The sequence below is a fragment of the Polypterus senegalus genome, chromosome 1, assembly GCF_016835505.1.
Source record: "Polypterus senegalus isolate Bchr_013 chromosome 1, ASM1683550v1, whole genome shotgun sequence".
In the NCBI taxonomy this organism is placed as follows: domain Eukaryota; kingdom Metazoa; phylum Chordata; class Cladistia; order Polypteriformes; family Polypteridae; genus Polypterus; species Polypterus senegalus.
The window spans coordinates 259,659,043-260,235,758 of record NC_053154.1 but is presented as its reverse complement, the minus strand read 5'-3'; the positions used below and the strand labels follow the sequence as shown (position 1 = coordinate 260,235,758).

The window sequence follows — 576,716 nt, the reverse complement described above, 5'->3', positions numbered from 1 at the left end:
TCTCTGTTATTTCTCAGGTGAATGTTCAACCCTTCCAGTAGGGCTACAGAGCAATTAGATTGCATCTCTTTGTGCAATAAATTCAATAACTCTGTGAAAGGCAAATACTCTGAATAGTTGCCCAGTATATACAAAAAAAAAAGATTTTTTCTTTGGCACCTTGAATTTTTGGCCAGAAGAAACTTCAGCTATAGGGTACCCATCCCAGACTTGTGAGTATCCCCACATCTGTCCTGGGTCTTCACTTCACTGTGCAGAGTAGGAGGGAAACCACCCTTGACTGAAAGGTTTGATTCTAGATCAAATGCTTTGTGCAGAGCTTTCATTTTGATTATATCTAACCAAGACTTTTCAGACTCTCGCAGGAATTCCAGTACCTACCCCACTTAAGAATTAATATTTTACACACCGATAGCCAGCTTACTTTGCCAAAATGTAGTATACTTTGATCCATCTCACTCTTGTCTATCACCCAACTGACAGTGAACCTAACTATCACCCTTTACCCTCTGGGTAGTGATCCGACCTGGTGGTTCCTTCCAGCTGTTTCAGGGTGAGCCTTGCTAGGTAATGTGGGTCACCCAGCCACCAAGTGTTTACCAAGGAATATCACTCCCAGGCCTGGCATCCAGAAGTGCATCCCAGTATCCCTTTCCAGACACGAATCTCTTAGGACCTTTGTGAGGGTCAGAATATGAATTGTTTTTGTCTGGCCCCTGAGACCAATTTGCCATGGTTAACTCAATCATGAGTACATATCTCCAGACAACATTGCTGTAAAGACCATTCAACCAAGTCCTCCACCATGTCAAGGTTACACTCTTACGACTTTAACATGAGTAGGTACCATTCAAAAGATATTAATTTGTCCAAGATTTGCTCTAAATGTACTAAATGAAATGAATTGTTCTGTTCACACAACTGTAAGCATGGTAATCTTAACAGAAGTTTAAAAAAAACTACAAAGACCTAAGCATCACTTTGTTAATAATCTATTTTCCAAGCTACAACTTTTAATGAGATTTACAAGATAATCCTAATATTGGTCATCTTACTGTGATAAATTTTTTTCCGTTTCTGTAAGATTCTTAAATAAGAGTAAACCATACACGCTATAGTTCCTACTGTTAAAGAAATAAAGTACCATTTGAGGTAGCCACTGGTAAACAATGGTCTGAAATCTGCTGTTACCTAGGATCGTGACCTTCTCTGATTAAAAGTAATTAGCAATGTATACAGTACCACTCATTTGTTCTACCCTGAAAGCTTGCAATGTTGAATAGAAAAATGATTGATTGTAATGAATTGATTTTTTGTTTCATACTCATAGACTTATCTTTTATAACCTCTAATAAGAAACACCACAAGCAAGCACTCATATAGTATGTGACTGAAAGGTAAAGGAGGGTTTTCTGTCTGCAGTCTTCTAGTTGAGTAATGAAGAACAGAATCTTTTTTTTCCACACAAAGAAGAGCCCTTTGACCTCTTATGCTCTTTCATCTCTTATTGATCCAGAAAAAAACAGAGGACAGACTATAAAAAGTGACGGCTCCTAATCAGTTGTCTTTTGTTGCTAAAGATTTCTTTCTTTTTTCATTATTTGTTTCACACTGTTTAGAGGGAAATGAAAGAAATGAGTTATGATGAGCATGATCCTGTCAAAATGATTATCCCCGATTTGCATCTGCACACTTGTTGGTCAAGAAGAAAATATACAGACATTCTGTGCCAATTTTTCACCTAAAATTTAACTCTGATGTCAGCTTTGGTCTCCTTATGTCAAACTATTCAAGGTGATGGAGACTTTGCTTTGCTGGGTCAGTGTGTAAGGTGAAATTGAATTCAAAGCACTTTGATGGCATTGTCAGAGGAAAAAACGATCTCTTGGAAGGGATGTCATGAGGAAAAATTAAGTTTTTAAATTTAGACAGAATGATTTCTAGCAAGCCAGCTTCTCACACTTGTAGGCAAAAAGTAATTCAGCTGTAAATTCTGGGAATCCATACTCTTCCAACTATACATCAAGCTCTCATTTTAATTTGCATGCTGTAAATTAAGGATCAGGCATGCAGTACACGGGACAGTCAATGGCACTGTATTGATATCAAGTGCATGCTTCTTGATTCTCATGCTGCAAGTGCTTCTCTAATGGTGTATTCAGTTTTTCTGCTAATTATTAATGATAATTACTTTTATCGTCTCTACCCGTGTTTTTTGAGTTGGGTCCACAAAGCCTGGAAGTTAATTCAAATAAGATTTTTGCTATTAAACCTTTAAAAAGTAAATATTATTTATTGCAAAAATAATCTTTTTAGGCTGTGGACATCCAACACAAAATACACATATCAATATACTGTGTGTTAGCTGGTTGGCAGTTTTTGAAACTGGTCACCTGGTTTATATACTTAGTTATAATCAGAAAGCTTAGGTCGGGTTTAAGGCATATTGCACACAGTGTTTGCTGCAAAAGATACACTCAGTTGTCAGTAATAACATCCAAAGTACCTCTCCAAACTCCACCATTCAAATGGAATCATAGATGAAGCGTTTACACTGAATGGTCATATGTGAAATTCTTATACAAATCCAAAGTAGACTGTAGTCTGATCTTCTCAGGGAGCAGACTCAACTAAAATATTAACAATTAAAAAAATGAAAGATTGAATGGATTATGAAAGATCTTGTAAGAACTATTTGTCAAGTGTTGGTGGCAGGATTGGAACTCCAGCCACTGTTAAGAGCCTCCCACTGTTCCAGTCTGGTGTTGAGGTGTCATCTGCTGCACTTGGGTTCCAGTCCAGATGGTTCGTTGTGTGGTGGGCGCGTCAACACGCTATTAGCAAATGCTCCCAACCTAGGTTATGTTAAACAGATACAAGTATTGTATGTTAAAATGTTTGTCAATATATTACTATATAGTTTGTGGAAGCTTCTATTATAACCCCTACAAGCCAACTCCTTAATGGAATATTCAAATTATTTTTGTCATTCTGACTAGAGATTAGTTCTGTCTTTGATCTGCCTTGTAGTTGGTAAGGCATGGTGGATAAACAGTTTTAAATGGTATTGAACGTACTGAATGTACTGAACTGAAGCCTATGTAAGTTCACCACAAAAAATAGCACAACTTTTAAAAACTTAACAAGCTTAACATGAGAAAACTATGATTGTAATGAAACAGCAAATAAACATTTTTTTTCCTTTTTTCTGCCTTTTATTTGGCATATATAGCAACTTTTTCTGAATTTTTGTGATTTGTTCTTGTTTCACTAAATGCTTTTAAAATTTTATTAGACTTCTGAATTTCTTTCATTATGTGTTCGAGTGATGCTGAATTCTACCTCGCCAACTCAGTTGCTCGATTTTGCAAACCTGGAAAAGACGCAGCTACAGATTTAATCAACATTATTTTAGGAATGTTTCCTCAGCAGCTACTAACTGAAGCATTTTACATTTTGGAGGTATGTGTCATTACAACGAAAACCGCTTGTTAATGCCGAAATAAAATGCAACAGCCAGTCTCCAGGTGTTATGTTCATTTGCTTAAAATAAATAAATAAATAAACTTTTGAGTCAACAAAGTGCATTGCTAAAATACATTTTTCCTTTATGAATATGTCAAACCAATGGTAGGCTATTGTGTAATTTTCTTCTTCGTCAAGTACTTTAGATCTATATAATAATAAAACGTCTTCAAAAAGACAACTTACAAGTTGCAAGTATAGGAAAACAAACTACTCGAAAGAAGTTGAAATAAAATAGCTTTATTAGCTTTAGAGCTATTTTTGCTAAGTTCATACAGGTTTTTTAAGCCACTAAATATTATAATCTATAAAAAATGACCAAAAATACAAATATACATCCAACCATTCATTTTCTAAAACTTCTTAACCAGTACACATTTGTGTTTTTCTTCACACAGACAGCCATAGATAGTAGTGTGCAGAACTGCAGAACTTTGGGGACCATTAAATCTTGATATTTTGCAGTAATTAAGTAAATAGAAATTGATGAGCTAAATTAGGCTGAAATGGTCTATTTCATAAAAATTTGTGTGGAGCTAGAAGACATCAAAGCAGCATCAGATACTCGGTAGTTAATGATTTTCGCAGTTTGTGTTCATCACAAGGCATACACATTCATTCATTCATACTTTGGAATTGTCTGTTCAACTGAGAGTATGTCTTTGGATTGTAGGAAAGAATGAAAATGCTAGATGAAACCGAAGCAAACTTACAACTAAGATTCAATGCAATGCAGTTTATAGTTATTTCAATTTTTTCCCAAAAAAAAGACATTTTACATTTTTATATATATATGGCCTCCCAGAGAACACTGAAAATCTGTAAATGTGACTGGACGGGCTGAAGGATCCCCTCCAGCTTCTGCACGGCCACAAGCACAGCCATTAAATCAGCCGGCAGGGGACACGTTCTGCTTGTCCTTCCCTGCCGGCCGTGAGCCACACAGATGCTGCGCCTTCTGCGCAGACTCAATCGGGTCCTTCTGCGGAGAGGGGGGAAGGTTCACTGCTCCTTAGGCACTATGCTAATAACACATCATCCACCCCCTTACCTGTCTCAGGAGACATATCTAGGCCCCTTGCCACCGCCTGCTTCTTCAAGCCACACCCCCGGGAACTCCAGGCGCTCCTTCATGAACCGAGATATCTTCACAACAGCAGGCTCCCGTCCTCTTCGTCCCACCGTCAGCTCCGGGATCGGCAACCTCCAGTCAGCCAAATGCCTCCAGATGGTCTCCCCCTACGAGGTAGGCACCTGGACAACCGTGCCTCGCACCCCCAGGCAATCCCTCCCGGGGTCCAGTACCTACCTCAGGAAACCCTTCTTCCGGAGGTAACTTCCCTGGCCTGGCCACTTCTTCAGGCCCACTGGTCCTTTCCTCGGCGACGGACACCCTCGAGTTGTCTGCTGCCTTCCGGCCACACCTGGCCGTCTTCTTTCCCATCGGGGAGAGGCGGCGTCCTCGCGGGCCTAGGGCAAACAAGTGAGAGATGCTGACTCGCTCGCACAAAGCATGTGCATGTCGCGCTGCTGTGCTGGGCTACTTTACAAATTATTTTTACTGGGTCCCTGCCTTATAACAGACAGAGAGACACATCTGGCATGCCATGTAATAGATAGCCCAGCCACAGACACGACACCAATGTCCAGAACACACGGTTTATTATTTGAATTTATTGCATTCTCTTTTCGTCTCCATGGTGCACCGCTGACCTTTCAGAAAATGATGGGCCAGATCCTGCATCCCCATTCTATGTACGGGGTGCCTATCTTGACAATGTGGTCATGTTCAGCAATGATTTGGACTCTCATCTCGTCCTTTAGGCGGTGCTTGACAGTTTACAGTTGGTGGTTGGCGGCCAACCTTAAGAAGTGCAAGCTGGGTATATCAGAAACCCATTATCTGGGATATTCCATAGGGAAGGGTTTACTCAAGCCTCAAAGGAACAAGGTGGGGGAGGTGCTTGCATATCCCCGTCCCGAAACACAGAGGCAGGTTCAGGCCTTCATCGGGCTCTATTATAGACAGTTCATTCCCAATTTTGCACATTGGGCCCCCCCTCAATGACTTGACAAACCGACACCTGTGAAAGAGCTTTTGCAGACCTAAAAGCTGCTTTATCATCTGTGGCAGTAGGGGGCGCTAGTGCTCCCTTGAACCCTCAGGTATGACTCCAGACACCAGGTAAAAGTCCAAGACTTTTTATTTTTTCTGACAGTGCACCAAGCACCTTCCACACTACTCATACAAACACTAATTCCAACACAATAAACCGCTCCTCCTCGCCCAGACACTTTGCTCCTCTCCCATCCAGCACAGCTCATTGTCTGGAGCGAGGCACCACCCTTTTATAGCCCCTGACCCGGAGGTGTTTCTGTCCCAACAGTCCACAGTTCCTTTTTCCTTCCGGGTCAGGGCAATCAGTCTTTTACTTCAACCCGGGAGCACGTTGTTCCTTCCCGTCACATGACCGTGACGTACCCCCGGGTCATAAGGCACAAAAGAGCCCATAAGCCCCCCCACAGCGACTCCTGGTGGCCCCCAAGGTATCCAGCAGGGTTGCGTATAAACACTACAAAGTCCATGAGGCCCTGCTGGACCTCGGGGCACTATCCTGCTGTCGGGAGGGCTCCTCCTGGCGGCCTGGGGGTGAGGACCGGCATGAGAAGCCGGCAGTCCTCCACACATCATTCCTGGTTCTGTGCAATCCTGACTTTTTGATGGAATTTATTCTGTAAAGAGATGCTAGCGTTTTCAGTTTTGGAGTGGTACTCTCACAATTTTTTGAAGGGGGAATGTATCCTATCACGTTTCTCAGCAGAAAGCTGCTACTCAGGGAGTGTAATTATTCAACTATTGAAAAAGAGTACTTGGCAATTAAGTGGACAGTGGAGGCCCTTCCATTACTATCTCTGGGGATGATGGTTTATCTTGGTGACTAACCACACCCCACTACAATGGCTGTGCAAACAGAATGATATGAAGGCCCGACTCACTCAGTGGTCTATTAGTTTGCAAGCTTTTGCTTTTGATGTTCACCACTGTCCTGGGGCTGCAAACACCAGTGCTAACATTCTCTCCCACCTAGCCGAGCCCGGCTTGGATGGTTGGGTTGCCCACAGCAGTGTGGACAAAGCTAAAAGAGGAGATGTAAGGTTTCTAAACTCTTTTAGGACTCTCCCAATCGGAAGACATGCCAAAGTGCGTCCTGAAGCGCGATCACCACATTTGTAGAAGATAGCCTATCGGTTGCAGGGGCAACCGCAGGCTCCCAGCGCTGTAGTGGCTCGCAGCAAAAGCAAATCTGAGATGACCGTATTCACGCTATCAGTGCCTGTTGTCGATGGGTGATACAAGGAAGATTATAAATGCAGGAAACAGTATTACTTGGTCACTAACCTGGCCACAACAATGCCTCACTGGTGTGTCTGTGTATAGGAGAGTGGTAGATCCCGCTACAATAAAAAACCGTGTTGTTTCTGTTTCAAGTGGAATAAAGCTGGTTTTGCTAAAGTAGTGAGACTCAGCCTTGTGTTTTGGGGAGCAAGACAGGGACGCACATGGCGCAATATATGTGTGTGTATGTTTGTATATGTGTATATATTGTCACACACGTGCGCATGGAAAGCAGCTAAAGGGCTCGAAGGAAGGTAATTCCGCAACAGACCGAGGAGTGGCGAGGTGCACTGATCCTTTCTCTTTTTGCACTACGGACCCATTATAGGAAATTCTGCCTGGCCTCCGTGACGTCACTTCTGGTCCAGAAGATGCCTCTTCTGGTCACAAGCCCGATGATGTAAGTTCTGGTTCTGGTCATAATGACCTCACTTCCTCTGCCACACTTAAAAAAACCCACCATCTCAACCTCACAAGTTAATCTGCTTTGGACTCAAACCTGTACACATATGTATTGAAAATTCATCCATTTGAAAAACAGATTAAAAGATAATATTGTAAATGCCAGATGGCACTGTAACAGTGGAGAAAAAAACAAAACATTCAGTTTTGGAGAAAACAAAAATAAAAGTTGTATAGATTTAAGGTCCACATATATAGTATTGTTACCCACCCTTGGCAAGCTTACTGTAAAACCTAGCTGTTTGTGTTCTAACAATATGCAGTCAGAAAATCATGCCTATGAATGATTTGATGCCATATGTGTTTCTGCAAAATTATACACCCTATACCATATTTACAATGAAATGACATTTCAGCAAATAGAGGAAGCGAGAATAATAGGTTAGCAACAGCAGGCATATACAGTATGGCACACACAATAAATAAAAGTAACACAAGAAACAATACAATATGAAACGTCATTTCATTCTTTTATTGACACTATTGCACCCATTGCCACAGTTACAGATCTCTTAATTGTGTGAGGGTTATAAGAGATGGCGAGTGGAGTGATGGCAGACTAACATAACATTATAACATTAAAGATAATGAACCATCTACAGCTTTACAATTTAAAAAGAAAACTTTGGATTACAAAGTCAGTTAAGAGAAAGGGGAGATCACATTGCTTATTTTTGTCATTTTTCCATTTGTAGTTATTTATTCAGCAATTGTATTTATCTAAATTATCTTATAATCCTAGATATGTTAATGCAAACATACAGTAATATGACTAGAACTAAAATGTAGGCATTATATTATTTCATATTAGCTTGTCAATAAGGCAAAATACAAGACAAATAAAATCCTGTAATGTGTAAAAATTAATACTGAAATGCATATCTAAATAGGAAAATTCATAATAACTTAATTAGAAAATATAAAAAAATGACATTAAACCTATAACAAAAGAATAAAGGTACCAATAGCATAGAATATGATAAAGAGGGTATCCATTTTTAAAGTGTTAAATAAAGTGTCAAGAGTGAGTTTTCTAGACTTTTTCAAAGCTGAACATGAAAATAACAATTCTAACTGACACTGATTGGCTATTGGGATTCATATATAAATAAAATGGTGAGCACTGGATTTGTAATGACATCATCCAGCAATTACCAGTGGAGATTGACTGTCAAGACCTGGTTAGTAAATATAGTACAACGATGGCCTAGAAGTCTGTATATCCTTCACTTCTTTGAGCCAGTAAGTCAAAGTCAATTGAAAGGGTACCGCAAATATGAAAAAGACAGTGTTAGGAAACTTTGGGAGAGAGAACATATGTGAGTGCACTATTAGTGGCCATCACAACAAGATCATTTAATAATCATTACAGATGTTTTGTTTCCTCCGAGTGAAGAATTGTCGCCTTCTTTGCTTGTCATCAAACAATTGAAGGTAATACAGAAACCCATACTAGTAGGTTTGGGTCAACAACTTGAGACATCACCTGCTTTTGCGTTTCCTTTATTTTGGTCCCTGGAAGACACAACTGACAGCGAGTGCAAGGAACTCGAGAAGGAAATAACCTTAGAATGTGTTGGAAAATTGTAAAGGGTAGCAGGCTGCATCCTGAACAAAGTGTACGCAGTTTAATGGAGCAGGAGATATAAAGGGTTTGAAGATGTGACACTATGGCAAAGCAAACTAAGTTTTATTGAAATCTACAAATGACTGATCAATTTCATTTCAATTTGTCATGTCTAAATTGATTTTTTCTGAAACTACATGTAAAGTTAATTTTGAGAGATCTTGAAAAACCTGCAGTCCTTAAAAATGACCGACTTTCTTACTTCCTTACTTCTTTTGATTCAATGTTTTGCATTTACAATCCATTCTGTTCTATTTTAAGTAACTCTTCATGACTCATTGTTATCTAAAAAAGTAACACTAAGGTAATTATGAAATTCATTCAAGAAAAAAAGTACAGAACAGTATTCTGCTGTATATCAAATTACGTTTAATGTATTGTGCAGTTGACTTACAGCTGAGCCATCTTTTTTGACATATCATGAATTTTATCCACCTATACAGTCAAACTCCAGCTTAGTTAAATGCAGTGTCATGGTGGCTGGCAGCCTTTAGTGTAAGGCAGACATTTAGCCCTGTTCAAAATCAATAGGGAGGCCTGTTCTCATCATTAAGATACAAAGAAAAGCAGAAACGACTTTAGATCATGTGACTGCAAGTGGAGGTGGACGCAGGCAGTTTTGTCAAGGACAGTTAGTCAAGAAGGTCATAGACAGATTACTATTGTCAGGTTGTGATGAATACAACTCTTATTTCACATAAGCCTCAACTCAGATGAGTTATCCATTGGTGGTACACATCAAATTATGTACAGGCCCCAGTGTTTGTTTCCAGTGTTGAAATGTATTTTTCCTTTGGTGTGCGAGGGCAAATAACTGCAAAGAAATTCGGAGTGAGTGTTTTCCCATGATGAAGAATTTCTGTTTTGATGTTAGTGGGATCTTTCACAATGAACCTCATTCTCACCACAGTGCAAAAGTGATCAATAACTTGTTGGCATAAAATGGCAATGATGTAAAGTGCTAGGCTGCTGTATAAAGATGTCTCTGTGTGTGTATCTCTCTCCTCTCTCTGACTCTTCAGAATGTTTTATTGTGCTTCCAAATACACAGAATTCATCTTCATCTTAGAATCTTCTGCGACAACGCCATGTTGGTAACTTGCCATGCTGCATGCTCCTGTTGCTGGGGTGTATGGTACCAGAAGTCTCATCATGCGGTGCCAGTGGCACGACGGTGTGTAGCTCAACACTACTAGACAGACATTGTTCCACTTTGTAGATATGTTGTAAAAGCTCTGTTTGACTCTATAGAGAACATTCTGGCAAATGAATCTTTGCTTTTTCCTTTAGATTTTGATTTTTGGACCCTGTCTTTAGATTGATGATAGCTTTGTTTGCCCCATTTGACTTATTCGTGGCTTATTCTTTTGATTTATTTCCTAGTCCCTTTGCTCCTATTCTGTTTTTTTAGTAGTGTGTACTGCAAGGCATTCAATAATAATAACTGTTCTTATGCTGTCATCTGCATCACTGTCTGAAGGCACTGTTATAGTATCATACTCTTTGTAAATAGCACTGTATAGGACACAGGAAATAACAAAGTATTTACTGTAGCTTGGCCATCCCAGTCCCCAGATTTCAGGAGAACAGTTAGGAGAGATTTGGGCTGCAACACTTTGACAGCAATTTTTATCACCATCATTAAAGCACCTAATGAATGGTTTTGCACGCCATCACTCAAACACTTGGAGAATATAAGGCAAGGCACACTGATGTAGCTCTGGTAGTTTGTTGTGGCCTGGTCCACCAGTAAGACAAATATTGGGATTTTCCAATAGTAATATTTTTATTAGAGTTTTTGACCTTAGTTTGAATCTCTACTGTGGGAGTTTATATTCTCATTGCGTTCTTCTGATTTTTCCATCAAGGTCCAATGATACACTCTTAGCCTGACTAATACTGTAAGTTATGTATCAAAGCTAGGTTCCTGCCTTTGTGTGATTGACACTGGCTTCTCTTTGACCCCCAACTAAAAATAATTGCAGGAACTAAAAAAAATCAATCCTGTTTCATTTTGAGCTACCGGTGTCCCTGTGATGGATTTTTGCTGCTTACCGGCTACATGTGCTTCCATGTTGATCCCAAAGGATTGTAAAACAGCCTCAAGCTTGCACTCTACTTAGGCGTAATTAGTGCTAAGTAATAGACAGTAAGTTCTCAGTGATTTTTGTTTGTTTGGTTTTCTTTTTAAAAAAATATGTGTGTAAATATGCATTTTATTTAAATGCACTAGTAGTTGTTTACTATATACAATTGCATATCAATATATAAAGAGTATGAAAAGAAAATATTTAAAAAATTACATTTGCCTATTTTCCAAAAAAACAGTTTAGGGGCCCAATAATTTAGTACATAATTTATTAGTATCCTGCAGCGTCAGTGATATGAAATCAGAGATAATTGGGAAAAGGGGAGAATGAGTGCCTTCCAGTGCTTTTCAAGAAAAGGCTCAGCAGGAATGCCAGCGTGATATTTTTACAGTGAAAACATGGGAAGCTTTTAATACACTTGTGGAAGAAAAAATGTAGATAAGAATTTGAAGAGCTGAATCTTCAAATAAACTGAGAGTGAGAGGTTATTTCAGATAACACTGTCAAATCTATTGCTGTAAACAGGTTTTGAAGTGCCACATAACAAATATGAGGTTCACTGAGGACTCAAAACAACTTTCATGTGGACCAGTGACTATTAATTAACTCTCTTATTTATAAAAACGTATCAGTCAAACTTAATGAAAATATTTTTGGTCTTCGCTGGAATGGTTTTAGTTGATAACATCGTGCTGACATCATAAGTAAAATAAAATGGCCAATAAAAATATCAAAAGGTTCATATAAAAATTTCTATTTGCTACACTATGGTTAATTTATGTCCCTCTGAATGCTATTGTTACGATGCAGAGTGAAATAAAATCATTACAAACCTTTACTACTTTTCATCAGGTGATACGATATTCCTGTTCTTTATAATGAATCACACTATGGCAAGGATGGGCAGGCTACTGAAATACAGAGGTGTTGCAATGACAAAAAAGACTCCAAATGTTTGAAGCAATGATTTTGTTATTGGCGACATAAGGGTATGAACTCAAGGCATCAATAAAGCACAATGACAGCAAATCAATGCTTTTGACCTTTAGTGCTGGAGATGTTGACTATGAGGTAGCAGAGGGTCAGGCATATCTAGCAATTGCACTCTAGAGTCCTGGGGTTCATTATATACCTTAAATGTATACATTAATTTAGGATTACATGACTCCTTTTCTACAATATCAATAAAACATTATTTCAGACAATAATTATTTATACTTCTGTAGTGCTAGCATTGATTTATTCATTTTCTAAAATCTTTTATTTTAATGCAGAATAATAAGAGAACAGTCAAGCCTGATATTATTGGGAGCAAGACAAGGTCATGGGACACTTGTCCATGTCCATCCCAAAGCCGTTTTACACCCCATTCATTCACACTGAAGCAATTTAAAGATGTTATTTAACACTAACCTGCAAAACGTTACAATGTCTGTTGTAAATGAGACTTCATGGACACAGATAGGGCACACAAACTTGACACAGACAGGAACCTGTCTAAAATTTGAATACATGACTGCCCCTCAAATAGTGCTGGATGTCTTTTTAAATGACAGCTGCCAAACCAGAAGTGTTAAACACACACACACCTGTCTATATAAGGTCCCACAGTTGACAGTTCATGTGAGAGCACAAACCAAGCATGAAGTCAAAGGAATTGTCTGTAGACCTCCGAGGCAGGATTGTCTCGAGGCACAAATCTGGGGAAGGTTACAGAAGAATTTCTGCTGCATTGAATATCCCAATGAGCATAGTGGCCTCCATCATCCATAAGTGGAAGAAGTTTGAAACCACCAGGACTCTTCCTAGAGCTGGCCGGCCATCTAAACTGAGCGATCAGGGAGAACCTGATGGTCACTCTGTCAGAGCTCCGGAGGTCCTCTGTGGAGAGAGGAGAACCTTCCAGAAGGACAACCATCTCTGCAGCAATCCACCAATTAGGCCTGTATGGTAGAGTAGCCAGACAGAAGCCACTCCTTAGTAAAAGGCACATGGCAGCCTGCCTGGAGTTTGCACCTGAAGGACTCTCAGACCATAAAAAACAAAATTCTCTGGTCTGGTGAGACAAAGATTGAACTCTTTGGTGTGAATGCCAGGTGTCACGTTTGGAGGAAACCAGGCACCGCTCATCACCAGGCCAATACCATCCCGACAGTGAAATATGGTGGTGGCAGCATCATGCTATGGGGATGTTTTTCAGGGGCAGGAACTGGGAGACTAGTCGGGATGAAGGAAAAGATGACTGCAGCAATGTACAGAGACATCCTGGATGAAAACCTGCTCCAGAGCGCTCTTGACCTCAGACTGGGGCGACGGCTCATCTTTCAGCAGGACAACGACCCTAAGCACACAGCCAAGATATCAAAGGGGTAGCTTCAGGACAACTCTGTGAATGTCCTTGAGTGGCCATCCAGAGCCAGACTTGAATCCGATTGAACATTTCTGGAGAGATCTTAAAATGGCTGTGCACCGACGCTTCCCATCCAACCTGATGGAGCTTGAGAGGTGCTGCAAAGAGGAATGGGCGAAACTGGCCAAGGATAGGTGTGCCAAGCTTGTGGCATCATATTCAAAAAGACTTGAGGCTGTAATTGCTGCCAAAGGTGCATCGACAAAGTATTGAGCAAAGGCTGTGAATACTTCTGTACATGTGATTTCTCAGTTTTTTCTATCTATCTATCTATCTATCTATCTATCTATCTATCTATCTATCTATCTATCTATCTATCTATCTATCTATCTATCTATCAATCATATAGTGTCTTTTACATCTACTGTATCTATCCATCTATCGATATTGTACATTATGTGGGTCATTTTACCAGAACACTTTAGAATAAGTGCTTTCAGAATGAATAAATGAATGATTGAATAAAATAAAGCGTTCGATAAGTTATCAAGAATGAACAAATAAATCACATCCCCGTGTACCATTTAACGCAGCAAACACATTGCCCTCATATCTGCCCTAGAAATCACCGTATGAATCAAAATTTAAAAAAAAAATATATACAACAACTTTGTTCAGAGCAAATCAAAGATGAAAAATAGGATGTGTATAAAACTGCCATGTCTTTTAAAATAGTAATATTATTTTTATTAAATTAAACTTATTACAGTTACTTTGTTATCTCAGTTTAGCAAAGGAAAAATAAGGTGCAAAAAAAGAAAGCAAAACAGACAATATGCTCAGAAACAACAGCCTGTAAAGGTGAGAAAGAAGGTGCACTCTGAGAATAAAGATACAGAGCAGCAACTACCACCAGACTAAAGTAGGCAGAAGGGCAGAAAATGAATACATTTAAATAAGAGGACTACTGTGTACAGTAGTTGTGCATCAACTCCAAACTGAAAAAAAATAAAACTTTGTGAATATTTAAGAAAAAACAACCTAGTTGATATTATAATGGAACAACACACTAAGGATACATTAGTTAAGCAGCATTCTAGACGGTAATATGATAAAATATGTCCATTTAATAAAAAAAGCATCATATAAAGTGGGTTAAAGGTAACATTCTAATGTATTATGGTGCGTGACATTTTTTGTAACAAGTTGTCATAGAATTATTTGATGTTTATTTATGATAGGATTATTTGTTCAAGTTTTCCAATGAATACGTACACAATCTATATGCAGAATAAACACAATTTATGATCATATTTAAATACTTCGAACAAGTTTAAATTGTTTACTCTAGTCACACAACTACCTACATGAAAGTTAAATATTAACAACCTGAAAAACACATTTGTTAATTTCTAAAATTGAATATTCACAAATATCCACAAATGTCTTTTTATGTAAAAGCACAATTTCTTTATTATTTGATTTCAGATGTTTTTCCACTTTGTTCCTGGCAATGGTAGTCTCATAGTCCTTAACCAATTAATATCAAAACAAAAATCCTACAGAGAATTCAAACAGTAATATGGACTTTGACTCTGCCCTGACTGGTTTTACTTCCTCGATGTTTATTTTTTAGAAAGTTTGCCTCCAAGTCTGAAGGCAACCCATTGCAAGCTGCCCTGTAATTACAATGCCAAGCTGCAATTATTCCACAAAGGAACTCAGTTTTATGAATACAACATGCTAAGTGTGTGAGATATCCATTGTGACAAAAAGTTTTTTATTTGTTGAGATTTAGTAACCTAGCAACTAACTTAGAAACAAAAGCTCGCGCGCACACAGACACACACAAAAAAGAAAAAGCCAGAGCTCCCTGTTAGCATCAGAAAGTAGTGGAATCCGAGTGCAGGCGAGTACATGAACTCTAAGGTAAAACGTACATTCATTTACTTGTTTATTCCTCCAAGGAAAACACCTTCAGATTTCAATGCCAGCCGTTATTCAGCTAATACTGCAAAGTGCATCTAAGCATTTTTCAGGAAGAGAACAGGTTTATTTATTATCTGAAAAACTGCATTTGTGTTTGACTTCTTTTCATCTACATGTGCTGTAAGTGTGAGGTTCATTGTAAAATACAAACTACTGAATCCTTGAAGATTATTTCAAAATCTGAAAGGAAGTTGGTTTCCAAAGAGTTAGCATCTTTTTTATTCTCTTAAATCTGTAAAATATTTCCTTTCATTGTTTTAAACAGCTGTTTGATAGTATATTTTAATGAAAACAGTTAGGCTTCTGGAGAAAGGGAAATTAAACAACATATGTTTGTTTTAGTTTTTCATAAATGTTAAAAACATGTTTATATGATTGTCTTCTGATCTTCCTTTAAAGTTTATGCATATATAATATAATATATAATGATTTAATCATTTCATACATAGATTGATTGTTAAATAATATTTATATATCTAAAGGTTAGAACCATTGTATATGTGCTGTATATTATTGTATGCTTAAATAAAGTATTTATGTATATGTACAGTGTTGACATATATATACAATATATGTGTGTGTATGTGTATATATATATATATATATATATATGTATGTGTATAGATATATATATATATATATATATAGATATATATATGTATATATTGCCTCGCAGTTAGGAGACCCGGGTTCGCTTCCCGGGTCCTCCCTGCGTGGAGTTTGCATGTTCCTTCCGTGTCTGTGTGGGTTTCCTCTGGGCGCTCCGGTTTCCTCCCACAGTCCAAAGACATGCAGGTTACGTGGATTGGCAATTCTAAATTGGCCGTAGTGTTTGTGTGTGTCCTGTGGTGGGTTGGCACCCTGCCCAGGATTGGTTCCTGCCTTGTGCCCTGTGTTGGCTGGGATTGGCTCCAGCAGACCCCGTGACCCAGTGTTTGGATTCAGCGGGTTGGAAAATGGATGGATGGATGGATGTATATATATATATATGGATGTATATATATATATATGTAGCTATGTAATGTTAAGGAGTAATTAGCCAGACAAAGGGATTCAAAACACAGACGTTGCTATAATAACACCACAAAAAAAGCTAAATTGGATTACCTTTAGGGCATAATTAAGCAAAGGAAGATATTGGAGGCAAACACAAACTTGATAATCAGATTTGAAAATATAAAATAGGGATTCATCCATATATTGATCATACCGAAAGCATTTTCAAGGTCAGAATGAGCAGGAGTCTTCCCCAATTATACTATCGGTCACAAGACAAGGTCCAGCCCCAAGACATCATCAGCTGTTTGAAGAGCACTCTAATGTACAGATCACACAATCCTTCTCTACACCTGGACAATTTTGAGTTACCAGTTAACCTTTGATGAATGTTTTTATGGTGTAGGTGAAAAATGAAAGAACTGGAGAAAAACAGAGTGGACCAATGGAGAAGGTACAGATTCCACACGTACAGTACACCAATCAGGTGCTAACCAATGTATCTTTGTGTGTGGGTTGTACAGTATTTGTATACACACACACATTTGAACACAAGCTGCAAAAAGTTTGTGACTATCAAAGGAAAATATTTGAAATTTAATTTCACACTAAAAATAAATTCACAAGAATAATACTTCATTTAATAATTTTTAGGGAACACATTTATAATATGATTCTAATTAGACATGAGGTTCCAAGGGCGACTGCACCATCAATATAGCACAAAGTGGGAAACCTCTGCGCAAGAACAAAGTAGTATATAGGGGTGCGAAAATCCAACGCCCGACTAATCCGACATGGGTAAATTGACTGTCGGACAAGCGTGTTTTTCTGGTTTCAGTTGTCCACGGACAAGTGCAGTTTTCTGGAGAAAAAAGAATTAGGCCTGTGTGTGCTGTGCTGGGCACATTTTTACCACTACTTTCATATTTTAGACATTTGGGTACGTATTTCGTGCGGAAACAGTCTACTTAGGCATGTTCGTCTCAAATTGGTCTTTAATATTGTTTACAAAATGACGGCTGATTTTTCAAAGGGGAAGCACTCTTACAGTCTTACATAAGTATTTTACCCTACTATTTACACGCTTGGAGATGCTGTCATTTTTTTCATGCCATCATTACGATGTAATCTGATGATTTTTCATTATAATCGATAATGTTTATATATTATTGATAGAATTCATTGTTTCTACATAAAAATTTATCATTTTACTTACAATGCAAATATTTTCACCCCATAGCAAAGTTTGTTAGGCAGTTAGTCTTTCCTGAAATTTGCGATTTCGCGTAGGTTGTGATATATTGAAGAGTTAAGAAATGAATTGCGTGACAACATCAGTTTTGATGAGCCGTCTATAGATCGTATTTGATTAGAGAATTTTTCATATAAAACAAGTTGGTTTCGCGCTGTGAGTTTATTAAAAATAAAGAAGAAAACATTATAACGGTTTCCAAGTGCAATGATATATCTATAAAAAATCTTCACTTAGACGCGATTATTTTTCCCGACAACATCGGTAATATTTACTTCTTTGAAAATGTACCATCTTGCGGAATTTCAAATACGTCATTAGGAATTACCTGCGTAACCCATAATGCACTGTGGTAAGCACGTTTTTCTCGCTATATGCGTGTTGCTGAAACTGAAGCAAGTAGCATCGTGGATAAGAAATGGATCGCTTCTTGATTAAAACTGGCACAACAGGCCCTGAAAAACCTGACAGTGAGGGCAAGAAAAGAAAAACAAAAGCTGAAAGGGACCGTGTGTATGATAAAAAACGAAAACGGTCTTTTCAATCGCAATGGCTCAAAGAGTTTCCATGGATAAATACAGACGACACTGACTCTGTTTTTTGCCAAATTTGCCGTCAGTATCCACTTATTGCCGACAAAACATCCACATTATTTACCTGCAAGAAAGTTGACAGAAAAGACACACACTACTGTCTCATCAGCTGTCTGCGAAACACATTGCCTTTATGTCAAAGCGTGAGTCTAAAAGTAAGTTTCTTCTTCCACAGCTTCTTGTGAGAGATTATTCTCTAATATGAATTTAGTAAAGAGTTCTCTAAGGCAAAATACTACTCCCTGAAAGAACTTTTTTCAGTTGTAAAATGGAAAGCAGTTTTGGTATCAATAAAAGAGATCAGAAAAAATAAACTATTTTTCATTTTTGTTATTTGTTTATGGCCAAGTGAATTTAACTGGCGGACAAGTGGATTTTCTAAGTTTACTTGTCCGTGGACAAGTTGAAAAAAATTTGATTTCCACACCCCTGCAGTATATAAAGTTACAACAAAAGACAAGCACTGCAGGCTACTATGAGTAGCTGGGGCAATGCTAGTGAAAGGCAGTGATTGTGCTGCATGGTCTCCTTATACCTATACCAATGTGTGTCATGTACATGTAAATATTAATATATGAAAAATTCCACAAAAATTTTAATGGGTTAGATGCCAATTACTACATTCTTTATCTTGAAAATATCTATGTTTTCACAAATCACTGAATATTAGGGAAAGTCCCTAAGCAAATGTTGTTCATTTATACAAAACGTTATTGGGATGGCTCTGGTAACTATAGGTCAGTTATCTTAACATGTATTAGAGGCAAATTAAAAAAATCTAAAAAAAAATATTAAAATAATAAAGAACCAGCTGAAAAGTACAGTAGTGTTCATGGAGAATTGGCATGCATTTAGACAGAAGAGGTCAAGCTTCACCAATATGTTTGATTTAAAAAAAAAAGCAACACAACCACTGTACAGTATGTTGGACTGAATCTATTGTTCTCATCCAATTTTATCCTAAGATCTGTTTTTAAATAATAGGTGTATTATTTTAGAACTTCTGCAAAAAAAATGTTCATTCCCACTCAGACAAAACAAAAATACTTAATTGCAATACGGCATTTGGTCTTTTAACATTACTGTATTGTAAAGACCAACTGAAGAGGCAAAGGAGTATTCAAGTACAGTCAAAAACCTCCAAATAAATCAGTGTTCCTATTTGAAGTGTCACCCTATACCTTATTGCACATCTTTTCTTTTTTTCTACAGGCCTGCCTTTATATCAAAAGGTGAAATATAAACATGGCAGGAGAAACCAAGAATTGTTCTCTAGTTGTTCAAAAGCAAAAGTAAGTGAGAAATAAATATGAAGTTTCATTGTGAATACATTTTGTTTCTTCAGTATTAGATGTTATCACCGCTGTAGCTGAAGATCTTTCCAGTTCTGGATTTAAAACAATTAACGACTCCACCATTATAATTTTATGAGTGTTCACATTAGGAATAGATGCAAATACATTTTGGATGAAATCTCTGTCATCTATATTAGGTGTATAAATATCAGAATTATTTAATAATTTAAGTATTTAATAAATTGCCCATCAACCCTGGTCGTTACTTATTAAGTGAGTCTCCTGTAAAATATTATTTTAGTATTTAAACCTGTTAAGTAAGAGAATACTTTCTTTCTCTTGAATTCATGATTGAGACCTTTGACATTCCAGCTCACAAATTTCACTGTTTGGTCATAAAACCATTGCTTTTGAACTTTGTTGACATTTTGTAGTCTTAGGTTAAGGTAGTACATTGTTACATATAATAGCTTTGTCCTAGATTTCATAATATTGTCATGTGTTATGGCTATGACGCTTAATGTTATGTTGGCACTTACGGTTATTAGGTATAAAGGATAAATAAGAAAAAGCAATGCTTTCTCTCCAAGCCCCTCCTGTGACAGTGCAGGTTGGTTCTGTACTACTGGTTGCATCCCAGGAACCTCTTGAACCCATTACTGCCAATAACGTACCTGAGGGATGAGCCAGTGGATGAGGACACTCATACAGAGCAAGGGGTAGATGCATAAAAACATTATTATGGAGTATGAGACTACAGTGCAAATTCCAGGTGTTTACAAGATGTTGCAAGTCTGATGTTGTGAATTCATGACTTGCAAGACATTAATTTTTACACATTAGGTTGTCTTGTGCTACCACTTTCTAGTTTTGTTTGTCCTAGTCGACCTTTTCTTTTGCCCATCAACCTAAAGGGAAAAGTCTCTAAAGAGAATAAATGATATATTTTGCTTGTCTAGTTTTCTGCATTCACTAAATGAATAAATAAATAGCCTTCTACATAATGGACTCTGGCCTTTCATTTATCTATCAACAGTTTGGTCAGATTTCTAAATAATTTAACTTGAATTCAAATCTGACCATTGCCTCACCCTTTTTCCTTGTTTTAAGGTTGAGAAAGTGAAAATCAGTATTTATAAGTACACGTGGAATGCTTTGAGATACCATTCATTGTGAAATTCTCTACATGAAGCAATGACCAATGTACTAAAATGAAATATCATAATTTTGGGCAGAACTTACTGTATTTTGTGATTCTCCTCCATCAAATCAGATAACAGAATTGCCATTTTCTCTACAATAACTGTAACAGTATTTAATATTTTCAAAGGTGAACTTTACAGTGTGCTTTCATGACTATTGTAATATTTTACTTATTAATTAGAGAGAACATTAGCTGCTTGAAATAAAAACTATTACTTTGAACTACTACCACCTCCACTGATTTAAATGTGTTCTCTAATTCTGTCAAAGTGCACTGAAAACATCAGTAAAAGAAAGGATGAAGAAAATTGAGGATCCGGTATCAAGCACCTTTAATCAAAAGCAAGCACTGAAACTTACAAATGAACAAAATGCCCCTTCTTCACACAATAATGCTGTCAGGCCGGCATCTAAAGGAACTCCTCGTTTTGGGATGTTGAGCCATCACTCCTTCTTCTCAAGACACAATCCTCATCCTCACCGTGTTACACACATTCAAGGTAAGACTTTGCCTCCAAATCAAAGTCAGATAAAAGAAACAAACTCCCTTTACTTCATATTTCACACAAGTTGTGCAATGTGTTCATTTGTTGGGCAGAGTTGCAGAAAAATTGTATAAAATGATTTGCTATAAAAACCAAACTAATGGCCCTAGTATACAACCTTAACATGTAATACTCCCCATATGCTGATTGTGTAATGTGACAGTTATCGTTGTGGAGTAATAAAAATTGTAATTGATTGTTTGAAAATGGACTGTGATGATATGTGCTGCTCTATGATTGTAGTATCTTGCGTTTCAATCCCTAACATAGTCCATGTCTTTGTTGAGTTAATATGTTCTTTTGATGTTTCCATGGGTTTTCCTCTAGATACTTGGCTTAGTGTAATCAGCAATTCCAGACTGGCTGTGGGTGTTGAGGGGGCCCTACGATAGACCTGCCTCCCTGTACATGGTTTGCATCTGTCTGTCAGCTACTGCAACTAGAATTACATCTGGCCCTCTGTAGCCCTGAAATGTGTTCACTTTCTATGCTGATGAAATCCCTGTATGCGCTGAATTTGTGACTGACACTTTTGATTACAATGAAACAAATCAGGAAGTTGCCAATAAAACTCTTGTTTCTTATTATTTGGCTACCGCCTTTACTCAAGGTGGCTTACAACATTTGAGATACTATTGGTTACATTTCTTTTGCTTTTCCATTTGTAGCACAGGCAGATGAAGTGACTTGCTCATGATCACGCAATGTCAGTAGCAAGATTTCAACCCACAACCTCAGGGTTTGAAGTTTAAAGTCCAAAGCTTTAACCATTACGCACGCTGCCTAAAAACATCTTCACATTCCAGTCACTTAGTTATGAATTGGCTTTTCTAGCTACATCGTATTTTTCTGTAAATGGGTAATCAGCTTAAAAAGGCAAAACCTTTGTTAAAAGCAACACCCTAGAAGAACAAAATAGTGAAGCTTTTCAGAGGGTTAGGGTTGCAGCTTATTCCCAAACTGGGATCAAATTCCACCACAGACACACACAACTTCTTTTGCTCAGGGATTAGTGTTGCTGTATTCAAACTTTTTGTCATCACTGCAGTATAACAAGGCTTTACACCGTCTGTCCCCAATTTAATTTTCCATTCACTGTCACAATCTATAGATATAAAATGCTAAGGTCAGACCATCTGTCAAGCAATTACACTCAAACTATTGGGACTAGGACCTTGATCTTCATTTTAATCCAAGCTTTTGACCTGGCACATTCTGGAAATCCAAAACAATGTAGGTAGCGATAACCTCAGTAAAGTGACTTGTGGTCATGGGTTTAAGAGTAAGTGACATGGCAGAAAGTAAAAGAAGAGCAGCAACATTTGTTGAGTGTCAGAAAAAATGCAGATTCTGATTACATGATAAAGAACACCTTAATGGACAGAAGAAGAAGAGCAGTGGCATCTGCAGAGCAACAAGTGCAGGATACACAATGCATGAATGACAACCAAAATTCATGACAACAGTCTAGAAGATTGTCAAATACATGTTCAGAATTCATAAAGAACAGCAAAGTAAATTGTGCTTGTGTGTTTATAGTTAAGAAATTGACAGGCCAGCTGATAACCACCATAATGGCAGGAAGAGAAAGAAGGGTAGCGACATATTCTGAGTGTCAAGCAAATCACAGTAGGTGATTAAGGGACAAAGATTGAGAAAGATGACAAGCAAGAAGAAATCCTTACTATAGATCAGTTGGGCTGCAGACAAACACAGTGGCTCATAGGCATGCAAGACAAAGTCCAAAACACGGAATGCACAAATGCCTCAAAGGCTGAATGCACAGCCACCATCGAGAAGATTGTCAAAAGTGGAAACTTTCAACCATTTGAAAACATTTCTTTTACATACTTACATCAATGCGTCTTTAAAGACAACTACCTAGAAAAGTTATATCAGTGATATAATCGATGTCAAGCTGTATTTTGAATGTACTGCCAAAACAGAAAAGTCCCGCTTGCTCTAGATCAGCCACCAGAAGTTATAAAATACATTATGACTTCCAGAGGAACTAAAAGTGTTACTATTTAGAAAACATAAGAAATATCAACAAGTCTTTAACTTAATTTTTATTTGCATTTTATTTTAGGACCATAGGCCTGCCTGTAAGCTTAGGTAATTGTTATAGTCAGGGGTTAAACGGACAGGCAAGAATGCCATAATTGCTTGTAGTGCACATTTCAAAGAGGTGGTGGCCAACAAAAACAGTCACTAGGCTTTGTGATGTAACAGGCTGCACTTTTCAGGATTTCTCAGTGAAAATGGTTTGACATGATAAGGGCTGTATAATTACAAATACAATGGGGCACTTCTCACTGGCAAAACTAATGATAAAATGGAGGTTGATGTATGCTATTAGGATGGTACTGTTTTATAGCATGTCAGTAATGGTGTACACATTATGTTGATTTTTATTGGCTGATGGCTTAAAGGCCTGGAATATTTTACAGATAATTCTGGCTCAATGTGACCAACCCGTAGGTAAACATCCATTGTTATGTTTTGTTCTGTTTATTGCTTATTTGAATGGTAACTCACAGCTGTTGAAGGTGCAGGTTTCTCAGATTTTTATGCCTGGTATTTTTTATCCATTTACATAACAAGCCCACTTGTACAGTCTGAACCAGTCCTGAACAGTCCATTTTAGCACCCTCTGGTGCCAGCATTTGCATTTTTTGGGATATAAAGCTGGAGAACACAAAGACATGGATGGGGAAAAGTGCAGAGTCTACAAAGACAGTGACTGGCCCAGGATTCACAGCCCTGGAGATGAAAGGCAGCGGCACCAACTACTGATGAATCATGGCATCCTTATTTGGGATTAGATTAGAAGTATCTTTAAGATTATATGAATGGCTTTTTAATGTGGTTGCCAGTCTATTTGTTTGCTTGTACTTAACACACTGTACCAGCTCTGGAATATAAAACATGCTTTCAACGATTTGAAATGTGTTTATTTTTTCTTGGTCACCTTTTGAACTGAACTTTCTCTAATAACAGGGGCAATTTACTGAAAACCATACTACATAGGGATTCAAGTGTGATTTAATATTTACATATTTATTTAACTGCCTGTAAGATAAAACTGGATGGGGCAGTCATACTGACTGCTTCATAAATGGGCTAGAATGATTTATTGAGAATAAATAAAGATTATGTGTGCTGGGTAGTGTAAGAATTTAGAAATCAGTGAACTCGAGGTATTTGGATTTGCTTCCCTGTTGTCCAAGGATTAGGCTAATTGTGGGCCCATGGTGGTGTGTTTGTGAGTCGATCATGCAGTATCGAATTTCAGGCCTGCATACTGCCTTGAGCCCAATGTTTTCCAGGATAGGCTCTGATACTCGCCCCAAAAAGATCAAGTGGGTTATGAATTTGCATCTATAAAAAGAACAAATGTGAGTGTGTCAGTGACTGTCATCCCATCCTAAGTTGGTTCCTGGACTGCTACTTCTACTGTTGTGTTGAGCTCCAGCTTCCTGTTTTCCTGTAATAGAAAATGCAGACTAAGACAATGGACCAATGTATGAAATTATCAAATAATATTATTAGTTTTGTAACTATGCTAATATATACTGCATATATGCTAATGGTTGTGCCTGTCCGTCATCTATTTAGTCAAGAACCACTGGGGCTAACACCTTAATCTTGGTCTTATTCAAAAGCTTATAATATGGTACACGGTGTGAGTGGCAACCTCTGCAAAGTTATTGCAGTTTGTGTCAGTTTGCATCTTACTTATGGCAAACTAATTGAGAAGGTGACAGTGCAGAAAGACATCTGCCGAGCGTGAGGCAAATCACAGAAGCCAGTTATGTGATTGGAAGAAGAATGACAAGTCCATGATCCACTAAATGGGAACTGCTGGTATTAGCAAATGACTGGGACTAGAACCTTAATCTTGGAAGGACCAGAATTCCAAGTGTTTCTAGTTACATTTAAGAACCCCTTCTTTGTATGAACATTGCTTGGTCAGTAGTTAGGCATTTTTTTACTCTAATCTGATGGCTTCCTCAAAGAAAGCAGATAATTTGTTTTCTTTTTCTACTACACAACATGTGTCCATTTTCTATTTCTTCTTAGTCAATTATAGGATTGTGAGGAACTAGAACCTATCCCAGCATTATCATTTACAAAACTGGATGCAAGCATGGAAAGAATGCACAGATTTGCGAGACCAGTTAAAATAAGACTAACTTCTTTTGGCTAAATCCCAAGAACATGCAAGCCTCACCCAGATAGTTACTGGAACTGGAAATGAACTGAGGTCCTTGTACTGCAAGGCAACATTTGCACTCACTATGCAAGTCAGATTTTAGACAGGCATATCTAAATTGCTCAAAATCCATTTGTCAAAACCAAGAGGACGCAAAACTACCACTTGGTACCTCCAGGATGGTGATGGTGACCAGTAAGAGCTGTAACATATCTCCTCATCTATTTATATTTAATCTAAACACAACACAAAACCCTACTTGTTAATGTCCTTCAAGATTATTTCTTGTCTTTGGTTCTAGGATTCCTGGGGAATGCTCTAAGGCAGAGATGGTGTTCTGGGGTGCAAGTAAAGCGAACCTTTGTCCACCTTGATATCTGGTCTTTTATGCTTCCTATCAGAGGTGTAACTGGAAGTCTTAAAAAACTCCTTCTAGTTCTTTCTGGTGGCCGCTATAAGAGAACAGTCATCCTCACGCCTATTTTCAGTGTGCACCGCTGTAGCCCCAGGGCGGGTAATGCAAGGAGCGAGACCTGGTAGTGACAACGTGTAGAAGAAACGTTCCGGTTTTGTGCTTTCATGTTGTGATTCTGTTGATTGCATTAATTTGCATTAATTTCTTTTCGTTTTGATGAATTTAGCTTTTTAGCAATTTGGAATGTGGTGCAGTAGTTTAAGAAAACTGTAATCAATGAAGATTGGTGCCCCATTCACAATCTCTGTCATTTTTATTATCACTCAAGCTGACAGCAACGCCCAGCTTACAGGAGGGTGCCCATTGTTTGGGAGGGTTTCCAGCAAATTGATATTTTACTTGAGGCTTTGAAACGGCTCTATTGTCTGTGCTGATTTTTTCATTTTACAGGCTCACTGAGCCCTTGCAAATGCTGTCACTTGATGTCTGCCCTAGATTGCTAGCAATTTATGATTCACATGTGCAGGGTTTGTGAATTGTGAATGTGTATAATAGTCCTTAAAGATGCTTTATTTGAGCTCAGAATTAAATGACAAGCAAAAAAAAAAAAACATACAATAGAAAATCGTTTTATATTATTAGGATGGTATAACTACACTTCATAATTACTCATACTAGCATGATAGATTTTATTGTAGAAATATTTGCTTTCAACATTTCTTTGTAAGTGTCAAGCTCTGCTTTATTGTGCATATTCATTTATCCCTTTGGTGTTGTCTTCAAGGCAGCATCAGATCCTAGGCATTCTGTTTAGTTAATTACATGACATATGACATAACATTTCTGTAAAAATAAAAAGCACTTGGAGCCTCTGTTTAGTACTTGGCTGGTATGCCTTCTTTGTAGAGTTTGCATGTTCTCTTTGAGTCTGTGTGGGCCTCCTCTGGAAACAAGGCCACAATCATCCAGTCATCTTAACCAAGTTGATCCAATTTTACAGACAACAGGGAGGTTAAGACTATCCTGAACACTTAGGGTGCGAGCTAGTAACATGTCCTAGATGGGCTGCCATTCATTGTAATACACACTCATGCAAACCTTCCTTTCAGAAAAATATGGTCACCTACTACATAACTGTTACTCTGTCTGTGGACACTCTAAACATTAATGACACCCATCAAGGTCATATGGATAATCGGGTGTGGCTACCAGGGTTTGCACAGTTCCCCAGTCCCGACACAAAGAGACACAAGGCATGAGGCCAGCACACACAAAGGGTTTTTATTCAGAAAACATCTCAAGCAAGAGCTTCCCACAGCAATAAGCACAGTCACAACATGCACAATAATAAAGCACTCAGCACTTTTCTTCTTTTCCTTTGTCTTCTTTCTGTTTCTGTCTTGGTCTCTGCCTCCTCCACACCTCCATGTAAGCTTTGTCCACCACCTCTCGACTCCGTGATGTGAGGTAGGCAGTCCCCTTTCTTCAGTGCCAATCTTCTGCACACATTGTTTGTCAGCGCTTCCATGTGAGGCAGAAACCCCATGACACAGGGACTCCCCAGTCCTGCAGCACCTCCTGGCAGTCCGCACATAACCCAACAGAGCTGCCCCCCGGCTGGGACTACAATACCTGCCATGCTCTGCAGGCACCCATGTGGGAACCTGAACCTGGGCTCACTGCCATCTAGTGTCCTGGGGGCGATAAAGCCCTGTAAAAGCTGTCTCCCCCTGTCCTTACCTCCTAAGGGTGTCTGCTCTCCTTCACAAGGGGAGAGGTGTTCCGTTTGAGAGCAACTTTGGCATTTCAGAAGAGAAGAAGAACTCTGAAGCTCTAACCTCTATCAACAATTACACTCGTCATTCAATCCACTTTTGTTTCATAATTGCTACTTTTAAAGACAATACTTGGCAACAAAAACAAATGTACAAACTGAAGCAAAATAATGAAATACATAATAAAGCAGAAGGAAAGAAAGTACTTAACATAACCCTTAAATCACAGTACACAGTGGCAGACTGACAGTATGAACTGATAGCAGATATTGCTGCAGATGTTTGTGTTCTCAAAAACTCTACAGCTACTGAAATGGCAAAGATTAAAGCACAAAGTATTAACACAACAAATTCCACAGTCCATGTACCGTATATACTCGCGGATAAGTCGGGACTTGATTTTTACCGTATAATTTCCGGTATTTTATAATGTCAGTCATATAAGCTGAATGCGGAAAACTCACGCGATTGGTCCAAGAGATTATGATATGTTAAAGCCCCCCTGAGAGAGTAACTGCATTTTTTTCTATGTATTGTGCCTACGCGACCGCACAGTTAAACCTGAACTATTATGAGGTAAATTTGTACTGTTTGGTGTTTTTTGTATCTCACACCCTCATACATATTTGATACATAGTGTTTGATTAGAAGAAAATATGTAGCTGGTTTTAAATTAAAAGTCGTTGAAGTGGCGAAAGAAATTTGTAGCTGTGCTGCTGTGACAAAATTCGATGTGTCTGAGAAACTGGTGTGCGATTGGAGGAGGCAGGAAGATGTAGAAAAAGTGTTGTATTTTTGAACGGGCATATAAGTCGGTGTCCGATTTTATGATCGATTTTTCACATTTCAAGACCTGACTCATACGTGAATATACACGGTATCTTTATTTTTTAGTGAAATTCAAAATAAAAACAGTTCATGCAAGTTAAGAGGGACATTCAAAATCGCATATAAAAAGAGAAAAGCATTTCTTATCTGTAATATGTCAGTCTCATGCTCTGGGTGCTCCTGTTTCTCCTCATGATGCAAAGACAAGCAGGTAAAGTGAATTGGCAGTGTTGAATAGGCCCTAGTGTGTGTTTGTGTGTGTGTGTGTGTGTCTGCGTTGACCCAGTGGTGGACTGGCCCCATGTCCAGGGATTGTTCCTACCTTGTGCCCTATGCTTGCTGTGCCAGGCTCCAGCTTCCACACAACCCTGCTCAGATTTGAGCAGGTTTAGAAAACGGATGGATGGGTGAATGTACTGTATGTTACTACATTACTACATGACAATAATGTGCACATTACTACGTGCAGAGAGCAAACTGTATGCGCTTATACTTTGCCATTTGCAAAGAAAAACTTAATCTGAACTTAATTTGCTATTAAATTGAATTAATTTCAACCGAATTATAACACAATATCAGGTATTTACATGTTAACTTACAGGAGATAAAAGAGAATTTTTCCATTATCTGTTTATGTATTGTATATATCGATGCAACACCATATATTTTATCTTAATTAAACAAATGTTCATTTGAAGTTAAAATGAACTTTCTAAGAATGGCTCTTAGCGTCCTTCCATTCCATCCATTTCCTAACCCACTTATTCAGGGCAAGGTCGTGGGGCTGCTGGAGCCTATCCCAGCAATCATCAGGTGCAAAGTAAGAACAATCCCAGAAAAGATGCCAGTCCATCAGAGTGTAAACACACAGACACGCACAAACCCCCTACATACAAACTGTGGCCAATTTGGCATTACCAGTTCACAATGTTTTTGGACTGTGGGTGGAAACGAGTGCTCCCAGTTGCAGTCAGATGCACAGAGAACTTGCAAACTCCACTCAGGAAGGACCTGGGACATGAACCCTGGTCTCCTTATTGTGAGGCAGCAATAGCACTGTGCCACTGACCTTAGAGTAGAATCCTAAACAGTCCATTACAGAATGAAGACTGACGTAGCCAATTATTATAATAGGTAAATAGCCTCATTCATTGTTTAATAAATGAAGACTTTGCATGTTATTATACACGCCCATGGCTGCAACAAATCGAAAAGAAAAACTATGACGTTTTAAAGAAGCAAGAGCTGGAGTAATTAAGCAACCATTGACCATTTATCTTTCAAGAAGTCTTAAAAAAAGGTCTCACAGGTGTCCACAGACACAGCGCAAGTCCTAGAGGCACTTGGGCTTTTAGGTAACAGTCCTGCCTGCTAGTCCATCAGTCCATATGCAGCTAACTCTTTAACTTGCCTCTACGTTATGAGAAGTATAATTATGTTATTGGTAGTGGCCTACTAAAACTACCTGAATGGCTCATGGAAAAGTAGAAATTAAATCATGGAGTGATTCTGATAATCCTTGTTTCAAATAATGAGGACAACCTCTGGGGTACAGACACAAGGGTTCTTTAGTTGACCGCATTGATTACCAAACCAGCAGTATGCCACCTTTTCACCAATTGCTTAACTGTGAATTTCACAGGAGCTCTCACAATAGGATATTGTTCTACAAATACCTCTTTTGTCAACTAAGGATCTTGTTTGAACACAGAACCCCATAACTGAAATATGTGTTTCTACTGAATACTAGATGTCTTCTCTCTAGCATGCATATGGCGTAATGGAACTAACAAAACGTGCACTTGGCTTTCTAATATCTTTAGCTGATCTAGAGCAAAAACCTTCTCGTGTTCAAGGTTACTTTTTGTGTGCCATCCTGTACTAGTAGTTTTAGGTGGTTCAGTATCAGCAGTTTAATAGCTAATAATAATGCTAATGCATGCAAAGCATATATTGTTGTGATCACTGCTCTTAAAATGCATTACATATTGAAGCATTTTTACAACATTGACTAACCTTCACCCAGCCACAAACAAACAATTTTAAAATGTAAAATAATACAAAAGAGGGTGTACCTGGTAAAGAGAAAGATAATAATTTTATTTAATTTTGTACAATGTTATAAAAAATGACATATTGCTTCAATGAATAACACATCAGCGCTTTCAAGTCACGGTCCACAAAGCTCCTAATGTGAACTTGTATGAGCCATGCACCCCCGTTAAACTATTGATTAAATTACACTTAAAGGCTTCAGAGTCCCAAAGCTATTGGACTGATGAGTACCAAGGGGTAAGAGACCTACTGGGCTGTGGCGACTGGCATTAGTATTGGTTGTGTTCCCAAACAAAGAATGAAGCACTGAAATTTTTGAGACAGCTAAGGCCAAATACTCCTTTTAGATAGCTCATGTCAGCATCAGCACTGTTCTCCTCTATATTGACATGGGTCTTCTCGACTAACCAGGCAGATAGGCAATTGGATATCAGCGACTTAAATAAGGGAGCGCTAGGGCTCGCACCGTAAGGTTTAATTACAAATTGAGTACCTGGTCTCGCTCATTCCCTCTGCACAAATAGCTAAACCTGTATTTCTGAACTGGGCTTCCTTGAGTAGTATGGATGGATTAGTGCTGAGTGACCTGCCAGTGAGGGTTAACTACTGTAACGTTTACACAGCAGACTGGCATGGCCTCTAGTCTGTTACCCAGAAAGCAGCTCAGTGTATTTAAGTGGTACAAAGCGTAACTGAATTTACTCCGTTATGAAATCAGTCTGACCCACAACTCACTAGCCCAATGATACATGTCAATAATTCTAACCTGTGTGAGGTGTAAAGATTCCGTCTATGACCAAAACACCTGCCTCTTCTCCTTTCTGCCTGTTATTCCTTCATTGAATTCTTGGGGACTGTCCATATTGTCACGATTGGGTCACAGAGTTGCACAGATACACACAGGAGATTCTAGAGACGGAAAGAGTTCAATTAAAAGAATAGAAAACCTTCCTCTTCATAGGGGACGCGTCACGGGAGTGGGAGCTCCAACAGGAGTAGAGGATATCTGGGGGAGACAAGGCAGTGAGACAAACAAACAGCTGCTGTACAGCCTTTTAAACGTTTGAAGCGCTGCGCGACATGCAGCAAGACAGCAGCTGATCGAGCAAAGAGGAGGTAATAAACTGTACAGTATTTGTTTCCCATTGAATCACCGTTTAAGAGGGGGTTTTCGGAGGAGCTACCCCGTCTCCTTGATGTGTGTTCAGCCCTTCTCCTCACAATATACATTTGTGACTTGTGGTCTGTCAATACTTCCTGTACTTTGTTTTCTTATCAGCACCAGGATATTTAACTGTTCTACTGAGAGTCTGCATATTTACCTGTGGTCTGTTGTGATATGAGTTTAATCAAATGATGGACAATTCAGTAAAGAATTAACTTAACAGGTTTGTACTTGATGGTCTTTGTAAAAGCAATGAAGGAAATTTAGGGTTTTGTTCACCCAGTTTACTTGAAGGTACAGTACATCAGTAAAAAGAGTGTTTGCATTCCTTGTTGATAAAAGATGCACCTTTGAGCTTTAGTTTAGTTATTAAATAAATATAGCAACTATAGCCATGCACTGTAATAGAGAAAACTAAAGGTATAAAAGCAACAGTGAAAAACGGGAAATGGATCCCGCTTGTGCTCTAACCGAATCCATATACTTTTCAGGTTCAGTCATGAAACCCAATACCAAAAAGGTAAAAAGCCAAGACAGTGTGAAAGAGAGCTTTTTGGAAACTTTGTTGTGCACTACAATTACCACAGAGGTGCTCTGAGATTATGGTAAAGATGGATGCTGAGCAGGCAGTCAGTTTATTGTGGAGACTGCTCTCCTTTGTCCCCATCCTATTTACCTGAGCCTACAGCTCTTCATAAGAACTTCTAAACTACAGATGTATCTGTGTCAAGGCTCAGTGTATACAAACTGCAAGCGCAGGTCTAGGTCCTGTTTATGCACACTCTCCTTGAGTCCGTGTCTTTTCTCCATTTATTGTAAATTCTCACTATACCACATCAGCATGCCTGTTGATTTAATTGGTGACTCTAAATTGGTCTGCTGTGTCTTGTGATGTAAAGGCTCCCAGTCTGTTGTTTGTTTTGCACCTAATGCTGCCAGGGCAGGCACAGTCTGCCCGTGACCCTGAACTAGACAGGAAAATGAATATATTGATGAATGGACTGGCCTGATTTTTTCTTTTATTAATGAATGTGACTGTGCCTGTCTCTATCAAGAAATGGCACCTTGTCCAGGGTTGATTATTCCCACCTTGCACACAGTGCTGTCAGACAGACAGTGACTTCCCACAACCAGTTTAGAAAAAGATGAGGAATGGATAAATGGATAGTGACCTTGTAATAGAAGAATGAATAGGTGAACACTACAGAATATCTATTTATTATTCTGTCATACCCCATACACATTTATTTATTTTGCAGTTTAGTTAAAAGTACTGCTCTGGCAACTCAGTGTAAGCCTATAGGATAACAACATTTGACCAGCATAAACCTCTGAAATTGGAAGTGTGCTTTAACAAAGACAAACATTTCTGTCAATCATACAAAAAATACTGTGCAGAATGACTACTATTAAACAGAAGGTGAGAAAATATAGGCTGAATACCACTTACACAACAAAGGAAAGTGAAGCTTTTTGTTGGCCTGCATTTGCTGCTCATTGAAAATCACTTTGTGAGTGGGCTTATTATGTAAGGAATTGTCTTCAGTGATGGTTGATTGATGGGCAGAGCATCGCCAATTGTTTACCTTGACCCTCTTCCTATGTTAGTTCCACCAGGGAGTGTGGCCGCCTGTGGCTGCTGCCCATCTTTTCATCCAATTCCTTTATCAAAGGTCAGTCCTTGCATTTAAATAATTATTTTCAGGAATTAGACAGTTTGTGTCAATTAACTTTCAGATAGATGAGTGAGAAATTGATTCATACATCCATTTTCTCTGCTTTTTTGTGTTCATAATAACAATGAGTCAGACTCAGTTTTTTATGTCATATAAATGTGGTACACTTACATGCAGTGATGATTTTTCCTGGTGTGTGCCCATCATCTGTTAAGCTCCTTCAGTGACAATCTACTTAGAGTCCTTTGTAGGATCCACCCACCAATGAAGCATCAGAAGCAGATCAGATGCATCAGCCACTCCCGTTAGGAGACACTCACGCCTGGCCAATTCAGAGACACCAATCAAGCCAACTGTCATTTTAAAAACTGTCAGTGAATCCACTTCAGCTGCTTGACGCAGTAGTTTAAGCTCTTCATATGAAGGAGTACTACATGGATTTAGTCTCGATTACTCTTTCTCTTAATTTTCACTAGTCCCCAAAAGTACATGATTGATTATTTAATTGAAAGACGTCTGCTCTGTCAGCTTTATTGACAACTTGGATTAGGACCCCCCATATAGACTTTTCTTTTGAGGATTCAAGCAGTTTAACATCCTTAGCCTGTCAGAACAAGTCATGTTTTTAATCTAGGGATGCTCTTAGTTGCTCTCCTCTGCTTCTGTTGTATTGATTTGTAGTATGGTGACCAGAACTGCGCATAATATTCTAGACATGTTGTCATTGGCACAGTGTAGAATGTGAGCATAATACTTCTTGATTTATAATCAACCGTCAGTCATTTTATAAACTGCTTTCTCCTGAACAGGGTCGCAGTGGGAGCTGGAGCCTATCCCAGTTAGCATAGGGTGCAAGGCAGGAACAAATCCTAGACAGGGAAAACACACACACACACTCACCAAGCAGAAACTGGGGCCAATTTAGTATAGCCAATCCACCAAACTGGCATGGTAATGGACTGTGGGAGGAAACCCATGTAGACACGAAGAGAACATGAAAACTCCACACAGGGAGAACCCAGGACATCTCCTTACTGCGAGGCAGCAGCGCTTCCACTGTGCCACAGTGCCACCCATAATCAATGTTTACCAAATATATATTCTAGCATTTTTTTGGTCTTTTTCCCTTTTAACTTTATTGATTTTATAAATGACAATTGAGACAGATCAATCAAGGATACAGCCAATGCTATACAAAACATACATTTTTATTTCATCTCAAACTCAAAACTCCCACTCAGTTCAGAAAGTTTTGTAGTCGGAAATCCCAGAATGCATTTGTCCCTCTTATATATTAAGACATCACATAGGTTAACAGAGGCCCAGTTTGTTTACTTTGGAACATAAAAAATAAAAAGTTGTCCAATTCTGAAAAAGTGTTGGTCTCTTTGTCATAGAGAAACCTAGATCTTTTAAGATCTTTAAAGACAGATTTCCCATTTGTACAGGGAAGACCATAAGCTTTATTTTCTTCCTAAATTTTTCCCTTTTGGGAACTTTATTTAGTGATTGTACCTGACTTTTAATAACAAAAAAAAAAAAAGTGCCACTTGGAGGCATTTTTGGGACTTGGCGCACATACCGTATGCAAAGTTGCTGCCTGTAAGTGGTTTATTTAGTGACTGCGCATGCAGTTTACTCCATCCTGGGCAGCAGCAGGTACCCCATTTAATATCATAATAGAATTTTTATGACTGAATGTGGTCCCATTACATATTATTCCGAAAAATGCAATCAAGAGGGTCTGCAGTAATTATAAATAAAAAAAAAATGTATGGCAAAAAAAAAGAATGTAGGGTATTCTGAAAATATATGGCCTCCCATGACATACTCTTGATAGCATGATTCACAGTTTGAATTTTGTCCCAGATATGTTTTGGGTAGTCTCGGTCATGATAGATGTTCGTTAAGATGTACATTTTGTAACTAAATCACTTCCTGCAGTCCCACCGTCACGCCCTATTGGCTCGGTGTCTTGAATTCCCTCTCTTTGATCCTCTCTCTCTCTCTTTCTATTTTCCTTCTTCTTGTCTTTTCCACATTTTCTCCCAGTCCAACCCAGCAGAAATTGTTCTTCTTGGGTACCATCACTGACAAACTGGCAGTGGCCTCTCACTGGAAATCATCCGTTTCTTTTTCTGTTTACTTTTAGATATCTTCTTTCCAGAACTTGACTCTTCTCACATAGAGGATTCGTTTAGCGTCTGACCCCAACATCAGAGAATGGCTTTCAGTCATCAAGCTTGTTACCTTTCTTTTACTGTCTGGCTCTGGACTGCTGCCCTTTTGGATTAGACACTTAGGCCCCATTTAGTCATTGTCTCTTTTCTTAGTGATGACCCTCAAAGGACTTGGGAGGCTATCTTTCGTACATACAGTTTCTCTTTATATTTCATTTATTCTCTTCAATAAAAATGCAATCATAAAAAAAAACCTTTGCACAAATCACACCTTCTTTGCACAACTCCTGTCTTATATTTATCAGCCAAGATTCTCTAGCTGCCATTTTAACCCCTTGGGCACATTTCTGAAAAATGAGTAGGATGTATAAATACAACCTCCAAAATCTTTTCCACTGTTTCCTGCATATATATTAAATTTTCGAGATGTTTGTTTTCTATCCTTCGACAGTTAGTGTCATTTATCATTTTTAGTCATTTTTACTGATTCAGGGGTGACCACAAAGGAAATCAACAATAGGATGTCTATGCTCCATCAACCTATTTTATGATTCACTTATTCTTTAAAGCTCTTATCCAGCTAAGAGTCATGCGGAAGTGGAAGTATCTGGTACTAGCCTGGAACAAATCCTGGATGGGCACCAGTTCATTATCATTATTATTGTACAATTTTTTTACAGTTATAGACAGGCAAGTTAAATGACTTTCTCAGGGCCACATAGTGCGGTGAGGTTGAAGCAGAAACTCCAATTTGTTATTCGCAACACCATACTTAGATAGTGACACACATACACCTACTATCGCTCTTACTGGAGCAGTTAGCACAGACCATTAGCCTGATATGCATGTCTGTGGGACAATAATAACAGAAAGCCAAAGGCTATCCAGCCATCATGAGCTACTTGACTGAAATCAGCCGTGAACAGAATGCCAGTCCATCACATACCGTAACATACATTGATGCACAGACTTACACTCATTCATATACTGTATGATCAGTTAGAGCTGCCAGTCAGCATAACACACACATCTTTGGGATGTGACAGGAACCCAGAATGCCAAGAGAGAATGAGAATGTGCCATGACAAGGAAAGAAGTCAAACCCAGATCCTGAGAGGCGTCAGGCAACAGTTCTACTCTGACAGACACATCAAATGTAAAAAACAGCATCTTGATAAAAAAATGTACTGAACTGTAAGGTACTCCAGAAAGAAAGGCACTGTATTTAAAGAAAATGCTTTAGTGCCAGTGAGACAATTTATCTTACTGATAGATATTTCTTTATTAATAACATGTACCACTGCTGCTTGAAATGTGCCTCCTTTATTTATTTCTAAAATGTTCAAAGCATCTACTGAGCAACAGATATATAATAAGGTATTCCTGTGAGGACCTTCTACTTGAGAGCCATTCTCTTCAGAGGCTGGCACCTTTAAAAAAGCCTTCAGAATAAAATCACAAAGCACAATGCTAAGCTCAATTAGGAGAGCTATGGCACGGCCCTTTAATTAAACAGAAAGGTAGGCAAGAGCCTCTAATTACAAACTGGCTGAAATGAAAACCTCTACTTACTCATTGGGTTACCCACAGATCAAATTTGACAACTAACATACTGCATTCTCTTAATCGCACCTGCGAAAAGGCTAATTTGCACAGGTTATTGTGTAATTATCCAAACAGTTATAGTTTCACTGAACTAATCGCTAGAGAAATTAAACAGTCTAGGTTAATTGACTTTTTCCCTGATCCTATTTCCTTTTTTCCCCTCTTTTCCTTCAACCTGTCAATCACAAAGGCTATACGAACAATTGTGCTACTGCAAATATAAAAGATAGATCTCTCCAGCACGGTCAGAAGATTAAATAATTTGTTATTTTCCACTATACTGACAGCAGAAAATGAAGTCTAATAATAACACTTTGTACAACCCGCTAATACATCCTGTTTCCCTCCTAATTATGTGACTTGTCTAGCATGTTAGGAAAATTTGTGTAGATAATCATGTGGCCAGATCGATGTGGACCACACATCTCAATCCCTCTACCAATTTGTTTCATGTGCTTGGCTTTGTCGCGCTTTACAAGAAAGGTCAATTAAGTACTGTGTACGCACCAAGAAGCACGTCTGCACTAGCCACTGGGATTTAGGTAAAATATTAATACGCATGCTTGCTTGTTTTCCTTTTCCTTTGAACCCTTTAACTGTACAAAAAAGGAAAATTGTTTTAAATAGCAACACTAATGTGCTCCAGTTTCAAAGCAGCACATAGATTTATAAGATATATCTATTTTTTGATCCTGTTAATTCACTGCAGGGTTGTGGTAGTTGGAGATTATCGTCAGCCCAACACATTGCACTAACTTCCACTAGGCCAGTTTAGATTCGTCAGTTACATCTGATTTTGATATGATGTCCCCCACGTAGATACAATAAAAATTGAATCCAAGTTGCCAAAACTGCAGCACTACACACTGTTGCATCTCTGTGGCAGTTACATTTAGGACTAATTACCATCAAAGGTGTTACAAGCAGTTGCCTAGAGCAAATCACTTCTAAAGGTCAACACGGATGAAGACAATCTATAAATCCATGTCCCAATCTCTGGTACCATGGGACACAAGTGGATGTGGAGAAAACTGAAGAAAACCAGTGGCATCTCTGCATCAAGTGCAAGTGTGACGCTGCCCACATCTCTCAGCAAATGGCGGTGTTATACAAAAATTAAATAAATAGTAAACTTTTTTATACAAAACCCAGCTTTGTCATTGTAATCAATTTTTTAAATTTTCCATGTTATGCTCCGTTAAGTTTCTTGTCTAGAAAAATCTTGCAGTTTTTAATCAGTATATACCCGTTTTTTTGTAAAATGTTCTTTGTGCTTGAGCTTGCTAGGCTGTTTCCCAGTTGCTTGGACTCTGTTGTGTACTGGACATACCATTGCCCCTGTGTGTCCATATGTAACCTAAACGTTTCAGTTCTGCCTTGTGGCTCGAAAGATGGAGTCCTTTTACGAGACGCACTGATTGTTTTTTTTTCTCTAACACAGTTTTAAAGAGTGTGAACTTGCCAGTCTCATCGCCCATCAATTTACTTATGTACAATACAATTTAGAACTTTGTACAAAAAATTGGAAATGTATCAATATTCATTTGCATTGCTGCGTTTTGGTATTAAGTATTTGACGTTCAGATATTTGATGCTGTATCCCAAAATAATTTGTAGACAGTAGTGTTGCACAGTATACTGGTACTAAAAAAAGTACAACATTTTGAAAACAGCACTATACCATATAGTACTATAGCAGTATTATGCTAATTTCAGTACTAGAAGTTAATGTGTTTTCTTACTGTCACCTCGCTCTCGGGCCAGGAGGCCCTCTGCCGCTTGCACCCCCTTAAAAGCAGTGTTTATATAGGAGCACACTGTGAACTCCTAGAGCCCTCCCCGCGCTCTTTGTTATAATATGTATATAACATGGCTCTTGAAACTCCAGGGGAGGAACCTCCTCCCTGTTATAATACTGTATATGGATATCAAGACACTCGATTTCCCAAGCAAGAAAGCTCAACTAAGAAATTGTGGCAGCACCAGAGTATGGTGTAGCAGTCGAGTTACCTCTGATCCCTGAATAGCATGTGAGAAAGCTAGTATCTGTACCAAATTCAAATTTTAGTACCAATCCAAGACTACTTGATGCATTTTCATTTTGTGTTTTTATGGCATTGTTCAGGGTACATCTGACCATCTGTGCTGCAGGTACCCTAAAACATTTTGAAGGTCTGCATCTCTCCCTCACTGCCTCATGTGACATATCTTCATGACTCCTTCCATGCACCACCAGTAATGAATCCCATGCCTGTACCTGGAGACAGAGGCAGAGGCAACTGTGCTATGAGCTGAACTGATCCTTCCTGAGGTCATCTGTGGCCACATACCAAAGCCACTAGATTTAAGCATAGAAGCAGATCTTGTAAGTACTGCTCTTTAAGTGCTCAGTTGTCTCTGTCTTTCTCACACACATTCACACCATCCACAAAGCTTCTCAGGATGCGTCTACCCCTTCTGGCAGAATCTCTCTTTCTCTCCCAGGTCATGATGGATCTATCAAGTAAAGTGAATCTGAGCTGTTGGATGCAGCATATTGAGAGCAATGCCATAAAGTAGAACATAACATGCTTTGTGGGTATAGCAAATATAAGCAATGCAGAATGATAAAAGACAAAGGAAAAATTCAGAGCAAAAAAGAAAAGGACTGAAAAAAGAGTGGGAGTCAAGTGTGTAGATACTTGGAGCTGAGTCACAACATCTATTAGCTCCAACTATTTCTCTGTTTTCATACCTGCTTACTCCAATTCTGTGTTACTGAGCCTCATCTGCCAGTATCAGACACAAGGAAAAAAATGAGGCCAGATCAAGATGCCAGTCCATCACCGATCGCATTCACAAAGAGCCAAATATCAATACACTAATTAACCTAACAGCACATCATTGGGATGTGGGAGGTCAGCAATGGAGACATGGGGAGAACATATAAAACCTTCACAGAAAATACAGGAGTCCAATTTGGACCCAGTGTTCTGAAGTCATGCGTCACTTTCCAGGTGTGCCAGTGACAGTGTTGTTATAATGACCTTCTAAATGCAGGGCATCTGTTGCTTCTGATGTTGCCAGCGGAAGACTATAGTTATTAGGGAAGTTTAAAGCTAACCATTTTGGAAACGTTTCCTGAAGTTTTGTAAGTCTGTAACAAGTACTCAGTGTTTGTTTCTGCATTTTGTTAAAGTGATCAAACATAATATCTGGCCCTGCATAGTTAGTGTGCTTTAATGAAAGATCTACAGTGGAAGGTATCTAATATTTATATTAAAACCAGTCAGTAATGTTTTTTGTGGCATTACTGCCAGTGGCACTATAGTTAGTTTCCATATTTATAATTCCATGTGGTGTGAATTTGCCAAAATATATGCAAGATGCAATACCACTACTGTGCATAAAAATTTTTAACTTTGAAAGCTTTGGATGGAACAAAAAATGTGTTCTTTTAAAGTCCTAAATGCAAATTCCAAATGTTCTTAACTTGTGAGCAGTGGTTTGATTGTTACTGGTTAAAAAAATAATTAAAAAGGAAAAAAAAAAATGCAGAGCAGTTAAAACAGTTAAAATTCACCCAAATCTAATCACCTGTTAACACTAATTCATGCTCACAAAATTTCATAAGAACCAATTGTTGAGTTACTAGACACAAAACCTTTCCCAAAAACACATCATATCCGATGGATTCAGGAAGTTTTCAGACCCATTCATATTTTTCACGTTTTGTTATGTTACACCCTCACACTAAAATCTTCTTTTTAGAAATAATACCTTCCCACATTAAACTGCACTCAATACCCTGTAATGACAAAGTGAAAACATAAATTTAGACATTTTTCACACTTAATAAAAATATAAAAAATGAAATATCAAATTGACACAGTTGAAAACTTTCTGAATCCATTTCGAAGTGTCTTAAAATATCTTCTAGGAATGGCAAAATGCATTTTTCTATTGAAAACCCAAAGTTGATTTTTTTCACTGAACAACACAACCTTCATAAATACAATCTAGAGAAAATGCAAAATGATAAACTTGTCTAAAATATACTTTAACTGTATGAGTAGAAGCCTCATTTTGTTTGACAAAATCATAAGGTATTGTTGCACTTTTTGACAAGGCATGAGGTCTTGGTTTGTTATTGGAGCTTATTTATTGACACCTGCCCTTTTTTTAATTATGAAATGATTTAAGAGAATCTTTTTATAGAGTCAGCAATAGCAACATGTAGTCATACAATGGTGCATAATTACGATTAGCGCTTACCCGTTAGGTAACACATTTCACAATACTTTTAGTGGGCGGAGTGGTGGCTCTGAGGCTAAGGATCTGCGCTGGTATCCCGAAGGTTTGCGATTTGAATCCTCATCACTGCCAAAAGAGATCCTACTCTACTGGGCCCTTGAGCAAGGCCCTTAACCTCCAATTGCTCCGGGGCGCTGCACAATGGCTGACCCTGCATTCTGACCCCAAGGGGTATGCGAAAACTAACAAATTCCTAATATGAGAAATTGTATAATGCGAAATAAAGAATAAAAAAAATACAACATTAAGACAAAAAGACTTTATTAATCCACTCTAGATTAAAATGTTACCCACCAAATTACACAATTGCGTCTAGCAACACTGCAAGCTGACACAGAAGTCCTCAGTGAACTACTCTGCCTGCCCATGTCTTGCCTTGGTTGCAGTTCCGCTCACCCCATAATCCTGCAAGTACTGTATGTATCTTTGCAGCCAAGAGCGGAATGTTAAGTAGGAGGGGCAATGTCGAGTGGAAGGGGACATTTGCCCATTGGACGTGTAATTACACTATGGTTAAGATTAGGGTTGTGGGAGGGTCAGATGTTAACATCCCTAAGCCCCTCCTATTCAACACTGTAGTCCCTCCCACTTGGCATTGCCCCTCCTACTCGACATTTAGCTCCTGGCTGCAGTGATACCCTTCTCTAATCCTGCACAGAGGGCGCGTTCTACAGGTGTGGTAAATGGAACTTTCCACTGATATAAAGAAAAAAAGAAAGCACTAAATAAGCTGTTGTCCATTGCATGGCTAAGAGTAAAAATGTCTAAATCAGTTCAACAACAACAACAGCAACAAAATCCAACATGGCAGAAAACCAGTGTAATAAAGCTACAACCGCTTAAGATAAAGTAAGTAAATGCGCAAAGTACAGTGAGTGAGCGCCCCAGGCTGAATATGCAGGTATGTGGTTACATTCTGGGACAGTCAGTGTCGATTTTGGTTTCAATTTGATTATTCACAAAAGTAGAATAGATGCAGTTTATTTGATGATTTCAAATTAACTTAATGTCAGTTTAGATAAACAAACAACTCTGCAATCCAAAAAGTATAAAGATTAACCTGCTTAATGTTCATAAAATCACAACAATGATGAGCAGGAAAATTAACCAAAAGAGAACAAATAGTTGTGTCACTTTTCATTATATAATTGGGTATTCTATGACATCTCTACATCTTGTTTATCTGTAAGTGTATTTTATTATGTGGTTATTACTATCTTTGAATATTGAATTGCTTCTTTCTTCACACTTTATTTATTAAGTAAGATATTGTTATTAATTGATCTTGATATTTTGGGTTTACCATGCCTTATACCAGGGGTGCCCACACTTTTTCGGCTTGCAAGATACTTTTAAAATGACCGGTCGAAATGATCTACCTACATTAAAAAAACATAAATATTTATATATATATATATATATACAGAGTATACTTTATACATAAAATTTATGTTGTTGTACCTTGCATAACTGAATAACCTTTATGGCACAATAACAATTCAATACATTTATGGTCACTACAGTATTTGGATTTAATAATCGTCATGTGGGAAAAGGCTGACTCGCATAAATAAGTAGAGCCGAATAATGCAGTCAAGGGGCTTTTCAATTCAGCCGAGTGAAAAATGACGGCTGTCCGATTAACTGCGATTTTAGTTCCCTCTCCTTTCTCTTTCTCAGATCGCTTTTTGGAAGGACGTCAGTTTCGTAGTTTTTATGAACAGTTTGAAACTGCCTTTCCACATTTTCCTTCTTTGGAATAGCAATGATAGATTGACAGATCAGACAAACGCACTTCGATTGTGACATTGTGAGAGAAAAAAATCCTCTTCCAATTCCACACCCAGCCCATACCCTCCCTAAACAAATTTGTTTTCATATCCCTTCTTTAGTCGATATAAATTGGAAGGCTAACTGGATCACTTAGCCGGTGTTTTGCAGTAGCTCGCGCGTTTGATCATGCGTGCGGGATGACCAGTGTGTTAGAAGAAAAGAGATCTCAGACTGGCCGCCCTGTATGTCAATCAAGTTGCAAGTGCCATAGGGTGGATATATGATAGACTAACGTTTAAAAAAATTTTTTTTGGAATGTAACGCGATCTACCGGTCAATCGTGATCAACGCATTGGGCACCCCTGCCTTATACTGTAAATCCCTTTTCTTGTTTTTCTTTGTAATTATATTCGTGGACTCATCTATCTAATTTTTGGTCTTTTTTGTTTAACTTTTGCACTTATCCTAAATTGAACAGACATCCTGTGGGCAGGTTTCGTTTTGACAACGTTATTTAGAACACCAACAAGCAAAATATTTAATTCTTCCAAGAACTGTCTGAGTGAAATGACAAATGACTACTTCTGCTCAGAGCAAATAGGCAGTGCAAATATTTAAGTGTGTGCGAATGATTTTTTTTTTTATTAATTATGTAAACATCCCTTTTCATACACACCTTATCCAAATTCGGGATCTAGAAAAAACAAAATCTAGCAGAGACCAGCCCTAAATGGGAAGTCCTCTCACCACAGTGCCCATTTCATGCAGCTCACCCCCACGCTGGGCAAGTTTAGAGTCAGCAGTCAGTCTGATCGCACGTCTTTGGGTGTCAGAAGAAAACTCTGAGCGATCATGGAAATGCACGCTGACAAAGACTCAGCTTAGATGTGGTCCCTATCTCCTGGTGCTATGAGGACATATCACTGTCCACCGAGTCATTGTGCAGCCCTTTTCATTTTACTATTCTCATCTTTATTAAGATAATTAATCAAGGCTTGAACATAAACATTATATTGAGGAATTACTATCATTTTAGAAGATTAACAACTACTGTACTTTATTGCTTGTCGTGTAAAAAGCAGCTTCACACATTTGCCTACATTTCTTTTTTTAGTAGGGCACATCTGGCAGTTTTCTTATTTTTCCATGCAATTATGAATCATCCCATCATATCCCAGCAGGAGCCTTTTTTATTATACAGATCAGAGGCTTTTTATCCATGAAAGAGGTGCTTTCAGATAAGCCTGCTTTGCAGGATTCTATACAGTAATATCAGTTGACCGAAATATGGAAAGTTGAAAGAACTAAAACTATAATTTGACGCAAAGTTTATGCTGTTCGAATGTTCAGGGTTAGTTCTATACTGAAATACAACTACTGTCACAAGTAAATCACAGAATTTCCTTCTGGGTTTTGCCAACTGGTTTATACAGTATAGCTAATATAATATGATGAGTGTAGGTGGTAGATTAAAATAATTAGCAGCTAGGTATTTTTCTTACAGAGATTATCTTTAAAACCTGCATGTATTTTCTCATATAATATATATAATACATACACGTGAGAGAGTAGACATACTGCTCCATGGACAGTGTGGCTCAGTGGTTCCTGAACATTCTCTATTTTGGGTTTGCATGCACTCCCAGTGTGTGTGTTTTCTTTGGGCAAGTGGATTTCTGCCCCAAACAGAAGATTTGTCTGGTTGGTTACTCTTGGCTTTGTTTGAGTGACGGATGCTGTGTAGGCGATTGTGCCCAGTAATGAGCTGGCATTCTATCCAGGATTGTGGCTAAGTTGTATTCTGCCCTGCAGGAAATGGCTGAACTTAAAAATGAGGTCAGAAATTAAATGGCTGGATGGATAGATAGATCCTTTTTATTTATATGTGCACAAGTGACCAATAATGGTTGATTAATAGAGATACAGGACATACAGTACATTAAGGGTAGTTTTGTATGGTCTTACAATAAATAGGGCTCTCTGGATGTAGTCAAAAGCTTAATTCTGAGAAATACTGAAAAGCAGCACTTACACATTTCAGTTTTTGTGGAAACGGTAAGTGTTCATTTATCTGTCCCTTTGAACATATTTGTTGACTGTATAAAATGGAAGTGTGTTATGCAGCTCGACCACTAATGATATCCCTCGCATTCTCGTTAAGTAAGGAAGGAAGGAAGTAATGAAATTCTAGTGCAGCTAACAGGCAAAAGTGTAGTGGCCTGATTAGTTACTAGGGCTCTTAGAACAGAGGACCCTCAAGACGCTGCTTACTGTTCTGGACAGCGAGTCTCACCTCCCGTATGTAGATTTAATTACACAGAGGAGCACCTTCAGTAACACAAGGAGGACTATGTGGCCATTTCTACCCTCAGACATCAGGCTCTATAATGAGTCACCCCTCGACCGAGGTGGTCTTGTTCCCTGAGTGCTGAATGATACTGAGCTTGTGTAGCAGACATCTTAACAGACTATGACACTATGTGCCAATATATTGTGCCAATAACTGGCATCCTATGCTGTGAAATTGTAACAGATAAGTATGTGCAGTTGTAATCACTTTACACTTAGTAAATACTTGCACTTTATTAATCTACTTGTAGATAATTTCTGTCATATGTGTGTTTTTACTTTGTTAGTGTAGTTCAGATTATCATCATTTTTGTTATATGTATATTTATGTCCTTTTTTGTTCTGGTGCTGTAATCCTACAATTTCGTCTGGGATTAATAAAGTTCCTAGCTACACTCTGAAGGGAGACATTGTCCCTCTGTTGGAGCTCAGTGACTCTAGATTTGTAGAGATGACGGGACACAAGGACAGAGGTGCGAGTGATACAGAGACAGATTTATGGATATTTAGGCAGATTTGATAACAGATGAATGGATGCATCAGTGGCCAGTCCTCTGCATATTTCTGCTTGTGTCAGGACTATAAGCATGCACTTGTGCTCAGCACCCTAAAACATACATAATGCTACAGCTTTCAACTAAGCAGCTTCTTCATGGGAATAAGAGGAACGGCCGCAGTAACAGATGCAGGGCGTGACAACATAATTGTAGCCACAGATCCGATGATGGCAGGAAACAGGCTAGAAGATGGCACCCTTTCTAGCAGTTTATGAGTGGATGGAACTTGTAAAGCATGCATTGATGGTCATTCGATTTCCTGTCAATAGGTGTGGTAATGGTTAATTTCCTCATATTTATTAAGGCAATGATCACCTGGGAGCTACAAATCACTGATCTGTTCGTCTTTATTTCTTTGGAAGAGTTTGTGTATATGAGCTTATTTTTCTTACATTGTTCATTCATCCATTTTTGTGTCATTTACCTTTGCATCAATAAAAAGAAAATTTTCCCCAAAATACCAGGATATCTGTCTTTGAAAAAATCCTTAAGTATTTTTTTAAAGAAACATTTTGACTTAATGACTATTTCAATGTGTTCTAATTTTATCAAATTTTTGGTGAAATTGGTGAGAAGTTATCTTTTCATATTTGTTGCTCTTACATTTTCACAGTTGACAAACATTCCTTTAAAGGGAGTGTTTGATGCCTAAGGGCAGCTAGCTACCATGTAATTCTGTTTGTCCATCCATCCATTTTTTAACCAGCTTATCCAGTTTGGGGTCGCTGGCCCCTGTCACTTTTGTCTGTTTAGTGCCTCACAGGGACATCTGCATGATGTTGTTGTGTCACAAGTTGTATTAAGGAATCCAGTTTCCTCTAACTATTCAAAAGATGTTCTACCAGGATGTTTTTTTTTACTGCTGAGACAAGCTCCAACTATCTTCGAATGTGAACTGGTTTCATATTCATGGTTGTAAATGACTACATGCTCTAGAACCCCGTTATTTGAAAGCAGCCTTTGAAAACAAGGGTGACACAGAAAAAGCCAATAAAATAGAAGAAATCCAACAAAAAAATGTTATTGACAGCAGTTGAACCACTCACTACAACTTGCCTTTTAAGAGACAGTAATCCAAATTGTCAATGTCTGAAAATGACGTCCTGTAGATGGCGTCCTCCTGTATGTATGCATTCTTCCAATCTGCTGTTGAGGTTCCCCATTGATCGCTGCAACATCTCAGCTGGGATACCACGAATTTCGTCTTGAATTCTTTGTTTCAATTCATTCAGTGTCCTTGGCCAAGTCGTGTAGACCCGACTCTTAAGGTAGCCCCACAAGAAAAAATCACAAACGGACAAATCCGGTGATCTTGAGGGCCAGGGAATGTCACCGAATCTTGAGATGACACGGTTACCGAACTATTCTCGCACAGCTGCCATTGATTGCCTTGCAATTGATTACTACATTGCTAAATGGCGAGATTGTTTACGGCTCAAGGTCCCTGTTCTGCAGTGCTGCCAACTGTACATGGCTGTCACTACACATTTCAAAAGTTCCCGTTTTTCTGTGTCACCCTGTATTTATCCAGTCATTATTTGCCCTCGTGTTTCACCCAGTTCAGGTCACAGGGGTGAGTGCCTATCCCAGCAGGCATCAGAACCGGATGTGATGCCAGTGAGCCACAGAGTGGAAAGTAACCAGCAAGTATTATATTGTCTTGATTCACCGTAGTCTGCAATGTATCAGTTGGCTATCTTAGCTCTAAATCTATTTACGCAACTAAATCAAAAAAATGGATGTTTTCAAAATGGGTTCACCTTCATTCAATTGTAGACAGTCCAATAAACACAAGTATGAAAAGAAAAATAACAGCCTTTCGACACAAAAGCAGAGGCTAAAAATTATTGATAGTTATCACAGGGTGAGAGAAGGCATTAGAGAATCTCCTGAGAAGAGCAAAACAAACTTATTTCTGGTCTTTGTGGGTTTACTAAACAAATACTATGCTGCTATTTTATTACCAGTTTTGTAAATGTAGGAAATGCAAATTTGACTCCAGACTTTTGTTTCAAACATAGCATTTTTGAATTTACTTAATCCTAATTTCGTGTCATTTGAGGCCATAGCATATCTTGGCAGCATCAAGTGCAAGCAAGAGCCAAACCTGGACAGTGAGACAGTCTATCACAGGACACATGCTGTGTCTACAAGCCTCTAGTCACACTTCGTCAGGATGTGGTTAAAGAGCTGAAGAAGAAAAGCCCAAACAGACATGAGGAGAATGTGCAGACATTGCAGAGATAGCAATAAGATGTTGGATTTTTTTTTGCTAAACATTTTATTGAATTTATTAAAATCAAATAACATTCCATGCAAGCATTTCAGGTTTTACAAAACTAGGTTTGAAACAAATCAGCCCCTACCCATGAGAAAGAGAGCCAGGCCAACAGAGTAAAACTTTAATAGTAGGATAAATAAATAGAATAAAAAAAGGGAAGAGAATCCACTGTTGGATTTTAACCCAGGAGGCTGAATCCTTGAGGCACTACAGCTACCTTCTGCACTCCTGTGCCTCCTCATTTTAAAATAACATTCTCAAATCTGCCTTAATCTAATTCAGGGTTGTGAAGGCTACGGCCTAGCTGTGCAGCACTGGAGATGGCCCTGGGCAGGATTCCAGTCAAGTACAGGACACATTCATGCACAGACACACACAGGGGCAAATTTACCAAACCTGCATGGGATTGTGGATGTGGAATGAAGCTCCATTTAAAATAATTCCACAATAAAAGTAGGGAAATGGGATTTTACTCTGGGTCAGATACCATTTGTACATGAATGGCCTTTGAAGATTAAAAATAAATGATAAAGTCGTATGGTGGAAGAGATCACACTGAGGTCTCTTTAAATCACAGCCCTCCTGTTGTCCCTTAGAATGTAGAAAACAAGACAAAGTGGAGCAGAATTAGCTTGTTAGCCACATATGTACCTTGGTACTGTAGCTCTTCAAAAATACAATTAAGGTATGTAAAGTAAAGCAGCTGCAGGTTAATTTAGCCCTGGAAGCGGTCACCAATGGCAACATGTGCACACCCAAAATAAAAAGTAGACCCAGGGCATAGGTGAGGAGGAATTACCGAATATAATAACTGCTAGTCCTCCTATGTAATTTTCTCTGATTACTTGCCTCTCTACTAGCGTACTGTAGATGAGGGGCACATTTGATTCAAAGTCATTTTCCTTTGATCATTCATCTTTTTATATTCTAAAGCACAAACTTGTAGGTTTTTTTTTTTTTTTTTTAAAAAGAGAAAAAAGAAAATATTTAAAGAATTACAAAACTAAAAATGGAAAACGAACTGCACTCACACTGACACAAGAACCCATCTGGATTGTCAAATAAATATGGCCGCTTCCACTCTGTGTTTGCACCAAAGAAGAGAAGCAAGCAGTGATCTGCTTTTCATGGGTTGAAGGTGTCCCAGGCACTGAAATCCATACAAGGCTTTCTCCACAATCAAATTGAGATTGTATTTTATCTCCGTGGTCAAAAATGTTCAAACAAGTGTTAAGCACAAAGAAGGAGAGGGACACCTGTCTGCTTCCACGATCGATGACAACATTGAGCAAGTCTATAGGCTGATTCTAATGAACCATTGAGGATTTGGCCCCTAGTACATTTTCAGCCCAAAAAAGCAAATCACTGTTTGCTGTTCTTCTGTGGTGCAAACAAAGATCGGAGTGTCCGAGTTTATTTCTGGAAACTTCTAGAACTTTATAACTGTGTGTGACGATGCGGGTTCTGGCTCCACGCTCCCATTGCTGTTTGGGAACCCTTGAACCCAACACCGTCGATAATGAAACCGAGTGAGCTAGTCAGTGGAGGCAATAACATCTAAGCAAGGGGATGGTTGAAAGTGCAAAGTGCTTTTATTCAAAACAATCAAAAAAAACAAAAAGTGCAGTGCTCCAAGTTCTTCAATAAATAATCCATTAAAAGAAAATGTGGAGGTTAAAACAAACAAATAGAAAAACCAATCTGTTAAAATTCAGAGGTTAAAACATTTTTCAGGAGCAGTCATTAAAATCCACAACAACAAGTTCAGTGCTTCTTTTCTGTTAGCGTCTCACCTGCTTATCCCGTTTGGGCTTAGCAGCAGGCAAGACGCTCTCTGCAGCTGCCCTCCTCTACACACTCACATACGAGACTGGAGACCTCCCGATCCCTGGCTTCGGTCTGGCACTCATCCCAGTCCCCGAGACTTGATGTCCACCAATGGCCAGGACGCACACATTGGGGACTCCACCACCAAGCCTCTCGACTTCCGCTGCCTTTCCGCGGCCTTCTGCGGCTGGTCGCTTTCACCTGGTCACTCCCACTACCTGGTCACTCCCGCTACATGGTCGCTCAGCAGGAGCAACATCAACTCAAACACCTGGGTGTCGGCCTAACACCCAGCTTCATCGCAGCTGCCCACGAGCGCTCGTGTTTCCACATGTACACGGGGAAAACTGTAGAACCAATCAAGGTTATTATGGTTTTGCCTTTTTATATTAGTTTTTATTTCTATATTTTTTCTGACCTTACTTGGAAATTCAGTTTAGTTTTAGTTTTCCTTCATTGTGCATTTTTAGTTTTAGTTTAGTTTTTATTTTACAAAGACATTTCTATTTTATTTTTATATTAGTGTCAGTTTTAGTTTTAGTAATTATAGTATGGTTAAAGAGCTATTATGGAGTTTAGTTTTTGTGTCACAATGAGACAGAACTGTACAATTAACGAGTTTGGATATAATATGAGTTTAATGTTAGTGGAAGCTTACTACACTACACGACAGTTAACTATTTGGTTTTGTTTTTTGTCTGATAAAAACAAGCATAATCAAAAGCAGATACTGAATATGAACAATTTTGCAAAATTTTATAATTTTTAAAATATTTCGTATGTCATTTGTGCTGAACAAATCTGCGCTGACTGTTGCCACTTTTCCTTTTTTTGCTCAGAATGGGCTAATTTGTAATGAAATTTAGGTTAATTTTAAGGTGTGCGGTTTTTTACTCTAAATGTCTACAGCACACAACATATCCTCTCCAATGACAATGTGCTTATAATGAATGCCTTCAATATTGCATTCAAAAATCTCAAATACTGGGTTTTGTTATTTCCTACCAGCCATATTAATCTCAGGCACAAACAATTTATAGACAGAATTTTGCCACCTGCAGGCCTGAAAAGATCAAAACTCAGAAAACAGAATCTACTGTGTTCTCACAGGTGTGATCATGAAAATCACAGGGTCTTAGGAAGAACAAGACTCTTAGGCTTGAATCAGTGTGTAGACCCCACCTCGGACTTGGGGAGGTCTAACACGTCAAGATTCATCAAAATCTTGAGGTTGAATTTTTTTCATGATTATACTTTCTCTATACAGTGAATTACTGTCAACAAAAAGCAGGCACCTGAGAAATAAACTGAAATATTACTCACTTGTGATTTTTCTGTCCATACGGTAAAGTTTTTGTTGACCACCATATTCCAGTTTCAGGCGTCTGGATTACATCTTGATATACAACAAGTGCAAAGAAAGGCAGTACGTAAATCATTTTCTAATCCACACATTTTATGCACATATTCAGCTCACTTTGTCACCGCAGATGCTGTGTGAACAGCCGCCCTCCTTCACCAGCCGCTGTTCATCCATCCATCCATTATCCAACCCACTATATCCTAACTACAGGGTCACTGGATGAATATATCTGGGCAGCTCTTGGTGGATGACTTTCAGTTTTAGAATTAAAAGTTATTAGGGTTAAAAACTAACCGCAAGAATATTCATTCAAAAACGAAAACTAATAATATTTTAGTAAATTATTATTTTATTTCAGTTAGTCTTTCCAGCTACTTTATTAGGTTTGTTTAGTTTTAGTTTTTCATTTCAGTTTTGTTAATTATTTTATTTCAGTTTACGAAAATGTTTTTTTAATAATAGTTTTAGTTTTGATTTTAGTTAACTATAATAACCTTGGAACCAAAATTATCACAAAAGTGTGGATAAGTACTGAATTTCCCTCTCAATTGGAAAAACTCTCATTTGGCGCAATGTGAAAATTTCCAGCAATGGGGTGGCACTCTGTACAGGTTCTGATTTAAGTCAGTGTAAATTTCAGTTCATTAGGACACTGAAAAGGAAAAAGTGGGCTGAAAAAATAGAACGGTGGATGGTGGATGATGGAGTCATGAAAAAGGATGAGCAAATCACTGCTGACCCAATGGAGATGTTAGAAGGGCTTGCTGTATGCCATGTGAGCTTCCCACTTGTGTGATCCGTGTTGGGTCCCTCCACTGCTCTGTACCGTCTTTATTACACTTTTTGTTGTTCAGGCAGCCTGTAACATTAAATACAGTGGCTTCCAATATCTGTGAAAATGAAACACTGGTGACAGTGGCATTATATTAGCTAGTCCCAGTTTGGAAATATTCTTATTTGCCACCAGCGCTTTGCCCTGTCAAAGTATCTGCTTTTTAAGTAATTATTATGTTAAAAAAAAAGTTTGGTCTTAATCAATCAGTGTGCATTAGGAAAACAAAAGTGTTTAAAGAACTGAATACTGATGAAGAGCCGTTTGTATTAGTCATTGGGTTTTGCATTTGTCACTTTATGAATTCCTACCCGAAAGAGAATTAAAAGTAATAAACTCACTGTTTTTTAAGCATTGAACAATTCTAGATACGTTTCATCTCTTTTGTTTTCATTCTTTAAAGGTCTCAATGGGAACCCTGTCTGCATCGTAAATGACGACTGGTATAACTCTTCACCCCTGTCTCCTCACCCTTTAATCAAAAATCAGCTTGCTATGACAGTGTTGGGAGTGCCAGGACTCAAGTTGCCCTACGGAGATGGCTATGGAAATAATAGCCTGCAGCAGGGAACAGGTACGCTATGTTTTGTTGAAAATGTAAACATTTACCTTCTCTGTAAATATTGTATTGGGAAAGAGGTAACACATATCTGTAAATATAAATGACATAAAGCTTATTGTATGGTGTACTGTATATAGAGAAGTTTTAAGAGGTTTACATGGCAGCAATAAACTTGCTGTTCTTAGTTAAACATAGTATACTTGGTTAATGTAGTATCAAGCTGGTATTGTCCTTTAAATTGGATAACAGGTCTGAAGAAAATACATTTTTCCATTTACTAAATCTCACTTACCTTCAAGTATGTGGAGATTTCATTGAGTTAGTGGACCTGAAATTTTCTTTGTAAACATCTTGTGCCCTTGATACTCTCCAACAAGCTCCCAGTACTTGCATCAGATACGGGTGTTCACTGATGAAGATCAAGTGGTGTTTTCTATGCCTTAGCTAAACACACAAAAGTGACTACAACTAGATGGTCACGAATTAACACAATGTCATTGTATGGCCTGTCCAAAAGAAAATTACCAGTAAGTGTCTTCATCAGGGAATACCTAATGTTAGTAAGCAGAACTCTAGTAGCCAGTGGAAATGGAGCACAATGCGGTGCACAGCTGACCACACTTCACTTCACAGATATATACTAAGAACAGATATACCTGTATGCTCTTTTCTTATTAGAATTGTCTTAGGAATCACTTCTGTCTAAAATATTAATGCTTGATTAATTCAACAAAATACAACCATAATAAAGTCACATACATTGTGAAGTATATACATTTGTGTGTAGTGCTTAAAGAGAACATCAGCTCCACAGAGAGTAAAGAGACCATATAAAAATGTTGATGTTGAATAAACCCTATTGTGATCATTTAGAGTTTTCTCCAACAGATAATCTCAATTGGGCATGCAGGAGCCAAGTTAGAAAGGAAGAAAAATATAAGCTTTGGAAATTATTACAGTTCAAATTGCTGAATACCCTTAAAATGCACACTCCACCCTTCACTCATTTCACCTGTGTGCCTTAGACCCCAAAGCAGATGGTTATGATCAGCCAAAAAAAAAAACAAAACAAAGCATGGAGTCCATTAAACCGCAAGTATTTACAGTGCTGTGATTTCAAATGTTAAGATAGGCTAACGTCATGAACTCCAAGATGGATGAACTGAAAGACACACATGATGAAGAATTGTCCAGCCGATAATGGCTTTGTATAGTGAAGAAAATCAAACAGCACATTATACCATATGAGCCCAACAAGACTGATCTCTTTCTCATTGTTACAGGCCACTGGAAAAGTAACACCTCCAAAACAACAAATGCAAACTGGGAATGTCATGGCTAATCACATGCTGTTCCCTGTGGCATGAACTCACTGCACGCCCAACCTACCTGGAAAAGGGGTCTCTCTTTGAACTGCCTTTCCCGAGGTTTCTTCCATTTTTCCCTACAAGGTTTTTATTGGGAGTTTTTCCTTGTCTTCTCAGAGAGTCAAGGCTGGGGGGCTGTCAAAAGGCAGGGCCTGTTAAAGCCCATTGCGGCACTTCCTGTGTGATTTTGGGCTATACAAAAATAAACTGTATTGTATTGTATTGTATGAACGCTGCCATTATTGCGGTATTGGCAGTTGCTGTCACTTTCTGCTGTCCACTATCACACGCCTCAGCATCATTGAGACCAAGCATCAGGCACCTGTTTACTCTTTTCCTATGCAAATCTTTGGCCTAATTCATGAATACTCCTGAGTCTTGTCAAAGTATGAGCTCCGCTTTCTTGCCAGAGTCAAACGCCTGGCCCTGTGCAGCCTTCTCGCCTTGCCTTTGAAGATCAGTCTGCAAGCTGCTCTGCCATCTGAAGAAAGAGTTGGCAAAACAACCGTAATATGTCTACATCAGCCTAAGTCTGAAAACAACTTTCTAAATTCTGGAAAGCAATATTTATATTGAGAGAACAAATTCTGTTTAGGAAAAGCACTTTTTCTCCTCTCAAAAGCAGGCACTTGGTGAACTCTCCAAGTGAGCCTATAGTCAGATGTTCAATGTGTAGCTTTGCCATTGTTATAACTGCACATAAACCCAGAGGGAAATAAATCAGGGAAGACAAAATGTCAAAAAAGCCACTGCAAAAATGATACAAAATTTGCTACCCTCAAAAAGACTGAGTGACTTTACAGGCTTCATATTTAAGGTCAATTTTACATAAAAATAGATATCACTTTTTGTTTATTATGCAGTCTTAAAAAAACAAATATATTTTCATCTCATGCAGAACTCATTCTTACCCTGTGATTTTTGCAGCTGATAAACTCTAAATCCTAAATGATTTTCCTGTTTAAAAATAATAATCATTTTACATTGAAAAAATGCTTTGGTAAGTGTGGTTTTCTTTGAACTATATTAAAAATGTGAGAATACTGTATACATCAACTAAAAAAAAATAAATGTTTCCACAAATGTATTTAAAATTTCCTAATGTAGGGGTGGCACGCTGGCACAGTGGGTAGCGCTACTGCCTTGCAGTTAGGAGACCTGGGTTCGCTTTCTGGGTCCTCCCTGCGTGGAGTTTACATGTTCTCCCCCGAGTCTGCCCGGGTTTCCTCCTGCAGTCCTAAGACATGCAGGTATGGCGCACTGGTGATCCTAAATTGTCCCTAGTGTGTGCTTGGTGTGTGTGTGTTAGCCCTGAGGTGGGCTGGCGCCCTGCCCGGGGTTTGTTTCCTGCCTTGTGCCCTGTGTTGGCTGTTATTGGCTCCAGCAGACCCCCGTGACCCTGTAGTTAGGATATAGCAGGTTGGATAATGGATGGATGGATTTCCTAATGTAATTGTTTCCTCATCAGGTTCATTTTAAGTATTGAATTAAAATAAAATTAGTTTAAGTTTTTTTTTTTATAACTGAAAAACTAAATGATTTAATATTATTCATCAGCTTTAATGTTAGGTGGAGCTGCCTCATGGACCAAGCATCTTGGGTTTGAATGCCATGTCAAGTTGTTTGCTCATTCTTACTGAGTTTGTGTTAGTTTTTCTCTGGGCTCCATTTCTCCTAAAAATTGCACATCCAGTGCGGCCAGCATTGGCTCTGCCCCCTGTGATTCTGAATTGGGCTAGGCAGGTTTGACAATGTTATGTTACCTTTTATGTTCTGAAAAGAATACACGGAGCTCTACTAGTGTGATAGTCTTCTGGTAATGTATTGTCTGTTTTTTTAACAGTTTTGCTCATTGACATATACAGTATGTATATCCATTCTAGGTAGCTTTCATCATCTTGTTTACTTTCTTTAGCTTTGATATCAGAAGCCTGGAGGGAAGAGCTAAGAGAATTAGCAACCAAAGTTTGCACTTCCAGGCCTCAAGCAAAGGAAGACAACAAATTAGTAAGTTATTGTTGCTGGAAGTTTTTGCTCGATTATTGCACTACCAAGTAGGTCCACATAAACATCATTTATTGGGAGCAGCAGCCAGATGACAGGTGAAACAAGTACAGTACATGTCCCTAGGCTTTTCTCATATGGTATGGTGCTGCTTTAGTTTCCATTCTAGTATAACCTCTAAATGTACTATATTTACTCATTCGGACTTTGTTTGTCCTATTTGTTCTGCAAAATCAATAAAAAGTGGAGTAGGATCCAGTAAGGGGAATGTAATAAACATTTTTCCTACCTGAATCAACCTGAAAAACTCAGAGTAATCTGTAGTGTGGGACCCTATTCAGTGCTGATGCAGAGAAGCTTTAGAGTCGCTACTGTGTTATGCCTGGCTGTGGAGGGTCTCAGATATCTGCGAACTATTGCTGCATTATACAGTATATGCCAGTTACTGGGACCTGCCGACCTGGACTTCATTCAGTAGCTGGAACATCTACCTCACACATCACAAGCACTTTAAAATTGACAGATTTTCATCACATGGATTCTTCCCAATTTAAATGTACCCTTTTACTCTTGATTAACTGTAAATATTTTGTTGGCTGGAAGAATCTACAAGGCTGTGCTGTCAAACCTTTGTTATGTCAAACTACATTGCTTAACCCCAACCATATTACATATGCTTTCTTTTGAGCAGGTTAGTTCAGGTATTACATCTTACATTCTTCATATTGAGATGTTTTTTAAGGCAGCATATATTTTCTGTTAGCATTAAGACAACTTGTTTTGAGCATATGCAGCCACCACATTAATGGCATGCGATTTCTGTAGCTGAACTACATGCAGTACTCAATTTTAAATCAAGCTTTTTAATACCATCAAACGGGTTTGGATCATGATTATATGTTTCAAATTTCACATCAACTTTCAGTTGATTTGAAACAGACTTACAGAGAAATGGTGCAGGTTTTGTTTTGAATTTTCCTACTAACATAAGCTGATTATATACTTCTGGTAAAATTACAGATTTGCACTCTCTAATTTTCTTAGAAAGGACGTTGGCAGAAAAAGTGCAATTTCAATAGGTAGTATTCACTATATATACCTGAAAATCGTTAAAATCACACAAAAATTGTGCAACTGTGACCTGTACAAGCAGGATAACAGTCCATGCTGTGTAAAAAATGGTAATGTAACATGGGTTACTGTTGCTATGAAGACATTAAAGATGAAACTATATTATAAAATAATATAAATGTGATCACTGTGTTTCAGTGTGCTTTATACAATGGAACAGAAGACAAAATTATATATATATATATATATATATATATATATATATATATATATATATATACAGTATATATAAATAAGTGATAGAACAAATGGGCGACACCGCAACCCTGTATATTATAAATGCAAAAATAATAAACACTTTTCAACAAAAATAATGCCCCTTATGACATGTGCCTCAGATTAGACCAGGGGTCCTCAATCCCAGTCCTGGAGGGCCACAGTGGCTGCAGGTTTTCGTTCTAACCCGGTTGCTTAATTAGAAAGCAATTCCTGCTGATAATTTGATTTTATGGCATGTTAGTGCTTTAACTCCGCCATGTCAGGTAATTCTCATATCCTAGATATTCTTCCCCTTTCTAAGGACATCATCCAAATGATTTGAGGGCTAAAATGGAGGAGTAATTCTCAGTCCTTCACTTTTTTCTCTTCACTTTCCTTTCAAGTATTTAATTAAACCCAATAGTGCATGATAAATACACACTGGTGTAAATGAAAACAAGCTAAATGGAGAAATGCTGGTCTCTTTTGACATTTGCATCTCATTGCTAATTAGGAGCAATTAAAAACCAAGAATATAGCTGTTTAAGACTAAAATAAGCAATAAGAGTTCAAAATCGTAACGAACAAGACAACTAAAGTGAAGCAGAAGTGTTACTTGAACAGTAAGTGCTTCTGATTAAGTAACTGGGTTGGAGCAAAAACCTGCAGCCCTCCAGGACCGTGATTGAGGACCCCTGGACTAGACTGACAAAGATGATAACATGTTCTGTTAAGTGCAGGCCAGGCAGGAAGAGGTGGGTCCAGGGGGTGGACATCAGAGGTGGTCGGGCTGTCAATCACCCGGCCTGTAGAGAGAAGAAGTGAAGGAGGCATTAATATAAACTCCCACTTTGTGGACTGGTATGGAATTACCACCACCAGTACCTTTAAGCTGTCTGCAAGATGCAAGTGTGACACAATACAGTATGTATACACCCAACACAAGCAGGCATGGATACAAGTTAAAAGCACAAAAAGTGTTTATTGTGGGGAAACACTTTAAAAGCAGGCGTTTCCCACCAACACAGCCACAAGTACAATAAAGCATTAAGAACACTATAGCACAATACTATCGGTAGCTTGCAATGTTTAATTAGATTTCTAATGTCGCTTAAATGGAAAAACAAAATCAGTCCTAGTACTCTGGTTAATGTGCTATATAAAGTTTAGGTCAGTCTATGATTACCCCTTAATGCTTTATTTACAGAAGTGTTAAAATGCTTAAGATATAAACAAAAAGCAGCCAGTCCTACTGTATAATAGATACAAAATGGAGCATTTGTTCATGTGAATCAATTTATGGAGTAAAATTCAACTCCTAACACCATTAAGAGTTTTTTATTTGTGGAAAAAAGTTCTAATCATTACAATAAATTTTAGGTATACAGAAAATATTTCCATAAAACTTCTCACCCATGCTTCAAGTATAATTCAAGTCAGTGTATTCTTAAATAGTAATTATGACATTAGACCAGCCTTAGTGCACTGCACAGACTTTCATTTTAATACAGATTTCAGACGCTGTAAGAATGTTAAATTGATAGTGAGAAAACAAATCATGCACAAATAAATACATACTGTAGCTAGTGAAACACATGGACCTACAGTTCTAAAATAAAATGCGACAAAAGGCTAGATATAAACAACAGTAAATTCTCCACCATTGTTTGCAATGTAAAAACATACACTTCTGATTTCTGCCATGCCATGGGGGATTATCAGTAGATGGGCATGTGTGTTGTTTAATTACAACACATTTTTCTGTCCACCAGGTCACTGCTACCTAAAATGTTTTGATTTTCCAGGACATATCAGGCCATAAGCTTTCGATTAAGACCAGGATCAAGGTTCTAGCCCCATTTGTTCACGAGTAATCTCATGGCAGATTGACAAACATTAGCATATACAGATAACAAAATAACAGTAAAAGTTTTTACTCTTATTAATAGTAGTAGTACTAGTGGTACCAAGTGAACAGAGCACAGTGGAATTCTTCAACACGTATGTGTGGTTAAAGGAGGGAGCCTTCTGGAGCAGGTCCCTGAATAACACCCCAGAGGGCAGAAATATAAAAATGATCACAGTTGAGAGATAATCAGGTGAATAACGCACATCAATACACATAAACAGAGAGATAAGTAAACCCTGCAGTCATTCTGGCTTATTTAAATTGGTCTTGAACTCATGTCTAGCCACTGGAAAAGTTAATCCATTTATCCATCTTAAAAATACACTTAAATGTTCCCTTCCTTGCCTTCAGTCTTTTTTCTATCCCAATCATAGCTTCTGTTCCTGCTACCAGAGCTCACCAGGTCAGGCTCCATAATCAGTTCTGATGTCAGTGGCTCAGCTGCTTTAGCTACAGATGCGCCAGGTTAGATCACCCTCCAGTAGTTCCTGGGGTGTCTCTAGACCCATCCTGCAGTTTTTCTTAAATGTTCTGGTTGGAAGAGTACTGCTTTCCTGTTAGACACCCCCAGAACTTTACCTTGAATGAGTAGCCTGGTCCTGCTTTCCACTAAGTGGCAATGCTCCTCTATATTGGTCAGAAAGTTTTTTGCCCATTGCCTAGTCTCTCACTGTCTGTTGCTGGAGGCCAGACATCTCTGCCATCTGCTGGGTGTCTTGCTCCATAGCATCCTGGGAGTTCATTGCTTGCTTATGGCCAGGTTTCTGCCTTTTTTCTTTCAGTGCTCGAGTCATTTTATATTCTGATGAAGCCCTTTCCTCTGGCAACCTCTTGACAGCTGGGCATCTCTTCACAATATGTTACCAGAGGTTAGGAAAAAATAATCGGTATTCATACAGTTGTGTTCAGCGAGCCTAATTGCTTACGCATACTGTACAATTTTAGCTTACTATACTATAAAAACATAGAACATAAGAATTCAGTAGCTAAATTTAAGTACACATGTTCAGGGAAGTGAATGGCCAGCTGTCTGTTCATAAGGGAGTGAGTGAGTGAGAGAGAGATTTAATAGTCTAAGTGTCTTTTAGACTGGCACTCTTTAAGAAATACGTTGGGACTTAATTAGTAACCTGCTGAAAAAGAAAACACCTGTACTGAAATTATAAAATTGATTGGCAAATCTAAACGTCATCTGTGGAGGAACATTTGTTCCTTAGAACAATTCCTACTCCCCCACTATAACATTGTGCTGTCCCACCTGATTCTTTCAGTTATTTTTAATTGGCAGTGTTATTCAGATACAAGATAATCACCAAAGTATCATATTTTATTTCCTTTAATATCTCTACAATCGGTAATGAGTGAAAATATCAAACATTTTCAAAAAGGCTGCAGTTCTTGAAACAACACATTGTCACAATTATACAGTATATACATATGTGCGTGCCTAAGACGTTTGCACAGTTCTGTTTATGTACATTCATAGTCACATTAAGTAATGTCAATTATTCAAGAAGAATGACATTCACAGATGTGAAGTGCAAACTTAAAGTGATAATCTGAAACTTTTATAAACTGCACTGATTTTGTGCCGCGTAACGTTCAGGAGACTTTTTAAATTCATTTTGAATGTTTACTTGTTCTAAATTGATTTTAGTTCCAAGAACAGCATTCTCTAAAACAGTCTGACAACATGGTATTTATATCTGTTTTCAGTATTTAATTTTCACTATTTACAGGCAGAGGAAGTGCGTAGAAGCACACAATATTCAGTAAAGACGGGAAGAATAATTCCGCCTTCCTCTCATGCATCAAATCGTCATTCATCCCAAAAAAGGCGATCCAGAGTCAACGACCATGCACCATCTCCAGCTTTTTATGATCAGGAACTAATAGTGAGTATGAATAATAATAAATAAAAAAGTGCTATTTGTTGCAAACGCATCACATAAAGCTTAGTTCAGTTCTCGGAGAACTTAGAAGGATCATTGATGGGCTAATTGTGTAGAATTGTCAAGAGTGTGATGGCTTCCAGAATTAGGCAAATCATTAATGAAAAGGAGCACATGAATTCTTGCTATTGCATGCAGGCCTCTAGGATATCTAAGTGTGCTTTTGATGTGAGATGTTTAAAAAATCTTGAAATGCTCATTGCAAAAATACAGACATTGTTTAAAAGAACTTGAGCAATGCCTTCTTCCAACAGATGAGACAATACACTCCTGGTGGGTTTGTCGGTTGAAGTAAAAGTTGATTAATGACTTGTTCTTCCACTTGAAATACTCTTTAACCTTTAAAAGCTCATGTAGCTTTCTAGAAATGTTTCTGTAAATTTAGAATGGATACAAATACAAAATCCTGAGTCAACAGGTGTGATTGCTAGATAGATAGATAGATAGATAGATAGATAGATAGATAGATAGATAGATAGATAGATAGATAGATAGATAGATAGATAGATAGATAGATAGATACTTTATTAATCCCAAGGAGAAATTCACATACTCCAGCAGCAGCATGCTGATAAAAAACAATATTAAAGAGTGGTAAAAATGCAGGTAAAACAGACAATAACATTGAATAATGTTAACGTTTACCCCCCGGGTGGAATTAAAGAGTTGCATAGTGTGTTGGAAACAATCTCCTCAGTCTGTCAGTGGAGCAGGGCAGTGACAGCTGTCTGTCACTAAAGCTGCTCCTCTGTCTGGAGATGATCCTGTTCAGTGGATGCAGTGGATTCCCCATGATTGACAGGAGCCTGCTCAGCGCCTGTCACTCTGTCATGGATGTCAAACTGTCCAGCTCCATACCTACAATAGAGCCTGCCTTCCTCACCAGTTTGTCCAGGCGTGAGGCGTCCTTCTTCTTTATGCTGCCTCCCCAGCACACCACCGCGTAGAAGAGGGCGCTCGCCACAACCGCCTGGTAGACGTTGAAGGACGCCAGCCTTCTAAAGAAGTATAGTCGGCTCTGTCCTCTCTTGCACAGAGCATCAGTATTGGCAGTCCAGTCCAATTTATCATCCAGCTGCACTCACAGGTATTTATAGGTCTGCACGCTCTGCACACAGTCTCCTCTGATGATCACAGGGTCCAGGAGGGGCCTGGGCCTCCTAAAATCCACCACCAGCTCCTTGGTTTTGCTAGTGTTTAGTTTTATTTAGTAAGTTTGTATTTATAGGTCTGCAATACATCAAATACTAATACCACACAGGGCAGAATCACTGACATGTTTCACTTACTTTACTTTATTCTGCAAATTTACCATTGTCAATTAACATAACATGCATATCTTTGTGATCTGCAAGGAGAAGCTGTGAAAAACTAACAAAGACATGCAGGAAATCTACTCAGGCAGTAGCCACACCAGGACTGGAATTATGTCTGCTGAAGCTGGGAGGCAGCATTGCTGATCACCATGCTATTGTGGTGACCACCTCTATCATGGAAATCCTTAGTATTTTAATATAATTATAATATACTGTACATAGTGTTTATGTGTGTGTGTGTGTCTGTGAATGTATGTATATTGTACATGTAAGTAATTACTCTGTGGATAGATCTGGTAAATGTTGGCAGCCTGACCAGCCTTGTGTTATTTCACATTCAACAGGTTTTAGAACTGCTCTGCCAAATTCTGCAAACTGATTCTTTAACTAATGTTCAACAATGGCTTCTATCAGCTGGCCAGCGAGGTAAGAACAAGCACCCTTACTTCTTTTCTGGAAATAAAAAGTATTCTCTTAACTTTACAGTGACCACCGTATTCTAGAGCCCACTCAAATACATACCCACTCTCACACTCACACTGACCCAACTGCACATCGTCAGTTAATCTACAGTGCATTTCTCTGGGACGTGGGAGGAAACCCATAATACCCGGAGACATGGAAAAAATGAGCCAATGTCAGATAACCCACAATGATGGATCTGCCAACCAGTGGACAACTGTGTTGTAACATTATTCTGCAATTTTTACCTACGTTTGTGCTTTGCCTTTTTGTAATAAATATACATTATAAAGACAGATATAGAAATAACAAGGCTGACTTTCAGCTTCATAAATTTCGCAGATACAGTAACAGGTCTGATCATATTGTGTTAGCCTTGTGGAAATGGTGTCATGTTCATTGATACCTTAACTACCTGGTAAAAGGTCATTTTATAAAAAGTGCAAATACTTTGGGGTTATTCACTAGGTAGAATTCATAATGTCCATTACGAATGACTGTCCAATATATGCATGGTAGAGGAAAAGTCAAGTAAAGAGAATACAATGCCACTCCAGCGGAATGGTGTCCACCTTTTAGGGACGCTGTGGTGGACCAACCATTTGCTCCTGTGGACCACAATATCTCCTGTGGCTTCTACATACAAGTGCTACTTGGGTGGCAAGGGAACACTGTGCAAACTAGCACAATTGTACTTTAATACAAAATATTAAAACCTCACACTCTGTTGTCCTCCCTCTCTTATGATCTATCTATCTATCTTTATATTATGCACATATGTAATATGTATATATCATACACATATAAACTGCCAAGCTATCTATCTATCTATCTATCTATCTATCTATCTATCTAAGACATATTCTGGGTTTATTTTATTATATCACAAACCAGCTGTATTTTTTTTTTATTGTAAGTGTTTTCAAATATTCTGTATTTCTAGCAGTTAACCCTCCAAAACTTCATTTACGTAGATAGTGTAATGTGGTGACTATTTCTGTTATAATTCCCTTGAGCGCCTGCTAGTATTGTCTTTAAATTATTATTATTATGTCAGACAACTAGAGTTCAAGGTTTTCTTTTCAAAGAAAAAAAAGGATTGTTTTTCTTTAGATTTAGGACCTTGTGGGTAAGCAAGCAGTTGGACCAGCACCAATTGCTGAATGCCTGCAAGTGTTCCAACTGTATGAAATAAAAAAAAAGAATTAGTGTTGCATTGCACAAATGTTTTTTCCATATGAAGGGCACTATATAAAATACACCATCCGCCATACAGTATTATGATCACATCTCATCTTTGACAGTTGTTACAAGTAACTGAGTGACGTCTTCAATGATTCAAACTGATAAAGCAGTTGTATGAATGAACTGAAACATTTTGTTTTTCTTTTTAGAAAAAGATCTGGTTATGGGGATGATTCAGTCCGCAATTGGCAACTTTCACTTTGACAATCCGTTTGTGACTGAGAACCAAGAGGGTCGGTTTCACACACAGGCATCTCCACGAGCCCGGACATCTTTTGGGCAGTTATCTACTGGGAACAGTGAAAGCAAGAAATATTCCACCAGGTAAAATTTAATTTTCCTGCCATGAAAGTTTAAGATAAATAAAGTAGCAATAGAAAGGATTACACTTAGTATATGCTGAAATAAATTAGCCTTGTAGCATTTAAAGATAACATGCACACCCCATTATTAATAATTACTAAGTGCAAATGGGTGACCGGTGAGTGACCATGGGTGAATACACAAGTTTGCCATTCTGTCTTAAGTTACTTTATGCCATTCATATACTTGGCAGTAGCTGAAAAAATACAGCAAGATAAAATAATTTAAATCTTTATGTAATAATTTCAGAATATCAGTTCTGTGATTCAGTTGACACATTCATCGTCAGGGATGTGACATGCGTTAGGGTTTAGCAGAAACTGTATTCACTCCTCCATTTGGGAGATATGGCGTTGTGCTGTACAGCAGAGAAAGAAAAAGATTCATCCATCCCTCCATTATCCAAACCTGTTGTTTCTGCTAAATCTAAGGCAGGAATCAAAGCTTGTCAGCACAACATTTCATCACGGTGTACACTCACTCACTTCCTCTGAAACCCCAGTGAAGTTTCTAGCACGTGGATGGAATGAGCAAGCCATGTTTCGTCCAGGATGTTAAGGGCCAGTCACAATCATGAAGTAAATAAAAACTTGCATGATCCTTCGTGACAAAAGGTCAAATTATGGATTATAATGTATTAAATTATGTATCTTAATATGCTTAAGATTAAGTTAATATTTATGGACTGGCATTCTCTGGCATCTTAGAAAGCATATATTCTAGAGTTTATTAACTATATGTGATGCTCTGCCTTCTCTTTAATCCCAATCTTGGGCTGGCTGTGGAGAGTCTGCACTGTTCTCATTGCATTACTTAATACTAATTTCAGTTATTTGTAATAATTGGTTAAAAATTGTCTTTAAAAAACAAAATTCTGAAATAATTGTTTACAAAAACCTGAAGTACTTACAGTATGTATTATCTATGTGATCCCTAAAATTCAATCCTAGTTTATAGGCCACTGTACTGTATATTGATGCATTTAAAAATATTTATTTCCTTAGAAATACTTAAATGCAAATTGCTCCAGCTAAAAGAAGCTTGGCAACAAAAAATAAATAAATGCTATAATTTAACATTTCTGAATGTCTTCATGTTTTCCAACTGTGTGAAACATGACAGAAACTGTGTTGCACATTACTTTTGTACAGTATATAAACTAAATTGTGTCCACCATACAATACTATCATCACTTCTTGTATATCCGCCATCATTCCAGATACCACCAGGTAGACTTTGACAGTTTTCAGAAGTAACTGAGTACCATCTTCCGGAGTCGTCAATTAGAAACACAGGAAAATTGCATGTTTTTTTGTAATCAATTTTTTTTTTTTGAAAAAATGACATTTTTATGTATGGTTTTGAAGTTTGCCACTTGCTGGATGTCGATATGAATGCCTACACAGAGGCCATGGTGATGTGGTGGTCACTGATTGGCTTCATGCTGTGTAATTAGAGCATTTTTTAAAATATTTGCTTTTTTGTACTAGATGGAGCCACAAGTGCACTGGTACACAGATAATGTGTAAGCACTTGTTGCTGTTTGGACAGATGAATTGTGATTTATGTAGGCGAATATTGAGAGCTCTTGAAGAAACGGGCAACACAGCAACACAGTATCAATAAAAAGAGCTAAAACATGAGTATAAAAAACAACCAGTGGCAACTGAACAGAGATGCCGAGGACAGTGAGTTAGATGAGCTCACCGCTGTTCCCAGCTAAGCCCAGTGATCTGTGCTCATCTTCTTTACCAGCAAAGTGCTGCAATTAACATTTTGTTTGAGGTTTGATGAAATTAAATGTGGTGTAATATTTTTTATTTTATTTTTTTTTTTTCAGATTCCACCCCGAAAAAAAACCTGCACCCATTGCAGAAGAAGAAAGACCAGGTAGTGAAGTGTTCTTCTGATAAAATTTGAGTAAATATTTCAAAGTAGACGTAAGCTTTGGCTGTCAATGATGGCGTTTGCTTTCTCTCACTCCCACAGTTCATATGGGAACAGCAGAGGTTCTTCAAGTTCACAATGAGGCAGCTGTGAGCGGCACTGAAACTAACAATGAAGCTTCTGCAGAATCAAAAGAAAACAGAATGTAACCAAATTCCATGTGCAGGAGGGTCTGCAGTACACACGTAAAACAGGAGAGTGTGTGTGTGTGAGTGTGTGTGTGCCATGCAGGCTTCAAGCACAGATGTGGGATAAAGTCAGCCTCCAGACAGGCAAGGCCCCGGTTTGACATTTAGTCTCGTCAGATGTAACTACACAAAATCTATCATGCTGTGGTCCGGTTTGACACCCCCTATGAAGACGTGCAAGAGTTAGTTAAACCCGGTTACATGTCACACTACACGGTGTCATAGTCTGCCACCTGATTAGCGCAGTTTTATTATCGTATTTTTGGAATTATTGTGTCCTCAAGGAGCCTTGCAACCATGTCATCCTGTTTTGGTTTTTGGTCCTCAAGAAATGTTCTTTTTATAAATGTATACAATTATTTATGTGGAAATAAAACTGTGGCCAAACAGGCTATTCTGCATGATAAAAACTACTCAAAATGAAGGCAATTTTGATTTCCTAAAAAAATCACAAAATAAATAAACACTAAATGGCTGCATTTACAATCTCATGCAGATAGGAGGGTGTCAAGAACACTGCGGACAGAAGAGAAATGCATCTTCAGAGAGTGGCTGCAAAAATTGAGGCAAATGCACCCAAGGATTAAAGTGTTTGTTTAAATATGATTGAATCAATGCGTTAATAAAACATCAGTTCTATCCATCCATCCATTATCTAACCCTCTACATCCTAGCTACAGGGTCACAGGGGTCTGCAGGAGCCAATTCCAGCCAACACAGGGCACAAGGCAGGAAACAAACCCCGGGTGGGGCGCCAGCCCACCGCAGGCATCAGTTCTGTGTATGATTTAGTGCATAGAAAAGGACTTAAACTTAAAGCGGTGGTGTACTGTCTTGCTATGGAGGGCAGGAGCAAACTGTTTAGTACATAATCTGCTGCCACATACCTTCTTGTGTTGGAATTACCCTTTGTGGTTCACTCCATAAAACATTTTACCTCCCTTTACAGCCAGCAGTGTCATATTACTGTCTCGTAAAGGTTTATAGCAGGGCTATTCAATTACTAATTCCGTTGGGCCAGACATTTCCAGTGGCCGGTAAGCAGCAAACCAAATGAATCCGGGGAACACATGTGACACAGGCACATTAAAAAGAGAACTAAAAAACAATACAAAGCTGTAACTGAACAGAATCTCAGATAGAAGCAATATTTCTTTTCTACTTTTGAAATAAAAAAAATAAATATTTGGGTCATATCTGATCTAGGCAAAGTGCAGAAAAATAAAACAGTGCACAGTATTAGCAATGACATTTGTTTCCCTTTTGAAGTAAAATAAACATTTTGGTTACACCTGACCCAGAATATTATATTATATTTATTAACAGAATAAAAAAGAACCATCAGCGCTATCAAAGCTGATAACAGTAACTGACACACTTGAAAATAACGTCTACTGCGCACCGAGGGGACAGAATTTCATTTCGAATCACAACGTGTGTCTTGACATTGTGACGTGTCTCGCGACTGCATGGGCTGTGGGGGCTCAGGGCGCCTCCCTAGAGAGAGCTGAGTGACAGGATCAGGGTGAGAGGGGAGTGGATGGTAAAAGAGCAGGAAGAGGCAGAAAAGCGGAAAGCTACCCCTTTTTGTTTTGGAGGTGTCCCCATGACCCAAACAAGTAGCCATAGAGCACCGTTTATTGGACGGCCCACCAAATAAAAAGCCATGTGCCATTTTAGGAGAAGTGGCTCCTGTGTGTTTTAATAGAAGGGTCGTCACAATATCACAGACTACTGACACCACTTCTAGATACACAACAATATGCTGCATTGTGGGTTGAATGGCGCTACGTGGAGTGGTCTGTACTACTGTAGGAATTTCTGGAGGCTTGTGGAAATATTTTTCTCGGTTTTTCACTGCATTTCTGGTGGCACCACAGGCTAGGCCACTGAGAGGTTGCTTCTGGACCGCATGTGGCCTGCGGGCCGCAATTTGAATAGGCCGACTTTTATCACTAGCAGCAGTAGGAGTGATAGTAGTAGAATTAAAACCTACCAAAAGTATTTCAAAGAAACTCAAGATTCACCCCAGTGTAGCTCACGAGTTCTTCAACAGTTTGCTAGTTTTAATCCCGTCTGTGATATCACCTCTAAATCTCCATTTGCTCAACCTGAAGTGATTCAGCTCCTACTGCCTTTCCTATTAACTCCCATCCCAGGGCTACTCAGACTGCGTAGTTGTGCTTTTCTGGATTTCTTCTTGTAAAATTGGGGTGAAAACTGCACGTTTTATTCCAGATGAAGCCTCATGAGCTCAGCTGGCAAGCCAGTGTTAAATATCAACAGCTGTTCCCAAGTGAATCAATTGTCAGGTTAAACTCAAGCAAATATCTTTTTTAATTTATGGATGTTCTTAGTTATTTAGAATTGTACTGAAAGTAAACAAGTAGAAATGCTGAACAGCCACTGCAGTGCATGGATTTGGAAATCTAAATATATATTTAATGCAATATAGCATAAATAAATCCTTCTGATCTTTTTCAAATATTAGAATTTTTATTGTGTTCCTAACAACTTGAGACTCAAAATGTCAGAAATGTGTTGATTTCAGAAGTAAGGCATTGATCACTTTACGCAGGCTTAACAGCTGCATGGATTCTGTTTGACCCATACATCCATTCATGGGACCTACTAAAGTGAGCTCAGGGGTGCAGGGTGCCAGTCCACCTCAGGGCACACACGGTCACACGCTGACACTGGGCTAGAGTGAGTCACCACTTACTCGAACATGCAGGTCTGTGAGACATGGGAGGTAAACCAACCTAAAATCCAATCAGACGTGTAAAATGTACAGACTCCATACCGAGAATAAGCCGGGTTTGAGCAGAGGACTGTGGGGCATTGTCACAGTACCACTGTTACCACCATGTTAACATTTAGTGAACCAGCTTACTCCAATTTGCAGACCGGATAGGAAGCACCCCAGAGATAAGTGTCAGTCAGTCTGTCATTTTTCATTGGGAGGAAACCCACGCAGACACGGAGAGAACATGCAAACTCCACGCAGGGTGGACCTGGGAAGCGAACCCGGGTCTCCTAACTGCGAGGCAGCAGAGTGCTGCCCAGTGATAAGTGTCTTGTCTGTAAAATATAATGTCTTTTTAAGCTGGGCAGACCTGAATATAATTCTCTAACATAAAATATAACACCTTGTCAATGTTTTCAGAATTACTGCACTTTTAAAGAGAAAGTTCTAAGTAGTTTAAAATATTCTGCATTGATTTTGTACACAAATGCTTCTAGCACTGTTTTGGCAATAGAGGTATTTATTGTTGCTCGTGGTGAGTGCTGTTGTTTCACAGCACCAGATGGGCAGCATGCGGACTTTAGACACACAGACAGCAGAGCATTTCTTAGGAGCTGGAAGATGGTAGAAATAACCAGTGCTCACCTTTGTACATAATGCAGCTGCATATATTGTTTAGTCTTTCTCTGAATAAATATTGGTTTTATGTCCATTGTGAATTTAAATCCCATCTCAGGTATTGTCTGTGTAAATTTCACATGCTGTCCATCTTCTCCTGTCTCGTCTTAACGTTGTGCAGATCAGGCTCATTGGTGACTGTGTATTGGCCGACTACCACTGAATGTGCCCCATGATGGACTGTCCAGTGCTGTCCAGACTGAAATGTGAATATTCTGGGAACTATTCTGTTAGTAAATGAAATAATACTAATAATGAGATAAGTACTGCTCTATTTAAATTTTTCAGGATTATCTTACATGAGTTATTATGCCTTGACTAATCTCACGGTGTGAACCTTTAATGGTTGTTTTCTTATGTTTGGAGGTGTTGAATGGATGACGAACACCTGAAGAAGGCCAATTTTGAATGAATTGTATGAAGTGCCTGAACTTAATGAAAGATGTTCAGTTTATTGGGTAATGTTAGACTCACCAGCTCTGTATGCGAATGTCAACAGATCTGTGCCTAGCAAATATTTAAATGCCGAGAGTCTGCCCTCTAATTTGATTCACTTTTAATTTAGATTAAGGAAATATATAAATAAATTAAGTAAAAAGTATTATACAAGTGTGTCTATATATGTATATTGAATGATTTTATAATTGTTCTATTGTTCTCAAGCAAATTTGAGAATTGAAGTTTGAATGAATTATTGTTTTAGTGTGTTATTCATTAACATTGTGTATATATATATATATATATATATATATATATATATATAAAAGCTACACCCTTAAGGATCTGTTGAGAACATATTTAGAAAAATAAAATTGGCCTATCACCCAGGAAGATGAAATTGAGGAAAAGTAGAGGCGGTCATGTCTACAAGTCTGAGACATAGACAGGTGAACGCAGTACAGAGTTAGACCTGACCTGGTTAATATCTGTGCGGTTCACAAGGTATCTTAATATTTAGAAGTAAATCTTGTATTTTTCCTGCCAAATCCCCTTCATAATAATATATTCTCAATATTATAATGAGAAATGCTGTCCAGTCAGCTTAGTTTCTAGCAAACTTGAGAAGAAACGTAACACCCAATTCGTAGCCCAGAGCAGGATTAGGCTGGCTTGTGCCTGTTGTTTCCATGATACGCCGTCACCCCTGGAAACCCCAACTGCGCCCAGAGCTCATCCATTCTGTGCGGCTCAGCTTCTTTTATCCGGGAACTATAGAGACGGCATCGCTCTGTAGCTGAACTCTCACTAGCGTGTTGAGGTCTTTCATGTTATGAGATGACGTGCAGCACTCCGTCATGGGTGACACTTAAGGACTTCATTCCTTCAGGCTAAGGAGAACACTTCTTTAAAATAACCATTAATTATAGTTGTGCAGTAGATACATTCTTAAATTGCCCCGACTAGTAAAGTGTTTTGTTGTCCACTACTATGGAAATGCTAAACAAACCACAAATGACTTTAGTAAATCTGGTCAGCCTGCTTTGTTCGATGTCTTTTGCGTAAAAGAAAAAGACCCGGGGCTCTCTGTACTTAACTATTTAGGCAGTGAGACGGTAACCGGCTCAAATAAGCAGAGCTGTCAGGAGCCAGACACTTTCATTCAGATCTTATTAGAAGGACAGTGAGAAGACAATACAGGGTACAAAGCTGAAGGACCGCATGTTACGTACTCGTAAGGTGTAATGTGAAGGCAACATGGAACACACCACAGCCCACCTGCCCGGACCTACAAGTGTACAAGGATTTAGGATATTGACCTTATAAGAGGATGTACCTTAATGCTGGATTTAGTGTGTGATTTTGTGTTCTTAATTGGACACATGACATTTGCTCTACAAATTCAAAGATCTTGCTAAAGACATACAGCAAAATAGGGGGACACATTCACATTAAAGGGTTATGCACGTTGAGTAGAAAATTGTTATACTGCAAATATGGTGCTTCACATGATAAAATGTGATGATGTGGGAGAACACATTTCACATATTAATGTCACACTACAGTGTGCGATCAGAGGACACGTTTCCCATACAAACATTGTGTTATTATCTAGTTAGAGGACACTATTTACAGATGAATGTGGCATACTGTATGTGGCTGTAAGAAACTGTTCACATGCATACAGTAAGTTATGCTGCTTGTATGGAAGACATTAATGACATTACACAGTGGGAGAACATTTTTCACATCCCAATATCATACTAGTACACGAGAACAAGAGACTGTGAAATGCGTGATAAACATTTTTAACAAGGCTATCACGTCCAACATACCTCATCAATCTTTAATCACCTAAGTTAATAACTTTAAGTCGAGTCCTGAAGGTCCCCAAAGTGCTACTGTCCACTGCAGTACTCGATAACATATTCTGTGTGTGTACAGTAAGATTCTGTGCTTGAAGAAAAATCTTCCCAGTTTGAATGAAGTCTGCCTTAACCAGTTACCATCTGTGTCACTGTATGCATGTTGACAGACTTATTTTAAAATGATAGCTGACATCCACAGTGTGAAACACTCCAGAGTTGTCCAGTGCCACCCATCTACACTTTCGCACCTTATTATTACTAGCCACGCATGGCTGCTTTAAACAGAGCCTTCACATTGTGAATGCATCAGTCTTCCTGTTTTAGTGCTAAAACACAATGTACGCAATTTAAACTGCTTAATCTCATGCAAGTTAAGTGCAAAATGTTTAACTGAGCCCTTGTGTCTAAGGCTTGGGCTGACATTTGTGCCTCAGTAGTCTGGGATAATGACCAATGCAAACATTTGTCAAGACAATACATACAGAATGTTGTCTTTTTCAGCTTAGCATTGACCATTCTTATAACCAAATTCTAATATTATTTAAATATATGTAAATGTATACATGTATTTTCTCCTCCTTTTTGAGAAAGGATAATATCTTTTGTACGTTTTTAACCAGAACAGAAAACTTCATCATAGCACATTTTCAAAAAACAAAAATCCGTTCTGTTTACCAAACACATTGCATAGTTTGTTTTTTTTTTAATTGTGTCATAAAAATATGTGTTCTCCACCAGAAACCAATAATCTCTTGCATTTAATGAAAGTTAATTCATTCCAAATGCCTCTTGCATGTAAATAGGTGCTAAAGTACCTTCAAGGGGTGCTGAATTCAAATGAGACACACTCCACGTTCCAAGTGGTGTTATGTTATCGGAGAGCTGCTGCCAGGTTGCCATAGAAACCAACGTTAATCCAATTTGCGTTACGCGGGTTTACTAAGTGGATGGTGAGGTGGATGGATATGTGTAATGCATATTACCTGAAAGTTTTATGTTTATTTGGAATGAACACCAACAAACCGTTCAGAGCTTATTTTCCCCTTTCTTAATAGGTTGTCATTTTACTGTATCAAGAGTTGCTGCTTGTGTTGTAATTGATGGCAGTCATTTCCCAGTTGCTTATGTCTCCCTGTGAATGACTGACACATTAGGCTTCCGGAGCTGGACTTAAGAAGACTGCAGGAGTCTTTTTGATGAATGCATCAATAGGTTGTTGGGTAATCCACTAAAACACTTGAGGCTGAGAAATTCAGCATTGGTAGACCCAAAATGCACTCTAGTATATCAATATGATGTCCTTTAGGAGCAATTGGGTGATCACCCATGACATAACTCATCGAAGTGTTGTTTAATCTGAGAGGGAAACACGAAGCATCGTTACAGCAGCACACAGGAAGAGGCATGTGTGTAAATACAGGTGGGACCATACAGCCTCTGCCGCAGGTCATCCCTGTCAAGAACTCCGTGACAGTTCTAACAGACCTCCCTTAGTTACAATGTATGGATTGTACATTAGCAGGCCAGTTAGGATACAGTTGATTGACTCAGATTGCTTGTTATCGTCTTTAAGTTGATGCACCTTTAAAAAGGTTTAGAAAAGGAGCTGATTCTAGTGCGATTTAAGAATTTACAGTGGCAAAGCCTGAAATGAGGCCTGGGTGTGTGTACTCTGCAAATGTCGGTTAAACTCAGTGATGCCCTTATGCTCTTTGAAAATGTTATTAATAACTTTACACACCATAAAGAAATACATGAAAGACAGCACGCACTAATTTATTGTGACTTACTAATATGAAATGTTAGAATCAAATTCGGCTGTATGAAGTTACAATTTTAATTTGTTACTAGCTATATTGCCTGATAAGGGCAGGTAACAGAATACATTTAAAAATATTTGATATCTCCTGCCTTACATGTACCATCTGTGTTCGTTGTACACCTTTCTTTGGTAGCCTCGAATGTCCGAAAACTGTCATGGTCAGCTCTTCCCCTCTCAGTTCCTGTTAAGCCTGCTTCTCAGAGTCTGTCATTTCAAGATGTGTTGCTCACGTCCTGTCCAGTTTTTCACTACCACCAATGGCAGATGGACCCCCCATTACCCACTGTGACTACATCGTTAGTAATTCTTCAGGAATGCTTCCTGTGTTTGAAGGCAACTCTTGCCGTTCCTCCTACACCTTTCCTTGGAATCCATGTGTGTGCCAACCCCTCTTGCCTGGGACTTTCTAGAATCCATCCATCCATCCATTATCCACCCTGCTATATCCTAACTACAGGGTCACCTCGATTGTATTTGACTTTGCAACCCAACTGAAACTGACCAGTCAGACCAAAGCCAAATTGACCAATCAGAATGCCCAGTGGGATTGGACACATACACTACATTAGCTTTTTATTTCATTGTAGCAGTTGAGTAGTTAATACTGATACGTCACACCCCAGGCCTGGTCGAGATCGTATTCTCCTTATACCTGTGGGGGCTCTGCCCCTAAATATCAAAGACATGTTCAGTGAATGTGTGGCTGTAAAGTGGCCCTTTATATGCGAGGCTGCCTGCCCATGGACTGGTGTTGCTTGCTTTATTGTGCGTGATACTTCTGGGATTGGCTCCAGCCCCCGTGACCCTGATGTGGATTAGGCGGGTTCAGTAATGACTGGAATGGACTGCTTATTTGTGCTCATATGGATTATATTTACACATTAAATGTATTTTCTCATCTCCACACCTCTAGTCATAGTAGCTTAGAAATCTGTCATGTCAAGTATTTGCTTTGAATGTTTTTAATTTAATAATTGAATATTTTCCCTACAACTCTGATTTGCCTTAAGCAAGTTTGCTTTTGGATAGATAGGTGGATGGGTTTATGGCATCTTTTAGCAGATGGATGAATTGTAGATTAAGCTCTTTCTTGAACAAGGCCACTTGGACCGAATATTATATTAAAATGATGTCACAAAGTCATTAATAAAAATGATTTTTAGCAGCAGCTCCCGGAGATGGCGGTGCAGCTGTATTTTAAGGTTTGACAGATAAGCTGCTCTCAAAGGGTTTTCTCTTTTACCCATTTTGACCCTCACAGGAGGCCAGTTTGTCCTTTAAAGACTCAGAGTGACATTTGGAAGACTAGACTCCTGTGCTCACCATATTACTGAAGCATATCTAACTTTTATAATTTATAAATTCTACACAATTCCACCAGAGCAGGTGCACAGTACAGGTCAGTAGGTGAAGTTCACCATTGTCGTAGTATGCATTTCTGCAAGGACACCTGTAAGCTCTCTGCTATCTGTCAAGGAAATTTTGGCTTGGTGTAATTTTTTCCTTTCGCAGCTGTACATAGACTGTTGTCTCAGTGTTCACTTACACTACTTTACTGAGAGCGAGGGAAACCACTTTGTACTGAGGAGAATTCAATTAAAATCTGGGCCATGACAAGTTGATTATTAGCAGAGTTTAAGATCTTCACTTGTCTCATTAAAATGTACGTTTTAACCTAAAAATATGCCGTGTATTATCAAACGTGATAGTATGCTGTATTAAGACACAGTGGCCAGAGCTACTGCCCTGTGGATCATGGATTTGGATTCCATGCCCCCTTACTGTGTGTGTCCTAAAAGGTGCACATCAGGTCCTTTAATGATTCTGATTTGGCATGTGTCGATGTGTGAGGGTCTGGGCTCAACAATGGCCTGGCACCTCCTCGAGGGTTTGCTCCTATCTGCAACCTGGCACTGCCAGGTCTGGTAATCCTGGATTGAATTAACCAGCATTGAGAAAGTGTTAGCATTAAAAGTAATAAATAATTCTGCTATAATCTATCAGGAGTGATCAAAGCGTTCCTCTCATTTATTTCAAAGAATAATGTACATCAGGGGTCACCAACTCTGGTTTAGAGGACCACCGTGGCTGCAGGTTTTCATTCTAACCCCTTTTGTAATGAGTGCCCTGTTTCTGCTGCTAATTAACTTCTTGTGAATTCATTTTAATTGACTTTTTTTTTTTAAGATTTGTTCCCCTGAATTTCTTCATCGTTTCTCTGAATTGCTTCATTTCTTTCCTTAAATAGCACCCAAATAGAAATGAAATGTGAAGTGAGTGAGCTGACAGAAGACAGGGGCACAAAATCCAACCGATTTCACACCAACCAGCTGCTTAATGAGGTGCCAATTCTTGTTGTTAATTAAACCCGTTCTTTAATTCCATGGCTTGTTGCTGCTCGCGTGGTGCATTAGCAGACATTTCCGAAATTGTGGCTTTTCTCTTTCTAAGAGCATTGGGACCTGAGCAGACTTACATTCCATTATTGTTTGGCAGCTAATTAAGGAAAAAGAAACAATTAAGGGGTCTGAGTCTTCAAGAGCAAATCAATTAAAATTAGTTCAAAAGAAGTTAATTAAGAAAAGGGTTGGAATGAAAACCTGCAGGACCGGAGTTGGCGACCCCTGATGTACATAACATATTCCTCAAGGTGTTCTCACAGACGTGCATGTTAGACGGAGTGGGGACTCTAAATTGGTCCCGTCTGACTCATGAATGGGCCTCCTTTGCACCTCATGCAGCCAGGACAGGCTCTGGGAGATTAAGCGGGTCTCATCATGCGCTGTTATCCATTAAGTCTTCTCTCCAGATGACATTCCTGCTACTTTTAGAAGCAATGCCTGAAGTCTTCCATTGTGACCTGACTACGTTCTGACTTCATATTATTCTGGATGCCTGGAGATTCATCAACCCTGCTTCCTTTGAGCTTCATTTTGAGTTTTGGGAAGGCAAGACGACATTGAGGTTGATTTCTGAATGTCTTCTCACAGCTTCACACTTCTAGGCAGTGAACTTTTTCATCATCGGCTAACAATCTTGGAACAAATTTTATGGACGTTTATCAAGTGGTATGGTCTCCTTACATTGATGCCCGTTGTGACCCAATGGAGATTCCCAAGTCACCAGCAGATTTTTGGATGGTAAATTGTCATCATTTTGAAATTTATATTTTATTTTACCAAAAATTTCACCATCCTGGGTCACCTTTGATTAATTCACAACCATCTTGCAAATGTTTTATATATGATGATAAAATGACAGCTTTGATCAAGTAACCATCACCAAAGGAAATCCTTCACATTTGAATGATTTCTGTTGCACTTTAACCAGTTTAGAACATTTGAACAATTTTGAAGAGAATGGACCATTCAGCCAAACAAGCTTGTCCATCTTACTGAAGTACATTGTCCAAAATAACACTCGAGTTGTGAAGGTCCCTAAAGTCCTCTCTGCTGCACTTTTGGTAATTTATCCCATACGTCTCAGGTTTTAACATTTGTGTGAAAATTGCCCTTTCACAAGTTTCCAAAGGTATTCTTGTTGAAGAGTTTATTTTAAAGGATCCTTTGGACTAAATCCCTTTAAACAGTTTCATCCTGTCACATCATAATCAACATTTGCTTAAAATGAAAACGTTCAACTCCTTCAATCTCTCCTCATAGCTCGTGACTCACAGTCCCCGGATCACACTTTTCTCTGAACTTTCTCCAACACTGCTGTCTTTTTTGGAATATGGAGACCAGAACTCTGCATAGTACTCCAGGTACACTTAAGCCTAACCTCCCTTGACTTGACATATTGTGATACATAACCTAACATCATAGTAGCCTTCTTGATCATGTCTGGACGCTGTCTGGATGTCGATAGTGACGAGCTCGCTATGACTCCTGGGGCCTTTTCAAATAATTCTGTTTTTATCTATGAGGTGTGATCAAAAACTTCCAAGTCTTGTTATTTGATGCATTTTTATTATAGAAGAAGACTTTCTCAACGCTGATATAAAGTAGGAGGAAACATCTTGTTGCTAGATGTCGCTATTTCTCCTTTATCCAGACCACAGCATAGCTCCCTTCATCTTATCACCTCGTGCAATAGACAAACTCTTACAATTTGTTCATTAAATCTCATTTTAAATATCTTCATTGGTTGACAGAGCTGACCACCACAGACTGTGGAGTTTTCAACATATTCTGGTCAACATGAAGTGTGAGGATTCATCAGCACTGACGATTGCCTAACAGCCCTCCAGCGTGCTGTGTTTGTGCTCTTTAGCCCACTGGATGAGGTGCAGGCTGACTGGGTCACCTGTTGCCAATGCCCATCTCTAATTCATGTGCCAGGTTACTCATTTACTGTGGTCAGATGTTGGAGACCTGAAGGCCACTCGGCTCTGCATTTCGGAGCACTTGAGCTCTGCTGGTGGCCATTCTTAATTAGTCTTGAATGTCTAGTCAAATTCACTGCTTCCAGGCGAGTGGCTTTAGTGCCCCCTGTTAACATCCTACATTTACATTATTGGATGGCTGCTGGTTAAGAGAAAAGATGCAATTAAAGGGTCCGTAATCAAAAAATGCAAATTAATTCTAAGTAAGGCAACAGAAGTGTGTTGTATTGGCAGCAGTAATTGGTTACAAACTAAGAAAGTGTTTGGAATGAACCCCTGCAGCCCCCTCAGTCTGACATCCTGGCCGTGGTGTAATGTTAATTGCTCTGTTGCTACTCTTGTGTCAGTAAGACCAATGCCATCCTACTGCTTCTTCGATGGTAACCGCTGATATCCATCTTCTGCACCAACGCACTTGTCAGACCACCTTTGAACAGCTGCATCAGCTCACATGCACTCTGGTGAGCTAAAGCATCGACCCAAACCAAATGCATTCAGGGACGTGAATTTCACGCTCTTTAACACCTTTACGCTTACAAAAAAAAAATCACAGGCCCAAAACGACCGACGCACAACCACCTGCACAACTTGGTAGCAATCTGGACCCTGACAGTAAGATCGGCAGAGGCAGGACCACCAGACTGCAATGGTACAAGGTTTCAGCAAGACCTTGGACACAAGAGACACCGAGGAAGCATTTTGAGAAGACCCTTGTATTTTTAGTATCCTCCAGATGGCATTTATGTCACCTTACATGGCTCCTTCTCATTTTCGTCTGGTGCGAGTGCAGCGCCAGTTACATAACTGAATTTCACGTCTGCCATATCACTGTTGACCTTGTGGTGATATTTAATCATGTACATCATGCCGAGGCTTCATTCGTGTTGCTGCAATCAACATTTTCTGAAGAACTGTCAGATTTCAATGAAATAATGAAAAGCAAAGCCAGCCTTTTTTTTTTTTGTCATTTTTCTTTCTGTTCCTCAAAAGCATAATTACAGCTGCCACTCGCTCGTGAGAAGATAATTGGGAAGGTTTGACGAGCCCAGCAAATGACATGAACTAAAGTGCATTATTGATTGAGAAGAGCAACATTGAGAGCAGGTGATGGAAGACGCTGGGCTCAGCCCTTGAATGCCAACTGAGCAGCCCCTTGTTGTCTGGGAGAGCCCCGCTTTCACTCACCCTCTCCAGATTCATCGACGGTGCCGGGGAACATCAGCAAGAGAGTCCACTATCTTAGTTCTGCTGACACAGCAGGTTACCAAAGTGGGTTCCGCTTGGTGGCAAATACGTTTGACATTTCAAATACATAAATCAGGACATGTTGGCAAGCAGAAAATTAATTGTGTCGTGTGCTTGTTCTTCATGAAGGTCGCATTATTTCAAAAAATCTCTTGAAGGCTAGTCATGGAATTCTTGGCTGTTATTTCAAGGTTTCTGGCTAGCTAAGGTTTTTCATTGAAAATATAATTTTTTTTTATTATTCTTTCTCTTAAAATGTGCAGCCATCAACATAATTGTGCCGTTTGTTCAATGATTTTCAAACTGCTAATGCGGTTCAGGGTAACGGGCCTTGAACCCTTTTGGGCAATGGTGTGGGGGGACGCCAGCCCAACACAAGGTACACTCACACTGGGCCAGTATGCAACTAACGTAAATGCTTTTGGGGGTGCGCTGGGAATGCCAATGGTCCACCTTCACAGACCAGAGCCTCAACGCACTAAGCGCTGTGCCACAAATCATTTATATTTATTTACTTAGCAGCCACTTTTATCCAAAGCAACTTACAAAGCTAGCTGAACTTAATCATGCAAACATTACTCTGGGGGACTTAATAGGGTGGGAGACACTTACTTCATGGTGTAGTTGCATATGTTACCCAGCAGTGTGACCCTCCAGTTCTTGGTGACTGTCCCTCCACCTCTCCCAGTGGGTATAAGAGAAGTGGAATCCAGAGGAATGGCTGTTGGTGCTGCCGAATTTCCTAGATGAGCCCCTGTCTCAGTCAGTGTCACAACTCGGAGTCCACTTTGGGTGGCAAATGCTGGACTAAAGTCTGCTTTGTTTACTCCAGTCTGGAGAAGAATGGAGTGTCTGAAGTGGTGGCTTGGTGAGGCAGTTGAAGGTTTTCTGCACTGCGCCTCTCCTGCTAGGGGGACAAGAGGAACGTCTGGTGTTGATCACAGGAATGCACTGGAAACACAAGAGAGTGGAGACATGGTGTACCTCGCTGGAGCCTTGATTGGTGTCCTTTCTAGGTGGGCTCGCATGATGGACCATTCATACAAGGAAGGCTGATGCTTTGCAACAGCGCTGAAGTGCTCTTAAGTATTGAGTACGAGGATCAAAGTTATTAGCAGAACAAAGCGAGAGGGCAACCCTAGTGGGAAACACATGGACCAGTTAGCAAATCAACAAAAGATGCAAATGTGAAAGAGACACAAATAAGAATTAAAAACCCTATTAATAATCAAAAAGAACCAAAATGAAAGCACTTACCGCTCTCTGTACACATGCCCGAAAACCAGAAGTTAAATACCTCCATTCCCAAACTCTCTTAATCCAATTCAAGGCTACAGGATTCTCAGCAAGGTGGGACACAACTAAGGGCGAGCTGCCGGCCTTTCTCTGAGTCGATCTGGAATTTGAGGATATGGGCACAAACCAGACACAAGCACAACATCGAAACTCTGCACAGACAATAACTGGATGTGGGCTTTCAAACCCAGAATGGTGGACCTGTAAGGTAAGAGCACAAATGTGACCAGGCCAGGGTGTCAATCCAGGACTCCCAATGGAAACTAAATAAAAAACACCAGAATACCAAGCATTAAGAGAGTCAGTTCAGCCAATGTAGGATGGGGCACAGACGTTACTGGCATTTGGGTTGAGATACGACAAAGTAGCTGGCTAAGCAGGCAAGCTTGATGTTCTGAAGGTTCTCCCCTTCTGTGTCAGACTTGTGGTATGTAACATCCATCCATCCATTATCCAACCGGTTGAATCCAAACACAGGATCACGGGTGTCTGCTGGAGCCAATCCCAGCCAACACAGGGTGCAAGGCAGGAACCAATCTTGCGCAGGGCACCAACCCACCGCAGGGCACACACACATACACCCACAGCACATACTAGGGACATTTTAGAATTGCCAATCCACCTGACCTGCATGTCATTGGACTGTGGGAGGAAACCCACGCAGACACGGGGAGAACATGCAAACACCACACAGGAAGGACCTGGGAAGTGAACCCGGGTCTCCTAACTACGAGGCAGCAGCGCTACCCAATGCGCCACCGTGCAGCCCGGTATGCAACATAGATTATTTATTAAATAAAGAAATATTAGGATTCAGACTTGATTTTGTTCAAGTTCATGTCATGTGTCCACGATATACAGTAATGAAGATCCAACCTGTGTGTCCTCCACAGACAAACAACAGACGGGAAGAAGGACAATAAATAGCACATGAGACATTAAACGCAACATCAGGTGAAATAAAAGAAGCACTAAGGCAATTGTTGGCACAAGAGGCTGTTGAGAAGTTGTATGGCTTGAGGACAGAAGCTGTCCCTAAATCTACTGGTGCGAGTGCCAGTGGTCCTGTACCCTACCCTTTACCAGAATGGAGGAGTGAAAAAAGCGGCTGTGCAGGATGGCCGAGGTCTTAAATGTCTTTAATGGTCCTGTTTGCCTTTGTAATGTGGCCGGTGCTATGCCTGTCCCACCAATACGCCAATAATGTTCAGTGCCACCTTCACCACCCTCATTAGTTGTTTACGATCTTGAGCCGAGGAAATGCCATACCAGCATGTGAAGCACAAAGAGGACGGACTCCACAGTGCACCAGTAGACGTTTGTGAGTACCGATGGAGAAACGTGAGCTGTCCACAAACATCTGAGGAAGTAGAAGCTCTGGTGAGCCTTCTTGTGCCTACTTGAGATTGTCAGTGATGTCCTCCTTAAGAAATGTGAAGCCGATCATCTTCTTAACAGGATCCACTGCAGTGTAGATGTGTCCTGCTTCCTTCTTGCTGCAGGCTGTGATTTGCTGACATTAAGAAAAAGATTGTTGGCCTCACACTGCTGTGTTAGAAAACCAATGTCATTTTTGTGAGCGTTGCTCCATTGTTGGTTATCAGGTTTATGATAGCAATGAGAGAATCAACACAGCAATAACCACAGGGCCTGAGTTACAGCCAGCAGTCATACCACATGCACTTCAGAAGAGGTCATCCATCAGAAGCCAAGCATGTTCAGGCTCTGCCAGTGCTTGGATTGGAGACCATCTAGAAAAAGCTGGGGTGGCTGCTGGAAGAAGGTGTTGGTGAGGCCAGTAGGGGGTTCTTACCCTGTGGTCTGTGTGTGGATCTCAATGCCCCAGTATAGTGATGGGGACGATGTGCTGTAAACATGGCACTGTCCTTCGGATGAGATGTAAAACTTGGGGACATGCCACATGCAGAAGTTTTCAGATGACACTGCCATTGTGGGGCATGTCAGGGGTGGACAGGAGGAGGAGTACAGGGGTCTGGTGAATTACTTTTTGGCATGGAGTCAGTCAAACCAGCTGTTGAACATTTCCAAAAGCAAGGAGATGGTCATGGACTACCACAGGTCTAGACCTCCACTGAGTGGAGTGGGTCAAGACCTATAAGTACCTTGGAGTGCAGTGGGATGACAGCCTGGACTGGTCAGAGAACACAAAGGCTGTTGAGGAAGGGGCAAATGAGAGGAGGCAGGGCTCCTTTAACTTATGCAAGAAAATCCTACAGATGTTTTATCAGTCAGTGGTTCCCAGTATGTGGGTCTCTCTTTTGCTGTGTTGTGCTGGGTTGGGATGGGGGTTGCAGCTTGAAGAAGAGGAATTCCAATTGTATTGACAAGATGATCAGGCGAGCAGGATCTGTGGTTGGAGTGGAAATGTACTTTCTAGTGATGGTGGCAGAGAGGAGGGCACTATACAAGCTGCTATCTATTATGGACAACAAGCATCACCCACTATACACCACCACAGTTAGGCAGAGGAGTTTGTTTAGTGGTAGGCTGCTATCACTATACAGCAATATGGACAAATACAAGTGATTGTTTGTCCCCAGAGCCATTAGACTCTTCAACTCTTTTTAACGGGGGACGATTCGGGAAGTGTGGTGGTTGAGCTCTGAACCTGACAATTGTTCTCTGCTCATAAGCTGTATTAGATGTGTCAGCTGTGCACTACATACATCTGACATGTCACAGCTTGGCCATTACTGTATAATCCTTTTTTGTTCATTATTACCCTATCAGCAAAAGTCATGTCACTTTATTTTAGGTTGACATCAATGCAGTCACTTTAGTGTCTGTCACTTTGGTAGTAGTAATATGTGCACAATTCTCACTGAACTGGCATTATTATAAGTACCATCTAGTGTACATTTGTTATTTGTGTAGTAAGCGTACTTAAATATTTGTATGTTGTGTGGCATACGGCCAAGGCCAAAACCCAGAGGGAGAGACCGGGGTAGAGAGTTTACCCAGGACATCATGCTAGAGGGCAGCCCCCCTGGTCACAGGTTTGGTGCACGGAAGCTCAACCCTGCTGAGGTCTAGGGGGCACCTGGCCGTTTGCTGAGCCTTCGTTTGCAGCACTTCCGCCACACACGGAAATACTGCCAGAAGAAGGTCGACGAACACCAGGAGCACTTCCGGGTGTCCTATAAAACGAGCCAGAGTCGGGAAGATGAGGAGCAGAGGCAGAAGGACTGGGAAAAGGAAGGAAGGAAAGAAAGGACTGTGTTTGCATACTTTGGTACTACGCTGTGCTCTGGGGAATGAGGACAAAGTTCTCTGAAATAAAGGATGTTGTGTGCTGCACTTGTGTCTCTGCCTGTCTGTGTCGGGGTTGGGGGCGGCTGCACACTTAGTATAATTCATTCTTGGCTACTGATACTTAAACTTCCCTCTGGATAAATAAAGTATCTACCTACAGTATCTATCCATATATGGTCCTGATTCTCTGTGGTCATAAGAGATCCCTGGTCATCCTTTGTAAAGAGTAGGGTGTATCCCAATGTCCTGGCTAAATTACACATCACGGTCAGGTCATTCTGGCCCCACAATCGTCCCCCTAACTGGCTAACTCTCACCCATTTACCACCTAATAGCTTGTGTGGTGAGCATACTGGCACAAAAATGGCAGCTGTCGCATCATCCGCGTGGATGTTGCACATTGGTGGTGGTGGCTGAAGTGGTGCCCCCATGTAAAAAGCACAATATAAATGCAATAGAAAATGGTGACTCATGCAGCACCTTACAACCTAACTAAACAGTTGTTCACCTTTGTCTGCCTGGCACCTACAGTATAAAACACCAAAAGAACTCCTAAACCGTAGCTGCCATCTCTCTTGCTGCACAAGCCTTTGCTCCCAGCACACACTCCTCACCAGACTCTGAATCAATGGGCTTGTGCCCGGGGTCATTTTGGAGCAGCCCTACTTTTGCAACAAGCAATCTTTGCTTCCATTTGGGAGACTGGCATCATCCCAACTGACTGGAAAACAGGACTTGTTGTCCCTATCTGGAAAGGGAAGGGTGATTTCCTGGATTGCAGCAACTACATGGGGATAACACTACTCTCGGTGCCGGGTAAGGTCCTTGGTCGGGTAGTCCTCAATAGGATCCATGATCACTTGCTCACCTACCAGTGACCGGAACAGTCTGGTTTTACGCCTAAGAAGTCTACCATCGACTACATCCTGGCACTGAGGGTTTTCATGGAGCGCAAACGCGAATATCGGCAAAGTTTCTTTGCAGCCTTTGTTGATTTTCGCAAAGCGTTCAACTCAGTTGATCGAGCTGCCCTGTAAACATCCTGAGGGTTCGTGGGATCCCCTAGAGGTTGCAGGATATCATGGCTGGCCTGTACACTGGTACTGTGAGTGCTGTGCAGAGTGGAGGCAGGACCTCTGCGTTTTTCTCAGTTGATTCTGGGGTTCGTCAGGGGTGTGCTCTTGCTTCTACTCTGTTCAATGCTTGTAAGGACTGGGTGTTGGGCAAGGTTGTGGGGTCCAGCAGCTGTGGGGCATCTGATGATGAAGAAAGATTCATGGATCTTGACTTTGCTGACGATGCTGTGATCTTTGCGGAGTCAAAGGAGGCTCTGATCGGGGCTCTCGAGAGACTGAGCGAGGAGTCTGAGTGTCTGGGCTTGCAAGTGTCCTGGATAAAAACCAAGATCCAGGCCTTTAATGACCTCTTGTGCACAGCCATCAGCAGTGTGTCTGTTTGTGGAGAGAGTGTTGACCTTGTAGAGGGGTTTACTTACCTTGAGAGTCACATTCATGTCTCTGGTGACTCTTCCTATGAAGTCAGTAGACAGATTGGGAGAGCATGGGGGGTCATGAGGTCGCTGGAAAGGGGTGTGTGGTGCTCCTGAAATCTATGCAAAATACAAAGGTCCAAGTCTTTAGAGTCCTGGTGCTTCCTGTCTTGCTATATGGTTGCGAGACTATCCAGTGACCTGATATGAAGACTGGACTCCTTTGGTACTGTGTCTCTCCGGAAAATCCTTGGGTACCGTTGGTTTGACTTTGTGTCGAATGAGCGGTTGCTCATGGAGTCCTGCATTGTGAGGGAGCATCAGTTACGGCACCACGGCCATGTGGCGCATTTCCTCAAGGGTGATCCGGCTCATAAGATCCTCATTGTTAGGGACCCAAGTAGCTGGACCAGGCCAAGGGGTCGCCCACGTAACACCTGGCTGCGGCAGATAGAAGGTCACTTCCGGAGGGCAGGACTGGACTGTGTGTCTGCCTGGGGGTTGCAAACCGGGATCCCGAGTTGTTTCGCCATGTAGTGGGTGTGACAACGCACTGTACCAGTGCAAGCTCCCGACTTGACTTGTCTACTTTTACAACGCTAACACAGGCTACAGTCCACTCGTGAGCCATTTAGTTTTCTCAGCAGAGTTACATGTCTAAGGTTATCCTCTTGCTGGTGCTCCCTCTGTCAGCATCTGGCAGCCCTCAGTGTCCTCACTGTTTCTGTAAAGAGGACAAAGGATACATGGCAACTGGTGGCTCACCTGCTCTCTAGCATCTTGGAGCTCAGCCTGTATGTCCCTCTCTAATTGTCTATCTGGGTGGCCCTGTTCTTAGCCCCATAGACAGCATACTGTCCCAGGCAGTGCACCACCTTCTACACTGACATGACACCTTCCCTGCCAGCACAGGGGGTCCTCTCCTTCCTAGAGCCGTTCTGGGCCCTGCCAAGCCTCCTGCTGGCCGTTCCAAATAAATTATTATTAAAATTCAGAATCCATTTAAAGCTCTCAGTAGGGAAGATGCAGTTGTTGTTCTCCCCTTAGCCCATTATGTGTACTGACTCTGATTTGAGAGCCTTCTGTGTTGAGTCTGCATTACTTCCCAATGTTCTCTTGCATTTCCTTCAGTGACACCATTTGGCCCCAAATGTGAACTTTTAAATTGGCTTGTGCCATTAAATTTGCTCTTCTTCAGATCATAGCTGTGCGTTGTCTTCTGTCCTGTTTGTGATTTTCATGGACTGGATATCAAGGCACAGCCATGCAGAGGAGGGGGTCCAGTTCAGTGGTCTTAGAACTGCATCACTGCTTTTTGCAGACTATGTGGTCCTGTTGGCTTTATTGAGTTGTAAATGCCATCGGGGCAGTTTGTGACCAAGTATGACGTAGCAGGAATGAGGGTCGGCACCTCCAAATGTAAGGCCGTAGTCCTCAGTAGGATGAAAAGTGGACTGTCCTCTCCAAGTGGGCGTTGAGTTAATGCCTAAAGTGGAGGAGTTTAAGAAACTTGGGGTCTTGTTCACGAGTGAGCAGAAAAGGGATGGTGTGGCGAGTGCAATTATGTGTTTGCTAAGCCAATCCGTCGTGGTGAAGAAGGTGCTGAGCCAGAATGTGAAGCTCTGAATCAACATATTTATGGATTTCGTCTAACATTTACATTTCTCCTCTATGAAATACAACGCCCAAAGATTTCTATTATCAAAATATATACAGTTAAAAAATCTTCCTATAAAAAAGGCTGAGTCCTTAGTATTGCAAGTAAACACATAAGAAAAAAACAATAATAGAGTACCCAGGTAGTTTAATTACTAAACTGAGATCCCAACAGACAAAAAAACGATTGTTTGTTCCACTACGGTGCAGCATTTAAAGTCTTATCTTCTCCTTCATCCTCGTCCTTGTTGTCTGCGATTTCCTTTCATTTTACTCCAACAATTCAGTAGCTCACCATCTTTGATTCAACTCCACATCCACTGGAAAAAGACCGGAGTCGAGAAAAAAACAACAGGAGTTTCTTCATAAAAGAGCCTTAAGAGAACTTCTCCGTTCAGACAGCTCAATGCAGAGTTTTTTTTTAAATGCCTTTTCCGTCTTTCTTTTTTCTTTTCCAATCTGAGTTCTGTACTCAGCGTGACATTTCTACTAAAAGGAAAGACATGTTCAGAGCTCCTTCTATTGAATTCTACAAGTATTGCGATAAAGTATCCTGCATCTCTTCACTTAATCCAGGTTAATAAGAGTTATTACACTTATAATATCATTAGTCTAGAACAGGGGTGGGCACTGGCGGTCCTGGAGAGCCGCAATGGCTACAGGTTTTCATTCCAACCCAATTGCTTAATTAGAAACCAATCCCAGGTCTTATTTAATTTTATGGCTTGTTAGTCTGTGCAAGGTAAGGTTCTTATATCGTAGATTTTTTCCTTTGCAAGGATGTCATCCAAATAATTTGAAGCCTAAAACATTTAATTTTCAGTCTGTCACATTTTTCTATTAAATGTTGTATTAAATCAAATGGTGCATAATGAACACACACAGATGTAGTTGCTAGCTGGAGAACTGCTGGCTGCGTTGTCATTTACATCTTATTGCTAATAAGAAGCCATTAAACAATGAATGCAGCTGTTTACGATTGAAATAAGTAATAAAGGGTGGGGAAGCTTAACAAGCAAGACCACTAAAATGTCACTTCAGCAATAATTGACTTCTCATTACGAAACTGGGTTGGAACAAAAACCTGCTGCCACTGCGGCTCTCCAGGACCGACACAGCCCACCCCTGGTCAAGAATTAACAATTAACAATTCACATTTACTAGTCTCGCTTTAAAACAAATGAAACCAAACAGAACGCAGACATCTATTAAAAGTTACTAAATGAACAAAACGGAAGTCAACTCGGACCATTCAGCACTTGATGTAATAAAAGTTCAACTTCTGTTGTGCTGCCATCCTCAACGCGCCACACTGCCGACACTCCTGATTGGCTCTCTTCTCAAGTAGTGTGTCAATGTTGAGAATCAGCACGGACTTGACCAATAATATATAACCACTTCATACTGAAACCACCCGATATGAAGTGAGTTGGGCTGCAAAGTGCTGATTTAGTCGCCATTATAAACGAAAGCCATGATGAAACATACATTTTTACAGTCACTCAGGAGTCTCCAGGCTGGATAATGCCTTTGAAATGAACAAAATGGGCCTAGTTGACCATGTGCTCAGGACTGGTCCATTTACAATGAACCCAATGAGAGCAAATGAGCCTGAGGACAACTAAAAATCACCACATGGACAACAGGACATCGGAAAGAAACCAATCATTCAGTAACAGTGATGGCTGCACAAAGAGGAGGTCTTCCTCCGGGAACAGCAGAGTGAAGAACACCTCCCATTGAAAGAGCTCAGAACTGTCTATTGAAATGACACTTGGTTTGTTTCGATTGCATCCTCTGCTAATATGTTCGACCTTCACAGCACCACCACTGTGCTCCTGTGGTTAGTCTTTCCACCTGATTTCTTCATCAGTTCATTTGACCTTTTTTGCCAGTTTTCAGCTATTCCAAACCTCAAGTTGTTTCAAGAAGCTGCAACTGAGATCAGCAGTATGGCAATCAACCAGGCTGTCAAAGTGAGCTGCGTGGACGCTCAACTCAACAAAAATGTGACAAGGATATGGAAGGAAAATGACACCCGGTTATTGTATCCATTGTCTCCACTTTTGGTATGAAATATTGATCTCTGTTTGCTCGCTTTGTTCACATCAGCATATTTTGAGGTGCTCAACCACCATCTGCCTTTATTTTAATTTATGCCCATTGATGTGCTGCCACACTATAACACCCCATTCAAGATACATCAGGCTAGGCAATGGAGGGAGGGGGGGAGAACAGGGATGGTCAGTACGGTAGATGTGTTAGTTTACCAGGGCAGCATGGTGGACATACGGATTGAGGTACAGTCAGTTCGCCACTTCCTGGCTTTTTTGATGTTCTTTTTTTTTTGTTCTTGCCTCTCACAGTTTTTCTTGTGATTCATTCATTCATTCATTCATTCATTCATTCACTTCTCAGTTTGAAGCCGGTGAGACACTGGGCCTTCTCCCTACAGCAGAAGCCTGGATGGACTGTCTGTCTGTCCGTCACAATCCCACGGCTGCAGGCAGCCAATTTGGAGCCTCTGTTTAGCCCAACCTGTATGTCTTTGAAATGTGGCAGCAACTTGGGAGCACCCAGTGGGAAACTCATGCAGATACAAGGAGAATCCATCATCATCATCATCATTATGCACAAAGACACCTTTTGATGGCAGCCTGATCAGCTCGATTTTCTGTGAAAAAATACACTAAAATATTCTGCCAAGCATTTGTCTGAAATAATCACCAGAAGACTATTGGAAACTTCTGCAAACAGCTCACTCCACACTTCTCAATCCAGACTGATGCCTTTAGAGAAGTGAAGGAAACTTATCCTTGAAGCGTCTTTTTGAAATTCCTGTTTAGTCTGGTCTGATTTTAAAATACGTTTTACGTAATGCCTAAGATCAGAGCTCCTGAAAAAAACCCTCTATCTTAATTAAGACAAGGTCAGAGCAGCAAATGCAGTTAGTGGGAAACCTGGAACTTTTAACATCATAATTAAAAAAAAATGATACAAAAAGTGCACATCAGGCAGCACGTCTGAATTCTTACTGAATTCTCATTTAATATTTGGAACTTTTTTTTTAAAAACACTAACCTTTAGGAATGCTGTCTTTGCTTCATGGACAGCATGGTGGCATAGCACTTAGTGCTGAATGGAAGTTCAAATTCCAGCTCAGTCAGCCTCCTGGTACCCACACGGACGATCCTCCAGGTACTCGAGATGTTTGGACTGGTGGGGTTGCACCCAAGTGTGCCCTCTGATGGACTGCTGTGCCATCCAGGGTAGGCTTCAAAGCCTCTTTGTATTTCCATATTCCAATAATAGAAAATAGAGGGATTTGTGGTTCCTGTTGTACCTTTCATTAAAAAAAAATAATGAAGATCATGAAGGCCAATCTAACAGAGAACAGTACCCCTATTTGTCAAGCGTCTCAGAGTAGGAAAATGGTCAAACATGCTCAAAAATCTCAGAGTGGCGCAAGTTTGGTCCTACTCTTAGGTGTTGGAGTAGCAGTTTCCCAAATTTAGGAAGCTACTCGTAACTTCTCCAGGTTTTAGGGGAGCTTGTGGGCTGAACTAACTCACTAGGAGCTTCCAGAAGAAGATGGCATTTAGGCAGAGAAAGGCACACATATTCTAGGAAAGGCAGAATGTTTTAGAAACACTTGAAGCCGTGCTACTGGGGATTGAAACTTCAACTCCCAGCAGTCCCTGCAGAGGCTCTTATTGGTTATCTACTTAGGCTGTTGAGTACAAGGAGGCCGGCGCGACAATTAAAAGGGAGAAGTATTTTGTGTTTCGTGTCTGAAGTCCCTGTCTGTCTACCTTCTGTTGTGATGCCTGTGCTTTCTCATTTTTGTCTTGGATCGTTTTTGTTTTGGGGTCTGGATTGTCTACTGTCTGCCTGTTACATGAGGACTGTATGTGGATTTATGGCCATCCTGTGAAGAAGGTGCGCTCCTGAACCGTCCACCCATCTCCACCATTTCAGGACTATCTTTACAGTCCCCTTCAGCGTGCGGATCTCTGGACTATTTACTGTGTCTTCATCTTTACGTTACATGTGTTGCCGTTTTTTCAGACTTTACTGTGTGTGGTTATTGGTTTGGTTTGTTTTTGTGTTGATTGTACGTCGCCGCCGTAAGGGAAACTGGGGTGGGATCCTTGTTTTCATTTATTATGAATAAATTCTTTATTAGCTGTTTTATTACCGGTGGCTTTTTGTCTCTGCTTGTGAGTGTGCGAGGGTCGGGCCAAGGCTGGGTGCGTCCCTGGAATCTCCACTAAAAAAATAAATAAACCACCGTCTCTTCGATGCTATCAATCTTAGCGGCACCGGACCGCTACACACTGGACAACAATTAACTCATATAAAGATATCGATCTGACAGAAATGGAATAATGTTAATCCTGTGATTGATCCATCACAATCAAATAATGTGAAAGTGTCGGTAACATTATGTCTTTTTGGCCATGGAGACAATGCAGCTTTGCAATAGAGATAAGTCACAACAAACCGATTCTTGAATATTGCACCAAACTTTAACGCCCTTACAACGTGTGAAGTAATACAGTTTTATACAATTCCCCAGCACTCCACGGGAGGTAATGTTAAAGCAAGCTGCATTCAAGGCAAATTGTCAGTTTTAAGTGAGTCGCAAGTGGGATCAGCATATCAACGCACAAGCGGTTGTTGTCACCTCTCAGCTGGGATTCAGACTCATGTTTTATGTCTCCCTTGTTCATTTTTGATTCTTTTCTTTATTTTATGTTGATTATGTGCATCATTCTTTAGTTCTAGTTGCGTCTATGTATATACACGTATGCTGCCCTTTTTATGTTCTATGTGCTTTGTGGGTGGTACCCCAGGAGGTGGGCCCAAATGCCAATCGCTGCCAGCAAGTGCCCTTCCACCCTATCAACACAGAGGGTCGTCCACCGTTCCTGGCGGTTCATTGTGAATGTGTTGTGGAGCTGGCGAGTTATTTGTGTCTTTCCCGAGGTTGGTGTCTTTTGTTCATTTGTGAATTCTGACCCTCTTGCTGTTTTATCGACCACTCTGTTTGGATTCTGTACTGGGATTTTGTTCAACATGGGTTCCCGCTGTTTTGCCTGTGTACTCCACGGAGCTTCATTGTGATTGGATTACTTTTTTGTTAAGAACAAATCTTTTATTTAATAACGATTGCCCTTATCACTAGCTGGGGTTTGAGGGTGATATCCTCCTCTAGTGAGCATTGTTGGAAATGTTTGGGACTTTGGAACACTTTGTGCTTGGGAGTCCTACATCATGACAGTCAAGAACGATAACTACTGTAGATTGTAGTTGGCAGCATATTTTGCTGAAGATAGGCATGACTGGGAGGGTGATTGACAGTGAAATGTCACACTGGCACACTGAGCTCTGTTTTGAATGATCCCCTAAAACATTACAATTTACAAGTCTGGTAAGGTTCAAGAAGGCAGACGGAGGCTCCTGAAGCACTGGAGATAAATAGAGTCTCAAAGACGATAAGGGGGGTCATGGAGAGAGTCGTGTCATGTGACTCTGTAAAAGGATTGGGAATACTGGTAGAGTGAAAGCAGGTTCATTACCAGCCCTGGCTAGTTTCAGTAACTGTTTCTTTACCAGGCCATAACTGTGGTAAAGTGATTCTTCTGAAAGTCATTCATTGTTAAATGTGACCAATATTAGGCTTTACTCTCATTGTCTTTTCATCTCAGTGCTTATTATAGTGTTATTCTTGACTTTGTTTTGCAAAGCCGTAACAATTACATGTAGCTTACAGCAATATCAAGTCAAGTCAAGCTGGGGAGCATGCACTGGTACTGGTACCACTACACGGCAAAACAACTCAGGATCCCAGTTTGCAACTCCCCAGGCAGACACGCGGTCCAGTCCTACCCTCCGGAAATGACCCTCTATCTGCCGCAGCCAGGTGTTACGTGGGCGACCCCTTGGCCTGGTCCAGCCACTCGGATCCCCAACAATGAGGATCTTACGAACCGGATCACCCTCAGGGAAATGCGCCACATGGCTGTAGTGCCGTAACTGACGCTCCCTCACAATGCAGGTAATGTGCCTCATTCAAGACTCCATGAGCAACCGCACATTCGACACAAAGTCAAACCAACTGTACCCAAGGATTTTCCGGAGAGACACAGTACCAAAGGAGTCCAGTCTTCGTCTCAGGTCACTGGATAGTGTCCATGTCTTGCAACCATATAGCAAGACAAGAAGTACCAGGACTCTAAAGACTTGGACCTTCATCCTTTTGCATAGATATCAGGAGCGCCACATACCCCTTTCCAGCTACCTCAGGACCCCCCGTGCTCTCCCAATCTGTCTACTGACTTCATAGGAAGAGTCACCAGAGACATGAACGTCACTGCCAAGGTGAGTAAACCTCTCAACGCGGTCGACACTCTCTCTGCAAACAGACACACTGCTGATGGCTGTGCCCAAGAGGTCATTAAAGGCCTGGATCTTGGTTTTTATCCAGGACACTCGTAAGCCCAGACTCCCAGACTCCTCACTCAGTCTCTCGAGAGCCCCGATCAGAGCCTCCTTTGACTCCACGAACATCACAGCAGCGTCAGCAAAGTCAAAATCCGTGAATCTTTCTTCACCAACAGATGCCCCACAGCAATATCCTAGCTTATTATATTTTCCTTCTTCTTCTCCTACTAGTTTGAATATTATTATTATTATTATTATGAATATTATCTTCATGGTGAAGAACTAGCATTACTATCAGAAAACTACAAAATGTCATCGTATGTACCAATTTGTGGCTCAGAGTAACATAAAATACCACTTTATAACTGCTTTTCATGTCCTACTCTCCATTTCTTATTCTAGTCGGACCTTTAGTGCAGTCTCTAGGAGTAATTCTGAGATGTTTTATAAATACAGAAACAGAACTCAGAATTCATGTCCCTCAAAAACTGGCTGTGCTCCGTCTCTCTCACCCAACCTAACCAGCACAATCTTATCCCCCCTTTCTGTGTTGACTTTTCAAAACTCTACAGGTGCTGCACTGAGGTTAGCTTCCTGAGCAGCTCAGAGATACTAGAAGTTTGATTCTCCTTCAGAAATGACTTTCATTCCTTTCAAATACCATCAAAGTTCTTTGCCACCAAACTCAGCTTCACAGTGTATTTGGTATAAAGCAAGGTGCACTTAGCAGCTTATCTCGGCCGCAGCTTCACAGTCCCCTTTTTGAAATCAGCTTTAATCTCACTTGACAATAAGCATTGCTCTGGTTTTGGAGGACGATGTTGTCACAGACGTTTTTCTTCAATAGTACAGAGATGGCCTTTCTCATGTCACAAGTTGAGTACACGCTGGTGTTGATACGTCACCATTGAGGGCTCTGCCGAGTGCTGACATTGTTACTTCATGCAGTGTGTCACTTGTCACAATATCCAGCACAGTTTAGGTTTGCTTTTACAATAGAGATAGAAGATAGCCTCTGGCCAATGGGACACAGAACTGGATGAAGTGTCCTAGAGAACATTACAGTATATTCTATTATGTTATGTTATATGGAGGCCAAGTGGTTAGTGCTGCCTTAAAGGCCCATGACAGTGTGTTTGTGCCCTCACATGTATACCATCTCTGTGGAGCCTGCAGGTTCTCCTCATACTTGCATGTCTTGGGCTACTCTGGTCTTCTTCTTGCATCCCAAAAAATGAGTGATAAGTGTTTGTTTTATTTTTTTGAACCCTGCAATGGAGTAGCACCCCATTCAAGGTTGTTTCCTGCCTGTTATGTTAAACTCAGCATTTGTTTCTGTTCTGTTTTTTTATTGTTTTATTTTTATTTATAAATCCTTATTTTTCATGTTTTTTATTTTTATGCAATTTTATTAATATTGCTCTGTTAATGTATTGTTTAGTACTTATGTATTGTGTATTTTGGTTTGAATCTATTCCTTGTGTTTTGTGGGTGGAGCCCCAAGAGGCGGGGCCACCATGACATCATTACTCAGCCTTTATATGGAGGTCACGGAGACGCTGCCAGGAGTGTTTCATTGACGTTTGTGGAGTCTTAGCTTGTGAGTATTGTATTTATTTTTCTGGTTTGTGTGAATTTATTATGTCTGGTTTTGGTTTCTGAGTACTGGCTAGCAGATTTAAAGTTGTTTGCCTTAGACTGACATTTTAGGCAAATCATTTTTGCTTATTTTACCTCTCCTTTCATTTTGGTTATTTTTAAAATAGATTCTTTGTGGTCTTGCCCTTTACCCAGAGGTTTATGGTTTGCTCTCTCTTGGAGAGCATTTTTGTATACCTGGGGCGTTGAAAAGCACTTTTGAATGGTAAAAGGCATGTGCTGTGCCTGCCAGCTGGGCTTGACAAGTGAAGGTCCTGGACTAGTTGTGCTCCCATTTTGTGTTGCCTTGTGCCCAATGCTGCCAGGATAGATAACAGCCACCTAAAATCCTATAGTTGAATTAATAAAAGTGTCTAAAATTGTTAATGTAATGCAAATCATGATCATGCTGTAGTGGTAGAAGCGTTATCATGTGCACAGACTACAGGGTAATGACTCCTCTAACTCATCAGGAGGAGGCCTTTGGTTTTATCCCTCTTCTCAAATACTTACAGATGTGACACACAGATTACAGTACAATCATATAATGTGTAATGCACTCTAATAAATTAACAAATCAAAAAGAACAAGACAAATGCTGGACTTAATACGCTTAGGAAAATATCAGCAGAAATTAGATCACAAGACTTTTCATCTTCTTGTACAGATTCAGTTCTACTTTCTCTCTAAAGGGAATTCACATTTGCACAAAGCCGGGAATGTACATTAAAATGCTGCTGGGTTTCTATTTTTGTGAAGTTGTCACTGAAATTACATTTGTTATTCAAATAAGAGAAGTTACCAAAGGTAAGTGTGTTGCTTCAGCTTGAGATTATACAATGAAAATCCAACAACGTATTCGAGGCTGTCACTGAGCTTCGGTGAAACAGAAGACAGACAATGCATTTCTGTTTTTAAAATGCAATGCCCTGACCTATTTATTTTCTTTATTTATATTGTACTATTGCATAAACAGACTGTTTAAAGTTATTCAGACCTCAGGAAGTGTATTACAGTTTAAGACCAGCATAAGGCACATGTCTGGATCAGAAGAGTTTAGGAACAGGACGCTACTAGAAGGAGGGAAGGTGATATGCTCGGGTTATATGCTCAGGCCTAAATCAAAGTGCAAAATATGTCGGGCACTGGGGTACTCCCCCCCCATCCCCCCAGAAGAACCTTCTAGAGCTACTGGTCCTGAAATCAAAATTGTGGTCTTTGGAAACATTTTTTAAAACCTGTTATGGTTTTATAAATCACTCAGTGTCCATTACCGTACATGACATTGATGACATGTAACATAATCAATTTATTATAAATTCTGTAGTATCAGAGTGAGATATTAGTGTTCGGCCAACAATGGAGCACTTATGGGGACCCCTTGTGAGTATTTCACAAACCACTTCATCTTACTCATCAATGTCATTATCGAAATCTCAGTGAAATAGTTAATAAACGCGAGCATCAAACACATCGGACTCTACCTATGATTATCCATCCCTCCATTATTAAACCTGCTTAGCCTACCTGGCATTAATCCTGAGTGTGACTTGGGTTCGAAATTCTATTCATTGACGTTTAAACCAAAGTCAAGTCCGGGGTGATGTGTAATAATCTACTTTACAGTGTTAACCCTGAAAAACTCTCAGGAGGGTAACTCTCCTGTCATCTAGTGGAAGACATTATGTTGCAAAACAAAAAAAGCCTACAAAAAACACGTGACTATTACTATGCTTTCTGACACTTTATGGTAACCAATTAACATTAGTGAGTGGGGAGGAAACCTCAAAATGAAAAAACACAAATGAAAAATGAAAAGCCTTCAAAACAGTTTTTGAATGAGCTGAAACTGAACTTGAACTGAGTGATGATGATGATGATGATGATGCATGAAAGTGAAACGGATGACTGAACCCCTGTGATATGTCTGGTGAATTCAGGCACGAGAAGCTTCACTGTATCACAACAGTAGCTACATAACAAAAAGGCAAAATAATTGTGATCAAGTACAAAGACAAGCGAGACGTTAGCCACATAAACATCTATGCACAATGCAGCCACTGTCAATGTTCATGCCTGAGGAAATATGGACGTCACTAAGCCTTGCGGCGTGCTAGTCTGCCGTTACTCAAAAGGCTGCACCGATTGTGCAGGTCTGGCACCGACATTCTATCCTGTCATAAGTGAGCAGCAGAAAAACATTATAAGAAAAGTGCTCAAAGAAACCCGATTCTGCTCTTCCGACTGACTGTCTCAAAACATACCACACAAAGGACGTGGACCAAGTCTGCAGTAGTACAGAAGTGGACACTCGGCACACCTTCTCCACTGTATTTGTGTTGCCATTTTGGTATATATGTGTTTCTGGTAGACGTAATAACATTTTTTCTTGCTGAACACAATTCAATGCTTTTGGCTTGTAGGGTGAACCTAACACTAAGATCAGGGTGATGGGGAGCATGAGCCAATCCCAGCAGAACTGGGCGTAAGGAGGAAGAGCGAGCCTCGATGCGATGTCAGTCCAGCAAACCCAAATGAATAAATAGGATTTCATCATCATTTCATCGCGAAAGCTCCATTTTTGCCTTTGATGACATACATGAGAATGTTTGGCTGCTTGAAGAAGTCTGAGCACTGAATGAGCATCTCAGGACGGACCACGGGCACAACGTCATCCTCCAGTGCATCCCTTCACTTTGTTTCTGCCCCAGTTGCACTGGACAGTCGCTTGGCCCTCTCCCACCACACTTCTTTTAGTATTACGTCTGTAAAGTGAAGTTTACATGGTGAAGATGGGGCATGTATGAGATTTGTCATTTTTCTTTATCAGTACGTTAATTCTTAGAGATCAGTGAGCTTAACAGCTTTATTTTGTCTACTTTCTTAAAACAATGATAGGCAAATGCAGTGATATCTTGAGATTTTTGTTTTGTTTGGTTTTAGTTTAGTTACTCATACTATTATCTGAACTTGCTTATAACGTGTATCTCCCACAGACTGGACTGTTATTAATGCAGTCTTTATGAAATAAATACAAATAAAAAAATAATATGATACAGAAAACGAGTGAATGGTGGGAGGACTGTTAACATCTGTTAAAGTATATCAGGAACGAATAACATGCTAAAGACAATAATATCTCGGGAACAAAATCAGAAGTGCAAATTACACGGAAAATAGGGTTTAATGGAATAGAAAGGCAATTTACCATAAAAAAAGATTTAAAGTGCAACCCCCCCACCTTCCTAGTTGTACACGTGAGTCTGCACTGAATGATAACCTGACACATTTTTACAGTTCATTACCTAATGTGGAGATCCCGTTGCCTTTTATACCACAGATGGTAGTCAGCACATACCTTTATATTCTGTCCTTTTCAAGAATCCATTAGCTCAGCTTCCTTAATCCGGGGTTTATAGTCTCAGGGAGTCGGTGCCCCTTCCGGCAGCGATGGGCACAAGTCAAATTGACCTTGCAGCGAGTGCCAGTCCATCACTGGGCACAACTATGCTGCCAATGAGCTGAACTGGAGCGTCTGTGGGAAATGCATAGAAGAAACAGAGAGAACATGCAGATTGAACACAGACATCGGGTCAGGCTGGAATCTGAGCCCCAAATCATACAGTTAAGAGAGAGCAGAATTTGAAATATGTTTTTGGTGCGTTCAGCTCCTTTTCACTATTTGATTGCTGCGTGTATAATCTGGTTAGTTTTAGTTTTATGTTGTTAGCAAAGAGTCCTGCACAGTTGCTTGCACTCATTGATCCAGCGTCCTGGGTTGATCCCCGACCTGGTCGTTGTCTTTGGCGGGTCTGCGGGTCTCTGACTTCTTTTTTTTTGGTACACACCAGTCTTCCTTCCACATCTCAGAGGTGCGACTCTAAAAAAAAGGCCTGGCATGAGTGAGTGAGGGTACACCATCTTCATATAACATTAAGAACACCTTGACATCCGTCTTAACAAAAGATGTATGTTTACATCTCATGTAAGTAATTTGGTAAGCTTAGAAGTACACTGTGATTCATGACAATTTTGAACAACGTGTCCATGCATTTGTTACATCCTGACTGGGTTCCTGCAACACTCTGTGGATCCACATCAGTGTTACTTAACATCCTGCAGTTACATCACAACGCAGTGCGGACAGGAGACGTTTGGCAAAAAATGAACCAGTACTGATAAAGTTCAAAAAAAATCTTTTCCTTTCAGACAGTAATTATGGGCGATAAATCACTTTGTTGGAATACAGGACATTGCCTATTCCTGGATTTTAAGCACTGAATAAATTCAAATTAATTCTAGGGGTCGAATTCCAGGGAAAAATGCACCGCCATTAAAATTCACTCTAGTGAAAGGGTCACTGCCCATCCTACCAACCGGGGTACAGCTAGGCTTTAAATATGGGGTGCCAAATTGGTCTGTTGTCTGTACTCGATAAAGTGGGTAAGTGTGAAAGACAGTGTGTGTGTGTGTGTGTGTGTGTGCTTGTTCTTTATACAGTTGCACACCCTCACTCCAATCTCAACACTGAGCTTTACTGTATGTCTAAGATGTTTTGTCATCTTTACACTGGCTTCCTGTAAAATTCCCCATTGATTATTGCTCTGGGCTATCATTTTATGCAGATGATACTCAACTCTACTTCAATGTTAAAAGTGGAACTTCATCAGAGCTTTCTCAGCTCACAACCTGCCTTAGTTGAAATTAAAACCTGGATGGAGCAGAACTCTTTAAAATTAAACTGCAACAAAACTGAACTCCTGCAAATTGGGACTAAAATGCACTTAATAAAATGAGCTCCTTTCCCAGTCCATCTTGGTGGTGATCTCATCACACCTGCCTCTACTGCAAAGAATCTTGGTGTCATTTTTGATTCCTCCCTTTCTTACTCCACCACATAAATCACATTAAGAAACTTTCTTACTTTCACCTCCGTAACATATCCGTGTTGCTCCTTCCTTCCTTTTCTAATGCTGAGAAACTTGTCCATGCTTTTATCACATCCCGCATAGATTATTGTAACTCGCTGCTGGCAGGTGCCCTTCTAATCTTATATCACAGCTCCAGCTTATTCAAAACTCAGCTGCAAGAGTCCTTACTCGAACCAGCAGCAGCAGCACATCACACCCATCCTGCTCCGTCTTCACTGGCTCCCTGTGTCTTACAGAATCGAATATAAAATCCTACTAATAACCTACAAAGCCTTATTTAAAGACTTGCATGGTTTTGGACCTCAATAGTTGAGTGACCTTCTAATCCCTCCTGCTTGCTTCAATCATTAAGCATTAGCTTATAAAGCACCTTTGTCTTCGGAGTAGACAGAGAGCTATGAGATCCTTCTGTGCCGGTGTTCTACATCACCACAAGATCAAAGTTTGTGCAGCCGCCTGTGATGTCTCGATGAAAGCGGATACCTCAACTTGTCACACAACTGTCATTTAGAAACTTAAAAAAACAATTCTATATTTAAGGACTTTCTTAATTGGATATCTTTCTTATGTATGTGTACATTGTAATGGGTGGCCGGGACGACGGAGGACAGCCCCTTGGGTTGTCTTGGGACGTTCAAACCTGCTGTGGCTCACGAGCATCACCAGGGGCCGTATGGAGAATGGCGGAGCCCTCCTGTGCAGGACTGTCGTCTCACCCGGAAGCTAATCAGGGAACAGCTGGAGCACTTCCGGGTCCTCTATAAAAGGAGACAGCTGCCACCACTCGGGAGCTGGAGTCGGGTGGCAGTGGACTGAGCTAGGAGGAGAGCACAGGAGTAGGGAAGAAAGGACTGAGTACTGTGAGGGTGTTGTCAGCACTGTGGGTTATTGTGTGCTGTGCCAGTACGTTAATTAAAGGTGTGTTTCTGTGAGAACCCTAAATCCAAAGAGGACTGTTTCATTTATGTTAGATAGAATCCCCAGAGGGGACTGGGCGGTCTCATGGTCTGGAATCCCTACAGATTTTATTTTTTCTCCAGCCGTCTGGAGTTGTTTTGTTTTTTCTGTCCCCCCTGGCCATTGAACCTTACTCTTATTCGATGTTAATTAATGTTGATTTATTTTGTTTTATAATTGTGTCTTTCATTTTTCTATTCTTTAATATGTAAAGCACTTTGAGCTACTGTTTGTATGAAAATGTGCTATAGAAATAAATGTTGTTGTTGTTGTTGTGTTGTGTGACAACAGTGTGGACCGGGCTATCTGTTACAACATCTTTTATATGCTGTTTATTAATTGATGTTCTTATCTAAATTTAACTTGTTTTTCTTTGGAAGTAAGTGCTTCTTACTTTGGCATGTTGTAAAGCTCTCTGATCTACATCCTGTGTGTGAAAATGTGCTATGGAAATAAATGTTGTTGTTGAGATTCTGACGCTCTTTCGGTGCTCAAGTCTAAAGACATTATAGGTTAGCCACAATCACAATTGCTTTTATTTGCCAGTACTTCATGTACAGGAATTGAACTTGGTAGTTTTGGAACTGCTTATAACAGAACACACCATCACATACAAATAACACAAGTTAAACAACATATGTACATTATAAACAGTTGCAGAACAGTGCAATTATAAAGGAGATGTGTAAATGTGTGTATAGGGTATATACAATACAATACAATACAGTTTATTTTTGGTACACAGGAAGTGCCGCAATGGGCTTTAACAGGAACAAACACACACACACACACACACACAAGTACATATACTGTACATACACACACACTGTCATGCATGTTCACCTAGGGATCATCTTCTAGGCTGAGCTGAGGTAAGCGAACAGAGGGGGCGCTGTCGCTAACATGAACACCCCGAGAAGACACTCAAACCTGACAGTGACCTGACCATCCAACAGCCCTGGAAGGTTGTGTCTCATTTCACAACCAGCAGTCAAGACTGCACGATCTAACTACCACTGAATATCTAACTGCCAAGAAAGAGAAGTCTGTGTAGGCCATTTTACTTTTTGTTTGGAAAAAATTAAACTGTGCTATCAAGGTTGATAACCCAACAGCTTTTGCTGCTTCACTGTGGTTCACTAACACTGGTCGCGACACTCAGTCACATCTTCATAGAGTATATGAAATTGCACATAAATAAGTGATGAGGATGGGTTAACTACTGGTTTGTGAACTATGGTTCTGGGAAAGAAACTGTGTAGGTGTCTGTTACTTTTAATTTTAACTGATCTAAAGCATTTAGCAGAGGGGAGTTTTTGGACCAAGTGATGACCTGGTGATCCTTATGACATGGCGTATGACACAAGATGCATACGTGACAAAGGTAAATATTAAAATCTACACTCCTGTCTTGTATTTTTTAAGTTGCTAGTGTGTATTGTATTGTTAATATTATATTAATTTGTGTAAATAATGCAGGCAACTTTTATATTGTTCATCAATTATCTAATTCTGGCCTAAGAATTTTAGCTTTTTACTGTGTCCCCTATTAGACCTTTTCTTGGGGTTTAAGACCTGTAAATCTGTAAAGCTGCTATGTGATAATACTCATAATAAAAACAATATATAAATACACTTTGATTAATAAGCAAATTGAGGCAAAAATTGGTCTCCACTATAAGAGTAGATTTTACTTCTCTCACTGTTAACAGAAGGAAGAGAACTATGGAGGCAACATTTCCCTGGGTATTCAATCCTAGTGGTGTATTACTGTATGTCAGCATGTTTCAGTCCCCACATCCCTTAGATTTATTATAATTGCACTACTCATCTTTGCATTCTTTCTCAATCTAGGAGATGAGACTTTTGAAGGTCCTTATTTGTCATTTGCCACCTTATACTGCACTATGCTGACCAAGAATAATACAGTGGTGTGAAAAACTATTTGCCCCCTTCCTGATTTCTTATTCTTTTGCATGTTTGTCACACAAAATGTTTCTGATCATCAAACACATTTAACCATTAGTCAAATATAACACAAGTAAACACAAAATGCAGTTTTTAAATGATGGTTTTATTATTTAGGAGAAAAAAATCCAAACCTACATGGCCCTGTGTGAAAAGTAATTGCCCCTTGTTAAAAATAACCTAGCTGTGGTGTATCACACCTGAGTTCAATTTCCGTAGCCACCCCCAGGCCTGATTACTGCCACACCTGTTTCAATCAAGAAATCACTTAAATAGGAGCTGCCTGACACAGAGAAGTAGACCAAAAGCACCTCAAAAGCTAGACATCATGCCAAGATCCAAAGAAATTCAGGAACAAATGAGAACAGAAGTAATTGAGATCTATCAGTCTGGTAAAGGTTATAAAGCCATTTCTAAAGCTTTGGGACTCCAGCGAACCACAGTGAGAGCCATTATCCACAAATGGCAAAAACATGGAACAGTGGTGACCCTTCCCAGGAGTGGCTGGCCGACCAAAATTACCCCAAGAGCGCAGAGACGACTCATCCGAGAGGTCACAAAAGACCCCAGGACAACGTCTAAAGAACTGCAGGCCTCACTTGCCTCAATTAAGGTCAGTGTTCACGACTCCACCATAAGAAAGAGACTGGGCAAAAACGGCCTGCATGGCAGATTTCCAAGACGCAAACCACTGTTAAGCAAAAAGAACATTAGGGCCTGTCTCAATTTTGCTAAGAAACATCTCAATGATTGCCAAGACTTTTGGGAAAATACCTTGTGGACTGATGAGACAAAAGTTGAACTTTTTGAAGGCAAATGTCCGTTACATCTGGCGTAAAAGGAACACAGCATTTCAGAAAAAGAACATCATACCAACAGTAAAATATGGTGGTGGTAGTGTGATGGTCTGGGGTTGTTTTGCTACTTCAGGACCTGGAAGATTTGCTGAGATAGATGGAACCATGAATTCTACTGTCTACCAAAAAATCCTGAAGGAGAATGTCCGGCCATCTGTTCATCAACTCAAGCTGAAGCGATCTTGGGTGCTGCAACAGGACAATGACCAAAAACACACCAGCAAATCCACCTCTGAATGGCTGAAGAAAAACAAAATGAAGACTTTGGAGTGGCCTAGTCAAAGTCCTGACCTGAATCCAATTGAGATGCTATGGCATGACCTTAAAAAGGCGGTTCATGCTAGAAAACCCTCAAATAAAGCTGAATTACAACAATTCTGCAAAGATGAGTGGGCCAAAATTCCTCCAGAGCTGTAAAGACTCATTGCAAGTTATCGCAAATGCTTGATTGCAGTTTTTGCTGCTAAGGGTGGCCCAACCAGTTATTAGGTTCAGGGGGCAATTACTTTTTCACACAGGGCCATGTAGGTTTGGATTTTTTCTCCTAAATAATAAAACCATCATTTAAAAACCATTTTGTGTTTACTTGTGTTATATTTGACTAATTGTTAAATGTGTTTGATGATCAGAAACATTTTGTGTGACAAACATGCAAAAGAGTAAGAAATCAGGAAGGGGGCAAATAGTTTTTCACACCACTGTAGGCCTTATAGGCCTTACTGGAGTAAGGTTCCGGTCCAGTAAGCTGTTATTGAAATTGGAAAGTCTGTTTATCAATTATTTGGAATAATCTGTAACAGAGGTGGGGGAACTTTTCTCTCAGAGGGCCTCATGGACATCTGTAAGGTCTCTAGCCAGCCAAAATCAAGGTTTACTAAAGAATGAGCATTATTTTCACACACAAAATACACTTATTAGTCATATAACTATATAGCTTTGGTACACAAACAAAGGAGGAAAAAAGTAACTTTTTGCTGTAATTCACTTTCTGATAAATTACTTCCAAACTTACTATGCTTAGCTTGAAAATATCTCTTCAAATTGAACTCCTTAAAAAAGCAAGACTGTCATGGCATATAAGGCACATTGCTTTACTTTCAACATTTATATACTTGCATGTTCATTCCTTGTTAAAAACACGGCATTCATTCTCAATTTTATGTTTTTTTCACAGTAACACTCATTGTTAGGGATAACAAAATATGAAATATAATACAACACTCTGATAACAATGGCCAAATTAATCGGAGTGATCCAAACACGTGTCTGAGAATGCTTGTGCTTACATAGCAAGCGGTCTTCCGACTACGCACAACCAAAACATCGATGTACGAGAATGGTTACACACGGTACACAGTCCACTAATACTGTAAACACAAGCTTGTACACATGTAACAATATCAACGAGACTGTTCATTGTTTACAGGTTCCAAAACATGCACTGATTACATATTTACTTTTGTCACTTTTTGTTAATAAAATCACAAAGGTTTGAAATTTGTGTACAGGCCGCACAAATTGATGTCGTGGGCTGCTTACGGCCCGGGTGCCATACTTTGCTCAACCTTGATCTGTAAGAAACCATAAAGCTCAGCTCTTTTGTATTAATTTAGCAAGTTACAAATCACTATTTTTTAGCCTTGAATTGTTTTAGCTGACTGTTTTAGTGTTTTGATTAATTGTATTATTTTTTTGAGCTCTGAATTCGTTATTATGTTTTGAGTTTTTGTTATTTTTGGCTGCATTCCAAATGAAGGGGAAAAAATAAAGGAATGAATAAAACTGAAAAGAAGAAATTCTAGTGTTTGGAATTATCCATCCATCCATTATCCAACCCGCTATATCCTAACTACAGGGTCACGGGGGTCTGCTGGAGCCAATCCCAGCCAACACAGGGCGCAAGGCAGGAAACAAACCCCAGGCAGGACATTTGTAATTATCAATTATCTTAAATGAGATTTAATTTGAAACACATTAAGACTGGCCTGGTGAAGCAAAGATTATCTAAAACAGGGATTTTATTCCCTCTTGCTATTAAACAAAACCTTAAACATAAATTCCAAGGACACATTTAACACCAAACCACATCGGTCATGTTAAAGCACAGACCACAGATACACGCTGTGTGAGATATGTGCTCTATATATACTGTGAACGCTGGCCCCGGCACAGACAGACGGACAGCATATTTTCACCACACACCATTTAATAAGCAACACTATTTACAAGTTTGTGCTCACGTGCACCCCCAGTGCCTTCTCGCACCGATCTCCCCAAAGTCCAGGCCCACAGTCCTTTGTGCCTTCCTGGCCGCCTCAGTCCTTCCTCTCGCTCAGTCCACTTCCTTCCGACTTCCACCAATCACTGGAGGCGGCCCCTATATAATGCCCCGGATGAGCTCCAGGTGTTTCCGGCATCTGCTCCTTAGCCACGCCCCAGCGTGGCGAAGTGTCGGCTGCCTTCCTGGCAGCTCTCCGGCGCCACATAAAGTCTTCCCCGGCACTTCCTGGTGTGGCGGAAGTGCACACTCACCCGGCGCCCTGCCGGTCTCCGTAGCCGCAGTGCTCCTGCCCCCTTCCGACAGCCCCTGACTTGCCTGCTGAAGTCCTCTGCCGCAGGTTCCATGCACGTCCGCTCCTTGTCCGCGGCACTGCTCTCACAGGCAGCTCGCCCAGCCGCCCAGGGGACTTCCTCTGCCGCACAGAGGATAGCCTTTCTCCGGACGCGCAGCCCAGCGCGCGTCCTCTCTATCGGAGGAACCGGCATTCACCCTCGGTTCCTCCTTCTTCTCTGGGCGCCCCAACGGTCTGGGTCTGAGCACAGCAAAAGCTCAAATCCAGCCCGTCTGCGTCCAGGCAGCGACAGGAGACAGCTGCGGGCTTGAAGCGCGGGCGCTAGGACCCAGGGCACTCAGCAGCCCGATCCTACCAGCTCCTGCGTGTTTGATCTCCCAGCCTCGCTAGCCGTGGGGGAAAAACTATTTGCCCCTTCCTGATTTCTTATTCTTTTGCATGTTTGTCACACAAAATGTTTCTGATCATCAAACACATTTAACCATTAGTCAAATATAACACAAGTAAACACAAAATGCAGTTTTTAAATAATGGTTTTATTATTTAGGAGAAAAAATCCAAACCTACATGGCCCTGTGTGAAAAGTAATTGCCCCTTGTTAAAAAATAACCTAGCTGTGGTGTATCACACCTGAGTTCAATTTCCGTAGCCACCCCCAGGCCTGATTACTGCCACACCTGTTTCAATCAAGAAATCACTTAAATAGGAGCTGCCTGACACAGAGAAGTAGACCAAAAGCACCTCAAAAGCTAGACATCATGCCAAGATCCAAAGAAATTCAGGAACAAATGAGAACAGAAGTAATTGAGATCTATCAGTCTGGTAAAGGTTATAAAGCCATTTCTAAAGCTTTGGGACTCCAGCGAACCACAGTGAGAGCCATTATCCACAAATGGCAAAAACATGGAACAGTGGTGAACCTTCCCAGGAGTGGCGGCCGACCAAAATTACCCCAAGAGCGCAGAGACGACTCATCCGAGATGTCACAAAGACCCCAGGACAACGTCTAAAGAACTGCAGGCCTCACTTGCCTCAATTAAGGTCAGTGTTCACGACTCCACCATAAGAAAGAGACTGGGCAAAACGGCCTGCATGGCAGATTTCCAAGACGCAAACCACTGTTAAGCAAAAGAACATTAGGACTTGTCTCAATTTTGCTAAGAAACATCTCAATGATTGCCAAGACTTTTGGGAAAATACCTTGTGGACTGATGAGACAAAAGTTGAACTTTTGGAAGGCAAATGTTCCGTTACATCTGGCTTAAAGGAACACAGAATTTCAGAAAAGAACATCATACCAACAGTAAAATATGGTGGTGGTAGTGTGATGGTCTGGGGTTGTTTTGCTGCTTCAGGACCTGGAAGGCTTGCTGTGATAGATGGAACCATGAATTCTACTGTCTACCAAAAAATCCTGAAGGAGAATGTCTGGCCATCTGTTCTTCAACTCAAGTTGAAGCGATCTTGGGTGCTGCAACAGGACAATGACCCAAAACACATCAGCAAATCCACCTCTGAATGGCTGAAGAAAACCAAAATGAAGACTTTGGAGTGGCCTAGTCAAAGTCCTGACCTGAATCCAATTGAGATGCTATGGCATGACCTTAAAAAGGCGGTTCATGCTAGAAAACCCTCAAATAAAGCTGAATTACAACAATTCTGCAAAGATGAGTGGGCCAAAATTCCTCCAGAGCGCTGTAAAAGACTCATTGCAAGTTATCGCAAACGCTTGATTGCAGTTATTGCTGCTAAGGGTGGCCCAACCAGTTATTAGGTTCAGGGGCAATTACTTTTTCACACAGGGCCATGTAGGTTTGGATTTTTTCTCCTAAATAATAAAACCATCATTTAAAAACTGCATTTTGTGTTTACTTGTGTTATATTTGACTATAGTTAAATGTGTTTGATGATCAGAAACATTTTGTGTGACAAACATGCAAAAGAGTAAGAAATCAGGAAGGGGGCAAATAGTTTTTCACACCACTGTAGGCCTTATAAATTCTCCAATGACTGGAGTAAGGTTCCGGTCCAGTAAGCTGTTATTGAAATTGGAAAGTCTGTTTATCAATTATTTGGAATAATCTGTAACAGAGGTGGGGGAACTTTTCTCTCAGAGGGCCTCATGGACATCTGTAAGGTCTCTAGCCAGCCAAAATCAAGGTTTACTAAAGAATGAGCATTATTTTCACACACAAAATACACTTATTAGTCATATAACTATATAGCTTTGGTACACAAACAAAGGAGGAAAAAGTAACTTTTGCTGTAATTCACTTTCTGATAAATTACTTCCAAACTTACTATGCTTAGCTTGAAAATATCTCTTCAAATTGAACTCCTTAAAAAAGCAAGACTGTCATGGCATATAAGGCACATTGCTTTACTTTCAACATTTATATACTTGCATGTTCATTCCTTGTTAAAAACACGGCATTCATTCTCAATTTTATGTTTTTTTCACAGTAACACTCATTGTTAGGGATAACAAAATATGAAATATAATACAACACTCTGATAACAATGGCCAAATTAATCGGAGTGATCCAAACACGTGTCTGAGAATGCTTGTGCTTACATAGCAAGCGGTCTTCCGACTCACACAACCAAAACATCGATGTACGAGAATGGTTACACACGGTACACAGTCCACTAATACTGTAAACACAAGCTTGTACACATGTAACAATATCAACGAGACTGTTCATTGTTTACAGGTTCCAAAACATGCACTGATTACATATTTACTTTTGTCACTTTTTGTTAATAAAATCACAAAGGTTTGAAATTTGTGTACAGGCCGCACAAATTGATGTAAGTGGCTGCTTACGGCCGGTGCCATACTTTGCTCAACCTTGATCTGTAAGAAACCATAAAGCTCAGCTCTTTTGTATTAATTTAGCAAGTTACAAATCACTATTTTTTAGCCTTGAATTGTTTTAGCTGACTGTTTTAGTGTTTTGATTAATTGTATTATTTTTTTGAGCTCTGAATTCGTTATTATGTTTTGAGTTTTTGTTATTTTTGGCTGCATTCCAAATGAAGGGGAAAAAATAAAGGAATGAATAAAACTGAAAAGAAGAAATTCTAGTGTTTGGAATTATCCATCCATCCATTATCCAACCCGCTATATCCTAACTACAGGGTCACGGGGGTCTGCTGGAGCCAATCCCAGCCAACACAGGGCGCAAGGCAGGAAACAAACCCCAGGCAGGACATTTGTAATTATCAATTATCTTAAATGAGATTTAATTTGAAACACATTAAGACTGGCCTGGTGAAGCAAAGATTATCTAAAACAGGGATTTTATTCCCTCTTGCTATTAAACAAAACCTTAAACATAAATTCCAAGGACACATTTAACACCAAACCACATCGGTCATGTTAAAGCACAGACCACAGATACACGCTGTGTGAGATATGTGCTCTATATATACTGTGAACGCTGGCCCCGGCACAGACAGACGGACAGCATATTTTCACCACACACCATTTAATAAGCAACACTATTTACAAGTTTGTGCTCACGTGCACCCCCAGTGCCTTCTCGCACCGATCTCCCCAAAGTCCAGGCCCACAGTCCTTTGTGCCTTCCTGGCCGCCTCCAGTCCTTCCTCTCGCTCAGTCCACTTCCTCCCGACTTCCACCAATCACTGGAGGGAGGCGGCCCCTTATATAATGCCCCCGGATGAGCCCCAGGTGTTTCCGGCATCTGCTCCTTAGCCACGCCCCAGCGTGGCGGAAGTGTCGGCTGCCTTCCTGGCAGCTCTCCGGCGCCACATAAAGTCTTCCCCGGCACTTCCTGGTGTGGCGGAAGTGCCGGCTCCCAGGATAATAAGGCACTGGGCGCCGCCTGGCGGTGGCCACGGTCCCTACAGGGCTGGGCTTCCCGTTTCAGGAGGGCAGGTCCCTGGCGCGTCGTCCTCAGCGCTCGTCGGGGCTTGAGCCTGTGGAAAAAGGAAAAGAGGGCCAGAAGCACTGCCAGGACACTCACCCGGCGCCCTGCCGGTCTCCGTACCGCAGTGCTCCTGCCCCATTCCGACAGCCCCTGACTTGCCTGCTGAAGTCCTCTGCCGCAGGTTCCGTGCCCGTCCGCTCCTTGTCCGCTGCACCGCTCTCACAGGCAGCTCGCCCAGCCGCCCAGGGACTTCCTCTGCCCGCAAAGAGGACAGCCTTTCTCGGACGCGCACCCAGCGCGCGTCCTCTCCTATGGGAGGAACCGGCATTCACCCCTCGGTTCCTCCTTCTTCTCTGGGCGCCCCAACGGTCTGGGTCTGAGCACAGCAAAAGCTCAAATCCAGCCCGTCTGCGTCCAGGCAGAGCGACAGGAGACAGCTGCGGGCTTGAAGCGCGGGCGCTAGGACCCAGGGCACTCAGCAGCCCGATCCTACCAGCTCCTGCGTGTTTGATCTCCCAGCCTCGCTAGCCGTCTGCACCGGGCGTCCGCTGTTGGGAAGTTGCCTACTTGGAGCCGGTCGTCCGTAAGCGGTCACGGCCATGTTCGTGAACCCCCACTTGCTTTACGGGAACGGCAACACTCACCACTCCGCTGTGTTCTGCCTGCCTCCGGTTCCAGCGCGCCGCCCGATCCTCCGTCTCGCGGGCGTCTCTCCCGCCGACTGCCTTTCCCATCAGCTGCTCACACTGGCGGCGAGAACACGCAACTCTTCCAAGGTCGGCTTGGCGGGCGAAGGATTCCTCCGACAGCGCCGAGCGCTGGTGGAGAGAGAGACAGGCGTCGGTGAGCTTACCTGTCCATCAGCTCGATGTGACGCCTGCCTCTTCTGGGCCACAATCGGGTCTCGGTTTGGCGCGACTGGCGTTCCTAGGTCCCGCCTCCAACCAATCCTCGGCGGGCACACCAGACACACCAACCAATCCCGTGCCTGTCAGCGGGCGGGACCTCCGGCCCGCGGCCATCTTGTCTCCCTGTTCTGGCTGCGGAGGCGTGCCTCTTCGTTCACCGCAGCTGCGGCCGATTCGCGGCCTCCTCAGCGGCCGTCGCCCGCTGCCGACAGCCCGTGGCCCGCGTGCTCCTGCCACAGGCGCGGATCCGGTTCGTCCCTCCCTGTGGAGAACAAGGTACATCCAACCCGCGGGGCAGGGTACTCACCTCCCGAATCCCGTCATGCCGAGGCCCCTGCCTCTGTGGCCTTCAGAGAAGCAACGCTGGCCTGGCTATCCGTCTCAACAGCGCGCTCTCGGAGCCGCTGCGCTCGGCGAGTCCGTTCCTCCTCCGCACCGGGGATGGCCTCTCTGCGGTCGCGGCGGTTTCGGTAAACGCTCCCACGGGCTGTGCGGGCTGCTCCTGCGGCCAGTGTGTGGGTCCGCTGCTGCGCTGCGGGCCGTTCACAGACATTTGTTCTGATAACACAGGTCCCGCCTTGAACCAGGCGGAGCATCCTGCCGACTACGCCACTGTGACGCTGGCCCGGCACAGACAGACGGACAACATATTTTCACCACACACCATTTATTAAGCAACACTATTTACAAGTTTGTGCTCACGTGCACCCCAGTGCCTTCTCGCACCGATCTCCCCAAAGTCCAGGCCCACAGTCCTTTGTGCCTTCCTGGCGCTCCAGTCCTTCCTCTCGCTCAGTCCACTTCCTTCCGACTTCCACCAATCACTGGAGGAGGCGCCTATATAATGCCCCGGATGAGCCCCAGGTGTTTCCGGCATCTGCTCCTAGCCACGCCCAGCGTGCAGGAAGTGTCGGCTGCCTTCCTGGCAGCTCTCCGGCGCCACATAAAGTCTTCCCCTGGCACTTCCTGGTGTGGCGGAAGTGCGGGCTCAGGATAATAAGGCACTGGGCGCCGCCTGGCGGTGGCCAGGTCCCTACAGGGCTGGGCTTTCATGCCCTGTACCCGAGGCCCCCTGCCTAACCAGGACGGACGCCCCACTCTGTCTGGAGGAGGCACTCGCCCTCCTCTGGTCCTCCAAGGCGTCCCGGCCGGGCTCCAACCCCGGCCGGCGACTGCACGGGATAAACCGGCATCGGGGCGCCGCCTGGCGGTGACCACGGGCCCCTACAGGTAGGGCTTCCATGCCCCGAACCTGTGGTCCCCAACAGAACCAGGACGGACGCCCCTCACGGTCTGGAGGAGGCACATGCCCTCCTCTCGTCCTCCTGTCGTCCCAGCCGTGCTCCAGCCCGGCCGGGGACCACAATACATACATAGAGATATTATTATTATCTAATCTTCTCTGTATCGTTCCAATTTTAGTATATGTGCTGCGAAGCAAGCACGAGATATTATTATTATCATGGCCACTGCTCATGTTGAGTGCATGATCTCTCTGTGTCTGTGGGAATCTCCAGTGTTCTTCCCCACACCACAGAGTAGCATGTTGAGTTCACTTTCGAGCAGGCGAGGAGAGTCCAGCAACCGGTATCTCGTCCAGGACTGTTTCCTTTCTTGAGCCCATTATAATTGCCTCTACTTAATGTTTGTTTTCTCAGTTTAGAGCCCATTGCTACCAGGATACACTCCAGCTCTTTATAATCCCAACAAAGAAAAAGAGAGTCCTGAACTTCCGCTTTGGAACCCCTGCACATTTTTTCTCCAGGTTATTTTTGCCTTTACTGTTCTCCTGACCTATTCTGTGTATAAGGCCTGTACTTCTGTATTAGGTATGTATCTATCAAGCGTAAGTGTTGTGAACCCGGCCGGACACAGACAGGAGGACATGTTGTAATCCACCACCACACGTTTCTTTACACAGCAACTATTTACAAAGTCCAGTGCACAAACCCCAAACACACAGTCCTGGCCACAGAATGCCTCTTCTCAGGCCGCCTCCACTCTCCTCTCGTGCCTCGTCCTTCTTCCACCCGACTCCAGCCCTGAATGTCCCGACACTCCCCCGTTGGCCACGCCCCAGTGTGGCGGAAGTGCCGGCTGTTCTCCCAGCAACTCACCGGGTGTCCTTTTAAATCTTCCCCCCAGCACTTCCGGGTGTGGCGGAAGTGCTGAGGTAACAGGTCCCCAAGGCAACCAGGGCGGCGGCCCCCACGTGATCCAGGGTGGGCGCAGACCCACATCCGGTCCCTCACGGCGTCCTGGCCGGCTCGTTGCCCCTGGCATCCCTGACAGTGTGTACTATTTATTTTTGTGTACTGTTTATTCATTATTATCTTCAGCAAATTTTTCTTTGCTTGTAACTCTCTTTGACATCGTGTAAAGCATTTTGAGCTACATCCTTTATATGATGGTGGGCCACAGAAATGTTGCTGTTGTAGCAGAGCCCTGAGGGCCTTCAGTACACACTGCACACGTATGCAAGGGACATTTGTGTTCATCTTTTCAAATATTCAGTCCTTGTTGTTTTAAAGACTATTAAACAGGCCTGAATGTTTTCAGTTTAGTCACTTCAGATTTTCTTTTAGCCATTGTTCAGCCTAAAGACAGACATTTCATAATTTCTAGAACAGTTGGCATTATGTAACCCGTCAAAACGAAAATGGAAACTTCTTGCTTTCTTGTTAGCATGAGCCATTGTTTGGCTGCTACCTCAGAAAGGTCATTTCAGTAAGAGATGAGAGAGTACGAGCCGTGCTGCCTCATAAGAAAATGATTAAAAGATGTGGTTATAGAAGATAGAGACAGAAAGATCTGACAGGGTACACCCTCCATCTGCTCTCCTTCATGTCTCATTAGGAAATTTCATCCCTTCATATCATACTTGTGATTTTCTTTGAAATGCTAAAACTTGACTCACTCTTTCCCACTTTGTTTAATGATAGTTACTGCAACAACTATGGAGATTTCCAGAACTACACTAACTAGATATGCAGTAGGTAAAACAAATGATAACATGAATGGACACAAAACACTGCCATCATACCAAATTGAAAAACCCTTGTGAAGCTTAAGGAGAGATAGAAATGAGAAGTTACACACACGGAACTCCATTATAAGAGTGTCATTAATATTTAACCCTCCATGCGTTTGTTGAACCTGCTTTAATCATTTCATGGTTGCTGCCAAGATGGAGTCTATCTATGGAGCATTAGGTGCAAGGCACACTCATGCACATAACGTTACACTGCCATTCAATTTACAGCCTAACCTGCACATCTTTGGCATGTGGGAGACACAGAGAACGTTTACACGGCACACGGATAGCTTTTGGACTCACATTTGAACCCCTGAGAGACAGCAGTGTAATGAGATGTGGCTATCTCCTTTGTTTTGGATTTTCACAAAAAAAAAAAACTTGAAGAGCTATGTTAGCTTTTTGCCAGCTGAGAAGCAAGTCCACATTTAGCTTGCATATCTCCCAAAATTTCAACCTGAAATGAGTGTGGGAACAAAACAAGAGTGGGAAGTTGTGTTGTCACAAACCATAAAATCACTAGTGTCTTTGTGAAACTTAATACTTTGGGGTGCTGCTTGCTATGAAAGGTGTGTAAGATAAAGATCCAAAAGTCTACAAGCCCCTAGATGTACTAAATTACCGGTATTTGTGAATTTACCATATCGTAAATACCTAGGAAGTGACTGTGATACTAACAGTATATTTTTCGGATTTGTGTACCCTTTTTCCGAGCACAGTTTGACACAGTGTTGGATGTTTTTTTCTTTCAGCAGTTTTGATAGTTAAACCATTTAACAATTTAAGCCATTTAAGAATTTTCATCTGTGTGTGTAGACTTCTCTGGTGGAACATTTGCATACCTAAATAACAATACTGTATCTGTCCCTCTTTTTGCCCCTGGCCTTAATCACCTGGCATCAGATCATTGTGATACTTGCTGACATTGTCATGATCTGACAAAATATAGCAATAAGGATATACACGGCAAGTAAAGTGAGAGCCTCACAGCCACCCGCTGCTCAGCAAAATCCATTGGCTGTGAAGAGCCGACACTGAAAAGGCAACACCACAAGTGTAGATTCAAGTAACTTTGAGGTGAACAAAGGCAACAAAATGGAAAGAATAAACAGATAACACACCACACAACTCCAACTGCCCATCTGGGAGCAGGGCTAATAATTGTGTGGCCAGATGTTTGCTGGACAGCACAAAGCCAGCAAAAAAATGAAGAAATGATTTTGTACATTCATACTTGTTCTTTCTGCGCCAGAACTCTGTGGTTCATCACACTGCTGGCTTCTCTTCTACTGTATGAAGTAAGTAACACACATGGGTGGCTTCCAGGGGGCTTTCAGATGCAGTGCAATGTCTCATTAATGATGCATTCCAGACATTTATCTCATGCTTTTTAATTACAGTGGCAGTGGACTCCTTGCACCTCTTAATTGGAGTGTGGCATGGACTTGACTGGAAAAGTGCAAACGTGCAATTAAAAACATAATACAACAGGTGGTCCTCATTTTAACATGAATGATGGCTTTCAAGCCCCATCGCTAAACTGGAAAGTTCAGGCTGTACATGTGCACACACACCCAAGGCTACACAGAGAATACTGCAGGACCACCAGGTGCAGCGCGGCCCCACAGCCAGAAACACACTCACAGCACCCGGCTTGAAGACAATATCTTCAACATACAACACGTTGAGATATTTTTCTAGATAAACAATTACATCAAGGGTGTGACAGGAAAAGTTAGAGAAAAAATGCTAATAGGCCAGGCTTCGGGTCGTTATAACCATGTTAATAATAAGTTAAATTACTGGGGGAAGATAGTTCTTTTGGCCTATATCTGTTGGGAATGTGCCCTATTAGCTCTTAACGCAGAAAAAACACTGTTCATGCATAAGCTAAACTTTATTAAGGATGGAGGTTTGCAAGTTGCTTTAAAAACTGTCATCAGCCCTTTATTTGTCACATAATGTACATGTGACTCCATTTTGTGTAACAAATAACCAACAAAAACAACCAAAGAGAGTTGAAAAATGGAGTGTACAGCAATAGATACTGTAGTATTGATAATTACGGCCCATTACACAGGTAAGGAAGACAGAAGTTTCTATGCAAGTGTGTTATACTCACTAATCATGGTGACATATTGCCTGCTGGATTAGTACATTCAAGTAACAATAACGACCCTCCAACTGAGTAAGGAGTCTGCATGATGATGCAAGCTAAGAGTCGTCACAACAATACATTTGGCTCACTGTATCATTTCAGTTTCAACAAGGAATTCACCTACCGAGGTGCCTGACCAGGTATGGCTTCACGAACAGGTATTAACTTGACTTATAAATATGTTAATGGCCTGGTGCCATCTTCTGTGGCTGACCTGCTTTAAGCCTTAATGTCATGTAGGCATATGCACAGCACTGAGAACACTTTGTCTTGTGCTCAGAGACTCAAAGAAATCATCTATTTACTGTAAACTGCATCTGTTCACCCTTTATGTACACACATCCATCCCATCTGTAAGAGATATTTTAGTAAGTTAATATTAGGTTAGATTAGTGTGAGTGTTTACCCCAGAATTTTAAAATGGATGACCTTATATTATCACATAGTGCACCTGGTGTAGTTAAAATCAGAATGGAAGGTTCTAGGTAAACCCCTACATGCAAACATGTAAATGGAATATTCTAACCTATTGACTTGTCATTCTGCATAGACACTTCATCAGTATCTACTTTGTGCTGCAGTTGGTAAGGCATGAAGAACAAATTCTAACCCTGTAACTGTAAGTTTGTTAGAATATACAAGAGAAGGGTTACATAACTTTAGGTGTAGAACGTAACATGGGCTTAAAATGAAACAGCTAAAATTGTATCAACATTGGGAAGTTACCTTTTTCCCTTTTTTTGTGTATGCGTGAGTGGGTATGTACTATTACTGTGTGCTTGTGATAATAATAACTTATTATTAACAATAACTATTTTCCCTAAAGATTTTAAAACAATGTTTATTAGACTGTGGATTTTCTTTTCTTCAGTTAATGATGCCAACTCCACAGCAATTCAACTTTGGAAACCTAGAAAAGATGCCACTACATAATTCTCAGATGTATATAAATAGCTTTTATTGTAATTGTTATCACCATTGCACAGCAATCAATTGTTTTTTTTGAGGCTCATTTAAGTTAATTTCTTTTATATGATTCTGAAGCCTTAAATATCCTCCTGTTTTTCTTAATCGGCTACTATTGAAGAGTGAAGCACAAATACTGACATAGCCAGTGTTTGCAAAAACTATTTTAGTATCATGATATGGCTAAATGATAATAAGGTGCCTGTTCTGTTGCTTTTATCATTGTTTCCAAGGGAAGCTGGGAATGAACCATTACATTTCTCCCTATAGTTAGTTTATACTTTATACTAGCAAAATACCTGCGCTTCTCAGCAGAGAAATAGTGTGTTAAAGAAGTAATGAAAAAGAAAAGGAAACATTTTAATAATAACGTAACATGATTGTTAATGTAATTGTTTTGTTATTGATATGAGTGTTGCTGGCATATATATATATATATATATATATATACACACACATGCACACATATAACCATATATATACACATCATATATATATATACATATACATACATATATACATATATATATACAAATATAGACATATATATATACATATATACAAATATATATATACACATATATATACACACATACATATATATACTGTGGAGGACTGCCGGCTTTGTGCTCCGGCCCTCACCCCCAGGCCGCCAGGAGGAGCTCTCCCGACAGCAGGATGGTTCCCCGAGTTCCAGCAGGGCCTTATGGACTATGTAATGTTTTTACACAGCCCTGCTGGATACCTTGGGGGCCACCAGGAGTTGCTGTGGGGGGGCTTATGGGCTCTTTTGTGCCTTATGACCCGGGAGTACGTTACGGTCATGTGATGGGAAGGAACGACGTGCTCCCGGGTTGAAGTAAAGGACTGACTGCCCTGACCCTGAAGGAACAAGGAACTGTGGACTGTTGGGACAGAACACCTCCGGGTCAGGGGCTATAAAAGGGTGGTGCCTCAGTCCAGACAACGAGCTGTGCTGGGTGGGAGAGGAGTGATTAGTGTACTGTGTGGGAATTAGCGAGTTTATGAGTAGTGTGGAAGGTGCTTGGTGCACTGTGCAAAATAATAAAGAGTCTTGGACTTTTACCTGGTGTCTGGAGTTGTACCTGAGGGTTCAAGGGAGCACTAGTGCCCCCTACTGCCACAATACATATACATATATATATACATATATATACACACACACATATATATACAAATCTACATATATATATCTACATATATATATTAGGGGTGGGACTAGATGAAAAAAATGTATCTAATTAATTAGAGGCTGTGTAAGAATTAATCTTGATTAATCGTATGTAATCACACATGAAAATTTGCCCCAAATCGCAAATGTTTTTTTTTAATTTAAAAGGGTTTTAGTGGGCGACAGAATCAAATAATAGACATGGACATGAATATTGTAAACTCAAGCTCTTTTAATTTCTGAAAAAAAAAATGCTTTTAAACTGCATTTGAATTCAAAACAGAAACAAAAATATCATCCCTGGTTAAAATTGGGCAGACTTAAAAATAAAGTGGTAGTTTAAGTACTTTAAGTACATTTTCAGAATGGTATTGTCTTTAAATAATAATAACCAAAATTTCAACATAAAGTGCAGTTTTTCTTCTTAAAAAAATAAGTCAGGAACATAAAAGGTAATTTGACCAACTTAATCTTTAAACTCTGAGTAACATTAGCCAAAATTATTTTGTACATTAAGCCAAAACAGTGTGATCATTGAACATTTTGCAATTAGATGTAATTAAAATTACTAACGGTCACGGAAGTCCAATGATCCCGCTTTCTGTAATGCATCTAATTTTGCTTGCTTTTCAGTGTGCACAAAACCATGCTTTTATCAAGGCTTCCGCCGGGTAGTCCTTTGAAATGAAATTTTCCTCCGATCAGTCGTAGGAACGCGCTTTATTCCGACTCTAGCATTTTTGTAGCTGTGATGTGTGCATCAGTGTAATCGATTTACCAGGAAATAATGCATTGACAAAAGTTCCCCTTTGCTTGGAATTGAAAGTGTGATTAAATGCGTTATTTTTTTTACGCGTTATGGAGTACATGCATTGAAGCTTCTCAGCTGTGCTTGTGCTAAGAAAAGGAAACATTTTAAAAATAATGTAACATGATTCTGCGTTAACCGCATATTTTTTCATACGTCTCAAACCAAGAAGATGTGAAGGTAAAATGAATCAGGAAGCGCGCGTACATACTCAGTTCATCCCCTTTCGGGAATTGAACCTCGGATGTCGGCGCTAGAGGCGAAGACTACAATTGCGCCACGGCGTGTGGTTTGTCTATTTGAGAGTATGTAGATCGGGGTATATATATACATATATATATATACCCGCACTTCGCAGCGGAGAAGTAGTGTGTTAAAGAAGTTATGAAAAAGAAAAGGGGACATTTTAAAAATAACGTAACATGATTGTCAATATACAGTAATTGCTTTGTGAGTGTTATTGAGTGTTGCTGTCATCAAGGATTTGATTATCATTATTTCTTTCAATCAGGTTCGTATTTGTACGATGTGTTGTGTTCAAGTTACATTTCGTGTTTGTCAATCGTTGTAAAGATAAGAGGTTTCATTCATCGATTCGTTTCTTACTGCATCAATAAACAGCTCGTCTTCCTCTTTATCTGAGATGTGACACACTGCATGCATGGGTTTTTTTTTTTACACTGTCTTCCTTAAGCGGGACATTGACTGTTTCCACCGTGTGCTTTGTTTCCGCAGTAGCAGCACTTATGAATATGCTTGTATGTATCACACGCTTCATATTTTTTCGCTGCCTTCTCAATTGTGTAATTCGGGTTTTGTTTGCCCTCTTTGGAAGTGTTGCTTTTTGTCTGTGCACTGCGTCATTTCACGTGAGCCGCTTGGTGTACATGCATCGAAGGTTCCCAAGCTGTGCTGCTGCCATCTCGTGCAATGTTCATGGCTGTATGTAATGTTAGCTAAGACCCGGCACTTAAAAGTTTCTCTCAGTTTCGCTGTGTTTGTGCCAAACACCACCCTGACCATCTCATCTTCGTCTGCATAAGCACAGCCCTTCACCCGTGAATATTTAGCGGCAGTGTTTCTATTGGATTGCCGCTGATGGACAGCCTTATATGGGCAGGCACTAAACTACGTGGGAGGCGTAACTCCGCCTCCCATGGGCATCAAGCAGAAGTCTATTATAGTATATGGACGAAAAAATAGGTTCTAGTCATGACCATTACGCGTAGAATTTCAAAATGAAACCTGTCCAACTTTTGTAAGTAAGCTGTAAGGAATGAGCCTGCCAAATTTCAGCCTTCTACCTACATGGGATGTTGGAGAATTAGTGATGAGTCAGTGAGTGAGTGAGTCAGTCAGTCAGTGAGGGCTTTGCCTTTTATTAGTATAGATATAGGGATCCTATACTAGTCTGGTAATGCCATAACATGGCTGTGGTGACTTCACCAGCACTATTAGTTTTAGCCCATGTTGCCATGCAGATATCTATACAAAAAGAAACCTCTGTGTGCAGCACTTGTCTGCTTTGGTTTTATTTTGTGTAATGGTCATTGTTGTGAAAAATGAAGCAAAATCTGTGCTGCACTGCAGATGTTAAATGAAATTTGGAAACTTTGATCAGAAAGGGAACACAAAGTATGGGTGAATTTCAAATAATGCGGACGAACTTTCAACAAAAATGACATGAAAAACGTAAGCAAGAGGATAGAAATGCAGAAAAATGAACAAATTAGACTACACTTTGTTCTCTACTCAATATCTAGTATTATGGTAAGTATGGGAATGAAGGTGAATAACCCAAGTTACATGTTGCTTTGTTAATGTGTCTTTGATGTTGTTCTACTCAGATATGTGTGTATTGAGAATATCAGATCAGAGGTAGTATAAACTAAACCCAACAAGACTTTTGACTTAGGCCCTAAAGTAAGAAATACCATTGGTATAAGAAGCACATCAAGGAAGCACAAGACCGGCATACATTCAGGCTAATTAAGAAACTCGCAGCCTTCTGCCATTCCATCCATCCAAAGGACATAAGAGATCAAAGACCAAACCACTTACTAAGATGAAGAGCCACCTGGTAATCTTGGGCAAACTGGATGCCTAGACTCCTACATCCAAGTTGCATTTGGTATGATTTGTCACACATACCAGTACCTTGCCTCTGTTTTGGGCATGTTTAGGAAACTGAAGTTATAGAATATTTAAGAATAAAGGTATAAACCTTCTCACTTTCATTTTTATGTTTTGCAACATGGAATTAATTGTAAATATGATGGCTAGAGTGTGGATTTGGGACACTCTGCTAAGTTCTATGTAATAAAAGAGTCTGAAAGTGAGAATAGAGTCTCCCTAGAACCCTTCCACAATAAAATACTTGGTGTTTGTCAAAAGGCAACATTTGTTAAAATTTTACAGAATTAAATGTTGAAGAATTTCTGATGCAGCTTCATTAGGCCTGGAAGAAGTGGGTTGTGAGGATGTTTTTAGAAGGATTTGGTTTTCAAACAGAATGAAATGTCATTATTGGAAATAAGGTTAAATAATGCACAAGGACATATTTTTGCGAAGATGGAGTTTATATTTTTAATAATATGCAGTATTTCCCAGAAATGTAAATACTAGCAGTGGGACAATGCTACAGAATTTTCTGCCACTACTGCTGCTAAAAAAATTATGTAAATGATGAAAATCCATAACTATTTCTCTCATCTTACTTACACAGCTTACACCTTTTGAAATACATTTCATGAAAGCTGTGTATGTGTAGATTTCAAGCTAGGCAGAATAGAGCTATGTTCCTCTATATGGCTGGCCTTTGCAGTAACTAATAAACAAGCAGTTAATTGTGCCTAAGCTGGCTCTTCATCTGCATGTTTTCATTTCTTTTTGGTTAGTCATTTAGTGCCATGGCAGTGGCACTATAAAATTGGATGAGTCTCTTAAGGATAAGTCTCTTAAAACATTTTTTACGAAGGAGAGAAAGACAATCCACATTTAGAGATATAATACACAGGAGGACGTTTTATTTAATTTGTTAGCACATATGGAGAAGATTATTTTCATTTAATTTGTTAGAGCTTTTGCATAGCCAAAATGTAGAGGTAATGCTCACTGCTTCCTTTGGGTATTTTTAGAAGTCTGTGTAAAATTAATTTAATAACATGCTGTGTTTGAATGTATCTATTGCTTATATATATTGTCTAATTACATAGACTTCATCTTGATAATAACATTCATTTCTGCAGCACATTCTCATACAAGTGATGCAGCTCAAAATGCTTTACAAAATGTCAAAGAAACAGTTAAAGGCAAAGGAAAAAAAATTAAATTACATAAGCAAAATAATGTATATATAATATACTAGCAAAATACCCGTGTTTCGCAGTGGAGAAGTAGTGTGTTAAAAAAATTATGAAAAAGAAAAGGAAACATTTTAAACATAACGTAACATGATTGTCAATATAATTGTTTTCCCACTATTATGAGTGTTGCTGTCATCAAGGATTTGATTATCATTCTTTCTTTCAATCAGGTTCGTATTTGGAGGACGCGTTGTTTTGAAGTTACATTCCGTGTTTGTCAAACCGTTGTAAAGATAACAGGTTTCATTCATCAAAGTGTTCACTACCCAAATCGGTACTCGTGAATGTAAGATGTTTAACTGGCATTCCCGGTATTAACTTGTGCTAAACATACCATGGTGTGACGTAAGGGAAACTGACTGTAAAAAGGCAAGGAGGTGAGAAGACAGCGAAGGAGCGGAAAAGTGAGAAGGAAAACTGTTTAAATAAAGAGCTAGAAAGGTGAATGGAAAGAAGCAGTCAACGGTAAAGCAAGGAAGACTCCGTAATAAGGACGGTTCGGTGCACGAAGAAGGTGTAACAATAAGATTGTTAAGCCTTATGATAATGTTCCCGCACGGTGGGTTTAAAGAGACGCACTGGGAGAAGTATAGAATGGGGAAGCCTGTGTGACTGTTCTGCTGTTCTCCTTCGACAGTTCTGTGGCTATGCATATTTGTATGCACCTCTCTAAAGTCAGTTTGTCTTCTCTCACTAATCTTTGTTACAAACTTGCATCACTGGTTCTGCACACAATTCAGTCACGTATAAGGGAACTTTTAATCTCCCCGAAATTGCATGTGCTTGCTAACACTCTCAGATCTGTGACGTAGTGGTCTATATTTTCTCCTCTTGCCTGATTTCTTGGAAAAAAATCTGAACTTCTCTAGTTTCATTTATTTTCGGGTTGTAATGTTCATCAAATTTCCGTATCATCAAGCTCATGGTCTTACATAACCGGTCTGCGCCTGACACAATTTTCTGCCGCTCTCTCCAATAAGATAACAGAATAATCTGACCTTAGTGTTTTCCTCCTCCTCTGAACTCATCCTTACATGTTCTCCATGTCTTCGCCAGGTCTTTAGCATTGAGGCTTTATACCCTGCGTCTTCTCATTAAACTTGTATCTCGCGAATATCTCGTGGGATCTTGTGATGTCCACAGCTTTATTTAATTTTAGCTCAGACCTGGCACTTAAAAGTTTCTGTCGCAGTTTCGCAAAATTTTGTGCCAAACACTATTCTATCCCTGACCATCTCATCTTCATTTGCATAAGCACAGTCCTTCACCAGCAATTTTAACTCCGGTAGAAAGTGATCAAAAGTCTCGTTTATACCCTGTGTCCTCTCATTAAACTTGAATCTCGCGAATATCGTATTCTTCTTAGGCATGACAAACGCCAGCGGCAGAGTGTCTATGAACTTCATTTAAACTTAAGCTTAACAACTTGCTTTCCTATTCGTTTGCATAAGCACAGTCCTTCACCAGCAATTTTAACTCCATTACAGCAATTTTAACTCCTTTACAAAGTGATCAAAAGTCTCGTTTACACCCTGCGTCTTCTCATTAAACTTGTATCTCGCAAATATCGTATTCGTCGTAGGCATGACAAACATCAGCGGCAGCGAGTCTATGAACTTAATTTAAACTTAAGGTTTACACCGTATTTTGTTTCTGCAGTAGCTGCACTTATGAATATGCTTGTATTGCTTCATATTCTTTTGCGTCACTTGCTTCATATTCTTTTGCTGCCTTCTCAATTGTGTAATGCGTATTTTGAACAGGTTTCATTCATCGAAGTGATCACTACCCAAATAGGTACTTGTGAATCTAAGATGTTTAATAGCCATTCCCGGTATTAAGTTGTGGATTTGCCTGTGAATATTTAGCGGCAGCGTGTCTATGAATGTAATTTAAACTTAAGCTTTACACCTTGCTTTCCAATTGATATGTGTACAAAGGCTTGTTCAGTGTCAGAGGGTTTCTGCAGTAGCTGCACTTATGAATATGCTAAGCGCAGTCCTTCACCCACGCATATTTATCTTAGATGGGCAGGCACTCAATTACGTGGGAGGCATGATGATGCGGGACGCAACTCCGCCTCACACGGCGACTGAGCTGCAGGCTATGGCCGTATATATGGACGAAAGTAGGTTCTATTTATGACCGTTACACGTAGAATTTCGAAATAAAACCTGCCTAACTTTTGTAAGTAAGCTGTAAGGAATGAGCCTGCCAAATTACAGCCTTCTACCTACACGGAAAGTTGGAGAATAGTGATGAGTCAGTGAGTGAGTGAGTCAATGAGTGAGTAAGGCTTTACCTTTTATTAGTATAGATAAAAAATAATTTACACATTTCCTTGTGATTCTACTGTACTGATAAAGTAGTCTAGCTATTTATTCAATATTGTGAGGACTTTCAAAGCAAGTGATTAGTTCAGCAAAATATCATGACAACAAGACACTACTGCAGTCTCCACAAACAACCTTCACACCCAATGCATCCTGTTGCATTTTCCAAGCCATCCTTATCCATTACAGGATCACAGAAGTAATAAGGTAGCCCAATGTCAACAAGTTGATGTCCTATTAATATATACATTACCTTGTACTGACTTGAGGCAGACATTTAATTTACATCATAGCTTCATGTTCAGATAGCAAGACAATCGAAACTAAGTTGTTGTACTCAGTTTCACACATGTAGTTCAGAAACAAATCCTGTACAATGAAGTTGTAGTTGGCATATTTTGCATGCTGCCTCACACTGCATTTTTTTTAAATCGTTAATTTATTTTATTTCATCCTAACATGCTTCTACAATTCCATATTAATCCACTGGTGATACATGTATTGTACAAGATCAGATTTATAAGAAACTAGCAAAATACCCGCGCTTCGCAGCAGCGAAGTACTGCCTTAAAATTTTTATTAAGAAGAAAATTAAACCTTTTTAAACTGAGGGAAAATATACCAATAATATTTGTTAAGGATCTCTTTGTATACCACATTGTCAGTTCGGCCCTCCGGTTGTAATATGAACAAGCTGTGCGCTGAGCTTACTCTTGAGCATGCAACGTACAGTTGGCCATGTGAACAGTAATCTTGTTTCAAATCTAACAGCTTGGATTGCTGCTGTCATAATCGGTTTGAGTTTCATGGTTTGTTTCAATTACGACAGTATTTGTAGGACTTGTGTTGAAGTGACATTCGGCATCTGTCAAGCGTTGTAAGTATACAACCGGTTTCATCGATAAATTCACATCCAGCTTTTGAGAGTTTAAACATTCATAAACATCAAAGTGTCCACTACTGAAATCGTCACCTGTGAATCTAAGATGTTTAAGAGGCATTGGCGGTTGTCGAAGGTGTAAGATATTTGGCCATTTCGTACACTTGAAAGCGACAACTGAACAATTCACCGGCAGCCATCAACTCACATGCAGATGCATAGGTGAAGGGCTTAAGCATTTCACTCTTCTAGTGCTCCTGTGTAGTATAATTATCTCCTGTACCGTCATCAGTCCACACCTTGAACCTGTCCCAGTCATTCAATACATAAGACACAATGTTCCTCCGGATATCAAGAGTGAGCCTGATATGGTCGTGAAATATGTAACAAAGAGAATGGAAAAGGCTGGTGCCATCTCTGGGCATGGAAACCACTCAGAAAGTGACAGTTCTTTGATCGATGGTGATCACCTTGATAGACATGTTAATGGGGGGTACGGTTGGAATGATAAAGGAAAATGGGTACCTGAACAATGTAAAGTAAGTCTAAAATACCTAAACAATAACTATAATCATAATAAATGAACAATAAAACAGCGGAGAAGCCATGGATTAAATAAAAACCATACCACCGAAATAAGTACCAAATTTCAGCCTTCTACCTACACGGGAAGTTGGAGAATTAGTGACCTTGGAAAGTTCAATATGGCGGCTGACAGTGGTGTCATACCACCGAAATAAGTACGTACATTGGTTTTGGTTAGCGCAGGGAAGCCACCTACCAAATTTCGTGAAGATGGGGCCATGAATAAGAAAGTTCAACATGGCAGATGTTGTTGACCGTTATGACCATTACTCATAGAATTTCGAAATGAAACCTGCTTAACTTTTGTAAGTAAGCTGTAAGGAATAAGCTTGCCAAATTTCAGCCTTCTACCTACACCGGAAGCTGGAGAATTAGTGATGAGTGAGTGAGTGAGTCAGTCAGTGAGTGAGTCAGTGAGGGCTTTGCCTTTTATTGGTATACAGTAGATTAAAGAAGAAACCGATGTACAGTATTTTATTAAACTAACAGCTTAGCTTTGCAGCAGCTTTAAAATGTGCCAGTCACACCCGCTGTGTCCTCACTATGCTAGCACCAAGTTTTGGTTTAGTTATGAAAAACTAAGCAGGGCCAAAATAAATTGTTGGTTACCAACCTGGTAACCCTTTCAATACGCAAGGCAAAAGAAATTAGTTTGTCAGAAAAATTAATAAATAATGGATGCAATGTATCAAGTGAAAGCATCATGGATTCAGAGCATTTGCATGCTGAGGTCCATCCTCTCTAGGCACTGGTTCAATAGTGACCAGTAACTTCTTGTCTGATGACCTCTTAAATTTCCCGTCAGGGTGGAACTAGTGTGTTGCCCCCAGAAGTGATGTCAGAGACCCTTTCATGTTCTCTCCTCCAGTTGGTGCGTGGAAGAGGGAAAGGAGTTGATCTGCCCTGAGTGGGAACTGCTCTTACCTCTTTAGAGCCTTAAAGGTCTCCTGATGCACTTATGTGTGACAGTTTAAAGCATAAAACTTGGGTTTGAAAACCTGCACTCCTCTACAAAGGATAAAGGTCTTTTCATTATGCAGCTGCACTTAGCTTTGTTACTCAGTTTATGTGCTTTGTTTAATTTTAAAGTGCATTGTACCAGATATTAAGGTAGTTATGCAAAATGCTTCCGCAACTTCAGCATTGATTTCTAAATAGAAAAAACATCATCAAGACAAACGGACAATAATATTTTTGCCTTTGATTTGAAGCCGCAGGTTAGTTTCTCCCATGAAATACAAAAGTGTGTCGATGTACTGTAATGTACAACAAAATGACTGTTGGTGTAGGAATGGGAAGAAAAAAGTTGTGTGGTAATTTGAGCAAAACAATTTTAGAAGATTATTACGATGTAAAATAATGTCTATCCACCCATCATCCAAATCTGCTTATCCACAGTTGGGTTGAGGGGCAGTTGGAGCCTATCCCAGCAAGCACTGGGTGCAAGGATGGAACAATTCCTGTACAGGACAAACAGCCTGACTCATGGTGAATAATATTTATCATAATCATAAGCAGCTTATTTCAATAGATGCATGAATTATAAAAAATGTAACTGTTAAAACCTCTACATAATGATAATTGTCATGTATAACAGTGACATTTTTCAAGGGAGAAAAACAGTGGTGCCCATGCTGCTAGATCTAATTTTTGTGTCTGGGAAACACTGAAAATGTGACTTTGCTTACAAGAATCTGCAGGATAACTTTTGTGGTGAACCTGACAAATTCAATACAAGGCTATCTTTCTGGCATGACTTCTTGTTTTATAAGCTTGCCAATGCCCTCCAAAAAAAACCAAAAAACTATTTTTGGAATAATCAAATAAAAGGAATACATTATTACAAATTTCAGGAAAAAAGATGTTCAATTAACATAACTGAATCTCTGGATACTTTGCATTGCTGCTACAGGAATTTGCCCAGCTAAAAAAATATTTCATTTTGGTGTGAATTGGGTTGTGGGAGGGCAGTGTAATGTAAGCCACAGATGTTACAGTTTCAAAACTGTGCCAATGCCCCTCCGCCTTTTAACCTTGAAGAAAGGCAAAGGTCATCATCATCCTATCTGCCAGCGTGCATTCTATCTTGGTGTTGTGTCCTTCAGGATTATTATAAAGGAAGGCCCCGGTATCACTCTTGTCTGTCTCCTTCAAGCACACTTAGCAAAGCATGCTCCCAGCCACAGTTAAACTTTGTTGTGGAATTTCCCACCAGCATTTCCGAAATGTGACAGGTAAATGAACTTTGGGACATAAGCAATATTTAAAAATGATGTACTATAATATTTCTTAAAAAGCACTTCTGTGACTTAATATTTAATTATGCTGAAAAGATTCTAGTTGTTGTTACTTGTAATAATTGATGAATTATGATGAATGATACTACTTTTAAATTGAGTGATGTGGATTTGTATTTTAATAATACATGATGATATCATTTAAGGTTTGAAGAAAGCAGCAATGGCAAGTATTGGGCAAGAAATCACTCAATTAAGACAAAGGGAACAACACCTGGTATCCAGCATGTGGAGCCACATTAAACACATTGGACATAATACCTGTAAGTCAAAAATATTAATCCTTAATTAGACTTCTGGTAGGGATGGTGACACAGTGGGGCACTGCCTGCTGCTGCTGCCTTACAAGCTGAATTTGATTCTGAACAATACCACTGTTGTGATATTTGGAGTCAGCACATTCATGCTCTGAACATGTGCATTTCCTACTGGATCTCAAAGTCTTGCAGGTTAGGAGTGAGTACTATGGGTGTGTTCTCTCCAGTGAACTGGCACCCCATCCAGGGGTGTAATAAAAAATGTTATTTAAAGAAATGGATGGTTACTTTTGTTTGAATGCACTGCAAGTGCTGTAATGATATCACTGATGAACCTTTGCATAGCCTTTAAAGGTATGAATAATTTTGAATTGGGTGCAAAACATGAATGTATAGTGTATATGTATATTAATATCAGGACATACATTTTTGTAAAATGTTGCCTTTTAAATCACATACATGATTCATATTAATGAACTTTACTAATAATTTCAAAATTACCTCTGTATTTTTCCTTTTATAGTACTGGTAAATTCTGATAGCTCAAAATGCTGCATTTCTAAATGTTTTGTAACCTACAGTGCCTGGCCTAATATTTAAAAGCTAATGTATAAAAAGCAAAAAAGGTAAAAGATTTACCTTGTGTTCTAGGGCTAAAAAATGATATAGCAGAACCAAAAGGCAGTTCAAATGCTCTTAAAGACAAAGAATTGTACTACATTACCCAAGGAAAAGAAGCTCTACAAAGGGCGCTGGAGATTTTGGATCAGCTGGGTGGATGGCAGTATGAAATCACACATGTAAGTCATTTTTAAAAACAAGATTTTTTTAACAAAGATTTCACAAGTCTGATCAACACAGTATTCACTTAAAAATCTTACATATATGGCATATACTGATTTTTTATTTCAATATTCTGAATTAATTTGATGTGTGGATGATTATCTAAATTGTAGGAGGGCTTTCAGTGTTCAAGGGGTCACAAGGCAGCGAAGGCCAGCATGGGCTAATGATGGACAAAGGACTCTGCAAATCTGTCAGGTGGCAGAAGATGGCTCCCATATGGAATAGGTGTGCCATTGGTCTATGTGTGGAGGGCAAGTAGTGCTATAACCCCCCAGGATGTCTTGTCCTTAGTATCGGGGATCATGTATGATGGTGCACCTTGGGTTGCCAGAGGTAGCTCTGCATAGAAGGCAAAACAACTTTAGATGATTATTCCTGACCTGACCTGAAAAATAATCCTAGTGATTAAAGGCCACTACCTGCCAGTGGCCGTCAAGTTTAGAATTAGAAGGTATATAGGACAAGATGGAAAGAGACTGTAGAAAAGAGTGGAAGACAGACGGTACAGCAAATGAGGATGCAGAGGAGAGTATGGAGTGGTAACTTCAGGAGGACATAAGCAAATAGTGTTACAGACCAATATATAGGTAGGCCCAAAGAGGCAATAGTTTTTTTGCTTTTCCTTTAAATTATTTTGTATATCCTCTCTATATTCTCATCCCTCTTTTTGTGTTCATGAAACTATTATTTTGTTTTCATTTGATATAGACAAATGGTGACACTGTTTCAAGCAAGGTAATTCCTGAAGTGGGCAAGGTTTTTAAACTAGAGGCTGTTCTGGATGCAACACCTAGGCAGCTCTACTATGAATTGTTTGAAAAGCTGGAAGAAATAAGCACTTGGAATCCAAATGTCAGCAAAATTCAAGTAAGGTTAATGTGGTAGTGTTTTTTTAGAATTTATGTGCTGGTGGTTTTTTAGACCTTAAAAACATTTATAATTGTGAATTTCCAACATTTGCATATGCCTAATAACATTCACTGGCAGCAATATTCATACCTTCACTGAACTTGCTTTACCTAGTTTTAAGGTTGTGGGGAGCTACAACAGTAATTTGCTTTCAAAGTAATTGAACAGTAGACATAATTAGTATATATTAACAACTTTACCAGGTTACAGGCTCAAAGCATTGGGCATGCCTGTCAGATTAATATATTTTTTTATAATACCACTGCTAACATAAACGTGCTATTTAACAGTGCAATGTTGCCAATCCTCGTTCATGACCATGACTAGCTCAGCTAACAAGCACTGACATAGTAACTGAAGAACACAAAAGTTAATTAGTTCTGCAAAATACAGATACATCTGTGATGGAAAACTGCCTATGTCATCAAAGGATAAAAGAACTATATCTGATTTATGTGCGAAGTCACCTAAACATTTCTACATCTCCTGATTATCATGGCCTACTTGACAATGCCAATTTACAAAAAGCAAAGATTGGCATTACACCCATTTTTCTCATGGAGACATACCCATTAATACAACCTCACTGGATGAGTAGTAGTAATGAGTCAGATACAACGGTATTGTTTATGATATATATGCAAGTGACACTGTGGCTCCTGTTGCAGCTCAAAGTGCCAGCCAAGAGATGTAGCTCTCCTCTGTGTAGTGAGCTTCAGATAAGAAGTTTGCATTAGTTAAATGCTTGAAGGAAGGAGATCAAGGGAGAGTTAGGAAAATAGGCTCCTGTGAAAAAATAAGTCTGAAAAATCAGGGAATTTTGTTTGATGACCTGTGCGAGAAATAGGGTGTAAAGAGTGTAATGGGAGAGCCAGCAGGAAGTGGGTTTCATTAATGGGGTTCTTCTTAGAGTGGATGTTACAAGGTGGTCTCCAGGCTTGACTGAGCACCCTGTCCACAATATGAGAAGAGTCTCTCCTCTCTATGAAGAGTCTCTTCATTCTGAGTGCTTCATTACAGAAGCCAACCTCATCAATACAGAGACAGTGGAGTTAAAGGAATGTATCACATATGTGCTACCATAATTTTACAGATTTCAATAAAACCTGCCCTAAACCAACTTGCATTTGATGCTGTTGGAATAAAATAGGACCGGGCAGCTTTTTCAATTAAACGTGTTATTACATCACAAATTGCATGCAGAACACAGTATATTCATCAAATATTCACCAAGTGTGTTTATCTATGCATTCAATTCAAAGTTACCATTTAACAAATCTTAGGAATGTGGGATGAAATTATACAGTGGTGTGAAAAACTATTTGCCCCCTTCCTGATTTCTTATTCTTTTGCATGTTTGTCACACAAAATGTTTCTGATCATCAAACACATTTAACCATTAGTCAAATATAACACAAGTAAACACAAAATGCAGTTTTTAAATGATGGTTTTTATTATTTAGGGAGAAAAAATCCAAACCTACATGGCCCTGTGTGAAAAAGTAATTGCCCCCTGAACCTAATAACTGGTTGGGCCACCCTTAGCAGCAATACCTGCAATCAAGCGTTTGCGATAACTTGCAATGAGTCTTTTACAGCGCTCTGGAGGAATTTTGGCCCACTCATCTTTGCAGAATTGTTGTAATTCAGCTTTATTTGAGGGTTTTCTAGCATGAACTGCCTTTTAAGGTCATGCCATAGCATTCAATTGGATTCAGGTCAGGACTTTGACTAGGCCACTCCAAAGTCTTCATTTTGTTTTTCTTCAGCCATTCAGAGGTGGATTTGCTGGTGTGTTTTGGGTCATTGTCCTGTTGCAGCACCCAAGATCGCTTCAGCTTGAGTTGATGAACAGATGGCGGACATTCTCCTTCAGAATTTTTTGGTAGACAGTAGAATTCATGGTTCCATCTATCACAGCAAGCCTTCCAGGTCCTGAAGTAGCAAAACAACCCCAGACCATCACACTACCACCACCATATTTTACTGTTGGTATGATGTTCTTTTTCTGAAATGCTGTGTTCCTTTTATGCCAGGTGTAACGGGACATTTGCCTTCCAAAAAGTTCAACTTTTGTCTCATCAGTCCACAAGGTATTTTCCCAAAAGTCTTGGCAATCATGGAGATGTTTCTTAGCAAAATTGAAACGAGCCCTAATGTTGTTTTTGCTGAATTACAACAATTCTGCAAAGATGAGTGGGCCAAAATTCCTCCAGAGCGCTGTAAAAGACTCATTGCAAGTTATCGCAAACGCTTGATTGCAGGTATTGCTGCTAAGGGTGGCCCAACCAGTTATTAGGTTCAGGGGGCAATTACTTTTTCACACAGGGCCATGTAAGTTTGGATTTTTTTTCTCCCTAAATAATAAAACCATCATTTAAAAACTGCATTTTGTGTTTACTTGTGTTATATTTGACTAATGGTTAAATGTGTTTGATGATCAGAAACATTTTGTGTGACAAAAATGCAAAAGAATAAGAAATCAGGAAGGGGCAAATAGTTTTTCACACCACTGTATATATATAATTTTTAATATAATATATATAAAATATACTAGCAAAATACCCGCGCTTCGTAGCGGAGAAGTAGTGTGTTAAAGAAGTAATGAAAAAGAAAAGGAAACATTTTGAAAATAACATAACATGATTGTCAATGTAATTGTTTTGTCACTGTTGTGAGTGATGAGTGTTGCTGTCATATATATATATATATATATATATATATATATATATATATATATATATATATATACACACACACATATAAACATATATATATATATAAATATCCATACATATATACATATAAACACATATATATATATATATATACAGACACACATATATACATACAGTGGAGGAAATAATTATTTGACCCCTCACTGATTTTGTAAGTTTGTCCAATGACAAAGAAATGAAAAGTCTCAGAACAGTATCATTTCAATGGTAGGTTTATTTCAACAGTGGCAGATTGCACATCAAAAGGAAAATCGAAAAAATAACTTTAAATAAAAGATAGAAATTGATTTGCATTTCATTGAGGGAAATAAGTTTTGAACCCCTACCAACCATTAAGAGTTCTGGCTCCCACAGAGTGGTTAGACACTTCTACTCAATTAGTCACCCTCATTAAGGACACCTGTCTTAACTAGTCACCTGTATAAAAGACACCTGTCCACAGAATCAATCAATCAAGCAGACTCCACACTCTACAACATGGGAAAGACCAAAGAGCTGTCCAAGGATGTCAGAGACAAAATTGTAGACCTGCACAAGGCTGGAATGGACTACAAAACCATTAGCAAGAAGCTGGGAGAGAAGGTGACAACTGTTTGTGCGATTGTTCGAAAATGGAAGGAGCACAAAATGACCATCAATCGACCTCGCTCTGGGGCTCCACGCAAGATCTCACCTCATGGGGTGTCAATGGTTCTGAGAAAGGTGAAAAGAATCCTAGAACTACACGGGAGGAGTTAGTTAATGACCTCAAATTAGCAGGGACCACAGTCACCAAGAAAACCATTGGAAACACATTACACCGCAATGGATTAAAATCCTGCAGGGCTCGCAAGGTCCCCTGCTCAAGAAGGCACATGTGCAGGTCCGTCTGAAGTTTGCCAATGAACACCTGAATGATTCAGAGAGTGACTGGGAGAAGGTGCTGTGGTCTGATGAGACCAAAATAGAGCTCTTTGGCATTAACTCAACTCGCTGTGTTTGGAGGAAGAAAAATGCTGCCTATGACCCCAAAACACCGTCCCCACCGTCAAGCATGGGGGTGGAAACATTTTGCTTTGGGGGTGTTTTTCTGCTAAGGGCACAGGACAACTTAATCGCATTAACGGAAAAATGGACGGAGCCATGTATCGTGAAATCCTGAGCGACAATCTCCTTCCCTCTGCCAGGAAACTGAAAATGGGTCGTGGATGGGTGTTCCAGCACGACAATGACCCAAAACATACAGCAAAGGCAACAAAGGAGTGGCTCAAGAAGAAGCACATTAAGGTCATGGAGTGGCCTAGTCAGTCTCCGGACCTTAATCCAATAGAAAACCTATGGAGGGAGCTCAAGCTCACAGTAGCACAGAGACAGCCTCGAAACCTTAGGGATTTAGAGATGATCTGCAAAGAGGAGTGGACCAACATTCCTCCTAAAATGTGCGCAAACTTGGTCATCAATTACAAGAAACGTTTGACCTCTGTGCTTGCAAACAAAGGTTTTTCCACTAAGTATTAAGTCTTTTTTTGTTAGAGGGTTCAAAACTTATTTCCCTCAATGAAATGCAAATCAATTTCTATCTTTTATTTAAAGTTATTTTTTCGATTTTCCTTTTGATGTGCAATCTGCCACTGTTGAAATAAACCTACCATTGAAATGATACTGTTCTGAGACTTTTCATTTCTTTGTCATTGGACAAACTTACAAAATCAGTGAGGGGTCAAATAATTATTTCCTCCACTGTATCTACATATATACACATACATCCACATATATATACATATATATACATATCTACATGTACACACATACATATACATACACACATACATATATACACACACATATATAAACATATATATACATATACATACATATCTACTTCGCTTCCCGGGTCCTCCCTGCGTGGAGTTTGCATGTTCTCCCCGTGTCTGCGTGGGTTTCCTCCGGCGCCCGGTTTCCTCCCACAGTCCAAAGACATGCAGGTTAGGTGGATTGGCGATTCTAAATTGGCCCTAGTGTGTGATTGGTGTGTGGGTGTGTTTTTGTGTGTATTCTGCGGTGGGTTGGCACCCTGCCCAGGATTGCTTCCTGCCTTGTGCCCTGTGTTGGCTGGGATTGGCTCCAGCAGACCCCCGTGACCCTGTATTTGGATTCAGCGGGTTGGAAAATGGATGGATGGATACATATCTACATATATACATATACACACACATATTTTATATATATATATATATATATATATTGCACACTCTTTGGGGTGCGAGCAACTGTTGCTGGGGGTGCCAGAATCCGTCAAGGAAGAAAAATGAAAAACATTATTTGTACAAAATCTTAATTTATCTATCCATTCCTAAATAATTAAATGGGCAGGCTATTTCGTATCAGTGCAATATACGCTGCTTGTTAAAATGGATGACTCCCGCTCTTACGTGCAAGTCTGCGTGGATATTATGAACTATCGTATTTGTTCCAATTCTATTTAAATTTTAAATAGAAGGAATTTTTATTTAGTCGACAGAAATATCTTTGGTAGGAATGTAAGTTAAATGTAGGCATCATTGCATAAATTTTTCTTCACTATAGAAATGTAAAGAGTAAATTAGCCTTACATTACAACCAAAGATATTTGTGTCGACTAAATAAAACTTGAAAAGATATATTTTTTCGAATGTGATCGCGCAATTCAGATCGAGTTGACACGCACTACATTGAGCCCGCGTGCTATTGTGGTTTCACCTGCGTGCCTCAATAAGTCACCCTCCCCTCACTCTTACTTTTTTACCGTTCATCTAATGAATACACTGAGTATGGCTTTACCAAAACAATCATTAATCGCGAATAAAGTATCCATTATTCATAAAGCTTCAATTGGTGATCTGTCTTTCTGCGTTAACCGCATATTTTTTCATACCGGGATGCAAGAGTAAAATGAATCGGGAAGCGCTGATATATATGTATGTGTGTGTATATATATATTGAAAGTTTTACTGTGAAATAATGCAAAGAGTACGCGACATGTGTTTTGCCCTAATTTTGGGGTCATCAGGTGTACACACTCAGTGCACCCCCTCTCGGGAATCGAACCTCAGACATCGGCGCTAGAGGCGAAGCCTCTTTCATTGTGCCACGGCGCGTGGTTTGTCTATTTGAAAGTATGTAGATTGGGGTATATATATATATATATATATATATATATATATATATATATATATATATATATATATATATATATATATATATATATATATAAAGAAAAAGGGAACATTTTAAAAATAACGTAACATCATTGTCAATATACAGTAATTGTTTTGTGAGTGTTATGAGTGTTGCTGTCATCAAGGATTTGATTATCATTTCTTTCAATCAGGTTCGTATTTGTACGATGTGTTGTGTTTAAGTTACATTCCGTGTTTGTCAATCGTTGTAAAGATAACAGGTTTCATTCATCGATTCGTTTCTTACTGCATCAATAAACAGCTCGTCTTCCTCTTTATCTGAGATGTGACACACTGCATGCACAGGTTTTTTACACTGTCTTCCTTTAGCGGGACATTGACTTTTCCACCGTGTGCTTTGTTTCCGCAGTAGCTGCAGTTATGAATATGCTTGTATGTGTCACACGCTTCATATTTTTTTGCTGCCTTCTCAATTGTGTATTTCATTTTTTGTTCAGCACTCTTTGGAACTGTTGCTTTTTGTCTGTGCACTGCGTCAGTTCACGTGAGCCGCTCGGTGTACATGCATCGCTGGTGCCATCTCATGCGATGTCCACGGCTGTATTTAATGTTAGCGAAGACCCGGTACTTAAAAGTTTCTCTCGCAGTTTCACTGAGTTTGTGCCCAAACACCACCCTGACCATCTCATCTTTGTCTGCATAAGCACAGTCTTTCACCCGTGAATATTTAGCGGCAGTGTTTCTATTGGATTGCCGCTGAAGGATGGCCTTATATGGGCAGGCACTAAATTACGTGGGAGGCCATCGAGCAGAAGTCTATTATAGTATATGGAGGAAAAAATAGGTTCCAGTTATGACTATTACGTGTAGAATTTCGAAATGAAACCTGCCCAACTTTTGTAAGTAAGCTGTAAGGAATGAGCCTGCCAAATTTCAGCCTTCTACCTACACAGGAAGTTGAAGAATTAGTGATGAGTGAGTGAGTCAGTTAGTGAGTGAGTGAGTCAGTGAGGGCTTTGCCTTTTATTAGTATAGATTAATACAACTGATTCTCAGTTTTCTGTAAAATCAGTAATTAAATGAGTAGAAGCTACCAAAACAGACCATTTAGGAAGGAGAGATTTTAAAAATATTTAGGAAAGGTAAATGAATTCTTACTGTTTTTGATACAGAACTTACAATATTTCTTTGGTGGTTGTGAACAAATCTGTAAATGTTACCCTTTGTCAGTTACAAAGACATTCATAGTTAGGTTGTTATATTTTGCATCCTTAGATTGTTCAGAAGATTGATCAGAATACAATGGTAACACATGAAGTTACAAGCCTGACACCAGGGAACCTGATTGGCCAAAGAGATTTTGTGAGCATTAGACACTGCTGGAGACAAGACAGTGTGTTTTGCTTGGCTGGTGCTGCTATTCAGATAGAGTCCTTGCCACCACAGAATGGATTTGTAAGGTAAGGATAAGTGGTCTTCTGCAAAGACTGGCTTTGTGGACTAAAGTTCTATAAGACACATGTTTTCTCAAACATCTTGCACATGCCTCACAGAATCCCAGCAAGACATCCTTAGACAAGTACTTTGCTAGACTGTAGGCAAGTAAATGTAGGAAAGTACTTTCAGGCACAGTTAACCCTAGATTTTAAATGTAGGTTGTATAGACAGTGACATGCAAAAATAAGCAGCTTGTGAAACAATTCTGAAAATAACATACTGTACAACATTCTCTTTCTCAGTTAATGCAAACTAGGGTTGCAGGGGACCAGAGCCTATCCTGGAAGCACTGGATTCAAGGCAGGTAGCAGCCCTGAATGAGGCACTAGTCATACAGATGCTCATACTTGGCCACTCACACTTATCTGCTGATTAACCTAATCACCACATCTTTGGGCTTGTCATTGGAAATTTCACACAAACACAGGGTTGTTTTCCTTGTATTTTGATTTTCCTCCAACATCTCAAAGGCATGAATATTACGTAAGTTTACGCTTTATTGGCCACAAATGAGTGAACGTGACTGAGTGCATCTGTTCCTGTCTTGACATCATTGACAGACTATCATCATCAAAACTGTAAAAGGCTTATTTTTGTTGACTACATTTTTCACTTGACATTAAAATATTGCAAAGAGCAGCAGTTTCAATAAGTGTTAAATTAAGGAATGTGTTACCAAGACAATGGTCAATATCATACAGTCTTCAAAGATAGTTGATGTAAGTTTTATAAATAATTACATGCATTAAATATACTCTGAAATGCTTAAAGAAGTCTAATCATATTTTTTTTGAATATCAATTAGGGCTGAAGATGGACCTTCATGCATTATTGTTAAGCCCCTAGGAACTGACAAAAGTCATTTCACATGGCTTCTCAACATGGACCTAAAGGTAAGTTAGAAGCTCTAAAATGAAATTCTATAAAATGACTGCTACACTGTATTGCCTAAAGTATTGGGACACCCCTCCAAATCACTGAATTCAAGCACCTAGGCATTCAGACGACTTTTAACAAACATTTGTGAAGGAATAGGTTGCTCTCAGGAGCTCAGTGAATTCAGGCCTGGTACTGTGATAGGATACCACATGTGCAATAAGTTTATCCGTGAAATGTCCTCACTACTAAATATTCCACGGGTCAACTGTTAGTGGTATTATAACAAAATGGAAATAATTGGGAAAAACAGCAACTCAGCCAGAAAGTAGTAGGCCACGTAAAATCACAGAGCAGGGACATTGCATGCTGAGGCACACAGTATGCAGAAATCAACATCTTTCTGCAGAGTCAATAGCTGCAGACCTCCAAACTTCCTGTGGCCTCCAGATTAGCTCAAGAACAGTGCGTAGAGAGCTTCATGGAATGGTATCCATGGCTGAGCAGCTGCATCCAAGCCATACATCACCAAGTGCAATGCAAAGCGTTGGATGCAGTGGTGTAAAGCACACCACCACTTGACTCCAGAGCACTGGAAATGTGTCCTCTGGAGTGACGAATCATGCTTCTCTGTCTGGCAATCTGATGGACGAGTCTGGGTTTTGTACTTGCCTGACTGCATTGTGCCAAGTGGAAAGTTTTTTGGAGGGGGTATTATGGTGTGGGGTTGGGCTTGGCCCTTTAATGCCAGTGAAAGGAACTCTTGATGCTTTAGTGTACAAAGCCATTTTGGACAATTTCATGTTTCCAAATTTGTGGGAACAATTTGGGGATGTCCACTTCCTGTTCCAACATTACTGTGCACTAGTGTATAAAGCAAGGTCTATAAAGAGATGGATGAGTGAGTTTGGTGTGGAGGAACTTGACTGGCTTGCTCAGAGCGTTGACCTCAACCCGACAGAACATGTTCGGGATGAAATAGAGCAGAGACTGCGAGCCGGGTCTACTTGTCAAACATCAGTACCTGACCTCACAAATGCTCTCCTGTAAGAATGGCCGTAAATTCCTATAAACACACTCCTAAACCTTGTGGAAAGCCTCCCCAGAAGAGTGGAAGCTGTTATAGCTGCAAAGGGTGGGCCAACTCCATATTAAAGGCTATGAATTAAGAATGGGATGTCATTAAAGTTCATTTGTGTGTAAAGGTAGGCATCCCAATACTTTTGGCAATATAGTGTACCTTATGGCATCATTTACTTCATAACATGAATACATTTTAAATAAAAACATATTTACATCTTTGGTTAAGTTATCAGTTTACAGGCACATTGAAAGTGTTTTCAAAGTAAAAAATCCAAAATTTTATGAAGTCTAATGTCCAGACATAAAATATTACAATAATGCTAGGTGGTTTATGTAAAAAAAATTATAGCTGCATGCTTTGTCTTCTGCTAATTTTTCAGGGCTGGCTGCCAAAGTCTCTTGTAAATCAAGCTTTACCTCAAGCTCAGGCAGATTTTGTGAAACATTTAAGGAAAAAGTTATCAACAAGAATAACATCTGGGCAACGCTGAAGGAAAAAAGGATCCCATTAATTTTGCTACCTGCTATTACTTACGAAGTGATAAAGTATATAGAGCTGTCAACTGCAACACACATGGGTTTGCATTTTACATTTTTGTTCTCTGCACTTTGGGTACTCAGAGAAGTGATAATCAACTGAAAGGTGCCAAAGAGATTCTAATACCTGAAGCAGTAATCCTGTGGCTGACAGAGAATAAAAGTGATTTTTTTTAAACTTGCAATACATGTAAATAACCAGGAAATTAAGATTGTTCCAATGTGAAAATGTCAAATTAAAAACTATTACCATTTTTCTGCAAGTTAATAGACATACTGTATCAATAGCACATCAGAAAAATATAAATGTGGTCTAATATATTTATGGAAATGAGTGATAGACTTGGACATATTTCATTAAATATGACAACAAAAAGTTGTTTTCCTTAAAAAAATGAAACCTACTGACTTATAGTCTTAAGTTTTTTTTTTTTTTAAATCAGGCCATTCTTTTAAAAACAGAAATTACCTCTTGCCTAATAATATACCATCAATGTAACTTCACAATGCAGAAGCGTTTTGCTTCAGTTACAGAAAATGCAGAAGCGTTTTGCTTCAGTTACAGAAAATGTAAATTAAACACTTTTTGGCTAGTACTGCCATGTAGACCCAAGTCTAATTTATACTGAACACCTTTTGGAAATTGTAAGAATTTCAATATGCAATGTGCACTTCTTTTAACAGAAACCTTGGACATGTTCAAACTTGTTATACTGTAGTTTTGCTCAAGTTTTTGTTTTAAACATTGCTATACACATTATAAATATATGTAAATAAAAGTTACAAATGCATAATAAATAATTCCTGTCACTGTAAACTTTAATATATCAAAAAGAATTCCTGCCAGATATTACTTTTTATTTATATAAAGTGTTGATGTGTGACTAGAGCAGGCTCAAGTGCAGTCACATGTATAATACTATATACAATGTATCACTTATTTAAAATGTTTCATAAGTATATTCTTGACTATAAATAAACAACTTTAAAACAGCAGATTGAGTGCATGTAATTAATGTCTCTTCTTCATTCCTTTGCAGAAACTTCACTGATTAAGTTCAAATATACGTAATTGAAAAGTTTTAATTTTTAGCATTGCTGTAAACTTGTGGATACTTTAATACTGTTTTGTGGACATATCACATATATATCTATTCTTCTTGCTGCATGTCTGGTTGCACCATGCAAAAACCTTGTCCCAAATTTAACAATCTTTAATTTGCTATTTTATAAACAATCTTTTTATTCCAAGATATTTAAAAGTGTTTCTCACAGCAAACTATAGCATTGCAATTCAAATAGAATTAAAGGTTTAACTATAAACACTATAAAGATTAATAGTGTCCATGCAGTAAAGAAAACCACTAGACCAATACATACCTAAATTGCTACATTCATTCTCAAATCTGTTTAATCCAATTCAGTGTTGTGGTGAGAGGAAAATTCAAAAACAAATTTTTTTGAAAAAAAAAAACCAAACCAAAAAAACAAAATAAAACCTGGAATGTTTAACTAGAATTAATCAGCATATTTTGGGAAAAAATACAGACATAAAGAGAAAGCAACATATACACATGAAACATTTCAATAGACTGATTAGCAGCCCCAAATGTGTCAAGAGACATCCATTAGGTCATTTTAATTGGTCATGACAGAGCTCATCACGGAGGTTAAGTGGGGATTTAAAAAAAAGAAAAAAAAGGCAACAAAAAAACCCTTGCAAAATGTGTTAAAACCCTGTTTCATAAAGATCACGAAACATGTGACTACATGAAGGTTTGCATGCATTTGTGTACTAAAAATGTACAGTACCTCATCTACTGTATCTGGATCCTTTATTCAAGACAGTATATTTCTGCTTTTGACATATAACAGTTCTTTTTCAAATTTCAAAGTGGAAAAATTTTTTTTAATTCATTGTACATTTTAAGTTAAATGCATTTGCATTTCCAATACTTGGAAACCACATAATGTTCATACTTTTCAATTAGTATTACTGGTTTAAGCTTGTACTGTCCTCTAGTGGTCTCTGCAACCATAAAATGATGGTCAACCACTTTCTAATACTCTTAATACTTGCAGTAGCTTTTGGCTTTTTGCAAGCAAGCACAAATAGACAGGCAACTGCTGGATAATAAACACAACTATTCCAGCGTACTGTTCATAGACTACAGTTCAGCTTTTTATCACAGTTACACCATAACAGCTGATCATCAAGCTTTTATATATGATACATAGTGCCACATTCTGCAGCTACAGTAGATATTTTATTCAGTGTTTGCTGAAACTAGCTACCTAACACTTAGATACTTTATTTAAAGACCAAACCATACATATATATGTACAATGTAAAGTTTATTATTAATACTAGGGAAGAAAACAAGGAAAACCCTTAAAATAACCACATTTGACCAATAGTCTCTAAAATATTTTAATGGTAAGAAATTGTATCTTCAGTAAAACCCAACATGATTACATAGGACAAGTCCAAAAATCAATGAGGCAAAGTTTGAAAATGTTGAAACATTTAATTTGAAGGTAATATTGCCATACAACATTCAGAATTCTATTTATTTTTTCAAATAATCTATCAGAATGAATTTCTCAAAGTAAGTCATGTGAAACCCCTGCTGTTTCCAGGTTTCACTCTAATCTGTTGTCCAGTATCCACTATAGTACAAACCTCCACATAAGATTCTTGGTCTTACCAGTTATTTTCTTTCTGCATTTGACTGTAAAACAGTCATATAAATTGTGGCTTGCTAACTTTACCATATTTACAAATGTTTATCATGTTTTAGAAGTATTTTGTCTGTTTAGGGCATCCTCCTCCCTCCTCAAAGGCACCATCCTTCCTCTGGCAAAATTGCACCCTCCCTCCTACCTCTTTCAAAATTGCATCTGTCCCCTGACCTCTGCCAAAATATGATCCTCCTTCCTCCCTCTTAGCTCAGAGACAAAACAAGAAATACGTAAGCTAGATACTACAGAAGGAGCCATAGTAGCCATCAATCATAGCAGTTAACCCACCCAATATTTTACTATCACAGTAGATACAAATTTGTCAATTTACATTTCAAAAGTGTACATTTCTCTAATTGTTCATATGGGTAGAATTGCAATTTTAAACTGCCAATAATGTTAATTCCCTGTAAACATTTTTTCTTTGAAACTCCTGCAGCTTATTACACTTTAAGATGTTTTGATTATACAATGTTAACTTGTTTTATAATCTGCTTTTTGCAACTTATTAATTATTTGAAGTGTTAAACTATGAAGTTTACTTCCTTGACATTTAATGCATCTGTTCATTTTCATTTTTCTATAATTTAAAATTCTAATATAATTGCGCATTTTAGGACAGCAACACTTTTTCTACTATCCTAAATATTAAAATGTTCCCTTGTTTCTATAAAGAATTTGCATCATGCACAAGTTTTAAAATCCTGCTAAGCAAATATATACTGTAAGTATTTATGTGTAATGTAGCACCTTGTACAGTAAATACAATCCTAACTAGCACTCTTCACAACATACTGGAAATGTTTAGTTTGTACAGAAGAAGTGAATAAAAATCAATCCATCCATTTTCTAACCTGCTTATCTAATTTCAACTCCCATCATAAATTCTATATTATATGAGTGTAGGCATCTTCGTGATAAGGCTCTGCAATGGACAACTGCCCACTCCAGAGATGTACCTAATGCTGGTTGGTAGGGGTTCCAGCCATCCAAGACCGCCAACTACCGGGACCCCATGTGTCAAAGTGTCCATTTTGTGTTTTTCTTGTTTTTGTGTTTGTGGATGGAATGAGGAAAGAGGTTTTGGTGGTAGTCAACATTTTCAAAAATGTAGAGTGGAGTTTTGCTGCATGGAGCAGGGAAGTTTTGTTGGAGGATAGAGAGAGAACAGAGTTTTACACTGCATTTTTTTCAAATATCCTAAAATGACTACTGCACATACTCCCCATGTCTAACTGGAGTTTCCTCTGGCTACTCTGGTTTTCTTCCCACATCCCCCACAGATGTGCAGGTTAGTTTAAACGGAGATTCCAAATTTATTCTTGTGAGTGTGAGACTGGGTGGGTGTGTAGGAAGAGGTCCTGAAATGGGCTGCCACTTCTTTCCTGTCTTGCACTTGATGATCCTGGGATAGTGTCCACTGGCATCCTTAGATTAAATGCATTTAACAATGTTTTGTTATATTAGGAAGAATTAATGCTAAGATATACTGTAAAATTCAAAACTATTACAACATGAAACACTGCAGACCTCTTATTACAGAGTTTTCAATCAATAGTTTTCACAGTATATTATCTGCAGTTTTTCATAACATATGATTAATCACAGAATAATACAACATATAGTAATTAGCTCAGCCAACAGCACAAATAACATGGTGTACTGAGTGGAGGAAGGCTTTTAACAGAGCGAATGTTAAAGACTTGGTACAAGTAAACAGATTTTGTTGAGTGGAAAAAGACTTAGATTAAAACAACAGACATAATTTCAGTTCCTTAGATGCTCTATGAAGGCAATCTGTTTTAATAAACTTCCATAGCCTCGTGCACTACTATGCCGATTCTTCTTATCTGGAACACGTTTACTCAGAAATTGGTTGCTGTTACTAGAATACTCACACATATGTACAGCTGAACAGCAAATTATCAACATAACCATATTTTGTGCAAATTAAAAACCAAATGAACTTAAAAAAAAGTAACTGGAGAAATTATTTCAACATAAATTAACAATGTATGCTGCAAACCTGAAAATTGGAAAATATTACTCTGTAAAACTGAAACTATAAAACAGGAGTTAAAATCAAAGATGTGCACAACCAAAATATCTGAATCTGAATAAATATATCCAAAGCATTTCCACAAGGCCATGTTTGAGAACAGTGAAAACACAATCCCTTCATCAGTGTGTCTCCTAACATAATAAAACTCATACATACACACACACAAAAGGATAAAACGGAACAATTTGAAAAAAACAAAATTAGACACATTGTGGCATTCCATTGGTATGTCAGCACCTTTGTAAAATAAGTACACATATATTTATTTTCTGAATGCGAGATGTCCAGTACAGTATCATATTTATACATATATATATGTAACTGGCACAATGTAACAAGAAAATAAATCAAGTTTAACCTTAAGTGCTGTCTGCCCCACATTACTTTGTTTCAAAGACATATTTCTAAAGTACCACGTGCTTCAACAAAGTTTAACAATACTGAGCAAAACAGCTGCACAAAAACTCTCCATAATCAGATTTTTGCTAAACATTCAGTGTAAACTGTATTTTGGTTTCCAAAAGACATATGAATTGAAGTTTGGCAATAATACATAAGAGTAAACTTACCAAGGATCTTAAAGGTTATTTCACAGTTGATTCTTGGCTAAATTACATCGACCATTAATGTCAAGAACAATAATAAGAATTTTAGCACCTTCTCATGGGATGATTTTTTTTTAACTCTTTCTGGTCATATGTTTCAAATAAATGATTTAGTACAAATTTGTAAACCTGAAATTGCACGACACTGATGATGGCTTGGAGAGAAAAAGGGATAGTCATTTTCAAACACAGTAAAACATATATATACTGTATATATATATATATATATATATATATATATATATATATATATATATATAAAAAATATACAGTATAACAGTGCATCCGGAAAGTATTCACAGCACATCAATTTTTCCACATTTTGTTACGTTACAGCCTTATTCCAAAATGGATTAAATTCATTTTTTGCTCAGAATTCTACACACAACACCCCATAATGACAATGTGAAAAAAGTTTACTTGAGATTTTTGCAAATTTATTAAAAATAAAAAAATTGAGAAAGCACTTGTACTTAAGTATTCACAGCCTTTGCCATGAAGCTCAAAATTGAGCTCAGGTACATCCTGTTTCCCCTGATCATCCTTGAGATGTTTCTGCAGCTTAATTGGAGTCCACCTTTGGCAAATTCTGTTGATTGGACATGATTTGGAAAGGCACACACCATCTATATAAGGTCCCACAGTTGACAGTTAATGTCAAGAGCACAAATCAAGCATGAAGTCAAAGGATTTGTCCGTAGACCTCCGAGACAGGATTGTCTCGAGGCACAAATCTGGGGAAGGTTACAGAAAAATTTCTGCTGCTTTGAAGGTCCCAATGAGCACAGTAGCCTCCATCATCCGTAAGTGGAAGAAGTTCGAAACCACCAGGACTCTTCCTAGAGCTGGCTGGCCATCTAAACTGAGCAATCGGGGGAGAAGGGCATTAGTCAGGGAGATGACCAAGAACTCGATGGTCACTCTGTCAGAGCTCCAGAGGTCCTCTGTGGAGAGAGGAGAACCTTCCAGAAAGACAACCATCTCTGCAGCAATCCACCAATCAGGCCTGTATGGTAGAGTGGCCAGACAGAAGCCACTCCTTAGTAAAAGGCACATGGCAGCCTGTCTGGAGTTTGCCAAAAGGCACCTGAAGGACTCTCAGACCATGAGAAACAAAATTCTCTGGTCTGATGAGACAAAGACTGAACTGTTTGGTGTGAATGCCAGGCGTCACGTTTGGAGAAAACCAGGCACCGCTCATCACCAGGCCAATACCATCCCTACAGTGAAGCATGATGGTGGCAGCATCATGCTGTGGGGATGTTTTTCAGTGGCAGAAACTGGGAGACTAGTCAGGATAAAGGGAAAGATGACTGCAGCAATGTATAGACACATCCTGGATGAAAACATACTCTAGAGCGCTCTTGACCTCAGAATGGGGCAACGGTTAATCTTTCAGCAGGACAACAACCGTAAGCACACAGCCAAGATATCAAAGGAATGGCTTCAGGGCATCATATTCAAAAAGACTTGAGGCTGTAATTGCTGTCAAAGGTGCATCGACAAAGCATTGAGCAAAGGCTGTGACTACTTATGTACACGTGATTTCTCAGTTTTTTTATTTTTAATAAATTTGCAAAAATCCCAAGTAAACGTTTTTTAATGTAATTATGGGGTGTTGTGTGTAGAATTCTGAGGAAAAAAATGATTCCATTTTGCAATAAGGCTGTAACAACAAAATGTGGAAAAAGTGATGCGCTGTGAATACTTTCCGGATGCACTGTATGTATGTGTATATATATATATATATATATATATATGAAATAATGTTTCATTTCCTGAAAGAGCACAAAAGTCATAGATGCAGTATCTGAAATTCCATTTAAAGTTGCTACCTTGCCTCTGAAGTTTAACTTGAGTGGAAAATACTTAAAAACAATGATGTTTGTATATTTAAGAGGTTTTCCCCAGAGAGAACATGGAGAAAAATTAGAGCAGGGAAGTTTTCAATCACATTTTCAGTCCTGATATACACTCACTATATTACTATAGGTTATACTTTTCATCACCATTGTGATGGCAGTTGCAAATAATTTTCTTTTATAACAATAAAAAAGTATTTTACTATTTGCTAGTATTTCAAAATTTAATAAATATTAACATTTAAAGCTCTCATTCATGTATATACAAGAACTATACAAAACACACAATGTTATGACATGTACTGTAATTCACGACTGAACTGACAGATCAAGCAGCAAGTCATTGCAGGTTAAACAGGCTCACTGTATGAAATTCTTTAAGTTGTCCTTCCTCTTGACTCTTTAGAATTTACAATATCCTTTCCAGAGTTATTGTTATACTGTATACCATTGACATTTACACTATATACACTATAACTGGAAACATAATTTAAAAAACAATAACTGAACTGGAAGCAAAGTCAAGGTTGTAACCTGCACTTGTTCAAATACACTGGCACCAGTCACAATGGGATGGCAGTACTTACATATACAGTTTGTTTACATTAATTCAGAAAGTTTTGCTACTAGTTTGCAACACTTGTTTTATTAAGATTAGTGTACCAGCACATAACAAATGAGCACCAGCTTATATTAATACTGGTTTAATTTACTGTGCACTATATACTTTGTCTAAAGTTGTATCTCCAATGCTTTACATTTTTCCCCTACTGCAATAGGTAGCTTTATTGTATTTCCGTAGTTAGCTAATATTTGTCACACTAAAGAGTGATTAATTTATGTGGGAAATGTTATTTATATTTAAAAGCCTTAATTTTAAACTTTCCAGAGGAAGTTGTACCTTAACAGCTGTTTTAAGCAAGTTGTTACACATCTATTGCCAAACCACGAGGTAACCATTTGCCTCATTTGCCTACTGATGTCCACTTACACAGAAATGATTTACTTGCAGCAAATGGATAAAATAAAAAGTGCCTTTGAAAAAACAAGGAGAATGAGAACAAGCAGTGACACTTTGCTGTCAATGGTGTTTCCATTTGACATCAGAAATCATGTCACCACAGGTGAGGTTCTGTGTGTCAAGTCTTTCTCAGAAACAGAATCATCCCTTTTTGATTTGGTGACCCCTGAGAAACTTAAAGTGCTCACCCTAAGGTTTGAGCCAGGCAAAGTCATATCTGCTTTTAACGTAAGCCGTGGCGAAGAAGTGGTATCTAAACTCTCCAAGGCTTCAGTACCTGCTAGTTTTTGGACATGAGGTAGTTTAATTGTAGTTATAATATGTTCATTGTTTACAGATGAGGTGTTATGAACCCTTGAGTTTGTTACAAAGGTACCAGATGCAACAGAGACTGTTGTATTGACAATTAGTTCTGAAAGAACAGGAGTTGAATTATTATGGTTTATAGCAGCAACACTTATCATTTCAGGTTGATTCAGGGGGATTGGTATTGTTGATTCTGGTATGGGAAGAGGGCTTGGGTTGGGATGAACTTGCACTGTATCTCCTATAGTTTTATCCTCAGAAGCCAGTTTCTCCAAGTTGGGAGGTTCTGTAGTTGAATCTACTTTTTTGTTACAGGATTCACAGCATAACTTATTATATCCAGGAATGGAACAATAACGGGCTAAGACTTCCATCTGACAGAATATTGATTTATCTCCATGACAAGGCTCATCTGTAATTAAGCAGAGTACAAACACATCCCTTTAGACAAATATTTAAGATAAATATTAACATTTATTAACTCTCTTATATTTTAATGTCACTAACTGTAATTTCAAGTTGCACAAAGCAATGTATTAAATATTTACTACAGTGGTTTAAAATGCATGATTGATGAGCAATACAATAAAAAAGCATTAATAAAGATCTAGAAATTACTACTTTTAATAATATGCCAAGTTCACCAGACACATCCTCTTAGCATGTTTCCTTATAAGATATGTTCAGTGACTGATGACATGAACGATCAACTATTTACAAGCCTCAGTATTCATTTTTTACTCACTTAAGCTTTGTTTTTCCTAAGAACAATGAATGATTTAATTGCTAACAATAATTATGACCTTTTGTTTTGTACAGTTGGAGAACAAGTACTTTTAAGTGATTTACTCAGAGTCACACATGAAACAGAGGCAGGAACTGAACTTACAATATTATGGATAAACTTCCAGTGCTTTAGACACTACACCATACTGTCTGCAATATTATGTTAACCTTTCTACATATAAACTGTACAGAGCTAAACTCTTACGATCTTTTCAAAAATTTAAAGAGATCTAATAATACTTCTACACTAACGGACATAGTATTGAAAGAATTTGCTCAGCTTATTAGGATTTTTTTATATTTGATAGTAAATTGTTTCTTCTGTGTATCGAGGTTGGAAGAATGTTCCGAAGTACACAGTAAAAAACATAGTAAAACCATAGATCTTTTTTTCCAGGAATACTGCATTGCATCTAAAACATTTTAATAAAAACAATAATCACAAAGTTATTATTGTATTATAAGAGCAGGATACATTCATTTTAAATGTTAGCCAAAATAATTAAATTTTCACTAAAGAATGTCAGTCATCAAATATAATTTGATAAATGTCCACTTTTATTGTACATCTTATATGCATTTTTATACATTTATTACTTACTTGTTAAAATCTTGTTAACAGGATTTCTTGGAACATTCTGGGAGACCAAAAGAACCTTTGGGGTTACATTTTGAATAGTTTCCGTGCTCAATGAATGCAGGATGGATTTTTCTTAAAAAAAAGAAAAAGATTTTAACAAACAGGGAATAATGTATCTGCACTTCTTATAATTAAAACTTAGAAGTTAAATCAGGCCAGTTTTTTGCTTGTTATGGATGAGTTAATTGAAATTCTTTTTTTTTGTAATATTAACATAATCTTTTTCATTCCTATCATGATTTGTGAAGTATTCTAAAACCACTGGAGATAAGAGTTTTTGATTTAAAACATATTTAAATTAGTTATATTTGATGCCATTTTGTTTTTTATGGGTGCTGCCATTTTGTCTACTGCTACGATGGCACTGGTAAGAAAATAACTCTATAAAGTGTGCAACTTGAGATGTTACCACTGTGATGAAATTAAAGGTCAGCATTGGACATTTCCTAGTCACCTTAGATTGTGAATTATGTATTAAATCTTTATTTCTGATTGTCTTTCTGTTAGTATTTCTTGGTAATATACTTTTTGATTATCACTTTTGACTTTAATTTAGAGTTTTGATGCCTATGATTTTTTCTACTAGATTTAACTTTTGCATGCACTTTTTCACTTTGTCTATCTCCCAGTCCTTTTTGGCTAGTTTTTATAGCACGGAAGCTTGTTTTTAAAAAAGAAGGTGGGTTTAGGGTAGGGAGTGCATATTGTGGTTTCCAGCTGAACTGCTAGGGGTTTTATCTGGCAGTTAGAGACATTTTTTACTACTACCTTTTTCAATCTAACAGAACACTGCTGACATAACTTTTGTGTTTTTTTGGACAAATGCTTCTACCTTTATTCTGTGTTGTAAACTTAATTATCTAGTATCTTTTAAGTCAGTCCTACTAGCTAATTGTTTATAAATGGCATCTGTTTGCATTAGAAAAAGTTGTTTTTAACTAATTTTTTATAACTTGATTATAAACAGGTACTTGGGGTTTGTTCTAATGCTATCTAAGAAGCAATGTATGACAGTTTGGAATCATCACTTATACAGTTAGGTGCATAAATATTTGGACAGAGACAACTTTTTTCTAATTTTTGGTTCTATACATTACCATAATGAATTTTAAATGAAACAACTCAGATGAAATTGAAGTACAGACTTTTATCTTTAATTCAGTGGGTTGAACAATAAGATTGCATAAAAATGTTAGGCAACTAAAGCATTTTTTTTAGCACAATCCCTTCATTTCAGGGGCTCAAAAGTAATTGGACAAAGTAAATAACTGGAAATAAAATGTTCATTTCTAATACTTAGTTGAAAACCCTTTGCTGTCAATGACAGCCTGAAGTATTGAACTCATGGACATCACCAGATGCTGGGTTTCCTCCTTTTTAATGCTCTGCCAGGCCTTTACTGCAGCGGCTTTCAGTTGCTGTTTGTTTGTGGGCCTTTCTGTCCGAAGTTTAGTCTTCAACAAGTGAAGTGCATGCTCAATTGGGTTAAGATCAGGTGACTGACTTGGCCATTCAAGAATTTTCCGCTTCTTTGCTTTAGTAAACTCCTGGGTTGCTTTGGCTGTATGTTTTGGGTCATTGTCCATTTGTACCATGAAACGCCGTACAATCAATTTGACTGCATTTAGCTGGATTTGAGCAGACAGTATGTCTCTGAACACCTCAGAATTCATTCGGCTGCTTCTGTCCTGTGTCACATCATCAATAAACACTAGTGTCCCAGTGCCACTGGCAGCCATGCACGCCCAAGCCATCACACTGCCTCCACCGTGTTTTACAGATGATGTAGTATGCTTTGGATAATGAGCTGTTCCACGCCTTCTCCATACTTTTTTCTTGCCATCATTCTGGTAGAGGTTGATCTTGGTTTCATCTGTCCAAAGAATGTTTTTCCAGAACTGTGCTGGCTTTTTTATATGTTCTTTAGCAAAGTCCAATCTTGCCATTCTATTCTTGAGGCTTTATGAGTGGCTTGCACCTTGCAGCGCACCCTCTGTATTTACTTTCATGCAGTCTTCTCTTTATGGTAGACTTGGATAATGATACGCCTACCCCCTGGAGAGTGTTGTTCACTTGGTTGGCTGTTGTGAAGGGGTTTCTCTTCATCATGGAAATGATTCTGCAATCATCCACCACTGTTGTCTTCCATGGACGTCCAGGTCTTTTTGCTAAGTTCACCAGTGCTTGCTTTCTTTCTCAGGATGTACCAAACTGTAGATTTTGCCACTTGTAATATTGTAGCAATTTCTCGGATGGGTTTTTTCTGTTTTCATAGCTTAAGGATGGCTTCTTTCACCTGCATGGAGAGCTCCTTTGAACGCTGGTTGTCTGTTCACAGCAAAATCTTCCACATGCAAGCACCACACTTCAAATCAACTCCAGGCCTTTTATCTGCTTAATTGATAATGACATAACAACGGACTTGCCCACACCTGCCCATGAAATAGCCTTTGAGGCAACTGTTCAATTACTTTTGAGCCCCTGAAATGCAGGGATTGTGTTAAAAAAATGCTTTAGTTGCCTAACATTTTTATGCAATCTTATTGTTCAACCCACTGAATTAAAGATAAAAGTCTGTACTTCAATTTCATCTGAGTTGTTTCATTTAAAATTCATTGTAGTAATGTACAGAACCAAAATTAGAAAAAAGTTGTCTCTGTCCAAATATTTATGGACCTAACTGTATAAACATACTGTACCTTTATCAATACCAACTAAATGATGATTTAATACTTTTTACTACTAGAGTCTCTTATTTTCTTGTCAATATTTGATAAAAAAGCATACAGTGATCCCTCGCTATATCATGCTTCGACTTTCGCGTCTTCACTCTATCTCGATTTTTTTCTCATACACGCTTACGTCACTACGCATGCGCTTTCTGAGAACTTTTATTTAAGCCCTACGATGGCTCCTAAACGTGCTGCTTTTTCTAAGCCTTCTGACAATAAAACTAAGCGCCGGAGGAAGATGCTTACTATCCAGGAGAAGGTGAAACTCTTGGATATGATTAAAGATGGCAATACCCTACAAAAGCCTCCTCACGCATATGAAAAGACAGTGCCAGCAACTGCCTATCAAGATGTTCTTCAGCCGCACACCCAGACACCCCCTGCCTACTCCTAGTACTTCTTCACTGAAGACAACAATGCACCTGCTGAAGATACTGTACCACCTCTGAAGACTCTCCTACTGAGGTCGTGCCTTCATAGGTTAGTGGTTGTGTGCAATTAAATGTACAGTACAATAATCTACTATATAAAAGCGTTCGGGATTGTCCTTCCGTCCCGTGAGTGCAAAGTGTAACGGTATTCCACTTATTACAGACTTACTATTGGTGGCTTGAGGTACGAAGCGACGCGATGTGAGCAGAGTTCTGGTGCTTTCATCATTCCCTTGCTTTTGTGCGTGATGCGCAGGAAAAATAGACCAAATTATGTCTCTGGAAATAATTAATGTTGATGGAGTACAAATGCCTCACCGCGTAGTAAATATCAGGGGAGATGGTGCTTGCTTATTCTCATCTATAGCTTATTAAGTGCATGAAACTCCGTCTTTAGCGGTACAGATTCAGGCTGACATTGTACGACTTTGGACAGGCACTTGAGGAGATAAAAAAACTTTTCGTTTTCGGGAGATGTTATGAATGGGCAGTTTGATGTTCTCATTCCCTACACTTACATGTCTAATGTACACATGGAGCGCACAAAAATTGAGAATAAAAGTTGGTCGCCTTAAAAGGTGAGTGCGCCTAGTAATATGATATTTGTAATGTCTAATATGTCTTATTTTCTCTTATTTTGTCTAATATATTGGGTAATACGAGTGTAATGGTGACTAAAGGGTGTTATTTCATGTCTAGAGGGCTCTAATAATGTTAAAAAACATATTTAGAAGGTTGTAAACAGGTTTTCTATACTCTAACTGTGAAAATATTCGATTTATAAATAAAGAATCCTACTTCGCGAAAATTCATTTATCAGGGTAGAGTCTGGAACGGATTAACCGTGATAAACGAGGATTCACTGTACTATGCAGAAATAAAGTCAACATGTCTTTTTGTTATTTGGAAAGCAAAAATCAAATATATTATTTTAGCAATGTCCAGAAAATACATTTTCTACATTGTTTTTTACCTGGACAAGGTATCATTTTACAGATAAGCACTGTTTCTGGCTTTTCGCCTTCACAAAAACCAATGCTGTTGTCAGTGGCTCTGCAGATAACTTGTCGTTGTTGAATTCCTTCCCCACAGCTCACAGAGCACTGCATGGAGAAAATTAAATTCTTATTAAAGGACAACATGCACAATGTGAAATTTCCAAAAATACAATTTAACATTTTGTCAAAATTAAAATATAAGTTTATACGTTTTCAGGAGTATTGAATGAAACTGAACTTTTGTTAAAAAAAAAAAAAGGCCGCGGCTGACTTCAAAGCAGTAAAAGGTGGAAGCTCAGTAGTGCGAAGGTCAGCAGCCAGATTAAGACACCGATCAGGCACAAGGAGCAGTAGGAGCAAATAAGATAGTAAAGTTTTATTTATTTGTTTATTTTAGATTAAACAGTCCTTAGCGGTCCAGAAGTAGAACAGTTAAGTGGGTGACAGCGTATTGGTTCATTAATATGGGGGAATACAAACAGTGCGAGTGAAGAGCTTATAAGTAAGAGGAGCACAAAGTTAGGAGAAGAGACAGAGAAAAGTAAAGTTAACCTCATAGAAGGCAAACAGCAGGCAGCTTAAGGGGAAAAGTTGTAATATATCTGTAGCAGATCTTAGTGTTACCATTTAAGTTAAGGAGCAGCTGAAAGAAGAAGAAATTTAATTTTAAGAAAAAAAAAAACGTTAAGGCATCTTAGTAATCCCAAGTCAAATTTTAATAATGAGGCCGGTGCAATGCAAGTCCTGTTGGATGTTGGACTTTTCGATGATGGATTTGGAAGAGCCAGTTGTCTATGAGGGCTACATCTGCAAGAGATGCCAGCTGATCCAGCACCTCGAGCTCAGGGTCGCTGGAACTGGAGGAGGAGTTGGCTGACCTGTGTTGTAATAGAGAATTGGCGGACTTGGCCCAGGTGTCCTTTAGAGAGAGTGTGTAAGGTGGCGGAGGAGATTCCAGACCAGACAGGTAGGAATAGGTGGGTCATGGTCAGAAGGCGTAAGGTAAAGGGTGCACACTGTCCGGGGCATCAACCCCAGAATTAGAAGTGTCTAACCGTTATCATGTCCTGGCGGAGCTGGACGGTGACTCTGATAATTCTGAGGTGGTAGGCAGGGTTGAGGAGCCCCAACGGGCCACCTCAAAACCAGTTCCCAAAAAGAGAGAGGTAGTGATAGTTGGGGACTCAATCATTAGGGGGATTGAAGCGCAGGTGTGCTCCAGAGAGAGAGAGTCTCGCACGGTGTGTTGCCTTCCGGGAGCACAGGTGGGAGACCTCCCTGGAAGGGTGGATAAGGCTCTTGGCCAGAGCGGGTGGATCCAGTTGTCATTGTCCACGTTGGAACAAATGACATACATAAGGGTAGTCTGTCAGTTCTGCGATCCAAATTCAAAGAGTTAGGTACCAAGCTGAGGAGCAGAACTGACAAGGTAGTCTTCTCCAAGTTCTGCCTGTGCCACGCCAGTCCAGGTAAGATTGAGGAGATTAGAAGGCTTAACGCGTGGCTCAAATCTTGGTGCAGGGTAGAAGGGTATAGGTTTATGGGGCATTGGGACTCCTTTTGGAACAGATGGGACCTGTTCCGCGTGACGGGTTACATCTGAACCGAGGGGCACCAATGTATTGGGGAGGCGTATGTGTAGGCTAGTCGAGGATTGTTTAAACTAGGGAATGGGGGCAGGGAGTTTAGGACAGGCCAGATTTAGATCTATACATGGAAGAACAAACAATGGTGTAGAAATAAAAATGCATAGTAATGTAAATTTTAAGCAAACACGTAAAGATAGAAGGATTAACACATTAAAAATAGCTTGCCTTAATGCTAGAAGTATCAAAAATAAGGTAAGTGAGTTGGAGTTGTATGTAGCAGAGCATAATTATGATATTATAGCAATAACGGAAACCTGGCTAAATAACAAAGATGGGGATGAGTGTAACATAGAGGGATACACATTTTTAGGAAGGATAGACAGAACAGAAAAGGAGGTGGGGTTGCTGTTTATGCCAAACAGGAATTAAATGTAAGTCATCTTCAGTTGGATGATGAGCCCCATCTTAGTGAGGACATGTGGCTTGCCTGGAAAATATTAGGGAAAAGGTCTCATTTTAGGAGTGTGTTATAGACCACCCAATTCAGACAGTAATTTCAACACACATCTTTTAGTAATATCAAAAGGCAAGTTTACAGGGGATATTATAGTCATGGGGACTTTAATTATCCAAATATTAACTGGGATAACCTTACAGATGGAGGAGCACAAGAGCAGGAGTTTTAGAAGTAATCAGCGACTGTTTTTAACACAGCATGTTAAAGCACCAACAAGGGGTGAAGCCTGTCTGGATTTAGTATTCTGTAATAATCAGGATAGAATTGAGGGTGTAGAGGTGATTGAACCACTAGGGTCAAGTGACCATAATGTAATACAATTCTCAGTATTTTGTAAGAGTACAGATGCAAAGACTAAAATTGTTAAGTTGAACTTTAGTAGGGCTAATTTTGAGCAGATGCGACAAAGTCTAAGTAGGATAGACTGGGATAAGCTTTTAAATGTGGAGACAGTCGAGGAGCAGTGGAACAGGTTTAAAATGTTTTACATGTAATGCAGGACAGATACATACCTAAATTTGGAAGTAATAGGAAACTAAAAAACTCCACGATGGATTAATAAAGATTTAAAAAGAAGTTGCAAAGGAAAAACTGCTGTATAAGGCATATAAGACTAATGACTGCAAAGAGAACCGTAGCGTATGAGAACATGAGGGCAACCATTAAGAAGGATATCAGAGAGGCTAAAAGACAGTTGGAGAGGAATATAGCAGATAAGGCAAAGAAGACCCCAAGAGATTCTTTCAGTATTTTAGTAGTAAAAGAACAGTTAAGGAGGAGGTCAAGTTCATCAGGAATAGTAAAGGGGAATTAAAAGATACAGACAATGAAATAGCAGATGCCCTAAACTTACATTTTTCTGAGGTGTTTACAAGTGAGCAAGTGGATAACCTGCCAGAGGTAAACACAACTACTAAGGAGGTACTGAGGGATTTGGAAATTGTAGAGGGAGAAGTGCTGCTCAGATTAAATAAGATGAAATCAAACAAATCACCAGGCCCAGATAATATTTATCCTCGTGTTCTTAAGGAGGCTAGTGAGTACATATATAAACCCTTGACACATATTTTTAGGAAGTCACTGTGCACTGGAGAGATTCCAAAGGACTGGAAAATGGCAAATATCATCCCATTATATAAAAAGGGTGACAGGGCAGATCCAAGCAACTATAGGCCAGTAAGCTTAACAAGCATCACAGGAAAATTAATGGAAGGAATTATTAAGGATAAGATTGAGCAACACATGACAAGGACAGGAGTTATTCTGAACAGTCAGCATGGGTTCAGAAGGGGGAGGTCGTGTTTTACTAACATGTTGGAATTCTATGAGGAGGCAACAAAAGGATACGATCAAAGTGGAGCTTATGATATTATTTATCTGGACTTTCAGAAAGCATTTGATAAGGTGCCACATGAGAGGTTGGGCATCAAGTTAAAAGAAGTGGGAGTTCAGGGTGATGTTTTTAGATGGGTGCAGAATTGGCTCAGACACAGGAAGCAGAGGGTGATGGTGCAGGAACCTCATCAGAACTGGCGATGTTAAGAGTGGTGTTCCACAGGGGTCAGTGCTAGGGCCCTGCTATTTTTAATATATATAAATGATTTAGATAGGAATATAAGTAACAAGCTGGTTAAGTTTGCAGATGATACCAAGATAGGTGGATTAGCAGATAATTTGGAATCCGTTATATCATTACAGAAGGACTTGGATAGCATACAGGCTTGGGCAGATTTGTGGCAGATGAAATTTAATGTCAGTAAATGTAAAGTATTACACATAGGAAGTAAAAATATTAGGTTTGAATACACAACGGGCGGTCGGAAAATCGAGAGTACACCTTATGAGAAGGATTTAGGAGTCATAGTGGACTCTAAGCTATCAACTTCCAAACAGTGTTCAGAAGCCATTAAGAAGGCTAACAGAATGTTAGGTTATATAGCACGATCTGTGGAGTACAAGTCCAAGGAGGTTATGCTCAACCTTTATAATGCACTGGTGAGGCCTCATCTTGAGTACTGTGTGCAGTTTTGGTCTCCAGGCTACAAAAAGGACATAGCAGCACTAGAAAAGGTCCAGAGAAGAGCGACTAGGCTGATTCCAGGTCTACAGGGGTTGAATTATGAGGAAAGATTAAAAGAGCTGAGCCTTTACAGTTTAAGCAAAAGAAGATTAAGAGGTGACATGATTGAAGTGTTTAAAATTATGAAGGGAATTAGTACAGTGGATCGAGACTTGTATTTTAAAATGAGTTCATCAAGAATACGGGACACAGTTGGAAACTTGTTAAGGGTAAATTTCACACAAACATTAGGAAGTTTTTCTTTACACAAAGAACGATAGACACTTGGAATAAGCTACCAAGTAGTGTGGTAGACAGTAAGACATTAGGGACTTTCAAAACTCGACTTGATGTTTTCTTGGAGGAAACAAGTGGATAGGACTGGCAAGCTTTGTTGGGCTGAATGGCCTGTTCTCGTCTAGAGTGTTCTAATGTTCTAAAAGGACTATTTAAGTAGGTACATTTTATAATCTTCGTTCTCTGACATTTGCATTTTTTAAGACAGTTTAAAATCTTAATAAAAATGTTATTTTGTTACTCTTGTGTTACAATTTAAGTCAAGAACAAAACTCAAGAATCACTGCTGAAAAGATTTATTTTTAACTAATAAATGACTTCTATGCAAAACCAAAGCAACATTAAATGCAGAAAACCTGTTTATTCAGAAAATAGTTATTACATATTTTAAGCTAAAAATCCATGTGTATATGTTTAGAAAGTTTGGGAATAAATTAAGAGAGCCTACAAACAAAAAAAAAAAAAAATCACACTATAATGTGTATTAAATATCAACATGAATTTCCATGTGCTAATCAATATATATCATGTCAAAACTCCATGGAGGCACATGAAAATTTCAATGTACAGTACTCTGCAGCCACAACAAAAATGACTATATAGACCTATAAACTGACCTGAGACCAAGCTCCTGTTCGCCACTGTGCTGGACATGGTGAGCGATTACATGGCCTGCGGCTCTCTGGCCTCTCCCCAGAGCAGTATTTGGTGTGAACTGTCCTGTTAGTGCCATTGTGAAGTGACTGAAGACACTGCACTACTCTGGATTGAAAGCCAAGTTTCCCACAATTTTTACTGCACTGGCCCCAGTCTTCTGATGACCACCTGCAAACACAATTATAGAATATTTAAATGGCTTTATTGATAATATAGTGGTTAGCACTGCTGCTTTACAGTTACCGAGCTATGGATAAATATCCTGGCCAGTGTACTTTTTTCTGTGCAATTTGCACATGCTCCCTGTGTCCAGGTGTGCTTTCTTCAAACACTCCCGTTTCTATCCATATTCGAAAGTTTGACTGATTGGCAAGTCTAAATTAATGCAGTATGACTCACTTTTAGGGTGTGAATTATTCTGTTCTGTAAAGAACAGACCCACCATTCATACTGGGCTTTCAGACCCCCCAATCCTCCCACCATGTATTATCATGTAAGAGAATAAACTTGTTTGGAAAAATAAGGAATGAGTGAATTGTTGATTTTCTGTAACCTTTATTTAAAAATATATGAATGCAAAATTATTTTCAAAAGCACTGTTTCTCTTTATCAGAAATACAGCACTAAATTTAACTGCCATATATCTATTCAAGTTTTAAGCCTTATTATACAAGTATAATGTACAAGTACAATTACAGTACAAGGTCCATAGCCTACTTAAGCAGTATTAAACGTAAGAGAAGAATAAACCTCACAGTGGGAATAATAATAATAATAATAATTCATTACATTTATAGAGTGCATTTCTAACTACTCAAAGCACTATCACACATGCCACAAACTCACAATCTCCTTACTGCAAGGCAGCAGCACTACCATTGTGCCACTGGGAGTGAACCACAAGTTCTAGGAGGATTTTTTTAACTTTAATAGCTAACACAGGTTGCTCCAATCAGTGAGGGAGAATATGAATTGTGTTATATTTGCCTGGCTAAAGAAGCTTGAATATGAAAAAAATAGGTACTAATCTCAGTTGGATGGGTATTTTCTATTTCAAAATATATTGGGAGGTGTGTTCTGGTTGACATGAAAGATAAATGTATAGGATGCAGTATTGATTGTACCCTGGACTGAACTAAGTCACATTGATTGCAAAATGATTTATAAAATCAATAAATTTTAAATGAACAAATGTTATACTTTAAACATCAATCTTTTCTTAAAACTTAGGCCATATACCAAATGACCCACACTGTAATAAACCTGAAGCAGTGAATAGTGAAATATATTAGCTTAGTGAATATTTTAGCTTCATATTAAAAGTTTGCCAGCAAGAACATACATAATCACATAATCCCATAATCATAATCCCTGGTAAATAAAGATAATTATCTCTTAAGTCTTACATAGGTTGGTTGCATTTGTTAGCATTGCAACGTCTTCTAATCGGTTTGGGTTTCTTATTAGTGTCACAGAAATTTCTGTGTACCATGCGCTGGTCACTTTTTCTTCGGCATCCATACTTAGTATATTGAATACCTGAATAAATTAAATAAAAGCAAGTTTTAACTTTACTTAAATAACAGTTATTGCTAGTAGTATTGATTTATGCAGTACTGAGCATACAGTATATTAAAACATAGAAAATGTCACTGGCTTTGTGAATCACAATAGTTCTAAATAATAAATTAATATTAATTTTGAAAGCAGTCTGAGTAGCTGGGTAGAGCATCAGACTGAGACCCATAATATATTGTTATCTCAATCTATGGCTTCGAAACCATTTGTATTTTCATCACTGTCAATTTCCAAAGAAGTAAGAATGTCATTCGATTATGATTTACGTGTATGTCAATAAACTTGACTTGTCATCATTCGTATGTTTATCTGAGAGAGCAATCAGATCCTGTTCTTTTCAGCCTCATAATATCATCAAAATAAAAATTAACAGTGTTAATTAAAGACAATCGTCTCTTAATTCTTGACTCTTCTCTAACACATTAATTCCTGTAACAGCTCATTTGCCACTTAATGTGAAATTAAGCTCTAGCATATGTAAATATGTGATTATAGAACTGATTTTCATTGCAACTGCTCTTAAAGAGTCTATACTTTTTATTATAAAACTCCTTTTTATCTTTAACAATTCAGAAGTTTTCTTACTTTTACTTCTTTTTAGTCATTCAGGTGTGCATTTGAGAGGGGGTTTGTTGTTGTCATATGAAATAGGCATTTACTTGTTTGAGCTTGATTCTGTGTTATTTCAGAATTCAATACTCGATTACATTTACTTATTTGGCTGACACCTTTATCCAAGGTGACCTACAACATTTGAGATACAATTGGTTACATTTCTTTTGTTCTTCCAGTTGGAGCAAGATAAGTGGAGTGATTTACTCGTGGTCCCACAATGATTGTGGTAATGATTATGAATATCAATATAAACATCTGAAATTGTTTTGCTACACAAATGTTTCTAATTCTTTTGAATCACAAATTGAGTTGATATCTTATTATGTTCTTGAGAAATTGAGGTTGAAAGGCACAAAGGTCCACTGAAAATGCCAATTTTTAATGAGGTTGTCTTAGCTTTTATTTTTTTCCCTGGCAGTTATACTGAATGTAGAAAATCTAACCTTTGATTAGGCTATATTCAAACTTAGACTATACCCAAATAATTTGCAAAAGTTTTGTAGAAATAATTGAAGTGGTTTTCATGTGATGTACTGACAGACAGACAGAAGTTCTATTCTATATTTTATATATACATACTTGGGTCTTCACTCTCTCGCTTCTTCGCCACTTTGCATCTCTGCCGCTCGTGCATGTGAATTTCACTTTCACCAAACAACAAATCTTTTAATTCTCATGGATAGGCCTCTTCATTGGGAAGAAACACTACTTTTCCGTGATGGCAACACGAATTAGAGGATCTACAAGTCTCTGATTTAATGTTTAAAGCTGAACAAAATCTACATACTTCTGTCATATCACCTAGGTCCATATATTTGATCTCTTTTCACTGTTCCTTTATTTCACTGAGTAATAATTTCTGTTTTTTAGCAGTAATGCGATCTTTACTATCAGTTTTTTGAGACTTTCTAATTTTAGTACTTTCATAATCTCTAACCTGCTCTGCATGTGTATTGCGCCAATGTTTTTGAATCTCTTTACGACGTTCTATTTTGTCTTTGTCTTTTATTTCCGACCCCGCTTGGAGCTGAGAGCACAGGAACTGTGTATGACAATAGCATTCATACAAATGAGAAGTGATTGGACTATGGGCGTGGTTGTAAATGTTTGAGAGGAGGGTGGGACTTGTCAAAATCTCTTGGCAAAAAGTCTTGTCTCATGGGATCTGAAATTATCTCTCGCGGGAGTTGAAATTATCTCCAAGAAAGTCTCATTCCAGGATTTCCTTTTATAATAGAGAGATATACACACACACACGCATATTATATATATATATACAGTGGTGTGAAAAACTATTTGCCCCCTTCCTGATTTCTTATTCTTTTGCATGTTTGTCACACAAAATGTTTCTGAACATCAAACACATTTAACCATTAGTCAAATATAACACAAGTAAAAGTTTTTAAATGATGGTTTTTATTATTTAGGGAGAAAAAAAATCCAAACCTACATGGCCCTGTGTGAAAAAGTAATTGCCCCTTGTTAAAAATAACCTAACTGTGGTGTATCACACCTGAGTTCAATTTCCGTAGCCACCCCCAGGCCTGATTACTGCTACACCTGTTTCAATCAAGAAATCACTTAAATAGGAGCTGCCTGACACAGAGAAGTAGACCAAAAGCACCTCAAAAGCTAGACATCATGCCAAGATCCAAAGAAATTCAGGAACAAATGAGAACAGAAATAATTGAGGTCTATCAGTCTGGTAAAGGTTAAAAAGCCATTTCTAAAGCTTTGGGACTCCAGCGAACCACAGTGAGAGCCATTATCCACAAATGGCAAAACATGGAACAGTGGTGAACCTTCCCAGGAGTGGCCGGCCGACCAAAATTACCGCAAGAGTGCAGAGACGACTCATCCGAGAGGTCACAAAAGACCCCAGGACAACGTCTAAAGAACTGCAGGTCTCACTTGCCTCAATTAAGGTCAGTGTTCACGACTCCACCATAAGAAAGAGACTGGGCAAAAACGGCCTGCATGGCAAATTTCCAAGATGCAAACCACTGTTAAGCAAAAAGAACATTAGGGCTCGTCTCAATTTTGCTAAGAAGCATCTCAATGATTGCCAAGACTTTTGGGAAAATACCTTGTGGACTGATGAGACAAAAGTTGAACTTTTTGGAAGGTAAATGTCATGTTACATCTGGCATAAAAGGAACACAGCATTTCAGAAAAAGAACATCATACCAACAGTAAAATATGGTGGTGGTAGTGTGATGGTCTGGGGTTGTTTTGCTGCTTCAGGACCTGGAAGTTTTGCTGTGATAGATGGAACCATGAATTCTACTGTCTACCAAAAAATCCTGAAGGAGAATGTCCGCCATCTGTTCGTCAACTCAAGCTGAAGCGATCTTGGGTGCTGCAACAGGACAATGACCCAAAACACACCAGCAAATCCACCTCTGAATGGCTGAAGAAAACCAAAATGAAGACTTTGGAGTGGCCTAGTCAAAGTCCTGACCTGAATCCAATTGAGATGCTATGGCATGACCTTAAAAAGGCGGTTCATGCTAGAAAACCCTCAAATAAAGCTGAATTACAACAATTCTGCAAAGATGAGTGGGCCAAAATTCCTCCAGAGTGCTGTAAAAGACTCATTGCAAGTTATCGCAAACGCTAAGTGTGGCCCAACCAGTTATTAGGTTCAGGGGGCAATTACTTTTTCACACAGGGCCATGTAGGTTTGGATTTTTTTTTCTCCCTAAATAATAAAAACCATCATTTAAAAACTGAATTTTGTGTTTACTTGTGTTATATTTGACTAATGGTTAAATGTGTTTGATGATCAGAAACATTTTGTGTGACAAACATGCAAAAGAATAAGAAATCAGGAAGGGGACAAATAGTTTTTCACACCACTGTATATATATATATATATATATATACATACACACATTTTGCAATTAGGTATGCCATCATATATATTTAGCTATAGCAATTTTTTGTTATTTTGTTATTTTTTTATACTGTTTGGGTGCAAAGGTTTGACTGTTAACCAGTAACAACATAATTTTGAGAATCCCAAAAATCTGATTCTAAGAGGGTAAAAATAACATTAAAACTATCATGTGCAAAAAATTTATTAAGCAAGAAGCTCATACTCTACCATTTTAAAAAATACTAAATACTAAAATGATCACGAATTATAAATATTATTCTAATTAATCAAACTGAATTTATTGAATATAGTGAAACCTAAAATACCTAGAGTAGAAAGTTCCTAAACAATAAAAAATGGCTAATGAGTAAAATATATAGTTACAAAATTCTGACATATCAATTTCTGGACAGTCAAGTCAACATTCATTAAATATGGATTAAGATAAGACTTGTTTGTTGAAACAGGAAGACATTAACACAATGGAAAAAATAAAAGTAAACATATGATTTTAAAAATGACATGCTGCTTTATTTTTGGTATTCATTCCTATTTCCAATTTGTTTTTTTGTCTTGTAACTTTTTTCTTTGCCATCTTCTGAAACATTTGGAGCTACATCATTGTTTTAAACAAGCAAAAAAAAGGCCATGAAACTGAACCTACCTCCTCCACATGGTTTGGAGCAATGAGACCAGCTCTTTAAGGCCCACTCATAAGTTTCCATTTCTTCAAGAAGAACATTATTATTTCCAATCACTGGAAGAAGATCTTCATGAATAATATACTTGTACAACAGGCTGCTTTTAGAATCATCATCTTGAGGTGAAACCTGGTGTGACATATGGTGCAGTAAACACACATCAAGTAAGCAACTTTCTACTAAATATTAACTGGAAATTAAGAACATTAGTTCACAAACTTGTCAGAGGACCTCTAAATATGTTGAGTTTATGATATTTTACTTAGTGAACTGTGTGACTGTGCAGTCGTTACTACTTCTGGATTATGGATTCAACATCTTAGGTTAGAATCTCATGTGCGATTGTATCCAAAGTGTGGATGTGTGCATGAGTAGGCAATGGAATGACACCATTCGAGGTAAGTTCCTTCCTTGTTTCTGATGCTGTTAAAATAGGTTCCAGTCCCCATAACCTTGGATAGGATTAAAGAGATTAAATCAGTGCTGACCTGGCTGGAAGTCTACTGCAACACCTAATCACACACATGTACTCTCCTACACCTGTATACAGTAGATTCAAAAAGTATTCAGACACCTTCAATTTTCTTACATTTTGCTTTGTTGCATGATCAGTTTGTGCTAAAATCACATAATTAATATGTTCCTCACATTACACTCAACAATACATTTGTAAAAAAATGTAAAATCTGGATTTTGCTTAGTCATTCTAGGGAATAGAGTGTTGCCTGATGTGATGAAAATGAATTTAAATAATATTAGCAGAAGGCCACAACATAGCAAAATGTGAAAAAAGTGAAGTAGTATGAATACTTTAATTGCATGGTATTCAGTGTATTCAGAAAGTACTGACAATCAATCTAACTGTATATATTTGAACAGTGGGATGAAAACTCTAGCCATTTAAAAAAAAAACAAAAAACATGCCAAAAATGTCCACATAGAAAAAAGATGCAGATTTTGAGATGCTTAACTCAAAAATAAAAAGAAAATTTCATTTTGTTCCTTGCAACTACCTTTTTTTACTTGTCTACTTGCATATATTTCTAGCTGCAATATCTTTTAAAAATAGTGCTTTTTTAGTGTGAAAAAAGAAAGCCAAAGGGTTTGTTTAAAGTATTTGTTCTAGCTTGTCTCAGTAATACATTTATGATGACACGAACAAAAATGAAAATGGGAATTTATTGTCCACAGAAGGTTTAAATAACTTAAGTACAAACTGATAAATAGCACAATACTATCTTGGGATATCACTTTGTTAAATCACTAAATTACGTTCACTGCTGACACCATATTGAAAAGGTAGACCTTGTCTCACAAAATATGTTTTCTAACACCTTTAAAACGAACTAAGGATAAATCTGATTTTATATACTGCTCAAAAAATGAAAGGAACACTTTTTATTAAGAGTATAGCATCAAGTCAATGAATCTTCCGGGATATCGATCTGGTCAGTTAAGTAGCAGAGGGAGTTTTAATCAGTTTCAGGTACTTTAGTGTTAATGAAATTAACAACAGGTGCACTAGAGGGACAACAATGAGACGACCCCAAAACAGGAATGGTTTAACAGGTGGAGGCCATCCATCCATTATCCAACCCGCTACTGACATTTTTCTCTCCTCATTTTTTATGACTGTTTTTTCACTAGTTTTACATTTGGCTACGGACAGTGTCACTACTGGACCCTACAGAGGTTGCACAGGTAGTCCAACTTCTCCAGGACGGCACATCAATACATGCCATTGCCAGAAGGTTTGCCATGTCTCCCAGCACAGTTTCAAGGGTATGGAGGAGATTCCAGGAGACAGGCAGTTACTTTAGGAGAGCTGGACAGGGCCATAGAAGGTCCTTAACCCATCAGCAGGACCGGAATCTGCTTCTTTGAGCAAGGAAGAACAGGATGAGCACTGTCAGAGCCCAAAAAATGACCTGGCCACTGGTGTGAATGTCTCCGACCAAACAATCAGAAACAGAAACATCCTCTAGTGGGCCCTGTGCTCACTGCCCAGCACCATGGAGCTTGATTGGCATTTGCCATAGAATACCAGAATTGGCAGGTCCACCACTGGCGACCTGTGGTTTTCACAGATGAGAGCAGGTTCACCCTGAGCATATGTGAGAGACGTGAAAGGGTCTGGAGAAGCCGTGGAGAACGTTATGTTGCCTGTAACATGATTCAGCATGAACGGTTTGGTGGTGGGTCAGTGATGGTCTGGGGAGGCATATCCATGGGGCTACGCACAGACCTCTGCAGGCTTGACTGCCATTAGGTATTGGGATGAAATCCTTGGATCCATTGTGAGACCCAATGATGGTGCAGTGGGTACTGGGTTCCTCCTGGTGTACCAAAATGCCCAGCCTCATGTGGCGAGAGTATGCAGGCAGTTCCTACAGGATGCAGGAATTGATACCATTGACTGGCCCCCATGGTCGCCTGACCTAAATCCAATAAAACATTTCTGGGACATTATGTTTTGGTCCATCCAATGCCACCAGGTTCCACCTCAGACTGTACAGTGATGCCCTGGTCCAGATCTGGGAGGAGATCCTCCAGGACACCATCCATCGTCTCATTAGGAGCATGCCCCGATATTGTCAGGCATGCATACAAGCACGTGGTGGCCATACAAACTACTGAGTACGATTTTGAGTTGCTGCAATGAAATTTCGGCAAAATGGACTACCCTACCGCATCATTTTTTCATTTTGATTTTTGGGGTGTCTTTGAATTCAGCCCTTTGTAGGTTCATAATTTTCATTTCCATCAAACGATGTGAAATCCTTTTGTGCCTAACACATTACTCAGTCCATATCAGTATAGATATCCCGCATGATTTTTTTTCACATTGAGATCTGATGAGTTTTGAAAGTGTTCTTTTAATTTTTTAAGCAGTTTATATTCTTTTATTGTTTTGTATAGAATATACTGTGATAATAGAGTAGTAGTCACACAGTGCTAGTTTTAGTGTAGGTTCAAAATTTCATTCATCTGAACTAATTTGTAAGATTCTTTCTCAGTGCTGTAGATACCGTTAGGTAGAATTCTCTAAAAACTGCTATATTCATTATTAATAAGTAGGCAGTGTTGTAGACCTGGCTGTTTAAGTATAGGTTTTGTATTGGCAATTTTATTACAAAAATAACTTGACCAATATAATACAAATTGCCAGAAGCAACAATAGAAGAAAAAAACGGTGGTGGAATTTTTCCATGATTACATATGCATTATATACATTACGTGCAAATTAAAAAGAGTTATAGTCATCTAAAAACATAGAAAAAGTGTTAGTATTATATGATATTTGTTGCAATAATTTGTTATAGGTAAAACTGCATTTAGCTACATTTAATTATGATAATGATGGTGGAAATAAAAAAATATATAAAATTAAATGTATTACCAGGAACACGACAGAGACGTAGCAGCTTATTGTTCCCATTACATCTTTATATTTATATGGCATGTTCAATGTTTACATGTTATTGTTGAACTGATGATGTATAAATTATAATAAAATTCATAATAGTTAATGAGAGAATCTGTATTAAATTGAATACAGTTTTTAATATTGTGTACACCAGGGGTCTCCAACTCCAGTCCTGGAGAGCTACTGTGGCTGCAAGTTTTCATTCTAACTCTTTTCTCAATTAGTGACCAGTTTTTCCTTCTAATTAACTATTTCCCTTTATTTTAACTGACTTTTCCTGAGACTCTGACCGCTGAATTGATTCTTTTTCCTAAATGGCACATAAACATAAATTTGATGTGAAGTGAGCCAACAGATGACCAACTAAGTTGGGGCCTCAAACTCCAGCCTTCATTTAGTTTCTTAACTTGAAGCCAATTCTCGTTGATTCCATGGTGCTCATTCTGCCATGGCAGACATTTCCAAAACTGTAGATTTTCTTTTTTAAGAGTGCTGTTAAAATGTTTTGTGGACCTGAGCAGATCAACATTACTGAGGCCTTCACCTTTTTTTATTTTCAGTTATTCTGTGATGGGCGCAGGTTATTGTTTATGTGTTGGTTCATTTTGTGTCTTTATATTGTTGGGTTGCCAATTAAGGAAAAAAAGAAATAATTAAGGGGCCTGAATCTTAAGTTGTGCCTCAATTAAAATTAAGGCAAAGAGTTAATTAGTAGCAAAATCTGGTCATTTAATGAATGGTTAGAATGGAAACCTGCAGCTACAGTAGCTCTCCAGGACTGGAGTTGGACACCCCTGGTGTACATATTTATATTTCCATGATACAAAAAATTTGGATGGTTGTTTAAATAAAATACTACTTCTGGTAGTGATCCGGAAGTAATTTTTCTCAAATTTCATATCTGTTTGTTTTTTTTTAATATATCTATACAAAATATGAATCATCTATCTGTAATTACAACCATAGTTTACTTGAAAATTTGTGAACGTATTCAGTTAAAGTACCAGTTCCAGTTGTTGGAAGTGGCCCAAAGGTTGATTTTCCTGTACTTTCTCTAAACTATGTAAACACGAATGTAAAAAAGCAAGCTGATTAGTTTAATATTGTTAATATACAGTATTTAAACTTGATTGGCTGAAATAACCTATAGATGAAAACAATGGAAATGTTCAAACGAAGACTGTTTTTTTAGATTTGAATCTCTCTATAATTGTCAATTTTAACAATTTTTCTTGCCCTCCAAAATTAGTATTTAAATATATGTCTTACCAAAACAATAATGCTTTCATGCAGTGGGCCTATTGTCTTCAAACTTTCTTTTCCATTTTCAATTATGTATTCCCACTCCAAACCACCTTCAATGAAAGTTTTTGACTTTGGTTCATCACTTTTTGCATTTAACATGAAATTACCAGAGGCTTGATTCTTAATGGCTATAAAGATAAAAGCAAGACCATGTTACATTTTTTGATAACTGCAAGGTACAATAAAATTGTAAATAAACTAAAACCAAAATATCTAAAATTGTATTTTGAAGCTTCCCTGTAATCAGCAAACATTCTACAGTTTTTTTAAGAAGTGAGATGTTTTTTTACCGATTACATGAGGCGATGGTTCAGTTTCTTCTATAAGGATATGCCTAGCTCCAGCTGGGATATCAAACATTTTCAGCATGCCAGCTATGTGAAAAAAAAAAGATTAAATGATAATTCTTAATTAATAATATCATGTTTATATGATTAATGTTATAATTAGTCTAAAGGAATTTCCAAGTTGTTGTAGTAGTGAATCTTAAAACATGGAAAAATACACAATTGTTACAAGAATAGGAATGAAATGTAGAGGTAACATTTTACAGTAATCAATGTACCACAAATTCAAATAACCATCATTTAATGTATTGTATTTCTTAAGATAAGAAGTATTTACTATAGTTAATACTATCCCAGACTTTTTCTGAATAAAGACTTGGACATATACTGTGTACAGGCCAGTTTGTTATCTTGAAGAAAATGTCAAATAAACAATTATCAAATTGCTGTACTTAATTTTTGTTTCCTAAATGGTTTTAACTCTGGTTTTATAAAATTAAAACTAAACATTCTACTAAATAAACTTTTAAATCAGCATATTTCACAATTATTTTATATTATTTAAAATTCCTTAAACCACACGCTATATTGTGCATATTATAACAAATAAATAATGCTCAGATAAGTTATGTAAAAGAAATGTGTCTGTATGTTTGAACTGGAATAATGTTGTACTTGAAAAATCTAAAGTAAGATTATATCTTATATAGATGAAAACAAGAATATTTATAATATGATATATTTCTCAAGTTTACTAACCAGGTCTCTTTGGGGATTTTGCAAATGTCCCTTTTACTGTCCTGCAGTGTGAGTTATCTCCACCACACACTCCACATTTATCTTCTTGTTTGTATGATCCAATCTCTTTATCACAACCCACATGCTATAAAACAAAATACAAGCAAGAAATGATGTATAAAATATGACTTATAAAAACTAATCTCTGCAGTATTTCAGAGAAGATGTATATTCCAAGTATTTGTTCAAATATTAATTAAATCTTTATTGCCACAGGTTTTATGTTAAATGAACAGTGCAAAAAACTGGTAAGCAACTTTGGCTGGTGACATACAGTTTGAAAAAACATGGATAACTATCAAAACAAAGCTCAAAAATAATACCAGGTGAATAGGGAAAGTTGAAAGAATGAAGCTCAGTGCCCACAAATTCATGTTTTTTGCCATACTCTTTATACTCATGAACTCTTATCCTACATTAATTGAATTCAGAATGAAGGAAATGTAACCCTTCAAAAATACAGATAAATATCAAATATTTTATTTCAGTAATTTCATTGGTACGTTCAGACTGATTTATAACAATGCATGTGTACTTTTGCAACACCATCTAAAATTCTTGCAAGGTTTACAATGTAGAATTGCAATGCTCATTGCTATTTGCAATTGCCATTGAGCCATTGGCTGTTCACTTTCGAAATGCATCATAAATAAAAGGTATTTTCAGAGAAGGACATCAAAAGAAAATAAACCTATTTGCAGATGATATATGGTGCTGTATAGATCAGACCCACCAAATTATGTGCCCTAACTGCACTAACAGAATTTCAAATGATATCTGGATTCAAAACTAATCTGAACAGAAGTCTACTTTTTCCAGTGAATTCTCTAGCAAACAAAATTAGATTAGACACCTTCCATTTTATCATTGCAGATCAGTTTAAATACCTAGGGGTAAACATCACAAGTAAATATAAAGATCTTTTTCAACAAAATTGTGCTGTCTGCATGCAAAAACTTAAACAAGACATGCATAAATGGCCTACCCTCCATCTTACTTTAGCAGGGAAATTTAACAATATCAAGATGAATATCCTCCCTAAGCTATTTCAAATCATCCCTGTATACATTAACAAATCATTTTTTTTTAAATTAGATTCAATCATGAATTAATTTATTTGGAATTCGAAATTTCCATGCATCCAAAAGGCCATCCTTCAATGACCTAAATCAGAAAGTGACATGGCTCTACCTAATTTTCAATTTTATTACTTCGTGGCAAATATGTAAGCTATAAAAACCTGGACATTGACACCAATAGATGAACACACACTAGCTTGGTCTGCAATAGAAATGAAATCCTGCAGTACTTCTTTATATTTTTTGCTTTGTATACCAGTAAACTCAATGTATCATCGATATACTGACAACCCCATTGTCCTTCATTCACCCAGAATATGGAACCAATGTGGGAAGCACTTCAAGTTAAAGAATTTAATCTTTTTCACCTTTTTCCACCCTCTCAAACTTACACAGTTTTTAATGTTTGGAAAACATATGGGATTAAATCATTTAGAGATTTGTATATAAATAATGTCTTTGCATCCTATGAACAACCACACTCCAAACTTAGCTTCTCATCAACAGAATTGTTCCCACTATCTCCAAATTAGAAAATCTGCCTAAGTTTCTTCACATCCCACCTATTTCTATTCCAGAAGATATATTGATCAAACTTGGGGTGTCAGACAGCATTTCTATAATATATAAAAACATTTTAAAGTCTCTTCCTTTTAAAGATTCCAGAATACAGTGGGAAAAGGATCTCTTACTCAACATTTCAGAAACGGAGTGGAAGGCAACCTTGCACAGAATTCACTCTAGCTCCATATGTCCAAAGAATTCAATTATTCAACTTAAAATCTATTATTGAGTATATCTATCTTGTTTAAAATTCTTAAAAATGTTGCCAGGGTAAGATCCAAACTGTGAACATTGCAATCGACCTCGAGCCTCACTTGGCCATATGTTTTGAGCATGTACCAAACATCATTCTGAACAAAAACTTTCAGACAACCTTGGTGCCATAATCACTCCTAATCCAATAATAACTGTGTTTGGTGTACTCCCAGATGGGCCTAAAGTGGAGAAAGACAAGCAAACTGTAATTGCCTTTCTGCACTGTTAGCACGTAGACTTATCTTGCACAAGTTGAAGAATCCTAGCCCACCTCTTTTAAGTCAGTGGGTAACCGATGTTATATACTATTTGAAATTAGAAAAAATCTAATTCTCACTTAGAGAATCTGTTCAAAACTTTTTTAAAACCTGGCAGGATCTAATTAATAACATTTATACTGGGGAGAAGAACTTCTTTCCCTCTTTACTGCTCTCTAAGTTTTGGCTGTTGACCTTCATCTTTTTCTCATAGGTGGGGATTGAACTGAATTAAGTTTTGTTAAGTTTGACTTGATTGTATGGAATGCTACATGCTTTTAATAAATTCAATTCAGAAAAATAAATTAAAATAAAAAAAAAATTGCAATGCTGGAATAAATAGTGGAAAAACAATATGAAAGGTTTAGGTCTGGATGAGGTGACCTTTCCAAATGCATTATTAAAGGAAGTGTTTGTTGGAAAGTGAGACATTTTATTAGGAAGATTTAGTAAATTAAAAGCACTGCACATTGTACTTTCTGTATAAATTCATTATTTAAAATAAAAGGATCAGACTCATTTAGCTGATTATAATATCAGTAAGATGATATATAGGTAGAATCCCTTTGCAACAAATTTCATGGGACCATAAAAATATTTTATTATAACAGAAATTTCATTATAACGAATATAATGAAATGACTTTATGCTGTAGATATGGCTCTTACATACAAAGGACGGTGCATGAGCACAAAACATTAAAATGTATGTGTTACTTACATAAAAGCCAGATCTAATGTTATTTACCAATTTACCTTGAGTTATTTACTTACATGACGAGGGTTCTACATCGGATCAAGAATGCACTTTTGCCATCACTGTACTTTGTATATGTAAATGGGAAGCTCTTCACTCGTGACTTTACGCTGTAGATATGGTTCTTACATACAAAGGGCAGTGCATGTGCCCAAAACATTAACATTTATATTACAAAAAATGAATTTTGTTAAAATTACTAAAATACTAATTAAAGCTGTTTTTTACATAATTAAATGGCAGGTTTATTTTAACCAATTTGGACTAATTTGAAACTAAGGCTGGCTAAGACCCTCCCATTCCAAAAAAAATTATCACTCAAATCAATACTAAACTGATGTGCTTTGTTTTTTTCATTTTGTGGGATTTTTTTTGCCTCTGTGAATTAGCCTCATCGTACTTACTCTGAAGTCTTTAGTTCCCTAAGGAAGACAATATAGCTCTCACAGTGAGTGTTTGTGTTAATGTAGCTGGTGTTTTATCAATAACACTATGGTATGAAAACTCTTACCACTTAATTCTGATTAAGATAAAGCTTAATGAAGACTAAACAGAAAAAACATAATAAAAAGTTATAAATTCAAGTCTTATTATATCCCTCTTTTTGGGCCAATAGAGACCAGGGACCTCATGTATAATGCCGTGCGTAGAACTCACACTATAACATGGCGTAAGCACAAAAGCGGGAATGTGTGTATGCACTGAAAAATCCAGATGCAGGACTCTGTGCGTACGCAAACTTCCGTGTTCTTCTGCTACATAAATCCCGATCAGCGTGAAGAGTAATGCTCGTGCATGCGCCTGCTGTCCCAACCCATTCCTCCCAGAATTACGCCTCTTTGAATATGCAAATCAGTATAAATAGGCCTTAAGCTCAGCCTTCTGTGAAAAGACAATGGGAAAAGCACAGGGGAAAATATAAGAATTTCAGCAAATACCAAGTGGAGGCAAGGAAAAACGTACTATTTGTTGGTTTAAACTGTGGTATAATCAACAAAAGGAAGTTGATCGAGTGACAGAGTGTCGGAGAAACTCGAAAGCTCAAGTTCACAAAGTCGCACATTGCCCAAAATAAAAAAGAAGTTGTCAGATATCAAAGTGCTGTGAAAAAGCGAGTCGTAGCCCACCGTCTGAGTGTCATATGAAAGCTTATTAGGGTACACAGAAAAAATAATAGGCACACAGTGGGAAAAAAGCACGAAATGTCAACTTTAATCTCGAAATTTCCACTGTAATCACGCAGTTTATTTTGTCATTAAAGTAGAACATCATAAACTTCATCTTAAAATCGTTTAATTTACTAGTTTCTCAAATCCCATCGTAACTAAAGAAGCATGTTAAATGCTTTGTTTTGTATTTGTTTTTCTATGTGCTCTATGTGTGTGAATCACAGGACACAGAATCCATTACATTCGTAATATTACAGCTGTCTGAATAATTAAAATACTGAGATGTATACGTGATATCTTTTTCATGATGATAGGAATGAAAGCATGTTATTAAACATGGGAACAAGGTGGTGCAGTGATTGTGCGCGACCTTCGATGAAATTATTGCAGCAGTACTGTCTCTTTCAAACGTATTAACCTCTAATTCCTGTCCTTACTTTTCTTTCTCCAAATACCCAATCGCCACACAATCAGCTCTTAAGACGTTAAGCCATCTGTAAGCTTACGACGACGATTCTTCAAAACTTTTAAGGAACACTGAAATATCTTCGTAGTACGTGTTTAATTATTCTATTCATCTATCCTTCCAGTGTTGCGGCAGCCCAGCAAGAATACAACACGAGGTAGGATCAATCCGTGAACTAGCTAGCGCTGCGGCACTGTGTACTCACATGTTCAATTATTAACAATACAGATTATTTAAACAAAGTTAAAGTTTTATCTGTATAATATAATCAACATATTTTGCTGCATTTGATCTTAAAAATGATATTGTCATCATATGTAAATACGCGCTTTATTAAGTGGTGCAGGTCGTGCAATATTATAACTGTAGTGCAAGTTTACAGTGAGGTGATTGTACTTATAAGTACAAATAGTTCTACAAGGAGTACTTGATGGACTGATTGACTGTGTTTAAAGTTCTGAAACTATTTCTGAACCGCGAGGTCCGTACGGGAAAGTTTCTGAAGCGTGTTCAATGTTGCAATATTAGTCTGCATTCAAAGTACAGCATTCAGACATTTTTGAATTGTCATTACTTTGATGACCTGAAGCAGTCCATGTTTCTGATTTTGTGCAGTTCAATATTGCGCCTATTGATCTTAGTGCAGCACACTTTTTTGGGCATACTATGACAGTTGTGAAACATGACCCGGACACAGACACGCAGACACATTTATTATAGTGCTCCATATTTACAATAAAGTGCCACAGTCCCCAAAAGTCCCCAAAGTCCTGGCCAACACACACAATGCCTTCACTTCTTCAGGCCACCTCTTGATCTCTTCCCAGATCTCGTCCTGCTTCCACCTGACTCACATCATTGTCTGAAGAGAGGCGGCCCCTTTTATATGCACCTGGATGTGCTCCAGGTGCTTCCCGGCAATCTTCCACCGACACTCCCCAGTGTGGCGGAAGTGCCGGTTGCGTACCCGGAAGCACTCCGGGTGTCCCTGCACGTCTTCCCCCAGCACTTCGGTTGTGGCGGAAGTGCTGAGGTCCAGTGCTCCCAAGGCATTGGAGTGCACCCTGGAGGTGACCACAGGCCCCTACAGGGTCAAGCTTCAAAGCTCTGTACCCGTGGTCCCTATAGCAACCAGGGTGGTTGCCCCCACGTCTGAGGTGGGCATACACCCTCTGCTGGTCCTCCAAGGCGTCCTGGCTGGGTTGCCCAAAGGCATCTGCCACACAGTGTACAGCCCAACAAGTCCAAATACCATCATCTACAATTTAATGAACCGATGGTCTGTTCTATTACCAACTGTGTGCAGGAGTGCCTTTCATTATATCTCACCTCTTCTGCCCATTACTGTTTTGTTGCATCCAGGGATTCTTCCTTTCTTGTATTTTTTAACTGTTTCATTATTTTTATTGTTTTTAAATGATCATTGCTCATATTTTTATGTATTTTCTGTTATGTTTGTAATTGCCTTGGATTGTCATTTTGAACATTTTTGTTATTTCCTATTTTTGTAAATATATTTTCAATTTACAAAGATTGCTATTTGCAACTGTCTTTACAAATTGGAGTATTTATTATGTCTTGTAGAGCATTCTGTATATTTTGGGGCTCAAAGGTTTTTTGAGCTTTTAAGGCCAGTTTCCATTTTGGGGCCTGCTCAGGGTGTAGCATGCAGATAGATTTCTGGGGCAAGCTGGTCTGAAGTAAGTGTTTTCCAGATTGGTTTGTGATGATGCTGGCCTCCCCTTTGTGGAGCTTATTGGTGGTCTCACTTCATTTGCCATGTTTGCAACTCCATATCATAACAATTTTCACCTGAAGGAAAGACTATATAAGTTGTTTGGAATGTACTAAACTTAAATAATATCCGTTCAATTAGGCTTACTTACCTAGCAGCCAATCATTACACTACTGTCTGATAAAATAAAGGAATCTTGAGTTGAGACGTGCAACAACATTAATTAAATGAAAATACTTTTTGTTATCATAAGCAAATGAATTCTGTGATGGTGACTTTATTGCAACATATTGCAGTCAACTGCACTGATTACATTCAGAATATCACCAATCAGTGCATATTACCTTTTAATCTTGGCTTTTTTATCCTAACGGTAACGATATTGCATGTTTCTGGATAGCATCATAAGTATACCATCCCATACAGATGGCATGAGATGGCTCAGGAATAACAATGAGATTTTTGATCAGTTAGTCAGTTAAAACCCGTAAGGGAACAGGAATTGTATGATTTCTGTGTGAAAGTATCTGTAATGTAGGCTCCAATTCAGGACACAACTGTAACAGGACAAGTTTAAGAAGTCTAAATTGGCTTATAAGCCAGTCATCATCATAAGGCAAAAAATTATCATGATTCTTGAAATCAATATCCTCCAAAAGAGCTAACGCTGTGCATGTGCAATCAATCTGGCCACTAATGGAAAAAATGGTTTAGTGCTATACTAAAACTACACTTTTAAACTCCAATTTTTAATAGTTGTCTGTTACTAATGAGGTGGAGATTTATGGTCACTCCTTTATAAGTCATGGTGTGGAACTGGCACTCAGTTGTCTATACTGTAATGAGTATCCCAATGTTGCAGAACTTGTGTGCTAAATATTGAATCGTTACCTCCTCTTTTACTTATAGCCCTAGTCTTTGCTGAAATTATGTAATTTCTATTTTACAATCATGCTGCCTATTCACTCTTTTTACTCTTACTTTACATCTTTAACTTATGTTAATAAGTTAGCTTTTGCCCTGTACTGTATTTTTTGTAGTTCCTGCTGCAATTCGCTTTTGTTGTGTAAAATCTGAGATAGAGATCTATCTTCCTGTTACTGTCTTAAATGTTAAAATGCTATTTTCATCAATGTTTAATGCTACTCTACAAACCATAACTATTAGTTTACTCATCTTCAACTCATACCTATGTTGCATTTGACTACTTATCATTGATATACTTATCATTGATGAGGATTTCCTCTGGTCCTTTCTGCAAATCCCCTAAATGTCTTAATCTTCAGCACTGGCTAGCTTTATTTTATAATTTCATTAGTGGAACTGTTAGTATTAATAAGGTTTCAATGAAAAGTTTACTTACACTGAGATAAAGCAGCTGGTAAGTTATTACTGGTGAGCCTGGTGTTTTGTATTATATTTGTAGCCCTTCTTCATAAACCCAGCAAGACCCTTGGGAAGGTGGGTGGGATTGGTTTATGGGGTCTTTATGGGCTCTTTTTAGATATCATTTACTTTTTACATTTAAACACAGGTTTTAGCTTTTTCTGTTCTTGTCTTTGATTTCATATATAGGGTTGAGATAAAGGCTGGCTTTTGTTTTTGGACTAATTGTATTGTTGTTTCATGCTTTGATTCTTTTGCAATAAGAATTCATCATTGAAATCAAAATAAACAAATGTGCTAAACCTGTGGCATTAAATTAACAACAGAAACACAATAATTAAATTGTTTAAATAGTCAACCACTGATTAACGAAGATGACAAAGCTCTACAAATGCTAATATAGAAGTATACATGCAAATTTTTCAATACATCTTTGTCCTAAATGTACCTGAGACAAAGCAGGCATAAGCTCAGCAAAACACAACACATACTGTATATGAGCACAAGCAATAATCTACAAAATATTAGTTAACAACTAGCTAACATTACTAATACTGTAAAATGTATTTCTCAAATTATAGAAGCTTGACATTAGACTCTTTATGTAATAACTGCTGTGTTTCTTGCAACACCTATTGATATTCAAACCTGCACACCATGCCTTTTTCGAACTATGAAAAGGCTGAAGCTGAAGGATCGTGACATGTGTCTCCTTTTTCTAAATAACTCCTTCATTAATTACATGAAAAATTTCTATGTCAAGATAATACTACTATAAATATATAATTCCAGCCATACAATTTATATTTTGCTTATCCCATGTGTTTTAATGAAAAGGATGAAAAAATACAATCTCAGATTTTCTTGGAAAACAATGATAAAAAAGAATAAGATATACTACAAGCCAATGGTTTAGTATAGTAAATGGTACAAAAAAAACATTCATAGTAAAAAAAATGTTACATTACTCATGACCAATGAAATGGGGCAGAGATTTTCAATTCAAAAAGTCAATGCCATGTGAACCGCATTTCCTCTTTAAGTGGTGCTCTGATTTTTACAAAAGCATTTACTGTATATCTTCCAATAGTAGCCCCGGCGTTTATTCAAAGAATTATTCGGACGGCCCGGCGTTTAAAAGAGACTGGCTATTATTCGCCTCGCAGACCGAATGGCGATGGGTAAACGGGGTTCATTTGGCAGTAAAATACGGTATGGTACCGCATTTATGGTCACAAAATGTAGGCAACAACACCGGATGAACATTTCAGGATTTAATGAAATTATCAGTACAGCAGTACGGTCTTATTAAAGCAGTATACAGTACGGTACTACCGTAAGCATGAAAAACAGGTACGGTAGACGTTAACTTTTTTGCCAATGATGCCACCAGCACTGGCCTGCACCAGTCCGAATTTAGCACGAAAGCGCTCATCAGCCCGACAAGTCCTAAGCGGAACATAAGGAAATGCAATAAGCTCCAAACTCATGCATATACATATACATTACAACATGACACTGGATAAGATACAATAAAGTACAGTACTTACCATCTACTCGTCGTCTGAATAGGTAATGATTGCTTCGTTATTTGTGAGTTCTTCTTCATCTTCCTCTTCTAGTGATGGCAATACAGGTACTCCCATTGCTTGTTGTCGCGCAGTAATCAGTTTTATCAGGATTAACGTGTCAAAGATGGCATTTTCATGTTCTTCCCGCCACCTCTGCCCTCCCTGTGGGGTTATGATTGATGTGGAGACGAAAGGGCAAAATGTACGGTACACAAAGAAATTTCTTTTTGACTTTCTCGCTTCTTCGATAGCATCCGACGACAAAACCTTTTTGACATGAAAAGGTACTTACCGTATGATTCACTGCAGGAGGGTGGTAGCCCAGGTGGTACGAAAAGAGGATTAGCGTACGAAAAAGGCGGTGGGTCACTGGAGATCGGCGTTTACTACAGACCGGCGCTTAAAGGAGACCGGCTACTATTAAAGACTGGCGTCTATTTGTCGCGACATCTCTTCAAACCCGGCGTTTATTGTAAACGGGCGTCAATAAGAAGCCGGCCACTACTAGAAGATATACGGTATTTAACAATTTTAGCAAAAACTGTATGTGTTTTGTATGTTGTGAGGAAATGACTAGTAACTAACATGTGGAATAATATACAGTATGTGATGTGAGTAATATGAGATTTATTTTTTTCACATGGACTTTTTTCATTTTGTAGCCATTAACCATAGGCTTGTATTATCTCATATAAATTCATATACATTTTTATCTTCATTCTCCATGAAAACATAACATTATAATTTTTTCTCAGTCATTACTACAAAGCAAAACAATATACAAAAATACATGAATTCTGGGTGGAGTATTCCTTTAAATAGAATAATTAAATACAGATCCAATAATAATCATAATAATATATTGCATGGTTTAATTCTACATAAAGTTAATTAATAAATAGCTTCATTTTGAATTTGAAGTAACATAGCTTTTATTGTTTTTATGAAACTGCATAAATTGACAAACAAATTAGTTAATGGCCTTTCCATTTATAAAAAATCTTTCAGTATTTTCTTTATTGGTAGAAATCCAAACCCCCTTTTGTGATCTCAATAATAAAGAAGTTGTAGAAAAACAAATATGAGAATCAATTACCCAAAAGCAAAATACCCAGATTTGGTTATTAGAAATTAAAATCTATTCTAAAAACAAATAAATTCTGGTCACTTACCAGGCACTCGCCTCTTGCGCAGACACTAAAAGGATCTTTGTAACTGCAACGTGTACCATCATGTATTACTTGGTTCATGAATACTACATCTCCAGTTTCTTTAGACTGACAAATCAGCTCACATTTCTGTGCCTCTGAAACACAGAATAATCAAATCCTTTAATACTGAAATAATACTGAAACCTTTGTTGCTGCAGTACCAGGCTTTTTCCAGGAAATCAACAAGTTTTATTATAGAATATTTGCTTTGAAAACAATAATTATGTTAAAGTTTACTTTTATAGTTTCACATTTATTTAAACAGGAACTTAATATGAAAGTATAAAGTTCTATATTAATATATTACTATTAAAAAACAGCACCAATGTTTTGTTTATTTAAAAGAAAGAAATATATTGTTAATAAATTACACCTACAATTTAGGATATGGATAGCCATGTTAGCTTAAGAATTGTGTGAACTATGGAATGAATTAACACTTGTCTAGGAAGATAATATTTATTTTTTAAACAAATTACTATTTTCTAATACAGTAAAATAATATTAATAACAATTTGCACTGTGAAACTGTATATGTTACATGAAAGCAGTGTGGTGTAGCTGAGGCATTGGACATTATGGTCCAAGGGTTCCAGTTCATTTCCATTCTCTGACTCAAAATGCATGAACATACAAACATACAGAGAGAGTAATCATAATGCTTAAGTTAATTTTCACCCTTTTTCCTCAGTTATCACAACTATCCTAAACTTTTTAGAACTACTATAAACTCACCATCTGGATGTTCATATGGAAGCCAAGTGTGTTTTGTGTTCTTGTGGTAATATGAACTTTTCTGTGAGCACTGTTGAGCTCTGAAGTCTTCATATGGTCCACTACAATCTTCAGTGTTACACATGTGATACTCAAAAGCTGATCCAAGGCAATCCCTTCCACCATAAGCAGGACTAATATGATTTTGTGAATTAAAAATAAAATAAAATAATTACACTACATATTATAGTATTAAATAATTATATTAAGTAGGTATTTCAAAACATGATTTTGCTAAAAACAAGACCGAAAGTAAAATTCAGTTTAATACAGAAGATAATACTAATTTTACCCTGTTAAGCGTTATTAAATTCCCACTGAATGCTGAAATCAAATAAAAATGAAACATTTTTAAAATAAGAGTAAACCTTTTCCAAATGAAAAGATGAGTATTTTATCACCTGGAAAATAATTTTGATTAATTATTAGAAAACTTATGTTGGTTCTTCTATATGATGTAGCATATTTTCAAAACATTAGAACAATCTAGATGGATACAGGCCATTCAGCCCAACAAGGTTCGCTAGTTGCATCTACTTAATCCTTTTAAAACAACGTGCGTGATTCCTTGCTTAAACTGAATATTTTTGCATGAAATTTCCACTAGGAACGTTCAATTATAGAGTATTAATCAGTTTCAGTATGTTAAAAACTTGCAACTTCTAATCATCTTATTCAAAAGAGGGTTGTACAATGCAGGAGCCGATCCCAGCAGTCTACCACAATGCAGAAACCAACCATAGACAGTGCACCATTCCATCTCACTGAAGACTTATATACCAATTCATATGGCGTAAAATTAGATGCTTTTGTCAACTTAGTATACATGCCTTTGAATTATGGGAGGAAACAGGAAAAAAAAAAAAAACTCATGTGGACGCTGGGAAAATATGTAACCACATGTTTGAACCCAAGCTTCTAAAGCTGTGAAGCAGGAGACCTAATCATTACAATTAGTAGAATAAAAATAATTAGTACATTACCATATTTTTTGTTGCAATAAATCAGCTACATACTAAGGACAAGGACTTGGATTTTTGATTGGCTTTTTAAGATTATTAGATTAGACTAGATAAACTTTATTAATCCCATGGGGAAATTCAAATGCATACAGCAGCTGAAATATAAAAAACAAGGGGGCTGACTTGTTCTCAAATCTACTTTTTGTAAAAATTGATTGATTTGTATGGAATCTATACTAATAAAAGGCAAAGCCCTCACTCACTGACTGACTGACTGACTGACTGACTGACTCACTCATCACTAATTCTCCAACTTCCCGTATGGGTGGAAGGCTGAAATTTGGCAGGCTCATTCCTTACAGCTTACTTACAAAAGTTGGGCAGGTTTCATTTCAAAATTCTACGTGTAATGGTCATAACTGGAACCTATTTTTCTCCATATACTGTAATGGAGTTGAGCTCGATGGCCGTGGGGGGCGGAGTTTAGTGTGACATCATCACGCCTCCCACGTAATCACGTGAACTCACTGTCAAGGCAGTACGTAGAAAACAAGGAAGAGCTCCAAAAAGTGCTGAAGAAAACATGCATTATACAATTGAGAAGGCAGCGAAACAATAAGAAGCGAGCGAGTGACACATACAAGCATATTCATGAGTGCAGCTACTTGAAACCTAAAGTTTAAATTAAGTTCATAGACAGGCTGCTGCTGCCGTTTGTCATGCCCACGACTAATGTGGGATACAAGTTTAATGAGAGGACGCAGGGTATAAACGAGAGTTTTGATCTCTTTGTAACTAAGTTAAAATTGCTGGTGAAGGGCTGTGCTTATGCATATTCCGAGAGACTGTGTTTGTGGGGGGATTGACAGTTGAGGCGGGTGGGGAGTGACATCATCATCTCCCCTCCCATTCACCTCATTTCGCTCTGAGCTGAGCTTCGCAGCTAACGCGGTCTTGCGGAAGCAACTTTGTCACCCTGCCACCAAATACTCACAGAAAAATCCACAAGTTAATACACACGCTGTCTCTAGAGTTTCTCCACACTCTGAATACTCCAGGCACTACTTACAAAAGGTTGCATTGACAATCATGTTACGTTATTTTTAAAATGTTTCCTTTTCTTAGCACAAGCACAGCTGAGAAGCTTCGATGCATGTGCTCCATAACATGTTAAAAAATAACACATTTAATCACACTTTGCATTCCAAGCAAAGGGGAAATACTCTCAATGCATGATTTCCTGGTACACCGATTACATTGATCAGCGCTTCCCGATTCATTTTACCCTTGCACCCCCTTGGTTTGAGAAGAAGTATGAAAAAATATGAGGTTAATGCAGAAAAACAGATCACCAATTGAAGCTTTATGAATAATGGATACTTTATTCGCCATCAATAATTGTTTTGGTAAAGCCATACTCAGTGTAATCCTCCTTCTATTTTATAATTTTTCCGCGACTAGCCATGATTAAATGAACGGTAAAAACGTAAGAGCGAAGCGAGGGTGACTTATTCAGGCAGGAAGGCGACAGCTCAATAGCTCGAATTTGGATATAAGTAGGTTTTATTTAGTTGCCAGAAATATCTTTGGTAGGAATGGAAGTTAAATTTAGTCTTTAAATTTCTATGGTGAAGAAAAATTTATGCAATGATGACTAAATTTAACTTACATTCCTACTAAACATATTTTTGTCGACTAAATAAAAATTACTTATATTTAAAATTTAAATAGATCTTGAAGAGATACGATAGTTCATAATACCCACGCAGCACTAAGTGCACGTAAGAGCTGGAGTCATGTGGTGAGCATAATGTTCTCCATGGCTTCTCCAGACCCTTTCACTTCTGTCATGTGCTCAGGGTGAACCTGCTCTCATCTGTAAAAAGCACAGGGCACCAGTGGTGCATCTGCCAATTCTGGTATTCTATGGCGAATGCCAATCGAGCTGCATGCTGCTGGGCAGTGAGCTCAGGGCCCATTAGAGGACATGGGGCCCTTGGGTCACCCTCATGAAGTCTTTCTGGTTGTTTGGTCAGAGACATTCACACCAATGGTCTGCTGGAGGTCATTTTGTAGGGCTCTGGCAGTGCTCATCCTGTTCCTCCTTGCCCAAAGGAGCAGATTCTGGTCCTGCTGATGGGTTATGGACCTTCTATGGCCCTCTCCAGCTCTCCTAGAGTAACTGCTTGTCTCCTAGAATCTCCTCCATGCCCTTGAGACTGTGCAGGGAGACACAGCAAACCTTCTGGCAATGACACGTATTGATGTGCCATCCTGGAGAAGCTGGACTACCTGTGCAACCTCTGTAGGGTTCAGGTATCGCCTCATGCTACCAGTAGTGACACTGACTGTAGCCAAATGCAAAACTAGTGAAGAAACAGTCAGAAAAGATGAGGAGGGAAAAATGTCAGTGGCCTCCACCTGTTAAACCATACCTGTTTTGGGGGTCATCTCATTGTTGCCCCTCTAGTGCATCTGTTGTTAATTTCATTTCAACAACCCCCTCTGCTACTTAACTGACCAGATTAATATCCCATAAGTTTCATTGACTTGATGCTATACTTTGATTAAAAAGTGTTCCTTTAATTCTTTTGAGCAGTATATATATATATATATATATATATATATATATATATATATATATATATGTGGAACACCCCATCATGTTCCTGAGCCGGAAACTGTTGGACCGGGAGATCGGGTATGCAGCGGTGGAAAGAGTGGCTTTGGCGATTAAATGGGCGATTACTCAGCTTAGGTACTACCTGTTGGGCCAAGAATTCACCCTTGTCACGGACCATGCACCTTTACAGTGGATGGCTCTGCACAAGGAGTCGAATCCGCGGGTCACCCAGTGGTTTCTTGACCTACAGCCGTACAAGTTTTCGCTCATTCATCGTCGGGGTGCTCTCCATGCCAACACTGATGCTCTTTCGCGGGTTCACGACCTCTCGGTTAGGGTCGCCCGACCCGACGGGTCTGGGCTAAAGGGGGGGCCTTGTCACACACGTGCGCATGGGAGGCAGCTAAAGGGCTTAAATGAAGGCAGTTCGGAGGCATGCTGGGATGTGGCAGAGTGCACTGACTCTTTTTCTCACTTCCCTGTAGACCATTCCTGGGAGACTCCACCTGGCTCTCTTGACATCACTTCCGGGACCGAACCAATGGAAACAGACCTTACCAGCTCCGGCCCCCCTGATAAAGTATCTATCTATTTATCTATCTATGTCACGTCCGGGCCTGATCCAATGAGCGATGAAAACATGCCCGATCCTTATGACCTCACTTCCACCTGTCTTCCCCTTTAAAAGCCTGCTCTTTTCCCCTTTTCCCTCAGTCTTGTTTTGGACTCCGTTGTATGCACTTCAGTGCTGGTTATTGTGACTAAAATGACTTTTACAGCCGGGATACCATAATACATGGGTGGCTGCCCCAAACCTTTATCTGTTCATGTCTCGTTTTTGTGACAATAGATATACTGTATATATATATATATATATATATATATATATAGTAATCCTCGCTATATCGTGCTTTGACTTTCGGGTTTCGCTCTATCGCGGATTTTATATGAAAGCATAACTAAATATATAACGCAAATTTTTCGCTGCTTCGCGGGTTCTTCGGACAATGTGTCTTTTTACTTCCTGTACATGCTTCCTCAGTTGGTTTGCCCAGTTGATTTCATACAAGGGACGCTATTGGTGGATGACTGAGAAGCTAACCAATCAGAGCACGCAGTTAAGTCCTCCTGACTGAGAAGCTAACCAATCACAGCAAGCAGTTAAGTTCCTGCTTGCTGAATCTCATCTCGCTCATTCAGCATCAACGTGTTTCGCTGTGTAAAGAGTTGTGCTCTTTTGTGTTTATCTTTGTGCATAGTCAAGCCCTTCATTATGACTCCAAAACGATCTGCTACTGCTTTAGGGGCCGTGCCCAAGCGCAAACGGAAGATGTTAACGATTGCGAAAAGGTAAACGTTTTGGATTTGTTGAAGGCTACAATTCTTTTTATTTAAAAAGTAGGAAAGGAATTTAAGATCTACGGCCGCAGTGTCCTTTTAACCAGGGTGCAAAACAAGTTGTAAGTGGATGTAATAAGGCAGTAGTCTGGATGGAATCTGCTTTAGGGATTTGGATTGAAGACTGCCAGAAGAAGAACAACGGCAGTGCTTCACAATCGCCTGAAGTGGCTCCTTTAAGGGCTGTAACGCTCTCCTTTGTTGTGCAGTAAAATAAAACTCATTGTTATCGGACAAGTCATCGTGTCATTGTTGGTGAGTAACCATAATTAATTTTCTACTTAGAGTACTTAGTACATGTACATACGTTTAGTGTCACTGTACACACACATTTACTGTATACTATTTTTGTTGCATTGTACGTATTTATTGCTGGTGGCATGTCTATCGTAATGGCTGTAACATGTGATATCGGAGACACGCAATATCTTTAAAATAATATTTAGGTTTTACTGTATATAAACAGTGTGTTTAAATACATAATTTCAATGAATCTTACCTAATATCTAAGAGAATACAAAGGGATTATGCTGTATAACTCTGGGGAATATTTATAAACAGTGTGGGAGAGTTTATAAGGGCTTAAAATATATAAAAATAACCATACAAACATATGGTTTCTACTTCGCGGATTTTCACCTATCGCGGGGGGGTCTGGAACGCAACCCCCGCGATCGAGGAGGGATTACTGTATATATAGATATATATATATATATAGATATAGATAGATATAGATATATGGATATATAGATATATATATGTGTATGTATATGTGTGTGTATATATGTAGACATGTATGTGTGTGTGTATATATATATATATATATACTGTATATATATATACAGTATATATATATGCCAGCAACACTCATGACAATGACAAAACAATTACATTGTCAATCATGTTACGTTATTATTAAAATGTTTCCTTTTCTTTTTCATTACTTCTTTAACACACTACTTCTCCGCTCCGAAGCGCGGGTATTTTGCTAGTGATTGCATTAAAATTAATAAAGTTTAAAAAAAAAAGCAAGAATACAGACTTGGAGGACAGAAAATACATCCAATCAATAAATCAATAAACAATTAAATATAAATAAATGATGTCTTGTTTTCCCATTTTGGTATAAAATTAGTTGGTTCTAAAAACAGAACATTTTCAAGAATTGTCATTACAAAATCAAGTACACAAAGAAACTACAAACCAGGGCTGATATAGTCATTTAATTTCTTTTGTATATGCATACCACAGGTTCAGTATTTAAAACTGACCTGAAATATTCATTTGTCCCCAGTCTACTGACTGCCATTTTCAAAGCGGCACACTGATGCTTTGGGGAGTGCTGCTGTCTCATGGTCCTGGATTTACTGACCTGAATATAAATCCTGTGCCCAGATGTTGTCTGAGTTTGCACATTCTCCCCATGTCTGTGTGGGTGTGGACAAAGTGTCATTGTGACTGTATGTGTGATTGGGCCCTGCAATGACTGGTGTTCTGTTCAGAGCTGTTTCCTGCCTATTGTCTAGTGCTGCTGGGATAGGTTCTAGACCTGGTAACCCTGAATTAGATTAAGTGGATTTGAGAATGAAATAAGATGACAGATTATTTTCAAGAACTGACCTTTGATATTTTTTTATGGATAACTTTTATTCTGTTTTAATCAATAAAGCAGTTTTTTTGTGTTCAAATAGAAAAAGCCCCAGCCTTCCTTTCAATTTGAAAAAGCTCCAACTCACCTGGCAAAAGTGCTTCAAGGCTAACAGGCAAATACATAAATAATGTCATACATATATACATACACACACACACACACACACACACTTTGGTCTGAATACACACCAGCATGAGTATAAAGCAAGAAAATTAAAAAGAAAGATGCTGTCGCAGACATAGCAAGGCATTATGCAGACATACTGCTGTTGGTATAAAGGAGCCCCAGCTGTGTTTCTTGACACACTTCTACTGAATGATTTGTTGGCTGAAAGTACTGTTTGTCAGAGAGAGGATGTATGGCATTGTTCAAAAATACACTCAGTTTTGTTTTATTTCTCTCCTTTGCTACTACTTCCAGGGGGCCCAGTGTATCCTATAACTAAGCTTACTCTTTCAATTAGCTTGTTGATTTGGTGGTCCTCTCTTAAAGTGATGTTAAAAGCCCAATGCACCACACTGCAGAATATTGCACTGGCCATCACAAAGTTATACAAGACGTGGAGGATGTCACTTCCCAAATGCAGCCTCCTAACAAAAAAAGGACTGCTCTGCCGTTTCTTACATAGTTCCTCTGTGTTTCGAGACCAGTTCAACCTGTCATTGATGTGAACCTCCAAGCATATGTATGAGTAGACCACCTCTACAACTATTCCTTGAATAGTGACTGGACATAGAGGCCAAAACCAAAAATCAATAACATTAAAAACATAGTCCTCACCAGCTTTGTCCAGTTGACAATAAGCCTTAAGGAGCAGATAGATAATTGACTCGTCCACGCCAGTCTTTGTCTGACAGACCACCTGGACCAACTGCAGTTTGCCTACTACAAGAGGACTCATACAGTCCAGGACTGGTCTCTCAAAGGTCTTCATGATGTGAGATGTACGTGACACTTGTCTGTAGTCAGACCAAAAACTGACATAGAGTGTAATTAAATACTGTATGTTAAATAAGATATTGCTGAAAATAACATACAGTGTACTGTAATTAAAGAGAAAGCGCTATGGGTCTATTTCTAACTGTGGTGTTTACCTAGCAGGATAAGAAGCATGTTTGTTGTGATAGGGTGCTTCTCTACCTTTCATACACTTGACTCTGAGATTTGCATTCAGAACTCAATTCATATGTTCTCCAGACATATGTGGAGGTTTTACCAAGGTGCTCATTTTTCTTCCAGCAGTAAAAGAACATTTTATTGAAGTTTATTATAAACTCTAAAAGTGCCACAGTGTGTGCACTGTAAACAGAATATCACCCTTTGCCCCCTGCTGCCTTCTTCTAATTAATTAAATCAGTCAAAAAATTATTGGTTGTGGCATTACATAATGTTAACAAATACAGTAACATTATGTAAATTCTGCATAAGCATATGGACGAAAAACTTTCCTTGATTTTCCTGACTCATTGGCTCTAAAAAACCCATTAAGTAAGTAAATAATTAAAACTTATTTATAAAGCACTTTTCACAGACAGGCGTCACAAAATGCTATACAATAAAATAAAAGAACAAATAAGTTATAATAAAAATAAAATAAAAAGTAAAAATATACAGACAAAAACTACCCAAAAGCTTGTCTAAAAAGTTAAGTCTTAAGCTGGACTTTAAACTGTTCAACCGAATACACTGATCTCAAGGCAGGAGGAAGACTATTGCAGAGTCTGAGAGCAACAGATTGAAATGCTCGATGCCCACACATTTTCAACCTGGAGCAAGAGACAGAAAGAAGGCCTCATTGACTGGATCTCAGGGCTCGACTAGCGGTGTAATGGTACAGGAAATCCACAATGTACTGAGGAGCCTGACCATGCAGGGTTCTATAAGTGAGTAAGGGAATATTATATTGTATCCTGAATTCTACTGGAAGCCAATGAAAAGAGAATAAGATAGGAGAAATGTGAGTCCACTTATAGGAGTGTGTTGAAGGCCTGGAAGCTGTGTTTTGAATGGTCTGAAGGCGAGCTAAACCAGATTTGATTAGACAGGTAAAAAGAGAATACAAAAATCAATGCATGATGAGATAAAAACACGAATAAGCATTTCCATCTCAGCTTTAGAAACAACAGTCCTTAACTTGGATAAGATTCTCAAATAAAAAAAGCCTGTATTGATCAAAAACGACACCTACAGTAGGTTGCATGGAGAGACATGAGAGAAGCTAGGAAGTGACCAACACTTTTGGCTAATTACTGTGTATAGTTTAGGAGGGGCAAAAATTAGAAGCTCTGTTTTCTGACAGTTTAGCTTTAAGTTGTTGGCTAAAAGCCATTAATTAATCTCTAACAGACAAACAGCAAGAAAGCTAACTTACTTGTATACTTGTTGGCCCCCATGAAAGAACAATAGAAAACCAATCTAAAAGGATCTTATGATCAACAGTATCAAAAGCTGAACTAAGACCAAGCAATACCAGTACAGAGCACTTACCAGCATCTGCAGCCTTTAGTAAGTCATTAAGTAATTCCTATACTTTGTAACTATCTCTAGGTCTTTTTATGAAGCACTACAAATGAACATTTTCATATCACACTTAGAAACTCACCCTTTTGTCTCTTGAAATTTTTATATAAAGTATGTTTAACTTTATTCTATAATTTAACGTTCTTTATTAATCCATTCCTAAAGTATGTATTACTAGTTCCTGTCAACTTATTTATAGTTCCCTTAATTTGTTGCATTTGAAGTTGTACATTACCCTCATATGTCTCTCAATAATTGTGTGCACAAAAGTCAACTAAATAAAGAGTAAATTAATCCAGCATATTTGTCTACGTAAAGTATTATGACAATGAAATGTATAGTATGTTGTATGTAAGTTGTAACCTATCTTTGGTTCCCTGTTGTTAGGACAATTGCCAGATTTGTAGCTTTTCTGAAATATTACTAAATGTTACTGGATCAGGTTAATGGCAGGGTGATTCAAAAAAGCATATAAATGAATACATTTCAGTTTTATACAGTACAATTTCCTTAATACGTCCATAACAGAGTATGCATTTGAAAATGTAACTCATCTAAAAACAAAAAAAAACATGCAAATCAATATGCCCCTATTCAAAAACACAATGATGACCACAGAAAACACTATGCAATATTTACTTAGAAATATATACTGTATGATAGCTATAGCAATTTTTTTAAATATATATATTGGGGTTTTAGCACTCCTTATTTTTAATAAATGAAACAGAAAATGAAAACAAGCTGCAATCTACAAAATGTAATGTGCACTTGGTCAACAGGTATATTAGGTACAGTATATTAAGAAAGGTAGGGCACATTTTGTCTAATAAGCAAAAGCAAGTCGCTGTGACTAAACTGTGTAATTATTAATGTCTAATTGCTGTTTGAAATATCAACAGGAAAAAAATAGTTTCTAAAAATGAGCAAGAACAAACAAAACTATAACATTTTTTGGCCATTTGTTATTGCTGTCCACTTTGAAATACTAAAGGCTTTAATGTTAGATAGGTTTATAAACATATCCACATTTATTCACTGCAGTTCAACTTTGAGTTGGCAAATGTCTTGACATATACAAATGAACTACTATATACCATTATAGTGAATAATCATATACTCGGAAGGTAATGCAAAATACACTAGATAAAAGCAATGTTTTTTAGAAATAAGCCCCTGACCTAAGTTCAGTGTCCAGATAAAAAGTCCTCTGGATAAAAAGAGGCACCTATTCAACTGAGCTTAAAAAATTATTTAGTCTGTTGGTCTAATAAACATTTTGAAGGAAGGAACATCATATGAGGCTTTAGAATAATAATCTATTCATCCTTTTATAAGACAGGAGACAATCTTGGGCAGGACAGCAGTCCATTATGTGGAATGCAATAATAATATTTCTAATAGAACAATTTTGAATAATCTTGTAAGAAAATTGGGGTATATGGAAAAATATACAGGGAGAATGTGCAAACAAAAATTGAATTTTAACCTACTGTTGCCACCTGGAGATGTAAAACAACAGCACTAACCACAATGTAACCAAGTTTTTCGCATTTACAGTTAATATAAATATACTGCTGTCATTATTATATTATATTAGCAAAATACCCGCGCTTCGCAGCGGCGAAGTACTGCCTTAAAATTTTTATTAAGAAGAAAATTAAACCTTTTTAAACTGAGGGAAAATATACCAATAATTATTTGTTAAGGATCTCTTTGTATACCACATTGTCAGTTCGGCCCTCCGGTTGTAATATGACCAAGTTGTGCGCTGAGCTTACTCTTGAGCATGTAACGTACGTTGGCCATGTGAACAGTAATCTTGTTTCAAATCTCACAGCTTGGATTGCTGCTGTCATAATCGGTTTGAGTTTCATGGTTTGTTTTAATTACGACAGTATTTGAAGGACTTGTTATGTTGATGTGACATTCGGCATCTGTCAAGCATTGTAAGTATACAACCGGTCTCTTAGATAACTTCACATCTAGCTTTTGAGAGTTTAAACATTCATAAACATCAAAGTGTCCACTACTAAAATCGTCACCTGTGATTCTAAGATGTTTAAGAGGCATTGGCGGTTGTCGAAAGGTGTAAAATATTTGGCCATTTCGGTACACTTGAAAGCAACAACCGAACAATTCAGCGGCAGCCATCAACTCACATGCAGATTCATAGGTGAACAGCTTAAGCATTTCACTCTTATAGTGCTCCTGTGTAGTTATCTCCTGTGCCGTCATCAGTCCACACCTTGAACCTGTCCCAGTCATTCAATACATAAGACACAATGTTCCTCCTGACATCAAGAGTGAGCCTGATATGGCCGTGCAATATGTAACAAACAGAATGGAAAAAGTAGGTGCCACCTCTGGGCATGGAAACCACACGGTAAGTGACAGTTCTTTGATCGATGGTGATTACCTTAACAGACATGTTAATGGGGGTACGGTTGGAATGATAAAGGAAATGGGTACCTGAACAATGTAAAGTAAGTCTAAAATACCTACACAATAACTATAATCATAATAAATGAACAATAAAACAGCGGAGAAGCCATGGATTAAATAAAAAGGCTGTAGTTATCAGCAGGGAGACGTGAATCCCGTGGCGAAGCAAGGAAGGGAATGTAGAGACTAGAGCAACGGATGGCCTTATATAGGCAGGCAGCCAACAACGTGGGAGGCGTTGGGATGGGGGACCCAACGGCGTCTCACACGGTGACCGAGCTGCAGGCTATGGACGTATATATGTACGTAAGTAGGATTCAGTTAGCGTTGGGAACCTGCGTACCAAATTTCTTTAAGATGGGTCCATAAGTAACAAAGACCATTGAGAAGTTCAATTTGGCGGCCAACAGCATCATACCACCGAAATAAGCATGTACATTGGTTTCGGTTACCGCAGGGAAGCCACCTACCAAATTTCGTGAAGATGGGGCCATAAATAACAAAGTTCAACATTGCGGACGTTGTTGACCATTGTGACCGTTACGCGTAGAATTTCGAAATGAAACCTGCTTAACTTTTGAAAGTAAGCTGTAAGGAATGAGCCTGCCAAATTTCAGCCTTCTACCTACACAAGAAGTTGGAGAATTAGTAATGTTGGAAAGTTCAATATGGCGGCCGACAGTGGCGTCATACCACCGAAATAAGTACGTACATCGGTTTTGGTTAGCACAGGGAAGCCACCTACCAAATTTCGTGAAGATGGGGTCAGCCTTCTACCTACACGGGAAGTTGGAGAATTAGTGATGAGTGAGTGAGTGAGTGAGTCAGTGAGGGCTTTGCCTTTTATTAGTATAGACTAGCAGAATACCCGCGCTTCGCAGCGGAGAAGTAGTGTGTTAAAGAAGAAAAGAGAAAGAAAAGGAAACATTTTGAAAATAACGTAACATGATTGTCAATGTAATTGTTTTGTCACTGTTATGAGTGTCGCTGTGATATATATATATAGCAAAATACCCGCGCTTCGCAGTGATGTCATGTGTTAAAGAAGTTATGAAAAGAAAAGGAAACATTTTAAAAATAATGTAACATGATTGTCAAAGTAATTGTTTTGTGTATTTGGCGGCAGCGTCACAAAGTTTTTTTCGTCTACCTGCATCAGAAAATGTACCACGACGTCTGACACGCCTCCTTTTTACTGTTTTCTCACAGCTTGTATTGTTGCTGTCATAATGGGTTTGAGTCTACATATATATATATATATATATATATATATATATATATATATATATATATATATACTAGAATACCAGCAGGCGGAGAAGTAGTGTGTTAAAGAAGGTACGAAAAAGAAAAGGAAAAATTTGAAAAATAATGTAACTTGATTGTTAATGTAATTGTTTTGTCATTGATATGAGTGTTGTTCTCATATCTATCTATCTATATATATATATATCTCTATCTATCTATATATATATATGTTGTTCTCATATCTATCTATCTATCTATCTATAGAGATAGATAGATAGATATAGAGATAGATAGATAGATAGATCTATCTATAGATAGATCTATCTATATATAGATCTATCTATATATATATATATATACACATACATACCCGCGCTTGGCAGCGGAGAAGTAGTGTGTTAAAGAAGGAAAGAGAAAGAAAAGGAAACATTTTGAAAATAACGTAACATGATTGTCAATGTAATTGTTTTGTCACTGTTATGAGTGTCGCTGTGATATATATATATAGCAAAATACCCAAGCTTCTTAGCGATGTCATGTGTTAAAGAAGTTATGAAAAGAAAAGGAAACATTTTAAAAATAATGTAACATGATTGTCAAAGTAATTGTTTTGTGTATTTGGCGGCAGCGTCACAAAGTTTTTTCGTCTACCTGCATCAGAAAATGTACCACAACGTCTGACACGCCTCCTTTTTAGTGTTTTCTCACAGCTTGGATTGCTGCTGTCATATATATACACACACACACACACACACACACACACACACACACATACATACATATATATACACATACATATCTTCATATCTACATATCTATATACATATCTACATATACACATATATATATACATACCTTCTACATCATATATACACACACATACATACATACACACACACAAATTATATATATGTGTGTATGTATGTATGTATGTATGCATGTGTGTGTGTGTGTGTGTGTGTGTGTGTGTGTGTGTATATATATATATATATATAATGTAGATAGGGGTGTGTGTGTGTATATATATATATATATATATATATATATATATACATACATATATATATACACATACATATACTTGTGTGTATGTTTGTATGTGTCTATATGTGTGTGTATAGCTTTGGTCACTGAGTGCAAGGGAAAAATAATAAAATATAGTCTATAAGTTATTAAACAGTAAAACATTAACGTTTTAAGAAGTACAGGTACATTGAGCACTACTGGAGTGGTTTCAGGTAAACTACATTTTAAAGACTGTGTAACACAACAGGTAAGTAACTAACAGCAGCTAAAATGTATATGGATCATCTCTCGGTAGTAGATCCCTTTTGAAAGGCGCTACACGACGGCTGTGGTATAGAAATTACATTTTCTATGTGAACGTTCAAATTTGTGCCTCTGGTAATGTGCCTTACCGGCATTTAAAGAAAATTAGTTTTGTGTCCTCTGCAGTGTTAAGAGAGAAAGGCTTTGGTTTGGGATAAAAGGTGTAAAGAAAGGAAAGTTGCCTTTTCTTTTATATAGTATAGAGATGTGTTCGCTGGCGCTATGATCGCCTTGTGTAGACTGGTGAGCCGCCCCTGCCATTAATCAGCTGTGATGGCACTGTCAGTCCTCCACTCGTGTGCGTGTCTTCATAATCCGAGCTGAGGACCTCATAATCGTATACGTGCAAAAGAAAGTGTGAATCGCCTTAATATTATTTTGCCGCGGTGTAGAAAAGGGGTCCGTGTTTGCACTTGTCTGGGCTATAGCGCAGGGGGAGGATGAAAAAAATTAAAAGTGCTCACTTTGACTTAAGGCAGAAGCGCAGTCAGCGTCTCAAAGGCCAGCACAGCTATGCACGCTGGCTGCTCGACTTTTGCTGGGCAGGAGACCACAGTTTTGCAGACACGCTCATGATATCAAAAGTCTCAGCGCTCTTTGGAGGTCATTCATATATTATATATATAGCAAAATACCCGCGCAGCGAGAAGTAGTGTGTTAAAGAAGTAATGAAAAGAAAAGGAAACATTTTAATAATAACGTAACATGATTGACATTGTCATGAGTGTTGCTGTCATATATATGCCTGCCTAAATAAGTCACCCTCGCTTTGCTCTTACTTTTTACCGCTCATTTAATCATGGCTAGTGGCGGAAAAATTATAAAATGGAAGGAGGATGGCTTTACCAAAACAATTATTGATGGCGAATCGATTATTCATAAAGCTTGAATTGGTGATCTGTTTTTCTGTGTTAACCTCATTTTTTCATACTTCTTCTCAAACTAAGGTGGTGCGAGGGTAAAATGAATCGGGATGCGCTTGATCAATGTAATCGTGTACCAGGAAATCATGCATTGACAAAAGCTCCCCTTTGCTTGTAATGCAAAGTGTGATTAAATGCATTATTTTTTAACACATTATGGAGCACATGCATCGAAGCTTCTCAGCTGTGCTTGTGCTAAGAAAAGGAAAGATTTTAAAAATAACGTAACACGATTGTCAATGTAACCTTTTGTAAGTAGTGCCTGGAGGATTCAGTGTGGAGAAACTCTAGAGACAGCGTGTGTATTAACTTGTGGATTTTTCTGTGAGTATTTGGTGGCAGTCTGACGAAGTTGCTTCGGAAGACGGCGTTAGCCGCGGAGCTCAGCTCAGAGCGAAATGAGGAAATGGGAGGGGAGATGATGACGTGACTCCCCCACCCGCCTTAACTGTCAATCCCCACAAACACAGTCTCTCAGAATTTGCATAAGCACACCCCTTCACCTACAATTTTAACTTAGTTACAAAGTGATCAAAACTCTCGCTTATATCCTCGTCCTCTCATTAAACTTGTATCCCGCATTACCCGTGGGCATGTGAAACGCCAGCGGTAGCCTGTCTATGAACTTAATTTAAAGTTTAGGTTTACACCTTGCTTTCTTTCCGAGGTAGCAGCACTCATGAATATGGTAGTATATGTCACTCGCTCGCTTCTTATTGTTTCGCTGCCTTCTTAATTATATAATGCATGTTTTCTTAAGCGCTTTTTGGAGGTCTTCCTGGTTTTCTACGCACTGCGTTGACAGTCAGTTCACGTGATTACGTGGGAGGCGTGATGATGTCACACGAAACTCCGCCCCCACGTCTTTCCAGCTCAACTCCATTACAGTTAATGGAGAAAAATACCTTCCAGTTATGACCATTAGGCGTAGAATTTCAAAATGAAACCTGCCCAACTTTTGTAAGTAAGCTGTAAGGAATGAGCCTGCCAAATTTCAGCCTTCTACCTACACGGGAAGTTGGAGAATTAGTGATGAGTCAGTGAGTGAGTGAGTGAGTGAGTGAGTGAGTGAGGGCTTTGCCTTTTATTAGTATAGATTATAATAATAAAAATATAAAATTAACTCTGCAGGGTTTGCTTGCAATATCTACCTCTAACTTTGTAGCTCAAAAAAAAAAGGAATATCAGTGTCCTTTCTAACTAATCTAGGAACCTTTGGTAGTGGAAGGTGTTTCTTCAATGGAGATACAGTGCACATGAAAGAACTTAAATTTCCATATTTTTTAGAGTTTCATTTAATGGATAGGAAACAGGACACTGCAATTGCAAAAGTGAACTTTGCAGAATCAAATTATCAGCACTTTCTTAAGTAGACTATATGGTACTTTACTTACATTTACTTTGGTAATAGAATCTTATTTGTTGAAAAGCATTTCCTGTTAAAACAAATCCTAAAGATGCACAAATTGTAATTAAATGTGAGAAACAAAATTTTGGATACTGGTGCAGTTCTACTTGTTGCAAAAATACCACTTTGAGATTTTATCCTCTGTAATATTTTCACATTTATAAATATCTTGCTCATGAATGGTTTCATCACAGTTACATATGCACAGTGATCATATTAACCTCTGTCTACCAGATTAAAATGACCCAGTTTTACGTCAGCTTTCTGCTACTCTGACATTCTTCACTATTATTTCAGATGAAGTTCTTATACACTGGAACATTCCAAAAAGAGCATGTTACCATGTACAATAAAAAAGAACTCTGCATTACAATTCACAGGTGTTGTGGTTTTCCATCATCTTTCACAGACCAATTTTCAAAGATTACTAGTGTTTTTTGAACCATGCATTTTACATGGCTATGTTCTCATGTACTTACGGTGGGTTGTTACATTGTCTGCTGCGAGAACGGACTCCACCACCACAGGTTCTGGAGCAAGATCCAAATTTACCCCATGAACCCCAGTTACCATCCTGGTTGTAAATTTGATCTGCAGTCTTCCATATGCAATGACCTTTAAAACACCACTAGGCACAAAAATATAGAAAAAAATATAGTTTATCATTTATGGATTGAACAGCTAAAAGGTAACTTTGCCAACCTTTAAACTTTGAAATGGACTGTAATTAGGAAAGTCATATTCAAAAGATATCTATTACAAAATGGCATTTTTAGAAGTTTAAAGATGCAAACCTAACAAGGAATACAATGTAAACAATAAACTAGATGATTTAACATTTAACAATATACGATGCCATAACATACACAATAATCAAAACTGTAATCTGTGTTTCAGTACAGCAAATATTTAACAAACTTTATTAACTTAGTGTTTAAACCCGCTTCACAGTAGCGTATTGATAATACTTAAGCTATTCCCAAACCAAATTCACATGTCAAAGTTAATAATTACATTTTGGACAGTCCTAGTCATGAAAATTTATATCACAGACATTGTGCTATCACATAAATATTTGGTTTTATATAGATATCATTTAATGATGATAAATCTTAAATTTCACATTTGGATAACATAGCATAAACTTTTAGTTTAGGAAAAATGTATATTTATGTTTAATATTTATATTATAAAATGTATATGTTTAATTGCACAGAAAATAATCATGCCTGTATTCAAAACTTGTAATTACACTGTATATATTATGTACTTTTACTGTAGAGATATCATTTTATGAAATATAATGCAAGCAACCTAGTACCCTAATCCATAAAGTCACACTAAAAATAATAAAAAAGTTTGTCAAAAATATAAAAGCAATACCAAGAAACTTGCAGGCCAGTCTTAAGGTTTAAACAATGTACTAGTCAAGCCCCCTGCAAGTACAACGCACAAGGATTACAGAGTCACCAGCTAATTCCACAGTATTACCCAGTGCAGGGGGTGTGAACCTAGGGTAGTAGTGCTGTTATTTAGGAAAAACTATAATTTCCTCCAGAACTTATAATTCTGGTGTGGCTGCTACAGACTAGCAGTTGATATAAAGTAAATTAATTTTTCCGTGCTGACATTCACTTCTGTACACGAACACATATAATGTGTTTGCATAAAGACACATGCTGAGAAATGATGCAAGATGCAATATGAATAATGTACACCAAGCAGCAGCAAGCTAGCACACAGAACATACAATATATAATATATGATTGATATGGAGGGTACCAGACATACTTACTTCTCTGAACCAGTACAACTCTCAATAGCAACATCTAGAGACCACAACTGACGTATTTAGTATCTGATTGATACAGGGATGCTGGACACAATTACTTACTTACCCAGTAAAGCTGTCATGTAAAGGAAAAGACAGCTACACAAATCATTAAAGTATTCTAAAAGTTGTAGTGGGCACATTTTTACATTAAAAACAAGTACTTAACTACTGTTACAATTTATACTCCTATTTAAGATCACACAAAGTATTATAATGTTCAGGACTACAGTTCCTAGCACAAAATGCATTGAGCTTATAGAATGATAATATAGAAAAATATGATGACTCACCTGAGAAATAATATCTGTTGCCTAAGTGTAAGTTTTGGTCTTAAAAGACTTTTACTAGTAAAATAGTAGCCTCATTTACACCAACACTGGTATAAATGAATCATTTGTGTAGTGTAATAACCAGGGCTTTATTTTTCAGTTTATGTAATATAAGCATTTAAATCCTGAACACTACAGAAGATAAATTCTTCACTTGACTAACTGAAGTTCAGTTCTTTTGGGCTTAATTAAAAATAGAATTTCTGTGAGTAAACTTTTTAACGCAATCCCTAAATGTGTTAATTTAATCTGGTCAATCCAACTGCACCTCACATTTAACAAAGCAGCACCTAATGAACTCATGTCTATTAATGATGCTTGATAGTTTCCTGTGTTGTTTCCTAATAATGGTCTTCATCCACACAAGCCAGTACAGTTGCCCTTATCCTTTATCATCCCATACTGGAACATAAAATACAGTGTACTACCATATTTTCATACACATTGTTTAATATATACACTAGCTCTTCAGAGTGCAAAGAATAACATAGGAACAATTAAAAGCAAACCAATTATACAAGAGCAATAAATGAGTTTCATTTTCGTGTTGCGTTAACATTGCAGACATATGAGTATTGCATGCTGAGTGAGACTGCATGTCAGCAGCATTGTTGCCATTATGCTGCGTTTAGATATTGATGGTCAAAAAATCACACTGCGCAGTTTAATTAAACAAAAGACAATGCACAAAGTTGTCTGCTAATTTAAGTCTGCCATTGAAGCGTAAGAGGCTGTCAAGATACAGGACTGAGTGCAAGATAAAATGTGAGTAAGTCAACATCTGTTCCTGGCAAGGAATACACTTGTCATTGAGCTTCTCCCATTGAGGTATATCTGACCTGAAATGGTGTAGGTGCTACCCATGTTTCAGCAGCTAAAGAGCAGATGACTCAGAATGGAATCACTCAATTCTTTATACCTCATATACACTTACTCCAGAGCATACAACTGTTGTTGTTTTGTTGTTATGTTTAATAAACCTACATTAGCCTATATTATACTGTAACTAATAAAACTAGACAATAATCAGTGCAAATTGATCATGAAAATACTCCCATCCATTTAGGCTGAAGGCTGAGATAATTAGACTTATTGTATAATCTATAATCTTAATGACAATGCACAATTTAAAACATCTAAATAAGAAACCATATCAGATACATATTTAAAACATTTTTTTTCAGTTTATCCTTTGCAATTAAAACCCCAGTCTATACATATTTCAATCTAATTAATTGCTCCTCCTCCTCTCCAGGTAACAGCTGCAGAGTTAACTCGTGTGTATCATATAGTTAAGTGCAACTTGTGTATAAAAGCTGAACCACAATTTTATGTTTCTGTTTTTAAATATTTAATTGCGTAATTGTTAGTGATTTTGGTATATTGTCTTGTAACACAGCAGTCCAAACCACACTGTATGTGTAAATTTTCCCAACTATTATAGCAACCCCCGTTGTTTGGTGGTCATTGAGCAATGTTTCTGTTACACAAAACCGTCCTATAAACTAACTGGAATAATTTAATATGCATAGGCAAGAGATTATTAAAACTGTTATTTTATTAGAAATTAATCACCAAGTTATTTTGGCTTTATAGAAAAATATGAATATGCTATAAAGAAATAAGATAAATTGCAATTAACATGGAGTTAATTTTAATAAAAAATTTGCAACAGCAGACAATTTTTAATTAGTCAGACAGGTCAGCTTCTTTTGACTTCAGAGGAAAGGTTTTCATCCTACTCACAAAATACCCCTGTCATTGCTGGTTTTATTTTAAAAGATACAGTATATTTTTCAAATCATAATTCCTACAGTTCCCTGAAGTCATAAGTGCATAACATTGTCTGTTTGATGTATATAAGCACTATAAAAATAAGTACTATATATTTCATGAGCACTCACTATTTCGGCTTCATCTTAATTATTTCATTGGGTCTGTGTACTTTATGGTTCAAAGTCCAAAGAACACACACAACTAGAAAAAATGAACCCTGAAGATGATTTTTTCAGGAGTTACAAGTCATTTTCACATGTGTGTTCAAGTGAAGTCATTTTATATTAAATTAATAATAATAAATTCATGATTATTTTTAAGCATTTAAGGAAAACAAAAGTACTAAACAACCAAAATTTCATATAAAACAAAGAAAAATAACTTGCAAAAAGCATAGGCAAAGAAAGAAAAATGAAATTCAGATATCAAGTCCAAAATAAAAAAATCAAAATGGTGACAATTTGACCATGCTTCCAGGTACCATGACACCAAGAACCCTGTGACACTACACATTTTCTCCTACACTGTGGCAACAATCCCGGTTCCCTGGAAATGGTAAGCGGTCACCAGCAAACAAAAAAAATTGCAATTAATAAAAAACAAACATATCCAATAAAAAAGGTAAATAAACCAAATGACTGAAGCACCAGCAAATCACCTTCTGACAGATGCTAAACCTTTAGGCTACAAGCCAAGCCACACTGAAAGATCTGTGATCACAGAGAAAAAAATAAATGCAGACTATTGTACATTAGAATTTTTATTTTGTTTGAAATTATGTACCAATTTAGCTTATTAGCAATGCAAGATCCTTAATACACTCAGTCACTCTTTCTATTTCTTCTCCTTGAAGAATAAGTAGTGAACATACAGATTTTGGTTTCTTAGAGTCAAATACCATCCTTTAGCTTTTTTGATATTACTATTGGTACTAATGCACCAATTCACTAACCAGTGAACTTGATTTAGGTATTGGCCTTCATCCTGGAATTGTTTTTGGTACCTGTGTTTTCAGGACTCCCAGATCACGACACCAGGCTTATCAAGAAATAGATATTTTGTTAGATAACCTTAACAACACCCTGTGCCCTTCTATTTGCACTTTAAGCAAATGGCAGTTATCTCAAAAGGCTGTATAGTTTTTTTCAATTTTTTTAAATGAAAGGCCTGCACTTCTAGGGGTAATAATGCTCTGTCTCATTTCATTTATTAATTACCGTTTTCTTGCCATTATCACTGAAATGTTGTCCTTGTAGTACTTCAGAGGGCATAGTAACAGAGTCGGTTCTAACTCTTCTTTAAGACAAACGGAGGGATTTTAAGTAATCAAAGGAAGTTGGGACATCTGTACAAATTATTTACTTCATTTACTTTTAACTGTTGCATATCATCTGTAGGTTGCAACATATTAGTTGTTCCCTGAAGAAAGCCCATTTGTAATACGATATTTCTTTTTTTTCAGTTTTTGCTAACCTGAACTTTAATTTTAAACTGCTGGCATTCTACTGCTTACCTTTTCGTTCTTTAAGGTCATTCATTGCACTTCAAGTTATTAAATTTGAAGAAAAACGAGACAAATTCAGGTGTCCTAAAACTTTTGACCAGTAGTATGTCAATCATCTGACCAAAAATGCAAACTCCTTAAAGGATAGGTTTGAAATTTTTCATGTCAAAGTTATTTCTTCACAATCATGGCACTGCATATATTAGTTTGCCATATTAAATTACTTTCTAAATTGAAATATATTTTATAATTAAAAAAATAATAACTAGACTGCTCCTTTGTTTTATAATGAAGCTTATACAGTAAGTACTGGATTTATCTTATAAAGAAAAGCTTTAAAAATTTCCAAATACATTAATTGTTCAAGCCAAAAATGTTATTGAGTATTGATCTGCATCTTGAGATTCCACACATATTGCAAAACAATTGCAGTGAGATTTAAGCCATCTTAAAAAATGCCCAGTTGTATACTCCAGTTTGCCAGCTACCCCATTTGTCTTCTTCTACAGCACTCTTTCGGCCCCAGTGGCTTGGATTCACATTGGAAAATCATTGCCACAACACCATTATTAACATCATTGAATGTTGACACCTAGATTTGAATTGCTTTCCCTGTTATGGAGACAACCAGACAATAAATTAAAAAGGCACACTTATGATCTGTAATATTCTTTCACTGTATAAAACTAATTTCTTTATTTCACAAAAATATTGCCTACTGCCTTAAGATTGATAATACATGCATGTGCTTTATTGAACAGGTATGTGGTATGCAATCAGGTGGTAAGAACTGAACATATATCCAAGGCAGGGTTGTGAGGCACCTGGAAGCTATCCTAGCAATCACAGAACACAAGAGATGTACAACACACACACATTTGTGTGCGCAAACATGCACACATACACATGGGCCACTTCAAAAATGCCATTTCACCAATGTTTAATCAGGATGAAGTTTAATAAATTCTGTACAGGTGTTTTAGCATAGGTAGTGGTGGTAGTATAGAGCTGTCATTTTTGTCTCACAGTGTCAAGTTCCAAATGGAGTGTTCATGTTCTGCCTGTATATTTACAGATAGATTGCTATCAATGTCAGTGAATTTACTCATTCAAAGACATTTTGCTCAGTTATTTTGTTATTAAATCTTTAAAAAGCACTTCATTCATTAAAAAAATTGAAAATTGGTTTGTGGTGATTCAATCTTCTCTTTTGAACACTCTGTGCCTTTATTATTATTATTATTTTTTCACGTGTGTGCACAAGGCATGCCATCCAAAATGTAACTTGACTCTTTCAAAAATGACTAAAAATACAATGCAGTATAATCAGTTCAGTTCAGATTGATTGCGTCATATGTGCATCTAACTGTAGTACCATGAATCTCTGATAAAATTATTTTTTTTCAGTTTACGTTTGTTGTTACAAGCATACCTCTGAAACACAGAACTTAAATTTACTACTTTAAAGTGGACGGATTTGGTAAGTTTTAAAGCTTTTCTTTACAAAGGGACCCCAGTATCCGTTCACACCATTGTAAAATGCAAGAGCAGGCTGAGTAATTTTTTTTAAACTTATAAAATATGCTTCACTTTAGAATGCAGTTTCATGTGGTAAGGTAAAATATACTATGATGGTAAAGAAGAAACTTTGACTTGAAGAATAATGAACATATTCTTTAACCTTATAAGCTGTTCCCATTGTTACACTTTGTGCTTCTGCATACACAATAAATATGATGTTCCCACCCTTAAAAATGTTGGAATTAATAAAATTTAAGATGGCCATCTTAAAGTTGAAATTTCACTTTATAGAAATAAAAATGATTAGGTTTTCATCACTCAAAAGATTTCAAAAGTCTTTTCTTATTTTGTCCATAATTTTACATACTATCATATGATGGGATATACAGTATGGTAGTAAACACATAAAACCATATATATTAGATGAATTGAACATATTTCAGTATATTTACCTTTCCCGAGGCACACTCTGTTCCATCAAGAGGTGGACCCTTTTTTGTTTTGCAGAAGTACTGATTATCGGGATGACTACACCAAAGCTGTTTACAGGGGTCAAATGTTCTGAACTTAAAAAAAAAAGAAAATTTTAGCTTATACTTTTTCTTTCTGATACAATGGGAATTTAAGCTGTAGTATATCTGATCATGTTTATGTCAATAGTTTAAAGCTTTACTTCATTTTCCACTTATCAGACAAGGTACTTATCCATGTTACTGCTGTTTCCCTTCAGCTGTCATAACAACATTCTTAATTAGACATAGATTTATTATGCTACTATGAGGGTGATGTATTTATTTATTTTGTTGCTCCTGTCCCCAGTTGAACATGAGAAAAAGCCTCAGATTGTTATGTACCAGGATTTTGGAATGCAAATAAAATACAGGTAAAATTCCGTTACAAAGAACTGCCGGTTTCCTCCCACAGTCCAAAGACATGCAGGTTAGGTGCATTGGCGATTCTAAATTGTCCCTAGTGTGTGCCTGGTGTGTGTGTATGTGTGTGCGCCCTGTGGTGGGCTGGTGCCCTGCCCGGGGTTTGTTTCCTGCCTTGTGCCTTGTGTTGGCTGGGATTGGCTCCAGCAGACCCCTGTGACCCTGTAGTTAGGATATAGCAGGTTGGATAATGGATGGATGAACTGCCAGGGACATAAAAAATACTTCATTTTAATGAAAATTTTGTAGTAATGAGATTCTATATTTGTCACTATAGTGTTTTCTTTAACTTGTGTCCAGACATTTGCAATCATTTCAATAGCTTCTTTCACGTTAATTTTAATCTCCTCCTCTCTACAAGTTATGCTGATGAGAATGTTCTCAGCATTTTCTTGCTATAATACTCTTTCAGGGTGCGAATAATGCCCAAATCCAATAGCTGAAGCACTGCTATGCAATTGGGTTGGAAGAATTCAACGTGAACATTATCTAAATGTGGAAGCATGTTGTGGGCAGCACAGTGATCAATCAGAAGCCAAATCATTCTTTTCTTCTTCTTTATATTGTGAGGTTTCTGAACTCTTTTGGGACCTACCCCCCACTTCCCGAAGCAGGATTGCCATGTCTGTGAAAGATTGTTTGTCCGTTGCCAGGGCAGGGCAACAGTAGGCTCACAGCAGTGCAGTGAGGCACAAGAGAAGTAAATCCTAAAAGATCATGATTGCACTATAAGTCCCTGTCTTGCACCCCAAAATACAAGGCTGAGTCTCAGTACTTTAGCCAAACCAGCTTTATTCAGCTTGAATCAGGAACAGCACGGTTATTTATTATAACATGATCTATACACAGACACAGCAGTCAGGCAGGGTTGTGGCTAGGTTAGTGGCCAAGTAATACTGTTCCCTGCATTTACAATGTTTCTTGCATTACCCATCCAGATCTTTTCTGTTTGCTTCAGTGGCGAACCGCAGTAGAGCTGTGAGCCTGCTGTTGCCCATTCAATGGATAAACAGTCTTCCACAGATGCAGTGATCGTACTTCAGGATGCTCTTCGGCATGTGGGGAAGGTCCCAAGAAAGTTTAGAAACGTCACATTTTCTTGAATGAGTACCATATTAATAGGAATATTTCTTGAACAAGCATCACTGAACCACATAAAAACAGCTTTTTTGACATTTTCAAATGGAGCAGTTCGCATACGTTTGCAACCCGAGATATTAATTCTTCTTTTGTTCGGTCTTTCAAGAAAGTTGACAGTGTCGATGGCGAAATTCCAAATTCACTGGCAACATCTTTTTTCTTTTTGCCAGAATCGACAGCCTCAAAAAATTTAAGTTTTTTTTTATTCTAACATGAACTGTTGTCTTTTCTTCGTGTCTGCCATTTCTATAAGAGGGTGACAATAAGTTAAATTCCAATGGATGTTTTTCCAAATGTAGACGAGCAATAAGAAAAAGGTATCACTAAAAACCACAGAAAACAAAAACACCAAAAAAACAGTTTGAGGAAAGTTCGAAGAAAGAAAAACAAAATTATAATGTTTCTGTTTGGGGATCATTGTGCATAACTGAGCTGAAACCACAGAACTAACTGCTCTGTGGATGATTCATTCAGGCATTTCAAGGTCTTTTGGGCACTTCATTGTAGTGAAAGTATCTGCTGAACGCATTTCGTAGTAACACGATTTCTATAGACTCGTGTCAAATGGTGAAACTGTCGGGACCATAAAAATACTATGTTGTAATGAAAATTTCTTTGTAAAAATATTCGTTGTAATGGAATTTTACCTGTATAAGAATATACTTAATTAATCTCCCACCATCTTGACATGGCCATTGAGTTAAAGATCATTAATTTACAATGTTTTAAATATAAACCCATACCTAACGAAAAGATGGTAAAATGACATACTGTTTTACAGAGTATTTGTTTTAGTGGTTCATTTTGAACTCTAACTTGTTTAGGAAGTTTGATCAATTAAAATAATAACATATCCTGTTTTCTACAAGGCTTCACCTGACTCGATACACCCTGTAATTGAACTCTATCATTTCCTGTCTATAAATTCAAACTGTGTGAGTGGTATCTAGATTGATTGTTTCATATTTTGTCAAAAACATTTTTGCTTTGTGCTCTAGCCCATAATAACCTATTATGGGTTGCGAGTAGCAAAACCTTTAGATTCTTCAAAAATTTCAATCTCCAGTTTTCAAAGGATCTCGTTTTAGGGTCCCATGATACCGAAAAAATCAATATCTGAATGACGTGTTTGTCTGATTGTGTATGTGTCTGTGTATCACAGTTTTTTGAGGATGGTCTAGACCTAAAATGGCTGGATAGAAAAATACCAAACTGTAAACTGAAGCCTGTTATGAGATGACGATATGCTGATTAGTTTTTGAGCCAAGTCGTGCAAGAGAAAGAGGTACTCTGCATTAGAGGAATCCTCAAATACCTGTAATTCTTCAATTAATTATGAATTCTCCTCATCAATTGCTATCATAATGACCTGTTTTATGATCAGAAAGATCAGTAAAAATATTTACTGAAATGTTATAGAATTGTTCAGGTAACTTGGTTCCTAGGGCACAAACCCTACTGACGCTCATGTCCAAATTTTTTCAGTTTGTTTTTCAAAATTAGTTTACTAGATATAATTTGCATTGGTGTTATCTTCCACTGTTAGTTTATGCTGTAAAAGAACTAAAGATTTATGTGATATTTCATTTACATTATGTTATCCCTTTCCCACATCTAAAAGGAAGGTTACCATATTTTTTTGTTAGGATTTACTCTATTTTGTTTATATGGCAGCTGTTTTCACTGTACTGTATATTCTTTGATTACCTTAGTACATAATCCATATGAGTCTTGTAACAAAGACAATTATTTTGAGTTAGCTTTTTCTGATTTGCTACTGCATTCTTTTTAGCGCAGTAAATGTATGAACTAATCAGTTGCTCAAATACTTGTATTTTATCTGAAACATTACAAGTCTGTATCATTCAAAGAAAGATGAGGTACACTGTTACACAGTATATGGTGTAATTCCTTTCTACAGTGAGAAATTTTATTCCAGTCATTATTAAACCTGCTTGAAGGCACTGTAATTCCTTTTAAATGATGTCAAAAAATTTTCGTTTCTTCATTTTTAATATAATTAGTTCTTGTTACAGATTGTGGTTAAAAAGAAAACAAGTCTGCTGTTTTAAACATTTGTTACATACACTAAATTTTATATGAATGTATCATGCTGTTTTCTGTTATTTGATTTTGGGTGAGTATTAATGATTTAGTAAATTCATTATATGAATTCATTATATATAAATTATGTTTACTTCTTAGAATAACCATAATAATGTTTTGGCCTGGCCTACTCTGTCTTGTTGGGACACTTTTCTGTTCAGAAATACAGGTGTAATAACAGAATTTGTTAGAACATTGTTTATAGAATTGTAGAAGCATGTGGAAATAAGGTGGTATGACAGCTACTGTAAATACTTCATTCCACTGAAACTGCAGACATAATTGTGTGGCCTAGTGATCAACACATTAAACACATTATAAATTTATAAAATTAAGAGTGTGGAAGAGTGGTATGGTGGTGCAAACAGACAGTTTTGCTACTCCTCTACTCCAGTTCTGGGTTAAAATTCAGATCCACATACTTTCTTTGTATTTTCCCATTCTCCCAGGGTCTACATGAGTTTTCTCTGGGTACTTCAGTTCCCTGTTATATTGCAAAGACATAGAGGTTAGATTAAACTGTCCACTTTAAATTGGCTTAGTGTAGTCCTATGATGGGCTGATGGACAGAGAATTTAGATATTACCTTTGAGACCCCGGTTCAGATCCTGTAAGCGTCAGAAGTGACTCTACTCCTTCATAAGCTTGTCTTTTTATTTCAAAACATTCCAATATACAGTACATCAATAAATCTTTTTTAATAAATTAGATTCAACCATAACCTCATTTATTTGGAATTCAAAACACCCACATATCCAAAGAGCGACCCTACAAAGACCTAAGGCAGAAGGTGGCATGGCTTTACCTAACTTTCAATTTTATTACTGGGCAGCAAACATACAAACTATAAAAACCTGGACATGGACACAAATAGCTGAACATACACAGGCTTGGTTCGCAATAGAAATAACTTCCTGCAGTACTTCTTTATATTTCTTGCTTTGTGCCCCAATAAATGTATATAAGTCATCGCCAATATACTAACAAACCAATTGTGCTTCACTCACTCAGAATATGGGACCAATGTAGGAAGCATTTTAAGATAGAGAAGCTTTTATCTGTGGTACCTCTGCATGAGAACCACCTTTTTCTACCCTTGCAAACATATGCAGTTTTTAATATCTAGAAAACATTTGGGATTAAATCACTTGGAGATCTGTACACAGAGAACGTCTTTGCATCCTACAAACAATTACATTCCAAATTTAACTTTCCAGCAACATATTTCTTTCACTACCTTCAAATTAAAAATTTGAACCTGAACCTGCCCAAATTTCCTCACCTCCCACCTCTCTCTATGCTGGAAAAAATATTGCTCAGTTTTGAAGACTCAGACAGCATTTCTGCAATATATAAAACCATTTTACAGTCCCGCCCTTTCAAAGATCCAAGAATACAGTGAGAAAAGGATCTCTCACTCAACATCTCAGAAAAGGAGTGGAAGGTAGCAATGCAGAGAATTCACTCAAGCTCCATATGTGCAAAGCACATCTGTCTCATTTAAAATTGTCTAAAATGTTTCCAGGGCAAGATCCAACCTGCGAACGCTGCAATCAAGTTCCAGCCTCACTGGGTCACATGTTTTGGGCCTGCACTAGATTAACATCAATCTGGACCAAAATTTTTAAATGTCTTTCAGACAGCCTTGCTGTCACAATCCCTCTTAATCCATTAACAGCTGTGTTTGGTGTACTTCCAGATGGGCGGAAAGTGGAGAAGGACAAACACACTGTGATTGCCTTTACTACATTGCTGGCACGTAGACATTATCTTGCTCAATTGGAAAAATCCAAACTCTCCTCTTTTAAGTCATTGGGTAGCTGATGTTTTATACTACTTGAAATTGGAAAAAAATCAAATTCTTACTTAGAGGATCTCTGCAGAAGTTTTTCAAAACCTGGCAGGATCTAATCAATAACATTTTAGAATAAGCTTTAAAAAAGCACTGAGGAAGCAGATTCTCTCCCCATTTCTTTATCTTCTCCATTTATCTTTATTCACTTATTAATTCATCTATTTACTTATATTTACTAGTTTTAAGCTTTTTTCTGGTGGCCATGCTCTCTTTCTCAGGGGTGAGGGGGGATTTGTTTCCAATCCTATTTTTGTAAAAATTGATCTATTTGCATGGAATATTGTGTGATTACAATAAAATCAATAAAACAAAATGTTAAAGAAGTGACTCTACTCAAAACCTGCAATTGCTTTTTCCTGGGTATGATGTTAACCTGCATCCAAGCCTAGAAAGGAAGTCCTCCAATTTGCATGGAAAACTTGGGGGTTGTTGAGCGAATTTGACACTCCAGCCTTATACTTTTCCAGTTTGGTGCTAAGGGTCCCAATCCAGCTGGTTTGCCGTGTGGTGGGTGCGACAATGCTCTGTGATCAGCACATGCTCCTAACCTCTCTCTCTAATCTCTCTCTCTGAGACTGATTTATCCTTTGTCACATTTCTATGCTCTATGCTAAACCTGGAAACATTGCAAAATGTCGTTTCTTAAGCTTTAAGATCTTGAAATCTTGTTCGCTCATTTATCTCAAGCAGAATTGACTACTGTAGTGCTTTATGGTTAGGCTATTCAAATCTATCACCTATAACATTGCATTTATTTAAAAGCAAAACAGAAAAGATCATACCTAAAACTAAGATATATGATCAAATAACACCAACTTGTAAATCACTTCACTAGCTTTCAGTTGACTTTAGACCAATTTTAAAAATCTGACTTTTCACAAACAATGTCATAAATGGTTTAGCTTCTTCCACCTGATAAAATGATTAGTGCCCATATCAAAATAAAGGCCCTATTTAAAATTTGAGCATAAATAAAACTAATGCAAGAGGAACAGCCTTTATCTATAAGGCACCGTAACATTGAAAAGATTTTAAGTAAAGGTTGGGAACTTGTTATTTTAGCTTAACACTTGTTAAGTGTTACTGCTTAAGTCTTTTCCTACTGTTCTCTTATAAAGTTTTTAGTGGTATTCTTTTTTATTCAGGCATTACTAGGTCTTTTCTATTTTCTTTTTCTTTTCAGTCAATGTAGTGACATTATGTCCAACTTGGAGTTTATGTCATCACATATGATCATCCTTATTGCAGCCGTCTTCTATCCAAATGAAATTGTTTATCATCTGGCAAACAAAATGATCCTCATTAGAATGCATCTAACCAGCTGACAGCTGAAATAAAAATTTTAAACTATACATATAGTCAAAACTCACATATATAGTTTTGTATGTACTGCATGATGTTTCTCTGTTTATGTTTATCATTATATTTTGTACTATATTTATTTGCAAATATTGAATGGAGCTCTGGTTTAGGGTTGGACATGGACTCAATAATTTTGGATATGATTTTATTTATTAGTTTATTACAATAAATATGATAACAGTCAATTGAATATATAACTAATACAATGTTTTATATAAAATTGAAATTTAGTACAGTACCATGCCCAAAACATCAACTATAAAATCAGATAATTCACTGTGTTTACTCAAGAACTTAAATAATATATTATTGCTGAATAATTGATAATGTTTAAATGGAAAATTTAGTACACTCAAAATTTTAATGTGATATATCATTTTTCATTGTGTTACTGTATATTGGTTGTATTATTGGTTAGCACTATCAAATACCAAATCACAACGGGTTTTTTCATTACACAATATTACACTGTCAGGTATTACTGCAAATTCTACTGTAAGATGATTAGACGGTACTGTGGTTACACTTTGACATTCTTGTAAAATATCTGTAATTTGCCAATATGTATACATATACAGTATTTTGCATGGACTGCCCTTTACATATGTCTATTTTTTTTTTGGTAGATTGGTAGGGCTACTTGAATGTATAGTTTGAGTACATTATGGGGAAGAGTGTTTACATTTTTTACAAAAAAGGCAAACATTTCGGAAGTGTCATTGTACCAGTGGTAAGTTGATTTGTGTTTTCTATTAAATACCATGAAGTTATGTATTTTTATACATTTTGTTTGCCATGGCACCAGAGAGTGGCAATGTGTTGCTTGTTGGTCAAGCATTTAAGTATGAATTTCACTATACTCTATATATGTGACAATATTACTACTATTACTGCTACTACTACACCTACTACTACTACTACAGCTACTGACTGAAAAGTAAGCAAAAGATTTTTTCCCCCAGTCTTAGTGTGGGCCAATCTCAAAAACAGATGTCCAAGTTAGAATGATACTTTATAGTATAATTGAAAATTACGATCTTGACATGGATACATTTTAGAAACCTGAGTTAAGATAAATGCATGCAGTCTTGTTTCAGTCTTTATCCAAAATTATGAGGTTATTTCTATCATACCTCAGACTGAATGTTAGAAAACAATTCTGCAAAAGGCTAGTAATTACTACATAAGGTCATAGCATAAAAGATGCTGACAAACTGAAGTGCAAATTTTATAATTACAAAGAAAAAGCTTCTGATTACTGGCTTTTAGGGATGTAACTTCATTTTATACAACAATGTGAAAATAAAATAAAAAATACTTACAGCAGTGCACATTTTGTATCCCACACCAAAATCAAATCTACATTGTTCATCCATTGAGTAGTTGATTCCTGGAAGGTCTGGCAATTTGGGCCACTTATGCTCAAAAGGGTCATCCAGTAAGCAGTCATATGAGCTAAAAGAAATAATTCTGTAAGTAAAGTTAGTAAACCTCCTTTAAACTGATAAATACTTTGGATCTCTACAAAATGAAAGTGCCATAGTTGTTTTTTTATATATCACACAAAAATACACACAACCCAAAAAAAATGATGAAATATTTGAAAATAACATGAACTGGATTGTATGTAGACAAGGCATGTTTTTTTGTTTCTTACTTTTTAGTTTCCTCATCAAAAAGATGTAAAGTTAATAATTTACTCTAAATTTGTTCTATATAAATGAGTGTAGGTATGTGTAATGCAATGGTTGCATGTCCAGAGTTGGTTTTTGACAAGTACCTAGTGATATCAGGATAAGATCCTACTGACCATACTTTGTGGTTTTGAATTTTTTTTTCTGGACAGTAACAGAAAAAATCAATAGAGAGAACAACAGAATCAACAGAAGGAGGCTGCCAGTCGCTTGTCCAAGTCTGGAAGTGTCATTAAGATTTCCTGGCTGCTGTTAAGCAGAACTCTATATGCAAAGCTGTATAGCATGGAATTAATAGGAATGTAGGAACAATAATATCCGCCTGGGAACCAGAAAGGACTTATCTGTGGTTGCACATAGTTGTGGCTGTAAAGGCCATTATCATACATATATAAACATTTTAGCTATTTTTTTACAGACACCACAGTAGTCACTTACAAGAACAGACAGCCCAGGAATAACCTTGGATTAATTACAGTATGGTAGTTAGAAGGAGTAAAATGTTCTAATCTTCTTCACTTTGTCTCACAAAGACAATGTGGAGCAAGGTAGCTATGGTAATCTAAAATTAATTCCTGACCATGGATTTTTCAACTATGTCTCCAAAGTTAGCCACCACCCTTCTCCAACAGAAAGCAGTGGGCAAGTTAATTTAAATGGATTGAAAATGGCTTGAAAGTGAAGTAGTTTGAGTGGAGCATGCTCAAATTTATTTCTCAGAACACATATTGAATGAGTCCCAATACTTTTAATGGAGATAGAAGAATTTTCACCAAAAATGTGGAATCAGGCACAAATAAGTTAGATATTTTTTACCAGTTGATTTCTTCTTGTTATTCTTCTGTGTTTCTATTTTTGTATTTAGAATTAATACTCTCTAAATATTTGTTCAGTAGTACTGCATCTGTGTAATCTGAGAAGTGGGGGCAGGGTCACAATTCTTGCAGTTTGCTTGTGTGAAAGCTTTTCTCATGTGTTAGAATTTCTTCTAAGTTTAAGTAAAACTATTTGTGATAGTGCTTCCAATAAATGGTGCTAAATAAAGGAAAGATACATACTGTACGTCTCAAAATTATACTAAGTTCAATAGATCCATACAGTAGGATATGGTGCTTATCATATGTATTCTTAACTTTGTCTTAAAAAATAGACAGATATATAGATAGATAGATAGATACTTTATTAATCCCAAGGGGAAATTAAAACAGACACTGTCTGTAGGAGTACTTCTTAACCATTTGGGCTTATTAAAACAAAACTAAAGGCAAAGTAGAATTTAACCTGTTTATGTCACTCAGCCACACAAGCTGGTAATTAAAAACAGTTCCATTCCACACACTTCCATGGAAACAATAGCAAAGTGGAATGTTCTACAGCAATAGCAGAATGGAAATCCCGGTCTTCCTTCATCTGCAAATAGGATGAAAAATAAACTAATATTTACTAGATGTTATTTGTTCTTATTTCGACTGCTCCCGTTAGGGGTTGCCACAGCGGATCATCTTATTCCATATTTTTCTGTCCTCTGCATCTTGTTCTGTTACATCCATCACCTGCATGTCCTCTCTCACCACGTCTATAAACCTTCTCTTAGGCCTTCCTCTTTTTCTCTTGCCTGGCAGCTCTATCCTTAGTATCCTTCTCCCAATATACTCAGCATCTCTCCTCTGCACATGTCCAAACCAGCGCAACCTCACCTCTCTGACTTTGTCTCCCAACTGTCCAACTTGAGCTGATCCTCTAATGTACTCATTTCTAATCCTATCCATCCTTGTCACACCCAAAACAAATCTTAGCATCTGCTACCTCCAGCTCTTTCTCCTGCTTTCTAGTCAGTGCCACAGTCTCCAACCCATATAAAATAGCTGGTCTCACTACTGTCTTGTAGACCTTCCCTTTCACTCTTGCTGATATCCGTTTGTCACAAATCACTCCTGACACTCTTCTCCACACATTCCACCCTGCCTGCACTCTCTTTTTCACCTCTCTTCCACAATCCTCATTACTCTGTACTGTTGATCCCAAGTATTTAAACTCATTCACCTTCGCCAACTCTACTCTTTGCATCCTCACCATTGCACTGATCTTCCTCTTGTTTACACACATGTATTATGTCTTGTTCCTACTGACCTTCATTCCTCTCCTCTCTAGAGCATATCTCAACCTCTCCAGGGTCTCCTCAACCTGCTCCCTACTCTCATTACAGATCACAATGTCATCAGCAAACATCATAGTTCAGGGGGACTCCTGTCTAATCTTGTCTGTCTTTCTGTCCATCACCATTGCAAATAAGAAGGGGCTCAGAGCCAACCCCTGATATAATCCCACCTCCACCTTGAATGCATTCGTCACTCCTACCACAGACCTCACCGCGGTCACACTTCCCTCGTACATATCCTGCACAAGTCTTACATACCTCTCTGCCATTCCTGACTTCCTCATACAATACCACAACTCCTCTTGAGGCACCCTGTCATATGCTTTCTCCAGGTCCACAAAGACACAATGCAACTCCTTCTGGCCTTCTCTATACTTCTCCATTAACACCCTCAGAGCAAACATCACATCTGCAGTGCTCTTCCTGGGCATGAAACCATACTGCTGCTCACTAATCATCACCTCACTTCTTAACCTAGTTTCCACTACTATTTCCCATAACTTCATGCTGATACTCATCGATTTTATCCCCCTGTAGTTACTACAGTCCTGCACATCTCCTTTATTCTTAAATATCAGCACCAGTACACTTCTTTTCCAAGCCTCAGACATCCTATCACTTTCCACTGCCATCTCTCCTCCATGCTTCCACAGGTATGAGGACATTCATCCTCTTCATAGTTGTCCTTACTTCCCCCTTGCTAATCCGTTGCATTTCCTGATTCACAATCTCCACATCATCCAACCTCTTCTCTCTCATTCTCTTCATTCATCAGCCTCTTAAAGCACTCTTTCCATCTGCTGAACACACTCTCCTTGTTTGTGAGTACATTTCCATCTTTATCCTTTATTACCCTAACCTGCTGCACATCTTTCCCAGCTTGGTCCCTCTGTCTAGCCAATCGGTACAGGTCCATTTCTCCCTCCTTAATGCCCAACCTCTCATACAACTCATCATACGCCTTTTCTTTAGCCTTCGCCACCTCTCTCTTCACCTTGTGCTTTATCTCCTTGTACTCTGGTCTACTTTCTGCATCTCTCTGACTATCCCACTTCTTCTTTGCCATCCCCTTCCTCTGTATACCCTCCTGTACTTCCACATTCCACCACCAGGTTTCCTTTTCCTCCTTCCTCTGTCCAGATGTCACGTCAAGCACTCTTCTTACTGTCACACTTACTACATCTGCTGATGTTTCCCAACTGTCTGGTAATTCTTCACTACCACCCAGTGCCTGTCTCACCTTCACCCTAAACTGAACCTTGCAGTCTTACTTTTTTAACTTCCATCATTTGATCCTTGGCTCTGCCCTCACTCTCTTCCTCTTCATGATCTCCAATGTCATCCTACAGACCACCATCCTATGCTGCTTAACTACACTTTCCCTGTCACCACTTTGCAGTCTTTCAATCTCCTTCAGATTGACTCTTCTGCATAGGATGAAATCCACCTGTGTGCATCTTCCTCCACTCTTGTATGTAACCCTATGTTCCTCCCTCTTCTTAAAATACATATTCACCACAGCCATGTCCATCCTTTTGGCAAAATCCACTATCTTCTGACCTTCTTCATTCCTCTCCTCGACACCATACCTACCCATCACCTCCTTGTCTCTTCTGTTCCCTTCACCAACATGTCCACTGAAATCCACTCCAATCACCACTTTCTCTCCCTTGGGTACACTGTTCATCACTTCATTCAACTCACTCTAAAAATCTTCTTTCTCATCCATTGAACACCCAACTTGCGGTGCATATGCACTAACAACATTCATAATCACACCTCCAATTTCCAGCTTCATAATCATCATTTGTCTGACACTCTTTTCACCTCCAAAACACTCTTGACATACTGTTCCTTCAGAATAACCCTACTCCATTTCTACTCTGATTCACACCATGATAGAACAATTTGAATCCACCTGGCCTTACTCCCCTTCCATTTAGTCTCTTGCATGCACAATATATCAACCTTCCTTCTCTCCCTCATATCTGCTAACTCTCTCCCCTTACCAGTCATACTGCCAACATTCAAAGTTGCTACCCTCAGTTCCACTCTCTTTACCTTCCTCCTCTCCTCCTGCCTCCGGACAGGTCTCCCCCATCTTCTTCTCCTTCGGCCAACAGTAGCCCAATTTCTGCCAGCACCCTGTTGGCTAACAGTACTGGTGGTGGTCGTTGTTAACCCGGGGATCGACTGATCCAGTATGGAAATTTGTATTGTTGTCTGCATATTGATTTGGCAACATTTTACACCGGATGCCCTTCCTGACGTAACCCTCCCCATTTATCCAGGCTTGGGACCAGCACGAAGAATCACACTGGTTTGTGCATCCCCTGTGGCTGGGTTGATGTTAACTTGAAAATAAAATCTACCCTCTATGCCATCATTAAGAAATTAGCAATTACTAGATAACAGAGATTAGTCTTTGATCTTATATCTAAAAGAACTCTCTTCAGTAATAAAGGACTTCTCAATACTAAAACAAGTAATTAAATAAAGATGATGCCAATAAATTCACAAAATATTCTAATCTTGCATTATGTACCACTATTGTGATACAATAAATTCAAGCATAATTTTATCTTTGCTGCTATTTTAAGACTATGTGGTGACATTATAGGGGAATAACTCTCAATACAGATCAGTGTGTCCTTCTAAAATACTGCTCTAGTACAATTAAGTATCAGATAACATGGATGCAAACAGTCATGGCCTAGGCAACAGGAGTTAAATTACCAATGTTGTTCTGCTCAGTAAATGGTGTAAAAATATCTGATTTTTTCCCCCATGCCCTATTGAATAAACCAAATTACAGGTAGAAAATTTTACCCATGCTCTACCAAGGTGCTAGTTGGCAACAAAGAGTACTCAGGGAGAGCTATCAGGATGGCTATACTGTATATTTTAAACAGAAGGAAGCTCATATATAACCTTTGAGGTCCATATCATAAAATACATATTAGAGAGCAGGGAAGATGGGGCACTTTTAAACAGAAGGATCAATAGGGTGTAAGATTTATTTTAAACTTTTATTTCCTCAATACCAATACTTTCCAATTTGCTTACTTTTCATAATTCATATACTATGACATCCTTTGATCTTACAACTTACGGTGGGATATAGGGGTCACTATATTACACAGATTACTACCAAAGTTACTTACTGTATGTATCTATTTAATTCCTGTTTGCTGCATCTTGACCAGTGATAACGATGGAATGCAGCCTGAACCAGGGGTGCCATTATACTGCCCATACTGGTCTCATCAGCACAGCGATTTCCTTGTCCATCATGTTCCATTCCTAACCTGTTAAAATTGTATAGAAGATAGTCTATTAAAGGAAAAAGTACAAGATTTTCTTTCTTCATCTACATTTGAATAAACAGATATTTGCATAAACACAAATTTTGTCACTTTAGCCAAAAGCTGGAGAAAAAAGTGTGCTTACAAATTTTACAGGCTATCATATCACACACTGCACATTTCTACCTAGAAAAACTTGCAATACATAATAAGCTTTAACACTAGAAATAAAGTTCGTAAATCCGGCCCACCTTAAATCCATTCTCACCTCTCCGTTAGTGTCTTTTGTCCTGTAAATGTGTCGAGAAGCAGCAAGCAGCCTGGTATCCCATCCCCCCGCCCACCGCTGCAGTTCATTTCGCAAAGAAGTTTCTCAGTGCTCAGTGTTTATCTTCGAGTGAAGTGCTGGAGCTTTATAGGGTAAAATAGTACATCATCATTTGGAATACATACATTTCATGTGTGTTCCGTGTCAACAACAATCTATGTAAAACGTAGTTAACACAGAAACGTTTTACATGTTTTAGTAATACTTGAAAAAATGTAGACATGAAGGTGGCATGGTGGTGCAGTGGGTAGCGCTGCTGACTCGCAGTTAGGAGACCTGGGTTCGCTTCCTAGGTCCTCCCTGCATGGAGTTTGCATGTTCTCCCTGTGTCTGCGTGGGTCTCCTCCCACAGTCCAAAGACATGCAGGTTAGGTGGATTGGCGATCTTAAATTGTCCCTAGTGTGTGTGTGCCCTGTGGTGGGCTGGCGCCCTGCCCAGGGTTTGTTTCCTGCCTTGTGCCCTGTGTTGGCAGGGATTAGCTCCAGCAGACCCCCATGACCCTTTAGTTAGGATATAGTGGGTCGGATAATGGATGTAGACATGAAATGTATAAGGTGTGAAGCCTGAAAATCAAATACGAAATAAACACTTTCACAAAAGGTACAAGTATAACAAAACAAGTGCACTTTTATTCAAGAATTTAACTGAAGAAAAAAGAAAGCAGGTTAGGCTAGGCTGTTGATACAACAGCCTGCATGGTGCAATGCTAAAAACTGCTGCCTGATTTCGATATCAGCTGCTTACCAAATTTACCATTTTCAGTAGTGAGCTGCTCTTATTGTTAATATCATACAATAAAAGCATACATTTGATTCGCGCCTGTAAATTTATAGGTAAAGTTAGCGTTTTTTTTTCAGCTTTATTCTCTCACTCATGTTCAAGCTCCCACACGCCCCCCAGATCTGACGTCGTTTTCAAACTTGTTTTGTTACATCCCCTCTTTATTGGAAAACCGTGTCTGATCTTGTGCGCGAACGAGACTGGGAAAACTGTGGACGTCGATGTGAGTGCTGTGCGTGACTGAGAATGAGTGTGGATGTCAATTTTTTTATTCAGTTTTATTCTTGAGTGCTCCTGCTCAGGCTGAATTAGTATGCACCTTCTGATCCATGATGTCAAAGTCGCACTGACAAAAAAGAGAGACTTAGGTATATATGACATTTGGAATAATTCATTCTATGACCTGTATTATACATTTCGGAAAACGTTGTTGCACTAATGCAACATTATATTAAATTGTGGTAGTTAGTGACTGCGTTTGGTTTTTTGTTCTGATCTTGTTGCTGCATGTTGGTATTTCTTTTGAACTCCAGGAGATGTGGAGGGCAGCATAGTACAGAGAGGTCAGTTCTGCGCTATATACAATCAGTTTCAAATGTTAACAGTTCCCACACACACCGAAGGACCGTCTTTATGACATGTGTATAAGGTGTGAAGCCTGAAGTCCAAATATCAAATAAACACTTTCACAAAAAGTACAATTATAACAAAACAAGTGAGCTTTTATTCAAGAATATAACTGAAGAAAAAAGAAAGCAGGTTACGGATGCGACAGCTTGTATATTGCAATGCTAAGAACTGCTGACTCCCAATCAAAAGGTTCTGGGTTCAATGCTGGCAGTTTCTCAAGTTTACTGTTTTGAGTAGAGAGCTGCTATTATTGTTAATATTATACAATAAAAACATACATTTGATTTGCGTCTGTAACAGCCCTGTAAATTTATAGTGCTTGTCAAAGTTAGCATTTTTTTATTCAGTTTTATTCTCTCAGTCGCATTCACGGTCTCCCTGATCTGACACTGCTGTTTTCAGATAAAGATGCGCTATAACAGAGGTGAACTCGGATCGGAGAAAGAGAACAGAAGTCCTCCCCGCAAGAAACGTCTACTCACATATAAAAACAACGTTTGGATACAGGACGAAGTCCAGCGTCATCCTGCCAATCACTTGTCCTTGAAAGAAACAGCACGGCTTACAGAGCTCGCCAACGCTACACCTTCCAGATCTAAACACTAGCGTGAGGTATATGCCCAAAAAAAGTCTAATACGCGAGCAATGGTTAATGCAGTTAAAGTGTCAGCAGGTATTTTTAATGGCATTACATGTGTAATTTGTGAGCATGCCCTTGACGATCAAAAAGAGGAAGCTCTGCAGTATACTTGTGACTTTACGCTGTAGGAAGATAAGTAAATAAATCAAGATAAGTAACATTCGATCTGGCTTTTATATAAGTAACTTATAAATGCTTCTTATGTAAAGACCACCACAAAACATAATCACAAACATGAGTTTACACGATACGTTGGTGAGCTCTGTAAGCTGTGCTGTTTCTTTGAAGGACAGGTGATTGGCAGTATGACACCAGACTTTGTCCTGTATCCAAATGGTGCCATCTTTCGCCTTTATGCCTGGTGCAGCTGCGTTGTTCTTAAATTTGAGTGGACGTTTCTTGTGGGGTGAGCTTCTGTTCTCTTTCTCCAATCTGAGTTCACCTCTGTTATAGTGTGTTTTTATTTGAAAAAAGATCAGGGCGAGCGTGAACGCGACTAAGAGAATAAAACTGAACAAAAAAAAACTGCTAACCTTTACAAGTACCATACATTTACACCGTCTGTTACAGACTCAAATCAAATGTATGCTTTCATTGTATAATCTATACTAATAAAAGGCAAAGCCCTCACTCACTCACTCACTCACTGACTCACTCACTCACTGACTCATCACTAATTCTCCAACTTCCCGTGTGGGTGGAAGGCTGAAATTTGGCAGGTTCATTCCTTACGCTTCCTTACAAAAGTTGGGCAGGTTTTATATCGAAATTCTACGCGTAATGGTCATAACTGGAAGCAGTTTTTCTCCATTTACTGTAATGGAGATGAGCTTCAACGCCGTGGGGCGGAGTTTCGTGACATCATCACGCCTCCCACGTAATCACGCAGTACATAGAAAACCAGGAAGACCTCAAAAAAGCGCTGAAGAAAACATGCATTATATAATTGAGAAGGCAGCGAAACAATAAGAAGCGAGCGAGTGACATATACAACCATATTCATGAGTTCTGCTACTTTGGAAACAAAGCACGATGTAAACCTACACTTTAAATTAAGTTCATAGACAGGCTGCCGCTGGCGTTTGTAATTTAGTGCCTGCCCATATAAGGCCGTCCGTCAGCGGCAATCCAATAGCAAACTGCCACGGGTAAATATTCACGGGTGAAGGACTGTGCTTATGGAGAGGAAGATGAGATGGTCAGGGTGGTGTTTGACACAAACTCAGCGAAACTGCGAGAGAAAGTTTTAAGTGCCAGGACTAAGGTAACATTAAATACAGCTATGGACATAGCACGAGATGGCACCAGCACAGCTGGGAACCTTCGATGCAAGTACACCGAGTGGCTCACGTGAACTGACGCGAGTGCACAGATAAAAGCAACAGTTCCAAAGAGCTGAACAAAACCAATTACACAATTGAAAAGGCAGCAAAAATATGAAGCGCCTGATAAGCATATTCATAAATCCAGCTACTGCGGAAACAAAGCACACGGTGGAAAAAGTCAATGTCCCGCTAAAGGAAGACAGTGTAAAAACCCGTGCATGCAGTGTGTCAGGTCTCAGATAAAGAAGAAGACGAGCTGTTTATTGATGCAGTAAGAAACGAATCGATGAATGAAACCTGTCATCTTTACAACGATTGACAAACACGGAATGTAACTTGAACACAACACATCCTACAAATACGAACCTGATTGAAAGAAATAATGATAATCAAATCCTTGATGACAGCAACACTCAGTAACACTCACAAAACAAATACTGTATATTGACAGTCATGTTACGCTATTTTTAAAATGTTCCCTTTTCTTTTCTAGCTTTTTAACACACTACTTCTCGCTGCGACGCTGGTATATATATATGTATATATATATATCCCGCTACATACTCGAATAATGGATACTTTATTCGCCATCAATGATTGTTTTGGTAAAGCCATACTCAGTGTATTCATTAGATGAACGGTAAAAAGTAAGAGCGAGGGAGGATGACTCATTGAGGCATGCAGGCTGTAGTCTTGCGTCAACTCTATCTGAATTGCGCGATCACATTTGAAAAAATATATCTTTTCAAGTTCTATTTAGTCCATATGTGTCAAACTCAAGGGCGGGCCACATCCGCCCGGCGTGTAATTATATCCGCCCGCAGATCATTTTATATACTGTATTATTGTTATTAAAGCCCGGTATATGAAGCGCTGGTAACACAATAAACTACAGATCCCATAATGCAGCGCTTCAGCTGCCTTGCCAACACTTACCGCGCTAATCAAGTCTACCTTATGATGCTGCAAGTTATTGCGAAGCTAGAGTTATTAGCACTGAGTTTGCACGGCGCTTTGGTGACTTTGAAGAACAAAAAAAGTCCGTCTACATGCGGCTCGAACCTTGTGCATGTTTGGTAGCACATATCTGTGTGAGAAGCTCTTCTCAGTGATAAAGACTAACAAAACAGCACACAGGAGTCGCCTCACTGATGAGCACCTGCAATCCATCCTGAGAATCTCCACAACACAGAACCTCACACCAAACAGAAACGAACTTGTGGCCAAAAAAAGATGCCAGGCGCCCAGCTCTAAAATGACATATGAGCAAAGACAACTGAATGATTTGATTTGTTATTGCATGTAAGAGCGGAGTCAACCGTTTTAACAAACAGCGTATTGCACTGATAATGAAATAGCTGTGTGTGTATATATGTATATATATATGTATTTGTGTGTATATATGTGTGTGTATATATGTGTGTGTATATATGTATGTATATATGTGTATATGTATAGATATGTATATATATATATATGTTTATGTGTGTGTGTGTAATATATATATATATATATATATATATATATATATGTGACAACAACACTCATCACTCACAACAGTGACAAAACAATTACATTGACAATCAGGTTACGTTATTTTCAAAATGTTTCCTTTTCTTTTCATTGCTTCTTTAACACACTACTTCTCCGCTGCGAAGCGCGGGTATTTTGCTAGTCTATACTAATAAAAGGCAAAGCCCTCACTGACACACTCATCACCAATTCTCCAACTTCCCGTGTAGGTAGAAGGCTGAAATTTGGCAGGCTCATTCCTTACAGGTTACTTACAAAAGTTAAGCAGGTTTCATTTCGAAATTCTATGCGTAATGGTCATAACTGAATCCTACTTACGTACATATATACGTCTATACATATATATAGCCTGCAGCTCGGTTGCCGTGTGAGACGGAGTTGCGTCCCCCATCCCCACGCCTCCCACGTAGTTGGCTGCCTGGCTATATTGCGAACCCTATCCCCACGCCTCCCAAGTAATTGGCTGCCCGCCTATATAAGGCCGTCCGTCACTCCGATCTCTTCATTCCCTTCCTTGCTTCGCCACGGTATTCATGTCCCCTTGCTGATAACTGCAGCCTTTTTATTTAATCCACGGCTTCTCTGCCGTTTTATTGTGCTGATAACTGCAGCCTTTTTATTTAATCCACGACTTCTCCACTGTTTTATTGCTTGTTTATTACAATTATAGTTATTGTGTAGGTATTTTAGACTTAGTTTACATTGTAGAGGGACCAATTTCTTTTACCGTTCCAACCATACCCCAAGTAACATGTCTATCGAGGTGATCACCATCGATCAAAGAACTGTCACTTACCGAGTGGTTTCCATGCCTGGAGATGCTGCCTGCCTTTTCCATTCTCTGTGTTACATATTGCACGGCAATATCAGGCTCTCTCTTGATATCCGGAGGAACATTGTGTCTTATGTATTGAATGACTGGGACAGGTTCAAGGTGTGGACTGATGACGGTACAGGAGATAATTATACTACACAGAAGCACTATAAGAGTGAAATGCTTATGCCCTTCATCTATGCTTCTGTATGTGAGTTGATGGCTGCCGCTGAATTGTTCGGTTGTCCCTTACAAGTGTACCGAAATGGCCAAATATTTTACACCTTTGGAGAACCGCCAATGCCTCTTAAACATCTTAGATTCACAGGTGACGATTTGAGTAGTGGACACTTTGATGTTTATGAATGTTTCAACTCTCAAAAGCTGGATGTGAAGTTATCGATGAAACCAGTTGTATGCTTACAACACTTCACAGATGCCGAATGTCACTTCAACACAACAAGTCCTGCAAATACTAACGTAATTGAAACAAACCATGAAACTCAAACCGATAATGACAGCAGCAATCCAAGCAGAAAAATCCACAAGTTAATAGAAACGCTGTCGCTAAATACTCGCAGGCAAATCCACAAGTTAATTGAGACACTGCCGCTAAATACTCGCTGGCAATTCCACAAGTTCATAGACACGCTGCTGCTAAATATTCGCAGGCAAATCCACAAGTTAATACCAGGAATGCCTGTTAAACATCTTAGATTCACGAGTAGCGATTTGGGTAGTGAACACTTCGATGAATGAAACCTGTCATCTTTACAATGGTTGACAAACACGGAATGTAACTTGAACACAACATGTCCTCCAAATACGAACTTGATCGAAAGAAATAACGATAATCAAATCCTTGATGACGGCAACACTCATAACAGTGACAAAACAATTACATTGACAATCATGTTACGTTATTTTTAAAATGTTTCCTTTTCTTTTTCATAACTTCTTTAACACACTACTTCTCTGCTGCGAAGCGTGGGTGTTTTGCTAGTAGTAACAATAAGAACCACTCACTACTCAAAACGTTTCTTTTGGGAGACATTTAAGACTCAAACCCAGAACCTTCTCAATTGGAGTCAGCAGCTCTAACCAGTACACTACCTGAGAAGTCAGGACAACAAGCAACACTAACCTGATTTCTTTCTCGTCGGTTATAGTATTGGAAAAAAAACGCATTTGTTCTGTTATACTTGTATCTTTTGTAAAAGTGCTTATTTTATCTTCACACATTATACACTTCATGTCTACATTTTGTTGTTAGTACTAAAACATGGAAAAGGTTTGTCTTTTAGGTATGTGTTCAACATTTCTGTTATCCTACACTTACACAGATCTTTTTGGACACGGAACACACGTCAAATGCAGGTGTTCCGAATAACAAGGCTTCATTTGGGAGAGGTTTTTGCAGTTTTTCTGCCGGTTTGGGGGGGGATTGGTATAGCAGGCTGCTTGCTGCATGGGATTATCGACACATTTACAAGACAAAAGGCGCTGAATGGAGACGTGTGAGTGGATTTAAGGTGGGCTGGATTTACGAGTTTTCTTGTAATCTTTGGTAATTCTAGTGCTAACTACACACATTACTTATCTAAAAGTTAAAAGAAAAAAACTATATACTGTACACATAAAAAACAGACTTGTGCTACAACTTACACAGTGACCAGCACTAAGAAAAAAGAAAGAGGAGTATATTTGTTCTTTGAGTGAAACAATAATAAACTTGGGCTGAGTACAACAGGCATATGATATTTTATACATTTTATACATTTTAAATATTATTTCTTTTTTTATAAATTTTGCAATGAACCACATTCGTGATAAGAAGACTACAGGTATTGATAAGCCAAAGTTCAAATTCAGCTTAAGCCCCAAAATGTAAAGAATTTACTTACATAAGCCGTAATTTAATAAATCACCAAGAAAAGTAACATTGCAACAATGCACGCTACGAACCAACATACAATTGTCCGTGACTGAAAACCGGAGGAGCGCCTTTGCGCTTTCTCCTTCCAAAGCAAAGGACGGGGTTGAACGGCGCTCATTTAGTACGCACTGCCCGCTTATGTGCCCGCCCCTAACTCCCTACCTGAGTCGCTTTCGTCTGAGTACAGTCCACACGCACCTGTGAGTCACGTTGACTGTTAATTTTCCAAACACCGCCTCAGTCGGTTTCCATGTTGATTTTTCATTGTTCTTTGCGGTTTCGGCTGCTTTTTTTTTATATATAATCCACCAAGTCACCCGACCATGGGGGGCTTTACAAAGGGCAGGGAAATAATCAGTGCGAGCGTATGACCCGCACGCATTCGGGAATTTCGTCGTGGGGAACAATTGGAAGCCACGGTCTCCATCACGAATGGGGTTCAATGGCTTACCCACGCCGGGTAGACACACGCTGATCCATTCAGTGTAGCGCGTGCAGTACCGGACATACAAGTGCATCACAGACCTGTTAATGCTCAATCTCACGTGGCTGAAAGCCACTTGTCCCTCTAAGAATTTGGACGCCGACCGGTGTTGGGTCGTGTAACTATTTAACAGGCGGGAGTCTCGTTCGTTTTCGGAAATAACCAGCGAAATCGATCCACCAACTAAGAACTGCCATGCACCACCACCCACAGAATCACAGTGTCGTCGCATCCGAGTTGGTGGGCGTGGCTCTGTGAGTTGTCGTCGTATCCAATGGTCTTGGAGTTGGTGGGCGTGGCTCCTTCCTGCGTGCGCCATAGGTGTCTCATTTGTCGGCGGCTTAGTGAATCCACGCCCCTTCCGGAGTGCTTTCCATGGTTGTCTTGCCTTAGTGAATTATATATACAGTAATCCCTCGCTATATCAAGCCGACTTTCGCTTCACTCTATCGCGGATTTTAAATGTAAGCACATCTAAATATATATCATGGATTTTTCGCTGGTTCGCTTTCTGGACAATGGGTCTTTTAATTTAGGTTACATGCTTCCTCAGTTTGATTGCCCAGTTGATTTCATACAAGGGACGCTATTGGCGGATGGCTTAGAAGCTACCCAATCAGAGCATGTATTACATATTAACTAAAACTCCTCAATGATATAAGATATGCCTCCCGCGCGGTGCTTGTTTGCTTCTCTCTATCTTTCTCACTCTCTCTGCCTGACGGAGGGGCTGTTTGCACAGAGGACACGGAGGTTCCTCTACAAATGCCGCTTTATCGCTTATTCTGTATACTTAAAAGCACGTATTGATTTTTTGATTGTTTGCTTTTCTTAGCGAGCGCTGTTTCTGACATTCTCTGCTCCTGACGGCGCTCTTTTGAAGATAAGATATGTTTGCATTCTTTTAATTGTGAGAAAGAACTGTCATCTCTGTCTTGTCATGGAGCACAGTTTAAATGTTTGGCTAAAGGGTGTTATTTCATGTCTAGAGGGCTCTAATAATGTTAACAGGGTGGGAGAGTTTATAAGGGCCTAAAATATATAAAAATAAACATACAAACATATGGTTTCTACTTCGCGGATTTTCACCTATCGCGGGGGGGTCTGGAACGCAACCCCTGAGATCGAGGAGGGATTACTGTATAGATACTATATCAGAACATAATCTATTTTAAGAAATAAACATTTTTTTTGTAAAAAGAATATATGTAATACTTTAATGTGATCATAGAGGTGTCCCTTATTACTTTTGTATTTATTTTACTTTTTTCTTTCCTTTTCTTTATCGGACACAAAATCTTATTTATAAACTAATTTTCTTATAACATCTGTAGATATTGATTAATTGTTTTTTGTTTTGTTTCAGTTTAAGATCCCTACATGTCTAATGCCATCGGTCTAGTAGTACTTTTTTGTAAGATTTATCCTACTTACAACAGGTGTACATTTCTACTTTTCTTTCTCCTTTTTGTGCCTCCACATTACACACATTCTTTTTACTTTCTTCTTTTTCCCTGTTCTTTTTAATGATTTTTCACAAGTGGCCCTGAAAAATAGGGATTGGCCCTTGAAATCTACTCCCTCCTTTAAATTTGAAATATTTAGTGGCTCATGCTGTTTGCGAAATCCACGGACATTTAAACTTCTGATGAACAATATGTGATCTTTGGAAAGGATATATACATCTGTCTTTATTTGTATTAACTATTACCCTGTTTAGTTATCCTGTCATTTATAGTCCTCTGCATATAAGGTCTCTGTTTATAACTTTATGTTAATACTTGTTTTCAATCCCTTAATATCACTCTTTTATCATTAGTAATTTAGTTTCACTTGTTTAAGTATTTTTTCTGTGTTTAAATGTTTTGAGTTCCTACTTCTCTAAACTTGTTTTGGTGTATACTTACTTGTTAACATTGATTTCAATTAGTTTATAATATTCTATTATTCTCTTTATATTGTACTGTTATCATGCTGCCACCTTTACATGTGTGTTTTTTTCCAGTATTTTCCTGAATTTTATTCAATTAAATTCAATTATTATTTCAATTTGTTATTGTTTACCATTATATATATATATATATATACATATATATATACAGTATATATATAGTGATATATATACTACAGTATATATATATAGTGATATATACTACATATATATGTACATATATACATACACACACACTTCTGCATGTATAAGAATCTATTAGCAACAAAATTAATACGTTCTGAAATAATATTATTCTTTACTCTGTTGCTTATACTTTATCATATGACAGATGTGGAAATTTTCTTTTGTGGTTGAAAAGTGAGTGTTGCCTGCAAGAAAAGAACTAATTGAAATATTATTAGAAGGAAAACAGAAAAACATTTTTCTGTAAAACAGAAAATGTATTCATTAATATTTCTGTGTAAGTTCCTGGTTTTGTAGAGTACTGTACATAGCTTAGGTGTAACAGTAATTCTTGTGACTGGCTATGTGGTTAGAGTTAGAGCCAGGATCAAATAATTCCATAATAGTAGAGGACAGCAAGAATTGGATGCAATATTTACTAAGTACAGTACTGTTAATGTGATTGATATCTTTACTAAGTTAAAGCCCAGGAAAACATTTCATTTAGAAATAAATAAAACATTTAATACATCACATTAAATTAAATATTTATGTTGGCAAGGTTAATTCGTCATATTAAAATTCTTTACAGCTTTAGCGTTATCTTAAATGTTGGCAACCTTAATTAATATTTGTTCTAGACAGGGAAATAAGAGTATGCTTTGTTTAATTTATTATGAAACTGAACACCAGCTGCCTTGTTAACTTAATAGATTCATACTTTTCCACTTATTTATAATATTTACTTGTCAAGTTCATTTAGTCTTATCAATGTGATAACCAATGTTTTTGTTCTTTAGTGCACTGACCTCTGCTCTGTCATGAGTTCTTTTCTGTTTGTCGCAAAAGTATCCCTTCATAACTCTGCACCTATTTTAAATCTTTCTGATCTAACATTTTATGAAAACATTAAAAAAGGTTACAACAAAAGTTCTTGCCACTGAAAATGACTCAAATGCAAAAATTTTAATAGTGTGCAAACTCGGCTCTCTATTTAATAATAATAATATTTTTCCAATAACTGTTTTCCTGGTTTCAGAACATTTATCCTCTTGTAGCTCATAGCCTTTTCTGTTGGTGTCACCATATTATTTTGAACAAATAATAACTTACAAAAATGTTTTTATGATATATAATACATTTTAAACTTACACATGACCTGTCTCATGAGCTACTACAAATGCTGAGGAAAAGCCATCTTCATGATTTAAGGTGCAGCTTCTTAGGGGATGGCACATTCCTGTCACAGGAGCATAACCTGAGTGAGATACAAATATAGAAAATATTGATGAACACTGTAATTAATATCTGCTATGGAAGCAGACAATAAATTAACATGCACAGAGAATTCAATTTTATACATGCTTCCAAATCATTTTGAAATCAAATAGAAATTTAGAAATGCATAACTTTTCACAGTCAGGAATGGTACAAATGAACCCTATGATTATTGACAATGATAAATAAAGAGTTAGGAGAAAAAAGTTAATTTGTAAAATAAAAATCTGCATTACTTGTAGATGGGAACCATGGTGAGGTATGTATATCATTGTCATCAGATTTTTGAAGTGATGAGTCACAGCTACAACTTACAGTTTTTTCCAGCAACAGGTGCATCACTGTCAGTGTTCATTACTTTTTCAATGAATGTTTCCTGTAATGCACACTATGGATGATATAAATTTGGTGAAAGTATGAAGATCTAACATCACCTTTTTCTTCTTTTTAGTGAAGGGAAATACTGTATACAGTCTTTATCTGTAGGTTCATCCTCATTGAACAGCATTCCAGACTAAAGTCTGTGCCAAGCATTTGTTAATTGGATATATAGAATCCATAACACTACACTGTTTCTGCAAGACTTGAAGTTTTAATCCTCTGTTTACTGAATCATACAGTTAAAAAGACTTCACAATTGATCTTTATACAGTGGGAGCCACGTCAAACAGCCGCCTGGAGCATGACAGGTCCATGACAGGACCATGCACGATCCGTGCACGGAATGTGATCCCCCGCGATGACGCAGTTAACGATGCCCTGCCCCATAAATGTCCCCATGCGCTTTCTAAAAAGATGGTTGCAATGCTGTATAATCCCGCCAGATGGAGCATTGAATGCTTCAGTTAACTGCAGTGTCCAGGAAGCCCTATACCGTATCTTTAATATACTGTATAGGCAGTTCTTGTATTGTCAACATAGTTTCATAAATAGATGACGTGGTAAAAAAAACAACAACATACCGATTAATAAAACAGATTTGTTAAATCACTCAATACACAACCAATGAATATTATGCTATTTATTATTAAATAATGAATTAATAAAACTAGTTAGTAAAATATTTTTATTCTAGACTATAAGTGAAGAAAAAATAAAGCAAGTTACAGTAGCCGGTTGATACGACAGCTTGCGTGGTGCAATGCTAAGAACTGCTGATTTCCGATCCGTGCTATATAAAATCATCACATTCAAATATTAACAATTCCCACACACCCTTCCTACATTCACGACATGTGTACTTGTTGCAGTGTACACATCTCTCTGTGCTATGGTTCCTATTACACTGAATGAGCACCTGACATTGTACTTTCTTCCCTATATAAATAACATTCGAGTATAGCGCGTCTCCAAATAAATCACATTCGAGCTATAGCGCTCCAAATAAATCACATTTGAGTTATAGCGCGTTTTTATGTGAAAACAGCATTGTCAGATTTGGGGGGGTGGGTCGTGAACGCGACTGAGAGAATGGAACTGAATTTAAAAAAAAAAGCTAACCTTTACAATTATCATGCATTTACATATTCGTTTTCAAACAATATTGCATTATTATATAGGAGCTTCCCTGTCTGCCTATCATATAGTGCCTTTCCTTCCTACCTATCTATATATCTATCCCCTTAGCTGTTTTTTATATATCTATTATACAGTGCCTTCCCTGTTTATTTATATATCTAGTGCCTTCTCTGCCTGTCTGTCTGTCTGTCTGATTGCATATAGCGCTGAACTCACTGCTCTGTACTATTCTGTCCCCTGCATGTCCTGGAGTATAAAAGAAACAGCACCATACAGCAACATGTGCGAACTGGCAAGATCGGGGAAAAAACACGCGGTCACTGATTACAAACCGCAAGATGAATGAAAGAGACAATATATGTAAAACATCATCGCACTAATGCAATATTATTTGAAAGCGAATAGCGCCAGATCGGGTTTGAATATGCCCGATCTGACGCTGTTCTTTCAAATAATATTGCATGTACTGTGCGTTGAAACTGCTTCACTGAATAAGATGACTCCTTCTGTAACAGAATCAGCGTGTATTCAAACCCGATCTGACGCTGTTCGCTTTCAAATAATATTGCATGTACTTAACTATTTTAGAATAAAAACATACATTTGATTTCAGTCAGTCTGTAAGAGCCAGTGTACATTACGGAAGCGTATTAGGGCCACGGTGAAAAAAATATGGACACAGTGAAGAAAAAAAAAATCTAAATGTCGAGATTAAAGTCGACATGTTGACTTTATTCTCGACATTTCCACTTTATTGTCGCCAATTATGTCGAGATTAAAGTCGACATTTCCACTTTATTCTAATAGTTTATTTTGTCAGTAGAATGTCGCAAACTAAACTAAATCTTAAAATGAATGTTTAATTTACTAGATTTTTTTAAACCCCGTCATTAATTAATGTAGCACATTAAATGCTTTATATTAAGTGTTCCCGACCCAGTTAAGTTGTGTTTACACGGATTACTGTAGAAACGGAACACACGTGAAATGCGTGTATTCCAAATAATGATCTATTATTTCCACTCTAAAACTCCACTTCACTCCCAGATAATCAATCAAGGCATGAGCTGGGAGAAGTTTGTGCACGCTTCTAAGTCGGTGGGGGATGGAATAGCCGACTCGGAACCAGTGGTGCGCTGTCAGATCCGAAATCTCTGCATGACAGTCTCGCACCTTCTCTTTAAATTCTTGGGCAATTTGGCTTTGCCGTTTGTCCCACTCCAGTTCAATGTAACCCATGGGTCTCAATCACAAAATCAGCCAACACTGTAAACAGATGACACAACAAATTATATACTCTGAAACGTTCATTTGAACATTTAAAAATACAGTATATACAAAAACATAAATATAAAAACAATCAACTATTATTGTTAAAGTCAGTCTGCTGTTCAGGATCAAGTTTACGGGCTTCGCTTAACGTTGAAGCACTAACGCCAAAGTGCCACCGTGTGTGTGTGTGTGTGTGCGCGCCCGCATTCGTCAGGTTTGTCTGAGCTGGCTTTAACACAAACACATTTGCGCGCCAGCAGGACGAAAAAAAACATTTTAGCACCATCTAGTCGAGTCAGAAGACCGTGAGTTCGATCCTGCACCACTTTGTTTTGAGAAGTAAATTGCTCTTAGTCTTACTATTTTAGAATAAAAACATGCATTTGATTTCAGTGTGTAACAGTGTAATTTATGATACTTGTAAAGGTTAGTTTTTTTTTTATTCACTTTTCATTCTCTCAGTCGTGTTCAGGATCCTTCCCTACCCCCCCCATCTGAGAATGCTGTTTTCACATAAAGAAGCGCTGTAGCTCTGCAGTGTACTTGTGACTGCATTCTCGTACCAATGCTTGAACTGAAGTGCCTGCATGCAGTTTTCGTGGCATTACACGTCTATTTTTTTGAGCATGCCCATGTCGCTCAAACACAGGAACATATGTTGGTGTACAAGAATAAAAACAAGTGCACTTTTATTCTAGACTATAAGTGAAGAAAAAATAAAGCAAGTTACAGTAGCCGGTTGATACGACAGCTTGCGTGGTGCAATGCTAAGAATTGCTGATTTCCGATCCGTGCTGTATAAAATCATCACATTCAAATATTAACAATTTCCACACACCCTTCCTACATTCACGACATGTGTACTTGTTGCAGTGTACACATCTCTGTGCTATGATTCCTATTACACTGAATGAGCACCTGACATTGTACTTTCTTCCCTGTTTAAATAACATTCGAGTATAGCGCGTCTCCAAATAAATCACATTCGAGCTATAGCGCGTCTCCAAATAAATCACATTTGAGTTATAGCGCGTCTCCAAATAAATCACATTCGAGCTATAGCGCGTCTCCAAATAAATCACATTTGAGTTATCGTGAACGCGACTGAGAGAATGGAACTGAATTTAAAAAAAGCTAACCTTTACAATTATCATGCATTTACACTGGCTCTTACAGACTGACTGAAATCAAATGTATGTTTTTATTCTAAAATAGTTAAGTACATGCAATATTAGCGCCAGATCGGGTTTGAATACACGCTGTTACAGAAGGAGTCAGCTTATTCAGTGTAGCACTTTCAACGCATAGTACATGCATATTATTTGAAAGCGAACAGCGCCAGATCGGGCATATTCAAACCCGATCTGACGCTATTCGTTTTCAAATAATATTGCATTAGTGCGATGATGTTTTTACATATATTGTCTCTTTCATTCATCTTGCGGTTTGTAATCAGTGACCGCGTGTTTTTTCCCCGATCTTGCCAGTTTGCACATGTTGCTGTATGGTGCTGTTTCTTTTGTACTCCAGGACATGCAGAGGACAGAATAGTACAGAGCAGTAAGTTCAGCGCTATATGCAATCAGACAGACAGACAGGCAGAGAAGGCACTAGATATATAAATAAACAGGGAAGGCACTGTATAATAGATATATAAAAAACAGCTAAGGGGATAGATATATAGATAGGTAGGTAGGAAGGAAAGGCACTATATGATAGGCAGACAGGGAAGCTCCTATATAATAATATAATATAATGTTATAATTATAATAATAAAATATAATGTTAAAATCACGTGATTGCAACTCAGCGCAGCTAAATTGCTGGCGTGTGTTAACGTGTTCTTGAGAACAAAGCGCCATCTAGTGGTGGAACCAGGTAAATGAATAAATAGGGCATGAATGGGCGTGTTTACTGTGAAATCTTGACACGCCTTCTATCAGTAGAGGGAGGGGGGGATCACGGCGTGCATAGGGCAGCCGTACGCCATTCGCACACCATTCACACGGCCGCGGCTATTTGACGTGGCTCCATCTGTATATTGTACAATAACTTAGTCACAATCTTACATTAAATGTTACTTTGCAGGAAGGTAACATCTGAAAGCATTATTGTGTACAAGATGTTAAATAATGGTGTGTACAGAACAGTTGTGCAGGAGCATAAAATTTTGTAATTTTCTTTTTAATTCAGCTGGTCTGTAATGATCTCATACTGCTGGCACAAAGACTTCTACAGCTACAAGTGTATTCTCTTTTGCCTAATAAATTGCATACATTTGCATTCAGACATCTTGGATGTTGTCTCTTTCTAGTCACTGCAAGTTTTAACTGGCATGTGTCTGTACCACTGGTACAGCCAGGGACAGTCAAGCTCTCCTTGGTACCTGTTGGTAATCTCTCATCAGCCATTATAAAGATAATCTCGGATACTATTGTAATGCAATTTTCAACTGTTTCCTGATCAGCAGCAGCTTTTTCACCACAGATTTTTGAGACTCTATACCATAACTCTTTTTTGAATTTCTGCAGCTTATTAATGTCCACATTCACCTTCAATGTTCATTTCTTCATGGAATTTTTAGCTTATTTTTTTATTAACCTCTGGTCATCGCTGTTAATGTAAAACTTCAACAACTTGTTTTTCTGTTTCTTTATATGATGAATAATGGTTGCTCTCACAACGTATTTTAAATGTCATATTGACACATCATGATCAAGCTTCTGCAATATTATTACCTTCTATGCTATTGATTATATGAGAGGAGAAACACTTCTCATTGTTATAAACAGTTGTATTTCACTTAACCTTTAACTGTGATAATGATTTTTAAACATTATACAAACAAAAATATCAGCATAAGAGAAGCATGCATGACTCATAAAGCACAAATGATACCCCAGACTAGCAAAAGGCAGTCTTGTCAGAGGCCTCTAAATGAAATGTGAATACACTTCAATCAAAGCATGTATGCATAGTATAAGATTAAGTTACTATTCAGACTTTTGGGCCTGTGTTTATCTTTATGTATTGGTATTTTTTAAACAATGTGCTGGCTTTGGGCCTTGATTACATTAGCTACTGATTATAATTTATTATAAATATGAATAAATTTTTTCATGATTTTGTGTTCTTCACTTGTATCTTTTCTATAGTTCATGCATGGAGGAGGATGCTAGCATCATAAGAGTTATTTCTAACTATTCTGCACAATTTCTGCATTGAAGAACATTAAAAATAAAATGTTTATATTTTTCTGTCAAATTATTCAGAGTTGTTTGTGATTGTGACATAATAATCAAAACATGTAGCCCTTTAATATATTCATTCTAAACCATACTCTAAAAGTCTCTAAAAAGGACTGTGCTTATGAAAACAAATGTAAAATCGCAGCATCTACAATAATTAAGCAAACAAAATAGTAACAAAATGATGTAATTGTATTAACAAATAAAATTAATGTAAAATAAGAACTTAATATTATTCAAGTAACCCTAACTGAACTCACCACCTAAGGTGTGGCACTAAAATCTCTTGCAAAAACATCTGATCTACAACCACACCTTTGTGATTTGTCTCTATTGGATCTTAACTTTGTAGATGAAATGCTTGAAAAAGGTTTTTGTTTTCAACAGGTTCTCCCATACTTTGGTCCATATATTTCTACAGTTATTCAAAAACCTGTTATGCTAGATACAGATGAGATTAATTATTAAAAATAGTAATGGAGGGGGAGACTCTTCTGCCATAAATGCAGCTACTACTTTGAGCCGTAAGAGCGTGTATGAGGACCACAACATGAAACTTCCTGAAGGATTACAAAAACGCATCATGTTAAATGCATTAAGGGCTGGTATTGAAAAAATCTACTGTCTTGACCAAGAATCATCAAAAAACTGTTAGCAAAATTCTGAAACATGAAAACATTGTAAATTTAACACATCAAAATCTTAAGAGAGCTGATTGCAATTTTGAACGCTGTAAGAAACGCAGTGTTGGGTTTTAGAGTGTCGCCCTTGTGACATTATGACAGAAATGTAGTGTCATAGCAAAGAAATCTCAAAATAGTGATACCTGTTAGAAAAAAAAGATACAGTAAACATAAAACAAACTGTCAATGAAACTCTAAGATGCTTAAGAGAAAAGGTAATTGTAAAAAGAACTTAGTGATATTTTCTGAAGCAAATAACCTCTAGAAAAAATTACATTTGTATAAGAAAAAGCATAATGTGAATAAAAAAATTCCTAAAGTAACCTATCTAAAAGGGTAAAAATCTAAACAAACTGAAAAAGGCAGATTGCTTCTGTCATTGACTGAGGGAATACACATGCCCACTAAATAAATGTTTGTGGCACCAACTGGGTCATCTCTTTTAATGCCTAAACAGTTTGCCAAAAAAACAGGTGCACAGTGACACAATAAAATACAAAATAAAAGTAGGCTATAAGGAAAATCAAGGATCTGTTAAGTGGTCACAAGGTCAGGTTGGAGCTCCGTCAGGTAGTCTGCTCTTCCTGAAATGAGACAACCCCGTCCAGAAGCACATTGACTTTATATTGCCGGACCAGAAAGTGCAGAGTCAGTTTCTCTGAGCTGTGGGTGGAAGAAGACATTACCATCAGAGACAGTGCCCCTTATTCAAGATACCTACATATTATTGATTTACCTCGCTATTTGCACAGTAGCACAATGACAAACCCTTTAAGAAAACTTTTGCTGTCTCATGGTAATGGCTGGAAATGACCTGCTGTCACCAGAATTATCTGGAAATAAATTCTTTTGCCATTTGAATTCCTGGTTGCTGAAAAATTAAACAATCATGATTTTGTCCTAAGGTGCTCCTATGTCCTAAAGATATATGAACAATAACAAAACATCTGGAACTCGGGTATTTGAGATAGTGAAATTGTTGAAACCACCTCTTTGAAAATCCAAAAGATGTTGAACGTCTACTGCTGCAAGTATTTTTTGGTAGAAATTATAAGTTCTGGCTAACTGTCATTTTAAACTTTATCTTGAGAATGTGATCGCTTTTCATGTTCTTGAAACCAGGGTGATAAGATATGGTAAAATTACTGAAAAGAAATTACCATATAGTCTAACAATCATTCAGTTGCTTAACAGAGTATAGTTTAAATTTATACAGTCTGTAGCACATAAATGGGTATTGAACCCCTTCATAGCAATGCCTTTATTCTGATAAGGTTGTTGAAACATGGAGTCAAAAACATGGCAAAATGGTGTAAGGCCTCCAAAATTAGCCAGAAAAACAAAAGAATAATGAATAAATCCATATAAGGAAAGGAAAAAACCTTGACTGTAACATAACAATGGCTAGAATAATGGTTAATGATTTCAGAGTATAAACAATATAGTTCTCTTTTTTTAGCCTTTTTAAGACAAAGGCACAGGAATGTAGTTTTCCTGTATCAGTAAAATGTTGTGACAGGACTCCCCTTACTACAGAACTGGACTCTGTTGTCTGAGCATAGGAATAATTGTGAAAAGACCCTTTAACTAAGTGAGTAGGTCTTATGTTTCTGAAATTCAACATTTATTATGAGATTTTTTGGTTAATGCAGTGGTAAGGTAAACTGCAATGCTGCAGGGATTTTTAATGAACTATACTAATTAACAAAACCAAAAAATCTCTGCACTTGATTAACACTATCTGGAATTATTCAATTAAAAATTGCTGAAACTTATGTTTGGTTCATACTAGGAGCCTTTCAAGAAATTCTTAAACCCAGGAACATAACATATCTTTATGGAATTTTGCATTTTTCAAGTATAGCAGACAAGTGATTAGCTGATAATCGTGACAGCGCCTCTTGAAATCTAAATGTCATCAATATAAACTAAAACATTAATTTCCAAAAGTTCTCTAAAGCTATTGTTAAAGTTTAGAAAAATTGTCAGTGTATTTGCAAGCCCATACGACAAAACTTCATAATAGCCACTCATTCCCTGCAGAATTTATGATTAGGTTACATGCACTAGTCAGATCTAATTTAGTAAAAACTACTGACTTAACTGAGCAAGGAAGAAACTAATGGAAATATAGGTAGTTATTGTCAAGTAGATATTGCTGCAGCCTGCAGTAAAATGAGCAGATCTGTAGGGAAAAATGTCAATCAAATTCCACATCAGTGAATCATGTTGTCATTAATGCAGGACTTCAACGAATCATGTTGTTGCAAGTACACATCAATCAAATTTTAATTGATCCAATTATTAGCAATCTGAGGTTGTCTATCAGATTTAACCTCAACCAAAGTCTTTGCATGTTTCTGTTTGTGTTCCCACCTGCTTCCCGGGTTTGCCTCCCTAGAGATTTGTTTTTTCTCTTTACAAAATGGAGTTAAGTTTGCTTCGAGTGTAAAATGATTTAAAAATCTGCAAATTAATTTTTAAGTGTGTTTTTATAATTTTGCATTGCAGGTATTTGTTTGCACTTTGGTTTGTATATGAGTATATGAGTGCCCTACTGGTTCCATACTGGGCACCGATATCCAGGGCCGCTGCCATCTAGCATCCTAGGGAAAAGAGGAGTCCCCAACAACATCTTCTGGTGGGCTGTCCATGCATTCACTCCTTCCTTTCTCTTGGTCAGGATGCCCATCTGTCTGCTTGGAGCCTCCCGTCCAGGTAAGGAACCATCCCCTTCTCTGGTTGGGATGCCCGTCCAACCCCTGTGGCATCTACACCATCTAGTACCAGAGCTATGATGACTTTAAAGTACCAAACTGCTGTATTTACTGTACATGTCCAGCAGGCTGTTGTATGTAGAAATGTTTCATCAAAATGGTATGACAATTATGAAGATCCTAAAGTTCAGCAGGTAATGTCCCATGTAGAGGATGAAGAACTAATAGATGTCCTCTACAACTACCTGGATGGAGTGCTTTCAAGAGCTGTAGGCACTTTTGAAAGGACATACAGAGTCAATAACATTCTGGATGTGTTAATAACACAGGTTATTTTTTCCACACTAAATCTTTAATGAGTATATAAATTGTCTGTAAGAACAATGTCTTCTCTGTTTGTATGTTTGTGATAGCCTCTTATTAAAGCTCTGGAAAAAGTTAAGAGGATTTCTCTAACAGAGGCAGAGGACATGTTTATGGATGGCCTACTATACACGGAGTAGTATGTCATGTGAAACAAACATGTTCTTTCTTTTTATTTTCAGCACTATTCTGTTAAACAGAATACATTTTAATTGTAGAGAATTTAGATAAGAATATAAACTGACTAAATGTAAATGTAAGTATATACTATATGTTTAAAGTGAAATATTAAGTAACAATTAGTAGAACACTTTAACAATTGATCAAAGCCAATTTCAGAATGTGTCATGTTGGATGTATTTATTCTAAATATTACAAGGGCCATAGTTGTGCTTTCAAAAGATTAATACAAAGGTCTTTTTGTCTAATTTGTGTAGAAATTTTGCTTTTACACTTGAGTGTTGTGTGTGTGTGTTTTTAAAAGTGAGAGACAAGGTTTCAAGATACTTGTGTTGCAAAAGATGAAAGCACAAGGACAGCATCTGTGAAACATTTGAACCTGGGATTCAATTTCAACCCCCAACTCCATAAACAGACCTATCTTCTTATTTGTCTTTTGCCTTTTACAATTGTTATTTCTGAGTGTTATAAAATTAATAAAATGATTGATTTAAATAATAAAAGGACACCTTTATCTGTCAATGCCTATGACCCTTGATTAAGTTCTATATATTTGAAATTGTTAGTGTATCTCTTTTCAGCTTGATGATGTCACTTGCATATTTTTGTTTAAAAATTTCACAATTGAATTGTACAATGTTATTCATTTTTATGCATTACATACAAACATGTTTATCCACTTTATGTTTTTCTTTAATTTATAAATATATTGTGTATAATATATGAGTGGACATGCCACAGTTTTAATGATTCAGCTTATGTAGTTTACTCCCTGATCAGTGTATTTATTAAATTGATTTTATTTATGCATTTCTTGAATTCAACTGACCCATCTGTATTATTGTTAATTGTACATTTTGTATTTTACATGGTTGCACAATTTATCCTAAATAATTATCAATAAAGTCCCAATATTAAGTTTTCCTTGTCCTTATAAATAGTGCTGACCCAATACAGTGACAAACAGATGAACACAACTAGAATGAACACAACTAGAATGAACAGATTTTGCCAGAGCCACCACTTGCAACAGCACAGACTACAAATGGCACGGACCGCGTTGGACTTGCTGGCAATACCACAAGTTTTAAAACACTGTGGAAACCGAGCATCCTGATAAGTTTTATTGTTCTGTGGTCACACTCAACAAAAATTGGGTAAACATGTTTTTGTGTTGAGCTCAACTTTCTAAAACCAAGACTAACAGATAAAGTCTAAGGTCATTACATTAAATGTGTGTGTACATGTATATTATATATACCCAAATAAATTTCAGCTGTTCACACTGAATTACTTAAAGGTTAAGTGTAGACAGGGGCTGAGTTGTGTACAGACAATGTCCAGTTCAGCAGAGTCATTTATAGCTTGTTTAGATGGTAATGTAGAACATGTCAGTAAGAGAGAGCCTTAGGGTCATTTATACTGGAGCTTACACACCCTGTTTGCTCTTAATCCTGTTTGTTGAGTAGTCATATGTCCTTATGTCATGCTGATGTTTAAACATGCCATGAAATAACCGGAATCGCTAACTTGATAACAGTAGTGATGCTGATGCACATTAGTGCCTAGTATCTGATCAGACTCCTGGCAGTAAGGATTCACACAATCATGGAGACACTGTCGATTGGTTTAGGGTTATGCACACTACTAGGATATGATGGAATCAAATTGAGACTAAATGAGACATGAACTGCATAGAAACACATGTTTGCAAATGGGTGAATTTTTGTTCACAAACATGATACTATGAAGTTCAAGGCAAGAAGGGAGTATTTTTAGATTGCCACAATGTACGCTTTTTGTTTAATGGATCTAAACAGTTGTTCAAACAATAATAACCTGACTGTTCATTTGTTTGGTTGTCCAATCAATTGTGGGGTTATCCTTAACCAGTTAAGAAAAAACTGAATTATTAGAGGCTCATTACATGGAATAATAAGGAAGGTTAGTTGAGGGGCAGAATGTGATAAAGGCTAAGAAGGAGGCAAGGAAGACATGGAGGACATGGAAGACAAGAGGAAGATAGAGAAATATACAGGCAGACAAACAAGGAGGCAAAGAGGGCACCCATCAGGCTTTGGAGGAGATGTACAAAAAATAAAGACAAAAGAGGGAGAGAGAATGATTTTTGAACAGCAAAAGATAGGACCAAGGCTGAAAATCATTTTAGTCAGATAAAGCAGATGAAAGATGAGCAAGTTATGGTCCTGATTGAGCATGACAGGATCGAGAATAAATGGAAGAAGTACTTTGAAAAGCTGTTGAATGAAGAAATCCAAGGGTAATATTTGTTTATGGAGTCCCAAATGAAGGGTTATTACCAAGAATAAGAAGGGAGAAAGTAAAGGAGGCATTGAAAATTCCGAATTCACTGACGTCTTTTTTCTTTTTGCTGCAATCGAGAGCTGCAAAAATATAAAGTTTTTTTTTTTTTTTAATATGAACTGTTATCGTTTTTTCGTGTCTGCCATTTCTATAGGAGGGTGCGGCCAAGAACTAACAGCTCAGTGGATGATTCCTTCAGGCATTTCAAGGTCTTTGGGGACTTCGTTGTAATGAAAGTATCTGCTGAATGTACTTCATAGTAACAAGATTTACTGTATATAGACTCGCGCCATATGGGGAAACTGTCAGGCCCATAAAAATACTTCGCTGTAATGAAAATTTTGTTGTAAAGATATTCGTTGTAACAGAATTTTACCTGTATCTGCAAAAGTGTGGAAGAGTTTTGGAGAACAGGGAGTAGATGTGTTGTGAAATGCAAGGAAGATGATCTATGAACAGGTGAGAATACCAGAGGAGTGGAGTGTGATTCTGCCCATTTATAAGGGGAAGGGAGATATTGAAGATTATGGAAACTATAGAGAAAATGCTGTTGTCACACACAGTGAAATCTCGGAAAGGCTTATAGACAGAAGGCTTAGGGAAGAGACCACCATAAGTGAGGAACAGGAAGAGGAACAACTGATGCAGTCTTTGCACTGAGACAGCTCAGAGAGAATTATCAAGAAAAAAAAGGTTTGTATATGTTGTTTATTGGAGTCTTATGTGCCATATCAAGAGGCCTGGAGGTACATGAGAGAGAGAAGTATGAGGATTGTCCAGGATATGTATAAAGGAGTGAGGAATCAGGTTAAAAGCTGTGTTGTGGTAACAGACAAGGTCTCACTTAAAGTAGGTCTGTACAAGGGATCTTCTTTAAGTCCTTTCCTCTTTGATCTGGTTATGGATGTGTTGAGTAATGGGATAAAAGACCATTCCCCCTGGCACAAGCTTTTTGTTGATGTTGTTGTTGTGTAGCTTCAAAAAAGAGGAAGTGGAGAGGAAGCTTGAAGAATGGAGGAGACACGTTGGGAGTTAGTGGACTGAAGATAAATTGGTAGAAGACAGAATATGTAAGGTTTAATGATGATTAGATTCAGAAGTTAGCCTGCATGGGACATCTATTAAAAATTCAAACATCTAGGATGAGTGGTAACCACCCAAGATGGAAAATTAGATGCAGAGATAACTCAGTCAGTGCAGTGCGGATGACACAAATGTAAGAAGTTAATTTGAAGGTTAAAGGTAAAGTTTTTAAGACAGTGGTAAGACAAGCAAAGATGTATGGAGCTGAGACAATGGCATTGAGGGGAACACAGGATAAGAAGTTAGATGTGGCAGAAATGAGAATGCTTAGATGGATGTGTGGAGTTACAAAAAAGGAGAGAATAAAAAATGAGGCAATTAGAGGTACTGTATAACAAAAGTGGGAGAGATATATAAGAACGTACAGGAAAGTAGATTGAAATGGTATGGACTAGTGATGAGGAGAGACAATGAATATGTGGCCAAAGGAGTTATGGAAATGGAAGTATTGGGAAGAGAAGGTGAGAGAAGCCAAAGAGGAGGTGGATGGAACAGTAAACTTGGTTTGATATGAAATGACAAAGGAGAGAGTTGTAGCTCTTCAAATAATTTTTTACTCAAAGTTTTCAGCTGTGCCTGAGTGAACAAAAACTTGTGTATTTCTGTAACCTTGACTGACTGGGATAAAAATAGTAATTTTGACCAGTTTTTAACTACTAGCTGTGCCAGTACAATATGTAAACAGATGTTTAAGACAAGAAGAACAAAAATTTAACATTTCTCCACCACAAAAACAGCTACCTTTCTTTAAATGTTAAGTGCACTCCACAAAGGTTAAACCTTGTTGGGTTTTTTTTTCTCACAAATAAGGATTCCTTCCTATGTTTTAAAAGTGCAAACCTCCTACAGAATCCCACTATATTTTCAACATTACATAATACAGCAGAGGCTAATTCATTTATATGACTTTGGAAACCCTACTGCTCAGAACGAATCTAGTTTAATTCTTCCAATAAAATTTCCATCTTGGGATGCATTATAAATTAGGGGTCCAAATTTGTGTAATGTTATACAAAGGCAGTAACTAAATTGAATGAAAACAAGGAAGGACTATTTTGAAATTAGCATAACTATAAGGAAGTCAACAACCAGGTAAACTTCTGCAAATGAATCAAACTAATTATTTTTTAAAATGAATAATGAAAAAAGGACTTATTTGAAAAAAAAATTCTTATCAAGAAACATATTACTTTATTATTAAATACAAAGATTAGTCTATTCAGTTTCAATAAAATGAAAGTAAAGCCTGAAATCGTAAAGTATCTTTGTTAAATTCAGCATAGCTCAAGACAAGAATGGAACAGTATTAATACACGTACATGATTCTGAAATATGATGAATAAATTAAGAATTAACCTTAAGCTCATCATAAATAAGAAAATACAAATATATTTGCATGTACCATACTCGATCAAATTGTGTGCAGTCATTCATGTTATGTAGCAATGGTCCAGAAGCACAAGTTACACCTATAATTTTTTATTTATTTATTGAATTATTAAATCTTTTCAACTTTATGAAGAACTTTGGCATGCAGGAAAAAGCAGTAAGCAAGCAAATTATAGAATTGCATTTCATGCAGTGAACATGCTCTGATTTTATAAATCAACATAAAGTACCAAAGCATTTTTATATGGCACAACATTTAGGTAATGTCTGTCAAGACAGTATAGAGCAACTATTCAAAAGAGCATTAATAAAATCAACTTCAAAAGTAATACAACTAATAATGACCATATTTATGTTAGTTTACAAATGTACACCTTTAATATTTTGTTTTAGATTTTATTCCTATTTTCCATATAAAATATATTGAAATACAACATACACTGTACAGTATGTGCAAAACATTAAACTCATACATTCAAATAACTGATAAGTTAAAGACTGCTTATATGCTGTATTGTGAAAATGAATTTTGGTTTGATCAACTAAGAATATTTTTTTCAGGCTTTCATCACTTATAGTATTTGCAGTGCTTGATGTTCATCCCAGAACCTTCCTTTACAATAGCTTGGCTACCATATAACAGTTATTTATGTTATATATTTCTGCACAATCATGCAGAGAAGCACAATCTGCTTTTCCAATATAAGAAAGCATTGTTTATGTTGAAAAAATAGATAGTATTTTTCTGTGGATACTTCCTTTCTTTGACTTTGTCAGTACAACAAACCTGTGTTACATTTCATCATATCTGGTGTAACATTTGGTCAAAATTAGGAAGACTAACACCAACATTTTCAACTGACACAATTAGTCTTGGGTCAGCAGAGTAGTGCTTTTGTTAGGTTTTACAACTGGATACACTGGTTTTACTTTCCTAATCCACAAAATGTAAAGGTACAGTTGTGCTTAAAAGTTTGTGAACCCTTTAGAGTTTTCTATATTTCTGCATAAATATGCCCTAAACATCATCAGATTTTCACTCAAGTCCTAAAAGTAGATAAAGAGAAACCAGTTAAACAAATGAGACAAAAATATAATACTTGGCCATTTATTTATTAAGGAAAATGATCAAATATTACATACAGTGGTGTGAAAAACTATGTGCCTCCTCCCTGATTTCTTATTCTTTTGCATGTTTGTCACACAAAATGTTTCTGATCATCAAACACATTTAACCATTAGTCAAATATAACACAAGTAAACACAAAATGCAGTTTTTAAATGATGGTTTTATTATTTAGGGAGAAAAAATCCAAACCTACATGGCCCTGTGTGAAAAAGTAATTGCCCCCTGAACCTAATAACTGGTTGGGCCACCCTTAGCAGCAATAACTGCAATCAAGCGTCTTTTACAGCGCTCTGGAGGAATTTTGGCCCACTCATCTTTGCAGAATTGTTGTAATTCAGCTTTATTTGAGGGTTTTCTAGCATGAACCGCCTTTTTAAGGTCATGCCATAGCATCTCAATTGGATTCAGGTCAGGACTTTGACTAGGCCACTCCAAAGTCTTCATTTTGTTTTTCTTCAGCCATTCAGAGGTGGATTTGCTGGTGTGTTTTGGGTCATTGTCCTGTTGCAGCACCCAAGATCGCTTCAGCTTGAGTTGACAAACAGATGGCCGGACATTCTCCTTCAGGATTTTTTGGTAGACAGTAGAATTCATGGTTCCATCTATCACAGCAAGCCTTCCAGGTCCTGAAGCAGCAAAAGAACCCCAGACCATCACACTACCACCACCATATTTTACTGTTGGTATGATGTTCTTTTTCTGAAATGTTGTGTTCCTTTTACGCCAGATGTAACGGACATTTACCTTCCAAAAAGTTCAACTTTTGTCTCATCAGTCCACAAGGTATTTTCCCAAAAGTCTTGGCAATCATTGAGATGTTTCTTAGCAAAATTGAGACGAGCCCTAATGTTCCTTTTGCTTAACAGTGGTTTGCGTCTTGGGAATCTGCCATGCAGGCCGTTTTTGCCCTGTCTCTTTCTTATGGTGGAGTCGTGAACACTGACCTTAATTGAGGCAAGTGAGGCCTGCAGTTCTTTAGACGTTGTCCTGGGGTCTTTTGTGACCTCTCGGATGAGTCGTCTCTGCGCTCTTGGGGTAATTTTGGTCGGCCGGCCACTCCTGGGAAGGTTCACCACTGTTCCATGTTTTTGCCATTTGTGGATAATGGCTCTCACTGTGGTTCGCTGGAGTCCCAAAGCTTTAGAAATGGCTTTATAACCTTTACCAGACTGATAGATCTCAATTACTTCTGTTCTCATTTGTTCCTGAATTTCTTTGGATCTTGGCATGATGTTTAGCTTTTGAGGTGCTTTTGGTCTACTTCTCTGTGTCAGGCAGCTCCTATTTAAGTAATTTCTTGATTGAAACAGGTGTGGCAGTAATCAGGCCTGGGGGTGGCTACGGAAATTGAACTCAGGTGTGATACACCACAGTTAGGTTATTTTTAACAAGGGGCAATTACTTTTCACACAGGGCCATGTAGGTTTGGATTTTTTATCTCCCTAAATAATAAAAAACATCATTTAAAAACTGCATTTTGTGTTTATTTGTGTTATATTTGACTAATGGTTAAATATGTTTGATGATCAGAAACATTTTGTGTGACAAACATGCAAAAGAATAAGAAATCAGGAAGGGGGCAAATAATTTTTCACACCACTGTATTTGTGAGTGGCAAAAGTATGTGAACCTCTAGGATTAGCAGTTAGTTTGAAGGTGAAATTCGAGTCAGGTATTTTCAGTCAATGGGATGACATTGAGAAGTCTGCAAGTAGTGTTTTTTCCATAACTAATTTACATGACATTTTTATTGTCTGGAAGTCTTATAGGTTTTAGGCATAGGACAATATTTTGATATATCAAATTCTGTAATACAAAAGACTGCCAATATGAAATGTGGCCTTGTATCACGAAGTGTATGACATTAGCATGACTGAAATGAAGCACAAAGACAAATGAAAATATATTTCAACAAAAGCAGCAGATTTATAAATCTGATTGGAGAATAAGTACTTAGGTACAACATGACAGACTGAATGCAGTTTGGCAGAACCACTACTCACTGTCTTTATTGATAAGGGTGAGAATGTTGTAGGCACACAATGTGAGCTAGGACCATAGGTTAAGTGTTTCACACACACACTTAATTTAGTAAGCTGCATCCTTGGAGGAGTATAGCGGATTTGCATCCACAGGTTTGTTTTCAAATCAAACTCTTCTGGGAGTGTCAAAGTACAAATTTATCTTCATATTGCAGCAGTTCTCATAATAAATGCAAACACTAATGGAAGCGGCAAGCTGCAGTTACAACACTTATCACCAGCTGTGAATTTGAGATTGAGTGTTCAAAACATCCCTACATTTACCACTGACACAGATTCAGAAAAAGCAATAGATTAGAGAAAGGGGGGAGATACTACTGAAATTGATTCTGCGCTGCTCTAAAAAGCAATCCTCTAGCATGGTAGAGAGATAAGAACAGCCCAATCCCAATGCTTGCTTTTCTGGTCTCATCACACATTTCTCCCTGCAATGTCTGAACGCAGCAGTTGTTTTCAATCCTGCAGAGGATACCATCAAAGCAGAGAGGTCTCAGCTTCATGCAGAGTGTCGATATTCTCATTTGTCTTAGAAGGAAATACCACATTATAATTTCTTCATAGATCTAATCAGAGCCACCAGCTAACAAGTCAGTAAGGCATTCATACAGGAAATAAAAGGAAAGGAATTGCTGAAGCAATGTTTGCTGTTAACTCAAAAAAACAAAAAAGATAAATTTAAATTTGAATGGTTTTACACTGCTGTAACTTTATATTATAGGTTTATAGGGTAATTAATGTAACAAGTGCAGAGAACAGGAAACTTCACACTTGCATGTGCTAATCAACATACAATACTGGAATGTTATTGTTGTGCAAATATTTTCCAGGGCTGCCCTTTGTCTCTGATTCTGTTCTTAATAAAAAAAAGAAAAAGCTTAAAAAAACTAATGCTAACCTTGTGTATTTAGAACATTAGAGCAATCTAGACGAGAACAGGCCATTCAGCCCAACAAAGCTCGCCAGTCTAATTCACTTATTTCTTCCAAAAAACATGAAGTCTTACTGTCTACCACACTACTTGTAAGCTTATTCCAAATGTCTATTGTTCTTGGTGTAAACAAAAACTTCCTGTTTGTGCAAAATTTACCCTTAACAAGTTTCCAACTGTGTCCCCATTGCACTAATCCCTTAATTTTAAACACTTTAATCATGTCACCTCTTAATCTTCTTTTGCTGAAAAGGCTCATCTCTTTTTATCTATCCTCATAATTCATCCCATGTAACCCAGGAATCTGCCTAGTGGCTCTTCTCTGGTCCTTTTCTAGCTCTACTATGTCCTTTTTGTAGCCTGGAGACCAAAACTGCACATAGTACTCCAGATAAGGCCTCACCAGTGTGTTATCAAGCTTGAGCATAACCTCCTTGGACTTATACTCCATACATTGTGCTATATAACCTAACATTCTGTTTCCCTTCTTAATGGCTGTTGGGAAGTTGACAGCTTAGAGTCCACTATGATTCCTAAAACATTCTCATAAGGTGTGTTGTCAATTTTCAGACCGCCTACTCTGTATTCAAACCTAACATTTTTACTTCCTATGTGTGATACTTGACATTTACAGCCATTAAATTTCTTTTTTTAAGCATTTTACTGATTTTATTAAAATCAAATAACATTCCATACAAGAAAGTCAAGTTTAACAAAACTAGGTTTGAAAAGAATCAACCTCCATCCATGAGAAAGAGAGCTAGGTCAAAGAGTAAAACTTTAAACTAGTAAAAATAAATAAATAGATAAATTAATAAATGAATAAAAAGTACAATAAAAAGAGGAGAGATAATCCGCTTCCACAATTATATAAATGCTTATTCTAAAATGTTATTGATTAGATCCTGCCAGGTTTTGAAAAAGTTCTGTACAGATCCTCTAAGTGAGAATTAGATTTTTTTCCAATTTCAGATAATATATAACATCAGTTACCCACAGACTTATAATAGGTGAGGTAGGATTCTTCCAGTTGAGCAAGATAAGTCTATGTGCCAATAGTGCAGTAAAGGCAATTACAGTTTGTTTGTCCTTCTCCACTTTAAGCCCATCTGGAAAAACACCAAACACAGTTGTTAATGGATTAGGAGGGACTGTGACATCAAAGCTATCTGAAAGGCATTTAAAGATTTTTGTCCAAAATTATGTTCATGTGGTGCACATCCAAAACATATGGCCCAATGAGGCTGGAACTTGATTGCAACGTTTGCAGGTTGGATCTTGCGACAGATGTGTTCGATATATAATTTTAAGTTGAATAATTGTATGCTTTGTGCACTTGGAGCTTGATTGAATTCAGTGCATTGCTAGCTTCCACTACTTTTCTGTGATGTTGAGTGAGAGACCCTTTTCCCATTGTACTCTGGGATTTTTGAAATAGAGAGACTTTAAAATGTTTTTATAGATACTGCCTGACTCCTCGACACTGATCAATATTTTTTCTGGAATAGAGGTAGGTGAGAGGTGAGGAAAACTTGGCAGGTTTTGTTGAACAAAGTTTCCAATTTGAAGGTAGTGAAAGAAATGTGTTACTGGAAATTTACATTTGGAGTGTAACTGTTCGTAGGATACAAAGACTTTGTCTATGTACAGATCTCTAAGTGATTTAATCGCAGATGTTTTCCAGACATTTAAAACTGCATACATTTGACAGGGTGGAAAAAGGTGGTTTTCGTGCAGAGGTGCCATAGATAAGAGCTAAGTGAGTGAAGCGCAATTAAGTTGTTTGTATATTGGCAATGACTTGTACTTATTGGGGTACAAAGCAAGCAATATAACATTCAGCCATATCAAATGCTTTTTCTGCATCCAGTGATAATAATATCTCCAGGGTCTTAGATTTAGTGGGTGAATATATTACATTAAACAGGTGTCAAAGATTGCAAGCTAAGTATCTTCCTTTAATAAATCCAGTTTGGTCTTGTTACATTACCAAAGGAAGAACGTTTTCAATCCTTCTAGTTAGGACTTTGGAGAGTATCTTAACATCATTATTCAGAAGTGAAATTGGTCTGTATCATGCACATTGTAACAAGTCCTTACTTTCCTTAGGAAAGATGGTAATTAATGCTTGGCAAAAAGTCAGTCAGTCAGTCATTATCCAACCCGCAACATCCTAACACAGGGGTCTGCTGGAGCCAATCCCAGCCAACACAGGGCGCAAGGCAGGAACAAATCCCGGGCAGGGAGCCAGCCCACCGCAGGACACACACACTAGGGACAATAGGGGCAATTTAGGATCGCCAATGCACCTAACCTGCATGTCTTTGGACTGTAGGAGGAAACTGGAGCACCCGGAAAAAACCCACACAGACACGGGCAGGAAATGCAAACCCCACGCAGGGAGGACCCGGGAAGCAAACCCAGGTCTCCTTACTGTGAGGCAGCAGCGCTACCACTGCTCCACCATGCTGCCTGGCGAAAAGTGTGAGGTAGAATTTTATTGTCTCCAGTTTCTGTAAATGTTGCTAATAAAAGGAGAGCTATCTTAATTGAGAATTGTTTAGTAAATTTGGCAGGGTAGCCATCTGGTCTGGCTGCTTTCCCACTCTGAAGTGAGTTTATAGCATCTAGTAATTCTGATAGTGCCAGATGTTTATCCAGTTCCTCTGCAATGACAGTATCTAGTTGTGGTATCTGTAATGCATGCAGAAATGCATTAGGTTGTGTCTTGCCTTCTTTAAACTCAGTAGAATATACAGACTTATAGTCGTCTCTAAATGTGTGCATTATAATTTTAAGATCAATGATTTTGTCTTTATCTGTGTTGCTGGGATTACATTGTGAACTTCCTGCTTGTGCATTTGTTGAGCTAAGATCTTATTAGCTTTCTCTCTATGTTCATAGTAATGATGTCTTGATTTAAAAATTAGCTGTTCTGTTTCTTTAGTTGTCATGAAGCAGAGTTCTGAATGCAGATTCTGCATTTTCCTATGAAGTGCCTCGTTTGGACACCTGGCATGTTCTTGATCTATTCTGGTAACTTCAATGATTAGCTCTGATACCTTCTTGGTTTCCAATTTACTGCTGTAGGAAAGATATGAGATAAACTTCCATAATGTTTTAGACAATGACACATCTTCCTTGATTTACTCCACTGAGTCACAGCTTAAAATTACAAATCAAACAATTCACATGTGATTAAAGTAAACATTGCTGACTTTAAGGGTATTTGCAGATATTTTAGTCACACCACATAAAAATGACAACACTTTTTATTCATGATACCTCCATTTTAGGGCACCATAACGTTTGGGACATAGTAATGGCAAATGTATAAAAGCACTTGTATTTAGTACTTTGTTGCATATGCCTTGCATACATTGACTATTTGAAGTCTGTGTTTTATAGACACTGTCAGGTGCTGAACATCTTCTCTGGTGATGCTTTGTCAAGCATCTAAGGCAGCCATCTTCAGCTACTGCTTGCTGTGGGGGCTTGTGCTCTTAATTTTTCTCTTTAGCATGTGGAAACCATTCTAAATTGCATTTAATGCTGGGTTCGTATTTATCCGTATGCTGCTACTGGAGTATGGGAATTTCCCCGTGGAGATTAATAAAGTGTCTATCTATCTATGTATACACATTTTTACAAAAAAATCAATTTTTTCAGTTATTCTAAAGAAAATTTCAATGACCGTATGTTCTCTGAAATTTCTGTGTAAATTTGAAAAACAATAATACAAATTCATGTCAAATTTACCAAAATATTGTTAAACTAAATCAATGGCAATATGTGCGGTTTCATACAAAATAAAGATTTATTTAAGTATTGCTGACACTCCAGCACAATGTAAACCCTGAAAAACATTATGTAGCCCTAATTAACATAAATGACTAGAAGGCAACAATAAACAAAAAATAAAAAAAACACAAATAAGTAAAAGTGTTCAATAACACTGACATTAACTTGAGAAGGCAGTAGTATCAGGGTGGAAATTGTCCATTGGAATAAAAGATATTGTTGTTTAAATCACTAACATAATGTTAACAAATGACAGCATTCTTTTTTTGAATCTCGCGAAAACAATTCATACATAGTTCATTGTTTCATTTCTGTAAGCTTTTCATCAATATGCTTTTCAATATTCAGCAGAGTTGCTTTATTTTCTTTTGCAGTTCGCAGCAAACTGTTGGATTTAGTGATGAAGGTCAGACTGCTTGTAGCTTCTGATTTCTCAGCATATTCATCAGCTGATTTCTCGAGGATGCAAAATATCAGTCTCCACCCTAGCCCTCTTCATTTTCCATTCATGTAGCTCATCTGTGAGGGTCTTCCGCTTCAACTCAATACCTTGCTGTTCTTTCTTTCTCTTCTCCTCATCCAGGTAGGCATAATACTTCTGTCTTACTCCTGCAGCTGAAAGGAGTAGCTCTTTTGTGATCTCTACCTTGTTATGCCCCCAACAGACCAGACATGGTCAACAATGAGCCTCTGAGCCACCAGAGACCTCTCCTTCTGATTCACCACAATCAGTTATTTGCTAATGGAAAACCCTCTCTCCATGCTGGCCTGAAAATGTGACAAAACGAGTAGAATCTTGACTACATTCCACACTCTGGAAAATGATGGTTTTGTCTCCATTGTCTCATACAGCAGGGTGTCCACGCAGTCTGTTTTGGGGTCCAATTTCCTACATTTTGCCTGAAGAACTTCTAAATCACAGAATTCCCTAAACACTTTAAGGACATCATTACACATTGCCTCATCTATGTGTTTAGCTTCAACAAATATGTGCAGCATTCTTTTCAAATGACTGGCACGTAGCTCCTTAGATTCAGCGATGCATCTTGGGTTAAGGCACTTCATGATTCTCAGTACTGTGTGATGCACTGGAGCCTTTTTCAGCAACTTCTCAAGGAGTGTAATCAAAAGCATCTTGCAGTCTATCTTCATCTGTAGTATCTGCCTTTCTGAAATGTTTTTGGAAGACCTCACTTGTTTCAGTGTGGCCTCTGCTACAAATCCAGTGTCAATCTTAGAACTGTCTTTGTGCAAACATGAACATAAAGGAACTTCGATGTGGTTGAAGCCTCTTCCAGGTGCTTTTCTTTTATAAATTGTCCCATAAGCCCTGTAAACAATTAAAATAAAGAGATTCTATTTTCCAGTTTTATCACTCATAATTTGGAAATGTACAACTTATCTTTCCTTGTTTCATTTATTGCTGTAGTGTTGTATCATGATAGCCATAGACTGATATAAGAGAAAGTAGGGTGAAATGACACCTTTTATTGGCTAGCTATATAGATTACAAATGCAAGCTTTTGAGACAACTAAGGCCCCTTCATCAGGTAAGGTGTAACAAAGAAACTGAAAAATACTCTAGATTATACTGGGACAGCAAAGTGATTTTTTTCTTTCATCTTAACAACCTTTTTGTTCAAATGTTAGCAATATTTAAAACCCTTAGATGAATTAACCCTGAAAGAAGAGAACAATGAACTAATAAAATGTAGAGATAAGATAAGCATCACTATAGAAAGTTCAGTTCGGGCTCATCCCATAGCCTGACATGCATGTCTCACTGTTTAGCCTGTAAATAGTAATTCAGACTTTCATCAAACAATATTACATTAAGTCTTTGTTTCGATATTTCAGACAAAGTCTTTTTCTTAAAGTAAGGAGCCAGTCCAAAAAGTACATATATACAAGCACTTTTGTTCACCGCATGCAAATCTAGCAGCAATCTGGCTGTCGGGAAACATAACCTGAAATAACTGGCTTGTTTCTTCATACGACTTGTAAGAATAGTGAGAATTTGCCACCTTTAGTTCCCACAGTACTTCTGCAGTTAGGGCTTCGTTTCTGAATACAGAATCTGAAATCTGCCCTTGTTTGAAGGTGGATGAGAGTGAAGTACTGCAGTTGGCAGCAGGTATCAGGTTGGAGACATGTGGGGAAAAAGCCAGTAATGGGGTTGAGATATGATTCACGCCAGCAGTAGCCTGGTGCTTAGCCCCCTTTGCATGGCTAGTTAGCGTCTTCCATGTTCAATATGTCGAGCGTTTTACTATACAGTGTGGCGAGTGGCTGGGGCTGCTGCCCAGCCGGGATGCCCAGGAGGACTGGAGGAGGGCTTGGGGGCGACGTCCTGGTTGCTTTGTTCAACCCTGTAGGGGCCCATGGTCACCGCCAGGGGGCACCCTGGTGCCTTTGGAGCCCTGAACATCAGCACTTCCACCACACCCGGAAGTGCTGAGGGGAAGTGGACCGGGGACACCCGGAGTGCATCCGGGTGTGCAGCTGGCACTTCCGCCACACAGGGGAGTGTTAGCACAGGAGTTTCGGGAAGCACCTGGAGCCCATCCGGGCATGTATATAAGGGGCCACCTCCCTCCATTCGATGGCTGGAGTCGGGTGGAAGTGAACAAGAGTCTTGGAGCAGAGTAGTGGAGGCGGCGAAGAGAGGCACTAAGGAAAGAGGCCTGGACTTTGGGGTGATTGGTGCTGCGGCACTGGGTTGTGCACTCTTTATTGTAAATAATAGTTTGTAAATAAACATGTGTTGGGTGACAAAATTATGTTTGCCTGTCTGTGTCCGGGGCTCGTTCCACAACAGTCAACATTTCATATGTCCCGGGACCTGGTCTTTCTCAAGCCATCTCATATACTTATCCATGTGAAGCCATGCATTGTTAAATCAGCATTTACCTGGCATTTTGCTACTGAATCTCTTGCGTGCCCAATAGCAGAAAACTGAAAACAAGTTACTTCAGAAAATTTACTCAAAAATTTAAGTTGTTAAAATATAAAGACGTTTCTCGCTCAATCTTAAAGTAACCATTTACTTCATTATACAGATGTGTCAATCAGATTTCCATGTCTTTTCCATAACTTTCTTTGTTGTTAGTTTTCCAAAACTTTTCAAGACCTGAAAATTGCTCTTTTCAAATTCCATGTCTTTTCCAGGTTTTTCATGACTTAGCTTTGAAAAAAACATATGCTTTCTTAGCAGTATATTTGGAATCATTATCTTGTTATAGGATGAAAACACTGTCCAATGAGTTTGGAGTCATTTACTGGAACTTGAGCAAATAAGACGTTTCTATAAATTTCAGAATTCATATTTAAACGATGACATTGTATGCTTTGCATCTTGGGCATCTCCTGATGTCTCTCTTAGTTTTCCAATCACCTTAATACTGGTTCATCTTTGTCTCATCTGTCCACAAGACATTTTTTCAAAATTCTGCAGGCTCTTTTAAGTATGTTTTCACAAACTGCAATCTGGCCATCCTGTTTTTGTGGCTAACTAGTGGTTTGCATCTTGTAGTGTGGCGTCTGTATTTCTGTTCATGAAGTCTTCTGCAGATTGTAGTCTCTGACACAGCCACGTCTGCGTTCTGAACGCATAGAGAGGATTCACTTGTCATCAACAGTAGAGGTCTCCCTAGGCGTACCAGTTCCTTTGGGATTAGTGCATTATTTCTTCTTAATGATATTCCAGATAGTGGATTTAGGTAATCTTAAAGTTTAACAGATGCCATTAATAACTTTATTCTTGTTGTTCAAGGTCATAATGGCTTCTTTAACTTTCATTGGCACAGTTCTTGTTCTCATGTGGAACAATGGCAACTACAGACTCCAAAGGTAGTCTGCAGGTAGAAGCAAGACTACGTGTCTTATGCCTGCACTAATGAAGAAATGAAACACATCTGAGAAATCACAAACACTTGTGACTTCAATTGTGAAAAACATCATGGTGTCCAAAAAAAAAGGGGGGGTGTAAGCATATAGAAAGTGTTGTCATTTTTTTTTCCCCAAGTGTGATCAAAATATATGCAAATGTCCTTATATTAAAGTCTGCAATGTGTACTTTAATCACATATGAATTGTCTGATTTGTAATTTTAAACCATAATACAGAGGGAGTAAAGTCATCCTAACACAGGGTCACAGGGGTCTGCTGGAACCAATCCCAGCCAACAGAGGGCACAAGGTAGGAACAAACTCCGGGCTGGGCGCCAGCTCACCACAGGGGACACACACACAAAGCACACAATAGGGACAATTTAGGATCGCCAATGCACCTAATCTGCACGTCTTTGGACTGTGGGAGGAAACCAGAGCACCCGGAGGAAACTCACACAGACACAGGGAGAACACGCAAACTCCACGCAGAGAGGACCCGGGAAGCGAACCCAGGTCTGCTTACTGCGAGGCAGCAGAGCTACCACTGCGCCACCGTGGGAGTAATACATTGTACCAAATACTTTCGAAGACACTGTGAATATTTTATTCCTTACCTTAACTCATTATACAAGTATACTTTGGCAATACTGGGTACTTAAGCTAGTCTATACAAATAAAATTGTAATATGCTCTCTCTATTGAATTATGTGGCTTTATTTGTTGTTTTATCCATTTTGCACACTAAAGGACCTAATTTTAACCCTAAGATCACTTCATGTCTGTGCGGCAAAAAAGGCATCACTCCAAAATCCTTAGATCTTTTTTGTGAACCTTCAATGGTTTTATACATTCCCCTCTCACTACTTGACAGACATGAATGCACAATGAAATGACCTATAAAACATAGAATATATATACAAAAAAAGCATACATCTGTGAAAGACAAAAATAAAAAATAAACTAAAGAAGCATAAAACCTCCTAATTTTACCACATCCTTTTTTTCATACTGCTATAACATCATATCCATGTGTTTTTAGCATCATGCATCTCATGCATGCAAGTTTGTATAAGACAATATGCATACATATATCAACTGCCATGATGAAATCAATGCAGTTCAACCAATATGGAGTTCAAAAACATCTAACAGTGTGACAATCAAGCTAAAAGACCAGAAAATAATTCTCAATGAATTAGAAAATGTGTCAACTTCACTGACCAAGCAAAGTTTAACCTTCTTATTAGTAAACCCTTGGCTAAACCTGAGTCATGTCCAAGGTGATGTGTAATGATACCTTTTATAGCATTAAGCCCCCAAGTCTCAGAACAGTTTTCTGCTGCCATCTAGATGAAAATAACTGGATGAAATAACAACATGTTGCAAAAAATACATGAATACTTCGATGCTTTCTGACATTTCTTTGTAACTCTAAGGTAACTTATTAATATACGTGACTGATGCAGATCCTCCAATGAAAAACACAATGGCAAATGGAAAGCCATAAAGGCAGTTCTAGAACAAAGGGAAACAGAATCATTGTTCGAATCGAACGATAGTGAAGATGATGTGAATTGGACATCAGATGTTGACACGAAAGTGAAACTAATGTATGATATGGAACTGTATGACCGAGCCACCATGATATGCCTGGTGAATTTGACTGCATGAAGCATCACGACACTATGACAGCAGCTGTGTGACAAAAAGGCAAAATAATTGTAATCGGGGAAAGGACAAGCAAGATTAAGCTCCTTAACACTATTTACAATGCAGCAACTGTCAATGTGTTGGAGAAAATGTCAATGTCACTATGCCTTGCGCTGTGGTAGCTTGCAATAACAACAAGCGGCACATGCAGGTCAGACATTAACATTCTACCATCTTGTGTACCAGCAACAGAAAAAATATAAGAAAAGTGCGCAAAGAAACACACTTGTACTGTCCTGATTAAAACATTTTGCTGTGTGTTAGTGACTGTCTCAAAATATATCACACAAAGGTCAAGTAATAAATCTGCATTTGTATAGCAGTGGACACTAGACACACCTTTTCTACTGTATTTAAGATGATGTTTTGGTATTTCAGTTTGTGTTACATGTAATAACATTTTTTCTTAGTGAGAAAAAGTCAACAATTTTGGCTTGTTTTTCCTGGGGTAGACATAATGCTACGAAGGCTACAAAACAGGTTTGCTAGAGATGTAACGAATATTGCAATGAAGAAATGTGTTAATAAAGTGGAAAAGGTAATTGTTAGCGCAATGAAACAGAATATGATACAAAATGCCTAAACAGAGTCCTAAATAATAATCGTAAACTCTAATTATGAACTTTCAATGGTCTGCTTCACTGCCAAGACGAACATGAGTACCTCCCAGAAACAACCTCTCTCATATAAAGTATGCAAGTTAAATCAGACACAATTTATAGAAAAAGCAAGGGAGCATCACAAAGCATAAGGCAGGGTGACTAAAAGATTCAATAATATAGAAAAAAAGAATACAAAAGTCATAATGTTTGAATAAATGTAGATTGTTGCATTTAAAACAGCTAACTTCTGATTTAACAGCATTTGATCCTGAACCAACTCTTTTTTTAAAAAATATTTTAAATAAAGTAAAAATAATTTTAAATACAAAACTACAATACAATTACAATAACAATTTTAAATAAAGTAAAAGTGCCTTATATTAACCAGACGTTTTTTTTCTTTTTGTTCCTTTATGCTTGTAATTTGAATCATAATACACTTGGTCTTTACTTAGCCTTATTAATAGATTATCTTTTAAAATCTTTCACACTGTTAAGTTTTACCAAAGCACCACTGTGAGTTTACACAATCATACTAAAACTATAATGCTCCACTTTCTGTATGTAAATTTCAGCCATTTGTATTCAATGGTCCGGAGAATGGATATAATGTACAGTGCTTGCTTAAGTTACCAAGGACATAGAAATATACATTTCCTCATAATATTACACCTAAGATTGACATAAAATAGATCCAAACTTCTAATACAATTTACAATCTTTAGTACTACTGTACAATGCATCTACAGTAGGTACATCATCTAGAAGAACATCTTGTAGTAATCCAGAGTAAATGCCCCAAATTATTTTCACAAAGAAGTGATGAAAGTACTACTGATGTGTATTATCATTTATTCTCCAAGACAATGATGAAAATAAAAAATGCATTTGATATAGCAGCTATGAAGATCTTTGTAGCATGCCAGGAACAAAGGTATAGCAGTGTTTTCCAACCATTTTTCTGTTGTGGCACACTTTCTGTAACCCAAAAACTCCCAAGGCCCATCATGATTCTACCAACCACAAAAGTATTAAATCTATGCATGTGCTAAATTCTCTGAAGTGGTAGGACAAGGTAGGGGAAGGGGGCAAAAAAAAAAAAACAGCTAGTACATGGCCATTTGTGGACACAGCTCTTAGTGAGCAATTTGGACGCATTTTCCGGCTGCTTTGTCCATTTGTCTGCTCATACAGGTGGTCTGTCCTTTTTCTGCACCACTCCACTGACCTGGGGTAGAGGCAACTTGTATGCTCACTGTCCTTTGGCTCTGCGAGACTCACTGGTGAACATGCACCCAGGCAGATGGACACCCCAATACATCTCCTGGCTGCTAAAATGCTCTCTAAGCACTGTGTCTGCAAAATGGCGATAACAGAACTGCTTTTATGTCAGCTTCTCCAGGTAGTCCTGTCTTCCTCAGATGGGTCTCGACCAGCTGAGGAGCGCGTCTCTCTCAGATCAGGATCCAAGGGCAATACACTGTTACTTCCATGGCATACCATTTGAAAAACACTTATGTACAGTATAATCAATATCAAGTTGTTGATGAACAATTGAGGATAGTATTTATGGAGATTTAACACAGGTTTTAATGTTTGTCCATTTAAGAGATGTCTTATTCTTTCAATTAAATCAGTCTTCAGCATTCAAAGTCAGCAGTGGTTTTAATTTTTACTTTGACATGTCCATGTCTCATATGCTATGCCAATTTGATAATACATACATTGGCCTCTTTTTCTTATTGTCTTCTTTTCAACTGGTCTTTTAGGAAGACATTCAAATTCAGGTTGTACTTGCTCAAGTAGTATTTCGTTAAAAGTTCTGGTTTAAGTTCATGGTTTAAGTTTAAACTATGCCACTCATTTTTTTTTAATTGGTTTGTGTTGATTCTACATTAAATTTGTGATTCACTGTGTATTTACTTCGTGTTTTATGTGTGCATTTTAAAATTGCATGTTTTAACATTAAATGCAATTAATTAATTTTTTATTTTTTTATTATTTTATTAATTTTATTGTAATCATTCCATACAAATTGATCAATTTTTACAAAAAATAGGATTGAGAACAAGTCGACCCCCACCCCTGAGAGAGAAAGCATGGCCAACGGGGTAAAACTTAAGGCTTGTAAACATACCTAAACTAATGAGTTTGATAGGCCAATAGAGATGAATGGAGAACAAAAAGAAATGCAGAGATAATTGCTTCCTTGGTGCTTTAAGAGCTTATTCTAAAATATTATTTATTAGATCTTGCAATGTTTTGAAAAAAATCTGTACAGATCCTCTAACTATTTGATTTTTTCCAATTTCAAATAGTATAACACATCGGTTTCCCACTGACTTAAGAGGAGAGTTAGGATTCTTCCAGTTTAGCAAAATAAGTCTGCGTGCCAAAATGCAGTGTATGCAATTACAGTTTGTTTGTCCTTCTCCACTTTAAACCCATCTGGAAGAACACCAAACACAGCTGTTAATGGGTTAGGAGGGATTGTGACACCAAGGCTGTCTGAAAGGTAATTAAAAATTTTGGTCCAGAATGATGTTCATTTGGTGCAGGCCCAAAACATGTGACCCAGTGAGGCTGGGACTTGACTGTAGCGTTTGCAGGTTGGATTCTGCCCTGGAAACATTTTGGAGAGTTTTAGGCGAGACAGATGTGCTCGATATATAATTTTGAGTTGAATAATTGTATGCTTTGCACATATGGAGCTTGAGTGAATTCTCTGCATTGCTATTTTCCACTCCTTTTCTGATATATTGATTAAGAGATCTTTTTCCCAGTGTCCTCTTGGATCTTTGAAAGGGAGGGACTGTAAAATAATTTTATATATTGCAGAGATGGTGTCTAAGTCCTTGAAATTGAGCAATATTTCCTCCAGCATGGACAAGGGTGCAAGATGAGGAAAATCAGGCAGGTTCTGTTTAACAAAGTTCCTAATTTGAAGATAGTGAAAGAAATGTGTAGCTGGAATGTTAAATTTGGAATGTAATTGTTCATAGGATGCAAAGATGTTGTCTATATAAAGATCTCTAAGCAAGTTAATCCCAAATTTTTCCAGATATTAAAAACTGCATATGTTTGCGAAGGTTGAAAGAGGTGGTTCTCTTGCAGAGGTGCCACAGATAAAAGCTTCTCCATCTTAAAATGCTTTCTACATTGGTTCCATATTCTGAGTGAGTGAAGCACAATTGGGTTATTAGTATATTGCGATAACTTGCATTTATTGGGGCACAAAGCAGGAAATATAAAGAAGTACTGCAGGATTTTACTTCTATTGCGGATCAGGCCTGTGTATGTTCATCTATTTGTGTCTAGGTTTTATAGCTTGTATGTTTGCTGCCCAGTAATAAAACTGGAAGTTAGGTAGAGCCATGCCACCTTCTGCCTTTTGTCTTTGTAGGGTCGCTTTTGATACGTGGATGTTTTGAGTTCCAAATAAATGAGGTTATTGTTGAATCTAATTGCTTAAAAAATGATTTATTGATGTATATTGGAATGTTTTGAAATAAAAGAAGTTTAGGAAGAATATTCATCTTAACAGTGTTAATTCTTCCAGCTAGAGTGAGATGAAGGGTTGACCATCTATGCAAGTCTTGCTTAATTTTTCCATGCAGACGGAAAATTTTGTTGATAAAGAGCTTTATGTTTACTTGTGATGTTTACCCCTAGGTATTTAAACTGTTCTGCAATGATAAAAGGTAGGGTGTCTAATCTAATATTATATGCTTGAGAATTCACTGGAAAGAGTACACTTTTATTCAGATTAATTCTGAGACCAGAGATCTTTTGAAATTCTGTAAGTGCTGTTAAGACTGCAGGCACAGAATTTTGTGGGTCTGATATATACAGTACCATATCATCTGCATATAGAGAAATTTTCTGTTCCAGTCCTTCTCTGATAATCCCCTTTATCTGATCAGTATTTTGACAGTGAACTGCCAGTGGTTCAATGGCGATTGCAAATAGCAGTGGTGACAAAGGGCATCCTTGTCTGGTACCACGTTCTAGTTTAAAGTAGTCTGAACAAATGTTGTTGATACAAACTGAAGCTTCTGGATTGGTATACAGTAGTTTGATCCATGCACAAATGTTCGGGCCAAACCCAAATTTCTCTAATGTAGTAAAAGGTATTTCCATTCAATCATGTCAAATGCTTTTTCTGCATCCAATGATAATAATATTTCTGGGGTGTTTGACTTTGTTGGTGAGTATATTACATTAAACAGGCGTTGAAGATTGGAAGATAAGTGTCGACTCTTGATAAATCCAGTTTGATCTTGTGATATTAATGAAGGTAGCACTTTCTCCATCCTTCTAGCTATGATTTTTGAGAGTATCTTAACGTCATTATTCAGAAGTGAAATTGGTCTGTATGATGCACATTGTAATACGTCCTTATTTTGTTTAGGAAAGCCGGTGATTAATGCTTGGCAAAAGTTTGAGGAAGAATTTGATTGTCTCTAGCTTCTGTAAATGTTGCTAATAGGAGGGAGCTAGCTGAGCAGAGAATTTCTTATAAAATTCTGCAGGGTAGCCATCAGGGCCTGCTGCTTTCCCTTGAAGTGACTTTATAGCATCTAGTAATTCTGATAGCACAGAGGTTTCTCAGTTCCTCCGCACTAAAAGTATCTATTTGTGGTATCTGTAATGTATCCAGAAATGTAATAGATTGTGTGTTGTCTTCTTTAAACTCAGTAGAATATAAGGATTTATAGTAGTCTCTAAATGTGTGCATTATATTTTAATGGTTGATGATTTCGTCTCCGTTCATGTTGGTGATTACTGGGATTGCATTGCGAACTTCTTGCTTGTGGATTTGTTCAGCTAAAAGCTTATTAGCTTTCTCTCCGTGTTCATAGTAATGATGTCTGGATTTATAAATTAGTTGTTCAGTTTCTTTAGTTGTCAAGAGGTTGAGTTCTGAATGCAGAGCCTGCCTTTTCCTATGTAGAACCTCACCTGGTAGCCTGGCATGTTCTTCATCTATTCTAGTAATTTCGCTTTTAAGCTCTGACACTTTCTTGGTTTCTAATTTATTTCGGTGGGAAAGATATTAAATAATCTGTCCTCTTAAGAAGGCCTTTAGAGTTTCCCAGAGTATTCCTGCAGAAACCTCTGAGGATGTATTTGTCTCTAGGAAGAAACTGATTTGTTTGGATGTAAATTCTGTACAATTCTCATCTGCTAATAGAAGCAGGTTAAGATTCTATCTGCGAGGTGAGTGTGTGGGGCATAGTGACGTTAGGTCCAAGATCAGAGGTGCATGGTCAGAAATAACAATAGCATCGTACTTGCAAGATTTAATTGTAGGCAAGAAATTATCTATACTAATAAAAGGCAAAGCCCTCACTGACTCACTCACTCATCACTAATTCTCCAACTTCCCGTGTAGGTAGAAGGCTGAAATTTGGCAGGCTTATTCCTTACAATTTACTTACAAAAGTTAAGCAGGTTTCATTTCAAAATTCTACACATAACGGTCATAACGGTCGATAACAGCAGACAACATCCGCCATGTTGAACTTTCTTATTTACGTCCCCATCTTCATGAAATTTGGTAGGCGGCTTCCCTGCGCTAACCGAAACCGATGTACGTACTTATTTCGATGGTATGACACCACTGTCGGCCACCATATTGAACTTTCCAACGTCACTAATTCTCCAACTTCCCGAGTAGGTAGAAAGCTGGCCCCATCTTCACGAAATTTGGTAGGCGGCTTCCCTGCGCTAACCGAAACCAATGTACGTACTTATTTCGGTGGTATGATGCCACTGTCGGCCGCCATATTGAACTTTCCAACGTCACTAATTCTCTAACTTCCCGTGTAGGTATTAGGCTGAAATTTGGCATGCTCATTCCTTACAGCTTACTTACAAAAGTTAAGCAGGTTTCATTTCGAAATTCTACGCGTAACGGTCATAACGGTCAACAATGTCCGCCATGTTGAACTTTCTTATTTATGGCCCCATCTTCACGAAATTTGGTAGGCGGCTTCCCTGCGCTAATCAAAACCAATGTACATACTTATTTCAGTGGTATGATACCACTGTCGCCCACCATATTGAACTTTTCAACAGTCTTTGTTACTTATGGGCCCATCTTCAAGAAATTTGGTACGCGGGTTCTCAACGCTAACTGAATACTACTTACATACATATATATGTCCATAGCCTGCAGCTCGGTCACCGCGTTGGGTCTCCCATCCCAATGCCTCCCACGTTGTTGGCTGCCTGCCTATTTAAGGCCGTCCGTTGCTCCGGTCTCTTCATTCCCTTCCTTGCTTCGCCACGGGATTTACATCTCCCTGCTGTTTATAACTACAGCCTTTTTATTTAATCCACGGCTTCTCCTCTGTTTTATTGTTCATTTATTACGATTATAGTTATTGTTTAGGTATTTTAGACTTACTTTACATTGTTCAGGTACCCATTTCCTTTATCATTACAACCGTCCCCCCATTAACATGTCTATCGAGGTGATCACCATTGATCAAAGAACTGTCACATACTGAGTGGTTTCCATGCCCGGAGATGGCACCTACCTTTTCCATTCTCTGTGTTACATATTGCACAGCCATATCAGGCTCACTCTTGATATCCGGAGGAACATTGTGTCTTATGTATTGAATGACTGGGACAGGTTCAAGGTGTGGACTGATGATGGTACAGGAGATAAGTATACTACACAGGAGCACTATAAGAGTAAAGTGCTTAAGCCCTTCACCTATGGTTCTACATGTCAGTTGATGGCTGCCGCTGAATTGTTCGGTTGTCGCTTTCAAGTGTATCGAAATGGCCAAATATTTTACACCTTTCAACAACTGCCAGTGCCTCTTAAACATCTTAGACTCACAGGTGACGATTTCAGTAGTGGACACTTTGATGTTTATGAATGTTTAAACTCTCAAAAGCTGGATGTAAAGTTATCGATGAAACCGGTTGTATGCGTACAACGCTTGACAGATGCTGCATGTCACTTCAAATACTGTCGTCATTGAAACAAACCATGAAACTCAAACCGATTATGACAGCAGCAATCCAAGCTGTGAGATTTGAAACAAGATTACTGTTCACATGGCGAACTGTACGTTGCATGCTCAAGAGTAAGCTCAGCACACAGCTTGGTCATATTACAACCGGAGGGCCGAACTCAAAATGTGGTATACAAAGAGATCCTTAACAAATAATTATTGGTATATTTTCCCTCAGTTTAAAAAGGTTTAATTTTCTTCTTAGTAAAAATTTTAAGTCAGTACTTCAGCCATGCTGCGAAGCTTGGGTATTTTGCTAGTTATCTATAAAGAAATAATCAATTCTTGAGTAGTAATGATGTATTGGTGAGTAGAAAGAATATGTTCTTGAGTTTGAGTTTAAAAACCTCCAGGGGTCTGATAAGTTGTGGTCAGTTATAAACTTTGTAATTATCTTTGCAGTGTTAGATGTCGTCCCCCCGTGATAGAAGTCCTATCTAAGAGTGGATTTAAAACACAATTAAAGTCCCCAGCCATTATAATTTTATAAGTGTTCACATTGGAAAGGGATTCAAATATATTTTGGATGAATTCCTTATCATCGACATTAGGTGCATAAAAATTTATTAAAACCATTAGTTAACCACAGTTAAATAAGTTGCCCATGATCATTACATATCTCCTTTCAGGATCCAATACTACATTTGATGCTACAAATGAGACTGTTCTATGTATGAGAATTCCCACACCTCTAGTTTTCTTTGTAGAATGGAACATTTGACCAGTCCAGTCCTTTTGCAGCCGGAACTGAAACTTGCTTAGTAAGTGGGTCTCCTGTAAAAATACTATTTTAGCGTTTAAACTTGTTGGATGAGAGAATACTTTCTTTCTCTTTAATTTGTGATTCAGGCCTTTAACATTCCAGCTCACAAAGTGTCCCATCATGGAAACATTGATTCTGAATTTTTGATGTCTTGGCAGCTTTAACCTTAGTTATTGCCATGCAGCCTGTTGTTACGTTGGTAGTTATAATTATAAGGATTAAAAGGATAAATTAGATATAGATATAGCCTGCTCTCTTTTTCTCCCCCCCTTAACCCCCCACCCTCCATTTTGCCTCCCCACGTGAGGCTGGACCCCACTTCACGAAATCCTGGTCCTCTGACATACCTAGAGACAGAGTACGTCCAAAGCAAAACAAGCCCCCACGCAGCGGCGTTTTAGGATTAAAAAGTAGAGATATCTATTACCAATATAGTTTAAATACTATATGCCTAAGATATAATAATTAACAAACTATAAACTTAAAATACAGTATAATCTTCAGCAATCTTAAAGTATTAAGATAATAAACGCAGGGAATGGTGTTAGAAAGTGGTCCAGAATAAGCATAGTAAGTCTTAATGCAATAATAACAATAACAATAAACCAAGGGTATGATGTTAAACAGTCTCCTTTAGGGTAGTAGAAAATAAATAAATAAATAAATAAATAAATAAATAAATGAATGTTAAAAATTTAAAAAAGGTTAACTTCTTCCACACACACATCTATAACTGTAATTAAAATATCAACAGAAAGCGTCCGAGTAATGAAAATGATGTATAATTATGATACCCGTATCATTATAAGTGGATCAGACAGCAGGTGAAATCTCCTTGCCATGCAGTGACAGGAAGCGACTCAGTATTGTGTTTCAGAATATTGTCAGGATCAGCTTTCTTAATTCCTTTTCTGCTTCTTCCTTGCTGGAGAAGACGTAGTGTTGGCCTTGAATTTACACTTTCAGTTTGGCAGGATACAAGAGGCTGTATTTGATATCAGCTTGCCATAACCGTTTAATGTTTTAGAAGGCTGCACGTTTGGCAGCTGTTGCGGGAGAGAAATCAGGGAAAATACAAATGTAGTTAATTTCATATATAATCTCTTGCTTGTGTCTGAGGAGTGCCATCACCTCTAGTTTAAATAATAATCTCTCAAAGCAGATAATAAAAGACCTAGGTCTAAAGGTATTTGATCCGTGTATGCTATAAGCCGCTGCTATCTCGGAATCTAATTTAAAGTCCTCTCGAATTATTTTAGAGAATAGTTCAGCTGCGAATTTCACTGGGTTTGGACTTTCACAATTCTCAGGAAGACCTTCGATTCTAATATTATTCCTTCTGCTTCCATCTTCCAGACCAGCAAGTCTGTTTCTGAGTTTTTTGCATTCGGAAATTGGCAACTGTTGCTTTCCCTTCAGTGGTGGAAGCTAGATTTTCAGTTGTTTCAATCCGAGTCGTGAATGTCTGCTTGACATCCTCCAGCTAATCGGCAAGTGTGCTCAGTTTAGACGTTGTTTCTCAAATATGCTCCTCAATTTTATCCAGCATACCTTTAAGGCCACCTCAAAGCAAATATATACGTGTTTCTCCGAGTCTTTATTATCCTGCTGCAGCTCCCGTCACAGCTTCTCATTTGCCTTCTTGCTTTTCTTTATATCTTTCTTTATCTCTTGCTTAAGTTCAGCGATCATTACCTTGAGTTCAGACAGATCATTTCTGCTTTCGTGCACTGTAGGTGAGGCGGTGGGCTCTATTACAGCCGGTGTTCCTGGCTCATGTGTAATAGGTGAGAGTGCAGACTGCAAGGCCTTTTTGAATACATGTGCGCTGATCCTCACTACTGAAAATGGCAAATATAGGAGGCAGTGGTGATCGAACCAGTGGCCCCTTGATTACAAATCAGCAAGTCTTACCGCTACGCCATGGAAGCTGTTGTATTGTCCTTGAACCTTTTGTGAAAGTGTTTATTTGATCTTTGGACTTCATGCTTCACACATTCTATAGTTTATGCATACATTTTGTACTAAAATATGAAAATTTTTCTGTTTTAACAATGTGTTTACACAGATTATTGTAGAAACGGAACACACATGAAATGCATGTGTTCCAAATGATGATCTATTATTTCCACTCTAAAACTCCAGCAGTTCACTCACTAGCAGATAATCAAACAAGGCACGAGCTGGGAGAACTTAGTGAACGTTCTAAGACAGTGGGGGATGGAATAGCCGGCTGCTTGCTGCTTGTCTTAATCGGCACATTTACTAGAAAAAGACACTGGCGGAGAGGTGCGAACGGATTTAAGGTGGGCCGGATTTACGAGTTTTCTCGTAGGCTCTGGTAATTCTAGTGTCAAGTACTGCATGTTGCTAACGGCTGCTTAGTTCTGCATCTACTCTGGTCTTTTCTACTTTTTGCTCACCACTGACTGCCCTTGTTGAATAAACTTTTTCAAAACATCATATACATTTTAGATTACCTTGGTGCATGTGATCATGACTACTTCACAAAGAAGATACTGTTCCGTCTTTAGCAGTCCAGGTAAAAGGATGTCACGACCTGAAGACAGCACAGAGGAGGGCGCCATCTCTCTTTTCATGGCTTCTCTTGTTGAGGAGATGAAAACATTTGTTCGGGACCCGGTGAACTCTCTACAGGGTATCATTCAACAGAATCATACCGAGCTCCAGGCCAATATGAACGCCATAAGGGCTCACTTCCATGTGCCTCAGAAAGACATTGCCTATGTTAAAGCAATTACTGACCACCATACTGCCAAAACTGCTGTCATCAGTGGAGAGGTTGAGTCGCTGTTGGCAAAGCTCACCGAGATGGAAGATCTTCTGCACTGTAATAACTTTAGAATTGTCAGCATAAGGATTGGTAGAGAATGAAACAATATGATGGCTTTTCTTCGTCAGCTCTGGCAGAACATTCTTCCTGCTCTTGCTTCCTTTGAGCCCATTATAGAAGAGGGCACACAGGGTGTATAGTGCGTGGGATAACACATCTTGCCCTCCTGCTATCATAATATGGTTGATCAGTTATTAAGCCAATTGAGTGGCAAGAAAATGCCAGGGGCTCTGCTATGAAGGTCATAAAATTTATTTTTATCAGGACTTCAGTACTAAAATGGCGATGGCAAGATGGGCAATGAATGTGCCGATCAGAAGAGCGAAGGAGTTAGGAGCCACTCTTTTCTTTGTTTTTTTTTTCCTGTGCGTCTCAAGCTCACTTTTGGAGGTCAGCATAGGTTCTACAAAACTCCGGTCGAGGCGTGCAAAGTTTAAGGTGACTTTCAATGGCTCGGCACCTTTCCTCTGTGATACTTCGATGGAGATCTGCACCCTATATTTCTCCACAAGGCTATTGCCACAACTTTTCCAACCAACAATGGTGTGTAGTTCGCCTAGCTAAGGTTCTGCTGTTAATTGACTTTTACTTATTCTCAGAATTTTACGAGGACTGATTATTTCCTAATTGTTCTAGTGACGTTAATTTCTGTTAACTGTTGTTAATTACGTTTTAATCTCAAAAGAGTAATGCAGTGGACTGTTCATCAGCACCTGGATATTTAGTTTATATTTTGCAGAATCGCTGATCCAGATAGCGAAGGCTTTCATTTTTGTTTCGAATTTCTGCCTCCTTTTATTGAGCAAGGTGGGTGGCAGTTTGCATGCAGCCACTCAAGGTTTGGTAAGGAGCACCATGTGCATATTAACTCTTATGCTTTGCGCCCTTAGGATGTACACATGTCAGCTTTTTACCCTTTGTACTTCATCTCCCAGATGTCCTAGGGCAGGTATTCCATTTCACTCATGCAAGGTCGGAAGTAGAGGGTAGTGATTGTTTCGGGACCCACCATGCCTGGTTTGAAGTTTTATGACAGTTTTTCTAAATGGCTGAGGCGATGGATATCTGAAGCATGGGGTTACGGGTTTTATGTCGTTTTTTTGGGTGTGGTGTATTGCTGAGACGTGATTTCTGAGTCTGCGGGTGAATGGCAGATGCGCGCTCCTGCGGGGATGCCATGTTTCGTTTGGCACATCTCTCTGTTTTTCTTCCTTTCTGCTTTGACTATTCACTTTATTTGCGACCATGGCAAATTTAAACATAGCTTCTTGGAACGTGAGAGCCTTTTTGACACCTGAAAAAGGGTCTTGTGTGACTTTTTACATAGGCACTGCACTTATATCGCTTTCTTATTTGAGACACACGTGTTAAAGTGAAAGTTATACAGTTGTCTCATTGTGATCTGCCCCCTCCCGCAAGTGTGGGGTTGTGAAATTTGTTACGCGATCCTTTCAGCTTAAGGTTCTTGGGTCTGGATGTGATTCTAATGGCAGGTATTGTTTTCTCCTGTCCAAACTCGGTGGTAGAAGGATCGAATTTATTGCTGTGTACGTTCCCACCCCCTTTCATAGCACCTTCTTGCAGGTCTTGGCTAGTCAGATTCTTACACACCATGATTTTGAATTTGTTATTGGCACAGATACCATTGCTGTGCATGACCCAGTCCTGGATAAATCTCCTCCTTTCCGTGGACATTAACTCCCTCCTTCAACTGGTAGTTTGTGAAAATGTATTGCTAATCTTAATTTGGTTGACTCGTATTGTTTAATAAACCCCTCTTTTAAAGAGTACTCCTCATTTTTGTTTCTCGCTCACTAGCTTCTGCTGCTAGTGATGATACTCTGCTCTCCTCCAGCATCTCTGATCATAAGTGTGCTGTTACACATGTTTTTGTTCTCTATGGTCTCCTGGGCATCAGGATGCAAATGTAATACATGACTGCTTCAGAAACCTAAATTCATTGCTTATTTGTCTCCTAAGCTTGAGGAATTTATTTCTAACAATGCTGGGTCAATTCAAAATCCTATCTTTTGCTGTATGTCTGTTAAAGGCTTCCATTGTGATTCTACTATTGCTTTTGCCAGTGGGTTGGCTTGTAAATCTCGCCAAAAGATCTCCGATATGGCAAACAATCTCTTGCTTTTATAGAGCTCTTGCACCCATGTGGTGGACAAAGATTATGAAACTCATTGCTGGTACTAGGGCAGATCTGAATGCTTTGCTCATGCATTGTGCATAATTTCTGGTTCACCACACCAGTGCACGCTACTATTTGTCTAGTTCCAGACCCAGCAAATGTCTGGCTCTTGGGCTTCGCAAATGTAACTCCTTTGCTATGATTTCGGCCATAAAAACCAAGGGGGGAGGGGTGTCTCACTACAAACCCTGGCAAAATTAATAACCATTGTTTCAGTTCTCTTCTGATCTATTCTCTTCATCCTCTCCCTCTGATAATTCCAATGTGCACTCATTTCTAAAATCCCTACCTCTCTCTGAGCTTTTGGAGCCCTTTGCTCTGGATTGTCCCCATTCACTTAATAAACTAAGAGAAGTCCTAGAGTCTGTGAGTTCTGGGAATTCTCCTGGGCCTGATGGGTTGCTCCCTGAGATCCTGTCTGCTTTTTGGAAGCAGCTCTCAGTCTCACTCTTTTAGATGCTTAACTCTGCTCTTTCGTCATCTCACTTTAACCGTTTACTTAATTTGGCTCTGATTACCCTATTGCTTAAACAGGATTAGGATCCCACTGACTGTTCTAGTTATCGGCCACTATCATTGATGAATTCCAATATCCAACTACTGGCAAAGGTACTTGCACGTCGACTGCAGGTGGCAATCCCTAAACTGATTCATCCTGATCAAACTATCTTTATTAAGTCCCACCATGTGGCTGACAATGCTCAGCCCTTGCTTCACATTTTGCATGTTGCCCCTACTCTTTCCTCTCCTTCTGCTATTTTTTCCCTAGAATGCAGAGAAGACATTTAACAGGATAATCAGGACCTTTATATGGAAAGTCCTTGGTAGCCCAGCCTTTACAAACATGGTTCAAACCCTTTATTCATCTTCCTCTTCTTTCCTTCTTTCTAATACCAACATTACCCCCATGTGTTTCAAGGGGCCAGACAGGACTGTTCATTAGAGCTTTTGGCAGTAACTCTCTGCAGCTCAATCAATATCAGTCCTGTGTTGATTAAAGATATACCTCAAAAAGTTTCATTATATGCAATGTTCTTCTCTACCTTGGTAATGCTATAGCAGATCTTCCCCATTTTCCTTGATCTCTTTAATGTCTATAAAGCCTTGTCTGGTATTAAGATTAACTGATATAAATCTGTTTTTTCCCACTAAATTATTCCTGTCATCTGTTTACATTTCCTACATTCATTCCTCGGACAGTCTCTTTCAGATATCTGGGATTGTACATCTATGCTGGGGCTCTGGCAGCTTGCGGCTGCTAACCTTTGCCATGTTCTGAAGAGTGTTGGAGAATTGCAGATTGCAATTATTAAAATGAATTGGCTCCTCAGAATTAATTTTATTAGCGCTATGCTCCCTCTCTTTCCCCAACCTAGGTTTTGGCAAACTGTCAAGTCATTGTAGTCTTCATTCCTTTGAAATCACAAGAGGCCATTTATTAAACACTCTTTGATCTGTGACAGGTCAGATGGAGGCCAGTCTGGAGCTGGGTCTGCTCTCCCCTGCATCCTCCTTCCTGGTTGTCCATAGAGACAAAATATATTTTAGCCCATTGCACAACTTCATTTCTAGTTCTTTCTAATAAACTAAAGTCATTTCTCTTACTGGTCAAGATGGCAACTCCACACTCCTTTATTTCATAATTATGTCCTAAATATTGGAAGCCATACATTTTCCTGTTCCCCTTGGTGTCAGTCTGGTATATATGTGCTAGGACTATTTAATGAGTCGGGCTTTCTCTTTGATCCAGGCATCCTGTCCCTTCCTCCTATTTTTTCTATTTGCAGCTTAGGTCAGGTGCTCAGTTCAACTCTCTCCCCTCTTCCTATGCATCCTCTATACTCTTTTTGCTTTATCCCTTTCCCATAATTCCAAACCAGTATCTGGTCTCTATTCCCTTCTCCGTAAAGCATCCCTCAAAACTCTACCAATCACGTCCTGTTGGCTAACAGACCTGTCCCCATCCTCTAGGTTGTGCTGGAAAACTATCTTTAAAAATATTAAAAATTGTTCTAAAAATCCTAATCACCAGCACATACAATTTAAGTTTGTTCACAAACTGCACCCTACTCCCCAGAGACACCATCCAATCGGACTAGAATTAGATGCCCTATATCACCTGTCCTTTTAAAGACCCTGGCACTTTTATTCATATGTTCTGGGAATGCCTTCCGGCTGCAGCTCTCTGGTTCTATGTAGCAAAATCCCTCTGTACAATTCATTCTTTCCCAATTCCTTTGTCCCCTCAAGTTCTTTTCCTCCTAGTTCGTTCTTCTCTTCCTTTACTCTCTCTTTCTCTGTCCCAGTAGATTCTGTTAATGATTGCGACCACTGCAGCTAAATTGCTTTTAGACTCTTGCTGGAAATCTCCTGCCCTTGTCTCTCCTATTTATCTGGAAGTCTTCCTTTTACAGTCTTGTCCTCCTTGAACTTTCAACATCTCGAATCAACAACTCTTCTGGCCCTGCTATCTGCAACTGGCTTCACTCTATTCAAATAGTAAAGAACTGGTTGGGGGTTGCTCTGTGATGCAGTTTTCCTTTTTTTTTTTGTTTTGTTTACTTTGTTCTGCGCTCCTGTGCTGTGAGTGCCAGTTTACTCAACAACTCTTTTTTTTGTGTTTTTGTTTAAACATACTTCTCAGATGTTGAGGCGTGGATGGGAGTGTTGTTGTGTTTGTTCTTGTATACCTTAAAATCAGTTATTTATGTTGGTTTTCTTTGGCTGTATTTCCTATTCTTGTTATCAATAAAATTTTGATCAGAAAAAAAAAATATTCATTGTGTGGGCCCCCTGAATGTACAGCTTGTAAACATTATTGCTTTTTAAAATTAGTTGATGTGAAACACAATGCAGTGTTTTAACTTTATTTTCTGGTTATGGCTATGGAAAAAATTAACTTTGAAAATACAGCTGACAAAAACACTAAAAGTAATGGCTGAGTGAATGATGTAAACAAATGAAAATTGTTAAGATAATAATAATCCTTCTATTCATTTTCTAAACCTACTTTATCCTGAGCAGGGTTGCAGGGAGTCCCCATGGGCTCACCACCTATGGGTGGGGCCAAGGAGGTTGGGTGCAGTGTGAGTTGGGTGGTGGCCGAAGGCAGGGACCATGGTGGTCTGATCCTCGGCTACAGAAACTGGCTCTTGGGACTTGGAATGTCACCTCTCTGAAGGGGAAGGAGCCTGAGCTAGTGTGTGTGGTCGAGAGGTTCTGGCTAGATATAGTCGGACTCACCTTGACGCACAGCTTGGACTCTGGAACCAATCTCCTTGAGAGGGGCTGGACTCTCTACCACTCTGGAGTTGCCCCCGGTGAGAGGTGCCGAGCAGGTGTGGGCATACTTATTGCCCCCCGACTTGGAGCCTGTGCGTTGGGGTTTACCCCGGTGGATGAGAGGGTGGCCTCCTGACTGTTGTTTGTGCGTATGCGCCGAACAGCAGTTTGGAGTATTCACCCTTTTTGGAGTCCCTGGAGGGGGTGCTAGAGGGCGTACCTTCTGGGGACTCCCTCGTTCTGTTGGGAGACTGCAATGCTCACTTTGGCAATGACAGTGAGACCTGGAAGGGCGTGATTGGGAGGAATGGCCCCCACGATCTGAACCCAAGTGGTGTTTTGTTATTGGACTTCTGTGCTAGTCATGGATTGTCCATAACGAACACCATGTTCAAGCATAGGGGTGTTCATATGTGCACCAGGACAACCTAGGCCTCAGTTCAATGATCGACTTTGTGGTAGTGTCATCGGACTTGCGGCCACATGTCTTGGGCACTCAGGTGAAGAGAGGGGTGGAGCTGTTAACTGATCACCATCTGGTGGTGAAATGGCTTCGATGGTGGGGGAAGATGCCGGTCAGGCCTGGTAGGCCCAAACGTGTTGTGAGGGTCTGGTTGGCAGAGTTGGCAGAGTCCCCTGTCAGTAGTAGCTTCAACTCGCACCTTCGGCAGAACTTCGACCACGGCCGAATTGAGTCAGAATAGGCCATGTTCCGTGCCTCTATTGTTGAGGCGGCTGACCGGAGCTGTGGCCGCAAGGTGGTTGGTGCCTGTCGTGGTGGCAATCCCCGAACCCGTTGGTGGACACCGGCGGTGAGGGATGCCGTCAAACTGAAGAAGAAGTCCTATAGGACCTTTTTGTCCTGTAGGTCTCTGGAGGCAGCTGATAGGTACCAGCAGGCCAAGCGGAATGCGGCTTTCGTGGTTGCTGAGGCCAAAACTCGGGCATGGGAGGAGTTTGGGGAGGCCATGGAGAACGACTTTCGGACAGCTTCGAGGAGATTCTGGTCCACCATCCGGCGTCTCAGGAGGGGGAAACACCGTATATGGTGGGGATGGTGCGCTGCTGACCTCGACTTGGGACGTTGTGGGTCGGTGGGGAGTACTTCGAAGACCTCCTCAATCCCACTAACATGCCTTCCAATGAGGAAGCAGAGCCTGGGGACTCTGAGGTGGGCTCTCCCATCTCTGGGACTGAGGTCACCGAGGTGGTCAAAAAACTCCTTGGCAGCAGGGCCCCGGGGGTGGATGAGATCCAAATAGTTGGAACTAAATCCAGGAGCCACTGAGGTCCCCCATGACTCAACTTTGAACCAAATGATCCTTGTCATCTACTTTATTGTGTAGTTGATTTGAAATAGCAGAAGGTAAATCTCACTGGTATGCTTCAGCATTAGATTTACTTATTTAAAATATATACATAAACATTCATAGTATGTAATTTCAATGTATACCGTCTTGAGTATAGTATACATAAAAAATACCTCAGCTTCAAACACACTCTTTTTTCTTAATATAAGAAATATAACAATTAGTTTGTATTTTATACTTTTTAAATAATGCTGTCCATATCAAGGACCTCTCAGGATCACAATACCAATGTTATTAAGAGTATATACGTATAATTCTTAAAATTTTTCTAATATAAGTTGACAAGTATGTGCTACTTTGTCTGAAAGTACACACTGCACTTCAATCCATTTTAAAGTAATATTTGGAGAGGAATCTATTACAAATTTACCTTCATGTCAGAAAGAATTATGCCTTCTCTTAAGAGAGGAATTTTTGTACAAATATGTAATATTTGCCTTCCTACTTGAAAGGGTCTTCCTGAGGGAAGAGGGTAGCATCCATATAAGACTCAAGACCTAGAGACATGGATGTTACTGCCAAAACAAACCTGAAGCTATAGCAACACACATTTGTGTGCAGAAAAAATAAATGGTTCTCACATGCATTTACAAACAGAAAGACAGTTGTAAAAATGCGACTGAAATCTACTGTGATTTCACATATGCAAGAGATCGTTCGATGGTTTTTCTAGAGTAAACCTGTACAAATAAAAACTAACTATGCAAAACCTCAATGATTTTTTTTACTATCTTACTATATTTGAGAAGAAATGCCAAGGTATTCTTTCTCTATTATAGATGTGAAAATGATTGAATGTAGCCTATTTTGTTTCCAAACAGCTTGATGGACTGTAGAAAAGTTGACCCAATATGTACACATGGCTCGAATCTGCTATTCTTTCTAAAACTAGAAGTTCTCAGGTAAATACCTAACCTTTAATAGTCTTTGCATTAACCAGACTGGAAAAAATGTACCACTATCAGTCATCTCTGTTTCATATTTACATTTGCATTTATTTGGTTGGTAGATGCTTTTATGATGCAAAGTGACTTAAAAAGGAGGTCAACTTAATCAAGTAAACATCATGCCCTGTCCACAGTTGTTTCCTGTCAAATGATCCTGGGATAGGCACTAACTTCCTGTCACCAAAGAAATGAATAAATGGGTTAAAACAAATAATGGGTGAAATTAGTTTAACATGCATATCTTTGGCACATAGGAGGAAGAATGCAGTAAAAGGAGAAAACCCATATAAATATAGGGAGAATGATTAAATTCTACATAGATAATAACAATACAGCAACACTAACCACTTCTCAAACTACGTTCATAGGTAAATTTGCAAAGGTAAATGTTGATCTACCCAAACATTTAATACTCATGTACCATGTGTTGTCATATACTACTGGACATCAGTTTTTGATATTTACTGATGTTGACAATGTCATTACAGTGAATCCATAGATTTTCTAAACCCTGGAATTGTATTTTTCAAGGAAATTCATATTTGTGTTTTATCTTAACTGTTAAACTCACTATTTCAACTGATTTAATACAAGAAGCAAACTGATATATTTTTACCATATATACAGTATACTGTATTTGTTCAAACATATTTAGCATCATATAAATCATATGAATATCTCATGTTATTAAATCTATAAACAATATTGATTTACATTTTTTAAAGTAATCATGCACACTCTCTTATAACAATCAAACTACACATAGACTGTGGCTAAGCTAAAAATAAAGCCTGGTTCTGTTTTAGAATATTATCTGTAACAATTAAATGGAAACCTAAATTTTATATGTCTTTCATTGGCCCTGAACAGAATTAAGCTAGTTTGAGAATATACTAGCTCATTAATATGTAGATTTTATTTCAGTATTGAATACAACATGCAGGCTGAATTCCTTTCTACTTCAATGTAGAATGGAAAAGTACTTGCTTGGGCAATGCTAATGACAGTAAGAGTGAAAAATAACTGATAAATAACAAAATTTAAAAACTTTTTTTGGAGGTACAAATAAGCTTCCACAGTTTATAATTTAAACACTCGATATCTTTACCTTTTTAAATCCTGCTGGAAGCACTGCACTGAAAGCTACTCTTGATAAACAATGTAAGTGAAACATTATTGCATACTGTTATCCTGTGAATTCTATACCAGGGAAACGCTTTTTGGTGCCTCATTCACCCTGCCACTGACTTGAATACATCTTTCCACTAGTTTAGCCTTTAAGCTGTAGCAGCCAACATTGGAAAGGATAACCTGAGTATATAATGCCAATCTTAGCAGTGGGCTATATATTAGCATACAATTTGAAAATAAATCTAAACACAAAATGCACACAAGAAGGAATGTAATAAACTGTGTTGATATTTTTGTGTCTTAATGGTAATGTAATTTTTTATTTGGCCTGTACGTAATATGTGGGCCTGTCCCTTTAAAAGCATTACCCAGAGTAATGTACAGTTCATAAGGACAGGGAGGAACAAAGAATCTAGGTGCTTTAGTGCCGCACTTAGCTGATAGCAGAAGCAATGAACAAGCTAAAGCGTCAGGTGAAAAAAAAAACCAAACTGTACTTTGTAGTTTGAGAGAGGTAAGTACCCGCTATCAAATCTCTGAGGGTAAGCATTAGTAAATTCCTGCTTCCTGTCTGCAAGAAATGGTACTGCTTTGATTAATTCTATTGAATGTTTCTCAACAGAAAGAAATGGTGGCCCGTTGCCTCACAGCTCAGGCCACATTTGTGGCCAAAATAATCAGTCCAGCCAGATGTTTTCTTACTCACCAAGAACACTTAAAAGGCCATTGTACCATTATAGTCTATGCAAAACAAGTCCACTTTCTCCTTCCATATTGACTTCAATGCATTTCACTGAGTTTGGAAAAGTTCTCAAACATTTAAGCGATTTTGCTAAACTCGAGGCAAAGCAAATTCAGCAGGGTTTGTTCATCACTGTAGAAGATGTAGACCACTATGATAATATGGACTTTGCTATATTTTAAGCTTTAATTGCTGGATGCTTTCAATTAAAGTCAAATGGTTACTTATGAAATAATTGTTTGTTGTTTTGCTTCTTAATGCATTTCACTGAGTTTGGCGAAGTTCCCAAACATTTAAGTGATATTGCCAAACTCGAGGCAAAGCAAATTCAGCAGGGTTTGCTCATCACTACAGAAGATGTAGTCCACTGTGATAATATACACTGCTTTATTTTATGCTTTAATTGCGGGATGCTTTCAATTAAAGTCAAATGGTTACTTATGAAATGCCTATTTGTTGTTTTGTTTCTCATTGCATATTTAAACTATCAGGGAACGAGCTGGAGCAGATATATATCAAATCAAATCTCTCCATTCATAGGCAATTACTTGCTGTTCACCTTGAACCTTTATTGCCATTTCCTTACCAAACTATATGGAAATGCTGTAAGAGTTATAATGTCAACATAGTATTTGACTAGCAGTGGTCAACACACCTAAGAGCTCTATGTAGTTCAGGAGCCTTGGGTTGCCAACTGCTGGGAAAGGTTTATGGATATGGATTGTCCAATACATGCATGCTTAATCACTTTATATATGCCCCAGAACACAAATCAGGCATACAGTGCTACCAACAACAAGCAAGCAATATATGTGTGAAATAATGCAGTCATTACTGTTATTCACACAATTTGTTTTATTCAGTGGCGGGTATAAGCTTCTGTACTATAATGTCAGGCACTCATTTCCAAACCTGCCTTTACTGAACAGGGTTGTGGGTGTCTGCTAGAGCCTATCCCAGCTACCATAGGGTGCAAGGTGAGGAACAAAACCTGGACAGGGTGCCAGTCCATCGCATGGCAGACACACACTAAGCACACACTAGGGCCAATTTAGAATTGCCAATTCACCTAAACTGCATGCCTTTGGACTGTGGGATGAAACTGGAGCACCTAGAGGAAACCCACGCAGGTATGGGCAGAACATGCCAATTCCATGCAGAGTGGACCAGGGACACAAACACTGGTCTCCTTACTGCAAGGCAGCAGCTCTACCACTGTGCCATCATGATGCCCAGTACTGTAATGTACATGTTTCTTTCACCCATCTACTTTCTGACCCAATGATCTGGTATAATGTCACAAGGTGCAAAAGTATATGCTGGACAGAAAGTAGGGAACATTTACCACCGACATCCAAAAACCCATATTCACAAGTATCACACTGATTTTGAGGATATTCTTCTTTATCTTCTTTCAGCTGCTTCAATTAGGGGTCGCCACAGCAGATCATCTTTATCCATATCTTCCTGTCCTCTACATCTTGCTCTGTTACACCCACCACCTGCATGTCCTCTCTCACCACATTCATAAACCTCCTCTTAGGCCTTCCTCTTTTCTTTTTACATGACAGCTCCGTCCTTAGCATCCTTCTCCCAAAATACCCAGCATCTCTCCTCTGCATATGTCCAAACAAATGCAATCTCGCCTCTCTGACTTTGTCTCCCAACCATCCAAACTGAGCTGACCCTCTAAAGAACTAATTTCTAATACTGTTCATCCTTGTCACACCCAACACAAATATTAACATCTTTAATTCTGCCACCTTCAGCTCTGTGTCCTGTTTTTTTGTCAGTGCCACTGTTTCCAACCCACATAACATAGCTGATCTCACTACAGTCTTAATAGACATTCCCTTTCTTACTGATAACTGTCTGTCACAAATCACTCCTGATACTCTTCTCCACCCACTCCACCCTGCCTGCACTTCTTCACTTCTCTTCCCCACTCTCCGTTACTCTGTACTGTTGATCCCAGGTATTGAAACTCATCCACTTTTGCCAACCCTACTCCCTGCATCCTTGCCATTTCTCTTACCTCCCTCTAATTCATACACATATATTTTGTTTTGTTCCAAGTGACCGTCATTCCTCTCCTCTCTAGAGCATATCTTCACCTCTCTAGGGTCTCCTCGATCTGCTCCCTACTCTTGCCACAGATCACTGAAGCTGCTCCTCTGTCTGGAGCTGATATTGTTTAGTGGATGTAGTGGATTCTCCATGATTGACAGGAGCCTGCTCAGCGCCCGGATGTCAAACTGTCCAGCTCCATACCTACAACAGAGCCTGCCTTCCTCATCAGTTTGTCCAGGCATGAGGCATCTCTCATCTTTATGCTGCCTCCCTAGCACACCACCGCGTAGAAGAGGGTGCTCGCCACAACCGTCTGATAGAACATCTGTAGCATCTTATTGCAGATGTTGAAAGACGCCAGCCTTCTAAGGAAGTATAGTCTGCTCTGTCCTGTTGTGCACACAGCATCAGTATTGGTAGTCCAGTCCAATTTATCATCTAGCTGCACTACTAGGTATTTATAGGTTTGCCTCTTCTGCACACAGTCACCTCTGATAATCACGGGGTCCATGAGCGGCCTGGTCCTCCTAAAATCCACAACCAGCTCCTTGGTTTTGCCAGTGTTCAATTGTAGGTTGTTTGAGTCACACCATAAAACAAAGTCCTTGATTAGGTTCCTATACTCCTCCTCCTGCCCACTCCTGATGCAGCCCTCTATAGCAGTGTCATCAGCTTTTGCATGTGGCAGGACTCCGAGTTGTATTGGAAGTCTGATGTATATAGGCTGAGCAGGACTGGAGAAAGTATAGTCTCCTGCGGCGCTCCTGTGTTGCTGAGCACAATGTCAGACCTGCAGTTCCCAAGAGTCGCATACTGAGGTCTGTCTGTAAAATAGTCCACGATCCATGCCACCAGGTATGAATCTACTCCTATCTCTGTCAGCTTGTCCCTAAGGAGCAGAGATTGGATGGTGTTGAAGGTGCTACAGAAGTCCAGAAACATAATTCTTACAGCACCACTGCCTCTGTCCAAGTGGAAGAGGGATCAGTGTAGCATATAGATGATGGCATCCTCCACTTCCATCTTCTCCTGGTATGCGAACTGCAGAGGGTCGAGGGCGTGACGGACCTGTGGCCCCAGGTGGTGAAGCAGCAGCCGCTCCACGGTCTTCATCACATGTGACGTCAGAGCGACAGGCTGGAAGTCATTCAGCTCACTAGGATGTGATACCTTTGGGACTGGGGTGATGCAAGATATTTTCCAAAGCCTCGGGACTCTCCCCTGTTCCAGGCTCAGGTTGAAGATGCGCTGTAGAAGACTCCCCAGCTCCAACGCACAGGCCTTCAGCAGTCGTGGCGATACTCCATCTGGACCCACTGCTTTGCTGGCACAAAGTCTCCTCAGCTCTCTGCTTACCTGGACTGCTGTAATTGTGGGTTGGGGGAAACTCTCTCCTATGCTGGTATCAGCAGAAGGATGGGTGGATAATGCAGTACTCCAAGGTGAGAGTGGGTTAGGGTGGTCAAACATGAAAGAAGTTGTTCATCTGGTTTGTTCTCTCCACGTCTCTCTCTGGTGGCACCCCGCTTCGAGCTGCAGCCAGTGATGATCTTCATCCCATCCTACACTTCCTTCATGCTGCTGTTCTACAACTTCTGCTCCAGCTTTCTCCTGTACTGCTCCTTCAGCCCCTGAGCTGGACTCGGAGTTCCACCTGCAAGCACTTGAGCTCATGCTGATCACCACCTTTAAAAGCCCTTTTCTTCTGGTTCAAAAGGCCCTCGATGTCACTTGTAATTCATGGCTTATTGTTAGCATAGCAGTGGACTGTTCTTACTGGAACTACAATGTCCATACAGAAGTTGATGTAGTAAGTAGAGCAGTCAACAACCTTCTCAATGTTCTCACTATAAGATACCTGCAGGATATCCCAGTCCATAGTTCCAAAGCAGTCTCTCAGAGCCTGCTCTGCCTCAAGGGACCACTTCCTGAATGAGCGTGTGGTTGTAGGTAGCTCCCTCACTCTTGGTTTGTAGTGAGGCTGAAGCAGAACCAGGTTATGATCTGCTTTCCCAAGCGCAGGCAGTGGGGTGGCGCTGTATGCGTCTTTAACATTTGTATACAGTAGGTCAATAGTCCTATTTCCCCGGGTGTTACAATCCACATATTGGGAGAAGGCAGGTAATGTTCTGTCCAGCATCACACGGTTAAAGTCTCCAGCGATTGCGTTTGTAGTTTAGCAACAGCGGAATGGATGATGTCACCCGCTATCTCCACGTCCGCCCGAGGAGGGATGTAAACAAAACAACAATGACGTGCCCAAACTCTCTGGGCAAGTAGTAGGGATGCAGATTTACGGCCAACAGTTCGATGTCCCTGCAGCAAATGGAGATTTTAACTTTTACATGTCCAGAGTTGCATCACCTTGTATTCACATAAAGAGTGAGTCCTCCTCCTTTCCGCTTCCCGCAGGTACTTGCGTCTCTGTCTGCTCTAACTGTGCTAAACCCCGGTAGCTCCACTTTAGCATCTAGGATGTTAGTTGTTAGCCACGTTTTACAAAAACACAACAAACTGGATTCTCTGTAGGTCCTGACATTTTTCACCAGTGCAGCCAGTTTGTCGATCTTATTTGGTAGTGACTTCACATTTCCCAGGATCACAGAAGGCACCGAAGGCTTGTAGCGCCACTTTCTCACTAGCCGCTTGGCTTTTAGCTTAGTGCCAGCTCTGCTGCCATGATACAACGTTCTTATCTCATTAGGTAAATAGGGAACCACACTGGCACAAGCCTTTGTTCTCAGCGCTTGAAGTTGACTACCTGAACAGACGAGTCATAGAAAAAAGTGTCCAGGGAACGAGTCCACATAAAAGAAAGTGGTAGGAGTGATCAGTGAAATAGAGAAAAATAGAGAAAAAGGTAGAAAAATAAAGTCATACACGAAGCTGCTGGAAAGGCTGCCACTTGCAGCAGCGCCTGAGTCATTATGAGTCATTAGGTGATGAAAGCACAAGAATAAAAAACTACTTTAAGATATGTAATTCATTTTCTCCCTTTGTGGATTTCTTGCTATATAAATATATATATTTACGCATAAATATATATAGACACATACATACAAGCTAAATTTTTTTTTAAGTATTTCCTTTTTCCATGACATGCCAAAACCTTCCATTTCAATATACATAGTTCTTTCGAGGTTGGCACCAATGCCCAGTCAGCAAGGTGATGGAAAAATACCTGCAGAAATGTGCCATTTAAACTATTGCTCGTTCTCTCTAAGTCAAGTTTCACACTGCAATATTTAGCATTGCTTTCCAGAAACCTTACCTGAGTATGACTTGACACCAACCATCGTGAACTGAGGCATATTCTAATCAGCACCGAATCCTTTATACTGCACAGGCCTCGATCGAGAAAAATACAGTACCTTGCATACCTGCAGGTCCAAAATCTTGTCTTGTGAGAAAGATAGCATGATCATGGTATTCTGAATGGTCAGGGTCTGCCCGCTGTTGTGAGTGTGCCCAACGGCAAACCTGCTCAAGACTTCTGGAAGGATTCCCTCTTTCAATAAGGCTGACTGACTATAAGCAGAAACAAAAATAAATGAAAAATTTATGAAATAGGCAATAACAATAAACTGCAATATTACCAATTTTGCATGTGAATAAAAAGATATAAATTTTAGTGGGCCAGTTCAGAAAATAAAACAAGAAATTGTTCTTTTTCTATAAACTTATTGTATCATATCGTTACAACATTCTAATGAAACTGTTCAGTCTTGCAAGGAATGGTATGAATTCTTGAGATCTTCATCACATGTATTAAACGGGTGACTTTTTTTTATATGTTTTACTCTTTTAATATTGCATAAAAGAGCACTGATAAGAAAGAAAAATATAATTACAGGAAATTAAAATAAAACTGAATACTTAAACAATCTTTTTTAAACATATTGCAGATGTTTTCTCAACTGTTTTCAGTGAGCAAAGCTTATTTCCTTTTAAATGTGTACTGGTGTTCATTTGCACACTTACTTACATATATTATACAATATTTGTTTTATGACAGCTTGTAAGGTATTATTTTAAATGTAATTTCAAATATCTTTTAAACTCCATTCTAGCCACAGTTTGTGCATTTGGCACCAGAGTGCCCTAGGTCAGTGATCCATTTCTTGGTCATGTCATCAGATCTACAACCGTCTTGGATACTCAGGTGAAGTATGGAGCGGAGCAATCAACTAATCACTACCTGGTTGTGAGTTGGATAAGATGGCGTGTGAAGATTCCAGAGAGACCTGGCAGACCCAACAGTATAATGAGGGTGTGCTGGGAAGATTTACCAGACATCCTCATCTGGAACTTGCACCTCCAGATGAATTTCTTTTGCAATCTGAGGGAGGCTGTGGACATTGGACCTGAACAGAACATTTTCATTGACTTCATTGCCAAGGCGGTTGCACAAAGTCGTGGATGTAAGGTCACTGGTGCCTGTCATGGCAGTAACCCCAAGGAGCCAACTCTAGCTTGGATAGCTTGTGGGACTCCAGAGGCAGTTGTGAGGAACTGACTCGCCAAACAGATCATGGCGATGGTAGTTGCAGAAGCAAAAACTTGGGTGTGGGAGGAATTCAGTGAGACCATGGTAAATGATTTTCAGTTGGCTTTGTAGTGATTCTGGCAAACTGTCAGACAACTCAGGAGGGAGAACAGTACTCTACCCATGCAGTTTATAGAAGGAATGGAGTGCTGTTGACCTCACTTGGAGATATAGACGGGTGGTGGATGGAGCATTTCGAGGACCTCCTAAATCCTACTGACACACTTTCTTTCGAGGAAGCAGAGTCAAGGGAACACAGAGGAAGACTCACCTATCACTGGAGCTGAAGTCACTGAGCTAATTAAAAAACTCCTTGGTGGCAAGGCTACGGGAGTGGATGATATTCACCCGAGTTCTGGATGTTATTGGGTGTCTTAGTCAACACATCTCTTCAACGCTGCGTGAAGGTCAGGGACAGTGTCATTAGATTGGTAAACTGGGGGGTTGTCCCTCATCTTTGGGAAAGGGGATCATTTTCACACTCCTCAGCCAGCCAAGAAAGGTCTATGCCAGGATTCTAGATAGAAGGATCTGGCTGTTGGTTGAGCCTCGAATTCAGAAGCAACAATCTGGATTTTGCCCCAGGCATGGAACACTGAACCAGCTTTTCACTTTCACAAGGATTCTGGAGGGTTCATAGGAGTGTGCATAATAAGTCTACATGTCTTTTGTGGACTTGAAAAAGGCATACAACTGCATCCCCCAGAATGTCCTTTGAGGATGCTTCGGGATTGTGGGATACTGGGACACCAGTTGTTGGCTATTCGGTTCCTGTACAACTGGAGCGAAACCTTTGGTTCCCATTATCAGCAGTAAGTCAGACTCATTCCCAGTGGGTTTGGGACTCTACCAGGGTTGCTCTTTGTCTCTTGATTCTCTTCACAATTTTTATGGACATAATTTCTACATACAGTGTTCAGATTGCTGGCCTCAGGATCACGTCTCTGCTCTTTGCAGATAATGTGTTACTGCTGGCTTCAATAGATTTTGACCTTAGACATGCACTGGGGTGGTTTGCAGTTGAGTGTGAAGAGGCTGGGATGAAGATCAACACCTCCAAGTCCAAGGTCATGGTTATCAGCCAGAATATGGTGAAGTTCCCTGTAGAGACTGCAAAACCTTTATAATAATTTGTATTCTCAAACTTTTCAAGCTGATGAATGTGTATATATAACAGAGAGGTACGTGTAATCAAATGAGCACATTTGTGAACCATAGACCTCCTTGAAATAACTTTCTAATATGTAGTAGTACAAAGAGGCAATAGTCTTGTTCTTAGAAGAAAGAGAGTGAGGAAAACACAAAAAGAAAATGTAAGAGAATGGACAAAACAATGAAACTCCATATGTCCTACTGTATCTTCACCTGAACATAGAAGAAAGAAAGATGTGGAGGAAGGATAAAAGCTGGTTCTTAGTGACTGGTAGGTCTCAATCCATTAAAGATTTCCCCAAAGATGTTAATATACAGATGTTTCCAAGAAACATTAAAGAATGAAAATCCACATTTTATAAAGGCCTTCTTTAGAAAAAATTGGGGTATGTGAGTGTCATATGTCACCAACAATGATGAGGAGGTTTAAAGAGAAGAGGTCTACCTGCTGACTTAATGCTGTCAGCGCAAAAATCTCACCTTTAATGTCAGCGAAACCATGCAGATGGCCATAGGCTTCAAAAAGCAGAAGGCAATCCACAATTTACAATCTGAAGCAGAGGGGATACTGTTGAAAGAGTGAGAAGCTTTTAATTTGTTGAAGTAACTATCTCTGACAAATTGAAGTGGGCACACTTTTCGGCTCATGTCAAAAACTCTCACCAGGGCTCTGTCTCGCATTTGTCCATCTGTTCCAGGAACATCTACAGGTGCACATATTCACTGCCTGCCTGTGGTGGCTCTGAGGCTAGGGATCTGCACTGGCAGTCGGAAGGTTGCCAGTTTGAATCCCGTAAATGCCAAAAGGGACTCTGCTCTGTTGGGCTCTTGAACAAGGCCCTTAACCTGCAATTGCTGAGTGCTTTGAGTAGTAAGAAAAGTGCTATATAAATAAAAAGAATTATTATTATTACCTCTTGGTATGGCACCTGATCATCTCAATATCATTAAGCACTACTGAAGGTGGCTCAGAATGTTACTGGAAAAGAGTACAGGACCACTGGCACATGAACAAGTGGATTCAGGGATAGGTTCTGCTTGCCACCCATAAAGATCCATAATCAATCAATCATAAGAATTCAAATATAGTACTATAGCAAACAATGTGTATAAATATATACTGTAATACTGGTAAATACATATGGTAAATATTGTATATAATTATATTCATCTTGTGAACTGTGAAGTATAGGTTGAAAAATGCTGCACCTTCACTTTCTTGACAGGATTTAGTTACAAAGAAAACACACTTTCTTACAAACATTAATCACAGAGATGCGGGATCAACTGCCTTAACATGCAACTCTCACATTTAACAGTAATAAGTATCTTTAAAAGTGTCTCTCTCACTGTGTTGGCCTTTCACCTGGCTAAAAAACAACTCAAAACTCATCTGTTCAGGAAAGCTTTTAGCTCTGCTTGACTTTATTACCCTTCTCTCAGTTTACCTCTCCGTCAAGATGCTCATGTAACCTGTATGCGTGTGTGGTAGACCTTCAATTATGTTGTCTGTTAGGCTTTTTCCTCTGAATTTACTGTCGTAATCTTCTTTATTTATTTTGGTTTGTACAATGCTATATACTGTATACCCTGCCATTCTTTCTTATATTCTGCAAGTGCCTTGAGCATGGGAAAAGCGCTATATAAATAAAATGTATTATTATTATTATTATTATTGGTCTTCTGTCTTTCTACTTAGTTTTGAAAGTGACAATTCCAATGCTTTCTAGTAAAGTCTGAGAAGACTGTAATTGAGTCAGGTTATATTGAAGATTAGTTGTTTCATGCTTTATTTGTTTTGGAAAATCTGTAAATATGTATCTACTTCTTCAAGAATGAAATGTGTTCTTAAAAAGGACTGTTTACTATTTTAATTTGTGCAATTCAGAGCCCAAAACAAGACAATAAGTTACACACTTAGTATAATTTATTTATTTATTTTTTTGGAATTTTGTTCTTTTCAGTTATTCTGAGAAGACATGCAACTATGAATTTGATTGTACTATGTAAACATGCTAATAAACTTTATTTCACTTCCTTTTCTACCCACTGCCATATCATTAAAAGCGCAAGGAATACAGTAAGACTGAAAAAGTGGGTATTCAATTTTAAAGAAATGAAGGCTAGAATAGAAACAGTGAATAGGGAAACTAAATTAAGTTTGAACCATGATGGTGGATTAGGATTGATCAAATCCCGGTGGAACAGAGGATTAAAGCCCCCATTCAGTCTCTTACAGATTAAGGTACAGTGCTTATAGTGCTAGGTGTATTAATGTTTCAAAGAAAAGTGAGAGAGAAGGATCTCATTTCAGACACATATTTGAGGAGGGGAATAAATGGATGCAGGGAACTAACAAAAATTATGCAGTGAAATATATTAATTTTATTAATAAGTATCCTGGAGCAAAAAGAAAAAGGAAATTGAGACCAAGAGCGTATGGATTCTTTAAAATTCTGAAAGACACAACAGTGGTTAAAGTGACAATATCCTTCCCCAATTACAGAACAAAAATACATGGGTATATAAATACTGTATGTTGGCAACTGGAATGGATTTGGGTAGATCAGAGTATTTGCTGTAGCACTATAAAGTGTGGCACTATTAACTATGCAAGAGAAGAATGCCACCAGTGTACAATACAGACATTTTTGGGAGATTCTATATGTGCTAATGGGGCAGTGTCAGAAATACTCAGGGGCAAAGGCTAATAATTAAAAAAATTAAACAATTTTGTCCCTTAAAACACAATTGCAAAAAGTGTCCCCAAAATAACAAACAATGTTAGTAATAATTTAATATATAATTTAGTGAATATTACACTAAAATTTATCTTTGATATTTCAATTTTATCTACTGTTGTGATTTTCTATTTTGTAAACTACTTCTCATTCTCCCACTTTTACAGGTTGACTGCATAGACACTCTGTAACTGCTTCCTTATAACCAGCTACTGCGAAAACTACTAAAAATGCAAAAGACAATGATTCCACTACTAGTAAAATGCTTATAACTATTAAACAAGGAAGTCAAGTTTACCAACCAATGAAACACTGGAATATTGTGTTGAAACAGAATTGTGTTCTTAACATGTGTACGGATCTGTGAAGCTTTCCCTCACAAGTAGCTTTAGTGAGGGAAAGGGCCGTGAAAACATATAAAAATATGTGGTTTTTCAGATACAATTGACTGAGTATCCCACATATTGGCATGCAGTGAGTAATGGCTATTCCATCTGGTAACACTTTATGAATAGGTTAATTTAAGTAGCTAACAGGGTGGCTGATGTTACCTACAATTTTATGTTAAGAAATTTAATTGGAAGGTTAAAGTAGTGCTTCTCAATGTGTGGTATGCAAGGAGACTTTTATATTGCTCTGATACAATCAGTGTATTATATAAATATTTATGTATAACAGCCAAGAGGTTGCCTGATATCTGTTCTACAAAATAAATTTAAAGTCGATGAAGAAAATGTCTAATACTATAACCACAGAGCACATTATCCAACTTTCTTACCATGTGTGTGCACATGAAGAAAATTCACAAATGAGCCAATGGAATTAATGATCAAGAACTATTATAATGAACAACGGGAACAGAAAGCATGCCTTCTTCACCACTTTTTTACACACACAGGTGCTCATGTTTAATCCAGACATGATTGTGAATTATTGTAATTCTTATTTAGTAAGTTTTATACTGCTGTATCATCGGTAGCATATGTGCACATTGTACTACATTCTATATAAGATGGTCCTCAAGTCTGGTCATGGCAGGTGGTAGTGGATGCCAATTTTTTAAAAACACAATATCTTAATTCAAAGGCAGTTACTGCTGCTGAGGCGATTATATTGCTCACGTAACATATTTTGTGCATTATTTTAGTTTAAGTTGCTTGATAAGATTCCAGAAATTTAATTGCTTCTTTCATCTTAAACAGTTACATTCTATTGTCTTATTCAGCTGCGAATCTATACTAATAAAAGGCAAAGCCCTCACTGACTCACTCATAACTAATTCTCCAACTTCCCGTGTAGGTAGAAGGCCGAAATTTGGCAGGCTCATTCCTTACAGGAATTTCTACGCGTAATGGTCATAACTGAATCCTACTTACGTACATATATATACGTCCATAGCCTGCAGCTCGGTTGCCATGTGAGGCGGCGTTGCGTCCCCCATCCCCATGCCTCCCACGTAGTTGGCTGCCTGTCAATATTGCGTCCCCCATCCCCACGCCTCCCACGTAATTGGCTGCCTGCCTATATAAGGCTGTCCGTCGCTCCGGTCTCTTCATTCTCTTCCTTGCTTCGCCGTGGTATTTATGTCTCCCTGCTGATAACTGCAGCCTTTTTATTTAATCCACGGCTTCTCCGCTGTTTTATTGTGCTGATAACTGCAGCCTTTTTATTTAATCCATGGCTTCTCTGCTGTTTTATTGTTCTTTTATTACAATTATAGTTATTGTGTAGGTATTTTAGACTTAGTTTACTGTTCAGGTACCCATTTCCTTTACCATTCCAACCATACCCCCATTAACATGTCTATCGAGGTGATCACCATCGATCAAAAAACTGTCACTTACCGAGTGGTTTCCATGCCCAGAGATGCCGCCTGCCTTTTCCATTCTCTGTGTTACATATTGCACAGCCATATCAGGCTCACTCTTGATATCTGGAGGAACATTGTGTCTTATGTATTGAATGACTGGGACAGGTTCAAGGTGTGGACTGATGACGGTACAGGAGATAATTATACTACACAGGAGCATTATAAGAGTGAAATGCTTAAGCCCTTCACCTATGCTTCTGTATGTGAGTTGATGGCTACCGCTGAATTGTTCGGTTGTCGCTTTCAAGTGTACCGAAATGGCCAAATATTTTACACCTTTGGAGAACCGCCAATGCCTCTTAAACATCTTAGATTCACAGGTGACGATTTGAGTAGTGGACACTTTGATGTTTATGAATGTTTTAACTCTCAAAAGCTGGATGCAAAGTTATCGATGAAACCGGTTGTATGCTTACAATGCTTGACAGATGCCGAATGTCACTTCAACACAACAAGTCCTGCAAATACTAACGTAATTGAAACAATCCATGAAACTCAAACCGATTAAGACAGCAGCAATCCAAGCAGAAAAATCCACAAGTTAATAAAAACGCTGCCGCTAAATACTTGCAGGCAAATCCACAAGTTCATAGAGACGCTGTTGCTAAATAATGGCAGGCAAATCCACAAGTTTATAGACACGCTGCCGCTAAATACTCGCAGGCAATTCCACAAGTTCACAGACACGCTGCCACTAAATATTCACAGGCAAATCCACAAGTTAATACCAGGAATGCCTGTTAAACATCTTAGATTCACGAGCAGCGATTTGAATGAAACCTGTTATCTTTACAACGGTTGACAAACACAGAATGTAACTTGAACACAACACGTCTTCCAAATACGAACCTGATTTAAAGAAATAATGATAATCAAATCCTTGATGACAGCAACACTCATAACAGTGACAAAACAATTACATTGACAATCATGTTACGTTATTTTTAAATTGTTTCCTTTTCTTTTTCATAACTTCTTTAACACACTACTTCTCCGCTGCAAAACGCGGGTATTTTGCTAGTTAACAACAAAATGCAAATAACAAAGGAACAAGCAGCTCACCATCTATATCAGAGGTTCTCAAGATCATTGTTGGGAAACTACTGTGCCTCCAGGTTTTCATCCCAACCAACATCTGCTTTTAAATGGACTACCTTAATTAAGCAAGTGTTTTTTCCAGTTTCTATATTTTGGCATCAGTTCATAAATTACAAAACTGGGTTTGCTAGATGCATGCTACTTGTGCATGTTACTTGTGGATAATTTACTGTTTTTTTAACATGGTTTGAAAGATTTTGATTATCATCATCGTAATTTTCATAACACTTTTCCTGATTATTTAAATATAAATATCTTCATCCTTTCAGTACTTGTCATTGTCATAGTTAGATTACAATTATGGGAGCAAACACCAGAGAAAAAAGTGAACAAATAGGAAAACGACAAATAATTAAGAATTTAAAACTACGGCAAAATACAATGATTTCTAAATTTCTTACAAATGTAACTACTGCGCTTTCCTACAAAATAAGTGAAGCAAAAAAAATGAAATAGCTAATTAAACAGTGTTGCTCATAAGGAAAATGTGTCACTGTCATTTGACAACTACTAATGTGATTCAATTCCCAGACAATATGGTTGAAAAGAGAAATCAACAATATAAGAATGACTTCACATGGCAACATGAAAGCACTAATAAGCAATAAAATTAAACATGTTTCATTATGAGAAAAGTTTTAACAAATTTTAATTTGTTCTGCTGTTGGTAAGCGAACAAACTAAAGGAAAAACTGTGAAGAGAGATCAAAAGGCACACAAGAATCATAACCAGGAAGACAAAAGATCTAGGGCCTTGTATTTGAAATCTTGTTTACAATCCATACTAAAATTTTGCTTACACAAGAAACGCAAAAACAGAGTACACACATAAAAAACGTTGGATTTATGAAACCATGCATACACCAGGTTCCATGCCAAGTTACTTTATAAATCTCAAATCAACTTAAAACTGTGCACTCATGCAAACAGTTGTAGCCACTTCCTGTCAACATTTGTCAGTAATGCCATGTATGGCAAAAAAATACTTTTGTGAATATGTATGACCTAATTACCATGTCAAATTTGCTTATGTTCCTGAGTGAGCTCTATATTATAAACAATGGAAGAACAAAGGAAAAAAGGAAGAAAAAGAAAAACTTCAGCGAATATGCACTTTAAGTATTATTATTGACCAAAGTGTACAATTGCAAACACATTGTGTTTGCCAGTCTCTCTGCAGGAGTCCCCAACAAAAGAAAAAATAAAGCATGGGAACACATGACAGCAGCAGTAAATAACACAACATCAAACCAGGACTCTAAAAGAAGAAAAAGGGGTCAGATACAAAAGCTGAAGTGAAAATAAAAATTGCATAGTGTGTGTGCTACTGGTACACCTGAGCTTAGTCCCTTTGACCAGTGAGTGGAACTGTCATAGAGGGAACAGTCATCAGTGGCCTTCTACAAGACTGTGATGGGGATTCTGATGTAATGCATCAAAATGATGTAAGTGAGATTGGGCTACTATGTTAATCATGGCCAAGTGTAGCACAGCACAATTATGCCAGTTAATGTACATGACCAACATATGCCCTTATATGTTTGTTTACTTCATCATTTCAACGACTGCAATTTGCCAAGTGGACAGAGAAAGAGCAATGTGCCATCATCTATGGTACGTGTTCTGACTGATGAGTTGCTGCAGATACAATAAGAATTTGTTCAGACTATTCATGCCTTATGTCAAATGCAGCACACCCTGATGCAGGTTGCCTGCTCAGAGCTGTGAGATATTAAGAAAATCTGCACTGAATTTGTGAAAAAATAAAATTTTAGCCAAGTAAATGTCAATGTTTCAGTACTTTATTCTCATTACATTCAATGCCCATCATGAAAATATCTTAGAATTGCCATTGCATTGATGTTCTGAGGGACAGGGTCTGGGTCATCAATTTGCTTATCTTGGCCTCTCTCAAGTGGCAGTGGCAGTCCATGTTTCTGCTCTACGTTATTTGGCAAACCATTGAGGGGTTGTACAGGAGTGTGCCACATGATGAATCCAAACACACCCTTCTGCCTTTTAATGAACCAATGATCTGTTCAATCACTGATTGTGTGGAGGAGTGCCTTTCATTATATCTCCTTTCCTGTGGTGTTTGTTGGTGTATGGTGTGAGGAGCCAGTCTCTGAGAGGGTACCCAATATCACCTGAAATAAAGATTATATAAGTTGTCTTTAACACTAGAATTACCAGAGCCTACGAAAAAACTCGTAATTCCGTCCCACCTTAAACTGCTTCTTAAATCCCTTCACACCTCTCCGCCAGCGCCCTTTGTCTTCTAAATGTGCTGATAAAGAGAAGCTAGGAGCAGCCGGCTATTCCATCCCCCCACCAATTTAGAACGTGCACGAACTTCTCTCAGCTCATGCCTTGATTGAGTATGTGGGAGTGAAGTGGAGTTTTAGAGTGGAAATAATAGATCGTTGTTTGGAACACACGCATTTCATGTCTGTTCAGTTTCTACAGTAATCTGTGTCAACACATTGTTAAAACAGAAACGTTTTTTATATTCTAGTAGTAGATGACAAAATGTAGGCATAAACTATATAATGTATGAAGCCTGAAGTCCAAATAGCAAAGAAACATTTTCACAAGAATAACACAATTGCGCTTTTATTCAAAAATATAACTGCAGAAACAAAAAGCCGCCTAAACATGCGACATCGACAGCATTTTGTTGTAACTGCCTCCGTGGTTCAACAGACTCAGCCCCCGTTTGGGAATCAAGAGGTCACGAGTTCGATCCTGCGACCCTCCGTTTTGAGAAGTAAACTGCTCTTAGTCTTACTGTTTTAGAATAAAAGCATACATTTGATTTCAGTCTGTAACAGCCGGTGCAATTTATGATCCTTGTAAAGGTTAGCTTTTTTTTAATTCACTTTTCATTCTCTCAGTCGCGTTCAGAATCAATCCATACAACCCCATCTGACACGGCTGTTTTCACTAAAGACGCGCTATAGCTCTGCAGTGTACCACGATGCATACTAACTTAACCCAAACCCACCCCCCCCAGGGTTCTGACACACAAGCTGGGCGAAGCTGCCTTCTTCAGTATCTCACCGTCACTTGCTTTTCTTTTTTCAGTTTTATTGAGTGTTCCTGCCAGTCCCGCATGTTGCTGTATGCTGTTTCTTTTGTACTCCAGGACATGCAGAGGAAAGAATGGTAAAGACCAGTAACCGGCTATATGCAATCATCAGACACTCCCCATCTGCCCGTGTCGTTCAAACACAGGAACATATATTGGTGTAAAAGTATAACAAAAGTGCACTTTTATTCAAGTGCACTTTTTCCATCGCCTTTTCCTGTAAGAAGCAATGTACACACTTCTCTCTATGCTGTGGTTTCTATTACACACCTGAAAGAAAGAGACAATACATGTGAACATATCCAGCATACAGCAACATGCGGGGACTGGCAGGAACACTCAATAAAACTGAATAAAAAGAAAATCAAGTGACGGTGAGATACGAAGAAGGCAGCTTCGCCAGCGTCTGTGTGTCAGAACCGGGTGGGGGGGCGTTAGTATGCATCGTGGTACAACGCAGAGCTATAGCGTCTGCCTGTATTCTGTTTCTTTGTACTCCAGGGCACGCAGAGGAGAGAATAGTAAAGAGCAGTAAGTTCGGCGCTATATGCAATCATCAGACACTCCCCATCTGCCCGTTGTTTTGTTATACTTTTCAATACTTTTATACTGCTCAAACGGGCATGCTCAAAAATACACGTAATGCCACGAAAAGTGCACGCAGACACTTCATTTCGCAAACAAAACAAGTGCACTTTTATTCAAAACTACCTGTATAACCAAGAAAAAGAAAGCAAGTTACAGTAGGCGATTGATACGACAGCTTGCATGGTGCAATGCTAAGAAGTGCAGATTTTCATTCCGTGCTATATAAAATCATCACATTCAAATATTAACAGTTCCCACACACCCAAGGACCGTCCTTCCTACATTTACGACACGTGTACTTGTTGCGTGTACACACCTCTCTGTGCTATGGTTTCTATTACACTGAATGAGCACCTGACACTGTACTTTCTTCCCTGGGGGAAGGTCCCACATCAGAGAATTTCCAGTTCCTGCATAAATTCACACCCGATCTGACGCTGTTCGTTTTCAAATAATATTGCATTAGTGTGATTATATTTTCACATATATTGTCTCTTTCTTTCAGGTGTGTAATAGAAACCACAGCATAGAGAGAAGTGTGTACATTGCTTCTTACAGGAAAAGCGATGGAAAAGTGCACTTGAATAAAAGTGCACTTTTGTTATACTTTTACACCAATATATGTTCCTGTGTTTGAACGACACGGGCAGATGGGGAGTGTCTGATGATTGCATATAGCGCCGAAGTTACTGGTCTTTACCATTCTTTCCTCTGCATGTCCTGGAGTACAAAAGAAAAAGCATACAGCAACATGCGGGGACTGGCAGGAACACTCAATAAAACTGAAAAAAAGAAAAGCAAGTGACGGTGAGATACGAAGAAGGCAGCTTCGCCAGCGTTTGTGTGTCAGAACCCTGGGGGGGGTGGGTTTGGGTTAAGTTAGTATGCATCGTGGTACACTGCAGAGCTATAGCGCGTCTTTAGTGAAAACAGCCGTGTCAGATGGGGTTGTATGGATTGATTCTGAACGCGACTGAGAGAATGAAAAGTGAATTCAAAAAAGCTAACCTTTACAAGGATCATAAATTGCACCGGCTGTTACAGACTGAAATCAAATGTATGCTTTTATTCTAAAACAGTAAGACTAAGAGCAGTTTACTTCTCAAAACGGAGGGTCGCAGGATCGAACTCGTGACCTCTTGATTCCCAAACGGGGGCTGAGTCTGTTGAACCATGGAAGCAGTTACAACAAAATGCTGTCGATGTCGCATGTTTAGGCGGCTTTTTGTTTCTGCAGTTATATTTTTGAATAAAAGCGCAATTGTGTTATTCTTGTGAAAATGTTTCTTTGCTATTTGGACTTCAGGCTTCATACATTATATAGTTTATGCCTACATTTTGTCATCTACTACTAGAATATAAAAAACGTTTCTGTTTTAACAATGTGTTGACACAGATTACTGTAGAAACTGAACAGACATGAAATGCGTGTGTTCCAAACAACGATCCCCAGATACTCAATCAAGGCATGAGCTGAGAGAAGTTCGTGCACGTTCTAAATTGGTGGGGGGATGGAATAGCCGGCTGCTCCTAGCTTCTCTTTATCAGCACATTTAGAAGACAAAGGGCGCTGGCGGAGAGGTGTGAAGGGATTTAAGAAGCGGTTTAAGGTGGGACGGAATTACGAGTTTTTTCGTAGGCTCTGGTAATTCTAGTGTTAAGATACTGAACTTAATTGTACTCCTGTCAGTTAGGCTTACTTACCAAGAAGCCAACCATCACATGCAGCATGATACTGCAGTTTGTGCCCCACACTACTGTTAAATACTGTAAAATAAAGGAATCATGGGGTTGAGCCAGGACACCTTGCACAAACATTAGATAGACGCATTTGAGTGTCACATATTAGTTGGATGTTAATGGAGTGAAAGTGCTTTCCATTTCCGAAAACAAATTAATTCTGTGATGACACCTTTCTCACACCTTGTGTTCAGTCAATTGCACCAATGACATTAGGAAAATCAGCAATCACTGCAGATTGCCTTTTGATCTTGGCTTGCTCCCCCTGATTGTAAAGAAACTGGATGTATCTGGGTGAAATTTTAATTATATCATCTATGGTGGACTGATTTATAGCACATAAGTTGATAAGATTTTGTACTGTATGTCTTTATTTCTTTACGAGACAAAGCAAATGTAATATTATATAGTGTTTCAGGAGGCATGTTTTACTTTATTGATGAGAACCGAGATGCTTTGATGTTAACCAACCACTCGCATAACCTTAGTCTTTAGGGCTGACTCAGGAAGAGGAATTTATAGTGACGGGTATAGAGCATCAGACCAGCTTTGCAAAGGTAACTGTGTTTGGACTTGGAGCCTATACGCCATCTAAAGGCCATAAACTAACTAAACAAAGGAACTAAGGGATGAGTCCTACCTGAGTGCTTTCTTTGGTAACTGGTCTGGGGGAGATTGAACAATTAATTCTATTGGTCTGAAGTAAATCTGTTTATGCTTGGTTTTGCAACAGAGGACATTCTGTACTACAATGCCTCATGATTTAAGAATGGTATAAAGTTGGTCACCTTGCCTTATACAGGCACCACTTGAGGGAAGTGAATGCAGTGGTTGCGTGGCCGATTCGAGTGTGGACCTCTTCTGTGGACACTACTTTCTTCTCTTGTACCAATAATCCCAGGTATTTGAATCCTTGAACTTGCTTGATTTAGATGCCATTTAGCTGAACGACAGCAGGCGATCCATCCACTGTCAGCACTCTCAACTTGTCTGCATTGATATTGAGGCTGCACGGCTGGGTGACTCGAGCAATATCATAAAAGATATCTGTGGCCTCAGTAGGCACTGTCATCATTGAACGCTGAATCTGTCACAGAACGGTCCTCTTCAAACTGGACTCTGCGCCTGTTTTGGAATGCTTTTTTCATTATGTCATCCATCACGATGTTGAAGAGCAGGTGAGAGACCACACCCCTCTGACAAACTCCAGTTTGGTTGGTAAATGCCTCAGAAAGCTCATCCCAGATCCATATTTGACTGTATGCCTGGCTGTAGTTCACCTGGAGAAGCTTGATCACTTTCTGAGTGCCGAATTTGGTCTCTAGTACTTCCCATAGGGCAGCCCAGTGAATTCAATTGAATGCTTATCAAAAGTCAATGAAAAAGATGACCATTCGTTTCCTGCACTGAATTCTTTTCTCCATCTTTTGTCGGATGGTAAAGATCTGGTCGCAACATCCACGATTCAGCTGGAAGCCTGTTTGTTCTTCTAGACTTGTCTGCTCACGATACCTTGACAGTCTGGACTGGATGATCTTAATGAAAACTTTGCCAATAATGCAGAGCAGACTGATGCTGCAGTAATTCTTGCAATTGCGGCTATGGCCTTTCTTGTGGATGGGTACAATGATGGCTTTCTTCCACACAACTGGTATTTACTCAGTTCACCAGATGGTCCTGAGAAGTAGGTGGAGGCAATGAAGCAGAACGTCTCCTCTTGCCTTGACTACTTCTGCAGTGATCTCGTCAACTTATGGTGCCTTGACATTCTTTAAGGTTCGGATAGGTGCCTTTACCTCCTCAATGATTGGTTCGGTGTCAGACAGTGGCATCTCTGGCAGGTTGATGTGTGGAGGTTCTAGTGATGGCCCTTGGGGGAAAACATGATTATATAATCTTTTAAAAAATTGTCTCCATTGTCATAAGCCCTCAGTGGTCAATTGAATGAGTATCTCGTTGGCGTTACTGATGTTGTTCTTTGTCGATTCTGCCAAAGATGGTAACTCCCCTGAGGACAGTCCTAAGCCCAGGTGAGAAAGGAGGAAGGTGGTCACCCGGGGAAAGCAGGCAAGAAACCATAGGACATTCCAGAATCAAATTCATGTTTTTAGCATTATTAGCAACGTTGAAGATAGCTGTATTGAGAGAACATGTCAGTTAACAATGATATAATTAGTAAAAGAACATGACCGACACCGCATTGAAATGCATAAAGAAGCGTCATTTAAGATTAATGTTAAGTGTCACGCTGGAACCAAAAAATCTGCATAGGACTTAAGGATGGTCACAACCATACGTAACTTTAAACCAAATTCCTCAGCATATTCATGTTTTATAAATCCTAAAAAAAATTCAAGCAAGGTCAAAACCAGAAAACAAACACAAGAAAAGTATCAAATTAGCACAGAAAAGCTCCTTTTAGATATATACAAAGTTATATTGAATATTTCATCTGGAAGCTATTCATATTGTTGCTGATGTGATGCAAGGGTGCGAGCAACCACCTAGTGATCAGGTTTCAAAATGACAATATTCTTAAAAAAAATGGCACTGCAGTATTTAATAATACCAATGTAAAATAATTAGCAACTTTCAAAATACACCTAGTAAAAATCAATTTCTTGTCCCAAACGATCTTTGACCATAAATAACATTATTGAGGGTGTGATGAAAGAGAGGTCCATGGCAGCGCATGTTTTTAGAAATACAGTGAATTCAAGCTTAAGGTGCAGAACAGCCCCGGATGTTGATGAGGAAATTGGCAGGCCCGCATTTAAATGCAGACAAGTGCAATTCAGCTAATTTTCTTATTAGCGCTCTTGGGTGCATAATTAGCACCAGCACTTGCTTAACAGGAGCCTGAGAAAAATAGTGAGAGAAGATGGATGGAAATTAAACCAAAAGGCAGCATCAGAACAGCAAGCCGGCATGTTGTAGAGAAGGCAGTGAAGTTGGAGGTCCTGTGAGAGTCTTTAAGAGTGGGGATGTTGGCGAACCCTTCTAGGGATCCAGTACACGGCAAAGGAGCAGGCAGTTTTAGAGGTAGAAAATGTGGACTGCAGCTGTTGGTGTCTCAGCCAGCTATGAAGACCCAATGGGGTGAGCCAGGAAGGTAAGAGGTCGTAACCCAAAGGCTGGATAGTTTTACATTTGGATTGCAGTTGGTTGGTTTTTATCCTCTACATAAATGATCCATTAAAACCAGTGCTTATTTATTTATTTATGTGATAAAGACTGCACTTTACCTTTGGTACACAGTTAATAAAAGCAGAGAACCTGGGCCATCACAACAGGGTTACATTTGTTTAGGGAAAAATGTATCCTTCCCCAGAAAAAATAAAAATAAAAGTGATTCATAACATAATTAAGCATTTAACTGGAATAAAACTGGTGCCAATGCAAGCCTCCAGAACCAATCTTGAGAACCTTTGCACTATATTAAAACTTTCACTTCTGTGTGGCTCCATTCTGCTCTGCTACCATTAAATTGTTGTTGAGTAGAAGAAAGAAAAGGGCTAATCACACTTATCCAAACTTGGTTTCTCTCCAGACCAACAAATATTGGTCACTGTGCAGGTCTGTCTTTTAAATTTCAATTTCATATTAGTTTGGAGAGCCCAAAATAATCAACTAGCTTTCACAAAAGATGTTTTCTTTTGATTTGATCAATATATTGATTATTGCTCATGTTTTGTCATTTTCATTAATAAAGAAATTAAAACTGAGTCAAAGTACTGCTTAGTTTGTAATTATTTCTGGTATTTATATGACCAAACCAACGCTTTCACTATTCTGATGTTATTTTGTGTAATTTGGAAGATGCATTTGAACTTCAATCAACACTGACAAAAAACTGCCTTTCCAAAAAATTAATTCCCACTCTGCAATGGGGGTTTATACATTCTTATCTGTAAGGAGAGACAGAAAAGAGAATTAGGAAATCATTTCTGAATTTTTGCATGTGTTATTTTTATTTTTCATGAAATTAGTATTTTTTCTGTTTAGATATTTGCTTTCTTTATTGGGCATTTTGTGTGTTCTTGTCACAGGTACAGCGATCATGTTTGCCATTCTTGGTCACATGACACAATGATGCATGCTGTCATGTAATTTACTTTATCCTTTGTAATTTGACCAAAATACTGACCTCTGCCTGCTCTTCAACCACAAATTAAATCTTCCCACCTTTGTCAGTTCATCTCATGGTTTTTTTTATAGTTAATATGCCTGCATGCATGTCCTGCCACAAGATTCTTAAATTCTGAAAATTTAAAAAGGAATGAGAGATATTATGATTTATAAGAATAGCAGATGTGGGAGTAGAATGCAGAATCTTAATCATGTTGAACATTTCTGTTCTAAATCTCGTCCAACTCAAAATATGCCATTGAAAAGTCCACTTAATGCCGTCAAATGCTTTTTCTGCTTCCAATGAGAGAATGGTGACTGGAAACGATAAATTTGGAGTTGCATCTGTTTGAATACAAAAGGTGACAGAAGCTTGACAGGAACAAATAAATGTAGTCTAATCATCAGTATTTTGGTATACATTTTTATATAAAATTAACCTGAGCTCTATTAGTTATGGTGTAATAAGGAAAATAAAGATACAATTGTCAGATGAAATAACGAGGAGGCACCATAAACCCCTGCCAACCCCCACTCTATTATGTTTCACCACTATGCCCATGAAAATCAGCAAGCAAAACTCAAAAACAGCCGGAGTAATGACAAATTGTGAACTTTTGATGCATATGTCATGTATATGAACAAGTCAAAAAGAAAGAAGCATCCTAGGGTGTGGTAATCCAGCAGGGATAGAACAATCTTGCTACACATGATCTCCACACTGGTGTAGGAGCTGAGAGGCTCGTTGCTTCAATCCAAAAGTAAATTGAAACAACACTGAGTCTTCCCAAAAGGTCATTAAGCTTGATAATGCCCTTGTGGCACACAGAAAAGAAAAAGCCAGTTAACTATTTCAGTGCTGAATGAAGTTGAGACATAACCAAAATAGTACCGATAGGATTGGCAAAATCAGACTTGTCATGAAAAGTGCAGATGAAGCACATATAAAGCTACATAAATAGGATCCAAAAAAGAGGTACAGAACAAGCAATTCTGAAAACAAGGAGGTACAGCCCACAAAGAATAAAGATCAAGATGAAATACAGTCAGTTAATGAGTGAAACACTTTCTAAAAGCCTTATAAAATGTGGGTAGAAGTTGGCAGCAGCAAAACTTAAAAGGAAAGGTGTCCAAAATATGAAAGTTATTGATAGCCTTCAGTACCAGCTTTGAGTCAAAGATAACACTTTCAGACTCATGTGAGAGCTTGAGACTACAGGGGTAATACAGTAAAGAGTTCAATCCTAACTCACAAACTGTATTTATAGTGGATGCCATTGTCTTACAGTATGTGCTGCACTGTATCTGAAGAGTAGTTAGTAAAAAAATTATTCTGCCCTTGAAAAGTGAAGTTTGGTCATCTCTGAGCCTTCCGTATCAGCTATTTCAGTCTTGTAGAGAAGCTGTAAATGCACACATTACGGCACATTTTGGTAATTTCTAGAAATATTTGATGATCCAGAACTATAATAAGGCACATTTTTTGAGAAATCCACGATCCTTCCTATTTTTTATATTTTTTCTGAGGCTACCTATGCTGATGTTATTCCATCTATTTTTGTCCTGTAAGATGGGCAGTTTAGAGGAGAAAGCTGCCACCTCTGCCTTTAATACTTTAATCTGATTGATGTGTGACCTGACTACTGTCCTCAGTGAGCCAAACCCTTGTATAATTTTCATTTGTATGGTGTCCATTTTAGGACATCCTCCTCCCTCTGACAAAACTTCATCATTCAAAACTCTATCCTTTCACCTACCTCTTTTAAAATGGCATCCTTCTTCAGAAAAAAACTGCTTCCACATTCCGCCGTGTGACAAGGCACCATCCTCTTTCCTACTTGTGATCTCTGCCAAAATCTCCATCCTTCCTCAGACCTCTGAAACTCCAGTAATCTTCAGACTCAAATGAATTCTCATTTCTAATTGTTTTTTACTGGGCGGGATTCATGTCATAGAATGTTGGATTATTGCTATTTTAAACTTTATACCATTAACAATGTAACACAATTTTCACATTTGCCTTCATAAAATTAAATTAAGTATTTATGTTAATGCAATACAAATTCTCATACATTTTTATATAAGTTCTATTTGTTCTATCATTGTTATATTTGATTTTTTTTTTTTTAATTCTTTTGCAAGAAAGAACCCCTGGATGCAACTTCAATAACAGCACACTAATGGATAAGAACATGCATTTGATTGGAAGTGATAAAAGAGGTAAACATTCGATTGGACAACAACTTTTTCTCATTGAATAATTGCTGGACAAGTAAAGGACAGAACATATTTTTAAAGGACTGACCTGTTTTACCAATACTGTAGATAATAAATCTACTTTTACGTATCTACTGTATCTGGTTTTCTTTATTTTTAGATTAGAAGTTTATGCACAGTCACACTTTTTCCTAGCGATTTCAACATTCTTTGTGTATTTCACACATAACATTTAAATATGTTAACTGTCCATATTATATGTCATACATTTGCAAAACAGAATCCTGTTGTTGCGTATTTGCACCTATAAGGGACTATGTGAAAATATTCTTACTTGATGACCATAGGTAATCAGCATAATTCTGACATGAAGTGAATAACAGGCAGACTCTGGAGTTGTGACAGCCTTCAGCTTTGGCCACCACATCTGCCACGACCGACTTGAGCCAGAACTGTGCAATCTCTCTTAGAGGATGCAGAACATGTACTACAGAATGTGAAGTATAAAATATTGATTCTGTCATAATATTAGAAGAACCTAACATTCATGCCATAATAGATGTCTTTAACACGTAGTTAATTAAGCAGAAAGCAATGGGAAAATGGCTATCAGGCACTCATCTTTGGTGCTTCTTTACATGTGTGTGTTTTGACTAAAACAAATGAAAAGATGTTACTTAAGGTGAAAAAATTAGCTTTCACTTTAATTTTAACTTTGATGTGTCACATAATCGAGTTTTGGTAGCACTGCGAAAAACTAAAGTTTGTCCACTGTACTAAGGACTCAAACAACTGTGTGTTGATTCTGTACCACAACCAGCTGTGCCAAGAAGGTGATTGCTACTAGCACTTGTTGAGGAGATACAAAGAAATGTCTTTGCAAGTTTGTACAACCCGCCCCCATCCTTCCAAACAACAACAAGCACACATTAAGACACAAACCAATCCTGCATGTCACTCTGTCACGGGACACAAGCATATCAAATAATATTAGACATAATGTGGACCAGTAACATTGTACAACAGAGTAGGAACGGCAATATGCAGATCACATGTTGTTCATTATTATTATTCATTAAGCAGTCTGCTCTGCAAAACATTCACCAGACTTTTTCAGAATCGGCACAGTGTGTCTAACTTCAGTTCCCAAATATGAAGGGTTACTGTCTTGAGCTTGGCTGTGTTAAATATTAAGATGTCAAGTCAGATACAAATGCGTACTTTACACAAATCTGCCTTTATGTGTACTCATCGAATTAATCATTTGTGAGCCTGTAATATAAAAATAAACTGAACTGGTTGCAGAAGCAAGAAAAACATATTTTTTAGGTGGCAAAGAAAATCTTTGTGTAAATTATATTTCGGCTTCAGGAGTTGTGTTGAAACGTAAATTTTTTTGGTTTTACTGGTGTTTCTCTTCAGGAAGAAAATACCACCCCATATATATATAAAGAACAGTGATGGGTTCCTGCTCTGTCCAGCTGTTGTTCATGGCTTTCACACAGCTGCACAGAAGGATGGGTGGATAGATAAATACATACAAAAATATTATTTGAAGTTTCTTCAACCATACAAGAGTATAGGACAGACATGCACTTTTAAAACCTAATATTAAACAATAAAAATACAGTTAAACCAAATGCAGTGTTTGTGTGTGTGTTTGTGCTCAGGATGAACTCATTTGACTTGCCAGTGAATCCAGTCTGTTATCTCTTTCTATTTATAAAAAGGATTTATAACATACAGTTATCTCTGGGGGGTGTGGTAAATGCTGTTTTTTTAAGTGGAAATGAACTCCTTGGATCATCTTAGTAACCAACAGCTAATAAAGAAATATATTCTGCCCAGGACTGAAATAATGACTTGGTCTGGAGTAGCACAAAATGGAATGAGGAACACACTGGAATTTTGCCCTCAGTCCCACTGTGTGGCTTCTGACAGTTTTCCGTTCCTATGTTTTTCAGTACGGCTATTGTGTCCAAATATGTGCATGAAGTAGGGGTGTGCAATATTGGAAAAAAAAATATTTCAATATTTTCTGGGACTTTGATGATAACAATAATTCCAAGATAATGTATTATTTGAAATTATATTGAATTATATTTTTGTCATCTATAGCTTTACTTATCAGATCTTTTTGTATTTTTAAGCGTCATAATAAATGAGATCAATTTAACCTAAACTGCATTTTATAGAGGAACCCCAAATTACTCACAAATCACAATATGAAGCCTATGCCTAAAACAAGGTAGCCTCTTCCAGTTATTAATCCGTAGTGCACTGACAACGTTAGCCCCGCTGTCTGTTGTCATGCAAACCATGCGGTTTTCTCGCACTGACCATGATGCCAGGGCATCTTTCAGACCTTGCGCAATGATGTCACCAGTGTGATCTTGTGGGAAGTAGGATGTTTGCAAACAGAAGCTTTGCAGCTGCCAGTTTTCTTCAATGAAATGCACCGTCAGGGAAAGGTATGGCTCGAATGTTCGGCTTGACCATAAATCCGTTGTTTTCGCAAAATGTGAAACCTTTTGCAGTTTATGCGTCAGAGCTTGGCGACACGAATTATACAACTTAGGCAGAACTATTTGACTGAAATATTTTCGGCCAGGCAGTGTGTACCTTGGATCTAAAGTATTCAAAAGTTGTTTAAAACCATCTCTCTCAACCACTTGAATTGGCACCATATCTTTTGCGATGTGACTGGTGACAGCGTTTGTTATGTCATGCCATCTGTTGCTTTTCTTGTCGTAAGGCACATTTTTTCAGAATGAGTCCACTAAAGTTTGCTGAGTGTGTTTCTGTGCGTGTACCTTGGTTACTTTAGACTTGTGCTGGACAGCTGACTCCTTTATCTTTTCATATTATTCGTATTCTGTACGGTGGTTAGTTCGCAAATGGTGAAACAAGTTAGTTGTCGAGCTGTCTTTAACGGCAACAGATTTACCACATAGTTTGCAGATTGCCGTCTTTTGAGAAACATCAGTCTTTTCAAAACCAAGCCACTGCCATGCGAGCCAGAATGAACCACCTCTGACGACGTAGATGGCGAGGCTGTTTTATGATCTGGTGCTGTTTGTTCACTCGTTTTGAGGCACGGAGCGATGCTAACTTGCGGCTTGCTGGACGTGCACGCCTACGCAACCCGCTTTGTGCACGCACATTGGTCTATACTGTTGCATTAGTGAATGAACTCTGCTTTTTTTGCAAAGCGAGTTACATACTCGGTAATTTAATCTCGCAGATCGTTAAAACTGCAATTAAGATATACTCGTAAACGATGTATATCGCACACGCCTAGCATGAAGTGTCCAGTTTACTATTGCAACATGCACACAACTACATACAGAGTGCGGCAGAAAAAAGGGCTATTCACACCTTTATAGAATACCTCCTGTGGCCAGCTTTCTTAAGGATTAGCTCAGGGGAGTTTTCACTGCATTTTTTAAGAAGTAAAACACCTCTCCCACACTGGTACAGATACCAAACTTTGAAATGCAAATCCAGCAGCATAAATAGTAAATCTCCAGAAGCAAAGATAGTAAAGCACTTTTTAATCTTATGCATGAATAGCATTATTTCCTTGTTCCTGTGCCCTGTCTAGGGATTGCTCCTAACTTGCGCCTTAATTGTCTGATTGGTTCCTGCTGTTCCACAACTCTTCACTGGATATGCGTATTAGGAAGGTGAATGGATGCATGAGTATGTAAAGAAATATGAGTTGTATCTTCTTAGACAGGAGCTTTTGCAATTTTCATAAATATCTGATTTTAGTCAGACCTAATCTTAAGGTGAGCCTTTCCATTTTTGTGCGGCGGCACTAGACAATATGAATTTCCAATTTTAAATAAAGCGAATCCTATTGCACTATTTTAACAAAGCACTGATTTCTAAATAAATGAATGGCAGAGATGCTGATGTGCTTATCAATCAAGTGCTAGTTTGAAGGAATAATCTATAACAAGAGATCAGTGCCACTTTGATCAGCAGATGAGTTCACATCAACAGAGCAGACCTCTTGCTCAGATGCCACACAACAGAGTTCCCTGAAGAACAGTATTAAGCCTGAGGTCACCATAATTTTGATAAAACCAGCCAATAATCACATTGCAGGCCTTTCATTACTAATCAAATGCTACAGGCTATATTAATAACACACTCAATATCAAAACAGTGCATCTCCAAGCCAGAAAGCATGTATATTTAATGCAAAAGAGACAATGTAGGGTATGCGCCCACATGCAGCGAAGCACAGAAAGAGATGAAAGTAAAAATTTGCCCTGTATAGAGCTCTATACAGTCAGTATTTGTTCAATAAAACTTGGTTAGGATTGTCTGTGCCCAGGTGATCCAAAGTGATCGAATTTGGCATATCTAATTCAGTCTGAGTTGGCACCTTGGTCACACAAGTCCTGTTCTTACTGCTTCTTACCGGATCTTTCAATGAAATATCAGGTAGATTGTCATGTAATTAAGAGGCTGGGGTGATGTCTGTCATTTCCAATATCTGTACAGTCATCCCTCGCCACTTTGCATTTCGACTTTCACGGCTTTTCTCTATCGTGGTTTTTTCAAATACTGTATATTCATTAAAAAGTTGATCAAGACAGTGAAAATGATACAGCATGTGCTTGGTTGTCTGAGTCAATTATACACCAAGCCAATCAGAGCATGCTGTTCACTGATTGGCTATCCTATGCTCTTCCTATCCTGGCCACTAATTGGCTTAGCCTCATGCAAGTTCGTTTTTCTCATACATGCTTCTACATCGCTACGCATTGGAAGCATCTTTGCTCTTGTGTTTGTGATTTCTGAGAACTTTTATCTAAGCCCCACGATGGCTACTAAACGTGCTGCTTCTTCCAAGCCTTCTGACGATGAAACTAAGTGCCGGAGGAAGATGCTTACCATCCGGGAGAAGGTGAAACTCTTGGATATGATCAAAGATGGCAAGAAAATCGTGGAGGTTGCTCCATCCGTAAAGATGAAAAGAACATCTGTGCAACGGCTACTGTCTCTTTCAACAAGGAAGCAAAGTGCGTTGTGACAAGTTGTAATAAGTTCATAGTGAAAACGGAGTCTGCCCTAGCCATTTGGATCAGCGAAAGCCGCAAGAAAAACATTCTGTTGGATTCGCTGGTCATCTGAGTTAATAGAGGCAAGGCAGCTCTATCAGCTGCTAATCCTGTTTCTTAAGAAAGCCGTCGATTTTGCTTTGTCTTGTTCTCTTTATGGACTGACATTGCACAAAATCAGAGCATGCATCTAATGCAGATAAAGGACTGCCTTCGTTGCCTATTTGCATGAAATACAATCGCAATCCAGCAATAAATTTCCTGGCATCCCGATGAGTCACTTGCTCAATTTCTTCATGTGCATCGGCTTCGTCAGTTTCTTGGTTATCTGTTGTCTCTTCGCGTTTCGCAGCAATTTCCTCGATGATTGCGTCGTCACAATCTTAATTTTTGTTGTAACACTCGATGTTGTCATCAATGCTGATAAATTCCTCATAATTTTCCACACTTTGCACCTGCAAAGTCGTTTCATCAACATAGTTGCTGTCAGTTCGTGTCTCTAACTGCTCAGAGTTCTTCCAACCGCAATGGGCAAAACAGTTTTGGATAGTGGTCTGGTTTATTCCTCTCCAACTGTCAGCAACAAATTGTATTGCCTGCAATATGTTAATCTTCCCACTAACATCCGTAACTGTTGAACTTTCTTGCAGCAGATTTTCTTCGATTGCATCCAGAATGTAGCTCACCAATTTGCCTCGATACAAAGTTTTCAAATTTTTTATGATTCCTATATCCATTCGTTGCAGGATGGATGTGGTGTTAGGAGGTAGAAATTCCAATTGAATGTTTATCAAAGAATCTAAGTGAGGGTGAGCCACGCAATTATCAAGAAGCTACAGAATTTTTTTTGACTTGCGCTGCAATTCCACATCCCATTCTGACAACCACTTTGAAAAAGTTTCAGAAGTCATCCATGCATTTTTGTTTGCATGGTACAGAACTGGCAATCCGTCCATTCTAAGTCCCTTAAAGCAACGAGGCTTAGCGTTTTTAGCTATAACTAACAATTTCCTTTTATCACTTCGAGACATTTTAGAACAGCATAACACAGTTACACGATCCATCGCTTTCTTGGAACCCACTAGCGTTTCGTGTTTGTAGCACAGCGAACAGTCAGGTGTTGCACGATAATACAGTAATCCCTCGCTATATCGCGCTTTGACTTTCGCGGCTTCACTCTATCGCGGATTTTAAATGTAAGCACATCTAAATATATATCACGGATTTTTCGCTGGTTCGCTGCTTTCTGCGGACAATGGGTCTTTTAATTTAGGTTACATGCTTCCTCAGTTTGATTGCCCAGTTGATTTCATACAAGGGACGCTATTGGCGGATGGCTTAGAAGCTACCCAATCAGAGCATGTATTACATATTAACTAAAACTCCTCAATGCTAAAAGATATGTTTCCCGCGTGGCGCTTGTTTTGTTTGCTTCTCTCTGCCTGACGGAGGGGGTGTGAGCAGAGGGGGCTGTTTACACAGTGGCTGTTTGCCTAGAAGATAGGACGCTCCTCTACAAAATGCCGCTTTATCGTGGTGCTTCTGTATACTTAAAAGTACGTATTGATTTTTGATTGTTTGCTTTTCTTAGCGCTCTCTCTGACATTATCTGCTCTTCACGGTGCTCCTTTGAAGATAAGATATGTTTGCATTCTTTTAATTGTGAGAAAGAACTGAATCTCTGTCTTGTAATGAAGCACAGTTTAAACGTTTGACTAAAGGGTGTTATTTCATGTCTAGAGGGCTCTAATAATGTTAACAGTGTGGGAGAGTTTATAAGGGCTTAAAATATATAAAAATAACCATACAAACATATGGTTTCTACTTCGCGGAAATTCATTTATCGCGGCAGAGTCTGGAAAGGATTAACCGCGATAAACGAGGGTTGACTGTACAGGCCAGTTTCATCGGCACTGTAAATGTCATCTACACAAAACTGCTGAAGCAAATCGGGTAATTTACTGGACTTCCACTTTTCAGCGCCATCAGCATCAGCACTGCCTTTTTCGCCATATGCTTTCTTGAACTTAATTTCATGCCTAGATTTCCATCTAGACAACCATCCATCTGTTGCCTTAAATTTTTCATGACCAAACTTTTTAGCTAAATCCTCTGCCTTCGCTTTCAGAATAGGCCCACTGATACGCACGTCTCATGCAGCTACGTCACGTTTAGTCACTTTAATGAACCACTGATTGAGAGTGTACTCAACTTCCGGTTCCTTGCCTTCACGCTTCCGTTTACGGGACGTTCCCTGTGCATTTTCTTGCAATGCCCATTCACCTCTCAATTTCTACTCGTTCTTTAGAACACGCAAAATTGTTGATTTCGGAACACCCATTATCTTCTCCAGCATACGGGTGCTTGTGTTAGGCGCTTGGTTTTTGAATTTATGCAAGCAAGTCAATTTTATCGGAGAGCGTTAGGTCTTTCCGTGGCATTCTAACAGCGGCACCCTATCATGAATGAAATTAAGAAAATAATTCTAGCAACCGTCATGGAATTTTTCAGGTAATTTGCACGACTCAATTTAAAACAAGTGGTAAATAAATTGCTGCTTATTATCACTTACCAAAAAGGCGGTGTCGAAGTTCAGCATACAAAATGTCTTCAGCACCACCTCATGTTTCAAACACGACTTTCGGAGGTCCCAAAGCAAATGACCAAGAAGCTCCTAAAGATAACACTGGCTCAACCCTTCTCTTGCTCCTTGCAGGCATCCCCGAGTAGCTCGCTTAATGGGACTCCTTATCCTATCTTTCATTTGTGCGATTCTTGGAAAATTTACTTTGAACTGAGCTCTTTCATTTTCATCTTACCCATCTCGGCTTTAAAACAGCCAGTGACACCTGTCCGAATAAGTGGAATGGTGGCCCAAATAACCGAATGGAAAACATGTACGATTACAATGTCCGGATTTGTTCTTTACAAGTTGGCCCAAATAAACGGCTTTCCAAATTAAGCGGTGCCCCGATTAAGCGGAATTGACTGGTATGTCCTGTTTCGAATTGGCTGTTGCCTACTGTTAATTCCTCTTTTTGACTTTTAATTGAAATCTAGCATTGCTGCTCCCATACCTATTTTTAATCTGTCCAACAAAACAATCTGTAAAATACTTTGAGTAAGAATTCGATGGTTAATAAATAATACAGGACAAAATTTTAAACTGAGGCAAAACAAGCTTGGAAATAGTTAGTTAAGTTCCACGGATAGATGAAACCAGTCTAAACCAACAAAGATGCGTGTGAGACATCAACTAAGTGCCACAGGCGGGAGCAGGAAGGAATAACAGATGGGACTAAACTAAACTCACTAGTCTCTTTTTTTCACTTACAGTTGCATCAAAAATGTAATAAAGGTGACCTTTATTTTTTCCATTATCTTTATTGTTTTAGGTAAAGTGTGTCAACTGAAATTCTGTGTCACATGTGCATTGTTGATACTTAAAGGGTCATTTTTAAGAAGCAGAAGCCTATCCATTTTACTAATGACACATTAACCACTGAAAAACACAAACAAGCTTAAACTAGAAGCAATGAGTCTTCCAAGGTTTTTGTGAGGTTAACTGTTTTTTTTTAATCTGAAAAAATTCCAAATAGCAGACATAGTAGTGCGTTTGAGGTTTGTTTGGAGATGAAGTGCAACCGGCCAAGAATTACAGACATGTGAGAAATTCAGCTGAGCAAGAGATGACGTGTGAGAAATTCAGTACAGCAGTGCATACATAATGTTATAAGCACAATGAAAAGAAAACTCTCATTTACCGAATCCCTTCACAATGGGATTTGGCATGATTAAGCCATGTGAATTTATTTTTTAAAGCACTCTTCACTAAGTGTAGGCACACAGCACAATAGCACATCCACAGGTAAAATACAATTACACAGTAGTGGCATTAGGAAGGGGATTATAAAAATTAACCTATTCATTTTTTGTATTAAATTAACTTATTTTGTTATTAGCATAAGAATGCATTTAGTGGTTGTTTCTTTATTAGTGTAGAAATTATGCAATTATTCTGGGAAAAACCACACTACTTGTGGACACTTTTTGTGGCATTCTTGCATAATATTTATCTGTAAACCTCTTTGCAGGACATGATTATATACCTCACTGAACAGGATAATCCTTCAGCAAATGAAACAGAGTGTTGACTGCAGTAACACAAAGCCATGGGGAGATATTTCAAATGGACTTTAATTTGAAATAATAAAGGGCAGTGTAAAGAAATAATTGTAGCAATTATACATTTTTATATAGCATCTTTTCCCTGCACAAAGCACTTAAATCTAGTTTCAAATTTGCATGTGACAGCTCGATTACAATTAAACTTTGTGCCTGGTATAACCTGCACAAACAAAGATTATACAGGTAAGAAAATCTGAATGGTAAGCAAACACTGGCTGTTTTGCACAACTGGCATCCTTATTTCACCAGCAAAAAACTATAATCAAAACTTTTGCACCAGTATACAGTGGTGTGAAAAACTATTTGCCCCCTTCCTGTCACACAAAATGTTTCTGATCATCAAACACATTTAACCATTAGTCAAATATAACACAAGTAAACACAAAATGCAGTTTTTAAATGATGGTTTTTATTATTTAGGGAGAAAAAATCCAAACCTACATGGCCCTGTGTGAAAAAGTAATTGCCCCCTTGTTAAAAAATAACCTAACTGTGGTGTATCACACCTGAGTTCAATTTCCGTAGCCACCCCCAGGCCTAATTACTGCCACACCTGTTTCAATCAAGAAATCACTTAAATAGGAGCTGCCTGACACAGAGAAGTAGACCAAAAGCACCTCAAAAGGTAGACATCATGCCAAGATCCAAAGAAATTCAAGAACAAATGAGAGCAGAAGTAATTGAGATCTATCAGTCTGGTAAAGGTTATAAAGCCATTTCTAAAGCTTTGGGACTCCAGCGAACCACAGTGAGAGCCATTATCCACAAATGGCAAAAACATGGAATAGTGGTGAACCTTCCCAGGAGTGGCCGGCCGACCAAAATTACCCCAAGAGCACAGAGACGACTCATCCGAGAGGTCAGAAAAGACCCCAGGACAACGTCTAAAGAACTGCAGGCCTCACTTGCCTCAATTAAGGTCAGTGTTCACGACTCCAACATAAGAAAGAGACTGGGCAAAAACGGCCTGCATGGCAGACGCAAACCACTGTTAAGCAAAAAGAACATTAGGGCTCGTCTCAATTTTGCTAAGAAACATCTCAATGATTGCCAAGACTTTTGGGAAAATACCTTGTGGACTGATGAGACAAAAGTTGAACTTTTGGAAGGCAAATGTCCGTTACATCTGGCGTAAAAGGAACACAGCATTTCAGAAAACGAACATCATACCAACAGTAAAATATGGTGGTGGTAGTGTGATGGTCTGGGGTTGTTTTGCTGCTTCAGGACCTGGAAGGCTTGCTGAGATAGATGGAACCATGAATTCTACTGTCTACCAAAAAATCCTGAAGGAGAATGTCCGGCCATCTGTTCGTCAACTCAAGCTGAAGCGATCTTGGGTGCTGCAACAGGACAATGACCCAAAACACACCAGCAAATCCACCTCTGAATGGCTGAAGAAAACCAAAATGAAGACTTTGGAGTGGCCTAGTCAAAGTCCTGACCTGAATCTAATTGAGATGCTATGGCATGACCTTAAAAAGGCGGTTCATGCTAGAAAACCCTCAAATAAAGCTGAATTACAACAATTCTGCAAAGATGAGTGGGCCAAAATTCCTCCAGAGTGCTGTAAAAGACTCATTGCAAGTTATCGCAAACGCTTGATTGCAGTTATTGCTGCTAAGGGTGGCCCAACCAGTTATTAGGTTCAGGGGGCAATTACTTTTTCACACAGGGCCATGGAGGTTTGGATTTTTTTTTCTCCCTAAATAATAAAAACCATCATTTAAAAACTGCATTTTGTGTTTACTTGTGTTATATTTGACTAATGGTTAAATGTGTTTGATGATCAGAAACATTTTGTGTGACAAACATGCAAAAGAATAAGAAATTAGGAAGGGGGCAAATAGTTTTTCACACCACTGTATACTGTTTCATTGTGCCACTCCATGAGCTTTCAGCTACCTTGATCCTCTCCCCGGTTATAAATGCAGCTAAGCTTCACCTCACTCATTCAGTGTTATAGGCAACCCATTGCCACTCCCCTTAACTCCATGAGCAAGCTGCTTTTATACTGGCTTCTCTAGGTAATCCTGCTCCCTCGGACAGGTCATGGTCACATGTGGAGCATACTGTGTACATAAGATGCATTCAGTGCATTATGTATTCATTGCCTTTTTAAAACTGAATTACTGTCACTATCCTGCCATATATATATATATATGTGTACTGTATATAAAAATCTCACTATACTAGGTACAGTATACTGTACATGATAATAAACTGACATGGAAAAGGATTCAGACTACCATGTGATAAACTACTAATAAGATGGCCATTTTTTTTTTTTGAACAAACAAATTATATTTTGGATGTTTAAAATGGAATAAAACAAGATCCAACATTAACTTTAATCGTAAGACAAATACAGTATGAACATAATGTGAAATATTCTTCTAAGCTGATGTTAAGTGCTTAATTTACAAAATATGAAAAATAAAACTTACCTGACGGTACCCCACCATTATGATTCGTACAAGGACAATATTGATATGGGTTCCCAAAGATTCGTCATGATAAATTTCATCCACCTGAAATTTACATTAGACAGGATGTCATGCAATGCTTTCATTCAATGCAGAAAACATATAATGTTTCATTTAATTGATTTTTCAATTTTATAGGATGGCTGTGTCTGGGGTTTGGGTATTTGAAATGCCCCCCACCCCCACTGGTCACAGCTAAAAATTAAATCTGTTCATTTTGAGCTGCTGCAATTTGACTTTACAGGTTGAATCCTATGTAAACATTTACATATTTCTAATTCTTTATACAGAATGCTTAAAAGATTTATTTTATTTTAACATCCCAACTCTGTCACAAAACATTACTCTCTCATTGAGACCCTCTTAACCCAGAATGACACCAAGGTGGAAAAATTAACCAGAAATAGAATTAAGGGACCCTCATGTTGAGCTGGTCAAACCAGACCACCCTGGCCCCTCCTGGACAATTTCCAGACACTCTAATGCGAGTAATATCTGCAGTTTGTTGCATCCCTGGGTTATGTTTAAGTGGGCAATGCCTGGTACACTCTACTTTAGGATGTGCCCCTAACACTTTCACCTTAGCAGGCTTCTCCAAGCCTGCAGAAGCACAGATCCTACTCTGAGATCTTCTGAAAGTATATTACTGAAGCCCAGCAATCCTGATCAGAAGCTTTATTTTGACCACTCGTACTTGTGAACTTATTATTTCTGTCACTGCTCATAAATTGCAAACATTATTTAAAAGCTTCACCCAAATACATACACAGTAAATTTCATAACATACCACAGGGTAAACACTCAAAATATTTTTCCAAGTTCACAAAGAATATGTGCAAAGAACTGGTCAATTATTATTATCACTATCAGAAGCATCAGCAGATGTATGATGGTTGGGAGAAATACAACCTGTGCATAATCCGCTATCTCCATATTATATGATTAAGAACAGCAGACGAGAATTATAGCCATACCACAAATCAAACCTGTAATCAATGGGTTACTGTAGTTGGTCATGTACCTACATTGTGAAAGTACATGGTTCTCTATATTTATGAAAAACAAAAACTGTTGTTGCCACCGTATATTAAGATTTATTTACAGCTTGTACTTAAGTGCATGTTTGGCATTCCAAATTTTTTTCAATTTTCACAACGTCTATTACATAAGCATACACAAAATAATTTGGCATGACTGGTAGACAAACCCATTGTGACTTTAGTCATAAGTATAGTACAATATTCCTACAATACTGTATGCTTTCTGTTTGTCTCTTCCTCAGAGCTGGGCATCTCCACTAGCTGAAGAGTTTCGTTGATGCCAAACTTTACCCTTGCTTTGCCAATAAGTGTTTTCCTATCATAGAAACTTTGTTTTCAGGAATAACTGAGTTCCTGTATGATGTAGGCCTTGGGCCACTTGTGGTCACAGGCCACTTACGCGTGTTGCTTTCCGTACACACAACAGGAACAGTAGCCTTAATCGAAAATATGAGACATACAAAGAAAAGTGATATGGTGTAAAATGAGGCATGTTCAGAAGTTCATTTCACTTTGTTACTTCAAAGCAATTATGACTTCATGAGAGAGACGATTGCTTTGATGCAGTGTGTGGCACAGTGCACCAGGGAGACAGCTATGAAGAGTGATGCGGTGAGAAGTGGAACACGATCGGGAGTTCATGAATGACACTAACAACCTTATTGCTTTGAAGAAAACATGACCTCATGGAAGAGAGTATTGCTTCTGTGCAGTGCATGGCACAGTGCACCAGGGAGTTGACTATGAAGATTGATGTGGTGTGAAGTACGGTGCTTCATCTTCGCAGATAACTTGCCAAAGTCTAAACTACTAGCAGATTTGTAAAATGTTGCCAGTGCTTGTGGTCAGCACAATTTATCATCTACAGTATGCCCAACCCATGATAGTTCTTCGTTGAACAAAAAGTACAAACCGTGGAGTTGATGTTAAAAAGAATACCAGGAACTACAAATGGCCCAAGTTATTGCAGTTGGAAAGCACCTAAAGACAGCTTGAGTGACATCCTGGCCACTCTACCTAAACCAACAAGCAGTTTGGTTGTACCTCTTGTGACAGATAGGGGGCGCTGCTGTCCCCTGGAACCCTCAGATCAGATGCCACACACCAGATAAAAGTCCAAATATTGAATTTATTAATGCAATACAGTGCACAAAACACCCTCCACTCCACAATACTCATAAATCAATACACAATACACTTCTCAATAAACAATCCTCCTACTCCCAGACGCATTGCCACCCATCCTTCCGACTCAGCTCGTCTGTCTGGGATTTCCCATAGTCCTTTTATAGTCCCTGACCCGAAAGTGTTTTTGATCCTCTCAGTCTATGTGATTCTTATCACTTCCGGGTCAGAGCAAAACTCTTTTTTTTCATCCAGGAAGTACGTCAGTTCCTCTGTCGCTGTGCCTAAGACGTACTTCCGGGTTATAGGGAAAATAGTAGTCCCTGCTCCTCCCTGCAGCATCCCCTGGAGGTCCCCACGGTATCCAGCAGGGCTGTGATGAAAAACCCACTGTCCATGATGCCCTGCTGGAACTCAGGGCACCTCTATGTTGTAAGAAGGGCTCCACCTGGCGGCCTGGGGGTATTGGCCAGAATGAACGGCCGGCCATATCAAACACTCTTTAAAAATATCTGAAAGTCACTCTCACTCTCAACAAAATCTGTTAGTTAATAATAAGCAATAATAATAACATTTACTGCTTTACATTTATTTTGGGTTCTTAGCAAAATCTTTGAAATATCTTAAACATTCAAATGTTAAAAGGAGTATTGTTCCAAACTCACAATAGTTCTTACCCTGTCTTGCAGACATCCAGGGGTTTCTGAGCCACAAGTTTAATGTACACACATCACACATCAGGGACAGGACTGAATTTTCTGAGTCCTGTCTTAAGTGAAAGCAGTACGCTACAACACATCTCTAGGCTCACTCTTGTATCTCCTAAGATAAAAATTTAGGTATAATCCTCATATTTGAAGAAGGTAAACTGTACAATTTCAAAGAGTGGGTACTTCTTCTGTTCACAGATATACTTGGACATATACTTTCCAACCCTAAACTGCAGGAAAAAGAGTAAATGTTGGACTCAGACCAACTGTCATATTTGGAGTATTAACATTTCTGTGAAGGATTTTAGTCAACAATAAAACTGGTTTGCAGATGGCTTAGTTTGAATTAAAAATGCATTACAAAATTGATGAAAATATCAAATGAGGAAAGAGAAATACAGTATGTAGTGATAATGTCATGAATGACACAAGACAGAAAACTCTAATGCCATATAAAAATCAATCTGATCCCTGTCAAGCAATACAGTAATGGTTAAATGTGCACAAATTTACTGTGAAGTTATTTCCGCACATTCATAAGTTTGGAAAGCCTTCAGCTTCTCCATGATGTAAAGACAGCTGTGCAAAATATAACAAAGAAAGGCCTTTAAAATGTACATTTTCCTTCAACAAAGTGGCAATAAAATTTTTCACATTTGGGAATATTTAGCAGATGTTTCTGTAATCAAAAAAAATGTAAGCATTACTTCACACATCCGAATTCATAATATTCATTAAAAAGCATGATTTGCACATTGGTGTCTATTTATACACACATTTTAATATCCTGAATAAAAATACTAAATGAGACAAACACTTGAAAATATACTCCAAACACCTATAAATTTGATTTTTTTTTTTGTTTAAAACAGCAAAATGTTCTAAAGATTACTTAACAACTAATACTTTATAGATATGATAGTAAAACATTTTAACTTTTCCACACATGAACACTACACAACAAGCAAAGGCTATAATTAGCAGAATGTGTATATTTAAAATGGAATACAATATATGCCAAATGTACAGGCCTAAAGCTAAATTGTTCTGGTTCCTCTCTGCCACACAATAATTATTTCAAACACAGTGTAAATATACTCTTAACAAATAGCTCTTAATAGGAAAACCTAGGTTTAAATTGTTGCAATACTACTTCTTCTACAATACTACATCTCCATCTCCAACTCTCTTGTCTTTTTTCCCTGCAGACCAATCATAGGAAATTCCACCCTGGCCCGATTACGTCACTTTCGGTTCCGGACCCAACAACATCACTCACTTCTGGTTCTAGGCTCGATGACACCACTTCTGGTTCCTGTCCCGGTGACGTGACTTCCCCTGCCAAGCTTTAAACCCACCATGTTTAGTCTGCTAAGTCAGTTCTGTCTTGAGCTAAACCTGTAAAGACCTGTTTTGTCATTTTTGCCTTTTTTCAGCCAATTTTCAAGTATATGGGGTGGCTGCCCCAAATCTTTTGGTGGTATCATTGCGTATCTTTTCACAATGGCATAATCAGCAGGATAATTGACTCCCTGAGGAACCTAACCGGAAAGAAGCCTTTACGTCCCATCCAGTGGGTTTCCAGCCCCTGTAGGCCAGGTGGGAGATTTCGGTTGTGGGTCTGTGACTCCAACCTGATGATCAGAGCCAAAGCTAGACCAATGGGTTTGTGCAGGAGGGGCAAACAGAATAGGGCCATGCTCGAGGGAGGACATGTGTGGGGCTTTTTATGGTCTCTCGGAGGAGAAGACCGCCCACCAGAACCCCACAAAGGCAGATTCCTTTGCAAAAGGTGGGGGAGCACCGGGCCAGCAAGCGAGGAAAATACTACAATGGGAATTTGATTCCAAGCGACCAACCCACTCCCAGGCATTCAGCCTGTGGGGCAAAGTCGGGTGCTGGCTAAGGCCAGAAATGAATAATGCCCGGCAGGTAGTAGAAAAAATTACCTGCATTCTGCTACTCAATGCACTGCCCAAGTATCTCGCCCAGCTGGCCTGGGGACAACCTTTTAAAAATATGATTGACCTTATTCAGGTCATTGAAAGGCATCGGGCGGCTTCACACTCTGGGGGAACAGAACAGCCTCTGTGTAGAACTTAACATGCATGTGTCCCTACTCCCGGGCCCTGTTCTCACTATCCGGAGAAAGTGCTGAAGGCCTCTGATGTGCACCTGCATTTTCTGTCCCAGGAGGCAGTAAAGGAAAGGTGATGTGCTTTAGTTAATCCTCTATTGTTTCCTTGTACAGGAGTACTAATATTAAATGGGCATAAGGTATCAGCCCTAATGGATTTCGGCAGCGACATCTTCATTGCTGCTCTCCATTTTGTGTTGCCACAACAATGGCTAAAAATTAAGACCAGTCTGACCTGTGTTCATAGAGGCACCCACCAGTATAGGCTTGCCTGATGCTTCATCAGTTATGAAAGGTCACAGAAAAAAGTAACAGTTGCGGTTCTCTGAAACCCTCTGTTTCCAGTGATACTGGGGCGAGACTGGTCTGATAATAAAAGCAGTTTAACATTAACCACTCCTAAACAAAAGTTGGGCCTAGTAATGGATGGCAAAAATATGTCCCAAGCTGCCTCCACAACGCGTACATATGGCTGAGAGAGGAAACATGGTCGCACGGAGTGACGTGGCAATTCATGGGACATTGCAAAATGAAATTGTCATCATCAGGCGCTGCAGCAATCTGGAATTAAACCGCGCCCCTTGAGGTCAGTGTCGACACTTTCTCACAGCTACACTTTCAATTTAAGTAGACTCCGGCATCTTTTAAAAGGGAACAATGGAATGATGATTCCCTTATATTTGCAAAAAATGCAGTGGTTCTGGTGAATGGCTATTGCACTCAACATCCTATGCCAAAAGGCCCTCACTTTGTATAAATAATATCCTTCTTTAACAGGTAGCAGAGCATGAGAAAGAGGGGAAGGTAGGGTCGCTGCTGTTAGTCACATGGTTCTACCGGTGTCAGGTCTGTGGACTAGTGCCCACCCGCCTACTTGGAGCCGACCCTTGAGCATATTAAGCTCCAATTCTATTGGCCGCGGAGGAGGTCCGTCACTTCTGCATGCCCTGCCATGAATGTCAACTGTGGCAGATTCCGAGGAGAGACTATTCTCCTTTAGTTCCCATCCCCCTTATTAATGTTTTGTTGCAATGTATTGGGGTTGACATAGTGGAATCCCTAGAACCCTCGGCTAAAGGACACAAATATATTAGTCATGGTTAACTATGCTATCTGATATCCCAAAGTTGTTCCTTTGCACACAGCTACCCCCAAAGCCATCATATGGGAATTGGTAGGGGTGTTTGCATGAGCGGCATCCCTAAAGAAGTCCTGATGGACCAAGAGATGCCCTTTACCTTGTAGACATTCAGGGAAACCAGACCCTCAAACAGATGCTACACAAGTATGTTAGTGAGGGTGAAAGGAACTGGGATCAGTTCCTCCCCTTCTCCTTTTTGCATAATGGGAAGTCCCACAAGCCTCTATGGGGTTTTCACTGTTCGAATTATTGTATTGGATATCATTAAGAAAGGTTTGGAGCAGAATGAGGCCCTCCCCTCCACAAATATGCTAGAATATATCGCACAGTTACACAATAGATTCGTGAACATTAGACCCATATTAAAAGCTCACACAGAAAAGGCGTAAACAGCTCAGGTCCACTGTTATGATTGTGGCACATCTCTGAGGGAGTACCGCTCGGAAGGTCGAGTCATGGTCCTTGTTTCTACCTCTCACTCCAAATTCCTGGCCCATTGGCAAGGCCCATACAAAGTTAAGGAGAGAAAGGGGCTTGTCGATTATTTAGTGAAACAACCCAATCATTAACTAAGCGAACATGTGAACCTGCTGAAACTGTGGAAGGACAGAGCCTAACCTCTCCTCTGGCCAGTCCCATTCACTCTATGCTCACAAAACAGACCTTAATTTCAATCTTAATTTGACTGCCACACAGCAAAAGGAGCTGAAAGCAGTTATCCTGTCTGTCGTGAGCAATAAACCCAGATGGACCTTCCTGAATTTGCATGACATTGTGACAAAGCCCAGGGTGATTGGCCGAAAACGCCCACATTGACTTCCTGAGGTAAAAATAGCAAAAGTGGAGCTGGAGGTCAAGTGTATGCTGGAACTAGGTGTGACTTAGGGAAGTCAGAGTCCCCGGTCTAGCCCTATTGTATTGGTCTCTATGCCTGATGGGAGTTTGAGGTTTTGCAATGACTTCTGGTGGCTTAAACAAGTCAACACCTATCCAATGTCATAAGTGGATGACCTCCTTGAGTGGCTAGGACAGGCTAAATTCTTGACCACACTTGAAATGACAATAGGGTACTGGCAGGTTCCTTTAATGGAGTCTGAAAAGGTTAAGACTGCATTTAGCTCCCCTAACGGTCACTCTCTGTATTGTGTCCTTCCATATGGGTTGCATGGAGTACCCACAGCTTTCCAACGTCTGATGGATAAAGTGCTCCGACCTCATACAGTGCTGCCTACCTGGATGACGTGGTCCAACACATTGTAGACTACATATGTGTCCCTGAAGGTCAAAATTCACCAATAATACACTTTAATATTTCAAGTACACACACTGACACGAGTTACCAAGAACTTGGAGCAGACTTCTCTCAAGCTGACTACTGAGAGGGAAAATTCATTGTTTAAGCATTATGATCATTGTAAAGCATCAAGTACAACTATTTTACTACCGAATAAACTTGAAAAAGTCACAAGAGTGACATCAAATGCAATTTTTGGAGGACATACAAGATCACTACTGTGGCCCATATTATTGTACAGTATAATCAGACAATTATAAGATGAATTCAAGTGTCAGTTTACTTTTTGGATTTCATAGTGATGTAGTGCAGAGAGCAAATAAATGGGGTGACAGAATACTAATAAACAATAGGTTTGACACTTGAAAAATAAAAAGAAAGATGGTTCAGAAAATGAGCAGGAAGTGCCAGAAAATATGTAAAAGTACCGGCTTGTTTAATTATTTTCTACAGTCTATTATATCTTGGGCCTAACTTGCTGCCCTTATTCACACATTCTTTGTTGAAAGAAAAAATCTTTGACTCTAAAAATTGGGTGATGAAGACAGCAGTCAACAAAGGCTTTAATTTTTGCTCTTCATTTATTTATTCAAGCTCCAACATAAAACAGCCAAAATTAATCATAATATATTAAAATGATAATTTACATTTGGATCAGAAGTAATAGAATCAGGCTAGGTAAATGCAAGATTCAGTAAAAAAATATCACCTCAAATCCTCTTAGAGCTGTGTTTGGAGCTATTTCTGACATGATTAGGCTACCCAGCTATATCAGAGTTTCTCAAACTCAGTCCTAAGGCTTTAGTTCAACCAACTTCTGTTTTGGATTAGTTTCCCAGACTAACTAAGCAAGTAGTTTTTTTCACATTTTATATGTTTTGAGGTCAATGAAGAAATTACAAAACTAGGTTTGGCAAATTTTTTCTTAGAATGTACCAAACATTAATGTGTATTACTTTTCAAGATTTTAAGATTTTAATCATCACCATGATTGTCATTCAGATTTTCCATGTATTCTGGTTATTTCATTCATTATTTACAAAAGAATATGTTATTCAGGACCAGCGTACTAGGATCCTGAAGTAAAGCTTTTCAGAATTCATTTGCCCAGGCGTCTGCTCTGCTTGCTGTTAACGATCATTATTAGAATGCAATTGAGTGAGCAAACTATGCAGAAAACAACAAAAGACAGTTAAGCATTTAAAGCTATACCAAAAAAACAAATATTTCAAAATAAATTCTTATAAATTCAAAAATCAAACTGTTGTGCTTATCTGAATGTACAATAAGGTAGAAAAATATCTCAATTTGTGGTAAAATGACTCAATGATTGTGAAACTGTTTGAAACAAAAACATGCAAACACATGAAATCCTCAAGGCTGAGTTTGGGAATCACTGTCATATACTACATTGGTATACTACATTATTCAACCGAATTTTAACCCAACCCTCCATACTTCAATGGGAAAACAACATATTATATAAAACTAGAAAAAAGCATATTTTCTTTACAAGAATTATTCAGCGCTTCTTCATAATTTGAAAAGAATTCATTAATGTTATTTTAAAGTAACTTTACTGGTGCCCTACCAAGATATCTGCTAAAAACATATCATTTCAGGATGTACAGTATAACACAGAATGTATAATTTGATTTTTAAATACTAATTAGCTATCTGTTCAAGTTAATATCCTTGACTATCTAGTGGATTAAATAACAGCATTGTGTAAAAGTATAAGAAAAATGCATAAAGAAAGACACTTCTATTGACCTGACTGCAACATTGGGCTGTGTGTTGGTAACTATTTCAAAACATGTTACACAAAGAATGTGTAGTACTGTATATCTACATCAGTACAGAAGTCCCCACTACCTTTCCTACTGTATGTGTACTGTAAATGTACTTTATGTTTACATTTTAATAGTTACATTCTGTTACATTCTGCTTTCATTTCACGGGGGGTAAACATAACGCTAAGGAGATTAAGGATGGGGTTTTTAGTTTAACAAATTCGGTGACAGTCTGATTGGACTTTTTCGCTTTAATTTTACTGTATGTTAACAGTTATTTGTGCTTAACTATTGTATTATAACATTTCTCTTATAACATGCATTTTTGGAAATTAATTAAAAAAAAAAAGAAAACATCAGCAAGGGCAAGTGCAGTAGGGAATCATTTATAAGGAAATGTGCCACAAGCAGAGGTTTTCAAGAAACAAGCTATGTTTTAATTTCTCTTGAGCAATGACTTGAGTATTGTAATAAAAGAGGCTTGTACATGCCTAGATCCAACATTGTGGTTCTGTGAAAACAATACTTCTCTTTGGAGCAATAAATAGCCTGAACATAAAATGCATCAGACTTCTCCTAAATTACCATAGATGCATAACTTTTTTCAGCTTTAGGCTACAGCTTTGTGTAGCTTTTTACTTTGCTAGATCCTAGTTTAATCAGATCTCAGATAAATACTTTTATTCAAATAATTCATAATTCATCACTGTGAAATATTTCTTTCACAGAAGATGCTGTTAAATAGAATGAGCTGGAAGTAATATGACAAAGAACTTTAGAATTAACGGAAGACTGTCCAAAGCCACCAAGAGAAATCAACAATTATTAACACTATTATACATCAAAATCTCTTTACTGTACTTAGATAAATTTAACTTTCACCCAAGCAGCATTTATTCTAAGGTATCAATAATTATTTTATATATGACATCAGAAGTGAGTATTAAATAACATGGCCTGCTTAACTGTATTACATTCTGTTTACAGGCACATCACCAACAAATTTTAATTACGTTAATTACAAACATCCAGTAACACATTAAGATGAACTTTGAATTACCAAAACTACTTACATGTTTACATCATCATCGGTAAAATATTAAACAAATACAAAATCCAAAGACACTTAATCTGTTTTTTAGTCTAAGAGTACAGACAAATCTTTATGAAGTCACTTCATACATATTTTAATCATATGTTGTGGAACGGGTGGCACAGTGGTGCAGTCGGTAGAGCTGCTGCCTTGCAGTTAGGAGACCTGGGTTCGTTTCCAGGGTCCTCCCTGCGTGGAGTTTGCATGTTCTCCCTGTGTCTGCATGGGTTTCCTCCCACAGTCCAAAGACATGCAGGTTAGGTGCATTGACGATTCTAAATTGTCCCTAGTGTGTACTTGGTGTGTGGGTGTGTGTGTATGCGCCCTGCAGTGGGCTGGCGCCCTGCCCAGGGTATGTTTCCTGCCTTACGCACTGTGTTGGCTGGGATTGGCTCTAGCAGACCCCTGTGACCCTGTAGTTAGGATATAGTGGGTTGGATAATGGATGGATGGATGGATGTTGTGGAGCTAGGCACAATAATGTCAATACTAACTAAACCTCTTAATAGTGAGTGAGCTTTTAATTTAAATGAATGGTTTTAAAACTGAAATATTCTAAAATCATGCTGAAGGCATGGTATATTTTATCCATATGCATAACAATTAGACATCCTGCTTTCAGTTACCCTTCATTGTACATCAATAATCTCTAGTCACTACCCCAGTGACTGGCAAAGAGCAACTATTCAGACTACCCTGTCTGTACTAAATCGTAACAGTTACAGAGTGAAACTGGCTCCCTGTGCATCTGACTTGAAGGATTTTCTCAAGATAATCTGATTATGGTGACAGGAGGTCCTTGAACCTTGAATGTATTATTTTTCTTTGCTGCAACTGACTGTATTTTTAATACTGCATAAAACAAACTCACCATGTTGGTCACTTTTGTTAAAAATTTGTATTATTACAATACTGTATAATAAAAACAAAAAACAACAAACTGTTCCCTGGAAAAATAGAGTAAATTGCCTTGATCACCCTTATTTTACCAAGACAGTCTAAATAAAAAGAGAAGGAATCACAAATGGTGCCTACAAGTGCAAAATATAGTGCACATTTGCTTTCAAAAATCAGTAAAACAATGCCTAAAACTAGATTTCTGTATAAAACACATAGATTTTTAATTGTTTCTTACTTGAATTCACTCACTTCGAGAAATTCCACAACTATGGACTACAAGGCACAGGAATGCTTCCAGTTTCCAGCATGTATTTGGCCTGTTTTAAGAGTTACAATGCTCATATCAGGTATAAATGCAGATAGGTTCAATAATAATTGCTTTTTATGTGAATACATATGTAAATAAGCATTTCAACTGCACACTTTTGCATACATATTTGCTTTATATGTTTCACTTTTCAGTAGTATATTTAAAATATTATACTCAATATTAAATAAATATTATTAGCACAGCTGTAACAGTGGCAAGCACATTTAGCTTATATCTCCATAAGAATGGGGTTGAAAATCAGCCTGAACACTTACAAGTCTGAAATTTCTGTTTCCCCTACAGGATTTTTGTGTGGAATTTCTCATTGTACCCTAATTCCCTCCAATATTACAAACATGTGCATAAATGTCTAAGGTGCATGTCTGTGAGAGAATGTCCTACAGTGAACTGGTTTTCTGTCAAGAGCTAGTTTTTGCCTTGGCAGAGGCTTCCACAAAAATGTTAGCTCCTCAGAAGCCTTGTTTTGTTCTTTTTGTTATGTTTCCATTTTTTAGCATTTTTGTCTCTCTTTAATTAGTTTCCTGTATGTTTTATTTCTTGCTATATCCTATGTAGATGATGTCTTCTGATGTACCATTGATTATGTGTGTTATGCTGCAGGCACCTCTGTTATCTGCATGCACTCAGGTGCTGAGGTCATTTGCTCTTTTTAAGTAAAAGTAAGGCCAGCACATAAAGCTCAACAGAAGTCATAAATCAAGAAGATATCAAAACTGATATTAAATGAAAAAGATGATTTATTGCTAAACAATAAATATATAGGAGTGATAACATATAGGAAGCAAAATAATGACAAACCAACAAAGCCTTTTAAAGTCCCTGAAACCATAATAAAGCTTCCCTCATTAATCTCTGAGGTGGCTTTCCAATTACACACAAGTAAAGAAGAAATAAGCTTTCCTTATTGCCTCCTCCTCCTTTTCTCTTGAACCTTTCTGATATCTTCTGCTACGAGGTGAGTCCTTGGCATAGTCTCTCCTTTTAACTATAATCTCAGTGGTTTATTGACCAGAAACTTTCTGAAGAAACTACTGTACTTGCACATTAAACACCTGGGTAATTTATGCCCTGTAGAATTCCATTTAGCACTCATACTGGCACCTTCAAGTATCCCTTCAGTCTTTAAGACCCAATTACATTATAAGCGGTAGACTACCCTGCAGATGCCCGAATAACAAAAGTCCCAGAAGACAACATTAAAGACAGTAAACTTGCCTCCTTCTGGCTGTTGGTTTTGGGGAACACTAATCTATCATTCAATGTCTTCTACTGTTAAATCATCACTGTAATAATTTATTCTGGATATCCTTTTATTATTTGGAAACTTTGTTACCCTGCCTGGACAATTTATAGCCAACCTTCCTATTCAGGACACTGCATGACAAGCTGCAATTCTGGCCCTGACTATGGTAAAGTTTACAGTACTTATCGCAAACAGCAAACCTGGCACAATTTAGACCTTTGTAAGTAGATATTGATGATCACTGTAATATTTTGTCTTTTAAAAATAATTTACTTGTGGCCAAAGGGAACAAATTAATTCTGGGGTATTTTGGAAAACAAACAAAACATTAGTGTTTATGAAGAAAAAAACTAAGACTGATTTGCTTACACAATGTAGCATATGTCTGCTGTCCTTTTTATTAATGTGTTATTTTATGCTTGTTGCATTTCTTGATGAACTATGTTGTGAGAATATCACTGGCATGCCTGTTTCCTTGTGTGTTTCCCTTTTGCCTCATAAGAGCAAGCAAATGGATACTTATAATATTGCTGGCTACACACCAGTTTCCATTTAAAATACTGGCATAGATAAGTTTTGTATTTTTCAAATCATTTATTTCTTCATAGTCATAGCATACAGTATATTAATTTGCCATATGAAATTATGTTCTAAAGGGTATTATTAAAACAACAACCTTAAAACGTGCCGGACACATCCATTTTCTAGCTAAGAATGTTAACAGTTATGGATCTGCATATTGACATTACACACATCATAAAACAATGTATCCATGTCATTTTCAGAGAAAATAAAAACAATTTTATGAGTTTCAGCCTTTTCAAAAGCAGACCGACTGTGCTGTCACCTCACTGCTTGTCTCTGTGGCAACCTTTCACCCACCCCAGGGGCATATTTTTCTCTAGCATGTATTTTTTCACTCAAAAGAATCCTCTTCTGTCTCTGATACTAATATACTTATATGTTGCTGGCCAGATGTGAATTGTTGTCCTTGCTATACAGACAACTAGACACAAAAATATAAACTTACAATCTCACAGTTTTTTTACTACAACTGATGAAGAAGATCATAGCCAAATCTGAAAAACCATTGGTAATTATTCATTTCAGTCAATGAAGAGAAAAAAGCATTTGCAACAAGCAGGCAAATTTGGATGCACAGAGATTGCTTCAGGATTCTATTACAGAAGACAAAACCAGCAGCAGTGTCAGCAATGCTATACAATTAAAAAAAATCACTCAAAATGCATTTAAAAGTGCCATCTCAGAACTACCTGATCATATTTTGGACTTGAATATTTTTTATTGTGCATGCTAACTACATGTTAGAGAAAGTGCATAATGCTGAGTGTTGATAGGCGTTATGAACCTAGTAACTACTTTTAGGCTACCTTAAAAAACTAAAATGTAATGACTTCAGTTCAGATTTATTGTCGTGTGAACAAAGTATAATGAAACCATCATTTGCATGCTCGACCAACTTGCATCTTGTTGCCAATCCCTGGTGGCATGAATCCCAAACCATAGACTATGTACAGTAAACTACAACAAAACGGAATGCAATAAGTAAAATGTAGCCTCTACCACAAAACCTAGTACAGAATTGCTGGAGGAAGCCGCAGGTGAAGACAATGCTGGAATTATGCTTACAGACTTTTCACAGACACAGCAGACACAAAAATGTACAATATGTCAACAATAGTCAATTTTGTTTGCTCGATATTGTCACACATTTGGGATTGTACTGTGGCTGTAGCCGGACAGACTAATGCAATGTGGAACTTGACTGTATATGAGGCAACATTTGAGGGAAAAAAATCATATGATTTGAGTATCCATTGCAGTTAAACAACAAATTCTGTATGTGATTCATTATGTACCAGCACTACACATAAAAAAAAATATGATCTGAGAATACATGGCATAGGAAAAATAAATTATTTCAGTATGCATCTGCCACTAACTCTGAAGCATGTTTTAATTCATGTGTGGTCACAGTAGTTTGATGGCAGGTAAGTACTCAAATCAGATTGCATAACAGATTGACAGTTTTGTCGCTATATAAGACACTCAGCAGTACACTTTAGGGCACAGTATCACTTGTTACAAGACATAGCAGGATATATGTTGATGAAAAAGAATTCCAGAAACAAAAAGAGGCAAATATTCAGCCTGAAGCTATGGCAAATCCATGGAAAAATGTTCACTGGTGATGAACATAAGAAAAATGTCAAACCTCTACCTACGACGAGTGAGCAGAAGATATATCCTTATCTCAAGAAAAAATAGTACCAAGAATCTTTGCTAAAATTCATTATTCACATTATCCTTTTGTTGTCACAACCATGCCTCAAAAATGTGTACGGTGTGTTTACTGAACACTAGAATTACCGAAGCCAACAAAAAAATACCCATAATCCCGGCCCACCTTAAATCCCTTCGCACCTCTCTGTCAGTGTCATTTATCTTGTAAATGTATTGATCAGCACAAGCAGCAAGCAGCCTGCTATCCCATCCCCCCCACCCACTGCCGCAGTGCAAGTCACAAAGAAAGTTCTCAATGCTCAGTGTTTATCTGGGAGTGAAGTGCCAAGAGTTGTAGAGGGTAAATACTATATTGTCATTTGGAAAACTTGCATTGCATGTATGTTCCGTGTCTACAATGATCTATGTAAACAAATTGCTAAAACAGAAATATTTCTTTTATGTTTTAGTAATAATTGACAAAATGTAGACATGAAGTACTGTATATAATGTGTGAAGACTGAAGTCCAAATATCAAATATACACTTTCACAAAAGGTACAAGTATAACAAAACAAGTGCGCTTTTATCTATACTAATAAAAGGCAAAGCCCTCACTGACTCACTCACTCACTCACTCACTGACTCACTCATCACTAATTCTCCAACTTCCCGTGTAGGTAGAAGGCTGAAATTTGGCAGGCTCATTCCTTGCAGCTTACTTACAAAAGGTTGGCAGGTTTCATTTCGAAATTCTACACGTAAAGGTCATAATGGTCGCTAACGTCCGCCATGTTGAACTTTCTTATTTATGGCCCCATCTTCACGAAATTTGGTAGGAGGCTTCCCTCCGCTAACCAAAACCGATGTACGTACTTATTTCAGTGGTATGATGCCACTGTCGGCCGCCATATTGAAGTTTCCAATGTCACTAATTCTCCAACTTCCCGTGTAGGTAGATGGCTGAAATTTGGCAGGCTCATTCCTTACAGCTTACTTACAAAGGTTAAGCAGGTTGCATTTCAAAATTCTACGCATTACGGTCATAACGGTCGACAACGTATGCCATGTTGAACTTTCCTATTTTATGGCCCCATCTTCACAACATTTGGTAGGCGGCTTCCCTGCGCTAACCAAAACAAATGTACGTACTTATTCCGGTGGTATGATGCCACTGTCGGCCGCCATATTGAACTTTTCAACAATCTTTGTTACTTATGGGCCCATCTTCAAGAAATTTGGTACGCGGGTTCCCAACGCTAACTGAATCCTACGGGATTCACGTCTCCCTGCTGATAACTACAGCCTTTTTATTTAATCCACGGCTTCTCCGCTGTTTTATTGTTCATTTATTACAATTATAGTTATTGTGTAGGTATTTTAGACTTACTTTACATTGTTCAGATACACATTTCCTTTATCATTCCAACCGTACCCCCATTAACATGTCTATCGAGGTGATCACCATCGATCAAAGAACTGTCACTTACCGAGTGGTTTCCATGCCCGGAGATGGCACCTATCTTTTCCATTCTCTTTGTTACATATTGCACGGCCATATCAGGCTCACTCTTGATATCCGGAGGAACATTGTGTCTTATGTATTGAATGACTGGGACAGGTTCAAGGTGTGGACTGATGACGGTACAGGAGATAATTATACTACACAGGAGCACTATAAGAGTGAAATGCTTAAGCCCTTCACCTTCCATGCTATTGGAAATGCAGACAGACTTCTTTTTGGATGCATACACGGTCAGCATGGCATGGCCAGATCTAAACACTAGCATAGAGAATTGCATGTAAACTGAAGTGACTTTAGCAGCAGGTGGAAGTTCCCATCCCACTTAATGGTGCCAAGCAGAGTTGTGTTGCAGTGCAGCAATTTATTAGCCAGCGAAGGCAACATGAAGAAGTCTGTTGTTACGGTTCTGCCTTTGCCCAGAAACGGCTTTATGAGCACGGTCTCGGAAAGTCTTTCTCCTGTGGGACGACTGGGATCTTTTCCTAAATAAGGAGTAGCATTGCACATACACATGCAAATCTGTTATTTTTCACATGTTCTGTATGGGTGTCTTTCTTGTCAAAGTGCAAATACCGCATGATAGTCTGATAGCGTCACTGAATCTAGTTTTTACCAGGCATCAACCACACCACCAACTGTGGTCATTGCTGCTGTTGTGAAAAGAATGAAGATAAACACCATCAACCAAGAGAGGGAGAGGCAAGTTCGTTGTATCACCTGAACGTGACTGACAGAATAAAACTGAATAAAAAAACACTAATTTTTACAAGTAGCAAAAATTTACAACGGGTGCTACAGACTCAAATCAAATATATGTTTTTATTATATAATGGTAATAATAATAGCAGCTCACTATTTAAAATGGAAAACGCGGGGAAGACCCAGGATAGAATGTGCAATCTCTTGATTTCAAAGTAGCAGTTCTTACCTCTAACCCACTCATTTAATTGATAAATGGGCTTTAGTTTTTATATATTGACAGCAACATGTACACTGAATAATTTCTTTTTCTATGGTTATATTCATGATTTAAAGCGCACTTGTTTTGTTATATCTTTTGTGAAATTATTTATTTGACATTTGAACTTCTGTCTTCACACATTATACATTTCACGTCAACATTTTATCAATTACTACTATAACATGAAAAAAGTTTATTTCAGTTATGTGTTCAACATTTCTTGCCTCACATTTCCTGTTATTCTACAGTTGTCCAGATCATTGTAGAAACAGAACATGCATGAAATGTATGTATTCCAAATAATGATATATTATTTACCGTATACAACTCAAGACACCTTATACCCAGATAAACAGACTTGAGCTCTGAGAATTTTGCGTCTCACTTCAGCTGCGTCGATGGAGGGTGGGATAGCAGGCTGCTTGCTGCCTGTGCGGATTGACACATTTGCAAAACAAAGACGCTTATGAAGAGGTGAGAAGGAATTTAAGGTGGCCAGGCATTATAAGTTTTTTCATAGGATTCATGGATTCCAGTGTTAAATTACACTTTCTCTCAATGTGCACCATTATGAAAATCACTGAAATTCTAATGAGGCGGAAAGACCATTCATTCCTCACTTTCAGGTATGTGGTCTATTTTGGACAGAAGTAAACTGTACTTTCAGTTGGCTCGCCATTTGTAAAATTGCCTCCATCTGGATGTGGTGGACATTTACTGCCTTTGGTAGCACTGGATCTTAGTTGGATTTCCAAAGGAAAACTGTTACCATGGAAGATGTTGATAAGGTTCCGAATATGCCAGGTTTTATATAAATATGAAGATGGTTGAGCCTATGGTTCCCAGGATGATGAACTATCTGTCTGGCAGACCGCAGTTTGTGAGGATCAGTTTGTGTTTCTCTGATGTGAATGTGATCAAAACTGGATTATCAAAAGGAGCAGTCCTGTCTCATTTTCTCTTCAGCCTGTAACACCTTGAACTATAAATATAACTTCAGGTCATGTCACTTGCAGAAATTCTCAGATTATTCTGTACTAATTGGATGGATTGACAAAATAAATGAGACAGAATATGGGTGTCAGGTGGAGAACTTTGTTTCTTGGTGCATAGAGAACATTTTACTACTTATCATTAGCAAAACCAAGGAAGTAGTTATTCACTTTCACCGCACCAAACAGCATCTGTATCTGGTCATTCTGCAGGGAGTGAATGTGGAGCATACTTATATAATGTGGCACGCAGCTGGGGGTGGTACTCAGCCGGGACGCCCAGGAGGACTGGAGGAGGGCTTGCGCCTTCTCCAGATCATGAGGGGGCGACCACCCTGGTTGCTTTGGGGACCACGGGTGCAGAGCTTTGAAGCTCAACCCTGTAGGGGCCTGTGGTCACCGCCAGGGGGGCGCCCCAATGCCTGGAGAGCCCTGAACCTCAGCACTTCCTCTACACCAGGAAGTGCTGAGGGAAAGAGTAGCAGGGACACCCGGAGTGCTACAGTACCTGTACAGTGATACAGTCGGCACTTCTGCCATACTGGGGCATGTCGGTAGAAGATTGCTGGAGCACACCTGGAGCACATCCGGGGGGACATAAAAGGGCCTGCCTCCCTTCATTCAGGGCTGGAGTCGGGTGGAAGAGGACGAGGTCTGGATAGAGAGAGAAGGAGGCGGTCTGAAGGAAAGGCATTGTGGATAGAGGCCTGGACTGTTGGGGTGGTTGGTGCTGCAGCACTGGGTTTGTGAACTACTTATTGTGTAAATAAACGTGTGCTGGACTTGAAATGATTTCCGTCTGTCTGTGTCCGGGCTGCTTCCCACAATAAGTACTTTGGGGAACACATCAATGACAGGCTGGACTTGTCTAGCAAAAGATTGAAGTCATATAAGAAAGGGCAGAATAGGTTATTTTTTCTGCGGAGACTGAATTCTCTTAATAGAGAGCAACATCCTTTTTGTATTCTATAACTCTATGTTAGCCAGAGTGCTTTTTTGCACTGTATTGTGCTGGGCTGGTAACATGACTTCACAAGAGGCCCACTGAATCAACAAGCTAATTAAGAAGGCAGGCTCAGTTATAGGATATATTCTCAACCTGCTGAACATTATGGTGGAGCAGAGAATGAAAACAAAACTTATGGTGAATATGAACAATGCTTCACATCTCTCTCTGAAATACTATCATTAAGTGCTTTCAGCCAACAAAATATTCAGCAGAAGTGTGTCAAGAAATGCTAAGTGGGGTTCTTTCATGCCTACGACAATATGACTTTTGAATGTCTCACTGTGACTGCTCTTTTATAATGATGAGCAAACCCCGCTAGTTATTAGTGCACAGTCTATGGGAGGTTATTACAACCCCTTACAACTTGAATTGAATTGGTATATTCTAACTATTTCAAGCCTTTCTTAATGTACATTGGCCTCAGTTAATGACCTACCTTGCCGAGAGCAAGGCATGGAGGGCACATGGTTTTAAACCGTGCCTTACGTGCCCAGTAACATGAAAGACAACATGTTCTTTTAAATGTGCAGTACCGTACATTTAGAACGTTCTGTACACGAAGTAAAGCATCTTTCAGTATAGAAACAACTGAAGTTTGACAAGAAAAGCTAAGTTTAGAGAAAAAAATATTTTTCAAATTTTTTGCCTTTTAATCTACTTGTGTAACTACCTTTTATCTTGATTCTTTGTCACTACACTGGTTGCCTGTGTCATTCAGGATTGACTTTAAAATACTGCTTATGGTTTATAAAGCCTTAAATAATCTCGCTCCATCTTATATATTGGAATGCCTGACACGTTATATTCCAAATCGTAACCTTAGATCTTCAAATGAGTGTCTCCTTATAATTCCAAAAGCTAAACTTAAAAGAAGTGGTGAGGCGGCCTTCTGCTGTTATGCACCTAAAATCTGGAATAGCCTGCCAATAGGAATTCGCCAGGCAAATACATTGGAGCACTTCATAAAACTGCTGAAAACTCATTACTTTAACATGGCCTTTTTATAACTTCACTTTAACTTAATCCTGATACTCCATATGTTCAATTCATCATAATAACTATTCACAGTGGTTCCAAAATCTGTACTGACCCCTACTCTCTCTTCTGTTTCTTTTTCCGGTTTCTTTGTGGTGGTGGCCTGTGCCACCACCACCTACTCAAAGCATCATGATGCACCAACATTGATGGACTGAAAGCCAGAAGTCTACGTGACCATCATCATCAGGTCCTTCCATGAAAACCCTAAATACAAAGAGGACTGTTTGATTTATCTTAGGTAGATTGCCCAGAGGGGACTGGGCGGTCTCTTGGTCTGGAACCCCTACAGATTTTTTTTTTTCTCCAGCATTTGGAGGTTTTTTTTTTTGTTTTTTCTGTCCACCCTGGCCATCGAACCTTACTTATTCTATGTTAATTAATGTTGACTTATGATTATTTTTTATTGTGTCTTCTATTTTTCTATTCATTTTGTAAAGCACTTTGAGCTACATTTTTTTGTATGAAAATGTGCTATATAAATAAATGTTGATTGATTGATTGATTGATTCTTGTGTGGGCTATTTGCTTTCAATTTTCACTAAACCTTTTAAAATTAACTTTTAGATTGAGAGATTTCTTTCAGTACGTGTTTGACCCATGCTTGATCCTGCCTTACACACCAGCAGCTACACTTTTCATTTGGTGAAATCACAGAAATGTTTATGAACTTGATAAAACTCCATAAAATGCACTGAAGCCAATGGGGAAGGAGGAACTGTACTAGATTTCAGTGGATTATAATAGTGTAATGGACTTTAAAGTGTCCTTAATGGCTAGGGAAAAATCTGCTAACTATGCTGGACTGATTATTTTGACCAAATATGTGATCAACAACAAAAGACGCAGACGGAATGAACGTAATAAACAATATGCAACAGCCACAAACTAGCAGTAAGTAAATAAAATATTGATGCTCACAGAGTTCTAATCTTGGGGCACACATTGGCCATGCAAAGAAGTGGAAGCAAAGGACTAGCTTGTTCCACTGTTTGCAGTAGCAGCTCTGGGCAAGGCAGGAACATCTTTTTTGTTTCCCATGTATCTGCGCAGATGCTTCTCACTTTTTTCTTCCATTAAGACGATAGAAACACTTTGTAAATAGTAATAAAATTTTTGTTTTGTACTGTGCTTTTTGATGAGGGGTGGGTAAGGGTTCTTTAAGACTTGTTTTGAGATTGTTGCCTGGCAAATGACTAATGTAATCTATCTATCGATCTATCTATCTAGATACAATTCTGTCTTGTTTGTTTGCCCTCTGATAAATATTAATATATTTTAGAATACCCCTTTTTTACTACCTACCTAATTTAATAAGTTCTGAATCTCCAGACAAAATCAACAATTTTTCAAAAAAACCCTTCTTTTTAAAATATACTGTACCATTTAAATTGTCATTGCAATAATGTAAATTTGCATTGACATACAATTGTTACTATGCCATATGCACAGGAGCATCTAGTCTGGTAAAAATAAGGTCTGTATGAAATCAATATTCCACAACTCACATTCAGCATTCTCACTAAATAATTTACTTTGCTAAAAAAAAAAAAATACGTAGCTATAAAAAGGTCTCATGGCTACTTACAATATTCATGAGGGTCAGGACATAGTTTTGTACATGCTCCTTTCCATGGAATCGGACTACAGAATCATCTACTGCTAGAAGCACCTCAATATTGTAGTCATCTTTTTTGGCATGTCTTCGTTTTCTATCAGGATGTATTAACTCTTGCTCTATTATGCCCAGTGAATTGGGGAACTCTCCTATTCCAAAGTGCGGGCCTAAAACCAAAAAAAGACTGTTTAGAAATGATCACCAGTACTAACAAGTTGTCCAATTTAGTGCAATTTCTAAAAGAGATTCAAATTCAACTATTATAAAATAAAAAAGTAGTATAAAAATAATTGGTTATTTTTAAATTGTTTGGATAACAATCTGAAGTACCAATAAAAATAGAAATGAGTTAAGTATTACAAACATTTTTCATGAATTTGTTGCAAGAAATCTGCAAGCATTTTACAGCTAAATGCCAACATAGAACTGCTTTCAAGGATGTACAGAGTTGTCTAGCTGGAAAGTCCCACAGGAATCCTTCTTATAAAGAATACCTGCAGTAGAAGGAAGACAGCATCTTTATAAGCCTGTGAAAAGGACAGGGACTGCTAGGTGATTCTCACCCTATCATGTGTGGTGCCTTGGATGTAAAACCTACAGCAACAGCAGTGCATCAAAATGAATTAGTCAAGAATAACCTAGAATGGTAGAATTCAGGCAACCCAGATTTTTAATTATGATTGACTTTAACATATTTCCATAGAATCTATATATATAATTCACTAAGGCAAGACAACCATGGAAAGCACGCCGGAAGGGGCGTGGATTCAGTAAGCCGCCGACAAGTGAGACACCTATGGCGCACGCAGGAACGAGCCACGCCCACCAACTCCAAGCCCATTTGATACGACGACAACTCGCAGGGCCACGCCCACCAACTCAGACATGACGACACAGAAAAAATGGCGTCACTTATATCTGTCTGTCGTAGAGGCCACATGCAGTGCAGGTCAGGTTAATGTCATGTGCATGTCATGCACCGCCGAGCTATGTTGGCTATTCATAAAGGCATGTTTCTCGCGGAGGTAAATCGCCATATGCAGCGTGTGAAACGGTTTGCAAGGGGTATCCCATGGGATCCTTAAAACAATCCTTTACAACTGAGGTTAAAGCACAATGAAGTAAGCAGTTTTCTAAAACTGAGTTTTCGGTTACGACACACGACTGTGTGCACCATAGCAAACTGTTTTACACGCTACATACAATTATTCGCATCCGCAACAAACATGCATCTTCTTAGATGCTCCTGCAGGAACACGGAAGACGTTTTCCTGCCCACCAACATTCCTTTTTCACCGGCCGGCATCTACCCTCGCTCTCTAGGCATTCACACTGCCTGCCCATTTGCCCGGATGCAAAAACTCACCGACCACTCAGTTAGTCCCTTTTGTCTGTGCTAAGAGTCCATATGCACATCTGAGCAAATGCCGCGGGTTCACTATTGTGTTGTATTTTGCTCTCTCCAGAGTTCCATCCTTTCATTCACTTACTGTTGTATTCTCACACCAACCCGTTTTAGACATCCATGTCTTTCCAGAAGTGTTTAGCATTCAATAAATAATTATACGGCGTTTGTTATGCTGCGGGTTCACTATTGTGTTGTATTTTGCTCTCTCCAGAGTTCCATTTTTTCATTCGCTTACTGTTGTATTCTCACACCAACCCGTTCTAGACAACCGTGTCTTTCCAGAAGTGTTTAGCATTCAATAAATAATTATGCATGACATTGAGCGTGTGTCTACCCGTTGTGGGTAAGCCGTTGAACCCCATTCGGTCTGCAAACCATGGAATTCCCACTAAGTGCGACTCATACGCTCCCCACTGGTTGCGTCTCAACCCTTTGTAAACACCCCCCTCCCACCTCGCTACTACCGTGGTCGGGTGTCTTGGTGGATTATACATAGAAAAGAAGCCAAAACCACACAGAGCAATGAAACGTCTACATCAGTCACAGGTACATCTGGACTGTGTAAAGACAACGACTCAAGTGACGAGTTGGAGGTGGGCACATGAGCGGGCAGTGCATACTGAACGAGAATTCAGCAGACTAGCATGATGGAGGGAGCCGAGTGGATGTCCTTCTCCTCTCCTCCCATTCCACACTCCGCGCCGTGCATCCCCATCCCTCCGTCTGGCTGGAGAAGGCGCGATTGCGGTCCGCCAGTTTTCAGTCATGGACGATTGTGTGTTGGTTCGTTCTGTGCATTGTTACAATGTTGCTTTTCTTGCTGATTTATTACATTACCGATTTTTCAAATGTTCATTTTCTCCCTGTGCTTAAAAATCATTAAAAAAGCGGCCTGATTATGCGGCGTATGGTACGCCGTGGGTTGGCTAGTATTATGTACTTCTAAATGAACAGTATGTAATTCTTTCATGTATTTCCCGTGTACCTGTTGAAACATACTTTGTTATGGTTGTTCATCAGAAGCTTTATTATTTAAGTTTCAAGTAATAAGGTAAATAAATTAGTGCCTTTGAAAACTATTCACACCCCCTTGGAAGCTTTCATATTTCATTGTTATACGACTTTGAACCACGTTGAATTTAATTAGACTTTTTGACATTGAACAACAGATCAGTCATAGTGAAAAGAGATCTTTGCAAATATTACAAATATAAAACACAAAATAACTGATTGCACACCTTAATCATCACTGGTACAGTCAATAGGTTTTATAAGTCATATATTTATTTAAATCTAAATCATCTGTCTGTAGTCAAGTGGTTTCAATTGATTGTAGTATAAATGCACCTGTATCTGAAAGGTCCAATTTGATACAGGAAAATATAAAAATATATCCTTTGTCGTCCAGTTAAATCAATTATTAAGAAATGGGAAGAGTAACGCACAGCTATAAATTTCCACAGAGCAGGCCATCCATAAAAACTGCATGATTGTACAAGAAGAAGACTAGTGAGAGAAGCCGCCATGAGATATGATAACTCCAAAAGAGTTATAAACTACAGTGGGTGAGATTGGAAAGTTTGTGCATACAATAACTATTGTCCAAGTGTTTCACCAATAGCAGCTTAATGAGAAAGTGGCAAAGAGAAAGCCAGTATTAAGAAAACACACAGAGATTTTGCCAGAAGGCATCAAGGACACTCTGATGTCAGTTGGAAGAAAGTTCTGTGGTCTAATGAGACCAAAATTGAGCTGTCTGGCCCTCAGATTAAAATCCATGTTTCATGTAAGATAAATATCTTTAAAAACACATCAGCCCCAGCATAAAGCATGGTGGTGGCAGCCTCATGCTGTCAGGATGGTTTCCTGCAGCAGGCACTGGAAGGTTTGTGATGGTATAGGGTAAAATTAATACAGCAAAATAAAGCAAAATCGTGCAGAAAAACTCTACAGTCTATAAGAAACCTAGTTTTTGAGGGAGGATTTGTGTTTACTTTAAGCAAGTCAATGATCTCAAGTATAAAAACAAAGCTACTGTACACAGAAATGGCTTAAAAATAACAATCTCTGTGCAACCTGAAAGAGCTTGAGCAGTTTGGGAAAGGAGAAAAAATGTCAGTGTTCATATATGCAAACTGATAGATACCTGTACTCAAGGTTGCAATTGCTGCCAAAGGTGCATTTACCTACAAAATACTGAATTGGAAGGAGGTGAATAATTAAGACAATCAATTATTTTGTATTTTATATTGGTAATTAACTTAGATCACTTTGCAGAGCCCCGTTTTACTGTGACAATAAAGATTTTTTTTTCTGTCGATCATTGTCAAAAAAGCCACATTAAATCCACTTTGTTTTAATGTTGTATAATACAGTAAATGTGAAAACTTCCAAGGGTGAATACTTTTTATATGTACTGTACATTTAAATGTAAGCAAATACACCGTATTTTTCAGACCATAAGATGCACCTGACCATAAGACGCACCCAGTTTTTAGAGCAGGAAAACAAGAAAAAAATATTCTGAACCAAATAGTACCGGTATACTAAAAGAGTTATTAAAAAATAGCAAAATACGGTAATATTTAACAGTGTAAACTCAACCATCATCACTTCCATTAACAAATGAGGAAAGTCTGGAAACCCCAAAAACTCATCATTGGTAGTGTCAGAATTTATGAAGCTCAGTTGCTCACAATCACTTACATCACTTTCTTCACTATCTTCATATATGATATTATCTTCAGTTCCATCTAAGACATTGCTAATGCCATATTTTTTGAATGATCGTGCAACGATTTCCTCCTTCACTGACTGCCATGATGTTTAAACCCATTCACAAACTTGATTGATAGTGGGCCTCTTCATTTGTCCAGTAGGAGTCAGATCATGATTCCCAGCAGCCATCCATTTGTTCCACTCTTCTCTCATAAAGACTTTAAATGGTTTGTTGATTGAAACGTTGAGAGGTTGCAACTGACTGGTAAGACCCCCAGAAATTACAGCTAGATGAGTCTTCACCTCTTTAAATCTGTTTTGTGTTGTTTCGCAAATATGTGCTCAGAACTGGTCAAGCACTAATAAAGAAGATTTTTTCAGAAGCTCTCCAGGACTTTTTGGACCACACTTTTTCAATCCATACTTTCATTCCATTTTTGTCCATCCATCCTTTTTCATGAACATGTACAACAACTCCTTGTGGAATAACATCTTTTGGAATGGTTACCTTTTTGAAAATTAGCATCGGTGGCAATTTGGTGCCGTCAGCACAGCAGGACAACACAGCAGTGCAATGTGTTTTCTCATGTCCTGAGGTTTTCACGGTTATTGTTTTGGCACCTTTGAGGTCAACCGTCTTATTAGATGGCACATCAAAGGTTAGCGGGACTTCATCCGTATTCCCAATCTGGTCCATTGGAAAATAATTTTTCTTCTATCATTAATTACAAATTTATGAAAAGACAGAATTTTCAATTCATATTCTTGTGGCATTTTTTGTGCAATTCTAGTTTTGCTGCGCATAGCAAGGCCACTTCTCCTCATAAATCTGTAGCACCATGATGGTGAGCCAGTAAAATCCTTAATGCCTTTCTCTACAGCAATGCGTTTGGCTTCATAGATGATCATTTTTGTAGAAACTGAGAAGCCCATATTCCGGTGACGTGTGATCCATTCTTTCATGTCCATTTCTAACTGTGGCCATTTTGCAGCATGCCCATGCAAAGTGTGCTTACCGGTAGTTTTTGCAGCTGATCCTCCTGTTTCCTCCACTCTCTTATCATTTTTTCAGATGGAGGTGGCTCAAAATGTCTCTTCACTGCTCTGTTTCCATGTTCTTTTGCATATTTTACTACCTCCAGTTTAAACGGAATTTTATATGCTAATCTTTTCGTCTTTGACATTTTGTACTGTTAGAGAAGTGGTGTTTTTCTGAGGAAAATACAGTAATGAAAGAATTGTCAGTTGTTATGAGCGACATATTACACATCAGTAATTTGACTCATACCACTTGGAGATGCACATGGGTTACCGTAAGTCTTAATCCATGCATCGCCAAGCGGTATTAAAATTAAAGGGCACCAACCAGCCTGACAGGCAGGGCTTTGCATGGCAGGAGAGACACACATAGTCTCACACATAGTGACGGGCTCCTTGCCTGCCTGTAAGGGCACTGTGCGGCCACACATAGTCCTGGCCGGCCAATTAAGAGGCCGACTGGACGAACCCGTGCTCTGCCGAATGGAGCAGGTGACAGGGTGGACAGCGGCTAAATGGATGGGTGAGTAGCGTGATCAGTATCTATGCAGTGCACAACTGAGCTGATGGTTCTTCACTCTCTCTCTCTCGCTGTGGGATTGTGGGCAATCGTCTCCTATTCTCCGTCTGAGTCGGCGTGTTTCACTCATATAGTCAACATCCGTACGCGCGTATACTGTTTACTGCAGCATTTTGTGTTTGTGTGTGTGTGTGTGTGCTGTGATGTGCGAGTCCCCGTCTTGCACCCCAAAGCACGAAGCTGAGTCTCAGTACTTTAGCAGCACCAGCTTTATTCAGTTTGAAACAGCAACAGCGCGGTTATTTATGGGATCTGCCACTCTCCTATACACATACACAGCAGTCAGGCAGGGTCATGGCCAAGTAGTACTGTGCCCTGCGCATTTATAATGTTCCTTGTTCCTTGTATCACCCATCGACGGCAGGCGCTTATAGCATGTCTGTGATCTTTTCGGATTCGCGTTTACGATGAATTGCTACAGCGCTGGGAGACTGCGATTGCTTTGGGACACTCTTCCGCGTGTCGTAACATTGGGTAGAATCCAACAAGAATTTAGAAACTCACTCACACCAGCCATGATTCTTTTCAAAGGTAAAATGCAGTTAATTTGTTTTATGTAATTTTACTTTATATTTTGTATTAATCATTTTAAATGAATAGTTTTGGGTTGTGAAACGAACTGTGTGAGTTTCCATTACCGGTATTTCTTATGGGAAAATTCACTTTAATATACGAGAGCTTTGGACTGCGAGCACGTTTCTGGAACGAATTATGCTCACAAACAAAGGTTTCACTGTATTTTGTTTTGTAAGTGCTGCTGGTTAGTGCCCTTTAAAAAAGCACCTAGGCAGGGCTTTTTTTATTTTAATTTTTTTTAATTTACCGCTGTACATTTGTTTTTTGTTTAAACACATTTTGTTGTAGAAGTACGGTACCTAGAACACTTGATGGTGATGGAATTGAATCCTCCTGTCTGGACCTGTCCTTGATGATCTGATCCTGTTAGTCAGTCAATCAGTGTCACACACACACACACACACACAGGGGAGGCGTGAGCTGTGCTGATCGTGTGACCTGAATGACTGACTGATCATTGAGATTCCAGGAGGCAGGACTTGCAGTGCTCTCACGAACAGAGCTACAACAAGCTGGACATGGAGCAGCACATTAGTACCAGCACAGTAAGAAGCGGGCGGAGGGAGAAAGGGAGACGACTGTCACAGGCTGTCATGGTTTTAATAATCTTTTATTTTCCCAGGTACCGGTACATTAAGTCCTTCCCCCTCCCTCCTTCGCACCGTCATCACCATCGAGGTCATCTAACTCCTACTGTTGGCGGATGCTATCCCGCCTCCTTTTGCATCATTTGACGCAGGGTGTGTGGCATGTCTGAGAGTGGCGGGCGGGCATTGCCTCGGCGCCTGTCCGTATGGCGTTGCTGATTGAGCGGCTGTGGCTATGAGGGGCAGGGAGGGCTGACATCACCTCCAGCACCTGATTGGTTTGATGTGTCCAAGAGTGGTGGGCAAGTGTTTCCTCGGCGCCCGTCCGTATGGCGTTGCTGATTGAGCAGCTGTGGCTATGAGGGGCAGAAAGGGCTGACATCACCTCCAGCACCTGAACTGTAAATTGTAAGTATCATAAGCGACAGTAAGCGAACACAGCAGCGGGCAAATATCCTTTTACAACAGCCTTGCTTTGCTGGACAGCATTCGTGTTATGGTCCAAAAAATACGGTACTTATTTTGTCGATGCTTTTTTGCTTCTTACTGAACCTGAAGCATAACCTATAACAAAGGGCAAACTGAAAATAATTCTGTCTCAAGAATTATAGAGTCATATTCACACTTATACTGTAACTTTGAGTAACATTTTAACCCAGAAGTATCAGTCATTACCATTTACTTCACCATGAACAGTGAAGATTCTTAAGCACTGCTAATTAGATATGAAGCTTTAAATATCTATCTATCATGTAATATTTGTAGCAGCCCATGAACAGAAACATACTGTAACCTGGCTAAGAAGCATTAATCAAGTAATAGAACAGAATTACAATGTAACTTATTTTAGAAGATGAAACTGAATTACTGCGGTGGGCTGGTGCCCTGCCCGGGGTTTGTTTCCTGACTTGCGCCCTGTGTTGGCTGGAATTGGCTCCAGCAGACCCCCGTGACCGTGTAGTTAGGATATAGTGAGTTGGATAATGAATATGGATGGCTGGATAAAATTGAATTATACTTAAAAAAGTTTGAATAAAAGTATTGCTATTATTTCACTTCTATAAGCTGTGAAAAAAAAATGCTTACTAGATTCATTTATAAATAATTAGAGCTGAGTACCAAATACTAGGATCTTTAAGGTACAGACAAAACTGAAATGAACTAAACTGAATTTAACTGAATGCAGTTGAGAGGAATTGGTATGCATCTTCTGCATTTCTTTAATACTTTCTAATTTCTCATTCCAGTTCTACAGTCATGTTCCTTTCAGCACCAGCTTCACAATGAATATTGATAACACATACTGCCAGACTTTTGGAACATCTAGAGATGACCAGGAATAGAGATCAAAAAGCCAAGTAGCTTAGCAACCAAAAAATATTGCAAGTCGAGTCATGTCACGGGCTAACAGTCAATGAGAAGTACAAAGGCAATAGAGTTAAAAGATCTTCAGAGGTAAAAGCCAAGGCAGGATGAGTCAAGTTGAAAACCTTCAAGGAGTAAAAGCAGGACATTCCAGATAGAGGCGGGAGCATAAATACAAAAAAAAAACATGACACAGCTAGTGTATATGAGATGGATTTGGTGCTTCATTTCTTTACCTGCTAAGGGTGCATTTTCATGTTATGTCAGCAAGAATGCAGCTCTTGAAGTGGGTCCTGGCCTTTGCCAAGGTATTTTGAAGTATAGCTCTGCCCCTGTAAAGGTATTCCTGCTTGCTCTCTTTTGAAGCCAACTGGCTATATTGCTCGATTTGATTTGTGTGTTTGATATATAAGTCATGAGTTGATGTCACATAGGAAAGTAATGCTAATAATTTAGGCATTTCTAATATTAAGTTGTCCACTCCTAAAAAAGAGACTTAAAAGTTTAAGTGCCTTTCGTGGACACTTCTACACTGCAAAACAACATATCACAATTGCCAACTGAGCCGCATCTTCCAGCGCAAACATACTTGCCCTTTCTCTGACAGCCAAAAGCATGCTGCCTAAAGGAGATGGTACTGTTTGAAGGATTAACAGCTGCAATGAATTCCCTGCGCCTTTTATTTCTTTTTATTATTCTGTTACAGTATGTAAAATACAGAACATCAGAGAGATGAGCTTCTTTTCTGTTTTACGAGGTTTGCAGCCCCCATGCAGCCTGATTGAATCAGCACTGTGTGAAGCATTAATAGCTGTATTGCATTCAGCTGCAGTCTCAGCCTTTATTTCTTTTTACATTCTGTTTTAGTATGTAAAACATGAGACATCAGATAGACAAGCTTCTGTACTATTTGTAAACCTTAAAATACGTGTGTTCCTTATTGATTGTTGCTACATTCTATGCGCTGTACTTACAGATGAGCATTAATTAATTGTCAGCTCTCAACTGTGCACAGTCTGCCACAGTTAACTGTGGAAAAATGTAGAACAAACATACAATAGCAGCTTACAAATTTCAAATAAAGAGTTTATGTTAACCATACAAGCAATGTGAATTAAATGTTTAACCTAACTGAACACTTAATAAATGGAGGTAATGATACATAGTATTTAAAGCCACCATAATGCCCCGATTTGACCAGATCTGTGTGCATGACAATGCTATCCCATTTCTAAAGTCTACACAAACTAACTTTAAGACAGGTTTTTACACTGTACAACGAGAAAAAAAACATTTTACTTAGCAATTCGTTACACTGCATGGTTGACAAAAGGTGTTCACCCTGTAGGTTATGAATTAAGCGTCTCATAATGTACGTGGTCACACTGTACAACTGTCAGATCAAAAGACTTCCAGTGCAGTAAATATAGTCTTGTTTTCTACTGATCAGATAGTAAATTATTATGTCAGCATTGCCAGGAAAGTTAATGTAGCAAAGTTATGTAACAAATAACATCAAATTCACACACCACTTATCCCGAATTAAAAAAAACATAAAAAATAATTGGTGACAGCATAACTGCACCAAAATCACATAGTGAAATGAATTTAGACCATTGAATTGCACAACTAATAGATCATGTGGTAACGTTAATTGTGTCAATCAGTATACGAAAATATTTTTAGTCAAACTTTGTTAGCCACTAGGTTTGTTTGGCATGAGTAAAGTTGTGGTGGGGTAATTGAGACTTTTTTTTAACTGTTTAACGAATTTTGACCAACACTGATCATCCCAACAGTGTGCCTCACACAGATAAACAGAGGTAGAGTAACAAACAGGAAATTGGTGGCTGATTATTTTCAGTTTTTTGCAGTAATTTTGTATATGACTTTATTATACTATTAAATTAATATAAAAAAATAATTTAATATTTTCCTACTTTTTGTAGTTCTATGAAAAATGTAATAATAGTCTATGGATAACTAAGTGCAATATCTGATGTAAACTTTGTATTTGCTTTTAGAATGACCATGAAACAATTCAGATAAACAGCACAGATCAACTCTCTGAAACTGCAAACAATATGTCTAGTTGTTGGAATATTTCACACTGAGTAATTCAAGAAAACCTATTAATTTATGTATACTGCAAATCAGAAGTTGTGTTGCTCTGTTTGCAAATACTCTATGTATCTCGGTGCACATTGAACCTAATCACAGAGCTGTATCTTCTCAAGGAAATGGCAAAACTGCAGGAGTTGTCCTATAAAACCACAATGCAAAGAACAACTTACATCAATAAGAAAAAAGTTATATGAATGCAGACTTTAACAAAGTCACACATTCGCAGCAAAGTCACAAATTTGCAGTCAAATTCTATAAAATAGGGCAGAACATGCATTGGATGCAGACTTCCTTAAGGTACAACTAAATGTGTAGACCTGCCAAATTTTGTTGATCTGCGGAAGACTACAACAAAAGGAAATTAAGCCTGCACAATCCTGTGAAATCCTGGCTGGAAGTATGAGTGCAAGAATGGTAATTAACGAGAAAGAAGCACATTTTTCACAAGATAAATGTCCTTCACCAAAGTTTATGGCATCTCATGGTTAAGGCTTTGGACTTAGGACTTCAAGTGGTTTAAAATCATGTTCCAGACACTTTGTGACCATGAGCAATTCACTTCACCTGCCTGTGCTCCAAATGGGAAAAGAGAAAAAGAAATGAAATCCGTTGCTTCTCAAGGGTTGCTCCTGGACATACTATAAACAATTCTCCATGAGCAAAACATTCCTGCATTAGATCAGTTTCTATTTTCCTAGTGATATGGCTTTTGTTTATGGTCATTGCAAAACACAATTTTAATCTGAAGGAATAATGTGAAATTTAAGTATACATTATGATCACTATTATAGGCTTATGTCATTCAGTCAAATACAGCATTTCTTTTCATGTTTTTCGATAAGGTAATTCACGCTTGTAGCTGTCAGTGCCACAATTGGGGAATGAAGGTCAATGTAGCAGAACAGATAACTAAGATGAGATTCAGTATGCATTTAAGAGTGCCGGTAAGCAGTAAGAAAAAAGGGTGCTTGATAACCATTGAGCTTTGCATCTTCTTGAGCTTCACTGAACTTTCCATTTCACAATGTAATCATGTCCCTATTTCCCTTTTTTCAGTCGTCCATCCACGCTGTTGGTTAGTGGCGTTATTTGTCCAGTCCACCATTTGCTTCAGCACTGTCCTTTGTCTGCATAAAGCCCCTGACAGTGCAATTGATTAGTTTTTCTGTTGCGGGGATAGGGAAACACCAAATATTGATATATCGAAATGTTCTATCTTAGCAGATACCTAGTGTCCTAGATGCCAAATCTCAGCATTTTAACTAAACTGAAATAGTATTTTTGTGAGTGAGCGAGTGAGTAAATGACTCAGTTAATTTTGCATTTTAAATATATTGATAAAGATATTCATTCCAAAAAAAGGAATTAAAAAATTTCCAAAACAACAAACCCTAGGTAATCCTTGAATAAAAACTTTTAAATAAGAAAAAAAGTCTTTTCACATTACAAACAATATTAATGAATGAAAAAAAAACATAAAAAATTAAACTAAAACTAAATGATATAAGTATTTGCAGAATTTAGTCACATGTATTCAAGTAAACCGAGTACTGATTAAGCAGCTCACACCCTTCAAATATTTGTATTTCAATAAACAATCTCATTTTGGGAGTTTAACCTGTCTCTTTCTCATTGCTTTAAAGTGACTCCAAGGCTGCATAGTCCAGTAATTTGAAAAACTGAATTCTTGACAGGCTATTCCAATCCACTGGCACTGGAAAATGCTGTTTTATTCATTAGAATTTCTTTATGTCACTGCAGGCAAAAATGGATGGACCAGCTTCCTCTGAAACCAATTTCTTTTGTTCACTTTGTGCTTTACAGCATAAATTACAGTATTATTATATGTGGTTTTCATTCATATTCTTTTTGTTATACTGTAAGTTTAAATTTAATTTTACATTGCCATGAAATCATTAGTGCTGTTATAAAAAAACACCCTAGTCAAATTCACCATTTTTGTTATTAAAAAAACAAATTGCTCTTCAAAATGAAATATTTTACTTCATACCATAACATTTTGGACATATTGCCATCCTTACTCTCAGACTCAATTTAGTCATAGACAGCTGCTTATGGTAAATATAAGTATTTAGACATTGCACATTCTTCAAGAATATGCTTAAACTTGACTGAAATCTGTCTGTTGAATTCTGACTGTTATGTTGATCAGTAAATATAAACAATAATTACAACATCACTGTGAAATACAGTATGCTTTAAATATGTTGTGTTTGCTAAACACCACATAACATTTGGCTTGCATATATACACATACTAAACTATTTAGCTTGTACTAGAAACTGCATATTACTAACAAAAACACTTCATAGCATACTTTTCAAGCCATAAAACAAGCCCAACTGATAAACCTCAAAACAAGACAGAGCTAATAGTCAAGAACAAGATATTTTATAGAACCAAGAGTTCATCAGAACCTTCTAGTTACAGACAGAAAAAGACAAGGATCTGGGGCAACTATATAATTTATTGGGCTAATTCTTGTAAACAATAGTTATGTAAGGATAAAGGAGCAGCCACAACACTTTTTGTCTAATCTATCTAAAATACATTTGAATATCTTTTCTACCTAACAAACCACCTGGACACAGCTGAAAAGGCAAGTACCCAGAAAAAGAAAAGAAATTTATTTATGTTTCTAATTCTTTCAGCTGCAATTGCTTCTTGTATGTGTGAGGTTAAATCAGCATTAAGAGTCAACCTATGTATTTTTTTCCTTGCACCTGACAGTCCTGTCATTGACTACCTGGTTGAATTAAGTGCATTTATGAATGTTATATTTCAGTGAGTTTTCCTTCCTTAACTGGTGTTTAAAATTCTTGTTTTATGTCATTTTTTATTCTTTTGTGTATGTTAATATTGTTACTTGTTATTTATTTGCCTTATTCTGTATTTTTTATTAGTTTTATATATAACTTAATGTCTCTGCTTGTGCTTGTATTTTGTGTGTGGTGCCCCAAGTGACTTGGCCATCTGTCCGTCTCTGGTATGGGATGCTGTCAACCCTATAAAGGCTGAGCAAACAAGCAGTCCCTTATGGTAAAATGAATGTGCTGGCATTGGTGAGTTTGTGAAATTTTTGATTATTGACTGTTTATTGTGGACTTACTAAAATTTGACGTCTTGCTCTGTTTTTCAACTTTTCTTTGAATTAGTATATTTTGGTACTTGATTAACATTGGATTGGCTATTTCAGGACCATCCTTCTGTGCATCTTTGTGCTCCTTGGAGCTTTGATTGTTACAGAGCATTTTTGGAAAATAAACATTTTCATTTATAAATATTCTTTGTTTGTCCCCTTTTGCTCCAGCCTGAAGGTTGATGGTTTTGTCCATTTTTTAGGCTTTTTGCTACAGTTTTTGGAATTTTGTACTTAGGAACTCCCAAGTTTATGACAATGGGTTATAAATGTGTACAAAATAAAAGAACCTATTTCTCAGGCACACAGGATACATTTCATATTCCAAGTGAATAACAAACATATAATCAAGTCCCCACTGATTTATTTTTTCTGAATTCTCATGTGTTAGACCCAATGTTTGCATCGTAACACATTTTATTATACTCTGTTCCAAAACACATCTACGTTTCAAAAGAGGTCTCTGTAGTATATCAGCCTTCAGTAGCAGTAGTTCTGCAGTCCCTCTATTTAAATAACCAGAGGGCCATAGCTGAAAGTAGGGCAAAAAATCTTAAGAGAAACCAATTAAAGCATAAAAATTATTTTCTATTTATAAACAGCGCACAGTGTCCCAGTTTAACTGTAAAAAAAATCTTAATTGTGTTTTATAGTGATTTAGCTCAGGAGACAAGGGATTAAGGTGAAGACAGCTCATCCAATATTAAATATATAATATATATATAAGATCAAACAGCTATACCCAGAAGATACACAAAACTATCAACATCAAAACTTTGCTTTAGCACTAGTAACTTGTAGTTACTAATGAGGCCACTTGCAGACAACAATGAAATATTTCATAGATTTTTTAACCCCTAAAAGCTATGCCCTTTAAAGATGTGTTTTTTGAAGAAATTCAAATTATCTTCAAATTATCCATTTGGAAATATAAACATGTTATTAATTCTTTGGTAGACACTGTGCTTAACGATGCATTTTTATGAGAGACATTTCATTTATATGATTAAAACACATTTGCAAAGAATTAGAAAGGAAAGAGTTTTACTTAATTTATGCCTATTTCAGGCACTATTATAAGTTAGTTATAGGAATTCAACAGTGAAGGAGACTTGTAAAAATAAGGTATAATCTCCACTGACCCAAGGATCATTTAAACATCTTGTTAATTATTTGTACAATGCAAGCTGCTATGCATTAGTGCAAGACCATAGTCATTCCTAGACAAACATAGCCATGCACACACACATATAACACCTTTTTCAAAGAAACATGGCAAGAGTAAAAAAATGATAAACAATGTTTCCAAAAATAAAACACCACTACAGATGTTTTCTACATACACGTATGCTAAGATGCATAACCCAAGAAAACTTAAATCACCAAGCTCAGGTACTTATTTACCAAACATGGAAAATTTTATATTAATACCATAAAATATCAGCAGAAATTCCCATTTTATTAGAGCAAGTGCTCTCCTGGCATATGTGTGTGTGTGTGAATATTATGATTTTTTTTACTTTCAAGACATTGTTATTTTGTGATTTATTTTTTCATTATTTGGGTGACCATACTATATTACCATTTTGGGATCAATTCACTCTCTTAAGTAGCATTAGCTTTCTCTGTTCTTTTCATGTAACCAGCATATTGTTAGAGGCCACATGTACATAATTATGTACATATGTATGATGTCATCATGCAGCCATTATAAAATATTGGTGGTGTACATTGCCTGGTGTCTTATCTTTGGATATTTAATAATAAAATGCAAATTAATTAGTGATAGTGATGAAAAGGATATTACTTTAGTTTGATGATCTTTTGCTTGCTTTTTTGACTATTATATTTGTTTGGTGAGTTTAACCTGAAAAAATTATATTCTCTTTGGTGTTTCTCTTTTAATTTATCCCTTGAAAGGCTTTTTTCCCCTTGACTAAAATAATTGTAGCTAGTATAAACTTGCCATTTAACATCTTGGCCATAATGCCCTCCATATGACAATGCCATTTTAGTCATGCCAATTTACAGATTGCTGTTAACAGGTAAAACGCACAGACTTTCTTTAACTTTGCTTTTCTTTTTCTGCATAACCATTGGGAATATGAGGGTAGTACAAATAGTAATAAGCAATTTTACAATAATAATCTTTACTGAATAAACATATTCTTTAGAAATTACTACATGTACTGTACATGAAATGCACACTTGTTTACTTCTTTACAAAATCCACATTAAGATTTTTCCATTATTACTTGAAGCTAGAACATAAACATTTATCTATTTTAAGCCACTTAATCTTTCATTGCAGTATCAACTTTTTGATGCTGTGCATAGTTATCACAGGCACAATAACCAAATCAAGTTGCCAAGTAAAATCTCAATAAGCAACACTCAGATTTTGCAAAAGCAGGTTTTTGCTGTAACAGAATGATTTTCTACGTAAAAATATTTAATCTGTTTCTTCCTTATCTTTAATAAATATCCTTTTATTTCAGAGGTTGAGTGAGTTGAAAGCACCTTTAGATTGCATGAGAGCCAAAACTAGTGATGATGTGACTCTATTTATTCATGTCTTAACTCACAGTATCTCTGCTTATTTGCAATGAGGCTACATACAGGAAGATGAGAGCGAAGGGTAACACAGTTTCTCTCACAGAGAGAAGTTCTGTTCCTTTTGGTCAATTGAATTATTGCTAAAAATGAACAAAAGGTTTCTGAAGATTAACTGTGAGTAAGCATTCAAACTGATACAGAAAAAGAAAAAATATAATCCTTTAGTCAAGTAAATATAATGAGCAAACCAATAAAAAAACAACAGGAAATGTGTTTTATGCTGGTATATTAACATCTTAAAGGTTAATGCATTTGTGTATGAAATTGTATGTTAACTGTGTGTAAAATGTGATTTTTGTCACCTCTCTTATTTGTACATGTACTTTTGTGTCTCCAATGTATGATGCAAAGAAAAGCAAAAAATTAAAGTGCCCTACCAGAATTTAATCTGCCACTATGGGAAAATTAACAAATGTTTAAGGAAATCATGTGGAAATTTTTTGGATTTATAAACTGTAGAAGCAGAAAACCACTGTATGTATGAGGAAATAAGAGTATGATCTTCACTAATGTTAACAAGTGTAAAACAATAGCTTAAGCACTGCTATCTGATTCATTTTCAAATGGCTAAACTTGTGACTTGAAAAATATGCACTTGCCGGTGATGCATGCGAGTAACTGAGAGAAAGCTAGTGTGCGGCAAAAGCCATGCCACAGGCTAAGTACAGGGTGGTCCAGATCTAATTTTGCAGATCCAGATCGTCTGGATGACTTTGATTTATGCGGAGATGATTCTAGTTCGGCGCAAAGACGATTCTTCATGTCGACAGTTCGCACACTTCTCAATGGTCCAGGATTTTTCAGGTGATTTTCTATGTAATAAACTGAATAAGTTATAGCGTAATGAAAATTGCATAATTAGATCTGGACCACCCTATAGTCACTGCTGCTGCTTGAGGAAATTTTTCTTTAGAATAGAGGTAGAACTGGAGCTTGTAATCCCAATGCTGTGGATGTTTATCCCACCTCTGCTATCTCAGGATGGATGGTTCTAAAGAGAGTGGGGGCATTGACCCAAGTGATTCCTCATCAGTGAAACTGTCAATGGAAAAACATAGTTCCAATGAAAAAATTAAATCGAAGAATTAAATCCATGAACAAAAGCTGGATTCCAGGTAGCTATCAGTACACAAACAAGCAAATTACTGTTTTTAAACTGTGACTGTGATGACTTTGAAACATGGCACATTTTTCTACTATCAGCAATCTGTGATTGAGCTACACATCTGAACCACACATATGGGACTGAAAGAAGAAATCATAGTGTATATCATGAAATCACAACTGACTGTGATTAAAGGATTGTTTCAAATTGTAACAAACACAAGCTTAATATAACATGCTACTATAATATGCTACTCATGCCTTGGACTAGCCAGAGAAGTTCTAGCTTTACTGTTCTTTACAATTGCAGTTATACTGTAGAATTATCAGAATGACTATTGTTCTTTTCCATTCACTTGAAACTGTTAGCACTTTATTTTATCTAAAAATAATCATATATATAGTAGTAAGTTTTTAAATGTTTATATTTTTCAGGAGACCAAAACATATTTCATTACTGTAATGTGATATTTATTTTTACTATAAAGTCAGACTATTTTTTATTGACAGTGTCACACTATCCTCAGCAACAGTTGCTACCTATTCCTTGTAAATCCACAGAAACTTCCAGACAAAATTAACTGCTCCTTTGTATTTTGAGTTTACCCCTGAACTTACTCCCAATGAACAGTGCCTGGAAGGCATCTAAACTACTGTACAGTAATCCCTCGCTATATCGCGCTTCGACTTTCGCGGCTTCACTCCATCATAGATTTTAAATGTAAGCATATCTAAATACTGTATATATCACGGATTTTCCGCTGCTTCACGGATTTATGCGGACAATGGGTCTTTTAATTTATGGCACATGCTTCCTCAGTTGGTTTGCCCAGTTGATTTCATACAAGGGATGCTATTGGCGGATGGCTGAGAAGCTACCCAATCAGAGCATGTATTATGTATTAAATAAAACTCCTCAATGCTCGGTGCTTCGCATACCTGAAAGCCCAACAGCACATATTGATGTTTGATTGTTTGCTTTTCTCTCTCTCTGTCTCTCTCTCTGACATTCTCTGCTCTTGACGCACACTCCTTTGAAGAGGAAGATATGTTTTCTTTCTTTTAATTGTGAGAAAGAACTGTCATCTCTGTCTTGTCATGGAGCACAATTTAAACTTTTGACTAAAGGGTGTTATTTCATGTCTAGAGGGCTTTAATAATGTTAACAAATGTATTTAGAAGGTCATAAACAGGTTTTTTTATGCTCAAACTGCGAAAATATTAGATTTATAAATAAAGAATCCTACTTCGCGGAAATTCATTTATCGCGGTAGAGTCTGGAACAGATTAACCGCGATAAACGAGGGTTTACTGTACAGTGATCCCTCGCCATATCGTGCTTCGACTTTCGCGGATTTTAAATGTAAGCATATCTAAATATATAACACGGATTTTTCGCTGGTTCTGCGGACAATGGGTGTTTCAATTTATGTTACATGTTTCCTCAGTTTGTTTGCCCAGTTGATTTCGTACAAGTCAGAGCACGTATTACATATTAAATAAAACTTCTTAATGATATACGATATGCTTCCCACGCGCTGCTTCGCACACTTCAAAGCTCTAACAGCCCGTTATTGATTTTTCATTGTTTGCTTTTCTCTGTCTTTCTCACTCTCTCTGAGAAATACAGGCAGATACTTATCCATCATGCAATACCATCAGGGAGGCGTATGATTGGCCCCATTATCTGCTCCTGACGGAGGGGATGTGAGCAGAGGGGTTGTTTGCACAGTGGCTGTTTGCTTAGAAAATACGTAAGCGCCTGTATAAAAATACTGAAAGGCTACCTTCACATTGATCTCTTCATTGCGCCGCTTTATCGCGGTGATTGCATACTTAAAAGTGCAACAGCCCTATTGATTTTTGATTGTTTACTTTACTCTCTCTCTCTGACATTCTCCGCTCCTGACACGCACCTTAAAGAGGAAGATATGTTTGCATTCTTTTAATTGTGAGAAAGAACTGTCATCTCTGTCTTGTCATGGAGCACAGTTTAAACTTTTGACTAAAGGGTGTTATTTCATGTCTAGAGTGCTCTAATAATGTCAAAAACGTATTTAGAAGGTCGTAAACAGGTTTTCAATGCTCTAACTGCAAAAATATTAGATTTATAAATAAAGAATCCTACTTCACGGAAATTCATTTATCTATCTGGAGCGGATCAACCGCTATAAACGAGGGTTTACTGTATAACTGTGCGGAGAATATTTAAACAAACATATGGTTTCTACTTCGTGGATTTTCACCTATCGAGGGGGGTTCTGGAACGCAACCCCCGCAATCGAGGAGGGATTACTGTATAAGCCCACACCACGTCAACTGGATCCTCTTGATCATCAGAAGCAGTGGATCAATTCTGACAATTTCCTTTAAACCTGAACTCCTTCCAAAATAAGCTAGTTTAGCAGTTAACCATAGAAATCTGATTTTGGAGGACTGCAATCATGAATAATTATTTTTCCATTTGTGACCAAAGGTGAGAACACAAAATATAGACTAAACAATGAAATAAAAAATTCTTTCAAGGACTCAAATCATGCTTCAGTTCCATGGTCAAGTAAAATTGCATCACATTCTACTACAAATCCATCATATGTTCCTGAGCAGAGCAGTCTAGGTTTCACTACCCCAGAGGGTAGTGTAGCTTTTTCAAAGGGAATGATAAGTGTAATCCCTCACAAATTGAAACACACCATCCCGTGTCCCCTTTTTAGCATCACTGAACAGGTATGTTAACCAAGTTCTTTTAGAATTGCAGTAGTAGCCTTGAAAACTGAATTCAATCCTTACTAATGCCTATGGAACACAGTAACGCATATTCATCTGATTTAGGCGTTCTTCTAAGTACTCCGCACATCTCAACGATTTTCCTAGCTGAGTTTAACATTTCCTAGCTCTTCCTGAGAACAGCCTACATAACATGCTTTCAACTAATTTTACTGTCATAAGTATACAGTATAATTCTTAAATGCATGTCTTCTTAGAACTACTGACTATAATACAATACCAACAACAGATGACAACAGTAGGCAACATTCAGTACTGTATATATTTGTGTGTGTGTATATATATATACACCATGTCACACTCGTGTGATTAGGAGGCAGCCAACAGGTCTAGAGGTGAGTGAAATACCATGAGATATGAAGGTTGGAACACAATACTAACACTTCTCTCCTTCTTTCAACAGACCCATGGAAGAATAACAATCCCATTTTATCTCAGTTACCTCCATCATTTCCGTCTCCTCTTGATGAAGTAACTCCAGGTGCAGCCTTGAAGACATAACGTCCGACTCCCAAAGATGAAGTCACTTCCGGTCCATTTCTGAAGATGTCACTTCTGTCTGCCCACTATAACGTCACTCCCGGTCCAACCCTGATGACATCACTTCCGTCAAACTCTGATGACATTACTTCCTTCTGCCCGCAATGAAATCTCTTCTTTCACTACCACTTCCTTCCTGTCACCATTGTATAAAAAGAATCTACTGTTCTCATTCATTTGTCAACTGTTTTGAATGCTTTTTGATCGATTTTGGTTAATTTTTTTCAGCAATCCACCGGACATTATATGGGGACATCTCCCCAACTCTTTTTGAGTCGTCTCTGTTCTTTTTGTGACGTTGGCATAATTGACAGGATTTATTTATTTATTTATGTCCAAAGAGCAGGACCTGAATACCGTCTTAGCAACAATTATGGCAGAGCTACAGATGGTAAAAATTCAACTCAGAGAAACCCGGACTCAACTGGTGGAGTGGTAGGATCGGAGGTTAGTTGGCCTCCTCCTCTCCAGCTTGTACCTCTGGCCAATGGGGACAATATAGAATCATATTTTCTTATTTCTGAGAGCACAGCTAAGCGCAACATTGGCCAAGGTTGGAATGGGCTAACATTCTAGCACCATACCTGAAAAGTGATGCGCAGTGGGCCTATTACAATCTGACCGAGGAGCAGGTTGCAGATTATGATACCCTCCAGGCCGAAGTTTATAAATGTTATACATTAGTGAGGTAAGGAAGAGTGTGGAAGTTTGACTGGTCTGAAAATAATAGTGGTTATAACATAACTACTCCTGTAAAGAAACTGGGCTTGTTAATGGATGAGGACAATACTAATCCAGCTGCCTCCACGCCGTGTACAATGGCAACTAGGTCTCATTGCGCCAATGTGACGTCGTGGATGTCCCTCAAACTGACTCGGAAGTCACTTCCACGACCGGGGAGGACTGAAACTCCGCCCATTGAGGTTGACAGGGATCCCTTAACACTAGATTTACCAAAGTCTACGAAAAAAACACAAATCCGGCCCACCTTAAATCCCTTCGCACTTCTCCGTCAGCATCTTTTGTCTTGTAAATGTGCTGATCTAGACAAGCAGCAAGCAGCCTACAATTCCATCCCCCCACCGCTGCAGAACAGCCACAAAGCTGTGAGCTTATTTAGTGCGAGCAGGAGCACACAGGTGGCCGGTTGCTTGTGCTATAACAAGCTTGACCTGGTGGCGATGAACGCACATATATTATGCAAGGCATGTACAGGGTCCACTGAAAAAAGAAGAGTGTTCATGGCTCACCTTGCAAAGAAACATTCTGTCCTCTGCATGTTCTGGAGTCCTGTGCAGACTGGGCAAGATCAGGAAAAAAAAAAACGCGGTCACTGATTACAAGCATAAGAAGGTACGCAAATGAATATGAATAATGTTGCATCCGTGCCACAATGTTTTCAGAAATGTACTATACCGGTCATAAAATGAATAATTCAAAATATCATATATACCTATGTCTCTTGTTTTTTGTCAGTGTGGCTTTGACATCATGGACTACAAGGAGCATACTAATTCAGCGTAAGCAGGAACACTCAATAAAATTGAATAAAAAAAAAAAAATCAAGTAACAATGAAATACGAATAAGGCAGATTCACCAGTGTTTGTGTGTCAGCTTTTATCCATCCAAATAAGAGAATTTCCAGTTAAATTGTCTCAAAACACCACTCACATCTACAGTTATTCCCAGTTTCACATAAAAAGTAACAGCGTCAGATCCCTGGGGAGGTGGTAGTATGTATTGTGATTGTGACTGAGAGAATAAAAGTGTAAAAAAAAGGTAACCTTTACAAGTACTGTACATTTACAGCGGCTGTTGAGATGTGTGTAGAAGTTAATTGGATGTTCGCGGAAAACTGAATTAAATGGATACTGTTTATAAACGCACATCCATGTATTTAAGGTCTCAAATTTCACACTGTGTGTCAGGATAAAAAACAATCCATGAAGTTCAAGGAATTCTTTGTAGAACTCTACAATCAAATTGTTGTGACACATAGATCAGGGCAAGAGTATAAAAACATTTCTAAAGTTTTGAGTGTTCCCAGGAGTGCAGTAGCCTCAATAATTGTGAAATGTAAGAAGTCTTTAAAGACTACAACTCTTCCTAGACTTCCTAGACTCTCCCCAAACTGAGTAGTAAGGCAAGAAGCAAGGAAATGCTAAAGGACATGATCAAGACCCCAATAGTCTCTCTGACAGAGCTTTAAAAGTCCTCTGCTAAAATGGCAGAACCTGTCAGTAGTTTCAGCAGCACTCCATCAGTTAAGCATTTAAGGAACAGTGGCTACACAAATTGCTACTCTTGAGTAAAAAGCATACAAAAGACCTTGAGGCAAAGAATTCTCTGGTCTGGTGAGACAAATGTGAACTCTTTGGGCAGAACTCCAAGCCTTGTATCTGTTGACAACAGGTACTGCTCATCACCTGCTTTTTACCATACTATGTTAAAAGTGACAGCATCATGCTATAGTGGCGAATCTCAGTTGCAGGAACAAGAAGACTGGTCAGAATTGAGGGAAGGATGAATGCAGTTGAATACCACAGAGATCCCTGAAGAAAACCTACTCCAAAGTGATTTCTGACTGGAGCAACAGTTTACCTTTTAGCACAACAGTGACCCAAAGCATACAGCCAAGACAACACTGGAGTTACTCTGGGACTCACCTTTTGAGTGTCCTTGAGTGGCCTAGCCAAAGCCAAAACTTAAACACCATAGAACATGTATGGAAAGATTTGAAGATTTCAGTTTTCATATGCTTCCCATGCAATCTAATAAAGTTTGAGGGGATCTGTCAGGAGGAATGGGATAAACAAACCATACCCAGGTATGCAAAGCTTGTTCAGACTTACCCATGAGCACCTGAAGCTGTAATTGCTGCCAAAGGGGCTTCTACAAAGGACTGAATTAAGAGACTGAGTACCTACATAAATGAGAGCTTTCAGTTTAAAATTTTTAAGAAATTTGCAAACCTTTCTGCAAACATGTTCTCACTTTGTAATTATGGATTGCTGGGTGTAAATTAAAGGACAATACAACAATTTATTAAGTATACTTTCTGAATCCTCCTTGGATACAATAAATATTTGGGAGAAGACTTCTTGGATAAAGATGCTAGCCAAATAAGAAATAATATTATTAGGTCACTGGAGCTGTTTACTCTTAAACATGCTATAAAACAGGTGCACTTTAGTAAAACACTAGCAAAATACCCGGGCTTCGCAGTGGAAAAGTAGTGTGTTAAAGAAGTTATGAAAAAGAAAAGGAAACATTTTAAACATAACGTAACATGATTGTCAATATAATTGTTTTGTCACTGTTATGAGTGTTGCTGTCATCAAGGATTTGATTATCATCATTTCTTTCAATCAGGTTCGTATTTGGAGGATGTGTTGTGTTCAAGTTATATTTCGTGTTTGTCAACCGTTGTAACGATAACAGGTTTAATTCATCGAAGTGTTCACTACCCAAATAGGTACTCGTGAATCTAAGATGTTTAACAGGCATTCCCGGTATTAAGTTGTGGATTTGCCTGCGAATATTTAGTGGCAGCGTGTCTATGAACTTAATTTAAACTTAAGCTTTACACCTTGCTTTCCTATTGATATGTCTACAAAGGCTTGTTCAGATTCAGAGGGTTGTTCTTTTCTTACTGCATCAATAAATAGCTCGTCCTCTTCTTTATCTGAGACATCACACACTGCATGCATGGGTTTACTTTTCCCAGTCCTGCAAAGTCAGTTCACGTGAGCCGCTCGGAGTCTTGTTTATTCCCTGCATCCTCTCATTAAACTTGTATCTCGTGAATATCGTATTCGTCTTAAGCATGACAAACACCAGCGGCAACGTGTCTCCAGCAATTTTAACTCCGTTACAGCAATTTTAACTCTGTTACAAAGTGATTAAAAGTCTTGTTTATACCCTGTGTCCTCTCATTAAACTTGTATCTCATGAATATCGTATTCGTCGTAGGCATGACAAACGCCAGCAGCAGCCTGTCTATGAACTTAATTTAAACTTAAGGTTCACACCGTGCTTTGTTTCCACAGTAGCTGCACTTATGAATATGCTTGTATGCGTCACTCGCTTCATATTCTTTTGCTGCCGTCTCAATTGTGTAATGCGTTTTTTGTTCAGCGCTCTTTGGAGCTCTTGCTTGTTCTCTGCGTACTGCATTCACAGTCACTTCACGTTAGCTGCTCGGAGTACATGCATCGAAGGTTCTCAGCTGTGTTTGTGCTATGTTGTGCGATGTCCACGGCTTTATTTAATGTTAGCTAAGACCTGGCACTTAAAAGTTTCTCTCGCACTTTCGCTGAGTTTGTGCCAAACACTAGTCTATCCCTGACCAACTCATCTTCGTTTGCATAAGCAGAGTCCTTCACCTGCGAATATTTAGCGGCAGCGTGTCTATTGGATTGCTGCTGATGGACGGCCTTATATGGGAAGGCACTCAATTACGTGGGAGGCGTGATGATGAGGGGCGCAACTCTGCCTCACACGGCGACTGAGCTGCAGGCTATGGCCGTATATATATGTACGTAAGTATGTTCCAGTTATGACCGTTACATGTAGAATTTCGAAATGAAACCTGCCCAGCTTTTGTAAGTAAGCTGTAAGGAATGAGCCAGCCAAATTTCAGCCTTCTACCTATACAGGAAGTTGGAGAATTAGTGATGAGTCAGTGAGTGAGTCAGTCAGTCAATCAGTCAGTGAGGGCTTTGTCTTTTATTAGTATAGATTCCTGAATTAGATCAATTTCTGCTTTTCCTAATGACTTGGCTTGTGTTGATGGTCAATGCAAAACACAATTTTAAAGAAAACTATATTCTTAAATAGAAATGAATAATCAGTAGGCAAAAATGTGAAATTTGAGTACATATTATTATCATTATTAGATGTTTGTGATTTTCACTTGTTTACTTTGTTAACTCAAGCATTTCTTTTCATATTTTTCATTAGTCATATGTTCAAGCTTGCTTGAAGTGGAAGAATATACCAGTCAATACTATGTTTTAGAGGTTTCAAAAATAATTAGGGGTTCCGTTTAAAGTATGCAGATGTAAATGTAATGAGGTGGATAGTTGCAGGTCGAGGGTGCATCCCTTATCAAAGTAAGCAAATGCACATGTAAATAAAAACAATTTTGGACAGAGGCTTAGAGGTCTGCTTTTAAAGTCTATAGATGCAAATGTATATTACAATATAGCAGCTGATGGGGAACCCATTAAGTTTAAACTTATGCCTGTGTTGGATCATGGACACCACTTCTGCCTCTTTTCTCTCCCTTCCTTTTTGGCAATGGCAAAGCAACACCAATGCTTACAGCCACAGTGCCTGGCTCCCTAACTGGAGCTTTATAGCACTTGCTAACTATTGAGCTTTGCATCTTTCTTGAGCTTTTAAGAACTTTTTTCGTCCATTTCATACCTGTCGAAGCAAAAAATGATCATTTCTCTTTTTTTCTGTCCAGGACACTGCCCGTTGTTCAGTTATCCATCTACCTTATTGGCTGATGCTGCTGTTTGTGTGCTTGTCAGTCGCTTCTTCTGCATCTTTAGTTTGCATAAAGTCATCTCTAAGCAAGTGCATAACATATATGTTGCATAATAACAATAAAGATTGTATTGACTGATTAATTTTTAAAAATAACCTCACAATACTAGGAATACTATGGCACTGAGCAGGCTAAGACTAAGGCCCTACAAAACTGTTTTGAAGAAAAAGACTGGAAAATTTTCTGTGAAACATATGGGGAAAGACATTGATGGTATTATAATTTACTGTAGAACAGACTATATCAGCTGCTTTGTTGAGAATATCATAAGCCAAACTTGACACAGACTGGAATGATCATATATCTTTAGTCATAAGATTACATAAAATGGAATAGATATTTGTTGTGATGTGAAATTTTGCATACAAGTTGATAAATATTTTGTATGTCTTTATTTGTAACTTAGGCAAAGTAATGTAATATTAGTGTTACATTATTGAGAAGCATTCATGTCAGATAGGACTAAGGGAATTTTATGACAGAGTTGGGGGAAGTGCCTCAAACAAGTTTGGTAAATGTTTCTCTTAAGTCTCTCAAACCTCCAGGCTGCCTAACTGCCAAGCTTTACCTTAACATATGTTTTTTGGGGCAGGTGTGAAGGTGTTCTAGGTTTGAAGTATGGCTGTTTGGAATTGGCTGGTATCAAAAGCTTTTAAGTACTATGACGCCCTATTGGCTGTAGGGGTTGGACAGAAAACCTATAAATTTGCTTGCTTTACCCAGCTCTCTCTCTCTCTCACAAACATCTGATGAAGGAGCAGCTCACACATCATTAACTGAAAAGGATAACACAATGAAGAGCTCAACTCGGCAGCCATACTGAGACAGGCATGCGACCTGTTCTGAAGAAAGCTGGTTAAAAATGATGCCTTAATTAGAGACATTTTAAGTAACTAACAAGTTGTGTGCCACCTGAAACTACACATCACCATTTATCAGGTTGTATGAATGCCAATATTCAAATGTACTTTGCATATTGTTATTATTTATGAATATTATCAATAATACATTGTTCAAATTGTAACTTAACTCCTGCTTGTATTTTACTACACCTAATTACCTGAGATTATACATGTAGAAAGGAAGGTGGGGAGAAGTTATATGGTACAATACCTTATAAACAGTAGTAAGTCTGGGAGATTTGAGGCATTCTGACAAAGGCTATAAATTAATAATACAAAAGGGGAAAGCAGAGAAATAAATTACTCTAATAAGACAAAACAATATTGCTATCATCCAGCTGCTATACAAGACCTATTTTGATTTGAATAGGGTAGGCAGCTTTTTCAGAATCATGTTTTTTTTAACTTTTTTGGGGCCTTTAAAATCACACAGTCCTTACTGGGAGATAAGCAGGTGACAATACAGAAGGATGCCCCCCTTACTGTACTGGATTACTTATTACTTGACAGATAAAATACAATTGTGAGGCTGCAATAGAATTGTACAGCATGTGAATGGGTGGTCCGCAACACAAAGACCGCCTAAGGAACTGTCGTAACTCTCTTCCTGTTCACACTACACATATCAAACATACCTCTGAAGACATGCCACTTGTAGAAGTTTTTGGCCAACTCTGTGTTCAAGTAGTGGACAGAAGATTTCACTGTTGGAAGCTTTGGTCTCATGGAGTGGGTGGAACATTTCCATACGTGTTTGTGATTGCAAGTATCCTCTTTCATACATTGGTATGTTTCGAGCAATAGCATAAGAACATTATAACATAATTTCATAGATAATGCACATATTTAATTTTTGCATTTGTGTAAGCTTAAGTGTATTCTATATCGTCTGTACATATACAGTATATCACTGCTACACTGAGTGTAGGCTACTGTAACACTGCAATTTCCTTGTGATGACTAAGAATCTCACTGAACAGGACAACTATTACGACTAGCCTTGCTATTGTAAATTAGTTTGTAGTTATAATACAGGGAAAAAGTGGGTTGGTGAGAGGATTGGCATTCCAGCCACCATAAAAAAAAACCTCACACTGTTCCAGTCTGGTGCTGAGGTGTCACCTGCTGCACTTGGGTCCCAATCCAGGTTATTCCTCGCATGGTGGGTGCAGCAACGGACTCTTATTGCCTGGGCAGGGTTAATGTTTTGTATATATGGAATACTAGCAAAATACCCGCACTTCGCAGCGGCGAAGTACTGCCTTAAAATTTTATTAAGAAGAAAATTAAACCTTTTTAAACTGAGGGAAAATATACCAATAATTATTTGTTAAGGATCTCTTTGTATACCACATTGTGAGTTCGGCCCACCGGTTGTAATATGACCAAGCTGTGCGCTGAGCTTACTCTTGAGCATGCAACGTACAATTGGCCATGTGAACAGTAATCTTGTTTCAAATCTCACAGCTTGGATTGCTGCTGTCATAATCGGTTTGAGTTTCATGGTTTGTTTCAATTACGACAGTATTTGTAGGACTTGTGTTGAAGAGACATTAGGCATCTGTCAAGCGTTGTAAGTATACAACCGGTTTCATCGATAACTTCACATCCAGCTTTTGAGAGTTTAAACATTCATAAACATCAAAGTGTCCACTACTGAAATCGTCACCTGTCAATCTAAGATGTTTAAGTGGCATTGGCGGTTGTCAAAAGGTGCAAAATATTTGGCCATTTCGGTACACTTGAAAGCGACAACTGAACAATTCACCGGCAGCCATCAACTCACATGCAGATGCATAGGTGAAGGGCTTAAGCATTTCACTCTTATAGTGCTCCTGTGTAGAATAATTATCTCCTGTACCGTCATCAGTCCACACCTTGAACCTGTCCCAGTCATTCAATACATAAGACACAATGTTCCTCCGGATATCAAGAGTGAGCCTGATATGGCCGTGCAATATGTAACAAAGAGAATGGAAAAGGTAGGTGCCATCTCCGGGCATGGAAACCACTTGGTAAGTGACAGTTCTTTGATCAATGGTGATCACCTCGATAGACATGTTAATGGGGGTACAGCTGGAATGATAAAGGAAATGGGTACCTGAACAATGTAAAGTAAGTCTAAAATACCTACACAATAACTATAATCATAATAAATGGACAATAAAACAGCAGAGAAGCCGTGGATTAAATAAAAAGGCTGTAGTTATCAGCAGGGAGACGTGAATCCCATCGCGAAGCAAGGAAGGGAATGTAGAGACTGGAGCAACGGACGGCCTTATATAGGCAGGCAGCCAACAACATGTGAGGCGTTGGGATGGGGGACCCAACCCCGCCTCACACGGTGACCGAGCTGCAGGCTATGGGCGTATATATGTACGTAAGTAGGATTCAGTTAGCGTTGGCAACCCGCATACCAAATTTCTTGAAGATGGGCCCATAAGTAACAAAGACCGTTGAAAAGTTCAATATGGCGGCCAACAGTGGCATCATACCACCGAAATAAGTACCAAATTTCAGCCTTCTACCTACAAGGTAGAACAAGTTGGAGAATTAGTGACGTTGGAAAGTTTAATATGGCGGCCGACAGTGGCGTCATACCACCGAAATGAGTATGTACATTGGTTTTGGTTAGCGTAGGGAAACCGCCCACCAAATTCTGTGAAGGTGGGCCATGAATAAGAAAGTTCAACATGGCGGACGTTGTTGACCGTTATGACCGTTACGCGTAGAATTTCAAAATGAAACCTACTTAACTTTTGTAAGTAAGCTGTAAGGAATGAGCCTGCCAAATTTCAGCCTTCAACCTACACGAGAAGTTGGAAAATTAGTGACATTGGAAACTTCAATATGGCGGCCGAGAGTGGCGTCATACCACCGAAATAAGTACGTACATCGGTTTTGGTTAGCACAGGGAAGCCACCTACTAAATTTCGTGAAGATGGGGTCAGCCTTCTAACTACACGGGAAGTTGGAAAATTAGTGACGTTGGAAAGTTCAATATGGCAGCCGACAGTGGTGTCATACCATCGAAATAAGTACGTACATCGGTTTCGGTTAGCGCAGGGAAGCCACCTACCAAATTTTCGTGAAGATGGGGCTATAAATAAGAAAGTTCAACATGGCGGACGTTGTTGACCGTTATGACCGTTACGTGTAGAATTTCGAAATGAAACCTGCTTAACTTGTGCAAGTAAGCTGTAAGGAATAAGTCTGCCAAATTTCAGCCTTCTACCTACACAGGAAGTTGGAGAATTAGTGATGAGTGAGTGAGTGAGTGAGTGAGTGAGTGAGGGCTTTGCCTTTTATTAGTATAGATATGGAGAATGTACGGAGAATTGTAAGCGCCTTATTAGCCACCAGGTAAAAAGTGATCTCACTACTTTGAATATGTGGAGGATGTCTCTTTTTGAAAACCATGTTTTAGACTGCTTAATAAAGTTCAGCGCTTTCAGCTCAAAATATGACTGAAAGTTATTGATTATCAAAAAGCATAATAAAATAAGGATCATATGCTTTACTTTAAATATACTGTATATTCAGACTACATAGTCACAACTTTGAATTTCATTATTTAGTACTGTCTCACACTTGCACCTTATGGCGCTTTTCCACTGCATAGTACGGCACAGCACGGTTCAGTACAGTTCACCTTGGTTTGGCTCAGTTTGCTTTTCAACTGCAGTTTAGTACCGCTTTAGAGTGGGCGGGATTATTCACGTGTCGTTATAGTTGCGCCGCCTCTACGGCCGTGACATCATCGTAAACGCGCCACAAACAAACACACAACAATGGAGCATATCGACGGAATGGTGTTCTTCATTCTCGGCATGTGGATGTTTTTAACAGCAAGAGGCTACCAACGAGAGGAACGTCTGTACTTCCTCAATAGACCATGAAACAGCCATTTTTGGTTAAAACAAAATGGTGCGTCCGAACCTTCGCTAGCTGTGCTAAAAATCTAGCGGGTCTGTTGTGTCTTATGTCGCAAGTTCAGTGACGCAGTAATGACGATTTTCTCCGGCCAATCAGTGACCAGCAGAGTTTACCGCCACGCTTTGGTAACGGTTCGGCGCTTGGAACCTTGGCTGAGGTGGTACTAAAAAAAGGACCAGGTACCAGGTACTGTTCCCAGTGGAAAACCCCCCAAAAGTGAGCTGAACTGAACCGTGTCGTGCCATACTATGCAGTGGAAAAGCGCCACAAGGAACAGCTTAAAGGCTCTGGTGGTGGTGATTCCTTGCCGAACCACAAGATGGCACTGTTTACTAAAGTCTCTTCTCTTCCTCCCTCTCTAAGAATGGATGATTGACAACTCAACCACCTCAGATGCCACTTCCAGTGTTCACCCCCTTGGACCCGCCTTTTCCTGCCTGGCCTGTACTTAACCAAAAGTATCACCATATTGGACAGTCACTTTGAGTAGTGATGGGCGGAATGAAGCCTCACGAAGCATCAAAACGTTTGAAGCAATTGTGCTGGAAATCATATCAAAGCTTCGAAGCATTTGACACTCACCTCTCTAGTGACACCTCCTGGCCATTTTCATTAATGTTACACAAACTCATGATCCACTTCAATGACATCTGTTAAAACTCTTATTGCTTTTATTTTTTTGCTGCTACAGACTGACAACGAAGAGAAGGGTTCGTCAGCAGCTTTTAGTGTCTGATGTCTAAGAAATATAAATATATATATAACGCCGACAGGAAGAATGCACTATACAATAGCAAGAGTTAAACAAAATAAGATGCCTCACTCATGGATTACCAGCTCTTTCAATTAGTATTTTCTTTTGCACTGTATAATTATAATCGCCCCTGTTATTAGTATTATAATTAACCCTCATCTTTTCTTAAGATCTCATTTAATAGCCTTAAATGTTTTTTTGGTCTGACTTAATTAAAACGGAGTAGACAGAAAATAAAGGTTTATCCCTGTACTTTACCATGATATACTGTAGGTAAGCACATCTGAGAAAGAAAAGGTGAAATCCTTAAATCACAGATATTATTATTCGATCAAGTATTGAAATATTTCATTTATTAATACTTTACAATAGTTTGTGGAGCACAAAAGTAACGAGTTCGCTGCGAAGAAACGACGCCGTCAGTGGCTCAACTAACTAAGGTGGTTGCGTTTCAAATTCTGAGCGTAGTGCTAGCCCGAGTTTGATCCGAATTAAAGTCTCATCAAAATTAATAATAATAAAAAAAATAATCTGGAGTGAAATCTTTATAACCAATTTGAACTAAATAATTTTGAGAGATACTGTGGAAGGATCGCATGAGAGATCTGGTCGGGAATCATCCCCACTTAGAATTGCCATCAAAATGCGATGACTAATTGCGTAAGGCAGCTCACATATTTACATTAATTAATCTTCTATTCATTGCCATTTGACGTCCATGAACCCCTCCATTGAATAAGGTGATAACAAACCCACTGTGGTAAATCAGGTTGAATTTGCTTTGCTGCACCAAACATTTAAAGGTGTCAATCCGGAGCACATCAGAGAGGCTGAGAGACATGGCGCAGATCAGTGACCGGCACACTGACATACAGGGGACACTCCAAGGTGAGCAGTGCATGTATCAAGTGAGCACTGCACATATCAAGGTCGGCATTAAAGATCCTCTTGAGTGCTGAGGCAACAAAAAGCAGTGGGACAAACACATCTGGACCTGCTGTTGAAAAAGCATTTGCTTTTAACAGCAGCATCCCTCCCTCGTGAACACATCTTCAAGGTCCGGACAGGCGATCAGTAAAAAGTTGTCTTAGTCACAGCACAGTGCAATAATAAAACATTTCCTAAAACATATAGTTGTCCAGTCTGTAGCATTCCTAAGCAATCTTCCAGTTATAGAATTGTCAACTTGGTTAGAAGCACTGAGCAGATATGCATACTGAGGTTGCATCATGATGGAGCTTCGAAGCCACAGACGTGTAGTACTGAGACTGGATCATGACGGGGCTTCAAAGCCTCGAGCAGACATGCGTAGTATTGAGATTGGATCATGACGGGGCTTCAAAGCCTCAGACATGCGTAGTACTGAGATTGGATCATAATGGGGCTTCGAAGCCTCGAGCAGACATAGGCACTGGTCAATGAATCTTTGTGAAGCCTCAGAACACTCAAAGGCATTGACCTCTATATTTTGAGAGTCTATCTGACACTTAACTCTCTAGTTATATTTTGTAATTCGTATTGACATTACACACATCAGTTGATCTAGTTAAACTACAATTCAGGTAGCTGCTGAGAATTAATTATTGTTCTTGTGGATTGCTGTGATTTCCTTTGTCTGATACATAGTGTCAAAGATATATTGTCATATATCAACTTTACATATATAAAAAGATTAGGTAAATCATGCAGCCTTCTTATGGAACACTTAATTTTGTTCAAAACCGTATGTCATATAGTATACATCTATAAATATAATTTTTTCGTCTTCATTAGGAGAATACAACAATGATACTCTCATGTCAATTAAACCAATTTAATGTGCATATGTCAAACAACATATTTCTACATCTGCCACAGTAAGAACAGTAGTAGTAGTTCAGTTGTGTGGAGCTCGTTAATTATACTGATTAGGTGGCTCAATGGTATTGCAACTGTCTCTCAGTAAAAACACCAGGGGTTTGCGTCGTTAATCCTCCTCTTGTGAAAGGTTTTTTTTTTAATTCCTCCATTTAACAATATTTTCGAACTTGGACGGAAAGCGAGCAAATTGAGATATTGAGGGAAGGTTGGGCCACCATAGTCTGGCAGGGGGCACACGTCCCTAATTATATTGTGTATGTAAAGAGTTTCACTGTAAAACGTAATAAGCTACATATTTGTGTGTTTGGAGACCCTGGTGTCATACTGAATTTGTATTGTAGAAAAACAAACTATTGTCCAGCATGCCTAAATGTGTCTTTTCATTACTGATCGCTATACGGCACTTCCAACTTGGGACAATTCGCTATAAACAGTTCCAGCCAATCAATGCCTTCTAAACATGCAGAATGACAGTGTGAACCTTTATTGAAGCACAGTATCTTTTTTTCAGTCAGTCATTGTCCTGTTAGACTATTTACTGTTAAGTGCTGCTTGAGCTACCATTTATAGTACAACAAGTACCTAGTTCTTAAATTGATATTGAAATGCACACACAAGTCTCCTAAATTATTTATTGAAATGCCTACATTTACAGTGTCCGTTTTAGGAAGTCGTAGTTTTTACTTTTTCCCATTATTAGGAATTATAATTTCTCAGTGTCACATATTATTCATTACTACTCGCGAGTCCTGTATCATTGAGATTATGTGTTATATTCTGTATAAGCAAACTTTTTAAAAGGAGCGTTAATTGAACCGACTATAGCAGACTTGTCATCTTCCTAAAATAACTTTATTGATTTGATATTGACAATTAATCATAAGGTCAAAAATCAAGGAGGATATGAGTTTGCATGGACTGTGCTGTGATATCGTGACATCGCGACAGTAGAGAGTGTGTGACGTTAACAATGCATTCTGTACTAAATGACAGCGCACACGCTTTTTTATATTTCCTAAAGACCAATGTGTCTCACTTTGCTTATTAATATATTTTGACATTGTATTTTAATGAGAATGATTATAAACATATTACCCATGTTCATTTCCCATGTAGATATTTAACATTTGGTGAGAATAAATAAAAAGTAACAAAACATAGTTATGTTGCATTGTTTATGATTAACAAAATTAATTGTTTATCTGAAATGTTCTACTTATACAGTCGATTTATTCCAGTTCTGAAGGTGTACATTGTCAGCATTCTCCATTGCATTTGCCCTCAGTGTAACGTGTGCCAGTGCAACTAAAGGGTGGCAGATGAACTCACGTAATGGGTGACAAGGCACATTCTTTCCCTGATGCCTAGGCTCTTGTCATGAATATTCCCATCTTGTGCTTTTTCTCATTCCTGCCAGTTTACTATTATTATTGGACACGTAGGTAGAGGAAATGTGTGTCTTATTTTATGTCTATGAAAGGAAGGACAGTAAAGTCTTGAATGAAACTCAGTGTTGATGCTTTGGGTAACAAGACAGGTTAAGGAGCAGGGAACGTTAAATGTGTTAGTGACTGTGGACTGTTGTGGAACTGGAAGATGGTTTAAGAATACAAAAATGACAAAAGCTTAGTCTTTCAATAATTCCATTTACATCAATGATTTATTCTGTTGTGCTGCACTTCCGGAGATTACTTATTTACTACCCCTCCCCCACAGCACAGCCTTTCATAAGATGCATTCAGAAGGAAAAGATGTTGCTGACATAGTCGGTGCTTTTTTGAAAGTTTGGCTCCAGATGTGTTTATCCAGGTGCTCCTTCTTGTCAGTACTTGAGTGATCTTTATGTTCACCTCTGGATGAATTCGCAAAGTTTCTTTAGAACTTTTATGTCTCATTAACGCAGAAATCCAGAGGCTTTCCTTAAATTGCAGAAGACACTGTTGATGGTGCTGAAAGACTTTTGTGATTAGTTATGCAGCGCACGCTTTTACTCACATTACTTTTTAGAAATCAATAATACAAATTAGCTACAGATCTGGGAATCACTGAATAGTAAAAACGTTTAATGAGGAGTGTCTTACGCATAGTATACTGGCGTAATGACCACGTCGGCTTTAGTGAAGCGTTTCTTAGCCTCTCTGATATGATCGACATGGGGTAGAATAGATTCTGGATTGTTATAATACGTGCTACCTTATGCAAAATATGCTCATCAATTTGTTACAGATTCTAGGTAGACACGATTCCACACCCTTATTTCAACATATGCAACCCCCAGTTAGGATTTCAACTCACATCAGCGCACGTTATCGCTGTAGCAGGGACAACTGCTTTTACGCTTTGAGCCAAAGTGCTTCAGCAGATGAGTGGGTGACCAAATCAACTGCTGACTGCACAGATATCAATGACGTCATTACACTAGCGTGCCTCAAAATCACATGATGGGCGCATTTGAAACAAGCCTTGAAGCGGCACTTCGAGCTCCAGTGCTTCTAAAGCTCAACACAGTGTCGAAACCTCAGTATTGAGCGGCCCATCACTAACTTTTAGACTTGCGTCTATAAAGACATCTTTTTTTCCCCCCTTTTTCAATTCATTTAAAATTCAAGTTTTTTTTTTATTTTATAGGTTTTGCTTGTGGGTGCCCGAAACCTTTATGCTTGTGTTTTTCATTGGCATAGTCCAAAGATGTTGTGACTGTTATAGAGGCCATAGCAGCGGAGTTACAGGCACTCAGAATCCAGGTGGGAGAGCAATGGACTCAGCTGGAAAGGCTGTTGGGACCATCCCAGGCATTGTTGCCTTTACAACCGAATGACGATGTTGAGACTTATTTCCTTATATTTGTGCATACCGCTTACCCATCATCACTGGGAGCAAGCAGAATGGGGCACACATACTAGCACCGTTCCTGAAGGGGCTGACTCAGCAGGCTTATTATGACCTCGAGGAGCAGGTCTATGGACTATTTCCAACTCAAAGCTGAGGTGCTGCTGAGGTATGGGATAAGTTCGGACCAGCAAGCCAGGGCTTGTAGGGAGTGGAAATATAACTCATTGCGACCAACCCACTCCTAAGCCATCAAACTATGGGGCAGAGTTGGCCGTTGGCTGAAACCGGGGGTAAACAACGGCAAGAAAATCATTGATGTCGAAGTTTGCAACTTCCTCCTGAACACCCTCCCCAATTTCCTTGCCAAACTGCTCCATTGACATGAGATCAACACTATGGAAAGTGTCACCGCAGCCCTTGAGCAACACCAAGCAGCCTCGCAAGTCACATGCTCGGAACAATCTGCTGATCGCCCTAAGCTCCTAAGGGGTGTGTCACCATACCCAATCTTCTACCGCAAGATGGAACCATTGGTTGGACCCAAAGGGAAGCCCACATCTCCCCTCCTCTCTTACAAGTACAGGGAGGTGGGCTACGCCATACCATCCTGCCCTTGCTCTTGTCCCTTGCCTACACTGGGGTGGTTGCTGTTAATAGACAAAATGTCAAAGCAATGATTGATTCCGGCAGTAATATTCCTGTGACAGTACACCCAGTCTGACAATCATTCATGGGGAAACTTGTTGGTACAGTTCCACCTCTTGTATAATCACATATCACCAGTCAACTTGTAAGATCAGGACTTTAGTAGTAGTAGTAGTAGTAGTTTATTAGTTCATTGACACTGCAGTATCTGTGTGTTCAATAAGATACCAAGAAGAAATGATTCAACCGCATTTGTGTGTCTGCTTTTATCCCTTAAGCATTAACTATTACAAGTACCATAAATTTCACTGTTACAGACTCAAAGCAAACGTATGTTTTTATTATTTAATAATAATAATAATAATAATAATAATAATAATAATAATAATAATAACTCACTACTCAAAGCGCTCCACAAACAGAGGACCTGGGACTCAAATCCATGACCTCTTTGGCTGTGAGGCAGCTACTCTATGATGTGCAGCACTGCAAGATCCCTGTGGTTTCACTGTAATACCTGCTTGTCTATCAAATATAATCAGTTGAAAATGAAACACGAAACACATACATACATGTAAACATCTTTAATTTGTACCAACTGATATTTGGACTTGGCGGCACGGTGGCGCAGTGGGTAGCGCTGCTGCATTGCAGTTAGGAGACCTGGGTCCACCCTGCATGGAGTGTGCATATTCTTCCCGTGTCTGTGTGGGTTTCCTCCTAAAGACATGCAGGTTAGGTGCACTAGCAATCCCAAGCTGTCCCTGGTGTGTGCACACCCTGAGGTGGGCTAGTGCCCTGCCCGGGGTTTGTTTCCTTGATTGCACCATATGTTGGCTGGGATTGGCTTCAGTAGACCCTACATGACCCTGTAGTTAGGATATAGCGGAATGGATATTTGGACTTCAGTTTTTACACATTCATAGCTACATGTCATTTGAATGATTTCTTTTTAGTCATTTTTGCTTTTGAATAAAAGCACACTTGTGTTTGTGAAAGTGTTTATTTGATATTTCATCTTCAGTCTTTATACATTCCACACTTCACGTCAATATTACGTCATTATTACTATAACATTTGAAAACATTTTCTGTTTTAGCTATATATACAACTTTTGTTTTATGTCATTTTTCATTTACACAGATTATTGTGGACACAAAACACTCATGAAATGTAAATATAGTATTTCAAATAATGATATATCATTTACCTATACAATTTCCTACAACTCATTGCCAGATAAAAACATCAACACTGACTTAGGCTGTGACAATTTTGCTGTGTGATGCTAAATGACACATTTGCAAAACAAAAGCTTATCGGTAGGCAACTGGCACAGTGATAAGGAGCTGCAAAGAAAATTAAGGTGGTCGGAGACAATGAAAATTTTTGCAGGCTTCAGGGATTCTAGTGTTAATAGAATTAGCTAAAGAAAAGGCTGTGTTTAGTACCATTACTGGACAGTGGTGTCCTTCCATTCAGATTGCACAAGGCTCCAGCGACTTTACAGTGTCTGGTGGATAGATTGCTATGCTCTCACAATTCAAACAGTGCTGCCTACCTAGATGACAATGTCATCTATTCCAGCACCTGGGAGGAACATATGTAGTATGTTCATGCCAAAATTCTAACACTAAGCAAAGCTGGTCTTCTGCTCAATCTGTGTAAATGTAATTCTGGACTAACACAGGCCAAACATTTAGGCTGCATGGTAGTACTTCGTGAGTAGAGGCATGGTACATATGCAGTGCACCAAGGTTGATGGCATCATGAAATGGCCTAGTTAGAAAACCAAGTGGCAAGTGCAACCCTTCTTAGGGTTAGCAGGGTACTATCGCCAGCTTGTTTCCTCTTTGTCTGAGAGGGCAGTGCCCTTGACAGACTTGACAAAGAAGTAGCCTCCTAATTTGGTGGCATGGGATACAAAACAGAAGCCACCTTCTGTGACTTGAAACAGGCCCTTTTGTCTGCATCTATTTTGTTTGCTGCTGATTTTTTAATACCTTTTTGTCCTCTAGACTGACACTTCAGACACAGACTTTGGTGTCATGTTGAGCCAAGGTGTCAATGGTGGAGAACACCCGGTTATGTACCTGTGCTGGAAATTGCAGCACTGGGAGACCAGGCATGTGGTGGTGGAACGTGAAGCCTTGGCGAACAAATGGGCTATAAACCAACTGCTTGGCCATGAGTTCACTTTGGTTACAGACCATGAACCCCTCCAGTGGATTGCTTTGCATAAGGAGTCGAAACCACATGTCACCAAGTGGTTTTCGGGCCTCCAGCCTACAGATTTAAAGTTCTTCATTACCAAGGCTCCCTGCATACCTCTGCTGATGCTTTGTCTCAAGTTCATGACCTCAGGGTTAAAGACTAAGGGTGGGCCTCTTCCTGCCTGGCCTGTACTTAATCAGAGAGTCGCCAATCTGGACAATTACTTTGAGACTCGCATCAATATAGACTTAATTTTTTACCTTTTTCAAGGTGTCTATAATTCACATTTTTAGTTGTAATTTTCAGTTATGTCGGGTTTGAATGCAAGTGCCCCACACCTTTATGTTTGTGTTTTTTGTGACAGTATATTATTAACAATAAATGACAGCATGGGCGGCATGGTGGTGCAGTGGCAGCACTGCTGCCACACAGTAAGGAGATCATGGTTTACTTCCCAAGTTTTTTCTGCATGGAGCTTGCATCCTGATGTCTGCGTGTGTTTCCTCCAGGTGCTCCACTTTCCTCCAACTGTCTGAAGACATGCTAGTAAGTGAATTGTCGACAATAAAATTGGTCCTAGAGGGTGTATATTGTGTGTGTGTATGTGTCTATGTGTTCACCCTGCGATGGACTGGCCCCTTGCTCAGGGTTTGTTTTTGCCTTGTACCCTACACTAGCTGGGACAGACTCCATCCCCTCTCCTCCTGCAACCCTGGTCTGGATTATGCTGGTTTGAAAATGTCTCAACAAATGACAGCTTGCTGAGTACATATTTAACTGTTTCCCACTAGCAGCTTAGAATTCAAGATGTGTTTTTTTCTTGGAATTTAACAGTGCCTGATTCAGCAGTTTTAGGGCAAGGTGGAGGCAAAACCTACACTGGATGTCAGCCTATCACTGGAAACATTCAAAAGCTCACACAATGGTTCGACACGAAGTTACCAATTTTTTTAAGATACTAGTCTTTTGGGGTTTTGAAAGAAAACCAGTCTACTGAGATGAAAACCATACAGATAAAAGGAAATATGCAAACTCTGTTATAATTCATTTCCACACAACATGAAATTCCATGTTTTGATCAAAGGGTAATTTCAGCTGAAACAAGAAGGCACTTAACTGTGAATACCACTAACATACACAATAGGGTTTTCATTTCCTCATAAATTAATTACAATTACACATTATATTTCTCCTACAATAGTATAAAAATTAGCAATTTAAGAGAAATTTGAAGTGATTCCTGTTTCATACATTGTATGTTGGTAATAACGTCTTCTGTTTAAGAGGTTGTGGGTAAGGGTATAGCTCTCCTTGCACATGGTATTGCTTCAATTTTTCATCTGCAACCCAGTGACTTTTAAGTGGATTAATTACGTTTGAGAATGTTATATTTTCTAGGTATTTAAAGATGCAAATTCAATACAGAAACACAACTGTATAACAATAACTATAATAATAACCAAATACAGGAAAATCTATTCTTAATTTCTACTCATTACTCATCAAATCACCTTACAGAATGAATCGATTTAACAAAAAAACAATGACATACACTCTAGCCATTTAATTTATATATGAAAATTTGAAATTTGCTTACCCTCTCATTATGATCTAGAGTACTAAAATGAACATTATACACAAGAGTATTAGGGCTCATTTATACTTCAGGCTCAGAACGCGTATGCGCCTGCATCATGGCTGCCATGCATTCCCAGAGTTCATTTGACGCGTCCTCTGAGCAGGTCCTCAGAAATTAACGTGATGCGTGCGTGAGTTGCAGTACCAGTAAAAAGTCAGGGGGCGCAGTGTGCTAAAAGTTGGAATGTGATGTCAGAGTCTCTGTTTACTATCTACATGTGACAGAAAGCCGCTTTGAGGATCCTACGAGACCAGTGTGCGCGCTTTGATGTTTGATGAATGGTTCGATGTGGTGAAGCAAAATGCCGACATACAAATGCCTTTGTGGTGCTTTTATATGCAAGTGTCGCATATTCCTGATTGTAATGGCACGATACATTTTAAAAGTCTCACATACCATCTTGTGTGTTGTCTTTTTCTAGGGCTTCCTCCAGTCCTGACAGCAGTGGATCGCCAGCGATACATCGCCACACTGAGCACATTAAATGTATGATATTCCAACTCTAGGTACATTTAGAATCCTTAGATTTATACTTGATATCACTTTCATGATGAAATGCATTAAAGTATGTATGTTACATTTTACAGACAAATCAGTAATTTTGTTCAAATAATGAATAATAATTACACACATGGGGGTGACACGGTGGCAGAGCGTTAGCGCTGCTGTCTTGCAGGGAGTCACGTCGCTGATATTCCCAGCCTGCAGTTTACATGTTTTCCTGCTGGGTTTCCACAGTGTGCTCCGGTTTCCTTCCAAAGATATGCAGATTTGGTTACACAAAAATGACGCCAGTGTGTGTGTGAATGCTTGTATTCATCTTGCGATGAGCTGATGCCTCATCCAGGGATTGTTTCTGCCCAATGCTAGCTGAAATGGACAAATCCCTGGACTGATGGATTTAATCATTAAACATCCTTTTCAGAGATATTGTGGTAAGGTGTCATCGGAATTTAATGGGTGTTCCAGGCACTTCACAACACAGCAAAGCCGATCCTATTCTCACCGTGATAATAACTCGCACTGCCACCTGGTGGATTCCTCCAGATTTACGTAAAGTATGCGTGCAAGTATAAACAGTACAACGCTTGCGTAGCAGGAGCGTCCGCTGCAGCATGCATCACGTGAAGTATAACCCCGGCCTTATACTTTTTTAATTCTTTGTAATTGACATCCCAATAGGGCAGTTTAATCAATTAAATAAAATTTTTATAAAATGTATTTGTGATGAAAATTAAACCAGGAAAGCATTACAGTAACACACAGCATGGGGTGGTTTAGCCTTGCGATGTTTAAAATATTATAAACAAGCAGTTCTGCTTAAATCACTAATCAGAAATACAGCATAATGCAAAATGGAAGGGAAAGGAGCCTTCTAGTAAATACAGACATAATAAATAGATCCATGGGGTCAACAGCAGGATTTCTTTCCAACCAATTTTCTAATTAGAAGCTAGCCCTTGCTAATAATGAAACCTAGTTATTTAATTTTATGGACTGTTAATTTCATTATACTAAAACTTTATCAGATTGTAGATTTTCCTTTTCTGAGAACCTTATCTATATTTTTGTGAACCAGAACAAATCTATACTTCATAGTCCTTCAGTTTTCCCTCTCGTTTATTTCAAACATTTACCATATATACTTGCAAACAAGTCGGATCTTGAAACCCAAAAAATCGATCATAAAATCAGACACCAACTTATATGCCCATTCAAAAATACGACTCTTAATTAAAACTTTTTTTTTTACATCTTCTTGCTTTCTCCAATCTCACACCAATTTCTCAGACACATCGAATTTTGTTGATGCAGCGCAGTTATCCATCTCTTTCGCCACTTCAACGACTTTAAATTTAAAACCAGCTATATATTTTCTTCTAATCGAACACTCCATTGTAGATAAGGGATGCCCTTACAATAAAGATGTATGAGGGTGTGAGATACAAAAAACCCAAAATAGTGCAAATGTCACTTCGGAATAGTTTGGGTATTATCGTGTGGTCACATAGGCACAATACATAGAAATAAAAGGAGCTTACTCTCTCAGGTGGGCGTTAACATATCATCTCTTGGACCAATAGCACGAGTTTGAAACATTCGACTAATATGACCAAAATTATAAAATACCGGAAATTGAGATGGGATTAGACTCACACCTGGTGGCATGGATTGTGGACTATCTTACAGACAGACCTCAATATGTGCATCTTGGGAACTGCAGGTCTGACATTGTGTTCAGCAATACATTGGCGCCGCAGGGGACTGTACTTTCTCCGGTCCTGTTCAACCTACAGTATATACATCAGACTTCCAATATGACTCTGAGTCCTGCCACGTGCAAAAGTTCGCTGATGACACTGCTATTGTGGGCTGCATCAGGAGTGGGCAGGAAGAGGAGTACAGGAAGCTAATCAAAGACTTTGTTAAATGGTGCGACTCAAACCACTTACATCTTAACACCAGCAAAACCAAGGAGCTGGTGGTGGATTTTAGGAGGCCCAGGCCCCTCATGGACCCTGTGATCATCAGAGGTGACTGTGTGCAGAGGGTGCAGACCTATAAATATCTGGGAGTGCAGCTGGATGACAAATTGGACTGGACTGCCAATACTGACGCTCTATGTAAGAAAGGTCAGAGCAGACTATACTTTCTGAGAAGGTTGGCATCCTTCAACATCTGCAGTAAGATGCTGCAGATGTTTTACCAGACGGTTGTGGGGAGTGCCCTCTTCTACGCGGTGGTGTGCTGGGGTGGCAGCATAAAGATGAAAGACGCCTCACGCCTGGACAAACTTGTTAAGAAGGCAGGCTCTATTGTAGGAGTAAAGTTGGACAGTCTAATATCTGTGGCAGAGCGACGGGCATTAAGCAAACTCCTGTCAATCATGAAGAATCCACTGCATCCACTGAACAGTGTCATCTCCAGGCAGAGGAGTAGCTTCAGTGACAGACTTTTGTCACTGTCTTGCTCCACTGACAGACTGAGGAGATCGTTCCTCCCCCACACTATGCAACTCTTCAATTCCACCCGGGGGAGTAAATGCTAACATTACTCAAAGTTATTGTCTGCTTTTTTTTTTTTTTTTCATTTTTTCATTTTTATTACTATTTAATTTAATATTGTTTCTTTGTATCAGTATACTGCTGCTGGATTATGTGAATTTCCCCTTGGGATTAATAAAGTATCTATCTATCTATCTATCTATCTATCTATCTATCTATCTAAATTCTACGGTAAAATCAAGTCCCGACTTAAATGCGGGAGAATTTAAACGAGAGTATATACGGTAATAAATACAGAAACTTTATGATGCATATACACAGTATATACACAGAGTTAAACAGACCCAAATTAGGTGCAAAACTGGTGGTTCATTTGCATCTCATTATTAACTAGTGGCTTATTATGAAAATAGGAAACAAAATTGAAATTCAGTTACTTAAAACTGAAATGAGCAATTAAGGATTCTGAATTGTAACAAGTGAGTTAACTAAAATTAAGCTACAATGCGTTGTTTTAGCAGCAAATAAATGGGCTCTAACATGCCACCAATACACCCCTTTAAGACCATGAGTGAGGACACCTGAAATAGATCACTGGCAGACAGCACATACAGTACACTCTGTAAAAAAACAACTAAATCTTGTAGAATGATACAAATCTTTTTCCTATGAAAAAGTGTTTGACATCACAGAAATATACATTGCAATGGAACAAGGTAATATGGAACATTTTCTGAATCATTCATGTGCAGCTTGCAAAAAAAGCTTTTTTTTAATAGATACTTCCAAAATAGGCACTTACATCTGTACATTTGTAAAGTCTCCTTGAAGCTTGTCTAGCATAAAGGTGTCAGACAAATAAATAAGAAAAAGCAAAAAGCAACTAGAAAATATTGGTACATTTCAAAAATAGACTACATGTTCTCAACCACTGACAAGTATCTATCTGTTGCAAAAATGTTTCTGTTAGATGTAAAACTGTCGGAAAAAAGGTGGGAAACTTTGGTTTTAACATGTTAACTCTTGTTGATTGGGTAATATGAATTGTGACAAACTTGAAGTTGATGTTCACATTTGAGCTAAGGATGCAGTACAGAAAGTATCTAGTAGGAGTAGGTCTCTTTCTGAAGCTGAGGACATCAAGATAGATTAAAACCAAAGCAGTAGGCCAGTATAATAAATAGATTGTCAAGAAGTTCTGCTGGATGCTTTAGAGGAGTCTTAGTTAATGTACTTTTTCAATATTGTATGAAAGGTCAGAGCCAGACTTTTGTAGTGGTTTGAGCTTTTTAAAAAAGGGGGCAAGAATAAATGCTCCACTTACAGAAATACTGCACTTCATTGAATAACCACAAATCTGAAATCATAGTGGAAAAAAGCAATGTTGTCCAAAATTGCAGCTGGCCTCATAAGAAACATTTCAGATACTCTCCTTGCTATGGAACTCTGTCTTTGCACAGATAGTTATGAAATATGACTTTGCCAATTTAATTGTCAGACTCCAAGTAACACAGGCCCTGGTTCAATTTATTTTTGTGGTCTTACTGCTGTTAGTTTTGCTGTTGTTGGGTCAGAAGCTGGTTTGGGAAAACCCTGACAAGTCTCTTGTTTATTTTTATAAAAAAATATTGTCTTTTGTGTTGGTGTGTGATAATTTTTATTATGTCCATGATCTCATCATATTTCTATTTTTGTCTGTGGGATTTTCGAGTTACACCAGCTTTTATAGCATATTTTTACCAGTGCTGCCATGTTGTTGATATATCTGACATTCTTTGCTACCTATGTGAACTGATGGCAGGTTAACTCATCTCATTGCCACTGTAACAAAGGATGGTGTACATGTATTAGCATCAACTCATCAACTTTTGTAGAAGACAAAAGACACATACTTTTACCTTTCAACAAATCTTTCAAAAAATACACAAGATGATTTGGATTTACCTAGGTAACTGTGAATAGGTAATACTTGTTGAATTTGATTTTTCAATCTGGTGGTAAAATATTTGGTTTACCAACATTTTCCTACTCTTAGATGACTCTCTTGTTCTGCAATAAAATAATTTGTCATTTCTTATCAGCAAGCAACATTGTGACTCTTTTGCTTCAAAGCAACATCAGTAAAACATCTTTGACATGTTTGGTTCAAAATGCCCAGAGTGCACCATGTTTCCCAACCAGCTTATGAGTTTATGAATTGTGTATCAATACATAGCAAAGGTTTAATGAGAACAGGTGCCTATGACTGCCCTTATAAATGTGATTATTTAAGCTTCATCTGACTGATTTCAAGAAATGGAGAAGTTTGCAGGTAAGTGTAAATCAGCATTACCAGATCATCTGTGTGTTACAGAGTGAGGGAGTTTATGCTATAACAAAAGGAAAGGTGTAAGTACTTTTTCCTGTTGTGCCAGACAGTGATATTAAATCAGTAGCAGTACCAGAAATTAAAAAAATTGACAGAAAGTCTTGAATTAACTGTTAATCACCAGCTCCCCATCTATATCTACTTCAACAAGCTTTAGGAAGTGATTAAAAAACAGGCTGCTACAAAGGGTTGCAAAGATGCAAAAAGTAAAACTTTTTGTGTCAATTACTGAATGAACAAACTCTTTAAGCACAAACTGAGACCTAGTGAAAAGCAATTCCCACTTTACATTTAATAACTGGTTGTGCTGCAATGACTGCAACCAAATGCTTCCTGTAATGTAATATCATTCTTACACATTGTTGTGAAGAAATATTAGCCTACTAGCCGAAAGCGGTGTAAGAATAGGAACGGAAAATGGTGAGAAAGGAATTCAGTGTAAAAAAGGCTTAGGAAACCACCATCGCAGTATAACGAAAATAGCAAGGAGCAAAACCAATGCCAATGGTCAAGAGAGTGCCTTCCTGTAGCAGGCTACGGAAAACACTGACATATAAGTCAGCGCGTCCGCCCTATTGCGAGTGGTAAAAGTGCCATTTAAACTAATACAGGTAGACGTGGAAACCAGGTTTTCTGATGAAAAAACAATAACGTTTTAAACAGTATCGTTTACATACAACAGATTTTGGCGAATCGTTTACATGCAATTATTTATATCCATTTATAAACTAATAATGGCAATTATTAAATAATAATAATAATAACTATTATTATTATCATTAAATAATTCCTCCCTTATAAGTAACATTTCTCGGACTGCTTTCTTCCATCTCCGAAACATTTCTAGACTTCGTCCTGTTCTTACGCAACACAGTACTAAAGTATTGGTTAATGCCCGAGTCACCTCACGTATAGATTACTGTAATGGTATTCTATCTGTCATCCAACAAAAACATATCCATCGCTTACAATTTATTCAAAATTCTGCTGCCAGGATAATAACCTGCTGTTCTAAATCCACTGAACATACTACACCTATTCTCTCATAACTTCACTGGCTCCCTGTTAACTACAGAATACAATACGAAATACCACTCTTAACATTTAAAGCTCTCCACAACTTCATTGATCTCCCACAAACTGACACTCGTCTCGCTCACTCTGATTCTCATCTGCAGCTGTACTTTCTATACCACACATCAAACTCTGTGCTATGGGAGGTTGAGCGTCTCTCATAGTGCTCCTCAACTCGGGAATTCTCTTCTCTCTCATATACATCAGCTCGATTCAATAACACATTTTAAAACTACCCTCAAAACTTATCTTTTCAAACTGGCATACCAATTGTGAATTTTGCACAGTTACTGCCAGTTATCTTTGTTTGTTTGCTAATTATTGCTGTTTGATCGAGAGCGACGGTGGACGCGGAAGCAGGATTAGAGATGGTGGGCAGGGCTCTGTCGTGTGTATCCTATGGTCTTACAGTTGGTGGGTGGGGCTCTGTGAGGTGGCGGGCGTGGCTCTATGTCTTGTGCGCGCTCTCTGTCTTGCTTGCGCTCACTGTCTTGCGTGCCCTTAGTGAATTATATATATACAGGTAGATTCTTATTTGCAGAATCACTTTAATTCAGAAATGCTGGTGGGTTTTTTCTTATATATTGCTTAAGTCTGAAGAACCTTTTTATGTATGAGTACAGAAAGAACAAGGGATTAAGAATACTTTTACTATCAAAACCCATGACCAGAATTTAAGGATCTTCTTACACAGAGCGGAATTCATGCTTTCTTCAGCTATGGCAATACCGCCAGATCCTCAGGGAGCAAAGCATCCCAACAATATCACCCTGCCACCACAATTTTTAACTGCCAGTATGACATAACAGGACTTACTGTATGTTGTACAAAATGTGCCCCTTTTGTCTAATTTTTTTTCATTGAACACAGGAAACTCAAAAGGTCTGGGAATCTTCCTTGTACTTCCTGGAATATGAAAGACAAGCATTTACATTCTTCCTGGTTAGCATTGTTTTCTGCCTTCTTACTCTCTTAAAAAGCCCATTTTGACATTCTGATTATCAAGTTATGAACACCAGCCTCTGGTGAAGCCTAGAGTTTATTGGATTTTATAAAATACTTTGTGCCTTCTTGGATGATTTATCACTACACCTCTGGCAGCCGAGTCACTCACTGTTGGAAGATTCACTACTGTCCCAAGTTTTTTTCTGCTATCAATCTATCTATCTATCTGTCTGTCTATCTATCTTTAGATGCACGGTAGGACTGTTTTGCACCCTTCTCTCTTTTTTCACATAAAAATTACTAAATTTGTTTTTCAGAGCAGAAATTGCATTGTTTGCATTTTTGTTAATCTGCTCTTTAACTTAATGAACATTTTTTTCCAGAATTTTTTCTTTGACATTTTGTAGTGCTGAAGGTACAAAAGTCCCCTACCTGTTGTCTTGGTCATAAAACATGAAACAAAGTTAAAAATTGCAGTTATCTGTGGGAAGACATACGATTATTAATTGACACATAATTATCTAAGAAGTCAACAACCTTTAAAATTGCCGATTGTGTGGCTCCAAAATATACCCTACAAGGTCTTAGCCTTCTGATCAACCTGTCACCCAAAGTGCACTTGCTTAGAGGTGTTTAAATAACATATTAAAATCCTGTGATCCACCTCACCGAATGCTTTGATTTTTTGATAGTTTGTGCAGAATATCGATATGTTTCAGTCTTCCAAACGGCATTGAAATTTGTTTTATATTTATTATAAGTTATTAATATTTTTGTTTTCTAATTGGGTTTCCTATGTACACAACATGAGCGTTTCAAAACTGCTTTATAACAATTTTTATTCTTTTAATAACAAACAAGTGTGCTTAAATCTATTTTGATTTGACACATATATTCCCTAAAAACATTTTTATCCACAGGTTTATTGTATTTTATAAGAAATAAATACAAGGATCTTTGTAACTTGAAAATGCGTTGTTAACCGGCACTTCAATTTAAGTACATCTGTGTTTAATTTTCCAAAAATACATATCTGTATTATTGTTAAATGCTTTGTAACACAATTTGTAATTGCTATGAAAGGCGCTATATACAGCTTTTATAAACTGAATGTGGATTTCTAGTGCAGAAATTATCAGGCAAAAACATCTACTGTATATTATAATTTCAAGTCTTAGTAATGTAAAGATCTTTTTTTTAATTCTTTTTTTTCCCCCAGAAGTGTGTTTAACCTTTCTATTACTTTTAAGAATACTATGATGTACTTTATTTATTTATTTTTTTATTAGTAACTTAACTGATACTCTCAGACAACTGACATAACACATAATTTGCTCTCAGATCCACTTAATCCAATTCAGGGTCAGACAGCCAAATCCTGGACAAGTGCCATGAGCATGGGAAAGGCGCTATATAAATAAAATGTATTATTATTATTATTATTAAGGTGGCAGTCTAACACGTGATCCACTTATTCACTTACTGGGGCCAATTATGAGTCATAACTCAACTTAACCTGCCTGTATTTTTGTAACAGGAGGACAAATTCTCCACACAGGGAGAACATGCAGAGTTCACATGTACAACAGTTAGGTGTGGCAATAAAACTCAGGTTGCTGGATCTGTAAAGCAGTGAGACCACCCAGCAAGCACCATGCTGCCCAACTGATCTGCAAAAGAAATCCATCTATTCATCCATGTATTTACTTTAAAAGGCGTCTTAGTACAGTTCAGGAGCAAAGTTGCAGGAGCCTACCCTCGCAGCATGGCAGCAACCAAACCCAAATGGGATGTCAATGTCAATACCAGGATGTATTCTCACACACACACACACATTGGACAAGATCAGAGTTTCTGATTAATATAATCTACACAGCTATGTCACATGATGACATGTCATTTTGTGACTTGCTTAATCCAGACCAGGGTCTCATATAAAACTGGAGCCTATCTCAGCTAGCATAGGACACAAGGCAGGAACAAGCCCTGGGCAGCATGCCAGTCCATCGCTGGGCAAACACACACACACACCCAAACACACACAAGGCCCAGTTTAGCCTCACCAGTTCACCAAACTTGTATGTCTTTGCACAGTGGGAGGAAACTGGCACACCTGGAGTACACCCACACAGACAAGGGGAGAACATGCAAATGGCAAACCTGGTCACCTTACTGCGAGGCAGCAGTGCTATAACTGTGCCAACATGCCACCTTGTGTAACATAATGTGAAAGCAAAATTTCATAATGTTGTGAAAAATAGACAAAGGTATGGAGACAACGACAACTGTATTTCTTTTGCACACCTAATACTGTAGTACTAGGGTGTTGTACCGTGGTAACCATTATGAATGGGCTGAGAAGTCAAGCAAAATGACCCCTTTTTTTGGCTAACTGAGCAGATTTCAATATGCAAGGGCAACTCAGGCCGCTTCTTCAGGCAGATATTATCAATACATATCACACATACATTATCTTATCAATGCAGATATTATCAATACATATCACACATACATATCTTGCCTGAAGAAGGGGCCTGAGTTGCCTCCAAAGCCTTCATATTGTAATCTGCTCAGTTTGCCAATAAAAGGGATCATTTTGCTTGACTTCTCACTACACACCTAATACTGCAAGTTAAAATAAAGCCATTTATTACTGTACAGTTTATTTTCCACATTAACATTCTAAGAATTAAAATCATCGGATTATAATCACCACTAGCCAACCTGCGGCGTACCATATGCCGCATAATCAGGCCGGTTTTTTAATCATTTTTAAGCACAGGGAGAAAATTAACATTTGAAAAATTGGTAATGTAATAAATCAGCAAGAAAAGCAACATTGTAACAATGCACGGAACGAACCAACACACAATCATCCGTGCGGTGCTCAGGCGTGGAGGGTGGAACAGGAGGAGAGGAGAAGGATGTCCATTCCGCTCCCTCCGTCATGCTAATCTGCTGAATTCTCGTTCAGTATGCACTGCCTGCTCATGTGCCCACCTCCAACTCGTCACTTGAGTCGTTGTCGTCTTTGCACAGTCCAGATGCACCTGTGACTCACGTAGACTTTTCATTGCTCTGTGCGGTTTTGGCTGCCTTTCTATATATAATCCACCAAGACACCCGACCACGGTAGTAGCGAGGTGGGAGGGGGGTGTGTACAAAGTGCAGGAGCATCTAAGAAGACGCATGTTTGTCGCATCGAATTGCTGTATGTAGCGTGTAAAACATTTTGCTATGGTGCACGTGGTCGTAACTGAAAATTAGTTTTTTAAAGACTGCTTATTTCATTGTGTTTTAACCTCAGTTGTAAAGGAATGTTTTAAGGATCCCATGGGATACCCCTCGCAAACCGTTTTATACACTGCATATTGCAATTCACCTCCGCGAGAAACACACCTCTATGAAGAGTCAATGTGGCTTGGAGACAGACGAATATAAATTACGCCGTTTTTTCTGTGTCATCGAGTCAAAGTTGGTGGGCGTGGCTCTTGAAGTTTTCATCATATCCAATGGTCTTGGAGTTGGTGGGCGTGGCTCCATCCTGCGTGCGCCAGAGGTGTCTTACTTGTCGGCGGCTTAGTGAATCCACACCCCTTCCGGCGTGCTTTCCATGGGTGTCTTGCCTTAGTGAATTATATATACGTATATAGATACTGTCTCTACTAAAGCCATTTGTTTCATGTTTATAAAAGTTTAGGCTTTGAGAAATTCTCTCCATGATGGCTGCCATATTAGAAGGCCTTAATATCAGGCCTTTGTGTTTTCTATTATTTTATTAAATGTAAAAGGTTTTGCTAAGATGCAATTGTCATTCTATACAAAAAACAATATTATTTAAGTAACGTTATATGCTGTTTATATAGTAAAATAATTTTAATTGCTAAAAATAAAATATAACATTAATGCAAATCATTATTTTCTTATCATTTCTGTTTATAAAGTGTGTTTACTGGGCAGCCTTGACTTTATTGTGTCGCACATGCAGATCTGCTTGTTGTATTTCAGAAGGTTTATGATGTCATATTGTATTTAAATTCTCTAACATGAACAGCAGTAAAATAAGAATGTACAGTAACGTAAATTCTAACCCAAGGTTAAAGTGCAAAACTCAAATAAGCAACACATTAAAATGCTTACCTGAATGCTATCAATAATGAGAGTAAAATAAATAAATTGTAATAATATGTAGCTAAGCATAATTATGATATTACAGCAATAACAGAAACCTGATCGGATGAGCAGGAAATGGAGGGGCAGACATTTAACAGGAAGGACAGACAAAACTGAAAAGAGGGGCCAGGGGGTGTTGCTCATTTTGTCAAACAGAATTTAAACTCAAAACCTCTTCATTTGGACGATGAGCCCACCTTAGTGAGGTCGTCTGGATTTGTCTGGAAAGCATTCAGGGATGAGGCCTTATTTTAGAAGTGTGTTACAGACCCCCAATGCAGTCACCAATTTAATTTACTAATATTAACTAACTAATGTAACCAGTGACTGTTTAATAAGCCATCAGTGAGGTGGGAGCCTGTCTGCAGTTTGTAATAATCAGATAGAATTGAGGGTGTGCATGTGATTGGACCACTGAGGTCAGCTGAACAGCAGAGCATTCAATTCTCAGTGCTTTAGAAGAGCGGAGAGAAATAGATGTGGTAAAGAATGAAAGGAAAAAACTGGAGTAAGCTTTTAGATGTGAAGACAGAGAGCAAAGAGCAGTGGAGCCGCTTTAAAAACATTTACACAGGACGCAGGACAAGTTAATCCCAAAATCTGGAATTAGAAAATAGCAAATACTTTCCTGTTCTTTGTGTTATATGGTCTGGGAGTGTCATCACTTCATGTGTAAATCACATCAAAAGACACGTCTCAATTTAAAATCAAGAAAAATTCAGTTTGAAGGGACACTTAAAATGACCGGCATGTCATAGCAGTGTGGTACAAAAAGCCAAACAGACATATGGGGGACATGAAAATGTGACAGAGACAGACCTGCAAATCAAATAACTGCAAACTTTCAGTAATAAATGGTCAAAGTGGACCACTAACAGCCCATCGGAATTCTGCACCGAAACAGTAGTGTTTGGTCAGTGGTCTGTGATATTCTTCTAGCGTTTTTGTCTTCTGATTATTGATTTCTCTCTATTATAAAAAGAAATCCTGTCCTGGAAAGCAAAAGCAAGGCTACAATACGTGATCTTCTCTCGGAAGACATTTAAAAGACCCGCGAGACAAAAGAGACTTGCCACGGTACATCTCACAGGAACTTAGAATGAGATTCCTGCAAGACATGCCCTAATTATAAGCAATATCAACAAATAAGACCACGGGCACAGAGCGTCTCGTGGGGACTGTAAACATGAGACTTTGTGCCAAGAGATGGTGCCAGGGCCGTCTCGAGGGGACATGGAACATGAGATTCTTGCAAGACATGCCCTACTCACAAATGATATCATACAAGAGCACATGCATCAAAAAACAGTCGTGTAAAAGCATGTACTGCACACACATACTGTGCTCTCAACACATATAAAGCGAATCAGGACAATACAGAGAATAGACAAGGCGTTGGAGAGTAAAAAAGGCAGATAAGAGATTATGAATCTAGTTAAACTAGTAAAATTAGAAAGTATTGCAGTGTCCCAGCCAGGTTGCGACCTTTTGGGTTTTAAGTGACTGTTTGGTCCAATTGATAGCGGGGTATTATTGATTGATGCGGTAACGGTTCATGGGGGACGCGGGGGATGAGGAGTAGGAGAGGGTGCTAGAAAGTTGAGTTGGGAGTTATGAAGTCAGCAATTGTTCAAGTAAAACTTTTGTGACATTGTATCATGTCAGTCACTACAGTATCAAAGAAAAGATAGAAAAGATTGCATTACTGAAAAATAAAAGGTGATTAATCATCAGAACCAGGTGTAACTGAAAAAAGAGCAGGACAAATCGAGGTCAGAAATAAAAGGCAAAGAGTAAAGTCTTTTCGCATTCGCATCATTCTGATGCACAAAACGTGGATTTACACAATAACAGACCATACGCTATGAGAATCTGTGGTCCCGCAACAGTTAAAGCAACGACAAGTTGAATTTCAAAGAATACACAATTCGGTCAGGTGTATATTTATGATCACGGAGAAGCGATGCAAATTTTAACAGGCAAAAAGAAAGGTAATGTATATTCTGCAAATAACATTACACACCAAAGGAAATCGTGATATGCCATTCGTATTAAAATGTTTACAATTTACTGTGAGAATAGTTTTTGCTATGACAATCAATAAATCACAGGGACAAACAGAAAAAGTCAGATTATTTATTACAGAAACAGAAACAATATTCACTCACGGGCAGTTATACGTTGCATTGTCACAATGTGTCTCCAAAAAATATTGTTTATAATGAAGCTTTAAAGTAAAAGTGCAAATAATGAAATTGAAATAATTCCAAAGAAAAAAAAACATAAAATTGTGTTTCCAATTAACCAAACACAGGGGTTGGCAAGCGAAGCGAGCAGGGGGCAAAGCCCCCTAATTTCTAAAACAAAATCACATTGAGTTGGAAGGCCATGGCCTGCTGAGTTTCTATTAAGTACAGTAACATGTAAAAGTGCTCAGTTGGTAGTGAGACCCTCATCATGCCTGCTTCCACTCTCACAGGGGGCTTGCTTCTTGCAGTCCAATGGCAGCTGGACTGAGTACAACTACGCAACAGACCTAAATGACTAATGTAAGCAAAAAACAAAAACAAAAATATTCAAACTTTAAATGAACAAACATCAAATAGAGTACTGTACAGGCATACAGAATACATCAAATAGAAATACTAAGAGTAGGATGAAAAAAATAAATCAAAATACATATTTATATTATATCAGAGTGCTTTAATCTAGTGCTATACTGGGTGAATTCGTCCTTAAGGTTTATTAATGGCACCAGTCTATTGATTATATGAGACACCTTTGTCCAGTATGATGGCATTGGGAGCTGCAGCCTACTGTGGGGACAATGGGCTTAAAATAAATGTATAGGAGTGTTATGAGGGAGGCTGACAACAAACCTGTACAGCTAAACATTTGATTAAATGTCACCATTTCAGGATATAAAATGCCCTTTTTTGGCATGTTATAAAAGTGCCTGAATCATGTTACAAAAGTTACCTGAAAGTTACGAATTTTCCCTATGCCAAGTTACAAAAGTTCCCTAAGGTTACAAAAGTTCCCTACTAAAGTTTCAGCTGTGCTCTTTTTCGGTGACAAAGAGGCCCTAACATCCCTATCTATCTGTCTCTTTATCCATCCATCCATTTTCTAACCTGCTGAATCCAAATACAGGGTCACGGGGGTCTGCTAGAGCCAATCCCAGCCAACACAGGGCACAAGGCAGGAACCAATCCTGGGCAGGGTGCCAACCCACCGCAGTCTATCTCTTTATCTATCTATCTAATAGCTCTTTCTGTGGCTCAGTGGAGTCCCTGAGTCTTAGATATGGTTTACTAGCCGTTCCCACTGATGTTAAAAACCTTTTTCTGATTTTAGAAATTCCCTTTGATCACAGCATTATGTGCCCTCAGCTGGGTGCATAAGAAGACTAAAGTAGAGTTAAATGTGGGCTACGTTTAGTGATCAGCTTTAATATCAATCACTGTGTCCTACCTAACACAACATGTTTTGTAATTAAAAGCCAGGCCTAGCAGATAATGAAACTTTGCATCTAATTATATGGCTTGATAGTGTTTTCATTTTTCCAAGACAGATATTTATCACATTTTGATTTTTTCTTTTATCTGAGAAAATTATCCATATATTTTGTGGTCAGAAACAGATTTGTATCTCTTTGTCCTTCTCTCTCATTTATTTCAAAACATTCTATTAATATTTCATTATACTGTACATATACACAGGTTTAAACAGAGGTAGCTGGTGGTTGCTTTGTTATTTGCACCTCATTATTAACTAATGGCTAGTTAAGAAAACAGGAAAAAATTTAAACCTAAATGCACCTGTTTAAAACTAAAAAAGGCATTTCAAAAGTTCTTAATCATAAGAAACGAGTTAACTAAAACTAAGTCCAAAAATATATTGCTTTGATAGTAAATAAATGGGTTCTAATTAAAAATTTGGTTAAAGCAAAAACCTGCAGCCCTTGTAGACCTTCAGATCTGGAGCAGAGTATCTCTGTGTTATACAATTCATTTATATTTGTGAGTGGTTGTTAAATTAAATTTTTTACCCCAAGCTTCATATAACTATTTTATTATAGTTCTTCGAAACCACCTAAATTGAAACTAACAAACAAAAAAAAAAAGCTGTCCCTTAACGATAAAATTTCATATCCTGTTTAAGAAAATGGGGGTATCTTATAGCATTATTAAAGTGGAATGAACACAGGGAATTCATTGTGTATTTAGCACTAAACCAAAATTTATCTATAAACATATCATATTACAGACATTCAAGAGTGTGTTTACCAGATGTACTGGCTCATTTAACGAAACATATAGATAAGATAATTTCACTGTATTACAAAAAATACAGCACTGAACAGAAGGGGAAACATGTTTAAATAGACTATAAAGTTTGGTACGTACATTGTGAAATTAAGGATAATGTACTTAAGAATAGAGATAAAGAGCAAAAGTCACCCTAAAAAGTTATCTGATATAAAACATTTCACTGGAAAACATTTTTTATCAGGTTCTCAACTGAATATTAAGGTATATTTTCTGATTTTGTTGCATCCAAGATAATCAAATTTTCACTTTTAGGATAGTCTAATTACACACAGAAGAAGTAGAAATGTCAAGGCTTCACTCTGTCACTACTAAGTTAGTTAAAATTCATTATTAAAATCTTAATCGTTTAATTTTCTTTCTGTATTAAAAACAAACACTGACATTGTCTTAAGAATTTAATATATGTGTTGTGAAAGGAAGCAATGCTTTTAATTGTGATTAAGAGCCTTAATTAAGTGCAACAAATGCACAGCTTCTCTCTGACATACTATCATTAAGAACTTTCAAGCAACACATCATTCGGGAAAAGTCTGTCAAGAAATACTGTACTATTGTAATCCTATCATAGTATATACCGCAGCAATACATCCTTCCTTTACATCTCCACTATGACTGCTGTTTTTATTTTTAGCCAAGTCAGAGGCTTTCTTTCTTTCAGTAATTCTGGTGTATATCTGAGAAGGGTAGTTATTTTAAGCTACAATATTAATCAATTAATGAATTTGTTAATTTATTGAAAATCTATAAAAAGGTAAACTTCCCTATTGGGAAGAAGTGTTATCTATCTATCTATCTTTTTCCACAGGCTGTCTACTATTCAATGAAACAAAATCACAGTTAAACGTTTAATACAAAGATTAGTATGCTTTAGCACAAATCAAATGCTACACAGTAGAGGATATTTGACTTTTCACATTATGTTCTTTGTTGGCTGAAATTGCTACAATATATAATAATCAACAACAGGCACAGTTAGAAAAAATATACACGAAAGAATTTAAGCAGAGAAATAAAGAATGTGATACTTTCTCTTTAAAATACTTGTGTTATGGACATTTATTACATTTATATTTTTTACATTTATATCTTTTACATAAGAAAATGCTGATTATTTTCATAAAGAAACTGATTGTTTTTGGGAAATAGCTACTGCTTCTTAAATTACTTTTATTTATTTTTTGATGTGATGCAAAATTTTTGAAAAACAGTTTTTGCCTCAAGATTGGACTATTTATAAAATAAATTTATTAGTAACAAATTAATAATCCTTTCAGAATACATAACCACAAAATGACAAACCAATGATTTCAAAACAAATCTTTTCCCACCAAAACTCTATTATAACCAATAACACTGCTAGAAAAAATGCAGAAACTACAGTACATGATAGAAATTACAGATGTCACAAAATTTCTGAAAATTAAAGTCTATGACTAAATAATATATGTGGGGTTATTAACATTATCACTCTTCTATTCAACAGCTCCTTTAAATTCTTGTCATGCCATGTAGAGGAAAGCTAAGGGCGAAAAAGTTGGCAGTAAAACAGTTAAGAAATGTATTATGTATTGTATTTATTATATACAAGCCAGGACAGAATATATAACAAGCACATGTCCAGACATTAAACACGCAAACTGTAATTTATACAATACTGTCTACAAAAATAAGGATATCAAGAGTTTAACAGAACAATGGGCCTTTTAAAAGGTAACCACAATTGTTGCAACTTTTTGTTAACCACTGCCTTACAGCACATTTTATTAATACTAAAGCATGATGCTAATGAAAAGACTAGATAAACTATACAGTATATGTCAGTTAAAGCAAAAATATATGCGTATTGTGGTACAAATAAATTAAAAAATAGGAAATACATTTCCACTGTGTTTTTGACATAGTATCCTTTAAATAGAAATTGCCATAACAAATGTATTTCTTGAATTAAAAAACACAGTTTTAACTATGCTTGGTCAATAAAATAAGAACTTGGTGCACTCTTTTCACAGTTAGGAATTCCTTTATCTTCAGCTTTCCAATATAGTGTCGCAGACATACAGTACCTGTGACCACCATGTTTACTGTATTAAGAATCATTTAAAAAGTAGAAACCCATTAACTCAACATTCCAAATTAAAAACTACCTGCTTATGTCAAATGTACTAATGACTTGACTTTTGCCCAAAAAAGTATTTTTAATGAACATAATGCATCTTTACAACCAATGTAAGAAAAGAAAAACTTCATATGCAAAGTTTACTATGCCAAGGTGTAATACAATATACATTTTAAATACTATATTTATATTCATATATACTGTATCTTCTATTATAAGCAACAGCAGCTATAAGTATAAAAACAGAGCAACACAACTGCCTCACATATTAACATTTACACTATATAAACATTGGCACCCTCATTAAGTCCTAACAGTTGAAAATGGCAATATTATTTGTCCAGTAACACAAATTCTTTTCTTTCATTTACTATAAAAAAACCAACAATATTAAATACATTAGCATGAAAAATCAACTACACCCCTTGTTTTATTAAAGAATAAGTTATATATTTTTCACATTGAAGTTATTTCTTCACAAAGATGCTATATATCTATTTATCATACAAAATTGTGTTTCAAATTCCAATGTTTTCTAAAGTTTAAAAAAATATGTTGCCCGCACTGGAATCTAACATTGGAATTCACAGGGCATGGGTGCAGCCTGAAAACAAAAGCCTTAAAACTTAACAAATATGTCAATTTTTCTAACCAAAAAATATTAGAGTATTAATTTCAGTCTTGAGATTGCACAAATATACCACGATAGTTTAAACATGTTGTTTTAAGAAGGTAAAAAACAAACAGCAAATCGTTGTGAGATTCAACCAAAATAGACAATTTGCTGCGCCTCTTGCCTTCTTCCAAGGCATCTTTCAAGGCCTGGGGCAAGGTTTAATTGTGCAGTCACCAAGCACTGTTCTTGATGAATGTTGACAACTAGGTAATAATAACTGAGAAAGGCACACTTAAGATCGCTTCACTATGAATCAAGCTTATTTCATTTTTTCAGTGGAAAAACGCACTCCTGCCTCAGTTAGTGCTATGTCTGTAGTTTATGACTCTGGGTCTGCATGAGTTTTGCTTGTTCTTCCCATGTATTTAAGGATTGATTATTATTTATACTATGCACAATTAAACTCTTATTTGCCCCTTAGGAAAAATGATCATGTGATGTGAGTGTGCATCTGTCTGTTATTACTAACCACGGCAGAACATAACTGTTGAAAAAACAGAACTGCAGATGCAAAAGTAGAATAATAAGTAGAATAGAGTTTGGTGTTGTGGTCCTGTTGGATTGTCATATCTCCAACCACAATGGTGGCTGTGAGCAAACAAGAAAAAAGGAAATGTATTCTTACCTCAAGAAAAATAATTCCATGGATCCATGATAAAATAATTATTTCTGGTTTTGTTTTGTTGTCACAAGGATGCCTCATAAATGAAAAAGCTGTATTTTCTGAAATCAAAACCTTTGCTGCCTCAAAGTGGACATATTCTGTGAGTTAAGGCTTTTGTTTTCCCACTGTACCACGTCCTCATGAATTCCAATGTAAAGCATCAGTGCAGACAACATATTAAAATGTCATAGCTAGAAGTTTGAAACAAGTTATAAATTTGACTGCCAATTAACGCTTCAGTTGACCTAGCAACAGTGGTTTCCAGCAACATTCAATACTAGCAATAACATATGCATTATCTCTATTCCATTACATTAATAAAGAAAACCTTAATAAGATTTAAAGCAGAATAGTGCAAATAGCAATACTATAGCAGTCTACAAAATATGGATTCAGGAAGGGCAGATCCTGTCAAAAGTACCTCACGCTGTCCGAATAGGCAGCAGCTAAGTGTGATTAAAAGCAAAACAGATAAGAGGTCAAAGAGCTTATTACACTATCCATTTCAACCAGACATCAATTGTAAACCATACAAGCATAAAGAAAAGGATTTAAAGTACATAACTGGGTTATAAGGTGATTATAGATATTATAGATGGAACATGAAAAAAGTATAGTATGGTAGTCATAAGTACTATTACTAATTCATTTTAACAACATACACTCCCCATACTAAAACTAAACAGTTTACAAATGATGACAAAGTCAAAACACTACAAATGCTAGGCTTACAACAAAAATCTTTTTAGACCAAAAATGAAAACTGAGGAAATATAATTAGAATGAGGCTTATTGTAAATAAGTGTAATTTGTGAAAATAATTCACAAATGCCAGATGCAAGATGGTTAACTGCAAGAGTCAAATTCCTAAAAGGATTTGATGTTTGATAGGGATAATGTGAACAGTGAAATTAAATGATTAATATGACTATAGAATAAAACAGTACAATAAAAATAATAGGACATTATAACCCAGGTCATCAGAGCACTATTGGTACCAGATTTGTAGTACTGTGAGTTTATCTCATCACAGCATTACAATGAAGGCATAGCTGCAGTAGAAGCTGAAGAGAGAGAATTGTAGTTTGCTGTAAGTGTGGACTAAAGGGCTTTCTTTTTTATTAACTGTAAAACTGTATTATTAACAAAAACGTCAATCTCTGATTTGGCAAGATCTAGTAGTAAATATGTTGAACTAGAAGTGTGTGATATGTGTCGTGTACAATAATATCTTAATTGTTGTTTTAACGATGTGCAAGCTGAAATTATCGAGTATGTCACTCACTTTGCAAATAATAATCAAAAACACGCATTGAGAGTCCATGCATTCACTGTCTCAAGTAACCTAATAGGATAGACTACTGTGCCTGTGCAAAGCGAGCACATAGGCAGAGAAGGTCGTCGCTTGTGGCTCATGGGGTGGGACAAAGATGGAGGTCGGGGAGCAAGATGCACATACACAGGTGGGGTTAGGACTTCAGACCCGGCCATGTAACATTATCTGTGTTTGCACAATTAGCTGTGGGTGGCTTGGAGTTTGTTGCTCCGTCCCATCCTGTTTGCCACTGTGGGGAGAATTACAAGATTTGCCAATACACTTCTTCATTTTCCTCCCAAAATAATCAGTTCATAAAATGCTATGTAAGCTCCAAAATATTAAGTTATTGTTGATTTTAGAATGAGTTTCTTTCTGCTGTCTTCAGTTTAATACTTTGGTGTTAACCTGGTTCAAAGCCCACAAACTTAAATAATGTAACAACACGTTAACAGTTTGTTTAAACATAAGCGGTTACAATGATGATAACAAGACTGAAGCCATTACAACAGCAGGTACGACAGAACTCATGGCTATGGCAACAGAGGAAGAAAGACCTACCCCTATGTCCCTTCGCCTGCATCACTACTGGCTGCAGAAGTTGGAGCAGGTGATGACACAAGGGAGGGAGAAAAAAGAAAAAAAGTCTTTAGCCAGCTATTTCAAAAAAAAAAAAAAACAAAACACAGCAATTCAGAGAAGGTGAGTCTCTGCAAAATGCAATTAAAAAAGAGATTAAGAGCTACTTGATGATACCTGAGGTGGACAGAGATATAAATACACATGAGTGGTTATAAACACAAGAAGTACATTTCCCCAAATTGCGGAAACTTGCAAAAAAGTACATGTACATCACTGCCTCAAACAGTCCTTCTGAGAGGGCTTTCAGCACCAGAGGAAATTTTATAACAACAGACTGGTGTTTCTGTCTCACAACTTGAAGTTTCCTCTACAGAAATTTACAATTGTTTAATTTTTTTTTCTGATATCTTCTTGAATTTAGTAATTTGTTTAAAAATGTTATAGGTTTGGGTTTTTTCTGTGAAATATATGAGAGAACTTGTTTATAAATGCTATAGTTTTTTTTCCTGTACGGTATATGACAAAACTTTGGATTTTTACACTATAGTACAGTATGTTAGATTTTTGTTCTTGCTTGTATGCTGCACAATTCACCTTACAGCAGAGCAGCTTATGTTTATCCAGACTGTGATGTTCATGCCGTGTAATTCGATTATGATTAGTATTTTATTCCCTTTGGATTCATATCTTGTTTATATTAAGTGTATCTGTTTAAAATGCTCTCATTATAATAGTTTTGTTTGTCTTTGCAATTTTTTGTGTCAATCCTGTAGGCCACTTTAAAATGGCTTGGTCAAACTTGCACTGTTTGATATCAGTAATACTTTGACTGGTGATTTTAATGTTTTTGTGTTATTTTACTTCAGATTTAAATAAGTAAATAAGATCTGTTTTCCTTAACTGTTGTTTCCACTAATCTCATTAGTAAGTTACAATTAATGTCCTATTAACAATACCAAGCTAGATCAATAACACTTTTACAAACAGGATGCAAAATATAGTCTAATTATCGTTATCATCAGAGTCCTAGAAAATATTGAGATACAATTTTTTGCCAATATCGCACACCCCTATATTGAATTACTAAATAGCAAACTGTTTACAATCACTACAAATGATCACTACCACTGACCTGCTCATTATGTGACCCTGAGCAAGTTATGTGCAAAATCCTTTTCGGTTTAGTTTTTAAGATCGCTGTTGCTTTGGCAAAATCTAAAGTACTGATATCTGAAGTTACTTGTTAGTTATATATGTATTTAAAATTACTATATATATGTCAAAAACTACTATATTACTAAAAAAAACATAGTAATGCAAGGTAAACTTTACATACAGTATATACAACAATCTGGAATCACATTGCTTTAATCTACCTGTCAAAATTCAAATTGCATCACGTTTTAAGAGTACCTTTACTCTCCTTTGTTTCTGACACTTCATTTCTAACAGCAGATCGACGATAGACAACATGCACACGTCCATTTTCTTCTACTTCTTGTTGGCCTTTTTCCAGGGGTTCAATGAAGAATTCACCACTATCTGTTCGTATTAGCCCAGCCTGAAATGAAAAAGGATTCAGATACTGCTCACAGTATTAATATAATGTACCAATTTGGCCATCTAATATTTGCTATTCATAATCATTTGCTAAAATTATTATATATTTATCCATCACAAAACTCTGACTTTTAAGATTTTCATCCATCTGTTCATAAATAAAAAACAGTAAAGTGTATGTCCTAAAAAAGTTTAAGTGTAAAATAAATTTCATTATATCATAACTACAATACAAACATGGAAAGGGCCTTATAAGCCCCTGACAAACAAAACGATATAGCTTAATACAGAAACCAAATACAAGTTTCTCCATTGCAAAAAGAGCATAGTAATTTTTAGTAAATAATAGCAATAGCAAAACCGTGCAATCTTTAAAAATGAATTACCAACATAAAAGATTAGAGAAAAATCTGTAAAGAAGCAAAAAATAGTTCTCAAGCCCAATAATGTGTGGACTATTATTCAAGTTTCCTCCACGTTGGACTGATAACTAGCAAAAACTGGTCTGAAAATAGCAAACCTCACCACAAAGATTTCTGTTCTTGAAAAACAGCTCCAGCAACTCACCAATCTACACCAGTGCAAACCAAATGTTCTGGATACTTCTGTCTAAGTTAAGGAGAGCAGCAAGCAGTTACAGGCTGCAACAGATCAAATGTAGACACAGGTAGTCAAAACAGGTGTAAGGCACCAAAGCATCCCTTCAGAAAATAAGACTGAATTAACCAATATATATCTTGCTTCAAAAGTCTGGGAAAATTTGGCCTTCAAGCCAAGTTTAAGTAAATGTGGGACAGAAGATTGAATTACTCTTTGTTGGAGACTCAATCCTCTGTAATACTGCCAGCTTGATATGCAGTAGAGATTGTAAATCAACCACAGTGTGCTGCTTACCAGGATCAACAGTTTCCCACACACAGTAATCCAAAGAGTGGATAAGTTACTGGCCATCGCAGGTGAATATCCCTTATTTACAGTTAATATTGGAACAAATTATTTTGAAAGAGAAGTGAACATTCTCTGTAGAATAAATTTAAGGAACTTAGAGATAAGCTAAAGACCAAATCAAAATCAGTAATTTTCTCCTAAATCCTTCCAGTACCAGGAAAAATAGGCTACTACACAAGTAGAATTTAATATTCAGCTATAAGGCACTGATGAAGACATGGTGTGAACAAGGTTTTACTTTTCTCTGCCAATGGAATGCCTTTCACTGTATACATTTCCTTTGCTGACTAGAAGGACTACATCTATAAGAGAAAGGAACAAACATTCCCGGAGCTAGAATATTTAGGGAAGTGTGTAAACATTTAAACTCAATTATATGGGAAAGACACAAGAAACAGTCAACCCAACCTAAAAAAAAACTCAGCAAAAAACATAACAAGTAACTTCCCTCTTTTAAAATGTTTACTCCTTAATGTGAGAAGAATTACAATTGAAATGCATGCAACTAGAGGAAAATTATATTGTAGGAATTACAGAATCATCTCTAAATGAGAGTGACAGAGAGGAATGTAATATAAGTAGCTACACATGCTTCAGGAAAGATAAGCTTTAATAAGAAATAAATTAGAAAATTACCTAAATAAAAATAATATTCTAAATAGCAGTCAGCATGGGCTTATGAGAACAATGTCCTGACAAACCAATCTTCTATGTTTTTTTGAAAAAGTAACCAGAATAATTCATCTAGAATTTCAAAAAGCATTTGATACAGTCCCACACTAAAGATTAATTCTTAAACTAGATGCTCTTGGCATCAGAGGTAACCTATAAAACTGGATCTCTAGTTGGTTAACTGGCAGGAGACAAAGAGTACACAAAAGAGGAGACTGCTCCACATGGAGCAAGGTCATCACTGGAGTCCCTCAGGGATTTGTTCATGGCCTAGTTCTTTTTCTATATTATAATAATGACATTGATTCTGGTTTAGTTAATAAACCTGTCAAATTTGCAGACAACACTAAAATTGGAGGGATGGCAGACATTGAGGAGGCCACAAAATGAATTCAAAAGACCTGGACAACCTTCAGAATGAAGCGAACACCTGGAAAATGCAGTTTAATGTAGAAAAAAGTGCAAAGTGCATATGGGCGAAAGGAACATTACTTATAAATACAAGATGGAAGACACTGTCATACAGGCAGCTTCCACTGAAAAGGATTTAGAAGTTTATGCTGAAGCAACATTTCAATTGACTAAGCAATGCACAGAAGCAATTAAAAAGGCAAATAAAAATGTTAGGTTACATCATAAAAACTGTTGAATTTGAGTCAAAGGACAATATGCTCAAACTATATAATGCACTACTAAGATCGCATCTGGAGTATTGTGTGCAGTTCTGGCCACCATGGTACAAGAAGGACATAGCAACACTTGAAGCTGTGCAACCAAGTGCATCCCAGAACTTAAGGACATGTCCTACTCTGACAGACTCAGAGAATTAAACCGGTTTAGTCTTGAGCAGAGAAGACTGTGTAGGGACCTAATCAAGGTATTTAAAATCCTCAAAGGCAGTACATAAAGTAGATCCATTACTTCTTTCTTTTCCATAAAGTAACAACATTCTTACGGCTTAGGAGTGAATCATGTACTCAAGGACATCAGTGTAAATTAAGGGAAAAGGCATTTACAACTGATGCCAGGAAACTCCTCTTTACACAAAGAGTTGAAGCAGACATCTTGACAACCTTTAAGAAAAATCTGGATGAGATATTGGGACAGCTTAGCTATTAACTAAACAAACTGGCTTGATGGCTTGAATGGTCTCCTCTCATTTGTCAAATTTCTTATGTTCTTACGTGAACACACTATAAGAATTCATATAGTACCCAGATACTAGGGTACACTACAAAAGGACTAGCATATCACCATCTTTTATAGATGAGGAAAGACGACTCTAACCGTCATGTGATCAGCAGCGTGCATAACAATTGTAAACGGTATGGCCACAACCATGAAGACAGACAAAAAATTATAAGAAGCCTTCAAAACAGAGTACAAAATTGAGTCATATGAAAAAATAATAACTTCAACTTCATCAAAATGATGCTATGAATATAAATTATGGGCACCAGGTTTTAATTATGCTGATGGTGAAAATGCAAAGCAATTTAAGTGTGAAAATGGTACAGTGAAACACAAGGGAAGTCCTCGATGCTATAAACACATCAGAGGACTAAACAACACACTCGAGAATCCTGACAAAGGGAATCCAATTTTTTTTTTCTATTTCACCCTCAACCTCACTGGAGGGAGCAATAATTTTGAAAATGAACAGGCAATGCCAGTTCGTAAGTGACTTAGTAACTATATAGGGACCAATGGATATGGAATAGTTTTTGGGAATTAAACCTTAAGCTAGGAACATCTTCTGTCTAACCTTATATTCTGGGACTGTTTAACATTTAGGTTCCACAGTCTATCAGCAAGTTACTTTTTACTAGCTTCTAATTATTTCTAGTCAAGTTAAATACTCTGTTAAACTATGTATGGAAGAGTTTACGAAAGATAATTAAACAGGAGTTGGTTTGAACTAGTGCTCTATTATTTTAGAATGATAATGAAATTAATATGTAGGCTTTAATACACTTACAGTGCTGATATTGCTTGGGTGTAACTATTAGTTTTTCTAGGAAAAACATGAATGAAAAAGACCTAAAATGTATGATGTTTTTACACAAACATGCTCTAATTTAACAATTAAACAGATTAAATAACCACTGTTAGTAAAAACCCACTGCAAAAACGAATTGTCTTTACACAAGAGTTTCACAAAATGAAAAAGGCATGCAATTTAACTTGAGCCTTATCAGCACATTTCCTTAAGCACTTCAACCCTTCATTCTCTTCCTCTTTCTCAAGGGGATATATACAATTTGTTTACATACAATACACATCAAATTCTCAATATTAATAGTCCACCAATTGCATATTACAGTGATGAAAGCAGAGTTTTTGAAAGACTGGCAAATTGTCCCTAGTGTGTGCTTGGTGTGTGTGTGTGCGCGCGCCCTGCGGTGGGATAGCACCCTACCCAGGGTTTGTTTCCTGCCTTGCGCCCTGTGTTGGCTGGGATTGGCTCCAGCAGACCCTGTGACCCTTTAGTTAGGATATAGAGGGTTGGATAATGGATGGAATGTCAAATTATTAAGTGTACTGAAAATGTATAAATTGCTGGATATACTGTATCAGAAAGAATAAGTAGTCATTTAAAAAAAAAAAAAAACTGGATCATTAAGAGTTTAAAAACAGAGTGTTTTCAGAGCTTTCAGAATTCATACCAGATAATGATTTGGCATCACTTAATGTGAAAACAGACATACATCTGCAAATGCTCACAGAACACTGTGGAACTATAGCACAGGATAAGACATCAGTACCATAAGTAACCAACTTTTCTCACACTCTCAAGGCTATGTGACAATTGCTCTTTTAACGATATGAACCTGATTAACTTGTGAAATTCATGCTAGTGACTAGCACTGGGATGAAAGTTTGAACCATATTATTTTTTCTAGTACAGTATATGGTATTCATGCTATATTCTTTTATGCCACAAAGCATACTTTCCTATCAAAAATTAAATGTTGGAATTTCTCAACTTTCAACCCCTGAATGTGTTGAATATATATGTGACATGACATGCAAGGAATTCCGTTTCATTTACAGTATTTTTACTGGTATCACAAAATATGTGAAGTTTCAGAGATGAATGAATATAACATTCTCAATCACATTCAGTTCAATTCACCATCTCAGAGGGATTGTGCCCAATCAGGGAAAAAAGCTCCAGACAAGGTACTAGTCCATTGCAGGACCCACTCACGCACACTAATACAAGTGAAACATTTTGGAATCATTTGTCATCTTAACCAGTACATCCTTCAAGTTGTGGTAAGGAACACCAGAGTAGTTGGATATTATAATAGCATTAACTAAACCCATACTTAAGGAAGTAATGTACAGCTATTGAAGCTTAATAAATCAAAACACAAACCAATGTAGACGAGTAGACTGACAAAAAGAATGCCACTCCATTGCTGTAACATAAAATCTAGGTTAAGGCCAAGATGTTTTAACTTTTGAAACCCCCGAAAGTCAAAACTATTTCAGGTTCCCGAAAAAACATTTTAAAAATCTAGGTTATAAATGCATTAGTGGCAACTATTGGACTTGAGAAGAAATATTTTAGGAGCCAACTGTCAGCTATTTGCAGGCTGGGCTAGATGCTCAAGTGACAGCAGCCTATCTTGGAGCTAGCCTTGGGAGAGTTTGGAAAACAAGATGGAAGCCTTCATTAGAAATAAATAAAAGGAGTCATACGTAGCTTTTATGGCTTGCCTTAATTTCAGTAATGTTGAATAGTCATGATGATGATTGCTAATACCATAATACTAAATAGTGTTCCTGTTGTGGGTGAACAACTAGCTGTCTTTTTCATAGCTTGCATTTGTTTTTTGGAGGTATTTCCCATAACAAGGCCAAAGTGCAATAATTAATTTTGCCAGGCTCTCAGATTACAGTGTTATTGTTTATTATTTTTTGATAAACAAGACCATTACAGAGTTGAATTGCCTCAGCATGCTCAAATAATAATGCAGAAAAAGTTAATTGTTTGGATATGTCCTTTCATTTTATCACACATTACCCTCGAAATGGTGTTCTTCCTAGAGTGCAGGTCTGTGCAAAAAGTAGTTCTGTAACTAATTAGTTCAAAGAATGCAATTACCTTAATCTGCATGATGGATTATGAAAAATGGTTGTTTTGTGTGATGCTAGTCAGTAGTACCAGATAGTGTGGCTTTTGTTTGTAATGGTATCAGACAAGAAAATGTGCTAACATGCCTGCTCTAAATTTAGTCTTGTGAAAAAGTCTGCCCTCTTTACATATTTTGGTTTAGCATATCGGGACATATCTAACAATAATCCAGTACTCAACAAGAGTTAAAATTAGACAAATCTAACCTTACATGCTAAACAACAAATGAAAGATTTTAATTTATCACCTTCAATTCAACAGTGTAAGAAACCATGCATGAAAACATTAAGATGATGATGATGTAAGAAAATGCAAAGCAAGTTCATTCCATGATTTAGTAGCTTCTAGAACTTATAGTAATCACTTATAAATGTTAAAATTTATCCTAGCATAGAACTGTGCGCAAAAAGGAGGTTTAAATAGTGATTTCATGAAATGGGAAGTTTACTAGTTCTTATGTTTTTAAAATATGTTTTGAAGATTTTATGTGTACAAACATTTCATAAAGTAGTTTCCTACTGGTATACATAGAATCAGAAATAACAGGGAACATTAAAATTAAACAATTTTGCCTTTTAAACACAATAGGAGAGGCAAAAAATTAATGTAGAACATTAGTAATAATTTAACATCTATTACTGTTACTTGGACTTGACGCTCCATTTCTATTCAGGGTTGTTGTTTTTTAACAAGCTTCCATCCTATCTTCATGTGCTGACTAGATAAACATTCTAATTTGTACAATCATTCACTTCACTCTACAACCAGCTAATGCGAAAGGTACAGTAAACACAAAAGCATAATTACACCACCACAAACATTATTAAATGCGTCCATCTATCAACCACTGAAAAATCGAGGTTAGTTTGACTCAAAATTCAAATGCATAGTGATAAAAGATTCTGAATATATTACAAGGCTTGTGAAGTTTTCCCCTCACAGTAGTTCCAGCACTGCAGGTGATTTCATGTAGTGCAATGAAAATATAAACATAAAAAATATGTGCCTTAGGCTTTCTGGCACCTCTCAACCAAGCATCACATGTCTTACTTAATATGGTGAGTGATGGTAACACGTTAGCTACAACAGTAAATTCGTGAACCAGGTTGGAAATTTATGTCAGTGGCTCTCTAAGTGTGGTCCGTTGATTATCTGTGCTCCACAAGCATAAAATTCAGTGCTCTGTAAAGTGTCAGTCATTGTAAAAGAGCAAAGAGACTTTTAAAATCACTCAAATACATCAGACAGTTATACTGTATACATACTGTACTGTTGGCTGACATCTGTGCTACTAAATGAAACCTACCACCCTGAAGCATACTAAACTGTCCAACTTTGTTGCCAATGGTGAATGACGAAGATCCATAATGGGCCAATAGAGTTAATGTAAAAGAACAAGTGAGAACTTTAATAATGATCAACAGGAAAACAATATTAGTGCCTCCTCCATTACTTTGAATGCACAAATGCCTGTACTTACCCTCAACACTGTTTTAATTTTAACATAATTCTTTTAGTAAGCTGTATACTACTATATTGCTGGTAGTATACTAAATGCAAAGGCTGCTTATATATATATAATGTAGTAAAATCTTTAATTTCATGTTCCCTTGCTGTGAAGTGCTGGTAACACTACTTCAAACTCATTTGTTTTTCAGTCCAACGTCTATTTGAAATTATTAAGGTCTCTCTTTTGAGTTCACTTTGATGTTGGCCTAGAGGCCCCACCCCTGACCACTGCGCTCCTTAACTTCCATGCAGTCCATTATATGGTGCATCAGTGCTGTCATGGAGTCTGTTCTACTATTTTCATGCCCAGGGAGTTATTGACCTAGAGATCCCACCCCTGCTCTGTGCACTCCTTAACTTTCATGCAGTCCGTTATACAGTATGGTGCATCAGTGCTGTCATGGAGTCTCTTGTTCTACTAATTTCATGCCCGGGGAGTTATTATTGATCAATGGTTCAATATGAGAGCTCTTAAACCCAAATCCAGCAACAATGGATTAGAATTTTGGTGTTTTTTTTGCATACATACCCCTAGTAAAATAAATATGGTACTTGTAATGCCAAATTATGCCAACAATTGAATCTCTTACTTTGGTAAATTAATCTTTGCCCTGAAACACCTCAACTATCACTGACTATATGACCTAGGTTTTCTTTTGATCTTTTCAATATAGTGCTTACTGATTATGTATTGACAATTTTTAATAAAAGAAGAAATCTTAAATTATGCACTGCTTAATTTATTTTTTTTCTTCTACTAATCAGACTAAATACATCACTTACACTATTCTGATAAAATAAAATGTTATTTTATGTATTTTACAAAATGCCCCAACATTAAAACTGGTAGGAGCAAAACTTGGCCCAGAAAAACTCCTTCCCTGCATAAAGAAAAAAAAGCAATTGAAATTTCTTCAGTATTATATTTGGGGGCTTGATAGTGTGGGGGTGGTGAGGTGGATTGAGAGTGACAGGCTCAGTGTTAAATGTTTTCTTTCCCTTTATACTTGATTGGGACTATTGTATTTCTTTCAAAATTCAATTAAAAAATGGTTTCAAAATGTCTGTGGCGTACATGATAAATTGGTGAACAAACTTATTTTAGTTTCTATTTTCTCCATAATGTACTTTAAAAAATGGCATATAGATGCCATTACCTTGTTACATGTTGCTTTTTGCTCTTTATTTCCTTTTAAAATGGTTTTCTGATTTGATAATTAAGAGATTCCAATGCATGTATATGAGAAACCATGTGCCACTAACATTAATAAGTGAGACAAGACAACCTAATATCTTATATAACCAGGAACAGGTATAGCAATAGTAAAGAACACGACCACAGCCATGCACTGATAGTCACAAAGTGCATGCGTGCTTCCAAAAACTACCATAAATTAATGATTTAAACAAAAACAGAACAAGAGGTTCCAAAGCCATGATTACAACAACTATTAACTTAAAAGATTTGGGCTCTCATTTTGTGGTGAAAATAGGTGTGGCAGGCAACACAGCAAAATATTTTTCCAAAGAGCATTAATTACTTGCCATTCAGTGGAAGGAAAATGTCTTTCTAATGACAAAATACTGTAAGCAAGCTGCATGAGTACTTGAAATGACATATCTGCTTAGGGAATGGTTCCCTTTCAGTATTTTTAGAAGCAAGGCGAGTGGTTGTTGGTGAGCACATAGCTAGTGCCTCTCATAAGTTATTGTGTGCCTGGCGAGAGATTAATGCCAATACATGCTCTAAAAGATAAATTTTTGGAATTAAAATTCTAAGCAGATACCAGCAGCTGATTTTATTTACTGATAACTCATCTATATTACTTGACAATCCAAAGGTAGCATTTATTAAGGATACCCCTCTATTATAGAAATATAGTAAAAATAATAAAGATAGAAACATTAATTCACTTAATAACAGTTTAGACAAATCATTCAGTAAGCAATCTGGTGCAGAATGTGTTGTCAAGTTTTTGGTTTTTTTACAAAAAGAGATATTTTATGAACTGTATTCTTTGGTTGTGGACTTTTACTAAATTAGAAAGAAACAGAAAAGTTAACTATTGTGACAACAAGAAAATGCCTTAATGGAATATACAGTATTATAGGGCCATCACGTGTACAGAGTGCAGTAAACTTTTTACTTGCATATGCTAAAAAACATGCAAACACATTGCCACTTTCCTATGCCATGAATAGTGATTATTGCAGCCTTATGCAGAAACTTGTCTTCCTTACCTGAAAAATCATTACTTATTAGTAGTGGAAAACAAGTAAGAACTATTCAATCTGAAATGAGGAAGTTGGTCAACAATGGGAAATTATGAAACTTTTTGAAATCAAGTAAATACCTCTTGTAGGCTCTGTCAGTAAAACTGTCAAGGTATGTTTGATGATCAGAGAAACAGAACGCTACAGACGAAGATATTGACAAAGTATAAATAGTGTGAAATGACATTAGAACCACTGCAAATTAACAATACAGAAGCAATTTACTATCTGAAGCACACATATTATATCTATGGTTGTTAAAAATGAATATAAGGTCCAATTATACCTTTGGTTGATAAAATTAAAACTGCAATTAATGTAATAAGCAGAACTTTGCTGTTTAAAAGTGACAAATAATTTTGGGTTAAATTCTCAGCTTTGGTTTTTATTATTGCAAATGTCTGTAATGCACTATCACTATCTATCACTATCTGTTGGAACAACAAATGCAATGAATTGTATTACTACTGTACACTGTGTGCACAATTATTAGGCAAGTGAGTATTTTGACCATATCATCATTTTTAATGCGTATATTCCAACTCCAAGCTGTATTAACTTGAATGCTTATTGGATTTAAGCACGTCAGGTGATGTGTATTTGTGTAATGAGGGAGGGTGTGGCCTAAGGAGATCAACAACCTATATCAAGGTGTGCAGAATTATTAGGCAGCTAGTTTTCCTCGGGCAAAACGGGCCAAAAAAGAGATTTAACTGACTCTGAAAAGTCAAAAATTGTAAAAAGTCTTTCAGAGGGATGCAGCACTTTTGGAATTGCTAAGATATTGGTGTGTGATCACAGAACCATCAAACATTTTGTTGCAAATAGTCAACAGGGTCGCAAGAAACGTGTTGAGAACAAAAGACGCAAATTAGCTGCCAAAGATTTGAGAAGAATCAAACGTGAAGCTACCAGGAACCCATTATCCTCCAGTACTTTCATATTCCAGAGCTGCAACCTACCTGGAGTGCCCAGAAGTACAAGGTGTTCAGTGCTCAAAGACATGGCCAAGGTAAGGAGGGCTGAAACCCAACCACCACTGAACAAGAAACATAAGTTGAAACGTCAAAACTGGGCCAAGAAATATCTGAAGACAGATTTTTTTCAAAGGTTTTATGGACCGATGAGATGAGAGTGACTCTTGATGGACCAGATGGATGGACCTGTGGATCAGTAATGGGCACAGAGCTCCACTCCAACGTGGAGGTGGGGTACTGGTATGAGCTGGTATTTTTAAAGATGAGCTAGTTGGACCTTTTGCATTGAAGATGAACTCAAAATCAACTCCCAAACCTACTGCCAGTTTTTCGAAGACACTTTCTTCAAACAGTGATACAGGAAAAAGACCATGATTTTTATGCAGGCCAATACTCCATCACTTGCATCGAAGTTCTCCACTGCGTTTCCAGCCAGTAAAGGCCTTAAAGATGAAGGAATAATGACATGGCCCCCCTTCCTCATCTGACCTAAACCCTATCGAGAACTTGTGGGCACTTCTTAAACGCTAGATTTACGGGGGAGAAAAACAATACACCTCTCTGAAGAGTGTCTGGAAGGCTGTAGTCACTGCTCCACAAAAAGCCGATCGTCAACAGATCAAGAAACTGACAGACTCCATGAATGGAAAGGCTTATGACTGTTATTGGAAAGAAGGGTGGCTATATTGGTCATTCATTGATTGATTTATTTTTTTTGAAATGTCAGAGATGTTTATTTGTAAATTTTGAGGTGTTTGTTTATTATTCTCACTATAACAGATGAAAATAAACAAGTGAGATGGGAAAACACATATGTATTCCCCTGATGATGTTCACACTCACATTTCTGTTGTGAAACATTCAGGTTTCAGGTTTATTAACATTTTGGATTGACTGATAGCACTGTGTTTGTTCCATATTAAAATTAATCCTCAAAAATACAACTTGCCTAATAATTCTGCACTCCCTGTATATGCATTACAAAATATATTCCAATAGATGCTGCACTGCAAACATTACTGCTAAAGTCTATATTGCTTACTTAGGGATCATTTATACTTCACGCTAAGAACGCGTACCCGAGGTGCATTACCAGCAAAATATCGGAGGGCAAAGTGTGCTAAAAGTTGGAATGTGACGTCAGAGTCTCACATACCGTCTTCTGTGCCATCTATTTTTTTTTTTTTGCAACTTCGCAACAGCAACATAATGTACAGCGCTGTATTTGAGCCACTGAGAAAAAAAATTAAGGACTTGGTGAAAACGTGTATTTTGTGATTAAAGAGGAAGTTTCGGCTTTAATCTCAAAATGTCCACTTTAACCTTGTAGTTTACTTTATCATTAAAGCAGACCGTTGTAAACGTCATCCCAGCTTTTAATCGCTACGGCAAGCAGCAATAGATCATCACACAGAACACATTAAATGTATAATATTCCAACTCTCTGCAAATTTAGAATCTTTAGATTTATACTTGACTAGCAAAATATCCGCGCTTCGCAGCGGAGAAGTAGTGTGTTAAAGAAGTTATGAAAAAGAAAAGGAAACATTTTAAAAATAACGTAACATGATTGTCAATGTAATTGTGTTGTGACTGTTATGAGTGTTGCTGTCATCAAGGATTTGATTATCATTATTTCTTTCAATCAGGTTCGTATTTGGAGGATGTGTTGTGTTGTTATATTCCGTGTTTGTCAACCATTGTAAAGATAACAGGTTTCATTCATCGAAGTGTTCACTACCCAAATCGGTACTCGTGAATCTAAGATGTTTAACAGGCATTCCTGGTATTAAGTTGTGGATTTGCCTGCGAATATTTAGTGGCAGCGTGTCTATGAACTTAATTTAAACTTAAGCTTTACACCTTGCTTTCCTATTGATTTGTCTACAAAGGCTTGTTCAGATTCAGAGGGTTGTTCCTTTCTTACTGCATCAATAAACAGCTCGTCTTCCTCTTTATCTGAGACATGACACACTGCATGCACGGGTTTACCTTTCCCAGTCCTGCAAACTTTAGCGAAGTGGCTCAATTTACCACATTTTTTACACTGTCTTCCTTTAGCTGGACATTGACTTTTTCCTCCGTGTGCTTTGTTTCCGCAGTACCTGCACTTATGAATATGCTTGTATGCGTCACATGCTTCATTTTCTTTTGCTGCCTTCTCAATTGTGTAATGCGTTTTTTGCTCAGCGCTCTTTGGAGCTCTTGCTTTTTGTGTGCATACTGAGTTCACAGTCAGTTCACGTGAGCCGCTCAGAGTACATGCATCAAAGGTTCTCAGCTGTGGTTGTGCTATCTCTTGCGATCTTGCGATGTACACAGCTTTATTTAATTAGCTCAGACCTGGCACTTAAAAGTTTCTCTCACACTTTTGCTGAGTTTGTGCCAAACACTATTCTATCCCTGAACATCTCATCTTCGTTTGCATAAGCACAGTCCTTCACCAGCAATTTTAACTCCGTTACAAAGTGATCAAAAGTGTTGTTTATACCTTGCGTCTTCTCACTAAACTTGTATCTCGCGAAAATCGTATTCGTCTTAGGCATGACAAACGCCTCATAGCGGCAGCGTGTCTATTGGAATGCTGGTGACGGGCGGCCTTATATGGGGAGGCACTCAATTACGTGGGAGGCGTGGGTAAGGGGGACGCAATATAGGCAGGCAGCCAACTATGTGGAACGCGTGGTGATGGGTGACGCAACTCTGCCTCACACGGCGACTGAGCTGGAGGCTATGGCCGTATATATGTACATACAGTAAGTAGGATTCAGTTATGACCGTTACGCATAGAATTTCGAAATGAAACCTGCTTAATTTTTGTAAGTAAGCTGTAAGGAATGAGCCTGCCAAATTTCAGCCTTCTACCTACACGGGAAGTTGGAGAATTAGTGATGAGTCAGTGAGGTCTTTGCCTTTTATTAGTATAGATATCACTTTTATGATGAAATGCATTAAAGTATGTATGTTACATTTTACAGATAAATCATTAATTTCATTTAAATAATGAATACTGTTAATAATTACACACATGGGGGTGACATGGTGGCGGAGCGATGGCACTGCAGTCTCGCAGAGAGTCACGTCGCTGGTATTCCCTGCTTGGATTCCACACTGTGCCAGTTTCCTTCCAAAGATATGCAGATTTGGGGATTTGGTGCTGCTAAAATGACACTAGTGTATGTGTGTGCTTGTATTCACTTTGCGATGAGCTGAGGCCTCCTCCAGGGATTGTTTCTCACTCGTGCCCAATGCTTGCTGGAATGGACACATCCTTGGATTGATGGATTTAATCAATAAACATCATTTTCAGAGATATTGCAGTAAGGTGTCATCTGAATTTATTGGGTGTTCTAGGCAATTTACAACACAGAGAAGCCAAACCTGTTCTCACCGTGATAATATCTCGCACTGCCACCGGGTGGAATCCTCCACATTTACGTAAAGTATGTGCGCAAGTATAAACACTACAACACTATCTTAGCATTCTAAATGTTCAGAGAGCAGGAAGATCATGAAGTGAATGTATTCTGTGCGGCGATCGCTGCCGGCGCCTCCTCTTAGTGCAAGAAGTCAGTTTAAGAATCACTTAACACAAAGCATTTAATGTGCTATATAACTTACTAGCAAAATACCCGCGCTTCGCAGTGGAGAAGTAGTGTGTTAAAGAAGCAATGAAAAAGAAAAGGAAACATTTTGAAAAGAACGTAACATGATTGTCAATGTAATTGTTTTGTCACTGTTGTGAGTGATGAGTGTTGTTGTCATATATATATATTTACACACACACACATAAACATATATATATACATATCTATACATATACACATATATACATACATATATATATCTACATATATACACATACATACATACACACATATATATACACACAAATACATATATATATATACATACACACACACATATATAAACATATATATACATATACATACATATCTACATATATACACACACAGCTATTTCGTATCAGTGCAATACGCTGCTTGTTAAAATGGATAACTCCCGCTCTTACGCAAGTCTGCGTGGATATTATGAACTATCGTATTTGTTCAAGTTCTATTTAAATTTTAAATAGAAGGAATTTTTATTTAGTCGACAGAAATATCTTTGGTAGGAATGGTAAAAACAGACAGGAATATTATTCCTGAATAAATCAACTCAAACCTTAAACAACTTATAATATTTTGCTCTCCATAAAAATATATCCTGTCTAAATTATACAAGTTAGAAATAAAGTAAACATTAAAAGAACAAACATTCAAATTTCTTTACTCTTATGTAATTTTATATAAAAAATAAACTTAGATTTTAAATATCCCAAAAGATTTTGCTCTCCATAAAAATATATCCTGTCAAAATTATACAAATTCAAATATGAACATGCTGCATAACAAAACCTGGAAATATAAATAAAATGTGTTCCTTTCAGCAATAACAAATCAAATCATTCAGTTGTCTTTGCTCATATGTCATTTTAGAGCTGGACGCTGTTATGTCTGCAATATGTACATTTTACGACAGTGTATTCTTGTTGGCCGTAAAGTGTTTGGGGTGAGAGGTTGAGCGTGTGGCGGGATTGGTGGTTCGGAAATAAACGCCTTTCTGAGAAAAACTGCACCTGTACGCTCTCGTATCGTATGCAACATTTTGGCAACGAGGATGGCTGAATTTTCACTTCCACCACCATCTCCCTTTCTTTCCCTGCCTGGAGAGCCCCCAGTGCCTTGGTCCCGATGGCTGGAGTCTTTTGAAACTTACCTCCTGGCTCTTGACTTGCAAAATGTAAGTGATGCGCGCAAAAGAGCTTTGCTCCTACACTGTCTGGGAACGGAGGGACAGCGCGTGTTTAAGACTTTGGGGAACGCAGCCACATACTCAGCTGCTGTGACTCTCCTGGAGACGCACTTCTCCTGCTCACAAAGTGTTATTCTCCCACAATTCTTTTTCAGAACGACGACAGCAGGCAGGCGAATCGGTTCACCAATACGTGGCCAACTTAAGGGGTTTAGCCAGTTTATGCAAGTTCGGAGACATGCAAGATGAATTTATTAGGGATCAATTGGCTGAGAACACAAACAATCCAAAAGTCCGCGAAAAGCTCTTGCTAGAATCAGATGATTTAAGTCTATCACGGGCAATCCACATTGCATTTCAGATCGAGTCTGCCGCGAGTTCGCCAAACTTGACACATCTCCTGCTTCCTCAGCAGTGACAGGAGACGCGGCTCAAGCACTGCAATGCACAGAAGACTCGGACAACTGCAACGAGGATCCCAGTGTGCAGCTTACGCGACAGCTTCCCCAAGATCCCAGCGTTTTTGGAAATTGTGGCTCTAAATCACACTCCACGAGCGCAGAGCTGCCCTGCCAGGGGTCAGATATGCCAGCGCTGCAAGAAGGCCAATTACTTCGCGAAAGTTTGCCGTTCCCCTCCGGCATCGTCAAAGCCTGTGACAATTCATAATGTGACATCTAGGCATACATCTTTTAAAACCTGCACAGTAGAACTAGACAACGTATGTCTTCCGCTTTTGCTAGATACTGGGGCAACAGTGTCTCTGTTAAATCTAAAGACTAAGAAGAAGTTTTTCCCAGATCTCCAGCTATCTGCTCCAGTCACCACTCTTTGTGGCTATGCCAGCTCTAAGATTGACATTGTGGGTTCAGTTGAGCTGTCAGTACGCTATGGTTCTAAGTTTCTTCCGCAATTCACATTTCATGTCTCCCGCCATGGTGCCAACCTCTTAGGCCTGGATCTTTTTAACAGCCTTGGTTTTACCCTTGTTGACACTAGTGGATCTGTAATTCTTAATGTCTGCTCCCTTGGCAACAGAAGTGGCCATCACTTTTGATGGACTTGGCTGTCTCTCTGCCTTTCATCACCAGCCTTTGCTAGATCTCACTGTGCCTCCTGTCATCCAGCCACCACGCCGCATCCCACTGGCTTTTCGTGACGGGTATCTGCTGAACTGCAACGCCTCAAGAGGCTGGAATTATAGAACCTGTTAATGCTGCCCCATGGATTTCCAATTTGGTTGTTGCAAAAAAAAAGTCAGGGGAACTACGAGTCTGTGTCGATCTAAGAGCAGTAAACAAGGCAATCATTCCTGACAAATACCCTCTGCCAACTTCAGAGGAGCTAACTACACAATTTTATGGATCTCGTTTGTTTACAAAGTTAGATCTCCGTCAAGGATATCTGCAGGTGCCACTCCACCCTAGCAGTCGAGACCTGACTGCATTTGTCACTCACATTGGGGTTTTCCGATATACTAGAATGCCATTTGGACTCAGTTCAGGCCCGAGTTGCTTTCAGAAGATAATGTCAACCATCTTGGCAGGGATTCCAGGGGTTGTCATTTATCTTGATGATATAGTTGTGCATGGTCCCACAACCTCTACCCATGATGAGCGTCTCAAAAGAGTGTTTTCAGCTCTGGCCAGGCATAATCTCACTCTTAATGGTGATAAATGTGTATTTTCTGCACCTTCAATTGAATTTGTGGGTTTCCAACTATCTGCAGATGGTTTAACCCCACTCCAGTCTAACACAGAGGCAATTCAGAAAATTCCAGAGCCCACATCAGTAGCACAGGTTGCTTCATTTTTGGGTATGACTGCATACTATCTACGTTTTCTGCCGCAATACTCCTCCACTACTGCACCCTTACGTCAACTTTTGAAGAAAGATGCTCCTGGGCATGGACTCCAGCCTGCACAGAGGCTTTTCAGTTACTAAAGGCTCAGCTTGTTTCACCGCCTGTGCTGGCACACTTTGACCTCAATAGTCCCACCTTAGTCACATGTGATGCATCTGGAGCTGCTCTTGGGGCTGTACTGTCTCAGATTCAGGAGGGAACTGAGAAACCTGTGGCATTTGCTTCTAGAGCTCTTAGCCCAGGTGAACAGAAATACTCAGTTAGTGAGCGAGAAGCACTGGCATGTATCTGGGCTTGCGAACGGTGGCACATGTATCTGTATGGCTGTGCATTTACACTCAGAACTGACCACCAAGCTCTCACTGCACTGCTTTCTATATCTGGTTCTGGTCACAGGCCACTAAGACTGCACCGCTGGTCAGAGCGTCTCCAGCAGTACAATTTTAAACTCCAGTATACTCCCGGGCCCACAATGTGGTGGCTGACCTACTGTCTCGGTTCTCAGCTCCTCCAGTCATGACTCCCTGCCCTGATTCTGCTGAGCCTGAACTTGTTCAGCTTCTTCACACACCTCTAGAGGCCACGGTGTCACTCCAGGAGCTGCAGCAGGCCTCAGAGCAAGACCCTGTGCTCACTCAGCTTCGTACTTTTATCAGGCAAGGGTGGCCTACTCAAGTACCGGCTGAGGTGACGCCATTCCATCGTGTCAAGGATGAACTCACTTGCTGGAATGAAAGCTGTGTTGCTCGTGGTCTCTGCACAGTAGTTCCAAGGTCTCTCAGGCACGAGTCCTGGCTATGGCACATGAGGGCCATTTGGGTATTGTCCGTGTTAAGCAACGATGTCGCAACCTTGTGTGGTGGCCAAGGATTGATGCTGATATTGAAGCTCTGGTCAAGGAATGCCCTGCTTGCCTTCTTAGCGGTAAAATGGGTCCTCCATCCACACCCCCATTGCAGCCAGTTCAGTGGCCTGTTAAGCCTTGGGAACACATACAGCTAGACATCTGCGGTGAGTTACATGGTGTTCCACATCATCAGCGTTTTCTTATTGTGGCATATGACTTACACTCTAAGTGGCCAGAAGTAGCCTCAGTTGGATCAGTTACAACCAGAGCTGTGATCGAGTTTTTGGAGTCCATTTTTGCTCGCTGGGGGTTGCCAGTGGCTGTTTCAACAGATAATGGTCCACAATTCACTTCTGTTGAATTTACAAGCTTTTTGATGAGTAAAGGAATTCGCCACCACCGCACAGCATTCTACCACCCTCAGGCCAATGGGGGGGTAGAGCGTCTAAATAAAACTTTAAAAAATGGCATTAGAGCACATTTGGCAGATGGATGCACATTTCTCTCTGCACTTCTCCAGACACTTCTTCACTACAGAGCTACACAGCACTCAACTACAGGCAGTTCACCTGCAGCTCTTATGATTGGTCGTGAACTTCAGCTTCCACTGGATCGCTGCGTGCCCAACCAGCTTTGCCCACTGCAATGCATACACACAACAGGGTGTACAAAAGCCAGAATAAAATGAAGCAACATTTTGACAGGTCACGCAGGGTTAAAATGCCAGACATAATTGTATCAGATTGGGTCAGGGTGTGGAGGCCACATCGAGAACATAAGTTGAAATCTTTTTGGTCTTCTCCTTTACAAGTAATAAGCCAACTAGGACCTGCCACATTTTGTCTGGCTGATGGTTCCCGATGGCATGCAAGCCGCCTCCGCAAGGTACCTGCACCACCAGTGCCAAGCTGTGACTCTTCAGGTTTTACACCAGAGTGGCTCGATTCAACTGCAGGATCATTGGTCCCTATGCAGAATGTGGATCCTGAGGTGTTACAACCTCTGACTGAAACCATCTCCAGACCTGAACGCGTCAGAACTCGCCAGCCAGATTCAAAGATTTCCTTACTGATTTTCACAGTTAAGCAGACTTTAGAATGACCTTTGGGTTTTGGAAGAAGCGCACAAAAGAAAAAAATACTTCTGTACTATTTCAATTACTTCTGAAAGTTCGAGCCTTATGTTATGTTTTTCTGGGAGTCACTGTATTTGGTGGGGGAGGGGGGAAATGTTATGTCTGCAATATGTACATTTTACGACAGTGTATTCTTGTTGGCCGTAAAGTGTTTGGGGTGAGAGGTTGAGCGTGTGGCGGGATTGGGGGTTCGGAAATAAACGCCTTTCTGAGAAAAACTGCACCTATACGCTCTCGTATCGTATGCAACAGACGCCTGGCATCTTTTTTTGGCAACAAGTTCGTTTATGTTTGGTGTGAGGTTCTGTGTTGTGGAGATTCTCAAGGTGGATTGCAGGTGCTCAGCAGTGAGGCGACTCCTGTGTGCTGTTTTGTTAGTCTTTATCACTGAGAAGAGCTTCTCACACAGATATGTGCTACCAAACATGCACAAGGTTCGAGCCGCATGTAGACGGACTTTTTTTGTTCTTCAAAGTCACCAAAGCGCCGGCAAACTCAGTGCGCCAGTTTATCAGCAAAGTGCGATTTGGGAACACCATAGTGACGGCTTGGTTTAACATTACTTGGCAACAGGGAAAGAGGGGAAAGTTGCACTGGTGCATTTGTGTCTCCCATAAAAGCAGCTTCACTTGAAATCACTTTGTGATTGTGCACGGGTAAAAACGTCCGCTGAAGTGTCAGATTCTTATTTAATTATTCTGCTTTCTGTATCTTCTGCATTGCATTTAGGTTATCCTGATGTTTTGTCTCATAGTGCCGTCTTAGATTAGATTCTGTAATTACAGCCACATTAGCTCCGCAAATGAGACACACGGGTTCAGTAAACATATACTCAGCCTCCCATCGCTTTTTAAAGGCTCTATTTTCAGAATGAACTTTTCTCTCCAGCATCGCGTGAGCTAGCTTCGCAATAACTTGCAGCATCATAAGCTAGACTTGATTAACGCGTAAGTGTTGGCAAGGCAGCTGAAGCGCTGCATTATGGGATCTGTAGTTTATTGTGTTACCAGCGCTTCATATACCTGGGCCATTAATAACAATAATACAGTATATAAAATGATCTCGGGCCGGATATAATTACACGGCCGGATGTGGCCCGTGGCCCTTGAGTTTGACAAATATGGACTAAATAGAACTTGAAAAGATATATTTTCTGAAATGTGATCGCAATTCAGATAGAGTTGACGCCAAGCACTACAGCCTGCATCTCCCTCGCTTACTTTTTACCGCTCATCTAATGAATACACTGAGTATGGCTTTACCAAAACAATCATTGATGGCTAATAAAGTATCCATTATTCGAGTATGTAGATCGGAATATATATATACATATATATATACCCGCGTATCGCAGCGAGAAGTAGTGTGTTAAAAAGCTAGAAAAGAAAAGGGAACATTTTAAAATAACGTAACATGACTGTCAATATACAGTATTTGTTTTGTGAGTGTTACTGAGTGTTGCTGTCATCAAGGATTTGATTATCATTATTTCTTTCAATCAGGTTCGTATTTGTAGGATGTGTTGTGTTCAAGTTACATTCCGTGTTTGTCAATCGCTGTAAAGATGACAGGTTTCTTTCATCGATTCGCTTCTTACTGCATCAATAAACAGCTCGCCTTCTTCTTTATCTGAGACCTGACACACTGCATGCACGGGTTTTTTTACACTGTCTTCCTTTAGCGGACATTGACTTTTTCCACCGGTGCTTTGTTTCCACAGTAGCTGGATTTATGAATATGCTTATCAGACGCTTCATATTTTTGCTGCCTTTTCAATTGTGTAATTCGGTTTTGTTCAGCTTTTGGAACTGTTGCCTTTTATCTGTGCACTGCGCCAGTTCACGGAGCCGCCGTGTACATGCATCGAAGGTTCCCAGCTGTGCTGGTGCCATCTCGTGCTATGTCCGTGGCTGTATTTAATGTTACCTTAGTCCTGGCACTTAAAACTTTCTCTCGCAGTTTCGCTGAGTTTGTGTCAAACACCACCCTGACCATCTCATCTTCCTCTCCATAAGCACAGTCCTTCACCCGTGAATATTTAGTGGAGTTTGCTATTGGATTGCCGCTGACGGACGGCCTTATATGGGCAGGCACTAAATTACAAACGCCAGCGGCAGCCTGTCTATGAACTTAATTTAAAGTGTAGGTTTACATCGTGCTTTGTTTCCGAAGTAGCAGAACTCATGAACATGGTTGTATATGTCACTCGCTCGCTTCTTATTGTTTCGCTGCCTTCTCAATTATATAATGCAAGTTTTCTTCAGCGCTTTTGGAGGTCTTCCTGGTTTTCTATGTACTGCGTGATTACGGGAGGCGTGATGATGTCACACGAAACTCCGCCCCACGGCGTTGAAGCTCATCTCCATTACAGTAAATGGAGAAAAACAGCTTCCAGTTATGACCATTACGCGTAGAATTTCGATATAAAACCTGCCCAACTTTTGTAAGGAATCTGTAAGGAATGAACCTGCCAAATTTCAGCCTTCCACCCACACGGGAAGTTGGAGAATTAGTGATGAGTCAGTGAGTGAGTGAGGGCTTTGCCTTTTATTAGTATAGATAACGGGGTTTGAGAAAATCTACTAGATTAAATATTCATTTTACGATGAAGTTTAGTTTACGATGGTCTACTTTAATGACAAATTATGAGAATAAAGTCAACATGTCGTCACACTATTACACAGTACCCAGGTACATTACACTGTATTGAAAACAAAAAAAATAAAACCAACTTGGCTTGCAGTATTATCCAGTAGTATAGAAACAGTATTTACACATCTGACCTTTTAAAACTAAAGTTATCTCCAGGCGATGAACGTGACTCCTTTTTTTCGGCAAAAGTTCTTCTGCTCATTGTGTTCAACTTTACTTTTAGTTCAGTTTCGGAATGCTCTCTGTCAATTTTCACCGCGCGGCATACTATGCTACCGCCCACTATTTGGTGGTGTAGCAGTGAAAAAGAGCCCTAGTGCAACAAAGCTGTGTTTAGCGGTGTAGCAGTGAAAAAGGTCCCCACTTGAACAGTTTCCCGCTGCGCCACGTTCCGAACGTTGTTTAGGCTATTTAAACCGGTGTTGCGGTATAGAAAAATCCATCCATCCATCCCCCCTCTTCTGCTTATCCAAGGTCGGGTCGCGGGGACAGCAGCTTAAGCAGAGAGGCCCAGACTTTCCTCTCCCCGGCCACTTCTTCCAGCTCTTCCGGGGGAATCCCAAGGCGTTCCCAGGCCAGCCAGGAGACATAGTCCCTACAGCGTGTCCTGGGTCTTCCCCGGGGCCTACTCCCGGTTGGACATGCCCAGAACACCTCACCTCGATGCGGAGGAGCAGCGGCTCTACTCTGAGCCCCTCCCGGATGACTGAGCTTCTCACCCTATCTTTAAGGGAAAGCCCAGACACCCTGCAGAGGAAACTCATTTCAGCCGCTTGTATTCGCGATCTCGTTCTTTCGGTCACTACCCATAGCTCATGACCATTGGGGAGGGTAGGAACGTAGATCGACTGGTAAATTGACACCACGACAGACCGATGCAGAGCCCGCATCAATGCGGATGCCGCACCGATCCGCCTGTCGATCTCACGCTCCATTCTTCCCTCACTCGTGAACAAGACCCCGAGATACTTAAACTCCTCCACTTGGAGCAGGATCTCTCCCCCAACCCTGAGAGGGCACTCCACCCTTTTCCGGCTGAGGACCATGGTCTCGGATTTGGAGAAAAATCCATATCATAAAAAAAATAAAAAACGGTTTACGGTATGAACCGGTATACCGCCCAGCACTACTTATGCCTGTTATGAGATGATGATGGGCTGATTCGTTTTTGAGCCAAATAGTGCATGAGAAAAAGGCTCTCTAAAGAAACCCTCAAATACCATAATTCTGCAATTAATTATGAATACTTCTCATCAATTGTTATCGTAATGAGCTATTTTATGATCAGAAAGATCAGCATCAGAGCAGTAAATAATTACTGAAATATTATAGAATAGTTCAGGTAATTTGGGTTCCTAGGGAACAAAGCCTACTGACGCTCAGGTCCGATTTTTTCTACTGTGATTTTCTGACCCACTTCTGTTTTTTGACTCAAATACCTCAATTTGTTCATTTCCTGGTTACAACCTTCCATTCAGTGCCAACGAGATCATAACCGACACATGACAAGTGTGCACCACAATTTTTAAATAGTGTCAAAATCTCACTAGATTGAGATCAGAGCTTTGTGCCAATGTAGGACATTAATCTTTCTGTCCTTAAGACTCACCAAGGTGCCTTTGGTCTGGTGTTTGGAATCACTGTTCTGCTGAAAGATTAAAGTTTACTCATACTTGTGCCTTTTCTGGTATTTTGAAACAGGTTTTAATTTTTCATAATGCTACCATAATACTCTACTGTAGGAACAATGTTTCTTGAGGTATGGGCCGTTTTATATTTGTGATATTATCTCTTTGAACTTTGCCTGGGATCTGTTCCTGCCTTACGCCCTGTGTTGGCTGGGATTGGCTACAGCAGACTCCCGTAACCGTGTGTTAGGATATAGCAGGTTGAATAATGACTGACTGACTGACTGACTGACTCACCTGGCCACAAAACCTTTCCTCACATCAGGTCACTCTCATGCTTTTTGGAAAGCCCTTAATGTGCTTTCACATGGTTCTTTTAGAGTAATGGTTTCATTTGTACCAACATTCCATGCAGAATTATTGATATGGTATGGTATACTAGTGCACCTTTACTTCATTCTCAGTTACTGAACTCTTCATTTTTGCACAAGTGGTTTTGAGGGACAATGTTTTCCAGACAAAGCCTGGGAAAATTAGACTCTCTAATAGACTCTCTAATAATTGAAACAATTGTGTCCACTGAGTCATCCAAAAACTTGGATACTGTTTTGCACTCTTTTCCTAAATTATGCATTGGTATTATTTTATACCTTTTTTCCTTTGGAATACACATTAGTGTTTGTTGTTTCAGCTATCCTTCAGATTAAGAGCCTAAATAGCAATTCTCAAAACTCCGGAATTATTTAATAGAAAAATGTAGCAGCTATTTAAATCATTTACTGATACTCTGGGTCTTCATATGCCTTTGACAAAGAGGGCAAGTTTAGATGATGGATGGTTGAATGACTTGATATTTGAAAGAGGAACAAAATTTCTAATGGATCAGAAAACAAAAATAGACCTTAAAATTATTCAACTTCACAATATAATTTCATAGAAATATCTTATAGTTTAAATAGTTACATAATAGTAGAGTTTTCTTAAAGTATAAATAAAACATGTCTATTAAATAAGCTTTTTGAAGTATTATACAGTTATGCATATTACATGCTTTAAAAAATGTATAAAGTACTTAAAAGGTATTCCAATAGAACTAATTGACAAAAATTGCACTTAAAAACTTCCGTTTTTTACAAAACAACGTAAAATATTTAATAATAAATATGTACAACTTTAAAAACAATTTCATTAGATATTTCAATCATAGAATCAATCCCAGAAGGCTTAAAAAATGTTAAAATTTATAGCCAATAAAGTTTAGCACCATGGACAGGGTTCAATTTTCAGTTGTTCAACCCCTAACTGTCTACTACATAATGTATTGAAATAAATTATATTATCCATTATTTACCAGCTTTGTGAAGATTCTTTGTTTCAAACCCTGGCATTACGGCAAATTATTTCAACATAACCAAAAATACATCAATTTTGATCAAACATTGCTCATCTCCGGTGGTAAAAGTTTTTCATCACATAGTGGTCAACTTTTTTCTTGATAAATATACAAATTGCACCTTTTTGGGCTTTTCTGTAACACCTTCTCTTCACGGAATGAAGAATGGATGACAGTCTTAATACAAATAATGAAATACAATTAAAAAAAAAATGAAGCTATTACAAGTTCTACCAGCAAACAAGATTATATAGTGGTTATAGTATTAATTGTGAGGACATGAAATCTTATTATCTAGGAATTTTAGTGCTTTCTAAAAAATTTTCAAAAGCCTATGCTGATTTCTAATCAATTCAAAAATTACAGAGGTCAACGAAAATATATAAAATATAAACAGATACTGGGCAAAGCAATACCATTTTCCAGCAACTATAGTGCCTGGAAAACTCCATTATTCAGGTAGTAAAATTGAAAAACATTTGCCATTTACTGCATTCACCAACATCTTGGTTTTTTTAATCAAAAGGAATAAACTAAATGAAAATGTTCTACTGTTAATCTTTGAGAAAAAGCAGAAACACAGTAAACCAATCTTTCCATTTTCCCCAGAAGTGGCCTCTCTGTACTCTTGAGGCCCTATTCCGGAAGCCTGATAGAATTTTCAATAAGAAATACACATAGTTCCTGATGCACAATAATCCCAGAGGAAGCCAGGTAACAAAGATCTTTAGGTCACACAATCAAAAGGCATGTGCACCTCTCATTTCAAAATACTGTAAGATTTTTTGTATTATGTTGATCAATAAATAATAAAAAAATATGATTAAAGAGGCAAATGTCAGGAACATTCAATGCATGCTTTAATAACTTATGTGCAAATACAGATATAGATAAATACTACTTTATTTGTCCCAAGGAGTAAATTCATATTTTACAGAAGCTCAAGAAATATGTAAACATTAAAACAAACATCAACAACCCCCTTCAAATTCACACAAGAATTACCAAAAAAAATCACTGACCAAGACTTCAAACAAGAAACAAAGACAACACCAAGCTGGCAATACCACTAAAACATCTGTGGTAGGTATTCTTTGAGCTCTTCAACTGTCTGTACAATTTTGAAAGAGAAAGAGAAATATTTGACTGGAGTTAACAATGCACACTCCATGCAATCTGCATGACTACGACAAAAGAAGATAGCGTAATTCCCCAAATGGAGAAGATTTTAACAGCATGGGTTAGTGATCAGACACAGAGACAAAAAATGCCTGTTACCTATGGCACAATTTGCGCAAAATCATTGTATCATTTTTGAAATGCTCAAGTGTAAAAAAGAAGAGTGCAAAGAAACTTCTGCCATAAACAGTGGATGGTTTGTGCGCAATAAGAAGAGAGAAGGGTGGCATAATGTTAAGATACAAGGTCAAAAGCTAGTGCAGATAACAAAGCAGCAAAATCTTTTCCACAAAAAGTAGAACAGATAATTGAGGAAGAAAATTACACGTACTCTCAAATCTTCTATGTGGTTGTGGCAGAATTATTTTGGAAAAAAATGTCATCAGGGAGCTATATTGCAAGAGAAAAATCATTGATGTCTGGATTTAAAGATAGCAAAAGATCGCCAAACTTTAATGCTTGGTGGCACTGCAAACTCAAGCCACTGCTCATTTATGGGTCAGAAAATTCAAGAACACTGTCAGGGATGCCAGGGGCAACGACCCGGCCGGGACGCCGTGAGGGACCGGATGTGGGTCTGCGCCCACCCTGGATCACGTGGGGGCCGCCTTCCTGGTTGCTTTGGGGGCCACGAGTTGAGGGCATGGGCGTGGTCACCGCCAGGAGGCGTCCCAATGCCTTGGGGACCTGTTGCCTCAGCACTTCCGCCACACCAGGAAGTGCTGGAGGGAAGAATCAGAAGGATAACCAGAGAGCTTCCGGGAGGACAGCTGGAACTTCAGCCACGCTGGGGCGTGGCCAAGAGGGGAATGCCGGGAACCACCTGGAGCTCATCCGAGAGAGTATAAATAGGGGCCGTCTCCCTTCAATCAGGGCTGGAGTCGGGTGGAAGAAGGACAAGGCACGAGAGGGGTGTGGAGGCGGCCCGAGAAGAGGCATTTGTGTGGCCAGGACTGTGTGTTGGGGTTTGTGCACTTTTGGACTGGGTCTAAGTGACTATAAATTGTAAACAATTGTATAAATAAAACGTGAGGTGGTGGAGAACAACATGTCCGCCTGTCTGTGTCTATGTCTGTGTGTCAGCTCCACAACACTAAAAAACTTTCTGAAACGTAGCCTTCCAGTCATATGCATCACTACCTCACCTTTCCAAGATTTGTTTTCTCATCATTTCATCCCTGAGGTAAAACAATATTGTGAGAGCAAAAAAAAAATCCTTCCATGTCCTTTTAATTTTGGATAATGCATCCGGGCATCTCTGCAAAACCACCATCCAAATATTAAAATAATTTTTTCACCCCCAATACAACCTCACTGCTTCAGCCTATAGTCCAAGGTGTTCTTGCAATATTTATGGCATATTATTTGCATGAAACATTTGAAACTCTCTTTAAAGCCTTGGATACAGAAGGAGGTCCTACTTTTAAAAGATATGTGGAAAAACGCTAATGTTTTAGATGCATTCAACATAATGAAATAGAATTTCTGAGAAAACTATGAGCGGCGTTTGGCGAAAACTTTGTTCCAGCTTAATTGCTGGTTTTGATGGGTTTGAGGAACCAGAGGATATCATACAGCATGAAACTGAAGAAATTGTTCAAACTGCTGAAGAGTTAAATTTCTACAAGTGACATAACAGATCTGATTGAAGCACACAATGACCAGGGGCCTCATGTATAAATGGTGCGTACGCACAGAAATGCTGCATAAGTACTTTTCCACGTTCAAATCGCCACACACTTTTCCACAGTACCTCATCGTACGCAAGTTCTCCACTCAGTTTTGCAGACTGGCGGCAACCAGCGTCAAAGCAGTGCTACTGTTCCTGTGTGGTTACTCTTATTTATTTTCCTGACACAGCTTTATAAATACAATGAAACTAACCGCATATTGTTTATTAGTGTAATGCATCTGATTGTAATTAACTTGTAACAATATAATGATCCAGGGAATAGCCATAGTATTCCAAATACCATAACTGCTTTAGCGTTGTTACTCTCATTGCACCTTCTTCTTCTTCTTTCAGCTGCTCCAGCGGATCATCTTTTTCCATATTACTCTCACTGCACCACTCGGAGTATTTATATCACTGTGTCTGAGTGGGGAATCATAGCAGCAGCTGATCAGAAAGAGAATTACAGTAATCCCTCGCTATATCGCGCTTTGACTTTCGCGGTTTCGCTCTATCGCAGATTTTATATGAAAGCATAACTAAATATATAACGCGGATTTTTCGCTGCTTCGCGGGCTCTGCAGACAATGTGTCTTTTTACTTCCTGTACATGCTTCCTCAGTTGGTTTGCCCAGTTGATTTCATACAAGGGACGCTACTGGCAGATGACTGAGAAGCTAACCAATCAGAGCACGCAGTTAAGTTCCTGCCTGCTGAATGCGGTGTTAACCAGGAAGTCTCGTCTCACTCATTCAGCATCAACGTGTTTAGCTGTGTAAAGAGTTGTGCTCTTTTGTGTTTATCTTTGTGCATAGTCAAGCCCTTCATTATGGCTCCAAAACGATCTGCTACTGCTTCAGGGGCCGTGCCAAAGCTCAAACGGAAGATGTTAACGATTGCCAAAAAGGTAAACGTTTTGGATTTGTTGAAGGCTATGATTCTTTTTATTTAAAAAGTAGGAAAGGAATATAAGATCTACAGCCACAGTGTCCTTTTAACCAGTGTGCAAAACGAGTTGTAAGTAGATGTAATAAGGCAGTAGTCTGGATGGAATCTGCTTTAGGGATTTGGATTGAAGACTGCCAGATAAAGAACAACGGCAGTGCTACACAATCGCCTGAAGTGGCTCCTTTAAGGGCTGTAACGCTCTCCTTTGTTGTGCAGTAAAATAAAACTCATTGTTATCGGACAAGTCATCGTGTCATTGTTGGTGAGTAACCATAATTAATTTTCTACTTACAGTACTTAGTACATGTACGCATCGCTTAGTGTCACTGTACACACATTTACTGTATACTATTTTTCTTGCATTGTACATATTTATTGCTGGTGGCCTGTCTATCGTAATGGCTGTAACATGTGATATCGGAGACACTCAATATCTTTAAAATAATATTTAGGTTTTACTGTATATAAACAGTGTGTTTATATACATAATTTCAGTGAATCTTACCTAATATCTAAGAGAATACAACAGGATTATGCTGTATAACTCTGCGGGGAATATTTATAAACAGTGTGGGAGAGTTTATAATGGCTTAAATATATAAAAATAACCATACAAACATATGGTTTCTACTTCGCGGATTTTCACCTATCGCGGGGGGGTCTGGAACGCAATCCCCGCGATCGAGGAGGGATTACTGTATCAGTATTACAGCATCAAGCCCACGCTGCCTCAGCCACGTCAAAACGTTTCAAAGCCTTTCCTGTACAGACCTCGCGGTTCACAAACAGTTTCATCCCAAGAACTATAAACGCACTCAATCAATTGCTCCTTGTAGAACTGTTTGTAATTATAAGTACAATTACTTCACTGTAAACTTGCACTACACTTATAATATTGCACAACCTGCGCCACTTTATAAAGCGCGTATTTAAATATGATGACGATATCATTTGTAAGATGAAATGCAGCAAAATGTGTATTATATTATACAGATAAAACTTTAACTTCATTTATATAATCTATATTGTTAATAATTAAACATGTGAGGACGCGGTGCCGCAGCGCTACCAAGTTCACGTATTGTTCCTGCCTTGCGCTGTATATTTGCTGAGACTGGCGCTACACTGGAATATAGATAGATAGAATAATTAAACACGTACTATGAAGACATTTCAATGTTCCTTAAAAGTTTTGAAGAATCGTCATTGTAAGCGTACAGATGGCTTATTGTGTGGCGATTGGGTATTTGGGGAAAGAAAAGTAAGGGCAGGAATTGGAGGTTAGTACGTTTGAAAGAGACAGGACTGCTACAATAAAGTATTTCATCGAAGGTCGTGCATGGCACAGCAACATCTTGTATGAGACATGAACAATCACTGCGTCATCGTGTTCTTAATAACATGCTTTCATTCCAATCTTCATGAAAATGATATCACGTATACATCTCAGTATTTTAATTATTCAGAGAGCTGTAATATCACAAATGTAATGGATTCTGTGTCCTGTCAGAGAAAAGGAAAGCCTGTTTAAGAAGCACGTAGTGATTCACACACAGAGCACATAGAAGATCAAAGCAAGGCATTTAATGTGCTACTTTAGTTACAATGGGATTGGAGAAACTAGTAAATTAAATGAATTTAAGATGAAGTTTATGATGTTCTACTTTAATGACAAAATAAACTACGTGATTAAAGTGGATATTTCGAGATTGAAGTAAACATTTTGTGCCTTTTTTTCACACTGTACCCTAATAAGCTTCCATATGATACTCAGACGGTGGATCATGTTTCGCCTTTTCACGGCGACTTTGATATCTGATAACTTCTTTTTTATGTTGGGCACTGTGCGACATTGTGAACTTGAGCTTGTTTCTCCCAACATGCTATGTCACTCGATCAACTTCCTTTTCTTGTTCCACTGTATAAAACGACAAATAGTACGTTTTTCTTTGCCTTCACTTGGTATTCGTTGAAATTCTTCTATTTTCCCTCTTGCTTTTCCCATTGCCTTTTCACAGAAAACAGAGCTTAAGGTCTATTTATATTGATTTGCATATTCAAAGAGGCGTAATTCTGGGAGGAGACAGGGTGGGACAGAAGGCGCATGCACATGCGTTATTTTTCACGCTGACCAGGATTAATGTAGCGGAAGAACACGGAAGTTGGAGTACGCACAGATTCCTGCATATGGAATTTTCTGTGCGTAAGCACATTTCGGCTTTTGTGCTTACATCATGTTATAGTGTGAATTCTACGCACGGCGATTTGCATAAGGCCCCAGGATACTAATTAAGAGTTACTCGAAATGCTAGCTTGTGAAAAGATAAAAGCAAGATAACGAAGAAGAAATTTCGACTTTATGCTCACAGGACACAGAAGAGGCTTTTGAACACATTGAAAAAGCCATTCATATTTTTGCCTTACAGGATCCAAATGATGAGTGAAAAAAAAAGTAACAGTAGATTTGAAAATTTATTTTGTTTGTTATCAGCAAATTAATGAAGAAAATAAAAAGTAGTATCACAGACAACTCTGGAGGCATTCCTGAAGAAAATACATGCCCCATTTGCTAAAAATCAAAATGACCAAAATTAAATTTTACAATTTTGGCAAAGAAGTGTTTTGTTTTTCTCCAGGATATTTTTGTTTAAATGTGTGCTTAGTTTTAATGAATTGTTAATCTGAATAATAAATTTGTGTTTCCTTTGTTTATTTGGCAAAAAAATTATAATTTGTTTGGCTAGAACCATAGTCATCATTTATACAATACTAGCAAAATACCCGCGCTTCGCAGTGGCGAAGTACTGCCTTAAAATTTTTATTAAGAAGAAAATTAAACCTTTTTAAACTGAGGGAAAATATTCTCACAGCTTGGATTGCTGCTGTCATAATCGGTTTGAGTTTCATGGTTTGTTTCAATTACGACAGTATTTGTAGGACTTGTGTTGAAGAGACATTTGGCATCTGTCAAGCGTTGTAAGCATACATCCGGTTTCATTGATAACTTTACAACCAGCTTTTGAGAGTTTAAACATTCATAAACATCAAAGTGTCCACTACTGAAATCATCACCTGTCAATCTAAGATGTTTAAGAGGCATTGGCGGTTGTCAAAAGGTGTAAAATATTTGGCCATTTCGGTACACTTGAAAGCGACAACTGGACAATTCACCAGCAGCCATCAACTCACATACAAATGCATAGGTAAAGGGCTTAAGCATTTCACTCTTCTAGTGCTCCTGTGTAGAATAATTATCTCCTGTACCGTCATCAGTCCACACCTTGAACCTGTCCCAGTCATTCAATACATAAGACACAATGTTCTTCCGGATATCAAGAGCGAGCCTGATATGGCCGTGCAATATGTAACAAAGAGAATGGAAAAGGTAGGTGCCATCTCCGGGCATGGAAACCACTTGGTAAGTGACAGTTCTTTGATCGATGGTGATCACCTCGATAGACATGTTAATGGGGGTACAGCTGGAATGATAAAGGAAATGGGTACCTGAACATTGTAAAGTAAGTCTAAAATACCTACACAATAACTATAATCATAATAAAGGAACAATAAAACAGCGGAGAAGCCGTGGATTAAATAAAAAGGCTGTAGTTATCAGCAGAGAGACGTGAATCCCGTGGCGAAGCAAGGAAGGGAATGTAGAGACTGGAGCAATGGACAGCATTATATAGGCAGGCAGTCAACAACGTGGGAGGCGTTGGGATGGGGGACCCAACGCCGCCTCACACGGTGACCGAGCTGCAGGCTATGGACATATATATGTACGTAAGTAGGATTCAGTTAGCGTTGGGAAACCGCGTACCAAATTTCTTGAAGATGGGCCCATAATTAACAAAGACCATTGAAAAGTTCAATATGGCGGCTGACAGTGGCATCATACCACCGAAATAAGTACCAAATTTCAGCCTTCTACCTACACGGGAAGTTGGAGAATTAGTGACATTGGAAAGTTCAATATGGCAGCTGACAGTGGCGTCATACCACCGAAATGAGTACGTACATTGGTTTTGGTTAGCGCAGGGAAGCCGCCTACCAAATTTCGTGAAGATGAGGCCATGAATAAGAAAGTTCAACATGGCGGACGTTGTTGACCGTTATGACCGTTACGTGAAGAATTTCGAAATGAAACCTGCTTAACTTTTGTAAGCAAGCTGTAAGGAATGAGCATGGCAAATTTGAGCCTTCTACCTACATGGGAAGTTGGAGAATTAGTAATGTTGGAAAGTTCAATATGGCGGCTGACAGTGGCGTAATACCACTGAAATAAGTACGTACATCGATTTTGGTTAGCGCAAGGAAGCCACCTACCAAATTTCATGAAGATGGGGTCAGCCTTCTACCTACACGGGAAATTGGAAAATCAGTGACGTTGGAAAATTCAATATGGCGGCTGACAATGTTGTCATACCATCGAAATAAGTAAGTACATCGGTTTCGGTTAGCGCAGGGAAGCCGCCTACCAAATTTCATGAAAATGGGGCCATAAATAAGAAAGTTCAACATGGCAGACGTTGTCGACCGTTATGACCGTAATGTGTAGAATTTCGAAATGAAACCTGCTTAACTTTTGTAAGTAAGCTGTAAGGAATAAGCCTGCCAAATTTCAGCCTTCTACCTACACGGGATGTTGGAGAATTAGTGATGAGTCAGTGAGTGAGTGAGGGCTTTGCCTTTTATTAGTATAGATTTCTATGGGATAATACCTCTCACTTTACAAATTCTCAATTAATAATTTATAATTTGGAACAAATCAGCTCATAAAGTCGAGAACTACATAAAGATGCCTACGTGATAAACAAAGATCTGTGAATAATACCTGTCAAGTTCACTCTGAGGGCAGAATATTTTTTCCAAAAAACTCTGTAGTTTTCTTAAAAGCACACAATGCAATATTTTCATACAAAAATCAGCATAAAACATCTGTTGCTGTGAGCTGTGGCTGCCAGCTCACTCTCTCTTGTGGCTTGAGCTGCTCACGGGCAGCAAGACAGCTGGCAGAAATGCATGGCAGGCTGGCTGCCAGGCTGTCTTCGCGAGGCAAGGGTGGCAGCAGTGGTCATGGCTGCAGTGCAATGCAATCTAATTTGTACATCTTGTCATTCTAAGTGGTGGTCCTCCCAGGTGAACGTTGCCGTAGGTGCGTCAGCTACATGTGATCAGCTGATGCCGGTACCTCACTTTTGTTTTCAATCTAGATCTCCAGGTCACTCACATCAAAATCGGAGTCCGGCAAATCAGATTCCAATTCAGAGATAATATGCAAAACGTCATCCATAGAGTATTTTGCTTTGTGCTTTCACTTTGATCTCTCACTAAATGTTGATGCCATTTTTGCTGTTGTTTGCTCTTCTCTACTCATGCAAGCGCAGGGAATCTTGGACAACTCAACAAAGCTAACTTTCCTTCTAGCACAGAGAATCAAACTAACACATAACGGCAGGTCTGGTCACCATTTACTGTTACCTATCACTCTCAACCTCTCCAGCTGACAAAAGTCGACGTCCGCCTTCAAAGAATTAAGAAATTGACCATAAGCTTTATTGATGAAAAAGACAAAAGCATTAACAAGAATACAATTGGAGTAATGTGTCCAAATCTAAAAAATTTACTGCTAAGACAAAATTGTTAAGATTTGCACTGGGTGTCACGAGGATGGACGGGATTAGAAATGAGTACATTAGAAAGTCAGTTCAGGTTGGACGGTTTTGAGATAAGGTCAGAGAGGCAAGATTGCATTGGGTTGGGCAAGTACAGAGGGGAGATGCTGAATATATTGGGAAAAGGATGCTAAGGATGGAACTGCTGTGTAAGAGGAAAAGAGGAAGGCCTAAGAGGAGGTTTATGGATGTGGTGAGATAGGAGATGCAGGTGATGCATGTAACAGAGGAAGATGCAGAGAAAAGGAGGTTATGGAAAAATATGATCCATTGTGGTGACCCCTAACAGGAACAGCCAAAAGAAGAAAAAGAAGATACTGTAAAGGCAACTTGGCAGCACTATAAGCAGTACAGAAAACTGACAAAATAACTCCATGATTAATCTAACTAGATAAGGGAACTGCATTTCTTTATCCATGGAAAGGATTCATGACCTAAAGCAGGTAAAGCATCAGTCTTCCTTCTGAGAATATACCATAAGATCCAAAACCAAAACAAAATCCATAAACCAAAACTGAGAAACAGAAAAGATGTACCACATAATAACACAATATTAACACCACAGTACACATTTTAGTAGACATAAACTCACAAAAATGTTTTCAGAAAGCTGAAATAAAGTTATAAGTTTATAAAAAATCATCGTAGAACATATATTTTAGTTAATTTACTGTATACAGCCCAGAAGGTAGGCTATCTAATTATTTCCTGCCTATTTGAGCTCACTACATAAAGCTACTCATGAAAAAGCAATGAGTCATGGCATCATATACAGTCAGCCCTCGTTTATCGAGGTTAATCAGTTCCAGACTCTACCACGATAAATGAATTTCCACGAATTAGGATTCTTTATTTATAAATCGAATATTTTCGCAGTTAGAGCATAGAAAACCTGTTTACGACCTTCTAAATACATTTTTAAACATTATTAGAGCCCTCTAGACATGAAATAACGCCCTTTAGTCACCATTACACTCGTATTACCCAATATATTAGACAAAATAAGAGAAAATAAGACATATTAGATGTTACAAATATATTATTACTAGTAAAATACCAAGCTTCAGAAATGGAGAAGTAGTGTGTTAAAGAAGCAATGAAAAAGAAAAGGAAACATTTTGAAAATAACGTAACATGATTGTCAATGTAATTGTTTTGTCACTGTTGTGAGTGATGAGTGTTGCTGTCATATATATATATATTTACACACACACACACATAAACATATATATATACATATCTATACATATACACATAAATATACACACACATATATACATACATATATATATATCTACATATATACACACAAATACATATATATATATATATACATACACACACACGTATATAAACATATATATACATATACATACATATCTACATATATACACACACAGCTATTTCAGTATCAGTGCAATACGGTGCTTGTTAAACGGATAACTCCGCTCTTACGCAAGTCTGCGTGGATATTATGAACTATCGTATTTGTTCAAGTTCTATTTAAATTTTAAATAGAAGGAATTTTTATTTAGTCGACAGAAATATCTTTGGTAGGAATGGTAAAAACAGACAGGAATATTATTCGTGAATAAATCAACTCAAACCTTAAACAACTTATAATATTTTGCTCTCCATAAAATATATCCTGTCTAAATTATACAAGTTAGAAATAAAGTAAACGTTAAAAGAACAAACATTCAAATTTCTTTTCTCTTATGTAATTTTATATAAAAAATAAACTTAGATTTTAAATATCCCAAAAGATTTTGCTCTCCATAAAAATATATCCTGTCAAAATTATACAAATTCAAATATGAACATGCTGCATAACAAAACCTAGAAATATAAATAAAATGTGTTCCTTTCAGCAATAACAAATCAAATCATTAAGTTGTCTTTGCTCATATGTCATTTTAGAGCTGGACGCCTGGCATCTTTTTTTGGCAACAAGTTCGTTTATGTGTGGTGTGCAGTTCTGTGTTGTGGAGATTCTCAAGATGGATTGCAGGTGCTCATCAGTGAGGCGACTCCTGTGTGCTGTTTTGTTAGTCTTTATCACTGAGAAGAGCTTCTCACACAGATATGTGCTACCAAACATGCACAAGGTTCGAGCCGCATGTAGACGGACTTTTTTTGTTCTTCAAAGTCACCAAAGCGCCGTGCAAACTCAGTGCGCTCAGTTTATCAGCAAAGTGCGTATTTGGGAACACCGTAGTGACGGCTTGGTTTAACATTACTTGGCAACAGGGAAAATGGGGCAAATTGCACTGGTGCATTTGTGTCTCCCATAAAAGCAACTTCACTTGAAATCACTTTGTGATCGTGCATGGGTAAAAACGTCCGCTGAAGTGTCAAATTCTTATTTAATTCTTCTGCTTTCTGTATCTTCTGCATTGCATTCAGGTTACCCTGATGTTTTGTCTCATAGTGCCGTCTTAGATTAAATTCTGTAATTACAGCCACATTAGCTCCACAAATGAGACACACGGGTTCAGTAAACATATACTCAGCCTCCCATCGGTTTTTAAAGGCTCTATTTTCAGAATCAACTTTTCTCTTCAGCATCATGTGAGCTAGCTTCGCAATAACTTGCAGCATCATAAGCTACACTTGATTAACGCGGTAAGTGTTCGGCAAGGCAGCTGAAGCGCTGCATTATGGGTTCTGTAGTTTATTGTGTTACCAGCGCTTCATATACCCGGGCCATTAATAACAATAATCTATACTAATAAAAGGCAAAGCCCTCACTCACTCACTCACTGACTCATCACTAATTCTCCAACTTCCCGTGTAGGTAGAAGGCTGAAATTTGGCAGGCTCATTCCTTACAGCTTACTTACAAAAGTTAAGCAGGTTTCATTTAGAAATTCTACACGTAACGGTCATACCGGTCGATAATGGTCGATAACGTCCGCCATGTTGAATTTTCTTATTTATGGCCCCATCTTAACGAAATTTGGTAGGCGGCTTCCCTGCGCTAACCAAAACCGATGTACGTACTTATTTCAGTGGTATGACGACATTGTTGGCCGCCATATTGAATTTTCCAACGTCACCAATTTTCAAACTTCCCGTGTAGGTAGAAGGCTGACCCCATCTTCACGAAATTTGGTAGGTGGTTTCCCGGCGCTAGCCAAAACCGATGTACGTACTTATTTCGGTGGTATGACGCCATTGTCGGCCACCATATTGAATTTTCCACACGTCACTAATTCTCCAACTTCCCGTATAGGTAGAAGGCTGAAATTTGCAAGGCTCATTCCTTACAGCTTACTTACAAAAGTTAAGCAGGTTTCATTTCAAATTCTACGCGTAATGGTCATAACGGTCAACAACGTCCGCCATGTTGAACTTTCTTATTTATGGCCCCATCTTCTCGAAATTTGGTAGGCGGCTTCACTCCACTAACTGAAACCAATGTATGTACTTATTTCGGTAGTATGATGCCACTGTCGGCCGCCATATTAAACTTTTCAACAGTCTTTGTTACTTATGGGCCCATCTTCAAGAAATTCTTTCGATCAAAGAACTGTCACTTACCGAGTGGTTTCCATGCCCGGAGATACCACCTACCTTTTCCATTCTCTTTGTTACATATTGCACGGCCATATCAGGCTCACTCTTGATATCCGGAGGAACATTCTGTCTTATGTATTGAATGACTGGGATAGGTTCAAGGTGTGGACTGATGACGGTACAGGAGATAATTATACTACACAGGAGCACTAGAAGAGTGAAATGCTTAAGCCCTTCACCTATTGTTCTGCATGTGAGTTGATGGCTGCCGCTGAATTGTTCGGTTGTCGCTTTCAAGTGTACCGAAATGGCCAAATATTTTACACCTTTCGACAACCGCCAATGCCTCTTAAACATCTCAGATTCACAGGTGACGATTTCAGTAGTGGACACTTTGATGTTTATGAATGTTTAAACTCTCAAAAGCTGGATGTGATTTTATCGATGAAACCGTTGTGTGCTTACAACGCTTGACAGATGCCAAATGTCACTTCAACACAACAAATCCTGCAAATACTGTCGTAATTGAAACAAACCATGGATCTCAAACCGATTATGACAGCAGCAATCCAAGCTGTGAGATTTGAGACAAGATTACTGTTCACATGGCCAACTGTAAGTTGCATACTCAAGAGTAAGCTCAGCACACAGCTTGGTCATGTTACAACCGGACGGCCGAACTGACAACATGGTATACAAAGAGATCCTTAACAAATAATTATTGGCATATTGTCCCACAGTTTAAAAAGGTTTAATTTTCTTCCTAATAAAAATTTGAATGCAGTACTTCGCCGCTGCGAAGCGCGGGTATTTTGCTAGTACAGTATATAAAATGATCTTGCGGGCCGGATATAATTACACACCGGGCCGGATGTGGCCCGCAGCCCTTGAGTTTGACACATATGGACTAAATAGAACTTGAAAAGATATATTTTTTCAAATGTGATCGCAATTCAGATAGAGTTGACGAGCACTACAGCCTGCATGCCTCAATAAGTCATCCTCCCTCGCTCTTACTTTTTACCGTTCATCTAATGAATACACTGAGTATGGCTTTACCAAAACAATCATTGATGGCGAATAAAGTATCCATTATTCGAGTATGTAGATCGTGATATATATATACATATATATATACCCGCGTATCGCAGCGGAGAAGTAGTGTGTTAAAAAAGCTAGAAAAAGAAAAGGGAACATTTTAAAAATAACGTAACATGACTGTCAATATACAGTATTTGTTTTGTGAGTGTTACTGAGTGTTGCTGTCATCAAGGATTTGATTATCATTATTTCTTTCAATCAGGTTCGTATTTGGAGGATGTGTTGTGTTCAAGTTACATTCCGTGTTTGTCAATCGTTGTAAAGATGACAGGTTTCATTCATCGATTCGTTTCTTACTGCATCAATAAACAGCTCGCCTTCTACTTTATCTGAGACCTGACACACTGCATGCACGGGTTTTTTTTACACTGTCTTCCTTTAGCGGGACATTGACTTTTTCAAACGTGTGCTTTGTTTCCGCAGTAGTTGGATTTATGAATATGCTTGTATGTACCAGACACTTCATATTTTTTGCTGCCTTTTCAATTGTGTAATTCGGTTTTTGTTCAGCGCTCTTTGGAACTGTTGCTTTTATCTGTGCACTGCGCCAGTTCACGTGAGCCACTCGTGTACATGCATCGAAGGTTCCCAGCTGTGCTGGTGCCATCTCGTGCTATGTCCATGGCTGTATTTAATGTTACCTTAGTCCTGGCACTTAAAACTTTCTCTCGCAGTTTCGCTGAGTTTGTGTCAAACACCACCCTGACCATCTCATCTTCCTCTCCATAAGCACAGTCATTCACCCATGAATATTTAGTGGGAGTTTGCTATTGGATTGCCGCTGACGGACGGCCTTATATGGGCAGGCAATAAATTACAATCGCCAGCGGCAGCCTGTCTATGAACTTAATTTAAAGTGTAGGTTTACATCGTGCTTTGTTTCCGAAGTAGCAGAACTCATGAATATGGTTGTATATGTCACTTGCTCGCTTCTTATTGTTTCGCTGCCTTCTCAATTATATAATGCATGTTTTCTTCAGCGCTTTTTTTAGGTCTTCCTGGTTTTCTATGTACTGCGTGATTACGGGAGGCGTGATGATGTCACACTAAACTCCGCCCCACGGCGTTGAAGCTCATCTCCATTACAGTAAATGGAGAAAAACTGCTTCCAGTTATGACCATTACGCGTAGAATTTCGATATAAAACCTGCCCAACTTTTGTAAGGAAGCTGTAAGGAATGAACCTGCCAAATTTCAGCCTTCCACCCACACGGGAAGTTGGAGAATTAGTGATGAGTCAGTGAGTGAGTCAGTGAGTCAGTGAGTGAGTGAGTGAGGGCTTTGCCTTTTATTAGTATAGATTATTGTACATTTAATTACACACACACAGTGCTTACACACAACCACTAACCTATGAATCCAACGGAATGTTTTTCTTATGGCTGCTGCTGATCCAAACGGGTAGGGCAGACTCCATTTTCACTATTCCAAGAGTTTCACCTTCTCCTGGATGGTAAGCATCTTCCTCCGGCGCTTAGTTTCATCGTCAGAAGGCTTAGAAGAACCAGCACGTTTAGGAGCCATCGTGGGGCTTAGATAAAGGTTCTCAGAAATCGCAAACACTTACAAGAGCAAAGATGCTTCCGATGTGTAGCGATGTAGAAGCGTGTATGAGAGAAACGAACTTGCATGAGGCTGAGCCAATCAGTGGCCAGGATAGGAAGAGGATAGGATAGCCAATCAGTGAACAGCACGCTCTGATTGGCTTGGTTTCACCACACCCGATTTTTTGGAAAAAGTTATTGCCCACACACAAGGAGTGGTCGAGCGGTTGCACCTGGCGTTGAAGGAATTGCGGGGGTGCTCGAATAAATAGGCCTACAGTCCATACATACAGTCCATACATACATAATTTTTATTGTAATACAGGGGTGTATAATTGACTCAGACAACCGAGTGCGCGCTGTATCATTTTCACTGTCTCAATCAACTTTTTAATGAATATATTTGAAAAAACCGCGATAGAGTGAAGCCACGAAAGTCGGAGCACGAAGTGGCGAGGGACGACTATAGTGTTACTTTGAATGATCAAAAAGATGTTTTACTAATTGGCACTTCATTGAAATTACAGATGTCTAAATTTAGACAGCTTGTCAGTAGAACAAGTACAAGACATGTACTGCAATGCAAAGTCGTTTCACAAATAAACATATAAACTTAGAGTTCAATTAATAAGGCTGATTCTGCGGTGTGTAGAAAAAGACACTAGAACAAAATTATCATAAATTCAGCTTAGAGGAAACTAGAGTATGTGAGCCAAATGATGTCCATAAAACCACTCAAGACAAAGTATCTTTTATCTTTACATAAACTATTCGAATCAAGTTAAGTGCTGCTCAGAAACAGAAAACTACAAAAGAGTGGATGGGGTCTATGTTTGCCCATGGGCATAAGTATATTATTTTTGAAATAGTAATGTTGAGCACCATACCTTTGAGAATATTTGGCATAAAAGAACAAACATACTTTTCTGAAGATTAAAAATGACCACCCATTAAATATTCAAACATATAAGGACAACAGACTGCTGTTTTGCTTTTTTTAGTCTTAATATGGACATTTTTTAAATTGTGTCAACTGTTTGTGACATAGCAGACTAAAGCAGCGCCTAATTTTCTAAAGCCACAAGGTTTTGCTTTCAGACCGCAGTTCCAAGTTCAAGATGCAAAAATTCACTGCAACATGTTGAATTTAACAGACATTTGGTTAACACAAAAATTAAAATGCAGAAGGAAAAAAAATCAAAAACTATTTAAAGTTTATATAAATCACTTAAGACATAGTACAAAGGCTTTTGAAAAAGAGGTGATCATTTGTTCAAAGAAGACAACAAAATTCTAACGTGGAATAAAAAAGATTATTGTAAAAAATGACATACACATACATACAGTACAATTGCTTAAGAATACATATACAAAGTATATACTATGTACTTGTATCTAAAATTTCAAAAATTGCAGGCAAAACCCCAACTTCTTTTGATAAGAAAAACATGAAAGAAAAATTACTGTTACTACACTGAATACTATTGTCCTCTGTGAATGATAGTTATTGCATTAAAGACTAAAGACTAAATGTTACTTGAACAAATAATTTCATTATACTGTGGAGATACTGTCTTCATAATTTAGACAATACTGTTACTTTACTTAAAGGAACAAATTAAGGTATAAAACACATTTTTAAGTTATATTAAAAAAACAAGTAAGATGCTAACATTAAAAGATTACTTAACATTTTTCAGATCAAAATATACAGTATGAATGTTTACAATAAATATAGTATTTTATTTGTTTTTATAATAAATTATATTTAAAGTTGTTAGTCATGTATTATTCTACTATACAGAAGAAACAACTAATACTTAATATTTTAGATTGCTTAAATAGTAATTAACTCCTACTTTTAAGAAAATGTAATTAATAATAAATATACAACATAAATCTAAACTTAAGATATTAATAAACCTAAAGAGCATGGATCTAGATATCTTCAGTCCACCCCCATGTAAAATTAGCAATGACCGCTCCTGTTTTTACCAACAGCCCAGACAGATAAGCAAGGAAAAGTACAATATATCTAATACATTTTTTTTAAGTTGAAAAGGTCAGTTGCATCCTAATTACAATAACATACCCATGTTTTCCAAGCTATACTACACATTCTAGAAGGGCATGTGGTGGAATTTAAAGTTACAATTTTCAGACCTGTCAAAGTAAAATAAGGTGACTTTGCCAAATAATACAAAGAGTACACAACACATTTTTCACCCTTATTGGGGTTCATCAGGTGTATGCACTTTTGCATCCCCTTACGGAGATCGAACCTCTGATGCTGTGCCACAGTGGCTGGTTGGCTTATTTGACACGATGAAGACTGGAGTATTATATTCTTAGGGTTTCTGGGCAGTGTGAACTTGGGTCATGCGGAAGTAGCTGAGACCAGCTCAGCCTAAGGTCACTTTTCCCACCAGCTTCTGTTGCCTCTTCCAAGATTCTGCCACCTGTAATGCCTCAGCTGCTTTCCACTTCCTTCCTCTTCTCACTTCAACACCTGCTGTGGATACTTTGTGGTCCTTCGAGTATCTGTATAGGAGTGCCTCTCTTGTGCAAAACACCATAAACTCCTCTTTCAGGCCAGTAAAGGGCAGCTGCAAGGTATTACTGCTGCAATAAAGTGCTGTACTGCTAAGTCTGAGTGGAGGAACAAGCCACCTCCGCAGGTAGCTGCTAATCCTTCTCTCCATTTACTTGACTGTTGGTAATGGAATCTCATATACCAGCAGCTACCACAGGATCCTAATCAGGATAGCATGTTGGTAGACCCTGACCCTAAATATTCCTGGTAGACCAGATATGTCCACCTTCATAAGCCACTCTTCCAGGTCCTTAGTAGTCTTTTTGATGGAAACTGTGAAACTGGTATCAAATACTTTCTCCAGGATCTTTACTGGCTATTCAGAGCTGGTTGATGATGTCGCTAGATAGTACAAAACGGAACTTACCCACCCCTTGACTCTTTTTCAGCACCAGTGAACTATACTTGCTTGGTATGAAGCTCATCATTGCCCATTTAATAAGCTTCTCTAGGCCTTGGGGGGGATCCACCTTGGACTGGGGATTGATATTGTGGGATGGTAAGATCATCACTGAAAGCCCTAATCGGTGGTTTTGTCATGGGGCCTCTGCATTCCACCTCTGCTGATCTGACAATCATATTTATGGCTAGGGCAAACAGGGTAACTGAAATGGTACATCACTATAAAATATGTTACTTTTATAGACTTTGAAACATGACAATGGTTATGTGTCAACTGGAGTTTATGTGCTTTATCATTATTTTTAATTATGTATTTTTTGTTTTGGTAATTATGTACTGCCTTGTGTCTCTATTCCATAAGTTTCATAGGTGGAGCCCCAGGAGGCATGGCTATTTCAACATCACCAGTACTGGGTCCTCCTTCTGCTTATATCTGCAGGTCAGAGCAGAAGATGCAGCCAGAAGGTCATTGACATTGTTAGGAGTTTTTAAGTATTGTTATTTTTCTTTGTTGGATTTACTTTTTTTATTTAATCTTTTTCTTTTTCTGTTCTGGGATTACTGTTACTGGACCATATATTGTGTTTTGTTTGCCATGGATTACCTTTTTAGGCAAATCCTTTTATATATTTTGAACTTTTAAGCCAGTTTTCCACACTTTGGCCCTAGCTAAGTTGAAGTTTTTTTATGTTTTTTTCATGCTCAAATCACCAACAGGGAGTTGTGAAGCAATATCTGTGCAATAGTCCGCTGTAAACTCTAACTTGTGCCTCCTGCTCCTTGTTATGATATGCAGAGTTGAGCAGAGTAGCACAGCAAGCGCATATTCAGTGCAGCAAGAAGAGCGCTTGTATGCAGGCCATGGGAACAAAGCAGCCGGTTACCATTTTGACACACACAATGTGAAGATAAATGTTGATATATCACTAATTCTAGGATCTGTTTTCGTATCAAAGTGACATACTAGTCAAAAGAGTCTAGCAGCTTTTGCAAGAGCAGAGATATGGCTTCCTAAGGCATATAGACTTACCTGTAGCTGAGGGAAGGCAGCCTGATCAGTGAGTAACACGCAAAGTTTGAATGAGAAGGAACAGGTATAATATATTTGTAGCACTGGGCTGCTAGGGTACTCACAGACATCCAAGTGCCCATGGTTTCTCTCTCTTTGCATCCCTCTTTTAGATACCTCACAGATCTCAAAATGATTGCTCAGTGTACGAAATCACAAGTAAAGCAGTTTAAATCCAGTCAACAGTTTTTTTAGATTGATGAAAACAAATTGCTATAATTTTAAGAGCCAGGCCACTAGCAACACAGAAAGCAGACCTAACAATTGAATTAGACCATTAGATGCAGCAAATTTTTCAGGGATTTGCAGGTGGAAATGAAAGCTATGAAAAAAATGGAGAACTACAGGCAATGGTGGAGCATTTATCAGGAGCTGTGAACAATTTAACAATTACAATTAATGCCATATCTAATTTGGCACCCACAGCTGTCCTGACTTGGCAGGAAAAACAGATAACTAGTTTCTTGAGTAAACCAGGTGAAGTGAGCAAAAGGCAAAACAAACAAAAATAAAAATAAACAAAACAAACAAAACCCAGACAAGAGGCAAAATTAAAAGTCAAATAGCAAGCAATAAGTCAAAAAACAGGCAAGACATGAAAAGTAAACACATGAGAAGTAAAAAATGAAAATGAGGTTTTATCTGCAAATCGGATATGGCTCAGAGCAAAAGGCTGACTTTTATCCCATCTGCTGAATAATTCAAGGTCACAATCCCAGAGACCACACCCCTAGAAACACAGGAAGTGACCCTGACAATGGTACACAACATTACTTCAGTAACAGGAAATGTTTACAAAACCTCAATCTTCAGCCCAAATCATAAAAGTGGTGAATTGTAGTCACGGTAGCTAGCATCATATCCCATATACCGTTCATTATTCAGAGGACCCTAATGTATGTAGCTGATTCTTAAGTTAGTGTTGTATGGTGTTCGAAACAACTGAACATATATTGTGTTTATTATATTACAGTTGGATAAGAAGCCACTTCAATGGGCATTGATTATGTACAATACCAACAATTGAAGTTGCTTCTCTATGAAATACAAGAGCATAGAAACATTTTTTATGTACCAGTTTCTTCTGAAGTAATGGCTAATAGGTAACTTGCCATCAGGGGGCAAAATCAATTAATTAATCTATTGTTGAATTCAGAATGTTGGCTACAGAAGCTGATTGTGATGATGCAGCACTACTTCCTGTATTTAAAGGGGGTTTAAGCAATGAAATTCAGAATAAATTAACTATCTACAATTTAGGCAATACTCTTAAAGAGGTTATAGAAGTAGCGTAAAAAGTGAGCACAAGACTGTCAGAAAGATGAGCTGAACGTAGTTTGGTAAGGTGTCCTATTTATCGTCCCGCCAGATGTTACAGAAGTAGCCAAAATTACGATCAATAGTAAAGAACAGCAGCGCTGGTTTAAGGAATGGCTTCTGTTTCTATAGTGATGAGACAGTGTATTTAGTGTCTAAATGTTCTAAACTACCGGGAAATTTGAATCCCAACCTTATGTTAGGGTTGGTAGGGTGAGAATTTGTAGTCAAACCTTGTTGAAAAATCTTTTTATTATTTCTTGCTCTATTAACAAAAAAGAAACTAACATTTTGATAGATTTTGGGGCTGCAGAAAACTTTATTAGTTCAGCCATGGTAGAACAACTGCTTATTATTCGAGTGTAAGCCTCGTATCTTGTCTGTGGATGGTCAGCCTATCGGTTCAGGACACTTGGAATATACTACCCCTTTGCTTCTTGTATACATAGGAGTCTTTAATGAGGAAAATATTGCCGTTTATGTTATTCAGTGTCCCCTGTCGCAAATTATTTTAAGATACCCTTGGCTTAATAAAAACAACCCACTATCAACTAGTAGGATAAAGAAATCATTAACTGGAGTATGTATTATTTTCACAACTGTATAAAGTCGTTACTGAAGCAGATTGTTTGTAACAGCATCACTGTCCTTTCCCCAAAATATTCTGAATGTATTAATGCATTTAGTGAAAAACATGCCCAAGTATTGCCTCCTTATTGTGAATATGACTGCGCTATAGACTTATTGTCTGGGGCTCCATTATCTAAAAGAAAGGTTTGCACCTTTACGTGTCCTGAACAAGAATTCATGGAATAATATATAACACAAAAACTTATAAAATTGTTTTATAACCAAATCTAATAGTCTGATTGGAGTGGGCTTCTTTTTGTATTGTGTAACTGAAAGCACACATGGAATGGCATCTGACTGGGATTGAGCAAGGATCGTTACTCAGCACGGAGGCCAGTACATTGGAAGGACTGGGTGAGATGAGCTCTAATACATTTTTTCTCCCAAATACAGTAGGTGGCAGCCTCCTTGGGTTAGGATCCCCATATAGACACCCGCAGGGCATGCTGGAACCTGTAGTCCCATTAGGCAGCCCTGTTGGTTTCCATGGGGGCTGCCAGGGGGAGCTGAAGGGATTCAAAAGTCCCATTGGGCTAAGTCCTTGCACCAGGAGTACTCCTGGGTCCAAGATAAAACAGACTACACAACTTCATCCAGACAAGTTGGAGTCAGGTGAAAGGAGGACAAAGCTCACCTGGGAGGTGTGGGAGAGAGAAAGAGAAGCAAATTGTGTTGTGGTTGTTTTATGGTATTTTGTATAGATAAACTTGTATCTATGAGGTTATGTCTGGGGTTTGGGGTGCTGCAAAGCCCCCTAGCGGTCACAGTGGAAAAAAAGGATGGAGGTCATCAACCTTGTACAGATTATACAAAGCTGAATAAAGTAACCATTAAAAGAAACTATCTGTTACCACTTATTTCCTCAATAATGAATCAAGTTTGACATTTTTTTCTAAACTACCAAATATACTAGCGGATAAGTTGATTTTACCGTATAATTTCTGGCATTTTATAATGTCGGTCGTGCAAGTCGAATGTTGAAAACTCACGCTATTAGTCCAAGAGATTATTATATGCTAACACCCACCTGGGACAGTAACCACGGAGCACACTGCCTTTTTTTCTATGTATTGTGCCCACGTGACCACACGGTAATACCCAAACTGAAGCAACGTTTGCACTGTTTTGTGTATTTTATATCTCACACCCTCATACACCTTTATCGTAAGAGCATCCCTTAATTACGATGGAGCGTTCGATCAGAAGTAAATATGAAACTGGTTTTAAATTAAACATCGTTGAAGTAGTGAAAGAAATTGGTAACTGTGTTGCTTCAACAAAATTCGATACGTCAGAGAATCTGGTGCTAGATTGGAGGAAGCAAGAAGTTAAAAAAAAAAATTAAGTGTTGCATTTTTCAACAGGTCTATAAGTCAGGGTCTGATTTTATGATCGATTTTTCGGGTTTCAAGACCTGACTTTTAAATGAGTATATACCGTAGATCTGCGAAGAGCATTAACCAACAAGACATTTTCCATTAACGATCTTATCGGTGATAGGAAAATCGACATTATTGCGTTAAGTGAAATGTGGCTTAGCATGGTGCGGCTGTGTTAATCGAATCTGCACCTCCAAATTACAGCTTTACTCATCTGGTTCGCCAAGGTAAGAAAGGCGGCGGTTTACCAAATATTTATTTGAGTTGGCTAAAGTGTAAAATTGTGAACTTTGGTACGTTCGCGTCTTTTGAATATCTTCTTGTTGTTATTCAAAGTGTTTCTCTAGTATTGTTCATGCATAGACCTCCTAAATATAAGGCGTCTTCCTTTGAGGAATTATTGACTATTATAATAACTAACTATGACAGGTTCCTAATTGCTGGCGACTTTAATTTTAATATTGATAATCAGTGTGACCCGAAGGCAAAAGAATTCATGAACCGCCTGCAATGATTTGATATGAACCAGCACATTAGCCTGCCAACATACAAAGGGGAGTACACTCTAGTGATTACTAAAGGATTAAAAGTTGATGTTTGGCAGATCATGGATATCAGTTTATCTGACCATTCTCTGTTACTATTTAATATAGAAATACTGATAGTTAAAATTAATAAGAACCATATTGTTAAAAAGCGCTTCTTTGATTCATCTGCAGTTTCAAAGTTTAAAAACATTTTAAGCAACCAGTCCATTTGTAGTGCTTACTACAATAGTGATAATGTAAATAGTAAGATAGTAAATTTTAATGTTAGAGTGTTCTTGGCAAGTTTCAGTCAGGCTTTAGAACAAATCACAGTACAGAAACTGCACTTGTTAAAGTAGTAAATGACTTGTGGGTTAATACATACAGAGGCTGTTTACCTAGATCTGAGCGCTGCATTTGATACCATTGATTATCCATCCATCCATTATCCAACCCGCTATATCCTAACACAGGGTCACGGGAGTCTGCTGGAGCCAATTCCAGGCAACACATGGCGTAAGGCATGAACAAACCCTGGGCAGGGCGCCAGCCCACTGCAGGGCACACACACACACACACACCAAGCACAATTTAGGATCACCAATGCACCTTCATTTTAGTGTAACCCTGATATTCTGTATATGCATTTAATTATTTTTATCATATCTCCGCAATCTGTACTAACCCCTACTTTCTCTGCTGTTCTTTTTCCAGTTTTCTGGTGTGGTGATCTGCACCAAGGCACCATGCAGACCCTAAGGATTGAAGGCCATATATCCACATGACCTTCATCATCTAATTCCACGTGAAGCCTGAAAACCATGAGGACTAATTCAGATCGGTTATGTTAGGTAGAATGCCAAGTGGGGGCTGGGCAGTCTCATGGCCTTGGAATCCCCACAGATTTTGTTTTTTTTTTTTCTCTATCCCTCTGGAGTTTTTTTTTTTTGTTTCTTCTGTTCTTCTGGCCATCGGACCTTACTTTATTCTTTGTTACTTAGTATTGCCTAATCTTATTTTTATATTTTCTTTTTTCTTTCTTCATCTTGTAAAGCACTTTGAACTACATCAGAAGTAAAGGAGCATCACTATTATACATCATAAAATTTTAACAGGTGTATGTCCCGCCCCCCCTGGCATTTCTGGTACTCACCTGCTGCCAACTTGGTTAATAGGCGGACGTTTCCCCCGCTCTCTGGGGGTCTCTGCCTCGTTGTCGTGGGTACGATGTTTGACCGGCATCGGACCTTTTGTCAGTTGTGCGTAAGGAAAATGGGTCGGCCAATCTTGGCCTTGGTCCTAAAAACGGGGTGATCTGTTTTGTAAGTCGAGATGGAGCTTCGGGGACCTGTAAGGTGTCAAAAGAAGGTAAGTCAGCAATGGGGCGGAGCAGACATCCTGCTTCTATCTGTGTACAGAGCCGTTGTGTATACAGAGAGTACACAGAGCATGAGTGACAGACCCAGCAAGAGGATGTACTGTACAACAAGGCTATAAAGAGAATCTATTACACACCCATGGAGCCTGGCAGTTTTGGTGGGATTAACAGCTTCTTGAGAAATGTTTCAAGTCGTCAGAAAAATGTTAAGCGAAAAAACATATTGGAATGGATGAGTGAACAATATACTTACAGTGTGCACAAACCAGCACAGCTCAGGTTCAAGAGAAACAGAACCATTGTTTCAATGATTGATGACCAGTGGCAGGCAGATTTGGTAGAAATGTCTTTATTACTCAAAATTCAATGATGGCCAATTTTATCCTTACGTGTATCGATGTGCTCTCAAAATGTGCTTGTGCTGTGCCATTAAAGGCCAAGACAGGGTAAGAAGTTTCTCAGGGTTTTACTTTGATCTTTAGACAGGGTCGAGTTCCTATGAAGCTACAGACAGACCAAGGCAAAGAATTTCATAACACATTGGTACAAAAACTACTAAAACAGAACAATATTTTACATTTTGTCAAGAACTGCGATGTAAAGGCCAGCATAGTAGAACGGTTCAATAGAACCTTAAAGTCCAAAATGTGGAAATATTTTACATATGCCAATACTTTCGGTGTATAGATGTTCTGTGAGACTTTCTGCAGAGTTATAACCACAGTTTTCACACTACGATTAAAACAAGACCTGTAGATGTGACTCCAGAAAATGCTCTGAGTGTTTGGAAAACAGTCTATGGTAGGGCCAGACAAAGAAAATCTACTCCGTGCACTTTGAAAATAGGTGATCATGTTCGAGTTTCAAAATTAAAAAGTGTATTCGAAAAAAGGCTATGAACAGTCGTTTACAGATTAAATATTTATTATCGTGGACTGTTTTAAATGGATCAAACCTGTATATAAACTAAAAGATTATGTAGGTGATGAAATTCAAGGGACGTTTTATGCAGAAGAATACAAAAAATAAACCCAGATGCTAACCAGGTATACCGCATCCAGAAAATTCTAGCCACTCGTGAGCATGGTAGAAACAAGCATGTATTGGTAAAATGGCTTGGCTGGGACAAGAAATTTAACCTTTTACAACGCTCGGGCCAATCAAAACGTTTAAAGATAAGATTTTTTTAGATAACCCGCAACATAATTTTAACCAATCAACAAACACAGGCCTCATTGAATTTTGAGTAATAAGACATCTCTACCAAATCTGCCTGCCATTGGTCATCAATCGTTGAAACAATTGTTCTGTTTCGCTGGGTCTGTCACTCATGCTCTCTGTACTCTCTGTACACACAATGGCTCTGTACACAGATAGGAACAGGATGTCTGCTCCGCCCCATTGCTGACTTACCTTTTTTAGACACCTTACAGGTCCCCGAAGCTCCGTCTCGGCTTACAAAACAGATCACCCCACTTTTAGGACCAAGGCCAAGATCGGCCGACCAATTTTCCTTACGCACAACTGACAAAAGGTCCAATGCCGGTCAAACATCGCACCCACGACAACGGGGCAGAGACCCAGAGAGCGGGGGAAACACCCGCCCATTAACCAAGTTGGCAGCAGGTGGGTACCGGAAATCCCGGAAGGAGGCGGGACATACACCTGTCAATATTTTATGATGTATAATAGTGACGCTCCTTTTCTACTTACATCATTTGTATGAAAACGTGCTATATAAGTAAATCCTGTTGTTGTTGTGAGGAGGACAAATGGAAAACTATTCTTACTATAACAAGAGGACATTATGAATACAGGGTAATACCTTATAGATTAGCAAATGCACCAGCTATGTTCTAGTCCTTTGTAAATTATATCTTTAGGGACTTGTTGGGAATTTGTGCATTAGTGTATACAGTAATCCTCCTCGATCGCGGGGGTTGCGTTCCAGAACCCCGCAATAGGTGAAAATCGGCGAAGTAGAAACCATATGTTTGTATGGTTATTTTTATATATTTTAAGCCCTTATAAACTCTCCCACACTGTTAACATTATTAGAGCCCTCTAGACATGAAATAACATCCTTTAGTCAAAAGTTTAAACTGTGCTCCATGACAAGACAGAGATGACAGTTCTTTCTCACAATTAAAAGAATGCAAATATATATTCTCTTCAAAGAACTGTCTGCATCAGGAGTGGAGAATTTCAGAGAGAGGGAGAGCTTGCAGAGAAAAGCAAACAATCAAAAAATCAATACGTGTGCTTTTAAGTTTACCGAAGCACCGCAATAAAGCGGCATTTTTTTGAGGAGCGTCAGTATAAGCAAACAGCCTCTGTGCAAAAAGCCCCTCTGCTCACATCTCCTCCGTCAGGCGCAGAGAAGTCAGAGAGAGAGAGAGCGTGAGGGAGATTAAAGCAAACAATCAAAAAATCAATAAGTGTGCTTTTGTGCTTTTAAGTAAGCACATTGATAAAGCGGCATTTCTTAGATGAGCGTCCGTATCCACTAGGCAAACAGCTTCTGTGAAAACAGCACCTCTGCACACACCCCCTCCGTCAGGCGCAGAGAATGTCAGAGAGGGTGAGATAGACGCAGAGACAAGCAAACAATCAAGCACCGCACGGGAAGCATATCTTATAGCATTGAGGAGTTTTAGTTAATATGTAATACATGCTCTGATTGGGTAGCTTCTAAGCCATCCGCCAATAGCGTCCCTTGTATGAAATCAACAGGGCAAACAAACTGAGGAAGCGTGTACCATAAATTAAAAGACCCATTGTCCGCAGAAATCTGCGAACCAGCGAGAAATCCGTGATATATATTTAGATATGCTTACATTTAAAATCCGCAATAGAGTGAAGCCGCGAAAGTTGAAGCGCAATATAGCGAGGGTTTACTGTATTGATGACATTCAGAGATTTTCAAAAGGTCTCCCAGCCCACTGTACTAAAGTAAAGGTAAGTACTTAAAAACTTTGTCAGAATAATTTACAGATGAATTTATCAAACTGGTAAAGTGTATGCTTCATTTGGAAAAAATCTTATTTGTGGAATATGGAATAGCTCAAACAGATTTAACTATGACTGATATTAAAATTAAGGCTATTCTGGATTGACAAGCAAAACAGGTTCAGAGGTTTGTGGGATTTGCAAACTATTATAGAAGATATTTAAGAATTTCAGTTCTATATCCCATAACCCTGTTAACTCAGAAAAACCATAAAAAATGTGTATGACCTAAAGAAGCTAGTAATGCATATGATAAAGCATTTACCTACGTTTTCCCCAAACTTTCAAATCCAGAATTACCATTCAGTATGGAAACAGATGCATCTAGTTTCAGCAATGGTACTGTTTATTTGCAACAATGTCTTAAATCAGGGGTACAGTACTATATCCATGTGCCTTTTGTTGTAAAAAGTTAAACCAAGCAGAGATGATATGGGAGATTGTGTATTGTTGGCAATAAAATTGGCTTTGGTGGAGGGGTGTCACTATTTATAAGGAACTAAGTTTACTTTTGTTATTTTCACTCATTATAAGAACCTAATGTATTTGAAGTCTTCAAAGATGTTAAATGCAGGACAAGCTAGGTGAACTTTGTTCTTCAGTTATTACAGCGTTTCTATAATTTATTACCCAGGTAGTAAGAATGGAAAAGCTGATGCTCTTTTATTTTTGAACCAGATGAATGTTTGGAGGATCCCGTACCTATTATGTATTGGTATGATTACTATACTGGATATGGAAAAAATTATTAGTAAAATTCCTGCAATACAAAAACAGGGAGATTCATCCAACAACACATGGAAAGCCTGGAAAGCTATTTGTACCTGATGATATGCAAACTCTAGTGCTGGATTTATGTTAATCGTTCAGCTATGTTTGGTCACCCAGACGTACCTCAAACTTTGAATCTCATTAAAATGACCTTCTAGTGGAAGGGTATGACTAATAATGTTAAGCCACTATATTGCAGCTTGCAAGTCTATTTCTTGGTCTAAAAATCGCCCTTGGGAACATATTTCTATGGATTTTGTCACAGATCAGATCAAGGGTAACACTATCATTGTAGTTATTGTGAACGGGTTTTCTAAAAGTGCCCACTTTGTTCCCCTTAAAAGGCTACCATCAGCCACAGTATCAGCAGACACTTTCCTGCAGAAAGTAGTTTGTCTATGGGTTTCGATCATCCATAATATCAGACAGAGATCCATAATTTACTTTTATGTTCTAGAAGTCGTTTTGTGAAAGGTCTGGTTGCGAGGTGAATTTGACTTTGGGGTACCACCTTGACACAAATGGGCAAACTGAACGACTCAACCAGGATCTAGAAAAACTCCTTCAATGTACAGAAAATTCAAATCAAAGCAATTATGCAGATTTGTTGTCTATAGCTGAGTTTTCTAGGAACATTTTAACCCATTCAGCCTAAGATATCCCTGTTTGAGTATCTGAATGGGTTTGTCCTCACCTTTTTGAATACACTTCTCTGCTACCTGTTGTTCCTAGTGTTAATGACCTCCGTGCTAAGGAGGAAAATAATATGGAGGAGTTTAAAGGCAGCTGGCATTTTGGCTAAAAGATTCTCTGACAAAAAGCGTGAAAAGTGCCCATTCTAAAAGTGGGTCAGAAGGAATAGTTAGCTACAAAAGACATTCGCCTTCGGCTGCCATCACATAAATTGGCGCCTAATTTATTTGTCCTTATGTCATCAGATGGAGAGTAGGCCAGTATCTTACAGCTTATCCCTTTCAGCACACTTCAAAATCCACTCTACCTTTCACGTGTCATTGTTACAACCAGTTTATTATAGTCCATATTATACTCTCAGCTTTCCTTCTGAGGCTGTTTCAGCAGACGGAACAGAGGCATATGTGCTTCAGTATATCAGTGAGTCTAGACTACAGTGGAGTATCTTATCCACTGGAAACGCTACGGACCCAATAACTGTTTCCTTGGTTCAGTCTGAGGCCCTTCATGCCCCTCGCCTGTTTTCTTGTTTTTATAGCAAAAAACATAAAAAAACATAGCAGAAACCTGATGGACACATCTGGAGTACATGTCATTAATTGAGGGGTATGTAAAGATTTGGCAGGATTTTCGGTCCTTACTGCCAGAGCCCTAAAAAATGACCTCCAGTAGGTCACTGGTGTGAATGTCTCTGACCAAACAATCAGAAACAGACTTCATGAGGGTTGGCCTATGGGCTCGACGTCCACTAATGGGCCCTGTGCTCACTGCCTGGCACCTTGGAGCTCGATTTGCATTTACCATAGAATACCAGAATTGGCAAGCTCACCACTGGTGCCCTGTGCTTCTCTCAGATGAGAGCAGGTTCACCCCGAGCACATGTGACAGACGTGAAAGGGTCTGAAGAAGCTGTGGAGAACATTATGCTACCTGTAACATGGTTCAGCATGGCCAGTTTGGTGGTGGGTCAGTTATTGTCTTGGGAGGGATATCCATGGGGGGACACACAGACCTCTACAGGCTAGAAAACGACACCTTGACTGCTATTAGGTACCAGAATGAAATCCTTGGACCCATTGTCAGACCCAATGATGGTGCAGTGGGTCCTGGTACTTGACAATGCCCAGCCTCATGATACCACTGACTGGCCCCATGCTCACCAGGCCTAAATCCCACAGAACACCTCTGGGACATTATGTTTCAGTCAATCCGACGCCGCCAGGTTGCACCTCAGACTGTACAGGAGCTCAGTGATGCCCTGGTCCAGATCTGGGTGGAGATCCCCCAGGACACCACCCATCGTCTCACTAGAAGAATGTCCCGACGTTGTCAGCCATGCATACAAGCACATGGGGGTCATACAAACTATTGAATATGATTTTGAGTTGCTGCAATGAAATTTTGGCCAAATGGACTAGCCTGCCACATCATTTTTTCACTTAGATTTTTGGGGTATCTTTGAATTCAGCCATCTGTAGGTTAATAATTTTCATTTTCATCAAATGAGGTCTCATCCTTTTGTTCCTAACACTTTACCCAGTCCATATCAGTATAGATATCCAGCATGATTTTTTTCCCATTGAGATCTGATGTGTTTTTAAAGTGTTCCTTTAATTTTTTTGAGAAGTTTATAATGGTTAAATTGCATGTAATAAAATAAAAGAAAGGTAAAAATAATTGCAGACCCTTGTCTTAATGAGTTAAATGTTTAACCTACTACAAAAAATTTTTAACCTGTAGATAAAAAAATCTTTTGTATTCCTATTTCAAATGCAACAGTTTACAAGTTTATACTTATAAATGTTTCTGTAATTTAGAAATAAAATACCAGAATTCTTTGTTTTGCCTAGCATGATGGTCCTTAAAAGTGGTGGTGGCTTTGAAGCTAAGGATCTGTAACAGTATCCGGAAGTTTGCCTTTTCGAATCCCTGTTACTGCCAAAAGAGATCCTACTCTGCTGGGCCTTGAGCAAGGCCCTTAACCTCCAATCGCTCCGGGGCGATGTACAATGGCTAACCCTCAACTCTGACCCCAAGGGGTATGAGAAAACTAACAAATTCATAATACAAGAAATTATATAAGGCAAAATAAAGAACAAAAAAAGTGTTTGACTAAGAGTTAGCCCCTATAGTTGGTATTGTGCAGCAGCAAATATTACATACAGGCTTGCATGTTATTTTGTGGTTTTCCATCCCCATTTGCCACAAAGCTGAAATAGACGCCACTTCAGCTGCCCTCTTTACATTGGTGATGGCTCCGAAGCCACTGAATCTGTCATATGAATGCCTGTGAGAGGGTGGACACAGCGCTACAACACTACCCATAGTGAACTGCATTCATAATCCATGCTGCATAATCGATACCATGAAAAATGAGTATTGAACTAAATTTAAAATGTTAAAATTGATAATTATTAATATTGAATACTTTTCACAACCCTACCAACAAGAAAAATAACAGTATGGTGGTTCTTAAAGTAGGCCAGTACCAGCAGCACTCATAGATTCAAGAGGACCCCCAACATTCCGATATCATATACTGATATGCATTGGCTCTAAACTCCAAGATGGAGCCCCCACCATGTCATATAAAACTAATAAATTGAGAGGAGGAACAAGACACTGACTAAAGACAGTATTTTCAGCAATTTGGTTCCTCTTCAGGCACTGCTTGTGGTCAAACAGGAATGTAATTGTACAGTGTACACATGATAATAAATTTAAAATAAACTGATTACACTTGTCACACACGTGTCCTTGGGAGGCAGTCAAAGGGTTCAAATCAGGGTATTAACACTGAAGATCAGTGCTTGGCACTGAGTATTAATGCCTTTTCTCCTCTTTCTATAAATCCTCTGAGGAAAAACCCATCTATGAGTCACTTCCACCTGTTCCTGTCCTAACTTCCAGCCCCCATTGATGACACCACTACCAGCACCAACAGATGACCTCATGCCACTTCCTTCCTGCAAACATGCCCCTCCTGTTTTCCCCACTATAAATGCCTGCTGTTTACCCTTTCAGTCAGTCCCAGTTTTGGAAACTCAGACTCTGTCTAAATAGATTACTCACTTTTCTGCATAATATACAGGGTGGGCTGGATCCACAACTCTTCTTGACTTGTCCTGTGCTTTATTGCAGTGGCGTAATCAGCAGGATAAGCTCTGAAGATGAAGGAAGACCAGGACTTGAATACAGTTTTTTCACCATCATGATGGACCTACAGCGATTGAAGGTCCAGATGGGTGAGACACGCACTCAACTCGCTGAGTCAGAGGCGTGGGCTCCTGCTAATGTTCTGGTACAAAAAGATAAGGTCCAGACACCGTCCCAGGTATTGTTGCCATTATTTGAAAGCGATGACATCAAGACTTATTTTCTAACTAGGCTGACCCACCTTTTAAGTCGACCGACTTTTAAGTTGACCACTTCTTAAGGCAATTCAATATGTAGATCAATTTGATATTTTATACAAACTCATTAATTTGGTTATATTGCATTTGAGTGGTATTACTTTAATACTCATAGTTTCTGTTATTTTTGTGATGAAATTTAAACTTTTTTTCTATATTGAGGTCGCCCTTTTGAACTCCCCTGATATTTACTACCCGGTGAGGCATTTGTACTCCATCAACATTAATTATTTCCAGAGACATAATTTTGTCTATTTTTCCAGCGCATCATGCACAAAAACAAGGGAACAATGGGAGCACCAGAACTCTGCTTACATCATGTCGCTTCATACCACAAGCTGCAAGTAGTAAGTCTGTGATAAGCGGAATACCGCTACGCTTTCCACTCACAGGACGGAAGGACAATCCTGACCGCTTTTATATAGTAAGAAAGAAGAAGATCGCACAGTCTGAAGTAGAAAATCATCTTTTACCTGGAAAAACGAAACTACAAATCCCTGATCAAGCAAGACATTGTGACTGAACCTGGGGTGATTGTTAGAGAATGCCTGAATGCCCATATAGTCTTCCTGAGGCCAAATGAGCTGAAGAGGTATTAGAGATCAAATGTAGGTTGGAACCAGGCATGACTGAAGAAAGCCACAGTCCTTGGTCTGGCCCTATCATATTGGTTCCTACGCCTGATTAGAGTTGGAGGTTCTGTAATGACTTCCGGCAACTGAATCAAGTCTCCCAATTCAACACGTATCTGATGCTGCAAGTGGATAAACTCCTACACCCAATATTTGACCACTCCTGACATGATAAAGGGGCATTGGCAAATTCCCTTACTGGACTCCACAAAAGTAAAGACCGCATTTAGCACCTCTAGCGGGCACTGGCAGAATAAGGTCCTACTATTCGGCTTGCATGGTTCCCCTGTGGCCTTCCAGCGTCTGGTGGACAAAGTGCTACAGTCCCAAAAATGCCTAGAGTGACGCCTATCTGGATGACACTCTCATTTATTCCGGCACAAGACCAATTACTGTATGTCAAAAGTGGTGCTCTGAACACTAGGCGAGGCCAGTCTTAGGATTAAACTCAAGAAATGCTTCTTTGGGTTAACTGACAATAAATATTTAGGCAACTTCGTGGGTCGGGGTACTGTTAGACTGCAGTGCTCAAAAGTTGATGCCATACTACATTGGTCCAAGCCTTTCTTAGTCTGGCAAGTTACTACTGCCAGTTCGTACCTCATTTTTTTGAGAGAACAGTGCCATTGTCAGATTTAACAAATAAGATGGCCCCTAACAATGTGGTATGGGATGCTAAAGCAGACACTGCTTTCAGTGACTTAAAACAAGCCTGTCAGCACCTGTACTGAAAACCCCTGACTTTTCTTGTCCTTTAATCCTCTAGACCAATACTTCAGACATAGTACTTGGAGCCGTGTGGGCCATAGTCTCGACAATGCTGAGCACTCTATTATGTTCCAGAGCTAGAAACTGTTAGACCAGGAAACTAGGTATGCAGCAGTGGAACCAGAGGCTCTGGCAATCAAATGGACCATGACGCAACTGAGGTATTATTTCTTGGGCCGTGAGTACCCTGGTCACTGACCATGCCTGTCTTCAGTGGATGGCTTTGCACAAAGTATCTAAACAGTGCGTCACAAGGTGGTTTTTGGACCTCTAGCCTTATCGGATCAAGGTCATTATCGCTGGTGCTCCCTCCCGGCCAACGCCAATGCTGTTTCTTATATTTATGACCTCTCAGTTTGGGCCGCCCGACCCAATGGATCTGGTCTGAGTGAGGGGCAGTGTGCTTGGGAGGAAGTCAAACAGTTTAAATCGGGGTATTAACATGCAAGACCAGGGGTTTGTGCTGAGTATTAATGACTCTTCTCTTTCTACGGAACTTCCAAGAAAAAACCCACCTAAATAAGTCACTTCCACCTGTTCCTGAACTCACTTCCAGCCCCCAATGATGACATCACTACCAGCACTCAAAGATGACCTCATGCCACTTCCTTCCAGCATGCGTGCCCTTCCTGCTTTCCTGGTATAAATGCCTGCTGTTTACACTTTCAATCAGTCCTGGTTTTTGGAACCCAGAAGCAGTCTCGATAGACTACTCACTTTTCTGCATAATATATGAGGTGGATCCTCCACTCTTTTTGACGTATTCTGTGCTTTATTACACACTATATATCAAAGCAGTAACTTGCATTTTAAAAAAAACAGTGCTATTTCCACTAGTGTAATTATGATGAGAACAGGCCATTCAACAAGCTTGTTCATCCAACTCTCCACCACTTTACTTGGTAATTTATTCCATCAGTGTGTCTATGATTCTTTATGTGAAGAAAAACTTTTCTTTACTTTCTCTAGCATTGCTGTCTTTTTTTTAATAGAGTCCGAAACTGTACACAGTACTCCAGGTTGGGCTTACTGATGTTACTTGCTGCCAACATTATCAGTGTTGTTATTATTGTAAAAAATCCATATCAGATGGCCACTATTTATTTCCTATCTTTTGCAATTATTTTTTATTATTTCACAATAATAATGTCCCCTATCACACAGAAGAATGGTCTCAATCAGTTTCTTGCAATGATTTACAGTATATAGATTCTAAAATGAAGAAGATAAAGGTGTACTGATATCAGATCAGTACTCAGGAGCTAAGACACAGGAAAAACTGTGATTGGTAAATTCTTATCAATAAACATCAAGAGCAGGTGTCAGAAGGGAAAAACTGTAATTGGTACATTTTTATCAATAAATATCAAACTTAAACTACACCTCAAAACATTGCAATGGTGATTAATTGGAGGATATGAAGAAGTCTGTGAAAATGAACTGCATACACATTAATTCTATCTCCCATTTCACACAACCCTCTTCTCCTTTCATGGTTTAGAGATGCTAATTAAACTTTCAAAATGAGTGCAAACCAACAAAGAACAATAAACATCAACAATATACTCTAAGCAACTCCAGCAAGAAAGCATCCATGCCTAGAATAAAACCTAAAGAATAAGCAAAATGGACGAGCAAAGATGCACAATAAACATGCAGGGGTAAATCCAATCAAAATAATTTTAGGAAGGCATTGTTATATGAACAGAGCATTTGATTACAATTCACAAGATTTGTGTACATGTTATTCTTTCCTTCAATTAATTACAATCTTTTTTAAAGAATTAAGCAAAATGCCACCACAAATAGGTCTACAATTCACACATAAAAAACAAATTTTAGTGAAAAAATACCAAATTAGAAAACGGTCATCACCACATCAGTGTACCAAAAGAATATACTTAGTATAATTGTAATGTATAAAATATTAATTCTGTAGTCAAACCTGAGAAGCAAGTATTGATTTTAATCTAAACTGAAAAAAAAATCTTGCTTGCCTGCTGTCAACTTACCAGCCCATCACAATTGCTGATGGCTACAGTTGCTCCTGGCATGTCGGTCACCTCTCCAGTAAAAGTGCAGTGACAATTCATTGGCTCCCTAGATATTTTCTCAAAGTCTTCTTGCCATTCCACTGAGGCATCAGGGGCAACCAGACGACTATTGTGCTTTAGCCGTAAATGTAATTCCTTCCCAAAGATGGTGACATTGAAAAACACATGCTGGCTAGAAGTTATATTATATTTGGAAGGAACCCGGATGCTACGAGGAGCTCTTCGCCTTCCCAAGGTTCTGACACTGTTTGTAGCAGAAACCACATGTGAAATATAGTGACCTTGGGAATCCGTACTGAATGGTACCATTAGCCCATATTCACTCAGTTTCTCTGACAGGTTTGCTGGAGAGACAAAAGCATTGGACACTAATTAACATCAGAAAGTGGGTCACCCATTCATCTTCTAACCTACTTTGTCCAAACTTACTTTTGACAGATGATACAGCCTAAAAATTTAGCTCTGGGTGCAATACAGGCATCAAAACAGTTTTACTACATGTCACGTTCAATCAGGCCAGGCCAATTTAGAGTGGACAATCAACATGAAATGTTTCTTTTTTGTAATAATCTAAATGTAAAATACCTGAATAAAAACACACAGGCACATGGGGAAGATGCAAATTCCACAAGACGGCAACAAGGCTGGGATATGAGCCCAATTTCCTGGAGCTGTAACAAAGTAGTGCTAACTACTGCATCACCATGTCAACCCTCAAAAAAAAGTCAGCAAGGTAAGAAAGAAATACTAAGCAATTAACAAGACAAAATAAACATGTAAACACAAAAGTACAATAAAACTGTTAATTTCATAATTGTCAATTCATAAGTCAAAATTAAGACAATAATATCATAGAATTACCAGAAGCAAGACATATAAAGGTACACAGAAGCACACACTAAGAAGTAATTAGATAATATTCCGTACCAGCCTTCCTGTAAGGTAATGTGTGTTATGAAAATGCATATCAGAATTTAACTTAAGGGAACTTACCAATTTCTGTGAATGTCATACTTTACAAAGTACTTTAAACAAATATTATTCAAGACAATCACAGCTCCTGAACATGACTGAAAATTTCAAAAATTACTTAATGTTCCTTGTTGTACACCTGAGTGGCTTCATTAAACAAAGCAACAGCTAAATTTCACTTAATGTTGTGTTAACTGTCTGCGTTGTACCGATTGTCTGTCGTTGACGTTGTACTACTGTCAGTAGTCTATGGGAGAATATAGGAACAGCAATACATGCACTTAGCAATAAATTTTAACTTCAGTGAAATTCATAATTCTGCCACTGTAAGGTGTAGTTAAACGACACACATTACTTTAACATTTTGTGCTGCCATGTCAGGGATAACATAAGAAAAAAATATTAAATAAAATAATATATTGATATTTTTTATTTTTTCAGATTATGAAAAATTAAGTTTGACACCTGAGGAAGTCATGTGCAGTCCAAAATGCAAATGATAGCACTCTAAGTAAGAACAGGATCAGACACAGCACCACAGTCCAACTGACAAGGCTAGAGCCACCTATCTCTGTTACAGCAGTCAGCTCATCTGACCCAGCTTTGAAAGCAGTATTAAGTAAGAGACTAGAGAGGTGTAAAATGAAGATGTTCTTGTACATCTTTTGAGTAATACTTGCAGGAAGACTACTGTTAAAGAAGAAAATCCCTTACAGTGATAGAAAGTTAACAATGCCTAGATACCCTACCTTACTCAGGCTAGCATTATCACTATAGCCATTTTCTGAAACAGTAAATGAAGCTTCTATGAAGACAGATGGGCTTAGCTGGGCATTTGAATACAATAAGAATTTAAAGCTTTTATACTACCATCTTATCTCTACAGTTTAGTGTTTCAACTACTGCTGAAACTCACTCTATTAATGTTAGGTATTTATATCTTTTTCATTTTTTTATTATTAGCATATCTTTCAAATGAAAATTATGTATAAAGTGTCATGGTACCACAGTGGTTATCAATGCTGCCTAACAGATCCAGCATTCCTGAGTTCAAAACCTGTGTCAGTAGTGACATGCTGGTTGACTTCATCTGGCTATGGAAGATCTTATCAGTCAATTGTCCAAATACTGAGCCCCTAAAAATGTGGGAACCATGTATAAAAATGTCTGTCAATCCTAAATGGCTCATACTATGTTTCTGTTAAACCCTTTGAATTAATGCCAAACGCCTACTTTTCAATTATGTTATTATTTCTTCATTTCAAATCCATTGTGGTGGCGTACAGAGCCAAAGTTATCAAAATTGTGTCACAGTCCAAATACTTATGGACCTAACTCTGTACTGTTTTTTACATTTTAGAATAATAGTGAAGTCATCAACACTATCAAATAACACACGGAATTGTGAGCAAAAAAGTGCTAAAACAAATCCAAGCTATCTTATATTTTAGATTCTTCAAAGTAGCCACCCTCTGGCTTTATGACAGCTTTGCACACTCTTGGCATTCTCTCAACCAGCTTCATACGGTAGCCACCTGGAATGCTTTTCCAACAGTTCCCACATATGCTAAACACTTGTTGACTGCTTTTAATTCACTCTGTGGTCCAGTTCATACCAAACCATCTTTAGTGGATTTAGGTCTGTTGACTTTGGAGGCCAGGTCATCTGCTGCAGCAGTCCATCATTCTCCTTCTTTGCCAAATAGCTCTTATACAATCTACAGGAGTGTTTTGGGCCAATATCCTGTTGAAAAACAAATTACAGCCCAACTAAGTGCAAACCATTTGGTATGACACGTTGCTGCAGAATGATATGGTAGCTATGCTGGTTAAGTATGGATTCATAATGAGAACGCAACATGGAAATATCATCTAATAAAGACATGGCCATTGGAAACAAAAATTTTTAATTTTAACTCATCAGACCAAAGAAGAGGTTACCATTGCTTATGTTTCTTTGGCAAAAGTTGACATTTTCTTTTTCGTCTACTTTAGTAGTGAATTTTTCAACAACAGCTGATGTTCAGATATGTCTCTTGCTTGAACTTCGTAAAGCATTTATTTGGGCTGTAATCTGAGGTGCAGTTAATTGGTGATTTCAGAGATTGATAACTCTAATAAATATATCCTATTTAGCAAAGGTAACAGTTTTAGTTTGCCTTGTGTGTGGTAGTCCTCATAAAAGGTTTTTGCAGCTATACTTGAAAAACTTTGAAAGCCTCTTGACATTTCCACAGTGAGTGACATTCACTTCTTAAAGTAATGATGGACTGCCAGTCCTCCTTGTTAAGTTGAGCTATTCTTGCCATATCGTGGACTACTGAAGCCAGAAAGAATGGTGTTCTACCAAACAGGGCTATTTATTCTCATGTTACCTTGTCACAACACGACTAATTGACTCAAATGCAATGATAAGGAATAACATTCCACAAATTAACTCTTAAAAAGGCATCTTGAGCAAGATGAGGAATAATATTTAAATAATTTATATTTTTAGTAATTAGTGTGGTAATTAGTAATTAGGATGGTACAATGATTTGATGTTGTATTCACCAACTTTAAATTTCTAAAAACTACTTGTTGATGAGGCATTTAAAATATCTAAATTTTACATTTTTGTTTTGATAGAAATTCATACATAGGCATCAAGTTCATGTGGTCATTATATGGTTCAGGGTGCTTGGAAAAATCATACATACAGTACTGTAAGTTTCCTCTCCACAATCAGGAGGTGGCTGACCTGGAAAAACATTGTGACCTAGTAAAGGCCTGCCCATTAACAAGTTTCTCCCATCCACAAGATGGTAATACACCAGCAGGCACTCACTCTCTCCTCTACAGACCAAATAAACCTATCTCACACAGATAATGACAATGAATACTGCACTGGTGTTTTCATTTGGCAAGAAACACAGTATTCTCAACTGGGACTCCAACTCTTTATTGGTTTCATGTTTTCTTAGTTAACACATGATGTATTATGATGTACGCCTTCACTTTTTTCACATTTTGTTAGGTTGCAGCCTTATGCTAAATTCGTTTAAGTTTTTTTTTTTTTTCTGTCGACGGCTATCCTACTGGAAGTTTCTTCCATCTCCACACAGGTTCTCTGGACTTCATCCATCCATCAGGTTCTTGGTCTCTTGGTTCTCTTATCAAAGTCGATTTCCTTTTTCTTCCATTTAAGAATTACGGAGGCTACTTTGCCCTTAGGAACCTTCAATGGTACAGAATGTTTTGTAGAATTTCTAGGATCTGTGCCTTAACCACAATCCTGCCTGTAAACTCAGGAAGGTCATGGCTTGGTTTTTGCTTTGATACACACTATCAGCTGGAGGACCTTACATAGACAGGTATGTGCTTTTCCCAATCTTGAACAATTGACCGAATGACTCACACGTGGACACCAAACAAGGTGTAGAAATATCTCAATAATAATCAACAGAATATTATGAACCTGAACAAATTTCAAGTGTCAGAGCAATTTGATGTTTCACTTTTAATTTTTAATAAATGTGCAAAAATTCCTAAAATTCTGTTTTTCTTTGTCATATTGGGGCATTGAGCATTGCCTGATGTGGGAAAAATGAATTTAAATAATTTAGCATAACGCTGCAGCATAACGATATGTAATAAAGTGAATGGGTCTGAATGCTTTCTGAATACACTGTACATGCTTCCTTGTATCAAAAAGAAAATTGATCAAGATGAGGAATAATATTTACATAATTCATATTTTTAATAAAACTCTTGCGTTTATGGTAATGGATTTTAAAAAGCAAAAAATGAATCAAATAATCAAAGCAATAAAAGACAAATTAATCAAATTATACTTGTTTGTTGCAGCCCTGCTTTCTCTTTGTCAGGATGTAATTAAACTTTACCTATTGTTTCCTTATGTAGATGCACAGTGATGCAGCCCCTTAACTATCAGTTTATATGCCACAGAGGTGAGCAGTCACTGCAGGGTTTTAGTTGTATCAGATATCCAGCAACTACTGTACTTCATAATTCACATGAGAAGAGTGAATATGATTTCAAAAACTGTTCACATTTTGCACCAGGTCGCATATACTATGTGCAGCAAGAATGTCACATCTGACAAGTATTGTACAAAAGAATATTGTTCACACCAGCATCTACTCATTAGAAACCAACTGCTTTATGCAATAATTCAGAAGGAAGTCAACTGAATTAACAAAAACCCTCAAGCAAACAAACAGTGGCTTCTGACAATCAAATTGGCTGGAGAGAAAACCTGCAGCCAGTGTGGCCTCTCAAGACCAGGTGTATCTAACCCAATACAGTAGGCACAGTAAGAAAGGAGTTTTAAAGAACACCAGCAATAAAAGATTTACTGCATGTAGTGCAGAGAGGGCTTCCTAATTAGAATTTCAGCATCAGATTATTAATTAGCATTAATTCTTTACAGACTATTAATTATCATTAATTATTTATTTAGAAGATGCCTTTAACCAAGGGAACTAAAATAAAAAGTAAACCATTAAATTGCAGATTAAAATAATAATAATAATAATAATACACTGCTAGGTGTCTGAATTAAATACGATTCATCATAGTATTTGCAACATTAGCTGTGTATCTTTATGCTAATTATAGGCATAATTTTGGGAATATTAACAACAGAATGTATGTATAACTAATTTAACATTCATGGATATAATACCAATGATTCTCAGTGAATGAAAACTTTTTTTTTTCTTCTGAAATAAAAATCAAAAACCTGCTTCATATTTTATGGCAATTCAATTTTTCATTAACGAAGACTTGTTGAAAAAAAGAAAAGCGAAATCTTACAGAATTGCTGAAATGGCAATGCAAAATTGGAAGCAAATGGTGACATAAAATAATTTCTTTTGTCTGTGATTTAAACATACATTTAAAAGAGATGTCCCAAATTTTAGGCAAATCTGCAGGAAATATTTCTGAACAGACAAAAAAACTACATCACACAATAAACACCAAAAATAAACTCTAAATATGCACACATGTCAGTGCACATTTTACTGTTTTCATATCTTTAACAGGGAAAGGAGCCACTGAAATGGTATTTGCACGTTGACAAAACTAAAAAGCATATGTGAAAGGGAAATGCCTAAACCTACCTTGAGTTTTTAATGCATTCACCCTGGGATCCAAAAAGAAACAAACGACGAAGCAGGAGAAAGTTAAATAAATATTATCCATGTCGAACCTAACTTTTATTTGAGGTAAGTTCGCCTTGATTCTCCACTTCTGCAAAAGCTAAGCGGTGCCGCTCCGCTGCTGGCCCTGACAACTCCAACTGTGCAGCTGCAGGCAAAGCGCCGACCGCTCAAACCGTCCCCTTACGCGGACTCTGGCGGCGAATATTCACAAGTTATTCCAGTCTTTGCCTCTGTTGAACTGTATACAAAACAGGACAGCCCCATCCATTTAGAACAAAAAAGTCAATCTGCTGGTGACGACATCTCACTGGCTAATCAGAGTCGGAGACAGGCTGAGGGGAATTAAACCGGAGACCGCCGAGTGCGCGATGCCCGCAGGTCGGAACTGTGTGGCGGCATGCTGCTACAACATATGTGCTGCACAAAAAATGAGCCAAGGCCGGTGTGCGTTAACACAGAAATAGCTGACTTATACAGAACAGTGTGAGTGCCCCGCGCCCGCCGACCTCGACTGCGCGCCAACATCACACACAGGCAAGCAGCGTGCGCCCCTCAACCCTTCGCGGGACAGTCGTAGCTCAGCACGCTTCGACCTCTAGTAAGTGTTAACCGTTCAGTCATACGGAGTTATATGCTGTTGTTTGCATAAGCGGCATTGACTTCTCCACCTGCTCTTTTCTACTTCTAGTTTTAGAAGCAGAACAGTGATTTACATATTTACATGTTTTCTAATTTGTGTGTGCTGTACATTAATATGGCGCGTGTCGATATAAAAAAATAAAGCACCGTGGGTGGTCTTTATTATTAACATAAATGATGTACTACTCTCTTGACGAAGAGCACGGTTTGAGAGCTAATTTCAAAGCGTATTTTTTAATTTTTCTATTACCATCATTTACAGCGGCACAGTTCGAACCTCGCGTTCAGGTGTTGACCAAGTGAGCTTTAGGTATTCTTCGTAATTTAATTCCGAAACTGTAAATTATGCGTGTATGGGCCCTACAATGAACTTTGCAGGACTGTAGCCTGCCTGGTGCCAGATGCAGCCGGGATAGACTCTGCCCCCAATCCCCAATTAATTGGATTAAGTAGGTTTGAGAATGTTGCCTTATATTATCTTTTACTCTGGCGGAAGGCTCAGGTTGAGACGCATAATGTGTATTTCAGTTCTTCATCTATCCATATCCTTTAGCACTGCTTGCTATATTTTCCATTACTGAGTCATGGGAAGTCACTGTCTCTCCCAGCAACATGGGAACAGATTTTGGTCAGAATGCCAGTCTAACACAACATGCACAAGTCCCCACGCAGGACCAGTTTGAATTCTCCAGTTAACCCTACATGCACATATCTAAAATGTTATTTGTGGGGGAACTTCAGTACTGACAGAAAAAAAAAAAAACATGCAAATATGTGGAGAACATGTAATTTCCACCCAGCCAGTAACCAGGCTAAAAATCTAACTCGGGTCCTTGAAACTGTGAGGTGCCTGTGCCACTATGCTGATTATGTAATCTCAGAAAATTAGTGATAGAAAGTAGGGCACCAACTTAAAATATCTGCAGACAATAAATGTGCCAACAAGAGAGAAATGACTAGGTTATGATCCTAGAATGATTCATTTGGTTCACTAACCATTGTTCTGTTATGCTACCTTCTTACACTTATTGTATATAATATACTGACTGATCTTTTTATGAAGGAGGCTAGTGGAAGGCTTTTAAAATCTAAAAAAGCATGTATTGCAAACATGGAGATAACAAAGCCAAGTTGCACTAAATCTGTATATTTATATTACTGCCATCCTGTCCAGGGTTGGTTTCTACCTTGCACCCAATGCTGACAGGTTAAGCATTTGTACTTTGGACTCTTGAAATTGATCAGCAGGTTTTTTCCTTTATTATTAAGCAACATAATGCCATTGTGGGTAGAGGGAAGGCATGTTTGGTTGGATGGAGGTCAGTTGTCAGTTACAGAGGATGGTTTCTTGAGGAATGATGGGGGTGGTCAGTTGTATAGGATGACCTCCAGACAGGGGTTTTCAGTTGCATGATATTGGCAGTCTAGTTGAAGAAGTTACTTTCCTTGCTTTTAGAGGATGGTGTCCCTCAACGTTTTACTTTTGTCATATTTAAGGGTCCCAGGATGAGTACCACCTGCTCTCCTGTTGGCTCTGCTGCGGCACATAAGGATGGCGTCTAAGAATTCACAGTAATTTTCTAGCCTATTTAACAAAATAGAGTGGTAACAAAAATAACTAGACTCAGAATGTAACACAGATAGATAGATAAGACACTTTATTAATCTCCAAGGGGAAATTCACATACAGTGTGAGTTAATGCCTTTTTTGTACGGTGAATGGTACAATATTCAGACTGAAAGTCATTAAATACTGTAAATTGTAATCTGAAAGGTAAGTATGAAACTGCATGACAACTATTTTTTTCCAAGTGCTTTAGAAAGAAAATGTTTAATATTGGGGACTGAAGTAAAATGATTGATCATTTCACTAGTTTTTTTGTATTGGGTCTAAGAGAAAGGTAGTAGATTTTATTTAAGAAAATAAAGTTATAATTTCCTCTTCTGTTATAAAGTTAAAAGTGCTATGAATAAGAGGAAATGAGTTTTGACCCTGTAGTACTTTGTTTGTGAGATGAGTTTGAAATCTGGGATTTTACATTATCCATTTTAAAATTAAAGATTTAAATAAAAACTGTATTATTGTTGTTTGTTGGTATTTTGCAACTATTTTAAACAGTATACATGATGGTTCATGCACCTCTATAGGATATTCACACTGTTCTTGAGGTCTGCAAGAAGCTGGATCCTGTTCCTTAAGAAAGCCACCTGGGATATTGCACTAGCCCTTTGAAAGAACAAGTACACTAACTCATACCTTCCAATTTATAATTGCCACCTAGGATGTGGGAGAGCATCAAAAACAAACAAACAAAAAATACAAATATTGGGACAACACATCAGCTCCGAAGAGTGCTGAACTGTCTCCTGAAGCTATGAGGTTGCAAGCACTAATCACTGTTCCAACTTGTTATCCTTTAATTGTACAGGGATACTCTGATGAAAAACCATGAATGGATCCGCCCATGCCCCAAAATCAGTGTGGTGTGTATAATGTGAATTTGTTTAAACTAGTAAAGGTTCAATATTTTAACACATTGTCATATATAAGCAAAGGTCACCAAAAATTATATACTGCCTACACGGTTAACAAAAGTTTAACAAATCAAGTCTAATCATGAAATAGTTGATTCAAAATAAAAAGTTATTTTTGTATCTCAAGAAATGAGATGTATTTTTGCCATTTAGTATTTTTGAACATAAGGTTCAAATCATTTATAAAATAATAAAAACCAGAGATCTGAATTTGGATACAGTGTATAGAGTGGCAAAAATTTCATGAGGCATTTTCAAAGTGAGGTCATTCAACAAAGTAAATCCTTACATAATCATGCATATACAAACTGACAATGTAGATTATTTCAATGAAATTTCTATAGCTTCTTTTAAAATGATAAGTTGATAACTGTTTGACAGCTACACATATTATTTTGCAGAAGAATCCATTTGATAAAACAGTCTGCTAAGGTTAACTTGTTCATAATATACTATAAAATTGGCATCTGGATTAGGGAAAATAGCATCCTAAAACTGCAGAAATATTTTATCCTCATTCATCAAAATTATGTTCAATACCACAGAAGATGGAGAACAAACAATAAATAACACAAATGAGAATGAAAGGTATACAAAGGGCATTTTATTTTCGCATAGTTTGTAATGCAGTAGAAATAAAATAATGGACAGACAATGCTGTACTGTTGTTCAAATAAGAATATGTTTAAAAGACACATTTTTACTTAATTTAAAAATAAAGCCGTAATTATTTCTGTAACATACATAACAATAAAACCACCTGCCTAATAACATGCAGGTCCCCATTGTCCCGCCAAAGCAGCTCTGACCTGTCGAGGCATAACCTCCGAAAGACCTCTGTAGGTGTCATGTGGTATCTGGCACCAAGTTGTTAGCAGCAGATCTTTTAAGTTCAGTAAGTTGCAAGGTGGGGCTTACATGAGTCGGACTTCTTTTTCGAATACATCCCACAGATGCTCGATCAGACTGAGACTTGGAGAATTTGGAAGCCACGACAACACCTTAAACTCTTTGTCATGTTCCTCAAATCATTACTGAACAATTTTGGGAGTGTGGCAGGGTGCATTATGCTGAAAGAGGTCACTGCCATCAGGAAATACCATTGCCATGAAGGGGTTCATGTGATCTGCGGTAATCTTTAGATAGGCGGTATGTGTCAAAGTAACATCCACATGAATACCAAGGTTTCTCAGCAGAACATAACCCAAGAGCATCACACTACCTCCAATGTATTGCATTCTTCCCATAGTGCAGCCTTCTGCCATCTCTTCCCCAGGTTTACAACACCCACACACACCTGATCGTCCACCTTATTTAAAAGAAAACATAATTCTTCTGACTTCTTCAGATTGCCTCATGGTCCAGTTCTGATGCTCATCTGCACATTGTAGGCACTTTCGGCCTTGGACAGGGGTCAGCAGTGGCACTCTGATCGGTCTATGGCTATGCCACCCCATATGTGGGAAGCTGTGATACACTGTGTGTTCTGACACCTTTCTGTCATGAATAGCATTAAGTTGTTCAGCAATTTGTTCTTCAGTAGTTCTTCTGTGAGATTAGTCACACAGCCTAGGCTTTGCTCCCCACACGCATCAGTGAGCATTAGGTGCCCATAACCCTCTCATTGGTTCACCAGTTGTCCTTGCTTGGACCACTTTTGGTAGGTACTAATCACAATATAAAGGGGAACACGCCACAATACCTGGAATTTTGGAGATGCTCTAACCCAGTCATCTAGCTATCACAATTTGGCCGTTGTGAAAGTTGCTCAGATCCTAACCCTTGCCCATTTTTCCTGTTTCCATCACATCACCTTCAAGAACTGTCAGCTCATTTTGTTGCCTAACATATCTCAGCCATTGACAGGTGCAACTGTAATGAGATAATCAATGTCATTCAATTCATTTATCAGTGCTTTTAATGTTGTGGCTGATCTATATATACTGATGGATTAAAAATTCCTATAGTTATGGCTTGTGTGCTTTTACAAACCGTTTTTAATTTTTCTTAGCCTACTGACCAGCAATATAGCTTGTGCTGCAAGATTTGTAAAAAGTTTATAAAGATTTGTGATAAGTATTTAAGTGCCCTTTCACCCAACAAGGTCAGGTGGAACAATGTCTGACCAGGTTACCAATACAAAGACCTTAATTCACAGCCTGGTCACAACAACATAATGGCCACATTTAGACAGTTTTCTGTGCTCAGATGTCACCAAAAACAAGGGTGAGGGCCAACTGGATTGGACAGACAGGCACGTCATATGCCAGCATTGCCTGATGCTATGTTATATCACTACTTTGTTCTGAATGCAGGCAAGACCTCAGAAAACCACTTAGGACAGATAACCATCCAAAACTTTGTTGTCCTGTAATGGTCACACCAGAGAAGGCCAGGCACATTAGACTGGACCTTCTGAAAGATTACCTGAGAGAGCATTGCAGATCTGCCACCTTTACTGCTGATGAAACTACCAACAGACACAATGGCTGCATCAGTGACAAGACAGTAAAGGGACAAGCTCTATGCTGCTGGTCTTAAAAGTAGGGAAACCAGACCTCTGCTCATACCTTCTAGACAATGAGAGGCCAAACACAGCTTCTGTGTCAACATCTGTCCCAGGCAATGCTGATGGACAGTTGCTGCCTTCCCTCCTGATCTTAACTCCACAGAGTGCGGTTTGCTTTGAAACACCTAAATTGATTCCAAATCTACACATTCTGTGATTTTATATTTTCAGGTGAATTATTTAATAGATCTAAAATAGTAGTAATCATTTCAGCCCCAAAGTCCATTAAGACACATCTAAAAAAAATTTCAGTGTACTTTGTAGCCCTGACAACAAATTTGAGCCTGAACATGAAACTCTTCAAAGGCACTTACTTTGGATATCAAGGATGACAGTTTTATTGTATTGTTACATGCAGTATCGTTATGTATTTTAAACAAGTTTGGTTGATTGGCAACATTAAATTATATATGTGGAAGTAGAATTGTGCTTTAGAATGTTCTTTTATTGACTGTTGCTCCTCCAGTGTTTGTTCCTGACTTACACTTGATGCTGGCAGAATGGACCTCTTCTTCCCTTAATCCTGAAATTCTATTTGTCTGGGAGAGAATACCAGTAATTAGGAAATGGGGCTTTGGTTAAAGGGTACTGTAGTGGAGGGATTTACCACTTAACATGCCAAAGGTGGCATTGCTTTTTCTGTTCAAAGTTTTGCATAGACATAATCTTGGGTACAACTCCTAGGTATGGTTATGAAGATGACCTCAGACCCATGATTGGAAATTTAATGTAAGGTAAGAAGAAAATAATGCCATGGCCCTGTGGACATGAAATTGTAATTCAACTTGTACAACAGGAATACAGGTACAAAGTGTGAGGATTAGAGATTTGCATATCAATATCTGACACAGCAGAATTCCTATGAAAAAATATGTTCAAAAGGTTAAGGTTCTTAAACTTCTTTTTTTTATTTTAGACAAGAGTAGCATTATTTCATAGTGGTTAGGCCTTCTGCTTTATAGCTTCAGAGTCCAGGGTTGAGAATCACATGTCTGTGTGGAATTTCTTCTACACACCATAAATTGAAAATGCAGAAAATATTTACAATTAATATTTCAGAATAGAGGAAAGGTTATTCATTTTACCTGCTCAAATTCTGCTCTGCAGAAGACAACAGAGGCTTGCTCATCCTTAGTGCATCTCTGTATGGAAATACAATTTGTGAGCACACCACCTAATAACAAGCGTCCATTCTTCCATCTCTACTTAAAAAACAGTTTTAGTTTAAACTAGGAATCACTGCAATCAGTGTATTAGGAATCTTATGACTACATCTCCTAAAACAATACTTGCATTTCAGTCTGTAGGAAAAAATTAGATTTAGTCAAGAAGTGAAAACAAAAAGAGAAGTATTAGCAAAATGCTTTTTTTTGCTTTTACATGGTTATTAATGTGTAATTAACTGGTATATTTCTTAAGTTGAAGAAGCTCAAATGAGTTAAAAGATCAAGGAAAAAAAGGTTTTCTTTATTGAACCAATAGGATACTTAAACCTTTGTTGAACAGCATCATTATAAAACAATACTTTTATTGATACTTTTAATATTGTTTATTTTAAATTCTGCATATATCCAAGTTTATTGTTTTCTAAGGACATAGTAACTTTTTGAAATACTAAAACCAATTAAGAAAACCATTCTGTGTGTTCTGAAAAGCTTTACATGTACTGTATTTCCAAATTTTCTAAAGTCAGATAAAATCTAACTTGTTTTTAGCACATGACATATTTATGAACATGGAACCACAGAACAACAGTAACAGAAAAGCGAAATCTTTTAAAGTCGACTTTAGCAACAAAAGGCAATTGCCTGACACGACACATACTCACACCAGAGGCACGTATAAAAATAAAGAAACTTTTTATTTTCTTCACCTGTGGGGCACATATTCCCCATAATCCCCACAGGCACAACATTACAAATACACAGGAGCATTCTTCTCCTTTGCACCACCACTCCTTCTCCAAGCGTAGTCCTCCTGCTCCCGACTCTGGCCATTGAGTGGTGGTTGCTGGGCCCTTTTATAGTCCACCCGGAAGTGCTCCAGTTGGTTGATTGTGGTGAGGCGAATACGCTGCCCATATGGGCTTAGGAGTCCCAGCTGCATCCCCCCTCCGGCGGTGCCTGCGGGACCCAACAGGGCTACACCCAACTCAAATTCTCATTGAGTCCTGCAGGAAACTGAGGCACCGGATGTTGGGTTTGGGCAGCCATCTAGTGTCCATGGAGAGGTACTGCACCGTCCAGAGCTACTCCCCCTGAATATAGAGTGAAGGGGCCTCCCGGCCGGGCATGGAACCCAGCCGTCTGCCACACAATGTAGATATACAATGAATTTGTACTACAGTATTGCTTCTGTGAAATCAGTCACATAGTCTAGGCTTCGCTCCCTGCACACATCAGTGACTATTAGCTTTTGAGTTCAGAAAAAAAGTCAGAAACTTTTTAAGCTGTACAGAGAAAAGATGGTATAAAGAATTACTGAGCAGTTTCTACTTGCTGAATGAGCATTTCGTCATCAGTGTTTATTGGTTAAAGTCATTGTTAGTTAAGTTAAAGTATGCATTATATAAATAAATTAAAAACTGCCACTGCCAATACTGAAGTCTGTGTTTAATTACAGGAACCTAGAAATAGTTTGGATCTTAAAGCTCCTATTTCATATTTTGTACTAGGCTCATTTTATGAAGACTGCCCAAATAGCCTGCACAATCTACTGTGTAACCAAAGTAAGGAATTAGAAGCATCCTGCAAGTGTATTACATACTGAAATGATTTTCGTCAGTCTTTCTTGCAGTGTAGCCTATAATTTGGATATTATAATGACTATGGATTTTGCTTTTCTAGAAGACGTACAAATCATGAATGGAATTTTACTCCTTTGATAGCATGATAGTGCTTATATTATGTAAGTGTGAATATACAGTATATGTAGTGACCAGTAAGGGGCGTTGCAACACCCCAAACCTCAAACACAACTTCACAGACACAAGCTCCAGTAAATAAAAGCTTTATTTATATCAAATACCTTGTAAAAAGAGGACAACATACACAATTCCAGATTCCTTTCTTATTTCTTTCTCCTTCCACTCCTCCAGGTGAGCTTTGTCAACTTCCATCTGACTCTCTCAGATGTGGCAGGATAGTTCCTTTTATCTTGGAACTGGGAGTACTTCTGGGGCTAATGAAAGTAATTCCATCTCATTCGGAAGTCCCAAAAATTAGGGATTGTGAATTCCCCATGTGGGGATCCTAATCCAAGAGGCCTGCCATCTATTGTATAGGGGGGAATATTTAATAGTGTTCATCTCTCCCAGTTCTTCCATTATATGGGCCAGGTAAGGATCCTTGTACAATCCTGGTCGGGATGCCAGTCCATGTGTGCCATCCATTATATATATTTATATATATGTTGTGATATTAAAGACGCTATATTGCGCCTGACCCGGCACAGACTCACACGGAGGTAAAACACGCAAACGACTTTTATTTTCTCTTCATCCATGGGGCACGTCTTCCCCGTGAACCCCACAGGCCCAACACAGTCCCAAAAACACTCACCGTAAATCACACAATACACCTTCTTCTGGCACCACCACCGTCAAGCTTTGTCCTCCTCCTCCTCCCGACTCTGATCACAGAGTGGTGGTTGCTGGCCCGTTTTATAGCCCACCCAGAAGTGCTCCAGGTGCTTGATCACCTGTTTCCGATTGCACTTCCGGGCGGGGCTGCAGAATCGTCTATGCAGGCTCAGGGACCCATGCAGCACCCACTGGCGGCCACCCCAGATCCCAACAGGGCTGTTGAGAACTCCATCTCCCATGGAGCCCTGTGGGAAACTGAGGCACCATCGTCAGCAAGTGAGGCTGCCATCAAGTGTCCCGGAGGAGAGGAGATACTGAGTAGTCCATGGTTGCTCCTCCAGAACATATGTTGAGGGGGCGTCCCGGCCGGGCATGGGACCCAGCCGCCCACCGCCAAGAATAGGTCTGATCACAATATCATATTTGAGTTGTTACCTACTAGATAACGTGTGTTTGGTTGGCTAGCAGGCCAACATCTGCTGAATCCTGTCGGTTGCAAGAAGCAGATCATAGACATGTAACCTGCCAAATAATGCAAAGAGTACTTGACACGTGCTTCATCCTATTTGGGGCTCATCGGGTGTGCACAGTTTTGTTTCCCCTTGTGAAGAGCACAATCAGGTCTATGCATCTGAAGAGCAAGAGCTGAGTTCATATACTGTACTGTAACTAAGTAAAGTGATTACAGTATCTGCAACAGGACCATATACTTTTGTCTGTTTTTGTTTTCAGATGATGCTTTGATACTATCCTCCTGGTCTCATCTGATGAACTGAAGTTGTTATTACGTACATGTAAATTATGATGGGTTTCAGAACCTTTAAATATGAGGTCAGGTTAGTATACTGTCATGGAAAAGGTTATCTTGGTTGTTTTAGGTGAGAGTTGAATAACTGCCACAGAATTGTTCAGGTATCTCCCGGAGGAGGGAGGCAATCAGGAGATTGACACAGATCAGTATAGCAGCATTACTTCTGCAACTATAATACTGTATGCTTGCAGGCATTGCACTGGATGTTGGTGGAGAAAGTGGTGCCAATACCTCAGACAAAGTTTTCTTTTTATCAGGTCAGTCAAGTCGGGGAGCATGCACTGGTACAGCACGTTACTGCACCCACCACATGACAAAACAGCTTGGGATCCTGGTTTGCAACCTCTCAGGCAGACACGCCGTCAAGACCCACCCTCCGGAAATTACTATCTATCTGCTACAGCAAGGTGCTGTGAGCATCCCCTTGGCCTGGTCCAGCCACTTGGTTGCTCAACAATGCGGATCCTGCGAGCCAGATCACTCTCTGGGAATACGGCCACATGGCTGTGGTGTCATAACTGAAGCTCCCTCACAATGCAGGTAATGTGCCACATTTGGGACTCTTATGAGCAACCACTCATTCGATACAAAGTCAAACCAGCAGTACCCAAGGATTCTTTTAAGAGACACGGTACCAAAGGAGTTCAATCTTCATCTCAGGTCACTGGGTAGCGTCCGTGTCTTTTTATCAATCAGTCTATATCTCTTGTTCTCAAATATGGTCACCAGAACCAAGCTAAATTAAGGTATAATTAGCCAAATTAAGGTTACTTAGGATTGCTGTACTCAATTTCCATCTTAGGGTAAGGAGTTCGACAACTTAAAATGGTTTGGCCGTATAATGAAAATGACGTCTGATCACCTCCCTCAGAATGTTTATTAGCACAGCCCCTAGACACACTGGACAGATTATATATCTCATTTCTACTGGCAACACCTGGGCATTGCACAGTAGGAGCTTAAGACAGTTGTTAAAATTTGGAAGATCTGGGGGCTAATGTATAACACCTTGTTTAGAATACACTCCAAAATATGGCGTATGGACAAAACTAGAAATATATGAATGCACAAAATATTCAAGTGCATAAAACTGTCAGCAAAATTCTTTGCACTTACCCTTTATAAATCCCAATAAATGTGAATTTTAACACATGTGCAAGAGTCTACAGCCTCACCCCGATTCCTCCCGGAATTTCACTTATTTGAATTTGCAAATCAATATAAATAGCCCCTTCCGTAGAGTGTTTTGTTAAAAGACAATGGCAAAAGCATGTGTAAAAAAGAATTTCAGGAAATGTGAAATGGAAGTCCCGCTTAATGAAATGGAGGAACGGAAAAAACTTACTACAGTATTTGGTGGCTTAAGCAATGGTATAGGCAACAAAAGGAAATTGATGGAGTGGCATAGCATGTCAGAGGGACTGAAAAGTTCAAATCCAGAAAGTTGCCTGAATTAAAAAAGAAGTGGTTAGATATCAAAATCAACGTAAAGATACGAGTCTCAACTCACCATCTGAGTGTCAACAGTACTGAAGGAAGTAGAAGGAATTCCAGCTGCAATTGTTGGCGAGATGCTAATAATTGGCATTTTACTAGTGGGTGAGAGGGAGTTAAAAATTTTTTTTGCTTACTATTATGCATACTTGCTTAAATAATTTGCATATTTAATAAGATAAACAAGCAGGCAGTAGATGTAGTATTACTGTTTATACTGTTTCAGACAATATTACAATAGGTAACCCCCATGCCTGGGACACAACTCCAAGTGGTTATGGTTATGCTATGCCGAGTACATCTTTGGAGGCTGGCTGCGCACACACCCCTGCCTCGGAAACTGCGGGGCGACCATTTGGCCATGTGCTGACGGATTTCTGGAGTCACAAAATGCTGTAGTGGATGCTATAAGAGATGTGACCATTGAATTAAGGAATATAAATGCTGTATTTTGTGATATTGACAACAAATTAAACGAATTGGTTAAAAAATAAATGCCAGGCCATCTCGCCACAACATTATTGAGAGGCATTATCACATAACAGATAATTTGTACAATACAGTGGAAATGCTTTCTATTTACATAAACAAATTCATTCCCTGAAGGCACCTTTATAGCAATGTGTGTGCAATCGACCGCTCTGAATATAATTAGAAAACTGGACATTGCTGCAAATTGCCCTTTTATGCCTGTACAAACATAATGTAAGGAAATCTTATTTATCTGGATATCAAGTGGATAATAACATCTCATACACCTGCCATGGTGTGACTCAGTGAAGACTGAGAATTGCCTGATTGGTCAGCCAATTCACACTGAAAAACTCCTGTGAGTAGAAAGCACTTGCAAAGGAACAGGTAGAGCACGATTCCCCAAAGTCTGTATTTGGAAAGCAAGCCCCAGTTCAGTACACAGCTCCAACAGGATAGCTTTTGGAAGTCCAAATTGATTTAGAAGCCAGTTATCATCATGGGACAATAAATCAGTATGATCTCTAAATACAGACTCTCTTCTGAATCTTCCATTTGTGATGTATTATAACAATGGTAAAGTGGTCATGGTAGTTGGAATAGTTTGACTATTCTGTACACCCTTATATTGTTACAGATTGATTACAAATAAGTGCCATACATTTGTAAACAACATGTACAGTAATTACTTTCGTTGTATTTGATAAAGCTTGCATCATGAATGTGAATCTAAAAAAGAAAGGGAAACCACATAGTCCAATATTTGAAAGGACAACATAATCCTAATTCTCTTTAGCAGGGAATATGTACTTCCCCTTATCAGGCAGGGATTGTTCTGACCCAGTTTTAACTCTCTATGAATTGATTCTTCCTCATGACAGATTATCACACATCCATTCTGCCTGCTGGTTTAAATATTTTCTTGCATCTTGGGGGAACATTGGATGTTTCTATTTAGGCCACATTTGTCTCTCTATCTCTAAATTGTTTACTGTTGTTTCAAACTATTTCCTTTCTAAGGCATCTTGGATATGGGGCCAAGATTACTGCTCCTTTGCAGCCCTTAACTTGCCACACAGGAATGATAAATTGCACTTTTGTTGCAGATGTGTGTCTGTCTGCTTCAGATATCTTCCATAGGACTTTACTCTGCTCTACTGTACGTCTTTAGTGTGATGCTCTTATTCCCTACAATTGCTGGCCAGCTAAGCATCCATCACCAGTTTATGTAATAAACAATTATAACCATAGAAATATACCTTGTAAGTTAAAAGGTATATATTGATTAATAATTCTGTTTAAATACAACATAGAGAATGAATTTCAAACACAGTGTTTATATTCTAGTTATGCTGAACTCAATAAAGACCACCATGAAGCCAGCTTTACAAGCCAAAAATGGGAAAACCATTTGCAATGACACTTCCGGTTCTGGCCACTAGACTGAAATCATTTCCGGTTCCAGCCCATAGACTGAAGTCACTTCCGGTTCCGGCCAGATGACATCACTTCCACCTTTCGGCATATAAAGCCGCCATCTTTCCTCCACTAGTCAGTTCAGTTCAGTTAAATAGTGCACGAGTTTTGTGTCAAAACCCTTTTGCAGCCAGGGACAATATATGGGTGGCTGCCCCAAACATTCTTACGTGTGTCAAGGCTATTCATTTTACAGTGGCGTAGTTGGCATGATGATGGCCCCTTATGGAACCAGAAGCCAGACCAGAAAAAAGCCTTGACACACCCTCAAAATCACCAAGCCAAGAAGCGTCAGGTAGGAGAGTACTGTTCTCACATCGCTGAGCGAGGGCTGGTCGGTGTGTATAGGGAGAAGCTGGAGTGGGTTCCAACCCAGAAACCAGTGAAGGGATCCTGGGCTAGTGGACAAGGGACCTACAGAAGAGAAGAGAAGGGAACACATTGGGGACTAGTTGTGGGCTGAGTAAGGGGACTGCTCAAAAATGTCCCACAAATATAAAAGCCTTTGATAACAGTGGGAGTGCCTCAGGCTGGCAGGCAGAAAATGTATCAGACTGGGAATTCCACCCAAATGAGTCCACCAAAGAGCAGGCATACAAGCTTTGGGTGAAAGTCGAGAATTGGCTGAGGCCAAATGGACGGAATGCCCGACAGCTACTAGAGCAGGTAGCCTGTGCCTTGCACATAAACATGCTCCCAATGGAGATTGGTCAGCTAGCCTGGGGACAGATGTGAGAAAACTCTCTTTAATCAAATATCATCTGAGAGCGGAAACCTGCTTGGGGGATCTGGAACAGAACCTGTGTGAACCCCGACAAATTTGCATCCCTGTCTTAAAGTCCCAGTCTCACGTTGCAGAGCTAGATCTGGAAAAATCTAGTGCACAGCGGCGGGCTCCGCGAGGAAACATGGGGGTCTGCGGAGAGACGCAGAGGAGGGGGCAGTGTGCTTTTTCTAACCCTCTGGCCTTTTTACATACAGGAGAAGTGATAGTTAATGGGCACAAGGTTACTTCTTTATTTGACTCTGGCAGTAACATTTCCATTGTTGCTCGCCATTTAGTGTTGCCACGATAATGGGTTAAATTTAAGACCTGTCTAACCTGCATTCACGGGGATGTCCAATCATACGAGTCTGCCGCCTGCTACATCTGCCAAAACAGAGTTTTAAGAAAAATGGTGGTGGCTGTCCTCGAGAATTACTCCCTTCCCCGTGATCCTAGGTAGAGATGGGGCCAAAAAAAAAACACGGTATAACATTTGCTGATTCCTCAAAAACACTAGGTCTTGTCATTGGACGCTAACACCAGGTCCTCAGCTACCTCCATACTGTGTTCACAGCTGGAGGAGGGTCAGACTTCAGCCACTGACAGTGACGTGGACACAGCCGGGCCGTTGCAGCGTGACACGTCATCTTCAAGCGCTGCGCCGGCTCGGGTCAAAACCATGCCCCTTTGAGGTCAGAACTGATCCTCTCAGCCGTCTGCAGTTTCAATTTTAGACAGACCCCGGCTTCATTTAAAAGGGAGCAGTGGAATGATGACTCCCTTAAATTTGCAAAATATGCATTGGTCTTAGTAGATGGCCAATGCACAGTAAATTTCATGCCTCAAGGTCCACACTTTTTGTTAAAAAATGACCTTTTATATTGGGTGGCTGACCACAAGGGAGAGATAAGGTCCCTGCTGTTAGTTCCACGGACTTACTGGCAACAAGTCTGTGAACTGGTTCATACCCATCTCCTGGGAGCCCATCTGGGCCCCCAAAAAACTTTAGAGCGGATCCAGCTCTGATTTTTTTGGCCTGGGATTAATGAGGAGGTCCGCTGCTTTTGCACGTCCTGCCCGGAATGTCAATTGCGGCAGATTCCTAGGAGGGACCGTGCTTCTTTAATCCCTTTACCCTTAATAGATGTCCCCTTTGAACGAATCATGGTTGACCAGGTGGGACCCCTAGAACCCTCGGCCAGATGTCATAAATATATAATCGTCCTGGTAGATTACGCCACCCGATATCCTGAAGCTGTTCCCTTACGCTCAGCTACATCTAAGTCTATCGAACTGGAATTGGTGGGGGTCTTTGCGTGAGATGGCATTTCTAAAGAAATCCTGACGGATCAAGGGATGCCTTTTACCTTGGAGACGTTCAGGGAAACAGCTAAGTTACTGAAGATAAAACATTTAAGGACCTCAGTACATCATCCCCAAACCAATGGTCTGGTCGAGAGATTTAATCAAACTCTCAAACAGATGCTACGGAAGGTAGTCAATGAGGATGTAAGGAACTGGGATCAGCTCCTCCCCCTCATCCTTTTTGTATATCGGGAAGATCCACAAGCCTCCACGGGGCTCTCATCCTTTGAATTATTGTATGGATAACAACCCAGAGGTTTATTGGATATATTAAAAGAAGGCTGGGAGGAGGAAGCACTTCCTTCTGTAAATATACTTGAATATATCGCGCAATTACACGATAGATTGGCTAAGATTAGGCCCGTCTTTAAATCTCACATGGAAAAGTTCCGCCCAAGGGATCAAGTCATGGTATTGGTTCCTACCTCACAATCCAAATTACTGGCACATTGGCAATGCCCATATGAAGTTAAGGAGAGGAAGGGTTTGGTCGATTATTTTGTTATCCAACCTAATTGTCGACCTAAAGAGCAGATTTATCATGTCAATTTGCTGAAACTGTGGAAGGAAAGGGATGTCGATCCTTTCTCTGGCCAGCCCTGCTCCTTCTTTGCTCATAAATTGAACCTTAACTTTGGTGATAATTTGACTCACTTACAGCGACAGGAGCTCAAAGCAGCAATCCTGTCTGTTCCAGAGGTAGTGAATAGAGTAGACGAACCTCCCTGGTTGCACATGACATTGTGACGAAACCCAGGTTTATAGTCAGAGAACGTCCATATCGGATTTCCGAAGCTTAAAAGGCAGAAGTGGAGTTGGAGAACAAATGAATGCTGGATCTAGGTGTGATAGAGGAGAGTTATAGTCCCTGGTCCAGTCCCATCGTGTTGGTCAAAAAGCCCGACAGAAGTTGGAGGTTTTGCAATGACTTCCATCGGCTTAACCAAGTCTCCCAGTTCGATGCCTATCCAATGCCGAGGGTGGATGACCACCTAGAGCAGCTAGGAAATGCCAAATTTTTGACTACCCTTGATATGACAAAGGGATACTGGCAGGTTCCTTTAACAGATTCCGCAAAGGAAAAGACAGCGTTCAGCACCCCTAGTGGACATTTGCAGTATCGTGTACTCCCATTCGGATTACACGGGGCTCTCGCTACATTCCAACGTCTGGTGAACAAAGTGCTCTGACCCAATAATTCATATAGTGCTGCCTACTTGGATGACGTTGTCATCTATTCCAGCACCTGGGAGGAACAATGATGCCGGTCTTTGTATTAATCCAAATAAATGTTATTTTGGATTGGTGGAAGCCAAATATTTAAGTTACCAAGTGGGCCGGTGTATAGTCAAATCACAATGTTCCCAAATAGATGCCATAGTAAATTGGTCCCGTCCAATAACCAAGAGGCAAGTACAGGCTTAGCGGGCTACTATTGCCAGTTTGTACCCCGGTTTTCTGAGAGAGCCACGCCCTTGATAAATCTTACAAGGAACAGGAAACCTAATCTCGTGCTATGGGATGATGCTACAGACGCTGCATTTTGTGACCTTAAGCAGGCCCTTACGTCAGCTCCTATTTTGAAAGCACCTGATTTTTCTTTGCCTTTCACTCTGCAGACAGACGCTTTGGACACTGGTCTTGGTGCCGTGCTGAGCCAGAGTGTCAATGGAGTAGAACACCCCATAATGTACCTGAGCTGGAAATTGTTGGACCGGGAGACCAGGTATGTGGCAGTGGAGTGGGAGGCTTTGGCGATTAAATGGGCGATTACTCAGCTGAGGTACTACCTCTTGGGATGTGAGTTCACCCTGGTGACCGAACATGCACTGTTACAGTGGATGGCATTACACGGATACTGCAGGCCAATGCTGATGCCCTTTCCCGAAGCCACGACCTCACGGCCAGGTACGTCTGACCCGATGGGTCTTGGGGGGGGTGTCCACACAGCTGAGTGGACCAAGTGGAGGTAATTACCCGCCAGGCCAGGGGGTGGCGGGGTACACTAAACCTACCTCTGTTAACTTTACAGGCCAAAAATGGGAAAACCTGCCTGATGCAACGACACTTCCGGTTCTGGCCCCTAGACTGAAGTCACTTCCAGTTCCAGCCCCTAGACTGAAGTCTCTTCCAGTTCCAGCCCCTAGACTGAAGTCTCTTCCAGTTCCAGCCCCTAGACTGAAGTCACTTCTGGTTCCGGCCAGAGGACATCATTTCCGCCTTTTGGCTTATAAAACTGCCATCTTTCCTTCACTAGTCAGTTCAGTAGAGAACTCAAAATAGTATACATGAGAGCTGTGTCAAAACCCTTTTGCAGCCAGGGACAATATATGGGTGGCTGCCCCAAACCTTCTTAAGTGTGTCAAGGCTATTCATTTTACAATATATATATATATATATATATATATATATATATATATATATATATATATATATATATATATATATATATATATATATATATATATATATATATACAGTATATATATATATAAGTAATGGTGCACTGCAGAATAACATGCAGTGAATACACTTGTCTTAAGCATTCATAGTTTTCATACTTTTTCTCTGTACGTTAAGCATTCATTGGCTCAGCGGTTGAGGTGCTTGCTGCTTCCTGAGCAGCTCTTCTTTTCTCCACCCTAGCGGCCTGCTTCTTTTCTTCTTTCATCTGCGTCTTTTCATGTTAAAACTGATTAAGTCAGTGTTTGTGTTGCAATTACTTAGTACGTTTTCTTTAATTTTTCACTTAAGCTGGCACTTAAGTCTTCAATCTGCCTCAAGAATGATTTAGTGACGGCAAAGATGGTAGAGATGAGAACGGGGCACGTACGCATGCGCTGTATGACCACCGTTCTGGCCGCAGCCGAGAGCTGATTCTACAATAAAATAAAATAAAAATAAAAAGAGGAATAATGTTGGAGTTCAATATACTATATTATTTAAAACCAATATTATCTGATGCTGTGCAGAGAAGTGTTAGAATTTAAATTGCATTAATATTATTCAATTAATAAATTAAATACAAGTTAAATAACTTAAATATAGAATATGCTGCAATTCACTTATGACACACCAGGGGCAGTAAAAATTACCATACTGTATATAAAGAACTCAATTGCAAAGGAAGGTTGAAATTGGAACAAATTCATCAGCAGAGTACTGGATTTTTACTGGGGAAAGTAATGCTTTCACAATACAATATAATACACATTACAATACAAATAAAGCCCACATTATTTCCAAATTATAAAAATTATGCCTGAGATTACATAAGCAACAGGTTACAAATACTTTAGAATGCAGCAACACAAGATTGCATTGTCTCAAGCCAAATGTAGGAAGTTTTGATAAAAGGCGTATGAGGTAGCACTGGTAGGTTTTGCTTTTCATTTGCTTTTTCAGTATTTGTTGCAAGGCTGATTTGTAATTTTATGCCCTGTACTAAAAGAGCTCCTAACTGGCACAACAAGTGCCAAATACATTTTGAGTTACTTTCTTTGGCTGTATACCTGTATTTTTGGTGTTGTTGGGCAAAACTTGACTACAGGTATTCTGATACTGAAGTGATTGTTGTGGTGAGAAACTCACTCGTCATTTCTCCTGTATCTGGTCTCTCTGAAGATATCAAACACCTCCAGACGTGAACTGTGAGAATCAGATGCGCACTATAGAAGTAATGTTCATTTTGGATAGACAGAGGTATGATAGCATTATTTTTAATAGGAGCACAACAGAGAAGAGCTAACATCGTCCTTTATGGAAGAAGAAAAACAGTAGTCAGTAATCCAACAGGACTCTGTTATGCAAGAAGTCCCAAAATAGCTTGTCAAAACCAAAACACTAACTGGAATTCAAAATCAAAACTAACATGTTAAAATAGTACAGTATGTCTTTTTTATTCAATGCAATTTATATCATGATCAGTACAATGTCAGGGGTCACATGGAATATACATCATTTTCCTAGCAATCATACCACATAATGGCAGCCAGACACAGAAAATGGTGGCACCTATAGAAAACAATAGTGCTTCTATAATACAAAAAAAAAAAAAATCAGTAATGCGCAGTATACAATTCGATAAAAAGCTAACTGAACTCTAATGTATTCCTAACAATGGAAGCAGTTAATAATTTTTAAGGTACTGACTCCCTTTCTTTTTAATGGCCATCTCAGCACTTTTAACATCTGGGAGACTGGTACTGGTTTTAAACTCAATTATTATCTACTAATTTTTTAATTGATGCAGACTAAAAATAATTCTAATGGTAGAGGGTTATTTTATTTCATGCCATTCTTGAGTCTTTTTTGGTGTTGGGGAGTTGCTAGTTTCTCTTCTGACGCCGCCCTGACAGAGGAATCAGCTCATCAGAGTCAGGTGTTTTGAAGCTGGGTTGGACAGTGGACAGGTCCTACTATCAGGTAGACACTTTATTTCTGTTTATGTTATTGCTGTTTTTCTGTTTTTCACTGTATCAATATCCGACCTTTGAAACAAAGTGTCATGTCGAGGGAAGACTCTTGCACAGTTGGAGAAAACTGTGCAGCAGTTATTTTTGCAGGCTTTGAAGACAATGAGGGTATGATGGAAATCACAGAACACACAGAATTAATGTAGATTTTTACTTTTCTTGTTTTAGTTTCTTCATTGATTTCATTATAAATTTAAACACAAAAACATAAAATAAAGTTGTTCATTTTTAAAATATAAGAGAAATCATTCAGCAGGTAGTTTAGTGCTAGTTTACATCAATTGTATATACAATAAACAAATGGTCTGTAAGTTTGAGGACACCGGAATGTCATTCAATAAATTGTGTCATGCTATAATATTTAATTTCATTCTCATAACCTCTTTATCATAACTTCTGAAGTGATCATTTTATATAACTCAGTGCTGCTGATGCTCTGCCTAAAGACATTTATTAGGTTGCCAAACAGTGAATATGAAAATCAAAAGCAGGGATTCATGGGTGGAGTGCCCTCTCAGGGTTGGGGGAGAGATCCTGCCCCAAGTGGAGGAGCTCAAGTATCTCGGGGTCTTGTTCACGAGTGAGGGAAGAATGGAGCGTGAGATCGACAGGCGGATTGGTGTGGCATCCACAGTGATGCGGGCTCTGCATCGGTCTGTCGTGGTGAAAAGGAGCTGAGCCGTAAGGCAAAGCTCTCAATTTACAGTCGATCTACGTTCCTACCCTCACCTATGGTCATGAGCTATGGGTAGTGACCGAAAGAACGAGATCGCGAATACAAGCGGCTGAAATGAGTTTCCTCCGCAGGGTGTCTGGGCTTTCCCTTAAAGATAGGGTGAGAAGCTCAGTCATCCGGGAGGGGCTCAGAGTAGAGCCGCTGCTCCTCCGCATCGAGAGGAGTCAGATGAGGTGGCTCGGGCATCTGATCAGGATGCCTCCTGGACGCCTCCCTGGTGAGGTGTTCCGGGCACGTCCAACCGGGAGGAGGCCCCGGGAAGACCCAGGACACGCTGGAGGGACTATGTCTCCCGGCTGGCCTGGGAACGCCTTGGGATTCTCCCGGAAGAGCTGGAAGAAGTGGCCGGGAGAGGGAAGTCTGGGCCTCTCTGCTTAAGCTGCTGCCCCCGCGACCCGACCTCGGATAAGCGGAAGAGAATGGATGGATGGATGAATGGATGGATGGATGGATGGATGGGATACATGCAGTCTGCAGACCTGCTCAGCACAGATATCTGCAAATTCCTACAATACAGGAATATATACAGGAATATAGGTCTAAAATTATATTGATCTGCTTTCTTCTTCTTTTGGCTGCTCCCATTAGGGGTCGCGACAGCGGATCATCTTCTTCCATATCTTTCTGTCCTCTGTATCTTGTTCTGTTACACCCATCACCTGCATGTCCTCTCTCACCACATCCATAAACCTTCTCTTAGGCCTTCCTCTTTTTCTCTTCCCTGGCACCTCTATCCTTAGCATCCTTCTCCCAATATACTCTGCATCTCTCCTCTGCACATGTCCAAACCAAAGCAATCTCGCCTCTCTGACTTTGTCTCCCAACCGTCCAACTTGAGCCGACCCTGTAATGTACTCATTTCTCATCCTATCCATCCTCGTCACACCCAGTGAAAATCTTAACATCTTTAACTCTGCTGCCTCCAGCTTTGTCTCTTGCTTTCTGGTCAGTGTCACCATCTCCAACCCATATAACATAGCTGGTCTCACTACAGTCTTGTAGACCTTCCCTTTCACTCTTGCTGATATCCGTCTGTCACAAATCACTCCTGACACTCTTCTCCACCCATTCCACCCTGCCTGCACTCTCTTTGTCACCTCTCTTCCACAATCCCCATTACTCTGTACTGTTGATCCCAAGTATTATAACTCATCCACCTTAGCTAACTCTACTCTTTGCATCCTCACCATTCCACTGACCTCCCTCTCATTAACAGACACACATGTATTCTGTCTTTTTCCTACTGACCTTCATTCCTCTCCTCTTAGAGCATATCTCCATCTCTCCAGGGTCTCCTCAACCTGCTCCCTACTATCGCTATAGATCACAATGTCATCAGCAAACATCATAGTCTACGGGGACTCCTGTCAAATCTCGTCTGTCAACCTGTCCATCACCATTGCAAATAAGAAGGGGCTCAGAGCCGATCTTTGATGTAATCCCACCTCCACCTTGAATGCATCCGTCACTCCTACCACAGACCTCCCCACAGTTACACTTCCCTCGTACATATCCTGTACAACTCTTACATACTTCTCTGCCACTACCGACTTCCTCATACAATACCACAACTTCTCTCGAGGCACCCTGTCATATGCTTTCTGCAGGTCCACAAAGACACAATGCAACTCCTTCTGGCCTTCTCTAAACTTCTTCATCAACACCCTCAGAGCAAACATCCCATCTGTGATGCTCTTTCTTGGCATGAAACCATACTGCTGCTCACTAATCATCACCTCACGTCTAAACCTAGCTTCCACTACTCTTTCCCATAACTTCATGCTGTGGCTCATCAATTTTATTCCCTCTGTAGTTACTGCAGTCCTGCACATCCCCCTTATTCTAAAATATCGGCACAAGTACACTTCTTATCCACTCCTCAGGCATCCTGTCACTTTCCAAGATTCCATTAAACAATCTGGTTAAAAACTCCACTGCCATCTCTCCTAAACACCTCCATGCTTTGACAGGTATGTCATCTGGACCAACGGCTTTTCCATTCTTCATCCTCTTCATAGCTGTCCTTACTTCCTCCTTGGTAATCCATTGCACATCCTGATTCACTATCTCCATATCATCCAACCTCTTCTCTCTCTCGATACAAAACTATATTTGTAGATTAATTTTGCAAAATAGCAATCTGACTGAATATGTAATTTTATTTTCAATTACAAGTTTAAACAAGAAACAATTTTCTCATTTAAAAATTTAAAAAATATATTTTAATATGAAATATATTGCAAATCCTATTTAATTCTAGGATCTAAGTTATTTTAAATTTAATCCCGCTGATGATATTTACTAAGTTCATACTGTAAACATTGAAGTAAGCAAAAAAAAAACTGTAGTCCTAGAAGCTGCCTACATACTTTATTCATTTTGTTGTTTTTTGTATAGTATTTTGCAAAAAAAACAAAATCTATCTTTGAAAGTGCAAGACACCACAATGGCACTATTCCCAAGAGGAAATGCCATTTTCAAGGTTGTTGTTCTATAAGGATGAGGCCTCTGTCCAATCAACTAACATTAAAGTCCTCTATCCATTTTATAAATAGATTTAAATTACTATTTTAGTTCATTCTTTAGAGGCACAGATTAAACCATTGGTCGTGACATATATTACTTTAATATGGTCTGTTTTTGATTATGGATGCCAAACATATGGAACTGTTTTAGCATCTAATTAAAAAAAACAAAAACTGACGTAAAACAGGCTTGCACAATCAGTAACTACAGAAAGTTTTTAGCTTACCTTTATTAGCCTGACAAGCAGCCACAGGAGTAAAGCCATCAGATAAGAAGTGAAATTCTTAAAGATAAAAAAGAAAAAAATACAATGAGTATGCAAATATACTAAAGTATTCTTAATTAATTAATATTTAAATTATAGATGTCCACTCTGACCTTGACTTTTCAATTTTTTCTTTGATCCTTTAGTCATTGCTAAACATGCCTCAAACTTAATCCTGGCAATTATCTTGCATGGCACCAACCAAAAATGTCTCTTTATGCTGATAACATCATGTTGCTCCTCAGAAATATCCCTTTTACATGTCCTTAATGTATTATGCTACTTTGAAGTCCACTTTGGCCACAAAATTAATTGGTCCATGCTCACTTTTCTCCTTCTTAATCTATGGAGCAATCATATTTTTCATGAGTGACATATTCAAATTCATCCTGCTTGAAATCCTATGATAGGCTAGCTTAGCATTCCAAGAAATCCTCCTTCTTCAGCCTTTTATTATCAGCCAGAAATAGTTGTCTGCATTAGTATGGAGTGGAGTTGTGAACCATTGTCATATTTTACCCCTCTGTGTTAGACAGATCTTATTTCCCTCTTTCCCACATCAAGCAATTTAGACCACACAGGGCTCGATTTTCACTAATTTGAATTGACTTATGTTTATTTAATAAAACTTGTAAACATCATATTTAATAGGTTTTCTGGTTGTACTATTCAACACATCACCTACAATTTGGAACTAGATGAATTTAAATCTGAAAAAAATCAGTTGTGATTTAGCATCTGTTAGACATATGACATTTACATAAAGATGCTATGCAAAAATAAAACATTGAAAATTAAATACTACAGCCAAGACAGCATGGCTTGGCTTTAATTTTAAGTAGTCTCAAGAGAATCAGATTTATTTTATGCAATAATTATGTTTGTCAATATACTGTAGGTTATTATCTTACAAATGTTCTTGATTTAGTTTGTATATTCATTTTCACTTTATTGCTAGACTACTAAGCTACCCATTCTGACACAAGAAGCAATTGATTTTGAACAGGCCCCTTAATATTGTTTTCATTATACAGAATATCAGAAGTTGCCACACATGTTGCACTTGTAAATCCCTGGAACAAAAATTCACAATATACCTGCTTAGCTTTTCCGCATTTGATGTTATTTCATGGTGTCTCAGGATCATTTGTATGTTTGAAAAATGTATCTATTTTCTGTGGCATTCTCAGCACCGTCACATCTAAACTAATGTTGCAAATGACTTTACAAGTGCAATTTTAAATAGCTTGTGCCATTAGGTTCAAGAGGGTATCTACAGGAGTTCTTCAGTAACAATATACACAAAATAGTGTAATGTTGAAGATGGATATGTTTTTTGTCGTTACTCAACAGAATTCAGCAGTGATACCTGTCATGATTTTTAGTGGTTAGAACCCACTACATATGATTTCTAATTTAAATTTCACTTCATTATTTCAAAAATAATTGTAACATTTCCATGCTGTCATTCATCTGGTTTCCTCCAGCAGCCACAACTCTTTTGCAGTTGGCATCTATGTGGCATTGCCGTCATATTACCACCAGAAGTGTCAATGCATGATGTCACATTCACAGGGCATTTACATTGTCAGTGCACTGATTTGTCCAAGATTCTCAAGTACAAACCTTGATTGGAAAGAGTAGTTTAGAACTTTAGAATTCAAGACCATTTTGCCTGATTTAATCTGTTATCTTTAAATTATTTCTGACGGGGAAATTTCAGGTCAGTCCATGGTGGATCAGGAACACAAGGATGTTTTTCTGAGTATGGACCTGTCTGTTTGTTCTGAAGTACTGTACATATAAAGCAAGACATGCATCAGAAAGTGGAAAATCGTAGCAAGAACAGAGAAGACTTTTTCTCCATTTTTCAACTGTCAGCATCTGAAGAATGATATGTTAGAAGCACATGCAGAAATAAAAGTTATATCTAAAGCTCACTTTGTTTGAACAAAGCAGTCAACAGTTTTGTTCTCGAGAAATAAAATGGTATGTACGGTGTTTATTATGTCATTCTGTGCATTATAGAGGATAGGTTTGGTAAAACAGCCAATACTGTATAATACAATACAAATTAACTTATTTTTTGAACAACCCTCAGTTAAAATACAAGTATATATTTATCTAAATACAGAACTGATGCACATATAAATGTGTAAACCAACAAAATGTATTAATTAATTGATGAACTATGGCCAGTTTACATCGGAGAAGATTAAAATCGTCCAAGAGAAAGTCAATAATAAAATCACAGTCCTGGAGTCCTCTCCCCACTGGTTGTTTACCCGCTCCTGGGTTTTCTATAGTGGAGTCTGTGCTGTCATTCAGTCTAATAAGAAAATCTTTCCATCTGGTGGTTTCAAGACCTATTTATCTGAGATCTTCGGATATGCAGGAGAGCAGCCTGGCAGTAGAGCACTGGCACAAAGTGCCACATCTGGGTACCAAGAAAAGAAACACAACAGAGTAGGGTTGGTAATGGTTTAAAAGTATTGTGATACTTATATTTCTGTACAAATGACTAACAAACAGAAATTCATTATACACAAGTAATCAGCAGCTCTATTCAGGGTGTGCTAGACTAAAGTAGTGAGTCTTCAGCCATGATTTAAAAGCTAAGACTGAAGGGGAATCTCCTATGTTAGTAGGCAGATTAGTAAGCTCAGATAAGTAAGCAGAGCCATGGTCATTTAAGGCTTTATAAGTTAAAAAGAGGATTTTGAAATCAGCCCTAAGCTCCACTGGGAGCCAGTGTACTGGAGTTATGTGTTTATATATTCTGGTTTGTGTAATAATTTTTGCAGCTTCATTTTGAATTAACTGAAAGCTGCATAAAGAATGATTTGAACAGCCAATGAACACCACATTGCAGTAGTCAGTCCTACTAGAAATGAATGCATTAATTCATTTCTTAGTAACTTGCATGTTTACAAAACGGTATCCTTCAATAAGGTGAGCTGCAAAAGGGCAACCTCAATTGGGCACAGCGAATAAAGGCAAACGCAACAAAATTATTACGGAAAATGTATTAGATAAAGGCAATGATTGAATATATAAAATTATCTACGAATGCCTTTATTCGCCGCGCTCAATTGAGATCACCCTTTTGAAGCTCACCTTTATTTACGCGGGCCTTTATTCACCGCACCCAATTGAGGTTGCCATTTTGAAGCTCGCCTTTTTGTGCGTGCCAATATTGAAGAGAGCCTTAGAAAACGTGTTAATCTTCCAGCATTTTTAAAACAGAAAAAACATGTTTGGTACAGTTTTGTAATGTGTGTTTAAATTACATGCTGGTGTCAAAAATAACACCTAAATTGCATGCTGATTCAGTACAACTAATGGTGAGTCCAACTGATTTAAAATGACATGATGTTGTTGCAGTCAGCATAATTCTTTTCAATGTCTAACATTTCTGTTTTTGCCATAGTAGACTAATAGTTCCACCCACTCCTTTAACTCACTGACAATTAATTTTGTAGAAACATCATTTGGTCTAAAAGGAATGTATAATTGGGTCTTGCCTGCATATGAATGAAAATTAATGTTATCTTTTCTTATGATGTTTCCCAATCGAAGGAAATAAAGTAATAGTAAAGATCCCAGAATTGAGCCTTGAGGGACACCATATTTAACTTCTGAGTGTAATGATGCAGTACTATCGCACAATGCTGTACATACTGGTAGCAATTTGATAAATACTTACTAAACCAGGCAAGCACAATGCCAGCAAGCCCAATGTAATTTTCTAGCCTAAATTAGAATGGTCAGTGGTGTCAAATGCTGCACTTAAATCAAACAACGATGATATATAATAATATATGATAATGATATCAATATTCATGATGATAATTAAAATCTTAATTTGTACTTATAATTACACCTCAAGTACTTGAACTGACTAGTTAGTATGCTGTTAAAAAACACTTGTGAAATACATTAACTGTATATTTTAATAGTTAAAAACTGTAGTACAATTAACAGTTGACATTATTTTAAAGCAAAATGAATGTATGTTTATATTTAAACAATTAATATCAATTAATTGTTTCAGTGTGCTAGAAGATAAGATGTGCTAGAATATCTTACGGATAATTGCTTATTGCCATACAGACCTACTATGATGATGCACTAAAAGAATGAATGTCTGTAAAAATATTTTATGTTATATATAAATATAGTAGAACTCATGTTTTTTTTTCTAAAATTCATGATGTACCTTATTTTGTTTTTTCTCATATTGTATCCCAAAGTTACAAAATTCCAACACTAAACAATTTGTAATATTTTAATGAACGGATAACCTTGTTTTTATAGAAATATTTTATATTTAGTTCAATTTAACGGCTACTAAGTTATTTTAAGCAACTTATAGCCAAATGCTTCTCTTTAATTGAAATAGTTCAAGCTAATTTGAATTATTATGGAATTTGTTTAGTGCATTTTACGAATATAAACAGTACAGTAGTCTATTATTTTGATTGTTTTTGAGGAATGATTGGCAGTTCAGCTCCCAGTTATTTAGCTATTGCATTATGGTAAGATGTTTTACTAATTTAATGCGAACTCTTCATTGAATTTAAAATGTAATATAATATGATTACTTAAAATTTTCTTATTGAGTCTATTAAAATCAACTTTTTATTTCTGGTAAATTAATAGGGCCCAACAAGGTCTACACCTAGGGCTCTGTGATCTGTAAATTGTCCGCTGTGTCCAGTATCCCACCTGTCACAAGGTACAGTGAGTAGTACATTCTGATATGCACCAGTGTTGTGGTGTACTAAGAAAACAAAAATGTGAAAGGACAAAATATTAGCTAAAGTGAATTAATTAAACCAAAATGATTGTTAATATGGATGACACTGCAGTTGTGACCTGCTGGGCTGGCTACTCTGAGTTGTTGTTTAAAGCTGATCCTCCAGCTAGGACGTTGGATATCTCTGGGTCTACGGTTCTTAAAGGTGATCCTCAAATTAGCTGTGAACCACCCAGTCTCACTGACATTGCACAGGTGGAGAACCAGCTGAGGGTAGGCTGCAGGGATGTGAAATATCCGAGTTGAACTTCTCCAGGTTGGTGGTTAGGCTGTTCTCCTGGCAATGCAAGCAATTTTTGTTTCCATTTGGGAGACGGGTGTCATCCCAACTGACTGGAAAATGGGACTTGTCATCCCCTTCTGGAAAGGGAAGGGTGATCACTTGGATTGCGGCAACTTCAGTGGGATAACACTGCTCTTGGTGCCGGGTATGGTCCCTGCCTTAGGTCAGCCTCAATAGAATCGATTATTACTTGCTCACCTACCAGCAGCTGGAGCAATCTGGTTTCACACTCAAGAAGTCTACCATCGACCGCATCCTGGGAATGAGGGTTCTCATGGTGTCTAAAAGCAAATATCGTCAGAGTTTCTTTGCAGCCTTTCTCGATTTTTGCAACGCTTTCAAGTCAGTTGATTGTGCTGCCCTGTGGGACATCCTGAGACTTCGCAGGATCTCCTAAAATTTGCCGGATGTAATGGCTGGCCAGTACACTGGTACTGTGAGTGCTGTGCAGAGTCGAGGCAGAACCTCAGCGTTTTTCCCAGTTGATTCTGGAATTTGTCAGGTGTTTGTTCTTGCTCCTACTCTGTTTAGTGCTTGCATGGACTGGGTATTGGGCAGGGTTGTGAGATCCAGTGGCAATGGAGGCTCTGATGGGGGCTCTCAGGAGACTGAGAGCGAAATCTGAGTGTCTGAGCTTGAGAGTGTCCTGGATGAAAACCAAGATTCAGACCTTTAATGACCTCTTGGTCACAGTCATCAGTAGGGTGTCTGTCTGTGGAGAGAGTGTCAACCTTGTTGAGAGGTTTACTTACCTCAGCAGTGACATTCATGTCTCTAGTGACGTTTCCTATGAAGTAAGTAGATGAATTGGGAGAGCATGGGGGATCACAAGGTTGCTGGAAAGGGTTGTGTGGCGCTCCCAATATCTTTGCAAAAGGACGAAGGTCCAAGTCTTTGGAGTTCTGGCGCTTCCTGTTTTGCTGTATGGTTGCCAGACATGGATGCTATCCAGTGACCTGAGATGAAGACTGGACTCCTTCGGTACCATGTCTCTTCAGATTTCTTTGGTACCACTTGTTTGACTTTGTGTCAAATGAGCGGTTGCTCATGGAGTACCAAATAAGGCACATTACCTGCATTGTGAGGAAGCATCAGTTACATCACTAGGGCCATGTGGTGCAGTTCCCCAAGGGTGATCTGGCTCACAGGATCCTCATTGTTGAGAACCAGAGCAGCTGGACCAGGCCAAGGGGACGCCCACATAACATGAGGCTACAGCAGATAGATCATTTCCAGAGGGTGGGACTGGACCGCGTGTCTACCTAGGGAGTTGCTTAAAGGGATCCTGAGCTGTTCGTTGTGTGGTGGTTGTGGCAACACTCTGTACCAGTGCATGCTCCCCAGCCTGACCTGACCTGACTGTAAAGGGCAGAAATGATATATACGTGTAATATTTAACTTTTTATACAAGGCCTGTTCACACTTTAAAAGGGTGGCAAATATTGGATCTGCCTGTTGAAACTGGCTAATATGTTTTGCTATCAGATCTCTATAAGCTCTTTTCTAGTTTATATTTAAACCATAACCATCTGAATATCATCCTTCATTATTTTTTTGGAAAAATGTGAAAATGACTGGATAAATGTGGTAAGAATTACACAGACTTGTTTGAACTTCAGCGATTGTGGTTATAATGACAGATAAATGAATGTCCATCCATCCATCCATCCATACATCCTCTTTTGCTTATCCGAGATCGGGTTGCAGGGGCAACAGCTTGAGCAGAGATTCTTAGACTTCCCTGTCCTCGGCCACTTCTTCTAGCTCTTCCAGGGGAATCCCAAGGCGTTCCCAGGCCAGCCGGGAGACATAGTTCCTCCAGCATGTCCTGGGTCTTCCCCAGGACCACCTTCTGGTTGGACGTGCCCGGAACACCTCACCAGGGAGGCATCCAGGAGGCATCCTGATCAGACGCCCGAGCCACCTCATCTGACTCCTCTAGATGCGGAGGAGCAGTGGCCCTACTCTGAGCCCCTCCCGGATGACTGAGCTTTTCACCTTATCTTTATGGGAAAGCCCAGACACCCTGCGGAGGAAACTCATTTCAGCTGCTTGTATTCGCGATCTCATTCTTTCAATCACTACCCCTAGCTCATGACCATAGGTGAGGGTAGGAGCGTAGATCGACTGGTAAATTGAGACCTTTGCCTTACGACTCAGCTCCTTTTTCAGCATGACAGACCGATGCAGAGCCCGCATCACTGCAGACGCCGCACCAATCCGCCTGTTGATCTCACGCTCCATTCTTCCCTCACTCATGAATAAGACCCCGAGATACATGAACTCCTCCACTTGCAGCAAGATCTCGCTTCCAACCCTGAGAGGGCACTCCACCCTTTTTCTGCTGAGGACCATGGTCTCCGATTTGGTGGTGCTGATTCCCATCCCAGCCGCTTCACACTCAGCTGCGAACTGATCCAGAGAGAGCTGAAGATCACGCCCTGATGAAGCAAACAGGACAACATCATCTGCAAAAAGCAGTGACCCAATTCTGAGTCCACCAAACCGGACCCCTCAACACCCTGGCTGCGCCTAGAAATTCTGTCCATAAAAGTTATGAACAGAATCGGTGACAAAGGGCAGCCCTGGCGGAGTCCAACTTTCACTGGAAATGGGTTTGACTTACTGCCGGTAAGTTCTGACACCGGTTGTACAGAGACCGAACAGCTCTTATCAGGGTGTCCGGTACCCCATACAGTACTTCCGGAGCACCCCCCACAGGATTCCCCGAGGGACACGGTCGAACGCCTTTTCCAAGTCAACAAAACACATGTAGACTAATTGGGCAAACTCCCATGCACCCTCCAGGACCCTGTTAAGGGTGTAGAGCTGGTCCACTGTTCCGCGACCAGGGCCTAAAACCTCACTTTTCCTCCTGAATCCGAGGTTCAACTATCCAACAGACCCTCCTCTCCAGGACCCCTGAATAGACTTTTCCAGGGAGGGTGAGAAGTGTGATACCTCTGTAGTTGGAACACACTCTCCAGTCCCCCATCTTAAAGAGGAGGACCACCACCCCAGTCTGCCAATCCAGAGGCACTGTCCCCGATGTCCATGCGATGTTGCAGAGGCGTGTCAACCAAGACAGTCCTACAACATCCAGAGCCTTAAGGAACTCCGGGCGTATCTCATCCACCCCCAGAGCCCTGCCACCAAGGAGTTTTTTGACCACCTCGGTGACTTCAGTCCCAGAGATGGGAGAGCCCACCTCAGAGTCCCCAGGCTCTGCTTCCTCATTGGAAGGCATGTTAGTGGGATTGAGGAGGTCTTTGAAGTACTCCCCCCACCGACCCACAACGTCTCGAGTCGAGGTCAGCAGCGCACCATCCCCACCATATACAGTGTTGACACTGCACTGCTTCCTCCTCCTGAGACGCCGGACGGTGGACCAGAATCTCCTCGAAGCCGTCCGAAAGTCGTTCTCCATGGCCTCCCCAAACTCCTCCCATGCCCAAGTTTTTGCCTCAGCAACCACGAAGCCGCATTCCGCTTGGCCTGCCGGTACCTATCAGCTGCCTCCAGAGACCCACAGGACAAAAAGGGTCCTATAGGACTCCTTCTTCAGCTTGACGGCATCCCTCACCACCGGTGTCCACCAACAGGTTCAGGGATTGCCGCCACGACAGGCACCGACCACCTTATGGGTATAGCTCCGGTCTGCAGCCTCATTAATAGAGGCACGGAACATGGCCCATTCGGACTCAATGTCCCCACCTCCCTCGGGACTTGGTCAAAGTTCTGCCGGAGATGGGAGTTGAAGCTACTTCTGACAGGGGACTCTGCCAGATGTTCCCAGCAGACCCTCACAACACGCTTGGGCCTACCAGGTCTGACCGCATCTTCCCCACCATCAAAGCCAACTCACCACCAGGTGGTGATCAGTTGACAGCTCCGCCCCTCTCTTCACCCGAGTGTCCAAGACATGTGGCCGCAAGTCCGACAACACGACCACAAAGTCGATCTTTGAAATGAGGCCTAGGGTGTCCTGGTGCCAAGTGCACATATGAACACCCCTATGCTTGAACATGGTGTTCGTTATGGACAATTCGTGACAAGTACAAAAGTCCAATAACAAAACACCGCTCGGGTTCAGATCGGGGGTGCCATTCCTCCCAATCACGCCCTTCCAGGTCTCACTGTCATAGCCCACGTGAGCACTGAAGTCTCCCAGCAGAACGAGGGGGTCCCCAGAAGGTACGCCCTCTAGCACCCCCTCCAGAGACTCCAAAAGGGTGGGTACTCCAAACTGCTGTTTGGCACATACGCACAAACAACAGTCAGGACCCTTCCCCCCCACCCGAAGGCGGAGGGAGGCTACCCTCTCGTCCACCGGGGTAAACCCCAATGAACAGGCTCCAAGTCAGGGGGGGAACAAGTATGCCCACACCTGCTCGGCACCTCTCACCGGGGGCAACTCCAGAGTGGTAGAGAGTCCAGCCCCTCTCAAGGAGATTGATTCCTGAGTCCAAGCTGTGTGTCGAGGTGAGTCCAACTATATCTAGCCGGAACCTCTCGACCTTGTGCTCTAGCTCAGGCTCCTTCCCCTTAAGAGAGGTGACATTCCAGGTCCCAAGAGCCAGTTTCTGTAGCCGAGGATCGGACTGCCAAGGTCCCCGCCCTGCCACCACTCAACTCACACTGCAGCTGACCTCCTTGGCCCCTCCTATAGGTGGTGAACCCATAGGAAGGGGGACCCACGTTGCCGTTTCGGGCTGTGCCCAGCTGAGCCCCATGGGTGCAGGCCCAGCCACCAGGCACTCGCCATTGAGCCCCACCTCCAGGCCTGGCTTCATAGGGGGGCCCCGGTGACCTGCGTCTGGGTGAGGGAAAACGGCATCCAAAGTTTTTATTCTTCATAGGAGGTTTGATGAACCGCTCTTTGTCTCATCCCTCTCCTAGGACCAGTCTGCCTTGGGTGACCCTACCAGGAGCATAAAGCCCCGGACAACAGAGCTCCTAGGATCATTGGGACACGCAAACCCCTCCACCACGATAAGAAGATGAATGTGCTATTGTTAAAATTACTTTTTTTCAGTAGTCTGAAACCAAAGCATGAATTCTGATAAAAATACTTGACAAAAAAGCTCCTCAATAGTAACACAAAATTGCACAATATTTTTAGAACCAATAATAAAATAATGTTAGATTTCATTGAGCATTATAGTGTGTGGCACGCTTGTATATAGTTGTTATTACTGAAAGCAGTTTGTAAAATGTAGTACATTTTAAAAAAATGAATGAGTATTTAGTTTTATTAGAGGAACAGTTTGTGATGGAGAGAGGAGGTACATTTTACATTTTCCAAAACACTGGCTTACACCATAAGGCTTCCTGTAGTAGGTTCTGCTTGAGACATGTTCATTGCCATAACAAGGATCACACAAGTCAAATGGTTTCTGAGGTAAATGTGCAAGCACATACCAGTATATATATATATATCATAAAGAACAGAAAAAAAGTTAGGACACCTCGTTTAATGTCCGGTTGCAAAAGATAAAGAAAATAGTCGTTCTGGTGCTTGTTGCCAGTCTGTGCAGCTCCACCTTGATAGAAAATGCCTTCAGAATATGAAGGTATGTTCTCTACAGAAAATGCTACAAAATGAACAAGGACTTCTGGGAATGTGAAACTTTATTTAGCAGTCATGCTGGAGGAGATAGGCTTGCAGTGCAAAGCCAGAAGTAATATCAGTTGTCTTTAATGGGGTTGGGGTCTCCTCCACTCTAAAGGAAATGGATACTGGGTTGATGCTTGTGTTTCACTCTTAATCTCCCCTCCGTGTTTCTCTTCACCAAAGCTCATGAGACACTCCCCATGCTCACAGGTATGACATGATATATATATACGGTAATACCACCCAGGGATGAGAGGGGGTGCTGCCACTAACCCACTTGCATCCTTCTTCCATCAGTCTCGAGAAACCACCCCTTGAGGGCACCGGACAAAAGAAGCATCACTGCTTCCAGTCTGCACCGTAAAAAGGCAGATCGACAACAGAGGATGCCATCACATTTTGATATGGATCTGGCTTCTCTGCTGATTGAAGCCCAAAACCTGTTTCCCAAATGACCAACAAATAGGCTTATTGTCTGTTTAAAACTGCACAGTAAAGTGCTTCATTTTTGTTCCTTTTTCTGCCTTTTTGTTCTAATTAACCAGGGTTTTGTTGCCCAGTTGGCACCCAGAGCATCCTATCTTGTCCTGCACTATCATTTCGCCCAGCTACTATATACTGTATATGTATAGAATATACTACATCTGTTGTATGTAAGGGGTCCTATTAATGCAGTAGAGAGCCCTTAAGGTACTGTAGACATCTTACATGCCCTACCTTTACTCATTTTACATGAAAGAAAGCTAAGCTTCCTCTAAGTTGAGAAAAACCGCCAAAATAAGCAGGAGATGAAGGAGAAAGAAAATCTTAACTTTTAGAGCAAGTGCAGAGGGAGATATCCAGCCTTTAAGTAAAGTGTATGAGGTTTTTCAACCTGTTGTTTCGAACAATGTTTTTTTTTCCTTGATCGCACCACCCCTCTCATATCAAGGGTTACTCTATGAAAATGAACAATTATGTTCTACCAACATGCATATGAAAAAGAGCAATGAATTAAAATATATATGCCCAGTACTACACAAAATCAATGGTCTGAAGCATGTTGGCAAAAAAAAAAATTGTTCATTTAAAGTATCATCTGCAAATATTGTTCTTTGTAACAAATAGCAATCATTTCTCTCTGAAAGCCAAAACGTAGAGTATGCATGAGATGTGGATGCTGGAATGGGATATTATTTGACTGTCCCTGGAGTGGCCATTTCTAACCCATTTCTGTGGTCACTTCCAATGGTCTTATAAGTTGCTGGCTGCCTGTACACCCCCAGGTTTACGTTAATTAAGGCTTTGGTTTACCCTGCAAGCAGCTGAAGCACACAGGGCTGTGGTGACTTTATGTTTTCTCCATATTGGTATTCTGCCAGATAATAATTTCCCATCAGGCCTGCCCACCTGTTTTTCTGCACAGCGAGGTCAATGATGGTTACTGCCAGACAAATAACAGCCCAACCATTTACTTGCATAAACAACTTTATTTAATTTAAGCATCTGTAAAAATGCTTTTTTTTTTTGAAAACATCAAGTTATTGGTACATCCAATTCACAAATGTCACCTTTTTCTACACCAGTAATCCATCCATCCATTTTAGTAAATCTGCTTAGTCCAATTCAGAGTTGCAGGACATCAAATCCTATCCTGGAAGCACTACATGCAAAGCTGGAACAAGCTCAGTCCATCATACGTCACACCAACAACAACAACAACATTTATTTATATAGCACATTTTCATACAAACAGTAGCTCAAAGTGCTTTATATAATAAAGAATAGAAAAATAAAAGACACAATAAGAAAACAAAATAAATCAACATTAATTAACATCGAATAAGAGTAAGGTCCAATGGCCAGGGGGGACAGAAAAAACAAAAAAACTCCAGACGGCCGGAGAAAAAATTAAAATCTGTAGGGACATACTAACTTAACCTGCTTGTCTCAGCAAGCAGACAGCAGGTGAATGTCCACACGTCACACAGAAGTGATCAGATTTTTTAAACCCAGCATTGTGGAGCTAGTAGGGAGCATAAACTCTGCCACTATCCATGTCTAATAACATGAAATGTTTGCTGTTATGTTTTTTTTTAATGTTCTTAGCAAAAGAAATCCAAACTCATACAATTTCATGAGAATACAAAAAATGAACAATCAGTGTACATTAAGTGGTTAACAAAAGCATCTTAAAAGGTAATAAAAAAGAACAAATTCCAAAGAGTGACCCATGTCTAGACAAAGTACTTTTAGACTAAGCATTTAGAAGTATGCCTGTGATGTGGCGAGTATAATCCACCTCCACAAACCTCCTTGCGCTCTGCAGATCTTCTGCATCCCACAGGTAATAATTAACTGCTTGTGACTGTGCAGCGCTGATATCGTTCCAGACCAGGCCATTAATACACATAGAGAGACCATATCATCAAGGCATGGAAACCATTAACAACCTTATAATTGGCTTTTGTGTACTTTTTCCACAAAAACCCACAAGATATATTAGTGAATCAGAATGATGTTATTCAGTACACATATTTATAAGCATGTAGGGAAAGTGGTTTGCCATTATTATATATTCTTTTTTCAGGTCAACAGTGTGTATTACTGCATATTACAGGGCGTTTCCTTGGCCCAGATGTTTAGTTTGACAAACCACCCAGTTTACATTACAAGTGGCTATTGCTTTGCTACCTGAAGTTAATAAACCGGGCTCGTGCCCAAAATGAGGCTGAAAAAGCCTCTTTTTATTCATTGGGTTACTTTACATTTTCCACACAGTAGTTAGATTACTAACATACATACAGATGCAAACCGCTGCTGCGGGATTACTGACACACAACCCCAAATCGGAAAAGGATGGGAACGTTATGGGAAATGCAAATAAAAACAAAACCCAGTGATTTCAAAATTCACTTTGACTTGTACTCCGTCACAAACAGTATGAAGACAAGATATTTGAAGTTTAGTCTGGTTGACTTCATTTTTTTTGTAAATATACATCCATTCTTGCCATTTAGGGCCTGCAACACATTCCATTAAAGTTAGAATGGGGTCATTCAGGGCCAATAATGAGTTAAAAAAAGAAAATAATGATGTGAGAAGAAACTGACGGTGCTCAGCAGGGGCCTCATGTATAACGGCGTGCGTAGAACTCGCACTATAACATGGCGTAAGCACAAAAGCCGAAATGTGCTTACGCACAGAAAAATCCAGATGCAGGAATCTGTGCGTACTCCAACTTCCACGTTCTTCCGTTACATAAATCCCGATCAGCGTGAAAACTAACGCTCGTGCACGCGCATTATGTAACGCCCCAAATCCTCCCAGAATTACGCCTCTTTGAATATGCAAATCAATATAAATCGCCCTTAAGCGCAGCCTTCTGTGAAAAGACAATGGGAAAAGCACGGGGGGAAATATAAGAATTTCAGCGAATACCAAGTGGAGGCAAATGAAAAACATACTATTTGTTCAAATAAACCGTGGTATAATCAACAAAAGGAAGTTGATCGAGTGACATAGCGTGTTGGAGAAACTTGAAAGCTCACATTCACAAAATCGCACAGTGCTGGAAATAAAAAAGAAGTCACATATCAAAGTTGCCGTGAAAAGAAGAGTTGTAAGCCCACTGTCTGAGTGTCATATGAAAGCTTATTAGGGTACAGAGAAAAAAGGCACACGGTGGGGAAAAAGCACGAAATGTCAACTTCAATCTCGACATTTCCACTTTAATCACGTAGTTTATTTTGTCATTTAGTAGAACATTATAAACTTCATCTTAAAATCGTTTAATTAACCAGTTTCTCAAATCACATCGTAATTAAAGTAGCACGTTAAATGCTTTGTTTTGTATTTGATCTTCTACTCGTATGTGATCTATGTGTGTGAATCACTACTTGCTTCTTAAACTGGCTCTCTTCCTCCAACTGGACACAGAATCCATTACATTCGTGATATTACAGCTCTCTGAATAACTAAAATACTGAGATGTATACGTGATGTCATTTTCATGATGATAGGAGCTAAAGCACATTATTAAACATGGGTTTCACTTCGATGAAATAATTTATTGTCGAAATTTGTCGCTGCGTTTTTAGCTGTGTTGTTATTTTCTCTTTCTGTTTTATATTCAATATATATTGGTAGCCCAAGAGTCCTTGCTTTTCTTTCCCCAAGTAACCGATCGCCATACAATCAGCTCTGTAATAGACGTTAAGCCATCTGTAAGCTGTAAACATTGAAATATCTTCGTAGTACATGTTTAATTATTCTATCCTTCACGACACTCCCAGTGAAGAATATAGATTATTTAAATGAAGTTAAAGTTTTATGTGTATAATTTAACAAACATATTTTGCTGCATTTCACCTTAAAAATGATATCGCATCATATGTAAATACGCGCTTTATAAAGTGGCTCAGGTTGTGAGATATTATAACTGTAGTGCAAGTTTACAGTGGGGTGATTGTACTTATAAGTACAAACAGTTCTACAAGGAGCAATTGATTGAGTGCATTTAAAGTTCTTGGGATTAAACAGTTTCTGAACCGCGAGGTCCGTACAGGAAAGGCTTTAAAACGTTTTGCAGTGGCTGACACAGCGTGTCCTTAAAGCTGTATACCGATAATTCTCTTTCCGATCAGCTGCTGTGATTCACACTCAGATACAGTGATATAAATACTCCGAGTCGTGCAGTGAGAGTAATATGGAAAAAGATGATCCGCTGTGGCAACTCCTAACGGGAGGAGCTGAAAGAAGAAGAAGAAGAAGAAGGTGCAGTGAGAGTAACAACGCTAAAGCAGTTATGGTATTTGGAATACTATGGCTGTTCCCTGGACCATTATATTGTTACGAGTTAATTACAATCAGATGCATTACACTAATAAACAATATGCGGTTAGTCTCTGTGTATTTATAAAGCCGCGTCATGAAAATAAAGAGTAATCACACAAGAACAGTACCATTGCTTTGACGCTGGGTGCCGCCAGTTTGCAAAACCGAGCGGAGAACTTGTGTACGACAAGGCATGAGGTACCGTGGAAAAGTGCGTGGCTTTACGCCAAGTGTAGGTTTTATACATCGCGATTTGAACGTGGAAAAGTTCTTACGCAACATTTCTGTGCGTACGCACCGTTTACACATGAGGCCCCAGGTGATTGTATTCATGTTTTGGTATAAAAGCTGCATCCAGGAAAGTCCTAGTCCTTTAGGAGTAAAGATTGAGTACCAGTGTTTCCAAAAATATGTGAGAAAAATCATTCAAATTGTGAAACATTGCTTCTCAAAGAGAGATTGAAAGGAATTTGGGTATTTCACCCTTAACACTGCATAATATAATTCGAGGAATCGGGAGGAATTTTGGTGCGTAAAGGGCAAGGACTCAAGCCTAAGCGAATTGCCTGTGAGCTTCAAACTCTCAGAAGGCACTGCATCAAGAAACATCATTTATCAATAAGTGATGCAGTTGTCAAAAACTGTGGGCACCATCAAGCCCCAAACCTCAGACACAACTGACACGCACAGTCATGGGTTCAAATAAAGGATTTTATTCTTGTAAACACCGTCCAAACAATACAGAATGTAAGTGGATGGTGAATCCTTCCTTTTGTCTCTACTTCTCTCAACTCCTCTTTCTCTCATAAAGGTTGACCTGTGCCTCCCGACTCTGACTCCCTGAGACAAGGCAGAGCAGTTCTCTTTCATTTGGATCCCAGGAGTACTTTTAGTGTTTGCTCACAGGTGGAAGTCTAGAAGGCAGGGATGGTTGCTCCCTGTAGCTCTCCCCGGCAGTAGGCATGGTAAACAGCAGAGCTGCAGCACTTGACTACACTTCCCAGCATGCCTGTGGGTTGAAAAGAAGGGCCAGTGACATATGAATGCTGTACTCCAGTGGATCAGGGTAGTGTAGGCTCTAAGGAGGTCAACTCCTCCGATGCCTTCACCCTTCTGGCCTCCTTTCCTGGCAAGGGATCAGTTCTTGACCTGGTAGGCACGGCAGACAATCATTGACAACACTCACACAGTATAATCACATGGGCAAAAATGGGCACTTTGGCAAACCTTTATCATGTAACGCGATACAGAGTTACATCCACAAACTCTGGTTCAAGTGTGCTGTCCAAAAATGAAGCTGAATGTTAAGAGTGTCCAGAAGCGCCATTGACTTCTCTGGGCTTGGAGGCATCTGAGATGGATGGTCACACAGAGGATATGGATGTTGTGGTCAGACAAATCAATCATTCAGATCTTTTTGGAAGAACCAAAAAAGAAAAAGACCATCCAGACTGTTACAGAGTCTGTAAGCCAGTGTCTGTGATGGTACTTGTACTTCTGAAAAGGCACCATCAATGCTGAAAATCACATACAGATATTGGAGCAACATCTGCTGCCTTTAAAAAGACATCTTGTACATGGATGCCTATTCATATCCAATAAGACAATGCAAACTCACATTCGGCATGCATCACAAAGGCATTGGCAGAGGCTGCGGGTGCTCGACTGACCAGTCCCCAATTGTGTTGTGCACCTTAAGACGTGTTTGCAACAAGAATGGGATAAAATTACACCTAAAATATTCAATAGATTGGTGTCTGCAATACCTAAATATATATTTGGTGCTGTGAGAAGGAAAGCCAGCTTTAAAAAGTGGTGTATTCTTTACTGTCCAGATTTCTTTGGAATAAGTATAAGTATAAAAATCTAAATTCATATTTATATTGAAACAAATGTAACATCAAATAATGAGCTGTTATATTGGTTTCATGTCAATGATTATTTACTTTCAATTCCTAATCACTGCTTTCTGTCTTGATTTGCATTTATCATACTGTTATACACCCTTCACCAAGCATATGTAACCCTTCAGATGAAATGCACGCATATTTCATTATTGTTTTATTTTTAGGTTATTTTGTTGCAATTTCTTGCAACACTCGTACTGTTTCGCTATAAAAAATGTAGGCCCTCCTAAATGAAAGTATCTTTTCACTACACAGAATACAAAAAATAAACTCATGCCATTATACCAATTATAATTGATTACTATAATTCAAACCAATCTCTCATTATGCTGCATTTAAAATAATATTCAAGAGAACTGACAAGAAGTCAAAAGTCTGACTGTATTACTCAGTTTCTTAACTGTCTTCATTTTCTAGTAAAGCTTTAAGTCTAAAATCTTGTAATAGCTTGAAACAAATCAGTGAATGGCTTAGCTTCGCTTTACCGTGCTGATCGTTCTGCGCTTGACCCTTTGGTTGCAGGGTATGCTATCATCATTTTTTGCTTTATTGGTTCATGTTTATGTCTACATATATCAAATAAAATGTCACCATAACAAAGTGTGCATACACCAAAATATTAAAGACGAAGCAACTGTGATTAAAGTTTAGCTTATCAAATATCATCATACGGTTATATGCCATGTAATAGTTTATAACTGGCTCCACTATTGTTTGACAAAAGACTTGAATGATGGCTATGCAGCTCTCTTTTCATTTTCTTTGATCACTTCGCTTACCCCCATCTTAATTCATGCACAGTAAAGTTTATTATAAAAACAAATGTAATGTCCTTGTGGATTTCAGAACACATTTTACTAGGAAAGCTTCAGTCCACCCAAAACTCTGCAATGAACAAAAGCAAAGAAAAACACAAAGAAATCCAAACCCAGTATGCCAGTCTGAATGTACCGTAACTCTGCTCTCCACAACTCCCATGTGACATTTCAAAAAAAGAACATTAATTGAGAGGCGAAGGGAAGGACAAGATGTGGTAGAAAAAAGTGTATAAGCAATAGGGATAACCGCACCCTGGAGAGGATTGTGAAACAAAACCCATTCAAAACTGTGGGGGAGATTTACAAAGAGTGGACTGCAGCTGGAGTCAGTGCTTCAAGAACCACCACGCACAGACGTATGCAAGACATGGGTTTCAGCTGTCACATTCCTTGTGTCAAGCCACTCTTGAACAAGAGACAGCGTCAGAAGCATCTCGCCTGGGCTGAAGACAAAAAGGACTGGACTGCTGCTGAGTTATGTTCTCTGATGAAAGTAAATTTTGCATTTCCTTTGGAAATCAAGGTCCCAGAGTCTGGAGGAAGAGAGGAGAGGCACAGAATCCACGCTGCTTGAGGTCCAGTGTAAAGTTTCCACAGTCAGTGATGGTTTGAGGTGCCATGTCATCTGCTGGTGTTGGTCCATTGTGTTTTCTGAGGTCCAAGGTCAACGCAGCCATCTACCAGGAAGTTTTAGAGCACTTCATGCTTCCTGCTGCTGAAGAACTTTGTGGAGATGCAGATTTCATTTTCCAACAGGACCTGGCACCTACACACAGTGCCAAAGCTACCAGTACCTGGTTTAAGGACCATGGTATCCCTGTTCTTGATTGGCCAGCAAACTCGCCTGACCTTAACCCCATAGAAAATCTATGGGGTATTGTGAAGAGGAAGATGCAATACGCCAGATCCAACAATTCAGAAGAGCTGAAGGCCACAATCAGAGCAACATGGGCTCTCATAACACCTGAGCAGTGCCACAGACTGATCGACTCCATGCCACGCCACATTGCTGCAGTAATCCAGGCCAAGGGAGCCCCAACTAAATATTGAGTGCTGTACATGCTCATACTTTTCATGTTCATACCTTTCAGTTGGCCAACATTTCTAAAAATCCTTTTTTTGCATTGGTCTTAATTGATATTCTAATTTTCTGAGATACTGAATTTGGGACTTTCATTAGTTGTCAGTTATAATCATCAAAATTAAAAGAAATAAACATTTGAAATACATCAGTCTGTGTGTAATGAATGAATCTAATATACAAGTTTCACTTTTTGAATGGAATTACTGAAATAAATCAACTTTGTCATGATATTCTAATTTTATGACCGGCTCCTGTATATTTTACTTTCATTTACTGACGAAAGACCACATGTGTCTATTTCTTGAAAAGGTCACACCTCAGGTGACAGCTCGCTGAAGTGTGTAGCACTTTTTACATCCATTATGCCTTTGCTGAATTAATACAGATTTATCTTTTCAGTATATTTAGCAGACGCTGAACTATTTCTGCAACCTATTTGAAGATGAATTTATTTGTAATCCACATACATAAAGGCCTACTCACAGTGACCTCCCTAAAATCAAAGAAGTGAATGTATTTTAATAAATCATATATAGCGTTCATCCACATTGTACACCTAACTGTATATCTTTTGGCAAGACGAGTGGTGTTATACCCTGTTTTCATTCACAAACGTAGCTAATCCAATACAGTGTTTCAGGGTGACAATTAAAACAGAAATAGTACTGATGTAAGCAATTTGCAATGTCCTTAAATCAAGGCCTAAAAAGGCTAACATCGTAATGTATTAAATAAATTAATATGCTTCTCCATTATGCTTAATTTTTGCTCCCATACTGCTGTGATGCTGCATCATAAGCCAACATTTTGAAAGGTTGAATATTAAAACCCATTTTGTTTGAATCCATTTGCCATACAGCTGTGTTTTGTGATGACAAATGCTTAATTATTCCCAGGATGCTGCGGCGTGGGACTACAGAAATCATCCAAATGATGTTATTACTGAAAAGAATGGAAAAGGTCAAATGCAAAAGGGTACATCCTAGTTTTTCATCTCTCTGAGCGTTCAGTTCTGGATGCTAAATCTCATTGTCACAGGGAGCAAATAAACTCTGATTACAGTTTACACTGCAAAAATGTGAGAGCTGCGAGTGTGAAGCTTTTGTAAAGAAATATATAATGTGAGAGGGGATTCCATTCAGCTGAGAAAATGCAACTTTTAATCTTTTGTGGCGACTTGAAACAGCTGTGTGCTTGTAAATGAACCCACTGGGGGTGGTTTTGTTCCCAGCAAAAGTATTCTGGTAAAGAAAATGGATTAAAGAAAAAGTTTCAGGTTGAGCATGACTGTGGTCGGCCGCAGGCACTGTGGTCTGAGCGCTCAGCCCCGGGTCTCAGTTTCTCATTGCATCATTAAAATGAAGCAGCTGCCCAGCTCAAGTCTTTACGTGAGAGATGAAGCCCAGCTGTGCCCCTGCTGTGTTAGCAAAACGTCTCGATCCGCAGATTCATTCTTCTCAAGACGTACAGCTGGCCATCCAACACAATATGCTGCTTCTCTTTTTATGATAACCACACACCTAGACAAGCCTATAAGTTCTGACGTTCATCTGCTGGAGTCTGGTAGCCTAATTATTGCTGTGATTGGGTGACATCATCAAGCAAAAAAGATTTGGTTTTCATTTTTAAAGATCAGAGAAGTTTGCACATTTTTAAAATCTCATTGGGAACAGCATGGTGACTGCTGGTTTCTTCCCAGCTCCAGGGATGTGGCCTTGATTTCCAGCCTAGACGATGACTACACCGAGTCTGCTTGCTTCTCTGTGGGTCTCCTACTAAGTTAACTTTTCATTTGGCCCAGTAAGGGTGTGTGTGTGTGTGAGTTGCTGTGTCCTGCTCAGCGTTCCTGGTGTGTACCCAGTGTGACAGTGTAATGGTTACGATCAGGGGAGTCTGATCTGCTTCTTTTACAAAATGTAAAAGATTATTTGAAATAAAAATACAGTATAAAACAGGGGTCTCAAACACCGGTCCTGGAGGGCCGCAGAGGCTGCAGGTTTTCATTCTACTCCTTTTCTTAATTGATGAGCCGTTTTTGCTGCCAATGAACTTCTTTTCCTTTCATTTTAATTGACTTATTTTTTTCAGATTTGTTCCTCTGAATTGCTTCATGTCTTTCCTGAAGTGGCACCCGAACAGAAATGAAATGTGAAGCGAGTGAGCCGACAGAAGACCAACGACTGTAAGTCAGTTGCTTAATGAGGGGCCGAGTCTTCTCGTTCATTAAAACCCGTTCTATAATTCCATGGCTTGTTGCTGCTCTCATTGTACGAGAGCAGACATTTTGATTTTCTCTTTTCTAAGAGCACAGCTAAAATGTTGTAGGGACCTGAGCAGATCAGCACTCCTGAAACCTTCATCTCCGTTTATTTTCAGATATTATATGAGAGATGCAGTTTGCCGGCCGTGTTTGCGCTCATTTTGCAACTCATTTCTGTTTCGCTGCTGATTGAGGAAAAAGGAACAAATAAGGAATCCGAGTCTTCAAGAGCAAGTCAAGCAAAATGAATTCAAAAGAAGTTAATTAACAGCAAAACCAAGTCACGAATTAAGAAGAGGACTAAAATGAAAACCTGCAGCCGCTGCGGCCCTCCAGGACCGGAGTTTGAGACCACTGGTGTAAAAGTAAAGGATTGCGGTGCAATACGGTAGCAGTGCACAATACATGCAACCGTGTGCTTGACTGGCGTGCTTGTTTTTTAGCAGTACTCATGCAATTAAATTCATTCAAAGTGTAGTTTCTCCGTCTACCAACTATAATGCTTGGCATTCTTGTTCTAAAGGCGGCCCCGTGGTCATGAACCTCCAACGTGCTCCTTGTTGTGTGTCTCCCTCTAAAAGAGGCTGCAGTCACATCCTTATTTTTGTCCTGTATGGCCCCTTTGTTAATTAATCCATTCAAGATTTGCCTTCATAGAAAATAAAACCATTAAGAGCATACCATGACCCCATCTGACACAAAACAGGACAAATGGAGTTTGTGTTCTTTGAACTTACAAATGAAATCTTGTCTCGGACCACAGTGTAGGTAATCCCTTTTGTGCCTTAGGCACGGTTTAGCTCTCGGAGTTGATGCAATTCTGTGCACAAATAAAGAAAGAAATGACCTGAGAAGATGTCAGCTATGGTGACTGGGTTTGCTTATCTAGCGGCGAATGTTACAGACTCAGCTGGGCATGACTAACCCCTTCAGCTATTGTAAACTACAAAGGTCCTTTAATCTCTACCACTTGGTTTCCTTTTTCATGAATCCACGACCGTCTGCAGTGTGATAAAATCCTAACAACTTCCGCACTTCAAGATAGCCCCCTTTATGCATCTAAGCACAGGAAAGTGATCTGGGCTATCAGCCTTTCAAAGGTATACGGCGCTCTGCGGAGGGACCTCATTTGGAGACATTGCCCCTGGAAAGACAGAAGGCGGCTCCTTCTGAAGCATGTCTGCTTAGCGATGGAAGCCAAGAATATGTCTTTGTCTTGTCGGTGAACTTGAGCCGTTCGGACAGGCACAGCTCTTACAGACGCTCCATTTATCATCAGGGCAAGCGCGTGAGGAACAGGGCGACTGAGGCAGTGCAGTGCTCTTCGGGTAACGGCAATTAGGAGCATTCAGTTATTTGAAAGAATGAAATTGGCAGATTAAACATAAATTGTAGGTGCACAAAACTTTCCAAAGCTTTTTAATAAGAAAAGTCCTCACCGCTAGATGTCTTGTTTAATGCAGTTTGAATTAGGATTACTGTGTTCAGGATTCAACGAGCGGTCCAAGAGAAGTGGAGAGGACACAATTCAAATATGTACTCAGTATAAGAGACAGCAAGTCACCCTGCCTGAGTCTACTTAGAAAAGGTCAAATTCACAGTCTTCTCACTTGCAGTATTTACGCCACTCCAATAAATCGAAGATCGACTAGACCATATCCTACACTTTAAAGACATCAGTCAGGACCATAGGTGACACGTTTGAACACAAATTTAAAAAGAACAAAAAAAAAAACAGATTTTTGTCTATAGTGCAAGAAATAAATAGTGCGAGAAGTGTCTAAAGAGTCAGGTGATGGTGTTTATGTATCGTGATACTGTATATGCTTTACAACAGTATGTTTATCTGTACGGTGAATGACCGGAGAACAACAGCTCACTCCATCTGCTTTATAGTCTTCTACCCCTCACCAGCACATATAATAAAGATTTGAACATTTAGTAGAAAAAAAAATCCCAAAGTGACATTGTGCCCCACAGTCACCAATGGCTTCACTCCTAATAGTCACATAAAGCATCCTTTTACATCGCTTCTGTCGTATGACACTTCCTAAAACACGCCAGGCCTTCATGGTGATTCATGTGACACAATATCCACTGATGCCTCGTCTCTCATGGAAAGTCGGTAAATAAACGTGATATAAATTCTGATAACTCCCAATACTGTTCCCAGTTATGTTAATGTAATCAAAAACGGTTCACATTGTATCTGTTCTGTCACAGCACTTAATATGATCTGTGGTTTAAGGAACGTTACACGGAGCTCACAACTGCACTGGAGCCTCAGTTGGTCTTCTTTGAGAGCAGAAGTTAAAAACATTAGCAGAAAAAAACTTCCAAGGTGATCATTTTACTTACTGGTATGCAATGAGACCTGCACTTTTTGGTAGCAATAAACTGTGTCAGTACAGCTGTCACGGAATTCCCACAACACCCATACTTACTGACAAAAAAAGCCAACCCTGAGCGTATCCTGGCCTTTGTGTCCTGAGGCTGGCTTTCTGATCTAATCAAGTCTGAATGTCTCACCAACACATGGATTACGGATTTGGAGTGGAGGAATACACTTACTCAGGCTGCAGTTTATATCTACAATGTTATTGGAGAGCAGGAACTAATTTTGTTTATCAACAAAAAAATGGAAAATTGTACACATTTTACAGTGACCATAGTTACAACTAAACAAATGGAAAATTACAAATATACATACATGTTAGAAATAGAAGTACCTGTTTTTTCTGACGTCTCAGCTAATTCTTCAACCTACTTAACCCAGTTGAGGGTGAAGGGCATCAAAGTCTGCCCTGGCACCTGGCCACAAAGCATGAATTGGCCCTCTATAGGGCTCTAGTCTATATAGGACCCTTCCTATACGTTCACCCAAAGCTGCACAATACATAATGAAAGAATTGAACTCAAAAAATGAATGCATAAGTAAGTGTCCGGAAGGGACATAGACTGACCAGATTTGCTGCTGGAGATCTCACTGTGGAAATGTAGCTCTGCTTAAAGTGACCACTGCCATGGAACGACACAACTGAAACAAATAAGCAGCATATAAATACACAGGCAGGCCCTGATTAAAGTCAACAGAGGAGCGTGCAGCTGTTAGCTGACACGGCCTCCCTGCTCCAGCTGTGTTCTTCTTCGGATGCTGTAGGGAAGTGGACCATTACAGAGGGCAGCCATTCAAAGGCTCAGGGTTGAGCAGACTACCCAGCTGTGGTTCTCCATTCTTCACAGGGGTTGAGTGGTGACAGGGTCTCAATATACCAGGGTATGGTGACACTTTTTGTAACTTTAAGATAATAATGTGTACAATCAACCAATCAGTGTCTAACTGAGAGCCTTTTTTTTTTAGAAATCTTAGTTTCCAAAGAACTTTCTTGGTGTTTCTCCTGGAAGAGCTCAAGAAATACCATATATACTCGCGTTTCAAGTTCTCCCGCGGATAAGTCGGGACTTGATTTTACCGTATAATTTCCGGTATTTTATAATGTCAGTCGTATAAGTCACGCTATTGGTCCAAGAGATTATGATATGCTAATGCCCACCTGAGTACGGAAGCGTATTTGGGCCACAGAGAAGAAAAAGAAAAGTGTATGTTGAAAATAAACTCAACATGTTGACTTTATTCTTGACATTTCCAATTTAATCTTTATTAATACTTTATTGTCGTAGTTTATTTTGTCATTAAAGTAGAACATCGTTAAATGTTTAATTTACTAGATTTTGTCAAACCCGACATAATTAATGTAGCACATTAAATGCTTTGTGTTAAGTGTTCCCTGACCCATGTTACTCGGTCCATGCTTCTTCAACTGACTTCCTCTCTTCGACTTTATTCTTGACATATACAGTACTTTTTTTTTCTTCTCTGTGGCCCTAATACGCTTCTCTACCTGAGAGAGTAACCACGGAGCACACCTATCTATTGTGCCCACCCGGTAATACCCAAACTACCCGAAGCGACTTTGTTTTTGCACTGTTTTGTGTATTTTGTATCTCACACTCTCATACACCTTTATTGTAAGAGCATCCCTTACCTACGATGGAGCGTTCGATCAGAAGAAAATATGAAGCTGGTTTTAAATTAAAAGTCGTTGAAGTGGCAAAAGAATAAGGTAACTGCGCTGCTTCAACAAAATTCAATGTGTCTGAGAAACTGGTGTGAGATTGGAGGAGTCAAGAAGATGTAAAAAAGTTTCATATTTTTGAACGGGCGTATAAGTCGGCGTCTGATTTTATTAACAATTTTTTGGCTTTCAAGACCCGACTCATACGCGACACGAGTATATACAGTACTTTCCTCATGGACTGACATAACACAATAATGAAAACAAAACTTAGAATGCATAATAAAAAGCAAATGTGAGGACTGGAACACAGTGTATATTATATACTGTATATATAGATGTACATTTCTTCAGATTTAAATCTCATTACTGCTAAGGGTGTGTACGGTATTCAGTAGGCTGCTAGCCTAGTAAGCCAGAAACAGCTTTGGAAATTAAGATGGAGGTAGCATGTGAACTGCATTTATTTTTTTATACTGTAGATTCAAGTAAAAAGAAAAAGAAATCCTTCATTTCCACTTAAATATTGATTTTGATTAAATATAAAAATGAATCCTTGATTTACATTTACTTAAAATGTTGATTTGGAGAAAATATGTAATATTTTCCACAGGAAAATTTACATGAAGCCATTTCTCCTTTGGAGTTCAAGATGACAGGCTTGAACATCCTCGACGAAGCTATCATACAATCAAGGGAATGTTCCCACAGCGGAGATCGGCATTCTGCCACACTTTAGCTGACTGGTACAAAAGGAGTGACTACAGGATACATCCTACATCCTTCTCTAAAAAAAACTGGTCTGCTTTCTGTCTTCAGATGTTTTCCGCTAAGCCACTTTTCCATTCTCCACACACAGTAATTGCTTCTATTTAAAAGAGTCCATTCTTTTTCCTTAACAGTGTGGTTTTCCATTACCACTTTGAAGAGCAAACAGAACTGTAATCATTTACTACTGACAGGCCTAGCAGACTGATACATAGTTATTGGTGTGCATTTAATTCTGTACTGCACTGTAATTATTAATCTTGATCATATGTGGAAATTTCCATGTTAATTTTCCTCCACAACCCCTCTTTACTACACTTATGTGATTAATATGACACCAGCTACAAATACTACAAGCTGCTTCATTCTTTGTGACATTCGACAGCAGCTTTGGATGAAACTAAAGACAAGAGGAGGCATCTCGGTGCAGATTTTGATTTTGTATTCACTCATATGCTACTATTGCATTGTTCCCATTTCTACAATTGAAACACGTTGGAAGATCCACACCATCATCTTTTTTTTGACAAATTTGTGACTAGTCCTTTTTATTATTATACTACTACAGTGTAACACTACAGTATTTCAGTTCTTTGAACAGGTCAGGTTAGTCAGCAGGCACTGCTCGGTATCCTGGTTGGTAACCCCCCGAGGCAGACATGCGGTCCAATCCCACCCTCTGGAAATGACCCTCTATCTGCCGCAGTCAGGCGTTACGTGGGCGTCCCCTTGGCCTGGTCCAGTTGCTCAGGTCCTCCGCAGTGAGGATCCTGTGCGCTGGGTCACCCTGAGGGAATCGCGCCTCTTGGTCGTAGTGCTGTAACTGACGCTCCCTCACAGTGCAGGTAATCGGCCTCATTCGACACAAAGTCAGTACCAATGGAGTCTACTCTTTGTCTCAGGTCACTGGATAGCATCCATGTCTCACAACCATACAGCAAAACAGGAACAAGCAATAATTATCAAGTCACATCACAGATGCATGCTGGTAGTCTTATTCAACCAATCAAAGACATTAATCTACCCATCCATCCATTCGTATTCCAAACCCGCTTATTCTGCACAGGGTCGTGAGGAAGTTGGACCCTATCAGGGGCAGGAACAATCCCTGGACAAATCGCCAGTCGATCACAGCGTGAACACACACATACTCGGGCCAGTTCATCCAACCTTGGACTGCGGGTGGAAACTGGAACATCCACTGTGCCACAATGTCACCCGTCAGAGACATTCATTGGTGTGAAATCTTATTAAAATGCTCCAGGACCACTTTGTGACATTTTCTTGCTGAAAGGGGAAGCCTTGTCCTCATTATTGGCCCTTAGAGGATGTAAGCCTTTATGATGTTCTAATGTTAATGCTCCACTCTTCTCTCTGTAATCCCGGGTTGATAAGGGACAGATCTGGCAAGTGTGACCAGTAAAAACAGTTCTGAGAGGGCGAGAACAATAAGCGAGTACCAAACCCACTGGCTGCTCCTACACATTCAAAGCTAAACTCCCTCAGATTCTGAATGACAGGGTGTATATGTTGTCAGAATAAAGGCAATGTGTTTTATAACCCCGCCACTTGGGATGCACAAACCAGTGTGTTTCTTCGTGCCGGTCCCAAGCCCAGATAAATGGAGAGGGTTACGTCAGGAAGGGCATCCGGTGTAAAATTTTGCCAAATCCATAAGCGGACAGATGATCCGCTGTGGCAACCCCTAACGGCAGTAGCCGAAAGAAGAAGAAGAAGAAAGGCAATGTGTTTTATGCCGGCTGGTAAAACAAGTCTTGATGAACTGTCATTTGTGAGCAGGGCAGAGTGTACAAAAAAAGCAGCATTTCCTGAAGTCAATATCAGGAGGCTTCAAGGAGTTTACGATTCTAATAACTGCCAAATTGATGTAAATGCAATTCAGATTCATTTGTAAGGCACACTTCAATGAGTACAGGCTCTTAATTCTTGCAAAAAATTTCCAGCTATAACAGTGGCAGACGTAATTAAAACATACATCATTTACATACATGAGGACACTTGAGGAGCTAAACACAAAGTAAAATAGAGAAAGTGATCAGTAGTCGCCCCCTCAGAAGTTGTAATCCTTTCATTAAAGGCTCATACACTCTGGTGTCACGCTTCATGTGAAAAAGGAGCAGCTTTGCGATGCAGCAGTGATACCAAGAAAGAGAGAGAAACGGATTAACCCCATTTGTATTTTTTGTGCAAACAACCAACAACAGGGTGACAATCTGCACAGCTGATCAGCAGCTCTAGACAGGGTATGCAAGACTAACGTTACGCGTCTTTAGCCCGGAATTAGAAACTGAGGCCAAAGGGGCACCTCAGTCCACACCGTTTATTAACCCTGGTTTTAGCAGATTGGCCTGTTAAGATTTTAATGTTGGCCTAAGGCATTAAAAACATTGTATGTAAGCTCGAGAGTTAACCTGGTGCTGGCGATGACTTGGGAGCAGGAGGTGCGTAGCCATACTCCCTAATTCTGGTCATGACACTTACAGAGGCACTTGAAACAAACTAAAGGCTACAAATACAATAATTTACAATACCTTACAGTAGTCAGTCCCACTAGGAAGAAATGCATACCATTTCTTAGTATCCATCATATAAAGTCTTAAGCTTTAAAAAGCAACCTTTAGATAATGTCAATTTTAAAAGAAGTATAATAAGATACAGTAAATAGGTATTAGATGATATCCTTGGCACCTTATTTGACAATGCTTGGGAGAAGTTTTCAGTAGAATGCTGTTCCTTCATCTGAAAACTGAAACAGATGCACAAATCTGTAATGCACAAAAGCAAGAATGTGAAACATTTCAAGTTTATACATAATCTTGTTAAAGTCCAGTCCTCTACTCCAAATGGACGTTATTTTTGCTCAAACGCCAAGACAAGTCCGAATGGAAGAGGTGAACCAGTTGGGGCCTACTGAGGATCGACTCAACAAAGGGCGTTACACTTCTTTTTCAACAGAGAAGTTTTAACATTTTCAGTTGATGTGTTCTTGCACGGTCCATTTAATTGTAATTTCAGGGTGTAGATGAATCTCTGAAAACATTTACTTTGAAAAATATGCAGAACATCTGCCAGGGTAAACAATTCATCACTTTGCATGTTGGGGCCTTGGTGTTTTGTTGACACAAACTCTTGGAAATGTTCAGTTTGGTATTTAAATGTATTAGTGTAAGATTTACATTTGTAAGAAATGTAGGAGTTTTTGACATATCTATAAACGCCCAACTCTCTTCTGTCCCTTTTGCTATTAAATTCACTTTCTTCTGTTGAGATTGTTCCTGTAATTGCATCCTAATAACTACGACTGATGACACCAAGAGCAATGGCAAGAACGCTGAAAGGCTGCAGCAGCTTTAGTATCGGACCACTCAGCCTGCTTATCTTTACATACGCAGTAATCCGCTACCGTGGCTGTTCGTTTGTCGGTCCAGGATTTTAAATCACCTGTAGCTCGCAAACCGTTTGAAATGTGGACCTGAAATTTCGTACACGTATACTGCGTGACGTCTACTATCCACTTTTTTTTGGTGATGATTGACCTACAAGGTTATTCCTCTTTTTATTTTTATTTTATTGTCGAATCAACTGTCAGCAGCAGCCAGCAGGCCGGCCATGTGGCGCATGTGTTTACGGGCGCCGTTCTCATCCTTCCCACCTTCACTGTCACTTCCCCTACATCTTCATATTTTAAATCATTCTTGAGGCAGATTGAAGACTTAAGCGCCATCTTAAGTGAAAAATTAAGGAAAACATACTAAGTAATTATAACACAAACACTGACTTAATCAGTTTTAACGTGAAGAGATGCCGACAAAAGAAGAGAAGCAGCAGGCCACTAGGGTGGAGAAAAGAAGAGCTGCTCAGGAAACAGCAAGCGCATCAACCTCTGAGCAAACGAATGGTAAACGTACAGAGAAAGAGGATGAAAACTAGGAACGCTCAAGTCAAGTGTATTTGGTGCACGTTATCGTGCAGTGTGCCATTACTGTTGTGACAGATAGAGGGCGCTATCGTCCTCTTGAACCCTCAGACTATACGCCAGATAAAAGTCCAAAATAATGACTTTTTATTAATACAAAGTGCACAAAGCGCCCTCCTCTCCACAATACTCATTCAATAAACAATCAATAATCACAATCCACCACTCCCAGACACGTTGCCACCCTTCCACGCAGCTCAGCTCGTCGTCTGGGGATTTCCCACAATCCTTTATAGTCCCTGACCCAGAAGTGTCTTCTTTTCTTCGTCAGCCCGGAAGCACTTTATTTCTTCCGTCCTCGTGACCTGCAAGTACTTCTGGGCTGTAAGAAAACCAAACGTCTCTGTGTCTCCCTGCAGCGTCCCCGATGTTATCCAGCAGGGCTGTGTATTAAAACTCCATAGTCCATGATGCCCTGCTGGAATTCGGGGCATCTCCACGTTGCAGGAAAGGCTCCATCTGGTGGCTTGGGGGGTCTTGGCCGGGATAAGCTGACGGCCATAGTCCACACTGTTTAGTAAATAATGGCATAAATGAACAGAAAACCTGGAAAAGTAGGGGTACAAAATCATGATGATGTGAAGTGAGTAAGGGGCCCACGTTGCGGGAGGATTTTAGTGGATAAAAACAGTGCACCTCAGGCTTGGTAGGTGTGGGCACATGCTGCTGCAATGCTGGGGTGTTTAATGGTGAAACTGGCTGATCACGTGTTCATTTACAAATGCAATCGGCTCAGACTGAGAGAGAGGAGCACTGCAATGGAGATAAGGGATGATCTTGGTTAATTTTATTCTTGTCTTAAATGGATTATTTATAATCATTATGTATTAGATTTAAATATGCTCACTGAGCATTGGATTTTATAGAATATTTAATTATTGCAGAATACACAGCCCTATTTATTATTGGACCCTGATTGTAATAAATCACACTGAACACTTTTGTACCATCCATGCCTGTTTATGTGCCCTCATTGTTATAGTCTATCCTGATTATGACTATCGATGCCCTGAGGAAACGTATAATGCCAAGGCTACAGGCGCCCTGGGCATTGCAGATGATGATGATGATGATGAAAAATCTCTATGATGATAGAGCCATCAAAACATGTCTCTGAAGGTTGTGATAGAAGTGCACATCTCTGGGCCTTGGCCACAGTGTGGTGATGTTTAAGCCTTTGATTTTAGGTACTGGGTGACATGGTGGTGAAGTGATCATTACTGCTGCCTCAGAGCCCAGTCAGGTCACCATGCCACATAATTCCTGTCACGTCCACTGCTGACATTAACTGGCAACTGTTGAACTGGGGTCCAACAATGGCCTTGTGTTGTATGTTGCCTGAACAGGCCTGGGACCCTGGCAATCCTGAATTGGATTAAACGGATTACATATCCAGGTCAAGTGTGAATGAGTCTGCATGTGGCCCTGCGGTGAACTGCTGCCCCATACCTGCTTACAACCACATTAGCCTCCGGCCCCATTGTCCCTGATACTAGATTACGCAGACTCATGAAATGGATGGATGGGTTTCAAGAAACAAATAGAGAGCCATTGCAACCACTGAAAAGTGTACGTTCTGGGTATTTGTGTCTAATCCTGTCCATTAGAAGTTAATAACTGTGTAATTGATTATTATAGTGCATTTGGCACAATGGCTTCATAAGTTGGATAAAATACTATTCTTATGAATGTGATAGAACACGTTGTATGCATTGCTTCATCTTTAGTGCCTATTTAGGATACACAACAACATGGCATGGTCTCCTGTAGGTTTGAGGAAAAATATTTAGCTGTACTAACTAAGTTTAAGTAGAATACCTTGATATTTCTCTACTTTATAAAACTATTTTAGCAGAATTATGCATCTTGACCAAGAATCCAACAGCTATGTTACTCCCTTTGGGGTTGACACGGCACTACTGCCACTGATCTATGACTAAAAAGGAAATTGAGGGATATGCCATTTTCACAAGAATGAATGCAGATGGACGTAATATAATGTGACCAAAAACCAAACTATACAAAATCCCAAAACTTAAATCAAAGACAGGAGGCAAAAGTAACACTGCATACAAAAGACAAGACAAGCTGGACAGAGCTAGCAATGCGGGGATTAATTATGCAAGTATTGCATCTTTTTTTAAGTTATTTATATGAGATTTATTTTTTTGGACTTTAAAAAACAAGACATGTGTGTGGATACTGACTCAACAAAATGTGAAAGCTGAGGCAGGTGCGGATGCTTGTATTGTAATGTTTTCAACTAAATATATTATAAAGCAATCTGACTAAGGTAGTGTAATCTAAATTTAAATCTAAACCTAAATTTACAGCGATCAATGTTTAACTTCATATTAATGATTTTAAACAAAAAGATATACAAAACCTCTCAAAACAAATGGGAATGGAAACTTTTCTTTGTGCCAAAAGACAAGCAGTCGGCCATGTGCTGTGTTTACTTAAAACCAATGCCTCCAGTACAGGCATGCCATCCTGCGTAGGACAAAGTGGGCATTGCCCCATTTTATTAGAAATTCAGTAGCACAGAAGACGATTTCTGCTAAGAGAACAGAATGGAGAGAGATGGAGAAGGCGGCAGCCTCTCCCCTACGTACATTTCAGAAAGACACAAATGTGAGCAGCTTGCTTCTTGAATTTCATGTTAATATCCTGAGGTGTTAATCAAAGATGAGCAGTCATCTCTGCAGATTATTCACTTAAAGCTTCTAACTAACTGCTTACACAGATGGACACACACATATGTACCTATAAGCGGGCATGACCACATCCTTTAGGAAAAAAGTAGGCGATTTTTCTCGCTCCCTTTGGGACTGCGCGTTTTCCTCTCTCTTAGAGCACCTGAATGTGAACTCTCTGAAATCTTTGTGACAAGACCAACAAGCTCAAATTTAGACAGACAGACAGACAGACAGACAGACAGACAGACAGACAGATAGATAGATAGATAGATAGATAGATAGATAGATAGATAGATAGATAGATAGATAGATAGATACTTTATTAATCCCAATGGGGAAATTCACATACTCCAGCAGCAGTATACGGATACAAAAAACAATATTAAAGAGTGATAAACGTGCAGGTATAACAGACAATAACTTTGTATAATGTTAACGTTTACCCCCCCGGGTGGAACTGAATGAATTTGGATCAATTCTACCAAACCAACATATTTGCCAGTAACAGAAGAAGCCTTACTTTAAGGGAATCTTACCGCATAAACTTATGTCCACCAAAATTTCAAGCTTTTCCTTACAATGCCCCAGAGGATGTTGCAATGAATCTTTCTCACAAAGCAAGGTGAGGAAGACAATGCCACTCCACACACATGAACAGAGGGCCGTGTAACAAAGATAAGTATAATCTAAGAAAATGTCTTCACTTGAACCCAAAGCAATAACTATTTACTGAATGTCCACACAGCAAGTTCTGGTATCCTAAATCTGCTTCATCTGCGCCAGGAAAAATGAGAACTCTTAACTAGTGATTAGTGTTATATATAAACTGTTATGCTGCAATATTAACGCCTATGTTTTTGTCCAACAAGCTCATATTGGTGTGATGGTCAGCTGTCCACAATCTTTTGGCCACATAGTGCATTTTGACTGTTGATCTACCTTCTCAGCCTAAGAAGAAGCAAGACACCCAGATTTTTGGAAACAAAGTTCTGCGTGAGATCATTCAAAGGTATGAGGCCTGCCTGCTCCGTGTTTGATCTGGTCAATACTGTTAATGCTAGCAGCCCAGATTGCTTCCTCAATATTCAGAAAGTAACACTGTGGGCTCTCATGTTGCCTTTTGCTGCTTATGAGAGGAGATTTTCACTAGTGATCATGGTCAGGAACAAATACAGAAGATGCAAGCCTTTCTACACTAATGCTTATGCAATTTTTCCAAGAACACCACTGAAATACTCGACCCTAAGCCTGCAGTTCAATTGTAGTTTCAGGGTCAGTTAAAATGGATGAAGCTAATGTCAGATGTAAGTGGGCAGCATGTTGGATGACTCTTCAATTTTCTGACACCAAGTCTGTTCATTCACATATTCATTAGAGCACCAGTGCTAACAATGATGAATATAATCCTTGCAGCATTTAAAGTGTCTGTTCTCGGGTCTCCTTCCAGAGGTCTGGGCCCAGTACACATGTAATGGATGCCCAAAACACGTTGATTCACTCCTAGCTTCTTACCTGCTCCCTGACACTGAGCTGAGCCATCGTATGTCAGACTTTAATTGACCACTCTTTCTTGTCGGCTCATTATTTTGATATGTGAGGATGAAAACAAAGGCCATGCAACCCTGGGATATGTAGAGCTATACTGCTGCCCCTGTTAGCTAAGCTATTCTTGATGTGAGGGGAAAGGCCAGAGCAGCAGCTCTCAAATTTGGACACCCATGACTCTTTTCTGTAAATGTAGTTCAATTTGGCCTCCATACTGTGGTCGTCTTGCAGGGTGTTGTTCACCAACAAAGCCTGGTGGCAGGGTGGTTCACCTCGGGAGTCGATTTTGACTGTCCTGTGGAAGTTGGTCACAATGCCAGTTGTATGGCCAGCTTGTGTGGTGGGAGAGTAACACAAATAAAAATACAAAATCTGACATTTCAGAGAAGCCAATGTTTTGTTGGTATAACACAGTAAAAGTAAGCAGCAGATCTTTCATTCAACAAGGAACAAAAGAGACGTTGTGTAATCTGATGTTATTGTAGTATTTCTACACACAACAAGCACTATACCTGCGTATTTACCCTATAAATTGCACAAGATGACACACTTCTAATATCTTTTGGCAGACCTTTCGTAAAGTCATTTCCAGTAGCAGGAGTCTGATTTGAGGTATCTTGACCAAAAAGACAGCCTTTATAATAAAAAGAGAAGCAAAGCAGTGAAAAAATATTATTTTATGGTTTTGTATTATGACAGTAAACAGTTCAAAAATTAAGTCATACATCAATCTAAAACAAAACTAAAGCATTATTTATAAAAAAACAAATGCTGGAGGTAAAATAAAACTGGATGGATGGCACAAGTTAACAGTTTATGGAAGATGATACAAATATAACTGGCAAGAACTAGAAGTTAGATATCTTTGATCACAACAGCCATACTTAAGTAAAATGATTTCTGTTTTTCTTTAGTTGCAGGTTTTCTGTTTTGCTAAAAACAATATCCTAGGGCCTGCATTCTGGAAGTAAAAATTCATTTTTAACAAAAGGTCAACTTACCTATATTGTCTAGAATAGAATAAAGTGAAATAAGGAGATATATACAGTGTGTATAAACAGAAAAAACAACTATTATTTTTTTTTTATATAATTAATTGACAACCACTATTACAAGTAAGTGTTAAACATTCTGTTTATAAGTTTGGCAATGTCTGTAAGAAAGAAGAAAAAAAAAAAACTTTACAAAGTAGTACTGTTGGGGTCTCTCCCTCAAACCGAGCGCAGGCCATTTCCTTCCCAGCTCCCTGTCTTACACCCTCTACAGAAATGAAACAGAAAGAGTTGGGGTTTGGAGAAGACAGTTAATAACCCTCTCCTGGTCACCACTGGCACATGTGAACCATACTTCATTTACACGGGAGCTTAAAATGTCACAGCAGACATTTTAAAACAGGAACAGATTTTTGTTTCCTTTTTTCCCCCTAATTATATTACCTTCCCAGCCCTCTCCTTCCCAACTGAACATGGCCAGAATATGTTTAAAGCATGATAAAGAATAATAGCATGATCTAAAATTGCAATCATGGATAAATTACTAATCTGGCAGCTGTCTGCCTGAGCTGAAACAAAGTCTGTGTGAACGCCACGGTGAGGGTGAGCACCGGCACCGGCCCCAGCGCTAGACGCCCTCATTCGTTCTGCTGTTTCCAAGTCCCACTTAGCAGTTATGGCAGGTCATAACCTGAAGCAAGCAGACAGTTCTTATGTGGCAAGTCCTGAACCAAGCCTTCTATTTGAACCTGGTCACATACTGCAAATGTCTTAACATTATATCATACCTAACAGTTCATAAATGTAAAGGTAGTTTCAAAGTTTTACAAACTGGGAGAAAAAGAATGTGCCTTTCTTTCCTTAAGGTTTTCAGATTTTATGAAAGCAGACCCAACACTGCATGACATATAGTTGGCAGCCTGCAGTGGTTTGTATTTCTTTTAAATTAACTCTCCTTGGAACGGAAGTGAGTGAACATGCTGCTGCCGCCAACGGTAGCGCAGCCTGGCAAGTGCTGTGTCTTCTGGGTTTTCAAACTCGACGAACCCCAGCTGGTTGAGAATATCATAAACTCCGGCCCTGGCTGCCACCTACAAGAAAGAAACAAAGTTAAACACTTTAGAAAATACTCAACATTGTCAATTTAACATTTGGTTTTGATATTCTCCTTTCTTTACAAAATATATATTTAATGCTTCTTCTTAAGTTCATTTCTAAATAATGAAAAATAATTTCAGGGTGAAAATTTTCAGAGACGGTGGAAGTAAATGTTCCCATTGTGCCATAGCAGTAACATTTGGCTGAGGTCTGCTTTTAAACCTCTTGCGTAGCGTGATCAGTGAATCCTAGAATAGTCTTAGAAACTGATGTTTGTGAAAGAACTGGACTTTGTACAACACGTTCAATACAAACATTAAAAAGTTACTTGGCACTTTATTGTACAAAAAAAAAGGATATAAAATGCTTCATGCTTAGGACTATAACAATACATCCTTCCAAATGTTTCACCAGAGACAACAGTGGGTGGCACAATGGACAGCGTGGACAGAGTACACTACACTGGAGTTCAGTTCCACAACTGGATGTTGTCCATGTTGAGTTTGCATGACTGTCTCGCGTCAAGGTGGGTTTTCCATTATGTACTTCAGGTTTGGTTTATTTACCCGACGCCTAAGATGTTCTGGATGGACTGCCAGGCAGTCAGCTACTGCGTGAGTGGGCCCTGAGATAGACTGATGCCCGGCCCACAATGGTTTCCTGCCTTCTACAGTGCTGTCTAGAATAGGTGCCAGTATATTGCGACCCTGAATTGTATAGTGCATTATGAGAGTAAAGTAAATACAAACCAAACTTGTTAAATTCAACTCTGAATCTAATCTAATTTAATGTTATCTGCTGATTGTGAACTGAACTGAAATAACAGACATTATCAGAAGGCTAAAGCTAAGCTGAGGTGCACATGGATGGTTGGCATCATTCTCTCTCTGTATGCAGACATCTGAGCATAGTTTGCTTTCAAATCATTTTGTTCTACTCTTATTTTTCAGCAGCAGGCCCCAGAGGGGTGCTGCCTTGGTCAGGGCTCGGGTTTAATAATAAAGGCGCTGACCTTTGTACAATACAGCAGCTTGTCGCTGAAGCCAAAGGGAATGTGGTGAAGCTTCAGCTGGTAGTGCAGAAGGTCAGCACTAGAGAAGCGCTGAAAGTGGATTACTGCAGGCATGGCCGTAACTGTATATGGCATCATAAGTGTAGCTGCTGTTGAATTTGTAACACGATCTTTGCCGAATCTTCTACAATCCTCGCAGTGAATCTGAAAGTCTAATCTGTTACTGCAATGTGTACACGTGGCATGCTGTGAGAAAAAAGGCTGGGGGTAGCGAAAAGAAATGTGCTGCAGTCATGTTTGTGGATAAACGTTAAAAAATCAAATAAAAGAACTATCACTTTAAATGTGAAATAATGAAGTAAATATACAAGTCAGACATTAAAATATGCTAAAAAATGGTGAAGACAGTAAACTAACATGGATGAAATGATACTACTGAGGATATAAAATCAAGGAGTATATCAGTTAACAGTTTTGAAATGTCACCTCTCTAAAAACACAACTTCCTCCAAAAGTGAATAGAATTTAAAATCAGACGTCAACAGGGTTCAATGTACACGCAATCTGGACCTTTTTATTCAACTTGTGCATGACTTGGTACGCATTGGTGACTTTGCCAGGCTAAAAGCTCGGTGAAACTCCTCTCAGAAATGTTACAGTTCTTCGAGCTTGGTCGTAGGTGCTGCCATTTGGCCTTTGAACGCCACCGATTTAAACTCTTACCACTGCAAGCTACTCTGCCAATCTTCTTTTGGTTTGTCTAATTTATTTATTTTTTTGTGCACAGATTGGTTTCATCGTTTCTTTGTCTTAAATGAAAAATACTTTTTTTACTTTCTAATTAAGCATTTTTAAACTTTTTCAAGTTTTAGTTTTCTCCCCAACAGGTTCATAGCTGCAAAGGTTTTATTACTGGGTTTTTAAGAAAACCCAGAAAGCAATATTTACAGTAAATACAGTAATTACAATATACACTAACCAAAAACACTCTGGTTGTTTCAAAAGATTCTAGCAAGTGAGCCCCTTTCACAGTGAATTCTGGGTGTTCTTGGCCACTGACTCAATTCCAAGATCAAGCCTAATACATCAAAAGCTCTTGGTCTGTGCTCATTTTTTTATGTTTTAGCTTTAAATCTTGTAAAACTACATGTTTGAATGCAAATGGCCTTGAGCTGGCTGGAATTGGCCCCCTGTAGTTAGGATATAGTGGGTTAGATAATGGATGGATGGCTTGTAAAAGTTGAGGGTTCAAATCCCACTACTGCCACTGTGTGACGTCACCTGCCTGTGATCCAATTGGAAAAACAAATGGAATGTCACCAATTGTATCTCAAATGTGGCACCTCACCATGGATACACATGTCAGCCAAATATTAAAGAATAGTAATTAGGTAAACAAATTTCATTTTACTACAAAACATGTCATTTATAAAAATGTAAAATAGATTGACTAAGATTATTGACATTTCTGATTTTTGAAAATAAATCTTTTTTCCTCCAAGCTAGCATGTACACACCATGATGAAAGGACCCACACATAAACACAGGAAATATGAGTAAAAGCTGCAATCGAGGAAAAGCAGTCTTCCAAAGCCAGTGCTCCGTGGTTCCAAAAGACACAAACAATCAACTCCAGAGAGGCCAGCACTCCAGATTCATTTAGGAGAATCTCCAGCATCTTTTGACACTAAGCAGACCTAGGAAAGGGAGATCTGTCAACAAAAAAGTCACTTTTTCAAACTGATCCTAGACTGCCTGGCACCAAAGAGATCATTCAGATTATATCAGAAGGAGTGCAAGAGAGACAGAGAAAGCGGTGAAATAGAGCTAGCAGTCAACGGCAAAGAAATAGATCCACCAGTCAGGGAGCGGACAAGCTGGCATTTTCTTCCCACGCAACAAGAACATTTTATTAGCATTAAAAATGGCTGCGCTAATGCAAACACAATACAGCTCTCAAACCTGGTTAATGCCATAATAAAGTCAGAAGCCCAATACATAACGGGATTTAATCTTTGCAAGAACCGGAAGGAAGGTTGAGTGGAAAAAAGCTGCAAGAAAGAAGCTACACCAAACTAAATGAATGGGAATTAAAAGGGCACAAAGGGCAAAATGTACATGAAATACCCTTAGACAGTACTGGAACACCAAAGACATGACTGACAGCAAAACAGCTGCCCATAGAAGATAGTGATAAGAACCATCTTTAAAGTGTACACTTCACCTCATAAATCCAACAATCCTGGTACTGTACAACTGTAAAGCACAATTCAGGTTCAAGAAGAGTAGAAGGAGCACAACAAACAGCACATTACAACTTCAGGAACTGTACACGTAGAGTAGAAATAAACAGGACAATTTGTATAGCCAGCTCTTCCGAGCATGAGAGTGTCAACGGCAACATTACTGTCTGCCTGTACTGTAATTCAAAATTACATTCAACTGAACAAGACGCAGAGGGAACGAGATCAGACCGAAGTCAACATTGGGCACGCGATACACCAGTCAATACACTTGGGATGTCAGCTAGGAGAACAAATTAAAGACCCTTACAGGTAGGCAGAATTACATTATTCCTGTTGTTATTGGTTATTTCAAATTAAGAACATCTCTACCCAAGGTGACTTACAAAATGAGACTACATTCCATTTGTTTATATTATATATATATATTTAACAGACTTGCTCTGGAGTTCCAGATATGGGTCTTGAATCCAGTCCTGGCCCACCCTTTCATATGCTGTTTTCATCCTGGCTCTACTCACCTGAACCCGCTTCTATTCAACTTTGATTATGCTGCAGTCACCTGACGGGAGGACAATGAGCTGTCATTTAGTGTTCTTTCTGTTGTTCACCGTCCTGTTTTGTACCCAGTGTTTACTCGTTTCATCTTCTTAGCCTGTTTTAAGATTTTGCCTTTTGCTTGGTGTTCTAAATGGTTTAACTTGATTTTGACCATCTTCTGCAACTGTAAACTAACAAATATAGAATAGTTTTTCAAACTTTTTTTACAGTACATCTGTTTGTCATGCTAGCCAAGTGTTGGAAGGAAATTTTCATTTCGAAATCTGGAGATTGCAGTCAGTCGGGGTGTTGAACCACAGACCCTTTAGTTTAATGTCTAGTGCACTAACTACTACACCAACAGCCTTTCAGTTACCACTGTTAACGGTCATGACAGTGACCATGTGGCAGGGATTAAATTAGAGGGAACACAGGAAGGAGTTATAGGAGAGGCCAAGGAAGTCACATGTCACAGTTTGGAAGTCACTGACCCAGATGAAGATCAGCCTAACCCACTCAATGCTCCATTTACTGCCATACCTACCAGTCTGTCACTATAAAAGGTCTCCCCGTTCATACTTAACCTGTCAAATGACCTAAATGGGGGCAAAATATCAAACTTCATCAAGCAAAAGTTATCCCTGGCAGTCAGCTCATGCTGCTCCTGCTCCACAGCTGCACTCCCCACGGCACTAGGACTGGGTTTGTCACAGTTGGGACCCCTGCCCATTTTCACGTAAAAAGAAGCACACGTTTATGCCGTCTGGTTTTTAGAATTACTGTTCTGGGAGGCTATTGAAGCTGGTAATGAGAAGAATTAAACAGTTTTCTTTAATTGGTGATAGATGCCTTTATATTTTATGGTCCACTTATTTATCCGCATAACCTTTATGTTTATAATAAATCTCTAAGTTGCCTAAGGGTCTTACTAGTTCTAAATTAGATTTAGAAATAACTGGAAACAATCCTAAAAGAAAATTATAAATGAAACCCAAAAATGTGTGTACAATAACCAATAAGAGGTGCATGTATGTAGAATGCCTTCTTTATTTGATATTTGCTGTATGAAGCTCAGCTACACCATGCAGCTTTATAAAATCTAAGAACAACTGCTGAACTTGCCAGCCACTGATACTTTTTACAGACTGAATGACGTACCACACCAGGCAGGCAGTCTAAGTGACATGTGACAGCAGTGTCTCAGCACATCCATCTCCATTAATGTGATAATGTCTTAACATTCTGTAGTCAGTCAGGTCATATGAGTATACTTTACATAAAATTAGATCTAAGCCCAGTGACTATCTACAGTCATTTTTTATTAAAACTTTATTTTACTCATGAGTAAAAAATAAATGTGATATATTTTTGGAAACAAACAGTTATACCAATCCAAACTGCAAGCTGCCTTTCAACTATACTGTAGATTAAAAACATGCTCTGAATAGTGTTTCTTACTCAAATGCAATGCATGTGATTTTTAAATGAAATAGATTCCATAAAGTCAATAAAAGTCTGCTGCTGGCACAAGAAAAATTTAAAAGACAGAATTGCTGGATCTTTGTTTTTTTAATTGGGTCTTCCAAATTCACCTCTGATGTTTGCATTACCGTTAACATATGGGTACTACTGGGCTAGAAATGATTTGGGTAATTCAACTTTGCAACAGACAGACCAAAAAAGTAGAAAGCAAATTAAAAGTGACGCAGACTGCTCCAGTTTAGGCTGTGTCTGAAATTTGAAGCTTGGCTGTCCTGGCCAAATGTCAAGCATCATTCAATAAAACACAAGACTTGGATTTATTTTTGTACAAATTACACTGAGGAAGTGTGTGTATGGATAGGTAAACTTTCTGTGGACCAGCAGCTTTCAGGTTATGCCATAAATTGTGAATTAAACAATACTTAAAACAGTTTGGTTTGAAAGAAAACTAGTTTTGATGTGAGAATATTAATAGATACATTATGCTGAAACATTAAAACTAATCATAGACAGAATAAGTTCTTCCTTTAAAACTAGGAAAGTATTGAATCTGTACTTTATGCTATCTTTGAATTTTTAATAATTAAGTGCTATTATCGAGGATGCAAATTCTGCTAATACAACTGTCACATCTGGAAGTTTTTTTGTTTTTATCAAAAGTAGATGTATTTATTATAAATGTCATTAAAAACATGAATATGCTAAACTTCTATATTGTAGTTATAATCACCAACAGAAATCTCATTCAACATTTTTTTTTAAGTGCATGCATTATTCAAGTGAACAATATTTGCCTTTTTCTGTAATCGTATTTATAAATTTTATATTCTAACAGTAATAATGGCTTTAAAATACAGGCATATTCAGCAAGTAGGAACCCAATTATCATTTAAGTAAATTTAGCATTTGCGTTCGTAAAAATTAAGGTACAATGCAGGGCTTGAATATTAATGTGCGATGGACATGAAGATAGAGTTTAAAAAGTATGACATTATAAGGATCACCTGATGTGTCGTACCATGTGCACATACTACATTCATTCTCTGACATTCTTACTCTGGTAATTAAAAAATCCAGCTTAAAGTCAACACTAAAAATACAAATTCAAACATGATTATATCTGTACTGTTGAATTTGTGAATTTCAAATAATCTAGGTATTTTCATTTTAAAGAAACTCTTTAAAGCTGTTTTTCTAACAACATGTTTTTAAAATCTTGTATGTTTGTCAGAGTATCACTCTGCTGTGTAAAATTTAACAGATGAGTCAAATTAACTGAAGCTTCAAATGTCACAAACTCCTGATGGCTTAATTGTTTAAATCTGGTTCTCATTTTTTCCTCTGTCCAACCTTTAAAGCCTCCTGTCAATATTCTTAGTTTTAATTACTCCACTCTTTTAGAACTCTTGTAAAGCAGAAGTTGTTGTGTTGTTTTCAAAGTGTCTTATATGAGTCATCGAACTTTGTTAGCCTGTGTACAAATCCAGACTTAGAAAATTAACTGGACTGACGTTATCTGCGATCAATAAAATCTTAACAATTCAAATATACATTATGATATATGTGTTTTTACTACATTCGTCACATTTTAGGGATTATACTCATGGACATTAGTTTATCTTCAAAAACCAAACAAATGACTCAAATGTAGCATTTGCATATTAAGTATTCAGCCATTAAGTATGTGCTTAGCCTATCCTATCAACTGTGTGTCTTGGTGAGTATGCGTTTCTGTTAACACAATATGTGTCGCACTAATAGAGGAACATTAAATGAATTTTACTTTGTGTCTCTGCTGCTCACGTTGTGAACACAAGGGCTGAATGCACCCCAAGGAGACGCGGTCGCTCCTCTGAAACCCCCTCTTAAACGGTGATACAATGGGAAACAAATACAGTTTTATTTACTTCCTCTTTGCTCGATCAGCTGCTGGCTTACTGCTGCTGCTGTGCCACGTGATCTGCATCTTGCGCGGCGCTTCGAACATTTAAAAGCCTCTACGGCAGCTGTCCTATTGCTGGTGTTTTATTTCCGGCCCCAGGCGTGGTTAAGTCTTTTGACATAAACTCTCAGCTGGTGGGACAGGAGTTCTTGATATTTTTTAGTCTATAATTTAAAAACGAAAGAAGAATCTGAAAATCTAACAACATCACATTAAAGTTCAACAAATTATGAAAATAATACCAAACATATACAGTATATGTAGGTTTTAAAGTGAACCAAATTTAAAGTGTGACAAAAAATATGACATTAAAAACGTCACTGTTTCACTTTTAGGCTTAGGATTTTTGTATATATATATATATATATATATATATATATATATATAGAGAGAGAGAGAGAGAGAGAGAGAGAGAGAGAGAGAGAGATAGTAGATTAACAATGGAGCAGCTTGTTTCATCACTGGGGTAGACAAGCCACTATGTTTGAAACCCTGTTTTTACCTGCTGCACAATTCTGGTTAGCACTGCCAGTGTGCAGCTTTCTCCTACATCTCCTAGTCCTACATAGAGTTGATTATCGAAATTCGTCAAATCATTTTTTGCAGGGAATATGCTGCCTTCACTGGTGCACTTGTTAGCTGATTATTTTCCTGGAAATTCACAATGCAACCAACTTTGATGGGCATTTTTGTACTTTGTGAGGCCAATATGTACTGTAATTACAGTTGCTAATGTGCTTTGTGTGATGTCATGACTCAATCAGTACTAACTGTTGGACTTCCACCTCACATGTGACTTAAATGGAAAAAATAAACAGTGCATTTTCATTAGATGGCCAGATTAGCTGAATATTATGAGTACTGCCACTCAACATATAACACTAATTCCTGTGCACTAGTAGTGCAGCGCTGCATAGCTAATTAGATCTTAATTTTTGCTAGTTTGTGGCTATTTGTTGTATTTGTTTGTAGTATTCATTTTGTCTGAGAGTTTTGTTGTTTGAAACATGGTGCAAGTTACCAAAACCTCTGTAATTTCGACAAACTCCATGGGGTTGACTCATCACTTGTTCCACATGCATAACTGTGTAAATGAATTCTTACTGTAGATGGACATCTGAAGATGTGTTCATCACAATTAGAGATGGAATGAGAAGCGTGCATTCCATTATCAGAACTGAGTAGGACTATGTATTCAAATACGATTTATCATTTCACCATCTCTTACAAATTTGGGACACAACAAACTAACATACTGTAGTGTATTGGATTATACTGTTAAAATAGTGAAGAAGGCTTAACTACACAGCAAAAAAATATAAGCAAACTTGAAACGCAACATTTTGTCCTTTTGGAAGGTGAAGAATACTATAAGCCAAAATATTATGTTCCTAGATTTCTTTTGAGAGTAATTAGCTTTTCTGTAGTTTTTTCACTTTACTTTTGTTTATTGATAATTTCTTAAATAGGAACCTTTGTAAAAAATTTTAATTAGATTAATTTGTTGGTTTACATTTGTATATTTAGACCACTGATCTACATTTGATGTAAAGGCAGATATAAGAAGAGGTCTTTTTTTTTGTTTAAACACCATGTCTTCAATGCAAGATGCACACACCTCTAGTCTTACCTTTCTTGTAAAGTCAAATTCATGAAATATCAAAAATAGACACAATGTAACACTGAAACTGTTTTCAGACTTTCCTTGTTGATAACCCTTTGAGATTCAGAGGCTGCAGCCCAAACCAAGACAGCCTTTCAGGCTGAAAGTAAATATTCCCTTGCAACTGTTTTGTCAAAAGGGATACATTTCATTAGTGTTAAAATCTGGTGTTTTTGTCATTTGTTTTTATTTATTTATATGTTTTTGGGTTGCTCACTCCATTTCTAAGTTTAGTTGCTAAATTTTCACATCTTTTTTGATGCCATTTTATAGGTTCTTTGTTAACTCCTGCTAAGGTGGTTGCCATCAAGAACTGACCAGAGGTTACGACCAGTGGCATTATCACATCAAAAGTGTAATGGTCAGCACCTTGCACCTCCTGCTCATCTGACACTAAAGATTTTCCGTATGTGTTTCATTGCATAAGAATTGACTGTTTAGATCCTTTTGTTTTATTTTCCCTGCCCCAATTCAGGCTTTGCATTTTGGTTTTCTTGTTTGGTTTAATTGGCTTTCTAGCTTTGACTTAGGCTTGTCTTTTCAACTGAGTTTCAACTTCTGTTCCAAAATCAAATCCCAACTAGCTGGGCAAGACAACTGGCACTGGAGCAGAAAAACTGATTGTCAGGATTAAAAGAAGAACACGACACTGTGATTTGCACATTCATTATTTACCCCTTTATAACACTTTTTTCCACTGCATCATTGCAGTTAAGGATCGAAAGGCCTGACCAGCCTATTTGATTTATAAAATGGTGAATCTTCCAAAAATAGTTTAAACAGCACTGTGTATAAATGTCGCCATCAGTGAAAAGGCAGTGGGGGGGTTGCACCATTTGCTGACTGTGAGGCATAAAGAATGGGTGCCAAACTGTCAGGAGAAGAATAGAATTTACATACCAGCTCAGCTGACCAAACCTTGCCAAATGACTGCACATAAAGCAATATATCAGCCTTAAAAATCCAGAAACTGAACACACACTAACAACAAAGGTAGAACAAACTTTTACATTTCAAAAAGGGATACCTAGCGACACTACAGTTAGAGCTGACAGTGGAAACAGGGGGTCTGAACAAAAGCCACCAGCAATTTCCAGCTCTCAGCTTTCTGACAGCTGCTGGCTTTGGAACATCTAAATTCAGCTTATGTTAGACAGAGAGTTTGGCACAGCAAGGCACAAGGAGACCTCTTGTTTTTCATCCATCTGCCTAGCAGTATTGAAAGGGTTTCCGGGCTTCGTACAGAACAGAGGTTGGTACAGCATGGAAAAAACAACATTGAATATTAGTAGAATACAGCTGTGTAAGTAGAGATATACATGGCCAACAAAAATTCAGATCAAACCAGAATGTTAAAATAGATTTTTCTTTATTGCTGTCATTTACTGTAAGATCAGATTTAAAAGCTTAATATAAAACATGAACTTTCCACTTTTCTTTCTATCTGCAGAACTTATATAGGAAGAGTAAAAAAGAACAAATAGAAATTTTGTGCAATAAAACCACTGACACTGGCTAGCCTAATAAGGTTCTTCGCTCAAATCTACCAAAGCATTTGCCTTAGCTAGAAAAACTCTAACCACCGGAAAGGTGCAAAACTAATTCCAATTAATGGTTGAATTGCCAAGTATATTTTATTAGATGAATTATATGCATTAATTACATGCCATTAATACTTATTTTAGCTTTCTACATTTCTGAAAAATAATTCTTTTTTTTGTATTTTTAGACATGCAGATGAGGCCTGATATACAAATATATTACACATTGCATAAGCTCTCTTGACATCCAGCATGCTGTGAACGTTACTGTAGATGCCTTCCTTCTGACTTTACTCATCACTTCTATGCACTGTCTAGTTGTTGACAGTGTTAAGTTCAACTATTTCTCATAAAACATACCTAACAGTTTCAGACCCCCTCCTAAATATTTTTATTTTCTATGTGAAAGGGTTTACTTTTGCTTACATGGAGCTTCAATTTCCATATACTTACCCAAATTTTAATTTTTCTCAGGTCAATATGATTTTGCTGACATTACAGCTTCTTTGAATCCAACTAGTGACAACTTTAAATGTAACTAACTAGCAAATAACATGTATTTTTTATTATATTTGATCTTATATAAATTAAATTCTATGAATTAAAAATCAACTATAACCTCAGTACTTTTCTCTTCATGATACCACTATTGACCTCGCCTAACTCTGGAAGCATTCCTGATTACCATTAAACTCTCTTTACTACGCCTTCTACTAAATCTTTACCTATATGCACCCAAATTCCTTCCCCCTTGTTTTGACGACTAATATCTCGCATGAAAAACATTTTGTAAGTAATGTTACAAATAGCATAAAAGCATCCTTCTAAACACTAACATATTAGTGAGTATACTATGAAGCACTAACAGACATCTGGTGATTTAACAAAATATCAGTGTTTTGTCCCTCAAGACATGCATCAATAGAGTAGATCATGAAACTTAAGAAAACCCCAGTGAGAACAACACTAAATCAGCATTCTGCATTTCCTTTTTAACCTTTCTTTAAATTAGACTGCAGTTTATTTAAATCACTGAGTCTAAAAGATTCACTGCACACTTACAGTCATTTTTTATCACAAATGTCAAAAATGTATTATTGTAGTTAAAAGATGCTAAACTAACTGGTGGTTCTTCAGGCCAGGGAATTAACGTAGGAATCTTAGGTTGAGACCAGCTAAACAAAGAATTGCCTGAAGCAGAAGCTGTGAAACTAGATTTCTCTTTAATATGTGCAATTTAATTAGTGTCCTTGTATTTACAACAAATGCCTGCAAGCTGTAATTCAGTGTACCAACTGTAATTAGGATGCACCCAACTATAAGAACTTAATGGAATGCTTAATTTCCAGGCGTTGTGTGTAAAGAGTATACTGTATAACTCAGATTCATACTACATTAAAAATACGGTTGAAGTGTCAAAATGACTTGACTAAGACACAGAGAATGTAAAAAGATATCAAACCTTTCATGCTACAGTCCTCCAACACCAAAAATGAACTAGGCTCTCCTACTACAGTACTCCTTTACCCTGGGACACAGGTTGGACACAAGTCTTCAGAAGGGGGACCCCCAGACTGTCTAAAGGTGGCACTTTTAATGTGAAGCAAACTCTAACTGTATATTTTTTCTAATATAGCCTACAAAGACTCCTCACCTCATTCATCCAGATGCTGAAAGGTCTTTGCCATGAGTCTTTCTTCTCCAGATGCAAGTATGTGTTGAACAGAATAAGAAAAATATATCGTTCCAGGTACTGTAGACTCTGTAGCTGTAAGATCTGCCTCTCTTTGTCACACTTGGCAGTTTTAATCTGAAATTGACAACAAATAGAAACATCCTTTGAGATGTGAACATAAATAAAGGCAAAGCCAAAAATAAATTATTTAAATCTCCGACCATATTACTCTTGGGAAATACATGAAGCATTTTCTGTTTATAAGGAAACATGCATATTTTGCTTACAAGAATATTAAAATTATAGGAAATAAGCAGAAGATTGCTCCAGATTTTGATTTTAAAATTATCAATACATTTGAAATTTACAGTCAGATCTCTAACTTATTAGATCATGCTGGAAATACCAAAGGGTGTGGATCTCTGACAACTGACTTTCCTCAATACAGGAGTGTTTTGTAAACATTGCACACCTATAGTATGAAACTTAAACATAACCTTCTATTTCTTGTTTAACCGCCACTGAATGCTTTCTTAGTGTGATACTAGCACAGCCATAGTAGAAAAGTACTTCTCTTGGCCAGTCTGTGGTATTCAGATCAACATCTTTTCATGTTGCGCGAACATTGCAGCATTAATGATTTAAATCAAAGAAACAATATAATCAACCCCACTGTACAAATAAAAGTTTTAAGTCACAGACACACACATTTTTGTTACAAAGAAAATCATGCTAATCATGTAAAATAAAAGTCAAGCATTTTTTACAAACTTTCTTTTACCCTCATTCTTTTCTTTCCTTCGTGCAGAGAGAGACAGACACATTATGAATTTATGCAGCTGAACATCAGTGTGTTCCCCAAGCTCTGCATAAACACTTTTAAGTTTTAAGTTATTTGGGCCACAGATATACAAACGCACCCACACACATATGTATATTTATATACACACACACACAGAGTCCTAGACACTTGTGAAAAAATGCTGTAAATTGGGAATGCTTTCAAAAAGATGTCATCAATAGTTTACATAAATCAATAAACTTCCTAGAAAATGCAGTAAACAGAGAGAAGCACCAGTGAAATGAATGTTTGATGTGGGAACCTTTACTCTGTAAACAACAGTTCTCTGGGTCGCCTGCCATGTACTTTCTGAGGGTCCTCATGTGGTCGGTTGTTACAAGCCTCTTGGAGAAGTTGTTACAGTTTCACTGCAGACTTTGGCTGTCTTATTTGCTTCTGCCTCTTGAAGTAACCCCAAACTGGCTGGATGATGCTGAGATCAGGCTCTGAAGGGGCTATACCATCTGTTGCAGGATTCCCCATTCCTCTTTTTGCTGCAAATTGTTTTTATGATTTTGGCTGTGTGTTTGAGGACATTGTCACACGATATAATGAAGTTGGGATTGATCTGATGCTTCCCTGATGATACTGCATGATGGATAAGAATTCGTCTGTACTTCTCTGCTGTGACGGGGCCATCAATTTTGATCATTTCACCATCTCTGTTTGCAGAAACGCAGCGCAAACCTGCAGGAAACTTTTCCCTGCAAACGTTTATGCAGGTACTGCTGTACTTCAGCCCTTTGGCAGACAAAGTTTGTTTTGCTAGAGTCAAAAATTTCAAGTCCTGACTCATCGGTCCAGAGTACCTGCTGCTGCTTTGTTTCCACCTCAAAGGAACTGTCTTTTTAGCCATAACTCTTCCAATAAGACCACATCTGATGAGTCTTCTCCAGACTGTACATGGGTATGCCAGAGTCTCAGTGGTTTCTGACAGTTCTGCACTGATAGCATTGCTGGACATCTTCCAATTGTGATCAGACGTAAGTTTGAGGTATTTTTTGATTGCTACGCTTGGTTTTCATAGCTAACTACTGCATTTCACCTGTCTGCCATGAAGAAACCTTGATGATGCAGGATGTCCACCTTGTGTCTTATCACTATTCTCACCTTTTCTTTAGTGTAGGATTTATGGGTTAAAGCACCACATCTTTCAACATCGTTTTTCCAATCTTTTACTGTCCAATTTTGTTGAAGCCATGCGAATTGTAGTCTCAGTTGCCTGCTCCTGGCTGACCTTTTGTGGTCTCCTGCTGCTGTAGCCCATCTGCTTCAAGGTCTGACATACTGTGCATTCAGAGATACTATGCTACATACCTCTTTGTGCAGCACTTTGGCACAACCTCTGTTGTTTTAAATGTGCTTTTATAAATAAATAATCTAATCCCATTTTACTGTTACCTTTCTATCAGCTTGAACCAATCAGACCATTCTTTACTGTCCTCTGGCACCAACAAGGCATTTTTGTCTAGATAACTGTCACTCACTGGATATTTTCCCTTTTTTGGAACATTCCTATTTCTGAAATGCTCAGACCAGCCCGCCTGGCATCAACAACCATGCTACGTTCAAAGTCAATTAAATCACGTTTCCGCCCTATTCTGACTTCAACAGGTCATCTTGGCAATGTCTACATGCCTAAATGCATTGAGTTGCTACCATTTGATTGGCTGATCAGATATTTGCATTCTTAACAATTGAATTGTTGTACCTAATAAAGTGGCCAGTGAGTGTACACACACACACACACACACACACACACGTCTACAAACACTAGAAGCTAACATCAGGAATTGACTGTAAGAACTGACCTAAAACGTAGTAAAATTATCAACAATAATACCATTATCTGATACAGATTATTTAGCTGATAATATAAAACAGCTGTAAAATAAAAAAAACACACTAAAATGTCAGAATTGTGTTGCTTTCTGTAGAATTATTATGGCCTTTAACATGATCAGCACTTCAGTCATCCCTCCTTTGCACAAATGAAAATAAAAATCACAATCATGGCCTACTGGACTAATGTGTTAATTAAAGGGATGAGCTAAAACTAGTTCATGCTCCTGTTTATTACGTTTCATTGACTTTATGTCCAAAGAGGAACTGATGCCAGAATAATCAATCAATTTTGATTCTGCTGTAATGCACCCTTATAGTATAACAGCACAGTCATTTGAACAAAGGAACAGTCAACTAAAAATGCTCATAGTTATACTCACAAATGATTTCTGGTTGATATTAGTGCAGGCAAAAAATAAATGAATAAATAAAGTCTGACTTATTTTAGCCATTTTTAATTCTAGGTACCTTATATAGTGCCTCCTATTGAAATGATTAAAATGTTCAAGGAAAAATGAGTCAAATACATTACATCACCTCCAGCGTCAGACAGAACTTCAGATGCTGGTATCATTTTAGTGACCCTCAATTTTAACATAATGCGCACCCACCATGGTAAAACTGTTTCCTTTAGGTCTATTTTCCAATTAAAAACATTCCATATTTACAATATACAGACGTCATTTCTACAGTTTTAAAAAAGTGCAATACAAATAATTTAAAAAATGAGGAAGATGATTAAAATATTTTAAATATTTATCCTGGGAAAATGGGATAATACTAAATTTTACAGACAACGCAGCTTTACATGATTAAGTGATGCTATTGCATTAATCAAAGTATTATGCATTATTTGGAAAACATATATCAAAACCACACTATAAAAAATAAAGTCCACAATGAAAATCAGAAAAGGAAGAGAATGGTAACATTTAAATGATTTCCTACAAAAGCATTTTTGTGTTGTTCAAGTACAGCTCTGTTAATTTGACAACATCTCATGAATTGTTCATTTAGTCAATTTAAATTAGTGAAACCTCAAGAAAGACTGGGCTGCTAGTCAATTCAAGTGATCAGCAGGAAGACAAACCCTTTCCCAAAAGGAAACCCCTCACCTCATTACTGTGATATGCTCAGTTCCTGCAGTGAAAGATTGAAATCAGGAAATGAACAACATCTTCAGACTGCACTAAATGTGTTTATGTAAACACTACTGTAAATCTTGAATCCTCTCTTTTTTTTAAATTGAAATATTTAAAGAAGCAAATACTGGGGAGAAAAAATAAAAAACATCCATTATTTTCAATTCAATAGAAAGATCAACAAGAAGAACTGCTGTTTGTGGAACAAGAGTGCTCAAGAACCTCGGCCCACTTTATTTTGCTATGTTAGCTCTGCATCCCAAGCTAAAGAACGTCTGCTGGGCAATATTTGAGTCCAAATATATATTTGAAACAACACATATGAGAATTCCTTTAGTAAACTATGCATCACTTAATTTCCTGTAACAACCATAAAAAAACAAAGAGAGAAAACAATTTCCTAAAAGGCAGGAATGGTGATTTCAAAAATCACGCAAATAGCTTACACTAGATTGAATAATGAAAACTTTTATCGAAAATTCACTTCAGTTCAAACAATTTTGAGGCTACAACTTTGACTGTATAAGGCCGTTTGTTTATTTTATTTTTTTTTTTGCTGAAGGCCACAGAAGGTTAAGTTAATCTGTATTTACAGCTAAAGGCAATTCTAGTCTCAAAGGAGACCTAACAGCCAGAAAATGATTTCCTTAAGTGTGTGTGGATTGTTTGAGTGAAATGGGGAACAAGCTATGTATTGATAGGACTATGAGGAATGTTCTTGTTCCTGGACACTGCAGGAATATTACTTTGTGAAAGAGTAGCAAAAAAAGTTCCCAAGAAACAAGGCCTTACTTTTATTTTTATATGCATAATGACTGTGTGTCTATGCACATTATTAGTCATTTTGCATGCTTTCTACATTTATGTGTATACTGTATATACATGAACAAACACATATAGCAAATTACATGCTGGGATAAAAAACAGAATCATTTAGTGAGAGTTTTTTTTTTTTTTCTTCTGCCCGACAAGTATGGTAACAATTTAAATTTTAGAATAAGCAGAATAATGCTGTATTTGTGTTGGGTGAAGTACAATGAAAGAAATTCATAATAAAGAGTACCAAGAAAAAAATAATAATTAAAAAAAAATATATATAGCATTCATTTTAACGTCAGAAAGAAGAAAAAAAAAAAAGCTTAGTGAAGAGCATTTTCAAAGTTTCTCCTTTTTTTAAATAGAATGAAAAAGGAAAACACCACCTGGAATAATTAGAAGAAAAATAAGAAAGCAGCAGTATGCAGGAGACGTATTGTGCACTTGTATTTGTATGGAATAAAAAACAAAGGCAATCAAGTGCTCATCAAGTGCCGTATCTGGTTACAAGAAAAACCTGTGGGAATAGTTAAGGTTTGAATTAAAAAAGAAATAAACCTCTCATGGTTTGGAAAACAAGAAAGATACTCAAGGAAAATAAAAATTATTCCTAGAATCCTAAAAACACATACTTAAAATAAAACAGCTGAAGCAAAATTATGCAATAAAAGAATGATCATGTGAAAAAAAGAGATATAAACACACTTGGTACATTAAAAATGTGCTCATATGCTAAAGAATAAAACTTGGGTTACTGTGACTTTGTTTTTGATTGCTCCATTCAGCAAAAAGCTTAGTAAACCTCACTCAGCTGGTTTTCATGTTCTATAAATAATATCATTCATACCAAAAAACAAAAATCAACTGAAGCTAAGTTCCTTGACCCTTCAGGGCTGCCAAGGTTTTCTCAGCCAACCCAAATTGCAGACCACATTTGTCTTTCAAGACGCAAGCCAGAAACCCTAAATCACAGCACCAGATTTTATTGATTTGCTTCCTGTTCCATACTTAAAATAGAAAATAACGGTTGAGATGTGGCCATCGCCTAATTATTTGTTTCCATTTCTAGTTTAGAAAACTTGGTTTTGGTAGCCGTACCTCCATCACCACAACGAATGTCAGGGAATCTGAAAAGGAGGATGCTGTGGATACTGGAACAGCAGGAACGTTTAATCTGAATGTTCATTTTAATAGCTTTGATATATATTTTAGTAACTTTGCAAAAAGAAAGAACTGTGAGAGAGGGTCAAACTTAGTACAATTACATATTCCTGAAAAAGAGTATTTTAATTTCATCTCTTGTGAAAATGCCTCCATTATACTGGGGCAGACATTTTTTCTTAAATGTGGGTTAACATTTATTCCACAAACCTAGAATGGGTAAGGGTGGCATTTCAGGCTACTGTAATTTATTTATTCCTAAATATGGCTTGCTCAGGCCGGGATCAATTTGCGTGCTTCTTTGAGCTTTTCACCACATCTTCTTCACAAGTACAGGGTTATTCCTCATATGTATTAAGATGTTAGCTGTTAAATCTTTTCAGAGATGAACTTAATGTGGGAAACAGACTAGTGGATAAACAAGTAGAAGAGCAAATGAAGTGAATTGCTGTATTACAATTATTTGTGCTGCCTAGTTGAAGTCATCTCCTTTAGATCTTTTCTCTGAACCAAGTCACCGGGATAAACCATACAGTCAAGAACAAAGAAAAAACATGTCCATCTTCCTGACTTGACAAGAGATTCTTACTCAGAAGATGTGTTGACTTCCTATGGTATAACAGTGGTTTGTTAAACCAGCAGGAAAACAGATGCTAAGTACTGTTTTTCTGTAATGTTTGAGTGTTCTGAGGTGGATGTGTGTGTCAGTCAGCTAGGACTGCAAAATAAAAACTCTTATTAAAAATTACAGAAATCAGTGTATTGGTTTCTGTTTGAAAGCTTGCAGCCATTAGTATTTCTGCTGTAAACCTATGGATTGACCTCTGGCAATATATCTGTTTAGACTTTTCTATCACTTTGACCAAGTGTGGAGTTTTGTTCAAGTTTGCAATGATTGTTGCTTTACTTATTAAGAAATAATTAGACTTTGACTTATCCAAGCCCCATGGGACCCCACAAGCCTGTTTTCTTCACAGTTTGTATATGTTTTCTTTAATTTATCTCCTCTGAATGATGACTTTAGCACAATTCATCTTAATTTGATTTACTTAAAATTACATTATAATTTAATTACCACTAATAATCTAAAAGGCTGCATAACCTAGAAATGAACTGTCTACTTGGATACATACAGTATATATATATATATATATATATATATATATATATATATATATATAAAGAGAGAGAGAGAGAGAGATAGAGATTATATATATATATATATAAAGAGACAGAGAAAGTGTGTGTGTGTGTGCATATATATATATATATATATATATATATATATATATACACATACATACTAGTCAAACGTTTTGAGATGCACACAATTTTTCATGTTTTACTAATTAATACCTTTGTTAATTGAGATACAAGACTTTACTAGTGTTTCTAATGGCTATTACTGCTTGAAATTACTGATTTTTAATTTATTATTCACATATGACTGCAAAGACCTACCTGTAGCAGCCATTCCTTCACATCCTAATGGTAAACTCCACTGGCTTACCCTTAACTACTCATGTATAAATGTGAAATGGTTATTAAAGAAGCCTTTATCATTGCATTAGCACTGCTGAAACCTGTTAATCTGTTCACTTGGGTTTCAAAATTCTGGCATTCCTAAAGTTCACTTCTGGGTTCAAAAATAGCCAAAATACAATCTGGAAAAAACTAAGTGCATCCATACATTTTCATATCAGCTTCGTCCAGTGCTGAGTTATGGCAGTGAGGACAATGGTTTAGCTGGCAGTCCTGGGCACAGAGCTAGTCATACAGACACTTGCACCTAAATCCAAATGTTTCTCAGCTACTTTTGAGTCTTGTTGAAATCACCGTATTGCAAGCATATGATACTTGTTCCAGGTATAATCCCCCCAATTTAATCAGCACTTGTTTCAACCCCAAAGCCCACTCGTGATTTAATTTCTCATTTTTAATTGTGCGCTGTTGATCCCTTCAGTGGAGCTGGGACACTACCTTAAACATATTTTTTTTCTCGTGTACTCACAACACAACACAACACATTTGTGGGGGGATACAACAGTATTTGAATAAAGGGAGAGGCGGGGGGTGAGGGGGCTTTCCTCACGTGAAACTCCAAATGTAGGGATGATTCAGTGACATTAGTTTGCAAAGTGGCCCCCCCGTGAAAGTTTGCCAGGTGTGATTCAGTTACATGCAATCAGGGGCAGGTAGGGCTCCCCAGGTGAAACTACAGGTACCAGTGCGGCACTGTGCTATAAAAATATATTCGATCAAAGGGCGATTCCCCCATGTAAGTTCATGCATTGTGATATAGTGACATTCGATCTGGGTTGGGTCCCCACATAAAGCTGTATCTTGCCATGCCATGTTGCTACTTGCAAATACATTTAAGTTGTCCCTCATGAAAGTTCATGCTGCCAGTGACATTCAATCAAAGTGTTACTGATGTGAAACTTTGAGCAAGTACAGAAAGAAGTCGAAACTAGAAAAAACATTGCTTAGAAAACTGACATAGGGAGGACATGCAGCATAAACTGTTCAGATATGGTCATTGGACTCATGATGTGTGAACTGTAAAAGTGCATGCACAAAACACAACGTTATACTAAGATGTACTTGCAAATCAAGCATAGCATTGAGTCCTTCAGCAAATGTGTTGTTCTCAATAGAGACAAAACTGTGACTAAATGTTTCGTATTCTGTATCACTAGCATTCTGTACCTTTTCTAGGACTTCTCCAACCAAAACTTTTTTTTTTTTGCTGAAGATGATGACATTTCCCTAGTACAAACTTTAAGTCTTATTTCAAGTCAACCAAATAACCCGCATGTAGTCTTGTGGAAGCTTGTGCATAACAATGCTTAAAGATGAGTTGTCGCTTAAGCAATATATTTCCTGTCTTTTACACACAGCTGTGACATACAGTACAACTGACCAATCATAGACAACTATACATCTATAAAAAGATCTGGAACTCAGCTATCCAATGAGAAGTCTTTTATGTGGTGCCACATAGGTGGAATCTTCATTAAAGCAGATTTACTCAGCTGCGACACTGCTCGCCTCAGCATACACGTGTACAAAATTTATTTTTTACTAATGAAAAAAAACCAATGACATTGACACTTATTATTTATTTAAAACAAGGCACCTACATCTTTTGGATGAGTTGTGGGTTTATTGTAACATACACAAAAAAAAAAAAAAATATCGGGGTTGTGTATAAGTGCCTACATATACAAATTACCACTGGCAACAGAGAAAATATAATTCTGGGATCCAATCTGTTGCATGGAATAACCTTCAATCTGCAAAAAAAACAATAGACTGATATATTTATTCAGACAACAGTTTCATTGTAGCCATTTTAGTCACAGCATTGTAGTTTAGGAATGTTAGTACCTTGCAACCCAACTGAACAGAATAACAGCAGTAATGTCCTTTAGAAACACAAACAATGCGTTGGCTATACTTAAAAATTTAGTTTAATGGTATCTTGAGAAAAACAAATGTATCAATTTCTGTCAAAAACATCAACATTTGTGGATGTGTCCAAACGTTTGAATGGTAGTGTAAATTGCATATTTCCATGTTTTCTATAAACTATATTGTGAATAGTCTTGGTACTTGTTTACTAAAAAATGTGCCATATAAGAATAAATTAACTTTAAAAAAGTTTTTCATTGACTTTCCATGGAAAGTAGCATTATTATTTTAAGATACAGTAATCCCTCGCTATATCGCGCTTTGACTTTCGCGGTTTCACTCTATTGGATTTTAAATGTAAGCACATCTAAATATATATCACAGATTTTTCGCTGGTTCGCGGATTTCTGCAGACAATGGGTCTTTTAATTTATGCTACACGCTTCCTCAGTTTGTTTGCCCTGTTGATTTCATACAAGGGACGCTATTGGCGGATGGCTTAGAAGCTACCCAATCAGAGCATGTATTACATATTAACTAAAACTCCTCAATGCTATAAGATATGCATCCCGCGCGGAGCTTGATTGTTTGCTGGTCTCTGCCTCTCTCTCACCCTCTCTGACATTCTCTGCGCCTGACGGAGGGGCTGTGAGCAGAGGTGCTGTTTGCTTAAAAGATACTGACGCTCCTCTAAAAAAATGCCGCTTTATTGCGGTGCTCGGCATATTTAAAAGCACAAAAGCACACGTATTGATTTTTTGATTGTTGCTTTAATCTCTCTCTCTCTCTCTGACGTTCTCTGCGCCTGACGGAGGAGATGTGAGCAGAGGGGCTGTTTGCACAGAGGCTGTTTGCTTAGAAGATACTAACGCTCCTCTAAAATGCCACGCAAACTTAAAAGCACAAGTATTGATTTTTTGATTGTTTGCTTTTCTTTGCGAGCGCTCTGTCGCTCTCTCCCTCTGAAATTCTCTGCTCCTGAAGAGAAGAAGATCTATTTGCATTCTTTTAATTGTGAGAAAGAACTGTCATCTCTGTCTTGTCATAGAGGACAGTTTAAACTTTTGACTAAAGGGTGTTATTTCATGTCTAGAGTGCTCTAATAATGTTAACAGTGTGGGAGAGTTTATAAGGGCTTAAAATATATAAAAATAACTACACAAACATATGGTTTCTACTTGCGATTTTCGCTATCGCGGGGTTCTGGAACGCAACCCCCGCGATCGAGGAGGGATTACTGTAATCCAAAAATGTGTTGCACTGGGTGAGATCACAACACTTTTTGGAGCTAATGCCTAATTTGAAAGGTGCCACTGAAACTGACTTGAGTGGAGCCCACTTGTACACTAAATTGGTAAGTATGAAATCTGCTGTTCAGGACACTGCTGTGCTGCTTCCTGAAAAGTACAGCTTCTCTGCATTTCTGAAGCCTTTTTCAATTTAAATTAAAGTGAGTTCAAGCACTTAAAGGAGCCAAGTGCAAAGTCTTTTGAGCACCAATGAACCCATGAAAGTTGCTGTAAATATATTTACTGTTTATATCTATAAACATACATACACTCACATACACATAAACACACACATTTTTTGTTTATATGAACAATGTTCTTAAAGCATACAAAGGACCATGGAAAAGAACCATCCATCCATCCTCATAACCCACTAATCAAAAGGCAAAGCTGCAGGGCATTGTAAAAGACAAAGGCAAAAATTTTCCTAAAGATTCTACAAATCATTGGTCAGCATTAGGTTGCCCTGCCTAATGTTAATAATACAAAAAGGTGCAGGCAAAAGCTAAAGAGTATAAGCTAAGAGCTAAAGATTTTTAAAGTCTGTTTTTTTTTTTTTTTTTTATATAAACAGAAAGGATCCACACAAAAATGGAAAAACGCTGTCTATTAACCATATGCTGCCAATTATTGTGGCTTGGGGGTTGTTGAGGTAAATAGGCTAGGGTGACGGCTTTCACATCAACCCGTTCTCAGCATTATTATTTTCAGCTCTGCTGGGATTTCCTATTCTCCTTTTCCAAAATATAATTTGTTCCAATGAGCTAGTTGCAATCACAACCAGACACAAAGTTTGTTTATTGTGTAAATACTTATATATTGCATTTTTTAATTGAAAAAATATGGTGTCATACAAATTCTATATAGAAACCATAATCTTCAAGGGCTCTCAATTGGTAGCTCTCAATTACATATAATTTCCCAATAAATAAATTCAAAGGGGACTCTCATAAATGTAACAGTGATATCTGTGCAGTAAAATTAGGAAACAACCAATGCATGTATTCCGTCAATCCATAACTGTTTCCATATTCTTACCATTTCCAAATTCTAACATGTAAGTCTAACAACAATTATTATTAAAGACAATGACACAGCGTCTTTGTGGAGACATTGGATGGAAAACAACATTTTTACAAGTCTTTACCTCATGTAAATGATTTTATCATTCCCACTATAATTTATAATATAGTTACTGTTTAGCATTAGAAATTCAAGACAGAATGTCACAAGAACAAGATAATACATTGGTTGGAAGGCACAAGATTTCAAATTCTGGAAATAAAACAGTAATTCCTGCACCCTAAACAATGACGGGAAGCCGTAATCTCATTCCCACAATTAACTCATTACCAGAATTTACAAAGTTATTATCTAGTACTTAACAACATAAGTATTACATACGAATGCCATATTTAGTTAAGCACAGATGATGAGTCGTGGGAAAACATTCTTTCTCTTCCACAGTGATCTGGGTGTTCAGCGTTATGGTGGTGAAAATGGAGGAGTAACAAAGTGCAGTCTCAATTCCACACTTTATCTTTGTGTATTTCACCATGTGTTCACATACTAACCCTTGAACTGCTAAAATTATATTTTAAGATTTCACTCATTGGTTTACAGTTTAGTCACAAATAGTAATAAGTTCAATTCATTTTTGAAAGAAGCCATTTTGCTAAAGATTCAGTCACCTTTGTATTTATCATACAATAACATATAGTAGGTGGGTATAAGTGTAAGGGACATCTCCTAAAAGTTAAACAAATACATAATTTTAAGATACAGCCTTATTTAAAAAAAATTTCTTAAATCTTACTAAACTAAAGCAGTGACAACTCAGAAAAATTAAGAATGTACATTTTCATAGGGCCAGTCGAGATTCCTTCAGTTTGTTAAGCACTGATTACATAATGTTCATTTGAGATTTTTGCTGTTGACTGCAAGTGTCTGCTGGTTTGAGAAGCCAACAAGCTTGCTTTGTATCTTGTTATTGATCAACAAATAAATTAATTAATAAATAAATAAAGTATCAGTCAGGACAGTTCAATGCCATTCTCCACATGGCCATCCATACATTCGTTTTCTGAACCTGTTTACTCTTAAGTTTTGGCTTATGGAAGGCCAAGAAAGGAATGAACTCTGGACGGCGTCCCAATCCACTTCAGAGCACTGACTTTCATACACCCATACTAGGTCAGTGTGGTCCAATTTGGAGTCATAAGCCAACCAAGACTAACACATCCAGAGAAGAGTCAACACAGGCACAAGTCCATAAAATCCATAAAGGCAATGATGTGCTGAAACTCTCAAGACTTTTACGCCCTTCCCTTTATTTGTAAATTCCACATTGGACCATACTGCTTCACTGACAGTTTAAAAATCAGCAGGGTCACAGCTCAAAAAGCAAATGGAACAAAGTGTTAAACATAGCTAATACTTGTATATGTAAATGCACTAAAGGTCATATTTTCCATTTCTTCAAAAACTGTACATATTCCAAAGGGCTGGGCAGTATCTAGGAAAGTGAATTGTTGAGGTTCACACCCAGGTCAAAGAAGGGAATTAAACTTACAATTATAGCTTTCGCTTTGAATTAAAAAGTCACTATATAAGCAGGGCAAGGCACACAGTATAAAAAAGGCACACCAAAGGCCTAGAAGGGGAAGCATGTTATGAGTGCTGCAGTGAAGTGGGAGAGATCTGTAACATTTCACTAATATTCTTTTAGTTGAGGTAACTACTTATGGGTCAGGTTTTTGGCATTATGAGATAAGCAAAGAATCCAAACTTTTGGGGATGTATTTAGGACAGGAACTTGCCCAGCAAGTGCTACACAGAGCACATGCACATATATTTTTTTCGCAGTGGCCAGAAATAAAGCTCATCATCTTTTTACCAGCATGATAAGATTGGGTGCAGCTGAGGTACACCGTATATAAATGGAGCTTTACAGGAGGCAGTAGGCTGAGTATGCTATTTCAGTATGACATACCAATTATCTGTGTAATGTTCCATGTCTGTTTAGGATATTAACTAAATAAGAAAAGTCAGAAATGTTTGTCATAGGTAGCAGCGAAAATATTAAATGAAATGAAGTAAAAAAAAAAAAAAAATGTCAGTATGTTACGTACTCTACTCACTGCTATCACTGTAAAATTCTAACGTCTGGTCTGAGATCTGGTATATGAAAATCAAACCAGCTTAACAAATGTATAGCCATCATATTTCAAAGCAGAAGACAGAATGTTTTTAATGCCACATCTAACTGCAATAAGTCCACTAGACCCTCTAATATTTTTCTAATGTAATGAAATATCATACCCCTAACGTGGCAATTGATTATATTTTTGTTTGTAAGGATAAAGTTTTACTTCTGGCAGATTCATTCATGCACCTCACCCCATCAAATATCTAGTTTCCTACAATAAGCTTATTGTTTGGAATATTTCTCTAACTTTTTCAGGGAACTCTGAATTCTCACTAATGTCAAAATTTGTCCTCTTGCAAACACCCACTGGACCACAGACCTTTCTTGAAGTTGTATATTTTATATACCGTATATATATATATCCACCATAGAGTCCTTTATCCAAAAGGTTGCACTTTTTTGTTTTTTACTGTTTCACTAAGTGATTTTTTCATCCACTTGGAACCTAACTCTTTACAGTTTTATTTTGTGCAATTCTGTTTAAACGAAATTTAAACTGTGTGCCTGGGGAATTTGTGAATGTCAAAAATATGAGCAAAGTTACCTATAAACAGAGAAATTTTTTTTAGAATCTATTGGCATTACAGTATCATTTATAATGCCAATAAAGAACTTTATTGTTTAAACAAGACCCCTAATTCTACACAAAATGAGAAAAATAAAATATATGTGACTTCAGAACCATTTACAGTAATGCAAAAAATGTCAACTACCCTGATAAACTCAAAAAGATAAACATCCCATTTTCAAAGGAAGTACCCACAGGGCCATTATTTAAAGGTTTTATTTACACAAACTTAAAAATGATTGAAATACTGTATAGTATTTGTTTAACATGTGCTTCAGCACCAGTGTGCTTTTAAACTGAAGTCTCAGAAAAGGAACACAAACTACATCATCTGGTCTCAAGATGGAAAGTACATTTTTTTGTTTTTAAAAGCTCATGTGGGTATCTGCAATATGCATAATAGACCTGATGCTCTGCATTAAAGATCCCAAAAACAAAACAAATTTTATTCAAATGACTTTTGCAGAATCCCAATTTTGAAAGGCAAGTTGTTCAGCTAATATTAAACAGTCTATAGTTTAAATAATAAATTAGTGCTTGCTCTCCCGCACTAGCAAAAAAATGTATTTTATATTTGACCTGGTAACCAATGTATATAACTGTATTTTTCTTATATTTTTTAAAAAGTAATATTCAAATGTTTCTTTGACTAGATTTACAATGGTAATAAACAATCTCAGTTGCTGAATGCAGTAAAAAGATTTTAAAAATCAAAACAACTGGAACAGGACTATAAAGGTGAAAACAACTGGAAAGAAAGAAAGAAAGAAAGAAAGAAAGAAAGAAAGAAAAAGAATCCCTTGTAAAGGGTATTGTTGGTAAAGATTTAAAGGCACTTTCATGACAGAGCTTCCCTCCCAAGTTCCCAACACCCTGGAAGGCTTTTCAGTGTTGCACACACAAGGGGCGATTGTCATCAGATGATAGTCGGCTGGTGACTTGAAGAATATTAAGTAAATCCCTAAAGGTGTTTACTTTACAACCCTAAAGGTTAAAAAGCCAAAGAAAGTTATCTGAGCGCATCCAGCTCTCCCAGTATGAGTTCAGTTGATATCTTGTTGTGTGAGAGGAAGATGAGGTCAACCAGAAGGTTAAAGTCATGGAAGTGTCTGTGACCTGCTTTTCAAGGTTTTGTGAACTTCAGGCTACTTTCAGTTTAAAAACAGGCTTGAGGGAAGTCTACTGATTGAAAGCAAATGCTTGCCCCAGCCTGTGCATCACTTCAACAGTTATAAATCAAGGTGTTTTCTAAAGGAGTTCAAATTTTCAAACAGTTTTTACATGCATTCCTAAATGTTTACGGATTAAGGTGATTTTCATTAAATTTTAAATGGTTGGAAACATCATTGTGACTAATGCTGTGACAAACAAATTTCTCACAATGCAAGTAAACGCTTATCAACAGCATCAAAGAAAAAAAAAATCACATAAATACATATTTGTCTATACATATGTTAAACAAGACAAAATGTCCTTGTACTACTTTCACACTTAATCTTTTAGAAGCCCGGCATAAGCTATGTAATAAAAATGTGACAGTTTTATAGATTAATGAGCATGCAGAACACACAGTTCATAAAACACAATTTCCTCAATTCTAAGATGTCATCTATTGAAAAACACATGCTTGGCTTTGAAAGAGGGTTTGTGAAAATATACAAACAATTCAAAAACACCGATACTATAACTAAAAACTCCTTTTATCCATTAATCTTCCTAGAGACTAACATTTACCATGTAATTAAAATCTCCTATAGTGTTGATTCACACTTTTTTGCATGAAGACTACAACACTGGACTTAAATCTCGAAGTTGCAATCTGTGTCTCACTCTTTGACCTTCAGCAAATTCCTCTGCCTTTGCTCCAGCTGTAAACAAGTCAATATAAAGAACAGCACTACAGCCCCCTAACTGTAAAGCACTTTGAAATGGAACCTGCTATGTGAAGGCACTACATAAAATAAAGGTTTGTTTGTCAGTCTCATGGTCTGACAAAACTGCACTTCAATCTGGGCAGTCAGTGAACTAGAGGTTCCCCCCAACCCCTTTAATAAGCACATCTTGCAGCAGATATCCTCTTGATCTTACCAGAAGGTATCAAAGCAGTGGCCACTAAACTTTACACTCCTTTAGGAAGTGATCTGTGAGAGGTTCAGAAACTGAAACATCTTTTAAAGATATGGATTAACCAGAGAAGATGCTTACTTTTATTTACACAATGCCTGTAAATATTTTGTTTCCGATGAGATATCCAGTGCATTGAATAAAAATTCCTGCCTTAGTTGAAATTAATGAACAAAATATAAATACAGTAAATAAAACCTGACTGAAAGAGTTCTGAGACTAATGTAATACATTTTTTTAAAAATGTTCAAATACAAACAGGCAGGAATTACGGAATAGCACTGGTACATATAATGTAAAAAGAATGCATGTGAATCCCACCCAAACTAGAACACAGCTTACTCATTCATGACAAATTGCCTTGAGTGCTCCCTGTTGAGGGCCACACACACTGCAGCTTAAAAAGCTGTTTACTGCACTATTTTATGCAGGCGTTTTATGATTTGTGTTCTGCATCCACATGGTGCTGCTTGAAAACAGGCCTGTGACAACTGTGATTGTGGGCCAGCCCAGCAGCCACGGGAATGAGTGCAAAGATGTGTCACAATGTTCTGAAATTGCTCCTTTTCTGCATGTAAACGTGCACTTCATGTGTACAGAACAAGTCTCCATCCACAATCAGCTCCAGTACATCTGCTTTTGTTATTTTATTTCATGACATGAAATCCTCTTGTTTTCACATATAATTACTATTTACATCTGACTTAGTGACACCAAACAGCCACTGATGGAATGAAAAGCAGTCTTTAAATAATTCAGAAAGTATTACCAAGTAAGGCTATAACTTAAAAATAGGACAGCCAAAATTAAACAGAAAATCAAATATCCAATTAAACGTATGAAGAGCACTATCACCACCATCCTTTTGTTTCATATTTTGGTTGTATATGTAGAAAATACCAAACTTTATGTGGATGTGTACTACACTGCAAAATAATACATAAAATAATGTGTATGTAAGGAAAGGAATTTATTACCCAAAGTAGTAACCCTTAGCTAGAGTATTTTTGGTTTCACAGTATATACACATAATTGTAAATATTATGTCATGTCTATTTCACTTTAATTACTACCTGCAAATGTACTGCATGGGTTCATATAAAACATAAATCTCACATGTTTTTTCTTGTAGTGAAGGGTTTCTTCAAGTCACCTAAAATCTAACGTATTCTTCCAATAAAATATTTCTGCCACTTTAACTGAGAATAATTTCACAGATTACATTACTGTTACAGTTCCAGAATCCCAGTGAGTTAATTGTCTGTACAAAGTCTGCATGTCCCCCATGTGTCTTAACATCCCAACAACACGGAATGTCAGAACAAGTGGCAATTATAAAACTGGGCCCATGTGACTGAAGGTGTGTGGATAAGCAGGCCTTATAATGAAATGAGTTCCCATTTAGGGTTGGTTCATGCCTTGCACCCAGTACCAAGGTTATCATCACATACTAAAATAAAAATATAAATATTAAAACATTTTTGTAAACTGAAATAAAAAAATTAACAAACACAAGATGTAAAACTACAACTCAATGAAACTATTAAGGTAGCTGAAAAAACTAATGAAATAAAATAATTAGCAAAAGTATTTTCAGTTTTTGTCACAACCAGCTGCTAGGCCTGAAATTAGTCAAAACATCTGAATAAATATTTGTTCTGTTTTTCAAAGAAATATTCCCACAGCTATACTGGCTGATTGAGTCCTCTTTAACCTCTTTACCGTTGTTGGTGTTGACATGCAGTTGTGGCAACAGAGCAAGCTGAAAAGAGGCACTGAAAGAGAGTGGAGAAGAACGCGATTAGCTGTGTGATAATAGTGATAAATCTTCAAAGATTGACAGTGACAGCATGACAGATTCTAGTTCAAGTGATAGTGAAGCATACCAAGGTGATGTTTTTGCTCAAAGAGTAAATTATGGAGCCACTTCTGAATGAGTGTGGGGTGACAAGAGTGCTGGCCAACCTTCAAAGCTACATTTCATTGGATCTCACTCATTCAGACAGATGTATCAGATACTGATGATTCCTTCAGTCTGATCAGAGATGACAGCATGTTAGCTTTATTACTGTGACAAAGCCACTTTACCTAAGTGCACAGCAATGAAACACCATCACACACTGAAGCCAAATTTCAGGCTGCACATTTGATAAATATCAAGGCACAATTCAAAAGCCTAAAATTGAAATGGGCTAGTCATACAAAATCTTTACCCCATGAACAGAAAATCAAGAGTGAACCAGTTCCAGTTTATTTCACAGATGTTCACTTTTTGTTGACAATTTACCTGTCACTTCAAAAGGGAAAAAAAACTTTTCGAAAATAAAACCTTTCTGACACACTGCTAGAGAGATTCACTAGAATCTATATAGCTGTGTAGAATATAGTCTTGACCAAAAAGTGTCAAAAGTCTCCAAACTGATCAAAAATTAAACCTGCTGTTTTATACAGTGCATTCGGAAAGTATTCACAGCGCATCACTTTTTCCACATTTTGTTATGTTACAACCTTATTCCTAAATAGATTAAATTCATTTTTTTCCTCAGAATTCTACACAAACACCCCATAATGACAACATGAAAAAAGTTTACTTGAGGTTTTTGCAAATTTATTAAAAATAAAAAAAACTGAGAAAGCACATGTACATAAGTATTCACAGCCTTTGCCATGAAGCTCAAAATTGAGCTCAGGTGCATCCTGTTTCCCCTGATCATCCTTGAGATGTTTCTGCAGCTTAATTGGAGTCCACCTTTGGCAAATTCTGTTGATTGGACATGATTTGGAAAGGCACGCGCCTGTCTATATAAGGTCCCACAGTTGACAGTTCATGTCAGAGCACAAACCAAGCATGAAGTCAAAGGAATTGTCTGTAGACCTCCGAGACAGGATTATCTCGAGGCACAAATCTGGAGGAGGTTACAGAAAAATTTCTGCTGCTCTGAAGGTCCCAATGAGCACAGTGGCCTCCATCATCCGTTAAGTGGAAGAAGTTCAAAACCACCAGGACTCTTCCTAGAGCTGGCCAGCCATCTAAACTGAGCGATCGGGAGAGAAGGGCCTTAGTCAGGGAGGTCACCGAACCCGAACTAGTCAGGAAAAAGGGAAAGATGACTGCAGTAATGTACAGAGACATCCTGGATGAAAACCTGCTCCAGAGCGCACTTGACCTCAGACTGGGGAGACGGTTGATCTTTCAGCAGAACAACGACCCTAAGCACACAGCCAAGATATCAAGGAGTGGCTTCAGGACAACTCTGTGAATGTCCTTGAGTGGCCCAGCCAGAGCCCAGACTTGTATCTGATTGAACATCTCTGGAGAGATCTTAAAATGGCTGTGCACTGACGCTACCAATCCAACCTGATGGAGCTTGAGAGGTACAGCAAAGAGGAATGGGCGAAACTGGCCAAGAACAGATGTGCCAAGCTTGTGGCATCATATTCAAAAAGACTTGAGGCTGTAATTGCTGCCAATGGTGCATTGACAAAGTATTGAGCAAAGGCTGTGTACATGTGATTTCTCAGTTTTATTATTTTTAATAAATTTGCAAAAGCCTTAAGTAAACTTTTTTCACATTGTCATTATGGGTTGTTGTATGTAGAATTCTGAGGAAAAAAATGAATTTATTCCGTTTTGGAATAAGGCTGTAACATAACAAAATGTGGAAAAAGTGATGCGCTGTGAATACTTTCCGGATGCACTGTATTTACTTTTCCTTAGTTTTACATAAGGCGGCACGGTGGCACAATGGTAGCACTGCTGCCTCGCAGTTAGGAGACCCAGGTTCACTTCCCGGGTCCTCTCTGCGTGGAGTTTGCATGTTCTCCCCAAATCTGCGTGGGTTTCCTCCAGATGCTTCGGTTTTCTTCCACAGTCCAAAGGTATGCAGGGTAGGTGCATTGGCGATCCTAAATTGTCCCTAGTGTGTGTGTGCGCGCCCTGCCCGGGGATTTGTTCCTGCCTTGTGCCCTGTGTTGGCTGGGATTGGCTCCAGTAGACCCCTGTGACCCTGTAGTTAGGATATAGTGGGTTGGACGATGGATGGATGGATGGATAGTTTTACATACTGGGCTGAAAATACCCGATATTGTTAAAATAATTCAGTACCAGAATAATGTTTTCAATATTTTTTCCCTCTCTCTTTTCATTCTGTTTCTCTCAATAGTTGAATGTTCTTAACATTTGACATCTTCTGCATAAATATATATATATATATATATATATATATATATATATATATATATATATATATGTGTGCGTGTGTATTTTTATACACACATATACAGATCAGCCACAAAATTAAAACCACCTGCCTATTATGGGATAGGTCCCTCTCGTGCTACCAAAACACTTGTGACCAACTGAGGAATGGTCTCTAAAAGACCTCTGAAGGTGTCCTGTGGTATCTGGCACCAAGAAGACAGGAGCAGATCCTTTAAGTCTTGTAAGTTTGTTAGCTGGGGCCTCCATGGACGGGACTAGTTTTTCATAGCACATCAATACACATTCTTCAATTGTTCCATGGTCCAGTTATGATATTCACATGCCCTCTGTAGGTGCTTCTTATGGTTAACAGAAGTCAGCATGGGCACTTTGACTGGTTTATGGCTAAGCAACCATGTGCATTAATGAGCACTGGGCTCCCATGACCCTGCTGCTGCTTCACCATCGTCTTTCCATTGACCACCTCTGGTCGGTAATAACCACTGCATACTGGGAACACCTCATAGGATTCAGTGTTTTGAAGATGCTGTGACCCAGTTGTCCAGCCATCACAATTGGCCAAAGTCTCTCAGATCATTATGTTTGCCCATTGTTCCTGCTCCCAATACATCCCCTTCAAGAATTGACCATTCACTTGCTACCTAATCTATCCCACTCCACGACAGTTGCCATTGTAACAAGATAATCAATGTTATTCACTTCACTTGTCAGTAGTTTTATTGTGGCTGATAGTATATATTTTCACTATCACTGCAATGACCTAGCATCAACTAACATTAAACAATTATTATTTCCAAACCCCGGTGCCCACCCTCCTGATAATAACATCAAAGAACACATTGGTAAATAACATACTGTACATTTGGCTCATTATTTCAGGCAGTCATGTAATGTTTTTCCAAAAATACAAGCTGATACTACTGTACTTTATACAGTCCTTTGTTTCATTATCTTTTCAATTAATGTTTTACTTTTACTGAGAGCAACCTATGAATTGAAATTTTCATGTGTTTTTTTAATCCCTATAAGAGTCTTTAAAAAAGTTATTTGGGTTATGTTTGAACTAGCAGTAATTTATTTTGTTGTTCTGGCCATTCAGTAATTTAATGAAAACCATTCACTTCCCTGAATTAATTAAAAGGACAATATGTGCAAAAGCACAGTCATGATGCCAACATGATGCAAAACCTCAGGACTACCTTTGCTTTAAAATTTGACAAATATATGGCTGACATTTTGTTCATTATTACATAATTCAGTCAAACTGCGTATCTATGATTTATTGGTAATATACTGCCCTTTGGTGTCTAGTGCTTCATTAGTGAATATGAATGGAACTGCTTTAGGAATTAACATTCCTACGATTTTGTTCTTCTTAAAGTAGCTGGAGTGAAAAAAGTGAACCAACCCAAACTCTCTTCAACTGAGATTCATCTATTTAACAGCTTCTCCTGCAAAAACGCTATCTCTGCCCCCAGACATTAAAGGTGTGAAAGCACATTTTTTTATTCTTACTACTGTGATCCAGACCCATGACATTACAACTAACAGACCCTGATTAACCTGTTTCTGTATTTTAGGAGTCATATTCCCAGTTAAGAATGAAAGATGGAATCCCTTCAAATTATAAATTTAACAAACAAAACATTGCTCTTGTCAGAGCTTACTATAAATAAAACATCCAACAACATCTGGTCATACGAATGAGGGAGTAAAAGAGGTTACTTGCTCTCCCTCTCTTTGTCTCTTACTTTCCATCTCCAAAACGGATTTTACTTTTTAATTTGATGATAAGAGACGGCCCTGAAAATCAATCCAATTTCCTGCTTAAACATAATCATGGAGAGGTGCTGAGCAAAGGCTGTCTAATCAGCATTGTCCCAATCAGAAAAAGTTCATGGCTTATAAGATCTGATGCAGGTATTAAGTGTGATGTTTAAATATTAAAAAAGCTAACAGGCCAAAGTGACATGAACATAAGAAAATAGGTAATGAAGGTATTTATAAATCCTTTATAAGTGTTACTGGCCCAGACTACACTTACCATGCAAAATACAAACTTTTTTTAATATCAAAATAAATAACTGATCTGTAATAATTTGCAAAAAATGTATAAATGCCTGAAACAATAATGAATAAAACATTCTTACACCATCAGTAAACTGTAAAAGAAAACTAAATTATTCAGGATACAATGTGAATTTTATCCTATAGCCAAGCATTCTGTGCAGTAACCTTAACATGACCGTTACAAGAGAATTGCAGTAGCTTCTTTTTAGCATTCATTGGCTGAAAGACTAATCCATCAATCAATAGCAAAGCATGTGAGGAGACGCTTTTTCTGCTCTATGTCAATTCAATTCTTAATTAACAATGCTGATCATGACTGGAAATCATATTGACAAGGCACTCCTCTATTTATAAAGGCAGTATACTAATGCTCAATTCTATAAGCAAACAAAGCTGTTTTTGCTGTAATCCATTATAAACAATTAAAAACCATATTATCCATTAGGTCTCATCTGCAGTTTTATAGACATGATTTGTAATCTCTCATACAAACCACACATTCAACTTTTTACTGCAATATACCACATATTACACACTATTTAAATAGTGGTTAAGCCAATTCATATATGGAAGCCAAATTATTACTAGAAGTTGACAAATATAAAAAGAAATTTCCAAAACACAACTGAAATGTTATGTAATTTTAAATTACTTACTATTTAGCCTTAGGAGTAATGTTGATATGTACAGAACTTACTAGAAAAGATGGACACCTCTCTGGGCCTAGCTATGTAGTTCCAAATCTCTTTATACAATGAGGTGACTGCCCACTTAAACACCCATGTACCTTTAAAGTCTCCTGTCTCTGCTCCTCTCCTTCACAAAAGGTACTGCTTTAGAATTCAAGACCTGCCCCCTCCCTTCATTCACTGGTCAAGAGTCCTGCCTTTAATTCAAAAATACAAATCTGCCTGAAAGGCTTCCAATTTGTGAAGCTCTGAGAACAACAGTGTTTCCGGAGGTATTTATTCAACAATAGTTAATTCTTTTTTAGATAAGATTTACTGTAGTTTTTATTTGTCACATATATGCACAGAACAGTATATGGTGAAATGCAGATTAGTGAGCAGTTTGTACTGTGCATTAAAATTAAAAATTATACATTAAAAATAAGTGTTAAAAACTAACAATTTCAATGCTGGGTACGAGTTGTCATATCTTACTGTGCCTGTCAAAATGCATACAAGCGAAGATGTATCTCAGTATAGGAGCCACTATAGGGACACACCCAACTTGTTGGTGAGCTTTGCTGCCACGTCTCAGTTACCTACTATAGTGCTGCTATCTACTGGATGGCCAAAGAATCGTTCTTTTTTTGGTGACAGCAGCTTGTGGAAAACTGTGTTATAAGTGGATAGTCTGTAATTAAGTCTTCACAAAAAAGGTACAAAGCTGTTGTGAAACAACTAGGTTTGTTGCAAGATTAATATTTTGGTGATACTGACAGAGATCAAGATAATGATAATCAATTAAATTATTTGGAACCTGTAGGCTCTGGCACTTAAATGGATAGTTTCCCCAAAGGTATTTCTTCACCAAAGGCAAACAGTCACCAACTACAAAATGTGTTGTGTGTAACAAACGTGGAAAGTGCAAAGAAACATGTTATATTTGTGGCACATATTCTTCTGAGCTTGCACTCTATGAGGTGTCATGCTTTTATGGCTGTCATTCAAATGGAGATGTTTAGTTGATTACTGACAAAAATAAATTAACAATTTCTTTACATTTTTGATAGAGTTACTGTTGCTTTTTAACAGATTTATTTGATAGAGTTCATTATTCATCATATGCATAGACCGATACTACAGCATCCCGGTAATAAATCATCCAGCGGTTAATGTGTTAAAAAGGTGCAGATTAAAAATTCTCAAGTAATTGTAACTGTGTAACAAATATATACAATACATATATAATAATTGTGAAACAGTTATTAAAAAATAAAGATAGTTAAAATATAAATAATAGATTGACTATTTTTACAATTTTGTTGAATGCCTGACAAGATGACTATTTGTTATTTTTATTGAGTATATTTTGCAAATTGTAAGCATGTGACAGGATATCTTGACATGTGGATTATGCATTATAAGTAACACAACATTTTTTTTCCATGGAAAGTTTGTATTATTGTTTCCTTTTTTCGAGCGTTGGTCACCAGAGTCTCCCATTCTAGCAAGAACATTATTATATCCAATGAAAACAAGTCATTAAACTTTTTTTTCTCAGCCACATATGAAAAAAATATAATTTTTGTATGAAGTATTCCTTTAAAGGGTTCTTTCAGGACTAAAATATTGACAAAATTCTTGTACACTGTTATTTAGCATATTATGTAATAACTGCTGATGTCACTAAATATTACAGAGACTGTGTACTGTAGTTACATGCCACCTCATCTTATACTTTGTCAGGATCTGAGAAACTTTGCATTTGTATCCATACCAATCTGCACATATGGAAAATAGTTTAGTAAAGGAGCAGTGTTCATTGTGGTTTTTGATAATCTTCAATGTCTAGAATCACCTAACACATGTATTTAGATATTCTTTATTGACTATAGCTCGGCTGTTAACACAACTGTTTTCCTTGTGCTTTTTTATATACAGCCTTTTATCTGTTACTGAATTTCTTTTCTGTAAATAAATATATTGTGAAAATGAAAGATACCATGTTTAAACTTCTTACCCAAAGCATAGGTAACACACAGGGTGGTGTCTTAACAACACTCCTTTATTCCTTGTAAGTTAATGCCTGCATTTTACATGCAGACCTAATTAGACGGGTCAATTCTGCTGACAGCAATACTATTGCAGAACACAATTCAAATACTGAGTGGAAATACTTGAACAATGTTAAAAGGACAGATAAAATGGTCAAGGATAAACAAAATCTGGAACTGAATGTTAAAAAAGAATGGAAGGTGAATTTTAAGTGAAGCAAAAGACCACTCTCATTTTTATATCATCAATGGTGAGGAAGTAGAGAACTACAGGATCCTGGACAACACCATTTATAACATTCCTACATGGAAGTTCAAAACATTTGTTTTGATCACTAAAGCACACCAGACACCATTCTTTCTAGGGCAGTTAAAGAAGTTCCCAATATGGCAGGAACCAATTAAACCCTATGATATAATTTCCGAGCTTTGATATTCTTCATTATCGTGTTGCATAGCAATACCTCTGCCAAGGACCAAGACAAAGCTAGAGACAATGGTGTGCATTGTTTATAAAATCACTGGACACCACCTCCCCATTTTGCATTGACTCTTTTCTTCTAGACTGAAACATAAGCCAATTAAAATTACTCAAAAAGAGTTTGATCTAGGAAAGTATCAGCATATACTATGTAATCACATGAAATCACTAATTCCTAAAACAGTTATAAAAACGGTCACCATTAAATATCTTCCTTTAAGCATGCTTTTGAAAATAACTATACAGTATATAAATACTGTATATAATACTGAATGTCAAAGCAGAGTGCAGCAAGCTAATATCACTACAATTTTTAATCTTGAATATCTCCATTCCAAAATAATTTAATCACAATCATGGAGTGATCACGTTTTTTGGGAGCTTTTTTCTTGAGAGAGTCAAGGCTGAGGGGGTTGTCAAAAACAGGGCCAGTTAAAACCCACTGAGGTATTCCTTGTGTAATTTTGGGTATACAAGAAATAAACTGATGTTGTTGTTGCAACTTCAGAGTTGGCACTTTCTTAGGAAACCACATATTAGCGAACTACGTGGTATCTATTCTGTAAGATGAAATAGGATAACTAGACTTACAGATAACTAAACTGCACATAAACATGCACAATGAGGAAAATGAGCCAAGAACAGGTATAGTAAATCAGTGATGTATATACTGCATACACATATAAAACTGCTTGACTCTCTAAATGTTTGGTGTACTATGTGCAGGCAAACCTAAGAAAAATGGTTTTCACTAATGGATCAATATCATGGCCCAGAAGTACAAAAAAAATCAAGCATTACTGAAGTTACAAAAAACAAAAAAAAAAACAAAATAGTGAAATAATCAGAGAAAACTGTGATTTTGCATTAAACAGCTGGAAAGGACAGTCTTACTGCCAGTTTAGCAGTACTTTGGCTTGAGACCCATCTGTACCCTTTTATTTTATTTGTTTTAATATTGACTTTATTTGTGTTTTGTATTCAAAATTTATGTTGAGAAATAATTATCAACATTATCTAAATAATACCAAAAATGTAAAATATTTTGCCTTTACTCCTAAATTACCTCAGTGAAAAAATATTACAGAATATGGGCATTAAGTACAAAATTTGTGGAAAAAGAAAGTTTGCCAAAACTGAAATTGGACCTAAAACTTATATTACTTTTGATGCCTAAAGTGAAACAAAAACATGTGTTTTAGTCTATTTTATTGTACTACCCAAAAACTCTCAACAACTTTATATTTATGATGGTTATATTTATTGAGTAAGAACTCTATAAATGTTCAAACAAGTTATGTTATTGAGAAAAAAAAAAGATAAATTCTAGATGAGATGTATACCACACATCAGGATACAGTTCAGAATGGGCAATATGGGACAATTAATATATTAAAGGGGGAACAGATTTAAGGAATTGGCAGGGAAAAGGTATTGTTCTTGAAGCCTCTTTGTACAGTTGTGTGTACAGCTGTAAACAATGACCCAGGGCTTTCCAGTATAGAGAGAGATGATCAATGTCCTAAAGCTTATGTGCAGTTTTCTTTATTAATGTGTAGCTATTGCAAACACACTCACAGTTGTTACTTGATTCTGAGATATATTATTTTTATAAACAGCCTTTTTGCAAAGGATCTATCATTTAATGGTCAGTGGTGTCCTTTTATATGTTAAAACCAACTTCACATGCACTCTTGGGCTAGCCATTAAAATGTGGTAAGTGCTACAACATATTGCATTTCAACTTTCCATTTCAGCATTTTTCTCCTTTTCATAATAGTTTTATATTTCTTATTTATAAACGACATGCTTTGTTTCCATACTAAACCTGCTGCTCAAGGTAGACTCTTGTGACATTCACTATTTCCTGTTTTTATATGATTAAGTTAATGTCAGAATAAAAGAAAAAAAAATCACTGCTTCAGCCTGAAGTAAAAAAAAAAAAAAATCTTTGCGATTACATATTTTAAAATAGAAGATTCGTATGTGCTTCAGGCTCTCAATGCATTACAGAGGTTATTAGGCACCAAGTTTAATTAACAGTAGTGTGGGAAGAAATCAAAGATGTTATTTATAAACTGGTATTAAGAATACATCAAGTCAGTGCTGATGGGAGAAGTACCTGATGACTGATGTGATTCCTTCACATAAGACTATTCATAAGAAAATAATATACTAAATAACAGTAATCATGAGATTATGACAGGAAGATCCTGCCAAACCAATTTGTTAGAATTTGTTGAGCAAAGCAACTGAAAGTAAAAGGAAAAGGAAAGCATACAACAAATTTATTTAGACTTTATAAACCAATTCCACATCAAAGATTATTTTTAAAACTAGAACCCACTGGCATCAGAGACAACATAGAACTGGACTTCATGTTAGTTAATTAGCTAGAGACAAATAGTTCGGAAAGGAGATGAATGCTCTACAAGCAGAGAGGTCATCAAGTGTAAATGGTGGTAGAGAAAAGGGAAAGCAAGGTGAAACTATTAGGTTATGTCCATACTGCTACATTTTCATATAAAAACAAAGACATCAGTGTCTATTTCCCCTTGGTGTCAACTGTAATCTAGCATTTTTACCCCCCAAAGAAGAAAACTTCTGAAAATGCACTCCAGAGCCATTTACTTCTGAGAACACCAGCTATTGCAGTGTGGATAGGTGAATGCATGAACTTTTAAAAATGCAAAGAGAAATTTACTCTGATATGTTTTTGCTTATTATGTAGCCCTTACCTGACTGGATCCAACAGATAACAATGTCTTATTCCCTTAGTCACCCTTTATGGAAGAAAACCATTCACACATAGCAGACAAGGACCTGTTACTTTGCCTGGCCCGTGTTGTGTTCCTTAACCTGTATGCATCTAAAACTGCATTTGTACAGTTTGAATGCTACATACATGAGCAAAACTTAAAATAATTTACCTGTCACTAAAGATAAGTACAAAATCCCACGCTCGACAGCATTACCTTCACTTTGAAGATTTTTCTGCCGATGCGCGCATGCACAGTGTAAGCGACCATCTACGTACAGTATATGTATTTTCAGTCATTTTAGTGTAGTTGGAGACCACACTAAACAAAACTTTTTAATACAATTGCAATAATACTTTTGTAAATTAGGAGAAAACGTAGTGTGCATCCTCAATTCACCTGCAGCAGTTTTTTCAAAGGTTGGGAATAAAACTGAGGGGGAACAATTTACACCACAGGCAACAAGTGGAAATATTTAATTTGGCAATCATTTGTTAACCTGGGAAATTAGAAAATAAAAATAACACTTTGCTCTTCTAACTCAGTGTCCATTTTACTACTGAGACGCCCTTTCATATATTTAAGTGTACCCAATATTTGTGACATTAGAATTCATATTTACAGACAGAAGTGTGTATAAAAAAACTCTAATCAATTTATAATTGGCGGGCACAAGTCAAAACATTCACTGCGTCTTGAACTATATTAGCTTTTTGTCTTCCCTCATCATCCTTCTTACTGGTCCCATTTGGCCAAAAACACCTTTAAAACAGACATAATATGGCCAGTTTTTCCCCTTGCATTAAACCACTGGCTTGTACTTCTTCCCATTACTGTCTGTTTCATGCCCCTCATTTTTACATACTTTTAGAACAGGCAGTGTGCATATCTCAGTTCTGAAAGCACAGTGAGCTGAAGCCTTTCTTTTTTAGTGCATACAACTCTATTAAAAAGCAAGCCGGCAGGCAGAGGTCATAAATGTGTGCAAATGAGAAACATAACTGGTCACATGGGAGATTTAAATGGCTCTGAATTGGACATGGTGGTAGATGCTAGGTACATTGCCATGAGTGTATTAGAAACAGCACGTTAGATGGATGCACAGCACCAGAGGTGCATGAAGGACTGGCCACCCTACAATAACCATCCAGCCAAATATGATGCTATGGTCAGAAACAGAACCTCTGACAAAATAACACGTTGCAGGCTGACACCTTGCAAGAAACTGATCATCGTTCAAGTGAAGATGGGTATAGCAGTAGTGTCGAAAGAGGCACATTGGAGTACAAGTCTCAAGATTCCATAGTGGTCATACCTGTCACTCCATAACAATACAATATGAAATTCTCAGACCCAATTAATCAAATTCAGGGTCCCAAGGGCCTAGAGCCTACTTCAGGAACAATGAGTGCAAAGCAAGAAACAACACTCCATTACAGGGTATATTCACACACTCTGCCAAACTCACACTTAACTAATCTGGAATTGTCAAAAAAGTAAACATGCACACTTGAATCTAGGACTATAGATCCATGAAACAGCAGCACTGCTATTCCATTCCATTCATCAGTTTTCTTGCACACTTAGTACAAATTCAGTGTTGTAGTGAGATGAGATCTCACCAGCAATGGGCTCATTTCAGGACACATTCCCTAGATGCTTGTAGTGTGCGAAAAACTGTTCTATACACAACTATTCATAACTTTAATGTAATTTCCCCAAAGACAACCTTGTGGTGCTCCTATACGAACTGTAAATGTGTCTTCAGCCTGTGATCATCAGCTTGTATTAATGTCTTTGTTTGGCAAGCTGAAGAGCCCAAAGCAGTTCATGGCAGCATGCTGAGAGACTTTCAATCACAATCTGCTTTGTTTCAAATCCTGCTGCATTTGTGGTTTTCATTTTCTGCTTTTAGTTGTCACACTTCTAATTTGAAAGTAAATTTCTTTTGGGAAAAGATAATCCTACCATTACCAAAGCTTTGCAATTACTATGCTCTGAAAGCACATGACTATAAAGGTATATTTTATTATTAATTAGAATTCATGAATGTATCTTTTTGAGATATGATCAATTCCATCGATTTCACACTTTTACCTGAAATTGTGCTTTGTTAGGTAATGTGTGCTTTTATACATACATTCTATACATAATGCACTTTGTTGCACCTGTCTGTGCTTTAATCTTGCTTATATTATTATTTCAAATGGGAAGGATTTTTTCAAGATTAAATCATTTGGTACAAAACAAACTTTAAAAAGGAATAAGTGTTAGATGTTATCTGGGGGTCTAAAAGGCTTACCATTAACAGGA

At 38.5% G+C, this 576,716-nt stretch overlaps 4 protein-coding genes and 1 pseudogene across 9 annotated transcripts in view; 2 read left to right on the top strand and 3 right to left on the bottom strand.

The window, feature by feature from the left end:
* The first annotated feature begins 15,308 nt into the window (after nt 1-15,308).
* On the top strand, nt 15,309-71,175 carry tbata (thymus, brain and testes associated). Its single transcript, XM_039772863.1, has 10 exons — nt 15,309-15,380; nt 19,497-19,576; nt 21,053-21,282; nt 52,921-53,091; nt 56,362-56,453; nt 61,428-61,583; nt 63,301-63,382; nt 64,813-64,987; nt 66,867-66,916; nt 67,016-71,175. Exons 2-10 carry the CDS (start codon nt 19,530-19,532, stop codon nt 67,120-67,122), a joined length of 1,110 nt encoding a protein of 369 aa, XP_039628797.1. The 5' UTR covers nt 15,309-15,380; nt 19,497-19,529; the 3' UTR covers nt 67,123-71,175.
* Nucleotides 71,176-113,623: 42,448 nt separating this feature from the next.
* LOC120520064 lies at nt 113,624-113,676 on the bottom strand (annotated as a pseudogene).
* Nucleotides 113,677-129,722: 16,046 nt separating this feature from the next.
* On the top strand, nt 129,723-141,704 carry star2 (steroidogenic acute regulatory protein 2). The gene is made up of 7 exons (XM_039734792.1): nt 129,723-129,786; nt 129,996-130,066; nt 130,733-130,906; nt 131,661-131,819; nt 139,033-139,217; nt 140,060-140,147; nt 141,594-141,704. Exons 1-7 carry the CDS (start codon nt 129,723-129,725, stop codon nt 141,702-141,704), a joined length of 852 nt encoding a protein of 283 aa, XP_039590726.1.
* Nucleotides 141,705-148,860: 7,156 nt separating this feature from the next.
* LOC120541319 (A disintegrin and metalloproteinase with thrombospondin motifs 3) lies at nt 148,861-473,864 on the bottom strand. Of its 4 annotated transcripts, none has more exons than XM_039772826.1 (22): nt 473,116-473,864; nt 466,976-467,361; nt 405,740-405,887; nt 342,102-342,298; nt 319,903-319,986; nt 288,396-288,552; nt 233,629-233,734; nt 221,749-221,892; nt 216,055-216,187; nt 207,790-207,903; nt 200,853-201,001; nt 183,828-184,000; nt 183,054-183,187; nt 172,605-172,728; nt 171,849-171,932; nt 171,523-171,686; nt 166,790-166,955; nt 162,461-162,593; nt 161,015-161,222; nt 155,911-156,040; nt 151,736-151,846; nt 148,861-150,760 (listed from the first exon to the last, which is right to left on the bottom strand). In XM_039772826.1, the coding sequence occupies exons 1-22, from the start codon at nt 473,195-473,197 to the stop codon at nt 150,132-150,134; spliced, it is 3,756 nt and encodes a 1,251-aa protein (XP_039628760.1). In that variant the 5' UTR covers nt 473,198-473,864; the 3' UTR covers nt 148,861-150,131. The 4 variants fall into 4 exon arrangements, with proteins under 4 accessions (XP_039628760.1, XP_039628767.1, XP_039628775.1 ...); XM_039772833.1 differs by having other exon boundaries at nt 288,405-288,552; XM_039772841.1 differs by lacking the exon at nt 473,116-473,864 and adding an exon at nt 467,603-467,648.
* Nucleotides 473,865-532,212: 58,348 nt separating this feature from the next.
* LOC120541300 (paladin-like) overlaps nt 532,213-576,716 on the bottom strand; it is a 237,715-nt gene continuing 193,211 nt past the window's right edge. For all 3 annotated transcript variants that reach the window (XM_039772806.1, XM_039772813.1, XM_039772797.1), the window contains exons 19-20: nt 545,721-545,876; nt 532,213-533,636 (exon numbers count right to left, since the gene is read on the bottom strand). In XM_039772806.1, coding sequence (XP_039628740.1) covers nt 533,487-533,636; nt 545,721-545,876 — 306 coding nt within the window. In that variant the 3' untranslated portion in view covers nt 532,213-533,486. The remainder of the gene's footprint in view (nt 533,637-545,720; nt 545,877-576,716) is intronic.

Bases quoted from the DNA above. Each gene is read 5' to 3' on its own strand.
- tbata (XM_039772863.1), top strand. From the start codon at position 19,530: ATGGCAGGAGAAACCAAGAATTGTTCTCTAGTTGTTCAAAAGCAAAA. The intron at 21,283-52,920 runs GTAAGACTTTGC...CATTCTTTAAAG, and splicing joins CCGTGTTACACACATTCAAG to GTCTCAATGGGAACCCTGTC. The intron at 61,584-63,300 runs GTGAGTATGAAT...CACATTCAACAG, and splicing joins TTTATGATCAGGAACTAATA to GTTTTAGAACTGCTCTGCCA.
- star2 (XM_039734792.1), top strand. From the start codon at position 129,723: ATGCTCCCAGCCACAGTTAAACTTTGTTGTGGAATTTCCCACCAGCAT. The intron at 129,787-129,995 runs GTAAATGAACTT...ATATCATTTAAG, and splicing joins GCATTTCCGAAATGTGACAG to GTTTGAAGAAAGCAGCAATG. The intron at 130,907-131,660 runs GTAAGTCATTTT...CATTTGATATAG, and splicing joins GGCAGTATGAAATCACACAT to ACAAATGGTGACACTGTTTC.
- LOC120541319 (XM_039772826.1), bottom strand. From the start codon at position 473,197: ATGGATAATATTTATTTAACTTTCTCCTGCTTCGTCGTTTGTTTCTTT. The intron at 467,362-473,115 runs GTAGGTTTAGGC...TTGTCTCTCCAG, and splicing joins GAATGCATTAAAAACTCAAG to CAAACCTGTCAGAGAAACTG. The intron at 216,188-221,748 runs GTAAGTAACTTT...TATTTCTTTTAG, and splicing joins GAATTAAATAGATACATACA to CTCATATGACTGCTTACTGG.